Source organism: Carassius gibelio, chromosome B3 (assembly GCF_023724105.1).
Source record: "Carassius gibelio isolate Cgi1373 ecotype wild population from Czech Republic chromosome B3, carGib1.2-hapl.c, whole genome shotgun sequence".
In the NCBI taxonomy this organism is placed as follows: Eukaryota; Metazoa; Chordata; class Actinopteri; order Cypriniformes; family Cyprinidae; genus Carassius; species Carassius gibelio.
The window spans coordinates 40,056,360-40,550,920 of NC_068398.1; the positions used below are offsets into that span (position 1 = coordinate 40,056,360).

The window sequence follows — 494,561 nt, forward strand, 5'->3', positions numbered from 1 at the left end:
GCATTAATTTATTTCACAGGTTTGGGGCAACAAAGATCATTCTTTCTGACCAAGGCACAGAGTCTGTTTACCAGGTTTATAGTTTATTGAATAAGGGGGGTCACTATGAATTAAAATTGTCATGTGTGCAAATGGTTCTGATTTATACACAACTTTTATGGTTCATTGTATACTTATTCTAGTGTATTTTTTGCATACACACCACACACAAATATTTTTTTTAAGCTTTCAGTGCATACATAAATACAACAACAGCAAGGCATATAATACAAAAATACAAATAAATGAGCATAAATGAATAAGTATAAGACAGTATAAAACAAAATAGCCAAAGCCTCAAGCATCACACTGAAATCGGTAATAAATCAGATTTAAAAAAAGGAAATAATTTTCGAGTTGTAAAACCCCTCGTCTTAAAACTATTTACAAGTTTAGGATTTAGGACGGTATTTTGAACCATTTGACTTGCCATACATGCAGTCTCGCTTCTTGCGCTCGCTAGTACTGATCGTACTCGGCAACTGAACTGAGATGATGACATCACTGAATTCAAAGATGGACTGCCTTTAACTGTCATTTTGCATTATTGACACACTGTTTTCCTAATTAATGTTGTTCAGTTGCTTTGAAGCAATCATTTTTGTTAAAAGCGCTATATAAATAAAGGTGACTTGACTATGTTTGCGTAAAGGGGAACAGATTGACTGCAGATCGACTGCTGCTAACCTTCAATGCTTAACTTAGTTTGCAGGCTACTAAGCTAGCAAGTGCAGTGTAGTTCGACTTTAAGCTGCTACTTAGTGCTAGATACATTTTTCCTACACATTTAGAGAGAACTACGATATAACTAAACATTGATTTACCATACATCTCAATCGACTGATTCCAGCGTTTTTGTCGTTACTACTCTCTCTGTGTGTGACCGTCCTCCTGTTTCATGGACCAGCAGCAGTAGGTGCCGCGCACCTACTCATCTCATGGGTCACCTGACCTGCATGGCCAAACGTCCGCTGAGCAGAAATCAGCTCTCAGTCTCCGTACAACCGTTACGGTGTTAGTTAAAAATGAAAAACTGTCCCTTAATCAGTGGATCAGCTGTCATCCTTAATTGACAGCATTTCTCCTTTCTTGTGTTGACGAACTTGACCAACTAGCTATCAGATCTGGGGGGGCCACAGGGGTGGCCAATGAGCTTTCAGGGGTGGCCCCGGGGTCCGTGGTGTCCCGGCGTCACAGTGAAGGACATCTGGGAAGATCGCGCCCTGGGTGCACCGGGCCTGTGCAGAGAAACACATGGAGTAGACGTGGTGGGACTGTTAACAGCACGCTGTATACTTACCCCGGACTTGTGAGCGTCAGCCTGGGATGATTCCAGCGCGGCTCTCCGCTCTCTCAGCTGGGCCTGCCTCACCTCCAGGTCACGAATCTGCTTCCCCACGGCCTCAAGCTCAGCGTTTCCCCACCTGCAATCAAAGGTAGACATTCATCTGCCATAAAAGCAAGTAACAGTGAGTACAGCAGTGGTAATGTGTGTGAATAGTGTATTAGCAATGTAAGCGCAGTTAGCAGCAACCACGCTTGCTGATGCTAATGGGCTAAAAGCTAATAGCGGACCTGGGAGATCAAAATAAAACTAATGATAGCGAGGCGCTCTGATTGTTTTTGTTGTAGAATACAATAGAGGATATATTAACACGTTATATAAACGGAAACGATGATGTATAAAATTGATTTTTAAGTTAAAATAGTCAATGAAAAGAATATAGTGACGGAGCTCAAACGCAATTCAGCCGCCAATTGAAGTTGAACATATCTGAAGTGTAAACTCTCACGGTCAGTTCTGGGTCTTGTGCAGAACTACATGAACTGAGGCCATGAATCAGCCCTTAATTATAATAATCGGGGTGATCAATTCTGTCAAATTCAACACTGATCCAACAGCCCTGTCTGTAGTTAACCAAAAATAGCAGGTTCAGTGGTGTTTGAGAAGGCTTGATGCTGAACTTTCCAGGAAGATATATAGTTATGTAGACAGGTAAGTGTTGGTGTGACTAATTATTGAGTTGTCTATTGCTCATAATTATGCTGTAGTTAACTTATAGGCAGGATGTACAGTAATTGCATTAAATACTGTATAGACTATTGAACATTTGTCTAAAACAATAGTGAATTTAACAAACATCTCAAGTTTAACATTTACAAGTGTGTAAATAGTACAGTAATGTTATTACATTAGAAGTACAAAATAATCATACTGTAGTTACTTTATTTGGAGTAACTTGCTCATCATATATATATATATATATATATATTAGTGGAGGGCATAGATTCATTTTTTAATCTAAATTAATCTCACTGTGATCTTGAAATTAATCTAGATTAATCTAGATTAAAATGGCTCATTCGAATTCTGCCGAAAGCATTCAGAATATGTCTGTTACCCAAATAAAATTGACAAACAGTAAGTCTTTGAGAAGGGGTTTATCAAGATAGGTGGTGCATTAGAAAAGGGGCTCATCTCCTGTTTCCAAAATGCATCACAAAGTGCTTCAAAAAGCTGTAAACTAATTCCACATTGCACAAGGTGCAAACCTTACGCCTGTTTCACACCAATGTTTACATTTTTTTTTCAAGTTTGAAGTGTCAAGGTACAGAAACCAAATAATTAAATGTAAAATAGCACTGGATAGTCTTTAATGTAAAAATGAAATATACAATCAAACCATTTATTCAGACACCTTCAACATTTCTCACATTATTACAGTTTTGCTATATATATATATCAAAAATTATATCTGGTGTCTGAATAATTTTTGGTTTGACTGTTAAAACTACAAAGATATTCAGTCAAGAGCAGTGAGTGAATTTCTTTCTTTCATTTTCTTGGATTAACATTACAGCAGCCAGTAGCTAAATTAGGCGTGGTCACTTTAAGAGACGATGAACGAATTCAATTTTTTTCCTCAACTGTTTACTTTCACTTGAGAAATAACTGACAGTTTTTTCGAGCATAATTTCCAAGGTGGATATTTTGACATATTTTGTATGTATTTGTCGGCACAAGAGCAAAAATAAGCAAATTCGATGTTCAAGTGTTTTGAGACGCCTTTCTCTGCGTGAGCCCTGAACACCAGAACACCGCGAGTACTGAATTGGGCTCTTTCACATTTTTTTGTTTGTTCAAACTTCGATTTGTATTTGTTCGTTCAGGTGCAGGAGGGACTTCGAGGAGAACTTCGCAGAAGAGAGCTCGGTTCAGTGTCGCTGTCCGTGATACTCGGCTCCCTCTCTCTCTCCGCACCGAAAAAAGCGCGCGAGTAACCAGCTAATGTTACTCTGTTCAGCTTTTCCGCGTCTTGTTTTTGGATGCTTTAATGTTTAAATCGACAAGCTGTAAGGCTTAAAAACATGTGAAAAAGATAAGCTTTCATGACAATGCGCAGCAGTGGCCCGTCAACTGTCCTGAGCATCTTTTTAGGCTGGCCTCAGTCAGTAGGTTATATAAAATATCAATGTGAAAGTCATTATAGCTTGCTTAGTATAGACCCAGCTCCCAACCCAACTTTGAGAACAGATTAACGGCGATATTTTTTTTATCGCCCGATAAGAGTCTCGCGTTAACGCAGCACGTTAACACCGATAACGGCCCAGCACTTATATATATATATATATATATATATATATATATATATATATATGTGTGTTTACATTTAATCGTTAAGTACAATCACTAATCTTGTAATGTTGAACACTTAAAACCTACAAGTAGTCAATGATCTAACACGCATTTATCTCCATTAAATAGGGATAGTTGGACAAACCAATTTAAAAGTGCATGATGGATTACGTGGTTAAAACCCTTTTTTGTGCTTTTGTTCTCGTTTGTTTCCAGTAAAGTATGTCACCTTTTGTCTGATCATTTAGAGCAATATTAATGTTAACGTAACGCGCACAGTGTCATTCTGTGCACATAAGTAAAGAAAAAGTGTTTGTGTCTCCTTGAAAACATCAATGGAATATAATACATTTAATAAATAAATGTATGTCTACAAAATAATGTGATGTTTGCTTTTAAACATGCTATATACGTTCCTGTACAAAGAACAAATCACAGAATATGGATTTTAAATGATCGTTATTTCGTTATTTCGAAATTAAGTATCAACGAAATTTTATTAAGTATTTCCCTTTAAATTAATCAAGTATAGCAGCTTCCCGTTCTCGACGGGCATCCCGGCATATTTCGGGTGATAAAGATACGTCGTATAGATGTCATTTAGAGGTAGGGAAGACGTTTCATTTAACAGCTCAAAGAGACGATCTACAGACGATCAATACGACTATAAAAAAGGAATCCGATGTTTATCAGATGATGCGCTCTTCAGCTATCTGGGGTTAAAAATAAATAAAATAGAAATAAGTGTATTTCTGTGTGATTAATTTTGAGTCCTGATAAATTAAATCATTATGATCAATGTATCACTTATTCTATAGTTAAAACATCGATGCTTTTGAGTTTGAATATTTATTTGTACATTTATGTCTGGTCGCTATAAAATTACATTTGGAGGACATACTGATGAGTTGTGTCCCCTTCAGATCATTTAAAAATAAAATTAATTTACCTTCATAAAACCTGCAGAAACCCTGAAAAACTGCTGCCAGTGGCAGTGAGCAGTAGCTATGCACCTCCACCTCTCTCTAGATACTGCTACTGCACTTTTTTCGCATCACAACAACCTGTGGGCTGAAGACCCAGCCAGCTGGGAAAAACCTGCCCCTACTTCCTCCAGGTCGTCCAGGGACGGGAATACAAAATACTGACCACTTCCCTGCTGATTCTGTGCACAATGTCATGCACTGTGGCCTTTGGGATGTCGAAGGCCAGAGATACAACCCGATATGATGCTGCATGAGCCAGCCAGTAAAGGAACACCAGCACCTCAATATCCTTTTCCCAGCCATGGTCAGAGTCTGACTTCAAAGCAGCGATGATGGACATGATGGACTGTCATGAAAGCCGGAGGCTGAGGCGATGGTCAGATCTATCTTCGAAGTATAGTCGAAGGACTGGCACAGCAGCATTCAGGTGGCAGTAGGTTATAGGGCTCACAGTCTGTAAATGTGTATATACATTATTTTTTTTGAATATTATGTATATATTATTTATTTTGTATATATTATGTATATATTGTATCTATTTGTAATATTTATTTAATGTATTGTATCACTCTCTTTTTCTCTTTCTTGCTTTCTCTCTCTCTCTCTCTCAATATATATTAACTACTTAATTTCGTTGATCTAAATCAACCTCTGTCACGGTGTTCATAGACATCTCTTCTTATTCTGAGGTAAAATTTGCAAGCTAAATAGGTGATTATACTTACGTTATTTTATAAACATTGTATAAGCTGTCCACGAAGGCGTGATCTACGAGCAGCTGACCTATTCCTCCTCTGAGCTGTTGATCCTATCAACGTTAAAACGCAGATGAAAGCAGTAACAACTACAATAATTAATATTAATTAATTAAACAATTGCTGATGTTCGCGCAGTCGAGTGGGCTCTTTACATTTTCGCGCTGTTGTGAAGATGCACGTCACAAGACGACACCAACATGGAGGATGTAGTACATCTGAGTTTCATTCATACCAGAGCCGTTGAAAAACAGAGTTGCGACACTCCCATAGACTGCCATAGGAACATTGGAATGCGGAAGTAACGCGTGTCGTGGAGCAGCCAATAGTTCCAAACACTGATAGTTCCAGCGCTGAACTCCACACATTTTCAATGTTTTTGAAGTACGCTCGCTGGTAAATTGATGAAATTACTGTATTTTCGACATTTGAACGCATTAGCCGATCTCTCATGAATCTATATAATAGTTGTATTTTATGTAGCCAGCTTTATTAATGTTTATTGGAGCCTGAGGACTCTTATTCGCTGCTTAAGTAACAAACACTTAACTAATATTAGCTACCATAATCTGAATAACGGGGTACATTTAAGTTACCTCAAATTTTCTTCAAGTTCGTTGGCATACAACGTTTATCGTCGGTTATTAGATTTGTTGTTAAAGTGGTTAACACTTGTTTGTGACCGTATTAGTACACCTGATTACAATTAACTTTAGCTAGTTTAACTAGAATTTTTGTTTTTTATTTATTTTTACTAGCTCAACTAGATAAAATAGCTAACTTGTATCTTGCAAGGTTGTTCTTTGGTTAATTTAGTCATTAAAGTTACACAAATCGTTTGTTAGACAGTGCATTGTGCTGATAGGATATGAAGCATATGTGGATGATCCCAGCAAATAAAAAATATAATTGCAAAAAGAAAGATTATTAATCTATTTTTAAATTGAAGAGGCTGACATGTGAAACCATTTGAAACTGACTTTTGACCAAAAAACTGTCATGATTTTAATAGTTGTTATTTAGAAAACAGTGAAGAATTTCAGCTGCATAACTCATGTTCATGGCTCTTAAAAATTTTTGTGAAAGAAGCACATGTACACTGCTGCTCTGGTAACACATTGAACTTTAATCTAACAGTCCCGTTTGTGTAATGGAATGTTTACACATGAAAGCAGAATACATCTTTGTAAATATAAATTCAAGTAACTATTGCATTACTTACAGCTTCCTTGTTGGAAGTCAAGCGAGACTCTTTGAAGACCGAACATTCAAGGAAAATGTATCTACCCTCTCACAGGATGTAATGTTTAATTACATGTTTTGTTGAATGCAATTGGTTGCCTTGTATATTTTTCACTGTTGACATTTTTTCTTGACTTAAACTGAGTAGCTTCAGGCATTCATTGATATTCCCTTGTTGTGCATGTGTATATATTTATGTGAATGTGTCTTAACATAACTTTAGGATGTTAGTAATTATGACCATAGAAGCACAAGAAAAATATATACGGCATATACTGTAAATTATTATACCTTATCGGAGCAGTCCCCTTTTCCCTCCAAAATTAAACACACAAAAATTTATTCAATTCAAGGGGTTTTACTGGCATAAATGTTATAAGAACATTTCCAAAGCATCAAAATAACATTTTAAATACACACAATATATACAGTAATATTAACATTAACAGAACTGGGTGAGGAACAGCCAAACTCAGCTAAAAAAAAAACATACCATGGCAAGAAGCAGCAACAAGATACAAGATGGATGCACTGCTTCAGATGTGCTGCCCAAGCTCTGTTGAAGAAGCACAAAGAAATTGAGGACTGGTCAGCAATGTCACCCAAAGAAACTTACTGCTGCAGATGAAAGGCACATCATGCTTACTTGCCCTGCAATTAGAAGATGTCCAGCAGTACCATCAGCTCCGGGCTATCTATATATATATATATATATATATATATATATATATATATATATATATATATGTGTGTGTGTGTGTGTGTATAATAAACACATTACATATAGTGTTTATCTGTGTACATGTATGTGTGTGTAAAAAAAACCTTCTTATTAGGACAAATTAGTTCTTAGGAGAACTTTTTTTTTGTATGTGTGTATATATACTATTAATATACAGACATACTGTAGGTTAATATTAACAGTACACTTATGTTTATGGAAGGTTTAGCCTATGTTTAGGGAAGGATGAAGGGGTTAACCATACTGAAATTAATCATGTTAACGGAAATGTTATGGATCGTATTTAGGAAAAGAGAACACACTTTAAGTGTAGTAAACATAGTAATCAGTTAATTTAATTCATACGTGTTAATTTACGCCCTAATTATTTCAGGGCTCAGTTCTTGGACCACTTCTCTTCTCTGTCTACATGGCATCATTAGGTTCTGTCATTCAGAAACATGGCTTTTCATACCACTGCTATGCTGATGACACTCAACTCCATCCTGATGATCCGACGGTAGCTATTCGCATCTCAGCTTGTCTAACTGACATTTCTTCCTGGATGATGGACCATCACCTTCAACTCAACCTTGCCAAGACAGAACTGCTTGTGATTCCAGCAAACCCATCGTTCCATCACAATTTCACCATCAAGTTAGGCACATCAACCATAACTCCTTTAAAAACAGCTAGAAGCCTTGGAGTTATGATTGATGATCAGCTGACTTTCTCAGACCACATTGCTAAAACTGTCTGATCCTGCAGATTTGCTTTATTCAACATCAAGAAGATCAAGCCCTTTCTTTCGGAACATGCTGCACAACTCCTTGTTCGAGCTCTTGTTCTGTCCAGGCTGGACTATTGCAATGCCATCTTGGCAGGTCTTCCAGCCAATTCTATCAAACCTTTACAATTAATTCAGAACGCGGCAGCAAGATACATTTTTAATGAGCCAAAAAGAACCTCTGTTTTTAATGCTCTTTTTGTTGTTTTTGATTGCTTCCACTGTCTTCATCTGTAAGTCGCTTTGGATAAAAGCGTCTGCTAAATGAATAAATGTAAATGTTAATATTTGCCAGGAAAATGCTGTAATATAGTCATTGCTGTAAATGTATTTTACGCTATAGGAGCCGCCCGATCTTCCCTCCAAAATTAAACACAAAAATTGATTAATGCCGTGTTTCCCCCACTCCACAGAATTTTTTTTTATTATATGTATGTAATGCAAGTGTCAACGTAATAATCAATACATATTATCCGTCAATATTTACCTATAATTGCTGCAAATATAGTTGAAGCTTGTCTGTCCCGCTTAAAACCATTCAAACTGGTTTGACAGCACAAAGTTGTTTGGAACTAATAGCCGTGTTTCCACTATCGAGCTAGGACCGGGCGTGCTAGTGCGTGCCAGGGCCAGTCGCGTTTCCACTGTGACTTCCGGGGCTTGATCGTGCCTCGCCGGGGCTTCCTCGGGGCCAACGGCCAGGTTTTTTCGGCCCGACGAAATCCTTGGGCCAAAGCGGGCCAGCTGTGGCTAGAGGAGGGGTTATGAACAAAGGCGGAGTTTCTCAGCGTATGGAGAGCGTCAGCGCGGATCATTTCAAAAAGATAACAGCTTTAACACCAGCATTAAAGACTTTTTAAAATCAGTTGAGCTCAAAACTCACTCTTAGTTAGCAGCAAATGTTTGAAATAACTTGATCCGATGTGGATTATAATCACTAAACAAGGCAGAAATATTTATAAGCGATGCAAGAGACTATGCACGCTAAACATTAATGTTACCATAGTAAACATGGTAAAAATGACCGCTTGGATAAATCAGACGTCAGCTTCTTATTCTCTATCACAATTGTGTATTTATTAAGTAACATTTTATCTGTGAGTTTAGCGTCCATGTTGCATATCATCAAAATATAATAATGATTTTTGTTTGGGAGCTTTTATAAAAATAGAGAGTCTGCGCTGAGGATCATTTCAGAAAGATAACAGCTTTAACATCAGCATTAAACACTTTTTTAAATAAGTCGAGCTCAAAACTCACTTTCAGTCAGCAGCGAGTGTTTGAAATAACTTGATCTGATGTGGATTATAATCACTAAACAAGGCAGAAATATTTACAAGCAATATAAAAGATATGCAGGCTAAACATGTTACCATAGTAAACATGGTAAAATATGACCACTTGAAGAAATCAGACGTCAGCTTCTTATTCTCTATCACAATCGTGTAGCCTATTTTAACTTATATTATCTGTCACAAGCCTCGTCTCGAGAGTTTATCTCACGTTGCCTATCATAAAAGAATATAGCCTAATAATGTTTTTTGTTCGGGAGCTTTTATAAAAATAGAGATATTATCATTAATTCTAAATGTGACGGCTACTGTGGCTAATAAACAGAAACAGACTCGACTTAATAAGCAGGCTATTTTCATGAGCGTTAAAAATAATTAAATAAAATAGAAATAAGTGTATTTATGTGTGATTAATTTTGAGTCCTGATAAATTAAAACAATATGATCAATGTATCACTTATTCTATAGTTAAAACATCGATCACTCTAAAAACGGCTGGGTTATTTTTTAACCCAAAATGTTGGGTTGAGTCTGTTGGGTCATTTTGTTGGGTTATTTTATTTCTTTTTAAACACTTTTGGGTAGTTTTAATTTACCAGGAGTTGGGTTAAACCAACCCAGTCTCACGGCAGTTCGTCATTGAGGACACGAAATTTAATCTATTGAATCGTCTTTATGGACACGAATTTCCCTTTTTTTCGTGTCATACAGAACGACCTTCAATCTAATGTATTTCAATGGGATGTTTTTTTTCGCGGCTGCACCTCGTTTTTCTTTCGAGAGCACAGTATTGTTTTTTTCTCAATTGTTATTCATTTTGCAAACTTTAAGGGCTACACTACCCAACATTTAATCAGGAGATTTTAAGCCTTTTTGTATTGCTTTATATTCGATAGGCCCATCAAAATGAATATATTTATTCGTGTCCACGGGGACGTCTTTCAATCTAATCTATTTGATGCACCTCGTTTTTCTTTTGAGAGTACGTTATTTATTTATTTTTTTCTCATTTGATATTCATTTTGCAAACTTTAAGGGCTACGTTAATCTACATTTATTAAAGAGATTTTAATCCTTGTTTTATTGCTTTATAATCTGTAGGCTACTCAACATTGTAAACCATCGTCAGTGCTCCTAACAGTCAAAATATAATAAATATATTTTTCCTGGATGCGACTGCAGAGCTGAGTTACGGCTATCGCTGGTTTCTTTATAGAAATACCGGGTTTCCATCGGTTTAATGTGTCAAATCTTAGAGTAGCCTAACTACATTTCCCATGAGCCTTATCGACCGTTACAATGCTGAAGACGACAGATAAAACTGCGGACGCGCCGCCGATCCTCTTTTAATGATATCCTCATCTTTTTTCAACACAAACGCAAAATTGTGCTTGATAATTCAACAATATGTTATGGCCATCAGTTTTATTTGTTTCCAGCATTACCCATGATCATCAGCTTCCGTTGCTATGGAGACGGAGCCAGCCCGCTTTGCAATTGGGTGATTTCTTCGGTGATTTCTCATTGCGCTCAAACCACTTTCCAGGTAAGTTAAGTTATGAGGCTCCTAGATTCATATGACGTAACGATCACGTTTTGCTTAAATGCTATACAAATTGTTGTCTTTCTTTGCCATTATAGATTCACATTGTTTACATGTTAGGGCAACGAATTAAAGCCCGTCCATGGTTTCCTCATTATCAGAAAAGAAACCTGTGAAATTAGGCTTGCTAAATGGCTAGCCAACTTTAACATAAGATAACAATTCCAGTTATCTAGATGATGTCATTTTATTTCGATCATCGTGGTTCACACACAACGTCACTGTAATGTGTCAGTAATAAAAATATTATAACTTGATCTAACGTTATACAGCACATAACCCTGCCTTTAAATCTGGGATGACGAACCCCAGAACACATGTTAGGGGCTTTACAAATTACGCGCCTTTTTTTTTTATTACGCGCCTTTTCTCCGTCGCAAAGGAAATAGGAACAACGTGAATATGTATCCATTTATCTTAAGTATTTATTATAAAATGAGAATCACTCACTATTAGGGTACACTTTTTAAATGATTATATCAACATAATAGTACATAATTAACATTTTCTGTTGTTCTCCCTGCAGATCCTGTCAAACTCATCACCTGTCCTATAGCTACACATGATTTTTAAAACCCAACGGCACTTTTAAGAGCCAACCTCTATCTCTTTATTTTCTATATCTTACATCCTCTCTGTTCTTAATATCTATATTTCTGTCCATCTCTTCAAACTTTATCTATCTCACATCTATTGCTCTTTCTTTTCTCCCTGTCTGTCTTTGTCTACCTGTCTTACCCATCTTTGTCAGTCTGTCTGTCTGTCTGTCTGTCTGTCTGTATCTGACTGCATTGCAATGGCCACCAAGCATAAACTTGATTCAAAGGATCCCCACTACAAAGAGGGGAGACGCATGGCTCTGGAGCTGAAACATGAACACATTTTAGCTGAAGCCAAGGTTAGAGTTTTTGTACACCTCAACCATTTTATACTTGAACATAACAAATTAAAGTAAAACATGATGAGGATTGTGTAAGAATGATGAGTGCAGGAGATTTAATACAGGTATATTTCATGATGCATCCTTCCATGCTCTGTTAATAAGGGAATATAATAATAATAATAGTATATGCAGTTCCATCCCCCTGAGTTACAGAGACTTGGAGAATCTATTCCAAGGCTCATTTAAGCTGTTGAACACCTTACTAACACACTATGTTGTGTTTTCCTTTCACGAGTTACCTGCCTTTTGGTTACAGTCCTTTTAAAAACATCAGTCTTACAAGAAATATTCACTCCAATACACAGAGAGCAGCTGATGAGAGAAAACGTGTACGAGACCCTCCACACACCTCTAAAAGGGACTCTGTAGGACGTGGTAAGCCGAGGGGAAGGCGAGGAGGGCGACGCCATGCCTCCGCTACAGGTTATATTTGAATTATTTGACATTTGTAGGAATTTACTATGACCAACTCAAATTAGAACAATGTAATTGTTTATTGAGAGTTAAAAAATTCAAATATCTAAAAAGACATGAAAATGTAGATAAACCTTTCAGTGACACTATTGTAGAAGACACTGCCAAGTACTTAACAAACATATGTCTGATTTCATAAATTGTTTAGTATATAGGTTGAAAAGAAGAACAAGAATGGAGTGTGATAGCCTAACTTGTTCTTATTCTTCTATGTCTTGTTTTACAGCCACATATCCCACGTTTGAGTGCTCCCTTTCATCCAGTGTTGAGGTTCCTTTTACTGCAACCTCAACTAAACTAAATCCTCAAGAGGAATTTGGTAATTCACAGTGATTAATTTATGCAAGTACAGTAAATAAAAAAAAATGTTAATTCTAATACTGATCACTTGACTTTTAATTGTTTCTTATCTACAGTAAATTATCCCTTACCGCTTTATTTTTGTATTTTCTTTACAGAAAAAAATATGGAGAGGCTCTCTGACATTTTGGCATCATGTCCTTCTGCTGGTCAGCCTCAAAGTAGCTCTGCATCATCATGGTCTTTTCGGCAACAGAAAGCCTCAGAGCGCTGGAAAGAAGCAAGACCATACCACCTAAAATGCCTTATTTCAAAAGAGGCTGTTGGTCATCCCCTGTGTGGCCTTTGCAACAAGCCTGCTGTTATTAGGTTGGTTTTCATTAATACCAAACTTTAATTACCCAGGGTAGGTGACATGTATTTTGGGATGGGAGAAAACTTAGATCCCAGATGAAAAACACATTAATGAGAAAAGTAAATCTAGGACCTTCTTGCTGTGAGGTGACAGTGCTAAACATTGAGGCACTATTCAAACCTATACAATAAAATCAAACCTAGTAAAATTGAAGTAGCTTAAATAGACTGTACAGTACTTTATATGAGTTATTCACCTGAAATAATGTATTATATTATAATATTGTTTTCTTTTCTCCCTAGGTGCAGAGAGTGTCTTCCTGAGGAGTGGTTCTGTGGGGACTGTGATGTATTGCATCACAAAAAACAGCCACTCCACAACAGGGAATGCGTGATTCGTGGTTTTTTTGAAGCCATTCCTCCAACCACATGCATCATCAAAGGGGAAGCTGGATATTGCACCCATGAGCAAGGTACGTTCTCACGTAAGCTTTAATTTTGCTGTTCAATGTGTGTCTGCAGACAGTTACAGATAATCTAAATTATTGGTTTTCCTTCTTTTTGCCAGCTTGCACTTTGCCAACTGTGAAGATGCCAGACTGCTCCTGTGGAGGCACAAACTTCACTGTGTTACCAGGCAAACCAGTGATTTTAATTACCATCAATGGTAAAATATATATATATATATATATATATATATATATATATATATATATTACAATTTTTATTGTAGATTTGATGTTTTTCACACTAGTGTGCTGTGGCATTGTGCTTACAATTGCAGAAGTGTCAAAACATATGGAATAGCACATGATATTGTTATTAACTGAAACAAAGACAGATTTTTATTTTTATTTTTGTCCTTCACAAAGAAAAAACATATAACCATCTTTCCAGCATGATGTCCAATCACCACAGCAGTGTGGAATTTAGTGAATTAGAAAATATGTATATATTATAAAATATTATAATATAATGTGGGATTATAGGAACTTGTGCAATATCTCTCAACCATTCACAATGTGCAGAATTAACTAAGTGTTGTAAAATTAAGTATGTGGTAAATGTGTATTATATTTTTAATCAATTTTTTGTTCCAAGGGCGTTTTGACTTGCATCAGCCACTGTATGAATGTCAAACATGCCAGCAGCAATGGACCCCTGACTTTAGAGACCTCCTAAGAAGTGGATATTGGCCAGCCTCCATCACCAATTCCACACTTTATACCCTGGACCTCTTGAGCTCCCTTCAGGAACTCAAGATCATATCTCCGGGATTCTCCAGACAAGCCTTCGCAAAGCTGCTGGAGCATCGGACTAAGTGTGGAGGAAGAGTAAGTGTAAATGTTATTACCATTTTATTAAAAAAAAAATAATAATCTATAAGACCACATCACAAATAATATTTCATTCTATATATTTTCCAGTCTGGACCTATCAACGGCGATGCACTGCAGCGCAGCTTTTTAGAGCTTTCGTATGCATCATTTGAGGAAGACCAGCTCTGCTGTGGTGCTCCTTTCACCTGCCCAGCCTGCACACCAGAAATGTTGGCTGTTTCAGCAGATGGAAATAGAAAGCTATATCGCTTTCGCCGAAACGGAAGGTGATCTTTCTTCCAGTCTTTTTATTGATTTATTTTCTTACTTCATATATTTCTTGAATGGATTTTTTATTTTTCTTTCTTCCTTAGCTCTGATGATCCTGGCTTTTTTGAGGGGCTCTTTGTGGCTGAAGACAGTGTGGTGTCTAGATTTGTTGACACCATACAGAAAGCAGTGAAAAATGCAAGTTGACAAAATAGTTGTTACAATAATAACCGTAACCCCCACTTCAATTACTTCTGCCTACCAATTCCAAAATCAAATTGAGAGAATAAATGCCATATATTGAATGACATCATTACTTTTATTTGATTTGTCATGTTTGTTTTGTGTGTCATAGACACAGGGAAGAGGCACATGTGGGGACTCCCAATGGACAGCAGCGAGGGAAACTTCAAGGAGGGCTTCAAAATTGGACGAAGAGGGGATGGAGGTTGCTGTGTGTCGCCATGGGTTCCTTTTGAAAGCCCTTAATATGTACAGGGGAGAGATATTTGCCTACCCTCTGTACCTTCAAAAGGAGCTCATGCCAGCCAAGGCACAATTCTTCGCAATGGATGTGGCATGCAAATACTGGCCATACCTGGAGAAAGTTGCTAGTGTCCTTCCTGCTCTTCAGGAGCTGACCACTATGAAACCCTTTCTCAGTGTAATGCATGCTCGAGCCCATGCTACTAAGTGTGAGGTGTGTATAATATTTTAGCATCATATGTACATTTGTAATATTAACAAGCACATTAATAATTTGAAATTTAAGTTAAGCTACACTATATTATCTTGTCTTTTTGCATAACCATTTCTTGCATGGATTGTAATGCCCTTTGATGCAGATTGTGTTTTGTGATATTGTCCTATATAAATTTAATTTAATTTAATTTAGTTTCTTTCACCCTTTACTAACAGATTAATTGGAGTGGCAGGAACCAGGAAGGAGCAGGGACAACCGCCGAAGAGGAGGTGGAACAAGTGAACAGTTACCTTTCACGTTGTGCCCTGACGACCAAATACATGTCAAAAGCAGGTGATCGGAGTTTGCAAAATTCCTGTATACTTTTTTTTTAGATTGATCATCATAACCTCATTATTTGCTTTAAACAGCACGGGTGGACATGCTTACATTGCATGCAATGGGGTGGAACGAGAAAAAAAATCTCTCTTTACATCAGGCGCTTTCCACAAGATATGTGAAGGTAAGTCTCTTATTAATTGTTTTGTGTGTCCTTTTGTTGTGTTTACTTGGCCTGTTGGTAATCATACAAAGTTGTAATCCTGATTATTGTATAACACTGTTCATCAGACTTGTCAGAGACTCCATGATGAGACTGCAAGGCTAGCTGACCTAAAAACAGAGCTAGATTGCACAGATGAATTGGTGTCACAGTGGCTATCTGATGTAAAGGAATGGGCAGCTGGTGGTAAGCATGACCAGATAAAAGAAACAACAAACATCCCTTTCTACCATCTACATTTTATGTTTGATATTAAAGAGCAGAAAAAATAGTAGGCGGATCATCATCTAATGTGATGCCACATTTATGTCAGGTTTATTAGAATATTCCAGTTCCTTGCAGGAAGTGCACATACTAACTTTAAATAAGTTTGATTAAAAGGTTTAACAAAATTCAAACATAGAAACGGTTCTGTGTTGTTTTAAAAGTGAATTTGCTCTCACTATTTCTTCTACAGAGACACCTGGTACATCTCGTGTCAGTCAAGGCACAACACACAAAGAAATTCAGCAGTCAATTGAGGGGCTCTACCTTAGTGTGAGGCACCGGAAGCGAACCCTCTACTGTCAGAATGGTATAACTCTACAATATAATAGGTTGATAAATTCAAGCTACTGTATGCATCCTACTGCACCAACATGGAATTAGCAAATAATGTAGTAGCACAGTTCAGCTCAATCATTGAATTCTGTTCTTTAAATGACAAGTCTGTAGGATTTAGTGGTATCGATCATTGAGATTTGACGATTGCAACCAGCTTTCCTCACCTCTTATCTTTCCAAGCTACAGTAGCCGACGAGAAAATGTGTGAGGTACTATCTAAACCCAGTGTTTGTTTGTCCATTGTGGGCTACTGTAGGAACATGGAGGTGCAACATAGTGGCCTCCATGGAAGGGGAATGTATTTAGATTTTTTTAAAAAACTGCCCATTCTAAAGTAATTAATGCACAATTATTATTTTCAGGCAATCATGAAAAGTGTGTGTGTGTGTTATTCCTGCAAATAGATTCCCCCCAAATTTTACACACTGGACCTTTGTTTCCCATGTCAGTCTACATTATAATTTTCACTTACTTCAACAACAACTTTTTTTTTTAAGTTTTTGGTGCTATAATTTCTTTCTTGCTTAAGGGTGCTGTAAAAAACCTCTGCCTCTGTACTTCATGTCTTTCTAGACAGCAGCAAATTTCGCCATCGCCTTCGAAGAAAGCTGGCAGAAGACAAAAAACTCCTTCTTCAGGAGATACAGAAATACAATGATCTTGTACTAGAATCGGCAACAACCATTGACGTAGCTGTGGTGGAGCATTCCCTAACTGGAGAGAATACTGTGTCTCAAATATGGCCGTGGGAGGTTCATGGCAGTGGTATGTCTGTTTTTAGATGCTTCACAGGAATTTATTTTCAGTTCTGCTTTATAGAGTATACTGAACTAAGGCATGCATGTTACACATTGAGTGTTGTAATATTAATTTAGTTTATTGGTGTATTTTCAGTTTTCTTATGTATCAATTTGATAAAAAAGTAAATGTTTGTAGTGATTATGCAAGATTGTCTCATGTATACATATAACTGTTATTGATTCTTAGCAAACATTTCAATCAAGAAACGAGTGCACGACCAAGTGATGTTAACAAGGCGACTGCATGAGGAAACAAGAGTTTTGGTTTTGGAGATGGCACAACACTGCACATGGTTGCAGAGCTTGGCAATGGTTCTCAATAACAAATTGGCTGAAGAGGGTAAGTTTAATTAAAACCCTGTCCATCTAATGTGTTAAAAAAAACACACACAAAAAAAAACCACATCAGTCAAAGAACTTGATGGAGTAGAACGGTTATTGCTCTCTTTGCCGAGGTCCTTTAACACGTACATAAAATGGGGATTAAAGTTGTTACTGTAGCTATGTTAACAAGTCAGTAAGGCTATAAAGATTCACATTTGCTTGAAAGATGTGCAGATTTGTTGAAGTATTGCTGTTACTTGAAAGCATATATGAACAAAATAATTTGAACATTGAAATTTGTGTCCTGATGTGTTACACGTGGTTAGAATAACATCAAGATTAATCTTATTATTATCATCTCCTCCACTCAACATAGAAAACCTTGCTGGTCAGCAAGTAACAAAATGTGTTATTTCAGCACAACTGTAGTGAAGAAGAAAACTGTTAACTTAAAACAGCTATCAGATATCATATATATATATATATGCTGCTTTTGGCCTCCCTCCATAAAGTCACCTCAGTGAGCCATGTTGCCTTAAGTTGTTTTATGCAGAAGCTAGCCTGGTCCCATGTCAGCGATATACATAAAAAATGCCAATCATCCTGCTATGTAGATTTGAATAGGTGATATCTTTTTACTCCATTTAAGTTCTTTGGCCTTATGAAACAATCTTAATATAGTTTGTCTTTAATGTAATCTCGTTTGTATTTTGAGACGTAGACCAGGGAAATGAGGGACTTTGCTGTCTCTTAAGAAGAAGACTGTCAGAGGTGTCAGAAAGGTTCCAAATGGTCCTCCAACAGTACAAGACTGCCTTAGGTCCTGAGGCCTCTGTCCTTCTACATGTTGAAGAGGAAGATCAAAGTGACCTCAGTAGTCCAGACACCAGTGAGGATGAAGAGGAAAACACAATTTAGGTCATTTATTTATTATTATGTATGTTTGTTTGTTTGTTTTTGGAATAACCCCCTGTTGCTGTTATTCTTAATAATTTATTTGTGTATTTTATTAATGCTTTACACACCTTACTTATTCTAAAACAGTTTAAATTCACCCTCTTATCCTAATTCTTTATTTCCCCAGATGGAAGCTGCACGAAGGACTATGTGGAAGGAAATGGACTTGCCCTATATCTGTGTATTTTTCGAATGCTGATTAATTAACCACATCAAAATCTTGTTGAAAATTCAAACTGTGTCTTTAGATTTTCCAAGCAATTTAGTAAGCACATTGCACAGTTCATTGAAATTGCACAAACATCTCATTATAGGTGCACCAATCTTAGCCAAAAATGTCAACTTTGCATGTATGATATTACCAGATGTAATTACTGTGCTCATGATATTTGGGTAGTGTACACTCTTCTAAAAGAGAGACTCCCCTTGATTGTGGTGACCCTGTAACCTTTCCTTTTGCACCAACGTTAGGCCAAACTTTTGACCTGCACACAACAAATGTTATGAACCGATTTCTGTAATTTTCTGAGCAATTAATCGTTTCATGTTGACCTTATGACATTCCCTGTAGCACAATCATTAGACCAGAATGTAAAATTGAGTATTGTCTAATTGGGCAGATTGCCATGAAATCTTGTAAGCACATGATGACTTTGGTGACCTCATGACAATTCCTCTATCATCACATTTAGGCCTTAATGCAAAAACTCATTCTTGATTGCATTTCTCAATAATCACTTATTCTGTGGTGCAGTGTCAGTCTATGACATTTTGTTTTTCCCCAGAGGAGGCTGCCTATGGATCACTACTTGATTGAGTGTATTATATAACTGTTGTTTTACTTTATATTACTGCAAAGATAGTATGTAACAGAAAAATACAGTTTTTTATTTTACGATTATACTTTATATTGTATATTATTACAGTTGACAGATGACTTAATTCTTTTTTCTGCTGGAGCTTTTCAAGTGAACTTAACCTCACATTCCAATGTTTTTAAATACAGCCTTATGGCTTGTTTGACAAATATGTATTTGGTGTATTTTCACTGGTATTGTTGTGAAAGACAAGAAATAAAGTATTTCCAAAGATTAATATTTTATTTTTTAACTTTTTCATACTTTGTTACTGAAAAACAATATTTTATATTTTTATAGTTGATGAAGACTATCTCTGTTTAACATCAAAATGCATTCTTAATTAATTACTTTAATGCATATCTTTTTACTTATTTTCAAACAATCAACCTTGCCTGTAATTAAACAAGATCTATCATAATAAGTAATGTGTATCTAAGGTGTATATGTTACAGTTTTTCGTGATTGCTGAAATACTATAACTATGGATTTGAACTAAAATTTCAAAACCACAACACCGTTTATCAAAAAGCACACCCTTTTCCCCGAACAATAAACACTACTCCCCAGTTTTGACACGAGTCAGATTTGTTAAACTTACACTGCAAATCTTTACACACATATCCATTTATCATTGTCTACACAATGTTGTAATTTAGAAAGCACTACACAAAACTGATCACACAGCAATCAGAACCTTCAACAGATCGATGAAAGGGATAAGATGAGGGGGAGGAGAAAGGGGAAGGGCAAAGAGACAGCCTCAGATGAGATTTGTGCCAGCATCATCCCTCTGTTCCCACGGCTCTATGTTCCCTCTGCCCTATGTTGCCTCTTTCTTTTTACTGAAAATTTTGAAAATAGGTTCTATGTTAATTAATATTTTCAAAATTGAGTATTGTGTTCATACATTTCCCTATAATTTCAACAGCTATTCTACACTACTACAGCTAGTTAGGGTTAGGGTCAGGGTAACCCTAACCCTCTGTGGGAACAAAGAGCTGTGGGAACATAGGCACGTTCCTCCCTGTAGAGATGTGCCATTGAACTTGTTACTAAGCTTACAAATCAGCATCCATACTTGAAGTTCTTCCAGTTTCCAGAGTAGGGTTAGTTTTAGGGTTATAAAAATTTAGCTTTACTATATACACTCACCTAAAGGATTATTAGGAACACCATACTAATACTGTGTTTGACCATCTTTCGTCTTCAAAACTGCCTTAATTCTACATGGCATTGATTCAACAAGGTGCTGAAAGCATTCTTTAGAAATGTTGGCCCATATTGATAGGATAGCATCTTGCAGTTGATGGAGATTTGTGGGATGCACATCCAGGGCACGAAGCTCCCGTTCCACCACATCCCAAAAGATGCTCTGTTGGGTTGAGATCTGGTGACTGTGGGGGCCATTTTAGTACAGTGAACTCATTGTCATGTTTAAGAAACCAATTTGAAATGATTCGAGCTTTGTGACATGGTGCATTATCCTGCTGGAAGTAGCAATCAGAGGATGGGTACATGGTGGTCATAAAGGGATGGACATCTATGCAACGCTCAAAATTGCTTAAATCACCTTTCTTTCCCATTCTGACATTCAGTTTGGAGATCAGGAGATTGTCTTGACCAGGATCACAACCCTAAATCAATGCATTGAAGCAACTGCCATGTGATTGGTTGATTAGATAATTGCATTAATGAGAAATTGAACAGGTGTTCCTAATAATCCTTTAGGTGAGTGTACATCAACAATCTCCTACAGTTGAAACATACATTATACTATATTTAAATGATCAAGATAAAAAAAAATCACGAGGCTATCAGGTCATTGAGTATATTTGACTGTCATTGTAGTTGTAGAACAACCATCAGGGCCTGCAACAATGTACAATATTTACAGTTTTTTTTTTTCAACTGCTTGCACACATTTTCAAAACTATTTCACCTTTTTTCAAACTTTTCCAAAACTGCACACAACTACAATTCCCACAAGAGACGCACCATTGAACTTCTTACAAGGTGTATAAATCAATCACCATTCTTGTAGTTCTTCTGGTTTCCTGACCAGGAATAGGATTATAAAAATGTGTGTTTACTATTCTATATTAAGAAACACATTATACAGATTAAACATACATTATGCTATATTTATATATCATGTTTATTTAACATTATGTATATTTAATTATGGCCGGCAAATGTTTGATTTACCACCTGATGAATGTATTAAACTGCCCCTTATAAATATGTCAGCATTAGGTGCAATAAGTATGCAAACAATATCCTAATATTAAAGATTTCCAGAATGTGTGATATAGGCTACTTTCCCGATCAAGACCTTCACAATAAATATATATTTGTATTTTAATTAGAGACAAAAACTGTTCAATTCTAGAAGCTAAAATCATTTATTTTATTTGGATGAATTAGTCTGTTTATCAGATTTACCAATTGTTATCATTCGTGCTGGTCAAGAACAATAGATAAAATTGAACTTGGGGCCATTTTCAAATATTTGAGTGGCTCCTCCCCTAACAAATGTAACCTCACTCCTAATTTTTTATAAAACTTTAGAGCACTGATTAAACTATATATGTTAACCTAAATTTTAATAAAAATAAAAAAATCCACATATAAATATGCTCAATGTAGCCTGTTTCTTTTGTCAGAAACCACTTCATCTTCATATTGTTTTGAATTAAATTTATGTATGGAAAAGTAAAAAACTAAAATGATCATCTTTTGCAAATGTTATTGTAGTGTATTTGTGATCTTTCACAAAAATGTAAGTGAAAATACGCCAAATGCTTATTTATTGCTTAATTACTCACTAGAGGCTTAAAGAGTGATCAAACAAATTTATTGACAAGGTGCATAACAAATTGAAACTATAAAGTTTTTTGCAATTGGACCACATCAAGACATCATTATTTTAAAAGAAATGCATGATATGAAAAAGGGATATCCCCTACATGGAGCCGACACTGGTGGTGGTGAAGGGGTGGGTAGATGTTGAGATCTAGATGAATGTAGAGCTCTTCTCCTGATGACCACGGTGGAGGGACCTACTGTATGACACGATTGGCTCAAGAGGGTTGAGATGAAAATACATTTTGTTTAAGACATAAAACACCCAGTCAGCTGATAAGTTTGAAGTAGAAGAGAGTGAGAGAGACAATGTAAAAGATATGATATAATGTGTGAGTATAAAGAAGGTCAGTCTTATTTGTTGAAACTTCATATTTAAGCTTCATGTCAAACAAGCCATAAGGTTGTATTTCTTAACAGTGGACTGTGAGGTTAAGTGAACTTGAAAAGCACAGAAAACAGAACTGAATGAAATCAAATTACATGTCAACTGTAATAAAATAACAGTGCAATTTATAATCATGAAATATAAAAAGCATGCTTTTGAATAACATCTGAAAAAGAAAATTGAGTTGGATTGAGTAAATTTCTAGTACATTCCCTTTTGAGATTAAACTCCAGTTCACAATCTTGGAGATGTTCCCCTTTTCACTACTACAGAAAGATGAGATATGACTTCAAATGCAGCATAGAAACAGTTTAATAAATAGGCTGAGACCTAAATGTTTAGAGTTCTAAAGATACATTTTATTTATTTTCATTATTTTGGAGTGAATCCTTTGGCTGCCAGGAATGGGCCCACTGCTCACCACTAAAAACAGAAGGGATTTTTTTTCTGTTACTGGTTGGGGTTTCCAATAAACTTACAACATTACCGAACGTGTCTTTTATAAGTATAAGTTTTATTTTCCATCAATGAAGGACCACCACCTTTATGCATGGAAAATAAAACTGTTATACTTATAAAAGACATGTTCGGTAATGATGTGTGCTTTTTTTTTCACTTGTTTAAAAGGCTTGTTTAATCTAAAACAGAACAGATTAAAGGTGCATTCAGCGATCCCAGTTGGCCTAACCTCTTGTTGATGTTTGAAATTATTATCAAACAAAACGGAGGCTAGCTAGACCCTCCCTCCTCCTCATCAGCGCAATAACCTGGTCAAATCATTATTGTCGGTGATTAGCTGGAACAGTCTGTTATGTTTCGTGATATGGGTTGATCTGTTTGTTGCTCAGTTTGTTTGACCTGCGTTTGTGGAGACTAGGCTATCTACAGAGATCGCGTTTCTTTACAGTGTGTTCAGGGGACAGGCAGCTAGCGGATAGTGACGAGATGTTTGCGGTAGGTGAAACAAAATTTTTTGGCCTAAAAAATAAGTGAGATCGCTGAATGCACCTTTAATAATAAATAATTGTAGCAAAAAAAAAAAAAAAATGGGTTTAAGAAAATAAATAATGAATGCATTAATTCATAAAGCAGAAGAACAGAATAATACATACCATACTGGACAAGGCTCCCAGTCAACCAGCATTTCTGCTTTGCCCTAATGTAAGAAAATACAACAACAAAAAAATCCATTCTTAGCATAAGGCTATTATGTCTGGTTATAGGCATTGAGTTTCATTGATTTTCAGTAGACACTCCTTCATAAACTGTAATTCAAAAAGACTGAACACAAAAAGTATCTACCTAACAATTATGGTATGTATAATATGTATTTGCCAACACACAAGGAAGTTTCTAAATCCTATATTACACTCTGCATACTGCCTAAACTCTGCAGTTCCTTTATGACTGTCTAACCTTTCTCACTCTTTCTCTTAATACACTCCTGATGGGGAAAACCTCTAGGCGAGTGTGGTAGGAGCAATCTGTGAACATCAAAAACACATTTCAAATATTTCTTAAATAATTAGATTATGAACAAAATAAACACAACTATGAATACTTAAGTAGTGACCAGACTTGCAAGGATGACAAGTGATGTTTATCACTAATCAAAACATGTATCATGGAACCAAATTACTCTCGGTTCCAATGTGGTATGCTTGCTTGAATAACCATACTACTGTTAAGCCACAGCTCACAACTAAGAATACTCCACTGCTGCTACTACTACTAATTGGCAATGCATTTTGGTCAAATTTGACTAATTAAGCCTGTTGGATTTTATAGGTTGTCAATTGCACTAATCTCAATAATAGTAATCATTCCTATTCTATATCTATTATGAATAATCATGGGTGTGTGTGCTACGCTAGACTAGCTGGACTGGTCACGACATTTTAATATTGTTGCCCTGTTGTTGATTTGACTGCTTGTATTGTAAATATTGTATTTATTTGTACGTCGCTTTGGATAAAAACGTTTGCTAAATAATTAATTAAATAAATAAAATTGTGACTACTGATATTTGTCTGTTGTAGTAGTTAAAAAAAATAAGCAATTGAACTAAATCAAATTAACAGGGGTTAAGTTGCAATGTTTAACAAAGTATTAATCATTGCATTTACAAGCACTTACTCTTTTGTTGCCTTTTCCTTTCAGGCATATGCCTTGGTCCCCCTGTGGAATATAAGATTACAGTCCAGTCATATATCCACTCAGAAAAAAACAAAACACATTTACAATAATTAGACAAAATGCACTTTGTAATGTCTTTTCAATATAAATATGTGTCCCTGGTGTGTCTAGACACCCCTGAAATATGTGAAAAGACCATCCTCTTCAGTTAATGTGTGTGCAAACACACTGTTTAATTTGGCTCAACATTTTACATCATGTGCAGGCTCATTAGAATAGTAATCATAGAAGGCTTTTAGAATACTTCCTCTAAAATTACCTGTTTCAGACCAGTGTTAATTTTGACACGAAATTTTAATTTAGTTTTAGTCTTAGTCTTTTGACTATAATTCTTTTTAGTTTTAGTCAAGTTTTAGTCATCTGATTTGTTTTAATTTTAGTCTTATTTTAGTCGACTAAAATTGCTTGGTATTTTAGTCGACTAAAATTGCTTGGTATTTTAGTCGACTAAAATAAGACTAAAATCAATAACAGATTTACTAGACATTTTTTACAGCTAGTATAGGAAACAAACTTAACCAAAATATATAAAACACAAATTCAACTTTATTTCAACACAACTGTGTCTTTATTTCGATTCAAAAGCTTTTATGCAGCAACAAACACTGTCATGATAATGTAAACAATAACTAGCTGCCAATTGACCATCAATAAAAGAAAAATAAAGTTAGGTCCAGGACCTTAAAGCTTACAGCTGAGCTGAACAATAAGTGCATACATTTAAAGTAAATATTTAATAAGTTGGGTGGATAAAAAAAGTAACAAGATTTTATAAGGTATTCATTTGTCTAGCAATATTGTATGTTTTAAATACTACAATATTGCTAGATTAGTATGTATGATAGGATGTGAACATTCACGTTTCACATGACTAATATAGAAATATTTGTGATATTGTCAACAAGTAGAACATTATAAAATATACTAAACATTAGTATTAATCAAATGTATTTATCATGATATTACGTATTAGTATTGTGCTCTCATCTAACTTGAAGAAGGGGCTATTTTACAGTACTTTTCCGTTCGTAATATGTAATGCTACAACATCTACGCACTGCAGTCTTCCAATTTTGCTTAGCTCAATAAATTACATCGTTGTGAAATTACATTTGAGAAAATGTCCAGGTGGCTCGTCTGTAAATGTCTTTTAAAATTGGTTGTGTAATTGCCACGAATGAGCGCTCCGCGTGCTTTACACTTTGTTTTGTTTTGTTCGTCGTCAAACGTGAAGTGAGCTGTGGACATTTTGTCGCTCTTTTAGACATCACCTCTTCGAATGCCGACTTCCCGGGAGCTCATTTAAAAGCTGAAAACCTTCGCTTCACGTCTCAATAAGTCAGACTCGGATTGGTTCTCTTCTCTCATGCAGTCTCGCCTGTTCCGTTTTGCCGGTTCTTTTGGTGATTCCTCGCATCTCTCCCGTCTGCTGATTTGATTTTCGTCACAGTCTATTTTCGTCTCGTCCTTTATTCGTTGACGATAATGTCAATCAATTTAGTCATAGTTTTAGTCTCCATCAGTACCTTCTTTTTTAGTTTTCGTTTCGTTTTCGTCCGCAAAAATATATTCGTGACGAAAATAATGACGAAAATATTTAGTCAACGAAATTAACATTGAAGTGAGTCAAATGAGTTCAAAAAGTGAATACGACTTTCTGCTCTAATGTAAACGCCTGCAGTTGTCCATATCGACATGTAAATCATAGAAGTTACGTACAGGGACGGATTGGCAATCGGGAATACCGGGAACAATCCCGAACGGCCGGTCCATTTCAGGCCGAATCGGCCGGTGGTCAAATTTGTTATTATTATTTTTTATTATTATTATTTATTTTATATGATACGCTATCGTACCGGCCTGTGGCCGGCCGCTCAGCTGCAGCGGAATGCAGCTGTGTGTCTGTCTGTGTGTGTGTGTGTTTCAGACTGGGCCAAACCAATACTTCCAATCTTAAGGGGGGATACGAGCGGCCCCTCCCAACTTGGACTGATCCTCGTATTTCCTGACATCCGATTGGCTCAAAGGCGCCGATCAAAGGAGTTTACTTGGTTAGGTTTGAGTTTGTGTGAATGCAACAGGGACAGACGGTAAAAATGGCGAAACGAAGGAAAGAAGAGAAAGAAATGAGTGGGGCCGAAAAAATAAGAATGAAAAAGAAAAAAATGTTGGCACAAGAGGCAGCTAAATGTGCCAAATTAACGGACCTTTTCCGCACTGAAAAGGGTGCTGTGGCAGGAGGTGCAGATGAGGAAGGACCCAGCAGCATGGATAGGACAGGTGCACCATTAGAGCGGCGGCGACACGCTGGCTGGCTGACTGTGCGTGAGCCTGGCGTTTCTGTTGAGTGTAAGCTGCGTGGTGTTTGCGTAGCATTTTCCATGTCTTTGCACACCAGAAACGTGTCTGACGCGGTGCTGCTGCTAGGTGACATAATATGATAAGACTCAGGTAAAAAAATAAATAAGCCTCTGATGATACATTTGTTTAAATTACATTTATATCTTCATTTATGTCAAAACCTAGAGACTCTCAAATATCAAAATGTAATTTATTAATATTTATTCGTGTCAAAATTACATAAACATCTTTTCCTATTCTATTTTGGCTGGAAACGCTTCCAATTTTATTTGACCACTTAAATATACAAATATGAATACAGTATTCTGTGTCATACATTACAAATACATAAATAGTCAGGGATGCATGACACAATAAAGCCCAAAGACTTAAATAAAGCCCAAAGACTTATACCCCGAGGAGGAGGAGGAGCAGCAGCAGCAGGAAGAGAGGAGGAGGAGGAGCAGCAGGAGAGAGGAGGAGGAGGAGAAGAGAGGAATAGGAGCAGCAGCAGGAGAGAGGAGGAGAAGGAGCAGCAGGAGGAGAAGAGCAGGAAACAGACAGGTAGAGGGGCAGTGTGCAGGGCTGGGTAGGCAATCATATTAGGCATATCAATCAATCAATCAAAGCTTTATTAAGAACACGCACACAAAAATAGAAAAATACAGCACAATGTTACATATTTACATAAAGGATAAAATGCCAATAGTTCCACATACTAGATAATAACCTGACTGAAGCACAGATTGAATTAGAAAATGTATTATTCTTTGTCATATTTATTACTCATGTTCTTCTCATGTATATGTTATGTAGCTGTACAATCAGTAAGCAGAGACAGGGTCCAGCAGAGGCAGGGTCCAGCACAGGGGAAGCTGAGGCAGGGAGAGTTGAAAGTGAGTACACACACACACACACACACAAACACACAATCTCTATTGTATGGGACTGCATTGTAGTATTTGAGTATGAGTGGGTGTGAGTATTTGTAACTATTTTATCACTCCGACTGACTGTACACATGACATGCTGGTAGTTCGCAGTATACTGTGTGACTTATGTGTTTGAGATTAGGTTTTGCTGACCTGGTTGTGTTCAGTGCAGTGAACTTGCTTATACAACCTGAGGAGGCAGGTGTTATCCTAAAGTTTCTTGAAGGTCTTCAGCGTAATCTGATTGTCTTTATACCATAAAAACACTATTAGAATGAAAATAACTGCAAAAAATCCTGCTCGTCCACCAAGGGCACTCGCATAAAAGGCCTCTCCGTCTTAAAGTCCCGGGCTGAATTTCAGTCCCAGTACGTCCCTGGTTACGTACAATATAGTCGGACTGCAGGTCTAAAAGAACCGACGATCCAGTTCAAATAAAGCGGTTCAGTAATTCTCGAACAAAGTGATTCCCGGAAAAAGAATCGACTTCTCAGGGCACTTCAAAGTGCGCGTACGCACAGCGAGTGACGTAGGCCGCGTTAGTGAGGTGATTTGATGCTTTTGTGGTTTATAAAGTCTTTTTACATACAAATTATAATTCAAAATGTGTTTTTTTTCCTGTCAGAAAAGCACATGGATACATTTGTGAGAGAAAAACTCGTCGGGTGCAGTTTATTGAGGCATTTAACGGTAAGTTCGTGTTTATTATACATTTTACATAATTATTTGTCTGTGATAATCAACTAACGTTAACCCTCACGTAACTTAAACGCACATATATTTGTATTTCGTGCTATAGCTAAAGCTAACTTTGTGTTCAGAATGTACTTAATTTAGCAGCGTAAACATCATATACCAATTTTCCAGATCGTGTTTTTGACTTGTCCTTATCACTTTGGTACACCTATAAGTGTTTATATATGGACCGTTTTAAAGCTGTGGAGTAACCCAGTAACTTACCTAAGTGACTTGTCATAGAAATGTCTGTGTGGGCGCATGCAGTGTGATCGCCCTTATCTGTGTCAGTGACTGTGTGTTTGATATAGCCAGCATATTAACATAAAACTGTGATTTATAATGATGGAACATCCCATTGATTAGACAGTTTGAAAGCACACCTTTCAGCCAATCACTATATCATATTCTGCTTCTGTAGACCAACTCATAGGTGAATTTAACAAATAATCATGATGGGTAAATTTCATGATTAACTTCACACAGTTAATTGAACTGAATCACTGTTATTAAAACAATTTGTATTTTTATTTTTTTTTACTTTATTTTAAAGGTTGGAACAAACATGGAATACCTTACCCGAGCAGGGTCCTCAAAACCCCATCCAATTGTTGTGGCGATTTAAAAATGCCAGCAGATCTCTCAGGCATTGATCATAATTAAAGGACAGGTAAGGATATTCTGGACTATTTTCAACAGGAATTGCAAATTGTATATTTAATTGCATTTTTCCACATGTGGACGCATACATTGTGACATAGTCCAAACGCAATTGAAAAGCATTTGAATTTCAGATGCTTTACACAGAAAGCTGTCAATTTGTGTCAAGCGTGGGACTATACTATGGGGCATGTTTGTATTGGGAGATATTTTGTAGTTTTTACCCCAAATCTCTCACTGTTTGCACTCTGATGCACATCAGCAAAACAACATTGCAGTTCTACTCCAATTTACCTATTTGCATCTTACCCTATATTTTATTCCTCAGGTGAAAAGCATTTGGTTAATGGTGAATATTGACCAATAGTACCATGTGGCTCTAACTGTTAGCAGGGGATAGTAGCTGCATTTGGGGTAAAAATGACAGAATTATTTATTGTGTGAGGTGCCAAGAATATAGGGAGATCCGGGTTGCACTGTCTGTTCTTTAACACACATCTCTCGGAGCGGCAGCTGCCTTTAGTAGTGCCTTAACCTCCATTGTTCAAAACATTTGGCACAATTGTCTTTGAGTGACATCACCTCCCAATCAAACACTCTCCATAGTATCGTCCCACCTCTGGCAAAAATTGACAGTTTTCCATGTGAGGCTAAAGTAAATTGCTAAAGTAATTGCGATTCCATTTGAGTTTTGGCAGGTAACATGTGCAACACAGTGAAAAAACAGACATGGTAATTAGTAACACCTCATGTACTTGTTCTTATGTTGCATCTATGCTAACATTAGTCTGTTTCTCTCTTATTCCGAGGTCACTGTTGCCACCAGATCCAGTACGTATCCAGACCAGATGGTGGATCAGCACCTAGAAAGGACCTCTACATCCCTGAAAGACAGCGGAGACCAGGACAACTAGAGCTCCAGGTACAGATCCCCTGTAAAGACCTTGTCTCAGAGGACCACCAGGACAAGACCACAGGAAACAGATGATTCTTCTGCACAATCTGACTTTGCTGCAGCCTGGAATTGAACTACTGGTTTCGTCTGGTCAGAGGAGAACTGACCCCCCAACTGAGCCTGGTTTCTCCCAAGGTTTTTTTCTCCATTCTGTCACCGATGGCGTTTTGTTTCCTTGGTTTTCCTTAGTTGGGGACAATTAATATCAAGCGATATCATCAACTTGATTGAACAGAGGGACGATACATCACTGAATCAATGATGAACTGACTTTAACTGAAAACTGAGTGTTTACTGTTATCCCTTTGCATTATTACATTATTTTCCTATTTAATATTGTAAAGCTGCTATGATGCAGTATTTGATCAATATGACAGGCTTATTACTCATAATAAATGGAAAATACAGCTTTAAACGGACTTTGCTTTTCCATTTGAAATTTGGCAGTCACTGTGCATTCATGAAAACTGAAAAGGTAATTTTTGTTCAGTGTTTTTGAAAGTGTTTTTGTTCAAGATTTGTTCAAGATTTGAAAATATAATTTGCAATTCCTTTTGAAAATTGTCCTTCCGTTGACAGGCTCTAAAGCAGACTACACTGCTCTCAGGTGTAGATCTTTGCTTCAGAGCTTTCTAAGTGTTTGACAGTAGTTCACCAAAAAATGAAAATTGTCACTAATTATTCACCCTAGTCTGAAAGCTCTCAAATATCATCGAAAATATCTTAACTTGTGTTCTGAAGATGAACGAAGGTCTTACGGGTTTGTAACGTCATGAGGGTATATAGAGTAATAAATGACAGAATTTTCAATTTTGGGTGAACTATATGTTGAACTACCCTAAGCAGTGCACATCTACCTACATAGGAGTCTTTATGTACTTGATATAAATTTAAGGACATCTTTAAATAATTTGACATTTAAATTTAAAGAATTTTAATTGTCAATGTCATTTCACTGTGTATTTAAATAGCTAAACATGTCAAAATGTAATAGTTAAACAGCTAGACAGGTCATTCAGAAAAAAATTTCTTATTTATTGCAACTGTAATTCTGTGATTTTTATATTTTTATTTATTTTGCATTTGCTGGAAACAAAAAAAGGGAAAATTCCATGTTGTCATTGGTACAAATTTTTGAATGTCAGATGGCATTAAAATTATTTTTTAACAGTCTAAATAACCTGTATTCTTCATTATTTATTAATCCATGATTGCTTTGTTAGGCAAAAGTGAAATTATGAGAATAACCCAGCAAGAATAACCCAGAATCATAAAAATGCAAACCCACAAATGGTAAAAATGACTCTAACTTGGGTTTTCTCAATAACCCAGCATTCTGGGTTAAAATGTGTAAACCAGCATGTTGGGTTACTTTAACCCAGCACGTGTTCTGTCCAATATTTACCCAGCGCTGGGTTGCCAATTGGGTTATTTTTAACCCAGCCATTTTTAGAGTGATGCTTTTGAATTTGAATATATAACAAAGCATGCAAACAAACTGCCGCTTTTATCATGTTCGTTTTGTGATCGCACATGTTCCAGTGACTTATTTCTTAGTTTTCTGATAACTTCTCTTTGTTGGTGAAATTTTGAGGTTGCATGACATTGTTCTGAGATGCATGTAAAGGGCGTGTTTTAGTGACGTGCAGCGGTGCTTCAAGCTCCACCTGCGCTATTCTGGCCTCGGTGCTACTGGCCCGGGGATATGAGCCCCGCCCGGCCAGGTTTAAGCCCTGGCTTTCACTGGCCCGACAGTGGAAATGCGGCTATTGAGAGCTACAAGACGTGACAGCGTGGCGGCGAGATCAAAGAGTGTCGCAACTCTCATATTTAACGGCTCTGATTCATACTACCCACAATCATACTATATAGAACTGTACTGTTCTAAATTAAAATGTAGTACGCAGTATGCGATTTCTGACGCACCCATACTGTTTTTCCTTAAGGCATATTAGAACCACTGATCTATAATATAGAACTGGATTGCTCATGACGTCATTAAAGTGAAGCCGCCGCGCCGCCATATTGGTAATCCCTAGTGTGCGAAAAAGGTCCATTGAATTAATAGGAATTTGTATGATTTTAATGAGAAAACATCACCTAACAAGCCAGTGTTTATAAATATGAAGTATCACTGTACATTATTACAATGCTAACACCCTAGGCATGTAAACGGTTATTTTTTAAATGTCGGGAATTTCCCCTACTTATTAAAAAGCTACGTTCATTACAGTAGTGAGCATCAACTGGATAAACATCAGACGGACATGACCTCAACACATATAACAAACTACAAAGTGTTCGTTCTGAAATCTGAATTTATTCAGAGAAATAACTGACTATATACAGTATGCATTTAAGAAATAAATACAAAGCTTTTTTTCCCAGATAGTAATTTATTACTATTACTACTATATATTATAATAGAGAAATATTAACAACATAATTGTATAATTCATTTTAATATATTTAAATCCATTTCTGATACTAATACCTTCGTTTAATAATTCCTGAATAACTTTGTTCATAAAGAAATAAGCCATTTTTGTGTTTGATCAGTAACCTGTGTCGTCGAGTGCGCAGCAGACACACCCACCAACACGATTGAAATATATCGCTATCCTGTCCCAAAAGACCATAAACACTGCAGATAACATCTGAAGTAAACATTACTTTATTACACATAACTTACAAACGAGTCCCATTTGACTGATCACCTTCTAGTCGAGTTATTTTAGGACAGCGGTCTGAATGTAACTCAATTGGTGCTCTCTGCTGGTAGGGATTAGTAAGATGGCGGATCGAACACTTCCGGTGGCTTCACTGCCTGTTGGCAGTTTAGAACGTGATGAGCGATCAAGTTATATATATATATATAGATCAGTGATTAGAACGCAAATTAAGTGTACGTCCGAATCTCGCGAGAATTAATTTAATTTTTTGCCTACTCTTTTATGAATACTGATCATTCAAACAAACTCAAATGTAGTACCCAGTAGGCTACGCAGTATGCGATCTCGGACGCAGTTCAGGTCTTTCTTCCTCTCGTCGCTTCGCTCCAGTTCAGCGGGAGGCGCTAAACACACACGTTTGTTTGACAAACACAATTAAACCTCAGAGGGAGAAGTTCAGTTTCACCGCGCTCTCTGTCGTTGTTATGTCGGTGTGCTGCCTTAATACAAACGGTTAGACAAGTTTCTAAGAGAAAAAAAAATACAGATTTTGAATCAGTTCAGTAAATACCTGTAATATTCTCTTCCTCACAGTCGTGACTGAGTTTTGAAGCTTGAGTTTATCATCTGAACTGAGATCTGCTGCTGTGAAGATGGAGTTTGTGAAAGAGGAGAGAGAAGAGAACACGAGTGAACCAGAAACCAGCACAATAAAACACGAGGAACCAGAAACCTGGAGCACAAAACACGAGGAAACAGAAATAAAACACGAGGAACCAGAAATAAAACACGAGGAACCAGAAACCAGCACAATTAAACACGAGGAAACAGAAATAAAACAAGAGGAACCAGAAGCCAGCACAATAAAACACGAGGAACCAGAAATAAAACACGACGAACCAGAAACCAGCACAATAAAACACGAAGAAACAGAAATAAAACAAGAGGAAACAGAAACCTGGACTATAAAACACGAGGAAACAGAAATAAAACACGAGGAACAAGGAGGTTGGTGTTTATTCTTCATAAATTATTAATGAATGTTTTGGTACATTAGGCTCACAAAGCTTTTTTTTCTGGGTATTTTTGAGCCCTGGAGAATTTTTGTGAGACGTGTGTGTGTGTGTGTATATATATATATATATATATATATATATATATATATATATATATATTTATTATAATTTTTTTATTTTAATAACTTAAGTCTGATAACCCCGTAATCAGCACAATCTGTGCAACAATAATATGCTGCGCTGCATGGATCTTGCCTACATGTTTGTGTTTTTGAAAAAAAAAAACGTTTATTTATGGTTAGTGAAAAATATATATTTTTTTAAGTCACTGAAATAAGGCCACGATACACATACAGAACATTTGTTCACAAAACATAATAATATTCTGATCTCATGATAAATGTTATTTTGAATAATGTGTATTACCAGACAGTTGAACAGTATTTTTTCTACTTTCAAATGTGCACCAGCTACTGTTTGGTTACCCACATTCTTCAAAATATCTTTTTTCTTTTGTGTTCACCGCAAGAAAAATATTAAAGGGTTAGTTCACCCAAAAATGAAAATTCATACCTGCCAACCTTGAATAAATGTTATGAGTACTACAAATCCAAAACCAGCAGTTATCAATATCAAAATCAGTTTGCTAAAAACAAACAACAATTTTTTTTATAATTTTCCATGCATAGTGTTTAAACTTTTGCATTGTTTAACTTGTTAAAGGTTGCAGATTTGGCTTTTTTTAAGTAGTGCATCAGTGAAAGTCTCTTTGTAACAAATGCTGCCTTTGGAGGCAATCATGACTTTTCTTGTCACCAGAGAACTAAACATGTCTGTGCTCATATTAATAGATTATTATTAATATTGAAAAGAGCAGAGAATTTTTTTTTTCTTTTTCAGGGGAATAAATTGAAAGAACAGCATTGTTTGTTACATTTATTTGTTACATTTATATTATTTACATCAAGCTTTTGAATGGTATAGTATTGTATATTGTTATTGAAACTTCATACTGTTTCACTTGATTATACATTTAGTCAGGAATTATACTTTGGAAAAAGTCTAACTAGTAAAATGTTTACACGTTATGTGAAAACTAGTACAAGTATATAAATAAATAAAAAGAGATTTACTCATGTTTATGATCTCTGCTGAATAAAGTGCTTCATTCTTTTTTTATGAGGAAATTCAAATCTCAAATACTTAAATCACATTTGGGGTTGAATTATATCTTATTCCTCTCATCACGAAGCAAACAGTAAAATTAAAATAAAAACTTTATTTAACATTAGAATGTGAATAGAGCGTTCAGCGCGGGGGCGTGGTCGTATTAAAAGATAATGAAGGGAGATGTGAAAAACGGACAAGACATCGCGTTGTTTTCATGTGGATTACTTTATCACAGAGTATTTGTTCGGCAGTACTTGTTTGGTTTAAAAGTAGACATGTCAGGCTTTCTATAGATATCTCTCTCATGTCTCTTCGTTGAGAATTCACTGAGTTACAGTTCATTTTAATGACATGTTTGTAAATGAAGATCAGCGCAGACAAAGGCTGAAGACCGCACACCTTGTTTGTTATCTTTATTTTATAAGTGTACAAAGTTTTGTTATTATGTCTGTATACGAATAAAAGTAGACCCTTTACAGATTCGATTTTGCTCTTATCTGTACAATCAAAACTGAAAGTGTAATTTACCTTATTTTTCAGACTATAAGTCGCACCTGAGTATAAGTTGCATCAGTCCAAAAATACGTCATGATGAGGAAAAAAACATATATACGTCGCACTGGACTATAAGTCGCATTTATTTAGAAGCAAGAACCAAGTAAAAACATTACCGTCTACAGCCACGAGAGGGCCCTCTTGCGGTTAGAGACGGTAATGTTTTCTATTGGTTCATTTCTCTTGGTTCATTTCTCTCGGTTCATGTCAAATTAATTTTGATAAATATGTCGCACCTGACTATAAGTCGCAGGACCAGCCAAACTATGAAAAAGAGTGTGACTTATAGTCCGGAAAATATGGTAAGTTTTTTTCGGAGTTATCAGGAGAAAATGACTCATAACGCGTATACGCGTTTAAATAGACTCCAGAGGGTTGAACAGAACAATTCAAAATGAAAGAAAACAGACTGCTCTCTGCTTATTCCGTATGAAATGTGCATGTCCCTGGCGCGTTCACTACTGCGAAGATCGCGAGACAGCATCGTCAACTTTATGTTTGCAGTCGACACAACATTGATACTGAAACATTTGTTTATTAATAATTATATTCTCAAAATATTCATAAACATTACTTTTGCCAGTTCTTTGTGACAGCTTTTAGGTGCATTATTGGCAGCGCCACCCTTACATGTTAGCCTACATGAACGCGTGAACTGAACTGAGCTCGTCACATCTGGACTAGGGCTGTGCAAAAAAATCGAGTGCGATTTTCATGCACATCTCATCAGTAAAGAAGCTCCTGTAATTAGAAGTATATCTCCAGCACGTGTATTCAGATCTTGGTTGCCAGGTTTTCAAAACAAATCCTGCCCAGTTGCTTCTCAAAACTAGTCTAAAATTAGCCCAATCGCGTTTCCAGGAGGCTCCCCGATAAAAAATTGCTTTCCGGGGTTAAAATTTAAGTTTTATGGCATGGTTGCCTTGGTAAAATTCGCATTTTAGGGGCTAAATATCATGTTATTGGTATTGTCGCTTCGACCCGCGGACATGAAAAACAACCACAGACTTGGCAACATTGGTTGGCATTTACTACGCAGAGCCGTAATTCGCTGACAATCTACACAAAATAGATTTTAAAATCGGTGGCGATTCTTTGTCGATTTTGAAAGCGATTTTCTGTTAGTTGTCGGTAGACTACGGCTCTGTGTAGTAACTGCCGCTCCACCTGAACCAGTGTTGCCAAGTCTGCGGTTGTTTTTCATGTCCGCGGTTTGAAGCAACCCCAATACCAATAACGTGATATTTAGCCCCTAAAATGTGAATTTTACCGACACAACCATGCCAAAAAAAACTGTATATTTTAACCCCGGGAAGCAATTTTTTTTTATCTGGGAACCTTCTGGAATCGCAATTAATTTTGGAATAGTTTTGAGAAGCAACAGGGCAGGATTTGTTGTGAAAACCTGGCAACCCTGAGCTGAACACATGTGCTGGAGATAATACTTCTAATTAAAGGAGCTTCTTTTCTGATGAGATGTGCATGAAAATCGCATTCGTTTTTTTGCACAGCCCTAATCTGGACTGCTTGTTATGATGTCAAGGTCATTTTTAATGTTCATAAATTCAATTAGGCTAAACATAGCTTAACTGTTACCTTTATCTTACGTTAATCAGCACCTGGCCTGTCTAAAACCTTCTAGATTTCAAGCCACTCCACCACTTTTCTAACTGCAAACTAAGCTTGTGGATAGGAGGGGCAGGTGGGCGGTGGGTTAACATGCACCGCTCTGATTGGCCCGAAAGCTTTTCACTCCACTTATACGCTGTGGATCAGCGGCAGAATCAGCATCATAGATTGCATAGAAACTGAAATCGGCGAAATGCGAGACGCAACAAAATGCGTACCTAGAGAGCAGCGAATCGTACAAGCGTACTTATGAGTCAAAATGCGTGCAGAGTACGAAAAATGCGTACATGTTGGCAGGTCTGAAAATTAAGCCATGTTTTACTCACTCTCAAGAACTCTTTAGGTGTATATGACTGATTTATTTCAGATTAATCCAATCTGATTTATATAAATAATTATCCTGGCTCTTCCAAGCGTTAGATTTGGAGTAAGAGGGTGTTTTTGTTCAATAGTCCAAAAGTACTCAAATAAAGCATGCGCATCTGTAATAAAAAGTGCCTCACATGGCTCCGAGGGATGAATAAAGGCTTCCTGTAGGGAATTGGTGTGTTTTTTTAAGAAAAGCATCCATATTTTAAATGGTATAAACACTTTTTCCTCACTTCTCCTGACTGTCATATATTCTAGCCGTTCTGGGCAGATGACGTAGGACACACATGCACTTGTGATTAGTGACGAACATGAGTTGTGGATGAGAGACACCAAAACAAATCGCTGGTCACTAACTAGAAGCATTAGCCTAATTAGGAGGATTTCAATCTAACCCAAGAAGAGACTGGTTTTCCTTTGCTAAAGTAAGGAAACTTTGTTCTTGTAAACAATATTTGTGAGACTCCCATATCTCAGAGGCATGTGCTCGATGCCTACGTCTTACGTCAACCTCCAGAACGGCTTGCACATATGACAGTAGAGCCATGTTTCGACCTCAGGAACTTTACCCAGAAACTGGAGACTTTGGGCTGTACTTGTACTCGGTGTGTATCCACGGCAGGAACCAGGAACTAAATAAAGTTCTGGTAAAAAAATTGCCCCTCAGAAAGTCGCTGCTGGCAAGGTAGTACTTTTTCAAAGTTCTGGAGAAAACTGAAGATGAATGCCGAGCCAGATAACGAACAAAAGATTGACTCATTCACGAGTCAAGAACCGGTTGCATCGGTTTTCGGATCACCAGTAGTTCTTTCGGACAGTTCGATTCAATAAACCGGTTGAAGAAAACGGTTCACTGGTTCTTTTGCGATGTAATGGCGTCATTTGTGATGATTGCCCTTGATTCAAGCCTTCGGTTTACCCGCGCTCATAACACTAGCACAGAATCAGTTCAGAATCAATCACCAAAAGAATCAGTTCGATTTAGATGCTCTGTGTGTCGGTTTGCTTCACGCTGAATCACACATGCGCAGTATCAGCAGCTCCTCGGTTCTTCTTATCTGGCTCGGCTCGGGGTTCATCTTCAGTTCTCTCTTCACAGCAGTTTAGTCAGTTTACTGTTTGAGTGCATGCATTACTCCGGGATGTTGGTTGGTTTTAAGTCAGAGGGAGTGTCAGCCACATTAAAAAAGTTAACAGCTTAAGTCATTTGTGGATTAATGCGTATTAGAGATGCAAACCGTTTGAAACGATTCAGTTCGATTTGGTGAACTGAATGATTCGTTCGCGAACCGGAAATCCAGACTGCTTTGTTTTGAACTCTCTCTCACAACAGACACGGAAGAGAAGACAATGCTGAATAAAGTCATCGTTTTTGCTATTTTTGGACCAAAATGTATTTTCGATGCTTCAAAAAATTCTAACCGACCCTCTGATGTCACATGGACTGCTTTGATTAATGTTTTTCTTACCTTTCTGGGCATGGACAGTATACTGTACACACAGCTTCATTGGAGGGACTGAGAGCTCTCGGACTAAATCTAAAATATCTTAAACTGTGTTCCGGAGATAAACTGAGGTCGAACTAATCATTCGATGTAAACAGATCTTTTTGAAGCAGTTCACCAAATCGAACTGAATAGTTTAAAACGGTTCACGTCTCCAATAAGCATTAATCCGCGAATGACTTAAGCTGTTAACTATTTTAATGTGGCTGACAACTCCGTTGGAGTTAAAATAAACCAATATCTCTGAGTAATTAATTTACTAAAACAGTACACTGACTGACCTGCTGTGAAGAGAGAACTGAAGATGAACACCGAGCCGAGCCAGATAACAAACAAAAGCTTGACTCATTCTCGAGGCAAAAATCGTTTCTGTCAGACATGTCCGATTCGAGAACCGAGAAGCTGATGATACTGCGCATGTGTGATTCAGCGTGAAGCAAACCGACACACAGAGCGTCTGAACCGAACTGATTCTTTTGGTGATAGATTCTGAACTGATTCTGTGCTAATTTTATGATTTTAAAAATGTAAAATTAATTTTAATTTTTAATTTTATTATTGAAAATTTTAATAATTTTAATTTTTCGGTAAACCGAAGGCTTGATTTGAGGGCAATCATCGCCAATGACACCATTATGTTGAGCGCAAAACAACCGGTGAACCGTTTTCTTCAATTTTATTGAATTGAACTGTCTGAAAGACTTACTGGTGATCCGACAACCGATGCAACCGGTTCTTGACTCAAGAACAAATCAATCTTTTGTTCGTTATCTGGCTCTATTTTAGATATGGCTTCTTTTTTTAACTATAGAGTTTTAGCTGGCAGCGGTGAATGGCACGGTGGATTGTATTCACCGAAAATGTTTTCTGGAAGTATTCCTGAGCCCATTTTGTGATTTCCATTACAGTAGCATTCCTGTATGTGAGGCAGTGCCGTGTAAGGGCCCGAAGATCACAGGCATCCAGTATGGTTTTCCAGCCTTGACCCTTACGCACAGAGATTGTTCAAGATTCTCTGAATCTTTGAACGATATTATTCACTGTAGATGATGATAACTTTAAACTCTTTTCAATTTTTTTCTCTGAGAAACTCCTTTCTGATATTGATCCACTATTTTTGCCACAGCATTGGGGGAATTGGTGATCCTCTGCCCATCTTGACTTCTGAGAAACACTTCCACTCTGAGAGGCTCTTTTTATACCCAATCATGTTGCCAATTGACCTAATAAGTTGCAAATTGGTCCTCCAGCTGTTCCTTATGTACATTTAACTTTTCCGGCCTCTTATTGCTACCTGTCCCAACGTTTTTGGAATGTGTAGCTCTCATGAAATCCAAAATGAGCCAATGTTTGGCATGACATTTCAAAGTGTCTCACTTTCAACATTTGACATGTTATCTATTAGGGCTGTGCGATTAATCAAAATCGAAATAAAATCGTGATTTGAGTGTGCGCGATTTCTAAATCTGGCCTCCCGCAGTATGTTATCTGAACCAATCAGGATGCAGCGCACCTGAGTGGAGCGCGAGAGCAGAGCACTGAGAGCAGACTGGGCATATGCCTAACTCCAGGTTCACACACTCTGTGATGCGTAGCCTTTTTGTTTTTCGAGCCATGTTAATGGATCAGAACGTTCACACTGCACGCAGTAAAAAGATGAGAAAAGAAAAGGTTATAAATAGAAAGATTTTCTATTTATAAGATCTCTGTGCTCATGCGCAAGAGTTGTGAGTGCACAGGACACTGGTCGAGTGAGAGGAGACACGTTGTAAGGCAGCATATATCTGAGCCTTATACAGTCTATGATCTGAGCACGCGCATCTGGTTTTTTTAACAGAGCAAAGGAAATCTGCGTGCGCGTCAGTGATGTGCGGGTTGATCCAAAATGAGCGGGTGCCCGCGGTTACGAGTCATCCAAAATTATTTTTAATGATATTTGGGTAGCAGTTGGTCGGATCCTTTGAAATAAGAATGCCAATTAAACCTTTGTCATTTATATTGAACTAGATACATTTTTGAAATACATAGGCCTACACTTTATTGGCTGAGTAACTGGCAAAAGGATGACGCACAAGCTCAGTCTGCACGTAGAGATGGAGGCGGCAAAGAAGACTGCATGGGGAGCAACGTCTCTGTTTTTGGTAAAACATGATTTTGACAACTTCATTAAGATCTGTTTTGTAGAAAACTCTTTTTAAAAGATTTTCGTTTTGTATAAATTGTATCTTAATTTTGATTAATGTTTTATCAGTCAGTTGCCCGTATTTAATAAATAAGAAGCAAATATATAGCCTAGCAGACAATGTAATAAGGCAATGGCACGATCACTTGCATGAACTAAACTCAGCGTGTGCCTCACAGATTTGAGAAATATAGGATATATATTACAGAAAGCTTGAAATGTCTTCTTTTAAACGAAAATATTAAAACCAAAATAAACGGGCTACTCCCTGATGATGTAATCCATATGAAATGTGCATTTCTCTCTGGCGTTCATGACAAGTCTGTATCGTCAACTTCATCTTTGCAGCGACACAGAAAACACCAGTTTATTACTAAACAATAAAATGACTTCTTGCATATTTTCGAACCAGCATGCCATTCTGGGTTGAGTGAGACCCCACGGAATGAGCGAGCGGATCGGGATATTCAGAAATGCGCTCTCCGCTCACGAGCTCTGATCGTAACAAACCTGAGCCTCAATAGCCGCGTTTCCACCGCAGGAACTTTACCCAGGAACTAGGGACTTGGTCCGGTACTTGGTGTGTTTCCACCGCAGGAACCAGGAACTAAATAAAAGTTCCGGGTAAAAAAATGCCCCCCAGAAAGTCCCTGCTGGCGAGGTGGTACTTTTTTAAAGTTCTGGTACTTTCGGGGGCGGGACTTTGGCGCTAAACATGCTGATTGGTCGAGTTCACGCAGCATTGGTTGAGTTCAACCACCATTTATTCGGATCAACATTTTCAAAATATTACTGTTATTGTGTCATGAAATGTTATTTTAAAAGTATTTCAGGCGAGAATGTAGTTGTTTGAAACTCAAATCTGTTGTTTATTTATAAAGACAGCGCCTATTAAAAAACGTGTTTCGCTGATCTCGTAGACGGTGAGCTCCACTCGATCAGCGGGAGCTCAGTCCTCATGTATCCGCAGAGAGCAGCCTCTCCTGGGATAGACCTTCTGATATGTGCCGCTGGCTCTGATGTGTTTTTAGTGGTTAAACATAACATATAATTCAGCTGCGGGGTAAATCTAACAGATTTTCTTTGGTCTGTATTCAATTTATCTATATGTTAAAATGAAAATAAAAAGGCAAGTCTATATAATATTTCGTTTCATTGTAATGGCTGTATATAACGTTACACATATCCCTGAACTAAGTACATTTCTGCAGCTGTTATTATGTTTAAATGAAAACGAAAGGAGGCAGTGGTATTTTATATCCTATTTCGTTTTATTGTAAATATACTGAGGGGAAAATTGCAGTAGCCAAAGCGATCTGAGTTCACGCAGCATTGGTTGAGTTCAACCACCATTTATTCGGATCATTTTCAAATATTACTGTTATTGTGTCATGAAATGTAATTTTAAAAGTATTTCAGGCGAGAAGTAGTTGTTTAAAACTCAAATCTATGGTTTATTTATAAAGACAGCGCCAATTTAAAAAAATGTGTTTCGCCGATCTCGTAGACGGTGAGCTCCACTCGATCAGCGGGAGCTCAGTCCTCATGTATCCGCAGAGAGCAGCCTCTCCTGGGATAGACCTTCTGATATGTGCCGCTGGCTCTGATGTGTCTTTAGTGGTTAAACATAACATATAATTCAGCTGCGGGGTAAATCTAACAGGTTTTCTTTGGTCTGTTTTCAATTTATCTATATGTTAAAATGAAAATAAAAAAGGCAAATTTATATAATATTTCGTTTCATTGTAATTGCTGCATATACACATTTCCCTGAACTAAGTACATTTCTGCAGCTGTTATTATGCGTAAATGAAAACGAAAGGAGGCAGTGGTATTTGATATCATATTTCGTTTTATTGTTATACAGTAAGGAAAATTGCAGTAGCCATGACGAGCAGACTGAAGTTATCAAGTACGCTGCTGTTTATAGATTTACCGGACTTGCGTCGTCGCGGACATCACACTCCCAAGACGAATGCAGGAAGTCAGAACTAACTACCGTGATGCACGTCCAAAATCAGCGTACTTTTTTTTTTTTTTTTTTTTTTTTAAATCAGCACTACTTTGTATTGAGAAACGCGCACAGACCTACGTCACCAGTCTATTTGCCTAATCTACCCGGTACTTTACACCGCGGTGGAAACGCAGAAAGCAACAGGTCTGGGGGGAAAAAAGTTCCTGGGAAAAAAAGTTCCTGGTACAAATGTTCCGGGTAATTTCGGTGGAAATGCGGCAAATGTCTGCTGACCTTGCAAAAAACATACAAATAGACATAGCCAGACTAGACTATTTTAGTACAAATTAAGAGCTTACTGACGATTTTTTATTATTCTTGACAAAATTGTGATATATTAAAGCTACGATGAGCATTTACTGCTTTTTAAAAATGCGGGTCGGGTCTACAATATTTTTATTTTATTTTTTTCGGGCGGGTTAGTTGAAAACGTCGGTTGGGAGCGGGTTATTAATACCTTGATCCGCGCATCACTGGTGCGAGTGGATAGTTTTGCGCTTGTGCATGATTTGAATGTGCATAACTTACTGTATACGCACTGCAGATGGAGTACGTGACCCTTGGGCAATAAGTATATTGGGCAAAACATATAACACCTGAGGCACATTTTGTTTGACATCTTAGTGATTATTTTGACTTATGTCTGTTTTAGAGACATTTGATAAAGCTCTCATTGGTTTTCTTTTGGAAATATGTTTAAAATTTATACTGAATGCATTTATGACTGTAAAGCATGTCTGTGTTTGTCAAAATCGTGATTAAAATCGAAAGCGCAAAATTGATAAAAAAATCGTGATAGTTTTTTTTTGTCCATATCGCACAGCCCTATTATCTATATTCTATTGTTAATAAAATATAAGTTTATGAGATTTGTAAATTATTCCATTTCTTTTTTGCTCACAATTTGTACAGTGTCCAAACTTTTTTGGAATCGGGTTTGTACACAGTTTGAACATTAACACTGCACTGTGCTTACATACAGGTAAATGAAACACTTAGTTTAAATTAAAATGACAAAAATGACAAAAGTAACTGTTCTGTACTTAAATGTAAAAAAACCTTATTCAAAGATTAAATAAAAATGTATTACCACTAATTAAGATTTAATTTAGTGTTTCCCCTGCGTAACCACTAGAGGTGGCCTGACACTTTGAAATCCACTGCTTTAAACAATACAAATTTATTTTTAAATTCCTTTCATTAATTTATTTAAATTGCACCGAAATTTGCAATTATATGTTTCAGAAAACACTTAGACTATTAGAAGACTATTATAAGAATAAAAACATATGACACAACTAATAAAAATAAAATTAATAGGCAAATATAAATAAATCGGGACCGACCGAGCAGTTACAACGAGCAGCAGCTCACCGCCAGCCACTTAACTCCCAGAAAGACTATAATAACGTTCATATTTTCAAATTGGAGGATGCCGCAAAATGTATTTCTTTTTATTGTTGTTAATGATGATAATATTAGCATATACCTTTCGATTTTAGAATAAGTATCATGATTAAAATATTTTAAATATATATATTTAAAATTCTATTAAAATAATTGTATAAAAATAATTTAAGTTTAGCATTAAACATTTTGAACGTTGTTTCAACATTAAAGCAACTGACCATATTTCAGCCATATTTCAATGTTGAAGGTCGGTCATGTGCCGGCTGGGAGTGCTCTTAAAAAAATATGCATCACAGACAGAGTGTGTGAATCTGGACTTATGTAGGCATATGCCCAGTCTATTCTGTTCTCGCGCTAGGTGCGTTGTATACTGATTGTTTCGGACCGCATACTGCGGAAAGTCAGGGCCACGGAAAATCGTGCTATAAAGCGATTTAGAAATCGTGCACACTCAAATCGTGATTTTATGACGATCTCGATTAATCGTATAGCCCTAGCTAAAAAATTGTTAAAGAAAACATATTCCAGTTTACAATGTAAATTGTGAATTGCATACACTGAATAAGTTGTCAGAATGCACTTTCTGTACCTGTTTTGCGCTACTTGAGTTAAATATACATATTCATTTAATAATAACCAGTAAATTATCATTTAGTCTAGAGTTTTCTTTATTATTTAAATGCAAACGAAAATATATTGAGGTATATATCGAATATTGTACAAATTTTGACAAAAACAAGATACAGATATATATTTTGTATATATTGCCCAGGCCTAGTGTGTGTGTGTGTGTGTGTGTGTGTTTGTATATATATATATATATATATATATATTTTTATATTGACGGAAGTGAGTATATAAATATATATATATGCCTTCAGATTAAGACAGTGTTTAAAAGAAAATAGGCCTTTTGTGTTCACAGGAAAAGTAAATATATATATATATATATATATATATATATATATACAGTACAGACCAAAAGTTTGGACACACCTTCTCATTCAAAGAGTTTTCTTTATTTTCATGACTATGGAAATTGTAGATTCACACTGAAGGCATCAAAACTATAAATTAACACGTGGAATTATACATGGATTTATAAACATAACATAAAAGTGCGAAACAACTGAAAATGTCATATTCTAGGTTCTTCAAAGTAGCCACATTTTGCTTTGATTACTGCTTTGCACACTCTTGGCATTCTCTTGATGAGCTTCAAGAGGTAGTCACCTGAAATGGTCTTCCAACAGTCTTGAAGGAGTTCCCCAAGAGATGCTTAGCACTTGTTGGCCCTTTTGCCTTCTGTCTGCGGTCCAGCTCACCCCTAAACCATCTCGATTGGGTTCAGGTCCGGTGACTGTGGAGGCCAGGTCATCTGGCGCAGCACCCCATCACTCTCCTTCTTGGTCAAATAGCCCTTGATGCCTTCAGTGTGACTCTACAATTTTCATAGTCATGAAAATAAAGAAAACTCTTTGAATGAGAAGGTGTGTCCAAACGTTTGGTCTGTACTGTGTGTATATATATATATATATATATGTAGAGAGAGAGAGAGAGAGAGAGAGAGAGAGAGAGACCCGGTAAACATTTTAAAGCATCATTGTTCTTTTTGGTCAGGGTCTTTAAGCTGTATAAAACAAGAAATAAATACATTTTACTAGGGCTGTGATGGTGGCAGATTTTTACCACTTTACCACCATCACAGCCCTAGACAAGACTGTTCAGCTTTTAACAATATACCAAAAATAAATAATTTTTACTTTTTCATTTTAGAGTTCATTGAAGAAAAAGAGGAAAATGAAGAATCGAGTGAAGTTGAGGAGAAAAATAATGTCAAAACTGGTGGGAAAACTTTGAGCTGCTCTCAAACCAAACAGAAATATTTAAAGAAAAAAAGACTTAAGGTATCTTTCCCCTGCAATCAGGGTGGAAAGAGTTTCACATGTAAATCAAATCTTAAGCATCACATGAGAGTTCATACTGGAGCGAAACCATTCACTTGCAATCAGTGTGGAAAGAGTTTTACACAATCATCAAACCTTAAGGATCACATGAACATCCACACTGGAGAGAAACCTTACAAGTGTTCATACTGTGACAAGAGATTCGGTGTGTCATCAAATCTGAAAACACATGAGAGGATTCACACTGGAAAGAAACCTTACAAGTGTTCACACTGTGACAAGAGATTCGGTGTGTCATCAAGTCTGAAAACACATGAGAGGATCCACACTGGAAAGAAACCTTACAAGTGTTCACAATGTGACCGGAAATTCAGTTGTTCAGGAAATCTGAAAACACATGAGAGGATCCACACTGGAGAGAAACATTATAAGTGTCCACACTGTGACAAGAGATTCAGTCAAAGAGGAGATCTGAAAAGACATGAGAGGATTCACACAGGAAAGAAACCTTACAAGTGTTCACACTGTGACAGGAAATTCAGTTGTTCAGGAAATCTGAAAAAACATGAGAGGATCCACACTAGAGAGAAACCTTATAAGTGTTCACACTGTGACAAGAGATTCAGTGTATCATCGAGTCTGAAATCACACGAGAGGATCCACACTGGAGAGAAACCTTACAAGTGTTCACACTGTGACAAGAGATTTGGTGTGTCATCAAGTCTGAAAAAACATGAGAGAATCCACACTGGAGAGAAACCTTACAAGTGTTCACACTGTGACAAGAGATTCAGTCAGTCAGTAAATCTGAAAACACATGAGAGGTTTCACACTGGAGAGCAACCTTACAAGTGTTCACACTGTGACAAGAGATTCAGTGTGTCATCGAGTCTGAAAACACATGAGAGGATTCACACTGGAGAGCAACCTTACAAGTGTTCACACTGTGACAAGAGATTCAGTGTGTCATCGAGTCTGAAATCACACGAGAGGATCCACACTGGAGAGAAACCTTACAAGTGTTCACACTGTGACAAGAGTTTCAGTCAGTCAGTAGGTCTGAAAACACATGAGAGCATTCACACTGGAGAGAAAACTTACAAGTGTTCACACTGTGACAGGAAATTCAGTTGTTCAGGAAATCTGAAAAAACATGAGAGGATCCACACTGGAGAGAAACATTATAAGTGTCCACACTGTGACAAGAGATTCAGTCAAAGAGGAGATCTGAAAAGACATGAGAGGATTCACACAGGAAAGAAACCTTAGAAGTGTTTAATCTGTGACAGGAAATTCAGGGATTCATCGAGTCTGAAAACACATGAGAGGATTCACACTGGAGAGAAAGCACATCACCGCAATGTACGTGGGAAGCGTTCCATTGATTCATCTGTTATACACAAAAACGAACCACAGTAAGGCCCCGTACACGCGGAGACACATTTAGCTGTATATGTAAATATTTTGTATGGTATATGCGTTTCGTCCAGATGGATCCGGCATTCGGGGCAGTGAAAACCCTATTTAAAAAAAAAAAAAAAACAGGTCCCAGAGTGGATAAATCTGAAAATGACACCTTTGTGTTTTTCTGTACTGCCAATCCATATGTTTTGTAAAACAATGATGTCATCACCCCACGTCTTGACCATATTCAGACACCGCTAGCTTATTTAACACCAATAACAATGGAGGACTACATGTTTGTACTCATGCTGCAGAAGTTACTGAGTCTGTAAGCTTGACTAAACTTACTAGTAGAGCTGCACGATATTGGAAAACAACTGGATTTTTTTGATTATTAGGAACACAATAGTAATACTGTGTTTGTCCCCCTTTCGCCTTCAGAACTGCCTTAATTCTACATGGCATTGATTCAACAAGGTGCTGAAAGCATTCTTTAGAAATGTTGGCCCATATTGATGGGATAGTTGATGTAGATTTGTGGGATGCACATCCAGGGCACTAAGATCCCGTTCCACCACATCTCAAAGATGCTCTGTTGGGTTGAGATCTGGTGACTGTGGGGGCCATTTTAGTACAGTGAACTCATTGTCATGTTCAAGAAACCAATTTAAAATGATTCGAACTTTGTGACATGGTGCATTATCCTGCTGGAAGTAGCCATCAGAGGATGGGTACATGGTGGTCATAAAGGGATGGACATGGTCAGAAACAATGCTCAGGTAGGCCGTGGCATTTAAACGGTGCCCAATTGGCACTAAGGGGCCTAAAGTGTGCCAAGAAAACATCCCCCACACCATTACACCACCACCACCAGCCTGCACAGTGGAAACAGGGCATGATGGATCCATGTTCTCATTCTGTTTACGCCAAATTCTGACTCTACCATCTGAATGTCTCAACAGAAATCGACACTCATCAGACCAGGCAACATTTTTCCAGGCTTCAACTGTCCAATTTTGGTGAGCTTGTGCAAATTGTAGCCTCTTTTTCCCATTTGTAGTGGAGATGAGTGGTACCCGGAGGGGTCTTCTGCTGTTGTAGCTCATCCGCCTCAAGGTTGTGCATGTTGTGGTTTCACAAATGTTTTGCTGCATACCTCGGTTGTAACGAGTGGTTATTTAGGTCAAAGTTGCTCTTCTATCAGCTTGAATCAGTCGGCCCATTCTCCTCTGACCTCTAGCATCAACAAGGCATTTTCGCCCACAGGACTGCGCATACTGCATGTTTTTCCCTTTTCACACCATTCTTTGTACACCCTAGAAATGGTTGTGCGTGAAAATCCCAGTAACTGAGCAGATTGTGAAATACTCAGACCGGCCCGTCTGGCACCAACAACCATGCCACGCTCAAAATTGCTTAAATCACCTTTCTTTCCCATTCTGACATTCAGTTTGGAGTTCAGGAGATTCTCTTGACCAGGACCACACCCTTAAATGCATTGAAGCAACTGCCATGTGATTGTGGATTACAGACTTGCTCCCACTAGACCCGATATAACAGAGAGCGGCGCTGGACAAGACTTCTGTGTGTGTGTGTGTGCAGGATACAGGAAAACAAAATGATTCATGGGACTCCACAAATTAGAAATATCTAAACATAAAATATCTAAAACAATTAAATTGTTATTCATTTGTTGCTCAAAAGCAAAATGAACTAATATAAAATATACATGATAAACAGGTGTAAGCGTATGCAGAGCTTCTATTTAGGCTATAACACTGATTGATGTGAGATACTGATCCAAAAGCACAACTTTTGTTAAAAAAGGTTAAATTTCTTCCTTTTAATATTCCTTTAATAAAGTGAGTTTGTCATTATGGTTGCTGTTTTCATTTCAAATAAATAAAACATTGAACCACAAACTAAGCATTTGTTTTAAAAGAGGGAAAATACCTTATTTATTTTGGTTACAATATCAATTTTATTCACTTTGGTCAAGAAGAGTAAAAAGCCTTTAAATGTCAATGAGAATTTGTACCATTGTACTATTTTATTGCTTGTGTTTTAATTAATGGGCTAACAATGAACCACAAACTACTATAGTTTTAAAGAAAGGGGAAATCAAAAGTCTTTTAAAAACAATTTTGTGTTACAATGCGGATAAAACATATTTTCCTTATTCATTTTGTTAATAAAAGTTCAGTGTAATATAAGAGAATTTGTCATCCCACTGTTTTAGCCTGTTTCGTTATTAATAATAATAGGCTAATAATGAGCCACAAACTAAGCATTCGTTTGAAGTAAGAGGAAAATGTAGATTCATTATGCATATTTTTATTGTGTGTTAACAGATTTGTGAGATTCACATGAACTGAGATGTATTTTAGAGATTATAAATGCAGTGCTCTGCTGGCATTCCACCAAACCATATAAACCATGCACACAGCAGCCACTTGCTTTAGTTAAGAATAACTGTTCTGTGAATGTTGAAGTCAGGGTTTATGCGGGGTTGTAAAAGTTAGTAAAAGGTAGTAAATTAAATTATGCCAAATTAAGGCCAGTAAAAAGTAGTAAACGTCATCTGACGAGGTAGTAAATTTTCAAATCCCCATCTAACTGGGTCTTATATCATGGGTGTCCAAACTACGGGCCGCGGTAGGGTCGCCAGGGTCCGAAATTAACACCCGCCAAGCGCCAAGTGCGGTTAGATTTTCCGTTTGGCGAGTAAATCTCAAATGGCTATCCGCCACACTGGCGGGTGAATGTTCATCATACCAAAATAGTAATAAAAAAATATTACAATTGCCTTTTGTAATGTTATGATGCCTGGAAATTAGTTCAAATCTCCTGCGAATCTAGAGCAAGCGAGCGAGCGAGCAAAAGCGTGCATGCAAACCGTGTAGCGAGCGCACGGCATAGAGGGAGAGACCTTGCGTGTGTGTGTGTGTGTGTGTGTGTGTCTCTCTCTCTCTCATGCAGTGGTGACGCGTTCATATAAACGCCACCTAAACGCTGTAAAAAAAATATTATGACATTTTAATTGTATATTAATAATAAAGTGTTTCTGTGTCAGCTGCAAAGATGAAGTTGACACTGACTCGCGATCTTCGCAGTAGTGAATGTGCCAGAGAAAAATTAATTTCTTACGGATTAGCCTATAGCCTACTTTTATTTACCGTATTTTTCGAACTATAAGTCGCAACAGAGTATAAGTCGCATCAGTACAAAAATACGTCATGATGAGGAAAAAACATATATAAGTTGCACTGGACTATAAGTCGCATTTATTTAGAACCAAGAGAAAACATTACCTTCTCCAGCCGTGAGAGGGCGCTCTGTCTTCAGTGTAGACTACAGGAGCACTGAGCAGTATAGAGCGCTCCCTCTCGCAGCTGTAGACGGTAATGTTTTCTCTTGGTTCATGTCTCTTAGTTAATTTCTCTTGGTTCATGTCAAATTAATTTTGATAAACAAGTCGCACCTGACTATAAGTCGCAGGACCAGCCAAACTATGAAAAAAAGTGCGACTTATATTCTGGAAAATACGGTAGTTTTGAATGTTTCTGTTTAAAAGTAGAAATTTCAAGCTTTCTGTAGATAAAAGATATTTCTAATTTGTTTAGGTCTGTGAGGCGAGTAGCCTAGGCTACCTATACGCTGAGTTTTGGTTCATGTCTGAACGTGTTGTGATTTATACAAAATAATGAAACATGGATTAAAATTAAGATAAAATTAATACAAAACTAAATTTGTTTCAAAAAGAGGCTTTGTGTTTTCTGTTTGATGTTTTCTCTCTTTTCTTACTCTCTCTCTCTCTCTCTCTGTGTGTTGGACAGTGCTTGGCTTGTGTCAAGCGTTGAAGTTATTTGTTTATTAATGAAATACTGTTATTATAGTGTACAATTGCACTTTATTATTACACATTGTTCAGCTGTTCATTCTAAAGGTCCAGTCTGTCTTCTAATTTTTATGTAATTGTTACTCTTTGACATATTGAGTAAATCCTATGGACCAAGGCCTGTTGTGATCTTGATTAATCCAAGTCCTATGGTGGAGTTCCCTCTTACTTGACTGTAGCTCACTCACTTGCCCTAACACACATGCACACTCACATACACCTACAGAACATGTCCTGACTTTCTCTTTCTCGCTCTCTCTGGTTCTCTATCTCTCCCTCCCAGTGTTGAAATTGAGTTATAATTGCCTCATTAAATTGTGAATAAATATGTTATTAATTAATTTTGGAAAGATTTTCATGTCTTTACTTGTCACTTTACTTAACACTTAACACTGCTACAGTTGAAGTTTGAAGCCGTGTTGGTAGTAAAAATATTGTGATGGTAGTAAAATAGGTGGTAAAAAGGTAGTAAATTCAATTTAAGAATCTCTGTATAAACCCTGTTGATGCTGTAATAACAAATATTTATTAGGAGTGTGTGCTGGGATTTCATAAATTGAATGGAGAAAAAAGTAATGTACAGTGGGTAGACAACCAAAATGGGTCATCATTCGCGAAACTACTGCCAGACCTGGAATAGTCTAAGGCTACAGTCTACAGTGTGTGTGTGTGTGTGTGTGTGTGTGTGTGTGTGTGTATACAAGGATTAAAAGCAAAATGTTTTCATGTTGGTTCATTCTTGGTTTAAAAAAATAATAAAAAAATCCTCAGGTTCCATATGCAGAGCGAAATCAGAATGGTCCAGCATTTAGAAATAATTCGTATTAGCTCTGTTATTAGGGCTCAAGCCCGAAGGGGCGAAGAGCCCTATTGTTCTTCTAAGGATTATTCTTCTTATTATTATTAGGGCTCAAGCCCGAAGGGGCGAAGAGCCCTATTGTTCTTCTAAGGATTATTAGGGCCCGAGCACCGATGGTGTGAGGACCCTATTGGAATTGCTCCGTTTATTATTATTATTATTCCGCTTCTCCAAAATGAATCGCATTTTTGAGGGCCTAAACATGCTCAAAAAGTCACCAAATTTTGCACACGCCTCCGAACTGGCGAAAATTTACGTCTGATATGGGTTTCAGAAGTGGGCGTGGTAAAATGGCTCGACAGCGCCACCTATGCACGTTCAGCGGTGTGCGCCTCGAGCTACATTTCACGTACATGTATGAAAATCGGTACACACATGTAACACATCAATACCTACAAAAAAGACTCTTGGAGCAAAATTCTAAACCCAACAGGAAGTCGGTTATTTTTAATATTATGGGCAAATTTTGTGTCATTTTTGCCATTTCTATGCGTTGTATTTTAACGAACTCCTCCTAGAGATTTCTTCAAATCAACACCAAATTTGGTATGCCTAATCTAAAGGCCTTTGCGATGTTAAATTGCGAAGATTTTGAGTTTTCGTTGAAGGGCGTGTCTGTGGCGGCCTGGCGAATTTCGATGACTCGCCATGAAAAATGAAGTTGCTATAACTCAGACATACAATGTCCAATCTGCCCCAAACTTCACATGGTTGATAAGACTCTGGAACAGAATAGATTGACATGCCCATATGCAGTTATAGTCATAGCGCCACCTATTGGCAACAGGAAGTGTCATATTTTATGCTGCGAAGAACTACTCCTAGAAATTTTATGACATCAATGTCTTTTTTGTGGTCAGTCTAATCTAAAGGCCTGTGCGATGTTAAGTTGTGAAGATCTTGAGTTTTCGTTAAAAGGCGTGTCCATGGCGCCGTCACGAAGTTCGATGTCTCGCCATGGGAATAAAAGATGTCCGATCATAGGCATAAAATGTTCAATCTTCCTCAAACTGCACATGTGTGATAAGAGTCCTGGCCTGAACACATCTGAAGGCCAAAATTCCATCAGGTGTGGCAAAATGGCTCGATAGCGCCACCTATACACTTTCAACAGAGTGCGCCTCGAACTATGTTTCACGTACATGTACAAAAATCGGTATACACATGTAACACAGCAATACCTACAAAAAAGTCTCTTGGCACGAAATCCGAATCCCAACAGGAAGTCGGTTATTTAGAATTTTCTCTGCAAAATTGGCGTTGTTTTTGCCATTTTCAGGGGTTGTACTTTAACGAACTCCTCCTAGAGATTTATTCAGATCAACAACAAACTTGGTCAGTGTAATCTTAAGCCCTTTGCGATGTGAAATTGCGAAGATGTTTCGCCATGAAAAAGGAAGTTGCTGTAACTCAGACATACAATATCCAATCTGCCCCAAACTTCACATGTTTGATGAGACTCCTGACCTGAACAGTTTGACATGACCATATTCAGTTATAGTCATAGCGCCACCTATTGGCATCAGGAAGTGACATATTTTACGCTGCGACAAACTACTCCTAGAAATTTTTGACATCAATGTCTTTTTTGTGGTCAGTGTAATCTAAAGGCCTGTGTGATGTTAAATTGTGAAGATCTTGAGTTTTCATTAAAGGGCGTGTCCATGACGGCGTGACAAAGTTCGATGTCTTGCCATGGGAATAAAATATGTTATAACTCAGACATAAAATATCCGATCTTCCCTAAACTTCACATGTGTGATAAGAGTCCTGGCCTGAACACATCTGAAGGCCATTATTCCAACGGGCGTGGCAAAATGGCTCAGTAGCGCCACCTATACACTTTCAACGGAGTGTGCCTCGAGCTATGTTCCACGTACATGTACAAAAATCGGTACACATATGTAACACTCCAATACCTACAAAAAAGTATCTTGGTACAAAATCCGAATTCCAACAGGAAGTCGGTTATTTAGAATTTTCTCTTCAAAATTGGCGCTGTTTTTGCCATTTTCAGGGGTTGTACTTTAACGAACTCCTCCTAGAGATTTATTCAGATCAACAGCAAACTTGGTCAGTTAAATCTAAAGGCCTTTAAGATGTTAAATTGCGAAGATCTTGAGGTTTCGTTAAAGGGCGTGTCCATGGCGGCCTGACAATCTTCGTTGTTTCGCCATGAAAAAAGGAAGTTGCTGTAACTCCGATATACAATGTCCAATCTGCCCCAAACTTCACATGTTAGATAAGACTTGTGCCCTTAACAGATCTACATGCCCATTTTCAGTTATAGTCATAGCGCCACCTGCTGGCAACAGGAAGTGACATGTTTTAGGCTGCGACAAACTACTCCATGTACCACACCAATACCTACAAAAAAGACTCTTGGACCAAAATTCTAAACCCAACAGGAAGTCGGTTATTTTTAATTTTATGAGCAAATTTTGTGTCATTTTTGTCATTATCATGCATTGTATTTTAACGAACTCCTCCTAGAGATTTATTCAGATCAACACCAAATTTGGTATGCCTAATCTAAAGGCCTTTGCGATGTTAAATTGCGAAGATTTTGAGTTTTCGTTAATGGACGTGTCCGTGGCGGCCTGGCGAATTTCGTTGATTCGCCATGAAAAATGAAGTTGCTATAACGCAGACATACAATGTCCAATGGGCCCAATACTTCACATGTTTGATGAGACTCCGAACCTGAACATATTGACATGCCCATATTCAGTTATAGTCATAGCGCCACCTATTGGCAACAGGAAGTGACATATTTTACGCTGCGAAGAACTACTCGTAGAAATGTTATGACATCAATGTTTTTTTGTGGTCAGTCTAATCTAAAGGCCTGTACGATGTTAAATTGAGAAGATCTTGAGTTTTCGTAAAAGGGTGTGTCCATGGCGCCATGTCAAAGTTCTATGTCTCGCCATGGGAGTAGAAGTTGTTGTAACTCAGTCATAAAATATCAGATCTTGCCCAAACTTCACATGTTTGATAAGAGTCCTGACCTGCACACATCTGGAGGCTAATATTCCATTGGGTGTGGCAAAATGGCTCGATAGCGCCACCTATACATTTTCAATGGAGTGCGCCTCGAGCTACATGTCATGTACATGTACAAAAATCGGTAAACATATGTAACACACCAATAGCTACAAAAAAGTCTCTTGGAACGAAATCTGAATCCCAACAGGAAGTCGGTTATTTTAAATTTTCCCTGCAAAATTGGTGTTGTTTTTGTCATTTTCAGGGGTTGTATTTTAACGAACTCCTCCTAGAGTTTTATTCAGGTCAACACCAAACTTGGTCAGTGTAATCTAAAGCCCTTTGTGATGTTAAATTGCGAAGGAATTGAGGTTTCGTTAAAGGGCGTGTCCATTGCGGCCTGACAAATTTCGATGTTTTGCCATGAAATAGGATGTTGTAACTCAGGCATAAAATGTCCAATCCTCCCCAAACCTCACATGTTCGATAAAAGTCCTGCTCTGAACACATCTGAAGGCCAGTATTCCATTATAATGATAGCGCCACCTGCTGGCAACAGGAAGATTGGCACATATATGGAATAAACATTGATATATTCTACTTATATTTATGAGTTTAAACGCATATTTCTCACCGTTCACCTATTAACTTAAGCCACTCGCTGCCGGTGAGCCCGGGTGCGAGGGCCCGTTCATCGCTGCTTGCAGCTTTAATTCTTCTTATTATTATTTTTTTTATTTTTTATTAAACCTTCCGGGGGTTTTTAGGAGCCTTAACATGCTCAAAAACTCTTGAAAATTGGCACACACATTGGAATCTGCGGCCATCAGGACGTTGCAGAGGCTGGGACCCGGGCGTGGCACAGGGACTCTACAGCGCCCCCTGGAACACCTTCAGAAATCTTGAACCATAGCTCACACACACTTGCATGTATTTATATGAAACTCGGTACACTTATAGATCTCATTAAGCCGAACAACTTTTACACTTTATGTCTTAGGCTCCGCCCAACAGGAAGTCAACTATTCAGGGCTGTTTAAAAAAAGCATGCTCTGGAATTTGAAATACTCCTCTGAGGTTTTCAACCCGTTCGTCACGAAACTCGGTGAACATGATCTCAAGACATTGGGGATGAAAAATTGCGAGGGGATTTTTGATATCTCGAACGGTTTGCCCGTGGTGAGGCGTTGAAATTATGGCGAGAAATGAGAAACAGGAAATGTCTAATAACGTCCACATACATTTCCTGAATTTGATCAAACTTCATTGGTTTGTTCGTTGTATGATACAGATCGTATATATATGTGACTATTAAGAGTCAACGTTATAGCGCCACCAACTGGCAGCAGGAAGTGAGTCATTTTCAAAATGTTTTGAATTTAGCATCTTATTTTTACTCGATTTCCTTAAAACTTCATCAGAATAATGACAAGACACGGCCGATGTAAATCTGTTGTGGGGATATTGATATCTAATATGGCGTTGCCATGGCAACGTGTCAAACTTGAATGTTCTGTTATGGTGAGTTTGAGGCAGACAACAAGCTCAGACTTACATGAAACTCAAAATACATATCGGTATTATTGATAGCTAGACAATGGCAAAAGCTTTTAAAAGGGCGTGAAGGAGGCACGCTATAGCGCCACCTTTTGTCAAAAGTGGGGGGGTTAGTTTTAGCTACAGACACAAAACTTGGTACATAAATTGTTCTAATCAAGACGGACAACTTTCTAATTCACAGTCATAAGCTACGATCAACAGGAAGTCGGCTATTTTGATTTGAATGTGTATTTTTGAGATTTTACAGTTGTGAATTAATGCATACTCCTCACAGGGGAAGTACACTATACACACCAAACTTTGTCTACATGAAGAAAAACCATTGAGGAACTTAAATTGCGAACGGATTTTGGTTAGCTTGAACGGTTTTGTCGTGGTGAATTTTTGAAATGACAGTAAAAAGGGAAACATTAATTGTCTTGTATGTTTAAATTGCAGCTTCCAAACACTTCGAAGCATTTTTTTATACAAAGATCAAATCATTCTGAGGAAATATGCATAGTTTCACGACTTTACAACACTGTATGGATAAAAGAAAATTAAAAAACTGTCAGACTTCTCAACTGACATGATCTCACTCTGGCCACCCTGTCTGTGTGAGGGAAGGGAGGGGGAGTGTGAGGGGGTTGGTGACTGTGACAGTGTGTGTGGACTGTAGGGAGGGGCTGTCTGGCAGAGAGAGAGAGAGAGAGACCTAATCATCCCTTTAATAATCAGGAAAAAAAAAAAAGTATTTTTATTATTAGGGCTCAAGCCTGGAGGGCGAGAGCCCTATTGTTTTCCTTAGGATTATTTGTTATTATTATTATTATTATTATTATTATTAGGGCTCAAGCCTGGAGGGCGAGAGCCCTATTGTTTTCCTTAGGATTATTTGTTATTAGGGCTCAAGCCCGAAGGGGCGAAGAGCCCTATTGTTCTTCTAAGGATTATTCTTCTTATTATTATTAGGGCTCAAGCCCAAAGGGCGAGAGGCCTATTGTTTTCCTTAGGATTATTTTTTATTATTATTATTAGGGCTCAAGCCCAAAGGGCGAGAGGCCTATTGTTTTCCTTAGGATTATTTTTTATTATTATTATTATTATTATTATTATTATTATTATTATTTTTTTCCAACGTCTCGGGGGCTTTTGGGGCCCTTAACGTGCTTAAAAAGTCTTGAAAATTGGCACACAGATTGGAACCTGCGGCCATTAGGGCCGGGCAGAGACTGATACACGGGCGTGGCACAGGGGCTCTACAGCGCCCCCTGGAATATGGAGGGCCATATATCATACATTCTTGCTCGTAGACAAATGAAACTCGGTACACATATAAATCTCATCAATCCAAACAACTTTTGTATTGCATATCATAGGCTCCGCCCAACAGGAAGTTGGCTATTTAGGGTTTAGTATTCAAATTTTTCGTCAAAGTTGTGGGGGCTTTTGGGGTCCTTAACATACTCAAAAACTCTTGAAAATTTGCGCACACTTTGGAATCTGTGGCCTTTAGGAGCCTGCAGAGGCTGGGACCCGGGCGTGGCACAGGGGCTCTACGGCGCCCCCTGGAACACAGTCAGAAATGTTGATGTATAGCTCACACATACTTGCACATATTCATATGAAACTCAGTACACATATAGATCTCATCGTGCCGAACAACTGTCGTATTGCATGTCATAGGCTCCACCCAACAGGAAGTCAGCTATTTAGAGTTATGTAAAAAGCGCATGCTCTGGAATTTGAAATACTTGTCATAGGTTTTTTTCTCGATTGCCGCCAAACTCGGTCAACATGATCTCAAGACACTGGGGATGAAAAATTGCCAGGGGATTTTTGATATCTCGAACGGTTTGCTCGTGGCGAGGCGTTGAAATTATGGCGAGAAATGAGAAACAGGAAGTGTCTAATACCGTCCACATACATTTCCTGATTTTAATCAAACTTCATCAGATTATTCGTTGTATGATGTCGATCGCATATATGTGACTATTAGGAGTCAAAGTTATAGCGCCACCAACTGGCAGAAGGAAGTGTGTCATTTTCAAAATGATTTGAATTCAGCATCTTATTATTACTCGATTTGCTTCAAACTTCATCAGAATAATGTTAAAACACAGCCGATATAAATCTGCAAGGGGGATATTGATATCTAAAAAATTGTTGGCGTGGCAACATGTCAAACTGGAATACTTCTCAGGTGATTTTGAGGCAAATAACATACTTAGAATTTCACAAAACTCTGAACACACATCAGTATTTCTGATAGGAACTTAAATTGTGAATGGATTTTGGATAGCTTGAATGGTTTTGCCGTGGTGATTTTTTTAAATGACCTTACAAAGGGAATCATTATTGTATTTTTAAATTGCAGCTTCCAAACACGTCAAATAATTTTTTCATACAGATGAAAAAGTCATTCTGAGGAAATATGCATAGTTTCACGACTTTACAACACTGTATGGATAACAGAAAATTAAAAAACTGTCAGACATCTCATCTCACTCTGTCCCTCTGTTTGAGTGTGTGTGCTTAGACTTCCATTGTCTGAGAGAAATAGCGCCCCTACAGGTTCAATTCCCGAACTTTTACTTTCACTTTTAAATCGGTTAAAAATACAAACAAATACTTAGATTTAATTCACACTGACAAGCTAAACCAACATATCTGATTATTACCGGTTCAGGGCTCATGGATAAATTATTTCTGGCCAGAGATATGTGAGAAATAGGAGAGATGAATCACCGCTGTGATCACGAGAGTCTGGAGTAAAGAGCTCAGAAAAAACGAATTTATTCCTGTTTTAAAGCTTTTAAAAATAAATTATTACAGCGATATCACACAATCAACCAATTAGAACACACCAAGAGCTAAATTAAGATGTTTTTGAACTGTTTGTGTGAAAATGAAATATTTGTGGCTGCCTAACTGAAATCACCGCCTCCGATCAGCGCGTACAGTGTCCAGCTCAAAACAAACGAATTTATTCTTGTTTAAGAGCTTTTTTAAATAAAATATTACCACAAATGCACACAATAAACCCATTGTAACACTACAAGAGCTAAATGCAGGTGTTTGTGACCCGTTTAAGTGTGCAAGACTATTTGAAAGCGCGACTGGCAGAATAACATATCTCTCCAGCTGCAGGATTCTGGCTTTCGTCGTACGAACGAACACATAACGGACAAGATTATTTCAAAATACATAATAGCTTGGCGAATAAAAACGAAAACAGCCGCGTGAACATAAACTGGATCTACTGGATTTGAATATTAAAGTGACCACATTTACCACTTGTTTCTGTCTTCAATTTTAATCTATATAAAAAAGGAAACTCATTCGACTTGGCTGCTTTTTTAATGTGTGCGTATTTATTTATTTATCTTTTTATACATTTTGTATAATTTCATAGTTTGTGTATTACAATTATAAAAACAAAAATAAAATTAGCCACTCACATAGAAATAGCTTAGGCCTTAACCTTTTTCTGACAGTTTTAGGGATTTTTAAAAATCCTAAAAAAACCTTATTTGTGCTGCAAATAATAATTTCAAACTCATTTGATGCTGACCTATGACATCGTGTGACATTATATTTATTTTAATTTACATAATCTCATGGATGTAACAGTAAATCTGTTCAGCTCACAGATCAATACTAAGCTGTAATGCAAGCAGAACTTTCACAAATGCTTATGAGTCATTTAAGGATTTGATAACACTGTAAAATAATGTCTAATTTGTTAACATTAGCAAATTCATTGATAACACTTTATAATAACTGCACTCATTATTAAATAGTCAGTTCATGCTTTATAAAGCCTTGTCCCAATATCAATAGTCAGTAGTAAGCAGTTTATAAATACAGCTATAAATAGCTTGTCCTTGGTTTATAAGCACATTTATTAAAAATGAGAGTAAGTTATCTTCCTATGTAAAATAAAAGATAAAAATAAACAAACAACAACACAGATTGATACAGAACTCAGAAATTTTATTGTGGATTTATGATAAAGCCTGCAAATGAATTCATACTCCTACTCATACTACTCCATACTCCTTTTTCAACATTATGCCTATATACTGAGATGTTAAATTGTGAATGGGTTTAGGATAGCTTAAATGGTTTTGCCATAGAGATTTATTAAAGTAACATAAAAAAATACAATAGTTATTTTACTATATCTTTACAATTTTTCATTCTAAATCTTCATATTTTTTTATATAAGTAGAAGTCCTCATTTGAAGGAAGCACAGTAAGTTTCATAGCTTTATCACTTTCAAGAGCCAGCATCAAATTTAAACTATCATAACTTATAAATCAAGCTTGCAATTCTTAGTACCAATAATGGCCAAGAGAGGGAGCTATAGGATTACTTTTAAATAATTATTGTAGAAACGAGTATGATTTAAATCATTTATAGAAATCTTTCAAAAAAAAAATGAATTGTATATATTTTACTGATAAAATGACCCTCACTTAATTAGAATAACAAGCTGAAGTATTTTGAACTGTATATTAAGAATAATTATTTATAGGCTTTATGGACAGATAACGTTATGAGTGACTCTTGAAGGTTCAGCACCACATCCTCTTTTACCACTGTTTAAAGAATTAATCTTACAGAATAGGTGTGAATGAATTTTGGATAGCTTGAATGGTTTTGCCGTGATGATTTTTTGAAATAATAGTAAAAAAGGAACCAGTAAATGTCTTTTTATTTTTTTAAAGTGCAGCTTCTAAACACTTAAAAAAAAAAAAAATGTACACATAGAAGACCAGTCATTCTGAGGCATATTTCCTCAGAATGACTGGTCTCATGACCATAGTTTCATGACTATACAACACTGTATGGATGATAGAAAATTAAAAAAAACTATCATACATCTGATGTCACTCAGTCCCACTGTCACTGTGGGTAATGTGTGTGTGTGTGTGTGTGTGTGTGTTAAGTGAATTAGGTGTGAAACTATCAGGGTGCATTTAGTCTCCAGCGCCAACATTTTACAGAACTGCCACTTTCCTGGAGTCTCCAGAATTACTCGGTGTCAGGCTCTGAGAGACTTAAGATTCCAAAAAATGATTTAATTAGAATACCATGAAGTATTGTGAAATACTATATATTAAGTCTTTATATATAGGCTTTATGAACAGATTAGAGTGACTCGTGAAGGACCAGCACCACCTCCTCTTGTTCGATGGTTTGAGGAATATATCTTCCAGAATCCAGGATTAAGATTTAGGAGCTCATTTTTATTCCACCTCCTTTCCTGAAAAGTCTGTCTTGCAGAATTGACTAAAAATTAATCTTCACATTAATTACTAATTATTTTGCAATTCTTTTTGTCAGTTCTTCTTGACCTGCTTTTTTCTTCTTCTTTTCTGACCTCATGACCCAGTCAGCATTTTTGTACAATGGTCAAGTCTTAACTTATCCATTTCTGTATTGCATTTGTGTTTGATATTTCTCATGGGTATTTCATAATTTTCGACCTTACAGTTTGAGTTAAAAGTCTATTTTAGCGCATTTCATCTGTAAAAGAAAACATGCCTAATAATTCTGCACACATGAATATAAGGAGTTTTTCTCTTCCAGCTTTCCTGGACTATTGTATAGCACTCATAAATGATTAAATAAAAAATAATGGTAGTTATTAAGATTTATATGGTTAGGAATTGGTAAAATGTGCTTGGAAAAAAATCACAATAAAACAATGTTTTAATGTTTAAGTTTGGAATATTAACTGACATGAATGAATGTTATATAAATATTGTTCATGTTAACATAATGTTTATAAATGAAAACTTACTGTAAAGTGTTACTAAAGTTATATATATATATATATATATATATATATATATATATATATATATATATATATATATATATATATATATTGTTCTGTGAATGTGATTTTAAAGTCAAGATGATTCGGATTAACCCTTTAACTGCCATATCCTTTAAAACCTCACTGCCAGAGGGATATTGTGAATGCATGTGCCCGCTGGGCACAGTTTACCTGATGCCACCGGGGGTGGCGATGGCATTGGCGGCTTGAGCCCGCCATCGCTGCTTGCAGCTATATTTATTATTATTATTATTATTATTTTTTTTTTCCAACGTCTCGGGGGCTTTTGGGGCCCTTAACGTGCTTAAAAAGTCTTGAAAATTGGCACACAGATTGGAACCTGCGGCCATTAGGGCCGGGCAGAGACTGATACACGGGCGTGGCACAGGGGCTCTACAGCGCCCCCTGGAATATGGAGGGCCATATATCATACATTCTTGCTCGTAGACGTATGAAACTCGGTACACATATAAATCTCATCAATCCAAACAACTTTTGTATTGCATATCATAGGCTCCGCCCAACAGGAAGTTGGCTATTTAGGGTTTAGTATTCAAATTTTTCGTCAAAGTTGTGGGGGCTTTTGGGGTCCTTAACATACTCAAAAACTCTTGAAAATTTGCGCACACTTTGGAATCTGTGGCGTTTAGGAGCCTGCAGAGGCTGGGACCCGGGCGTGGCACAGGGGCTCTATGGCGCCCCCTGGAACACAGTCAGAAATGTTGATGTATAGCTCACACATACTTGCACATATTCATATGAAACTCAGTACACATATAGATCTCATCGTGCCAAACAACTTTCGTATTGCATGTCATAGGCTCCGCCCATCAGGAAGTCAGCTATTTAGAGTTATGTAAAAAGCGCATGCTCTGGAATTTGAAATACTTGTCATAGGTTTTTTTCTCGATTGCCGCCAAACTCGGTCAACATGATCTCAAGACACTGGGGATGAAAAATTGCCAGGGGATTTTTGATATCTCGAACGGTTTGCTCGTGGCGAGGCGTTGAAATTATGGCGAGAAATGAGAAACAGGAAGTGTCTAATACCGCCCACATACATTTCCTGATTTTAATCAAACTTCATCAGATTATTCGTTGTATGATGTCGATCGCATATATGTGACTATTAGGAGTCAAAGTTATAGCGCCACCAACTGGCAGAAGGAAGTGTGTCATTTTCAAAATGATTTGAATTCAGCATCTTATTATTACTCGATTTGCTTCAAACTTCATCAGAATAATGTTAAAACACAGCCGATATAAATCTGCAAGGGGGATATTGATATCTAAAAAATTGTTGGCGTGGCAACATGTCAAACTGGAATACTTCTCAGGTGATTTTGAGGCAAATAACATACTTAGAATTTCACAAAACTCTGAACACACATCAGTATTTCTGATAGGAACTTAAATTGTGAATGGATTTTGGATAGCTTGAATGGTTTTGCCGTGGTGATTTTTTTAAATGACCTTACAAAGAGAATCATTATTGTATTTTTAAATTGCAGCTTCCAAACACGTCAAATAATTTTTTCATACAGATGAAAAAGTCATTCTGAGGAAATATGCATAGTTTCACGACTTTACAACACTGTATGGATAACAGAAAATTAAAAAACTGTCAGACATCTCATCTCACTCTGTCCCTCTGTTTGAGTATATGTGCTTCAGACTTCCATTGTCTGAGAGAAATAGCGCCCCATACAGGTTCAATTCCCGAACTTTTACTTTCACTTTTAAATCGGTTAAAAATACAAACAAATACTTAGATTTAATTCACACTGACAAGCTTAACCAACATATCTGATTATTACCGGTTCAGGGCTCATGGATAAATTATTTCTGGCCAGAGATATGTGAGAAATAGGAGAGATGAATCACCGCTGTGATCACGAGAGTCTGGAGTAAAGAGAAAAAACGTATTTATTCCTGTTTTAAAGCTTTTAAAAATAAATTATTACAGCGATATCACACAATCAACCAATTAGAACACACCAAGAGCTAAATTAAGATGTTTTTGAACTGTTTGTGTGAAAATGAAATATTTGTGGCTGCCTAACTGAAATCACCGCCTCCGATCAGCGCGTACAGTGTCCAGCTCAAAACAAACGAATTTATTCTTGTTTAAGAGCTTTTTTAAATAAAATATTACCACAAATGCACACAATAAACCCATTGTAACACAACAAGAGCTAAATGCTGGTGTTTGTGACCTGTTTAAGTGTGCAAGACTATTTGAAAGCGCGACTGGCAGAATAACATATCTCTCGAGCTGCAGGATTCTGTCTTTCGTCGTACGAACGAACACATCAGGGACAAGATTATTTCAAAATACATAATAGCTTGGCGAATATAAACGAAAACAGCCACGTGAACATAAACTGGATCTACTGGATTTGAATATTAAAGTGACCACATTTACCACTTGTTTCTGTCTTCAATTTTAATCTATATAAAAAAGGAAACTCATTCGACTTGGCTGCTTTTTTAATGTGTGCGTATTTATTTATTTATCTTTTTATACATTTTGTATAATTTCATAGTTTGTGTATTACAATTATAAAAACAAAAATAAAATTAGCCACTCACATAGAAATAGCTTAGGCCTTAACCTTTTTCTGACAGTTTTAGGGATTTTTAAAAATCCTAAAAAAAACCTTATTTGTGCTGCAAATAATAATTTCAAACTCATTTGATGCTGACCTATGACATCGTGTGACATTATATTTATTTTAATTTACATAATCTCATGGATGTAACAGTAAATCTGTTCAGCTCACAGATCAATACTAAGCTGTAATGCAAGCAGAACTTTCACAAATGCTTATGAGTCATTTAAGGATTTGATAACACTGTAAAATAATGTCTAATGTGTTAACATTAGCAAATTCATTGATAACACTTTATAATAACTGCACTCATTATTAAATAGTCAGTTCATGCTTTATAAAGCCTTGTCCCAATATCAATAGTCAGTAGTAAGCAGTTTATAAATACAGCTATAAATAGCTTGTCCTTGGTTTATAAGCACATTTATTAAAAATGAGAGTAAGTTATCTTCCTATGAAAAATAAAAGATAAAAATAAACAAACAACAACACAGATTGATACAGAACTCAGAAATTTTATTGTGGAATTATGATAAAGCCTGCAAATGAATTCATACTCCTACTCATACTACTCCATACTCCTTTTTCAACATTATGCCTATATACTGAGATGTTAAATTGTGAATGGGTTTAGGATAGCTTAAATGGTTTTGCCATAGAGATTTATTAAAGTAACATAAAAAAATACAATAGTTATTTTACTATATCTTTACAATTTTTCATTCTAAATCTTCATATTTTTTTATATAAGTAGAAGTCCTCATTTGAAGGAAGCACAGTAAGTTTCATAGCTTTATCAATTTCAAGAGCCAGCATAAAATTTAAACTATCATAACTTATAAATCAAGCTTGCAATTCTTAGTACCAATAATGGCCAACAGAGGGAGCTATAGGATTACTTTTAAATAATTATTGTAGAAACGAGTATGATTTAAATCATTTATAGAAATCTTTAAAAAAAAAAATGAATTGTATATATTTTACTGATAAAATGACCCTCACTTAATTAGAATAACAAGCTGAAGTATTTTGAACTGTATATTAAGAATAATTATTTATAGGCTTTATGGACAGATAACGTTTTGAGTGACTCTTGAAGGTTCAGCACCACATCTTCTTTTACCACTGTTTAAAGAATTAATCTTACAGAATAGGTGTGAATGAATTTTGGATAGCTTGAATGGTTTTGCCGTGATGATTTTTTGAAATAATAGTAAAAAAGGAACCAGTAAATGTCTTTTTATTTTTTTAAAGTGCAGCTTCTAAACACTTTAAAAAAAAAATGTACACATAGAAGACCAGTCATTCTGAGGCATATTTCCTCAGAATGACTGGTCTCATGACCATAGTTTCATGACTATACAACACTATATGGATGATAGAAAATTAAAAAAAACTATCATACATCTGATGTCACTCAGTCCCACTGTCACTGTGGGTAATGTGTGTGTGTGTGTGTGTGTGTGTGTGTGTGTTAAGTGAATTAGGTGTGAAACTATCAGGGTGCATTTAGTCTCCAGCGCCAACATTTTACAGAACTGCCACTTTCCTGGAGTCTCCAGAATTACTCGGTGTCAGGCTCTGAGAGACTTAAGATTCCAAAAAATGATTTAATTAGAATACCATGAAGTATTGTGAAATACTATATATTAAGTCTTTATATATAGGCTTTATGAACAGATTAGAGTGACTCGTGAAGGAGCAGCACCACCTCCTCTTGTTCGATGGTTTGAGGAATATATCTTCCAGAATCCAGGATTAAGATTTAGGAGCTCATTTTTATTCCACCTCCTTTCCTGAAAAGTCTGTCTTGCAGAATTGGCTAAAAATTAATCTTCACATTAATTACTAATTATTTTGCAATTCTTTTTGTCAGTTCTTCTTGACCTGCTTTTTTCTTCTTCTTTTCTGACCTCATGACCCAGTCAGCATTTTTGTACAATGGTCAAGTCTTAACTTATCCATTTCTGTATTGCATTTGTGTTTGATATTTCTCATGGGTATTTCATAATTTTCGACCTTACAGTTTGAGTTAAAAGTCTATTTTAGCGTATTTCATCTGTAAAAGAAAACATGCCTAATAACTCTGCACACATGAATATAAGGAGTTTTTCTCTTCCAGCTTTCCTGGACTATTGTATAGCACTCATAAATGATTAAATAAAAAATAATGGTAGTTATTAAGATTTATATGGTTAGGAATTGGTAAAATGTGCTTGGAAAAAAATCACAATAAAACAATGTTTTAATGTTTAAGTTTGGAATATTAACTGACATGAATGAATGCTATATAAATATTGTTCATGTTAACATAATGTTTATAAATGAAATCTTATTGTAAAGTGTTACTAAAGTTATATGTATATATATATATATATATATATATATATATATATATATATTGTTCTGTGAATGTGATTTTAAAGTCAAGATGATTCGGATTAACCCTTTAACTGCCATATCCTTTAAAACCTCACTGCCAGAGGGATATTGTGAATGCATGTGCCCGCTGGGCACAGTTTACCTGATGCCACCGTGGTGGCGATGGCATTGGCGGCTTGAGCCCGCCATCGCTGCTTGCAGCTATATTTTTTTTTATTTTTTATTAAACCTTCCGGGGGTTTTTGGGGGCCTTAACATGCTCAAAAACTCTTGAAAATTGGCACACACATTGGAACCTGCGGCCATCAGGACGCTGCAGAGCCTGGGACCCGGGCGTGGCACAGGGGCTCTACAGCGCCCCCTGGAACACAGTCAGAAATCTTGAACCATAGCTCACACACACTAGCATGTATTTATATGAAACTCGGTACACTTATAGATCTCATTGAGCCGAACAACTTTCACACTTTATGTCATAGGCTCCGCCCAACAGGAAGTCAGCTATTCAGGGCTGTTTAAAAAAAGCATGCTCTGGAATTTGAAATACTCCTCTGAGGTTTTCAACCCATTCCCCACGAAACTCGGTGAACATGATCTCAAGACATTGGGGATGAAAAATTGCGAGGGGATTTTTGATATCTCGAACGGTTTGCCCGTGGCGAGGCTTGGAAATTATGGCTAGAAATAAGAAACAGGAAATGTCTAATAACGTCCACATACATTTCCTGAATTTGATCAAACTTCATTGGTTTGTTCGTTGTATGATACCGATCGTATATATGTGACTATTAAGAGTCAACATTATAGCGCCACCAACTGGCAGCAGGAAGTGAGTCATTTTCCAAATGCTTTGAATTCAGCATCTTATTTTTACTCTATTTACTTAAAACTTCATCAGAATAATGACAAAACACGGCCGATGTAAATCTGTTGTGGGGATATTGATATCTGATATAGTGTTGCCATGGCAACGTGTCAAACTTGAATGTTCTGTTATGGTGAGTTTGAGGCAGACAACAAGCTCAGATTTACATGAAACTCAAAAGACATATCAGTATTAGTGATAGCTAGACAATGGCAAAAGCTTTTAAAAGGGCGTGAAGGAGGCACTCTATAGCGCCACCTTTTGTCAAAAGTGGGGGGGTTGGTTTTAGCTACAGACACCAAACTTGGTACATAAATTGTTCTTTTCAAGACGGACAACTTTCTAATTCACAGTCATCAGCTACGACCAACAGGAAGTCGGCTATTTTGATTTGAATATTTAAATTGAGCTCCGATTTAATGCATACTCCTCACAGGAAATGTTCACTATACTCACCAAACTTTGTCTACATGTTGAAAAAACATTGAGGAACTTAAATTGCGAACGGATTTTGGTTAGCTTGAACGGTTTTGTCGTGGTGATTTTTTGAAATGACAGTAAAAAGGGAATCATTAATTGTCTTGTATTTTTAAATTGCAGCTTCCAAACACTTAAAAAAAAATTTATACAGAGATCAAATCATTCTGAGGACATATGCATAGTTTCATGACTTTACAACACTGTATGATTAAAAGAAAATTAAAAAACTGTCAGACATCTCAACTCACTCTGTCCCTCTGTTTGAGGAATGTATGTGTGCTGACTGAGTGTGTGTGTGTGTGTGTGTGTGTGTCTGTGAGTGGGGGATGGGCATGAGCTGAGTGGCAGACACAATGAGAGAGAGAGAGAGAGAGAGAGAAAGAGAGAGAGAGAAACTTAATCATCTCTTTAATCACCAGAAAAAAAAAGTATTTTAAATTGTTATTTTTTGTTGCTTTTGCTAACATTGCTGTTTTCATTACAGCTTAAGAAATCTCTTAGGCCTTATCCTTTTCTGACAGTTTCAGGAATTAAAAACAAAATTCTAAAAATACTTATTTGTGCTGCAAATAATAATTTCAATCTCATTTGATACTGACCTATTCTATCTTGTGACATGACATTTATCTTAATTTACATAATCTCATGGATGTAACAGTAAAACTGTTCAGCTCACAGATGAAGACTAAGCTGTAATGCAAGCAGAACTTTCACAAATGCTTATAAGTCATTAAAGGATTTTATAACACTGTAAAATAATGTCTAATTTGTTAACATTAGTAAATGCATTGGTAACACTTTATAATAACTGCACTCATTAGTAAATAGTCAGTTCATGCTTTATAAAATCTTGTCCCAACTTAAATAGTCATTAATAAGCAGCTTATAAATACAGCTATAAATAGCTCGATCTTGGTTTATAAGCACATTTATTAAAAAGGAGAGTAAAGGGTCAGTTATCTTCCTATGAAAAATAAAAAAATGAAAATAAACAAACAACAACACAGATTGATACAGAACTCAGAAATTGTATTGTGGATTTATGATCAACTCAGCCTGAAAATGAATCATACTCCTCCAAGAAGACACAAGTAGTTCACACCAAACTTTTTCAACATGATGCCAATATACTGAAGATGTTAAATTGCGAATGGGTTTAGGATACCTTAAATGGTGTGGCCATACCGATTTATTAAAGTAACATAAAAAAATACAATAGTTATTTTACTATATCTTTAACATTCTTCATTCCAACTCTTCATAATTTTTTATATACGTAGAAGTCATCATTTGAAAGAAGCACAGTAAGTTTCATAGCTTTATCATTTTCAAGAGCCAGCTTAAAATTAAAACTATCATAACATATAAATCAAGCTTGCAATTCTTAGTACCAATAATGGCCACCAGATGGCGCTATATGATTACTTTTAAATAATTATTGTAGAAACAAGTATGATTTAAATCATTTATAGAAATCTTTCAAAGAAAAATGATATGTATTTTACTGATAAAATGACCCTCACTTAATTAGAATAATATGCTGAAGTATTGTGAAATACTGTGTATTAAGAATAATTCTTTATAGGCTTTATGGACAGATAAGCTTGGAGTGACTCTTGAAGGATCAGCATCACATCCTCTTTTATCACTGTTTAAAGAATTTATCTTACAGAACAGGTGCAAATTCATTTTGGATAGCTTGAATGGTTTTGTCATGGTGATTTTTTGAAATAACAGTAAAAAAGGAACCAGTAAATGTCTTTTATTTTTTTAAGTGCAGCTTCTAAACACTTCAACAAAATGTACACATAGAAGACAAGTCATGCTGAGGAAATATGCATCGTTTCATGACTATACAACACTATATGGATGATAGAAAATTAAAAAACTACCATACATCTGATGTCACTGTCCCTCTGGGTAATGTGTGTGTGTGTGTGTGTGTTTGTGTGTTAAGTGTGTGTGTGTTAAGTGTGTGTGCTGAGTTTGTGTGAATGTGTGGGAGAGGGGATGGGCTTGGTGTCAGAGAGAGAGAGAGAGAGAGGGAGGGAGACTTAATCATCTCTTTAATCACCAGCAGAAAAAAAAGCAATTTGGTGTTGTTGTTGTTTTTTCATCATTACAGCTTAAGAAATATCTTAGGCCTCAACATCAACTGTTGCTAGCCTACTCCCAAAATTAATAGTCATTAGTAAGCATTTTATAAATACAGCTATAATTAAATTGTTCATGGTTTATATGCACATTTATTTTGAGGAGATTAAAGGCTGTAATCTTCCTAAAAAAAAATAAAAATAAAAAAAAATAAAAAAAATAAACAAACACAGAACTCAGAAACATTTATTTCAAGATGCAATAAAAGAAAACTGTACACTATATATATATATATATATATATATATATATATATATATATAGATATATATATATATATATATATATATAATTGCATAAGTTAATATTTAATTTTTTTTATCAAGTGTACAGCTAATAATAATAATAATAATAATAATAATGCATTTTATTTAAGGCGCCTTTCAAACCACTCAAGGTCACCGTACAACAAGTAACAACAGTAACAATATTAAAACAAAAAATAACAGCAAAAAACAATGTCAATAAAAAAACACAATAATATTAGAATAGCACAACATATTGTGGAATACTATATTAAGACTTTATATATACGCTTTATGAACAGATAGGTTTTGAGAGATTCTTGAAGTACTAGCATCACCTGTGGAATACTATATTAAGACTTTATATATAGGCTTTATGAACAGATAGGTTTTGAGAGATTCTTGAAGTACTAGCATCACCTCCTCTTGTACGACGGTTTGAGGAATATATTTTCCAGATAGTGCCGCCGCTCCCTATATGCAGAATACGCAGTCTTCGTAGGGCACCAACTCCCAGAGGAGGCACCATCCCAGTAAAATAAAACATGCGCCATTCTCCCATCCGCGCTCGCGACCGCTCGGACATTTGCGGATGAATGTTCGTAATTGATGGATGTACATCTATGCCCGGGTAAAAGACATCAGCAATCCGGCACAGAGAAAAGAAAAATAAAGTAAAAAACAAAACAAAAACAGGCATAAAGTTGGCTTGGCATTGGACATTCGAGAGTCAATTTAGGGGCCGTCTCTAAAGTTACATGTAATATTGTTATACACTTTTCTAACGTCAGTAGCATTTGAAGAGAATGACTTACAGTCATAAAAACAACTGTAATTGTTCATCTAGGTGACAGCTATAATGCACCATTAAATTGAATGTTTGATATTTATTAAAACAAACTGTAAGTCATATGTAAATTATGCTACTTTTTCACATGGGCTCAAAAGCAAATTTGAAGCTCAATAACATTTGAGGAGAAAGACTTGCAGTCATAAACCAATTGTAATGTGTTCATTTAGGTGTCAGCTACGATGCACAACTTATACATTTTTTATATATATTAAAATAAAGTGTTACTAAAGTTATATATATTGTTCTGTGTATGTGATTTCAAAGACTAGATGGGTCGGATTAACCCTTTAACTGCCATATCCCTTAAAATTTGATTGCCAGAGGGTTACTGTAAATGCTTATGCCCGCTGGGCACAGTTTTCCAGATGCCACCGGGGTGGTGTTGCACTGACGGCTTGAGCCCGCCATCGCTGCTTGCAGCTATATTTATTATTATTTTTCTTCAAGGTTTCGGGGGCTTTTGGGGCCCTTAACATGCTTAAAAAGTCTTGAAAATTGGCACACACATTGGAACCTGCGGCCATTAGGGCCGGGCAGAGACTGATACACGGGCGTGGCACAGGGGCTCTACAGCGCCCCCTGGAATACTGAGGGCCATATATCATACATACTTGCACGTAGACACACGAAACTCGGTACACATGTAGATCTCATCAAACCAAACAACTTTTGTACTGCATGTCATAGGCTCCGCCCAACAGGAAGTTGGATATTTAGGGTTTAGTATTCATATTTTTCGTCAAAGTTGTGGGGGCTTTTGGGGTCCTTAACATACTCAAAAACTCTTGAAAATTTGCGCACACTTTGGAATCTGTGGCCTTTAGGAGCCTGCAGAGGCTGGGACCCGGGCGTGGCACAGGGGCTCTATGGCGCCCCCTGGAACACAGTCATAAATGTTGATGTATAGCTCACACATACTTGCTCGTATTAATATGAAACTCAGTACACATATAGATCTCATCGTGCCGAACAACTTTCGTATTGCATGTCATAGGCTCCACCCAACAGGAAGTCAGCTATTTAGAGTTATGTAAAAAGCGCATGCTCTGGAATTTGAAATACTTGTCATAGGTTTTTTTGCCGATTGCCACCAAATTCGGTCAACATGATCTCAAGACATTGGGGATGAAAAATTGCCAGGGGATTTTTGATATCTCGAACGGTTTGCTCGTGGCGAGGTGTTGAAATTATGGCGAGAAATTAGAAACAGGAAGTGTCTAATACCATCCACATACATTTCCTGATTTTAATCAAACTGCATCAGATTATTCGTTGTATGATGTCGATCGCATATATGTGACTATTAGGAGTCAAAGTTATAGCGCCACCAACTGGCAGAAGGAAGTGTGTCATTTTCAAAATGATTTGAATTCAGCATCTTATTTTTACTCGATTTGCTTCAAACTTCATCAGAATAATGTTAAAACACAGCTGATATAAATCTGCAAGGGGGATATTGATATCTAAAAAATTGTTGCCGTGGCAACATGTCAAACTGGAATACTTCTCAGGTGATTTTGAGGCATATAACATGCTTAGAATTTCATCAAACTCAGAACACATATCAGTATTAGTGACAGCTAGACACTGGCAAAAGTTCATAAGAGGGCGTGGAATAGGCACTCTATAGCGCCACCTTTTGTCAAAAGTGGGGGGGTTAGTTTTAGCTACAGACACCAAACTCAGTACAAAAATTGTTCTTATCAAGCCGGACAACTTTCTAATTCACAGTCATCAGCTACGACCAACAGGAAGTCGGCCATTTTGATTTGAATGTGGATTATTTTTTACATTTAGCCGTGAATTAATGCATACTGCTCAGAGGAGAGTAACACTATACACACCAAACTTGGTCTACATGTTGAAAAAACATTGAGGAACTTAAATTGTGAATGGGTTTTGGATAGCTTGGATGGTTTTGTCGTGGTGATTTTTTTAAATGACAATAAAGATGGAATTATTAATTTTCCTGCATTTTTAAATTCCAAACACTTCAAAACCTTTTTTCATACAGAAAAAAAAGTTATTCTGAGTAAATATGCATAGTTTCATGACTTTACAACACTGTATGGATAACAGAAAATTAAAAAACTGTCAGACATCTCATCTCACTCTGTCCCTCTGTTTGAGTATATGTGCTTCAGACTTCCATTGTCTGAGAGAAATAGCGCCCCTACAGGTTCAGTTACCGGACTAAAAAAGGGAGGAGACTGTCTTTTGGTTTCGATTTTAAATCGGTTAAAATACAAATAAATACTTGGATTTAATTCACAGTGACAAGCTAAACCAACATATATGATTATTATCAGGTCAGGGCTCATTAATAATGGATGTGTGGTCAGTGATACGTGAGAAACACGAGAGATGAATCACTGCTCTGAGCAGGAGCGTGTGGAATGATGAGCTCAGAAAAAACGAGTTTATTCTTGTTTTATAGCTATTAAAAATAAAGTATTGCAGCGATATCACACAATTCACCAATTAGAGCACACCAAGAGCTAAATTAAGATGTTTTTGAACTGTTTGTGTGAAAATGAAATATTTGCGGCTGCCTATCTGAAATCACTGCCTCCGATCAGCGCGCACAGTGTCTCAGAGCTCAAAACAAACGAATTTATTCTTGTTTAAGAGCTTTTTAAAATAAATTATTGCCATAAATGCACACAATACATCCATTATAACACAACACGAGCTAAATGCAGGTGTTTGTGACCCGTTTAAGTGTGCAAGACTATTTGAAAGCGCGACTGGCAGAATAACATATATCTCTCGAGCTGCAGGATTCTGCCTTTCGTCGTAAGAACGAACACATCACGGACAAGATTATTTCAAAATACATAATAGCTTGGCTAATATAAACGAAAACAGCCACGTGAACATAAACTGTTGAGAATTAAATCTGAAGTGGATCTACTGGATTTTAATATTAAGTGACCGCATATACCAGCTGCTTCTGTCTTCAATTTTAATCTATATAAAAAAATTAAACTCATTCATCTTGGCTGCTTTTTTAATGTGTGTACGTATTTATTTATTATTTTGCTCTAACAAGACTTAATCTATATTTAATTAAATCAATTACATTTTATTTTACATTTGATTTGTCCATTTCTGCATCTAAACGCCTAAAAACCTAAAACATGCTCTATTATACTATTGTTAGCAATTTCTTTATCGTCCAATTTATCTGGTGTACACACTTTTATTTTCATAATAAACTCGTTTGTTAGATTATACACAGTTATAGTGGTCTATAATAAATATTGACAGGTTTTATTCAAGATGTTTAGAATGATTGCCATAGGATAATTTTTTAAAATGTAAATCCAAAAAAAAATAAAAAATAAAAAAATAAAATTAAATAAATTAAAAACATTGGAAAAGAATAACTTGTACTTTTTTATACATTTTGTATAGTTTCATAGTTTATGCATTATAGTTATAAAAACAAACAAATTTAGCCACTCACATAGAAATCTTAGGCCTTATCCTTTTCTGACAGTTTTAGGGATTTTTAAAAATCCTAAAAAACCTTATTTGTGCTGCAAATAATAATTTCAAACTAATTTGATACTGACCTCTGACATCCTGTGACATGATATTTATTTGAATTTACATAATCTCATGGATGTAACAGTAAATCTGTTCAGCTCACAGATCAAGACTAAGCTCTAATGCAAGCAGCACTTTCACAAATGCTTTTAGGTCAATAAAATCATTACAAAACACTTACAAATCATTTAAGGGATTTGATAACACTGTAAAATAATGTCTAATTTGTTAAGATTAGCAAATGCATTGATAACACTTTATAATAACTGCACTCATTAGTAAATAGTCAGTTCATGCTTCATAAAGCCTTGTCCCAATATTAATAGTCAGTAGTAAGCAGTTTATAAATACAGCTATAAATAGCTTGTTCTTGGTTTATAAGCACATTTATTAAAAAGGAGAGTAAAGGGTCAGTTATCTTCCTATGAAAAAAATAAATAAAAAATAAACAAACAACAACACAGATTGATACAGAACTCATAAATGTTATTGTGGATTTATGATAAACTCAGCCTGTAAATGAATTCATTCTCCTCCAAGAAGACACAAGTAGTTCACACCAAACTGTTTTAACATGAAGCCATATACTGAAGATGTTAAATTGCGATTGGGTTTAGGATACCTTAAATGGTGTGGCCATAGCGATTTATTAAAGTAACATAAAAAAAATACAATAGTAATTTTACTATATCTTTAAAATTTTTAATTCCAACTCTTCATAATTTTTTATATATGTCATCGAATGAAGTCATCATTTGAAGGAAGCACAGTAAGTTTCATAGCTTTATCATTTTCAAGAGCCAGCATAAATTTAAAACTATCATAACATATAAATCAAGCTTGCAATTCTTAGTACCAATAATGGCCACCAGATGGAGCTATAGGATTACTTTTAAATAATTATTGTAGAAACAAGTATGATTTAAATCATTTATAGAAATCTTTCAAAGAAAAATAATATGAATTTTATGTATTTTACTGATAAAATGACATTCACTTAATTAGAATAACAAGCTGAAGTATTGTGAACTGTATATTAAGAATAATTCTTTATAGGCTTTATGGACAGATACGTTTTGAGTGACTTGAAGGATCAGCACCACATCCTCTTTTACCAGTTTAAAGAATGTATCTTACAGTACAGGTGCGGATGAATTTTGAATGGCTTGAATTGTTTTGTCGTGGTGATTTTTTAAAATATTAGTAAAAAAGTAACCAGTAAATGTCTTTTATTTTTTTAAGTGCAGCTTCTAAACACTTAAAAAAAAAATTACACATAGAAGACAAGTCATTCTGAGGAAATATGCATAGTTTCATGACTATACAACACTATATGGATGATAGAAAATTAAAAAACTATCATACATCTGATGTCACTCTGTCCCTCTGTCACTGTGGGTAATGTGTGTGTGTGTGTGTGTGTGTGTGTGTGTGTGTGTGTGTGTGTGTTAAGTGAATTAGTTGTGAAACTATAAGGGAGTAGAGTTGTGACGTTCGCGAACGAACCGATTCTTTTGAACGGCTCATAAACATGAACGATGGGAGCCGAGTCGCGACTGGAGAGGAGCCGTTCTTTCTATCGTTCTTTTTTCCTATGCGTGTTCATACAAATGAGCTCCGCCAGGAGACAGAACAGTTATAGGGGGAGGGGCGCACCCAGCGCAGGCCAACCCTTTATAGCGTGATGATATTAGTTATTATGCATGCATTTACATTGCATTTTGTGTTCATTTAAAACTTATTTTAAAATCATTAAAAATGTTCTTTTGTGATACTGTACTTGTATAGAAATGTTTCACTAAAAGCTGTTTTCCACAGACATTCATTGCAGCCCACTTTGTTATTGTTCATTGACTTGAAGGGACTGATGTCCTATTTGCAAATTTTACAGTAGTAATAGTATGTAGTATGTAGACATTTCCATTTTATTTATTCTAATTTTATCTACTTAAAAAAAAATTAGTTTTCTATCAAAATGTTCTTGTGTGATAACAATGTTCTTGTGTGGAAGTGTTTGTAGTAAAAGCTGTTTTGCACAGAAATTCATTGCAGCCGGCTTTGTTTTTTATGTTTATTTGTGAGTAGGTATTGTATGAATAACATAAGTCAACGTAGTTTTACACACACACACACACACACACACACTTTGTACTAAAGGTAAATCAAAATAATGATGTCACTGTCTAAGCAGAGGGATTTGTGCAACCCTATGGAATATAGTCGACACATGAGAAATGAGGTAACAATCAATATTTCAGAATAATTCAAACTCAGATATTGGTGTGTGATATCTGAGCTTTAATTATTTGACTACAAATCTCACCTCATAATACCTCCCAGTGATTATTTCCAGGATAAACTGAGATGCTCCCAAGCTGGCTTCTTAAAACTGACTAAATATTTAAAAAGAGCCAAAAGAGCCATTCTTTTGAACGGCTCTTTGAAAGGAACGGATCGCGAAGATCCGGATCCCCTCAAAGAGCCATAAATCCCATCACTATCAGGGAGCATTTAGTCTCCAGTGCCAACATTTTACAGAACTGCCACTTTCCTGGAGTCTCAGAATTACAATGTGTCAGGTTCTGAGAAATCAAAGATTCCAAAAAATGATTTAATTAGAATACCATGAAGTATTGTGAAATACTACATATTAAGACTTTATATATAGGCTTTATGAACAGATTAGAGTGACTCGTGAAGGACCAGCACCACCTCCTCTTGTCCGATGGTTTGAGGAATATATTTTCCTGAATCCGGGGTTAAGATTTAGGAGCTCATTTTTATTCCACCTCCTTTCCTGAAAGTCTGTCTTGCAGAATTTACTAAAAATTAATCTTCACATTAATTCCTAATTATTTTGCAGTTATTTTTGTCAGTTCTTCTTGACCTGTTTTTTTTCTTCTTCTTTTCTGACCTCATGACCCAGTCAGCATTTTTGTACAATGGTCAAATCTTAACATATCCATTTCTGTATTGCATTTGTGTTTGATATTTCTCATGGGTATTTCATAATTTTCGACTTTGAGTTAAAAACGTTTGAGTTAAAACTCTTTTTTAGCGCATTTCATCTGCAAAAGAAAACATGCCTAATGATTCTGCACATGAATATAAGGAGTTTTTCTCTTCCAGCTTTCCTGGAATATTGTATAGCACTCATAAATGATTAAATAAAAAATAATGGTAGTTATTAAGATTGATATGGCTTGGAATTGGTAAAATGTGCTTGGAAAAAAAATCACAATAAAACAATGTTTTAATGTTTAAGTTTGGAATATTAACTGACGTGAATGAATGCTATATAAATATTGTTCATGTTAACATAATGTTTATAAATGAAATCTTATTGTAAAGTGTTACTAAATATATATATATATATATATATATATATATATATATATATATATATATATATATATATATATATATATTGTTATGTGAATGTGATTTTAAAGTCTAGATGATTCGGATTAACCCTTTAACCGCCATACGCTTTAAAACCTCACTGCCAGAGGGATATTGTGAATGCATGTGCCCGCTGGGCACAGTTTACCTTATGCCACCGGGGTGGCGATGGCATTGGTGGCTTGAGCCCGCCATCGCTGCTTGCAGCTATATTTATTATTATTTTTCTTCAAGGTTTCGGGGGCTTTTGGGGCCCTTAACATGCTTAAAAAGTCTTGAAAATTGGCACACACATTGGAACCTGCGGCCATTAGGGCCGGGCAGAGACTGATACACGGGCGTGGCACAGGGGCTCTACAGCGCCCCCTGGAATATGGAGGGCCATATATCATACATACTTGCACATAGACATACGAAACTCGGTACACATATAGAACTCATCAATACAAACAACTTTCGTATTGCATATCATAGGCTCCGCCCAACAGGAAGTTGGCTAATTGGGGTTTATTATTCATATTTGTCGTCAAAGTTGTGGGGGCTTTTGGGGTCCTTAACATACTCAAAAACTCTTGAAAATTTGCGCACACTTTGGAATCTGTGGCCTGAAGGAGCCTGCAGAGGCTGGGACCCGGGCGTGGCACAGGGGCTCTATGGCGCCCCCTGGAACACAGTCATAAATGTTGATGTATAGCTCACACATACTTGCACGTATTAATATGAAACTCAGTACACATATAGATCTCATTGTGCCAAAAAACTTGCGTATTGCATGTCATAGGCTCCGCCCAACAGGAAGTCAGCTATTTAGAGTTATGTAAAAAGCGCATGCTCTGGAATTTGAAATACTTGTCATAGGTTTTTCACTCGATTGCCGCCAAACTCGGTCAACATGATCTCAAGACACTGGGGATGAAAAATTGCCAGGGGATTTTTGATATCTCAAACGGTTTGCTCGTGGCGAGGCGTTGAAATTATGGCGAGAAATGAGAAACAGGAAGTGTTTAATACCATCCACATACATTTCCTGATTTTAATCAAACTTCATCAGATTATTCTTTGTATGATGTCGATCGCATATATGTGACTATTAGGAGTCAAAGTTATAGCGCCACCAACTGGCAGCAGGAAGTGTGTCATTTTCAAAATGCTTTGTATTCAGCATCTTATTTTTACTCGATTTGCTTCAAACTTCATCAGAATAATGTTAAAACACAGCCTATATTAATCTGCTAGGGGGATATTGATATCTAAAAATATTGTTGCCGTGGCAACATGTCAAACTTGAATACTTCTCAGGTGATTTTAAGGCATATAACATGCTTAGAATTTCATGAAATTCAGAACACATATCAGTATTTATGATAACTAGACACTGGCAAAAGTTCATAAGAGGGCGTGGAAGAGGCACTCTATAGCGCCACCTTTTGTCAAAAGTGGGGGGGTTAGTTTTAGCTACAGACACCAAACTCGGTACAAAAATTGTTCTTATCAAGACGGACAACTTTCTAATTCACAGTCATCAGCTACGATCAACAGGAAGTCAGCTATTTTGATTTGAATGTGGATTTTTTTTTACATTTAGCTGTGAATTAATGCATACTGCTCAGAGGAGAGTAACACTATACACACCAAACTTTGTCTACATGATGCCAAAACATTTTAAACAACTTAAATTGCCAATGGATTTTGGATAGCTTGAACGGTTTTGTCGTGGTGATTTTTTTAAATGACTGTAAAAATGGAATTATTAATTGTCCTGCATTTTTAAATTCCAAACACTTCAAAACCTTTTTTCATACAGAAAAAAAGTCATTCTGAGTAAATATGGATAGTTTCACAACTTTACAACACTGTATGGATAACAGAAAATTAAAAAACTGTCAGACATCTCATCTCACTCTGTCCCTCTGTTTGAGTATATGTGCTTCAGACTTCCATTGTCTGAGAGAAATAGCGCCCCTACAGGTGCAATTACCGGACTTTTACTTTCATTTTTAAATCGGTTAAAAATAAACATAAATACTTAGATTTAATTCACACTGACAAGCTAAACCAACATATCTGATTATTACCGGCTCAGGGCTCATGGATAAATTATTTCTGGCCAGAGATACGTGAGAAATAGGAGAGATGAATCACCGCTGTGATCATGAGCGTCTGGAGTAAAGAGCTCAGAAAAAACGAATTTATTCCTGTTTTAAAGCTTTTAAAAATAAATTATTACAGCGATATCACACAATCAACCAATTAGAACACACCAAGAGCTAAATTCAGATGTTTTTGAACTGTTTGTGTGAAAATGAAATATTTGTGGCTGCCTATCTGAAACCACAGCTCCGATCAGCGCGTACAGTGTCGAGCTCAAAACAAACGAATTTATTCTTGTTTAAGAGCTTTTTTAAATAAAACATTACCACAAATGCACACAATAAGCAATTTGTAACACAACAAGAGCTAAATGCAGGTGTTTGTGACCCGTTTAAGTGTGCAAGACTATTTGAAAGCGCGACTGGCAGAATAACATATATCTCTCGAGCTGCAGGATTCTGGCTTTCGTCGTACGAGCGAACACATCACGGACAAGATTATTTCAAAATACTTAATAGCTTGGCTAATATAAACGAAAACAGCCACGTGAACATAAACTGTTGAGAAATATATCTGAAGTGGATCTACTGGATTTTAATATTAAGTGACCAGCTGCTTCTGTCTTCAATTTTAATCTATATAAAAAATGAAACTCATTCATCTTGGCTGCTTTTTTTAATGTGTGTACGTATTTATTTATTTATTTATTATTTTGCTCTAACAAGAATTAATCTATATTTAATTAAATCAATTACATTTTATTTTACATTTTATTTGTCCATTTCTGCATCTAAACGCCTAAAAACATAAAACATGCTCTATTATACTATTGTTAGCAATTTCTTTATCGTCCAATTTATCTGGTGTACAGACTTTTATTTTCATAATAAACTTGTTTGTTAGATTATACACAGTTACAGTGGTCTATAATAAATATTGACAGGTTTTATTCAAGCTGTTTAGAATGATTGCAGTAGGCTAATTTTTTGAAATGTAAATAAAAAAATAATAATAAAAAAAAAAAAAAAAAAAAACATTGGAAAACAATAACTGTTGTACATTTTTATACATTTTGTATAATTTCATAGTTTATGCATTATAGTTATAAAAACAAATAAATTTAGCCACTCACATAGAAATCTTATAGGCCTTATCCTTTTCTGACAGTTTTAGGGATTTTTAAAAATCCTAAAAAACCTTATTTGTGCTGCAAATCATAATTTCAAACTCAAAAAGTAAATATTCAGTTCATGCTTTATAAAGCCTTGTCCCAATATTAATAGTCAGTAGTAAGCAGTTTATAAACACAGCTATAAAAAACTTGTTCTTGGTTTATAAGCACATTTATTAAAAAGGAGAGTAAAGGGTCAGTTATCTTCCTATGAAAAATAAAAAAATAAAAATAAACAAACAACAACACAGATTGATACAGAACTCAGAAATTTTATTGTGGATTTATGATAAAATCAGCCTGTAAATGAATTCATACTCCTCCAAGAAGACACAAGTAGTTCACACCAAACTTTTTTAACATGAAGCTAATATACTGAAGATGTTAAATTGCGAATGGGTTTAGGATACCTTAAATGGTGTGGCCATAGCGATTTATTAAAGTAAAATAAAAAAAATACAATCGTTATTTTACTATATCTTTAAAAATTTTCATAATTTTTTTATATACATAGAAGTCATCATTTGAAGGAAGCACAGTAAGTTTCATAGCTTTATCATTTTCAAGAGCCAGCATAAAATTAAAACTATCATAACTTATAAATCAAGCTTGCAATTCTTAGTACCAATAATGGCCACCAGATGGAGCTATAGGATTACTTTTAAATAATTATTGTAAAACAAGTATGATTTAAATCATTTATAGAAATCTTTAAAAAAAATAATAATATGAATTGTATGTATTTTACTGATAAAATGACCCTCACTTAATTAGAATAACAAGCTGAAGTATTGTGAACTGTATATTAAGAATAATTCTTTATAGGCTTTATGGACAGATACGTTTTGAGTGACTCTTGAAGGTTCAGCACCACATTCTCTTTTACCACTGTTTAAAGAATTTATCTTACAGAACAGATGCGAATGAATTTTGGATAGCTTGAATGGTTTTGTCGTGGTGATTTTTTGAAATAACAGTAAAAAAGTAACCAGTAAATGTCTTTTATTTTTTTAAAGTGCAGCTTCTAAACACTTCAAAAAAAATGTACACATAGAATACAAGTCATTCTGAGGAAATATGCATAGTTTCATGATTTTACAACATTATATGGATGATAGAAAATTAAAAAACTATCATACATCTGATGTCACTCTGACCCTCTGTCACTGTGGTTAATGTGTGTGTGTGTGTGTGTGTGTGTGTGTTTGTTTGTGTGTGTGTTAAGTGAATTAGGTGTGAAACTATCAGGGAGCATTTAGTCTCCTGCGCCAGCATTTTACAGAACTGCCACTTTCCTGGAGTCTCCAGAATTACAATGTGTCAGGTTCTGAGAGACTTAAGATTCCAAAAAATTATTTAATTAGAATACCATGAAGTATTGTGAAATACTATATATTAAGACTTTATATATAGGCTTTATGAACAGATTAGAATGACTCGTGAAGGACCAGCACCACCTCCTTTTGTCCGATGGTTTGAGGAATATATCTTCCAGAATCCAGGATTAAGATTTAGGAGCTCATTTTTATTCCACCTCCTTTCCTGAAAGTCTGTCTTGCAGAATTGACTAAAAATTTATCTTCACATTAATTCCTAATTATTTTACAATTCTTTTGTCAGTTCTTCTTGACCTGTTTTTCTCCTCCAGCTTTCCTGGACTATTGTATAGCACTCATAAATGATTAAATAAAAAATAATGGTAGTTATTAAGATTGGTATGGTTTGGAATTGGTAAAATGTGCTTGGAAAAAAATCACAATAAAACAATGTTTTAATGTTTAAGTTTGGAATATTAACTGACATGAATGAATGCTGTATAAATATTGTTCATGTTAACATAATGTTTATAAATGAAATCTTATTGTAAAGTGTTACTAAAGTTATATATATATATATTGTTCTGTGAATGTGATTTTAAAGTCTAGATGATTCGGATTAACCCTTTAATGCCATATCCTTTAAAACCTCACTGCCAGAGGGATATTGTAAATGCATGTGCCCGCTGGGCACAGTTTACCTGATGCCACCGGGGTGGCGATGGCATTGGTGGCTTGAGCCCGCCATCGCTGCTTGCAGCTATATTTTTTTTTATTTTTTATTAAACCTTCCGGGGGTTTTTAGGGGCCTTAACATGCTCAAAAACTCTTGAAAATTGGCACACACATTGGAATCTGCAGCCATCAGGACGCTGCAGAGGCTGGGACCCGGGCGTGGCACAGGGACTCTACAGCGCCCCCTGGAACACCTTCAGAAATCTTGAACCATAGCTCACACACACTTGCATGTATTTATATGAAACTCGGTACACTTATAGATCTCATTAAGCCGAACAACTTTCACACTTTATGTCTTTGGCTCCGCCCAACAGGAAGTCAACTATTCAGGGCTGTTTAAAAAAAGCATGCTCTGGAATTTGAAATACTCCTCTGAGGTATTCAACCCGTTCGTCACGAAACTCGGTGAACATGATCTCAAGACATTGGGGATGAAAAATTGCGAGGGGATTTTTGATATCTCGAACTGTTTGCCCGTGGTGAGGCGTTTAAATTATGGCGAGAAATGAGAAACAGGAAATGTCTAATAACGTCCACATACATTTCCTGAATTTGATCAAACTTGATTGGTTTGTTCATTGTATGATACAGATCGTATATATGTGACTATTAAGAGTCAACGTTATAGCGCCACCAACTGGCAGCAGGAAGTGAGTCATTTTCAAAATGTTTTGAATTTAGCATCTTATTTTTACTCGATTTCCTTAAAACTTCATCAGAATAATGACAAAACACGGCCGATGTAAATCTGTTGTGGGGATATTGATATCTAATATGGCATTGCCATGGCAACGTGTCAAACTTGAATGTTCTGTTATGGTGAGTTTGAGGCAGACAACAAGCTCAGACTTACATGAAACTCAAAATACATATCGGTATTATTGATAGCTAGACAATGGCAAAAGCTTTTAAAAGGGCGTGAAGGAGGCACGCTATAGCGCCACCTTTTGTCAAAAGTGGGGGGGTTAGTTTTAGCTACAGACACAAAACTTGGTACATAAATTGTTCTAATCAAGACGGACAACTTTCTAATTCACAATCATAAGCTACGATCAACAGGAAGTCGGCTATTTTGATTTGAATGTGTATTTTTGAGATTTTACAGTTGTGAATTAATGCATACTCCTCACAGGGGAAGTACACTATGCACACCAAACTTTGTCTACATGAAGAAAAACCATTGAGGAACTTAAATTGCGAACGGATTTTGGTTAGCTTGAACGGTTTTGTCGTGGTGAATTTTTGAAATGACAGTAAAAAGGGAAACATTAATTGTCTTGTATGTTTAAATTGCAGCTTCCAAACACTTAAAAGCATTTTTTTATACAAAGATCAAATCATTCTGAGGAAATATGCATAGTTTCACGACTTTACAACACTGTATGGATAAAAGAAAATTAAAAAACTGTCAGACTTCTCAACTGACATAATCTCACTCTGGCCACCCTGTCTGTGTGAGGGAAGGGAGGGGGAGAGGGAGGGGGAGTGTGAGGGGGTTGGTGACTGTGACAGTGTGTGTGGACTGTAGGGAGGGGCTGTCTGGCAGAGAGAGAGAGAGAGAGACCTAATCATCCCTTTAATAATCAGGAAAAAAAAATCTGTATTTTAAATTGTTATTGTTTTTGTTGTTGCTAATGGTGGTGTTTTTTCCTTTCATTACAGGTTAAGAAATCTCTTAGGCCTTATCCTTTTCTGACAGTTTTAGGGATTTAAAAACATCCTAAGAACCCTAATTTGTGCTGCAAATAATAATTTCAAACTCATTTGATACTGACCTATGACAACCTGTGACGTGACATGACATTTATTAATCTCATGGATGTAACAGTAAAACTCTTCAACTGACAGATAAAGCTGCAATGCAAGCAAAACTATTTCACAAATGCTTATAGGTCATTAAAATCATTACAAAACACTAATACATTATTTAAGGATTTGGTAACACTGTAAAATAATGTCTAATTTGTTAACATTATGCAGTATAACATAGTATGCAGTCTTCGTAGGGCACCAACTCCCAGAGGGGGCACCATCCCAGTTGCTCAAAAAAAAAAAAAAAAAAAAAACATGCGCCATTCTCCCATCCGCGCTCGCGACCGCTCACACCTCATGTTTGCGGCTGAATGTTCGTAATTGATGGATGGACATCTATGCCTGGGTATAGGACATCAGCAATCCGGCACAGAGAAAAGAAAAATAAAGAAAATAAAACAGGCATAAAGTTGTCTTGACATTGGACTTTCTAGAGTCTCAAATTTAGGGCCGGTCTCTAAAGTTACATGTGATATTGTTATACACTTTTCTAACGTCAGTAGCATTTGAAGAGAATGACTTACAGTCATAAAAACAACTGTAATTGTTCATCTAGGTGACAGCTATAATGCACAATTAATTTGAATGTTTGATATTTATTACAACAAACTGTAAGTCATATGTAAATTATGCTACTTTTTCACATGGGCTCAAATGCAAATTTGAAGCTCAATAGCATTTGAGAAGAAAGACTTGCAGTCACAAAACAATTGTAATGTGTTCATATAGGTGTCAGCTACAATGCACGCCTTATACATTTTTTATAAATATAAAAATAAAGTGTTACTAAAGTTATATATATATTGTTCTGTGTATGTGATTTCAAAGTCTAGATTGGTCGGATTAACCCTTTAACTGCCGCATCCCTTAAAACTTGATTGTCAGAGGGTTACTGTAAATGCTTATGCCCGCTGGGCACAATTTTCCCGATGCCACCGGGGTGGCGTTGCACTGATGGCTTGAGCCCGACATCGCTGCTTGCAGCTATATTTATTCTTGATTTTTCAAACTGATAACACTTTGCATTTTTTAATTATGTCTTTACTGTGTGACCAAAAATTTTGCAGTTCAGCTGTTTGATCGTGCTGGTGCCTTGTGCACATATTCATTGGAAACAGCAGCCATTCACTGACCACACACCAATGTGTCCCTGAGCGAGACACTTAACCCCTAGCTGCTCAGAGGGATGCGACCTCTGACATATATAGCAATTGTAAGTCGCTTTGGATAAAACCGTCAGCTAAATGAATAAATGTAAATGTCTTCTTCCGTTTCTTCCTCCGCAAGTCTATGGCAGCCCATAGAACCGATTGCAGGAATGTTGTGAGATTTGGCACACTGATAGACGGAAGTCCCAACATTAACCATAGCAAATTTGAAGTCTCTAACTCCAACTCTAGTGCCACCACTTGTCCAAAGTTTCAATGTTTCTATGCTAATAACTTTTGAACCGTAAGTCAGAAAATAAAATTTCTTTTTTCCTCTGAATCCTTGGCTCATGCCAAGTCGAATGAACCCCACAATTCAAAAATTGCAAGGTTTATTTTTTTCGCTATTTTCAATTTTTCTAAAAAAATTAATTGGCTCATGCCAAGTCGAATGATCTCGGAATGGGCTTAGTTTTTTTTGCTATTTTCAATTGTATGAAAAATCGACTTTTTCAAAATTGTCCTAGACGGTTTGTCCGATTTTCACAAAAATTGGCTCAGATCATCTTCAGACAATGCTAGCAAAAATTTATGGAATTCAAGTTGTTTCGTCCAACCGTTCTTTAATGACACGTGAACACATTTGATGAAAAGCACTCAAAAATGCACGTGAGGCTATATCTCGGCAACGGTTTGGCATATTGAGACCAAACTTGGTGTGTGTCCTAATAACCATGACCTGAGACTACCTGCAATGTTTTGACAGAGCGCCACCAAGTGGTCAGGAGATATGAAAGATGCATATTTTTGCATATAATTTCTGAATGGTTTGGCCATAAATCACACAACTGGTCTTTTTAGATTCAGTGAGTCATGTCGAGTCAAATGATATTCAATTTTCCTGTGTCGGCAACTTTGAATTATGTTTTAAAATGCTGCATTTTTTCGTTACGAAAATAATTACAAAAATCTTCAGCTCCATGCCCTGAAGGTACTCAAAAAGTTATAATGAAACCTTCGAATAAATTAGACTATTGAAATTAAAATGGTCTCCCTATATTCTTTGGGCCATACAAAGAACATCAATACAAATTATGCCAAAATTGGCCATACTTCCTGTCCGCCATTTTGATTTATTGAAAACTTACTTTTTCAAACTCCTCCTAGACCGTTAGTCAGATTTTCACCAAATTTGAGGCGAATCATCTTCAGACCCCACTAGTAAAAAGTTATGGATTTTGTGTCGATACACAGCACGGTTCTCATTTAGCGCATCAACGAATTTGCTGGAAGGATACCAAAATGCATTTGAGGCTGTATCTCAGCAAGGCTTTACATATTTGCACCAAACTTTGTATGTGTCATTGTCACCTCACACTGACCATGCCACATCAATTTTGTAACAGCGCCACCTATTGGTCAAGAGTAATAAACCAATCATTAACTATTCATTTTTACACTTATAAAAATGCTAATAACCTTTTATTGAATTATCCTATAGCAATAAAACTGGTCTCAAAATATTCCCTGGCTTATGCCAACAACAAAGATATCAAATATGCCAGAGTAAGCTGGAACTTCCTGTCCGCCATTTTGATTTATATTGAAAATCTACTTTTTTTAACTCCTCATCAACCGTTGGTCTGATTTTCACCAAAATTTTGTCACATGATCTTCAGACAGTTCTGACAAAATGTATGGATTTTGTGTCGATAGACAAAATGGTTTTCGCATACCACAGCCACGAATTTGAGGCATGATGCCAAAATGACACTTGAGGCTGTATCTCTGCAATGCTTTGGCATATTGATACCAAACTTTGTGTGTGTCATTGACAAGTCACACAGAGTACACAAAATTGATTTGATAACAACGACACCTATTGGTCAAACTTGATAAGCCAAGTAATCATGCTTTTAGAGATTGTATTTATGGTTTTTTAGCCATTTAAATTACAATAATCCTGAGAAAAACAAGAAAATCCCGCTCACTATCAACTTGCAAAACAATAAAAAATACTTTAATGGCAACGTTTCGATCGTTTGATCTTCATCAGGACTATATCAGTCTTTTTGTCTAAGCACCTATCTATGACCTACAGGTGTGCGACGCTGATTGATCAATTACAATAATCCTAAAATTGCTGTTATCGCTTATTAATGCATTTGGTGTGATGCTTCTTAGCTCCTCAATTTGCCGGTGGAGTGTTGGCCCTGTAATTGCTGCTTGCAGCTATATTTGTTATTAGGGCTCAAGCCTGGAGGGCGAGAGCCCTCTTGTTTTCCTTAGGATTATTAGGGCTCAAGCCTGGAGGGCGAGAGCCCTATTGTTTTCCTTGGGATTATTAATTGTTTTTTTTTTGTTTTTTTTTCTAATTTTTTTCCAAGGTTTCGGGGGCTTTTGGGGTCCTTAACATGATCAAAAACTCTTGAAAATTGGCATACACGGGCATGGCACAGGGGCTCTACAGTACTGAGGGCCATATATCATGCATACTTGCACGTATACATATGAAACTTGGTACATATATATAACTCAACAAACCAAACAACTTTCACACTGCATGTCATAAGCTCCGCCCAACAGGAAGTTGGCTATTAAGGGTTTTATGAAAAACACATGCTCTGGAATTTGATATACTCCTCTGAGGAACTCCACCCGTTCACCACAAAACTCGGTGAACACGATCTCAAGACATTGGGGATGCTAAATTGCGAAGAGATTTTTGATATCTCGAACGGTTTGCCCGTGGCGAGGCGTTGAAATTATGGCGAGAAATGAGAGACAGGAAATGTCTAATAGCATCCACATACATTTCCTGAATTTGATCAAACTTAATTGGTTTGTTCGTTGTATGATACCGATCGTATCTATGTGACTATTAGGAGTCAAAGTTATAGCGCCACCAACTGGCAGCAGGAAGTGAATCATTTTCAAAACTCTTTGAATTCAGCATCTTATTTTTACTTGATTTGCTTCAAACTTCATCAGAATAATGACAAAACACGGCTGAAGAAAATCTGTTGTGGGGATATTTATATCTAATACAGTGTTCCCATGGCAACGTGTCAAACTTGAATGTTCTGTTCTGGTGATTTTTAGGCAGATAACAAGCTCAGATTTACATGAAACTCGAAACAGATATCAGTATTAAAGATAGCTAGACCATGGCAAAAGCTTTTAAAAAGGCGTGGAAGAAGCACTCTATAGCGCCACCTTTTGTCAAAAGTGGGGGGGTTAGTTTTAGCTACAGACACCAAACTTGGTACATAAATTGTTCTTATCAAGATGGACAACTTTCTAATTCACAGTCATAAGCTACGAGCAACAGGAAGTTGGCTATTTTGACTTGAATATGGATTTTTGGGAATATTCTTTTGTGAATTAATGCATACTCCTCACAGGGGAAGTACACTATACACACCAAACTTTGTCTACATGAAGAAAAAACATTGAGGAACTTAAATTGCGAAGGGATTTTGGATAGCTTGAACGGTTTTGTCGTGGTGATTTTTTGAAATAACAGTAAAAAGTGAAACATTAATCGTCTTGTATTTTTAAATTGCAGCTTCCAAACCTTTAACAAATATTTTTCATTTAGAAAACCAGTGATTCTGAGGAAATATGCATCGTTTCATGACTTTACAGCACTGTATGGTTAAAATAAAATTAAAAAACTGTCAGACATCTGATCTCACTCTGTCACTCTGTGTGAGGAATGTATGTGTGCTGACTGTGTGTGTGTGTGTGTGTGTGTGTGTGTGAGTGGGGGAGGGGTATGAGCTGAGTGGCAGACAGACAGAGAGAGAGAGACTTAAACATCTCTTTAATCACCAGAAAAAAAACTGTATTATAAATTGTTATTTTTTTGTCGTTGTTGCTAATTGTGCTGTTTTCATTACAGCTTAAGAAATATCTTAGGCCTTATCCTTTTCTGACAGTTTTATGGAATCAGATTTGTACAGTTTCAGGGATTTAAAAAAATTCAAGTCATTCCGTGTGCTCCACTTGTTCCTATTCCAGTGATAGGGGAACCATTTGAGCATGTTATCGTCGATTGTGTCGGCCCTTTGCCTAAGTCTAAGACCGGTAACCAGTTTTTAACTGTAATGTCTACTGCGACTAGATTCCCAGAGGCAGTTCCATTGAGGAAGATTACAGCACCTGTTGTAACAAGAGCACTGGTGAAGTTTTTTTTCTACGTTTGGTTTACCGAAAATTGTGCAGACAGATCAAGGCACTAATTTTCTTTCGAAGATCTTTTCTCAAGTGTTGTCCAGTTTAAATATTTCCCACAGGGTTGCAAGTGCCTATCATGCTGAAGGCCAGGGGGCGCTTGAGCGTTTCCACCAAACGCTGAAGGCAATGCTCAGAAAGTACTGCATGGATACGGGTAAGGAATGGGATGAGGGTGTACCGTTACTTTTGTTTGCGATCAGAGAAGCAGTTCAGGAAAGCCTTGGATTCAGTCCTGCTGAATTAGTATTCGGACACTGTCAGAGGACCCTTGAAAATGCTCAAGGAGAATCTGTTGTCTTTAGAGTCTAATCCTAAAGTGAATGTGATAGATTATGTGATCAAGTTCCGTGAAGGTTTGCACAAAGCTTGTTCAGTGGCAAGGGAGTCACTTGAAGTTGCTCAGAAAAAGATGAAGTGTTGCTATGATCGTAAATCTGTACAGCGTACCTTTAACAAGGGCGATCAGGTGTTGGTGTTGCTGCCTATGGTAGGGTCTGCTTTATCCGCACGATTTTCTGGACCGTATGAGGTGGTGAGAAAAATCAGTAATACAGATTACGTTATCGGAACTCCTGACAGGAAGAGGAAGACTCGTGTGTGTCATGTGAAAATGTTAAAGACTTTTCACAACAGAGAAGCTGTCCAGGATGAGTTACTTTCAGATGAAATTACTGTCCCTGTGTCATCTCCTGTTTTAGTAGCTTGCGCTGCTGTAGAAATCACTGATCCTGAGGACGATGGAGTAATCTTACGTCACACTTACCAGCAATGTGCTCGACTTTCAAATTCTGAGGTATTAACTAATTTTGCATTTCGTGTGTCTCATTTAACTGAACAACAAGGATGTGATATTATGCAATTGGTTAATGATTTTCCTACTTTGTTTAACGATGTACCTTCTCGTACTACAGTGTTAGAGCATGATATTGACGTGGGTGGTGCTGCTCCGATCAAACAACATGTGTATCGCGTGAAAACAGCAAAAAGAGCTCTGATGCGGAATGAGGTTGAGTATCTGTTAGAGCATGGATTTGCTCAATCCAGTTGTAGTCCCTGGAGTTCTCCGTGCTTATTAGTGCCAAAGAGCGATGGTACTGTGCGATTTTGCACCGACTATCGAAAAGTAAATGCCGTAACTGTACCGGATTGTTTTCCACTGCCGCGCATGGAAGATTGTGTTGATAACCTTGGTTCAGCTTGTTATGTCAGTAAATTAGAACTGTTAAAAGGTTACTGGCAAGTTCCTCTTACGTCTCGTGCTTCTGACATCTCGGCATTTGTAACACCGGATAGTTTCCTTCAGTACTCCGTGATGGCTTTCGGCATGCGCAACGCACCAGCCACTTTTCAACGACTCATCAATATTGTGTTGGCTGGGGTGCCTAAGTGTAATGCATATCTAGATTACCTAGTGGTTTATTCTACTGACTGGTCAGAACATGTGTCTTCACTGCGAACTGTTTTTGAGCGTCTTGAGAAAGCGTCGCTGACCTTAAATCTAGCTAAATGTGAATTTGGGCAGGCCACTATCACATATCTTGGGAAGGAAGTCGGTCGAGGTCAAATGCGCCCAGGAGAAGCAAAAGTAACTGCTATAGTAGAGTTCCCTGCTCCCACCACCCGACGTGAACTCCGTCGATTTTTAGGGATGGCTGGCTATTATCGTGGTTTCTGCAAAAACTTTTCAATGATTGCGTACCCGCTGACTTCACTTCTTAGTCCATCCTGGAAGTTTTTATGGTCTGATGAATGTCAGCATGTTTTCAACTTGATCAAAGGTCTTCTGTGTAATGCACCTGTTTTAGCCGCACCAGACTGTGATTCTGCTTTTAAACTCGATGTAGACACGAATGCCGTTAGTGCTGGAGCTGTGTTAATTCAGGAAGGTAAAGATGGTATTGATCATCCTATCTGTTATTTTTCCCGAAAGTTCAACAGACATCAGTTGAATTATTCGACGATCGAGAAGGAGGCACTAGCACTCTTAATGGCCCTCCAATATTTTGATGTGTATGTCGGATCGAGTAGTATTCCAGTCATGGTGTTTACAGATCATAACCCACTAGTTTTTCTGTCATGTATGTATAATCTGAATTAACGGTTGATGCGCTGGTCTCTGATTGTGCAGGGTTATAATCTGGTAATCAAACATAAGAAAGGCGTCGAAAATGTGATAGTTAAGTGTTCATTCATGCTTTCTCTCCGGAGCACATTGAGAACTCCTCTGTAGTAAATCGAGCGCTTTGCAGCGGAATGAGTTTATCTGCTGTAAACTGAGGTTTTGACTGTTTCTGCCCGCGAATTAAGTTGTGTGCTATGTGCCTTGTGTTTCTAAGTATTTGTTACGCCTTAACATGGGCGAGATTAGTTTGTGTCTAGCTTTTCATTCGCTCGGAGATATCTGTTAAAAACTGCCATTCTGGGAAGAGAACGCAGGTTAGTATATCGTGATATACACTGCACCTGTAGCAGATGATTTGTTAGACACACTAGGTAAGAAGTGAGCGCCATCCTTTGTATTTCTGTTTTATAGGTAATTTAGTTAGGGTGCCGGATGCACTGAAGATTTCGGTTTGTGTTCTACATTTTTGTTTTGGTTAGATTAGGTTTAGATTAAGGATTGTTTTGTTATATTTTGTTCTTTCCTTTGGCGCCACTTTTTGTTCTTTTCCCATTTATTGTTTGTTGTTTGTCTTTGTTTATATCACATTGTACCAAGCGCACATTATTGTTGTTTTTGACTGGGTCCAGTGGCCTTTTGTCTTGTTGTGAATAAAGCCCAGTTTATTTTTCCCTTTAAAAAAGTCTGTCATGTGTTCTTCCACCATACCCCCACCTTCAGCAGTACGTTAATATATAAATGTTGCGGTACATGCCCTAGACACTTTCAAGTTCGTAACAGTGAGTAATCAGAGCTTGGTAGATTACTTATGAATTGAAATCAGTTACTGATTACAGATTACATTAAAAAAAATTTTAATCAGTAATATAATCTCTTTCATTACACATTTTTGGTAACGTAATCTGATTACTTTTGGATTACATTTAGATTACATGTGTGCTAACCCTTATTTGATATCACATATATTCAGTTAGCCTAATCTTGTACTTTTCAAAAAATGTATTTAAATATATAAAATATTCAGAAAAAAAAAAAAAACACAATAGCTTATTTGTCAAGTGCAATGTATGGACAGTTAATACTTAGAAAATACTTACACTAATTTACCTTGCTGTTAGAGTTTGCTAGTAACACTGAAAAAAAAAATAACATCTTATGATTTTAAAGCATATTTACTTATAATTAAGTACTTTTTGAAAACCAATATTGAAAAACATGAAATTCACAGCAATATCACTAATAGGTAAAATATTTTGAAAAAGACTAAACTCACTCAGCGAGGACATTTCATTTTAAGTGCAAAGTAACAACGAGGAAAAGACAAACAATAAAAACATTACAAAAATGAATATTAAAGAGGATGAAACTCACAGCAATAACATTGCTAATACAGGGCTCCACATTAAACTTTTACATGAGCTTGTCCTTCGTACAAGTACATCAATCATTCACTTGTCCGAGTAAAAAAGTATACTTGCCGGGGAAAAAATGTTTTGTTCGTTTTTTGGCACAAATGTAATTTATTCTGAAACGGTCTCATCAGTGCTCTATCAGGTATTACTTTAATCAGTATATTTTTTTGATATTTGCCTCAAATTGAATGAATTGAATTGAATTGACTGTTACACTTTAACTTTATAAAGGAAAATATTTTCCTAAACTGATTAAATGTAGATGTCTACATTTATGTTGAATTCTCACATGTGATCAATACATTACGTTAGAATAATAAGACATTAAGGTTGTTATTATTATTAAAATGAAATCAGTATCAACAAACTCCATTTGTTCACATGAATAAATTGTGTTATTAGATTAATTTTTTACTTTTTTGAAATACAAAATATGAAATGTTGAAAAAAATGCAATGATACTTTTAAATATGATATTAAACCACCAGTAGGGGGTGACAAGTCACTTTCTTAATGAGTGAATCATTGATTAAACCGATTCATTCAAATGGCTGATTCATTCAGTAAATGTAGGAGGTAACCATTTTATAAATGGCTCACTGAATCATTGACTCATTTAAAAATGAATCATTTAGTAACAAAAGACTGTTGCTCTGAGATGCGCGACTGATCTGCTTTGGCTTTGCTTAGAATTATTTTTGTTTGAAATGAAGTAAAAATCCACAATGTCTCTTAAATGTAAGTCTGTTTATTTAACTGATGTATAAAATCAATATCACATTTGCAATCGAGCTGAAAGTCGGAAAAACATCAATCCTGGTCGTGTGATGTTGCACATATTATACAGAATATTTATATTTTTTGTATCGCAATGTTTGTTTCTTTGTGTGTGCTGTTCTTATAGTGTTGATTTCTCCGCGAGTCTGACAGGCTGGACGAGCCTCAACTGACGCGACCTTGATACTGTCAATACATTATCTGTTATTAGTCACCGTTTACACCGAAAGTAATAAAATCAGAATCATTCTCTTCAAAGTTTCGGTGATGGCCTAGTTATTTTTTGTTATAAAAATTTTGATCAGGTTACTTGTCCGGTCGGGCAAATAAAATTCTCTTTCACTTGCCCCTTCACAAAATCCACTTGTCCTGGACAAGCGTTAATGTCGAGCCCTGGCTAATATATAAAGACCATTTCCAGGTCAAATATTTCATCTCAAAACACTTGAAGTGCATAGGGTAGTAGCAATGAAGAAATCTCAACATTACAAATATATATTAAAGGACATGAAATTCCCAGCAATAACTTTGGTAGGTCAAAGATTTCCATTGACAGCAAATTAATCAGTGGTAGGCAGAGTTTACACGGAATAATGACATTTTGTCATGTCTTAAAAAAAAAATTAAATGATGTCTGAACATCCAGTGATTAAAGGCTGCGTTCCCCTCATAGACTGTATGGTTCCCCTCCATATCCCAATATCTTGCTGATTTCTTCTGAGCGTGATTCTGACACCCATCCCCCTCTCCGCCGGAAAAACTCGAAGAATCACGAACGTATATAAGCAGCAGGTTTAGGAAAAAATATAAACGTAAAAAAAAAGAAACTTAGGGGAATCAATGATTTGTGAATGACTTATTTCCATTGTGTAAATAATATGTAATCATGTAATCCATAAAAAAGTAACTGTAGTCTGATTACGAGTACTTTAAAAAGTAGTTTACTCTAATTACAAGTACTTGAGTTTTGGAATCTGATTACGTAATCCAGATTACATATAATCCGTTACTACCCAGCTCTGTGAGTAATCATATCTTTCACTTAATAACTTATGTCTTTTGTTATGAGTGTCGGATGTTGAAGGTATAATAATGATGTCTTCTCTGTGATAGCGAAGATAACGCTAATCGTATCATCTAGCAGTTGCAAGTTGAATTGCACGTGCAGCTAACGTAAGACATTAATCACTATGTACCCTTAATCTTCATTATAGTTTACATGTACTGCAGTATTGCGCTTTTGAAATTATTTGTTTTCAAGCCCAGTTGATAATATTTTAGATGTTGTAAAGCGTGGGTATTTGAAACACGTGGTTGAAATATTTCCACACGTGCTAGCATAATAGTATGTATAAAATTCACTAAATTTCTAAAATCTTTTGAAGATATTGCAGAACATTTATTTTTCCAGAGTAAAGTCAATTACATTTTTCATCTCTGTTTTAGTAACTTATTTCGCTGAAATATTTGTAGTTGGACAATAAATGTGACATGTAGAATTTGAAACCAACAAGTAAGTCTATTTTTGTGATAGCACTGACTCTAAGGGGGTAATCTAAATACCCTAACACAACTTTGTGCTTCTGTTCTCATTCATTTTCATTTTAGTTTAGTGAATTTAACTTCCACTTTAAAAGCTTTATTTGAGTTTTTAGATTTCAATGTTACAATGTTAGAATGAAATGTGATTTTACCCATTTTTGCACATAATATAAAGGCTTACATGGTTACATTCACTTTATTAAACATAACAAAAATTGTGAAACAACTGAAAATATGTCATATTTGTAGGTTCTTCAAAGTAGCAACCTTTTGCTTTGATTACTGCTTTGCACACTCTTGGCATTCTCTTGATGAGCTTCAAGAGGTAGTTACCTGAAATGGTCTTCACTTCACAGGTGTGCCATGTCAGGTTTAATAAGTGTGATTTCTTGCCTTATAAATGGGCTTGGGACCATCAGTTGTGTTGTGCAGAAGTCAGGTGGATACACAGCTGACAGTCCTGTTAGACTGTTAAAATTTGTATTATGGCAAGAAAAAAAAAGCAGCTAAGTACAGGAAAACGAGTGGCCATCATTACTTTAAGAAATGAAGGTCAGTGAGTCCGAAAAATTGGGAAAACTTTGTAAGTGTCCCCAAGTGCAGTCACAAAAACCATCAAGCGCTACAAAGAAACTGGCTCACATGCGGACCACCCCATGAAAGGTAGACCAAGAGTCACCTCTGCTGCGGAGGATAAGTTCATACGAGTCACCAGCCTCAGAAATCGCAGGTTAACAGCAGCTCAGATTAGAGACCAGGTCAATGGCACACAGAGTTCTAGCAGCAGACACATCTCTAGAACAACTGTTAAGAGAAGACTGTGTGAATCAGGCCTTCATGGTAGAATATCTGCTAGGAAACCACTGCTAAAGAATGCAACAAGCAGAAGAGACTTGTTTGGGCTAAAGAACACAAGGAAGGACATTAGACCAGTGGAAATCTGTGCTTTGGTCTGATGAGTCCAAATTTGAGATCTTTGGTTCCAACCACCGTGTCTTTGTGCGACGCAGAAAAGGTGAACAGATGGACTCTACATGCCTGGTTCCCACCGTGAAGAATGGAGGAGGAGGTGTGATGGTGTGGGGGTGCTTTGCTGGTGACACTGTTGGGGATTTATTCAAAATTGAAGGCATACTGAACCAGCATGGATACCACAGCATCTTGCAGCGGCATGCTATTCCATCCAGTTTGCGTTTAGTTGGACCATCATTTATTTTTCAACATGACAATGACCCCAAACACACCTCCAGGCTGTGTAAGGGTTATTTGACCAAGAAGGAGAGTGAAGGGGTGCTGCGCCAGATGACCTGGTCTCCACAGTCACCGGACCTGAACCCAATCGAGATGGTTTAGTGGTGAGCTGGACCGCAGACAGAAGGCAAAAGGGTCAACAAGTGCTAAGCATCTCTCGGGAACTCCTTCAAGACTGTTGGAAGACCATTTCAGGTGACTACCTCTTGAAGCTCATCAAGAGAAAGCCAAGAGTGTGCAAAGCAGTAATCAAAGCAAAAGGTGGCTACTTTGAAGAACCTAGAATATGACATATTTTCAGTTGTTTCACACTTTTTTGTTATGTATATAATTCCACATGTGTTAATTCATAGTTTTGATGCCTTCAGTGTGAATCTACAATTTTCATAGTCATGAAAATAAAGAAAACTCTTTGAATGAGAAGGTGTGTCCAACTTTTGGTCTGTATTGTGTGTGTATATATATATTACATACAGATTTGTTTATATATATACAAAAACGAGAATACCGAGATATATACCGTTTATTGTAAATCGGCCCAAAAAATAGAGAGATAAATTTTTGCCCATATCACCCAGCCCTAATAATTCATACCTATAGTACATTCATAATGTACACTCTTATTCAAAAAACATCTTTAGGCTACAGGTAACTCCTAACTTGCTGATTTAGAAGACACTCTTTAAAAAACAAAACAAAACAAAAAGAAAATTAGTTATTAAAAGTTCTGCTATTCATGAAATATATATCACTAACATCCTTACAAACAACAGAATCAAAATTTAAACACATTTCAAACCGTGAAATTTTAGGATCCTTTAAGATAGAACTTAAAAAGAAGCTTACATTCTGACACCTTGCTGGAGTATGTTTTAATGTGTCTGCTACAATGTCTTCCACTTTGGCTTGCTGGATCCCAGGATTGGACCTCATCACTGCCTCTGTAATATGAAATCCCATAATTATGAAGTGTTAGATTTTGGTGTATTTGGCTGAGCAGTAGTTTAACCTAAGAGGCTAATTATATGGGCCATTTGGTTCACACTTTTGTAAACAGCTGGTTCCAGTTGATTGCAAATACATTTGACTAAAGCTAATTAAAAACCAATAATCTTTAAGAAGCAATACTTCAAAAAGTACTGGTAGTACTGATTGTTTTGGATTCACTGACATATTGTACGTACTTATTAAGATTTTCATGATAATCAGGTTTTGGAGTGGTCTCTTTACTTTTTTCCCCTTTAGGCTGAATTCCTTCCAAACGCCGTAGGAGGCCACTGCCCGCATTACCCGCCGGGTGTTCTCCCCAGGGTTTGGACCTCCAACGAGGCATAAATGATGTGTCTGCAAGATGGAATACATTTTCTAAATAGTTCAGTTTATTATTTTTTTTATTAACATAAATGTGTTAATTAAGCATTTCACAGACTGTTCACCAGTAACACACCACTTTCTTCCTAAAGGTGTCGTCTTTCATCTTTTCTTCAAGGGAGAGGAGTTTATTGATGGTGCCACACACTTCAAGGCTCATCTCCTCTGCTTGCTGGCAAGTCCCATCACCCAGGGCACGTGCATAAAGTTCATGCATGGCTGCTATTGAGCTCCTCATTGCCTTCATCTCACTTTCTATGGTTACTATTTTTTGAATGAGGAGGGTAAGGAGGTGATCTGAGGAGAATCAATATTGATTCGTTAAAATTAAGGTATGTAAAACTAGGATTTTCTTTTAATATTCACCATAACCGTCAGCTAAAGGGATAGTTCATTGAAAAATGAAAGTTATGTCATTAGTTGCCAACCCTCATGTCGTCGCAAACCTGTAAGACCTTTGTACATCTGCAGAACACAACTTAAGATATTTTTCATGAAATCTGAGAACTTTCTGACCTTCCACAGACAGCAATTTAGCTGAAATGTTCTCAGACCCAGAAATAAAGTAATAACATAGTCTATGTGACATCAGTGGTTCAATTTTTATTTTTATGAAGCTACAAGAATATTTTTTGTGTGCAAAGAAAACAAAAATAACAACTTAATTCAATGATTTACTCTCATTTGTGTCACTGTCCTCCTCCGTTATCAAGAGTACCACGAAGCATGTGTGTGCAGTCTTATGCTTGTAAACAAGGAACAGCGTTTGTGTCTTCTACGTCAGCAGCAGATTTTATTTTCGTATTTTATTCGCATACATAGAACACATCAAATATGGCAAATGGTTAAGTATGGTAAGGTTAAACATTATTGCATGCAAATCTCATTGGTTCCTTAAAATCTGTTTTACATGAGGGTGCATAAAAAAAATGTCATTTTTATATTTCAGTGAACCTTAAAAGTAACCATGAGTCCAACAAAGTAGAAATGCAATACTATTTTTCTTCTTAGGCTGCATTTGGACTTGGCATTAACATGCAATCACTGTGCCTGTATCACATTAGCAGTGCATTTACATTTAGTAATTTAGCAGACACTTTTATGGTAGCTTTTACAGTTTTTAGCAGTACCTATATAGCGTGGGATTATTGTGATTTATTGATTGATCACAGACTGGCTAATTAATCTAAACATACCAAAATCAAATTTCCCAAAATGAATCTGGTATGATCAGAAAGAAAAAATGTCATATTGTTCAGACGCATTTTACGATTGAAAGGAGAGTGCAGAAAAAGCATATGTGAAACTGGAGCACTTGTCTTAAGTGTAAATTTTTCAAAATAGTTATTTATACATAATCTGAAAACTAAATAAATAATCTCTCCTTTGATGTATGGTTTGTTATGAGGACAATAATTTGGGTGAGATACAACTATTTTAAAATCTGGAATCTGAGGGTAAAAAAGTAGAAATGTAAAGATTAAAATTTAAAGTTAAAATGAAAGGTAATGCACTGTAAAAAAAAAAAAATAAGATAGAAATAGTTCACCCAAAAAGGAAAATTCTGTCATTTACTCACACTTAGGTTGTTCCAAACAAATGCATTTTATTTTTTCTGCTGAAAAAAAAGGATAGCATTTTTTTTGATCAATATGTGTAACCGATTGCTGGTCCTCACTGACTTGCATAGTATTTTCACCCCCATATAATGGAAGCCAGTTGGGACCAGCACATTTTTTGCTTAACAGCATTCTTCAAGATATCATCTTTTGTGATTAACAAAAGAAGGATACTAATACAGTTTTGGAGCATCATGAAGGTGCTAAAAAAAGGTAAATTATGACAGAATTTAAATTTTTGGATGAACTATCCTTTTAAGATAATCTAGACTTGGAAGACAGTTGAATCTCAAAATGCAGTATTATTTTATTTTTATAACAGTGGACAGACAGGTAAGTTGAATGTAACTGTTATCTTGACAGAGGGCTAATCACAGTGAATGTTTACAGGACCTGGTTTAACCAGCAGTGGAGAGAGTCATGAAGGAGAATCACCAAATAACACCGATAACGAAGGTAAGTGTAACAGTTACAGTGCATATTGCAAATTAGAGACATAATTTAGGAAATAGATTTAAAATATGCTTATAAATACTCTACTGAAGTTTCTGGAGTTGTTTCATGGACCATAGTTCCTAAATATATACAGTTGAAACTATGTTCGAACATCTGAATACAGGTTGCATGTTAATGCCAACTGCAAACACATCCTTAGTTAATGCAACATAATGCTAAAGTAATGCTGATGAATAGAATGGGGCTATGCACTATAATTAAAACAAAAAACACTACCAATTTTCAGGGTGTCTCTGGGTGGAGTTGGCCTTATTGGCACATCTGGCATGGGAAGCTCTTCACATCTTGATGGCATCTTTATTGATTGATTGAAGGTGGTTTGCCTGTTGGGTAATTAAAATTTTTTATTTTCCGGTGAAACTGGCAGCTGAGGTTCCACTGTTGTAATAATAAAAGTTAAATAATAAAAAAAGTATACTGGTATTGGGATTGACTACTGAAATTTAGTTATTCTGACACTTTTTGTATGAAAATGTACACAAGTTGTAAAGGTATAGTAAAGGTATAGTTCACCCAAAAATCTAAAATATGTCATTAATAACTCACCCTCATGTCGTTCCAAACCCGTGAGACCTCCGTTTATCTTCAGAACACAGTTTAAGATATTTTAGATTTAGTCCGAGAGCTCTCAGTCCCTCCATTTGAAGCTGTGTGTACGATATATTGTCCATGTCCAGAAAGGTAAGAAAAACATTAATCAAAGTAGTCCATGTGACATCAGAGGGTCAGTTAGAATTTTTTGAAGCATCGAGAATACATTTTGGTCCAAAAATAGCAAAAACTACGACTACGTGGACTACTTTGATGTTTTACTTACCTTTCTGGACATGGACAGTAGACCGTACACACAGCTTCAATGGAGGGACTGAGAGCTCTGGGACTAAATCTAAAATATCTTAAACTGTGTTCCAAAAATAAACAGAGGTCTTACGGGTTTGGAACAACATGAGGGCAAGTTATTAATGACATAATTTAGCAAATTGGGCAAACTAACCCTTTAAAAGAATCATAATTAAAAGTGTTCCTTTAAGAAGGCCTACCAGTGGTTTTGCAATCCAACCGGCTTTTCTTTTGGGGGCGAGGTAGTACAGAAATATCTTTAAAAATATATATTTTTTTATTATTTCTAGTCATTTTACTTTAGTCATTTAATTGTGAACTTTTCACATACTCCGGTTCATACCTTCATCAGAGCTGCTGAGACACACTGGTCGTCTTTTCCTTTTGGGGAGTCATCACAGCTCTCAAGTGAAGATTGCACAGCTGCTTTTTTCGACCACTGTTTAGCTCTTTCATAGTCATCTGAAGCAAAAATATGGTGAGTACAATTTAGCATTTCTGTACTGTTGTTGCAGTAATGTTCTTTTTTTGAATGGTCCTTTAAGTAAAAAGGAATACCTGTTTTAGCAAACACCCTGACCCTGTGCTTGGCCCAATTTTCTTTATCGGGCAATTCAATCTTTTGTACTTTTTTTGTTGCATTCATTGGTGGCCAGTAACAGTATTGTACCTGCATTAAAATAGTACAATTATTGAATTATGATATGAATAATGAAGTATTAAAACTTCAAAGTTAGAATAAGAAAACAAGAGCAGTTGAAAATGGAAATCAAGAAAAAGCAAAAAAAAAAAGTTAATTACTTAAAAGAACAGATCTCTAACAATTTGTTGACATCTAAAAGTTTTGAGAAGGGTCTGGCTTGCACTCTCAGACACTTGTGCTTCTGCTAGCGACGTCACTTGCAGTCTTAATTTTTTTATTTTGTTCTATTTATTGATAACTTTTTGTTTGAATCTCTCAACATTTTACAACAGTAGCCAGGTGGTGAAGACAAGAAAAAATAAACTAAATTACAATGTCACTTGCAATCACTTGCACTCTACGCTACCTGTGATGTCACTTGCAATCAACACAAATCGTGCTTGTTGCCAATGGAGACAAGACGCTGTGCTGGTGAAACTAAATTAGTTGGCCTACTACTATAACGTTCAGGGTCCTGCAAGATAAAGACATGACCGGCAAATCCATGGCCACAGAACAGCAGAATATGAACGCAATGCACAAAGTCTTTCGTTAAGCGTTTTCCTCCTGTAGAAAAAACAAGGCAAGCAGATGGCTATGAACACAATGCGCAAACTTTGTCCTCCCATACAGCAAAACGCTTAATGTGACCTACTAACAGACTAAGATGATAAAGACAATTCAGTAGGTGTAGCCTATATGTCTTGTTGTTGACTCAATATTTATACAGACCAGCACATATGAACATGCACTATGAAATGCATTAAGTGATTTTAAAATGATCATCTCTGTACAGGCAAGCAGACGAGTACAGAACGCAGTGCGTTAAATTGTACATTAAACGTTTTCCTCCTATAGAAAATCATTATAAATAAAACACATAATGTAGATTAATGGACAAAGACAGTGATATAAACGAGTTGTAGACAGTTTATTCTATATAGAAAAATGCTTAACGCGAAACTTTGCGTGTTTCGTTTATTCTGGGCTCACCTGCTTGCCTGTACATATTAATTATGTATTTTAATAAAGTAGAGAAGCATACTGAGTTTGGCCTTTTTCATCTTAGTCCATTATGCCACATTTTGCGGTATATGAGGAAAATACTATATAAATATTCATTAAAATAATGAACTGCATATTAAAATATCAAATTAAATAGCATCTTAATACATTAAAGGGTTAGTTCACCCAATAATCAAAATTATGATTATTACCTTTCTGGAGATGGACAGAATACCGTACACACAGTTTCAATGGAGGGACAGAAAGCTCTTGGACTAAATCTAAAATATCTTAAACTGTGTTCCGGAGATAAATGGAGGTCTCACTGGTTTGGAACGACATGAGGGTGAGTTATTAATTACATAAATTGTATTATTATTTAAGCCATGTTAAGTATTTGTTTTTCTACAGGAGGAAAACGCTTAGCGAGAGACTTTGCACAAGCGTTCATATTCTGGTGTTTTGGCCACGGATTTGCCGGTCTTGTCTTTTTCCTGCAGGACCCTGTACGTTATATCACTAAATAAGTTTTAATCTTTTAATCACCACCACAGCGTCTTGTCTCCATTGGCAACATGCACGATTTATGTCGATTGTAAATGTCGCAGATAGCAGAGAGTGCAAGTAGCAATTGCAAGTGACATTATAATTAGGGATGTCCAGATCTGATCACGTGATCAGAAATCTAGCCCGATCACGTGGTTTCAGACTCGATCAGAATCGGACGTTACCTCCCAATCAGGACTCGCCTTGGATATTTATAATAAAGATGTGAATAAATATAGATTTAAACTCAGAGATGCAGGATAGTCTGCGCATGATCTGTTGTTTTATTTGGACCCAGAATAAGGCGAGATGAACATCATGTGGCGCTAAACACTCCTGCAGTGTACGTTTCATTCATACTCGATGCCAGAGGGCGCTCTCGCGCAGAAAGTCATATCAGGAAATTCCTAATATGGACAAAAGCATCCAGCTTTCGCTGTATGAAAACTGTTGTTTTCACAGAAAAGCAGAAACGTTTGCAAACGCGAAGATGTTCCTATATGATTATGACCATATATGGTATTTCAAGTCATCTCCAGCAGGTAATGAATAAAGTATATGAACAATGTAGTAATGATTGACATAAACCGTGTTTGTAGTATATAAACAAATCATTGTTATTTGTTATCGTCCAGCAGTTATAGATTTCTACAGGTTCTTCTCAAGAAATTAGCATATTGTGATAAAGTTTATTATTTTCATTATTTATGTAATTATAAAAATTTAACTTTCATATATTTTAGATTCATTGCACACCAACTGAAATATTTCAGGTCTTTTATTGTTTTAATACTGATGATTTTGGCATACAGCTCATGAAAACCCAAAATTCCTATCTCAAAAAATGTGCATATCATGATAAGGTTCTCTAAACGAGCTATTAACCTAATCATCTGAATCAACTAATTAACTCTAAACACCTGCAAAAGATTCCTGAGGCTTTTAAAAAGTCCCAGTCTGGTTCATTACTCAAAACTGCAATCATGGGTAAGACTGCTGACCTGACTGCTGTCCAGAACGCCATCATTGACACCCTCAAGCGAAAGGGTAAGACACAGAAAGAAATTTCTGAACGAATAGGCTGTTCCCAGAGTGCTGTATCAATGCCAGGGTTTCCGTTGTCCTGTAATTGCCGGACATTGGCCGAAAAAAAAATGAAATGTCCGACAAAATTAAATCTCTCCGGTCAAATCGTCTGATTAAAATTGCCTAATAAACCCGCCCCCCTAACACAGTCTGAATTTGAGAATAAGCCTAAAATGAATAAAGCTTATCAGGTTCACTGATAATTATGCGTGCATTTATGAATTATTATCTTAATCTATAATGAAACAAGGACGAAGCATATGCTTCCATCTGCTGAAAAGCTTTATGGATATGAAGATTTCATTTTTCAGCACGACCTGGCACGTGCTCACAGTGCCAAAACCACTGGTAAATGGTTTACTGACCGTGGTATTACTGTGCTCAATTGGCCTGCCAACTCTCCTGACCTGAACCCCATAGAGAATCTGTGGGATATTGTTAAGAGGAAGTTGAGAGAAGCAAGACCCAACACTCTGGATGAGCTTAAGGCCGCTATCGAAGCATCCTGGGCCTCCATAACACCTCAGCAGTGCCACAGGCTGATTGCCTCCATGCCACGCCGCATTGAAGCTGTCATTTCTGCAAAAGGATTCCAGACCAAGTATTGAGAGCATAACTGAACATAATTATTTGAAAGTAGACTTTTTTTGTATTAAAAACACTTTTCTTTTATTGGTCGGATGAAATATGCTTATTTTTTGAGATAGGAATTTTGGGTTTTCATGAGCTGTATGCCAAAATCATCAGTATTAAAACAATAAAAGACCTGAAATATTTCAGTTGGTGTGCAATGAATCTAAAATATATGAAAGTTAAATTTTTATCATTACATTTTTGGAAAATAATGAACTTTATCACAATATGCTAATTTATTTAGAAGGACCTGTAAGCAAATTAAAAGCTTTACATTAGAGAAAAAATTAAGTTGCCAGTCAGAAGTTTAAGTCTCTTCTATTCACCAAGTCTGCATTTATTTGATCCAAAGTACAGCAAAACACTAAATTTTTTTACATATTTTTACCAGCCTATTTAAAATAGCTGTTTTCTATTTGAATATATTTCAAAATGTAATTTATTGAACATCCTGGATCTGTTTTTTCGCTCTTCTTTATTATTTTTATGTATTATAGAAGTATCGGATCGGAACTCAGTATCGAAAATCAAATGACTCGGACTTGGAATCGAGGGCAAAAAAAAACCTGATCGGGACATCCCTAACTGTAATTTAGTTTATTTTTTCTTGTCTTCACTACCTTGCTACTGTTACAAAATGTTGGGAATTTCAAACAAAAAGTAATAAAAAATTCAACAAAATAAAAAATAAAGACTGCAAGTGATGTCACTAGCGGAAGTGCAAGTGTCTGAAAGTGCAAGTCTGAGAGTGCAAGTGCAAGTCTGCAGCCAGACCCTCTTGAAAGTTTTGCAAAATTACAATACAATGCCATCTTCACACATTATTTTTAAATGTTTGTTGTTGATAAAAGTGAGACAGAATTGAATACCTCATCCTTCATAAACAACCAGATATCTGGCACCATTTCACATGTTCCCTCCTCTGAAAATTCTACAATTGCATACATTCTACAAAAAAGAAAAAATCATTGTAAATGCGAAGGATGATGTGTACATTTATCTTATACTACATATGACATCCTGTTACCTTTGATTAAAATTCATGGAGCACTGACAGAAAAATCTCACTTCTCTCTTCTGTGCTAATCTTAATTGCATGTTTTGTGAGTTCTGTTTTTGAAATCCATGAAATGGTATTGTGTTTTCTTTTGTATTTGTAGGCACCAATCAAAAATGACATGCATGGGCTGTCGAACAGTGGCTCAGGTTTACTGTAAACACGGCAAAGCACTCCTTGTTCTTTGTCAGCCACTTGCAGGACTTCACAGCATTGACCACCGCTGAGGACATATGCACTGTCTTGGGTCTTGGTAGAGATTTTGCCTACAGTTGTTGTTTTTTTCTGTTCGATTTTCTCTTCCAGCCTCCTAGCAACCTGAATCAGTGGGTTTCTACCAGAACGCACCATCCTCTTGAGTGTCTGCAGATAGTTTTCAAACATGAAGGCACTACAATTTTCCAGACCACTGAAGTTTTCAGCATCTGTTGCTATGTGCAACATTGCATGTGTGTTGTAAACAAGGAATTCTTGTCCATAAAGATTCCGACCTTTTTCCACAAAATAATGCAGCAGTTCATCTGCATATTTCGAGTGTTCCTGCACAAGACTTGGACATACCAAAATTATCATGGCTATGCTAAAGGAAAGGAAGTGCAAATACATTTAATCAGGCAGTATACCCTTCAACACAATCTTCCCAGTGTAAAGAAGGAACTGACGAAACTCAGTTGCTTTCCACCTGTCCAGTTCCTCAAGACCTCTAGGCTTTCGCACAAAAGTAGATGGGATGCATTTCCGAAGAGACCGCAGTCTTGCACTAATCTCTGTGATTTGGCTGGCTGAAACCCTCACAACTCTGTCTCCTCTGGTCCAGATGTGCAGGAGTCCTTTCATTACACCTAGACAAGCCTGGTGCATGTAATCAATGGGAAAACTCTGCACCATGTCTATGGGGAGGTGTGTTCCCATGATGATGCTGAATTTGTGATTGATTTCTGAATGTTTCATCTGTCCTGAGTTTGAGGTCAGCTGTTTCTTGGTATGCGACTCTGTTTACCCATGTACCTTTTTGCTCACATCGGTCGCAGCCAAAGTACCCAGAGAACAGTTTAATATTCTTCACTAATGCACGAGCTGGAGCATCACACACAAAGCACCTCAAATTTACTTTTATTTTTCTTCCCATGTAGTGAATCCCAAGATTCATCAGATGAGCCAGTTCCCTTACTGTGTCTTCCAAAAAGCCAAGATCTGTTGGTCGACTTAACCGCTTGTCAGAGCCGTGGGGAAAATGGTGACTGGGTCTAACATGACTGCACAAAGAACTGGCCACATACATGTTTTGGAACTCTTCTACAGTGGTAAGCCATCAATGTTGAATGATAAATCAAGACATTGGAGTTCTGCTAGATCAGGAGGGTAATTTTTTAGTGCTGCTTGTAATTTCTGTGTTAGTGGAAAGTAAACATATTCCATTCCAGATAATTGCTTTATGTCAGTTGCCGGGGAGTGTGCAAGAGAGTCCGGGCAGTCGAGGGTAATTCATTGTGTCCATGCCTTTGTAGCAATTTGAGCAGGTTGTCAAGTGCATTATGTTTTATCTGGTATTCACTGGCCCACGTGGACAGTTCTTTTGCCAGCGACACGTCCCTACTGTCTTCTGCTTGTTCTTCAAGGTCAGAAGCAGAGGATACATTCAAACTGTTAATACCCTCCCATGTCGCTGCTCTTGACTGTTCTTCCACATTTGCAGAATGCAAATAGGGTTCATTGTCAGATGAACACTCTCCACAAATCATCACCATGTCAACATCCTTTTGTGATTGTTCTTCAAGTGGAAGATCAAGTGATTGTACTTCAGCTGGTGGATTACTCTCCAGGTGAGATGGAGATCTGGTCAGAGCCTGCCTTGTTGTTCTCCAAGCATGAACATATTTCCTGTGCATCTCTCTCTTTTCAGAGCTCATTCTAAGAGACAGTTGTAGTGTTTATATTTAAAGGATTTTAATCAGGAAGTAAAAATGTCAAATTTCTCCCTCAGATCAGAACTATTAATTTTTATCTATTCGGTTGTTAAGTGATGACGTAAGAAGTGCTGTTTCTGGATCCAAGCCTTGACTCGCTTCACTTGAGAATACGACCTCAGCAGCCGTTTATGAGCACTGTTTATTTATATTTATCAAGCTAAACCCTTTTACACTTACGGTGGACACTACAGTATCTGTGCTCACAAGCGTTCCAAACACAAATAATTTTTATATTATAAAAAATGTTTTTTCATTGTCTGGCTATCTGGGACTTCAGTATGGAGTTAAAGGTTAGGATTATAACATTTTCGCTAGTATTATACTATATTGTGAGTTTATATTAGCACCTTTTGTTGTTTTCTCGTGGTATCTAATAGAGCGTTTGGACACGGAAGCGGTGAGACGTGACGTCAGACTTAACAAGCGAATAGTAAATAAGTGTCAAGAATAGTGGGATACATGTACAAATAATAACACTCCAATCAGCTAATCAACTCAAAACACCTGCAAAGGTTTCCTGAGCCTTCAAAATGGTCTCTCAGTTTGGTTTACTAGGCTACACAATCATGGGGAAGAGTGCTGATCTGACAGTTGTCCAGAAGACAATTAAATATATATATATATATATATATATATATATATATATATATATATATATATATAGATAGATAGATAGATAGATAGATATAGATATACACAACTGCTATATTTAAAGGACCAAAGACATTTTATTGGTAAGATTTAAGTAAGATTTCATTTTAACATTCTTTTTGCTTTAACTTTATCAACTTTAATGTCAGTAAAATTAATATCAAGCTTATTTTCCTCAAATAGTAAGTGTACTGATTGACAGTAAAGTTTTAAAACTTTTTTTTGTGATCTTTCAACACTAAAGACAAATCCCCTGCAAGGTACATGTACTTCCCAAAGTATAATGTATGTAATATATTACTTGATTAGTTTTGTTTAAACTAATTAAATAGAACTTAAATGTAAACTTTGCAAATATCTTACCTTTAAGTGTCGAAGAAGAAATGAGAGAACTGTAGTGGACAAAAACAGTAAAAAAAAGAAAAAAAAGAATCAACATTAATGCCTTGTTAATCTTAGGGAAGTAGGCTCTTACACTGCATATTCATTGATAAAATATTACTTGGCTATGTAATTTACAGTTCAAAGGAAATTAAATTGCAAATATCAAACTTAAACACCTTTAAATGAAGCTAAGGATCATTACTTGCCTTGACAATAAAGATTGTAAGAACAAAAATCAGAGGCAGCAGTAGATGTTGCAAAATCTAATAATAGAAAAGATGATATATTACTCACAATTACTAAACACAACAATACAGACTTTAGCCAATTTTGCATGTTTAAATCATATTAATATTGAAGATATCTGTGAAATTATGCTATAAGAATTTGTTTAACATTTAAAACAGGAAAGGATGTCAATGATCTGTTTCCAGACATCCGTGTATCTGATCTGCAAATCATTTTTACTGTCATTTAGTTTGGGATTGGCCTGGTTTAGGCAAGTAAATTACTGACATTGTTTTAATGTATGGATAAATCAGGTGCATATACAGATACAGTATTGTTCAAAATAACAGCAGTACAATGTGACTAACCAGAATAATCAAGGTTTTTAGTATATTTTTTATTGCTACGTGGCAAACAAGTTACCAGTAGGTTCAGTAGATTGTCAGAAAACAAACAAGACCCAGCATTCATGATATGCACGCTCTTAAGGCTGTGCAATTGGGCAATTAGTTGAAAGGGGTGTGTTCAAAAAAATAGCAGTGTCTACCTTTGACTGTACAAACTCAAAACTATTTTGTACAAACTTTTTTTTTTCTGGGATTTAGCAATCCTGTGAATCACTAAACTAATATTTAGTTGTATGACCACAGTTTTTTAAAACTGCTTGACATCTGTGTGGCATGGAGTCAACCAACTTGTGGCACCCCTCAGCTGTTATTCCACTCCATGATTCTTTAACAACATTCCACAATTCATTCACATTTCTTGGTTTTGCTTCAGAAACAGCATTTTTGATATCACCCCACAAGTTCTCAATTGGATTAAGGTCTGGAGATTGGGCTGGCCACTCCATAACATTAATTTTGTTGGTTTGGAACCAAGACTTTGCCCGTTTACTAGTGTGTTTTGGGTCATTGTCTTGTTGAAACAACCATTTCAAGGGCATGTCCTCTTCAGCATAGGGCAACATGACCTCTTCAAGTATTTTAACATATGCAAACTGATCCATGATCCCTGGTATGCGATAAATAGGCCCAACACCATAGTAGGAGAAACATGCCCATATCATGATGCTTGCACCTCCATGCTTCACTGTCTTCACTGTGTACTGTGGCTTGAATTCAGAGTTTGGGGGTCGTCTCACAAACTGCCTGTGGCCCTTGGACCCAAAAAGAACAATTTTACTCTCATCAGTCCACAAAATGTTCCTCCATTTCTCTTTAGGCCAGTTGATGTGTTCTTTGGCAAATTGTAACCTCTTCTGCACATGCCTTTTTTTTTAACAGAGGGACTTTGCGGGGGACTCTTGAAAATAGATTAGCTTCACACAGACGTCTTCTAACTGTCACAGTACTTACAGGTAACTCCAGACTGTCTTTGATCATCCTGGAGGTGATCATTGGCTGAGCCTTTGCCATTCTGGTTATTCTTCTATCCATTTTGATGGTTGTCTTCCGTTTTCTTCCACGTCTCTCTGGTTTTGCTCTCCATTTTAAGGCATTGGAGATCATTTTAGCTGAACAGCCTATCATTTTCTGCACCTCTTTATAGGTTTTCCCCTCTCTAATCAACTTTTTAATCAAAGTACGCTGTTCTTCTGAACAATGTCTTGAACGACCCATTTTCCTCAGCTTTCAAATGCATGTTCAACAAGTGTTGGCTTCATCCTTAAATAGGGGCCACCTGATTCACACCTGTTTCTTCACAAAATTGATGACCTCAGTGATTGAATGCCACACTGCTATTTTTTTGAACACATCCCTTTCAACTAATTCAACTAATTGCCCAATTGCACAGCCTTAAGAGCGTGCATATCATGAATGCTGGGTCTCATTTGTTTTCTGAGAATCTACTGAACCTACTGGTAACTTGTTTGCCACGTAGCAATAAAAAATATACTAAAAACCTTGATTATTCTGGTTAGTCACATTGTACTGCTATTATTTTGAACAATACTGTATGTCCATATAAAGAATACTTTCAAATTCAAATACTACTTTATTCACTAAATACTAATCAGAGCTGGGTGGTAATTGGTTACATGTAATCTGGGTTATGTAATCAGATTCCAGAAATACTATACTATGGAATAAAAAGTACTTGTAATTTGATTAAATTACATTTTAAACTACTAGGAATCAGACTAGCTATTTATTATGGATTAGCCTACATTATTAAATATTATTTACACAATAACAATAATTTATTCATAATTAATTGATTCTCCTTTATTCTTTAAAATAATAAACGCGTACACGTTCTGAAGTATTGGCATTGACTAGTGTTATTTGTGTGGTTGTAGTTTTTGTATTGGACTGTGAAGATTAGTGATGCTTATCAAAATTATGCCATTAGGTGGCAGTACCAACGATGTTTCGTCCAGCATTACTGAAGAAGAATACCGCCAACGTGACTAACGGAGGAACAAACCTGAGACAGGTAAGAAAACTGTATAATTGATTCCAAGGGCAGACATTTGCATCAAATGCAACCAATAGTGGGGAAATGAAGAGAATCAGGTAGGAGCAGAGCGGAGGAGAACATAAACACAAGGTTACGACTGGGGCATACAAGATCAAATAGTACAATGCATATAGAAACACATCTTGGTTACGTATGTAACCATGGTAACCATGAGATGCTGCGGTCCTGGCCCCAACTCTCTTGAGGGAGCATAAAGCCATGAGAAGAAGTGTCTTCAAAGTCAGTATTTTATCCGGTACAGTTTCCAAGGGCTCAAACGGATGCCCTGATAAACCGTGCAACACAATGGATAAATCCCACGAAGGAACTCGCACAGGGCAGAAAGGCCTCAGCCGTCGCGCACCCTGTATGAAACGAGAAACCAATGGATGACGGCCCACTGAGGCACCGTCTATATATTCGTGGTAAGCTGAAATGGCTGCCACGTAAACCTTTAAGGTGGCTGGTGTCACTCCATCCGAAAAACGGTCCTGAAGGAACTCCAGTACTGAAGCCACTGGGCAGTAAACTGGATCCACATTACGAAGCTCACACCAGGCTGTAAATAGTCTCCACTTGAAAGCATATAAGCGTCTCGTAGAAGTTGCTCTAGAATTCAGTATAGTCTCGGTAGTTTCAGCAGAAAGACCTGGACCTATTAATTCACTCCGCTCAAGGGCCATGCCCACAGATTCCATAAATCCGGCCTGGGATGCCAAATCAGCCCCAGCGCTTGTGATAACAAATCGTGTCTGAGGGAAATCTCCCATGGAGAGACCACGGCTGTGTGTGCCACCGCGGAGCCACTAGCAGCAGCCGTTCCACTCTGTCCTGCCGTATTCTGCATAATACTGCTGGGATCAGACGAATTGGGGGAAACGCATACAAACTGGTCCTGGGCCAGTTGTGTGCTAACGCATCCAAGCCCAGGGGTGATGGAGGGCATAGGGAGAACCATAGCGGGCAATGCGTAGTCGTGTTCAACGCGAATAAATCCACTTTTGCTTCTCCGAAAATCTGCCATAGGAGACTCACCGTTTGTGGGTGAAATCTCCATTCCCCTTGCTCCAGAGTCTGTCTGGATAGTAAATCTGCTCCGAAGTTCAATCGTCCGGGGACATGAACGGCCCGGTCCGACAGAAATTTGTTGTGAGACCAAAGAAGAAGAAGCCTCGCCAGCCTGCACAGGGGGCGAGAGCGTAATCCTCCCTGATGATTCAGATAAGACACAACCGCTATGTTGTCCGATCTGATCAGTACATGACGGCCGATCAGCAGACTCGCGAAATACTGGAGAGCTAGAAAAACCGCCAGTAATTCCAATCTGTTTATGTGCCAGCTGCGTTGTGCCGCTGTCCACACTCCTTGAGCTGGGCGTCCTCGACAAACAGCTCCCCACCCGGTCATAGACGCATCCGTCGTGACAGTCTCTCGGGAAGCACAAATCCCCAGCCAAACTCCGGTTAGGAGAAACTCGCTTGACATCCATAGTTTTAACGACATCACACATCGCCGTGTCACCGAGATCGTTCGATGTGGATGACAACGGGGTGAAATGTTTCGTCTTTTCGTCCACCACTGAAAAGGGCACATGTGAAGTAATCCCAAGTGAATTACGGGAATAGCTGCTGCCATTAGACCCAAAAGTCTGAGGCACAGTCTCACTGTCACTGTTTGACCCGCTTTGAAGCCCCGCACGAATGACGCAATCGACTGAGCGCGCGGTAGAGAAAGCTTCCCTGTCATCGCGCGAGAGTCCAAGTTTATTCCCAGAAAGGTTATCGGCTGAGAAGGGATTAAAACGCTTTTCTGGAAATTCGTGCGTAAACCCAGGTTGTTTAAATGACTCAGCACAAGATCCTGATGAGAGTGTGCTTGAGTCTGTTATTGTGACTAACACCAGCCAATCGTCCAAATAGTTCAAAACCCGGACACCCTGGAGCCGCAGCGGGGCCAGGGCTGCATCCATGCATTTTGAGAACGTACGGGGAGCTAGAGTTAAGCCAAAGGGAAGAACGCGGTACTGATACGCTTTGCCCTCTAAAGCGAATCTGAGGAACTTCCTGTGTCTCTTTATGATCTGAATATGAAAGTACGCATCCTTCAGATCGATCGTGACAAACCAGTCGTTTGGTTGAACCTGGGACAAAATAGATTTTACCGTCAACATCTTGAATTTGCTCGGCCTGAGTGCAAGATTCAGACAGCGTAAATCCAGAATGGGTCGTAATCCGCCATCTTTTTTTGGTACCAAAAAATATCGGCTGTAAAACCCTGACTCCATCTGAGAGGGGTGTACTTCTTCTATAGCCCCTTTGTTCAGCAGAGCCAACATCTCCTGTCGCAGCACCGCTATATCCATCGGTTTCACCACCGTGGAAAGAATTCCGCGGAAAGGGGGCGGTCCCTTTCGAAACTGAATGGTGTATCCGTGACAAATTGTGCGTAACACCCATCGAGAAATGCCGGGCAAGCGTTCCCACGCTGCCCGAAACAATAATAGCGGTCTCAAAATGTCAGTTTCCTGCAACACTGTCACACGCGTTAAAACATCCGGGCACGAAAAGCTTGTGGCGTCCGTGCACAAAGGAAGTGTGTGCGTAACAGTCGTTGCATCTTGTTGTGCATAATCCTGAAACGTGTCCACGGCAGGAATTAGGCCAACAGATTGAGCATCGGGCTCTGCAGCTAGTGAAAAGGCGGCGGCTGCGTGAGCTGTCATAAACGGGCCGTTTGTGCAGGACCCTTGCCATCGCCCCTCGAAATCTGAAGGCTGGATAACGCAGAGTGTCCGAAGGAGCGTTTGGCGTTACGGCTCGATCCAATGCTCTTCGAGGCGCTGTTAGTGGCGAAACAGTCAGATTTTGAGCATAGGGACTGCCGTGAGAGTGTTGGATTTGCGAAAGCGGTCCAACAGCGCTCTCTGGCGGAGGGCGCAGTCCCTGGCAAGCAGCAAAAAGATCAGGAGCTGCTATTCGGCGCCCGAGAACGAGAGGCATTAGCCGTCGAACTCAGGTTCAACCTCTTAGGTTGACGCTGTTGAGCCGGTGGAAAGACCTTAGGGCCCCAATTCCTTTACCGCCTCAGGTGTGATGCCCTCACCTTCATCTAAATCCTTTAGTAGCTCCGCTTGGTAGGCCTGAAGGACCACCATCGAATGGAGAGAAGCAGCCGCCTGGCCAGCAGCCATGTAGGATTTCCCGACTAAACTGGACGTGACTCGACACACCTTAGAGGGAAGAAGGGGGCGAGACTTCCACGCCGCGGCCGAACTAGGCGCGAGGTGTTTGGCGAGAGTCTCTTATTGCTGCATAGCCATGGTTCGCCATATCAGAAATGGTGGCAAAATCCGCTGCCGCAGAAACAAAGCAGAGATACGCTCACAAACGCTGCGTTATCGTGCACATAGATGTGCAGAAGAACGTTAAAGGGCCATTAAATCTAAACCAAAAATCTTACAAACATGTTACAAATGTTGATACAGAATCATATATGCTGGAGTTTATTTATTGACCAGACAGCAAAACAAATAAAAGGGGAAAATACTATTGAATTGAAAAGTACAACAATATTTAATGAGGTTACCCTCCTTGTGTTTAGTCTGCACGAGATCAACAAGTTTGTTTGCTTTGCGGCCGCTTTAAATACAAAATAAGCATTCGATCTGCGTCTGAGCGCTCACGAATCTTTCTGCAGCGCCGACTGTGTGCTCTTGAGAGGTGGGTAAGTTAGCTCACGCGCTCGCAGTCAAACATGTGATATGCAATACTTTCCTTCAAATATGAATAATAAAGATATTAAGAATTGTTTATAATTAGTTTATTTAGGCAACGTTGACATTATATTAAGCTGCATTCACTGTGAAAGCAGCAGCTCTGAGACGCGGTAAACGCCGGATCATGAGCCGATCGCGTGTGTCAAGTGCGCGCGGCTTTGAAATCCGCAGCGCAAACAGGCTTGATGAAAGGAGAAAGCCATATTACTCTTAGTTCATTTGACTGACACTTTGCTAAAGCAATGGTGCGAAACACAACGTTAAAGACCTTTTATGTAATAATGATGAGTATAGATATATTTTCGGATTATTTTTAAACTGTGGCGGTCCCCCACCCTAGTTAATGAATGGGAAACACTGCCGATAACTAAAGAGCGTTTATCAAACGGAGCGGATTGGCTCCATTAGCAATGACGTCACACAGATGTAACGACATTTAACGGTCTTAACGCCTCCGATAAGCGGACTGTAGATATAAAAAGACGGAAAATCATTGTCTGTGTGAGATGTGATACATTTACCGGAAAAGACAGCCCAATTTTTATTAAAATTCAATGAGTTTCATTAGTGAAACACCTATAATCCTCAGAAAAACGAACTGTTCCCTCAGACTGTTTATTATAATTAACATTGCTTATTATAATTTAATATTACTTGTGTTCTTCATAGCTTTAAATGTCATTTACTTTTGTTGTCGGCCCATACTTTTTAAAAGTAATTTAACCAAACTAATTAAGTAAATTCATTTACCTCAGGAAAACGCACTGCTGGGGATGTCACTCAAAGGGGAGTCGGGCTGTGCGCGCGGGTGGCACAGACCCCGGTTTATATAAGCCAGCTGTCCGGTTTCGCGGGCTTGGCACGCGAGTAAGAATTTAAGAATTGAGAAGGAATTTTATTAAATTATTTTTTTTTTTATAGCATGTACAATTATATAATGAGACTGCATTAGCTTGGCATTAACCCTCTATGGTACGGTGTTGCCTCCAGGCAACATAGTCTATTTTAGCTTTTTTTTTTATAAAAACGTAATAAAATCTAATTGGTCAATGCTCTCTAAGGGGAGGGGAACTCGTATTTAACCAATGAAAATGCAAAAGAGTGGTCACATGACCCACAAGGGTCCATTTTGTTCCCTCTTTCAGCACACGTGCAGATGTCACATGGCTCCATATTTTCTCCACTGAAAAAGTCATTTTTCACTCATTTTTGTCCAGATAATCAGCTACAAAAAATCTGAATCACCTTCATTGGTAAGTAAAGAAGTATTTAAAAAAAACTTTACATTATATATCATCAAATATTTCATAGGAAATTACATAAAACTGCATGTTGCCTCGAGGCAACATTGTACCATAATGGAATCACATAAGGCCATACCAGGCATACTAGGTTTGAATATATGTATATTTTATTTGTAAGGAAAAGAGTTTGAATTATCTAAATGTATTTGCATTTTTGCATGATTTTGAAATTAATTTATAAGAAAGTTAATTAACATAATATATGTGCACATATTATGATTTAATGCAGAAGAGATGAATCCGCACATTTTCTATGGCACTTCCAAAAGGTATAAAGCACAGGTAGCACTGCCAGTTGATGAGAGTGAGGATGAGATGGCATGTAGTGATGAGGAAGATGAGGTCATAGTGACAGTTCGGCAGGGAGAGAGTGAGAGTGAGAGTGAGGATGGAGATGAGGATGAAGATGGAGCTACCATAATGGTAGAAAATCAACAGGAAGAAGTTCAGACTGAGAATGAGGAACCAGGTGATGGTGAAAATGGAGGTACAGTAGCAGGCTTGATTAGAGTAGGATGATTGGTCAATTAAAAAAAAAAAAAAAAAAAAAAAAACATTTGCAACTGACAAGGGTTTTTATTTATTTTATTTTTTTAAATTATTATTTTTTTTACAGAGGCTTGCCAGCAGCAGGCAACAGATGTAAAACATCCTGCTGAATACTTTAGAGGCCTCCTCACTAGTAGCTGTATTGAAAATATAGTAGAACAAACCAACCTCTATGCCATACAGTGTGATCCTAGCAAACCACTCAAAGTCACATTTGAGGAGATTGAGCAATTCATTGGCATTTGTTTCATGTCAATCTTCGGACTTCCAGGATGCCGAATGTACTGGCAGTCAGCAACAAGGATCGACTGTGTTGCAAACACCATGGCCTTGCATCGCTGGGAGGCTATCAAACGCAATCTACACTTTTCTGACAACTTAAAGCAAGCTCCTATTGGAGAACCAGCTTATGACAAGCTGTATAAGGTGCGCCCACTGCTGACATCCCTCTTGGAGCAGTTCCAAGCAATCCCAATTGATGAAAATCTTTGTGTGGACGAACAAATTGTGCCATTCAAGGGGAAACACCCCATGAAACAGTACAATCCCAAGAAGCCAAAACGCTGGGGATATAAAGTCTTTGTTCTTGCTGATAGCAGTGGCATGGTCTACAACTTTGAGGTGTACACTGGGTGTATCTGTCCTTGCAACGGGCAGCCTGACATAGGCGCTAGTGGTAACATAGTGCTTACCCTTTCAAGCATCATTCCAGACAACATCTCTCACAAGTTGTACTTCGACAACTGGTTCTCCAGTGTTGACCTGCAGATGCTGTTGGAAAAGAGGAAGATCCACTGCACTGGCACAGTCAGAACCAATCGTCTGGCTGGATGCTGTCTCCCAACAGATCAAGACATGAAAAGGAAAGGAAGGGGGGCTTTTGAGGAAAAGGAGACCATTTATAATGGGGTTACCCTTAGGGCTGTGAAGTGGCATGATAATCGAGCAGTCACTCTCCTCTCCACCTTTGCCTCAGCAAATCCAGCAACCACTGTGACAAGATGGGACAAAAAAAAGAAGACAACAGTCCAGGTGAAATGCCCAAGCATTGTCACCAAGTACAACAAAAGTATGGGAGGAGTTGATCTACTAGACTCCCTCATTGCCCTCTACAGAACAAAGATTCGATCCAAAAAGTGGTATCACCGAGTGGTCTTCCACATGTTTGATTTTGCTGTTGTTGAGGCCTGGCTCCTCTACCGGAGAGACAGCAGAGACTGTGGCATCCCCCCAAAAGATGTGAGCAGCCTTGCAAAATTCAAAGCTGAAGTTGCAGGATGTCTCTGTATGGAGAAGAAGACCTTGAAGAGAAGAGGGAGACCATCACAGCACACTGAGGAAGAACAGCCTGAGAAGCGTCCAAAAACCCCTGTAGAACCACGACCATCAACGCTGGTTCGCATTGATCAGACCGGTCATTGGCCTGTTTGGGTTGAAAGAAAGGGGAGATGCAAATACCCAGGTTGTTCAGGCATTGTAAAAGTGCAGTGCTCAAAATGTGTTACCTACCTGTGTTTTTCTGTTGAGAGGAATTGCTTCCTCAACTTTCACAAGCAATGAGGTGCCATTAGTCAGGAAGGAGATTTTTTGTGTATGTGCTTGTGTACATGCAGGTCCTTGTGTATGTGTATATACATGCTTGTTAGGATAAGGTTCATATTAGGATAATGTTATGGTGATTGTTAATGTTTTACCTTGAAATAACACAGATTGTAATGTTTTGATATCATAATTTGATGATATGATGGTTTGTGTTCCATGGTGGTACAATGTTGCCTAAGGGCAACGGCTGAATTATAAATGTTACTTTTTATTAAATATGAAATGTTTAATTCAGTAAAAACTTGATAAATCTGTTTGTTCAAGTGTTTAGTTAAAGAAATTGATGATTTCAATAAATGTATACATTTTTTCTTAATGAAAATGACAAATGTTAAAATTTTTCCATTTTTTCCATTGTGGTACACTGTTGCCTTGAGGCAACAAACTTTTAATAAATACATTTAAAAATAATTATGATGTTTATTGATATTGTTATAGTTTCCAATTTTAAGCAGGAAAAACATAACAAATATTTTTTTCCTCACTTATATCATATTGCGTACCATAGAGGGTTAAACGTAAAAAAACATAGGGTTTTCAAAATAGTGTTTTCCTACTATATTCAAAGCAATTGTTGTTACCAAAAATATAACCATTATATAAATTTTCCCTTCTTCTTTTTTTTTTTTTTTTTTTTTTACTCCTTTTCCTCCCCAGTTTGAGTTCCGCTTTGTTAAATATAATTGAGCAATCCCATAGGTGGCGATGTATGCACGCAAGCCACCAATAAGCCAATGGATGAAGAAGTAGTCAGTCACGGTCTTTTTATGATCACGCTGAATACGAGTCTTCTCCCTGTGTATGATAGGTTGATGGTTGAGAGGTAAATATGGCATGATAGGGTGGAAATTTATGGTTTTATGATAGCATGTTTGTCATTGTTAGGATTGTTGTAACATTCTTAAAAGGTTTTACCCGACCATATGTTGAAGCAACGCGTTTTGCAACCAGCTGCGTTGTAACTTAACATGTTAATCGCAAAAGGCAAAACATTTGATCCCAAACTCGGATACACGTAGATGCATAGAAGAAAAAAAAGAATATAATTTTATAATTATGTTAGAAATTTAAATGTATGGAATACTATAAATCCATAAAATTCATAACCCATGTAATAATAAATAAACACTAGCATCCTGCATCTCTGATTTTCCAGTTTCATCATAGTATGCTAATTAATAAATAAAGACTCCTGCAAGATATATAGCTCTTAAAATTGCTTTTGTGTGTGATGTCATATAGTTAGAAATTGTTTTGCTATATAGGGATTAAACCAATAAACTACTTTGACTAGTGACTTTAACATTTGTTTTATTAATGTTTATTTACAATGCAATTATTCTGCTTACCTGATTCATACAGACTTCTGTCCTGATGTTTGGCTGTGGTCCCCTCATCATCCACTCTTTGGCAACAGGTCTTTGTATGGAGACCACCATGATCTAATCCAGTGGTCCCCAACCTTTTTTAACTCGTGGCCCACACAACCAAACACATATGTTTGCAAGGCCCACTGCAAAAAAAATTAACTGACCCCGCCATTGTTAGGTTAATAACTTAGTACTCAGAAGCTAGATTGTTAACTGCCTTTATTGGATGAACTAGGTCTGTGTGATATGGACAAAAAAAAAAACTTTATCAAAAGTTGTAACAGCTCTAGAACAGACATAAGTCAAAATAATCACTATAGTAAAGATGTAACAAAATGTATAGACTTAAATCCCGTGTCCAGGGACTTTTTTTTTTCTTGTTTGCCATGCATTGTTCATAGCGCTCATTCATTGTAGCGGTGCAACAGGTGTTGTAATATATTTGTTACACAGTCTTGTTCAAAATAATAGCAGTACAATGTGACTAACCAGAATAATCAAGGTTTTTCGTATATTTTTTTATTGCTACGTGGCAAACAAGTTACCAGTAGGTTCAGTAGATTCTCAGAAAACAAATGAGACCCAGCATTCATGATATGCACGCTCTTAAGGCTGTGCAATTGGGCAATTAGTTGAAAGGGGTGTGTTCAAAAAAATAGCAGTGTGGCATTCAATCACTGAGGTCATCAATTTTGTGAAGAAACAGGTGTGAATCAGGTGGCCCCTATTTAAGGATGAAGCCAACACTTGTTGAACATGCATTTGAAAGCTGAGGAAAATGGGTCGTTCAAGACATTGTTCAGAAGAACAGCGTACTTTGATTAAAAAGTTGATTAGAGAGGGGAAAACCTATAAAGAGGTGCAAAAAATGATAGGCTGTTCAGCTAAAATGATCTCCAATGCCTTAAAATGGAGAGCAAAACCAGAGAGATGTGGAAGAAAACGGAAGACAACCATCAAAATGGATAGAAGAATAACCAGAATGGCAAAGGCTCAGCCAATGATCACCTCCAGGATGATCAAAGACAGTCTGGAGTTACCTGTAAGTACTGTGACAGTTAGAAGACGTCTGTGTGAAGCTAATCTATTTTCAAGAATCCCCCGCAAAGTCCCTCTGTTAAAAAAAAGGCATGTGCAGAAGAGGTTACAATTTGCCAAAGAACACAGAGAAATGGAGGAACATTTTGTGGACTGATGAGAGTAAAATTGTTCTTTTTGGGTCCAAGGGCCACAGGCAGTTTGTGAGACGACCCCCAAACTCTGAATTCAAGCCACAGTACACAGTGAAGACAGTGAAGCATGGAGGTGCAAGCATCATGATATGGGCATGTTTCTCCTACTATGGTGTTGGGCCTATTTATCGCATACCAGGGATCATGGATCAGTTTGCATATGTTAAAATACTTGAAGAGGTCATGTTGCCCTATGCTGAAGAGGACATGCCCTTGAAATGGTTGTTTCAACAAGACAATGACCCAAAACACACTAGTAAACGGGCAAAGTCTTGGTTCCAAACCAACAAAATTAATGTTATGGAGTGGCCAGCCCAATCTCCAGACCTTAATCCAATTGAGAACTTGTTGGGTGATATCAAAAATGCTGTTTCTGAAACAAAACCAAGAAATGTGAATGAATTGTTGAATGTTGTTAAAGAATCATGGAGTGGAATAACAGCTGAGAGGTGCCACAAGTTGGTTGACTCCATGCCACACAGATGTCAAGCAGTTTTAAAAAACTGTGGTCATACAACTAAATATTAGTTTAGTGATTCACAGGATTGCTAAATCCCAGAAAAAAAAATGTTTGTACAAAATAGTTTTGAGTTTGTACATTCAAAGGTAGACACTGCTATTTTTTTGAACACACCCCTTTCAACTAATTGCCCAATTGCACAGCCTTAAGAGCGTGCATATCATGAATGCTGGCTCTTGTTTGTTTTCTGACAATCTACTGAACCTACTGGTAACTTGTTTGCCACGTAGCAATAAAAAATATACTAAAAACCTTGATTATTCTGGTTAGTCACATTGTACTGCTATTATTTTGAACAAGACTGTACATTATACAGGTTCACACGTACTCCGTTTGTAGTGCGTATACAGTAGGCTATGTGTAAGCGGTGCATAAGCAGCAGTGAGAGCGCTTTATTGTAACGAAAGCACATTAAAATAATGCACGAGCGCGTATCTCTCTGCTCCCATGTGGATTTCCTTTGCTCTGTCACAAAACCAGATGTGCTTGCTCAGATACACGCTGCTCTGCAAAAATGTTGATCCAAATATGGAAAGCACTTTTGAATTTAATAATATGAGGTTCTCTCTTGAGATATTTTGCCACATTTCTTCAATTAAGGATTGTTACATGGTGTATGGTACTAATAGACTGTTCACACACTAGCTGTTTGGGTGTAATAACCGCATCTACTTACAGATGTGAGTCTCAATGTTCTCCACACAACAGCTTACATTAGTGTTTCAAATGCTGTCTCTATGCATAGGGATCTGAAGTCGAGCAGTATTTTATTTGTGATTATTACCTCTTATTATAGCAAAGGTGAGTGAAGTATTATCAAATATTGCCATACTACTAAAAGTCTTATCACAATTGACAGTCAAGGCATGACTTCATCTGTTAAATCTGAACCAGCAGCATCATTTATAACGATGCGTGTGGATTTGAGTCATGTTTCTCCAGAGCTTTACTTACATTTGATGTAAGTGTCCTTGTCTAATTTTGAAAATAATTGAAGAGAAAAGGAGTGCAATAATTTTTGACTAAAATTTATATTTTGCTAAAATATTTATTTTAAATGTAGGATTAATATTCTAAATGTTTTTATATTTTCCAGGAGTACCTTTTACAAAGGTGTCACCATGAGCCCCCGACCTCCTGACCTCTGAGCTGTATTAGGACTTTGACAGAACTACATCTTTTTTTGGTCACCACAATCTGGATGTGTTCAGTGAGGATTCATCGGTGGATTCTGCCTTTTGGAAAAGTTTAGGCTGGGAGTGTGTTGTCATACCAGCAGAAACAACCTGCATCATTACTCACCATCAAGATGTCCCAGCACCACCACATCTACCACCTATTGGTTACAGCCTTGACACATCTGTCTGCTTGTTTGTCCATAGTGAATATAGTTTTTTATTTGTATGTAACCAACACACTTGTACAGGAAATGTTTAACACTTAAAGTACTTATACATGTTTACACGTTTACATTATCATAGTGAAGGGAACAAAATTTATATTTACATGTTTACATTATCTACATTTACAAGTCCATCTACATATCCATTTACAATTGCTATACTAAATATTATTTTAATATATTCTGCTTTTCTGTTGTATTTTTCTAAAGATTGTGAGTAGCCAAGGGTATGAAGTGAATAAAAGAACCAGTGGGACTGTACAAATCCAAGTAATCCCAAAGTAAATGATTCCTTTCTATTTCTGGCATAGTCCAAGTTTTTTGCAACAACAGTTGCTTGATGTGATGCGGTTACGTTAAAAACACGGGTTCTACTGATAATTTGCTTGCTCTTTCACAGATGTCTCCGTGACCTGCTATGTGGTGTGAAATATAATTTCAATTTAATCTGTTTTCTATGTGAATATATTTTAAATATTTTAGCAGTTTAATAATCAAATAAAAGTAATCTTAATAATAAAAATCAGAAACACCTATAATAAAAACGGGAGAGAGAGTTATCTGAGACCAGCTGACCACGTAGCTACAATGTTCCCCATGGGACCAACTAGCGACGTCTTTTGAGGACGTGCCCACGACGTTTCTGGGACGTTTGCAAACAATCAAAAAAAAAGTTTCTTTCTTATATGGGTAGATTATTTCGTTACAGGTTTAGAATGACAATAGTATTTATAATGTTAACAGTATACATACTATCATTTGGATGTTATTCTTTGTCATCACTGATGGACACTTTAGCTAAGGTACCCTTTAAATTTGCTTTTCACTGATTCGATAGTAACTGCAGAAAAATAGTTAAACATCCATATATATAGCTAAACTACAGAGACCAGGGGACCACGTCGCTACAAGGTTCCCCATGGGACCAACTAACGACGTCTTTTGAGGACGTGCCCAAGACGTTTCTGGGACTTTTGCAAACATTCAAAAAAAAGTTTATTTCTTATATGGGTAGATAGATGTTTGATTATTTCGTTACGGGTTTAAAATGACAATAATATTTATAATGTTAACAGTATACAGTATTGTTCAAAATAATAGCAGTACAATGTGACTAACCAGAATAATCAAGGTTTTTCGTATATTTTTTTATTGCTACGTGGCAAACAAGTTACCAGTAGGTTCAGTAGATTCTCAGAAAACAAATGAGACCCAGCATTCATGATATGCACGCTCTTAAGGCTGTGCAATTGGGCAATTAGTTGAATTAGTTGAAAGGGTTGTGTTCAAAAAAATTGCAGTGTGGCATTCAATCACTGAGGTCATCAATTTTGTGAAGAAACAGGTGTGAATCAGGTGGCCCCTATTTAAGGATGAAGCCAACACTTGTTGAACATGCATTTGAAAGCTGAGGAAAATGGGTCGTTCAAGACATTGTTCAGAAGAACAGCGTACTTTGATTAAAAAGTTGATTAGAGAGGGGAAAACCTATAAAGAGGTGCAAAAAATGATAGGCTGTTCAGCTAAAATGATCTCCAATGCCTTAAAATGGAGAGCAAAACCAGAGAGACGTGGAAGAAAACGGAAGACAACCATCAAAATGGATAGAAGAATAACCAGAATGGCAAAGGCTCAGCCAATGATCACCTCCAGGATGATCAAAGACAGTCTGGAGTTACCTGTAAGTACTGTGACAGTTAGAAGACGTCTGTGTGAAGCTAATCTATTTTCAAGAATCCCCCGCAAAGTCCCTCTGTTAAAAAAAAGGCATGTGCAGAAGAGGTTACAATTTGCCAAAGAACACAGAGAAATGGAGGAACATTTTGTGGACTGATGAGAGTAAAATTGTTCTTTTTGGGTCCAAGGGCCACAGGCAGTTTGTGAGATGACCCCCAAACTCTGAATTCAAGCCAAAGTACACAGTGAAGACAGTGAAACATGGAGGTGCAAGCATCATGATATGGGCATGTTTCTCCTACTATGGTGTTGGGCCTATTTATCGCATACCAGGGATCATGGATCAGTTTGCATATGTTAAAATACTTGAAGAGGTCATGTTGCCCTATGCTGAAGAGGACATGCCCTTGAAATGGTTGTTTCAACAAGACAATGACCCAAAACACACTAGTAAACGGGCAAAGTCTTGGTTCCAAACCAACAAAATTAATGTTATGGAGTGGCCAGCCCAATCAGACCTTAATCCAATTGAGAACTTGTGGGGTGATATCAAAAATGCTGTTTCTGAAGCAAAACCAAGAAATGTGAATGAATTGTGGAATGTTGTTAAAGAATCATGGAGTGGAATAACAGCTGAGAGGTGCCACAAGTTGGTTGACTCCATGCCACACAGATGTCAAGCAGTTTTAAAAAACTGTGGTCATACAACTAAATATTAGTTTAGTGATTCACAGGATTGCTAAATCCCAGAAAAAAAAAATGTTTGTACAAAATGGTTTTGAGTTTGTACAGTCAAAGGTAGACACTGCTATTTTTTTGAACACACCCCTTTCAACTAATTGCCCAATTGCACAGCCTTAAGAGCGTGCATATCATGAATGCTGGGTCTTGTTTGTTTTCTGACAATCTACTGAACCTACTGGTAACTTGTTTGCCACGTAGCAATAAAAAATATACTAAAAACCTTGATTATTCTGGTTAGTCACATTGTACTGCTATTATTTTGAACAAGACTGTATATATAGCAGGGTCGCTACGGGCCAAATGGATGCCCTTAGCAGAATAGTATTCTTGTGCCCCCTCCTTCAAAAAAAAAAAAAAACTACTATAAGGTAGTCAAAATAAAACTCAAAATAAAACTTTAACAAAGTAAATAAATAAATTGTCATTAAATTGCATTAATTATAAATTGCAGTTGTAGCTCTAGACAATTACCTATGGCTATGATTTTATTAAGCATGGCATAGAGCATCACACGAAGTGCAAGAATGATCAATTAAAGTAATTTTAGGATGATTGTAATTGAAATGGCTGAAAAATCATAAATACAACCACTAATAATATGATTAAATGGCTTATCACCTTTGACCAACAGGTGGCACTGTAATTAAATCATTTTGGTGTATTCTGTGTGAGATGACAATAACACAAAGTTTGGTGTCAATATGCTACAGCATTGCAGAGATACAGCCTGAAGTGTCATTTTGGCATCATGCCTCAAATTACTCGCTGTGGTATGCAAAAAAGTTTTTGTCTATCGACACAAAATCCATAACATTTTGTCAGGACAGCCTGAAGATCATCTGATTTAAATTTGGTGAAAATCGGACCAATGGTTGATGAGGAGTAATAGGCTTATGCAATAAAAAGTTATTAGCATTTTTATAAATGTAATTATTAATGGTTAATGATTAATGGTTTATTACTCTTGACCAATAGGTGGCACTGTTACCAAATTAAGGTGATAATGGCACATATTGGCAAATATTTTCAAATGGATGCAGAGATACAGCCTCAGATGCATTTTTGGCATCTTTCCATCAAATTCGTTGTTGCGCTAAACAAAAACTCTTTATTATATTGACACTATTATAGAGGACAAGGAAGTATGGCCAATTTTGGTATTATTGGTATCGATGCTCTTGGCATGACCCATTGAGTATAGGGAGACTACTTTCATTTCAATAGTCTAAATTATCCAAAAATTATTAGCATTTTTTTTTAGATATTTCATTATAACTTTTGACAACAAGGTGGCGCGGCCACCAAACTTTTAAAGTACTATATCAGGGCATGGAGCCAAATATTTTTGTAATTATGTTCGTAACAATACAATAATGTGTAAAAAAAAGAGAAAAAAATAAAGCACTTTAAAACATAATTTAAAATGGCTTATGGCTAAAATGGTTGAAATGGGAAAATTGGATATTGTTCGACTCGACATGATGCACTGAATTTAAAGAGACCAGTTTTCAGTTATTGGCCAAACCATTCAGAAGTTAAATGCAAAGATATGCATTTTTTATATTTCTGGACCACTAGGTGGCGCTGCGTCGAAACACTAAAGGTAGTCTCAGGTTGTTCTAACACACATCAAGTTTGGTCTCAATACGCCAAACCGTTGTCGAGATATAGCCTCACATGCATTTTTGTGTGCTTTTCGTCAAATTTGTTCATGTGTCATTTGAGAACGGTTGGACGAACCAACTTGAATTCCATAACTTTTTGCCAGAATGGTCTGAAGATGATCTGAGACAATTTTCGTGAAAATCAGCTTACCGTCTAGGACGTGTTTGAAAAAGTATGTTTTTTGTACATTTGAAAATAGTAAAAAATTAAACCTTGCCATTATATCATTTAACTTGGTATGGGCCAAGGATTCAGAGGAAAAAAATAATTTCCGTTTTCTGGTTTACGGTTCAAAAGTTATTAGCATAAACATTACTGCAACTTTGGACAAGTGGTGGCGCTAGTGAGTTTGAGTTAGAGACTTCAAACTTGCTATGGTTAATGTTGAAAGTGTCCTCCATCAGTGTGGCAAGTTTTATAACTTTCCCCCAATCGGTTCTATGGGCTGCCATAGACTTGTGGCAGAACAATAAGAATAACGCCAACGATTACAATAGGTGCCTATGCACCTTCAGTGCTTGGCCCTAATAATAAGAACGGGAACGAAAAAAAATAGGTGCCTCGCACCTTCGGTGCTTGGCCCTAATAATTATGAGAAGAACAGGAATGAAAACAATAGGTGCCTCGTACCTTCGGTGCTTGGCCCCTAATAATAAGAACGGGAACGAAAACAATAGGTGCCTCGTACCTTCGGTGCTTGGCCCCTAATTAAGCAAGGATTTGATCGTCTTGTAAGTGTAACAACAGCAATTACCATTTTAAGTCCTGAAATCTAGAATATTCATTCAAATGTGTTGTCGTTGGTGGTGAAATTATTACCAGCATTAAAACACATTTAATATCATCAGCAATCAAAATATTTTCACAGGATTTTGAACGTAGCTACCTGAAAGTGATGCACGTGCTTCATCATGGGCTTTTTTATTTTTATTTTCTCTGCGCGGGACTGCGCTGATGTATTTTGCAGGTATATAGCCTAGTTGTATATTATGTTGACAATTTGTATTCATCCGCAAACTGGAGGTGAGAGCGAGAGTGGGTGCGTGCGCAGATGCGGGAATGGCGTGTCAAGTTGTGCTTACTGCAATCTGCGTTCACCATAAAAGTAATTTATATACATATATATATATAGAGAGAGAGAGAGAGAGAGAGAGAGAAAAAATTAAATTTTTATATGTTAATATAGAACGAAAGTTTTTTCAGGATGTGCAAACCCGTCAAGGCATCAAGAGCCACCGCACAACTGATGTGTCAAGGAATTTGGCTACAGTTGTCATATTCCTCTTATTAAGCCACTCCTGAACCACAGAAAACATCAGAGGTGTCTTACCTGGGCTGAGATGAAGAAGAAATGGATTGTTGCCCAGTGGTCCAAAGTCCACTTTTCAGATAATAGCAAGTTTTGTATTTAATTTGGAAACCAAGGTCCTAGAGTCTGGAGGAAGGTTGAAGAAGCTCATAGCCCAAGTTGCTTGAAGTCCAGTGTTAAGTTTCCACAGTCTGTGATGATTTGGGGTGCAATGTCATCTGCTGGTGTTGGTCCATTGTGTTTTTTTTGAAAACCAAAGTCACTGCACCCGTTTACCAATAAATTGTGGAGCACTTCATGCTTCCTTCTGCTGACCAACTTTTTGAAGATGCTGATTTCATTTTCCAGCAAGATTGGCACCTGCCCACACTGCCAAAAGCACCAAAAGTTGGTTAAATGACCATGGTTTTGGTGAGCTTGACTGGCCAGCAAACTCACCAGAACTGAACCCCAGAGAGAATCTGTGAGGTATAGTCAAGAGGAAAATAAGAAACGAGAAAAAATAATGCAGACGAGCTGAAGGCCACTGTCAAAGAAACCTGGGCTTCCATACCACCTCAGCAGTGCAACAAACTGATAACTTTCATGCCATGCTGAATTGAGCCAGTAATTAAAGCAAAAGGAGCCCCTACCAAGTATTGGTAGTACATGTACATAAATTAACGTACTTTCCAGAAGGCAAACAAGTCACTAAAAATGTTTTTTATGAAGTATTCAAATTTGTTTATAAATGAATGTTGAATTGGTGGGGTTTTGTTCAATGTGAGCCAAAATCATCACAATTAAAAGTACCAAAGACTGTGAATGTACAATTTTCGTAGTCATGAAAATAAAGAAAACTCCTTGAATGAGAAGGTGTGTCCAAACTTTTGGTCTGTACTGTACTGTGTATGTATATATATATATATATATATATATATATATATATATAAATTAGTTGTGGGCCGTTATCGGCATGACTATGAAAATTGTAGATTCACACTGAAGGCATCAAAACTATGAATTAACACATGTGGAATTATATACATAACAAAAAAATGTGAAACAACTGAAAATGTCATATTCTAGGTTCTTCAAAAGTAGCCACCTTTTGCTTTGATTACTGCTTTGCACACTATTGGCATTCTCTTGATGAGCTTCAAGAGGTAGTGACCTGGAATGGTCTTCCAACAGTCTTGAAGGAGTTCCCCGAGAGATGCTTAGCACTTGTTGGCCCTTTTGCCTCCTGTCCTGGTCCAGCTCACCACTAAACCATCTCGATTGGGTTCAAGTCTGGTGACTGTGGAGGCCAGGTCATCTGGCGCAGGACCCAATCACTCTCCTTCTTGGTCAAATAGCCCTTGATGCTTTCAGTGTGACTACAATTTTCATAGTCATGAAAATAAAGAAAACTCTTTGAATGAGAAGGTGTGTCCAAACTTTTGGTCTGTACTATATATATATATATATATATATATATATATATAGTCACGCGAGGAGCACAAGACAGACACAGTGGGCGTGGCGTCAGGCCTCGGAGAGGCTTTTATTAACAGAAATCATAAAACAAAGGGAATAAAAGTGGCCAAAGGGGGAAAGTGTCCAAAATAACAGGGGATCTGGTGTCCTCGTTGTGCTGCGGGGTTTGTGTGGGTCGGGCAGTGTTCATCAAGGAAGGGTCCAGGCAAGGGGCGGAGTCCGGCGGCCGCACGCGCTCCCCTCCTTGGTCCGGGGCGCGAGGGGCGGCGGCTTCTCGTAGCGGCCGCGTCTCTCTCGTCGGCCGCGGCGCTGGTAGGGGATGGACGGCCCGGCATCCTGGCCCGTCGGCCGTGTATACGGGTGCGGTTCCCATCCGGATCGCGGGTCCGGCAGCTCACGTCTTGGTGGCGCGGGAGTCCCTCAACGCACCCTTCCTGGACCCACGAGGACACCAGTGTGCATGCACGGGGAAGAGACCGGTCTCCTGAGGAGAGGCGCGTTGGGCTTTTAAACAGCGGCGGTAATGAGGCTCCACTTCCTTCAGGTGTGCCCCATCACACGCCGCCAGCCCTGACTCGTCCAGCGCCCCTCCTCTCACACACCCACTCCAGTCGGGAGTCTGGTGAAGGGCGGCGATTTAGGACGGGGTGCCGGTGATAATCAGGGAGGAGGCAGCTGACTCGTCACATTCCCCCTCCCAAGCGACATCCCCGTCATCAGGGCGCCGCCCACACGGGAGTGCTACCATCCTCAACCAGGCTCCTTACGGTCGGAGTGGGCGGGGATTCCTCTCCGGGCGGTCCTCCCTCTCGCAGCGCACCGGAACAGGGACAGAGAAACCGGGTTTTAGTGACAGCCTCAACCAACCACAGGGTAAAATGACCATAACAGAAAAGTCACTTACCCTTTTTGTGGCTGGGAGGCTGTCCCCAGTTTTCCTCCGTCCCAGTCCGGGTACTCACGAACGTTTGCAAGCGAGAAGGAGTGACGTCACCAGATGGTTCCCAACTGCGCTGTCTAGGCTCCGCCTTGCCCGCATTCTCCACCAGTGTCACGCGAGGAGCACAAGACAGACACAGTGGGCGTGGCGTCAGGCCTCGGAGAGGCTTTTATTAACAGAAATCATAAAACAAAGGGAATAAAAGTGGCCAAAGGGGGAAAGTGTCCAAAATAACAGGGGATCTGGTGTCCTCGTTGTGCTGCGGGGTTTGTGTGGGTCGGGCAGTCTTCATCAAGGAAGGGTCCAGGCAAGGGGCGGAGTCCGGCGGCCGCACGCGCTCCCCTCCTTGGTCCGGGGCGCGAGGGGCGGCGGCTTCTCGTAGCGGCCGCGTCTCTCTCGTCGGCCGCGGCGCTGGTAGGGGATGGACGGCCCGGCATCCTGGCCCGTCGGCCGTGTATACGGGTGCGGTTCCCATCCGGATCGCGGGTCCGGCAGCTCACGTCTTGGTGGCGCGGGAGTCCCTCAACGCACCCTTCCTGGACCCACGAGGACACCAGTGTGCATGCACGGGGAAGAGACCGGTCTCCTGAGGAGAGGCGCGTTGGGCTTTTAAACAGCGGCGGTAATGAGGCTCCACTTCCTTCAGGTGTGCCCCATCACACGCCGCCAGCCCTGACTCGTCCAGCGCCCCTCCTCTCACACACCCACTCCAGTCGGGAGCCTGGTGAAGGGCGGCGATTTAGGATGGGGTGCCGGTGATAATCAGGGAGGAGGCAGCTGACTCGTCACAATATATATATATATATATATATATGTATATGTATGTATGTGCCTTATATTTAATTACTGTTTAATAACAATATCATGCATATGATCCTTTGTGTAAAGGTCTTTTAATTTTTGATGAGTAGACTGTAGCCTAAGTCTATCCTACGTTTTGAAATTAACTCACTGTACATTTTTTAATGTTTTTTTTTAAAGATGTTACAATGTTATATCATAATGTTATTGTTGTTTTACTTCCTCCTCTTATCTCATTTTACAATTACATCCATTTAGAAATCCATCCCTTTGCACCACCTGGCGGTAGTTTCACGAATTATTTTAACACGCGACTGACTTGGGGTTAACGCCGCGGCCCTGTTGTCCCATTTAGGTTGTCCACCTACTGTATACACTCCCCCAGTTTTTCTTGAGCTGATCTCAAAGATCTAATACTTTTTCCATGTACACAAAAGGCCTATTTCTCTCAAATATCTCTCAAAATCTGTGTTAGTGAGCCCATCTCCTCTGCCGAGATAATCCATCCACCTCACAGGTGTGGAATATCAAGATGCTGATTAGACAGCATGATTACTGCACAGACCTTAGGCTGGCCACAATAAAAGGCCACTCTAAAATGTGCAGTTTTATCACATAGCACAATGCCTCAGATGTTGCAAGTTTTAAGGGAGCATGCAATTGGCATGCTGACTGCAGGAATGTCCACCAGAGCTGTTGCCCATGAATTGAATGTTCATTTCTCTACCATAAGCCGTCTCCAAAGGTGTTTCAGAGAATTTGGCAGTACATCCAGCCGGCCTCACAACTGCAGACCACATGTAACCACACCAGCCCAGGACCTCCATATCCAGAATCTTCACCTCCAAGATCGTCTGAGGCCTGCCACCCAGACAGCTGCTTGCAACAAATGGCGTTGCACAACCAAATAAATTCTGCACAAACTGTCAGAAACCATCTCAGGGAAGCTCATCTGCATGCTCTTCGTCCTCGGGGTCTCAACCTGACTGCAGTTCATCGTCAAAACTGACTTAAGTGGACAAATGCTCACATTCGATGGCATCTGGAACTTTGGAGAGGTGTTTTCTGTACACATAAATCCAGGTTTTCACTTTACAGGGCAGATGGCAGACAGGGTGTATGACATTGTGTGGTTGAGCGGTTTGTTGATGTCGGTGGTGGTGGGGTTATGGTATGGGCAGGCCTATGTTAAGGACAACGAACACAGGTGCATTTTATTGATAGAATATTGAATGCAAAGAGATACCTTGACGATATTCTGGGGCCCATTTTTGTGCCATTCATCCACGACCATCACCTCATGTTGCAGCATGATAATGCATGGCCCATGTTGCAAGGATCTGAACTCAATTCCTGGAAGCTGAAAACATACTGGCCAGCATACTGACTGGAGATGTCCCCTATTGAGCATTTTTGGGATGCTCTGGATTGGATGGATCTTTTGGATGGAACTTGTTCAAGTTCCTGACAATATCAAGTAACTTCTCACAGACATTGAAGAGGAGTGCACCAACATTACACAGACCACAATCAACAACCTGGTCAGCACTATGTGAAGGAGATCTGGTTTTCAGACCCCCCACTGGTGCACTGGTGTGGCCAGCCTAAGGCACACCAGTGCAAAAATCATGCTGTCTTATCAGCATCTTGATATTCCACACCTGTGAGGTGGATGGATTAGGATGATGGATGGAGGAGAAGTGCTCACTAACACAGATTTAGACAATGTTTAAGAGAAATAGGCCTTTTGTGTACACAGGAAAAGTCTTAGATCGTTGAGTTCAGCTCAAAAAAAATGGGGGCAAAAACTAAAGTGTTGCGTTTATAATTTTGTTCTATGTATATATATATGGTGGTAAAGTGGTAAAAATCTGCCACCATCACAGCCCTAGTAAAATTTATATATTTCTTGTTTTATACAGCTTAAAGGTGCCATCTGTCATGTCTGGCAAAAAACATATCAAGTCATACTCCACATTCCATACCACATGGGAGCATTATGCCTCAATAAAGTGAATTGGTCTACTCTAGAGTAACAAACGAGAAACGGCATAGCCTCTATGCTCTGCCCCTACCTTCACAACAACCCTACAGCCATAGCCGAAGCCTAAGAGGACGTTTTGCCTCCAGAGGAACGTTGGGTGATGTCAAGTGATTTTGAAACATGACATCTTCAAGATACTCCCCTTCACCTTTACCAGTGAATATGCTCCTATTCGTTTTGTTCATATTACATTTTAAGTTGTTTATACACATTATTTGAATTAAATTAATTTGACAGACAGCATTCTGTCAACATCATTGGTAAACATCAGACAGCTGAGGTTGACCAAGCTAGCGCCAACCAACGTAACCAGAGCTGCCAACTCTCAAGCATTCACCGTGAGACACACGCAATTGACTCTTTTCACACGCTTTCACGCCACACATCAATTTTCTCACGCCCAGAAAAACCACGAAGCAAAGAGGACACGGAGACCAACAGACTAGACAGAGCAGCTTAGTTATTATATAAAAAAAATGGGTAACTTATAGCTAGCTAATTATCAAACGCAGCTACGATTAGCCATCACTAACATTAGCACGTTTATCGAACAGCCTTCGATACATTTCTATGTTATACCCTGTAGCGGGTGGTGGTCTCTTGCCAAGGGCTTGAGCCATCCTTCCTCTCTCTTCCCTGAACTGAAATGAAGTACTGGGCTGTACTTTCCACATGATTGACATCAGGTTCAGGTACGCCCACAAGCCGTGCGAGTTATTAGTGTATTACAGGTTGGCTGGTGGTTATGTTGCCCGCATACCGCCGCCCATGGCCGAAACTGGTATTACGACACTTGTTGGGCCAGGGCTGGTAATGCTAATTAAGGTTGATATCTCTGCAGCACTATAACTTGACATTTTTTTAATGACATCATCGCCCTTATTTCTTCTCATTCATGCGTGTTGGTAATTTTTTGGATATTTTTACCTCAATTTTTGCATATGGCACCTTTACAGACCCTGGGGTCAAACTGACCGAATAGAAAAATGATGCTTAAAAATGTTTTACGGGTCTCCCTATTAAATTAGTAAAACACATTACAGTAACATTACAGTAGACAAGACAGTTAATCTAAAGCAAGAAAAGTAAATTGTGTATTTGCAGATGTTCTCTCAGATTTTAACATTATACCAAAAATAAATACATTTTACTTTTATTTCAGAATTCATTGAAGAAAAAGAGGAAAATGAAGAATCAAGTGAAGTTGAGGAGAAGAATCATGTGAAAACTGGCGGAAAACTTTCCCAGTGCGGTAAGAGTTTCACACAATCATCAAACCTCAAGGATCACTTGAATATCCACGCTGGAGAGAAGCAACACGCATGTGATCAATGCGGTAAAATGTTTTTATGGGCTTCACTTCTGAAGAAACACTTGAAAGTTCATGCAAAGAAGAAGCCACATTCATGTCATTTGTGTGGTAAGAGTTTTTTGCATCTACAAAGTTTGAAAGTACATCAGAGAATACATACTGGTGAAAAAGAGTACATGTGCTGTGGGTGTGAAAAAACTTTTAGTTCAGAGAGCAGTTTAAAACTGCACGAGAGGGTTCACACTGGAGAAAAACCTTACAAGTGTTCACACTGTGACATGAGATTCGGTGTGTCATCAAGTCTGAAAACACATGAGAGGTTCCACACTGGAGAGAAACCTTACAAGTGTTCACACTGTGACAAGAGATTCAATAATTTATCACGTCTGAAAACACATGAGAGGATTCACACTGGAGAGAAACCTTACAAGTGTTCACACTGTGACAAGAGATTCAGTCAGCCAATAAATCTGAAAACACACGAGAGGATTCACACTGGAGAGAAAGTACATAACCGCAACATACCTGGGAATCGTTTCATTGAGTCATCTGTTATACACAAAAACCAACCACAGTAAGGCCCCATACATGCGGAGACACATTTAGTTGTATATGTAAATATGTTGTATGGTATATGCGTTTTGTCCAAACGGATCCAGCATCCAGGGCAGTGAAAACGCTTTTTTTTTTTTAACCGGGTCCCAGAGTGGATAAATCTGAAAATGACACCTTTGGGGTTTTGTGTTCTGCCAATCTGTATGTTTTGTGAAACAATGATGTCATCACCCCACGTCTCAACCATAGTCAGACACCGTTACGTCATGTAACACCAACAACAATGGAGGACTACATGTACAGTATTGTTCAAAATAATAGCAGTACAATGTGACTAACCAGAATAATCAAGGTTTTTCGTATATTTTTTTATTGCTACGTGGCAAACAAGTTACCAGTAGGTTCAGTAGATTCTCAGAAAACAAATGAGACCCAGCATTCATGATATGCACGCTCTTAAGGCTGTGCAATTGGGCAATTAGTTGAATTAGTTGAAAGGGGTGTGTTCAAAAAAATAGCAGTGTGGCATTCAATCACTGAGGTCATCAATTTTGTGAAGAAACAGGTGTGAATCAGGTGGCCCCTATTTAAGGATGAAGCCAACACTTGTTGAACATGCATTTGAAAGCTGAGGAAAATGGGTCGTTCAAGACATTGTTCAGAAGAACAGCGTACTTTGATTAAAAAGTTGATTAGAGAGGGGAAAACCTATAAAGAGGTGCAAAAAATGATAGGCTGTTCAGCTAAAATGATCTCCAATGCCTTAAAATGGAGAGCAAAACCAGAGAGACGTGGAAGAAAACGGAAGACAACCATCAAAATGGATAGAAGAATAACCAGAATGGCAAAGGCTCAGCCAATGATCACCTCCAGGATGATCAAAGACAGTCTGGAGTTACCTGTAAGTACTGTGACAGTTAGAAGACGTCTGTGTGAAGCTAATCTATTTTCAAGAATCCCCCGCAAAGTCCCTCTGTTAAAAAAAAGGCATGTGCAGAAGAGGTTACAATTAGCCAAAGAACACATCAACTGGCCTAAAGAGAAATGGAGGAACATATTGTGGACTGATGAGAGTAAAATTGTTCTTTTTGGGTCCAAGGGCCACAGGCAGTTTGTGAGACGACCCCCAAACTCTGAATTCAAGCCACAGTACACAGTGAAGACAGTGAAGCATGGAGGTGCAAGCATCATGATATGGGCATGTTTCTCCTACTATGGTGTTGGGCCTATTTATCGCATACCAGGGATCATGGATCAGTTTGCATATGTTAAAATACTTGAAGAGGTCATGTTGCCCTATGCTGAAGAGGACATGCCCTTGAAATGGTTGTTTCAACAAGACAATGACCCAAAACACACTAGTAAACGGGCAAAGTCTTGGTTCCAAACCAACAAAATTAATGTTATGGAGTGGCCAGCCCAATCTCCAGACCTTAATCCAATTGAGAACTTGTGGGGTGATATCAAAAATGCTGTTTCTGAAGCAAAACCAAGAAATGTGAATGAATTGTGGAATGTTGTTAAAGAATCATGGAGTGGAATAACAGCTGAGAGGTGCCACAAGTTGGTTGACTCCATGCCACACAGATGTCAAGCAGTTTTAAAAAACTGTGGTCATACAACTAAATATTAGTTTAGTGATTCACAGGATTGCTAAATCCCAGAAAAAAAAAATGTTTGTACAAAATAGTTTTGAGTTTGTACAGTCAAAGGTAGACACTGCTATTTTTTTGAACACACCCCTTTCAACTAATTGCCCAATTGCACAGCCTTAAGAGCGTGCATATCATGAATGCTGGGTCTCATTTGTTTTCTGAGAATCTACTGAACCTACTGGTAACTTGTTTGCCACGTAGCAATAAAAAATATACTAAAAACCTTGATTATTCTGGTTAGTCACATTGTACTGCTATTATTTTGAACAATACTGTATGTGCTCATGCTGCAGAAGCTACTGAGCCTGTAATCTTGACTAAACTTAGTAGTAGAGCAGCACGATATTGGGAAAAAAACTCACATCGTGATAATGCATCGGCGATGTATATTGCGATAAAGAAAAATAAAATCACTATGACTTGAACAGCTCTATTTGGGGGAAAAAATATTGGGGTGATTTTGTAGGTGAATAAATCATAGATAACAGAGATATTTATAATAGATAAATGATACAAATTAAATAAAAAAAGTGTTTTATATTCTTCAGGTAAGTCAAACTGTTAACTGTTACAGTTAAGTCTAATACGTTACTGCTGCAAATCATTGCTGACAGAATGCAGTGTTTATAATCTATAGATTGTAAAGAGGATGTAGCACACGCACTGTCAAGTCAAGTGCCAGTGGATTACAGACTTGCTCCCACGAGATCTAACGCAACAGAGAGCAGCGCGGGACAAGTGTGTGTGCAGGACATCTATTGCACAAAATAAAAATGAACTCATATAAAATATAAACGATTAACATGTGCAAGTGTATGCAGAGCTTCTATTTAGGCGTCTGTAGCCTGCTATGTCTAGTCTGTCAGTCTCCCTGTCCTCGATTTTTCTGTGCATGAGAATGGATGTGTGGCATGAGAGCGTGTGAAAAGCATCAATTGCGTGTGTCTCACATTTCATTTATTTTATTTACATTTTATTGCATTTGTATTAGTTGTTTGAAGAGTAAAAAAAAATCAGTGGGTCTTAAGTCTTTTCTTTAATGAGCAGGATCTGCTTTCATTCAAATGTTATTAGAGGGCACACCATCACTCTTCGCAGGCAAGATGGTGGCGCCCATAGAGTTTGCAGCGGATTTGTGTATAACAGGGATTGATGCGAGATAATGATCCAAAAGCACACCTTTTGTGACTTTCTTGTTTGTTTAATTTCTTCCTTTAATATAGGCTAAGCAATTTGTCATTGTTGCTGTTTTCATTTAAAATAAATAAAACATTGAACCACAAATGAAGTATTTGTTTTGAAAAGAGAGAAAATACTTCATTTATTTTGGTTACAATATCCATCTTATTCGTTATTTTTAATAAAAGTAAGATCTTTAAATGCCTATGGGACTTTGTACCATTGTACTATTTTATTGCTTATGTCACAATAAAGTCAAGTTATCTTTATTTATATAGCGCTTTAAACAAAATACATTGGCTCAAAGCAACTGAGCAACATTCATTAGGAAAACAATGCGTCATGACAAATGTCAAATGACAGTTAAAGGCAGTTCATCATTGAATTTAGTGATGTCATCTCTGTTCAGTTTTACTTCAGTTTTTCCTCCCCTGCCTTGCCTGCTTTGCCTGTCTCTTGTCTTGTCTACTTTGAGAGACTCTCTCTGCACTCCTTTCCTAAACTGAAACATGGATTTGATAAATTGGTCTCTCAACGCAATTGACACCACCCAGCAAACATTGGTCCGACGGCGACGTCGTGTGGCCGGCCAAAAATAGTCGCGGTAGGACGGCATAAATCGGTAGAAATATGTAACGCAGAAGATTTCCTAAAAATGCATTCAGATATGTTTGTACACGTTTATAGTTATATGGGGTTTCATGTATAATTGTTTCTTTGACTTTTAGATACGTGTAGTTCAATATTTACCCATGTTGTGAATCGGTTGTGAGAGGACGTCACCTAGTGACGTCATTTACACGTGCGTTACACGTCCATCATGACCCTCTGTGAAATCCTTGTGGAATATGCAAAAGCTGTGCTTACACCTTGATTAATACTGCAATATTTAATTAAAGTGCACCAAGTAGTTTTTAAGAGGTTTTAAAGAGGTTGTGAATAGACGTCCACTGACGTCTTTTACACGTCTCGTTATGGTTTGTGAAAAGATGTCCAAGCAAGACTAGCAGGAAAAAAAAATTATATACAAAGTAAATATATTCACTTTATCTTGTTTAAAAAAATTATAATCACAAAGAGCCCAGTGTGGTTGAGGGATTGCAAAGCAATGCTGCAATTTAGTCATTATTTCAACCTGTTTTATGTATTTGTTGTTATTATTTTTATTGAATCTATGCATATACATGTGAAACAGATATATACCCGGTCACAATTTCGTTCTGAGTTGAATGTAATTACTAAAACGGTGCTGCCAAGATGTAGACACAAAACATACTGATGTATTTCGTGATATTACAAAATCCCGCGATAGGATAGATTATCTCGCGAGATCTCGCTTTCTTCCGGAAGTTTTGTATTATTTGATTAACGTGCTTGAGTTTTACTTGTTTGACACGAAGGAACCGAGAGAAATGATGCCCACGTTGTCAACTGAAATTCACTGAGTATGGCTAAAATTAGCTAACGTTAGAAAGCTAAAAGTTACTTATATTGATGTGATTTTTATTGGTACGCTTTAATTATTCAGGGGACATCACAGCTCTCCTGTCTTATCAGAAATTTCCTGTTCACTTTCTCACAGTTACACTGTGAGTGTTTCTCAAGGGCATCACATTAACTCATAACACCTTTTGTACAATAAAATTAAAATCTAATGCTTGTTGATTACCTTTTTCTAATGTTTCATTCATGATTCATTCATCTTGGTCCAAGGTTTTTTTTTTAGCTGTAGACCATAAAGATATTTTGAAAATAAGTGCATGTCATTTATCTCAAATGTTTTATTTTATTTATTTTAAAAATACATGTATTCTCTTCCCTCAGATGCTGTGAAGAGGTGGAGACTCTGAATGGGATGCAGCAATGACAGAACAACTGAAGCTTGCTCCGGGAAGAGATGGGGGTGGAGGTTACAAGAAATGAGCCAAACAACTGTAGTTTGTTTTTAAGGGATAGTTCATCCAAAAATGAAAATAGTCATTTTCTCACCCTCATGTTACGATCATAATAATTTTTCCTACAGTGGCAGTGAATGGATTGTGAGATCTGCTTGGTTACAAACATTCTTCCAAATATCTGTGTGTTTATGAGACAACTGTGTAAGTCAATGACAAGATTAATAAACAATTAATAAAAAGAAACCATCTTTTAACATTCTAGTAGAAAACATTCTCAGAAATGTAATATTTTAATTAATGTCGGTTCTATACAGTTTAAAAACATTTACCCCACTTTGATTTCATAAATAGCAATGATTTCAAACATATTTTATGATGAGGGTCTTATGTTTTATGATTTTCTTGTCACATGACAACAATGGCTCCTGCAAGGTGTTTATGCCACATGTTCAAATATTAATATGAATAATAATCTTAATATTATATGATTAATGTATTTTAAAATAAATGCATTTAATATTGATTTATATTATATATTAAAAACATTAATAAACACTTCAAATATAACAAAACAATAATAATGGACTTTAAGATTGAGTATTTCTGCACTTTTTATTCAGTGATGCCCCTCATTAAATCATATTTGTGATGAAAAAAATGGTAGGCCTGTAAACTTATTTCAGAAATCCAAAATGGATACAAAGATAACATTGAAAAACAAATTTTTAAATATATTATCATCTTTAAGATTCTTATTTGTCATTGTCCCAGTAAAGCAAACATGAAAACAATATTGTCAGAACACAGAAAGGTATACAGGTTTGAAACATGAGGGTGAGTAAATGAAAGAATTTCCCCTTTATATAATAATTCAGTATTTTGTAATTAGTATTTTATTTTGGTTAACAGATGCTAAACTGTTCAAAAACAATAAAATGTGCTAAATCAGAACATGCTTCTTTTTTTGCATATGTCCACAAATAATGTGTTATTGTTTGTGATGTACACGTGATTAAGATGTTTTATAGACTTTCATGTCTGACTGGACCGATCTTGAACTTTTGTCAAGATGTTTTAAACCTCAAGACATAATTGATTGCCTTGCAAGATGTTACACAGTGGGTGTGTGATTATTTTATATGCAGGCTTTTATATACATACACTTAAACTATGCAGCAACGCATTTAAAAATCCAGAAGACAACGACGTCCAGAAATCGGCGCATTTAGACGTCCAGGGACGTGCAGAAAAGACGTGCAGTTCACGTCTAGAAGACGTCAAAGACGTCGGTTCAACTTTCATTTTGGAACTATTTTTCAACCATAACGGGACGTCTCGGATGGACGTCTTTTTAACGGTCAAAAGACGTCCAAATGTTTGCTGGGCATCTTCTCGACGAGGAGCTTGGGTTCGGGGGAACCTGACTGCCCTGCCGGAACGTTCGCAGCTGGCTACACGATGGACGCGTGGGCGAATTGGCGGGTCGTGCGTCTGGCGGCTCTTTCCGTGGAGGACATTGAAGACATCTTAGAGAGCTGCACGGGTCCGATTTTGTAAATCCGCACCCGCCCGTACCCGCAGTGTTTAAAACCGCATCCGATCCGTTTTCCGACAGCAGCACTAATTAAAATCTGCACCCGAAATCAAATCAGTTAAGCAAATCACATTAGACACACTTTTTTCGAATTTTATTGCCAGGTCATACAGAAGTTATTTATGGAAAACTCTTTTTAAAAGAGTTTTTTATACATTGTATCTTAATTTTGATCAATGTTTTATCTATCAATTGCCCATATTTTAATAAATAAGAAGCAAATATATAGCAGACAATGAAATAACCTTAGTGTAATTGACAGAATTACTAAAAAATATTTCGCTACCTTAAATTTAAATATTTTATGCATAATATAAATGCATGCATGTCTATTTCCCTCATATTAAATATAAAACGCATGTGGACTGATATTTTCCAATGTCTGGACTCCTTTATTAATGGAGTAGGCTATATAAAGAGACGTTTCAATATACTGGTATTAAATGCATTTTCTGTCAAAATACGTGCTCTTTGCAAAGAACCATGGTCCATCAATCACTGATCACATTAGAATAATGTAGAGCCCTGAAAATGTTTGAGTTTCAAAAGTAAAACTGTAGTAGAAAAAAAAAGAAGAGACAAGAGAATGTCATAATTTGTATGTCACATTTTTATTGGTGTGCATTCATATGCAAACAAATGTTTGATGGATTTTGTTTTTTTTATAAATAATGTATTTTTATATATAATGTTTCTGAAAGGTTTAAAATGTGCATATGTGAAAAAAAAAAGTCATACAAGGACTGTTTTCTTGAGAACGTCATATTTGCGTTGAGAACTGTGGACTTTGACCTCTCAAGTTCAAGAGGGGAGGGGTCGCAGAGGAGAACGAGAGGAAGCTCGTGGGAGGGAAAGGAGTGTTCGCAGCGGAAAAAAAAAACTGGCAGTGAGTCAACGCTCACGGACATTTTGAGTGGCAGGCCAGTGACTAAAGTTGCGTGAGTTGCTTGTGTGACTGTGTCACGCATCAGGTTTGCAGCTGGCAGCACGCAAGAACATTTTGAGGGAGTTTGGAAAGAGGCTGCACACTTCAACTCCGTGTGAGTCAAATTTATGCACGAGCATAGCACGTGAGAGAATCAAAGTTTTTTTATTCCGTTTATTTGTTTTATTAGAGTGAGAATTCATCCGGAAGAATAATCCCGTGTTTCATTTCTCAAGTTCAGTGATGCAGTTATAATAAATTGGGTAATTTGGTTGAAATCCGGAAGAATATACTCGTGTTTTATTTTATTAGTTCAGTGGAGAAAAAAAAAGTATCACCGTTGTGTGCGTAGTTAGGAGGCAAGTGCGTGCATATTTTCGTTAAGAAACAGAGACCGTCGAGTCAAGATTTGGAGCACTGCATGGACTTTAGCGGATCCATCTCAAGAGTTAATCGACATCCACTCAACGTCGTCACGGGACACGACGGGGTTGCTGTTTATCATCTCGTCAGGACGTGAAGATTAGAGGTTTCTATTCTGAAATTGGAATTTTGTGTTTCCTGGATTCGTGAGTACATTGGTTTTGCATCAAAAGAGCTCCAACTAGCGCGCCATCGGTGTACTGAAAATCCCAGCTGGGTAAAATTCAAAGTGTTACCTTATTCATTGTATTTTTGTTTTGTTTTGGGGGAACAGTGATTATTTGAATTTATTGCTGTTGATTTTGTGACTTTGTGAATTTGATCATTCGAGAAGAGAAAAATCACACAAAGACAAAAATAGTTCAGAGGAAAATAAATAAATATATGTTTATTGATCTGGTATAATTTTGTGTGATTTCTGGTGGAAAAAAAACACTTGCTATTTAATTTTTCCTGTGAAATATTTGTATTTCCATAGTTAAGTGTAAACACATTTTTTTTTAGTTCCAAATAGAAAACATAGGTTAAGATCTGAGATCTGGGTTATATTGGTACTGTAACTGTAAGAGAAGTGTGCCTTTACTGGGTTAGCGGATAAAGTAAAGATCCCTTAGCCAGATAGCTATCTTGTGAGCCACGTTTAGAGACGACCCGGCAGGAGGGCTACATTTTTGTGGGGGCTCGTCCGGGATATTTCAGATCATTTCAGTTTGTGTTTTCAGAAGCTGTGAACGTGTATGTTCAGTGAAAATTTGGAAGTAATTTATGTGTATACATTGTTTCTTTGAGAATTATATGAAGAGAGCTTTAATGCTAAACAGTCAGTTCCTGTTTTTCTGAGTACATACTGTTGATGATGCAAGTGAACAAAATGGAGGTTAGTGAGATTATTGCTTGGTGCAGAGAGAAGGGTGTTGAGCTGGACAGGGTTATCATTCTGAGCAACGTACCTGCAGAATGTGAAGACAAAATAGTCTATGATGTGCTGGATGCTGTCCTGGGAATGAGGAAATGCAAAGTGCTTGATCGCCATTCTGATAAGACTCAGCGACAACAGTTTCTTCTGATTGAGACCGCTAGCAAGGTTTCTGAGATGGCTATCCCTGCAGAGCTCGGAGGACCTGAAGTAGGTACCTGGTACACACAGGTTATTCATGTCGCAGCTGAGGCACCTAAACAGAACAGTGAAGATGAATTTCAGACTAAGCTGATGTCTTTTCTTCAAGCGGAAGGAAAGTCGCTATCTGACATTCCAAGTTTAGCTTCCCCTGCACCTGTGCTTAACACTAAGCTTGTTGATGCCATAAATTCCCTTGTTCAAACGTGTCATGTGGCATCGTCTGAAGAGAGAGCTGGATATAGGAAGTTGCGTCCCTTCTCAGGGTTCATTCCCACTCCCCATGGAGAGGATGAGTATGAGGTCTGGGTGGAGCAGACCACCCACATTCTGGAAGAGTGGCAGTATTCTGATAATGTTAAGAAGCAGAGACTAGTAGAGTGTCTCAGAGGTCCTGCAGCAGACATTGTAAGGTTTGAGAAGACTGGTAACCCATCCGCTACCTTCAATGATTACCTTAGTGCACTAGAGTCAGCGTTTGGCACTACCGAGGATGCTGCAGACTTGATGTTAAAATTTCGGAGCACTTACCAGAGCGAGGGAGAGAAGCTCTCAGCCTACATAATGAGGTTGGACAGGATGCTGCACAGTATGTTGAGGAAGAGAGGCATTGAGTTCCCTGCAATGAATCGTCTCCGGATGCAGCAAATAGTTAGAGGTGCCCTCTCAAGTGACCTGGTGGCTATGCGTTTGAGGATGACCCATAAGTTGTGTGCCCCACCTCCCTTCAATGAGCTAATGAAGGAGGTAAGAGAAGAGGAAAGTATGTTACACCAAAGGAGCTCAGTCCAGGCAAATGTAGCTGTGGCTGCACGGAATGAGTCGTCTGGCAACAGTCTGGCCAATTCAGAAGTTGAAATGCTGAAGAGGGAGATTAGGGGGTTGAAGAATGAGGTGTCTCAGTGAACAAGGCTAACATCTTCTGTTACAGATGCGGAGAAGATGGTCATCTGAAACGTGACTGTACAAAGGAAGAAAACCTCAGGAGAGTAAACCAGCGGCTCATTAAAATGAGACAGCCGTCGGGAAATGCCTCCGGGGCTCAGTAGAGGAACGGCCTGAAGCTCCGAGGAAGACGCGTTCCACAAAGTGCAAAAGAGCCAGAGTTGAATTGGTAGACCTTCCGAGCGGGTTAGTGGGACCTAGCTCTGTCCTTCCCATCCAGGTTGAAGGTATCTACACTAAGGCCTTACTGGATAGTGGATCGCAGGTCACACTGCTGTACAGATCATTCTATGAGAAACACTTGAAGCATCTGCCATTGACACCAATAGAAAATTTGGAAATATGGGGATTGAGCTCACAGAGATACCCTTATGATGGCTGCTTGGCTTTAAGGCTAGAGTTTCCAGGATCTGTAGCAGGAGTGGCAGAATCCATAGATGCACTTGTGTTGGTCTGTCCTGACCCTGTCATGAAAGGAGATGTCAACATTCTGGTGGGAACAAACACGACTGTGGTAAAGAAGCTGGTAGCAGTTTGCCAGGAAAGGATGGGAAATGATTTTCTTCATACCATGACTGTTCATCCTGAGATCAGATCTGCCTATGAACGGGTCATTACTGTCAGCAAGTGTGATGTTGACGAAAGTAGAGGTACTGTCTGGTTTCCTCGCCGCAAGCCGTTGAAGCTGACTCCAGGAGAGAGTGTGAGGGTTTCTGGAATCCTGAAATACCCTGTTACCTTATCTACTAAAACTTTGTTAGTGGATCAGCCAGAAGAGTCCTGCCTTCCAGAGGAACTGCTAGTGCGAGCTGAGGTGCAGTCTGCTACTGCTGTCCAGTCAAAAAGAGTTGGAGTCACTATCAGGAATGTCTCTGCTCGGCCAGTGATGATCAAGAGAGGAATGCCTATCGCACATGTGTTTCCTGTTGATGTTGTGCCTACAGTCTCTAAGCCCAGAGAGAGTAGTGGGAAAACCAAACTGACTAAGGATTCATTTAACTTTGGCGATTCCCCTGTGTCTACCGAATGGAAACAGCGGCTGGCTAAAAAGATGTTAGAGAGAAAGGATGTTTTCTCTTGCGATGAATTCGATGTTGGATGTTCAAAGAGTACCCAACACCACATCAGACTGATAGAGGATAAACCTTTTAGTGAGAGGTCACGACGGCTTGCACCAGGCGACATTGAGGATGTTAGGCAACACTTGGAGAAGCTGAAGGAGGCTGATATTATTGCTGAGTCCAGAAGTCCTTACGCTTCACCAATTGTCGTAGTCCGGAAAAAGAACGGACAGATAAGGATGTGTGTGGACTACAGGACGCTGAATCGTCGCACAATACCTGACCAATACACCGTTCCCCGCATTGAAGATGCTCTGGCCTGCTTAAATGGAAGCCAGTGGTTCAGTGTATTGGACCTTAGAAGTGGATATTATCAGATTCCCATGAGTGAAGAGGACCAAGAAAAGACAGCTTTCATTTGCCCAGTGGGATTTTACCAATTCCAGCGGATGCCACAGGGGATTTGTGGAGCTCCCTCGACCTTCCAGCGAGTGATGGAAAAGACGGTGGGAGACATGAACCTGTTGGAAGTGTTGGTCTACTTGGATGACCTCATTATCTTCGGACGGACTTTGGAGGAGCATGAGGAGAGGCTGCTTAAGGTGCTGGACCGCTTACAGAGCGAAGGGTTGAAGTTGTCCCTGGACAAGTGCACCTTTTGTCAGACTTCTGTCAGTTATGTTGGTCACATTGTGTCTCAAGATGGTGTTTCGACTGATCCCTCCAAAATTGAAGCTGTCAAATCTTGGCCCAGACCCCAGAACGTGACAGAGCTACGTTCTTTCTTAGGTTTCTGTGGGTACTATAGAAGATTCGTGAAAGAATATTCTAAAGTGTCTTACCCACTTAATCAGTTGCTGAAAGGGTGTTTTCCGGCCAAGACCTTGAAGAAAATGAAAGCTGGAGACAATCCCGACCGGATTGTGTACAAATCTTTGGATCCATTTGGAAGTAGATGGACGGATGCTTGTGAAGCTGCTTTCAATGAGTTGAAGGTGAGACTTACCAAGGCTCCTGTGTTGGCCTTTGCCAACTCTCAGCTCCCATACGTCCTACATGTTGATGCCTGCTGTGAAGGTTTGGGCGGGGTTCTATATCAGGACCAAGGACAGGGATTGAAACCTGTAGCTTTTGTCGGCAGGAGCTTGACGCCTTCTGAAAGGAACTACCCAGTCCACAAACTTGAGTTCTTGGCTTTAAAGTGGGCTGTTGTGGACAAGCTACATGATTACCTGTACGGAGTAAAGTTTGAAGTGCAGACAGACAACAACCCACTAACTTATGTTTTAACCACAGCCAAATTGGATGCTGCAGGACATAGGTGGCTGGCGGCTCTCTCTGCTTATGACTTCAGTCTCAAGTACAGGCCTGGGAGACAAAATGTTGATGCCGATGCTTTGTCTCGTCGTCCTCATAGGAGCATAAAGGACCAGGAGTGGACTAATATATCATCCTCTGGAGTGAGATCCCTGTGTAACCTGAGAGGGCAAGACAGGTCCAGCTGCTTCGCAACTGCTAGCGGGATTATCATATCATTGGGAGGAACTCCTGAAGCAGTCCCCAGAGCTTACTGTAACTTAGCCACTCTGGATACTTCCACGATTCCAAAACTGAGTTCCGTGGATCTGTCACATGCTCAGCAGGAGGATCTTTGTCTGGGAGAGATATGGAGAGCACTGAAAGGAGGAGATCTGTCCAAGGTCAACAAAGAAGCTCACAAGGACCTTCCATTAATAATGAGAGAGGGGGACAGATTAGTGCTGGAGAATGGAGTGATGTTTCGGTGCACAAAAAGCCCAGACAAACCTCGTCGTGAGCAGTTGTGCCTGCCCAGGAAGTTTCATGACGTAGTTCTCAGGTCGCTGCATGATGATTCTGGTCTTTGATAAGACTTATGGCTTGGTGAGAGAGAGATTTTACTGGCCACGAATGAAGATTGAGGTGGAGAAGTACTGCCAAACATGTGCCAGATGTGTCCAGAGGAAGACTCTGCCAAAGAGAGTAGCACCATTGTCACACTTATCTAGTAATGGACCAATGGATCTTGTGTGTATGGATTTTCTATCCATAGAGCCTGACTCCAAGAACATCTGTAATGTCCTTGTCATCACAGACCACTACACCAGGTATGCACAGGCGTTTCCGACTAAGGATCAGAAGGCGTCCACAGTTGCAAAGGTCCTGTGGGAGAAATACTTTGTTCACTATGGACTGCCTAGACGGATGCATTCGGACCAGGGACGGGATTTCGAGAGCAGGCTCATCCATGAGTTGTTTGACTTGTTAGGAGTGGAGAAATCCCGGACAACACCGTACCATCCCCAGGGTGATCCGCAACCGGAGCGGTTTAACCGGACACTCTTGGATATGTTGGGGACCCTGGATTCGAGGCAGAAACAGCAGTGGAGCCGTCACATTGGACATCTTGTACATGTGTACAATAGCAGTGTGAACGAAGCCACAGGATACTCACCTTACTTATGTTCGGAAGGGAAGCCAGATTGCCCATAGACCTGAGTTTTGGTGTGTCTAGTGATGGAACTTCCACTAAGTCTTACCAGCGCTTTGTGCAGACCATGCAAAGAGAGTTGAAGTCTGCGTACGAGCTGGCGGAGGAAAAAGCTGGAAAGAAAAATGCAGGAAATAAGAGAAGGTACGATCAGAGACTGCATTACTCTCACCTTGTTTCGGGAGATAGAGTCCTGATCAGGAATCTTGAATTGCAAGGGAAGCACAAGTTGGCAGACAGATGGAGTGCTGAGCCTTACATTGTCCAGAGTCAAATGCCAAACTTACCTGTGTTTCGGCTTAAGCCAGAGAGTGGAACTGGACCTGTCAAGATCCTGCATAGGAATCACATTCTTCCTATTGGTCAAGGGTTGAGGCAGCAACAAGTTTCTGACAGTGTCCCGAAACCCAGAAAGAGAGTTCTGAGGAAAAGGAAGAATGCTGAAAAGAATCAGAGTCCAGAGCATGTTGTGGAAGATGCTCCTGTAAGGCAAGAAGCAGAAACCAGAGATGCTCAATATGCTGATAAAAGTTCAGAGAGTGAGGATGGAATGTATGGGGTGTGGTATTATGTACCTGAAAATCATCCTTTGACCCCTAAGAGAAGGGACACTTCTCAGAGTGATGCTGTGGTTTCTGATAACACTGTTCATGAGAATGTTGTTTCTGAGGATGTTTCTGAGCACTCTGATGAAGGAATTGAGCCAAATGAATCTGTAGAGTCTGTTTCAAGACTGCTACCAGAAAGTGATTCGGGCAACTTACAAAATTTGAGCCGAGTATCAGACCTCTGTGATAAGGTTTCAAGTGAGGGTCAAGACCACTCAGATGAGAATGTAACGCAAGGTATCTCTGCTGATGTAACTGAAGATTACAGAAGGTCTCATAGAGAGAGAATTGTGCCTAAGAGGTTTACATATGATACTCTTGGGGAGCCAAAATTTGAGCCTGCCGTTTCTCAAACTAAAGTCGTAAATCCTGTTAGATACTGTTCTACTGTCTTTTTATGGTTGAAAGTACCTGCGAGAAGGTTGAGTACCTGTTCAGTTGATTTTCCTACTAGACGCTAATGTGAGTGATTTCCTTCAGTATAGACATGGATCTATTGTGACATTATCTTGCTCATTCAATTGAAAAGTGTATAAGTGTCTCAAACTGTCTGGGAAAAGAGTTGAGATATTGAAATGTAAAAAAAAAAAAGTTACTGAAGGGACTGTATGTGATTCCTTTGTTTCTCTCGTTATGAGGACATAACGATTCTTGGTGGGGGGAGAATGTAGAGCCCTGAAAATGTTTGAGTTTCAAAAGTAAAACTGTAGTAGAAAAAAAAAGAAGAGACAAGAGAATGTCATAATTTGTATGTCACATTTTTATTGGTGTGCATTCATATGCAAACAAATGTTTGATGGATTTTGTTTTTTTTATATATAATGTATTTTTATATATAATGTTTCTGAAAGGTTTAAAATGTGCATATGTGAAAAAAAAAAGTCATACAAGGACTGTTTTCTTGAGAACGTCATATTTGCGTTGAGAACTGTGGACTTTGACCTCTCAAGTTCAAGAGGGGAGGGGTCGCAGAGGAGAACGAGAGGAAGCTCGTGGGAGGGAAAGGAGTGTTCGCAGCGGAAAAAAAAAACTGGCAGTGAGTCAACGCTCACGGACATTTTGAGTGGCAGGCCAGTGACTAAAGTTGCGTGAGTTGCTTGTGTGACTGTGTCACGCATCAGGTTTGCAGCTGGCAGCACGCAAGAACATTTTGAGGGAGTTTGGAAAGAGGCTGCACACTTCAACTCCGTGTGAGTCAAATTTATGCACGAGCATAGCACGTGAGAGAATCAAAGTTTTTTTATTCCGTTTATTTGTTTTATTAGAGTGAGAATTCATCCGGAAGAATAATCCCGTGTTTCATTTCTCAAGTTCAGTGATGCAGTTATAATAAATTGGGTAATTTGGTTGAAATCCGGAAGAATATACTCGTGTTTTATTTTATTAGTTCAGTGGAGAAAAAAAAAGTATCACCGTTGTGTGCGTAGTTAGGAGGCAAGTGCGTGCATATTTTCGTTAAGAAACAGAGACCGTCGAGTCAAGATTTGGAGCACTGCATGGACTTTAGCGGATCCATCTCAAGAGTTAATCGACATCCACTCAACGTCTTCACGGGACACGACGGGGTTGCTGTTTATCATCTCGTCAGGACGTGAAAATTAGAGGTTTCTATTCTGAAATTGGAATTTTGTGTTTCCTGGATTCGTGAGTACATTGGTTTTGCATCAAAAGAGCTCCAACTAGCGCGCCATCGGTGTACTGAAAATCCCAGCTGGGTAAAATTCAAAGTGTTACCTTATTCATTGTATTTTTGTTTTGTTTTGGGGGAACAGTGATTATTTGAATTTATTGCTGTTGATTTTGTGACTTTGTGAATTTGATCATTCAAGAAGAGAAAAATCACACAAAGACAAAAATAGTTCAGAGGAAAATAAATAAATATATGTTTATTGATCTGGTATAATTTTGTTTGATTTCTGGTGAAAAAAAAAACACTTGCTATTTAATTTTTCCTGTGAAATATTTGTATTTCCATAGTTAAGTGTAAACACATTTTTTTTAGTTCCAAATAGAAAACATAGGTTAAGATCTGAGATCTGGGTTATATTGGTACTGTAACTGTAAGAGAAGTGTGCCTTTACTGGGGTAGCGGATAAAGTAAAGATCCCTTAGCCAGATAGCTATCTTGTGAGCCACGTTTAGAGACGACCCGGCAGGAGGGCTACAATAAAATATCTCATAATAAAATACAAAATTGACTGATTTATTAATGCATAGTTCTCATCAGTCGGAAATACAGATAAACGCTTTCATTTGTTGTATTTTTGATCCTGAAAGAAAACAGAACAACAAAAGAGCGAATCATACCACTGTCTGAGGTTGTGCTTCAACCCAGCAAACATTCGGACGTCTTTTGACCGTTGAAAAGACGTCCATCCGAGACGTCCCGTCATGGTTGAAAAATAGTTCCAAAATGAAAGTTGAACCGACGTCTTTGACGTCTTTTAGACGTGAACTGCACGTCTTTTCTGCACGTCCCTGGACGTCTAAATGTGTCGTCTTCTGGACGTCTAAATGCGCCGATTTCTGGACGTCGTTGTCTTCTGGATTTTTAAATGCGTTGCTGCATATTTTAAGTGTATATATATATATAAGCCTGCATATAAAATAATCACACACCCACTGTGTAACATCGTGCAAGGCAATCAATTATGTCTTGAGGTTTAACACATTTTGACAAAAGTTCAAGATCGGTCCAGTCAGACATGAACGTCCATAAAACATCTTAATCACGTGTACATCACTAACAATAACACATTATTTGTGGACATGTGCAAAAAAAGAAGCATGTTCTGATTTAGCACATTTTATTGTTTTTGAAAAGTTTAGCATCTGTTAACCAAACTAAAATACTAATTACAAAATACTGAATTATTATATAAAGGGAAAATTCTTTCATTTACTCACCCACGTTTCAAACCTGTATACTTTTCTGTGTTCTGACAATATTGTTTTCATGTTTGCTTTACTGGGACAATGACAAATAAGAATCTTCAAGATGATAATCTATTTAAAAATGTGTTTTTCAATGTTATCTTTGTATCCATTTTGGATTTCTGAAATAAGTTTACAGGCCTACCATTTTTTTCATCACAAATATGATTTAATGAGGGGCATCACTGAATAAAAAGTGCAGAAATACTCAAAGTCCATTATTATTGTTAAAAATGTATATTTGCACAGTGTTTGTTTATTAATGTTTTTAATATATAATATTATAACTCAATATTAATTGCATTTATTTTAAAATACTTTAATCATATAATATTAAGAATATTATTAATATTTGAACATGTGGCATAAACACCTTGCAGGAGCCATTGTTGTCATGTGACAAGAAAATCATAAAACATAAGACCCTCATCATAAAATATGTTTGAAATCATTGCTATTTATAAAATCAAAGTGGTGTAAATGATTTTAAACTGCATAGAACCGACATGAATTCAAATATTACATTTCTGAGAATGTTTTCTACTAGAATGTTAAAAGATGGTTTCTTTTTATCAATTCTTTTTTAATCTTGTCATTGACTTACACAGTTGTCTTATAAACACAAAGATATTTGGAAGAATGTTTGTAACCAAGCAGATCTCACAATCCATTAACTGCCACTGTAGGAAAAATTATTATGATCGTAACATGAGGGTGAGAAAATTATGACTATTTTCATTTTTGGGTGAACTATCCCTTAAAACACACTACAGTTGTTTGGCTCATTTCTTGTAACCTCCACCCCCATCTCTTCCCGGAGCAAGCTTCAGTTGTTCTGTCATTGCTGCATCCCATTCAGAGTCTCCACCTCTTCACAGCATCTGAGGGAAGAGAATACATGTTTTTTTTTTTTATAAATAAAATAAAAAATTTGAGATAAATGACATGCACTTATTTTCAAAATATCTTTATGGTCTACAGCTAAAAAAAAACCTTTGAACAAGATGAATGAATCATGAATGAAACATTAGAAAAAAATGTAATCAACAAGCATTAGATTTTATTTTTATTGTGCAAAAGGTGTTATGCTTTAATGTGATGCCCTTGAGAAACACCCTTAACTAACGTTTAGAGGTGTAACTGTGATAAAAGGTGAACAGGACATTTCTGAATAATTAATTAAAGCGTGCCAATAAAAATTACATCAATATAAGTAACTTTTAGCCTTCTAACATTAGCTAATTTTAGCCATACTCAGTGAATTTCAGTTGACAATGTAGGCATCATTTCTCTCGGTTCCTTTTTGTCAAACAAGTAAAACCCAAGCACGTTAATCAAATAATACAAAATGTACTTACACAACAGTAGATTTTATATAATTTATATCGATACATCTCAGTCCTCTTCGAGTCCTCTCCTCCTCGTGGTTGCCTGCTCAATATACCGGAACTTCCGGGAGAAAGCGAGATCTCGCGAGATAATCTATCATATCGCGGGATTTTGTAATTACACGAAATATATTAGTATATTTTGTGTCTACATCTTGGCAGCACCGTTTTGGCAATTACATTCAACTCAGACCGAAATTGTGACCGGGTATTTATCTGTTTTACATGTATATGCATAGATTCAATAAAAATAATAACAACAAATACATAAAACAGGTTGAAATAATGACTAAATTGCAGCATTGCTTTGCAATCACTTAACCACACTGGTCTCTTTGTGATTATATATTTTTATAAACAAGATAAAGTGATTATATTTACTTTAGATGTCTTGCTTGGACATCTTTTCACAAACCATGACGAGACGTGTAAAAGACGTCAGTGGACGTCAATTCACAACCTCTTTAAAACCTCTTAAAAACTACTTGGTGCACTTTAATTAATTATTGCAGTATTAATCAAGGTGTAAGCACAGCTTTTGCATATTCCACAAGGATTTCACAGAGGGTCATGATGGACGTGTAACGTACGTGTAAATGACGTCACTAGGTGACGTCCTCTCACAACCGATTCACAACGCGGGTAAATATTGAACTACACGTATCTAAAAGTCAAAGAAACAATTATACATGAAACCCCATAGAACTATAAACGTGTACAAACATATCTGAATGCATTTTTAGGAAATGTTCTGTGTTACATATTTCTACCGATTTATGCCGTCCACTATTTTTGGCCGGCCACACGACGTCGCTGTCGGACCAATGTTTGCTGGGAAGTCATTTATTAATCGTTCAAAGCTGGGCATCGCGAGAGGCGGATCTGCGCCAGAGCACGCGTAAATGAGCTGCACAAAGTAAAAAAAAACAACCCTGGATAGCCTAGATTAGGCCCATATTCACAAATGTGTTAGCTATGGAATGAAATATCTGATATTCCGATTGTCAAATACATGCAAGTGGAAGTGTATTGTTGTTTAAACACCTTTATAACGATCGCGTTATGCGCAATATAATTTTATGACACAAATTTTAAAATAGGCTTAAATCAAACACATTTTAATTCAGATTCTGTATATATATATATGAACGGAAAACAAAAACAACGGAAAAAAAACAGCTGGCTGATCATAACTGATCTTAACGTCTGTTAACTATGACTCATGCAGCCGTCCCTTACGAAAATTAACCATGGTTTTACTACAAATAAAACCAAAAAACCATGGTTACTGTAGTTAAACCATGGTAACCACAAATTAACCATGGTTTTGCTATATTAACCATAGTTTAACCATGGTATTTGTAGTAAATCTGTGGTTTTACAAATGGCAGTCAGTACGCCAAAAAAACCATGGGTTACTACAGTTTTACTATAATAAAACCATGGTTATTTTTGGGGTTCGCGCCATGGTGATTTTTTTTTTTTTAAACTGGAACGTAGGCCAATTTTAACGTTTGCACGTGACTGTTTTGTACCCGTGTTTAGACCCGTGTTTCCCTGTGTCCGACCCGACCCGCACCCGTATCCGACACAGTTGGATATTTTTCACCCGTTTCAGACAAATTTGCAGGACTCTAATCTAGCTATTCGGAACCATGATATCAGGTATTGGATCATTGGGCCTTGCCCTAGGTTATGGAAAAAAAATTAAGAAGGTGGGAACAGCTGTCCAAAGCCTCACAAGGCTGCCCGTCATGATTGAAGCAGTGGGCAGAGCGGTCAGCATTGAGACTGAGAATATTAACCGCAATATGGGTAACATCACAGTGAAGCTCTCGGCTTTGGAAAGGGAGATGGAGGATTTGGAGACCAAAAAAGACAATCACAGTGACCGTTAAATTGGAATGCGGCTACTAGACCAAAACAACTGGTATCTTATCTTCTTTCGGCTCCACTCCCAGCTTGGCCTTGGCTGGATAACAAATTTTCCCCTTGGAAAGCATGGCAACGAGACGCTCCGCGTTCCTCAACCTATTTCCCAAAGACACCTGCTGATTGTTGTTGACTCTGTCTAGGACCTGACCAAGGCTGTCTCCATGGCAACTTGCTGTTACGCTGTATAATCTGCGGACTGAGGCATCTAGAGACTGAGGGAGAGGATGGAGATTCTGCCGCTGATTATATCCTTTTTTCAAAATATATTATCTCATTAATATTGTGTAATTATTAATCAAGTGTTTGATCAGTATTTAACCTCCAAGATTGTTGTATGATGTGATGAAATGAAGAAAGCCATCTATACACTATAGATTGATGCATGCATACTCAGAAACATATTATTTCTTCCTAGAAGTGTCAGGTTTTACATGTCATGAACGTGTGTGAGTATTCTTTCTCCTAGGGTCACAAGGTCAGCTAAAAAGGACCAGGGGGCCTCTTCTATGTACTACGAGGGAGACATGCAGTATTCTAACATGTCCAAATGTACATTAGATATTAAGAACTCTGTTTTATCCTGTATTTCTATTCTTCAAGATTAATGTCAGCCTGCTTTGTGTGTGTAACCAACCGTAGTGATAAAAAGACTTGCCAGTGCTAGAGAACCTTGGAAATAGCAGATAAGGTTTGTGTGTGTGTGCGCCCATAAAGTGATGCGGCTGACATTGCTGGATTCCAGACCTAGGATGAGGTGTCTTCTTCAACCGTGCTGACGCCTGCTATAATCACTGGAGATATGCTGAAGATGTGTATGCCCATATGTGAAGATTGTCTAAGTTTATCTAGGTTTTGGAACCAATCAGATTGCTGCTGACCAGCGGTTTGATGCAACTAAAGTCTTTGTCTGGAGTATAACTATGACTGATTTTGTATTGTACGGCAGAGCAGCTTGCGGACTCCTGCGAGAGTATTGACGCTGACTTCTGCCGATTAAACTGCAAACTATTTCCTTTAAGTAAAATTATTATTATTAATTGAACTCATCTCTGACTCCTGGTCTTCATTACGACAACACCTGGTCCTTGGGTTTTGAACTGTTATCCCCAACAAGACAATCGCAACTCTCCAGGCCTACTAATACACAAACTCTTACACATATACAGATATGCACTCACCTCCCCACCCCCATCCCTCGCCTTCGCTGCTTCATACCGCCAGTCTGTCAAGCGGGTCTGTGACCAGCGCTTTTTAGCTGCAGGTTAGGATGGCTGCTGCCTGCACTGGATTACCTCGACCCCCCCCCAATTTCTGTCCCCAGTTGCAAAGTCGTGTGTTTATGGTGATTATGTGCTTTTGTTGCTGAGGTGTTTTTTCATGTTCCCATACTGTACTCCAAAAGGAGCATAGTATGGGTGTTGGTTCTCCTCACTTTCCTAATGTTATGCTGTATTTCTTCCTCAATTCCCTGTCTTCCTGTTCTGTCTAGCCCATTGTATGTATGTTCTGTATGTATGGACAGGTTGATGGCTAATTTCGCTGGTACTTGTGACTAGTGACAATAAAGGGCTACTTACTTACTTACTTTTAGTGACTGTGCATTTATTTGCAATCAAGTCAATGATATCGCTGTAGATGAAGTGACCCCAACTAAGCAAGCCAGAGGCGACAGCGGCAAGGAACCAAAACTCCATCGATGTCAGATTGGAGAGAAAAACCTTGGGAGAAACCAGGCTCAGTTGGGGGGCCAGTTCTCCTCTGACCAGATGAAACCAGTAGTTCGATTCCAGGCTGCAGCAAAGTCAGATTGTGCAGAAGAATCATCTGTTTCCTGTGGTCTTGTCCTGGTGATCCTCTGAGACAAGGTCTTTACAGGGGATCTGTATCTGGGGCTCTAGTTGTCCTGGTCTCCGCTGTCTTTCAGGGCTGTAGAGGTCTTTTCTAGGTGCTGATCCACCATCTGGTCTGAATACGTACTGTATCCGGGTGACTGCAGTGACCCTCTGATCTGGATACAGACTGGATCTGGTGGCCAGGGTGACCTCGGAACAAGAGAGAAACAGACTAATATTAGCGTAGATGCCATTCTTCTAATAATGTAGCAAGTACATTGGGTTTTATGGGAAGTGTTCCCGGTTCCGGTTTACCTAATTAATGCAGCCTAAAAATCCTTTTACGGATTTGGATATTAAAAGCATATTAGTATGTTATGTGTAAGCCAGGTTAAAGAGATGGGTCTGCCACCCGAACAGTGTTAGGTAGATTATTCCAGAGTTTAGTCGCCAAATAGGAAAAGGTTCTGCCACCCGCAGTTGATTTTGATATTCTAGGTATTATCAAATTGCCTGAGTTTTGAGAACACCGTGGACATGGAGGATTATAATGTAACAGGAGCTCATTCAAATACTCAGGGTTTCCGCGGGGCCATACAAAAATCATAAATTTAACAATAAGAATTTAAGGCTATATAAAGTCATAAAAACGTCAGATTTTCCATACAAGGTCATAAAAGACATTTGGCCATGTCTTAAATTGATATGCTAGTCCATTAATTTGTTCTTCCATCAAAATGCGCTCGCAGCGGCAATGGCATTAATTTGTTTCACCTGTTGTAGTTCTGAATGAGGAATCTGGGTGGTATCACACTGGTATCACATCGTTCCAGAACTACAAGGTCCATGCGGCAGCATACAGACTTGTCAGAAGGACTTTCACAGAAACCCACGCGAACTCCGAACATACTGTATCATACTGCTTAGAGTCACGCCCCTGCCTGTGGGTGTTGAATACTGTGACCAAACAGAAAGTAATGCCATAAAATAATTGTTAATTTACAATGTTACTTTACAATGTTACAATTGTTAAGTGTTTCTGTGTTCTTGATCCTCAAGAAAAAGAAGGCGAAGGCTTCAGTTTCTTAATCTTAAGAAATAATAGAATAACTCTTTAAATAATAAAACTTGTTACTTTCAATGAAAGTCAAAAATAAAAAAAAAATACTTTTGAAAGGATTTTTAATGACTGAAGTTATTTATCGTAATTCGTGTAGGTCATTAATTAAAATGCTAATGGTCATAAAAAGGTCTTAAAAAGTCTTACATTTGACTGATTAAACCCTGCAGAAACCCTGAATACTGAGGTGCTAAACCATTCAGGGCTTTATAATTCAATTCAATTCAATTCAAGTTTATTTGTATAGCGCTTTTTACAATACGAATCGTTATAAAGCAACTTTACAGAAAATTATGTTTCTACAATATTTAGTAGTAGCTTATGATGGTGACTGTCAGTTTGTGCACGTTTGACAGGATTTTTAGAAAAAATTAATACAAGACGTAGTCAGCTAGACGATGAACATTATTAATATTATTAAATAATAATTGTTATATGATGCAGTCACACTTGTAGCAATATTTGTTAGTTCTGTTTGTTGATTCAGGGTTAGCATCATCTGGGGTCCTCTGAGGGTCAGCATCATCTCTTCTCAGGTGTTCTGGATCCAGACTGGAGCTTCTGTAAATCCCGTGGCAAAACATAGAAACAAATAGAGACATCATTAGCATAGCTGCTGATCCAACAAAGCAAAATTAATTAGTTTAACCAAAGATAAAGAATAATAATGCACTCGCAATTTAAGAGATACATTATTCGTATGCTTGGCGAAAGAGATGTGTTTTTAATCTAGATTTAAACAGAGAGAGTGTGTCTGAAACTCGAACATTATCAGGAAGGCTATAGATTTGAATATATACTGTATTTTATTGCTATGATGTGCAGCTGAATGGTCAGCATCATTCCTCCAGTCTTCAGTGTCACTTGATCTTCAGAAATCAGAATAATATGATGATTTACTGCTCAAGAAAAATTTGTTATTATTATTATTATTACTATTGTTGTTGTTATGTTATGTTGAAAACAGCCGAGTACAATCTTTTCAGTTTCTTAAATGAATACAAAGTTCATAAGAACAGCATTTATGTTTTATATATATATATAAATATATAATATATCTGGAGCTTGTGTAAATCCTAGTTAACACGGGATGTAAATCCCGTGGCAAAACATAGAAACAAAATAGAGACATCATTAGCATAGCTGCTGATCCATCAAAGTAAAATTAGTTTAACCCAAGCTAATGAATAAAAAATGCACATTTGATCAGATGCAACTACACTCACAATTTAAGAGATACATTATTCGAATGCTTGGCGAAAGATATGTGTTTTTAATCTAGATTTAAACAGAGAGAGTGTGTCTGAACCCTGAACATTATCAGGAAGGCTATTCCAGAGTTTGGGAGCCAAATGTGAAAAAGCTCTACCTCCTTTAGTGGACTTTGCTATCCTAGGAACTACCAAAAGTCCAGCGTTTTGTGACCTTAGGGTGCGTGATGGGTTGTAACGTGGTAGAAGGCTAGTTAGGCACGCAGGAGCTAAACCATTTAGGGCCTTATAGGTAAGTAATGATCATTTGTAACTGATACGGAACTTAAAGGGGGGGTGAAATGCTATTTCATGTATACTGAGTTTTTTTACAATGTTAAAGAGTTGTATTCCCATGCTAAACATGGACAAAGTTTAAAAAATTAAGTTGTACGTTTGAAGGAGTATTTTTGTTCCAAAAATACTCCTCCTGGTTTGTCACAAGTTTCAGAAAGCTTTTTTCGAGTATGGCTCTGTGTGACGTTAGATGGAGCGGAATTTCCTTATATGGGTCCTAAGGGCACGTCTGCCGGAAGAGTGCGCGCTCCCGTAGAGCAGAGCACTGAGAGCACAACAGACATTCACTGATCAGAACGAGAGCGTCGCGAATTGTCACAAAAGAAGTGTGTTTTTGGTTGCCAGGGCAAGACAACCCTGCACAGATTACCAAAAAAAAAAAACAGCATCAAGGGACCAGTGGATGGAGTTTGTTTTTACATAGCATCAACGGAGTGCAAGTGTTTTTGTTTGTTCCCTGCATTTCGAAGATGCTTGTTTTACAAACAAGGCCCAGTTTGACGCCGGATTTGCATATCGGATTCGAGCCCCGCTCGGAGCGAGTCGTTGCTGCTGCTGCTCTCGTTCAGTTTCAGCCTCGGGATCTGATTCTGGATCATAAATAAACGGCTGAATCTGACTGTTAGCCATGGTTTGTTTTGGATGATGGTTTTTTTCCCTCACGGTTAGGGATGCACCGAAATGAAAATTCTTGGCCGAAACCGAAAACCGAAAAAGAGAAAACCAAGGCCGAAAACCGAAACCGAAACACCGAAAGAAATTATGCCAATTATTAGTACCATTGCATTTTTTGCTATGACCGTGTACTAACTTTACTAAAATTAAGACATTGCAATTGCATAAATTAATATTAAAGTTTCAAAGATAATTACAATTACATAACTTATGAAAAAAAAAAAAAATACATAATTACAAATTATGCAAATATTTATTAAACACATTGCAACAATGCACAGTATAAAATAAAATTCAAACTAAAAATGTATCCCACTCATGTGTATATTAAATAATTATATACAGGCCTACTGGCCTGCAGAAAGGTTTTAAAATGAACTGTTCTCTCATAAAAACAAAGTGCATTTAGGTGAAGTGTATTTGAAATTTTTCTCTGTAGGACTAGAAAGTGCATTACTTCTCCAGTTGGCAAGACCGTTATCACTTCTGGGGATGGGGACTTCAGACAGATAACCATCTAGCTGTTGAGCAGTTGAGCTTGTCATCTGCCTGACATTTGAGAAATATTTGAGAGAGTGTATTTAAATACAGGGCCAGGGCATAAATAAACATTTTTATCAAATTAAAGCAGAAATCTAGCAGAAATATGGCTACAATCTGATATTATGTATATATATATATATATATATATATATATATATATATATATGTCACATAATGTAGCCTAAGAACAAAATAGCCAACGAATTATTATTATTTGAGGCACTTTCTTGCTGAGCTGAACATATCAGACAACAAGGGTTCATGCCACTCATCTGGTGCAGAGACGAGTCTTTTTTTCTGCGCTCTGATCTGTCTCCTGCGCTTGATGGTGATAAAAGTATATCGGCTGAAAACCGAAAAGGCCATTTTCGGCCGAAAATTTTCGGTGGCCGAATATTCGGTGCATCCCTACTCACGGTAATGTCACAGCTTCCACATGCTCTCAACGCAAAAGCCTACTCGCGCTCGTGATTCTTTAGCTCCGCCCACACGTCACAACTCCAGCCGGTCGTGTTTATCCGGGAAAAATCGGTACAGACTATTTTTCTCTTATGAATATAATAAAACTAAAGACTTTTTGGAGTTATGAAGGATGCAGTACTACTCTATAGGTACTCAAGATTAACAGGATATTGAGTGAAAACAAGCATTTCACCCCCCCTTTAATAGGTAGCCAGTGCAGAGACTGTAAAATTGAGGTAATATGATCATATTTTCTTGACCTGGTAAGGATTGAAGAAGCAGGACAACCACCTAAAAGTGCATTACAATAGTCCAGTCTAGAGGTCATGAATGCATGAACTAGCTTTTCTGCATCAGAAACAGATAACATTTTTCGTAGCTTGGCAATGTTGGAAGATGGAAGAATGCAGTTTTTGTAACATTGGAAATATGATTCTCAAAAGACAAATTGCTGTCTAATATGACACCCAGATTTCTGACTGTAGAGTAAGTAACAGTACATCCGTCTAGTTGCAAATTGTAATCTACAAGATTCTGTGTAGTGTTTTTTGGTCCAATAATTAATATCTTAATTAATGTCATATCCGAATTTAATTGGAGAAAATTATTTGTCATCAAATCTTTTACAATTTTAACACACTCTGTTAGCTTAGATAATTGAGAAGTTTCATCTGGTCTCGTTGAGATATATAGCTGAGTATCATCAGAATAACAGTGGAAGCTAATTCCGTATTTTCTAATAATATTACCAAGGGGCAACATGTATATTGAAAATAGAAGGGGACCTAGGACGGATCCTTGTGGCACTCCATATTTTACTGATGATAAATGAGATGACTCCCCATTTGAGTAAACAAAATGCTAGCGATCAGACAGGTAGGATCTAAACCATCTCAGAGCCTGCCCTTGAATACCTGTATAGTTTTGTAATCGATCTATGAGTATGTCATGATCAATGGTGTCGAACGCAGCACTAAGATCAAGTAAGACTAGAAATGAGATGCAGCCTTGATCTGACGCAAGGAGCAGGTCATTTGTAATTTTAACAAGTGCAGTTTCTGTGCTATGGTGGGGCCTGAAACCTGACTGAAATTCTTCATACAGATCATTTTTATGCAGGAAGGTGCTCAATTGAGCAGACACAACTTTTTCATTTTTGACATAAATGGAAGATTTGAAATAGGCCTATAATTTGCCAGTACACTAGGATCTAGTTTTGGTTTCTTAATAAAAGGCTTGATAACCGCCAGCTTGAATGGTTTTAAGATGTGAACTAAAGATAACGACGAGTTAATGATATTGAGAAGCGGTTCTTAAGCTACAGGTAACAACTCTTTCAGTAATTTAGTGGGTACAGGATCTAATAAACATGTTGTTGGTTTAGATACAGTGATAAGTTTTTTTATTATAAAGATTATTTAGCTCTTCCTGTCCTATGGTTGTCCTATGGTTGTAAACCATTGCAGTTTATTTTTGGGTGCGATGGATGAAACTGAAGTGTTAGACGCTGTAGAATCACTATTGTATTTCTAATGTTAAATATTTTATCAGTGAAGAAATTCATAAAGTCATTACTATTTAACGTTGGTGGAATATTTGAATCTGGTGGCGTCTGGTAATTTGTTAATTTAGCCACTGTGCTAAATAAAAACCTTGGATTGTTTTGGTTATTTTCAATGAGTTTGTGTATATGCTCTGCCCTAGCAGTTTTTAGAGCCTGTCTATAGCTGGACATACTGTTTTTCCATGCAATTCTAAAAACTTCCAAGTTAGTTTTTCTCCATTTGCGTTCAAGACTACGAGTTTCTTTCTTGAGAGAGTGAGTATTACTGTTATACCATGGCACAGTATGTTTTTCTGTAACCTTTTTCAATTTGATGGGGGCAACAGTTTCGAATGTTTAGAGAAAATTGTGCCCATGTTGTCAGTCATTTCGTCTAATTCATGCGTATTTTTGGGTACAAACAGCAGTTGAGATAGATCAGGCAGGTTATTTGCGAATCTTTCTTTGGTGGCTGGAACAATAGTTCTGCACAGACGGTAATGCTGAGACATAGTTACTATCAGTTATACGCAGCATGCACGATAAAAGGAAATGGTCTGTAATATCATCACTTTGAGGTACAATATCTATAGCAGTAAGATCGATTCCATGAGATATAATTAAATCTAGTGTATGATTAAAACGATGAGTGGGCCCGGTGACATTTTGCTTGACTCCAATAGAGTTTATTAGGTCAGTAAACGCAAGTCCTAATGTATCATTTGTATTATCAACGTGAATATTAAAATCTCCCATGATTAGCGCCTTATCGACTGTAACTAGAAGGTCTGAGAGGAAATCTGCAAATTCTTTTAGGATTCTGTATACGGCCCTGGTGGTCTATACACAGTAGCCAGAGCAAGAGATACATTAGATTTCTTTTGCATGTCTGACAGAGTAACATTTAGCAGAAATATTTCAAAAGAGTTAAACCTGTATCCTGTTTTCTGGGTAACATTGAGAATATCACTATATATTGTTGCAACACCTCCGCCACGACCAGTCTGACGGGGCTCATGTTTATAACAGTTAGTTTGGTGGAGTAGACTCATTTAGACCAAAATAATCATTTGGTTTTTGCCAGGTTTCAGTCAAGCAGAGTACATCAAAACTATAATCTGTGATCATTTCATTTACATTAACTGCTTTGGGTGTGTAGTTAATATTTATGAGCCCAAACTTAAAACATTGTTTTTTGTTCATTTACTTAACATTTTTCTGGTTTAATTGCGATAAGATTTTTTTTTTTATATTTATATATTTACCTCACTATTCGGGGAACAGACACATCCTTAATAGGTTTTACAGTGCAAGTACTTTTATCATTTAAGTGGGTGGAACAAAACTCATCATAATAGTTATTTGAGAATTGACTTACTAGTCACATGGAGTGAAATGTCCTGGAGATGTTGTCCGAGAGCAGCTCTGCTCCGCCTCTGCTGGGGTGCAGACCATCAGCGCGAAACAGTCTAGGACGCTCCCAGAAAAGATTCCAGTTATTAACAAATAGCAGTTTCTGTTCTTTACACCATGACAACAACCATTCATTTAAAGCAAAAAGTCTACTGAACCTTTCGTGTCCTCGTCGATACGTGGGCAGTGGTCCTGACGTTGTTCGTCGCCGCGGGCGTCGTGCTGCGAACCGTCTCGATCAGGCTGCTGAAGTCCCTCTTCAGCATCTCCGTCTGCCGCAGCGTGGTGTCGTTAACCCCGGCGTGAAGCACGACCGCTCTGGGGCTCTCGCCGGCCTTCAGGATCACGGGTATCTGCGCAGAAACATTGAGAACACGAGCACCAGGCAAAAAAGGAGTGTGCACTTTACTTTCGGCTAACGTAGCACTTACGTGTCGGACGATGGAGTCTCCGATGATCACAGCGTCGCGTCCTGTCTCGTGGAGGGGAGCGAAGCGGTTCCGGATGGAGATCTCAAAGGCAGGAGGCGGAGAAGTCGTCGCCCGGGGCCCGACTCGCGTCCTCCGCTGTGGATGCACCCAGGGTCCGTGGTGTCCCGGCGTCGCAGTGAAGGACATCTGGGAAGATCGCGTCCTGGGTGCACCGGGCCTGTGCAGAGAAACACATGGAGTAGACGTGGTTTGACTGTTAACAGCATGCTGTATACTTACCCTGGACTTGTGAGCGTCAGCCTGGGATGATTCCAGCGCGGCTCTCCACTCTCTCAGCTGGGCCTGCCTTACCTCCAGGTCGCGAATCTGCTTCCCCACGGCCTCGAGCTCGAGCTGCACAGAGTGGAGACATTCATCCGCCATGCTTGCTGATGCTAACGGGCTATAAGCCAATAGCGGACCTGGGAGATCAAAATGAAAATAGTGATAGCGAGGCACTCTGATTGTTTTTGTTGTAGAATACAATAGAGGATATATTCACACGTTATATAAACGTAAACTATGGTGTATAAAATGTATTTTTAAGTTAAAAAATGTCGATGAAAATAATATAGTGACGGAGCTCAAACGCAGTACAGACGCCAACAACAAACAGGAAGTGACGTATAATCTCACCAATTGCTTATTTATAAGTAATAAGCAATATTTTAAAATCTATATGATGTTTGATAGGGAGCCAGTGCAGTGTTGACAGGACCGGGCTAATATGGTCATACTTCCTGGTTCTAGTCAGAACTCTTACTGCTACATTTTGGACTTTTTGTTTACGAAGCGTGAAGAACAACCACTCAATAAAGAATTACAATAATCGAACCTTGAGGTGATGAATGCATGGATTAACATGTCTGCATTTGACATTGAGAGCATAGGCCATAATTTAGATATATTTTTGTGATGGAAAAATACAGTTTTACAAATGCTAGAAACGTGGCTTTCTAAGGAAAGATTTCTGTCAAATAGCACACATAGGTTCCTAACTAATGACGAAGAATTGATAGAGCAGCCATCAAGTCTTAGACAGTGTTCTATGTTAATACATGCAGAGTTTTTAGGTCCTATAATTAACACCTGGTTTTTTTTTTTTCAGAATTTAGCAGTAAGAAATTACTCGTCAACAAGTTTTTTATATCGACTATGCATTCCATTTAGTTTTTCAAATTGGTGTGTTTCACCGGGCCGTGAAGAAATATAACCTGCAGAAACCCTGAAAAACTGCTGCCAGTGGCAGTGAGCAGTAGCTATGCACCTCCACCTCTCTCTAGATACTGCTACTGCACTTTTTTCGCATCACAACACCCTTTGGGCTATGCCCATCCACACACACATTACTATTTATAGTGTGTCTACATCATCCCAAAGGCTCTCTCCACAATGTTACGTGCACGAGCATGCTTTGAGTTGAAGCGAGCCTGTACAGGATTCTGTGCTCAAACAGGGATAACCACCATCTCCAAGGAGGCATTTTTCTGCAGGTGGATAAAGGCAGCCAGTGTAAATGGGGCTGTTCTTCAGCACCCTGGCATCGTGCACAGACCCAGGATACCTGACAAAGATGTCGATGAACTTCCCCTTGTGGTCAGTGAAGAACTGCAGCTGGACTGAGTGGAACAGCTTTCAGTTGAAGTAGCATGGGGCTTCACTTGCTGGTGGCTTGATCCGGATGTGGAATCCGTCTATTGCACCAGCCACCATGCAAAAAGCTGAAGACCCAGCCAGTTGAGCAAAAACCTGCCCCCACTTCCTCCAGGTCGTCCAGGGTCGGGAATACAAAATACTGACGACTTCCCTGCTGATTCTGTGCACAATGTCATGCACTGTGGCCTTTGGGATGTCGAAGGCCAGAGATACAACCCGATATGATGCTGCATGAGCCAGCCAGTACAGGAACACCAGCACCTCAATATCCTTTTCCCAGCCATGGTCAGAGTCTGACTTCAAAGCAGCGATGATGGACATGATGGACTGTCGTGAAAGCCGGAGGCTGAGGCGATGGTCAGATCCATCTTCAAAGTATAGTCGAAGCATTGGCACAGTAGCATTCAGGTGGCAGTAGGTTGTAGGGCTCACAGTCTGTAAATGTGTATACATTTATTTTTTAGAATATTATGTATATATTATTTATTTTGTATATATTATGTATATATTTCATCTATATGTAATATTTATTTAGCACAGACCTATGTATATATTGTATTCATTCTCTTCTCTTTCGCGCGCTCTCTCTCTCTCTCAATATATATATATATATATATATATATATATATATATATATATATATATATATATGCATGCATTAATTCAGGTTTATTCATTTTTCCATGTGTCTTGTTTGTCCTGTGTATTTTTAATTATTCATAACAAACTACTTAATTTCGTTGATCTAAATCAACCTCTGTCACGGTGTTCATAGACATCTCTTCTTATTCTGAGGTAAAATTTGCAAGCTAAATAGGTGATTATACTATATGCTATTTTATAAACATTGTATAAGCTGTCGACGAAGGCGTGATCTACAAGCAGCTGACCTATTCCTCCTCTGAGCTGTTGATCCTATCAACGTTAAAACGCAGATGAAAGCAGTAACAACTACAATAATTAATATTAATTAATTAAACAATTGCTGATCAAGTGCGCAGTCGAGTGGGCTCTTTACATTTTCGCGCTGTTGTGAAGACGCACGTCACGTGATGAGTACGCCCGAGTTCCATTCATACTACCCACATTCTAAGGTCGAGTAGAACATTCAAATTCAAATGTACCCAGTACGCAGTATACGATTTCGGACGCAGTGCAGGTCTTTCTTCCTCTCGTCGCTTCGCTCCAGTCCAGCGGGAGGCGCTAGACACACAAGTTTGTTTGACAAACACAATTAAACCTCAGAGGAAGAAGTTCAGTTTCACCGCGCTCTCTGTTGTTGTTATTGTCGGTGTGCTGCTTTAATACAAACTGTTATTTTTCTAAAAACAAAATACAGTTTTTGAATCAGTTCAGTAAATACCTGTAATAATCTCGTCCTCACAGTCGTGACTGAGTTTTGAAGCGAGCAGGAATATCTGGAGGAGTTTATCATCTGAACTGAGATCTGCTGCTGTGAAGATGGAGTTTGTAAAAGAAGAGAGAGAAGAGAACACGAGTGAACCAGAAACCAGCACAATAAAACACGAGGAAACAGAAATAAAACACGAGGAACCAGAAACCTGGAGAATAAAACACGAGGAACCAGAAACCTCGAGAATAAAACACGAGGAAACAGAAATGAAACACGAGGAACCAGAAACCTGGAGAATAAAACAAGAGGAACCAGAAATAAAACACGAGGAACCAGAAACCTGGAGAATAAAACAAGAGGAACCAGAAATAAAACACGAGGAACCAGAAACCTGGAGAATAAAACACGAGGAACCAGAAACCTGGAGAATAAAACAAGAGGAACCAGAAATAAAACACGAGGAACCAGAAACTTTTAAAATAAAACAAGAGGAACAAGGAGGTTGGTGTTAATTCTTCATTCACCTTAATGACTGTTTGTGGTACATTAGGCTTAAAAAAAGCTTCTTTTTCTTTTTTTCTTAGCCCTGGATAATTTCTGTGTAGACGCGCCCGTGTGTGTTTAAGCAAATTAAGTCTGATAACACTATAATCAGCACAGTCTGTGCAATTATAATATGCTGTGCTGCATGGATGTTGACTGTTACATGTTTGTGTTTTTGAAGAAAAAAAAAACGTTTATTTATGGTTACTGAATTTTTTTTTAAGTCACTGAAATAAGGCCATGATACACAATTATAAATGTTATTTTGAATAATGTGTATTACCAGACAGTTGAACAGTATTTTTTCTACTATCAAATGTGCACCAGCTACTGTTTGGTTACCCACATTCTTCAAAATATCTTTTTTCTTTTGTGTTCACCGCAAGAAAGATATTAATGGTTTAGTTCACCCAAAAATGAAAATGAGGACATGTTTTACTGACTCTCAAGAACTCTTTAGGTGTATATTACTGATTTATTCCAGATTAATCCAATCTGATTTATATAAATAATTATCCTGGCTCTTCCAAGCATTAGAATTGGAGTAGTTTTTGTTCAATAGAGCTTAAGAAACTACGCCATTGCAATTGCATAAATTAATATTAAAGTTTCAAATAGGGCTGGGCGATATATCTAACGATATGATCATGCGCATCTAATCAGTAAAGCTGCTTCCGTGACCACCGCTAAAATCGCCATCACCTGCTTATAATTGGAGTGGCATTTAATAGACAGAGCCGTAGATCGTTGATAAGCTACGCAATATCGCGTTCATTATCGCAGATGAATCGCCTTCGATAATGAACGCGATATGGCGTAGCTTGTCAGCGATCTACGGCTCTGTCTATTAAATGCCACTCCACTTTTCTTCATTGCTAAGAGCGGAAATATGAACAAGCATACTTTCTTCATTGCAGTGAGCTTTAGAGAAATGCACTTTATGTGCGTTTCAGACTTATCTGTTTGCTCCCGACTCCCCCTTTCTTCTCCAACTTCTGCTGTGAAAGTCTCTGTTGTCAGTCTGCCTCAGCTTTCTCTGGTCCAGCCGCCGTTTGGTGTATCAAATGTGCACAGTGAATGTCCCCTCTCCACCAGTGTAAAAGCAAACATCTGGATCAGTCTGAGACAGTCTTTGTCTTCTGCTCTTCTGCGTGATTCTGGTTGTGTTCACTCTGACTGATCCGTTGACAGTTTTTCCACTGCTTGATGATATGCTTCGTTGTGTCTCTATCAAGTCTTTCTCGCTCCATGGTTGAGAGAACATCACCGTTCTATTCAGCCCAGCCACTTGAATCATGGGGAAAGCTCTGACATGCTCTCCTTTTTCCTCCAGTTTCTTCTTGTTCAGGCTGTCCGGCTGCAGATTCACTCTCTCATGAGGCCATCCTTAAAAATATTTTGGTTTTCATTAACAGTATTTAAAAAAAAAAAAAAACGGGTCGGTAGGTCAGTCTATTTTTTTCTTTTCAAGTTTTCAATGTAAAAAAAAGAAAGAAGAATGTTGGTGATGGTGATGACGTAGGTATGAATTTAAACAAATTAGCATATCGTGACGTCACTGACTGGGTCTTCAACCTGGCCTTCGGGCCCATCATTGCAAACCTCATTTTGATGCAGGCTATAAAGACCACAAACAAAATAAAATCTTTGTCAAAAACATGTTTATTGCATGAATTTCAGGTGAGAAAAAAAAATAGGTACTGTTATACTGTTTTACTTGCATCCACCACTAGGTATCAATGCAACCTACAAATGAGAGACCGTTTACTTTGCTTTCTTGGGTTGTCACTTTTGTGAAAAAAATCCTGTTTGATTTGAGTGACAAGTGTTCATTGAACCGATTGTAAAATCGATTTTGCATGTCTAAATAAGTTTTATACGGCAAATAAGACCAAATATAGGTAAATCCACGGACAACAGGCAGGACAAATGTAAAGACCAATATTTCTGATTATTAACTGGCGTGTAGTTACGTGCACAATGACAAACAGGAATGCAACTTTTTCGAAAAACAATAAGCAAAGTGGACCGCCATAATGCAAAACATTTACTGCAGGCTTCAACATGGCTGTGTTTACAATTAGAAATGTCAACGACAATAAAAAATCGCATAGGCAATTCTAGGGCTGTTAAAAAAAATAATTGTTGAATTTAAAATAAAAATCCATATTCGAATGCAAAAACGTTGGATTAAAATTTTATGTGTGCATTAAGGAAGCTGCCTTATGAGCCCCGGTACTTCACAGTCCGTGTTCCATGCCATCTCGCTGCGCGCACAGCCGTGTTTACACAACTTTCAAAGGCGGACGAGCTCGACACGCAGTAGCAGCCGTCTTATCTTTCACCTCGTGTACGCACACTGTCCGCGCGGTCTCAAAAAATGCCCACACGCGGATGATGAAAAGGACATAATGCAGACAGTGTGCGGACGGCTGAAGTATACTTGATCTTTATCAGTGGCGGACGAGATGCGATGAAAAAGTATGTGGCATTGCATTATAAGGTTATGTAAAAAAAAAAAAAAAGCGAGAACATCAAAGTGGAGAAGATCTTGTTTACATCAAAACCGAAACCAAACCGTTCACACAGAAAGCATATTTCGCACATTTTCTAGAGGGACACCGTTTGGACTCGCGTCTCGCCCAAGAGAGCCGGATGTTTAGAAAGACATGTAAAATGTATGTATTTAATTTTCTAAAAATATCTCGAGACTTTATGTTGGGTTTTTGTTCCCCATCCCTCTGCATCTCATTTTTTTAAATGAAAAAAAAAAATTCTGTGTGACTGGTTTTCCGCCCTTTTTATTTATTTAACAATGCTTGCATACATGACGCTGTTTTGCTTTATAGTTCTTTAAGCAACTTGATATTTAAAATTTGTGTTGGTTGGTCAAATCGATTTGTGCAATAGATTTTGCGAACATAAAGTGACAGTCGACACGGACACGGTTTTAGACTAGACGGGAGAAGGGATGGGAAAAGATCTGGCCTGTTTTTCCAGAACTTTGTGCCAAGTTAAAGCGGTGTCGAACTGTTTTAATGCATTTTTTATATGTATTATGGTGCCCGAACATTTTGTTTACTGCAGCCGCAGCCATCATTATCAAGCACGAACCGTTGACTCAGACAGTGAATGAGACGAAGCGAACGCACTAGAGCCCGACCGATATGGTTTTTTGGGGGCCGATGCCGATATTAACTCGAAAAGAGCCGATTTATAAGCCGATATTTTGATTTTGAAAATAAACTGGATATTAGACCCATTTCCTATATACTGCACTTACACAACATTCAATAGCAAAATATCTGCCTGTTCTATGTATGTGGGCTGTATAAACCATTTTCCAGAAGAGATTATGTAAAAAAAAAAAAAAAAAAGCCTTAGATTATAGTCTCAATGACTAAACAATTGCACATCAAAAGTATATATTTTTTAATGATAAAAAAAACAGCCTGATTTTAAACATTTAACACTTTTACTTTCTTCCAGTTGAAGCTGGTTTTAACAGTCTGTGTGTGTTCTGTAAATAAATTATAATACTAAAGTTAAAGTATTTGCAGAAGTAGTCCCACACTTTGCTGCTACAGCATGCCCTTTTTCAGCCATCTGTAGGGCAGAAAGAGACAGAGAAAGAATAAGCATGTGTATTAATAATATCACCATGTATCATTACTCGTGTCATCATTAGAATTAGAATTATAATAAACAGGGATCTCCTACATAGGCAAAAATGAGAAATATATATATATTTTATTTGTCAACCAATAGGTATTACCTATTACCTACTTCTATTTAACAATATTACAACATTTTCCTGTTATGTCTTTAAAGCTGCTTTGAAACAATCTGTAAAAAATAAAAATAAATAAAATAAAAAAAGCGCTTGTTCAGCTCACATTTATTTACATGTCCTATCTGGTTAATCATTTCTGACGCATCTAGTCGAAGTTGAATGGTTAACGTTAGTGTCATGAACACACCGCTGTCAATTTTGAGAAGAACCACCTTCAATCAAGTTAATAGCAAGCATTTAAGGGGCCTGCTAAAAAGGAAGCTATATTAGCGTTAGAATAACATAAGGCTGTAGCTATCGAATATTTTAGTAATCGAGTCTATGATAGGCTTTTGTACATTCTGCTGAACAACAGTCTTTAACTGGACTTTTATTTTGACGGGTTGGCGTACATTTACAGTTCTGTGTATGTGATGTGATGCTGCTTTTACTTAAATCAAACGGTCAAATGCTCATGAAGTGACTGTCAGAGCAGTTCTGGAGATGTTGTTCATGTGTTCACGTGATTATTTAGTGAGACAGCGGACGCTGAATTCACCGCGAGCTTAATGCGCTTACGTGTGTTTAATGAATGAAGAGGCGCTTCTGCACCATTCATTAACAGAGACACGCAGAACATGCAGGATTCATATTTAAAAAGACTATTCCGGCTTAATACTTACAGATATTCGTCCATATCGTGATTTGATGTAAGTGCAATGACCTATTTTTAATGAATTCATTCAATAACATAACAGCTGTTGTTTTTTCGAGGCACGCTGTACATAACTTCTAGTCATTGCCCCCCTGCCACAGTTACCCGGTCATTATGTGGGAAACACTGCAGATATATTTAGAATAAGTTAAACGATAACGTTATAGTTTGACCTCTTATTAACGTTCGCACTCTTCCACTGATAAACATGGTATTAGCTCTGTGGCTAATCTAATATAGCAATGCATTAGCGGCTGTAAGTGATGTTACAGAATATTTATAAGTGATAATGATAGGACCGTTAGCTAGAACTACCACATCATTGTATATACAGTGTATGAACTAAATCATTTCACATGAAGAACGACAGACTCACCGTCAAAACAGAAAAAAAAATCTCCGTGGCTGGCTTGGCTGATCGCTTTCTTCGCTAGTGGATTTCTGGCGCTGTTGTCAACTCTGGAGCTGCAGAGCTCCCTGTGGTGGGTAAACTATGCAACACTCATAACATGAGTAAAGCATGAGACTGTTTCTCATCATTCATCGGCCGTTATAAACGCCGATGCCGATTTAAATGCAATAAGCTCATATCGGCCGATAATATCGGCCGGCCGATATATCGGTCGGGCTCTATAACGCACAGCCCATAGTGTGACATCCGTTAACCAATAGTGTAAGAATAGATGAAGTCACAAGGTTTTTTTTAATTAAGGAAGATAGCCTTCGTTTGTATGTAGGCCTAGGAAATTTATATATTTACAGTACTTATTTAAATATAATTAATATTATTTTATTGCTTTTGTATTAGTTGTTTGAAGAGTAAAAAAAAATTGGTCGGTCTTAATGCAAATTTACAATCAGCAAGTTGGTCGGGTTACGGCAAACAAGAATATTTTTAACGATGGCCTAATCTTTAGATCTAGTGCTGACTCCAGCCATGGAGTATTTCATCATTTCGATGACATTGCTGGTGGCAGAGCAGATGTTTTGTTTTAGATCTGGTGCTGACTGTGTGGACAAATTCATCTTGATAATATCAGATAACTGTGATAGAAAGATATGTAATGGATTACAATCAAACAAAACTTCAGACAACAGTCAATACTTTGTTGGCCAATTACCAATCAATGATTAATTGTGTTCAGTCTGGTGTGAAAAGGTTGCATTAGCAATTCCGCAAAGGAAAGCTCAGTTCAGTGTTGTTTTCTGTCAGACGCGGCTCTCTCTTCACCTGCGCATCGAACACCGTGTGCGAGTAACCAGCTGCTCAGTTCAGCTTTTCCGTGTCTTGTGTTTGAATGCTTTAAAGTTTTTTGAATGGTCAAATTGGCAAGTGTTGAGGCTTAATAACACGTGAAAATGTTACGCTTTCATGACGACACGCAGCAGCATTCTGTCAACTGTCCTGAGTGTCTTTTTAGACTGGCCTCAGCCAGATGGTTGAGATCGACTAGTAAAGGTGGGATATTTTTTCCTATTGAAAGAGCGATCATAGCTCACTATCAGCAGTTATTTTATCTATGTTCATAACATTTCTTATAGATTATTCCTCGGTGTAAGAGATAGATAAAGATCAGATAAAGATAAATTAGCACAGTACCAGTACAAGTGATTGCGTGTGTGAATTAGTCATACTGTCTCTATATTATTGTGAAGATGTGGGTTGGAAATAGCCTAGTTACTTCAAAAGTAGAAAAATATGCTATAATAGCTATAAGCTACTTTAGTAATAAATCACAGGACAGCTCTGACAAGTAGTTTCTGCATTCCTCTGTGTGTGCGATCTTATGCCACTGACTGGAGAGCAGATTAATGTGGCTACACACGCGGTAGTATGCTTTTAAGGGAGAAGTATTAGGATTAAAAAAACAAAATAATCGACATGGTCAAATTAAGTCAGTTAGAGGTTCTGAATTTCTGTTTCGATTACTTTTCGATTAATCATCCAGCCCTAGGTGAAGCCAGGAGTCCAGATCAAAGTCCACTTTGGCACACCGCAGTTCTCTAATGGGATAAAGAGAAGAATTCTGAACAGTATGATCTAGATGGATCTTAGATTTGAGATTGAGATTGCAATCGTCCTCTTTACCTCACACTTGGTCGTCACCACCGTGTGGCTTCGCACTTACTCGCACAGTCTTATCATCCCCGTCCTGCTTACCTGCAGGCCCGTTTCCCGTACCCGTGAAAAATCAGTCTTGCGTACCTGCGAAACTATCCTCTTTCATGTACTGGCGAAAAGCAGTTTCACGTACAGGCAAAATGTACGCGTACCTGGGCCTGTCACGATAACAAATTTTTCAGGACGATAAATTGACCTAGAAATTATCGCGATAAACAATAATATTATCGTTCTAAGACCAGTTTCAACTAATATAATGATAATGGCATAATAATGCAGGTACATCTTTTCATTGAGCAATAAATTTTATTTTGTTTTATGACAGATTCGGAGCAAGAAATACCAACATGTTGACTTTGTGTGGCTTAAAATTAAATAATTTTGTATTTTATATTATGTTTATATGCCAGTTATGCCGTTAACTGTAAGTAAATATTTTGACTGATGAAGGGGCCGTTCCACTGATCTATACATTATTGATCAGTGGGCCGTTCACATATCCCATTTTTTGGGTGCTCAAGTTTGTATATTTCAAAGTTGACGCGCAGTATGCACGCTCATAATGGAAGTGACGCACTCATTTTTTCCAGGCGTGTCCGCACCGCATCCAGTTAAAAACATCTCAGCTTTTCAGAATGAATTAAGAACACCAGGTCATGTGACATGAAACAACTCAATCAGCTTCCCTCGGGGTGAAATTCCAGAAATTCCCTGTTGTTTTTGTAAAATGGTGTGCACCCAAACTTTGCAGAGTTTTTTACTTTGCTTCGCAAATAAATCTTGTAGCAGAGGGGCCGTTCACATATCGCACCTAAGGCGCGCCGCTTTCTAATTTTTTCCAAAATCCTTTGAGCACTTGCGCACCTGAGGTGTCTGCCGTTGCGAAGCAACCATGACGGGGAAAAAACGAGCCCGTCGCACTGCGTGCGTGTCACTTCCAACTTGTCGCTTCTTTCCAAGCGCGAAACACGCGATATGTGAATGCCCCGTTACAGCAAGTGTTTTTCGGTGGTGGAAATCCATTACTGAAATTCCCTTGTTGTAGTGGAGATCGCAGCTGATGGATGCTTAGCGTAGCGGGGACGCTGAGAGGAGAAAGCTACCTGTACATATGCAAGACTACGCCACCCTGTTAACCAAGGAAATGCTAAGGATTTTAGCAACACAGGAGCGTGGTTTTCGAAGGAGAGCTGGAGACGTGGATACAAATCATACAAAAAAGCTTCATTTCGGTATTTGAGCAACAATCTTAAAAGCACAACATTTAAAAAACAAAAGACTGTGGGACCAGGTTATCATTCACAACAAAAAACAAAGAGGAGGCCGAGGCTTGCCAATGGCAGGGCACTATTTTAAGTGCCTAAATTTTTTTGTGTGAGTACAATGCAATATCACTTGTGACGCAAACATCCACAAGCAAATGAAAGGAGCTTTCCAAAGCTGGTCACTCTAGCGAGACGTTATCTCTTTATTCCCGGGACATCTGTGCCATCGGAGATGTTTTCTACCGAGGGCTGTCCACAGGCTGCACTCCAGACTAACCCATCATCATGACATGAGACATATAAGTAAAAATTTAAAAAAGAAAATATCGTGTCCAGACCACAGTTTACCAAATTAGAAACCCAATTTAGTAGTTTTTTCAATATGAATGGAATTTCAAAATCAGTCTCACCGTTTGTAGCACGCGTTTTCTAATCCGTTGAGAAACCAGCAGTGAAGGTCCACAAGCCCTCAGACGTCAGTCCCCCCTTCCCTTAAACCTTTTTGGGGTTTAGGGCTAAACCCTTTGTGGGTTTAGGGTGATCAGCCAACTAACATCCTCAGGTCCCGGATGATCAGCTGTGGAATCCCGTCACTCGTCGCCAAGTTTTTAGTGGAAATTCTAATTCAGTAACAATTTTGTTTTTGTATTGCTTTAATTCTCTGCAGAGAATGATCTGGTTTACACACAGCTTGAGTCTGTGTGCAAGAGATAACACACAGACTCACAGTCCACTTTTTTAAGTATGTAAAAAGATACATTGAAGGACAGGTAGGACCTCTGAGCCAATTATGTTGCTCAGTGCACATCACTTCATAATTCATGTACATCTCATACACCTCTCCCTGGTATGGACTAGGGCTGTCACTTTTGTGATAAAATCATTTTCGATTTTTAAAACATAAGTGTTCATTGAATCGATTGAAAAAAAAGATTTTCCCATGTCTAAAAAAAAGACGTTTCCTTTTTCAACGTCAAATAACGGACAAACGTAAAGAGAGTGCTGGAAATGCACAAGTCAGCAATATTTTTTATATATTGGAATGAAGTACAAACAGCAACAGGAGTGAAACATTCTCGAAAAAATATATGTGCAGAGGGGAAGGCTGGAGGCTTCAACTTGGCTGCATTTATGATTTAGGCAATTCAAAAATCTGCAAGATTGTTTTAAATAATGATTCAATCCATTTTAAACAATATGAGAACAGGCCTTGTGTGTTTTTTTTTATTGAACGTAACCGGCACTTAGGCTAGGCGGCACTAGGCAGGCATAATGAAATGCGCAAAAAGGCTAGGGCCATTACAAATTTATTGGACAGGAAAACAAGTCGCTCAACATTTTCGGGGTCCAGAGCAGAGGGTTTTTTATTCCCTATATGTCCAGCTGTTGAGAAGACGCGTTCCGACCGCACTGATGTCCCAGGGACACTCAGGTACAGCTGCGCAAGGTGGGGGTATTACTGCCAATTTTCCATCACAAAAGCCGGTCAGTGTCAGCTTGCAATGGTCCTTTTCATGACTCAGAATCTCCAGTAACTAGATGCGCGAATGAGGCGAATTCGCGTCTAACTCACCGCGAGACCTCCAGACGCGCGTAAATGCGTCTTTATATTGACTTTCCATTGAAATCATTTGTGCCAGACGCTTTATTCACATTTGGTGTGAACGCAGCATAAGAGGTCGCTTTCGACGTCACTGGGTCTTATAGGCGCGTAAAATAGCTGGTATTTTCTGTCTAGCTTTCGCAACCCATACTGCACTTTTGTAATTCTTTATTTTCTTTTTCTGCTTGTTTGTGAAATTTGTTACATGTATATTTTTTAATTGTTTAATTATTTTAAAATGAATACTGAACATATTTGGTTAAAACCGATTCCCTATTTTACTTCTCCAAACTTTTTTTTGTGCAATCGATTTTCGAACTAAAAGTGACAACCCTAGTATTGGGTAGTATGGAGTAACTAATTGTTCCTGGTACATGGTTCCTCTTTAGAAGTTGTTTTTCAGCCTAAAGCATTTACGTGCACAGGTTATACAAAGAACTCCGTGTCCCTATGGACTATATATACTACCTAAATGAGATTAATGCAATCAATGCCAAATTAACAAAACAAAACATTTCCATAACAAAAGACAAAGCCTTTCAAGGTATCAAAAAGTCATTTTTTTGTAAACATTTAGTTCAAATAGAGTGAAGATAAAATATTTGTTTTTTAAGGACAAAGATAAAGGAATGACAAAGATACACATTACAACTACACATAATATACAAAGAGTAGTGAGTTTTTTTTTTTTTTTAAATATACAAATACAAACAGTGCTTTATTTTCTGGTACAATAGGTGTATTTAGCAGGAGGATTCAAGAAATGTAATGAACAAATATAAAAATAAAACACTATATGAACTGATTCCTAAAGCAACTTTATTACATTTCTTCAGTCAAGAGCAGTGAATGATTTTTTATCTTTGTATTTTGTTATTTTATCAACTTTAAACTTGGTGGTTTTAAACCTGAATGAGTTTCTTCTTCTGAACATAAATGCTATTTTGAGGAACATAGAAAACCAAACAGTTGCTGGTCCAGAATGACTTCCATAGTTTTTTTTGCTACTATCAAATTCAGTGTGGACCAGCAACTGGTCACCCACATTCTTCAAAATATATTTTTTTGTGTTCAGCCAAGAAATAAATTAATACAGGTTTGGGACAATGTGACAGTGAGTAAATAATGACAAATGAAATTGTGGGGTGATCTGTCCCTTTAATGACAGTCACGTTTAATAGGCCTACTGTCCCTTTAAGACCTGCAACCATCTAATATAAAGGCACGTATTTTCTCTAAACTGTTTATTTTCATATTAGATATGACCAACTGGGTCTACATGTAAACCTTGTGTGTTTTGACAGTATTAGTGGAAAAGATAACTTGGTTCAATAATCAGGCGCTGTTTGACAGGCTTTAGCGCACACGCATCGGGTGTATATGCTCAGAAAAAGCACAGGTCAGACCAGCATGCGAATTAAACATTTAAATTCACACACAGATAACGAGAGAGTAACTCTAGCACTGAGTTAACACTGCTGTGAAGGCATGTGGTGTTGTACAGGATATGACAGATGCATCAGAACAGCAGCTGATGAAATGTGGGCTGTAGCACCATACGATATTTCTTCAAAAGCAGATCGTGGAGACATTTTTATCGTCCATGATCAAAAATCGTTATATTGCACACCCCTAACGCCAGTGTGCATTTTCAGTATGCATTCAGTGCTGTTGGCGAGAGTCACGACAGCAAACTACTGACTTGTCTATGGTAACATAGAGCTGATAAACTCAAGCTGCAATGTAGTTTGTTAGTTTGTAGTAATAGCGAAAAAAATTGTTGTTTGAACAGCAGAAAAAAAAGTGTAAATGTAAAAAAAAAAAAAAGGGACCGAACTGAAACAGAACTCAATAGGGCTGTGCAAAAAATGGTCAATTGCTTCTCAAAACTAGCCCAATCGCATTTGGTTCAGGGCAACACACTTTTTGGTGGGGTTACCTTGGTAAAATTCCAGTTTTAGGGGCTTAACATCACAAATTATTGTGATTGGGGTTGCTTCGACCCGAGGGCATGATAAACAACCGCAGACTTGGCAACACTGGTTGGCCTTAACTTACCAATAATAAACAAAAAAAAGTGAAATGTGAAAATTTAGAAAATGTTTGTAGATCGGTTATTTATTATGTGGTTTCACTGTTTGGATGGTGTAACTGTCTGCAAACAATGACAAATATTTTATCCAAAAACTGTGTTCACGCTGCCTTAATTACTAAAGTTCATTAGCTTTAATATTTTTATGAAAACATAATTTAGGTTGTGATTTACCACCACTCGCACGTCATCGGACCTGTGGGCATCGTGGCCCTCAGGGGTGTCCCCCCGCTCACTCACCCCCCCTACCCCCCCCCCCCCAAGGTGTCCCTTATTTTTCTGTATTGAAGGTGGCAACCCTACACCAAATGCAAGAATGATCAATTAAAGCAATTTTAGGATGATTGTAATTGAAATGGCTGGAAAATCTTAAATGCTACCACTAATAATGATTAAATGGCTTATCACTTTTGAACAGGTGGTGCTGTAATCAAATCATTTTGGTGTGTTCTGTTTGAGATGACAATATGCTACAGCATTGCAGATATACAACCTGAAGTCTCATTTTTGGCATCATGCCTCAAATTCCTCGCTGTGGTATGCGAAAACGTTTTTGCCTATCGACACAAAATCCATAACATTTTGTCAGGACAGCCTGAAGATCATCCTATTTAAATTTGGTGAAAATCGGACCAATAGTTGATGAGGAGTAATAGGCTTATGCAATAAAAAGTTACTAGCATTTTTATAAATATAATTAATTATTAATGGTTAATGATTAATGGTTTATTACTCTTGACCAATAGGCGGCACTGTTACCGAATTAATGTGGCATGGTCAGTGTAAGGTGATAATGGCACATATTGGCAAATATTTTCAAATGGATCCAGAGATACAGCCTCAGATGCAATTTTAGCATCTTTCCATCAAATTTATTGTTGCGTTAAACAAAAACTCTTTATTATATTGACACTATTATAGAGGACAGGAAGTATGGCCAATTTTGTCTAAATTATCCAAAAATTATTCGCATTTTTTAGATATTTGATTATAACTTTTGACAACAAGGTGGCGCTGCCACCAAACTTTTTAAGTACTATATCAGGGCAGGGAGCCAAATGTTTTTGTAATTATGTTTGTAACAATACGATAATGCGTAAAAAAAAAAAGAGAAAAAAATACAGCACTTTAAAACATAATTTAAAATGGCCGATGGCTTGGATATCGTTCGACTTGACATGACGCACTGAATCTAAAGATACCAGTTTTGTGATTATTGGCCAAACCATTCAGAAGTTAAATGCAAAGATATACATTTTTAATATTTCCGGACCTCTAGGTGGCGCTGCATCGAAGCTCTGCAGGTAGTCTCAGGTTGTTCTAACACGCATCAAGTTTGGTCTCAATACGAGATATAGCCTCACATGCATTTTTGTGTGCTTTTCATCAAATTTGTTCATGTGTCATTTGAGAACGGTTGGATGAATCAACTTGAATTCCATAACTTTTTGCCAGAATGGTCTGAAGTTGATCTGAGACAATTTTCGTGAAAATCAACTTACCGTCTAGGACGTGTTTGAAAAAGTATGTTTTTCGTACTGTGGGATTACAAATTTATAAAATGTTAAATTTAGGTTCCAATATAATAGTAGACGTTTTGGGGTAATAAAGCTGACATCTAAGAAGCTCAAATCAGGAAAATCAAGTGTCTGAGACATTAACCTTTTGTCTTTGTGTTTTTCCTTGAAGCTCAAGGCACAGCTGTGCCTTTTGTCTCTATGATAATGTGAAGGTATCAGTGATACTGTCAGGCACCTCTGTACTTAAATGACACTGTTATGCTGATAAGATCAAGGCTGGTAAGATGCCAGTGTCTGGTTTGCATTTGCATGCTTTGTTAAAATGGTCTCCACCTCTACTGTATGGATCCCTCCCATTTGAATGTATATAAAAACTACGATGTCTTAAGGACAAGTTAGACTGTTGATGACTGCAGCACCACGCAGAGCGTTCTCAATAAAGAATCCTGCTGAAGATTACCCAAGAGTCTCCTGGTCTTCGTTTCTGAGTTCCCAACAGTTTTGGTACCGTGACCCGGATATAGCTTCTCATATGAATCCAGATTGAAACTGCAATTTCAACAAAGATCTGACTTCATTCCAGACTGAATCTTTCTTTACAACCAATGGTTGGTGAGTGTACCTCTATCCAAAAGAACATTTAAGACCAGAACAAATTTGTTAGCCTCTGCGCCGTCAGAGAAGAGTTAACAGACAGCTGTAGGGTTTGGTTAACTAAGTTACCCTCTAAAAAGGATATTTTATAGATGAAAATAATACTCTGTTAGGCAGGGAAGATTACCATCACATGCTAATATTTTGCTACCCTCTGTGTCTGGCAGGGAAGTTTAGCGTAAAGTGCTAAAAGTTTGTGTTGTGAGATCTGCTGTTCATATGTTCATTTATAAGTGTGTTATATGATTAGAATGTTGTCCCTGTTTTAAAATAAATCACAGCAATGATATTTAAGTGTATTTTCCCTTTTCAGGAAAAGTGTCAAAAAAGTATCGAAATCGCAATTCTTGACTAGGTATCGATATGGAAACAATTTTGGAATCGTGACAACACTAATGCAGACGAGCTGAAGGCCACTGTCAAAGAAACCTGGGCTTCCATACCACCTCGGCAGTGCCACAAACTTATTACTTTCATGCCACGCCGAATTGAGGCAGTAATTAAAGCAAAAGGAGCCCCTACCAAGTATTGAGTACATGTACATGAATGAACGTACTTTCCAGAAGGCAAACAAGTCACTAAAATTGTTTTTTAAATTTGTTGATGAATGAATGTTGAATTGGTGGGTTTTTGTTCAATGTGAGCCAAAATCATCACAATTAAAAGTACCAAAGACAGTGTGAATCTACAATTTAATTTTCATAGTCATGAAATATATAATTATGTAAAATATACACAGTACAGACCAAAAGTTTGGACACACCTTCTCATTCAAAGAGTTTTCTATATTTTCACGACATATATGTATATAAATAAGTTGTGGGCCGTTATCGGCATGACTATGAAAATTATAGATTCACACTGAAGGCATCAAAACTATCAATTAACACATGTGGAATTAAATATGGAATTATATACATAACAAAAAAGTGTGAAACAACTGAAAATATGTCATATTCTAAGTTCTTCAAAGTAGCCACCTTTTGCTTTGATTACTGCTTTGCATACTCTTGGCATTCTCTTGATGAGCTTCAAGAGGTAGTGACCTGAAATGGTCTTCCAACAGTCTTGAAGGAGTTCCCGAGAGATGCTTAGCACTCGTTGCCCCTTTTGCCTTCTGTCCTGGTCCAGCTCACCACTAAACCATCTCGATTGGGTTCAAGTCTGGTGACTGTGGAGGCCAGGTCATCTGGCGCAGCACCCAATCACTCTCCTTCTTGGTCAAATAGGCATTGATGCCTTCAGTGTGACTCTACAGTTTTCATAGTCATGAAAATCAAGAAAACTCTTTGAATGAGAAGGCGTGTCCAAACTTTTGGTCTGTTCTATTTATCTATCTATCTATCTATCTACGTATATATATACAGTATTGTTCAAAATAATAGCAGTACAATGTGACTAACCAGAATAATCAAGGTTTTTCGTATATTTTTTTATTGCTACGTGGCAAACAAGTTACCAGTAGGTTCAGTAGATTCTCAGAAAACAAATGAGACCCAGCATTCATGATATGCACGCTCTTAAGGCTGTGCAATTGGGCAATTAGTTGAATTAGTTGAAAGGGGTGTGTTCAAAAAAATAGCAGTGTGGCATTCAATCACTGAGGTCATCAATTTTGTGAAGAAACAGGTGTGAATCAGGTGGCCCCTATTTAAGGATGAAGCCAACACTTGTTGAAAATGCATTTGAAAGCTGAGGAAAATGGGTCGTTCAAGACATTGTTCAGAAGAACAGCGTACTTTGATTAAAAAGTTGATTAGATAGGGGAAAACCTATAAAGAGGTGCAAAAAATGATAGGCTGTTCAGCTAAAATGATCTCCAATGCCTTAAAATGGAGAGCAAAACCAGAGAGACGTGGAAGAAAACGGAAGACAACCATCAAAATGGATAGAAGAATAACCAGAATGGCAAAGGCTCAGCCAATGATCACCTCCAGGATGATCAAAGACAGTCTGGAGTTACCTGTAAGTACTGTGACAGTTAGAAGACGTCTGTGTGAAGCTAATCTATTTTCAAGAATCCCCCGCAAAGTCCCTCTGTTAAAGAAAAGGCATGTGCAGAAGAGGTTACAATTTGCCAAAGAACACATCAACTGGCCTAAAGAGAAATGGAGGAACATTTTGTGGACTGATGAGAGTAAAATTGTTCTTTTTGGGTCCAAGGGCCACAGGCAGTTTGTGAGACGACCCCCAAACTCTGAATTCAAGCCACAGTACACAGTGAAGACAGTGAAGCATGGAGGTGCAAGCATCATGATACGGGCATGTTTCTCCTACTATGGTGTTGGGCCTATTTATCGCATACCAGGGATCATGGATCAGTTTGCATATGTTAAAATACTTGAAGAGGTCATGTTGCCCTATGCTGAAGAGGACATGCCCTTGAAATGGTTGTTTCAACAAGACAATGACCCAAAACACACTAGTAAATGGGCAAAGTCTTGGTTCCAAACCAACAAAATTAATGTTATGGAGTGGCCAGCCCAATCTCCAGACCTTAATCCAATTGAGAACTTGTGGGGTGATATCAAAAATGCTGTTTCTGAAGCAAAACCAAGAAATGTGAATGAATTGTGGAATGTTGTTAAAGAATCATGGAGTGGAATAACAGCTGAGAGGTGCCACAAGTTGGTTGACTCCATGCCACCCAGATGTCAAGCAGTTTTAAAAAACTGTGGTCATACAACTAAATATTAGTTTAGTGATTCACAGGATTGCTAAATCCCAGAAAAAAAAATGTTTGTACAAAATAGTTTTGAGTTTGTACAGTCAAAGGTAGACACTGCTATTTTTTTGAACACACCCCTTTCAACTAATTGCCCAATTGCACAGCCTTAAGAGCGTGCATATCATGAATGCTGGGTCTCATTTGTTTTCTGAGAATCTACTGAACCTACTGGTAACTTGTTTGCCACGTAGCAATAAAAAATATACTAAAAACCTTGATTACTCTGGTTAGTCACATTGTACTGCTATTATTTTGAACAATACTGTATATATATATATATATATATACAGTGCTCAGCATAAATGAGTACACCCCACTACATTTGTCAGAAAACATTTAGTTTCCTTTCAGAATCAATATTTTCTATGAGAAAATATACTACAAAATACTCCCACAAACGTGGGCCATTGATTGCAAACAAGATTTGTTAATTTGCACACACAAAAAAGTGATTTTCCTAACAAATTCATTCAAGCCCATGTTGCAAAAATGAGTACACCCAAATTATAGTCTTAGGAGAAAAGCTACACTTAAGACTGCAAAATTCTAATTAACAGGCATTCAACCACAGGTGAGTCTAATGATTCATTTAAGAGGTGTCCAGCAGACAGGTGACTTTAAAAGGGCATTACTTAAAGAAAAGCATTTCATGCTGTCAGCAATGGCTCCCCATTTAAAAGAAATGTCACAGAATCTGAGAAAGGAAATAATTTCTTTACACAAAAAAGGTGAGGGCTACAAGAAGATCAGCAAAGCTTTACATATCAGTCAAAATACTGTACCAAAGGTGATCCAAAAATTTAAGAAAGATGGAAGTGCAACCATGTTACAGAGATGTCCAGGCCGTCCACGGAAGTTAACATCTCGACAGGAGCGTCTTCTGATGAGAAGGGTTGAAGAAAATCGCCATGCAAATTCACTGCAGTTAGCTAAAGCAGTAGAAAGCCAAACTGGAGTGACCGTTTCCCGTGACACCATACGACGCACACTGCAGAGGAATGGCATGCATGGGTATCATCCACGAAGGAAGCCTCTCCTAAAACCCATGCACAAAAAAGCACGCCTAGAATTTGCTAGGGCCCATGCTGAAAAAGATGAAGACTACTGGGACTCTATACTCTGGAGTGATGAGACAAAGATCACTGTTTTTGGAACTAATGGTTTAAAAACTGTATGGCGTCGTAAAGGTGAGGATTTCAAAGAAAAATGCATGGTGCCTACAGTGAAACATGGTGGTGGCAGTGTCCTTATGTGGGGCTGCATGAGTGCTGCTAGTGTTGGGGAGCTGCATTTCATTGATGGTATCATGAACTCAACAATGTACTGCTCTATACTGAAGGAGAAGATGCTGCCATCACTCCATGCACTTGGTCGTCGTGCACTTTTCCAACACGACAACGATCCAAAACACACATCTAAAGCTACTGTGGCATTTCTGAAGAAGAACCGGGTGAAGGTGATTGAATGGCCAAGTATGTCTCCTGATCTGAACCCAATCAAACACCTGTGGGGAATTCTGAAGCGACAAGTTGAGAAACACTCTCCAACCAGCATCCAGGCTCTAAAAGAGGTTATTCTTGAAGAATGGAAAAAGATAGATGTTGCAATATGTCGTCAACTTGTTCGTTCCATGCCTAGAAGACTTGGTGCTGTCCTTAAAAATCATGGTGCTCATACAAAATACTAGATTTAGTAGTTTTTGTTGTGGGGTGTATTCATTTTTGCTTCAACTAATTTGAGTAAAACTGAAGATTTTGTGATCCAAGTTATATTATTAACCTTTAATTTCATGTTATGGAGTTAAATAAGTGTTCAATAAAACTCAGCCTTGTGAAAAGTTTGGAAATTGTTCTTTTGTTCATAAAGGGGGTGTACTCATTTATGCTGAGCACTGTATATATTAGGGGTGTAACGGTTCACAAAATTCACGGTTCGGTTCGATACGATACACTGATGTCACGGTTCGGTTCGATACGTTTTAGATACAGCAAAATGTAAAAACATCTCAACTTTTCAGAATGCCGCAAGCGCACCACGGGTCATGTGACAAGAACTAACCAATCAGCTTCATCCTTTCCCGTAACAACGTTGAGAGCTCAGCCAAGATGAAGGATCAGCTGATCATAGTTGTATATGGATTGCAATTTTGAAATAAATTTAGTAGCAGAGCTGCAAGCGATTTTTAGAGCTGCAAATCCATTTATCCTTCGCTGAAATTTCCGCGTCTCATGGAGAGAGCACGTCATTGTTGCTTAGCAAAGACAGACGCCTCATGAGCGCTTCTGCCCAAGCGCTTTGGAAAGGAGGAGAAAGACGCGCTTAGCGTTTTCCATGCGTTTTTAGGCACGATATGTGAACGGCCCCTAAGGCGCTCGCTCACTCAGCACGCGCTGAAGGCTCGTTGCAAAATGTCGAATGCCTTTAACAGACCAGAAATATAAGATCCTAAAATAACCAACAGGTCTGGTGTTTGGGTTGGATTCCCTGTAAGCTATAGTTTCTAAATGCTGCAGGGATAGTTTGCTGCGTGCATGTTTCTCCTTTTTTTCGTCTTTTCCCAGATAGTACTGACGCATATATCCCAGATATTCCCGCTGGTGTTTCTTTTTTTTTTTTTTTTTTATTCCCGCTGGTGTACCAGTATATATATATATATACTGTTTAATAACAATATCATGCATATGATCCTTTGTGTAAAGGTCTTCTTTTAATTTTTGATGAGTAAACTGTAGCCTAAGACTATCCTACGTTTTGAAATTAACTCACTGTAAATTTTTTAATGTTTTTTTTTTTAAAAGATGTTACAATGTTATATCATAATGTTATTGTTGTTTTACTTCCTCCTCTTATCTCATTTTACAATTACATCCATTTAGAAATCCATCCCATTGCACCACCTGGCGGTAGTTTTGCGAATTATTTTAACACGCGACTGACTTGGGGTTAACGCTACAGCCCTGTTGTCCCATTTAGGTTGTCCACCTACTGTATACACTGCCCCAGTTTTTCTTGAGCTGATCTCAAAGATCTAATACTTTTTCCATGTACACAAAAGGCCTATTTCTCTCAAATATTGTTCCCAAAGCCCATCTCCTCTGCCGAGATAATCCATCCACCTCACAGGTGTGGCATATCAAGATGCTGATTAGACAGCATGATTACTGCACAGACCTTAGGCTGGCCACAATAAAAGGCCACTCTAAAATGTGCAGTTTTATCACACAGCACAATGCCACAGATGTTGCAAGTTTTAAGGGAGCAGGCAATTGGCATGCTGACTGCAGGAATGTCCACCAGAGCTGTTGCCCATGAATTGAATGTTCATTTCTCTACCATAAGCCGTCTCCAAAGGTGTTTCAGAGAATTTGGCAGTACATCCAGCTGGCCTCACAAACGCAGATTACATGTAACCACACCCGCCCAGGACCTCCACATCCAGTATCTTCACCTCGAAGATCGTCTGAGGCCAGCCACCCATACAGCTGCTTGCAACAGACGCGTTGCACAACCAAAGAACTTCTGCACAAACTGTCAGAAACCGTCTCAGGGAAGCTCATCTGCATGCTCGTCGTCCTTGTCGGGGTCTCAACCTGACTGCAGTTCACCATCGTAACAGTCTTAAGTGGAAAAATGCTCACATTCGATGGCATCTGGAACTTTGGAGAGTTGTTTTCTTTACACATAAATCCAGGTTTTCACTGTACAGGGCAGAGATGACAGATAGTATGTATGACATTGTGTGGTTGAGCGGTTTGCTGATGTAAGTGTTGGTGGCGGTGGGGTGGATGGATTATCTCGGCAGAGAAGTGCTCACTAACACAGATTTAGACAATGTTTAAGAGAAATAGGCCTTTTGTGTACACAGGTAAAGTCTTATATCATTGAGATCAGCTCAAGAAAAATGGGGGCAAAAACTAAAGTGTTGCATTTATAATTTTGTTCTATGTATATGTATATGGTGGTAAAGTGGTAAAAATCTGCCACCATCACAACCCTAGTAAAATGTATATATTTCTTGTTTTATACAGCTTAAAGACCCTGGGGTCAAACTGACCGAAAAGAAAAATGATGCTTAAAAATGTTTTACGGGTCTCCCTATTAAATTAGTAAAACACATTACAGTAACATTACAGCAGACAAGACAGTAAATCTAATGCAAGAAAAGTAAATTGTGTATTTACAGATGTTCTCTCAGCTTTTAACAATATACCAAAAATAAATAATTTGTACTTTTATTTCAGAATTCATTGAAGAAAAAGAGGAAAAAGAAGAATCAAGTGAAGTTGAGGAGAAAAATCATGTCAAAATTGGCGGAAAACTTTCCCAGTGTGGTAAGAGTTTCACACAATCATCAAACCTCAAGGATCACATGAACATCCACACTGGAGAGAAGCAGCACGCATGTGATCAATGCGGTAAAATGTTTTTATGGGCTTCACTTCTGAAGAAACACTTGAAAGTTCATGCAAAGAAGAAGCCACATTCATGTAATTTGTGTGGTAAGAGTTTTTTGCATCTACAAAGTTTGAAAGAACATCAGAAAATACATACTGGTGTGAGAGAGTACATGTGCTTTGGGTGTGAAAAGACTTTTATTTCATTAAGCAAATTAAAACTGCACGAGAGGATTCACACTGGAGAGAAACCTTACAAGTGTTCACACTGTGACAAGAGATTCAGTCAATCAGCATATCTGAAAACACATGAGAGAATTCACACTGGAGAGAAACCTTACAAGTGTTCACACTGTGACAAGAGATTGAATAATTTATCAAATCTGAAAACACATGAGAGGATTCACACTGGAGAGAAACCTTACAAGTGTTCACACTGTGACAAGAGATTCAATCAATTATCACATCTGAAAACACACAAGAGGATCCACACTGGAGAGAAACCTTACAAGTGTTCACATTGTGACAAGAGATTCAATCATTTATCAAGTCTGAAAACACATGAGAGGAGTCACACTGGAGATAAACCTTACAAGTGTTCACACTGTGACAAGAGATTCAGTGATTTATCACATCTGAAAACACATGAGAGGATTCACACTGGAGATAAACCTTACAAGTGTTCACATTGTGACATGAGATTAAATCATTTATCAAGTCTGAAAACACATGAGAGGTTCCACACTGAAGAGAAAATGTATAAGTGTTCACAATGTGACAAGAGATTCAATAAGTTATCATATCTGAAAACACATGAGAGGATCCACACTGGAGATAAACCTTACAAGTGTTCACACTGTGACAAGAGATTCTGTCAGACAAGAGATCTGAAAAAACATGAGAGGATTCACACTGGAGAGAAACCTTGTAAGTGTTCACACTGTGACAAGAGATTCAATAATTTATCACATCTGAAAACACATGAGAGGATTCACACTGGAGAGAAACCTTACAAGTGTTCACACTGTGACAAGAAATGCAGTGATTCATCAACTCTGAAAATACATGAGCGGATTCACACTGGAGAGAAACCTCACAAGTGTTCACACTGTGTCAAGAGATTCAGTAGTTCATCAAATCTGAAAACACATGAGAGGATCCACACTGGAGAGAAACCTTACAAGTGTTCACACTGTGACAAGAGATTCAGTCAGACAAGAGGTCTGAAAAAACATGAGAGGATTCACAATGGAGAGAAAATACATCACCGCAACGTACCTGGGAAGCGTTTCATTAAGTCATCTGTTATACAAAAAAAACAATCAAAGTAAGGCCCTGTACATGCGGAGACACATTTAGTTGTATATGTAAATATTTTGTATGGTATATGCGTTTTGTCCAGACGGATCCGGCATTCGGGGCAGTGAAAAGGCAATTTTTTTTTAAACCAGGTCCCAGAGTGGATAAATCTGAAAATTACACCTTTGGGGTTTTGTGTTCTGCCAATCCATATATTTTGTGAAACAATGATGTCATCACCCCACATCTCTACTATATTCAGACACCAAAAATTATCCAGACTCCAGGTATAATTTTTGAAATGCATATTTTACTAGTAGGTACTGGACACTAATACATGTATGTAAGTGAGTATAAGGAAACTGTGACATATTATACCCAAAGAATCTTCATACAGTGAACTACTAGTGAAATAGATAGATAAAATCTAACTATATATAAAATTGGGAACAAAAATTATTTAGCACCTTAAAAAGCACCATGTATTGCTTATGTGTGTTTTTTTTTTCTGAATTGCTAATGCAACCTTTTCACACCACAGTCTGAACAAAATGAAGCATTGCTTGGTAATTGGTCAACAAAGTATTGATAGTTGTGTAAATATCGTCATAATAACAGTTGTCTGTAGTTTTGGTTGATTGTAATCCATTACGTACATTTCTATCAAAGTTATGACATTATCCAGATGAATTTGTTCTTACAGAGTTTAACTCTAAATTCTTGTCATATTTTATAACCATTTTAGAAGCAATAGCAAATAAACTGTAATAATGTGAAGGTGTCGGAATACATTTTGGTTTGATTGTATATTTAATTTTTACATTGAAGACTATCCAGTGCTATTTTACATTTAATTATTCAGTTTCTGTCCCTTGACACCTACAAACTTAAAAAAAAACGTAAACATTGTGTAAATAGCAAAAATAAAAAAATGAACGAACAAACAAATTAAACCATTTCAAACAGGGCCCACTGTACAACTTTCAGCGGGGCCAGGCAAACCCCAGCTACGGCCCTGCCTGTGGGTGTTGAATACTGTGACCAAACAGAAAGTAATGCCATAAAATAATTGTTAATTTACTATGTTACTTTACAATGTTACAATTGTTAAGTGTTTCTGTGTTCTTGATCCTCAAGAAAAAGAAGGCGAAGGCTTCAGTTTCTTAATCTTAAGAAATAATAGAATAACTCTTTAAATAATAAAACTTGTTACTTAGAATGAAAGTCAATAATAAAAAAAAGAATTTTGAAAGGAATTTTAATGACTGAAGTTATTAATCGTAATTCGTGTAGGTCATAAATTAAAATGTTAATGGTCATAAAAAGGTCTTAAAAAGTCTTAAATTCGACTGAAAAACCCTGCAAAAACTCTGAATACTGAGGTGCTAAACCATTCAGGGCTTTATAAGTAATAAGCAATATTTTAAAATCTATACGATGTTTGATAGGGAACCAGTGCAGTATTGACAGGACCGGGCTAATATGGTCATACTTCCTGATTCTAGTAAAAACTCTTACTGCTACATTTTGGACTTTTTGTTTACAAAGCGTGAAGATGCAATAAAGAATTACAATAATGAGGTGATAAATGCATGGATTACCATTGAGAGCATAAGCCATAATTTAGATATATTTTTGTGATGGAAAAATGCAGTTTTACAAATGCTAGAAACGTGGCTTTCTAAGGAAAGATTTCTGTCAAATAGCACACCTAGGTTCCTAACTAATGACGAAGAATTGATAGAGCAGCCATCAAGTCTTAGACAGTGTTCTATGTTAATACATGCAAGAGTTTTTAGGTCCTATAATTAACACCTGTTTTTTTTCTGAATTTAGCACTAAGAAATTACTCATCATCCAGTTTTTTATATCGACTATGCATTCCATTAGTTTTTCAATTTGGTGTGTTTCACCGGGCCGTGAAGAAATATAGAGCTGAGTATCATCAGCATAACAGTGAAAGCTAACACCATGTTTCCTGATGATATCTCCCAAGGGTAACATAAAAAGCGTGAAGAGTTGCGGCCCTAGAACTGAGCCTTGAGGTACTCCATACTGCACTTGTGATCAAATTGTTTTAATTAATAGTCTAATAATGAACCACAAATTACTATAATTTTAAAGAAAGGGGAAATCCAAAGTCTTTTAAGTTTTCTATTACAATACAGATAAAACATGTTCCTTATTCATACTGTTAATAAAAGTTCAAAGTTTAATATAAGAGAATGTCATCCCACTGTTTTAGCCTGTTTTGTTGTTAATAATAATAGGATAATAATGAACCACAAACTAAGCATTCGTTTGAAGTAAGGGGAAAATGAAGATTAATTAAACATATTTTTGTTGATGATAACTGATATATGAGAGATTGCGATTAACTGAGATGTCTTTTAGAGATTAATGAATGCAGCGCTCTTTGGTGGGATTTCATCAATTTCATGGAGAAAAAAATAAAGTAGGTAGACAACCAAAATGGTTAATACCACCACAAGTTCCGCCGCCACAGGGCCGCGGCGTTAACTGCAAGTCAGTCGCATTAAAATCATTAGCAAAACTACCGCCAGGTGGCGCAAAAAGGAATGCAATGGGAACGGAATGTAATTTTAAAATGTTGGTTTGTAAATGGAGATGAAATGATGAAGTGAAACAACAATGACATTATAATATAGCATTGTATCATGCTGAAACCAAATTGTTTCCCTTTTTTTTTGGTTACTGTAATCTGCTTAATGTCACCCCGTCCCATATACGGGACGCCTACGTTGACTATACTATATTACAATCAAATTTAATCTAATCTTGACAAACTATATATCGTTGGAAAGGTCTAAGACTCCCAAATATATATTATACCAATATTTTTTGTTAAAAAATTATGTAGGAAAAGTAATAGATCAATTCATGACAAGAGTGCACCCTCAGAAATCTACATTACAAAAGGAGCTTTGACCTTTGTTTAAAAAAAAGACTTCCTCGTTGCCTTTTTCTTTATCACATCTTAGAAATCATCAGAAGTTATATATCACTTGAAAACATAAAATCTCAAAATTCATCCTTCAAAACCCATTTTAAAATCAGACATTGCATTACCATGTAAATGGTACATCAAAATCATGTTACAAAATGTTTTCAGTCATGAATTATAAAAATCATGCACATTTAAGTCTATCTTCAAAAACGTGAGTGACAGTTAACAGGTTAAAAAAAAATTTGAGCAAGATGCCACTGTTTTTTCTTTTGTTTCATCTAAACAGTAATTTTTAGAGTGTGAAATATAGCCTATATGTTTATATAAGTCATTTATATATTTTTTTAAGAGCTTCTTAAAATACAATATTACTCTGAATGCACACAATCCACCAAATATAACACAACAAGAGCAAAATCCAGGGGTTTGTCGTATATGTGTGCAAAATGACAGCCGCGTTTCGGGGCGAGATCGGACAAATAAATAGGCTACACATTTCATTCACACTGACAAGCTAAACCAACATATGTTATTATTACCGGGTCAGATCTCATTAATAAATTATGTCTCTGGCCAAAGAACAGAGAGAAAGATGAGAGAGAAATGAGCGCTTCATCAGCATTTTTTAAGAGCTTCCAAAAATAATATCACAGCGAATGCACTAATCCACCCATTAGAACACAACAAGAGCGGAATTCAGGTGTTTTTGAGCTGTTTATAATAATAATAATAATAATAATAATTAGATATTGAAAATAATTTTTCAATTAATTTATTTTAAAATGCAAAGTTGAATAATCAAACTAAAAATCTCTGTAAACACTTAAGTGTGTCCCGTAAGGCAGTGTTTCCCAATCCTGGTCCTGGAGAAGCCCAACACTGCACATTTAAGATGTCTCCCTGATCAAACACACCTGATTCAACTCATCAGCTCATCAGTGAAGACTCCAAGACCTCAAAAGTGTGTGTGTCAGATAAGAGAGACACCAAAACCATGCAGTACTGGGGTTCTCCAGGATCAGGATTGGGAAACACTGTCATCAGGTCATGAAAAGTTCGACACACACTTGTGGTCACCATGCTCACTCGAACACTTGGCCTAAACTTAGGAAATACGTCAAATAAATAATCGATTGGTCAAGTGCAAAGATGGCAAGTGTGGGTATTTGGACAGTGCAAAAGTTTAAGAAACAACAAATGCTGTGCAATTTATAACAGCAGTTTGATAAAAAGGTAAAACTAACACAGACTTACTGCTGCAAATGTCTGCCTCCGCAGCTTTCAGTCTTCTCCATTTCTGAAGGAATGCCTCTCCACAAACACCACAGGGATGACTGCTTCCTTTACATCTTTTCAGCTAAAAAAAATACATAATAATAAAAATAAGAAAGGGGGAGGGGGTAGAATAAAATAGAATTATAAACAGAATTTTAATAATGTTTTGTGAGCAAAATATTTAAAATATAAACTGATATGAATGAACTGCAGGAAGGGAAAAATGTGTCCTTTTATTTATTTACTTTTTTTACTAAAACATGGTAAATGTCCCGTTCCTGGGTTTTAACTTCAAATTTAATTTGTTACTATTGTACGTGTCGTGGTTACCATGATTTTACTACAAATTTACATCTTTGACATGAAATGAATTTATTGAAAGTCTATGGCACGTCACGTGACCGACAGGGTTTAATCACACTAGTTAGCAGGTGTGTTCATTTAGTTAAACGCAATGAAACTCAAAGAAAGCCTTGGATGACTGATATAATACAGCGAGTAAACAATATGGCGCTAATCTGATTAATAAAGACAGAATACATTTTATAACAGGCATTAAAAGAGCGTAATTATATCTACTCACCGTGGCACATGGAAACTGATGGCAAGTATCGCGATGTGTGCTGAATGAGACTTCTTGAACGTGATTTCATAGAGATGATGAACTATGAATAAGCGATAAGCGAGAATGGGTTGTAAGAAAACGGTTAAACTGCTTACTTGCACGCGCCTTGGAGCGTTGTTAAACTCACCTTTTTATGCCGTTTTCCCTGCAGTTGAGTGTTGCTTTGGTCAAACTCACCGCTGAATGCTGTTTTACCTGCAGTTGAGTGTTGTTAAACTCACCACTGATGAACACGCTAAGCTTTGGCACAGAGATCACTTTGATATCAGATTGCGAGAATATTTAAACCTCAAAAACAAGTTGGAGGGCCAGATAAAAACTATCTCTGTCATATATAATTTTTTTGTAGCCTATTATTTATTTTTATTTATTCAGTGTAGTTGCGGTGTGCTGAACCAAGACGTCAAATTTAAACGCTGCTGAGTTCTATAGAAGTCTATCGGACTAACCTGCACGTTGAAAAATAACGCCAAAGGTATACCCAGTGCGTCAAAAAAGTGACGCCAGATCACTTGACCATGCGTCAGACATTTGACGAGTAGGGAGTGAGACTGTTTTGAACTGTGTGAAGAACTCCGTGGAATAAAAATTTTCAAAACAACATGGTTACCTATCTGCATATTTTTTATTTATTTATCTAGAGCATGAGATAAATGCATTTTCATTAAGCTGAGCAATATTATCAGTGTTTAAAAACTATACAGCAACATTTTGTGATGCTATAAGCTCCGTTACAGCACTGGTCCGTTTGAGCTCCGTTTTAGGTCTGTTTTGCGACAGCGCCAAAAGTGCCAAGTGAACATTGGGTCTCGCTTGACTGTCGTCTTGCAGATACGGTCCACATCCGTACTACGGACTTCATTCAGAAGCGCCAAAAAAGAATAAAAAATATCATCAAACCAAGCTGTCAACGGAGATTTATCTGACCAGCTAGGCTACCACAAGTAAGTTTTTATGTGTCTTTGTGTTTATTATGTACATCTATTTTTATGCGTTTATTCTAATTTACTGTCTATTACTTAAACGTGCAAGTGAAATGCTGTTTGCTTGGTAGATAGCAGTTACAGGCTGTTATTTGCGCACCAGTCTGTGTTATGTTAAAGCCGCATCTGCTATAGCACTGAGTGTAGCACAGAATAGACCACCCAGACAGCACACATACGTTGTGCCGATGTCGAGCCGACCTACAAAATTCCATCGGGACGATATCGCTCAGGGAGCGTTTGCTAATAGGCAAGATGTCTCGGCGACGTCGGCCTCTGATCGGAAATGCTCTCCGGCCGATGCTGGGACGATACATCCCGGCCGCTCAGCGTGGACGCGGTTCACCGGCGTTTTGCTCATCGTTACGGATCACCCGCGGCTACCGCCGCTGGTTTATAATAAAATACATACCACTCTCAAGAACAGACGCAACTTTATTAATATTTTCATTTATTTCATATTACATGTACAAATACAATAACATTTACCAGATGCTTTGATCAAAAGTGGATAATTCGGGATTATTTGTAGTCTTTTGAACATTAACCATGATTTTACTACAGCTTTTGCAGTAAAACCATAGTAAAAACAAAAATAACCATTACTAGAGTACTTGCATGGTTAAATGTTGTATGAGTATAGCACCTTTTGACAATACTTATTTCAAAGTAGGTTTACAGGAAATGCATGTTTCAAGGTTACAGTTTAAAAAGCCAGAGATGACTGAGACTCACTGGGAAGACCATCTAGTTCATAATAAAAAGTCATGTGTTCAGTGCTGTCAGCATCGCATGCGAACTTTATGCCAAGAACTTTTTAAAAAGTTACATAAACACAAAATAAAACCAGGTAAACAATATAATTAAGCAATTAAAATGTTTTAAATTGCATGATAAAAGTTCAAAAATATTTTCTGATAAAATCTTACTAAACAAGTCTCTAGTTTTGCATTCAGTTAACATTAACATTATCTTTCAACATTTTTAAAGTGATGCTTACAAATAAAAGGGGACATGTAGGTCCACATAACTCAGAGAGTAAATATTGTTCATTTACAGATATAAGAGACGTTACAATAAAGCAGTTTGAAAATCATCAAATTTACCCTTATAGGCAAAATAAGGATAATATTTGTTTTGTGTGTCCAATGTTTTGTGTGTTCATGTACAGTTGTCGTCTGTAGTCTTTGTGAGCGTTGGTGTCATCTGAAGTCTTCACGAGTGAGTTTGGATTCAGTCTGGAGCTGCTGTAATCTCTAGAAACCTTGGGATGGCCATCCTGAGATAGAGACAGGAAATAAAAAGGAGAAAGTTTAGAATAGCTGCTGCTGTTCATATTATTTCAGACAAAATATTATTTATTTAATCACATATAACTGGAGTGCATGGTTATTAGATGTGTTGTGTGAATACTAAACTATGTATTTTAATTTAATTTAAACAACAACAAAAAAAAGTGTGTCCGAGCCCCAAATATTATTTGGAAGGCTATTTTCAAAGTAAAATACCAATAGGTTTTACTTCCTTTAGTGGACTTTGATAAATTCTTGGTATTAGAATTTAGTGACCTCACTACAGGCCATGCACCATAGATGCTGCTGCCTCAATTTGAGCTTATTTTGCTATATATATATATATATATATATATATATATCTGATTTAATCACAAGTAGGTTATAAACACACATCCACTTCCAATTCACCAATCAATAAACAAAAATCGACACACTGCCACTAATGCTCTCAAAAATCAGTTTATTGATGAAGTGTTTCACGTGATCCCTGTAAATGTAATATTTGTGGAACAGGCATCTCTTTAGAATGGAATACACATTTCAGTAGGTGGAACATTATATTTGTAATTTATAATTTATACTACCGTTAAAAAGTTTGGGGTCAGTACGATTTTTTTTTTTTACATCTTGGAGAAAAATTTCTTCTGCTCACCAAGGCTGCCTTTATTTGATCAAAAGCAAGTAAAACAACTGTAATATTGTGAAATATTACAATTTAACACAACAGTTTCTACGTGAATATATTGTGAAATGTAATTTATTTCTGTGATCTAAGCTAATTTTTATTACTCCAGTCTACAGTGTCACATGATCCTTCAGAAATCATTCTGATTTGCTGCTCAATAAACATTTTCAATTATTATCACTGTCTTATCAATTATCAAAAGTTAAAACAGACATTTCTGTTTCAAACACTGTACTGTTTTAAAACTTTATTCATCAAAGAATCCTGAAAAAATGAAGGAACACAGCGGTTTTCAACACTGATAATAGTCAGAAATGTTTCTTCAGAAGCAAATCAGAATATAAGAATGATTTCTGAAGATCACGTGACACTGAAGACAGGAGTAATGATGCTGAAAATACAGCTTTACTATCACAGGAATAAATGACTTCTCTAAATATATTCAAATAGAAAACTTATTTTAAATTGTAGTGAACTGTTTTCATTTCATATATTAAACTGTGGTTGCCATAAAAGACTTTCAAAAACACAAAAAAATCATACCTTCCCAAACTTATGAAACAGTTGTGTATGTTCAAGATTGTACTTACTAGTCCTGCAGTTTATAGCATCTTGGAGATGTTGTCTGACAGCAGCGGTGGGCCGTCAGGGTGAGCAGGGCCTTCTCTGCTGGCCCTATAAAAAACAAAATTGTGTGAAAAATGCTTTTACAGACTATTTAGTTATCATTTACATTTGTGTAATGTTCACAAATTGCTTGTGATTAGTTTAGTTGAGGTTGACCTGGAATATCCTACATTAAAAAGTCTATGGCCAGCACTACCCTTTTGATGAAAGAAGTCACATCTGATTTGTTACAAGCATTAGTGACAGAATCATCAGCCAATCAAATTTTGACATTCAATGACAGCACGCCCTCTATAAATCGGTATCGGCCAGTGTGGTCCAAACTAGCTATCAGTATTGGAAAAATCCACTATCGGTTGATCTCTAGTTGATAATAATGTAGTTGATAATACAAGACCAAATCAATACCGGTGGCTACTGGTGATACATTGAGGTCTAATGAAGCGAAATGATCGGTATTTAGGAGAAAATGAACACTACTTACAACAGTATTACCTTTAATCCATAGCCTGGGCAACCAGCTGTCAGCACGTTCACAACTGTCTATAGAAACTGTCTATAGAACGTGACTTCTCTGTCGCATGACAACAGATGCACGGGCGAGATACTGGAGCTGGTGACGCTGTTTGCCGGCGCAGCATCGTGATGTCTATCAGCCATCGGCGATGGACGATGGCATCGTCAATCAGGCCAACCCTAACCAGGATGACATAATTAAACAATTGTACACAACTGTTGTACACAGTTTTTATAATTTATTAGCTAAACAAATGCACAGCTTCCACCAATAAAAAAAAATAGTTAAAGCAAGAGTACAGCACCAACTACTGTTACCCGGATGAGCCTGTGTTAGTACATTTTACAGGTTTTTATCCAGTGATAACATGCATCGGAATGTCGCAACTGACCAATCAGAATCAAGTACCCACAGAGCCATGTAATAAAAGTAATTAGCTAATGGTAAACTAATCATTTACAAAACATGACTATGTGTTCATAAATGATTAATAAGTGATGTTAATATTTTTATCTATGTTCTGTAGATTAAGTTATAAATAACTTACAAAGCTTTCTGCACCCACAATCTAAAGTGTAAACTACTCATCAGTTGTAAATGTAAACTTTCCGGTTACAGGTTGGTTGATTTTGTGTGTGTTGGTGTGTGTGTGTGTGTGTGTGTGTGTGTATATATATATATATGTGTGTTTATGTATGTATATATATATATATATACACGCACACACAACTGGAAACCACAAAGTTTGTAAAACATTTACAACTGATGAGTAGTTTACACCTTAGATTGGGGGGTGCAGAAAGCTTTGTAAATGATTTATAATGTTCAGTGAGATAATAGTACAATGTTGACATTTCAATGATTTATAAGTGATTCATAATATATTAACTACTAACTATTAACCATTAAGGATCTGTTTGATTTTTTTCATGATGTTATTTTTTTTAAGATTGCTTATGAAAGATGTGTAAATCATAGCATATTACTTAATCATTAGTGAATGTATATTCATGTCACTTGTAAATTATTTATAACTTAATCTACAGAACATAGATAAAAATATTGACATCATTTATTTCTATGAACACAGTCATGTTTTGTAAATAATTAGTTAATCATAATCTAATTACTTGTAAATGACTTTTAAAATGAATTTACAAAAAGTACACAAATTATTAGTATATCACTTATTAGGCGCTTATGAATGTTTTGTAAATGATTAGTTCATCATTAACTACTCACTTAAAAGTGACTTACAACTGAACTTTATTATAAATTGTTACCAAAAAGTCACCCACACCTTGGAAGACCTGAGGGAAAGTAAATTAACAGCAAATTTTCATTTTGGGGTGAACTATCCCTTTAACCCACACTAATCTAGCCTACTGCTGAAGTTGTTGATCAGCCCCGTCATTGTTGTTGAGAGCCTGTGTGGGGCATAATATGTGCATTAAGGGGCGGTCACACTGCACTTTTCGTTCCACTGACTTCCATTCATACACATGCGAATGCGTCAGACCGGAAACCCAGGCTCATGCGAAAATTTTCGCATTTCGCTGCGTTCGAAAGTTCAAGTTTGGTGAACTTTGACCTGCGAATTCGCATCACGTGAAGTCGTGGGACCAGTAGATGATCGATACGTCACTGCGTGAGCTCTCTGTACAGAAATTAAAAAATGAAGTGCTAATTTTAGCCGTAGTGCAGCATCCTATTTTATATAATACATATTTAAAAGATAATTTAAAAAGAAGCTGCATGGTTCGCAGTGTCAATGGAAACAGGAACAGATGGCACATTTGAATGAGGACACGTTCTATATTTTTTTATTGTTTAGTGTGTATATTTATAGAGAGAGAGAGAGACAGAGTGCAATATAATAAGACGCTTTCGACACCATCGCCAAAGACACAGTAAAAGCACAGATTAACCCATGTTGTGATAAGGGGAAACCGTTATATCTTGCTCCCGCCCATATTCGCAGTGGCGTCCAAAATAATTTTGCACGTTCAAAGGCTAGTGTGACCGCACCTTTACACATACGGCTGCGTTAGCTGTAACAGAGATGTGTAAGATGTGTACAGGTATCTAACAGTTGTTTACTGAAGGCCCTGACTGAAACCCCACGGTACTCACTGTCTGACAGCAGGTTCACTCAGACTCTGATCGTCATCACTGAAGAATCCAGGAACAAAACAAGCAATCTGACACAGAGTCAACAATATTTACTCTGCAGTTCCAGGTTCATTAGAAGGAAACAAGCTAGAGTAGAGGTGAAATGGAGATAAAAGACAGAATAATATATAACAATTATAATAATATGTAATATACATATTCTACTACTAAAAATATAATCTTAAAATAACACAATCTATATTTTTAGTTTTAGGTTGAGTGTGACTTACGTCATGATGTCAGGGACTTCTTAAAATTGGTGAAATGTATTCTGAAAAAGGCATATTCATGTATTTCATGAGCTTCTTCAGTTCACCTGTATTTCTAAGTCAGTATCTCCCTTCATAAATGTTGAAATCTTGGAGCTTCACTTCTGTTCTGTAGAGTTTCTTTCTGTCCTCCTGTAATCACAGAACAATTTGTATTAATATCTGTTTATCATGAAATATCAAAACTAATGTGAACTTGATTTCAGCCGATTACACTCTCACTGTAAGTGACGTCATCGATTCAGTAAATCAGCCTTTTCCAATAACATACTGACAAATCACCAGCAAAACATTCACAGAGCCATCAAAATATCTCATACACACACGAAGATTTGATTAAAAGCCCAGAGTTTCATCAACAAGAGCTCAATCTATAGAGTTAGCCTACCTGAAAACTGCTAAAATGCTAACGGACTTTTCCGAAGAAAATAAACCGTTTCTATAAAATAAATTTAATTGAAACATGTCAATAACAAGCAAGAAACGTGTCAGGAACATTTTCATGTAATATTTGTGTGATTTTAGCGACTAAACTTACCTAAAACAGTGTAAACCGCAGCGAGAGAAGGAGATTACTGTTTGCCAGTAACGGTTTTTGTGTTGACGCCCCGTTTCCATGGCAACTCTGCTCCCCACTCGCGCAGAACTCACCGCACACACAGCATTTACACAAACAAACATCTAGAGTTAAAACATTACATTTATAATGTACAGTCTCGTTCAATAATCATTCAATAATTAATTTAAAAATCATTTTGTTTTAATCAAATCGAAGATTTGATTAAAAGCCCAGAGTTTCATCAACAAGAGCTCAGTCTAGAGAGTTAGCCTAACGTTACCTGAAAACTGCTAAAATGATAACGGACTTTTCCGAAGACACTAAACCGTTTCTATAAAATAAATTTAATTGAAACATGTCAATAACAAGTAAGAAACGCGTCAGGAACATTTGTATGTAATATTTGTGTGATTTTAGACACTAAACTTACCTAAAACAGTGTAAACCGCAGCGAGAGACGGAGATTACTGTTTGCCAGTAACGGTTTTTGTGTTGACGCCCCGTTTCCATGGCAACTCTGCTCCCCGCTCGCGCAGGACTCACCGCACACACAGCATTCACACAAACAAACATCTAGAGTTAAAGCATTACATTTATAATGTACAGTCTCATTCAATAATACATTTAAAAATCATTTTGTAGTTCAGAAGCAACAGCAACAATAGCTCACCATATTATTTCACCGGATTATTTCTGGAAGCCTGTAAAAGAGTGAAAAATACGGTGAAAAAGCAGTCAGGACTTCTCTTTAATAACCCGCTTTTACATTTTCCCTCCGAGAAACTTCTGAAAACGCATTAAGGCGTTAACATTAATGTTAAAAAATCGCTACCGTGACCGTTGGCTCAAAAAGTTAACGGTAACATTATTTGAAAATGAGCCAGACTCTTTAGCTGCCCATAGACTGTATAAACGCAGTACCTTTTCAGTGACACATAATTAACAAAGTAGTATTTTTTGTCTAATTGAGCTCAAGTGAAATTGTAACGTTACCTCAGAGCCACAGATGTCGCTGGGATTATCCTCTTCTCTCTCTCTCTGGGTGGCTAAAAGAGACGAATACTGGGCACGCGCACACAGATAAGCGCAGCATCGGCCCGCGGTCGTGAACCAACTCAGGGCCGACGATTGATGAGCTGGAGAACAGAGCACTGACCAAATGATATCGGCCTCCGCCAGGCCGATGTTTTATAGATGTTTTAGGTATAGAGGCCGACGTTTCGATATTGGGCCGACGTCGGCCAGACGTACATGTGCTGTCTGGGCAATTATAGGATAACCGAATCAACTTTTTAATATCATAGCATATATTTGCGCTAATGTGCTGAATTTTAAAAGTTAGTCTTAGCGATGTCCAGACGAGTAAAATACTTTTTGCGCATTTTAATAGCATGCTTGCCTAGTGCTCACTGTCGGTTACGTTCAATAAATAAAAAAATAAACATGGCTTGTTCCTCAAGTCCAAGTTTCATTTTTGAACTTGTTTGAAATGGATTGAATCATTATTTAAAATAATCTTGGAGATTTCTGAATTGCCTAAATCATAAATGCAGCCGGTTGAAGCCTGCAGCGATGTTTTTCTTTTGTTATGGCAGTAGCCTACTCTGTATATATATTTTTTTTGAGAATGTTGCACTCCTGTTGCTGTTATTCTGCACGAAACTTCATGCCAATAAATAAGAAATATTGCTGACTTGTGCGTTTCCAGCGCTCTCTTTACGTTCGTCCGTTATTCGATGTTGAAAACGGAAACGTCTTTTTTTTACATGGAAAATCGATTCAATAAACACTTATGTCTTAAAAATCGAAAATGATTTTTTCACAAAAGTGACAGCCCTAGTAGTAGGGAGATGAGTGAAGTAGCCTACTTTTACTCGCTAAGAAGTACGAGAATAAACGACATACAAAAGAGGATGACAATCGATCCTTCCCGCACAGATTTCTTTTGATTCAATTCTTCCAGTTTTGACGTCTTCGTAAAACAGCATACACCAACAATAATGCCTTCTGTTTATTCTTCTTATTCTTTTTATTACTAGGCCTAATTGGGGCTACGTCTTAACCTCAATGGTTACATAGTTAATTTGTCTTATTCAGTTTTACATGACCAGTTTTTCTTATTATTAGGCTATTATTTTATTACAGTTCCATCAACTAATGCACAAATTGTTATAGAATTAGGCCGAGAAGGATTGGCATATCTTCATTTTGAGCAAATGCAATATACGTCTGCCTGTTTTGTCGTCATGTAGGACCAGCACTGATCCAAATGTCTCATTCATCCTAATCAGTAATGCTGTTTTCCAGGTGCTGAAGCTGAAATATGGAGGCATGCTAGGTGGTTTGCCCTTTCGGCGGACAGGAGAGGAGGGCGCAAGGAGAGACTGGCGCGTCAGCAGCAGGAGCAGCAACAGAAACAGCTTCCACAGCACCTATAGTGAATTTGTTTAAGTGCATGTTTTATTTTTTCCACGTTGTGTTTATAGCCTGTGCGTTTTTTTATCCATTAATTATGTGTATGTTGTTGACTGTGTTTTGTGTTAATTGTTGACTTTGTTCATGACTTTGTTGTTCGTTTTTTATAATTAAATATATGAATTCGTGGTCATTAATTATGTGTTTGTTAACTTTGTTCACGTTGTTTTAGTATGACAAAAATGCCGAAAATAAGGCAAAAGATCAATCCAGTGGTGATTTAAGCGGATTCTTAACACATCCGGCACAGCTCCGGTAGGCGGAATCGTATCTGTACGTATCTGTAACGGGATGATCAGGCGGTGCTGGATCGGCGCTGGCACATATCCGCAACAACCCCTAAAAACAGACCAGAAACGGCTTTGGCCCGATGTGCGTTTGGACTCAGTAACGAGTCCGTGAGGCGGATGCGTGCCAGACCCGGCTCTATCGTTTTGCGGTTGCGGCCCTGTTCCGTTACAGCGTCCAGTGGCTATCTGGGGAGAGCAAGAGGCGCTCGTGTAGTTTGAACACTGTGAGTGCGCGAGAACGCATGAAACTTGGTGTTTCGCCCTTTTTCTATCGTGTTTAATTATTTTGATTAATATGCACGAGGGAGAGAGAGAGCAAGAAGCGCTCGTGTAGTTTAAAGACTGTGACTGCGCGAGCGCGCATGAAACTTCCCAGATAGCATACATATCCGGGCCTCATCTGGGCCAACTATGGCACATCTGGCTCAGTTCTGGCAGCGGCAGAGGTTATATGGGCCATCTCTGGCCCACACACATCAAGCCGGTTTTAGTTTGAGTTGTGGCTTGCTGTGTGTGGGCCGGATCTGGCCCGTGTGCGACAAACCGGCTTTAATTTGAGTCGTGGCTTGCTGTGTGTGGGCCAGATCCGGCCCGTGTGCGACAAACCGGCTTTAATTTGAGTCGTGGCTTGCTGTGTGTGGGCCAGATCCGGCCCGTGTGCGACAAACCGGCTTTAATTTGAGTCGTGGCTTGCTGTGTGTGGGCCAGATCCGGCCCGTGTGCGACAAACCGGCTTTAATTTGAGTCGTGGCTTGCTGTGTGTGGGCCAGATCCGGCCCGTGTGCGACAAACCGGCTTTAATTTGAGTATTGGCTTGCTGTGTGTGGGCCAGATCCGGCCCGTGTGCGACAAACCGGCTTTAATTTGAGTCGTGCCTTGCTGTGTGTGGGCCAGATCCGGCCCGTGTGCAACAAACCGGCTTTAATTTGAGCCGTGGCTTGCTGTGTGTGGGCCAGATATGGCCCGTGTGCGACAAACCGGCTTTAGTTTGAGTCGTGGCTTGCTGTCTGTGGGCCAGATCCGGCCCGTGTGCGACAAACCGGCTTTAATTTGAGTTCTGGCTTGTTGTATGTGGGCCAGATATGGCCTATACCAGGTGACCAGATGTGCCATTTTCTGAAGACACGTCCTGGCAGATCACCTTACTTTACCAGTCAGTGGTTCTAAAACTATTTTGAGTACTGGACACCCATAATATTTCAGTACACGTAATATAAATACATACACACATTTATTTGACCTACACGGACCTGTTATGAAGCTGCAATGTTATTCGATTTTTTTACATTTTTGTACCATGTCCTCTGGTGTGACACCATGGCCTTTGAACTTTTTCGGAACCACTACAAATTTTTTATGCTTTGTTGTGCATTAATATTGACACCCCTAAATTATATATATATTTTTTTATTAAAAAGTGGATGTTAAGCTACATAATCCTAGAAAATTTTGCAAATGTGTCTTGCTTGCCACTAATGACAGGTTAGCTTGGAATAGCAAGGTCATTAATTGACAGAAAAGGCTGAAACGTCCTTTGGTGTGATAAAAAAAAAAAAGTCCTCCATTGTGACACCTGTACTGTCACACCACAGGACAAAGTTTCTTTAAAAATCATTTTAAATAATTAAATATTTAACTCCTTTTTTATACTTTTAAATGCAATAATTACATTCATTAAATTAAGCTCTAATCATCAAAAAAAAAATTATGAATCTTTAGAATATATGAAAATTTCACTTTTTAATAAATAAAGTTACAAAAAATAAACTTTTTTCATGATATTCACATTTCTTCAAGATGCACTTTTTACACACACACACACACACACACACACACACACACACACACACACACACACACACACACATACATATATATATATATATATATATATATATATATATATATATATATATATATATACACACACACACACATACATATATGAGTGTTCGTAAAAGCAACAATACAAAATCTTAAACTATAAAAGTGCCACTTTGTCCCACTATTATGTTCAGGCCTGGCATTTTGCACTGGGCTATAGAACTACAAAATGAATTTTAAATTAGCAATATCATAATTGAATGACATTTTGAATTATGTAGTGATCTACTTCTATCCACCAAATAATTGTATGTGAATGTGTGAGATTTATGGTCATGGTTATAGGGAAATAACAAGAAGAACAAAGTGCAGTAAACGGTAAAACTGTTTGCACTACAAACCAGTACGTTCATAAAAAAAAGACAATACATTAAAAATAGCATGGTAAGATACAGCAGTTTGCAACAGTAAACAGCAAAACTAGCTGTTTGTACAGCTAATATAGCTGGAATGACACCGAAAGCCAGACACATTAAATCTACAAATGGCCGCGCCCCCTCTTACAGAAAAAAAAAAGGGGCATATGTTTATTCATATGTTTATTTATGTAACGTAAGCGTGTGACTTTTAATTCGTGACGTGCTTTCATGGGCGTGCGCGCGGACCGGATGGAGTTGCCATGGAAACGGAGCGCAACACTGCAAATGTCACGAGGAAACACCCCGTTTCTCGCTGATTTCACTGTTTTCAGGTGAGTTAAGTCCATAAAATCACACAAAATTACTTATAACTGTTGTTGACACTTCTCTTACTTGTATTTGACTCGCTTCTGTTGTTTATTTACTTTATAGGAATGGTTTAATGTCTTCGAAAAGTCCGTTAGCATTTCTTCCGTTTTCAGACGACGTATCGTCAGGTATGATAACTCTATTGTTCTCTTATTTATGAAAGTTTGGGCTTTTAATCAAATCTTCAGTCTAGCTTTTGACTGTTTTGTTGGTAATCTTTCAATGGATGATTGGAAATTGCTTAATTTATTTAACCTTAACATTTACACTTTACTGTTTATCGATGACGTCACTATATCAAGGAGCGCGAAAATTGGCAGAAAACTAAAGTTGTTTTGATCTTCTATGGGAAACATAAAACTGTTCTGCGATTTCAAGAGTAACAAAATAATCCTTCTACAACAGAAGGGAGTTTCCAAGATTTCAATATTTCTGAAGGGAGCTGCTGACAGAGATGTAGGAAGCGCTGAAAAGGTTAAGTAACCTAATATGCATTTTTTCACAACATATATCGCAATGAATCTGTTATTTTATTTATTTATTTTTTTGCATTTCACCTGCTCTAGCTTGTTTCCATCTAATAAACCTGGAACTGCAGACTAAATATCGTTGGCTCTGTGTCAAATTGCTTGTTTTGTTCCTAGATTCTTCAGTGCTGATGGCCTGCTGCATCCAGCAGAGTCGGAGTGAACCTACTGTAAGACAACATCTCCAAGATGCTATTGACCACAAGACTAGTACAGTAAGTCAAACCTCAAATATACCGTACGCTTGAAGTTGATACAGTTTGTAATAATTATCTTCTGCTCACCTCTGTAGTAATTATTTGATTAAAATATGTAAAAAGAGTAATATTGTGAAATATTATTACAATTTAAAATAGCTGTTTTCTATGTGAATACATTCTAAACTAATTTATTCCTGTGATGTGCGGCTGTACTTTCAGCATCATTCCTCCAGTCTTCAGTGTCACATGGATCCCTCAGAAATGCTGATTTGCTGCTCAAGAAACTTATTATCAGCGTTGAGACAGTTGTGCTGCTTCATTTTTTTTGTGGAAACCGTGATGCATTTTCTTTTTCAGGATTCACAGATGAATACAAAGTTCAAAAGACCTGCATTTATTTATGCATTTAGCAGACGCTTTTATCCAAAGCGACTTACAGTGCATTCAGGCTATCAATTTTTACATATCATGTGTTCCCGGGGAATCGAACCCCCAACCTTGCGCTCGCTTGCTTGCTAGCACAGTGCACTACCAGTTGAGCTACAGGAACACTATTTGAAACAGATGATTTTGAACAATTTGATGCATGTAACACTAACATTCAAATGTTTGGAGTCTATGTAACAACGAATCCAACAAAAAAAATAAATTAAGCACGTCTGTATTTTAACATTGATCATAATCAGAAATGTTTCTTGAGCAGTAAATCATCATATTAGAATGATTTCTGAAGATTTGTCACTGAAGACTGGAGTAATGATGCTGAAAATTCAGCTTTGATCTAAGGAATAAATGACATTTTAACATAATATTCACATAGAAAAGAGTTGTTTTGAATTGTAATAGTCACAGTGTTACTATTTTACTGTAATTTGATTCAATAAATGGAGCCGTGGTGAGCATAAGAGATTTTTTATAAAGGCATAAAATATCTTACAGACCCCAAACTCTTGAATGGTTGTGTAAATTACAGTTATGATGTTCCTCCCAGTTAAATTTTATTAAAATGTATAAAATGTTACTCTGGCATATGCAGTCCATTCTATAGAGACTGTGTCTGTTCCCCAAAAACAGACAACATATAATATGTTTATTAAGGGATCTAGAAAAATTATTTCAGTTTAAAACTACTAGATTAAAAATAGTACTCAATGTACTCCATTGATGAAATAGTAAAAAGTGCACATTGCCTGAAATGATATGAACAGCAGCTATGCTAATCTTTCTCCCTTTGCCTTCCTTTTTCTGCAAATGTCCATCCCAGGGTTATTAGAAACTGCACAGCACAGGACTTGTGAGGACTTCAGATGATAACAGTACTCAAAAGACCTTAGATGATGGCAACTATAGATGGACATACAAACTACCGCCACTGCAGAAAAGGTAATGTTAATTTGAAAGAGCTGTGTCACAGTATCAAGGGCTCCCTTATCAGTTCTGCTTTCAGTACTGGAGAGTAAAAGATACATTTTTTTTGTTTGATGTTTTTTGTTTGATGTTTTTATTAGTACATATACGTTATCTTGCACATTTTATCTTGCACATTTTATCTCCCCAGCAGATTCTAATTTGAAAGAAGTTTATAATGCATGTTCGCTACTCCCAATTCAGAAGACTGAATCAGACTGTGTATCTGAATGTTTCTCATACTCACTCCTCTCTGCCACGTCTGAATTTAGCTGTCAGTTATAAACATCAAAATTAAAAGAAATAAACATTTGAAATATATCAGTCTGTGTGTAATGAATAAATATAATATACAAGTTTCACTTTTTGAATGGAATTAGTGAAATAAATCAACTTTTTGATGATATTCTAATTATATGACCAGCACCTGTATATCATTGCTCTTTTGTTGATTTTGATTGCTTCCATTGTCCTCATTTGTAAGTTGCTTTGGATAAAAGTGTCTGCTAAATGTAATGTTAATGTGTATTTAACTATATTTATAAATATTTATCTGTATTTTTTATTTTGTAATAATGTAAATGTATTTGTTTTATATCTATACATGCAGTTGTATTCATGTATGTATATTTATTTGTCTCATTTTTATATTTTAATAAAGCAGTTTAGACTACATGAGTGTAGTGAGTATCTAACCCAGAAGTCAGCCACAACTGGGACGGATCTGGGCCACATCTCAGAAATGGCGTGGTTGACATCTGGGCCAGGTGTCGCCCATGCCATTTGTGAGATGCGGCATGGATCTGGTAAAGTTGTGGCTGACTTCTGTCAGACAAAACTGGGCCAAATCTGGCCCAGATGTCACCCACACCATTTCTGAGATGTGGCCCAGATCTGGTTCAGTTGTGGCTGACATATGTCAGCCAGACTCAGGTTGAGTCATCGCCGTCATTCCACGCGGTATGTGGGCCAGAAGAATATGGGAGATGTGGGCCAGAACTGGGCCACATGTCATTTGCTATCTGGGTTTGGTGTTTCGCCCTTTTTCTATCGTGTTTAATTATTTTGATTTATATGCACGAGGGAGAGAGAGAGCAAGAAGCGCTCGTTTGAAGACTGTGAGTGCGCGCGCAGCCGGGGCTCCCTCTCGTACGCGCCCCGTCAGGCAAGCAGTCATTCTATTCTACATCACTCACTGATCAAATAAGGCTTTGACAGCCGCCAAAAAAAAAGATCAATGCAGAAAAAACCCTGGATTGGTTATATAACGTAGAATGTTGATCCGGCCATCGCGTATATTCAGCGCACATAAGGTAAACGTCTTGCAAACGTTTCTTAGAGAAATAAAACAGGTTGATGAATCGATGCGCATATTTTGCGTCGACGTATTCTTTTAACCAGGCTGTAAACGTTTTTTTCTGCTGTAAAGTTGGACATTTTAACATGGGGAGTCTATGGGACTGACTCTCTTCTGCAGCCAGCCTCAAGCAGCCAGTCGATTAATTGTCTTCCTTATTGGCTTCACGACCCAGATAGCCACTGTGTTAACTATGTGCTCTCAAATTGTAGTTTTGTTTTGTTTATTTGATTGAATGATGGAACAACTGTGATTGATTGTTAATGTGGGTGTGCACCTGTAATGTTTCAATAAAAATCACCTTGAGTGAGCGCAGCTGTTGCTGTGCGTTCGAAGTCAGTCAAGTCGTTGCGTCGACTCTGTTAACAGGTTATGGGCCCAGAGTAAGTCGAGATACACCGCGTTTGTTTGTTTTATAGCGTGCTGAAGTAGCACCATGAGTAACGCGAGAAGATCGTCAGAACATAGCGGTCGCTGGTCGCGGCTTTTGTTTGACGGGGATGAGAGAAATTATGAACTCTGGGAGATAAAGTTTTTGGGCCACCTCCGACTGCAAGGGCTGAAATGGATTATCACTATGAAGCCCGAGGGTGTTGAGACACCGGAGGAAGCTGCCGCAAATTCTGATGCATATGCAGAATTGATACAATTCTTGGATGATAAAAGTTTATCGCTGGTGATGCGAGACGCAGCCGATGATGGATGTGCAGCGCTAAAGATTTTGAGATACTATTATGCAGGTAAAGGAAAACCACGAGTAATAAGCCTGTATACTGAACTGACCTCGCTTCGAAAATCAAGCAGCGAAAGTGTGACTGAATACGTTATTCGAGCGGAAAACGCTATCACGGCATTACGAAATGCTGGAGAGACTTTGAGTGACGGGTTGCTGATAGCTATGGTTTTGAAGGGGCTTCCTGAGACTTTTAAACCGTTTGCCATCCATATAACGCAAGCAGACGAGACGATATCATTTGCCGAATTCAAAACGAAGCTTCGAAGCTACGAGGACATCGAAAAGATGCGTGCCCCAGCCGCTGAGGACAATGTAATGTCAGTGCGGATGCGACAAAGGACAGCGAGACCCGCCAACGCAGGTTCAACTGAGAGTGGAGCTCAACAGGCTGCAGCGGACGTCGTGTGCTACAGGTGTGGTCTGAAAGGACACATATCCCGCGCTTGCCAGCGCAAACTGTGGTGTAGCCACTGCAAAAGCAGTACACACCGCGACTCAACCTGCAGGAGGAGACGGCGTCAGGACGCAACATGGAGAGCCGCTGAGGAAGTGATAGACGAATACGTATTCCTGGTGACGGATGGGGCGGCAGGATCCCAGCCAAGCAGCCAGGGTATCTACACGAGGGGCCTGATGGTCGACTGCGGGGCAACCTCGCATATCGTCACTGATATTGCAAAGTTCAAAAGTTTTGATGATGAGTTCCAGTCCGGGACACATTGCATGGAGTTGGCTGACGGCACGAGGTGTAAAGGAGTGGCAGAGCGCCGAGGTGATGCAGAAGTCTACTTGATGGACAGCCGAGGACGCCACCTCAAAACTACGCTGAGACGGGCGCTGTATATTCCTTCTTACCCGCAGGATATATTCTCGGTGCAAGCAGCAGCTAACAGCGGAGCGACTGTGACTTTCAAGAAAGGCAAGAACATTCTGATGCACAAAGACGGTACAAAATTTCCTATTCATGTACATGATAGACTATATTATTTGCATACAGTACCAAATGAATGTGATGACCATGTTAAGGGATGCTATGATTTAAAGACATGGCATGTGTTACATCCCTAGGATGTATGTCGTTGTTTTTATTTTTTGTTGAGGTAGGTTTTCCCCACCCTTTGGGGTGTGTTTATGTATCATATGTGTTCTCTCACTCTCTACCGCTCTCTAATTGATAGGCAGGTCAAATTGCCCACAGGTGGTAGTCATCCGAGAGTGTGGGGCAGACGGTGCTGCTACAAAAGGGCAGAGGGAACACTGCTTGGGAGAGGCTCACTTCTCCCCTGCTCCAGACCTGCATTGTGTTCCTCCCTTGAGGGTGTAAGGTTCAAGTAGTTGTTACGTGTTTTGAACTGAGTTGTATTCCTGTGCACAAGTGGTGTGTTGAAGCCACAAAGTGTAGCACATTTATTTTCTATTGTTATTTCTGTTAAGGTATTAAGAGGTATTGTAACTCACTTTATTTGATTTATCATTAGTATTGGAAGCCGTAGGGAGAGGGTGCCATTTTATTTTGTACTCCCTGTTTATCCCTGTTTTTGGTTAGTGAGGGAGTTGAGGAAAGCTTTTGTTGTTGATTTTCTTTTCTTTTACTTGGATAGATTATTTAGTACTCCTCCTGCTAGTCAGCTGCTGTTTTGTTTGTTGTTTTGGCCAGGCCCTCTCCTGAAGACATTTGTTGCTTCCCTTAATAAATAAATTACTTATTTTCTTACTAAGTGGTGGTTTTATTTTCTGGAGCAGAGGACTGATGTGATTCCTCCACGTTTTTCTTTAATTCGTTCCTTTATAAATTTTAGTTACTCTGTTACTCCCACTCCCAACCCTAGACTGGGAAAGTGGATCGTAACAAGTGGGGGCTCGTCCGCTCGTCTTTTTATTGTCTATTGGTAAGTGCTCTTTCTCTCAAATTGTTTGACTGTTTTCGACTGTAGGTGGAGAGGAAAGTGTTGCAGTCATAGGCATAATGGAGTTTGACTTTACTGAGTTTACTCTTTGTCCTACAACAGAGGCCTTTAATCGTTGTACTAAGAAAGATCTTATTTTGGTGGCGGAGTTCTTCCATGTTGATATTCGAAAAGATGTTACAAAACAAGTGCTGAAGGATGACCTGTTTGGGAAATTGGTAGATGCTGGTATTTTGCCAGAGGATTCTGAGGGTGGTGTTGCAGTTCAGTCTGAGGAGGTAGTGGAAACCGCAGCTGAAAATGTGAATCTCAGCTCTGTGGGGTCTCATGATCCTAGGATTGCCTTAAAGTTAAAGGAAATGGAGCTTTTGATTAAAAAACAAGAATGTGAGGCAGAAATGATTAGGCTTCGTGTAGTAGAGACTCAGGCTGACCGAGACATCCAATTACGTAAACTGGATCTTGAAGCAAAGCGATTAGCTCAAAAGCCAGTTCCATCCCCGCGTACTAGGCTTCCATCCGTCTCATCACCTTTAAAATCTTCTGGCAGTACAGATACGCAGGACTTTTCCCATTCACCCTCCAGTGATACTTTTGATGTTGGTAGGTACATAAGACTTGTGCCTCCGTTTAGGGAGACGGAGGTTGATTCCTACTTTGTTGCATTTGAACGTGTTGCTGGTAAGTTGAGATGGCCAAAAGATATGTGGGCTCTGTTACTCCAGTGTAGCCTAACGGGGAAAGCACAGGAAGTTTGCTCTGCCCTTCCTATCGAAAGCTCTCTTGACTATGACATCGTTAAGTCTGCAGTTTTGCGAGCATATGAACTTGTCCCTGAGGCCTATAGACAGAAATTCCGCACTCATTCGAAAACAGTCAACCAAACATATGTTGAATTTGTGAGAGAGAAAAGGGTTATTTTTGAAAAATGGTGTCTGGCTAGCAAGGTTACTTCCTTGGAGGACTTGCAGGAACTAATCTTGTTAGAGGACTTCAAAAATTGTATTCCTACAAAGATTGTTGTTCACTTAAATGAACAAAAAGTGTCGATGCTAGCTAGAGCTGCAGTGTTGGCAGATGAGTTTGTGCTGACACACAGAAATGTCTTCTCAGCCCACACATCTGCCAAACTTTCGTTGATGCATGCAGAAAACTTGGTTGCCCCACCGGTTGTGCACTCGCCTGTTGTGCACCCGTCTAAAACTGAGATGCAGTCTAAATTTGGTCGTAAGTTTGCGAGTGGTGAAGAAAGGCGTGTCTGTTTTTTCTGCCTTGATCCAAACCATTTAATTTCAGACTGTAAGGCTTGGAAACAGAAAAGGATGTCCTCCAAACTCAAAAATGTAGCACTAGTACAAACTCTAGGTAATGCGAGCTCTCTTGGTGAAGAGAGTTATCAGCCTTTCTTGTTTAAAGGCACAGTTTCTCTATCTCCCGATTCTAGTTGTAAATCGGTAACAATCTTGCGTGACACTGGTGCAGCCCAGTCCTTCATATCTGCAACCGTCTTGCCTTTTTCCGCTGACTCGTTTACCGGTAATGACATCTTAATTCGTGGTATTAATATGCACTGTGTGAATGTACCACTTCACACTGTGTATCTGAAGTCTGACCTTGTGAGTGGGCCGGTCAGCTTAGCTGTGCGCCCACAATTACCTGTTGAGGGGGTTGATCTGATACTAGGAAATGACCTTGCGGGTGGCACTGTCTTTCCTAGGCCAGTTGTATCCTATAAACCTAGTACCACAAACAACCCTGATTTAGCAGCGAATTTCCCCTCTGCATTTCCCGCTTGTGCCGTTACCCGTGCCCAGTCAAAGAAATTTGAGGAGATGGTGGATCTCTCAGATTCCTTTTTGGTTAACGGTCCTAACTCAGTGGAGTGTGTCCTGTCTATAGTCCCTGACCTTGCTGTAGCTCGTGAGAAATTAAACCCTGAAACCCCACTGAAGGTAGATAGAGAACACTTAGCTGCAGCACAGAAAGCAGACCCTTCCCTAGCCAAGTGTATATCAATTGCTAGCAGCGCTACCCATACATCTGATTCAGGGGTGGGTTACTTCTGGGAAGGTGGATTGTTGATGCGTAGGTGGAAGCCCCAGCAAGAGGTTTTAGGTTGGCAGGAAGTGCGGCAGATTGTTTTACCTGCTGGTTATCGGCAACAAGTTTTGAAACTTGCCCATGAAAATACATTGTCTGGTCATGTGGGTATAACAAAAACCTACCAGCGAATTACCAGGTACTTTTTCTGGCCTGCTCTTAAGTCAGCCGTGTCCAGATTCTGTAAGTCTTGTCATGTGTGCCAGATGGCAGGTAAACCCAATCAGAAGATTCCACCAGCACCCCTGTGCCCTATTCCAGCCGTGGGTGAGCCATTCGAACGCTTAATTGTTGACTGTGTTGGACCGTTGCCCAAAGCCAAATCAGGACAGCAGTATATATTGACCATTATGTGTGCTGCAACCCGTTTCCCTGAGGCCGTTCCGATACGTACATTGAAAGCTAAAGTTGTTGTAAAAGAATTGCTCAAATTTTGTACCACTTTTGGATTGCCAAAAGTGATTCAGAGTGACCAAGGGTCAAATTTTACTTCGAGAATTTTTAAACAGGCTCTCGAGACACTTGGCATAAGTCACCAAATGTCTACAGCATATCATCCCGAGTCCCAAGGGGCTCTCGAAAGATTTCATCAAACCTTGAAAACACTGCTGCGTCGTTATTGTGTGGAAACTGGGAGAGATTGGGTAGAGGGTCTTCCTTTCCTAATGTTTGCAATTAGAGAGTCCGTGCAAGAATCTCTTGGCTTTAGCCCATCTGAACTTGTGTTTGGCCATACAGTTCGAGGCCCTCTGAAGTTGTTAAGCGAGCAATTGTTGGAACAAAGTTCTAAACCCGTTCCTGTCGATGATTATGTCACTTCTATCCGTGAGAGGTTGCACAAAGCCCAAAGTCTTGCCAAACTTCATCTTTCCTCTGCTCAGACTAGGATGAAGGTGCGTTTCGACAAAAGGGCTGTAAAAAGAGACTTTCGCCCTGGTGATTCTGTGTTGGTTCTACTTCCAACCCCTGGTTCCATCTCACAAGCAAAATTCTCTGGTCCATACCGGGTTGAAAGGAAGTTAAATGACAACAACTTCATTGTAGCTACTCCTGATAGAAAATGTAAGAGTCGTGTGTGTCATGTAAACAGACTTAAGACCTATGTAGACAGAACTCCCTATGAAGTGAATGCAGAGCAGACTGAGTGTCCACCGCTACCTGCCGCTATTGCCACTGTGGGTGTAGTGGCAAATTACTCCTTGGAGGAGGATGGCTTGATGTGCTTTGATGTCCCAATCCCCTCTATTCCTCTGAAGAATTCTGCTGTTCTGAAAAACCTTTCCCCTTTCCTTTGTCATCTTTCCGTTGAACAGGCTAAAGATTTAATCCAGTTACTGAATACTTTTCCCACCCTGTTTAGTGATGTGCCCGGTAGAACAACTGTGTGTGTGCACGACATTGATGTTGGTGATGTAGCCCCTATAAAACAACATCCGTATAGGGTTAATCCACAGAAACGTGCGGTTATGCAGACCGAAGTTGAGTATATGCTGCATCATGGAATTGCTACCCCCAGCCAGAGTCCTTGGAGTTCCCCTTGCTTGCTTGTTCCAAAGCCTGATAATAGCTTTCGGTTTTGCACTGATTATCGGAAGGTCAACAGCGTAACAAAACCTGACTCTTTTCCCCTACCCAGAATGGAAGACTGTGTTGATAGAATTGGCTTGGCAAAATATGTCACCAAATTAGATTTGTTAAAAGGCTATTGGCAGGTGCCCCTCACTCAACGTGCCTCTGAAGTTTCTGCTTTCGTCACCCCTGATAGTTTTCTGCAATACAGAGTCCTAGCTTTTGGGATGCGAAATGCGCCTGCTACCTTTCAGCGCATGATGAGTCGAATACTGTTCGATGTACCAAACAGTGAAGTGTATCTGGATGATATAGTCGTTTATTCAGATAGCTGGAGCGACCACTTAAAAACCATTGAAAAGGTTTTCGAACGCCTGGCCACAGCTTCATTGACACTAAACCTCGCTAAGTGCGAGTTTGCAAAAGGGGTTGTTACGTATTTGGGCAAGCAAGTAGGCCAGGGAATGATTAAACCAGTTGAGGCAAAAATTTCAGCCATACTCCAGTTTCCGGTGCCTTGCAACAAACGTGAATTAAGACGCTTCCTTGGAATGACTGGATATTATCGGAGTTTTTGTCCCAATTTCTCTGCCGTTGTCTCTCCACTCACAGACCTTCTTAGTACAAACAAGAAGTTCGTATGGACCGGTGATTGTCAACTTGCATTTGAGGCTGCTAAGGATCTGCTCTGTCATGCCCCTGTCCTGTCTGCCCCAAACTTCAAATTGCCTTTTAGTTTACAAGTGGATGCAAGTGCTACAGGAGCTGGTGCGGTCCTACTACAGGAGGATGAGTACCATATTGAACATCCCGTTTCCTACTTTTCTAAGAAGTTCTCGAGAGTACAACAGAACTATAGTGTAATCGAAAAGGAGGCTTTGGCCTTATTACTTGCTCTCCAGCATTTTGATGTATATGTAGGGAGTAACTCCAATGCTATCGTTGTGTACACTGACCATAACCCTTTGGTGTTCCTATCCCGTATGTCAGGTTCCAACCAGCGATTACTACGGTGGTCTCTCGCTGTCCAAGGATATAATCTGGACATCCGTCATAAGAAGGGTGCTGAAAATGTTATGGCAGATGCTCTCTCCAGAGCATGAAATTGTTCTGACATTTGCATCCTCTATATGGTATTGTGAATCTGATTACTACAAACTGTGGTTTGTATTCTTGGTGGTGGGGGTGTTACATCCCTAGGATGTATGTCGTTGTTTTTATTTTTTGTTGAGGTAGGTTTTCCCCACCCTTTGGGGTGTGTTTATGTATCATATGTGTTCTCTCACTCTCTACCGCTCTCTAATTGATAGGCAGGTCAAATTGCCCACAGGTGGTAGTCATCCGAGAGTGTGGGGCAGACGGTGCTGCTACAAAAGGGCAGAGGGAACACTGCTTGGGAGAGGCTCACTTCTCCCCTGCTCCAGACCTGCATTGTGTTCCTCCCTTGAGGGTGTAAGGTTCAAGTAGTTGTTACGTGTTTTGAACTGAGTTGTATTCCTGTGCACAAGTGGTGTGTTGAAGCCACAAAGTGTAGCACATTTATTTTCTATTGTTATTTCTGTTAAGGTATTAAGAGGTATTGTAACTCACTTTATTTGATTTATCATTAGTATTGGAAGCCGTAGGGAGAGGGTGCCATTTTATTTTGTACTCCCTGTTTATCCCTGTTTTTGGTTAGTGAGGGAGTTGAGGAAAGCTTTTGTTGTTGATTTTCTTTTCTTTTACTTGGATAGATTATTTAGTACTCCTCCTGCTAGTCAGCTGCTGTTTTGTTTGTTGTTTTGGCCAGGCCCTCTCCTGAAGACATTTGTTGCTTCCCTTAATAAATAAATTACTTATTTTCTTACTAAGTGGTGGTTTTATTTTCTGGAGCAGAGGACTGATGTGATTCCTCCACGTTTTTCTTTAATTCGTTCCTTTATAAATTTTAGTTACTCTGTTACTCCCACTCCCAACCCTAGACTGGGAAAGTGGATCGTAACACATGAGATATTGGGACACTGTAATTTTGATGATGTTCAGAGGTTAGAAGGTATTGTTGATGGTATGAAAATTAAGGGTCCAATAAATAAACCCCCATTTTGTGAAGTGTGCACCCAAGGCAAGTTTACACAAAGTAGAAACCGAAAGCCTGATGTGAGGGCTAAAAGACCTCTAGAGTTAGTGCACACAGATCTGGCAGGTCCAATTCAGCCAGATTCCAGAGAGGGGTATAAATATGTCCTGTCATTCACTGATGATTTTTCCAGTGCAGTGTTTATATATGCCCTTAAGAATAAAAGTGACACACTACAAGCCACAGAGAGGTTTCTAGCAGATATGGCCCCATATGGTAAAATTCAACGCCTTAGATCTGATAATGGCACTGAGTTTACTGCAAAGCATTACAAAACACTGTTGATTAAGAATGGTATTAGACATGAGACTTCTGCACCTTATTCTCCCCATCAAAATGGTACAGCAGAGCGAAATTGGCGCACACTTTTTGACATGGCACGATGCATGTTGATAGAGAGTGGATTACCTAAAGGTTTATGGCCTTACGCAGTGCAGACAGCAGCCATAACTAGAAACAGATGTTTTAACAAACGCACCAACCAAACACCAGTTCAGATGTTAACAGGGAGAAGGCCAAATTTATCCAGGATGCAAAAGTTTGGTTCTGAGTGTTTTGTTTATAAACAAGATAAAAGAAAGCTAGATCCAAGATGTGAAAAAGGTGTTTTTATTGGTTATGATAAAAGCAGTCCAGCATACATTATCTATTTCCCTGACAGCAGGAAAGTACAAAAGCACAGGCTAGTCAGGTTTATTTCTAAGACCTGTGTTGAACAGCAGACTCAGACCAGCATTGTAGAGTATGATGATGGTGATGATGATCTGGAGCAGAGGGCCAATAGGATTAGGCAGAATGTGAATGAAAATGCAGTAAGTGACCAGATTCCAGTCAAAGAGGAGGAACTGAGTAGCAGTCCTCAGACCGAGACAGTTGAAGATATGCCTGAGCCCACAAGGTATCCTTCTAGAGAGAGGAGGAGGCCAGCCTATCTCCATGACTATGTTTCTCAACAGGCATCTGATGAGGAAACTGATCAGGTACAGATTAACATAGATTACTGTTATAGAGTGACATGTAACATACCTGTAACTTTCACAGAAGCTGTAACCTCAGATAGATCAAAAGAGTGGGTTGCTGCGATGGATGAGGAGATGCAGTCACTTATAGAGAATAACACATTTACCCTAAATAGCTTGCCAGAGGGTAAGACGGTAGTGGGGGGTAGATGGGTTTATGCAATCAAGAACAACATAGATGGATCTGAAAAGTGCAAAGCACGTTATGTGGCAAAAGGATACAGTCAGAAGAGAGGTGTAGATTATGAGGAGACATTTTCCCCTACAGCTAATTTGACGAGTATCAGAGTGATAATGCAAAAAGCAGCACAAGAAAACCTGATTTTGCACCAAATGGATGTTAAAACTGCCTATTTGAATGCACCAATAGACCATGAAATTTACATGGAACAGCCAGAGGGCTATGAGGTGAAATCTGACACAAATGAAAAATTGTTTTGTAAATTGGAAAGATCACTGTATGGATTAAAACAATCTGGCAGAAATTGGAACAAATTGCTGCATGAGTACCTAACCAAAAACCACTTTGAGCAGAATCAAGCTGATCACTGTGTTTACACATGGGAAACGGAAAATGAAAAGATTCAAAATGAAGGACATGGGCAAATTAAGGCATTTTTTGGGTATTGATTTTAATCAAAGTGATAACTGTGTGAGAATGTCACAAACAAAATATGTGGGAAAAATATTGAAAAGGTTTTTAACATGCAGGATTGCAAAACCTAGATCGACACCTTGTGAACAAAAATTAGACTATACTAATGGTGCTGAAAAGATGACTGATGTGAGAAAATATAGAGAGGCAGTTGGAAGCCTTCTTTATCTGACCATTTGTACTAGACCTGATTTAAGTTTTGTGGTATGCAAACTGGCACAGTATTTCACAGAGCCAACTGTTGAGCAATGGGCCACAGTTAAACACGTACTGAGGTATCTTAAAGGTACAATTGACAAAGAGCTGTGTTACAGAAAATGTAATGAGACACTGGGAATAAGAGCATACTGTGATGCAGATTGGGCGACTAGTAGTGATAGACGTAGTACAACAGGCTATTGTGTAAGTCTAACCAAATGTGGTGCTTTGATTTCATGGAGGACCAAGAAACAGCTCACTGTCGCACTGTCCACTTGTGAGGCAGAATATATATCACTAGCCGCAACCATACAAGAGTGTCTCTATCTTAAACAGCTGTTAAACAATCTTGACAAATGTCAGTACTCCCCACCTAAGGTATATGAAGATAACCAAGGTACAATAGCTTTAGCAAAAAATCCTGTAAGCAGGCAAAGATGCACACATGTAGACATCAAGTATCATTTTATTAGGTCTACTGTAAATAATGGTGTAATTAGGTTAGAATATTGTCCAACTAATGAGATGGTAGCAGATATATTGACAAAGCCTGCAACCAAGTGTAAGTTGATGAAGTTTGCTGCATTTATTTTTGGAAAATGATGTTACATATATTAACAATGTGAGAGCAAGTGGGGGTGTTAACTATGTGCTCTCAAATTGTAGTTTTGTTTTGTTTATTTGATTGAATGATGGAACAACTGTGATTGATTGTTAATGTGGGTGTGCACCTGTAATGTTTCAATAAAAATCACCTTGAGTGAGCGCAGCTGTTGCTGTGCGTTCGAAGTCAGTCAAGTCGTTGCGTCGACTCTGTTAACAGTTCCGTTAACGGAACAGGGCCGCAACCGCAAAACGATAGAGCCGGGTCTGGCACGCATCCGCCTCACGGACTCGTTACTGAGTCCAAACGTACATCGGGCCGAAGCCGTTTCTGGTCTGTTTTTAGGGGTTGTTGCGGATATGTGCCAGCGCCGATCCAGCACCGCCTGATCATCCCGTTACAGATACGTACAGATACGATTCCGCCTACCGGAGCTGTGCCGGATGTGTTACGAATCCGCTTAAATCACCACTGGATTGACCTTTTGCCTTATTTTCGGCATTTTTGTCATACTAAAACAACGTGAAAAAAATTAACAAACACAGAATTAATGACCACGAATTCATATATTTAATTATAAAAAACGAACAACAAAGTCATGAACAAAGTCAACAATTAACACAAAACATAGTCAACAACATACACATAATTAATGGATAAAAAAAAACCACGCAGGCTATTAACACAACGTGGAAGAAAAAAAAAACATGCACTTAAACAAATTCACTATAGGTGCTGTGGAAGCTGTTTCTGTTGCTGCTCCTGCTGCTGACGCACCAGTCTCTCCTTGCGCCCTCCTCTCCTGTCCGCCCGAAAGGGCAAACCACCTAGCATGCCTCCATATTTCAGCTTCAGCACCTGGAAAACAGCATTACTGATTAGGATGAATGAGACATTTGGATCAGTGCTGGTCCTACATGACGACAAAACAGGCAGACGTATATTGCATTTGCTCAAAATGAAGATATGCCCATCCTTCTCGGCCTAATTCTATAACAATTTGTGCATTAGTTGATGGAACTGTAATAAAATAATAGCCTAATAATAAAAAAAACTGGTCATGTAAAACTGAATAAGACAAATGAACTATATCTAACCATTGAGGTTAAGACGTAGCCCCAATTAGGCCTAGTAATAAAAAGAATAAGAAGAATAAACAGAAGGCATTATTGTTGGTGTATGCTGTTTTACGAAGACGTCAAAACTGGAAGAATTGAATCAAAAGAAATCTGTGCGGAAAGGATCGATTGTCATCCTCTTTTGTATGTCGTTTATTCTCGTACTTCTTAGCGAGTAAAAGTAGGCTACTTCACTCATCTCCCTACTACTAGGGCTGTCACTTTTGTGAAAAAATCATTTTCGATTTTTAAGACAAAGGTGTTTATTAAATCGATTTTCCGTGTCTAAAAAAAAAGACGTTTCCTTTTTCAACCTCGAATAACGGACGAACAGCAATATTTAATAAAGTCAGCAATATTTCTTATTTATTGGCATGAAGTTTCGTGCAGAATAACAGCAACAGGAGTGCAACATTCTCCAAAAAAATATATACAGAGTAGGCTACTGCCATAACAAAAGAAAAACATCGCTGCAGGCTTCAACCGGCTGCATTTATGATTTAGGCAATTCAGAAATCTCCAAGATTATTTTAAATAATGATTCAATCCATTTCAAACAAATTCAAAAATGAAATTTGGACTTGAGAAACAAGCCATGTGTGTTTTTTTTTTATTGAACGTAACCGACACTTAGGCTAGGTGCGCACTAGGCAAGCATATTAAAATGCGCAAAAAGTTTTTTACTCGTCTGGACATCGCTAAGACTAACTTTTAAAATTCAGCACATTAGCGCAAATATATGCTATGATATTAAAAAGTTGATTCGGTTATCCTATAATTGGTCTATTCTGTGCTACACTCAGTGCTATAGCAGATGCGGCTTTAACATAACACAGACTGGTGCGCAAATAACAGCCTGTAACTGCTATCTACCAAGCAAACAGCATTTCACTTGCACGTTTAAGTAACAGACAGTAAATTAGAATAAACGCATAAAAATAGATGTACATAATAAACACAAAGACACATAAAAACTTACTTGTGGTAGCCTAGCTGGTCAGATAAATCTCCGTTGACAGCTTGGTTTGATGATATTTTTTATTCTTTTTTGGCGCTTCTGAATGAAGTCCGTAGTACGGATGTGGACCGTATCTGCAAGACGACAGTCAAGCGAGACCCAATGTTCACTTGGCACTTTTGGCGCTGTCGCAAAACAGACCTAAAACGGAGCTCAAACGGACCAGTGCTGTAACGGAGCTTATAGCGTCACAAAATGTTGCTGTATAGTTTTTAAACACTGATAATATTGCTCAGCTTAATGAAAATGCATTTATCTCATGCTCTAGATAGAAAAAAAAAAAAAAAAAAAAAAAAATGCAGACAGCTTGAAAATGTTTATTCCACGGAGTTCTTCACACAGTTTGAGATAAGTATTTCGGATGTGGTCCACATCAGGTAGTCTCTGACAGTCTATGGTCAAAACAGTGTTGGCTCAAATCCGTTTTGCAGATATGGGCCAGAGCAGTTTTTAGCCCTTTTTTAAATGCAGTCGGCTCAGATATGTTTCACAGATTCGGGCCACACCAGTGTAGCCTATGTGAAAACAGTATCGGCTCAGATTCATATTGCAGATCTGGACCAAATCAGTCTCAAGCCCCTTTCACACTGCCATTCCGGCAAATACAGGGGTAAAGTGTTCCTGTAATTGTTCCCTGGTCGCTAGATTTGGCACTTTCACACTGCCAGTGATGACCCGGTACATGTGCGTGCTTTCACACACAACCCTTGAAGATCCCGTAACGACACGTGACATCAGCGCGTGACGTGTAATGTACGAGTCGACAACGCTTGGCACGTTATACTTTAACTGAAGCAAGCAAACGATCTCGGCGTCAGCGCGGAAAGTGAGGAACTAACTGATCTCTGCTTCATTACAGTTTGCACTTATGTTTTCGTCGCGAATGTTGATCTTCCTTCAAAACAGCCGGTAAAAGAGTCGCGCGATAACGCGCGTCATCACTTCGATACGGAATTAGATCTGGCTTTTGTTCACACAGCGCTCGTTCCGGATCGATTACCGCAATGTTACTAGGTCCCCGACCCGGGTTCAATTCGGTAATCAATTCCGGGACGTGGTTGCTTTCACACAGAAGGCGACCAGGCAATGTTACGGGAATATTGCGGGTCCGACGTGCAGTGTGAAAGGGGCTTCAGACACAGCTAATGTCTTTCGGTTACCTATGGGAAAAGTGATCTGGGCCAGATCTGTAAAATGATATAAATACTGAACTGATGAGAGTTAGAATGTTTAAGCTGAAACCTCTATCTGGCACGGATCTGGTTCACAATCAGAAAACGTCTCTAAGATAGAAACGGAGGCAAGGGGCTTAAAACGGATCCGGGCCAAATGTAATTGCTATCTGGGGGGAGAGCGTGAGGTTGCCGCTCGACTGTGACCCGGGGCTGCGTTGCGTTCTCAATTACTGGTTCCGCCACTCTTTATTTATACTACGTCATTTAATCAAAATAATCGTGGTTGACAAATGAAACTTTTGAGGAAAATTACAATACATATAAGTTACATACAGCACAATTGTTAAGACCCAGACATCAAAATTAAAGACTTTTTAAGGTATTATTTCCAAATTAATAAATTCAATGCTTTTAAGGCTTTTTTGGACCCCGCGGGAACCCTGTACACACCCCCACCCCCACGCGCGCGAACCTTACCACCCACCGCCAATGTATGCTCCACCGTTGCACACACACCTATGAGATAACTAACACTATAATACATATTATACACATAATATCCTTTCACCAATTAAGACTTATTAGTTACTCCATAACATATACAAGTAGAACATAAATGTTATACAATTTCTGCAATCACTCCGGACATTTTGTACTGGAGGCATAGCCCATGGAAACTTCTTCCACCTGAAAATCTTGTCAGAAATAAAATTTAACTGAGGACATTCTTTCTAAATAAATAAATCAAAACATTAAATAAATGTGCAAAACCAGCAGTTATCAATATCAAAATCAGTTTGCTTAAAACAAACAACTTTTTTTTAAAATAATTTTCCATGCAAAGTGTTTAAACTTGCATTGTTTAACTTGTTAAAGGTTGCAGATTTGGCTTTTTTAAGTAGTGCATCAGTGAAAGTCTCTTTGTAACAAATGCTGCCTTTGGAGGCAATCATGACTTTTTTGTCACCAGAGAACTAAACATCTCTGTGCTCCCATTAATAGATTATTATTAATGTTGAAAAGAGCTGAGAATATTTTTTTTCTCGTTTTTTCTGGGAAATAAATTGAAAGAACAGCATTGTTTGTTACTTTTTTTTACAGTTACATTTATTTGTTACATTTATGTTATTTACATCAAGCTTTTTAATGGTATAATATTGCATATTGTTATTGAAACTTCATAATATATTTCACTTAATTATACATTTAGTCAGGAATTATAGTTTGGAAAAAGTCTAACTAGTAAAATGTTTATACGTTATATGAAAACTAGTACAAGTATATAAATAAATAATAAGAGACTTACTCGTGTTTATGATCTCTGCTGAATAAAGTGCTTCATTCTTTTTTTCTGAGGAAATCCAAATCTCAAATACTCAACCATATCACATTTTGGGGTGACTTATATCTTATTCCTCTCATCGCGAAGCAAACAGTAAAATAAAAATAAAAACTTTATTTAACTTTAGAATCTGAATAGAGCGTTCAGCGCGGGGGCGTGGTCGAATTAGAAGATAATGAAGGGAGACGTGAAAAACGGACATCGCGTTGTTTTGATATGGATTACTTTATCACAGAATATTTGTTTTCGGCGGCACTTGTTTAGTTCAAAAGTAGACATGTCAATCTTTCTATAGATATCTCTCTCATGTCTCTTCATTGAGTATTTACTGAGTTACAGTTCATTTTAATGACGTGTTTGTAAATGAATATCACAGCAGACAAAGGCTGCAAACAGCACACCTTCTTTGTTATCTTCATTTTATGTGCACAAAGTTTTGTTGTTATTATGTCTGCATACAACTAAAAGTAGCCGCTATACAGATTCGATTTTGCTCTTATCTGTACGATCAAAAACTGAAAGCATAATTTAAGTTCTTTTCGGGGTTACCAGGAGAAAATGACTCATAACGCGTATACGCTTTAACTGACTCAAGAGGGTTGAACAGAACACTTCAAAACGAAAGAAAACAGACTGTTCTCTGCTTATGTAACATTAATCCGTATGAAATGTGCATTTCTCTGGCGCGTTCACTACTGCGAAGATCGCGAGACAGCATTGATACAGAAAACACATGTTTATTAATAATTATATTCATAAAATATAAAATATTCATAATCATTACTTTTGCCGGTTCTTTGTGACAGCTTTTAGGTGCGTTATTGGCAGGGCCACCCTTACATGTTAGCCTACATGAACGCGTGAACTGAACTGAGCTCGTCACAGCTGGACTGCTTGTTATGATGTCATGTCAAGGTCATTTTTAATGTCCATAAATTCAATTAGGCTAAACATAGCCTAACTGTTACCTTTATCTTGCGTTAATCAGCACCTGACCTGTCTAAAACTTTTAGATTTCAAGCAGTTCCACCACTTTTCTAACTGCCAACTAAGCTTGTGGATAGGAGGGGCAGGTGGGCGGTGGGTTAACATGCACCACTCTGATTGGCCGAAAGCTTTTCACTCCACGTACTCGCTGTGGATCAGCGGCAGAATCAGCGTCATAGATTGCATAGAAACTGAAATCGCCGAAATGCGAGACGCAACAAAATGCGTACCTAGAGAGCAGCGAACCGTACAAGCGTACTTATGGGTCAAAATGCGTGCAGAGTACGAAAAATGCGTACATGTTGGCAGGTCTGCCTTCGGATGCAAAAGCAGCCCAAAAATTTTCGACATTCTATCAGAAGCAGTTTGCTGGATCTTTTTGAATAATTACACCATTCCCCACCTCATTCACCTGCTAGATGATTTTTAAATAATTTCGCCCCCCGAAGTCATACCAGCGGCACATTTCCTTACGGCCCAAAAATTCTTTTACGAACTCGGAATTCCTATTGCTCAAGAGAAAACGATGGGTCCGGCCAAATCCATCGAGTTCCTCGGGATTAGATTGGATTCAGACAAATTCCAAGCATCCCTGCCCAAAGAGAAAATCGACCGAATCATCTTAGTCTCATCTACCCTCATCGACAACCCAAATTGTTCTAAACGTGAACTACTATCCCTGCTGGGACACCTAAATTTCACTTTGCGCATTATTCCGCAAGGCCGCCCATTCATTTCGCACCTCCTCTCGCTAGCGTCCTCCGTCCCCGCACTAGAGGACCGCATTTCTATAACCCAAGCATGTCGCAACGAACTCAAGTTATGGTTAACATTCCTAAACCAATGGAACGGCCTATCTCTTTTCTACCGCCACCTCATTTCGTCCCCAGTCGATATCCGATTGTTCACAGACGCTGCCCCCTCGGTTGGTTTCATAGGATTTTACCAAGGTCGCTGGTTCGCGTCTCCTTGGCCACCACAATTACAGGATATACCTCTGTCCTCTGAATTATTTGAGATCTACCCCATAGTAGTAGCAGCCTTTCTGTGGGGACCACTAGCAGCATTCTGGTGCATTGCGACAATGATGCAACAGTGCATTGCAATAATAAAGGCTGCTCTCATTCACAGGCTATAATGCCTCTTTAAAGACGCCTCACCTGGATCTCAGTGTGCGACCAATTCATCTTAGTCGCCAAACCCGTTCCGGGCTCAGAAAATCAAATCGCTGACTCTCTCTCTCGCTTTCTGTTTCAGAAATTCAGGACGCTGGCTCCAGGGGCGGACAATTTCCCAACGCCCGTTCCTCCATATTCAGAACTGATATTCCCGTAACACATCCGCTAAAACCCCTCCTCGACACATCACTCGACACAATCCTCCAAGCAGTTTCCCCCAGAACCCTCCAAACCTACGTGACCGCGTGGAGATGTTTTAAATCATTCCACATATCCTATAATTTACCATTCCTAGACTTTTCTCTCCTCACAATCACTTCATTCATATCGTACCTTAACAGCATCAAGAGCCTGCAAGTTGGCTCTATCAAAGGGTATCTGAGTGGCATTAAATTTTTCCACAAACTGATATATGGCGCCCCCTCACCCGAGATAAATAATTCACAAACCTCCCTCTTAATCAAAGGAATTCAACGATCCCAGCCAAACCGTCCCGACACCAGACAACCCATAACATCAGATATCCTCACCCAATGCATTTACACCCTCCGCACCGGCTACCTGTCTCTCCATATCACCCGCAATTTAGATGCCACGTTCATTTTACCCTTTTTCGGTTTCCTTAGATGCTCGGAACTCGCCATCACCTCCAAATTCGATCCTAAAACCCACCCCACCATCTGACTTATCAGTCATAGACAACGAAACCATATCATATTAGATTAAACAAAGTAAGACAGATCAAACCAAGAAAGGCCATTTCATTTACATTTTCAAACTCTAATCACCCATTCAACCATTCCAAGCCGTTCTGGCATGCCTCCAGTGGAGAACTTCCCAAGCTAAATCCCATCTCGATCCCCTATTCATAGACGAATCCAACAAACCAGTCACCCGCTTCTGGTTTCAGAAACATCTCGAATCCGTCCTCCAACACTCAGGAATCCCAGCAAAAAACTTCTCAAGCTACTCTTTCCGCATTGGGGCAGCAACCTCAGCAGCTCAAAAAGGTCTCTCCCAGCAGCAGATCCAAGCTTCTAGGAAGGTGGTCCTCAGATGCCTTCCAAAGCTACATAAGAACCAACCGATTCCACATCAAAAAAGCCCACCAAACCCTCATCGAGTAAACCAAAAAAAAAAAAAAAAAAAAAAAAAAAAAAAAAAAAAATATATATATATATATATATATATATATATATATATATATATATATATATATATATATATATATATATATATATATATATATATATATATGAGGCAGCTTTGATCAGGACTGAGGTTGAGTAATAGATTTATAAAAAACTTTTTGAAAAGAAAAATATTTCTGATACACTCTTACAGCAGTTTAATTTATGGGATGATTTCATCCTGAACATAACGAAAGGTTAGTGAATTTGAACAACTACGCTTTGCATTTTGTACTTTGCAGATATTTTCCAGATTATTTGAAATAAATACCTTTCAACAAGACTATTTGAGGACGTCTGTTCAGGAAGCTGCTGGGTGTTTCGAATTCTTTCAATTATTGTATTAAATCTTTCACCCATATCTTTAATGTAATCTCTATTCGACGACATCCTGATTCCCTTCGCTACAAAGTCAAACCTCATGCCAAAGCAAATCTAGGTGGCTGCAGATGAGTGGGGGAGGGTAGCCCTCTGATTGGCTGTCACTTAACAAGCAATTTGATAGAGAGCGCAAAGCAGTAGAAGAAAGCACAGTTAATTTACCGTCAGCTATGTGCAATATTTTTTCCCCATCTTAATATTTAATCCTTGTGAATATGAATTATATTGTTTGTTTAATGCCAATTATATATTAATTAATATCTGATATTTAATTTGATGTACAATTTAGACATTATAGAAAATGCCAAGCCATGTTTGAGATAATAATATAAAATATATATACACACACACACACATACATATATACACATATATAATAAACATCACCCTAGCATAGTGTTTTATAATTTATACAGATAACTGTTATATAAAATGTAATAAAAATTATATAAAAATATAATGTTAGAATAATATATTACCTTATTTATTACTTATATTAGTGCTTCATCATTCAAGATTCAAAATTGTTTTTGTCATGTACCAGTTATGACACAACAAGCAGTGAAATTTAGGCCTGGAATGATCTTTTTAGACTTTGAAAAAAAAAAAAAAAATAGAAATGTAAATACAAATGAAATATACACAATATATTAAACTACAACACACATAATTGTGCAGAGATGAAAACAATGTGCAGTGAAGATGAGTTGCATAGCTAGCTTATCACCAAAAAGTGCAGTGCACAGGGAGGTATTGGATAACCCTACACTAGCAGAGTCTCTAAAGTGCAGTGTGTTTAATGTCCATTTTTAGTAGTCTGATAGCATGAGGGTAGAAACGCCTCCTGATCCTCTCCATTTTTGCAGATTGTGGAAGCGTCTGCCTGACTGTAGCAGATTAAACAATGGGTTTCCAGGGTTGGTGGAGTCCTTGAGGTTCTTTAAAGCCATAGACATACATTTCCTGGTGTTGATGACTTGCAGAGAGGGTAGAGATGTTCTGGAGATGTGCTTAGCTGAGAGCACAACGCTTTGCAGGGCTTTACAATCCTGGGCTGACCCTGTTTCCATACCACAATGAAATCTCACAAATAAATATACAGGTGTTTCTCAATAAATTACAATGTCATGGAAAAGTTAATTTATTTCAATAATTCATCTCAAATTTTTTAATAAATTCAATGCACACTGACTGAAGTAGTTTAAGTATTAGCGTCTTTTAATTGTGATGATTTTGGGTCGCATTTAACAAAAACCCACCAATTCACTATCTCAACAAATTAGAATATGGTTACATGCCAATCAGCTAATCAACTCAAAACACCTGCAAAGGTTTCCTGAGCCTTCAAAATTGTTTTTCAGTTTGTTTCTATACGCTTCAAAATCATGGGGAAGACTGCTGATCTGACAGTTGTCCAGAAGACAACCATTGACACCCTTCACAAGGAGGGTAAGCCACAAACATTAATTGCCAAAGAAGCTTTCTGTTCACAGAGTGCTGTATCCAAGCATGTTAACAGAAAGTTGAGTGGAAGAAAAAGGTATGGAAGAAAAAGATGCACAACAAAATTCATAGAACCGGAGCCTTATGAGGATTGTCAAGCAAAATCGATTCAAGAATTTGAGTGAACTACACAAGGAATGGACTTAGGCCGGGGTCAAGGCATCAAGAGCCACCACACAGAGATGTGTGTGTCATATTCCTTGTTAAGCCACTCCTGAGGTGTCTTACCTGGGCAAAGGAGAAGAAGAACTGGACTGTCTTCCAGTGGTCAAAAGTCCTCTTTTCAGATGAGAACAAGTTTTGTATTTCATTTGGAAACTAAGGTCCTAGAGTCTGGAGGAAGGGTGGAGAAGCTCATAGCGCAAGTTGCTTGAAGTCCAGTGTTAAGTTTCCACTGTCTGTGATGATTTGGGGTGCAATGTCATCTGCTGGTGTTGGTCCATTGTTTATTTAAAAAAACAAAAGTCAATGCACCCATTTACCAATAAATTTTGGAGCACTTCATGCTCCCTTCCTTCTTCTGACCAGCTTTTTGAAGATGCTGATTTCATTTTCCAGCAAGATTTGGCACCTACCCTCACTGCCAAAAGCACCAAAAGTTGGTTAAATGACCATGGTGTTGGTGTGCTTGACTGGCCATTGTCAAGAGGAGAATGGGAAACAAGAGACCAAACAATGCAGATGAGCTGAAAGCCACTGTCAAAGAAACCTGGGCTTCCAGACCACCTCAGCAGTGCCACAAACTGATAACCTCCATGCCACGCTGAATTAAAGCAGTAATTAAAGCAAAATGAGCTCCTACTAAGTATTAAGGACATGTACCATAAATGAATATATTTTCAAAAAGGTCCAACAGTTCACTAAAATGTTTTTTCTTTAATTGATCTTAAGAAGTATTCAATTTTTTTGAGTGAATTGGTGGATTTTTATTAAATGTGAGCCAAAATCATCAGAATTAAAAGAACCAAAGACTTAAACTACTTCAGTCTGTGTGCATTGAATTTAATTAATACACAAGTTTCACAATTTGAGTTGAATTAATGAAATAAATGAACTGTTCCACCACATTCTAATTTATTGAGAAGCACCTGTATATAATAAGCTATATTACATATTGTAAAATTATAATGTTGTGTGCTCTCTTTCACGCCCACTGAAGCCTTGTCAGTAGATCACACTTCGCTGAAGTGAACTAACCCTGAAACAGAAGCTGTTCTGGAGCAGGTTATCTTAAGAGAGCAACTAGGGTTACTTACATACCTGAAAGTAACTTCTGATTTTAGAAACCCCATAGATGTGTTGTTTATTATTATTGTTATTATTATTATACATCTGTATGTATCAGCTGCCAGAATTTGTGCCAGGAGTCACGATCCTTTGTCTCTGGTGTAAACTACAATTCTTTTATAAAAAATATTTGATGACAGGTATTATATACCAGCAAGCGGATGCAACCTGAATACGATTATAGGAGGAAAACATGGTTCTTTTGTGGTTACCATGATTTAACTATAGTAACCATGGTTTTTTGGTTTTATTTGTAGTAAAACCATGGTTAATTTTCGTAAGGATCCTTCATTATCGTTTATCATTTCTCATAACATGGACAAACGTCCACAGCAGTCACTTAACTAAGCTGAAAAATAAGAAAAATTACACATGGATGTAACACTTATCAGAAGTGATGCGTTGGGCTTCAAAAATATAACCCACCATGTCTTTGCATTATGGAATAAATGCTTCAATTTGTGAAAAAAAAAAAAAAAAATGCTCAGACTGAGAATGTTTCCAAAGCAACATCCCCAATGAAGTCCCAGCTACGACTAGGAGGAGAGCTGCTAGGCAGAGCATCATTAGGATTTCTTTCATTGAAAATAGCGGGGAGCATCTCATCACAACACAACGTAAGTGCTTTCTGTTGTGTCTAAAGAGACATTAAATGTGGTTATTTTGTGACCATTATTATCATTATTTGTGATATCCATATTTTATATTCATGAATTTTTTCTCTAAACCGGTACAATGGTTAAAAAACTAGTTGTGCCATTTTCAAAGAATGAGAGAGCATTTCTTCAGAAAATTAGGGAAGCATTTCCGATAATTGGAGAGGGTGGAATTGAAATCTGCAGAGTTGACAGGAGGAGAATACCTCAATACCTGTTGAGCTGAGCTCAGTTTGCCCTGCAGTTATAAAAGCATGTCCACAGTTTGGCAGGTCAGCGGTATATGTGAGGCTTAAGGTAAGAACAACAAGTTATTCTACTAAATATTATTTCCCAAATACATTTTTATGCTATAAAAACAAAAATGTATTTATTTATTTTTGCTGATCCTGCATTGCTTTAACTGGGATGCCATTACTATTGTTACTATTAATATTCAATTAAAAAGAAAAGTTGTTTTAAAGACTATCCTGCCTTTTATTCTTGACAGAACACCTCCAGTTTGGCTGGCACACAACATGAGAGCAGCAATGAGGTGAACTGTCAAAGCAGTACTATTGTAAGTTTTTCTCACTTTCTTTATTTACTTACATACTCGTTTCTCAGGACCAGAAAACCTGAGCTCTTTGCAGCCGCTGTTATCAGTGATGTGGCTAGAACCAGATCCTGGATCTTTATGCAAATGGAGAACTGGAACCTCTTTTTTTTTTTTTTTTCCCAAATTACATTAGACTATTAAATGGTCACTAGGCAGTCCTAACAACCCGGCAACATACAGATCCAACCTCTGACTTCTATATTAAAGCTTCCCAGAATACAGTTTTATTGCTCACAGGATGCTTTTTCATATCTTATGGGGCTAGAGCTCATTAAATATCAAATTTGTTTCAGATTTTTCTCATTAAATTGCTTATGAGAAAAAAATATACCGGTACACAAACAAGGTAATTGTTAATAAAAGAATAGAGCTCTGGAATTAATGCGGATAGCAAAGTATTTGGTTTTCGGGGGAAAATAAATGTTTTGTGCTCATCAGGAAGCTATTAGTATTGTAACTAATTATATTTCATTAAAAATAAAACTTGTTTTAAAGACTATGCTGCCTGTTTGACAGAACACATCCAGTTCGGGCTGGCACACAACATCAGAGCAGAAATGAGGTGAACTGTCAAAGCAGTACTACTGTAAGTTTATCTCAATTATGATTCTTCAGAAATACATGATCAGTTTATTTATTACAATATATCCCATATGAAATGCTTAAGACAAACCACCTCTTTTCAAACTGTGACTGTTTTATAAAATATTCATTCTAAAGTGTAAAATATAAACTTTTTGTCAGTCAGCAAGAACAACAAAATAAAAATACAAATCTGTATTCTGATTTAGTGTAATTTTTTTGATAGGATCCAATTTGTGGAAGCGTAGAAAATGTAGGTAATGCAGGAACAAGTAGCAAGGTAAGTAACCAGCATTCTCATTATCTATCAGGTGAAACATATTTATTTGTAGTTTGCTATATGCTTTAATTAAAGCATATTATCTACTCAAAATAAGATTTTGTTTTGGACTTTGTGATTAACTTTGAATAATGTTATAAACTTAATAAATGTAATCATTTTATTTATCTGTTCATTATGTTTAAAGGATCATCAGCGGCGCCAGTTTGAATCCTTTGAACAAAGGCGAAGACAGGTATTTATTTATTTACTTTTTTCTGTTTTAATCAAGTTTTCCTGTATATGATATAATGTGTGTGTGTAACATTTATAAAAAAAATATATATATATTTTTTTAAAGAAAATTGCTGAAAGGAGGGCACATCTATGTCAAATTGTTGAGCCGGAGCAAGGCTTTGCAATACAGTTTCAGTACCCTGATGGCACCAGGACAACAAGGAAATTTGTTGAGTCTCAACCAATTCAGGTATTTTGTGTTAGCTAATTTGTAAGTTCTTTCTGCACATTTAGTATATTCAGTGTATAGTTCTGATTTGTCATTTCTATATTTGCTCATGTGTTGTAAAGGATCTGTTTGCCTTTGCTGGTTCAGACGACATGGCCAGTGAAGTATTCCGTGTACAGCTGTCCTGATCACCGAACACTTTACTTAGTACTGTTGATGGTAGCCTCTCAGATCATGAAGTTAGTAGGCCCTCAACCTTATATGTGCTTTGGATGTCAGGTATTCAAATAGAGGTAAGTTCAACTTTAAGGCCCCATCCACTACTGCGTTTTAGTTTAAAAACGGAGAATTAAAACGAATACGATCTCCGTCCATACCAGCGTTTTAGCTGTGTATTAGAATTGATCTCCGTCTACATTAAAACGTCTGAAAACGTGGATCACGTGACCATTCTCTAACTTTGGGCATGCGCATGCCGGTGTAAACACAACTTCATTGATAAAATTATCCCACCATGCACTGGTTCCTCCCGGCTTACCCCAAAACTGACACTCCATGTACGGTAGATACCGCCGCTGCACACGGGAATTGTCACAGATCGCTTGAATAACAGTTTGCCTCCGGTGCATGTAGGCAGTTATAGCATTGTAAAATGCAGAATTTACTCGCACAACATCTGCTAGCATAGATATACGCCATGACTGATGACACCCAATCATAGAGCCGAGAGTGAGCCTCTACTATGTCATCGTTTCTAAACTTCTCCGTTTTGGGTCTCCATTTTTGCTGTATTAGTGTGGACGGGAGGTGCAAACGTAGCAAAAGTTGCAAAAGTAGTGTGAATGGGGCCTAAAACATCCGGGGGTTTTTTAAGTGAAAAAACAACAAAAATGAAATAATTATAATGCATTTTAGGAATTAATTGCATCCAGTGTTGAATCTTCAACTGACCAACTGGTTGCTACTTAGGAAGCATCCCAAGTCCCCTCCATTCCAGTGATCAGGATGTTGGCTTCTACCCCTGCCCTGTTCCAGCTTTCTCACCACCAATTGACAATTCTTCACCATCGTCACCGCCATGGTCTTTGATTTCTCTTTTCCCTTTACTATTGCCACATCTCCTAGCCCAGTGGTCTTCAAACCTGGTCCTGGGAACCTGCCGCTCTGTACATTTTGTCTGTATTTTTTATTTTACATAATTGATTCAAATCAGCTTGTTAAGTGGAAGCTCCATTAACTGAACCAACTGGTCAGATAAGAGATAAATACAAAATTTCCAGAGCGGTGGGATTGAAACCGATTGTTCTTGTTTGTAAAAATGAAGATTACACACAGATTTACTAACAGCTTGCTCCAGCGCAAACCATCTTTTGGGGTCACAAAAGTACTGTCAGGATTTACCAAAGACACGCAGTGAAAAAAATTATCAATTTATTGGTATTTGTGCCATTATTTAAAGGCCAGAAAAACGTGACTCATTTTGCACCTGCTTTGTCACACATACATGATTATCAGTGGCTTTGATGTGGTGTGTTCAATAGATCATCGCTTTCCACTACCAATGGCACTTTTATGGATTTGTGCTCTCACGCTAATTTGCCCTGTTTAGTAAATCTGGCCCTAAGTTTAATACAGTTTGTTGTGTGGAATTGTGTCTAGACTAAGTTATGCAATTAAATGCAATTAATGTAGTTATACTAAGTTATGCATTTTTTTTTTACTTTACAGTGAAGTTTATGCATTAGATTCTGAAGATGAGGAGGATGTGGTGATGTTGACCTCACCTGTTTATTCTGACAATGAAATTGATGTAATTATGCATCCATACCTTTAAATAAATTATACATTTCTATTAATTTATAATAATAATAATAATATTTTTTTTGTTATTGTAATGACTTAGGATGACGTTTCTGCTGCTGACATCATCAGAACATTTCAGAGGGAAAATCTAAATTTGGAAGAAAGGGTGATTGTAGTGGCCAGAAGGAGGAAAATTCTTCATAGTGCATGTACTGCACTGAAAACTAGCTACTTTGCATGGCACAAATCCCCACAAATTGAATTTGTAGGTGAAAGTGCTGATGACTATGGGGGACCTAGCAGAGAATTTTTCAGGTTGGTCTTAACTATTTATCATATGTATGTAATAATATATTTATCAAATATTATTTGATGTCAACACACCATAGCATAGAAACTGGTGCCATCCTGTGTCTCAATTATCAATTGAATATGGTTTAAAATATGACCTCATAGTACTGCAATATCAATATTACAGTAATATTGTGGCAGTGTTCCTCTTGTTGCTTGGCCAACAGTTTTGTACCCTGCAATGGACTGTTTTCTTTTTCTTAGCATAAGCTTTGTGATAATGTGTGTGTGTGTGTGTTAAAAATGTCACAGTGTCTGGGTTGTTGTTCCCCGGGGTTCCACTAGATGTCCTCCTTCTCACGGTGTCTGTCCCAGATCACTTCCTGTTCCCTTATATGGTCACCTTCCTCCTTGTTGCGTAATTGATTGTTCCCCCCACCTGTCTCCTGTTTCCCCATTATCCTTCTGTGTATAAATACCCAGTCTGTCTTAGTCTGTGTTACGGAGTCCTTGTTCAAATGTTACAGTTATTCATGCCCGTCATTCTTGTCTTGTCTTGTCTTGTCTTGTCTTGCCTTGCCTTGCCTTGTGTTAGTGTCTTGTTTATGTTTTGTTTTGATCTTCTGGTTTTGACCCTGCCTGGACTGTTTACCCCTATGGATTATCCCAAATAAACGACGTACCTGCAAATTGGTTCCTTCTCCTGTGTTTCCCGTAACACTAACATGACAAAAAATGTAACTTAAATCAGTACTACATGACCACAATTATTTGGTGTAGCCGTGTATGAAATTTAAAAAACATATTATGGTTAGCTGGCCACTATTATCCAAATAAAACGTGACAGTCATGTTTTTTTTTATTTTGCTCTGATAATTTGCTTTACAATTATTATTAATAAGCACAAAATGTATGCTTTCATTTCCATATCAATTCAATTATTTAATTGTATTTGGGCTTCAGTCAAGAACCGTTTCTGTCAGACGCGTCTGATTCGAGAACCGAGGAGGGCAATCATCCCAAATGAAGTCATTACGTCGAGCGCAGAAGAACCGGTGAACCGTTTTCTTCAACTGGTTCTTGACTTGTGAACGAGTCAGTCTTTTGTTCGTTATCTGGCTCGGCTCGGTGTTCATCTTCAGTTCTCTCTTCACAGCAGTTCAGTCAGTGTACTGTTTGAGTGCATGCATTACTCCGGGATATTGGTTTGTTTGAACTCACAGGGAGTGTCAGCCATGTTAAACAGGTTAACAGCTTAAGTGATTTGTGGATTAATGTGTATTGGAGACGCGAACCGTTTTAAATGATTCAGTTCAATTTGGTGAACTGGTTCAAAAAGATCCGGTTACATCGAATGATTCGTTCACGAACCGGATATCCAGACTGCTTTGATTTGAACTCTCTCTCACAACAGACACGGAAGAGAAGACAATGTTGAATAAAATCGTAGTTTTTGCTATTTTTGGACCAAAATGTATTTTTGATGCTTCAAAATATTCTAACTGACCCTCTGATGTCACATGTACTACTTTGATGATGTTTTTCTTACCTTTCTGCACATGGACAGTATACTGTACACACAGCTTCAATGGAGGGACTGAGAGCTCTCGGACTAAATCTAAAATATCTTAAACTGTGTTCCGAAGATAAACGGAGGTCTTACGGGTTTGGAACAACATAAGGCTAAGTTATTAGTTAAATAATTTTGATTATTGGGTGAACTAACCCTTTAAAGTGTGGCCAGAAAAGGCCAAAGTGAAATGCATATGTGTGTGTGCCTGACATTATGTGTTGATGTGCCTGACTATGTGTTTTTGGGTCGCTGGTGGTGGAGGACTGTGCTTCTCCTCCTCCTACCCCCCTCTCGATCGCCAGCCAAATACAACCAACGCCTCAACCATTGCTCCACCTCCTGGTTCGTAGATTCTCTGCATCCAGGATTTCTCCGAATGGCTTCTAGAAACAAACAATTAAAATATATCATGGCAGGTTTCAGAGTTTAAATAAGACTTTTTAAAGGCAAGTAAAGACAGGCAATGCCATTTAAACTTAAATTTCATTTAGGCCAATCAAGTTAAGTCCCATTCTTTTGTTAAATTTGTGTGACAGACTTAAGGGAAAGGATAGCATAATTTGTTCATACAGTTTCTTTACCACTATAAAGTTAAACAGACCAAGACCTTACAAAAGAGAGGTATACATAGCTTGACAAGCCAGACTATATCATAATGTTTAGTCCAGCCACGAACGATAGACTAACACCTCTTTCACACATTCATGGTTATTTTGAAAAACTACATACATTTATCTGCATTTATGTCCTTTGATAAAAAAAAAAAGATTTGCCTCTAAAAACGGTGGCCACTACACTGGAGGAGACTTTATTCACCCTGTATTGAGGGGTGGCAGCTCATCGAAGTGACTAGGAAGCTGGTAAATGAACCTTAAAATGTTGCCTGGTACATCTAACCAACACTTTTACCTGTAACAACATTTTTGACTTCTAGGCCCTGGAATGATGTTTTGCCATGGAGGCCTGTCCAATTGATTTTGCAGGCCAAGTCATTCTGAAGAAGCATCTTCGTGACCCTCCACACAGTGTCCTTGAGGGTCACTCCCCCAGCAAGGCCCAGTGTCAGCACCTGGAAAACAAAAAACAAATTTTTTTTTTTTGAAAATATGAATGTTCATTGCAGAGAAAGCAAAAAAAAAAAAAAAAAAAAAGTTCAGAAAAAAAATCCTTCTACTAATGATAAAAGTTTATTTTAAAATTATTACCAAGTCCTTTCTCTTCTCTGGGTTTGTCTTAATGTCGCGGTCCAGCGCCAAAAGAGACTCAGCATCCCTCAACGGCAGGAAACTTCCGTCCATGTGGTGTAGGTGTAGAAGAGAGATCCTGAACAATCTGCAGCAGATTTCTTTGCATATCACACATCACCTCCTGCTTGGCAATGATCTCTCGTAGTCAGAGCCGGATTAAATAAATGGACTACACTAGGCAGGCTGCATTTTTTGGGCCCCCCTCCATCGATGTTATTTATGAATTGAAATCTGAAACTTACCAAAGTTACTAATAAAAGTTAATTCACATTTTACATAGCCTAGTCTTTGGTTACAAATTGGTTGTGTTGTATATTAAACAGTCTATCAGACTATTTTTTGATATTCATTATGTATACGCCATTACAAGGCTCTATTAAATGCTATTAAATTATAGGGAAGTCATGGCCGCAGGAAAATTGTAGGTGGGGGGAGTGCATGTACAGTGCTCTCTCCACCCTCAATACCACATCTTAGGTGCCCTTGAGCAAGGCATCGAACCCCCAACTGCTCCCTGGGCGCCGCAGCATAAATGGCTGCCCACTGCTCCGGGTGTGTGTTCACAGTGTGTGTGTGTGTGTGTTCACTGCTGTGTGTGTGCATTTCAGATGGGTTAAATGCAGAGCACAAATTCTGAGTATGGGTCACCATACTTGGCTGAATGTTACGTCACTTTCACATTCACTCATCCATTGGGAGTGTCATTGTTAAGGCAGTAGTACCAGTAAATAACCAATAGGTGTCAGTAAACTATGTAAACAGAACAAATAAGATATCTTAATAGATAAAGATTATCTTATTTGCTCTGTTTACATTTAATCAACACATTCAATTAAGATTTTCTGCAAAATGCAATAGCTTACAACAGTGGTTTTCAACCTGTTGCTTCCACTATTCAAGCTCGCTGATTGGTTTAAGAATAAACCACCAATTTATATTTTTCTTGCATATGCTACAGAACAACAAATTCAAACATGAATAAATGGCTGTCAACATGTTTCCTCCTGACCACTTGCTCTGCTGACTGTCTACCCCTGCCGGGCTCTGCCTGGATCTGGTTTTCCAGTTTTACTGAGCAGTGCAGCCAGAGTTATTTTCTGTTCATTGCCACTTCATTCTAGGGCTGTGCGATTAATAGAAATAGTCATAAAATCAGAACCAATCAAATTGCAACAAAACAGAACAGACTGGGCATATGCCTAACTCCAGGTTCACACATTGTCGATGCGCCTTTTTTACGAGCCCATGTTAATGGATCAGAGCGTTCACACTGCACGCGCTAAAAGGCTAGAAATAAAAACGTGCGAAAATAATTAATATCTAGCACATGAACATAGATTGAGTTGTGAGCGCACAGGACGCAGTTTGAGTGACAGGAGACATGTTTTTAAGTGCGCAAACTCTCTCCAGGTTTTCGGGCCGTGTCTCCGGGCCTGGCTCGACCTCTGGCTCTGCTGACTCGAGCAGGTGAAAAAAAGTGAAAGTGACATTGACATTCAGCCAAGTATGGTGACCCATACTCAGAATTTGTGCACTGCATTTAACCCATCCAAAATGCACACACACAGGGCAGTGAACACACACACTGTGAGCACACACCCGGAGCCCGGGGGAGCAGTTGGGGGTTCGATGCCTTGCTCAAGGGCACCTAAGTCGTGGTATTGAAGGTGGAGAGAGAGCTGTTCATGCACTACCCCCACCCACAATTCCGTCCGGCCCGAGACTAGAACTCACAACCCTTCGATTGGGAGTCCGACCCTCTAACCATTAGGCCACGACTTCCCTGTGTTAACGGTTCACAGCTGTCAGACGGCTGCCCAACAGAAACTTCTGTAAAGCCCCCCGCTGTCTCTTCTTTTGTTTCTCTTCATTTTTTTCTTTTTACGTTTCGCCGCACCCGAAAGCATCTTGAATGTTAGCCTACTCAAAACACACCTGCCTGCTAGCTTTGTTGTCCCGCTCTGACCGCCGCTGAGGTCTCCTCGGACTTAACTGGCTGGCGCCTCTATATAAATACAGTCATGGGCTGGCGTTTATGTGACGTAATGTAACAGTCTATGGTTAAGATAAACATCGTCACTATTTTTAGTTAATTAATATATATTGATATAAATTGTAGATAGGACATTTGTACATTTTATTTTTTATTATTATATATATTTTTTCTTTTTGTACCTCTGTCTGGGCCCCATCCCGCCAATCGGGCCCTAGGCACGTGCCTAGTTTGCCTTTGCGTTAATCCGGCTCTGCTCGTAGCAATGTTGAAACCAGAACAAAAACGGTTAATTCCTTGCCAGCTGTAACATTGAAATGTATTGTAAATGGAAATAGAGCATAAGGTCTCACCAGAGTGCAGGTCCATCTCAGAAGCAGCATGAGGGGCAAGATGGAATGGCTCAGGAGTTCCATGGTGGCGAGACGATTGAGAGGGAAGATGGTAGGATGGCTCAGGAGGTCCAAGGGCGTGAAACAGCTGCAGAGAGGCAAATTGACTAGCTGGCGGAGATATTTCATCTGATGAGGAAATGGCATCACGCAACAGTGATGGCAGAGGTGGAATGGAGGGGACCTTAGGGAGGACTGGTTTGCGCGTCACAGGCTCCTCATCAGACTCCTCCTGACTCAAGAGGAAGCGCTGGTTTGGTCTTTGAAGAGAGAAAACTAAAATTTACAACCCTACAGCCGTGTAAGGCCCATTTACACTGCCTACTATGAAGTAGGGCTGCAACTAACAAAATTCTAAGAAAATTCTTAGAAATGTGGGCGTGTACTCTTAAATTTAAAGAAAAAATCCTAGTAAAGAAAAAAGTAATTCAGAAAGCATCTTATGCCTTAAAAGAGGTCTTAAGGTCAAACTTGTTAGGGGCACAGACGAGGACTTTTAAGAGGCTTAAGAGTTTCTTTAGCAGAGGAGAAAATGGCAGAAAGATGAAGAGGCAGAAGAAATGGGTTGCAGACAATGGATGACAGTGAGTTAATAAGACACTATAGATTAGATCGTGCAGGGATCATGTTTGTGACTGATCTTATTAGAGACGTGCTAACATCTCCGACACAGTGCAGAAATGCCATAGCGCCAGAAATTAAAGTAATCACTACATTATGATATTTGGCAACCGGTAAAATATAACAATGTAATAGTGATGATTTGGGTCTGTCACAACCTTCTGTAAGCAGAGTGATCACACAAACAATTACAGCACTTTCAGAACATCTTATTGTGTCGCAGTTCATTTCGTTTCACTGGACATTCCCACCTTGCAGGCTCAAAAAACTGCATTTATGAAAATAGCAGGCTAATAGGTGCGCACGAGCAGGGGGAATGAACCGTTAATAGTTTGTGCTATACGCTCCCATGTCTGCTTCTTGTCCCTTGCTGTGAACCCTGCGTTTTTGGCCACTTGACTTCAACGCTATGTTTTTGATTGTGAACTTCAGACACTCTACGGATCACCTGAGTTAGAGGGCTGTGTGGTTTCCTGATCATTTTTTTTTAATGTACACAGGTAATTTTCAAATGGAAACCCAGAGATCACATCTAAATGACCATGAATCTTTACATCATCACTAAGATGAATCAACCCATATATATTGTAGACAACAAACTCAGGACCATACAATTTACTAAAGTGCTCCACAAATGACACAAGTAACCTTTTCACAAAACCATTTAGAGCTGAACAAAGGCGGGGATTGGCTAAAATCGAGATGGCAACTGATAGCAGCATGAAGTTGTAATACATTTCCTCAGGTAACACACCCCTAAGAACAAGAGGACCGGTGTACAGAAGGAACTGCCTGAGTTCAGTTGCCTTCCACCTTAGTCTTTCTGCCAGACTCCTTGGCTTCCTAGCAAATTCAACTGGGACGAATGCCTTCAAACTTACCAGCTTTTCAGAGATCTCCTGCATGTCACGACCCGAACGACGACACCGAAGAGGGCCAGAACTGCCAAACCACAAATCTAAGAGCCTCCTCATTACTCCCAAACAAACCAAATGCATATAATCATGAGGAAACTGACTGACCATTCCGATACCAGTTTTAAGTAGAGGGTAAACTGCTATGTGATGTTCCTCATCTGTGCCCCTCGCAAATGACTCATCAGTCCTATCAGGAGCACTTACCTCTGGGAATGTCATGCGGTGACTAGTATAAACACCTGGCTGTAAACACTTATCACATCCTGCATAACCTGAATGGCCTTTCACCTGTTTGATAAAGGCTCTAGCAGGAGCATCACAAATGACCAAACTTACCTTCAGAAACAAGGTTTTTGAGCCTATGACAAATCCCTCTCTCAGCATTGTCAATTCTTGAACAAGGGCACCAAGATAATCTTGCAATGAAGTGGGTTTAGTCTCACCACAAAACAAAGCAATTAACAGTGGCCTGCTGGAAACATAATCTTTGTGACGCAACATGCCTAACACTGGCCAGAACTGAGTCGACGAGCTCTTAAACAGCGGCGATCCATCAAAATTAGGCTGCAACATGAAAAAATTTCTATCTGGAAATTTGGACAACAAATACTCAAATGTTTTGCGAAACATGTTCAAAATACCAAAATAGAAAAACACCCCACCAGCCAACCTTTCCAGAGTGTACCTGGTTGCCGTTTTTAAAAGGGTTCTCCCGTCCTTTGGAAGAAAGGGGTGATGCACTCTATGGATGGACAGAAGAGCAGACAATGGCACTAATGATACACCATACTAAACAGCCCAGTTAGACAGAGCAGTGGACAAATCTAAAGGAGGAGAAATCTCCTCCTCCTCCTCATCATCTTCAAAGACCTCATCCTCACTCACGTCAGTGTCCATAACTTCACCAAAGTCACTCATTGTGCTCTACGACACCTGTGCAAAGACTTCTTTGTACCTGTAAAATTCTGTCATTTGTCCTTTTTATGGCTCGCTTGCGCATGTTACTCCACTGGGACCGCTCTATTGTGAACTGGGGAAAACCAAACACAAACATTTGTTAATGCTACTGATTTAGAGAAAAGGGAGAAGAAAGCTCTATATGCATGTCTTGAACAGTGTATGTCTCAAGTAGTCTAGGCTGTACTGTAGGGTAAACCTTAGTCACATAATAAACAACTCCACTGCTCTTTTGATTTATTTGTATTGAAATTTGAAATCAATTCTTTCAAATTTCAATAAACATACGTTGATCAAGGCACACAGTGTTACACTGGCCAAATAAAAAAGCTCCATTCAAAAATACTTAGAAAAGGTAATGAAAAATATTTCCTGTTGAAGCCTGCAGCTCATTGATAATTTTATTCCATGTAAAAATCTGTCAGGCTCAATTGTTGAATAAGATAGAAACCGTGCAATGAACACGGGAAAGACAATTTTTTTGTTGGTGAGGATAAAAACTAAAACGTCTGGACTTCTACGCAATTGGATAGCACCATGACTGTCATCGGTTTAGTGATCTTATACCACCTATATCAGATACACCGATGTGATTGGCTCCCAGCAATACAAGTGGCAAAAGTAATGTGCATCATTTTTCATTGCCAGAGTGTCTCGCAGCGACAATTAAAATTGTGCTCTTGCGAGAACTCTGGAGTTTCCAGGGTACAAAAAGGCTGTGGTACATTGATTTTCAAACAACTCATAACTGCCAACTTTTGAGTTTTGCTTGGAGTGAGATTTTTTTGGGGGATATAAAAAAGAAATCTTGCATCACAATTAGTGTATTGTGATTGTCAAAACATTTTAGTATCTAAACTGAATTTTATTAGGTTTAGTGACAAAATCTGGTAAGCTACGTTTTTTATTATTGCTTGAAACAAATTTAAGCATTTCAGTTCAATTCTTGTGATTTGATTTAATATTGACTAATTTGGATAAATATAAGGTACACAAGATAGGAATTTTTTCTCAAGAAAAAAAAACCTCACCTAATACTGTAAACATACAGATAGCCTTATCAGCTTGTAGTATTAAAAATAATTCCAATTAAATATAATGCGTTTTTTATTATAATAACAACATTAATGATACAAGTCAAAATATAATAAATGTGTAATATAATAGGCTACACATATTTAGCTAAATACTCTATAGCTACTTTTTTTCTAGCCAACTTACGTGCTCTAGTCTATATTATGGTCATTAAATTGCTTTCCTGAGGTAGGCTAAATGTTATGTGACAATTGTTCTCCAGCTGTTTTATTGACCCTTTCCATAAAATTGACAGAATCTGAGATTTTTTAATATCATAAGTAAGCTAGTGCCAGAAGCGTGTTGGCTGCTTCGCGTTTTCTGTGTCTTTACACACCAGAAGCGTGTCTGACGTGGCGCTGGCGCGCTGCTGCTGCTGTAGGTGACATAGAGGGAGGCCGCCTAAAAACCAGGCTCCTGTCTTCATGACAACAATATAAACTTTTTTTTTTTTTACACACCTACTGTTAGGACACCATCAACAGTATTGACGGCAAAATAGAGTATGTTTGACAGGTGCAATATTTGAAAATCTATAATAATATATTTTATTTTTTTAATTACATTTATGTCTGAATTTATGCCAACCTATAGACTTTCAAAAAACAAAATGTCATGAATTAATATGTATTTGTGTACAAAATGACATGTAAACATATTTTCCTAGTATATTTTGCTTTGAAACGCTTCCGACACGCACGCGTGTCGCGTGAAAAATAGGCGTCGGTTCTATTTCTAGCATGCGCGCGTTTTCCGCGTGGCTCGAGCCGCACCTGAGATGCGCATCTCACGCAGGCAGTCTGCATGCTCTAACCTGTTAACATGGGAGCCGAATTAAAAACAGACACGCCACGCAGCTGAGACGCTTGCGCCACGCATCCAGTGTGTCGCCCACCTGACACGCAGCAGAAACGCCATGCAGCCATGTGTGTCACCGGCCTCACGGTGAATGCATGAGAGTTCAAGCGCGAACTTTGCCTGATCTCATGAAGGCACGGGTTTCTATAAAAGCCCAAAACTAAGTGGAAAACATGTCAAACTCAAATGTATGGCTGGCGCATCCCTCATGTACACTAGTAGGCAGAATAGTAGGAAAATGTCTGCCTGCATTCTTTCGGTGACCAACAGACATAACGACAGCGCCATTTTGACCACGCCATGCGGTGTAAAATAGATACGAAGAAGTGGCTTTTATACGGATTTCTTCAAACAACCATTGAATACTCAAAAATTGTGTTATTATAATACAAATAAACTGCCTATTCATACGCCATATGCAATTTTCTCATCAAATTCCTGTCATCTAAAGCTGCCATGACAATCTGCCTGGTGCTCACGAGGGAACGTTAACGTTAGGGCGCGAAAAAAAAATCTACTTAAGACGTTTACATAGCCTATGCAAAAAAAAAAAAAAAAAGGACAAGAGTTAAAAAACATACAGAACACAACTTACCTTACTTTTACTTGGCTCTTGATAGTCACCGGTGAAATCTCTGTCAGGAAATGTACATGAAGATTTGGTTTGGTCAAGAGAAACGGCTTGGTTAAGTGCTGACGCTAAGGTCTGGTACAACCATTCAAAAACCAGACAGTTTATGCTTATCATCAAGGCCGGACTTACCATTGGGCTTGACTGGGCTCAAGCCCATGGGCCCCGCCCAATAGGGGGCCCCGCCCGTTTACGTTAGATTTTTTTAATAATATGTCATGTCAGTCATTACATTTTTCATTTAAAGTTTGTTGATTGGTCTAGCATTGTTACCTGGCCCTGCCCTGCCCTGCAATGAAAAATGTAATTTAATTAGCTAAATTAAATGTCAGTCATCTTGAGGTTTGCTGATTGGTTATTGGCAGTTACGCAGTGCCTCGTCTACTGCCGTTGAAAAAACCTGTCTGCATAAAAAAAAAGAAAAAGGCATTTATAGACAGCGATGTAATGGCGGACAAACGGTATCAGAGTGGCGCGCTTAAAAAAAAATTAAAGAATAAAGGACAACAACGCAAAAAGGAAGTCATCAGTAAAATAAAAAGGATTACATCAAAGACATTAATCCACTAGTGAGTGGGTGCCGTGCGCCGCGCACACGCTTAATCTGACTGGAGTTAATAGCGCAAACTGCTGCACAGAGACCGCCGATTTTTTTAAAGGAACACTCCACCGTTTTTTGAAATAGGGCTTATTCACATTATTTCCTACATTTAGATAGGTGGGCAAATGCATTTTTGTGTCAGTGCATGCATTGTTTTAGTTTGACTGGGTCGGCGTTAGCTTAGCTTAGCACAATGAATGGAATCCTTTGTTGCCAGCTAGCATGGCCTGAGTAAAAGTGATCAAAAAATGTAAAAAAACCCCACCTAATTACTTCTTGTGGCCTGTGTATTCACAACGAGTACAAATAGCGATCCAGATTAACACTAGGCGATTTCCTAGGCTGATATTGACTTGGGACTATATTATGGGGAAGCACAGGCGAAGCACTGCTGCTTAGGCGAAGCACTGCTACTTCGGCGCAGAGATATCACGCAACACATGAAATCCCACAACTTCCGTCAACATACCGGCGTGCAACGCGTAAAAAAAAACAGAAGAAGAAGAACATACCGGTGTGACCTGCACCGAGTTTCTTCGCTTTTGGATGATTTATTTTGAGAAGTTACAGCAAACATGGTTATTACTTGCATAGCAAAAGGTTGTGAGAACAAGCAAAGGACATACACGAATGTAATGTTTCACAGAATTCCATCTAATGTGGAACTGAGAAATAAATGGCTAGCAGCTCTGGAGATCTGTAGTTCAACACCTCTCAACAAAATAAAGCAGTATCGTGTTTGCGAAGAACATTTTGCACCAGAGGACTAACGTTACTTTGAAAAAATGAAATATGGGTCCAGAAAGACCGTACTACGTCTGAAAGATACGGCAGTCCCCTCTATTTTCAAAGCACAGGAAGAACAAAGTGCACATGTAAGTTGTCTTTTATTTCTCTTCCTTATGTTAATCTGTGTTTTTATTCGGATGTAAAATAGATGCTGCACTAGACTACGGATAGACTAGACTACTATCTAGACTACGAACCTGTAAAATGAAATGACTGAGGGGTAAGTTAGCTAGCTATATTTCTCTCACCGAGTTAGACTCGGGAGTTTTAGTATAACTACTAGAGAGGAGACAACACGATAAGCCACCAACCTATATTGCCTGTGAAAACATCAACTCTATGTGAATACAGGTATAATATGGGTCGATCTATACATGCGTCATGATTAAAATAATCACTTACTCTGTGGACAGCTGTCCATTTGGTCCATTCGGCGTGGGGCGTTTTTTCCAGTTCACTTTGTCACACCGGAAAAAAAAATCGAGTACTGCAGAATGGATCAGCGCCGTGAAATCCTCTGTAGATGTGACACAACTTCGGGCACGCTCATCTTGATCTGACGTGTTGAGCCTGGTCATCAATGGCAAAAACATGTCCCACTCTCTACAGCACAGACACTCTATTTCCGTCGGCATAGATTGGCATATTCCCCCACATTCACACCACCAGTTCATGTTGGCTCTCATCCTCACGTCCTCAGGCTGTTGAACGATCGCAACCTCCTCCTCCTGTCGTTCTATTTCCAAAGCACGCAGCTCGTCTTCTGTAAACTCTGGTTCAGATAGGTATGGTTCTGGTTCTTGACTGTCTGAGAAGTCACCCTCTTCGTCTATCTCAAAATAAGCCATGTTCATCGCCATTCGTGTACTGTAAGGAAAATAGCCAGGCAGCTACTATTCACGCCGGTATGTTGACGGAAGTCGTGGGATTTTATGTGTTGCGTGATATCTCTGCGTCGAAGTAGCAGTGCTTCGCCTAAGCAGCAGTGCTTCGCCTGTGCTTCCCCATAATATAGTCCCAAGTCAATATCTGCCTAGGAAATCGCCTAGTGTTAATCTGGATCGCTATTTGTACTCGTTGTGAATACGCAGGCCACAAGAAGTAATTAGGTGGGGTTTTTTTACATTTTTGATCACTTTTACTCAGGCCATGCTAGCTGGCAACAAAGGATTCCATTCATTGTGCTAAGCTAAGCTAACGCCGACCCAGTCAAACTAAAACAATGCATGCACTGACGCAAAAATGCATTTGCCCACCTATCTAAATGTAGGAAATAATGTGAATAAGCCCTATTTTCAAAAAACGGTGGAGTGTTCCTTTAACTTCATTCAGACTTTGTTCAACTTCTGCTCGAAATCCACAGCTAGATGGAAGGTGGTAGCCTAACTGCAGGTTTGCAGCCTAATGAAAACCACCGCATTGAGACACTAAAATCTCTCTGACACCAGGTGGGCTGCGCATGCAAAGGCCACCAAGGCACTGTGCAGAAATTATGCCAATATTCAAGAGTCACTGATGAACATTGCAGAAGACAGCAAACAGAACCCGACAACACAAAATGATGCTTGGTCTCTGCATAAAAAAATGAACAGGCTTGATCCTGCTTTTCTTTGCACTATGTGGAATTATGTTCTCCAACGCCACTAAATTTGAACAAAGTTAGGCATGTTCTATGAAGTTCTATTTATGTATTTTTGCTAGAGTACTAAATTACATCTAACGATCTTTAAAATGCCATGGTAATGAGAAAATGCTTATTTAATTCTGTTATATATTATTCTCTAAGATTGTAATTTATGTGATGTAACTTAGTAGACATAGTACTGTAGGTCAAAGTCAGCCTAACACTGCCTATATGTATACTGGAGATGTATATAATCTATACAATATGTCAGCACTTACCAAGAACAATTAAAAAAAAAAGATTTATACACTCATAGATTTAGCTATTTATATGTAATACAAATGATTTGTTATGATTGCAACCTTACAAGGTATTTGTTTGTTTTTCAATATGTTTTCCAGGTAAATAAGTGTTTTATTCTCATTCTGACCAAGACATTTGTGCATTGCAATAAACACATGATCACTTTGAACTTTTTTAATCATTATTTATTTATAAGAAAAACTTTTTCAAGCTTCAATCAGTGGTCATATAAATAAATTATTACGTTTTTTTTTTAAACATGTAACACTGTATACTGTACTAGTCACCTTTTGAAAGTAGCTTTGCAGTTCAAATAACGATTGGATCGATTATATTGTTACGCCACAAGTCGACAAATGACTTAAAAAAAAAACATCAGTCATTGAATCGTTCATTCAGGAGATTAGTTCAAAAATGCTGATTCATCTATGAAACAAGTGTATTTGATTGAGGAATTGAATCATTCATTCAAACCCAAGTTTTTTTTAAATAAATGATTCAGATTAATTAAACATTTTTATAGACTTCAGCAATTAACATAAATTATGTTATTTTGTTTAGTTGTTTGTTCAGAATCGTGATCTCTATTTTTATTCTCAGTTTATCCAAAATTTGTGTAGCTCTAATACATAGCTTGTGTATGTATCATTTTGTTCTATTTGTTCTAGTTCAGCTTAAGCAACACACTTTACCTCAACGAAGTTCAGGTACAGTCTGAGGATGAGAACTGTCCGACTCCGTTTAAAATGGCGCGGCAGCAAGGTCAAAGGCTAAATCATAAATGCTTTAATGAGTTAGTTTTTACATACTTAAATATCATGTATAATTTTTATGTATAAGTTAATTATGGTCAGACCCTACCTTTACATACATAAAAAAAATTGTGTAACCATGTCATTTCATAAAATTATGACAAAGACAACCCCATTAGAGGATATATATATATATATATATATATATATATATATATATATATATATATATATATATATATATATATGTAACCTAAAGTTAAATGTAATTTAAATCATAATTACATACATTTTATTAGCTATCCATTAAACATCCACTGGTATTGTAAGAGGACATTTTTCCTTACCATGTAATGATTTCAAGTTGCATTAAGTCAGCCATAGATCGTGCTTTCTTATGCATTGTGGACTTACCGTAATATTCAAATCTTCATTGTGGTTAGAAGAAGCCAGCTGCACGCAGTCTGAAAATGTTCGTTGGCAGTTTGCTAAAAAATTTCTAAGAGCCATGGTTATGGCTGTTGACTTTTGAATCTGTAGAACTACCGTATGACTTAAAAAAGGGCATGACAAATCATGACATAAGGCTGACATCACATGCAACGTACCAATGCATCATCCTTTGTGAACAATTATAACGTCTGATGTTTGCATACGTGCATACCAGTATACCTTACGACATCCTTCATGAATAAACATGACGTCCGATGTTTACCAGAGCCGTTGAAAAACATCTATGTAGTATGTACTGAAACTGTATATATTTGCTTAGTGGTTCCACTTTATGTCGTCTTTTTTTTTTTTTTTTAAGCTGTACATGTGGAAAGTGCAGTTTGATGACAACATCGCATGTTGTTTACTTGATGTGCTTACGCGCCAATAGCTAAGTTAACAACACAGAGATATTTGAAGCAGTTTTACTCACCGCCTGCGGTTCCAACACACGATCGTGACCCTTTTTCGTTGGGATTGCATCATCCTTAAGAAATAAACAATACACAAATCCGTCGTCAAACTGGGCCTTGTTTGTAAAACAAGCATCTTCGAAATGCAGGGAACAAACAAAAACACTTGCACAACTGTTGATGCTCTGTAAAAATAAACTCCATCCACTGGTCCCTTAATGCTGTTTCTCTTTTGGTAATCTGTGCAGGGTTGTCTTGCCCTGGCAACCAAAAACACACTCCTTTAGTGACATTTTCGCTACGCTCTCACTCTGATCAGTGAATCGCTCTGATCAGTGAAATGTGTGCTCAGCCTCGCTATACAGGAGCGCGCGCTCTTCCGGCAGAAGTGCCTTAGGACCCATATAAGGAAATTCCGCTCCATCTAACGTCACACAGAGCCATACTCGAAAAAAACTTTACGAAACTTGTGACAAACCAGAAGAGTTTTTTTTGGAACAAAAATACTCCTTCAAACGTACAACTTAATTTTTGAAACTTTGTCCATGTTTAGCATGGGAATCCAACTCTTTAACAGTGTAAAAAACTCAGTATGCATGAAATAGCATTTCATTTATTATCTGTTTCATGTATCTATTATAAAATTTATGTAGTTTTGTTTGTTTGGCTGTTTCCTTATTAAAGTCCAGAAATTTGTCAAGTTTTTCGTCAGGTGTCGTTTTAAATTATATGACGTCATTACATTGCCGTCTTGCCACCAGCCAATCGCTGCACTGCTGATCATGGTTTCTGATCAACTTTGTCGCTAGATTTAGCGACCTTTGGGGAAACATTATTTAGTCTCTAAGACTCTCAGGTGCTGCCGCATGAGCATGAGGTCTCTCTTTCCCAGCAAGGGCCTCTATCCCTCTCACTGCAACTGCTGTGTTAAGCGAGCGCAGAGAGGAGCAGCACTTTCAGTTTAAAAAAGAGAAGATATTTTGTTGCTTCTAACTCTATTTTACAAGCAAGTATAGCCAACATCAATCACAGCACAACCACTGACTTTATCGTATGTGTATTTAATTTCATTAGTGCAGATTAATGTTTGAGAGCTGATTATGTAGTCTTAATAGACCACGTTTCAGTCATTATCATATTCATTCCATTGTTTTATTGAGAAAACAATATGATGCACTTACGTCATAAATATGCTAATTAGTGCTTGCCGTCATCTAGTTCATGTTCTCATTATTTATTTTTATGAATTAAAATGTTTCAGAACACCCCCCCCCCCCCTTCCCCTCTCTGTTTTTTTCACAAATCACACCCTGGTATAAATTGAAGTGTTACTCAAATTATCAAGCTTGTAATGTTAATACTAGAAATTCTAAACAGCAGTCAAGTGTGGTAGGCTACAAAGGGTTTAATTTATGCTTTCTACAAGATAACAGACAATTAATATTAACCAGTGATTACGCAAGTAAAATGACAGTTAGCTTGAAACGAGTCACTTTAAATAAGAAACTGGGCTGACATTTTTTGCATGTATTTTTGTCTTGAGGGATCAAGCAAACAAAGGTTGTACATGATCAGGTTCTAAAGAGAGTTTGTGTGTGTGTGTGTGTGTGTGTGTGGTTATAGTTGTGGTTGTATTTGTATTTTATTATCTAGTTGGACGTGAGCGGGGCGAATAGGATAATCGCTGATATCGCCTACACTGGAAGGGGGGCGACTTGACAAATCCCCTTCAGTAAAATGATTACTCGTTCTATTTCTGAGTGAAAGTGACATTCAGCCAAGTATGGTGACCCATACTCAGAATTTGTGCTCTGCATTTAACCCATCCGAAATGCACACACACAGAGCAGTGAACACACACACACACACTGTGAGCACACACCCGGAGCAGTGGGCAGCCATTTATGCTGCGGCGCCCGGGGAGCAGTTGGGGGTTCGATGCCTTGCTCAAGGACACCTCAGTCGTGGTATTGAAGGTGGAGAGAGAACTGTACATGCACTCCCCCCACCCACAATTCCGTCCGGCCTGAGACTAGAACTCACAACCCTTCGATTGGGAGTCCAACTCTCTAACCATTAGGCCACAACTTCCTGGCATAGCTCTTTGTAACAACGGTCGCGTCTGTGTGACATGGCAGTGCTTTAAAAACTCTAGTTTTCCTCATTTATCTGCTTGCTCCGATTGGCGCTGCGTGGCAGCACGTAATTTAAAATGTTGAAGATTATATAGATGTCGTATAGAGGTAAAGAAGAAGGCTTATTAACAGCTAAAAACATTTGATCGATGCTACAATCTTTCACAGACGTCTCCGCAACGTACCTGTGCTATCAGGGATGAACACGAGTAGACCCAGCCAACATTTCCATGTGGGTTTTTGGTGGGCTGTCAGTTGGGCCCTGCATGGGCAACCCAAATGGGACCCATACATTTTTGTCCATCGGCTCCACTTGGGCCCCATGTGTGTTAACCCATAGGGGCTCATGATGGGTCCATAGTGGGCTCCAAGTGGAGCCCATGTGGGTGTTCATTAGAGGGGCCCACATGGGTCCCAAATGGGTTCTAATAACTGGGCCCAAGATGGGCCACATACAAAACCCTTATGGGGCCCAGATGGGTGATTACACTGGACCCACAAATGTCCCTTATATGGGGATTAAGTGGGACCACAGTGGGTCAGAACTGGGCCCCATTTATATTTCTTTATTAATTCCTCTGGATAAAGTTAATGTGCTAATATGCAATAAAACTCTAAATTAAAATGTTTAATTTACCAAAAAAATTGGTGCTAAATACATTTTAAATTACATGTTAAAATATTTTGAATGTGAAGAAAATGACTTCAACTCAGAATCTCTAAATCACATTTTTTATTGTGTAAAACAAAATAAAACAAAACTGGATAAAAATACGGTAACACTTTCTATGAAGCCCATATTTATAATACATTAAGGCATTATAATGAATGGGTCAAAGACGAAAAAGTGTTTAAGCATAAAAAAAAGTGTAAGTGCTTTAAACTGTTGTAGTCAAAAATGCTAAAAGTTTTCTGTTTTATTTAATTGCAATTTTGTTTTTGTTTTTCTGAGCAAAAAATAAATATCATACATTTTGCCCTGATTTACAGAAGACACCCAGTAAAATGTCATTCAGTGTAACAATCTTGTCAGGCATATTTACAACAAAAATCAATTAGACTAATTACTTTCACCCCAAATACTAATGAGTTGTAATTTTAAATTTTTAACATTTGCCTCTATCCTAGGTTTTGCCCATTTGTCAGTAAGAATTTTGTACTAATTTAAAACACTGAATGACAATGTAACATTAAACATTATTTCAACCAAATTTTGACATTTTATTCTCCAAAAACTTAAAATTTAAAACCTTAAAAGTATACATTTTACTTACATTTAATGTGCTTTTTATGGACACAAAATCACTTTTGTACATTTTTCTTGATGCGGACATCTTAACGTCTTTGACCCGAATGCATAATGTATTATAAAAAAACTTATAATAATTTATATCAACTAAGGAATAATCATAACAATTACAACACACTATAATACGTAATATAATTCATGGTTATAAGTTTAAATAAATAAAATAAATAAATTTATGCATTTAGCAGACGCTTTTATCCATAGCGACTTACAGTGTATTCAGGCTATCAATTTTTACCAACCTTGTGGTAGCTTGCTTGCTAGCGCAACGCTCTACCAGATGATTATTTATAACACAATGAACAACATATTAAATCCACTTAATTTTCAGTATAATGGGCTGTGTATTATATCTTCACATTGTTTATGATCTGCACATTATATTATTACAGCTTGTGAGTGGTTAGATGTTGAGTGTTATTTGAGTGTTTTTCTGTGGAGCAAATGTTAATTGATGTGAGCTTAATACTCTTGACTGAAAAAAAAAGTTGACACTTGCCAAGACACCTATGTCAGTTTATCTGTTGGTTGACCATCAAAATAAAGTGTTAGCATATATTTACAGCAGCAGACATAGTAATACTCTAATGACCTCTAGTTGATATAGTTGCAGAGTTACCCAACAGCTGTCTAAGGGGTACCATCAAAATAATCAAACTGATATTACAATAAAAATAGTTCAAAGCAAATGTGTCATATTACAAATTCATCTGATCTGATATCTGATCTTATGGCTGTTTGAGAGAAAACTTTTTATTTGTATTATTATTACTACTACTACTTATAAGTGGTCTTTGACCGCTTTAAGTAAAGTAGCATCAGAAAAATGGCAAGATATGAGACTTATAATACATTATAACTATGAGAAATATAATCCATTGTAAAAGTGGATGCAACGTGTTCATTATGTTATGAATAATCATACTCTTAAAAGCTATAACCACAATTAAGTAAATATATTAAACCTGTTCTTATGAATATTCATGAGATGGTCCAACATATAAGTTGCATTATAATGCATTCCTTATAATGCTTTAAGAATACCCTTATAATGTATATGTGCTTCATAGAAAGTGTTAATACAAAAATACTTGAACAGAACAGGATGAAATGGTATTATTCCTGAGCCTGTGCAGACTTCCCAGCTTCATACCTAAAAAAAACATTAAAGAAAGAAAAACAGAAAAGGCAATTATTTTAAAATACTACTAAAACCTTTACAAAAGCATTAAAAAGCATATGTGGTTATAATGAAGGTGTGCCAGTACTTCATATTTTTGCCCAAGTGAAAAAAATGTCACTTAAAGGAATAGTTATACTACTAAAGGTAATATGAACAAGTTAAAAACGACACTATTCAGTTTAGAAATATAATTTTAAAAGTACTATTATTTTATTATTTTGTTATATATTCAGTAACACAAATTATTGCTTCACACCAACAGCTTTATTCACAATTCATCTTTTATTTTTCAGAGCTGAACTTTAACAACACAGAATTACCAGAATATTAACCATATTTCATCAAGGAACATAAATATAGCCTATAAGTAAAATCATAGATAACACATTTTGCCAGTGGAAAAAAAATGGTGTAAATATAAAAATAAAAGTTTGAAGAGTTCATGTACTTAATTAGTAAGACTATACAACAATATTCAGAGAACACATCATCTCAAAACATATAAAATGGTCTTCTTTATGGCGACGACTCTTCCCGTCTGCCTCACGATGGTCAGCTGGTCAGTCACCACCACTGCGGGGGGAAATGATAGTTAGCACGGCTTAACTGATAAAACAAATGAGATGACTTCAAGTGTTTTAAAGTTCACCTACCTGTACCTATTTAACAAACTCGTACGACTTTTAGATCTTCACGAGTCTCCCTATTGGTCTGCTGGTGCCACTGTGGGAGGAAAATACTAGTGTACTGGGAAAGTGAGCAAGTAAAAGAACTATTCGACGAGTCTCCCCTCTGGTCTGACAGCCGCACTGTGGGAGGAAAAAGTTCAAAACATGTAAATGATCAGGATGCAGGGGTGGGTGGGTGTGTGTGTCTGTTGTTACATTTAATACCATGTTCCATACACTTTTCACCCTTTGCCGCACGCCAGCACGCATACTTTGATTTTATGACGAAAATTGACATCTACCGGATCAACTTTTTTTCAATGGATTATTTTTAACTGCAGGGACAACACAATTTCAATGAATAAGAAAGGTGAGTACTTTTTTATTTGTTTAAAATTTAAGTTTATTGCTGCTTTAATAAGCTAGAGGACCATGCGAGCTAGGCTTAATTGTGTCGTGATATTGATTATGGCATGTGGGTTAAGCATGAACCCTGTGAAAAGTAAGTGAATAACGTAACCATATATTTCTGAAGACAAAGAAGGGTAAACAATTTGAACTGATTTAAAATATTTAATAATTAACAAATGTAAAAAGTTCAAAACATGTAAATGATCAGGATGCAGGGGTGGGTGGGTGTGTCTGTTGTTACATTTAATACTAAACTGATTAAAAAAAAATACCTTAACTGGAAATTAATGTTAATTTTCTATGTACACTATTTACATTGTGTGTGTTTGTGTGTGTGTGTGACTTGTGTTTTTATGTGGACAGACAACATTTATGGTAAAGCCATTCAGTGTCTGGCACTTCCTCCACTTCAGCGCACTCCAGGTGGAACCACAAATGGCACAGGTCACACTGGACCCATTCATCAATGGCCTCATCTCCTGATCACCACTCTACGGCAGAGAGCGCAGTGTTCTCCATTTTCAGCAGGAGGAGGTGCCTGGTTCTTTTGCTTTCTGGCCTCCTGGGCTTTCCTTTTTTCCTCCATATTTTTGGCCATTTCTTCCCTGCGCTTTCTCTTCTTTACTTCCTTCTCTTTCTCCTCAGTTTCTTTTTCTACCAGCAGGTTGAAATACTCATCGCTGGTGATGACACGGGCTGCCAGCGGAATGCGACGCCTCACCTTCTCCTTCCTCTCCAGGGCTGGACTCATGAGGACGTTAGCCAGACTCTCTGGAATTACACCTGCTGCCACTAGGTAATTTTGGGAGCCACTATATTAATTTTACAAGTGGGGCAAGGTGTTTGAGTGATATCCGTGTCAGTAGGTGATGCGATGGATGGTGTGGTGGGAGCGATGGATGGTGTGGCTGCAGGGTGGATGGTGTGGCATCACTTCCATCTACAGATGGGAGCACTCTCACCACCTAAGAAAATACAACATATGTGAAACTTATTAAAACACTTGAAAAGAAATGGAAGTAGTTTAGAGGATGAATTACCATTGTATTAATGTCAAAAATACTTGGGTTGTGTCCACAGCATCCCTGGACAGAGGAAAAATTCCAGCTTTGCGAAACCCAGCCTGGATGTTTTGGGCTGTGACAGCAGTGGGGTAGACATGTTTGAGGAGAGATTATATCTGTCTCTTCCCCACAACAATGTCCCCTCGCACCAGACCCATCCTGGAAGCCATGGTGGAGAAAGCGGTCTTCAGTGGGTTGAAGACTGCAATATCTAGGGGCTGTAGCATGTGTCTGGTGTGGGCAGGTAGGCAGAGAATTGCAATCTGGTTTTCTCTGCAGAACATGATCACATCTTTTGAGATATGTGTCTCGTGTTGGTCCATGATTAAAGTGAGTGGTCTCTCCTCAGGAGCAAATCCAATGAAATGGTGGAGCCATTTCAGGAAGAGCTTGGAGTCCATGTAACCCTTCTCCTGGATGCCATAGAGGGCGTTGGGGGGCCCATCCAGCCTATAGGTGTTACTTGGGAGGCAGCCGGGGTTAATGATGAATGGTGGAATGCTGTCTCCAGCTGCATTCACACAGCCGAATTATGATGAGGGTTGTGCACATATTTATTTTTTTGTAATCCTGGAGGGTGGAGTGGGGAATGCCAAATTTTTTGCTGTTTCTCTTAAGCTTGCTCCTGCCCTTACTTCCTCAACTGCCTCATTTAATTTCTCCTTTGAATATTATTTTTCTTTCCTGACATCTTTCTTTTGCTTTACTGACTTTTATAGTTGTTCCGATTCCGATACTAGTATCGGAAATATCCCCGATACCACAACAAACTCTGGCATCGGCATCGGCGAGTACATGAACCCATATACCGATCCGATACCATTTTCTTAAACGACCTAGTTATGACCGCTAGCTTTGCCTAACCGCTGCACGGTTCTTCTTCACTGCTCAGAATGCATTGAAAACACAGGAAACAATCCCTGTTTAGAGCAGCGAAGAAGAAATTAAAACACGTTAGCAGCACTGATCTATATATGACTGGATCGCTCATCGCGTTCTAAACTGCCAACAGACAGTGAAGCCGCTTCTATATTATAGCTCAGTGGTTAGCAGTACGTCCGCTGTTTAGCAGTATTTCAGACTGGACCAACCAGACAGTAAAACGGTGACTAGGGATCCCACAAGTACTGCCACTTCACTACCAAGTCGGAGCTAAAAATTTTAAAATGTGATGATACCAGCATCTCTGTAGTACCGGTAGTAAGTTCGAGTATATTCTTTACCCGCAGCTCCGTTCAGTCGCTTCCGTGTTAGTCTAAGCGCAGGTCTCCAGACTGTAGCCAAATATATACATTAGTGTCTGTGAATATTAATCTGCAAAATACTATTTAAATATTACTCCTGCAAATTCTACATCTCTGTGGGTGACGGGCGCAGATGCGCAGGAGCTCGCTGTTTTGTAGTCTCTGCCGTGTGTCACTATATGAGGACACAAATGCATAAACCGTCACTTCATGAGAATTTATCGTTTCATTTGAGAAAACTGTTCGTTTTAATGTGAGTAAATTGACAATATATTAAGCTACTGTTGTAGCCTAAAGTAGATTTAGATATGTCCATGTATTAATAATAATTTGTCTCTATTAAAAATAATAATTATGCCTCTACGTTTTTTTTACTTGTTTTGTTGTAAAGAGATTATCTGATTAATATATCATTCTTTATATTCCTAGACTTATTTCTTGCAGTTTTTTACACAGTTATATTGTAAAACTAAGATACCTTTTTTAGTTTGCGGTGTTAGATTTTTGGCTGCATTTGAAGTTCATTTTGCTTAAGAAAATAAATAATATTAATGTCAAATTCATGTCAGATAATAAAACTGCTGTAATAAATACAGTAGTTCACCATGTATTTGTTCATGTTTTATTAAGGGATAATTCTGAAGCACACCATAAATTAATTCTAGCAATTAACACAGGGCTAGTTGTATATACAACTGTATATACAGAAACACACCCAGGTATCGGATCAGCACTCGGTATCGGCCGATACCCTGAGCCCAGGTATCGGAATCAGTATCGGGAAGAGAAAAAGGGTATCGGAACATCTCTACTGACTTTCCTTTTGAAATATGATGTTGTTAGTCATGTTATTTAGTTGAGTTAACCTTAAATTAAAATGTTTATAAAATTTGTTTATTCACAAAGCTTTTTAACTTTTTAACTTGATATATGTAAACTCATTAAATAACTGAAATCTCTGAATATCCTTTCATAGTGTTCACGTTAAGTTTGTTAGGTTAACATTACGTTAATGTTAAGTTAAATAAGTAGAAAATTTGCTAAAGAAAAAACACAATGAAATGAGTTTTAGTTTAATTTGTTAAAGCATGACAATTAAAAATTATAAACATTAAATGAAAGTTAAGTTAACGTTAACTTATTTGATCCTTTATGAATATAAACATTATCACGCAGGACGATGGGCAAGCCGCGTCTTTTGTCTGCCTCAGGTGGAGGAGGGCGCCAAGTGGTCATCGCCCACAATTGATGTTTAAATATTCCCATTTCAGAGCATTTATTCAACAAGGGTCTCTGTCGTGATCGAGGGTGAAAGAGGGGGAAATGAAGATGACACAGATATATATTTGATGTTTGACACGGAAGTATTTATTCAGCAGTTGGCGGTAAAAAGCAATCTTTACGGAACATCGTTGTGTATGGAACATGGTTAGTCTACGTTACATGTTAGGTCAGGATAAATTTATTATTCATGCAACAATGCTTATTACTGTAATAACGTTCATTAAAAAGCATTGATATATGGATGATAAGAACTTGCTCTCATGAATGTTTTTATCAGGATTTTACTACCAAACTGAATGAAATAGCATAGCATTCTTCGTGACCAGAGTTGCATATTTCATTCTGTAACCTATAAATTTTATGCTCTCCAAAAATACACTTATAATATCAGGATCTGGTAACACGATGGAGAAGCTACTCTTTATCAAGGCCCGTTCGTGAACAAATAAAGTAACTGTCGTTAAAACATCTGGAGTCTTCTCGTTTGTTTGATCAATTAAGCCGTGCTAACCAGCATTTCCCTCCCACAGTGGAGCTGGCTGACCGGCTGGACCATCGAGAGGCAGACGGGAAAAATCCTCGCCATAAAGAAGAACTTAAAACTTTTATATTTACACTAGGGGTGCTCCGATCACGATCGGCGATCGTTATGCGCATCTCGTCAGTAAAGCCGGTTCTCTAATCAGCGGTTAATTCCATCAGGTGCGTGATTTCACATAGAGCAGATGTTACACAGAGCCATTGTTAATAGAGACGATGCACAAATCCACGTCATTTTCAACGTTTTTTGGCGCATCTTCTCAGTTAACAACGGCTCTGTGTAGTAACAGCTGCTCTATGTGAAATCACGCACCTGATGGAATTAACCGCTGATTAGATAACCGGCTTAACTGACGAGATGCGCATTAACGATCGGCCGAGGAGGATCTTTGGGGTAGGCTCTTGAGAGAGAGAGAGAGAGAGAGAGAGAGAGAGAGTGAGTGAGTGAGTGAGTGAGTGTCGGAAGGCTGGGCTGGACTGGACGAGAGATGGCAGAAGGAAGTGACGGTTCAGGAAGTGAGTCAGGAGAAATGGATGTAGGTGGCGGGAGTTACGGAAATTGGAATACAGGTAGGACAAATAAGCGTAAAAAGAGCGTAAAATCAGATGGGGGTGATAGTAACGGGAGAGGAAATGTAACAGAAAGGAAGAGAGAGGATTTCAACATATTAATAAAACTTGCGCAAGAGGGGGCTTCATTTGGCGACTGGAATCCAATATAGCTAACTAAATCCATAAGTAAAGATATCGGGGAGGTAAGGAGTGCTAAAATATTGCGAGATGGATCATTATTAATTATATGTAAGGATGGAGAACAACAAGGAAAAGCAATTAAAATTAACAAAATAAATGGCAAGAAAGTGCATTGTTCACTGACGAATGACAGAAAATGGGTCAGAGGAGTAATCACAGGGATTCCGGTAAATGTAACAGCAGAGGATATTAAAGGAAATGTAACAAATGCAAAAGTGAGTGAAGCCAGACGTCTTAAAACAAACAGAAATGGGATTAGAAGTGATAGTCTTTCTGTACTAGTCACATTTGATGAGAAAAGACTCCCGGAAAAGATTCTTATTGGATATATGTGTTATGAAGTGAGGCCCTATGTTCCCCCACCTCTTAGATGTTTTAAATGTCAGAGGTTTGGACATGTAGCATCCGTGTGCAAGGGAAAGCAAACATGTGGTAGATGTGGTGGAAACCACAAGTATGGCAAATGTGCAGAGGGAACGAAGTTAAAGTGCTGTAATTGTGGAGGAGAACATAGCGCAGCTTACCGTGGTTGCGAGGTTAGTAAAAGAGCGGAAGAGGTGCAGCGAATCAAGACTACTCAGGGAATAAGCTACGCAGAGGCAGTGAGGAAGGTTTCAGGAGACATGCAGGTGATAAGGCAAAGTGACACTAGAAATCAAGACGTAGTAAAATGTGGAGGATGTAATAGGTTGAAGGAGGAAACTCTGATTGTGAACAAGAATGATTTTGTATTCTTTATGGCAGATGTGGTCAACTGTTCAGCACAGACAAAAAGCCGAAATGAGAGGATAAAGATTATTGTCAAATCAGCTGAGAAGTACCTTGATGTGAGAGGGCTGCTCTGGGAAACAGTTAAAGACATTCTTAATGAAGATAATCAGCCATCTCAGACATGTGTTGGATCATCTTAATGGTGTTAATTCTACTTCAGTGGAATGCAAGAAGCTTAATTTCAAATGGTCTAGAGTTTAAAAAGTATATTGATAAGTTGGAAGAGAAACCTGATGTTATTTGTATACAGGAGACATGGTTAAAATCACAGTTGGATTTTAGTATAAAGGGATATAATGCTGTTAGGAGAGATCGAGAATCTGGTAGAGGGGGAGGTGTGGTGACATTCATACAAAATGGAATGAGTTATAAGGTAATACGTATAAGCACAGAACATGAATCAATTACAGTTAAGGTATGGACTTATAGAGGTAATATTGACATAACTAATTATTATAATCCGTGTGGGGAAATAAGTCTAGAATCACTAGAGGAGGTTGTAGGGGTATTAGATGATAATGTGATATTGTGTGGGGATTTCAATTCACATAGTTCACTTTGGGGCAGCAGTAAGACAGATTTAAATGGTTTAGTGGTTGAGGAATTTATAGATAATCACTGTTTAGTATGTATTAATAATGGGGAAGGAACACGATATAATAGTATGCAAAACACAGAGGCAGCACTTGATTTAACACTGGTGTCTAGTGAAATAGCAGGTTTAAGCACATGGAATGTGATCAAATATACTACAATAGGAAGTGATCATTATCCTGTGGTAACGAAAATTGGCATGGAAGGTTATTATGAAAACGGAAAGAAAATTCTTAGATGGAAATTGGGAGATGCTAACTGGGAAGTTTTCCAAAAGATTAGTGCTAGTAGATTTTGTAAACTTGAGGAGGAAAATCAGACAGATGTAAATATAATTAATAGTAAAATAGTTAAGGAGATTATTCAGTCTGCTGAGGAAACTATTCCTAAGAGTAATGGAACTAAACGGACTAAGAGTGTACCCTGGTGGAATGATAACTGTAGTAAAGCCATAAAGGCCAGGAATAAAGCATTTAGAGAGCTCAAGAAACTTCATTCTCAGGATGCATTGATCCTGTAACGGCGCTAATGGAGGACAGGAGACAAATGCAAGTACGAGTAAGTTTATTAGAAGTATGATGATGATGGAAGGTCGGAGAGTAACGCAGGAACCACGGTGGCAGCACAGACTGGTGAGTTGAGACGTGGGGTGCGTTGAACGACGATGACAGCGGTGATAATCCAATAGTGGTGAGTGTATTCCAAGCGTGAAGACAGGATCCGACAGAACGGCGACAAGGCAAGGCAGGAACAACACGAACACGACATCAAACACCAGGATCTACAAACAACGATCAGACAAACAGGAAACGAAAGACAGGGTGTTAAATAGTCTGTGGGAACTAGCCGCACCTGCCGCTGATCAGTCGATCAGCGACCACACCCACATGAAACAATCAACATGACGTAACATGACTACAGCTGGAGACGGTGCATTCACGAACCGTGACAGTACCCCTCCTCCTAAGAACGCCTCCTGGCGTCCCCAGAATCTCTTACCTGTCGATTGTAATCATTGATAAGGGAATGATCCAGGATGTCCCTAGCAGGTACCCAACTTCTCTCCTCTGGACCGTAACCCTCCCAGTCCACCAAGTACTGAAATCCGCGTCCCCTCCTTCTAGAGTCCAGAATACGATTAACCAAATAAGTGGTCTCCCCATCTACGAGACGCGGCGGGGGAGGGACCGGGGTAGGCGGATTAATGGGAGAATGAAATACAGGCTTTATTTTGGATACATGAAAGGCGGGGTGAATTCTCCTGTACGTCGGAGGGAGGCGGACTGTCACCGGACTAATGATCTTGGTGACAGTAAACGGGCCGATAAATTTGGGAGCCAGTTTATTAGAAACGGAACGGAGAGGAATGTTCTTAGTAGAAAGCCACACCTTTTGACCCACGACGTATACGGGAGGCCTAGACCGGTGGCGATTGGCTTTGGCCTTGGTGCGCGCCCCCACTTGGAGTAGAGTCTTGCGGGCTCTGGTCCAAGTGCGGTGGCACCTCTGGACGAAGGCGTGAACGGAGGGGACCGCAACCTCGGATTCCATACTGGGAAAAATTGGTGGCTGGTACCCTACACTACACTCAAAAGGAGATAGGCCCGTAGCAGATACTGGTAAGGTATTGTGGGCGTACTCCACCATAGACAATTGTTGGCTCCAGGAGGAAGGATTCTTGGAGACCAAACATCGCAACACCCTTTCCAAATCTTGGTTGGCTCTCTCGGTCTGGCCATTGCTCTGGGGGTGAAACCCTGAGGACAGACTTACAGTCGCTCCTAGTAATTTACAGAATTCTCGCCAAAATTTAGACACAAATTGGGGTCCCCTGTCAGAAACCACGTCTATCGGGAGGCCATGTAAACGAAAGACGTGGTCTATGACGGTCAACGCTGTCTCCTTGGCTGAGTGCAACTTGGCCAAAGGAATAAAATGGGCGGCCTTCGAGAACCGGTCCACCACGGTTAAAACAACCGTGTTGCCCTGGGAGGGCGGTAATAAAATCTAGTGCGATATGGGACCAGGGTCTCGAAGGTACCGGCAGCGGTTGGAGTAACCCATCCGGGGACCGGTTGGAAGCCTTACCAGTGGCACATACCGAGCAAGCCAAAACAAAATCGTGAATGTCGCGAGCCATAAGTGGCCACCAGAATCGTTGCTTGACTAAAAATCTAGTACGGTTAACCCCTGGATGGCAAGCCACATTAGAGCAATGTCCCCACTGGATAACGTTGGACCTTAATCCCTCCGGCACAAATAAGCGGTTCGGTGGGCACCCGGGCGGAGGCGTTACCCCTTCTAAGGCCGTTCTGACCTTCGATTCGATCTCCCATGTGAGAGTGGAGACCACTAATGTCTCAGGAAAAATACACTCGGGAGTGGACGGGCGTTCGGAATGGTCAAAAATACGAGACAAGGAATTGGGTTTGATATTTTTGGAACCTGGGCGGTACGAAATAGTAAAATAAAAACGTCCGAAAAAAAGTGCCCATCGAGCCTGCCTGGAGTTCAACCTTTTGGCGGTGCTAATGTACTCTAAGTTCTTGTGGTCAGTCCATACTATAAAAGGAACCCCCGATCCTTCTAACCAGTGTCGCCATTCCTCCAATGCCATCTTGACTGCCAACAATTCTCTGTTACCAATATCGTAATTACTTTCTGCAGGAGATAAACGATAAGAAAAATACGCGCAAGGGTGGACCTTGTCGTCTAAGGGAGAACGTTGGGATAACACCGCTCCTACCCCCACCTCTGACGCATCGACCTCCACCACGAACTGCCGTGTGGCATCAGGGGTAATGAGAATTGGAGCTGAAATGAAACGGCTCTTCAGTTTCGCAAACGCAGCTTCCGCTGTGTTTGACCACCTGAAAGCAGTTCTGGCAGAGGTCAAGGCGGTCAGAGGCGCGGCTAGTTGGCTGAAATTGCGAATGAAACGCCGGTAGAAGTTAGCAAACCCCAGAAACCTCTGTAGGGCCTTACGAGAATCTGGACTTGGCCATTCTACCACAGCCCTAACCTTCTCGGGATCCATGCGTATTCCCTCAGTCGACACGATAAACCCCAAAAATGGAATAGACTGTGCATGAAACTCGCATTTCTCCGCCTTGACAAAAAGCCCATTCTCTAGCAACCTCTGAAGCACTCGTCGGACGTGCTGCACATGTTCCTGGAGAGAAGAAGAAAAAATCAATATGTCGTCCAGGTAGACATAAATGAACTGATCAATCATATCTCGCAGCACGTCGTTGACGAGTGCCTGGAAGACCCCTGGGGAGTTGGAGAGCCCGAAGGGCATGACCAAATATTCAAAGTGCCCTCTGGGGGTGTTAAACGCGGTCTTCCATTCATCCCCCTCCCTGATCCGAACCAAATGATACGCATTGCGTAAGTCCAGTTTTGTGAAAATAGACGCTCCCTGCAACCTCTCGAAGGCTGAAGACATCAACGGCAAAGGATAAGTATTCTTTACCGTGATGTTGTTCAGCTCTCGGTAATCAATACAAGGTCGCAGTGATCCGTCCTTCTTTCCCACAAAAAAGAACCCCGCCCCCGCAGGAGAAGAGGAAGGGCGGATGAATTTGGAAGCTAGAGAATCAGAAATATATTTCTCCATAGCCTCCCTCTCTGGCACAGAAAGTGAATAAAGTTTGCCTTTAGGCGGAGACTTACCTGACAATAACTCTATGGCACAGTCGTAAGGACGATGCGGAGGAAGAGAAGCAGCTTGAGACTTACTGAACACTTCCTTCAGGTGGAGGTACTCAGCGGGCACGTTAGATAAATCCACCGCCTCCTCCTGTAACACAGACACAGACACAGACGGACAAGCAGACACTAAACAAGACTCATGACACCTTCGAGACCAAGAAAAGATGGAATTAGAGGACCAGTCTACTTTGGGGTTATGGAGAAGGAGCCAAGGGTGCCCGAGGACAATGGGTGCCAGGGGAGAGTCAAGGATGTGAAAAGAGATAGTTTCGGAGTGGTTGCCAGAGGTGATGAGTGTGATCTGCTCAGTGCTGTGAGAGATAGTGGGGAGTTGCTGTCCAGTGAGGGCATGGACCGTGATGTGGTGCGGCAGGGTTTTGAGGGGAATGTGGAGCTTGTGTGCAAGGTGACGATCCATAAAGTTACCTTCTGCCCCAGAGTCCAGTAGTGCCTGACAGTGGTGTGTCTGTGCTGACCACCGCAGTCTAACCGGAAGGAGCGTAGATGATGGTGGTGATGAGGTCTTCTCGGCAGAGATCCCACCCGATAGTAGCCTCATGCGTACTACCGGGCTTGGCCTTTTACTGGACAGGTATGGGCTTGATGTCCGGCTCCCCCGCAGTACATGCAAAGGCCCAGGGATCTCCGCCTCTCCTTCTCCTCCCGGGAAAGCCGAGCTCGCCCTACCTGCATGGGCTCGTGATCGTAGGTGGGGCTGACCACGTCTCCGCCGCAGAATCGCCCGTCTGCCGGGCCCCTGGATGGGGTGTTGAACAGCCCCCTCCTCTCCATCCGAGTGAGGCGGGCATCCACCCGTAACGCTAGATCAATGAGTCCATTAAGAGAGGGGGGCAGATCCAGGGCGTAGATCTCCCTCTGGACGCGGTCAGCCAGCCCATGCAGGAACATGTCCCACTGCGCCTCCTCGCAGTGGCGGTTCTACATTGAAATACACCCTGGGCGAGACCCCTTTCGAGCACCCCCCCCCCCCACACACACCCCACCCCACCCCACTGTGAGGGCCAGTTAGCAGGGTCGGTTGACAGAGGCTCATCCTCACCAGTGAGGAAGGTGAGCACAAAGGCCACTTTTGCCCTCTCGTTGGCGAATGTCCTGGGTTGCAGGGCAAAATGCATATCACAGCGGGTTAGAAATGCTCTACAAAAGCTGGGCTCACCCGAGTATGCTTCCGGGATAGGAAGACGCGGTTCCGGCTGGGAGGTGGTCACTGGTGGTACCGGGAGAGCGGGCGGTGTGGGTGGCGCAGTGGGCGCTCGAAGAAGATGGAACTGCTGGGTGAGCTCGGACACCTGCGTCACCAAGGCTTGGACCGCGCGACCAGTGTCGTTAAGAGTCCTCTCCTGGGAGTCCATCCTCTGAACACTGGCGCTGAGAAATTCCTCCAGAGATGAAGCTTGAGTACTCGCTGCCTCCATGATGGTCTGATCGTTCTGTAACGGCGCTAATGGAGGACAGGAGACAAATGCAAGTACCAATAAGTTTATTAGAAGTATGACGATGATGGAAGGTCGGAGAGTAACGCAGGAACCACGGTGGCAGCACAGACTGGTGAGTTGAGACGTGGGGTGCGTTGAACGACGATGACAGCGGTGATAATCCAATAGTGGTGAGTGTATTCCAAGCGTGAAGACAGGATCCGACAGAACGGCGACAAGGCAAGGCAGGAACAACACGAACACGACATCAAACACCAGGATCTACAAACAACGATCAGACAAACAGGAAACGAAAGACAGGGTGTTAAATAGTCTGTGGGAACTAGCCGCACCTGCCGCTGATCAGTCGATCAGCGACCACACCCACATGAAACAATCAACATGACGTAACATGACTACAGCTGGAGACGGTGCATTCACGAACCGTGACAGATCCAGTATAAAAGGGCCCAGGCATTAGTGAGGAGGACAATAAGAATACAAAAAAGAACCTTTTGGAGGAAATACTGTAACACTATTGGAAGGGAAGTACAGCTGTCTGATGTGTGGGGCATGATTAAAAGAATGGGGGGGATTAGAAGAAATTATGAAATACCAGTGTTGGTTACTGGTAACAAATTGGCGGTCAATAATTTAGAAAAGGCAGAACTTCTTGCACAAACATTTGAAAGGGTTCATAGTTCATGTAATCTCACAGATGAGGCTAGGCAGTGTAGAGAAAGAATCATAATGGAGAATCCCAATATAACAGAGAAAAGGGAGATGACAGGAGAGTCGTTGGATCTACTGTTTAATATGTTTGAATTAAGAAGAGCAATTATGGGTGCTCGTCAGACCACTCCAGGGAAAGATGGTGTATGCTATGGAATGCTGGGACACATGCCAGATAGTGCACTGGACAAGGTGTTGGGTTTGTTTAATAAAGTTTGGGATATTGGCCAACTTCCGTTAGATTGGAAACAAGCAATAATAGTGCCTATTCTAAAACCTGGGAAAGATCAGTCAGACACTTCTAGTTATAGACCTATTGCATTAACGTCACACTTATGCAAAATTATGGAAAGAATGGTCACAGATCGTTTAACGTATTATTTAGAGAGTTAAAGCTCTTCTTTATCCATATCAGAGTGGGTTTCGTAGGGGTCGGAATACAATGGACTCAGTATTGTGCTTAGAATCAGACATCAGGAAAGCACAGACTAACAAAGAATTATTGATAGCTGTGTTCTTTGATGTTGAAAAAGCATATGACATGCTCTGGAAGGAAGGATTACTTATTAAGTTGAAGTCACTGGGTATTGGAGGTAGAACATATAATTGGGTTATGAACTTTTTGTTTGACAGGGAAATTCAAGTAAGAGTTGGCTCAGAATATTCCAGTGTATATAAGGTGGAGAATGGCACTCCGCAAGGTAGTGTGTGCAGCCCACTGCTATTTAACATAATGATAAACGACATCTTCTCTCAGCTTGAACAAAGCGTAGGGAAATCCTTATACGCAGATGATGGGGCTCTGTGGGTAAGAGGCCGTAATGTTTTGCACGTCAGTAAGAAAATGCAAGCTGCAATAGTTAAAAAAGGAAAATAGGAAATAGGAAAAATGGGCAAATAAATGGGGATTCAAATTGTCTGTAGAAAAAACAAAGGTGATTTGCTTCTCAAGGAGGCATAAAGTCAAGCCTATTTCCATGAAGTTGTATGAACAACCACTTGAGCTAGTTAAGACAATCAGATTTCTTGGGGTTTGGTTTGATGAGAAGCTCACATGGAAAACTCACTTAGACAAAGTCAAGAACAAATGTAAAAAGGTCATAAATATACTTCGCTGTCTGTCAGGACAAGAGTGGGGAGCAAGTAGAAGAGCCCTACAGAATATATACTGGGCATTAATGAGGTCGGTTTTTGACTATGGCTGTATAGCGTACATGTCAGCAGCTGAATCAAATCTTTAGAAATTGGATGTAATACAAGCTCAGGCTTTGAGAATTTGTAGTGGATCTTTTAAAACTTCTACTGTATCAGCAATGCAGGTTGAAATGGGAGAAATGCCATTAGGAATCAGGCGAGTAAAATTAATGATGGCATATTGGGTTAGTATCCAGGGGCAGTGTGAGTGGCATCCTGCCAAGAGTCTTTTAATAGATTGCTGGGAACACAATAAGACAAATTTCATGAGTTTTGGGTGGATTGGTGATGCAAAGGCAGAAGTCATAGGATTAAGACAATTAGATTACAGCTCTACAGTGATACAGTCTTCAATTCCTCCCTGGTTATTCCCAACACCATATGTAGACCTAGACATACAGCAGGAATTGAAGGAAATGTCAAAGAAACTTCCTGAAAGCAGAATAGTACAGAATTATTTTGATTTGCATTTTGCAGATTCCATGTTTATATTCACAGATGGTTCCAAAGATCCTGATACAGGGCGTGCAGGTGTAGCCGTTTACATCCCAGCAAGTGAGTCATATATTAAGAAAAGAATATCGGATAATGTGTCAGTATATACCACAGAATTGATTGCAATATTATTGGCCCTGCAGTGGATAGAAGAGAGAGAAACAAATAACACTGTTATTGCATCTGATAGTTTGTCTGCACTTATGAGTATTAAATCTGGCAAAAAATTATTTAGATCCAATATCATTAATGATATATTCATTATGTTATACAGGATGAAGCTAAAGGGGCTATCCACATGCTTTCTTTGGGTTCCTGCTCATGTCGGCGTGGAGGGGAATGAGCAGGTGGATATGCTGGCCAAAGGATCACTCAAAACTAAACACGTAGACTTAGAAACCCCATTAAATAAAGAAGAAGCTAAGTCAATTATCAGGAAGTATGCACAGTCCGTTTGGCAAGGGTATTGGGATAACAGTGAATCTGGAAGGCATTTATATCATGTACAGAGACAGGTTGGTGCTAGGAGGATGGTGGGCTGGAAACAGAGGGAAGAAAGTTTAATAACTCGTCTGAGAATAGGTCATACAGGTCTAAACCTTTCATTGTATAAAATAGGTAAGCACCCAACTGGGAAATGTACTTATTGTAATCAACCAGAAACAGTGGAACATGTTCTTCTTCAGTGTAGGAAATATAATATTAATAGGGAGCACCTCTTTCAGTCACTACGGAAGGCAAAAATCATGACGTCTCATTGTCAGGTCTCTTAGGGAAAACAGCAGGTCAGATATATTGTTATATAATTAGGTTTCTTAAAGAAACTGAATTAATTAAAATAATCTGAGTCTAATAAGTATTATTATTTAAATATTTGTTTTATTTATTTATTTATTTATTTTATTATTATTATTATTATTATTATTTATTTTTTTTTCTGCTTATTTTCTCGCTCCACACTCCAGTCCAGTTAGTGGCGGTAATGCACCGTTAAATGGTTTGCCAAACGCCATTAAACACCAGAAGAAGAAGAAGAAGAAGAACGATCGGCCGATCGTGATCGGAGCACCCCTAATTTACACCATTTATTATCCACTGGCACATCCGACACGTTTGCCCACAAAGATAGCATTTTTAATCTATTATGAAGCAGAGGTGCCTGTATAAGCTCACATTAAAAGCGTTTTTATTGAAGTGAAAATGTTATAATGGGCGTTTGAGTTATACGCAGAAACATTCAAAAGCACTGAAACTTGTTTTAAGCCTCTGCCCAATGAATGTATAAATTAAACATCCTACGCTTGCTAAGTAAACTGCCAACATTTAAATTAGTTTCATTAAGTTTCATTATAGTGACTCCCCAGCAAACACAGAACGTTGTGAGGACGTCGCCAGTTAGTCGTCATTTGGTCAGCGCGACATTACTTTATGGCAACGTTGTGAGGACGTCGTGGTAAAGTTCAATTTTTTAAAAATCTTGGCTAACTTCGTGGGCACGTACTCAAAAGACGTCGCTAGTGAGTCCCATTGGGGACGTTGTAGCGACGTGGTCAGCTGGTCTTCAGATAACTTATATTTAACAAATATTATTGCACTAGATGTATTATTATTATTAAGATACCATTTGAACAGCATATTCTTTGGGAAATATACAAAAAATTAATCAAGCATGTTAAAAGAAAAACTGTTCACTTTTTTTAGGTCTTTACCATAGACTGTATAAAAACAGGTCCTTACTGCCACCAGTTGAGTCAATGATTCAGTGAGTTCCTTATAAGGAAATATATTTGTTACCACCTAGTAATTTAAATGTATTATTTATTGCTTTAAAATGAACACATATATTTATCATCAGGGGAAGAGACAGTCTGGGCAGCAGCAACAAGACAACTATTACAAGTAGAGATGAGTTTCAAGAACTGGTACTAATTTGGTTCCTGACTTGTTCGTTACTGAAAACATTTACATAAGGTACAGGATCAATAGTGCTGCTATCAGTATTCTTGTAAAATTGATTCATTACCCTTTAGACACAACCACATATCCTCCAAATCATCTCTGCGTGGATGGCAGCAAGGATCCAGGATCAAGAGATCGTTCTTCATGGAGACTGTTCCACAGGAAGCAGTTTATCCTGGGTGAAAAACTAAACCTGGTTGTTTCAGCATCACTCCGGCAAGACTAAATACTTTTAAATTGATTTCAGTTGGTTATGTGTTTCAGGTCATCGCGCCTAAAAACGCTTGGAAAACGCTAGGCACGTCTTCTCCTTTCCAAAGCGCTCGGGCCTTTGCTAAGCAACCATGACGTGCTCTCTCCATGAAGGCGCGGAAATTTCAGCAAAGGATAAATGGATTTGCAGCTCTAAAAATCGCTTGCAGTAGGCTAGCTCTGCTACTAAATTTATTTCAAAATTGCAATCCATATACAACTATGATCAGCTGCTCCTTCATCTTGGCTGAGCTTTCAACGTTGTTACGGGAAAGGATGAAGCTGATTGGTTAGTTCTTGGCACATGACCCGTGGTGCGCTTGCGGCATTCTGAAAAGTTGAGATGTTTTAAATTTTTGCTGTATCTAAAACGTACCGAACCGAACCGTGACATCAGTGTATCGTATCGAACCGAACCGTGAATTTTGTGAACCGTTACACCCCTAATATATATATATATATATATACTGGCGGTTGTTAGTCCATGACTACCGTGGTGGTAAAAATCAGCCACCGCCACAGCCCTACGTTAACCTTAATGCTGCAAAGTCTATTGCAGTAACACCCAGTCACTGGTATGACAGGATGTGCAAAAGTGTGTGTGTGTGTGTGTGTGTATATACATATATATATATATATATATATATATATATATATATATATATATTTTACAGTAAAGACCAAAAGTTTGGACACACCTTCTCATTCAAAGAGTTTTCTTCATTTTCATGACTATGAAAATTGTAGAGTCACACTGAAGGCATCAAGGGCTATTTGACCAAGAAGGAGAGTGATGGGGTGCTGCGCCAGATGACCTGGCCTCCACAGTCACCGGACCTGAACCCAATTGAGATGGTTTAGTTGTGAGCTGGACCGCAGACAGAAGGCAAAAGGGCCAACAAGTGCTAAGCATCTCTCGGGGAACTCCTTCAAGACTGCTGGAAGACCATTTCAGGTGACTACCTCTTGAAGCTCATCAAGAGATGGCCAAGAGTGTGCACAGCAGTAATCAAAGCAAAAGTTGGCTAGTTTGAAGAACCTAGAATATGACATATTTTCAGTTGTTTCACGCTTTTTTGTTATGTATATAATTCCACATGTGTTAATTCATAGTTTTGATGCCTTCAGTGTGAATCTACAATTTTCATAGTCATGAAAATAAAGAAAACTCTTTGAATGAGAAGGTGTGTCCAAACTTTTGGTCTGTACTGTGTGTGTGTGTGTGTGTGTGTGTGTGTGTGTATGTATGTATATATATATATATATATATATATATATATATAGACGGTTTCATCGGGCACACGCGCCTGGACCTAAGTTAACTTCCAGTCTGTGTTATGTATATCGGTCTGGTGATGAGTAGACTGAAGTTGGGCTCAGGTGGTTGTGCTGCGGGATGTGTTTCCCATACATTTATTTATTTTTGGAGACTCGCCACAATTTTAAAACTGATCGATTTTCAAAAAGGCTTCGTTGAATAAACATGAGTAACGTTACGTACTGTACGTTTAATAATTCCTTACATTTATATGTTTAAATATCAAAACGAGGCACAGGTGTTTTTATATCGCTGTATTTCTGAAGGAAGACTTGCATGTTATATGCCTGATAAAGCAGCGTGTGAGCGTAGCTCTGCTTTGTTTACAGCTGTTAGTGGGGAAACCTCTATTTCTCGCGCTTTATGTCTATGCTTTAAAACATCTCCTGCTGGCAAAGGATGAATTTGCATTTTCATCAAGTCCGCCTGATCCACGCAGCAAACATATTTTGTTTGTTATCAAAAAATATCTACTCTAGAGGGACTTGGCTGTTGTTATTGATTCTATTTGGAGTCTACCGGAAGTTAAGTTAGGTCCACAATACGGGCACGCGCAGTAATGTTTGTTTATATTGTTGCCGTTGAAACCGTCTATATATATATATATATATATATATATATATATATATATGTATATGTGTGTGTGTGTGTGTGTGTGTGTGTGTGTAAAATACATTTCTTTTGAAATGTATAGCACAGTAATGAAGGCAGCAACATGTGGTAGATGGGACAGAACAAGAATCTTTCATTGTGCTAATGTATTATAATACGAAAGGGAATGGCTCCTATACAGCGTGCAGCGCGTGAACACAACCAGTGTGCAGAATGATGCACTTGAAGCAACACAGAGTCACAGCGTGAAGCATTACTCATAGAAATGTTCAAAACACCAAAGGAAGAGATATTGTTGTGTATTATATGTGTGCAATATTTTGAGCCTTTTCTTTTAACAGTTTTAAATCTCAGTTATTGTGCGCTCTTGAAGAGAGTTTCATTGTTTTGACTGTAGTAACTAGGGCTGGGACGATACGCTAATCTGCCAATTCAATACTATCCCGATACTTGTGTGCCGATTCAATATATATTTATAATTATATATATATATATATATATATATATATATATATATATATATAATTTAGCATTGTGATTATAGTTATATAACAGTTGCAATTTGTGACTTATCCAAATTGTCTATAAAATGATGTTTGTTTCTGTAGATTTGAGGGAAAGGGTTAGGGTTAGGGGTTAGCAAGAATGCATAAAATTGAATACCAGTGGTAGAGAAGACTTTTGTAATTTTACAAAAGATTACCTTTTTTTCAATGTTTTGAACTTTGTGTTTTATAAAATAATCATGAAGAAAAAATTCAACTTTCCAGAAATGCTAAGTTTTCTTCCCCATCATTTCTAATATGGGGTGCGCTTCCCTAAAACCAACTTTGGTCAAAAAGTTCCTTCGTTACCAATAGAGTTCAGTAGAACTAACAACCGTAGTAAGCTAACTGCAGATGTGATTCACATCATGTACGTCATGAGCAGATGCACACTTTGATCATAGCAGCAATAATGTGATTACCGGTAGGTGCATGTAAATGCACTGATTTGTGATAATCAGCAATGTTTCCCGATCAGCAAATCAGTATATGAAAAAGATCATGTGACACTGAAGACTGGAGTAAAGTTACTGAAAAATTCAGCTTTGCCTCATAATTATTTCAATAAATATGTTAAAGTATATTCAAAAAAGAGTATGAAAACTTATTTCTTTCTCTTTTTTTTTTATCAAATTAATCTAGCCTTGGTGAGTAGAAGAGACTTCTCTTGAAAACCATAAAGAAGAGATTCCAGATTTTGACTGGTTGTGAACATACATGAGCAACATTAACAAGATGATCCTCCCTTTCAGCTCAGAGGATGTTGACAGTGCAGGCCCAGGATGAAGAAGAGGAGGAAGAACACATTTAACAATTTTCTCATAAACTTTCCATGTGTTATAATAAAAACAATGAACATGACTACAGTAATATGCTAAATGTTATTAAAAGATTCCAGTTTGCAAGAAGTCTGAGTGTCTGACTCTACACTAGAGGAACTCTTTTCTGAAGACGATCAGGTGCTGAGAAGAAGCCTTGTTCTACAGCAAAACACTGCATCAAGCCTCCTGTCCTTCCCTCAGAAGAGCCTGTCTTCTGCTGCTGGGGTAAGAAACACACTCTTCCTCTTCTCTATCAGCTGTCCTGCACCTAACTCTGCCTCCTCAGCACTGTCTGAAAGAGTCTTCTCCACAGTCAGTAATCACAGATCACAGAAGTCAGTATGCTCATTTTCTTAAAAACCTTTGTTTTTTCGGGTGGGACAAATAATACAAGAGAGATGCTAGAAATCTTTATATTGTTCATTTTTCATATTTTTATGCTTTATTAATGTTTTTTTTTTTTTTTCTGAAAAGCTCAAGAATTATGGTTCTTTGGTAATTGCTTCATTGTTTAGGTTTATCCTCTGATAGTGAGCACAGAGCCCTGATCATGACATGCAAGAAAAAGAAAGAAATCATGTCCATGATTTACTAATTTGTTCCCTCGATGTACTAAAATGTGCACGATTACTTTTACATTTCATTGATTTGCTAAATTGTATGCACAATTTACTAATTCGTTTTCTTGATGTATAAATAGTGTACACGATTTAGCAAATCGAGGGAATGAAATAGAAAATCGTGCGCATTAATTAGCCTAAATTTTTTCCTGCATGTCGTGTAATTAAAGCACATCACCACTAGACATTTATACCAGGAGCCTCATATACGACGCTCACAGTTTTACTTTGTGCAGTATCTCTGTGCAGTATCTGCGGAATTGTTTCATATCTATTTATCATGTATTTTTTGTTGCACTAAATTATGTAGAGTTGTATCAATAAGTTTACTGGTAATTATTTATAATTTTCACTGATAATGTCATTAACTATGTCCCCATCCTTAAGACAAACATTTTCTATTGTTTATATTGTGTAATCTATGAATTGATGTGTTTAGTTTTCTGTGCTCATAACTTAGTAACATTTTGCATGGTTAAAGAACAGGTGCAATGTTCAAAATGTTTTGGCTTAGTATTTGTAGAAAGTAGTGCTGAATAAATATTGATTTGTGAATGAATGCAGTGTGTTTTTGTCTATTTTATATTAGAATGTAATGTTTTTGTATTTGTTTGCATTGCATGTATGTAATTAATGTATTAACTTTGAATCCCCTATAATTAGATTACAATTAGATTTCATAAGGTTTATTTTTTGCACCAGAGATGGATTGAGTTTATTAGTTCTTTATGTATTTCAAAGTAATGGTGAGGTGAAAATATGAATTACCAATATGATCCTGTAATGTCACGTCCTCATAACGTGCCAGTTTGGTCGGTAGGACGTACTCATCACGTTCCAGCGACGTTCCACTATAACGTCGCCACGACGGATATGGGAATCACAAAGTTACGTCACTGGAACGTTATGTGGTACGTCGCTGCGACCAATATTGTACTTTATAGTAACGTCCTCATACCATGCCAGTTTGGTCTTCAGGACGTACTCATCACGTGCCAGCGACGTTCCACTATAACGTCGCCACGACGGATATGGGAATCACAAAGTTACGTCACTGGAACGTTATGTGGTACGTCGCTGCGACCAATATTGTACTTTATAGTAACGTCCTCATACCATGCCAGTTTGGTCTTCAGGACGTACTCATCACGTGCCAGCGACGTTCCACTATAACGTCGCCACGACGGATATGGGAATCACAAAGTTACGTCACTGGAACGTTATGTGGTACGTCACTGAGACCAATATGGTATTTTATAGGAACATTCTCATAACGTGCCAGTTTGGTCGCTGGGACGTACTCATCACGTTCCAGCGACGTTCCACTATAACGTCGCCACGACGGATATGGGAATCACAAAGTTACGTCGCTAACGTAATTGTGTTAGCTGGGTCTGCCATTACTGTATTTTCAAATATTTTAAAAAAATATGTACATCCAGTTATATAACAGCAGCAGTAATTCGGCTAATATAAAGTGAAATATAATTATCTTACCTTGATAGTCTGTTTGTCCATAGTCTAGTTTGTACATTGACACGCAGGCGACCGTGTTGAAGTGTAGAGTAGCAACCGTTTTCTTTTTTTTTTAAATGAGAAGTGGCGGGAAGACACGCAATGCCAATCATCGCATGACTCAATGACCGCATAACACAAGTGCTTTTTGATTATAAGAAGAAAAACCCCTTTGAGATACTTATAAATAACATAAAATAGGATTATTCATAAAATAAATAATCTTGTATTGTTACATTATTATATAACCCTAAATTATATAAAACATGAAATACATACAATTAAATCAATTTTTGGTTACTTGTTAAAATTACAAATGACCTGCTCCTTGCGTCAGACCAAGGCTGCATCTCATTTCTAGTCTTACTTGATCTTAGTGCTGCGTTCGACACCATAGATCATGACATACTCATAGATCGATTACAAAACTATACAGGTATTCAAGGGCAGGCTCTAAGATGGTTTAGATCCTACCTGTCCGATCGCTACCATTTTGTTTACTTAAATGGGGAGTCATCTCATTTATCATCAGTAAAATATGGAGTGCCACAAGGATCCGTCCTAGGTCCCCTTCTATTTTCAATATACATGTTGCCCCTTGGTAATATTATTAGAAAATACGGAATTAGCTTCCACTGTTATGCTGATGATACTCAGCTATATATATCAACGAGACCAGATGAAACTTCCCAATTATCTAAGCTAACAGATTGTGTTAAAAATGTAAAAGATTGGATGACAAAGAATTTTCTCCAATTAAATTCGGATAAGACGGAGATATTAATTATTGGACCAAAAAACACTACACAGAATCTTGTAGATTACAATCTGCAACTAGACGGATGTACTGTAACTTCCTCTACAGTCAGAAATCTGGGTGTTATATTAGACAGCAATTTGTCTTTTGAAAATCATATTTCCAATGTTACAAAAATTGCATTCTTCCATCTTAGAAACATTGCCAAGCTACGAAACATGTTATCTGTTTCTGATGCAGAAAAGCTAGTTCATGCATTCATGACCTCTAGACTGGACTATTGTAATGCACTTCTAGGTGGTTGTCCTGCTTCTTCAATAAACAAGCTACAGGTCGTCCAAAATGCAGCAGCGAGAGTCCTTACGAGGTCAAGAAAATATGATCATATTACCCCAATTTTACAGTCTCTGCACTGGCTACCTATTAAGTTCCGCATCAGTTACAAATTATCATTACTTACCTATAAGGCCCTAAATGGTTTAGCTCCAGCGTACCTAACTAGCCTTCTACCACGCTACAACCCATCACGCTCCCTAAGGTCACAAAACGCTGGACTTTTGGTAGTTCCTAGGATAGCAAAGTCCACTAAAGGAGGTAGAGCCTTCTCACATTTGGCTCCCAAACTCTGGAATAGCCTTCCTGATAATGTTCGGGGTTCAGACACACTCTCTTTGTTTAAATCTAGATTAAAAACACATCTCTTTCGCCAAGCATTCGAATAATGTATCTTTTTAATTGTGAGTGTAGTTGCATCTGATCAAAGGTGCATTTTTATTCATTAGCTTGGGTTAAACTAATTTTACTTTGTTGGATCAGCAGCTATGCTAATGATGTCTGTATTTTGTTTCTATGTTTTGCCACGGGATTCACATCCCGTGGTAACTAGGATTTACACAAGCTCCAGTCTGGATCCAGAACACCTGAGAAGAGATGATGCTGACCCTCAGAGGACCTCAGATGATGCTAACCCTGAATGAACAAACAGAACTAACAATTATTCCTAAATGTGTGACTTAATCATATAATAACTTAATTAATAATATTGATAGTTCATCGTCTAGCTGACTACGTCTTGTATTATTATTACTTTTTAGTTTTTCTAAAATCCTGTCAAATGTGCACAAACTACTAGCTACTACTAAATATTGTAGAAACATAATTTTCTGTAAAGTTGCTTTGTAACGATTTGTTTTGTAAAAAGCGCTATACAAATAAACTTGAATTGAATTGAATTGAATGTAGCTACCCATAACTGCACAGAAAAAAAAATTATATAACTATAAATATATCCTAATATAGCCCAAATGTGGCCCATCTGGGACCCACAAATAAACTTTAATGGGCAGCCTAACTGGGGCCCACAACTGTATCCAAGCTGGGGCCCACAACTGTATCCAAGCTGGGGCCCACATTCAGCCCATCAAAGTGCCCACTCTGAGCCCATGCCCAGTTGACACCCACATAGCCCAGATAAATCCCATGTGGGGCCCACATGTTGGCTGGGTTGTTGTCAAAATACTCCGTCATTTTTGGTCATACAGATAAAAGTAATCAATCTTTCGACGTTTATTTGTGTGCACTCCGAATAACAACGAAACTCAGTGCTTCTGTAAAATAATTAGGCTATATATATATATACACATTTTAATTTTTTTATTTTACTAAAGTTGTCATGCTGTGATCTGTAGCCTACTGTATTTTCTTTCTTTTGCTGTAACTGACAGATTCCAGCCAAAAAATATACAGTCCTGGAGTGGGCGGGAACGGGAATAATTCTTCTGGTTTTGGGACGGGACGGGATTTTTTTTGCGGGAGTTGGACGTGAAAATCCACTCCCGTGCCACCCTCTGGTTTGCAGATGTACACTCCAGTCCAGCGGGAGGCGCTAAACACATACGTTTGTTTGACAAACACCATTAAACCTCAGAGGAAGAAGTGTTTCACCGCGCTCTCTGTTGTTGTTATGTCGGTGTGCGGCCTTAATACAAACTGTTAGATATTTTTCTAAAAAGAAAAAAAAAATACAGTTTTTGAATCAGTTCAGTAAATACCTGTAATATTCTCTTCCTCACAGCCGTGGCTAAGTTTTGAAGCGAGCAAGAATATCTGGAGGAGTTTATCATCTGAACTTAGATCTGCTGCTGTGAAGATGGAGTTTGTGAAAGAGGAGAGAGAAGAGAACACGAGTGAACCAGAAACTTTCACAATAAAAGACGAGGAACCAGAAACCTGGAGAATAAAAGACGAGGAACCAGAAACTTGGAGAATAAACGACGAGGAATCAGAAACCTGGAGAATAAAAGACGAGGAACCAGAAACCTGGAGAATAAACGACGAGGATCCAGAAACCTGGAGAATAAAAGACGAGGAATCAGAAACCTGGAGAATACAACACGAGGAACCAGAAACCTGGAGAATAAAAGAAGAGGAGCAAGAAACTTTGAGAATAAAACACGAGGAACCAGAAACTTTGAGAATAAAACACGAGGAACAAGGAGGTTGGTGTTTCTTCTTCATTTATCTTTAATGACTGTTTGTGGTAAATTAGGCTTACAGAGATTTTTTTCTGGGTATTTTTTGCGCCCTGGAGAATTTATATGTGTGTGCGTGTAAATATGTATGTATGTATGTATGTGTATATATATAAGCATATTAATAACTTGTGATAACACTGCAACCGGCACAATCTGTGCAACAATAATATGCTGTGCTGCATGGATGTAGTCTACATGTTTGTGTTTTTGAAAAAACGTTTATTTATGGTTAGTGAAATTCTTTTTTTTTTTAAGTCACTGAAATAAGGCCATGATACACATACAGAACATTTGTTCGCAAAACATAACAATATTCTGATGTCATGATAAATGTTGGAGTAGGAGGGTGTATTTAGTCCAAAAGTAGTCAAATAAAGCATGCGCGTCTGTAATAAAAAGTGCCTCACATGGCTCCAAGGGATGAATAAAGGCAGGGCTGCCAACTTTTGAGTTCATCTTAGAGTGAGATTTTGGGGGCGGGGATTTGTTATGGGGGAGGGATTTATGGAGTTGCGTGGCTTGGTGTGGAAAAAATACAAACACCAAATCACTGCAGAAGTGAATTAAGTATATATTGATTGTCAAAGTATTTGGTATATGTACAGAATTTCTTGGGAGATTTAACATTTAATTTTCACAAACATTTTACAGAAATAGGATTAACATCCATACTAACACCACCACCAGTCAAATATCTGGACATGATTGATGAGTTGTGATTGATATAAACAAAATCTTTTTAATATGGGATGTCGTTGAACTTGACATTCTGTTTTTAGAAAACAATAATTAACATTAACTACTAGGCATGTCCAGATATTTGCATTCTGGAAATGCTTTTGTACTGTTTTGTTATGAAAAAGTTATGTAAAATAACTGCTTAGTGCTGCAAAACAAACAACTCTGCCAATGTTAACTCAATCATATATAAACTATATAACAGCATATGCCTATTAGTCACTAGCCTAAACTGGACAGAGACACGGAACACCCTGTAACTCACTGACCTGCCTGCGTTGAGAGCCTTGCGTGGGACTGTTTTCTTAAACCCTCAACCCCACGCTCCCGCTGAATGTATGACCAGGTGTATGAATGCATAAGCGACCGACATCAGTGTGTGCAAGTGAATAACATCCAATCTGTGTTCAGAGCCACTTCGATGGGAGTGCCGCAAGGGTCTATTTTGGGACCCTTGCTTTTTAGCATCTATATAAATGACCTCCCTACAGTGTGTTCGGACGTTGATATAATCATGTACGCTGATGATACGGTTATCTTCACTTCTGGGGAAAATGAGCTGGAGGTTGCTGACATATTATCAAAAGAGATGCAAAAAGTTGCACAATGGTTACATACGTCTTGTCTGACCTTAAACGTTGATAAAACGGTCTCAATGTTTTTTTCAAATAAACGTAAATTACAAGTAACTCAAGAAATTCAAGTAAATGGACAAACAATTAAAAATGTAAATGAAACAAAATATTTAGGTCTAATACTCGATTCGAACCTTGGTTTTAAAAGTCACATAAAAAATCTTAGTAATAAATTGAAATTTAATTTGATGAACTATAAACATATTAGAAATTCATTAACTACGGAAGCCTCAAACATATACCTCAACACTATGATTGTCCCACATCTTCTGTATTGCATGTCTAATTGGTCTCAGGTGTGTAAAACATCGTTAAAATTACTTGAATCATTATATAAAAGGGCCATAAAAATCCATGATAAAAAGCCTCGCCAGTGCCATCACTGTAAAGTACAAAGTAAATATAACATTTTGAGTTTTGAAAACCTCATTAAATATAATCAAATTTCTGCTTTATTTAAAATTATTCACAACATCGCTGCTCCCCCCTTGAGAAAATTTGTCACATTAAATTCGGAGAGAATTTCTAGAGCCACACGGTCGACAGTCAGAGGAGAGTGCAGTGTTCCAAAATGTAGAACCACATATGGTCAACAATCATTCTTTTATAAAGCAGCGAACCTTTGGAATATTCTTCCAAATGAAATTATCTCATGCACAAACTATAGTACATTTACACGCCTGTCCAAACAGTGGTTATTATTAAAGCAAACCTGTACGCACTAAATTGACTGTGATATGAACGATGTAAATTCTGAGTGAGTGAGTAAGTGAGTGAGTGAGTGAGTGATAGATTCCTGAAGTGGAGTGTGTTTTTATGATGTGAGTAAAGTAATGATTTTATGTATTGTTCTGTATATGTTTTATGAACTTTTGTACGTAGGGCCTATAACATCTACCTGTCCAGGGACTGCGGGTGGAAATTAGCATTTTTTGCTATAACCTGGCACATGACATCTCTTCTTTTTTAGACTAATGTTTTTTCTGTGCATTGTCCCTGATCAAATAAAAAAAATAAAAAATAATAATAATTCAGGCCCACCCACTCCCGCAATGTTTGGGTCCACTCCCGCGGACTTTAAATGTAGCCTACACAAATAGGTAGGCTACTCAGACTAAATATTCGTTCAAGTTAACATCCAGAATAACCGATTTTAAACATGATTGCATTTAAATAATATGAAGTAACCGATGCTAAACCAAAGCACCACACATGGCTAAAACATTGGGTATTTTTTATTAGCGTTATAAAAAAAATTAAACCGTTAAAACAAAACCAAAAGCAGCTCCTCATTTTTTAAACACAGGCTAGGCCTACTGTATAGACATGCACCAAACATGAATAACTTTAAAATTAAATGAACACTTTGTTTACTTTTAGAGAACTTTGAAAATAAGCTAGATATAAATTTAACAAAATAAATACAAAATAAAAAACATAATACTATATATATACAATTAGGTCTACATGAATTTTATGTAAATTCTTGGTTAATTGTCTAAAATAATGCATGCTGATAAATAGCAATTTTTCAAAACAAAATTTTATTAATTGTATTAGACTAATTAAAATGTATTTTATTAATAATAATCAAACCTTAGCAAGCCTACCTGAAATGCAAACGCTGAAGAAGTGTATTTGATTTTCGTTCACTTTAAGTTTATTTCAGTGAAAATAGCAGCTGTTGTTGTGCAATAGAACATTCAAAACAGGCTCATTAAAACACAAACACACACACACAAGATTAAATGTGCGTAGATCTTTACAAAATACACCTAGATTATGAAGCCTGTGAAAAGCACACACAAGATAAAATGCACTTAAAAAACGCATAGATTAATGAATGGGTTAAGCGAGCAGAGCGGAATCTCCAGAAGGCGCTCAGAGCTCTTCAGGAAATTTTAGCACTCCGATCCTCTCACGTGCTCTTGCAATGCTCAAAATAAAACACATTTTGTTGCGAAATTTTCTGACCGCCCATTCCCGCCCGCAGCAAACGTAAAACTGCCCGCTCCCACGAGATTTGCGTTGGGTCCCAGGGGTCCCCAAACCCATTGCAGTCCTCTACCTGCATTCACAATTCACTAGGTGCAGATGGGAGGGAGAACAGCTTACAGTTTATGGGAATAAAGGATTTCCCTCACATTTGTAAAAAAGAATTCACTACGCTGTCTGTCCTGTCTCTCTGTGCGTTGCTTTGCGAAATCATGGCGCAATTTTTTTTTTTCCCTCACTGCTGCACGAGTCTGCATGAGAAATGGGGGTGTGGCGTCAGAGCGTGAGATTTGGGGTCGATTGCGTGAGTCTCACGCTGAACGCGTGAGAGTTGGAAGCTATGTGTAGTAGGGTTGTGACGATAGTATCGTGTATCTACGATAGTCAGAGATATCGACATAAGCAGGTTTCTGTCAGTAGTCAAGACGATATTAGGCTCATTTTCCTATTGATGTATTAGATTATAATAATAACTTTTTTTTGTATTAGGTGGCTTTTAATTCGGCTATCAAACTGCCCAGCTATTTCACTTCAGCACCGCATTTCACACACACACCGCACGCCGCAGGATAGTAATTGTTGTAGTTGCTGAAGTTGTCCGCTTTGACTCGTAGAACTCGTTAAATCCATGAAATGAAAGAGACTGAGAATGAGGAGTTGTTGTCCAACACATTTAATAATGGCTGCTACACGGCAACGCGCTCTTCTCATTTCTGAAAGATTAACTCTTTCTCGTGTTACAAATAAAGATAAGACAAAATAATAACAAGGCGGCAGAGGGAACTTTTCCATAATAGTTCTCACATAGTCCTTCTCTTAAAGACTGATCACTTATAACACTCACTATGTGGTGATGACGTAGGACTACGTGAGAATCACCATGGATAAATTCAGTCTGCCACCTTGTTATTATTTTTATTCACTCCGCACTATAATGTGAAGCACGCAAAATACATAGTTTTGGCCGCTATGAAGTCTCCATCCACAAACGGACATAGATCGTCTGCAGATATAAGGTATTTCTTTAGCTACACTAGGTTTCTAAAATAATATCCTACATCAACAATTTTTTTATACATTTAAAAAATGTTTTTAATATTTGTATTTTTGTTTTTATGTTTGAGCTTATTTATCTCTATTATCATAACAGTCTGAGTTAGGGCTGCACGTTATTGGGAAAAAATGACAATGCGTTATTTTATTTTTCTGCTATATATATTGCGATATGAAATCTAATCGAATTTTTTCTTACAAACAAAAATGGGGTGAGCACACTTACATTATCATTTTAAATGATTTAAACCGACACCATCGTGTCAATTGATTAATATGCAAGAGGGAGGGACAGCAAGACAGCGCTCATGTTGTTTGAAGACGGTCTCGCACGTGCGCTCTCTCTCTCTCTCTCTCTCTCTCTCTCTCTCTCTCTCTGCTCTGTCAAACTGACAGGACTTAAAAACACATGCTAACGATAAACTTTCACTCTATGATGGTTAATTAAGCTGTGCAATTAATTCGTGAATCACATTCGTCAAGGGTTGGGGAGCAGCTGGCCCGCAGAGTTAATGAATAATGGATCAACTACGACAGCTTACATTGCACATCCTGCGATGTGACTATCGTGGATTCGTACATCGCGATATCGATGCTTAAACGACACATCGTGCAGCCCTAGTCTGAGTAATTCTGATTGTTGAACAGTAAACTTTGAAGTGTCAGCTTTGTGAACATATGTTGATTATGTATCTAGTCAGAAAGAATCATGAGCAGAAACCTTTTTATTTTGTGTATGTCATTTCTGTCTCCATGCCGAAAAATGGGGGGTGACTAGTAAAGGGTTAACAAGTAATCTGAACGGTCTATATACGTGTAGTATTTTAATCGAGCCCTCATTAGCTGAGTGTAATGCCACATTTATGTTAGAATGCATCTCATTCTTGTTTCTGTGGTGGTGCGTCGAGCTCATCGTGAGGCGCGCAGTCCAGAGCGCTGTATGACTGATGCAGCAGTTCAATTAAACTTTACTCCAAATAAATGAACTTACCTGTTTTGAATACTTTATATTTAACATTTTCGTTTATGCCCAATATTAGTGTTAAACTGCTGGACTTTAAATTAAATCTAGTATTGATTTTCACCATTGACTGATTTTGTAGAACATTTAGACTGATAACTTACGTGCGCAGATATGGCAGATTTGTCACAGGACGCGCGATATGACAGCCGCGTCTCACTATATATGAACTAGCTATTTCAAATACAGTATTTTTATATTTAACATTAGTTTATCAGTATGTTTGAAAGTATTTTTTTCGATTATTGGTGATTCCATAGGCTCTATCTCGTGCACATGCGCAGTTACACAAAATAATTGTTATGACAAGAACAAAGATTTTCTCTTGCTCCACCCATGCACAATAATATCTTTTTTTGTCGATCTCACGGGCTTACGATATGACGATTTGAAAAATGACCATATTGCCCAACACTATCCTGTAGCGAATCAATGTGTTTTTGTAAGAAAAACATCCATATTTTAAATGTTATAAATACTTTTTTTTTCTCACTTCTGCTGGCTTTCATGTATTCAAGCCGTTCTGGGCAGATGACGTAGGACACGCATGCACTTGTGTTTAGTGACGAACATGGAAGTGGATGAGAGACACCAAAACAAATCGCTGGACACTAATTAGAAGCATTAGCCTAATTAGGAGGATTTCAATCTATGCCAAGAAGAGACTAAAGTAACTAGGAACTAGGGACTTTGGCCTGGTATTCGGTGTGTTTCCACCACAGGAACCAGAAACTAAATAAAGTTCCAGGTAAAAAAAAATGCACCTCAGAAAGTCCCTGCTGGCGAGGTAGTACTTTTTCAAAGTTCACGCAGCATTGGTTGAGTTCAACCCCCATTTATTCGGATTACCTTGAACCTTACCTCGGCAAGATCTTCTGATATGTGCCGCTGGCTCTGATGTCTCTTAAAGGGTTAGTTCACCCAGATAGCAAATTTATGTAATTAATAACTTACCCTCATGTTGTTTATCTTTGGATATTGGATATTTTAGATTTAGTCCGAGAGCTCTCAGTCCCTCGATTGAAGCTGTGTTTACGGTATACTGTCCATGTCCAGAAATGTAAGAAAAACATCATCAAAGTAGTCCATGTTACATCAGAGGGTCAGTTAGAATTTTTTGAAGCATCGAAAACACATTTTGGTCCAAAAATAGCAAAAACTTCGACTTTATTCAGCATTGTCTTCTCTTCTGTGTCTGTTGTGAGAGAGAGTTCAAAACAAAGCAGCTGGATATCCGGTTCGCGAACGAATCATTCAGTTCACCAAATCGAACTTAATAGTTTTAAACGGTTCGCATCTCTTATACGCATTAATCTTCAAATGACTTAAACTGTTAACTTTTTTAATGTGGCTGACACTCCCTCTGAGTTCAAACAAACCAATATCCCGGAGTAATTCATTTACTCAAACAGTACACTGACTGAACTGCTGTGAAGAGAGAACTGAAGATGAACACCGAGCCGAGCCAGATAACGAACAAAAGACTGACTCATTCACGAGTGAAGAACCGATTACAACTGTTTTCGGATCACCAGTAGTTCTTTCGGACAGTTCGATTCTATATTCTATTTTCTATACAGAATTCACACCCTATACAAATTCCACAGCTGTACAATTTTCTCACCTTATACTAAATTTACCATATACAATAGCCTACTCATCTGGAATGAAGGAGCAAACATTCAGTGTAAGAGTAAAAAAATGACATAACATTATTTAATATTTATTCTACGGGGCCGTTCAATGCTTGAATCTGATTGGCTGACGAACGTTCTGAGGCGTGACATTATTTTCTGGGAAAAGCATGACGAATGTAGTACCAGGCAGCTCTCTTGACCGCATTACAGTTCCATATCACTTCGCATAGTAAAACTGTAATAACGGAAATTACAGGACTAACAAAAACAACAACATGACAGACGATTTTCCAAAAGTACACATGACATTTCTCACTAGCGAGGTAATAACAGCGCTGTTTAGAGACGCTGCTGCAGTCTAATTCACACAAGCTCTCTCTCTCTCTCTCTGTGTGTGTGTCTGTCTCTCTCGCTCTCTTTCTAATAACTTCATTAATAACTGCATTATAATACTATCAATGGCTCAAGCCTCCAATACCAGCTTTAAAATGACATTGTGAAACCAGCTAAAGAAGCATTGGATGAGATGCGGAAGAAATAGTCCTACCCACAATAGCGATTAAGTACAAAAACCGAACGAATCCCTTTAAATATATCATCTGATCGATGTCTTGAGGTGTGGTAACCGTGGTATAAGCGGAATAATTGACTCCGCTTCGAGTCGTGACCGAATCACCACCTCACCTGTGTGCATTATTTTTCTAATAATTCAACGGCCCGTCGTCAATTATTAATTAACTTACTTGAATCACAGCTTAAATAGTGTTTTGACATCGACAACCCAAGTGCATTTTACCTCAAACTTGCGTCTAGTTAACTTTCTAAAGTAGCAATCGCTTCTCGGGTGGACATTAACACACTGACAAAATTATATTCAGAATTAAAAATATTTTTATACCACTTTTTAATGTGTGATTGTGTAATGGTTTTCACGAGATACCAACCTTTCGCGAACTTGCTTCCAACACTCGTTCTCATGGAGATCGCGGTGTGCACGGAGGGGAGGGCTGTGCGCGCGCGAGTAACGTTATGTGAGAGACGCGTGAGTGAGAGACGCAGGGAAATGAAATGCAGCTGAACGTTTGCTCTATGAAAGACATTGACAAAGACGAAAACTAAGGACATTTAATATATAATTTTATTTTAGTTAGTTTTGCCAAACACACATTACAGTTTTGGTTATTTATCGTTTTTTTGTAATGCCTCGTTTTTATTTTTATTTCAGTTAACATTTTTTTTCTCAACTAGTTTTCGTTTTTTCGCTCGTTTTCGTTTACGATTATAACATTACTATTACTTTTCCGACAACGTTGAGTCGTCTCACCCGACAACCGCAACAATCTCCTTCTAGGGCTGCTCATGCAGGCTCAGCTCAGGTGCCGGTCGCGTGCAGCGCTGCAGCCACGTAAAGAGAGTTTGCCCTTCCCCTACCGACTTTCACTCTCGGAAGGGTGCACGAATATGGAAGTGAATGAGGCTTTGCGAATTTTTTTTTTTTTTTTTTTTATATTTTTTTTTTTATCTAGGCCTACGTGAAATTTTGCATCCATTGTACGATTTTTTTGTATTTATTTTTTTTCCACCTCGGAAGGGCAACGTGAGTCGAGAAGGACATATGGGCAGTTGCCCGGGCCTGAACAACCCCCCTGTGCACGTCCCTGATGTAAACTATTCTTTGTTGTCTTCTCCTGTCAAAATAATGGAGTTCATTTAGAATTATTCATATTCATTTTCGAACAAGCAGAAGACATACCGGTTTCTCCGGTAGTGGGCTGAGCTAAAGCGCAAATGGCAATTTCATTGGCTGGATTTTTTGATTTCAGCAAATCAGTTTGACCGAACGCAGACAACGTGATCAATATTCATGAACCCACCAGCTCATCAATTCATAGTGCATTGTATATACATTAGTATGATAGTAGAATGAGTAGTAGTATTATCTTTTAATAATAATTAATATGATCTATTACTATTTTTTTTGCAGAAACCCTCAATGGCCAAAAATATCTTAAGCATCACCACAAGCATGCATTTTTTTAATGTATGTGATACTGCTACTACTGTTGAAAAAATTTATAAAACTTTATTTTTTTAAAGAAATAAATCACAATATTTCTTACATGTTTTAGTTTTAATAGCAAATCCCCTTTATTTACCAAAAATAAAATGTTTGCATTTCGTAAATTAAAAGATAAATAAAATTTTGGTGTAACTTGTTTACTGTTTTTCATAATTATATAACTTGTAGAAAAACTTTAAACACAATTGTAAATAAGTAAAAGAATGGCATTGGTTTTATTTTTTGTGCTAAAAAGGTATATATTTTTTATTAGCATATTTTTGTGTTATCTTTGGTATCGAAATTGGTACTGAGAACCGTGGATTTTCACTGGTATCGGTACTGAATACTGAAATTTTGGTACAGTGACAACACTAACCTCTAGTATAGTATATAACAGGGGCACCAGAACTGCTGCTGTTAGTGAGTGAGTGAAGTGATATTCAGCCAAGTATGGTGACCCATACTCAGAATTTGTGCTCTGCATTTAACCCATCCGAAATGCACACACACAGAGCAGTGAAAACACACACACTCACACTGTGAGCACACACCCGGAGCAGTGGGCAGCCATTTATGCTGCGGCGCCCGGGGAGCAGTTGGGGGTTCGATGCCTTGCTCAAGGGCACCTAAGTCGTGGTATTGAAGGTGGAGAGAGAACTGTTCATGCACTACCCCCACCTACAATTCCGTCCGGCCCGAGAGAATGTGGGCTGTAGCACTGTACTACGATATTTCTTCAAAAGCAGATCGTGGAGACATTTTTATCGTTCATGATCAAAAATTGTCATATTGCACACCCCTAACGCCAATGTGCATTTTCAGTACGCATTCAGTGCTGTTTGCGAGAGTCACGACAGCAAACCACTGACTTGTCTATGGTAACATAGAGCGATGAACTCAAGCTGCTATGTAGTTTGTTATTTTGTAGTAATAGCAAAAAAAAATTGTTGTTTGAACAGCAGAAAAAGTGTAAATGTAATATACTTTGTGCCAAGAGCCAGTATGAAACATTTTACTGGTTATTTTAGCTTTTTCCACGCAGCTTTCAGCGGGTGAGACTGTTAGTATTAATAAATGAATGTGAATGAATGAGACAAGCGGGACATGCTTGATATTAAAAAGACAGAATTAAACTCAAAGCCGCCAAACAGAACTCAATCTGCTTCTGACGGGATGTTGTCTGTGCGAGGTCCGAGTGGAACACTTAACATCAAAATCGGCCAAAACACGGAGTCTCAAAAATAAGTTTACATCCCGACCGCTAGATGGCAGTCTTCATCTCTGAACGACAGTGAGAGTAACAGGAAATACTAGCATTAGGGCATGCCATTAATGTTAGTATGAATATAGCTATTCACTGCTAGTAATGGAGGATGAAAAAATTGTCCCTGTTCCTAGTACATTGTACAAAGCTGAAGTGTGCCATCATTTGGGCTTTTGTGGTAACGTCCAACGCGGGACCATGGTGACGGCGCTGCCTCCGTCCCGCCTCGTCCCGTCTGAAGAGGGGCTCGCATGGGACAAGGGGGGGGTTAGGGTCGCAGTGCACAGTTGTACAGTTGGGGTGGTGCTTGCATCATGGTTTTGGTGATTCCACATAGAACATAAATTCAAAATAAAAAACCTGTAAAATCCAAGTGGAAAGTCTGACAACTGTATTGGATTGCGTTAAAATGGTTTTGTTTTCTTTCAGAATCATTGCCCTTTTTTATTTATATTAAGCAGAATATTTTGTTTAGATCAAAATGTTATGACATTGGATTTCTTATCATAAAATACATTTTATAGGTAATAAACATTTAACTAAAGGATTCTGGAAGCACCTTAATTCCCAGCACCCCCACCCTTTACTCGTACTGCAAAAAAAAAATTTTCAATAATGTTGAATGTTACAGGGACTGACTATTGCAAAGCAGATCCCACTGTGTTCAGGTAAAATAATTTTTATTTACTTATTGCTAAGGTTTGCATATATTGTTGTGTTCTTATAACATACAGAAGTTTGATTGCTTCATATAATAAATAATTGTTGTTAATAGTGTTCATTGTCTGTTTGATTATGCCTTTAATTGATTTTTCCCTTCATTTGTGCCACATGTACCTAAATTGACAGTCACCACTAATAAGCAACTTCTAAATATTGTAGAAATTTTTTTTTCTGTAAAGTTGTTAAAGAATTAAGCGCTATACAAAAAAACTTGAATTGAATTGTGTTCTTAATGACCGCTTTCCTGAAAATATATCCTTTTCCTAAAATAAGAAATATCCCAATATAGCATCTTGCTGACAGAATTGCAACATTTCGTATCGCAACCCCTGTATCGTGATATGTATCATATCGCCAGCTTCTTGGCAATACACAGCCCCAACATGCACCGTACATTAGTCTTCAATCACTCAGTGTCTCTCTCTCTATTCTCTTCAACTGTAAATGAACCTCAAAGTAAAAGCCCTCCACAATTTATGATGGTTAGTTGCATATTTGTGTATTTTCCATGAAGTTACTATTAAAATGTTGTTTTTTTATTATTATTACATTTTATATATATTGTTATTATTATTATTATTTTTTATTATTAAAATTGACATTTACATGTGCCCAAGTAAGTGATCAAGATGGTGGCGCGTCCACACGCAGTGGCTTCTCTCTGTCCCAACAGAACAGTGTTTTCGTGTTTTATGTCTTGTGAGTCACAGAGTTTTTGTACGTCGTCATCGCGTCTACCTGTCTGTAAGCGCGCAGTCGAGAGTTTCTGCTCGATGTCGGCAGAACCGCATTTTTACAGTTAAACTCCGAGCACGCGGAACAGCTACGGGATCTAGGTCTGCTACGGGGACCTTCACCATCACCGACCCCCACTACTGCATCTCGCCCACAGCGGAGGCGCCACAAGCGGTGTGAGAGGAAGCAGAAGAGGGGAAGCGCGAGGTATCCGGGCTAGGCTAACGGCTAACCCACACAACCCATCTATCCCCACCATCATACTGGCAAACGTACGCTCGTTGGACAATAAACTGGATTACATTCGATTACTACGCTCAACTCAGAGGACTGTAAGAGACTGTTGTGTTTTTGTGTTCACGGAAACATGGCTCAGCAACAGTGTTCCAGATGGCGCTATTCAGTTTGACCAGCTGACATGCTATCGAGCGGACAGAGCTCTCGTCGCGGGAGGAAAAACCAACAGCGGGGGGCTTTGTGTTTACATCAATGACACGTGGTGCCGCGATACTGTTATGATCAGCAAACACTGCTCACCCTTGGTGGAGTTTGATTATTTGCTGGCCGTTGTAACTGCCGAGGAAATATACTGCTACACTGCCCATTTCAGTGTACATTACCCCGAAAAACAGTTGCAACAGGAACGATGCACTAAATGAACTGTACCAGCACATCAGTGAGCAGCAGACAGCACACCCTGATGCTTTTCTCATCATAGCTAGGGATTTCAACCATGCTTACCTAGTGTGTTTCCAAAAATACACCAACACATTAACTTTCCAATACGAGGTAATAACATTTTGGACTTTGTTTACACCACACAGAGAGGAGCTTACAAAGCCCTCCCCCTCCCCCACCTCGGAGCTTCAGACCACATCACTGTTATGCTATGCCTGCATACCGACCACTCATTAAAGTCGCCAAACCAGTTCAAAAACAGATTAAAGTGTGGCCAGAAGGATCATCAGAGGTTCTTCAGGACTGCTTCAACATAACTGACTGGGACATGTTTAAGCAGGCTACCACATGCAATAACACCACTGACCTCCAGGAGTGTCACTGCCTACATCAACAAGTGTATTGATGATGTAACGGTCACAAAAACCATCACTGTCCGGTCCAGCCAGAAGCCGTAGATGACAGGGGAGGTCTACAGACTTCTGAAGACACGGAACGCTGCCTTCAGAGCTGGAGATGAGGTGGGCCTGAGAACAGCCAGGGCCAACCTGTCCCGCGGCATCAGAGAGGCTAAGAGACAACACATCTAAGAGGATAGCTCATCAATTCAGTGACAGCAAAGACACTAGGATCCTGTGGCAGGGGATACAGACCATTGCGGACTACAAGCCCCCACCAGGGACCTGTGACAACAACATCTCTCTGCTAAATGAGCTGAACACGTTCTTCGCTCGGTTTGAGCAACAAAACAGCACCACTGCACAGAAGACTCCACCTCCTCCCGGCGTCCAGGTGATGACGCTGACCCAAGACAGCGTGAGGTGATCCTTCAGCAGGATCAATGCCTGCAAAGCTCCGGGTCCTGACAACATCCCTGGGTGTGTACTGAAAGACTGTGCAGCAGAACTCACTGATGTCTTCACATACATTTTCAACATATCACTGAGTCACGCTGTTGTTCCCACATGATTTAAAACTACCACCATCATCCCAGTCCCAAAGAAGCCATCTCCATCCTGCTTCAATGACTACCGTCCTGTTGCACTTACCCCCATCCTCATGAAGTGCTTTGAATGGCTAGTCATGCACCACATCAAGTCTGCCCTCCCCCCCTCCCTGGACCCCTTCCAGTTTGCATATCGGTCCAACCGCTCGACCGATGATGCCATCTCCACTACCCTCCACTCAGCACTCACACATCTGGACAAAAAGGACTCATATGTCAGAATGCTGTTCATTGACTTCTGTATAGCATTCAACACAATCATCCCTCAACAGCTAATTTACAGACTGATCCAACTGGGGCTCAACACTTCGCTGTGCAACTGGCTGTTGGACTTTGTGACTGGAAGACCCCAGGCAGTACGGGTCGGCAGCAACACATCCAGCACCATCACACTGAACACTGGGGCCCCCCAAGGATGTGTGCTGAGCCCCCTCCTCTTCACTCTGCTGACCCATGACTGCACACCGTCACACAGCTCCAACCTCTTCGTTAAGTTTGCGGATGACACGACTGTGGTGGGTCTCATTAGCAACAAGGATGAGACAAACTACAGGAGCGAGCTGAGCCGCCTGTCCGGGTGGTGCAGTGACAACAATCTGTCTCTGAACGTGGGGAAGACGAAGGATATTGTTGTAGACTTCAGGCGAGCACACACTCAGCACGTTCCTCTGACCATCAACGGTGCGACTGTGGAGAGAGTGAGCAGCACCAAGTTCCTGGGTGTGCACATCACAGAGGAGCTCTCCTGGACTGAAAACACAGCAGCACTGGCCAAGAAATCAAATCAGCGTCTCTACTTCCTCCGCAAACTGAGGAGAGCCAGAGCCCCATCCCCGATCATGTAAACCTTCTACAGAGGCACCATCGAGAGCATCCTGTGGAGCTGCATCACTGTGTGGTATGGCGCCTGCAATAAGTCCTGCCGAAAGACTCTGCAACGCATAGTGAGAGCAGCTGAGAAGATCATTGGTGTCTCTCTCCCCTACCTCCAGGACATCTATGGAACCCGTCTCACCCGCAAAGCCCTCTCCATCGCAGGTGATCCCACACACCCATCACACAGCTTCTTCAGTCTGCTGCCATCAGGGAGGGGACTGCGGAGTCTCCAGGCAAGGACCAGCAAACTGAAGGACAGCTTCATCCACCAGGCTGTCAGGAAGCTGAACTCGCTCCCTAACTTGTTAACTCTTCTGCCTCAAGCACCACTGAACTATGACCCCCCCGGATCCCTCCTCCACACTAATATACAATGACAAGCACCAGTCACTTTGAGCAGCTTTGGTCTGCTCACTACCTCATTCTCCATGGAACTGACGTCATTCCACTACCTCATCAGTCAGTTTAATAATATAACTGCTCTTGAGCCCTTTGCCACTTTAATCAGACTTAATAAGCTTTTGTTTTTGCACTAAATAATCTTTTATTTGCACTGTTGTTCACTTCATTTTATTATGTCTTTTTTTAACATTCCCTTATTGTATAGTTGTATCTACATTTTATATTTTGATCTAGATTTTTAGGCTTTAATTTTAATGTTATCTGTGTGCACCGGGGGTCTGAGAGTAACGCATTTTCGATTCTCTGTATGTATGTACTGAACATGTGGAAGAATTGACTATAAAGCAGACTTGAACTTGAACCTGAACAATCCTCCCGCGGATGGTCTCGAACATTTGCAAGTAATGCCACGCCGCGTCGTCCATAAACTGCATTTGCAGCTTTTGGCCGCTGAGTGGCGCTTTAACCACAAGTTTTCAAACAAGCACATCAAAGCACATTTCTAAAATAGACGTCAGTTTTTCCTCTCTGATGTGTTACATTTGACGGCTTCAGTCACGGAAAATGAAAGAAAAACACTATAGTCAAAATATTTAATATATTTAATATGTAATCATTGGTACAACCCTCCCTTCTATTCAAGAACTGTACTTATAGAGAGTGAGAAAAAGGGCTGTCAAAATCACTCTGGACCCCCCTCACATCCAGCACACTCCCTCTTTGAAGTGTTGCCATCTGGTCGACGCTACGGAGCACTGAGCACTAGAACGACCAGACACAGGACCAGTTTCTTCCCTCAGGCAATCCATCTTATGAACAGCTGATAATAACTGTGGAACACACTACACTTTATATTTATATACACATACTTAGCGTACACTTACATTTTTTGCACATAATATACATACATAAATGCTCACTGTAATATACCTGCCATACATTGTCATTTGTATATTGTCATTACTTACCCACCTATTTGTATTTTTTTTGTATTTTTTATTTTTATTTTTTGTTCTGTCGCTGTTATGTTGCACTGCGGAGCTCTGTCACGAAAACAAATTCCTCGTATGTGTGAACATACCTGGCAATAAAGCTCATTCTAATATTCGCAGATGAAAGTTTGGTACTTACGAAGTCATGTGCATTTCTTAGCACAAATTCAAGCAGGATAAATGTCAAGCCTGTGCCTGAGCCTGTGCTTATATTTTCTCTATGCTATATGGTATTAAACCATATTTGAGATTTTATACATTTAAAATGTGTGCAGTATTATTTATATTATATGAATTGTGTTATATTCAAAAGAAATTGTGGTTTACTTTGCATTGGAGCATTAAAAGTGGTAGCCTATTTTAGGGGGGTAGTCTTCATGGATTAATATGCAATGTCAATTTTTTCATATATTATGCCTATATTTAAATTTATATTTTAAAATTCCTTCAATAAAACAACATGCATTTTTGTTATTTGTTACCTGTCCTTTATTTTGACAGATAACTTCTTGGGAAAAAGACATTTGTCTGTAAACTGATTAAGAAATTGTTGCACGTTTAAACGTGAAGCACTGTATAATTTCGTTCACATTATGCCTAATTAGCCTAAAACAAGAAACAAATAAATTAAGCTTGCACGATTTAGCTAAATCTTTGAAACTCTAAAGAATGGACGGATTAATAAACCATCCTCACGATTAAACTCAAGTTCTCTCCTTATAATCAACAAAATGCACACGATGTAAAAAAGAACTTTATAATTGACAACTTAAGTGATTTTAAAGGGAGCCTTCTTGCTTTTAGCGCTGGGCGATATCATATGGCCTAAAAAAAAATCTGATTTATGATTTAAATCTATTTTAAAATCAATGTTCAAATAACACATAATTTTTTCAAAACAAGTTTTAATTTAGTTATACATTTAGAACTGAGACAAGATGATAAAAAACTGTAATGTTATTACCTTAATGCTGGAAAGACCTTTTATTTTTTTTATTTTTTTTTTGTTAATACTAGCCCATCATGCATCTAACCATCCACTCGGCATTAAGAGCGGTTCAGATTCAAACTGGCAGCTCCGCAGTGACTCAGTGTCATGGACAGAGGACATATATATATTTTAGATATATTTTCTAGATATCTATAATATAGATATATTTTCTAGTCTATATTTCCATCTCTTTATGGCGCTGGTTTAGTTTTTTTTTCTTCTTATTAGTGTTGCACGGTGCACCGATACTTCAAAAGTATCGCGATTCTCGGAAATTAAAAACCTCACAGTACCTACATTTATTAGGATCGATAATTCAAAGAATGACTGCGTTCCAGATTTTTCTGAGACATATTTCATGATGGTGTGTGAAACGCCCGCTTCCAGTGCCTCCCTATGCCTCTCCTCACGCAAGCAAAAAAGCACTAGAGCGAGATGGCTGCATTAGGGGCTTTACTGAAGTGATTTGGCTTTTCTAAAATTTGTGCATAATCACATTAAATAGTTTAAATAAGTTGTTCAGATGAACAAAGCACGAGGTTTTCTTGCATAATTAACATTTTAATTGTTTGGTAATAATATATAATATTCACATTAATCAGGGATTAAACGTGGAGTTATGTTCTGTATGCTAAATATGAAAACGAGCGTATCTGCACAGCACCTATAACTGCACTTTGTATATGCTTATTTTTGATCGAGATTTACATGCTTGGCTCACTGACCCTGTATACTCATTCATTTCGTTCATAAACGAGATGTATCAGTTCAACTCATTCACAAATGAGAAGATCTCTCGATCTCGTTCAGTGAAGGGCGGATTCGTTCACTACATTCAACAAATCACATGCTCCGTCACATCTTGAGTAACTCTTTGACAGGATGAAACGGTTCACAGAGCTGTTCATGAGCTGCGCATGCGCTGCTAATAGCGCCAAGCTCGCGCGCTGCTGTGGAGGGAGGATCTTCAGTGAATGAGAAATATGAGTCTAGTAGCAAAGTATCTTCCGTGATGTCCCCGATGTGCGGGTCGGGTTGGGTAAAGAAATGTTACTTTATTTGCAGGCTGGGGCGGGCCAAATAATTTCATAAAAGCGTGACCCGCGGGTTGAAAAAAAACCCGACCCGCGCATCACTAGGCTGCATGTGCGAGCACAAGTGATACTGTGGCCGCCGGTCCACGACTGTAGAAAAACATGACGCTCAATAAAGATGATGCTCATTAAAGCTCACCGGCTGAGTTTTCTCCTGTGAAAGAAAAGGTTGCACAACTGACAGAATAAGTTAGAATATCTGAGATATTGCTGCTATATTTTATTTGCTTTTTTTTTCTTGAATGCCATTTCTTAAATTGATATTATTTTTCTTTTGACATTTAATCTTCTGAGTTCAGAAACATTGTTTAATATAAACGTTGTTCCTATTTTTTATTCAAAGTTCAGAATCAAGATAAATTTATTACTCTTGTTTCTTATGATAACTGAGATAATGCTGCTAAATTTATTCTTTCTTTACCTTGAATGTCATTGCTCTATTTTATTTTTTATATTTTGATATTTCACATTTTGTTCAAATGTTTAATATATCTGCTGTTCATATGTTCATTTATTAGTGTATTATATAATTAGAATATTGTCCCAGTTTTAAAATAAAGCACATCAATGATATTTGAGAACGTATTTTCCCCTTTCAGGAAAAGTATCGAAATCGCAATTCTTGATTAGGTATCGGTATCGAAACAATAATTTTGGTATCGTGACAACACTACTTCTTATAGCCTATAACTTATTTGTAAATAGAGCAGTCACTGTCTGTGTCTACACCAGGCACGAGAGTTGTTGTAGGGGTGGGCGATATAACGTTTAGACAATAATATCCAAATTGTTGTCTGGACGATATGCAAAATTGGGATATCGATTATTTCATAATTTGTACAATCGGACCTCCCAAACATGAAAAGAGCTGAAGGAAGTTAAAAAGAAAAAAAAATAACGCACACTATAACCTTCCAAACAATTATATGTAGTGATTTTAGGAATGTAGGGGTTTGTTTGACTATTTTAAATTAGTTTTTGCACAAAATCACGATCGTTCCTCAATAAGTAAGCTGCTACTAATTTGCAATACAACTATGGAGTTCTTACCTGTGTGTTATGACTTTTCTTAGTTGAAGCAACAATCCGAAAACGTAAAGAGTAAAACCGATGTACGATTAATAAAATAGCTGCTAGAAAAGGAAAACTGAAGTTTGATTTATGATTGTTAATCTGTCCCATTACTTTTGGTCCCTTAAAAAGTGGGAGGCACATGTACAAACTGTTGTAATTCCTACACCATTCACCTGATTTGGATGTAAAGCTGAAAGTCTGTAGTTAAAGCATATCTTGTTTGTTTAATTTCAAGTCCATTGTGGTGGTGTATTGAGCCAAAAAGATTAGAATTGTGTCGATGTCCCAATATTTATGGACCTGACTGTATCTATGCCTTCAGATTAAGACAATGTTTAAGAGAAATAGGCCTTTTGTGTACACAGGAAAAGTCTTAGATCGTTAAGTTCAGCTCATGAAAAATGGGGCAAAAATTAAAGTGTTGTTTATAATTTTGTTCTATATATTGTCACGGGGTGAAGAATCACTCGCCAAGAGGTGCGTGAATTAAATGCCCCGGAGGGTGGATTTATTGAGAAGTGTAGGGTGCCTGGTGAAGTGTGCTGATCCGCTTTCTGGTGGCTGGTGCTTCCCGTGTGCTCTCCGTGCTCTTCGGTGCCAATCAAGATGAAAGTGGGTGTCCTGACGTGCTCCAAAGTGTGTGGGCTGTCGGTCACTCGCTGCTTTCTGCGAAGAAATGATAGAAGGATTAGACCAGCGTTGCATTCGGTTCGAGACTTCTCTAAATGCAGCATGTGCTCATTTTGAGTGTGCTGGCTGATGGGGAACAGCTGTGACCGATCAGCCGGTGATAAGGACGTGCAGGTGTTTTGCTTTGGTTTCCAGGGCTATGCTGATTCCTCTGGGAGTGCTTGTCACCCCCCCCCCCCCCCACCCAAGCGTCGTTCTGGTCCTGTGAAGACATGTAGAAAGTAGGGGTGAAATAAGGGGAGGGTGGGGAATGACCACCAGGGCTTCCTTCTCCACGGCGGCGTACCACCTCTCGGCGGGGGACAGCCTCCTGCTGGTGTAAATGATCGGATGCTCCTCACCTTCTTGAATTTGGGAGAGAACCGCTCCCAGTCCTGTGTCGGAGGCATCCGTCTGCAGCAGGAAGGGGCAGTTAAAGTCCGGAGGCGCGGAGTACCGGCGAGGACGTGAGTGCTGCTTTCACCTGGGAGAAGGCCTCTTCCGCCGACAGGGTCCAGCATACTTTCTCCGGCTGCCCCTTCCTGGTCAGGACTGTCAGGGGGGCGGCTAAAGAGGAGAAGTTGGGGATAAAACAAGGGTAATAACCCGCCAACCCCAAGAAGGCTCATACCTGGGTCTTCGTCTGGGGTCTTGGGGCGGCGTGGATGGCTTCAACTTTTTTTTCTTGCGGCCGGATGAGTCCTCGGCCGACTTGGTAGCCTAGGTACTTGGCCTCAGAGAGGGCTAGGTGGCATTTTCGGGGGTTTGCGGTAAGTCCTGCCAAGCGACACCTGCCAATAGCCCTTGGTGAGGTCCAAGGTACTGATGTACCGGGCCCTTCCTAGGCGGTCCAGCAGTTCGTCTACCCGAGGCATGGGGTACCCTACGAATTCAGAGACTTCGTTCAGGCGGCGGAAGTCGTAGCAAAAGCGGAGGGTGCCATACGGCTTTGGGACCATCACAATGGGGCTAGACCCTGGACTCCGGGATGGTTCTATTACCCCCAACTTCAGCATTTGTTGGACCTCTTCCTCAATAGCCTGCCGACGAGCCTCCGGGACTCGGTAGGGCCGTTGCTTAACGACGACTCCTGGAGGCGTCCGGATATGGTGTTGAAGCACATTGGTCTGCCCGGGCTGAGAGGAGAACACATCCTGGAACTGACTGACCAGGTGCTGTAGCTCCGTTTTCTGGGCAGCCGAAAGGTGGGGGTTGACATCCACAACCACAGGTGAGGCTCAGGTTGGTCCTTGGTCCCGGGTCCCCACCCATTTTTTCAGGAGGTTGATGTGGTGGAGTTGCTCCGCCTGCCGTTGTCCCGGCTGTCTCAGGTGGTACGTGACTGGCCCAATCCTCTCCACCACCGAATAGGGTTCTTTCCAGGAGGCCAGAAATTTGTACGCGGAGCTGGGGACCAGGACCATGACGTGGTCTCCCGGTTGGAACTCCCGTGATTGTGCTGCCCGGTCTTAACGACGTTGCTGTGCCTGTTGGTCCCTGGTTAGGTGTTCCCGGACTAACGGCATCACTCGGTCGATCCGTTCCCTCATTTGCCAGATGTGTTCGATGACGGTACGATGTGTGGCCGGCTGCTGCTCCCACGCTTCCCGGGCCACGTCCAAGAGGCCCCGGGGGTGGCCGCAACACAGGAGCTCGAAGGGGGTGAAGCCAGTTGAGGCCTGGGGAACTTTGCGGATCCCAAAGAGCACGTAGGGGATCATGAGGTCCCAATCCCGCTTGTCCTCCGCTGCCACGCGTCTGAGCATTTGCTTGAGGGTCTGGTTAAATCTCTCTACGAGCCCATCAGTTTGGGGGGGATAGACAGTGGTCCTCAACTGCTTCACCCGCAGCAGCCGGCAGAGGTCTGCCATTAGCCGGGACAGCTGACTCAGCTGGCCAGCAGAAACAGCTCCTGGGCGATGGACTTCGCGGTGGCCTTCCACAGGGGGACTGCTTCTGGGTACTGGGTGGCATAGTCGACGATGACCAGGATGTGCTCATGCCCTCGGGCAGACTTCGGCAACGGCCTCACTATGTCCATTCCAATCCGCTCAAAGGGCACCTCGATGATAGGCAGTGGGATGAGCGGGCTGGGGGGAGGAGTCCGGGGCAACTTGGCCTGACAGGTCGGGCAGGCTTGGCAGAACCCCTTTACCTCAGCGTCCAGGCCCGGCCAATGGAAGCAGTCGCGGATGCGTTGTGCGGTATTGGCTGCCGCAAGGTGTCCTGCCATGGGGTGGGAATGGGCCAGTTCTAGAATGGTCTCTGTCTTGGCTCGAGGCATGACTAGTAACTTTTTCTCCTCCCCCCTACGCTGGGTGACACAATACAGCAGGCCATTCTCTACAACAAAATGTGGGAGAGGGTGGGGCCGGGGGAGGACGTCCTCTCCATCTATGACTCGCACCTGCCTCCAACAGTGATTGAGTCAGTCATCCTCCCACTGTTCCTTGGTGAAAGAGCCCCCTCCAGTGACCTGTTGTTACACATCATAAAACAGATTAGTAGATTGGGAGGGGGCCTCACCTTCTCTCCCACTGTCGGAGACAAGCAGGGCCGGTAGGCGGCGGGGTCCAGGCAGCCGCCTCGGTACTTGGCGAGTGTCTCCATGCACACAGGTAATCGGTAGGAAGTTTTTCCGGCCGCTTCGAGGGGTGCACAGCCGCGACTGGATGAGGGTGACTGCACTGCCTGAGTCCAACAAGACCTGGAACCATCTTCCATCCACCTTCACCTCTGCTTCGGGGGCTCCCGTCGGCACTCGTTGGTGAAGGATGCAGCTTGCCAGCCAGGCTCGCAGAGGTGGTTCTGCACTTGGCATGGGCTCATCTCGCGGTGGGGGAACCGTCGGCCTGCTGTGATGGACAGAATCCGCCAGCTCAATCGTTCCACTAGTTCTCGGACGTCACGTGGGTTCCTCATGCCGACGGCCTGTCGGTGGGCACAAGGTAGTGCGCGCAGGAGGCGATCGACCACCACTCGTTCCGCTACCTGTGTTGGGGTGGGGCTTCCTTCCAACAGCCAGTGCTGGATGATGCGGCTGAGTTCGGCCGCCTGGGCACGGGCTGGCACCCGGGGCTTGTATTGCCACTCGTGGAACTGCTGGGCGGCGCTCACAGGGGAGAGGCCCAGCCTCGCCAGGATCTCTCGCTTAACTTCGATATAACTGTCGGCACCCGTCAGGGGGAGCGAGAAGTAAGCCCTCTGCTCTTCACCGGTGAGGAGGGGTGCCAGCGCACGTGCCCACTCGTCCTCTGGCCATCCCTCTCGGTGGGTGGAGTTTTCGAAGACCTGAAGGAAGGCTTCCACATCGTCATCGGTCATCATCTTAGGTAACAGACGGGTGGCTTGTGCCCGAGGCTCAGGTAGCGGAACACGCTGGGCTGCGGCCCCCCGGACGGCGGCGAGTTCATCCTCCGTCCTGCCCAGGCGAGTGGCCAGGTGTTCCGCTATTTGCTGCTGTCGGATGCTTACTTCAGCGAGGCTTTGTAAGACGTCCTTCATCGCGTGGATGCGCGTGTCACCTTCCGTGGTGCTGGTGACAGAAACAGGGAAAAAGGGAAAAAAATTAGGCGTTGATCTTGTCGGTGATTCCTCGCTGTTCTGCCCGCATTCTCCACCACTGTCACGGGGTGAAGAATCACTCGACAAGAGGTGCGTGAATTAAATGCCCTGGAGGGTGGATTTATTGAGAAGTGTAGGGTGCCTGGTGAAGTGTGCTAATCCGCTTTCTGGTGGCTGGTGCTTCCCGTGTGCTCTCCGTGCTCTTCGGTGCCAATCAAGGTGAAAGTGGGTGTCCTGACGTGCTCCAAAGTGTGTGGGCTGTCGGTCACTCGCTGCTTTCTGCGAAGAAATGAGAGAGGGATTAGACCAGCGTTGCAATCGGTTCTAGACCATTCTCTGAGTGCATGTGTTAACCGGGTCTCTATTAAATTAGTAAAACACATTACAGTACCATTACAGTAGACAAGACAGTAAAACTAAAGCAAGAAAAGTAAATTGTGTAATTTCCAGATGTTCTCTCACCTTTTAACAGTATACAAAAAATAAATAATTTTTACTTTTTAATTTCAGAGTTCATTGAAGAAAAAGAGGAAAATGAAGAATCAAGTGAAGTTGAGGAGAAAAATCGTGTCAAAACTGGTGGAAAACCTTTGATTTGCTCTCAAACCAAACAGACATATTTAAAGAAAAAAAGAGTTAAGAAATCTTTCACCTGCACTCAGTGTGGAAAGAGTTTCACATTTAAATCAAATCTTAAACGTCACATGAGAGTTCATACTGGAGAGAAACCATTCACTTGCAATCAATGCAGGAAGAGCTTCACACATCAACTAAGTCTTAAGTGTCACATGAGAGTTCATACTGGAGAGAAACCATTCACTTGCGATCAGTGCGGGAAGAGTTTCACACATAAATCAAATCTTAAGTGTCACATGAGAGTTCATACTGGAGAGAAACCATTCACTTGCGATCAGTGCGGGAAGAGTTTCACACAACCATCAAACCTCAAGGATCACATGAAAATCCACACTGGAGAGAAGCAGCATGCATGTGATCAATGCAGTAAAAAGTTTTTATGGGCTTCACTTCTGAAGAAACACTTGAAAGCTCATGCAAAGAAGCAGCCACATTCATGTCATTTGTGTGGTAAGAGTTTTTTGCTTCTACAAAGTTTGAAAGAACATCAGAAAATACATACTGGTGTGAGAGAGTACATGTGCGTTGAGTGTGAAAAGACTTTTAGGTCAGAGAGCAGTTTAAAACTGCATGAGAGGATCCACACTGGAGAGAAACCTTATGAGTGTTCACACTGTGGAATGAGATTCAGTGTGTCATCGACTCTGAAAACACATGATAGGATTCACACTGGAGAAAAACCTTACAAGTGTTCACACTGTGACAAGAGATTCAGTGTGTCATCGAGTCTAAAAACACATGAGAGGATCCACACTGGAGAGAAACCTTACAAGTGTTCACACTGTGACGAGAGATTCAGTCGTTCATCAAATCTGAGAGCACATGAGAGGATTCACACTGGAAAGAAACCTTACAAGTGTTCACACTGTGACGAGAAATTCAGTCATCCATCACGTCTGAAAACACATGAGAGGATTCACACTGGAAAGAAACCTTACAAGTGTTCACACTGTAACAAGAGATTCAGTCAGTCATCAAATCTGAAAACACATGAGAGGATTCACACTGGAGAGAAACCTTACAAGTGTTCACACTGTGACGAGAAATTCCGTCATTTAGCACATCTGAAAAGACATGAGAGGATTCACACTGGAGAGAAACCTTATAAGTGTTCACACTGTGACAAGAGATTCAACAATTTATTATGTCTGAAAAGACATGAGAGGGTTCACACTGGAGAGAAACCTTACAAGTGTTCACACTGTGACAAGAAATTCAGTCAGTCATCAAGTCTGAAAAAACATGAGAGGATTCACGCTGGAGAGAAACCTTACAAGTGTTCACACTGTGACAAGAGATTTAGTCAGTCATCAAATCTGAAAACACATGAGAGGATTCACACTGGAGAGAAACCTTACAAGTGTTCACACTGTGACAAGAGATTCGGTGTGTCATCGAGTCTGAAAACACATGAGAGGATCCACACTGGAGAGAAACCTTACAAGTGTTCACACTGTGATGAGAGATTCAGTCGTTCATCAAATCTGAAAACCCATGAGAGGATTCACCCAGGAGAGAAAGCACATAAACGCAATGCACATGGGACGTGTTCCATTAAGTCTTCTGTTATACACAGTCAAACAAAAACCAACCACAGTAAGGCCCTGTACAGGCGGAGACGCATTTAGCTGTATATGTAAATATTTTGTATGGTATACGTGTTTCGTCCAGACGGATCCAGCATTCGGGGCAGTGAAAACCCAATTTTTTAAAAAAACCAGAGTGGATAAATCTGAAAATGACACCTTTGTGTTTTTGTGTACTGCCAATCCACATATTTTGTGAAACAATGATGTCATCACCCCACATCTCGACCATAGTCAGACACCACTACGTCATTTAACACCAACAACAATAAAGGACTACATGTTTGTGCTCATGCTGCAGAAGCTACTGAGCCTGTAAGCTTGACTAAACTTACTAGTAGAGCAGCACGATATTGAAAAAAAAAAACTCACATCGCGATAATTTTTCTCAGCGATGTATGTTGCGATATGGAAAAAAAGTATCACCAGATGACTTGAACAGCTCTATTTGGAAATAAATAAATAAATGGGGTGATTTTATAGGTGAATAAATCAACTAAGAAAATAAGCAAATTACAATAATTGATAAATATAATAGAAAAAGGATACAAATGAAATAAAAATAAATGCTTTATTTTCTTCAGGTAAGTCGAACTGTTACTGTCGGTTACAGTTAAGTTTACTACGTTACTGCTGCGTTACATTGCTGACAGAATGCAGTGTTTATAATCTAGAGATTGTAAAGAGGATGTAGCACACGCACTGTCAAGTCAAGTGCCAGTGGATTACAGACTTGCTCCCGCGAGACCCGATGCAACAGAGCGGCGCGGGACAAGACTCGCATGTGTGCAGGATGCAGGAAAACAAAATGATATATGGGACTCCCAAAAAGTAGAAATATCTAAACATAAAATATCTAAAACAAATAAATTGTTATTCATCTATTGCTCAAAAGCAAAATGAACTCAGAAGCTCTGTATACGTTTGCTCCTGTTTATCATGTATATTTTATCTATTTAGGCTATAACAGGCAGACATGGGGACTTGTGACTTGGTGACTTGGACTCGAGTCGCTATTTTTATGACTTGAGACTTGACTTGGACTTGGAAGTTAAAGACTCGGGTCTTGACTTGACTTGAGAGACGATGACTTGAATGACTTGAGTGTTAATCACATCATGTTTTCGGTTTAAATATAAAATATATAAAGTATTTTAAAAAATAAAGTTGATTACTCCGCTAGAGCGCAGGCTGAGAACAGCGTCGGGACACTATGACTATCATCAGTCATGTCCTCTCTACCTTACGCACACCACGCCCACTTAGATCAGATATCACATCACATCAACATGTCAGCCTGAGGGTTATCGACGGTAATCACTTTTGTCTTCAATAATTCGCGCCTAAAAACACGTGGAAACCGCTTGGTGCGCCGCTTTCTCCTTCTTTCCAAAGTGCTTGGGCAGTTGCGCCCCTGAGGCATCTGCCATTGCTAAGCAACCATGACGAGCTCTCTCCGTGAATACGCGGACCTGCGGTGCGCTTGCGGCTCTCTGAAAAGTTGAGATGTTTTTAACTCGATGAGGCGCATCGCGACCGCGTTGCTTCCATTATAAGCGCATACCGCGCGCCTACATTGGAAATAACGAACTTGCGCACACAAAAGACGTGCTATGTGAACGCCCCCTCACGATCCGCTAGCAGGCCGTCAAAAAACGCTAGGGCTGGGCTAAGGGGGCTTAAGCCCCGAATATTTTGTTACCTTGTCTTTCTCATGGAGCAAAACAATTAATCAGAAAAACAAATGTGAATAAGACTACAGCTGCCGCGATTACCTAATTATGAGAAGTGCATATTACAGTTTTATATATATATATATATATATATATATATATATATATATATAAAAATACAGTGAGGCTCAGAAGTTTGGGCACCCTTTTGCAAGTTTTGGCACCCTTTTGCAGAATCTGTGAAAATGCGAGTAATTTTCAAAAAATAAGAGAGATCATACTAAATGCATGTTATATTTTATTTAGTACTGTCCTGAATAAGATATTGTACATAAAAGATATTAACATTTAGTCCACAAGACAAAAAAAATGCTGAAATTATTAAAATAACCCACTCAAAAGTTTGGGAACCCTTGGTTCTTAGTACTGTGTGTGGTCACCTGATGATCCTCGACTGTCTTTCTGTTTTGTGATGGTTGTGCATGAGTCCCTTGTTTGTTCTCAACAGTTAAACTGAGCAGCAGTCTTCAGAAAAATCTTTAAGGTCCTGCAGATTCTTCAGTTTTCCAGCATCTTTGCATATTTGAACCCTTTCCAGCAGTGTCTTTATGATTTTGAGATACATCTTATCACACTGAGGACATTTGAGGGACTCAAACACAACAATTTAAAAAGATTCAAACATTCACTGATGCTCCAGAAGGAAACAAGATGCTTAGTACTAAATAAAATATAACATGCATTTAGTATGATCTCTCTCTTTTTTTTTGAAAATTACTCACATTTTCACAGATTCTGTAAGGGTGCCCAAAATTTCGATAAATGTAATAAAGTTTAATGTTGTATGTAAACTGTGTTTGAGAGAGAGAGAGGTGTTCAGAGAGGAGTCGGATGTTTAGCTGTTATTTGTTTTATGGACTCAATGTTGAAAATGTAAAACATTTCAAACACTGTTGGTAGAAGTGAAAAATAAATAATTTTATGAAGTTACAATTTTGTTTGATTCCATGATGTTTTTTACTGAACATGAGTATTTACAATGCAAATCCAAATTATTTTAATGTACTGACAGTTACGTATATCTTTTAACTTTATTAAGATCAGATTCTGCAGGTAAAATTACAATAATAAGGTGACTTGACTTGGACTTGACTTGACATAGCTTGTGACTTGACTTGACTTGACTTGCCCAAGAAAAAAATTATTGGGACTTACTTGAGACTTGAAGGTTAAGACTTGAGACTTACTTTAGACTTGCACATGTGTGTATTGGTCCCATCTCTGATAACAGGTATTGATGTGAGATACTGATCCAAAAGCACACCTTTTGTTAAAATAAGTTTAATTTCTTCCTTTAATATTCCTTTAATAAAGCGAGTTTGTCATTATTGTTGCGGTTTTCATTTAAAATAAATAAAACATTGAACCACAAACTAAGCATTTTTTTTAAAGAGGGAAAATACCTTTTTATTTTGGATACAATATAAATTTTATCCGTTTTTGTTAATAAAAGTAAAAAGCCTTTAAATGTCAAATGAGAATTTGTACCATTGTACTATTTTATTGCTTGTTTTAATTAATGGGCTAACAATGAACCACTAACTACTACAGTTTTAAAGAAAGGGGAAATCCAAAGTCTTTTAAAAAATATTTTTTTACAACGCAGATAAACATATTTTCCTTATTCATTTTGTTAATAAAAGTTCAAAGTGTAATATAAGAGAATTTGTCATCCCACTGTTTTAGCCTGTTTTGTTATTAATAATAATAGGCTAATAATGAGCCACAAACTACACGGAAAAACTATTCGTTGTCTGAACAACCATTACTTATAAAAGTAAATATATTAAACACAAAAAACGTAGTATTTATAACTTTTCAATGTCTACCTAACATGCATAGTTCATGTAACGCAAAACCATAAGTTAAAAAGTGAACTTAAGTGTATGCATAAATAAAATGAAAGAAAATAAGTAATGACAACCACTTGTACAATTATGTTAAAATTAGGTAAATCTAGCACAAAATTTTAAGTATTTGACTGTGAGCCACGTGATATGCGGTTTCCTGCCAAGGAGCCATTTTGTGAAGCACAAGTGAAGACAGTGAGAAGTGGTAAGCTAACTTTTTTTGAAAACTAAGTATGATATTAGATTTTGGCGATTTACCATCAATGAACCCCTGTTTTGTGTGTGTGTGTGTGTGTGTTAATGGGTGAAGAAACGCATTCTGAAACGCAACGTGATGTAGATGCTGAAAAGAGGTAAGCGTATAACATTACTCGTTTATTGTGTTTGTGATCTAAAAAGGAACTTTTAAACTGAATATCTGAATTGCTTAAAATAATGCTTCAGTAATTAGAAATGTGTTATGAATACTTATGAAAACATTGAGTTTGTACGTGTAAACCCATTCCAGGATAATAATAAAAGTTCGGTCACAATGTTCTCTATAAGTGGCAGTCCGGGCCTGGGCGCAGGTTAATTTTGAGGTTTGGTTTATATTACATTCTAAAATATATGCTACATGTCAATATGATAATTAAGTAATGGTGATCTCTATTCAGACACACAAAATTTTATTTCTCAATGACAATGATTCTTCTGTCTAGTAAGCCTTTGAAATTATGATCACAACTGTAAATTTAAACCTGCATTCCCTCTGCCGCTGATCCGAAGAGAGCACTGTTAACGGATAAGGTTGATACAAAATGTGCATAGCTGTGGCTCTTCAGGACCAGGATTGAAAATAACTTTGTTTATTTAAAGAAAGTCATTAATCAGGCACAGTGTTAGGATGAGTAAATGATGAAAACATTTTGAGTAGATCAACCCAAAAAAAACTCGTCACTGTAGAAATTTTAGATCATTGTTGTGGTGTATAGATTTTCCATCAACAGTTTCACTGTCATTATAGAGGAGTTGGTCAAATAATGTCTTCATTCACAAACTCTATGGAGTCACTGTATAGTTGTGATTTTGTGTGTATGCACCATAACAAGCTGCATTTGTTTTACTTTTCAGTGTGGACATGTGGACAGGGCTGGTGATTGCTATACGCCGATTTCACGCATCCGCCATTTTGAAATCAAAAGCGAGGCTCCAGTGGGAAGAAACCCGGAAGTATTGCCTCCAATCACAGGTATTGCGATGTCGTATTGTTGTGTACCAGGCTGTACATCCTATCAACGGAAAGGGTGCGATAAAGATTTGTCGTTTCATCGCTTTCCGAGTGATCCAAAAGTCTGCCGTGAATGGATTGTGAAAATAAGAAGAGATGTTGGACCTTACTTTCAGGTAACTTAAGCGAAATAATGTTACCTTTAATAATCTAGCTAGCGCTAGCTCTCCCAGCGTCACGTTTCACTCAGTTATCAAATGCATGTCAATGTTGTTATTCTCCCATAAGGTTACAGACAACACGAGAGTATGCTCCAAACATTTTACCCCGGACTGCATTGCACGATCGCTCACTGGTTTACATAAACTGAACCATGGAGGCGTGGCAACTTTATTTACGTGGAGCTGTGAGCTGAAGCCCAGGAGGACACTTGAGCGACATCAGAGGTGTGTGCCGTACACTTCTTTTTTTTTATGATATTCAAATTCTCTTTTTAAGTTTAATTCAACCTTTGCTGAATAATAAACAAAAATATACGATAATACTGTAATATTTTATCATATTAACAGATGTAATTTGTCCGATTGCATAACCTAACCAAAGTGATATGAATTAATTTAGTTTGATGTCAGTTCTTACGGTCTTAAGGACATATAAAACTGTTCAGTGTCAGATCTTAATCAATTGTTGGCAAATTTTATAGATATTACAGAAATCCTGATTTTTTAAATGTATGTCTGTGACAACTTTATTAATTGTGATTTTCCTACCCAGTGTTAATGATATTGAAACATTTGAGGAGGACGAAGAGGAGAACCATTCATTTTCTGATCAGAACACAGGAGAACAGTGAGTTATCAATCTAATGCCAACAGAGTGAAATATGTCATATATAGGCATGATAGTTGCTGCATAATGAATCAGTTGCTACATTTACAAGCACCCAAATAATGTTAGTAATGGGATAAATAGCTCAAATACCTTGCACACTTGCAGTGCTGGGATGAAAGTTTTCTAGAGCCCTTTTATAAGATCTCTGTGAACAAGATACAAATTTAGGGTTCATATAAACAGAATCTGAAATCGGATTGGATTTATTTGGATTGATGGAAATTTGTGTAAACCTACACAATGACATCCTTGATACTTATTTTTTTTCTTCATAATTATTATTATTTTTTGTCTCTTCTATCCTTAAACAGATCTAACTGTGGTTTTGGGGCACTGCGAGACCATGATTAACTGGAAACATCTCCTTCCACAGAAGAGCAGCTGAATGCAGCACAGAAGGAGATTGCTCGTCTGACAAAAGAAAATGAAAATTTGAGAAGTCAACAGTTTTGTCTACAAAGATTCCAATGTGAGCCCAAGCTGTTTTACACTGGATTTAAAGACTATGAAACCCTCAAAACACTCTACCAGTCCCTACAACCTAAAGCACAGTCTCTGGTGAGATGGACTCAAATGCAAAGACTTAATAAAACAGAGAAGACTGTAACTGCTGGCTTTCAGGCCCAAGACATGGGTCTCTTTGACCAGTTTTTCTTGTTTCTCTGCCGTATGAGGCAGGGGCTTCTTTCCGCAGATTTAGCAGTAAGGTTTAATATCTCAAAGGCCACAGTCAGCAGGATATGTATAACTTGGGCTAACTACCTGCATTTCATGCTTGGTACACTACCGTTATGGCCAAGTAGAGAGGCTGTAGATGAGCTAATGCCACCATGCTTCAAGAAGACCTTTCCAAAAACACGTGTTGTGCTAGATTGTACTGAGATCCATATTCAATCAGTAAGTTCAAAAGTTCTGAACACCATGACGTACTCTCATTACAAGGGAATCACAACTTTGAAATCCCTGATCGGCATCACACCCTTTGGGACAGTTAGCTTTGTAAGCAACCTGTACACAGGCTCCATCTCTGACAAGGAAATCACCAAAGAGTCTGGCATACTCAAACTGCTTGAGCCAGGCGATGAAGTAATGGATGAAGTAATGGTAATCAAAGACCTCCTTACTGACATCAAGGTCAGTCTAGTAACCCCAGCCTTCACAAGACCAAGCAGACAATTCAGTAAACATGAAATTACACATACTCAAGAGATTGCCCGCTTGAGGATACATGTGGAGAGGGACATCAGACGCATCAAGGAACATCATATTTTTGATGGTGTCCTACCCCTTTCACTCTGTGGTTCAGTCAACCAGATGTGGACTGTTTGTGTTTGTGACAAATTTCCAAGGACCTCTATTTTAAATATTTCATTCAGAAATGAAAATGTGCTGGAAAGAACTGTTTTTTTTTTTTTTTCATTAGAACAGATTTAGATACCTTTATCATTACACCATTTGCTCAGTATCTTGGGTGGCCTGAGTACATGCATTTTAAACTATTTTATTTGTTATAGTTAGACTATTAATTTACTCTGGAAACCTACATTTTAGCTTACAGTTAAAAAAAAACAATGTACATAAATGAGTAGTCATTTAAATGTTGCAACTTTGGTTTACTGTTTTAATTTGTACAGTAGAAGACATACAGTGGATTGAATTACTGAAATAAAAATATATATTTTGTACCCATTAGCTTTCATTGGTTTTAATCTAGAAATGATTCTACAACTATACACATTTATTTCATATTTGTATATACACTACAGTGAAAACATTTTATAAATAGCAGGCAATTTTTGTTTTTAATGTAGAAATTAGTTGTCATAAAACTGTACATAAATTTACTATTTTAATTATCTAATGTGTCCATTGACTGTTAAGTGTGTTAGTGTGTGTGTGTTACTCACTAAACAGATTAATTTATAAGCACAGGTTGGGCAGCCAGTATTTGAAAAAAAAAACAAGATATAAGTCTAACTTATTTTTTACAAACTCCCACTTCTCCTCATCAAAGTCAATGCGCTCTAGATGGAAGTCATTTCTGGATTTTAAGAAAAAGTCACACCAGGTCATCCCTGTTATTCCCATTTGTCCAATCATTTGAAAATGATATTCATGGCTAGTTTTCAGAGCAAGCGCACCATCTTCTTTTACAGAAAGGTATTTGCACTCTAGTACACTGTCTACATCAGGACACTTGATTTCAAGCAACCCCAGAACACCAGTACTGTCAACCACCTTTCGATCAGGAGATGCACCTAAATGGGGGGCATGAGGATTTATGACAAAGCCACAAGGGAAAACACGATTGCCAGTTTCCTGCTCATATTGTGCAGCTGCATCTGGCTCCAGTTCCAGGCCTCTCTTCATGGCTTGTGTCTGCAATGACCTTTTCTGCTTCTGCATACTGGTGGCAAGTGTGCTGAAGTCTCCAACTCGTGAGACTATTCTTTTAAAATTTGATGATGTCAGACGCTGGGAACGAACACGGTGCCATATCTTACTGTCACTTTGTCCCCTGGTTTCTTTCTCTAGTGCCTCGGCATCAGAGGGAGTAACAGTCATACCTCTATAGAAACTACTCTCCTTCTCGTTGAAAACTGTTGAGTAGGTGCACGGTTGTTGTGGCAGAGGAAACGGTGGGTAGTGATCAGTAGTTGTGGTGGGTAAGCCAATGGCTTGGTATGTCAACGCTGATCCATGGGGCAGAAGTCCAAATTCAGATTCAACTTGGTCCACTGGATATCTCCTTGATGCCAGCAGCAGTTTGTGCATTTGGCTATTGCTTCCAATTTTAGCAAGATTTTCGCAAAGGTCATTAGCAAACTGGTCACTTGGTAAAGGGGTTGGAATAGGACAGTAGATGTTGGGTATGATTCCATGACAAGATCTTTTATAGGATGTTTGTGGTGGATCAGCTGTTGGTGGCTTTAATTTAGATATTTTTACTGTATTAATAGGTTTGGGGGCTAGACCCATAGAACGTGAAGGAACATGCCATGTCTGTGGTAGGGAGGTTTAACTAACATTAGGTGGAAGAGACTTGTATGAGAGTTTTATATATTGTGCGAGGGTATACAGTAACCCAATCTGATGATTGCAGTGACCTAGACCAGCTTTGCGGTTGCACTTTGACAGGCCAACAATGAAGGAACCTTCAGATGGAAATTCCACCTGGAAATAAAGAAACAAAAGAGGAAAGTCAATACTTATTTCAAATAATAACAATATCAAAGTCTAGCATCTTGTGGGAAGTCAAGGAACACTTTAAGAACATTTCCCCCCAAAATTGGAAAGGTCTGCTGGTTGTAGAAAACAACATGGTAAGTTGACATTGGTATAGTGATTGTATTTTTGTTGAACTGTTGATACTAAATGTTGGATATATATGCAATATAAATACATCTAAAATATAATTTATTCCTGTGATGCAAAGTTTAATTTTCAGCATCAATACTCCTGTCTTCAGTGGTCACTACTGTGCCGATTTGGTGTTCATTTATTGATGGTGCCTAATTAATTATAATGGTTTATTCTTGTTCTAATTGTCAATTGCTAAAACAGTTTTTTTTTCTTTGCTTAATATTTTTTTGTGGAAACTTTGATACTGTCTTTTATAAACGGAAAGTTCAATGGACAGCACTTATTTATAATTGAAATGTTTTCTAACATTATAAAATGTCAGAAATTCTTAATATTTTATACAATTATTATTGTGTGAATAAATTAAAATTTAAACTCAAAGAGACAGGATAGTTTGCACATGACCTGATGTTTTATTTGGACCTAGAAGGCGAGACGAACATCACGGAGCGCTAAACTCTCCTGCAGTGTGTGTTTCATTCATACTCGAAGCAGGAGGGCGCCCTCGCGCAGAAAATCATACTAGGAAACTCCTAATGTGGGCAACAGCGTCCAATTATCGCTGTATGAAAACAGTTGTTTTCGCAGAAAAACCTTTTATACAGTCTATGAGAAAAACAGACACAATTGCGACAATATGTTTTTTTCAAGTCATCTCCAGCAGGTGATAAATAAAGTAAATGAAAAATGCTATTATTACAGTATAAAAACTATTCTGCCTTATTGTGATTGAAAAAAGTGTTTGTCATTTATAAACAAGTCATTATTATTTGTTATTGTCCAGCAGTTATAGATTTCTAAGCCAATCAAAAGCTAGAAATTAGAGAAAAATTAAAGTTGCCTATAGTATCCTACCAGTCAGAAGTTTTTGAACAGTAAGCTTGTTAATGTTTTATAAAGAAGTATCTTCTGTTCACCAAGCCTGCATTTATTTGATAAAGTACAGCAAAACTACATTCTGATATTCTGCTAAAAAACTAAAAAACTTATTATGATAATGTTAAAAACAGCTGAGTATATAATATATATATACTGACTCTAAGCTTTTGAATGGAATAGTGTATAATGTTGTGAAATATTTTTATTTCACATAAATGCTAATCTTTGGATCCTTCTATTCATCAAAGAATGCTGAATAAAATGTGCTCACCTGTTTTAAACATTGATAATCAGTAAATCGGCATATTAGAATGATTTATGGAGGATGTTACACTGAAGACTAGAGTTATGATGCTGAAAATTAAGCTTTAAATCACAGGAATAAATTACATTTTATTATTTTTTTATTTTTATGGTAAAAATATTTCAAATAAATGCAGGCTTGGTGAGCAGAAGAGACTTCTTTAAAAACATAAAACAATCTAACTGTACAAAAACTGTTGACTGGTAGGCTATATAGATAGAAACGTTATATTGTAATGTAATGTTATTTATATGTATTTTTTTTTTATTTTTGGAAACAAAACATCTAATTAAGGCTAGGTAAATCTGGGTATCCTCTGCATAGCTGTGATTGGCAATTTGGTTCTTTCTCATTATTTGACTTAGTGGGAGCATATAAAAGCTAAACAAGAACGGTGCAAGAATTGAGCCTTGTGGGACTCCACATGTCATAAACCAGGGTTCCTCAATAGGGAGCCCACAAGAGAAAAATATTTGGCCCATGCTAATTTAAAATAAAGTGGCATGAAAATTCAAATGTAGCATTAGAAAGTGACAATAACTAACATCGTGTCTACAGTGGATGCAAGCGGCGCGTTGCCACACAACAAAATTCAACAGAACTTATTATAATCAGTGATGCGGTCTACACTTGATGCTACACAGCACGGCACGACAAATACCCGACAGAAAACTGCTGAATCATTCTATTTATGACATGCTTTCACAAATTAAAATGATTTGCAATGCTTTGTCTCATACAGTGTAGATATACGATGTGACAGCAAAACATGGTGAGTGTGATGTAAGAAAAGTGGACACTGAAAATAAAAAAGTGACATGACATACAGCCAAGTATGGTGACCCATACTCAGAACTCTGAGGAAGTTTGGAATGAGCCCCAGCATCTTCCTGAGGGCAGTAGAGAGAGCAGTCTGTGGGACGGGTGGCTGAAGTCACTGATGATCCTTCGGGCTTTCCTTATACACCGCCTGGTGTAGATGTCCTGGAGCGAGAGAAGCTCACCTTCAATAATGTGGCTGGCAGTACTCAGGTAGAAAACTGTTGTGTTAAATTGTAATATTTCACAATATTACTGTTTTTTACTTCCTTTTGATCAAATAAAGCCAGCCTTGGTGAGCAGAAAAGACTTCTCTCAAAGATGTAATAATTCTTACTGACTCCAAACTTTTAACGGTAGTATAAAATACAAATATGATGTTCCAGCTACTGAAATGGTACTGTGGCATGTTTATTCCATTCTAAAGAGATGCCTGTTCCACAAATAATACTTTTACAGGGATCACATGAAACACTTCATCAACAAACTGATTTTTGAGAGCATTAGTGGCAGTGTGTTGATTTTTGTTGATTGATTGGTGAAGTGTATCATGTGATTGAGCACCTGCCTAAAGTTTTTGGATGTGCGTTTATTAAATCTACTTGTGTTCAAATCAGATATATATAGCAAAATAAGCTCAAATGGGGCAGCAGCAGCTGTGGTGCTTGGCCTGGAGTGAGGTTTATAAAAGTCCACTAAAGGAAGTAGAACTTTTTGGTATTTTTCTTTGAAATAGCCTTCCTAATAATATTTGGGGCCCGGACACACTTTTTTTTAGTTTAAATTAGATTAAAATACATAGTTTAGTATTCACACAACACATCTAATAACCATGCACTCCAGTTATATGTGATTAAATAAATAATATTTTGTCTGAAATAATATGAACAGCAGCAGCTATGCTAAACTTTCTTTTCTTTTTATTTCCTGTTTCTATCTCAGGATCGCCATCGCAAGATTACTAGAGATTACAGCAGCTCCAGACTGAATCCAAACTCACTTGTGAAGACTTCAGATGAGACCAACGCTCACAAAGACTATAGACAACAACTGTACATGAACACACAAAACATTTGACACACAAAACAAATATTATCCTTATTTTGCCTATAAGGGTAAATCTTCAGCCTGCTTTATTGCAATGTCTCTAATATCTGTAAATGAACTATTTACTCTCTGAGTTTGATGTGGACCTACATGCCCCCTTTTATTTGTAAGCATCACTCTGCAGGATGATGCAAAATGAAATGAGAAGTTTTGAGAAAATGACACAATGCAGTATCTAAATGAAAACATGCTGTTTTGCATCAGTTTTGCAAATAAACGGTATCTTGGAGAAAGAATAAACATTGTTCTTCTACAAATGTTACAAACATTGTAACAATGGAAAATTGATTGAATATTTTTTTACTTACCCTTTAAAAATGTTGAAAGACAATGTTAATGTTAACTGAACACAAAACTAGAGACTTTAGTAAGATTTTATCAGAAAATATTTCAGAATTTTTATCATGCAATTTAAAACATTTTAATTACTTAATTATTGTTTGCCTGGTTTTATTTTGTGTTTATGTAACTCTTTTTAAAAAGTTTTTGGCATAAAGTTAGCCTGCGATGCTGACAGCACTGAACACATGACTTTTTATTATGAACTAGAAGATGGTCTTCCCAGTGAGTCTCAGTCATCTCTGGCTTTTTAAACTGTTACCTTCAAATATGCATTTTCTGTAAACCTACTTTGAAATAAGTATTGTGAAAAAAGTGCTATACCCATACAACATTTAACCATGCAAAAATCATGGTTAATTTTCTAAAGACTACAAATAATCTCTAATTATCCACTTTTGATCAAAGCATCTGGTAAATGTTAATGTATTTGTACATGTAATATGAAAATATTAATAAAGTTGCATTTGTTCTTGAGAGTGGTGTGTTTTATTATAAACCAGCGGCGGTAGCCGCGGGTGGTCCGTAACGACGAGCAAAACGCCGTTGAACCGCGTCCACGCAGAGCGGGCAGGATGTACCGTCCCAGCATCGGCCGGAGAGCATTTCCGATCAGAGGCCGACGTCACTGCGACATCTTCCCTATTAGCAAACGCTCCCTGAGTGATATCGTGCCGATGGAATTTTGTAGATCGGCTCGACATCGGCACAACGTATGTGTGCTGTCTGCTATAGCAGTATGAAGTATGAAGGCTGTTCTTGAATTCAATAAGAAGATAATGTGTTACCTGGTATTTTATTTGGTTATTTGATATGTATAAGCAGCTAAAGCTACTTAAAGGGAAATGTATAATAATTACAATTTATTAGCTTTGCTAATTGAATCGTGTCAGCACTGTTGTTTAATTGTATGCTGATATTTTCTTTTATTGTTTATTGTAGAACCACACACATACTGTACATACATGAAGACAGTTAATCCTCTGCTGACTGTCAATAAACCCATCGAAGAGATTTCCAGCATCCAATTGCATTCTTATCGATGCACCACAGTGGTCACTTGTCCCCAACTAGCTACAGTTTCAGTCCTAGCTATCAAGTCGTCATTACATTTACTTTTATACTTTAAGTAGTTTTGAAACCAGTAATTTTACACTTTTACTTGAGTAAAAAGCTTGAGTTGATACTTCAACTTCTACAAAAGTCTTTTTAAACCCTAGTATCTATACTTCAACCTGAATAATGAATGTGAATAATTTTGACACCAGTGGCCACTTCTACCATCAAGATTCATCAGGTGTGTTTGTAAACTTTGTAAAAGGAAAACCCACTCATAAATTTCCATAAGTAACACTAATGATTTTATTAATATTATTACTGGGTATCTGTGATGTCCCACCACTATAAATGCTGAATAACGTGTAAACTGATGCCATATGCTCTCCAATAGTAGCAGCACCTCACAAAATCCTGCTGCTGACGATGAACCTTTGTCCACAAACCCTGCTGCCTTCAGTTATGATGCACAGAATTCAGACACTTTTAGGATACAGAGGACTAAGGATGTAATGGTATGAACATTTCTTAAATGATCAGAGTCATCAGTATTATCATGGTATTGTTATAATGTGCTGGAAAGGTTAAAAAAATACATCACTTAACCAAGTTTTATATCTAAAAATTTAAAAACAACAAATAAAATAACTTTTGCATAATCACTAAAACAATAACATTACCAATGATGTCCGGATTTTAAATGACAACTTGACTGGCAACAGTTTAATAACATTCAAGATTTCAAGATTGAGATATATAATGTAAAAGTTCAAATAAAGGTTGAAAGGGTTTACTAAAAAGATAAACCTCACATTTCAGCCTTTATATAATGACAAGATATAAGTTAAAATTATAATTGTTAAATAAACGCAACAACATTGCTATTCAGAACACTTCCTTTAGGTCAGCAGTTCTCAAGCAGATTTCACACGGCTCTCTTTCACACACCTGATTCAGATCTTCAGCTCCGTGCATAAACTGTTCACATTGACATGGTCCCTACACAGTGTTCCTTGCTCCCTACTCTGTTGAAGTTTACCTCACTTTGAAACATTCATTCAGGGATTTGCGCTGCACAACGTCTTCACACACGGACATTTAAATTCACGTCTCACAGAAGAGTATGTGAGCAGAGTGGAGCAGCAACAATTTCCCTGATCAGAAACACAGCTCCGCAGCTAAATTATTTCACTACGCTAGAAAAATAAATATTTTTTTGAAATTATATTAAACGAAAAATACATGCATAATACTAGAAGAATAGTTATAACATTGGAACTGGAATTAAAAAATCCATATTAAATGATTTATTGACTGCTCTTTTAGAAACGTCTCTCTCTACTATGGCAAAGTTGAGGGTAGTCACTTCAGAAACAGAGAGAATATGCTGTAATTTTTCAGTTTTTCTTCATTTCTGAATGTATGCGCGTGATCTGTAGGTTACATTATGGTCCCTGTACAAGTAAAAGTACTACAGTCAGTTGTGTACTTAAGTAAAAGTACTGAAGTACTTGTTTTTAAAAGTACTTGAGTATCAAGAGTACATTTTCTAAATATTGCATTACTACTGCCACAGTGCTTACATTTATGTACAGAAACATCCTACATGGAGTAACTTGAGTAAAGTCATGAGTACTCCCCAAAAATGATACTCGAGTAAAGTATAGATCCCTCAAAATTGTACTTAAGGACTGTACTCAAGTAAATGTACTCCGTTACTGTCCGGCTCTGATTACTATCTATGTGTGCCTGGGCTACCACGCTGACTAAGCTTAACTCTAATTAGACGCACACTATGTGTAATGTTAATTAACAAAATGTATACTTTGCAATCCAGTAGAAAAGACCCCAGCACCCACCTGAGCAAATATCATAATTTAGTAATTTGTTAACTGCTGTTACATTCTTCGCTTCATCAATACGAGCAGCAGCAAAACAGCTAATTAATTCATGACGTGCAATGATGAGGCGGACAAAGTTAGATAATGCATGCCATTTTTACTCTCTCATGCAAATAAATGTTTGTCAGAGTTACAGTGCACAAAACTCCTGGGAGGACTGACCTGAATTAAATAAAGCAAATTATAAATGTGCTTTCTCAATTTTCTGAACTGTACAGCACAGTAAGAGCAAACGTCACACGAACAACATTTCTCCGAACTACACTACCCATTATGCATTTCACTTGGGACTACAATAGCCTTAGTAATCTCTCTCCCACAACACTGTCATTGATTTATCCGTGACAAGCTTATGCTTCTGATGCTGCGTGCAGCTGAAATCAACCAAACACTAATAACAAAACATCAACTTTTGAAATAAGGAACGTGAACATTGAAATAACGCCAATGTATATGGTGAACCCCTTCTAAAATGCATACATAAGAATGCTTATTTCATTTAACCTGTTTCATGTCCTTTACAATTATGGTTGGGTATTGTTTGAATTTTATTGATTCCCATTCTGCTTATCGATTCCGATTCTTATTAGATTTTAGATTAGATTAGATTCAACTTTATTGTCATTGAACATGTGGGCACAAGGCAACGAAATACAGTAGACAGGGGAAGAGATAACACCAAAACATTAAGAGAGAGGAGAAAAAAACAACAACACCCAGACTGTGCTCCTATGGGAGCACAGTGTGAGAACCGGAAAAACACCTTAGCACAAAAGCTCTTAATCAATACACCACAAACACATGACTTTGCAACTGGGGATGGAGATTGGGGGGTCGAGGTGATGAAGACCAGTCAATCAGCATCCAGTACAACAGCCATTACAGCACTGGTCACAGGCCCGCTTGCCAGATTGGCGGAACAAAGCAGCGAGGCAAGGGATGGGGGTGGGGAGGTGAGTGCATATCTGTATATGTGTAAGAGTTTGTGTATTAATAGGCCGGGAGAGTTGCGATTCTCTCTACATGCCTCATCCCGCAGATTATACAGCGTCACAGCAAGTTGCCATGGAGACAGCCTTGACAGAGTCAACAATCAGCAGGTGGCTGTGGGAGTGCGGAGGAATGCGAGAAAAGTCTGGCTGCACTTTTCGCCCGGGTGAAAATTAGAAAATTATCCAGCCCAAGGCCGATGCTGGTAGAAAAGCCGAAAGAAGATAAGATACCAGTTGTTTGGTCTAGTAGCCGCATTCCATTTGTCAGTCCCTATGATTGTTAATTTGTCCATTTTTGGTCTTCAAATTCTCCAATTACCTTTCCAAAGCCGCGAGCTTCTCCGTGATGTTATCCATATTGCGGTTAATAGTCCCAGTCTCAATGCTGACCGCTCTGCCCACTGCTTCAATCATGACGGGCAGCCTTGTGAGGCTTTGGACAGCTGTTCCCGTCTTCTAAATTTTTTGATAACCCAGGGCAAGGCCTAATCCAATCAGAATACCTGATATCTAAACTGCATTTCGCTCTAGCTGTATAAGCACATGCTTTTGAACACAATGAAGATGGCCAAATTTGTCTTATTTTGTTGAAATATAATTTTTTTCCATTTAGTTCTGCCCTTCGTAAGCAACAGAAGATACTTGTATGTTTCCCGGTACACAAATTAAGTACAATTTACCTTGATCTTCAAATTCCAAAAGTTTCTTAATTAATTAAGCTCTTAATGCATCTTGTTTCCTTCTGGAGCATCAGTGAATGTTTGAATCTTTTTAAATAGTTGTGTTTGAGTCCCTCAAATGTCCTCAGTGTGATAAGGTGCATCTCAAAATCATAAAGTCCCTGCTGGAAAGGGTTCAAATATGTAAAGATGTTGGAAAACTAAAGAATCTGCAGGACCTTAAAGATTTTTCTGAAAAACGCTGCTCAGTTTAACTGTTCAGAACAAACAAGGGACTCCTAGTCCACGCTGAAAATACTATGCCGATCCACTCCCTCAAGGCGCGTTTCTTATTCAAAACACACATTTGTGGAAACATGGCATGTCGCAATTTCTGACAAAACCGGAGAGAGCCAATGAGCGTTTGATATCGCTGCCATAAAACCTATTGTAAAACTTCTTAAAGGCACATTTTTAAATAGTTACTATAGCTACAGAGGAAGGATATACATATCCCCAATTAATGCGGTTTGAATTTGGATCTTATCCTCACACCAAGCATCACAAGGATACAGAGGATTTAAATAAAAATAAAATACTTTCATTATCATTTTATTTAATGCTTGTGCATGACAGCATTCTAATAAAAATGATGTGCCCCCACTCTCTATTATATAGATCAGTGTGTGTCCCATAGTAAACCAAATAAATTACATGATAGCGCTTAAATACTCTCTCCCTTTCTCTTTCTTTTCATGTAAGGATTCTAAGATTATTTGGACCAAGAATAATAATATAAAATTTAATACAATTATAGTTAAGTGTAGTTTAATGCACTTCACTGATTTGCTTAATTTTTAAATGATGTTTCATTCTGTTTTGACTTGCCATTACTAAGACTACATTTTAACAATACCACATTTCATTAAAATGTATGTGATCATTTAACCATTATCATGCAATATTGTTTTTATCTCGTTTATCATGGGTCACAAAATATGCTGCCAGATCTTAGCCTGATTTGGGCCATTTTTTTTTTTTCAGTGATTTTGTTGTTTTTACAGAATTAGAATACAGAATACTCTCTACAAATGTGTTTGTGTGTGAATACATATATATATATATATAGAGAGAGAGAGAGAGAGAGAGAGAGAGAGACAGTATACACTGTTTGCAAAAGTTTTTTTTAAATGTTTTTAAGTGTTCATTTAATGCATATTGGCAAAGAAACCAAATATTTAACAGAAATTATGTCAGATTAAACAAATGGTTTAAACTCTAGTGATGGCTGGATGCTGCACAGGTGACAGGACGTATGGGCGAAGAGGACATGTCTCCAGCAGCCAGCTATAACCAAAGCCATGCTCCCTCTTCAGCCACCTGCAAACTGCAGAAGTGGCCCACACAAAAGCATGTGTGCTTCCATCACCCATCCATCAGGCCATCACCCACCACCTCCATAAATTTCCAACAGCATAATAATTCAGTGTAGCTAACAACTGAAGTTTAAGCGTTGTTTCTTCTTATTGCCCTCATAAAATGTGAAGCCTGATTTTGAAGAGCCAGACTGGAGAGGGCCTGATGTTGGAGGCCTGGACTTTGAATGCAAAGGCCTGGTTGATGCACATGTATCTATATCTCCAAGGATCCTTCCATTGCAACAGGCCCCATGATGCCCAAAACTGTCTCTTCCTCTGTAGGGACAGGAGGAACTGAACTGATACCCCATCAGTCTTTTTTGCTTCCCTCTTACGTGCCACAGCCAATCAATCAATCAATCAATCAATCAATCAATCACCTTTATTTATATAGTGCTTTAAACAAAATACATTGCGTCAAAGCACTGAACAACATTCATTTGGAAAACAGTGTCTCAATAATGCAAAATGATAGTTAAAGGCAGTTCATCATTGAATTCAGTGATGTCATCTCTGTTCAGTTTAAATAGTGTCTGTTTTTATTTGCAATCAAGTCAATGATATCGCTGTAGATGAAGTGACCCCAACTAAGCAAGCCAGAGGCGACAGCGGCAAGGAACCGAAACTCCATTGGTGACAGAATGGAGGAAAAAACCTTGGGAGAAACCAGGCTCAGTTGGGGGGCCAGTTCTCCTCTGACCAGACGAAACCAGTAGTTCAATTCCAGGCTGCAGCAAAGTCAGATTGTGCAGAAGAATCATCTGTTTCCTGAGGTCTTGTCCTGGTGGTCCTCTGAGACAAGGTCTTTACAGGGGATCTGTATCTGGGGCTCTAGTTGTCCTGGTCTCCGCTGTCTTTCAGGGCTGTAGAGGTCTTTTCTAGGTGCTGATCCACCATCTGGTCTGGATACGTACTGGATCCGGGTGACTGCAGGGACCCTCTGATCTGGATACAGACTGGATCTGGTGGCCACGGTGACCTCGAACAAGAGAGAAACAGACAAATATTCTTCTAATGATGTAGAGAGTACGGTGTTATGTGAAGTGTTTCCGGTTCCGGTTTACCTAATTAATGCAGCCTAAAAATCCTTTAACGGATTTGGATATTAAAAGCATATTAGTATGTTATGTGTATGCCAGGTTAAAGAGATAGGTCTTTAATCTAGATTTAAACTGCAAGAGTGTGTCTGCCTCCCGGACAATGTTAGGTAGGTTATTCCAGAGTTTAGGCGCCAAATAGGAAAAGGATCTGCCGCCCGCAGTTGATTTTGATATTCTAGGTATTATCAAATTGCCTGAGTTTTGAGAACGTAGCGGACGTAAAGGAGTATAATGTAAAAGGAGCTCATTCAAATACTGAGATGCTAAACCATTCAGGGCTTTATAAGTAATAAGCAATATTTTAAAATCTATACGATGTTTGATAGGGAGCCAGTGCAGCAATGTCAGGACCGGGCTAATATGGTCATACTTCCTGGTTCTAGTAAGAATTATTGCTGCTGCATTTTGGACTAGCTGTAGTTTGTTTACCAAGCGAGCAGAACAACCACCCAATAAAGCATTACAATAGTCTAACCTTGAAGTCATAAATGCATGGATTAACATTTCTGCATTTGACATTGAGAGCATAGGCCGTAACTTAGATATATTTTTGAGATGGAAAAATGCAGTTTTACAAATGCTAGAAACGTGGCTTTCTAAGGAAAGATTGCGATCAAGTAGCACACCTAGGTTCCTAACTGATGACGAAGAATTGACAGAGCAACCATCAAGTCTTAGACAGTGTTCTAGGTTATTACAAGCAGAGTTTTTAGGCCCTATGATTAACACCTCTGTTTTTTCTGAATTTAGCAGTAAGAAATTACTTGTCATCCAATTTTTTATATCGACTATGCATTCCATTAGTTTTTCAAATTGGTGTGTTTCACCGGGCCGCGAAGAAATATAGAGCTGAGTATCATCAGCATAACAGTGAAAGCTAACACCATGTTTCCTTATGATATCTCCCAAGGGTAACATATAAAGCGTGAAGAGTAGCGGCCCTAGTACTGAGCCTTGAGGTACTCCATACTGCACTTGTGATCGATATGATACATCTTCATTCACTGCTACGAACTGATGGCGGTCATATAAGTATGATTTAAACTATGCTAATGCACTTCCACTGATGCCAACAAAGTGTTCAAGTCTATGCAAAAGAATGTTGTGGTCAATTGTGTCAAACGCAGCACTAAGATCCAATAAAACTAATAGAGAGATACACCCACGATCAGATGATAAGCTCCCCATGATAACAGCCCTCTGTTTTGTCACACTTGCAAAGTCCTTCCACTTATTCCTGACTTTGTCTGGGCTTAGTCCATATCCATAGCTAGCATCGTTCATTTTTTTGAGTGATTTCTGCCCAGATTTTATTTTTGACAACATTTGTAATTTTTCAGCTTTGAAAATAGCTGGACTTTACTATTTTCCACCTCCTCGAAAATAACTGCAATTTCAAGCTTTGAAAATTGGGGTTTTCGTGTCATTTACATTAACACTTGAGAATGGCAAAACATAAATAGGAAAGAATGAGCAAAATAAGCAATCCACAACAGTACATCATCTTTTTTCAATTGTGGTTAAGTAGCCTATCAATATTACATAAGAAATAGTATTAGTATCTATTAGTAATAGTATCTGAAATTGTGAAATTATTGACATTGGGATCAGAAAAGAGCACATTTTTAACTCTGTGTGTGTATAATGTATTGCAGAACAAACAAATGATTCGTTATTACTCGACTCCTACGTAACGTCATTTCAAAAGCATAATTAGAGTCGAAGACAAGAGAAAATAAAACCAAATTACTGTAGGTGGCGGTATGGTCTCATGTCTTAAGTCAGCCATTAGAACAAAGAAGAAGAAGAACGATGGCTCAAACCAACGTAGTTTGAACTATGGATCTGCGACACAGGTACCATGGTTTCGGGAAACAGTCGTGACTAGGTTGTTCGTTTTCATAACGATGCATTGTACTATGGTGGTTAATCTGCGAGCTACGTCGTTGTATGGGAAACGCACCCCTTGGCCACACTCCTCCCATCAACTATCGGCCCTCATGTTGTTTGCCGGATCCCCGCCGTCCCGACAGGAGGCCAGCACCTTGAGGCTACATTTGGATCAAGTCCGCTTGCTATGTGGGACGGTAACACTGAGCCATTTAGTTAATATCAGTGATATGCAGCATGTATGATACAAGGAAATGGTCTGTAACATCATTACTTTGAGGTACGATATCTTTATCAGTAAGATCCATAAGATTCCATGCAATATAATTAACCCTTGTGGATTGTTCAATTTCACTACCCTTTCGAGTTGTTCGGGATGAAAACATCCACTCAATTAAACTGCTGTAAAAATGTATCAGATTCATATTATTTTTCAATTTTTTTGTATAAATCTGTTAACAACCTCAGTCCTGATCAAAACTGCCAAATGTTTAAAAAAAAAAAATCCAATTAATTGCCAAGTTCATAAATTATGTAACTGATTTGGGGGGGGAAAACACACAAAATCACTTATTTTCAATATAAAAGTAATTGTGGCTGGATTTTTTTTTTTTTTTTTTTTACTTTTTATAACAGTCTTGGGCATGTCAAAGATTAGTAGCAACATTAGCTTTGATGCATTTATAGTTTTGGTGCAGCATTAGATTTAAGTTTTTTCTCCCTAATTTGTTGTTGGTGGCTGTTTTTGCCCCATTGACTTCCATTATAATTAATTTTTTTGATTGCAAAGCCATGACACCATTTAATCATGCATTCTTGATTGTTTGTGGTTTTCCTTTTTGGGAAGAGGTAAAATTTGTTAATTTTACAGTTGATCACTAGGTGGGACCATTAACCCTTTAGATAGGCCTGTGCAAAAAAAGGCTTAGTTTCTGGCTTGTATGATGAAAGACTCAGTCTGGCAGTACACAATGCCAAGAATCAAGTTTTGGCACCTCCAAAAGGGAGCCATGGTATAGTGCCCAACAAATTGGTAAAGATTAAAAAAACTGATGTGTCGCAACAAGAATACAGATGGGAAAGACCAATTGAGGATCTTTTAGTAACTGACACAGCAGTTAAGGCACAGGGAAACAATGAGTGGATTGATGTGAATTTGCCTTGTGATTAGGGATAGATGGCAGTAGTGTTTTTCAGAGTCCAGATTTGGTGGGACTAGTGTTTTCAGGCTCTAGCTTGTCGCCTGAGGACGAAGACATGAACATTTCACCACTGATAAACACTGTAGTGTCCTGCCAATATTAATTAGGGAAAGTTTTTTTGGTAATTAGGCATATTTTGTTTAAACTATTTCTTTGGAAAGATTTGTTTCCCTTTTCTCTGATGTGATTGTAGGTGTCCAAAACTGCACTGGCCACCTAGATAAACATGCCTCAACATGCACAGAACACAACAACATCCGTCACTTCCACAAGATCGCAACTTTAAAATAAAAAAAACTTAGGCATTAAAGATAATGCAAACCTAAAGGCTCCGCCAGATTTGCTTAGCAGCTGACATTTAATAAAAGAATAATGCCAACATTAGCGTATATACTCTGTCCACATTATACATTTAAGACTCAATGAATATTTAGTTATCATTTGAAAAACCTTTACTCACATAGATTAGGCTAAGCCTACATGTACAATGTATCCACTGTATATATCTTGAGCGCGTTCCTGCGCTCATTGATGGTGCATCATTATTCATTCATTATTCTCATTATAAACACGGTCAAAACTTTTCCACACCTCAGACTTTGCTTTAGTTGCTGGTGCAACCAAAACGTAATCGCCAGAGGCAAGCCTCCGTTACACCTACTCAGCATCCATTTTCGCATCTTTCTCGCAATCGAAACACATCACACGACCGCTCATTTACCGCGCAAACCCGAGCCCGACCCGAGCCCGCGTAAGATGATATAAATTCAACCCGAACCCGGGCAAAGATTTTTAGCTCTGTGGCTGATTGCTGAATATGAATCACCTGCTGCCAATCAACTCATCTGCCTCCAGTATTTAAACTCTGGGTCTTCAAACATTTTCTGCCAGATTGTTTAGTCTGCTTATGTGGTATTGAGCCTCCCCGTGTCTTTGGACCAGTCCAGAGTTTGGATCTTGTTTTTCTTATGGAGTTATAATTATGTTTTTTGTGTGTGTGTGTGTGCTTTAAACCTTACTCCACCTGCATTCATCCTGCTACGCCTGTTCAACAAACTAACCTCTCTGCTCTACCAACATATCTCTGGCCTGAGTGGTTTCCAGCCCATATCTTCTAACGATCTTCAACCACAAAGTTTGGAAGAGATGGATTGTGTTGCTTGACTTTTGGGAATAAACTAATTTTATTTGCATAATTTTTAGTCTGTGTTCTGCTTTTGGGTCCAAAACTGGGTTTGATTACAACACATGTTCACAGATGTGATGATGGCTGATTTTAGTGAGAGGATTAAGATCTTTGTGAAGGCCCTGGTGAACTGCTTATACAAGGACCTCCATGTAAAAAAGAAAGACCTGTCATTCAGCCAGACATTTGGAAGAGTGAATAGTGTACACACACTGAAAACATATTAATATGATTTACTGTCATTTATAAATTATAGTAAGATCATTTTAATACATAATGTTTCCTTTGTACAGAACTTTACACAGTGCATTTATATTAAAATGAAATAAACAACATAATAATGCAGCAGAAATAATTTTTATACATATATATTTTTCTTGTGAATCCCAACGCTCTTTACTGAAATCTGCCCAAATAAACAGTAGGTATTCCACAATAATACAATTAAATTATGTCATATTAATAGTATTGTTATTAATTATATTTAAATAATTATGTATTCATATAATGTATTGTTTATTATTAATAATAAGTGAAGTGAAAGTGAAAAAAGTGAAAGTGAGTGAAAAGTGAAAGTAAAGTGACATTCAGCCAAGTATGGTGACCCATACTCAGAATTTGTGCTCTGCATTTAACCCATCCGAAATGCACACACACAGAGCAGTGAACACACACCCGGAGCAGTGGGAAGCCATTTATGCTGCGGCGCCCGGGGAGCAGTTGGGGGTTCAATGCCTTGTTCAAGGGCACCTAAGTCGTGGTATTGAAGGTGGAGAGAGAGCTGTTTATGCACTACCCCCACCCACAATTCTGTCCGGCCCAAGACTAGAACTCACAACCCTTCGATTGGGAGTCCAACCCTCTAACCATTAGGCCACAACTTCCCCGTACTACTATTGTATACTACTATTGTATATTCCGCACTATAAGGCGCACCGGATTATATGGCGCAACTTCAATGAATGGCCTATTTTAGAACTGTTTTCATATATAGGGTGTACCAGATTATAAGGCGCATAGAATAGAAGATACTGCAGTGAAAGTTTGACTTGGTTTGCGTTATACATCCACTAGATGGAGCTGTGCTAAAGGGAACGTCAACATATAGTCAGATAAAGTCAAACTTTAAGCGTTCTGACAACTCTTTTCACTGAGTTGTTCAAACGCTGATGTGCATATTACGATATCTCCCAGCCTTGCTCACTCTTCTCCCAAACGTGGAGGGAAACTTTACCCTAATTTAGTCTTAAACACGTAGTAAAAGAAACAGTCTGATACCACTAAATCAAACGTTAGTGCATAACTCAACATTCAGTTGACATGTTCAGTTACGTATAACACGCAAAGCTCACTTTTTCAGTTAATTCCCCGTCCATGAATCCCTCGATTTCTTCAACGTACAGCACAGTACCGGTGTTTACTGACTACGTAATGCTGCAAACGGTGCGGCTTTGTAGTTTACCAGTCATAGTGAAACATTTTATTATTATTAAATAGTTTTTATTGGTTTTTCATACTGAAACATTTTGACAGAGCGCCTTGATCCATATATAAGGCGCTCCGGATTATAAGGCGCATTGTCGTTTTTTGAGAAAATTAAAGGCTTTTAAGTTCACCTTATAGTGCGTAAAATACGGTACTCTTGCTATATTAATAAAAACAACTGAATTATTCAATAATTTAATTCAGTCACTGAAACAGATCTTAAAATAAATTATAAACATAAGATGAAAATATAAAAGATTAAGATTAAATTAAAGTTTTAAAAGTAGTACCCAAAATAAAATAAATTTATTTAATTTCAGTTTAAATCGTTATAATACATCAAATTATTTATAATTATACATAATAAAACTGATGCTAAATATATATTTGTACATTAATACAAATGAAGAAATTTTAAATGTACGTCTGATCAAATAAGTAAAAAAGGATATGGATTACTATTTTTCTAACCTCGCTCTTAAATATCTCCTTATGAATGTTGAGACCGTAGACTGTAATGTCACCTGTAGATTTATGAAGAGCGTTTTTGAAGCTCAAGTAATATGTATTATAATATTATTATGCTCAATAAGTTTATAAATATATTTTCAATCTTGTGAAGTACACGACACAAGGATCAAGGGGAGTTCCCCGAAGGGTGGATTATTATTGATAATCGTGTAGGGGAAATAGCCAACGTGAGGGGTTTCCGGTGCTCAGTGCTCGGCCTTCTTCTCTCCTTATCTCTTTCTCGGTGCACAGTTTCTGTGTGGGTCCGTGAAGTCTGTGTCTGGTGAGGTCTGGCGGTCACACCCTGCTGTCTGGAGGGAAACACAGAGAAATATTAGCCAAGTCTTTTGGAGACATCTCTCACCTCTGTGTTCGTCGGCACAGCTTATGAAGCCTGTCCTTGACGGGCTGCAGGTGTGACCGCTCAGCCCGTAATGAGCAGGTGCAGATGTGTCTTTCTACAAAATAAAACAGTGACATAAACATGAATGTACATAATATTGTGATGCGTGTCCCGAGCTCTCATCAGCGTCGCCCTGGAAATGGAGCAGACACACTAGCAGGTGCAGGAGAGTCCTGGAGTGCGAGGAACCACCAAGTCACCCTAGCATTGGTGTCCTTTGCCCAGGCCATCCACTGCAGAGGGGCATTGTCTGTAATCAGGGCGAACTGGTGGCAGAGGAGGTAATAGTGGAGCTCCAGGACTGCCAACTTGACGGCCAGTGCCTCCTTCTCGACGGTCGCATAACGTCGATCCGCTGAGGTCAGCTCTCAGCCGATATAGATCACCGGGTGTTCCTCATCGCCGAGGACCTGGTATTGGATCCATCAGCATCTGCTAGAGTGTTTGGTTGAAGCGCTTGACCAGGCCATCCGTTTGCGGGTGGTATACGGTGGTGCAGAGCTGTTTTATTTAGAGGGGCTTGCAGAGATCCTTCCCATCCGCGACCCTCACTTGGGCCCAGCAGTGTATGAGGCGGTCATCTTCGTGCTGCTCCTGGGCGAAGGCCCCAGCCCCAGTCACCTGCTGGAAGAAGTCATTGTAGAGGTTAAGGTTATGATAGGAAGACTAACCCTCTCTGGGGCTGTCCGAGGCCAGTAGCATGGGGCGCCGTCGGGGCTTCGTGGTCGTCCGATGCTGGGGGCGGTTCCCGGCGGGGCTGACAGGCTGGCTAGTGGAGGTGAACAGGCGGTCGAACCCCAGCCAATACCTGCTGAGGACGACTGGAACTGGCAGATCCTTGATGATCCTGACTTTAATCAGCCAGGCGGCGACGTGATAGTGATGTGCCGTGCCATTACTTCCCTGGTACATCCCTGGACGCAGGTGATGGGCAGTCTGGCTTTGGGTTCAGGCCATGGAGGAAGGACAGTCTGCCGGACAAGGGTTGACCGCGCAGCAAGAATTGAGGAGGGCGAGGACCGGTCGGCCATTTATTTTCACTTCTGTCTGGGTGGCCTGCTTTGAGGTTTTTGCATGTAAGGCACAGCCTGCCAGCCAAGCGCGTCCAGGGTAGTGGGGAGCTTCCCGTTGCGTTTCTCCCATCAGCAATGGTGCCACGAACCACGCCACCTGGGGAAACAGAAAGGGGAAGTGAGCAAAACAACCCGGAAAAAAATGTCCGTCAACAAGCCAAGTGAGGTGACAATGGATGTAGTGGGATCCTGGTCAGTAACTTCAGAATCATATCAGATCTGAATCAGAATCAGAAAGAGCTTTAATTCCAAGTATGCTTGCGCATACAAGGAATTTAGTGACATAGGCTTCCAGTACACAGAAACACCAACACACAGACAAAAAAAATAAAAAATTGTAAAATAAATAAGTGTATAAACAATTGTGCTATAAATGATAATGGAATAGGATTGAATAAGATGCAGGGATGTACTAGGATGAAGGGGTAACAAATAAATATAAGGATATTGCACATTTTTTTTCATAAGCATAAGTGGGGAACATTTAACTGTTCATGAGGTAGATTGCCTGGGGGAAGAAACTATTATTGTGCCTTGCTGTTCTGGTATTTGCGGCCAGATGGCAAAAGTTCAAAGATGGGGTGACTTGGATGTGAGGGATCCAGGGTGATTGTCTGAGCCCAATAATCCTTTCGGCAGTCCGAACAGTTCTCTGTAGTCTTCTGATGTCTGATTTTGTTGCTGAACCAAACCAGACAGTTATTGAACTACACAGTACAGACTCAATGGCGGCTGAATAGAACTGTTTCAGCAGCTCCTGTGGCAGGTTACACTTCCTCAGCTGGTGAAGGAAGTACAACCTTTGTTGGGCTTTTTTCACAATGGAGTCAATGTGACTGTCCCACTTCAGGTCCTGAGAGATTGTGGTTCCCAGGAATCTGAATGACTCCACTGCAGTCACAGTGCTGTTCATGATGGTGAGTGGGGAAAGTGCAGGGGGTTTCTCCTAAAGTCCACAATCATCTCCACTGTTTTTAGCGTGTTCAGCTCCAGGTTGTTAAGTCAAAATACATTGCGTCAAAGCAACTGAACAACATTTATTAGGAAAACAGTGTCTCAATAATGCAAAATGATAGTTAAAGGCAGTTCATCATTGAATTTAGTTATGCCATCTCTGTTCAGTTTAAATAATGTCTGTGCATTCATTTGCAATCATGTCAACGATATCGCTGTAGATGAAGTGACCCCAACTAAGCAAGCCAGTGGCGACAGCGGCAAGGAACCGAAACTCCATCGGTGACAATGGAGAAAAAAACCTTGGGAGAAACCAGGCTCAGTTGGGGGGTCAGTTCTCCTTTGATCAGACGAAACCAGTAGTTCAATTCCAGGCTGCAGCAAAGTCAGATTGTGCAGAAGAATCATCTGTTTCCTGTGGTCTTGTCCTGGTGGGCCTCCAAGACAAGGTCTTTACAGGGGATCTGTGTCTGGGGCTCTAGTTGTCCTGGTCTCCGCTGTCTGCAAGAGTGTGTCTGCCTCCCGAACAATGTTAGGTAGGTTATTCCAGAGTTTAGGCGCCAAATAGGAAAAGGATCTGCCGCCCGTAGTTGATTTTGATATTCTAGGTATTATCAAATTGCCTGAGTTTTGAGAACGTAGCGGACGTAGAGGAGTATAATGTAAAAGGAGCTCATTCAAATACTGAGGTGCTAAACCATTCAGGGCTTTATAAGTAATAAGCAATATTTTAAAATCTATACGATGTTTGATAGGGAGCCAGTGCAGCGATGACAGGACCGGGCTAATATGGTCATACTTCTTGGTTCTAGTAAGAACTCTTGCTGCTGCACTTTAGACTAGCTGTAGTTTGTTTACCAAGCGTGCAGAACAACCACCCAATAAAGCATTACAATAATCTAACCTTGAGGTCATAAATGCATGGATTAACTTTTCTGCATTTGGCATTGAAAGCATAGGCCATAATTTAGATATATTTTTGAGATGGAAAAAACACAGTTTTACAAATGCTAGTAACGTGGCTTTCTAAGGAAAGATTGAGATCAAATAGCACACCTAGGTTCCTAACTGATGACGAAGAATTGACAGAGCAACCATCAAGTCTTAGACAGTGTTCTAGGTTATTACAAGCAGTGTTTTTAGGTCCTATAATTAACACCACTGTTTTTTCTGAATTTAGCAGTAAGAAATTACTCGTCATCCAGTTTTTTATATTGACTATGCATTCCACTGATGCCAACAAAGTGTTCAAGTCTATGCAAAAGAATGTTGTGGTCAATTGTGTCAAACGCAGCACTAAGATCCAATAAAACTAATAGAGAGATACACCCACGATCAGATAAGAGCAGATCATTTGTAACTCTAAGGAGAGCAGTTTCAGTACTATGATACGGTCTAAATCCTGACTGGAAATCCTCACATATACCATTTTTCTCTAAGAAGGAATATAATTGTGAGGATACCACCTTTTCTATTATCTTGGACAGAAAAGGGAGATTCGGGATTGGTCAATAATTAACTAGTTCTTTGGGGTCAAGTTGTGTTTTTTTCATGAGAGGCTTAATAACAGCCAGATTGAAGGTTTTGGGGACATATCCTAATGGCAATGAGGAATAAATAATAGTCAGAAGAGGATCTATGACTTCTGGAAGCACCTCTTTTAGGAGCTTAGATGGTATAGGGTCTAACATACATGTTGTTGGTTTAGATGATTTAACAAGTTTATACAGTTCTTCCTCTCCTATGATAGAGAATGAGTGGAACTGTACCTCAGGGGATCTATAGTGCACTGTCTGATGTGATACTGTAGCTGACGACTGAATGGTTGCAATTTTATCTCTAATACTATCGATTTTAGAAGTAAAGTAGTTCATAAAGTTATTACTGCTGTGGTGTTGGGAAATGTCAACACTTGAGGCTTTATTTTTCGTTAATTTAGCCACTGTATTGAATAAATACCGGGGGTCTGTACCATGAAGCTGGATTAGGTGGCTAGCCAGCTATGTTTCAACTTAGTTTCCGCCAACCCTGGGTTTTAGGTACTATGAAAGTACCTCGGCTTTAATCGGTGTTTGTTGCCATGGTATCTTACGCTGCACTGCTAACCTGCTCCGGGGCAGGTTATGTTCTGGATTCAAGATCTCAGACTGAAGGTGAACCAATCAGATGTGAGAGAAGTGACACATGTCTGACACAAAGTCACTCCAGTTTATCTTGTTCCAAATTAAAGGTCACTTATGCTTAAAAAAAATAATTGAAGTCTAGCTTTAATGATAATAACTGAGTCATTTTATGATTTATATAATTATTGTGATTCATATGATTATTTATCTCTTACACACAAGCAATTTTAGTTTAACAGTTATTATAAATTATTTTAAATAAATATTAATGTATACAGATCATGTAATATAAATAAGCTGTAGTATCAAAAGATTGAACTATTTAAAAAATATTTTGACTTGAATTTACATGTTCGAGTCTATATCAGTATATATTTTCAAATGTATAAACTAAGTTAACAAGTTCCGCTTGTGACTACACTAATGGAGCAAGATAATTTATTTTATTAGTCCTCCTTCATTTTTTATATGACATTTAAATTTGTCATGTTCTTCAATCTCTTAACCTTTAGCAAAACCTTTAACTTTTAGTTTTGAATCTCGCTGGGTCTCTCGCGAGAAGTAAATCAAACCTGCTTTGTGTTGCAAGGGTCGTGATTGGCTGTTCGCCAGTGATGTCACACATTCATGTGCACACGCTCCACAAACTCAGGATCAAAGCCTGAATTGACAAAGAAAGTTGATGAACAGCATCATGGTACCAACAAAGCCGGATTGGAGAGGTTTGGTTTTGTCAACTTAAAACTAATCCTGTAACTCTGAATTTGTTCAGCTACCATCATGGTACAGGCCCCTGGGGTTATGTTTGTTTTCTTTTAAAAGAGAAGAAAAGTAATCAGATCTAGCAGTTTTTAATGCTTTTCTGTAGGACATGTTACTTCCCCCCAAGCAATACGAAATACCTCTAGTTTTTTTTCTTCCAGCTGCGCTCCATTTTTCGGGCTGCTCTCTTTAGGGTGCGAGTATGCTCATTATACCATGGTGTCAAACTGTTTTCCTTAACCTTCCTTAAGCGTAAAGGAACAACTGTATTTAAAGAGCAGTCTTTTGTGGTAGAAGTGATGGTTCTTCCATACTTGTAACAAGAAGTAGAATTTACAATTTTGGCTATATGAAGTTTGCACAGAACTAAATAATGATCTGAGATATCATCACTTGGCTGAATAATTTCAACACTATCAACATCAATTCCATGTGACAGAATTAAATCTAGAGTATGATTTCGACAATGAGTAGGTCCTGAAACGTGTTGTCTAACAACAATAGAGTTCAGAATGTCTATAAATGCTGATCCCAATGCATCTTTTTCATTATCAACATGGATATTAAAATCACCAACTATTAAAACTTTATCTGCAGCCGGAACTAACTCGGATGTAAAATCACCAAACTCTTTAATAAAGTCTGTATGGTGCCCTGGTGGCCTGTATACAGTAGCCAGTACAAACATAACAGGGGATTTATCATTAACATTGGTTTCTCTGGATAATGTTATATGAAGCACCATTACTTCAAACGAGTTATACTTGAAGCCTGCCCTCTTGAGAAATCCTGAAAACGTTGTTATAAATTGAAGCAACTCCTCCCCCTTTGGCTTTTAGATGCGGCTCGTGTTTATAACAGTAATCTTGGGGGGTGGACTCATTTAAAATAATGTAATCATCAGTTTAGCATTAGCCAGCACTTTTAAATTTGCCAAGATGTCAGGCGCTCTGGCTCCCGGTAAACATTTGACTATGGTGGCTGGTGTCTCTATATTCACGTTCCGTACAATAGAATCACCAATAACTAGAGCACTTTCATCAGGTTTCTCAGTGGGTGCATCACTGAGTGGGGAGAACCTGTTTAATGTTTTGACAGGAACAGAAGTGCGGTGTTTTGACCCACGACTACGCTGCCTCACCGTCACCCAGTTGCCCTGCTGCAGGGGCTCTGTTGCTGGAACCGGACAATGTACAGGAATCCCTGAGCTAGAAGCATCCAAAGCCGTATCTAGAGCCCTAACATTCTTACTGTCCTCAATTAAAGTTTGGATGCGTGCCTCTAATTCTGAAATCTTCTCTGTCAGCCTAACTATTTCCCTGCATTTATCACATGTGAATCCCTCATCAGCGACAGAGAAAGATAAACTGTACATGTGGCAAGAGGTGCAAATAACGATAGCAGGAGAAGCCATTACTCACCGTGCTTGATGAAATATTCTTACTGCGGTTGTTTGATGAACTTGTGAAAAACTGGAGTGAGAGAGAGGAGAGGAGAAAAGAAAATGCTAATGACAAGCTAATGAGTGCTAACGCTTTGCAGGTGTACTGCACTCACGTATATAAAATAAAAGTGAACGATCAAAGTTAATCTGATAAGATTGATCGATAATATCAGAAATATGGTGTGAATTAAGTTATATTTTACCACAAAAACAGACAGTGATAGTAAGATGAAGAGATTCTAGAGAATAAATAAAATAAAAACAGCTACACGGAGCTACGATTAGCTACAGAAGGCCAACAGGAAGTAGAGAAAACACTGTCCAACAGTGACACCCGCAGGCAGGGAGGTTTGAGAGCACAATGAAGCGCATGTAACACTTGTGGTCAAGACTGCTCCAGACAGCCAGCTGCTCAACCTCTTGTCTGTAAGCAGACTCATCACCATCCTGGATGAGGCCGATGACTGTAGTGTTGTCTGCAAACTTCAGAAGCTTGACAGAGGGGTCTTTAGAGGTGCAGTCGTTGGTGCACCTCTAAAGGTTTCTCAGTGGGTGCATCACTAAGTGGGGAGAACCTGTTTAATGTTTTGACAGGAACAGAAGTGCGGTGTTTTGACCCACGACTACGCTGCCTCACCGTCACCCAGTTGCCCTGCTGCAGGGGCTCTGTTGCTGGAACCGGACAATGTACAGGAATCCCTGAGCTAGATGCATCCAAAGCCGTATCTAGAGCCCTAACATTCTTACTGTCCTCAATTAAAGTTTGGATGCGTGTCTCTAATTTCAAATCTTCTCTGTCAGCCTAACTATTTCCCTGCATTTATCACATGTGAATCCCTCATCAGTGACAGAGATAGATAAACTGTAAACGTATTCATGCGATGAACAACCGTAACCGTAAGTCCAAAAAAGAAAATTGAGATAACCATGTGACTTCAATGTATGTGTGCCACTTTGTATACAGAATCACTTTGGGGGGGTGTTCGCGCGACCAAAACTCTGAATTTAAAATTGTAAAATAGTCTCACACGGAAAAACCGTTTATGTCCAGTAACGAAAAATGGAGACGCCGGTTGCTTTCATGTCCGCTGCGGACATTAATAGACAAAACGTCGGCAAAAAAGGAGAGCGAACATGAATGAATGAAAGGACAGAGCAAGGAAGTATTTGAGGGATGCTGGGAAACCATATGTGAACCGGAGAGGAGAGCAAAAACGAGGAAAAAGTCCACCAAAAGAGGTGAGTGAAAAACCGTAGACAAAGTATCTACATAAAGTCAGCGGTTACAGTCAGAGGGGCGTGTAGACTACTGGGCGGCGTCTACACCAGTTCATTCATATAGCTCACTCTGTTTAAAGGTTCAAGTCATGAATGAGTCGATATGAAAGCTGAGAAAATTAGGATTCAGGGGACGTTTTAAACATGTCTCTACTCCTTATAACCACGGAGAAATGAATCGAAACGCTTAAGGTGCGTCTGTAACACCAGCCCAGCTGCGTCTACAGTAATGTTAGGCTTGAATTTTTTTTTTTACCATTCATTGATTTGTGTTATAAGCACTGCTGGCAGAATTTTATATACATAAACAAACATATGTAAATTCATCCCCAATCTTTGAGATGTTTAGAGTAGAATTTGATTGCTTTATGTCTTCCCTGAAATTGGTAAAAAAAAAAAAAAAAAAGAAAGAAAGAAAAAAAAAGTAATTGATGTGTTAAAAATATTTTGACATAATTTTTGGATCCCTGTTACCATTTAATGCAACACTTTGTTTTGTAATATTGTATGCTATGCTATGTTTGTTACCTGTTATTTAATAAATAATAAAAATGAATTAAAAAAGGTAATAATGCTTTGATTGTGTAAGCTGTTATATATTCTAGCTAGTAACCTTAATAGCTGCTAATAGCTCTAGTGTTTTATAGCTCAAAAAAACAAAAACGCTAATGTGACTGTTTCTGTTAAGGGAAAGGCGTGCAAGGAGACATGTCCCAGGCAGTGTTCAAGCCTAACAGACCAAAGAAAACTCCAGCTCTTCACAGAGTTTTATGCTGTCTCTTATGAGAGGCAGCAGGCCATCATTCTCTCTGGTTTGGAGCAGGTATTAAAGAGCCACACAGATGGGAAATCAAAAATTACCTGTATTACAGTGTATGATGAAGGGAGTAGGGAGATGTGGAGAGGGACGTGGAGAGGGAGTACCTGAGCCCTGATTTAAACCTGCTCCGCATGTTCCCCCTGTACAAGGAAAACAATCCAGCATCCACTGCAAAGTTCTGGCTCTATAGGGACATCTTCAAGCAGCAAAACCTCAGTTTTGGGCAGCCAAGAAGTGATACTTGTGCAAAATGTGATGCCCTGTTCTCAAAATTAGTAGCTGCCACAACAGATGGAGAAAGGTTGAAGATCACAGCCGAGAGTGAGCTTCACCACCGGAAAGCCGAAAAAGCGTACACCCAGTTGCAGGCTGACACAGAGTGGGCCAAAGCCAATGATGACTGCCATGTCATTTGTATCGACATGCAGGGGGTAGTGTACACGCCCAACGGCACTATCAACGGCAGCTGGCCAACTATAACCTCTGTATCCAGGAGATGGGCACTGACAAACCTCCTACAATGTGCCTCTGGCATGAGGGCATCGCTCACAGAGGTTCCATCGAGGTGGCAAGCTGTCTTTTGAAGTTGGCAGAAACATTTTTCGCTCCCCTAGTCCAGGCAAAGGAACGGAAGCTCATCATCTATAGTGACGATGCTGTGGGCAGAACAACAACTCACAAGTCCTAAACCTCACGGCCCTACTCATATCTAGAGGGTACTTCAGTGAGATAGAGCAGAAGTTCATGGTGTCTGGTCACTCCTTCCTTCCCTGACCGTTCATTTGCCACGCTGGACAAGAGGCATAAGGTGTCCACACTCCACACCCCCAGCGATGACGCCGAGATGATCCATGGAGCCAGGCAGGTGCATCCATTTAAAGTAATTGAGTTGAAATGTACGGACTTCAAGCAGCTCCCTGATGCAACATTAAAGCATCCACCTGGCTTCCTAATCACATCCTTGCTGTAAAAAACTAAAGAACTAGACTAACACTAAACTGGTTTTCTGAGATTAACAGTGATGGGGATATGTGCGTGAAGGAATAATCTTTATTGAATTTCTTGTTGAATCATGATTTCAGCTACTGATCCATGGTGTGTTCACACAAAAGGGAGCCACAGCCTCTACGAGGGATGGAAGCATTGGCTGATCACCAAACAGAGGAAGAATCAACCACCTCCAGCTCCGTTGTTCTCCACCACGTATGCTCGTGCTTACGAGGACCCTCTGCCCATCAAGAAGGAGAAGCACCGTGACCTTATGAAAATGCTAGCCTACATGCCAGCGGAGGCCCAAGCATTTTATGGGACATTAGAATGTGAAGAGTAGCCTGGTATGTGTAGGTCATGTGCAGGGTAAGGTGGGATATATTGTGTATATTTTGTGAAATTAATCATAAAAGTAGTTGTAGCTTATCTTGTATGTTGTATAATAGGAATATATAGGTATTTATTTTATTTTTTTTAGAACCAAAAAAAGGAAGACATATATGGTAAACTTGCATATGGAACCAGCATGGAATGAAGATGATGTATGTCTCTATTGTAAATATGTATTGTTTACCATTATTAGTGTTTATTGTGTGTATGTATTGTTTATTGTAAGTATTGTCGGTTTGTTTGTACTGACGTTTATTTTCTGTACTATAAGTAGGCCTATGTATTGTTCATTGTTCGTACCGTATTGTCCGCGATTTTTGTTCTGTGATTTACGTTGGCAAAAAAATAAAAGAAATTGAAAGAAAGAAATGCTTAATATTTTCTTTAAGGTTCTGTTACTGTATTAAAATATGATACAGGAATCAAATCTCCAGTGGTTTAAATTGATATGATTAATTGGACTTATACTGTTCTTCCACATTCCAGAAATGTAAATTACTCTAACTTTTTATTTTTAAGATTGATACTAAAAAATCCTATCTCATTAGAATTGGGAAGCTTTTGTTGTCTATCTTCAAGTAAAAAAAAAAAAGTAATATAATATTCAGAGTCCAAATAAAAAAAATTTATCATACAAAAAATGAAAATATGGACTTATATGGTTCTTCGTCTCAAGTCCTGAAATGTCCTTTAGATAACCCAGAACCAATTTTTCAAACGACTTCATGTTGACAGACGTTAGAGCCACAGGCCTGTAGTCGTTAAGTTCTGCTATCTTGGGTTTCTTTGGGATGGGGATTGGGGTGGAGCGTTTGACGCAGGAAGGCACTTCACACAACTCCAGGGATCTGTTGAAGATCTGTGAAAAGATGGGGGCCAGCTGGTCAGCACAGATTTTCAGACAGGCTGGTGTAACGCCATCTGGGACTGGTGCTTTTCTTCTTTTGTTCTTCTTGAAGACCTGGCGCACATCATCTTCACAGATTTGAAGAGCAGGAGGTGTGGAGAGGGGGATTGCAGGAGGTGTTAATGGTTGTGTAGGGAGATGGTCAGAATGGGTGTTGGGGGTTTCAAATCTACAATAAAACTCATTCAGGTCATTAGCAAGTCATTGATTAGCCTCAGTGCAAGGGGATGGTGTCTTGTAGTTTGTGATAGAAATGGGTAAACCACTATCAGTGAGTCTGCCCATGGGGTGGGGGCAACACCGCGCAAGGCAGTGTCCCACATTGTCCCTCAAAAACATACCCCTTGTCCCCCCTTGGGCTTATTAGCAGGTGGTCACCCTACATGTAGCGGCGAGCATTTCGGTGTCTGCACCTGTTGCTGCGGGCCATGCAGCAAAGAAGTGAGCACTGACCGAGTTTGAAAACATTGTGGAGCAGGACGAGGATGACGACGAAGTACAGCAATACATGCGCCTCAATCACAACATGGCAGGTGATTGACGAGATGTGCTGCTATGGTAGAAACAGCACGAGACCCTGCTACCGCAACTGTCAAGACTGGCCCGCTCTGTGTTTAGTGTCCCGCTCCCGCCAGCAGCAGCAGCGAACGTGTCTTCAGTGCAGCGGGAAGAGAGGAGGATGGGGTTGAAACCTTCCACTCTGGAGGCTATTCTTTTTCTCCACGATGCTCTGTAAGAGACTGTTCTAACTTTTCGTTTGACTGGACTTTATTTTCGTTTAACTGTTGGAAAAGGGAAAAAAAGAATGGACATGTTCTGTGGTGGATTGATGGAGCGCGCTGTCCGGTATGGCGTCATTCAGCCAGGTTTCCGTGAAACACAGAGCAGCAGAGAGAGCAGAAGGAGTTCGTCTGTTTTGTTGGGTAGAGAGCTGAGATTTGCCAGATGGATGCTAGGCAACGGCGTTCGAAATCCGCGCTTCCTGAGTCTGACTAGCGCTCCCGCTCGCTTCCCCCGTCTGCGCGTCCTGAAGCGCTTGATCAGCGCCGCTGCTCCTCTGATAACAACGTTCAGTAAAACGTCTGAATAATTTAAATCTGGTAATAGATCTTGTGGTGTGTTCTGCCGAATGTTCAGCAGTTCATCCCTGGTGAAACTGATCGTGTTTGTTAAACAAAAAAACAGGAAAACGAACAAAAACAGTACAAACACTGGAGAGCCAAGCACTGAAGCAGCCATGTGCGGCGCCATCGAGTGTCAGAGAATGCAGTGTCATGGGGTGAAGACGTACACGACATGAGGATCAAGGTGAGTTCCCCGAAAGGTGGATTTTTATTTATAACTGTGAAGGGGAAATAGCCAAAGTGAGGGGTTTCCGGTGCTTTCTTCTCTCCTTCTCTCTCTCTCGATGCGCAGAGCTGTGTGGGTCTGTGAAGTCCGTGTCTGGTGAGGGCTGGCGGTCACACGCTGCTGTCTGGAGGGAAACACAGAGAAATATTAGCCAAGTCTTTTGGAGACATCTCTCACCTCTGTGTTCGTCGGCGCAGCTTAAGCCAAATTCTTTGGCTTGCACCTGCTCATTACGGGCTGAGTGGTCACACCTGCAGCCCGTCATGAGCAGGTGCAAGTGTGTCTGCTCCGTTTCCAGGGCAATGCTAATGAGAGCTCGGGACACGCGTCACAATGTTATGTACATTCATGTTTATGTAACTGTTTTATTTTGTAGAAAATCCACAGCCATGACTCACCGTTTGTTGAGTGGTGAAAATAAATGGTTGTTCTCATAAAACAACTGTGTGTTTCGTTTTGTCTCTAATTGTCTTTGGCGAGTCAGTACCCTGAGCTGGTATATAGTTATATATGGTGGTGAGCTACTAAAGCCAACCATTTTTTTAAGGGTCCTATTATGATTTTCACTTTTTCAGCTTTAGTCAGTCTGTAATGTTGCTGTTTGAGCATAAAAAATATCTGCAGAGTTACAATGCTCAGTCCACTTCAAAAGTAGATCTTTTATTTAATGTTAAATTACTATTCAGAAACTACAACAAACGACTTGTTTAGACTAAAACACATTTTTTCTGATTTGTGATATCACAAATATAGATGAATGGGACGAGACCTTGTTGAGCTGCACTAAAGAAGGCAATGATTGTTATATCACTATCTCAAACACACTCTAGCTTTCCCAAGGCAGATGAACTTAGAGTGGTTAAAATCATCTGGGTTTATATAATGCTAAAATTTATTACATTTTGATGCAGTACTTACACTAAAGCTGGCAGGCAGCTATGGTGTGGGCATGAAATTTCCCGACAGAGCACAGAGTGACCAGAAGGTGGGCCTTCATTTGATAGAGGAACTATAGAGCTTGGGAAACTACGTCACTGCGCATTGCTTTCTGGGTAGTCGGTCCATTTTTGGGGACACACTTATCAGCAAAAGTGAAAGTGAAAGTGACATAACATACAGATCAAGTGTAAGATTACATATAAAGAAAAACTCAAGGAAGCAAAGATGCGGTATTTAGAAAAAAATCAAGACAATCAATGAACTCAATCTGCACGAACACAAAGAGTGGTCGGATGATCTTAAAGAGCTGCCGCTCGTAACCAATGTCTTTTCTTACCTTGTTTGTAGTGTCAGAGCGTACACCTCTGATCAGTTTAAAAATGATAAATCTCTCAAGTCTCACCTGCAATTTACAAATGGATGGGTGCAGAACCTACAAATTTTCTGCGTCAACGAGTGGAAAACTGTTGTCTGCACAAAGGTCTTGAATTAATTTTAACAATTGTCTTCCTATGTACCTTTTTCACTTATTACATTATCTATATTCTTGATACTTGAAGGTTACTGTACTATACTTGAGGGATACTTGAAGTGCACTGAACGTATAAATTAAATAATCTTCCTTTTTTTCAATTTTCACTGCCCTACCTGTGGTCTTGATACTTGTTTACCTAATTACCTTTTATGTGTTACACTGCCCCTTTACTTTTTAATATGCGTTATTGTAAACTGTACAAATTAACCTCCATGTGTTATGATGCACAAATAAAGAGATACTAAATAAAGAGATAAATAATAAAAATAATAATAAAGAGTATTGATCAATTTTGCCGTTTATTACTGTCACAGGTGGTATGCAATATGCATAACACTGATAATGCAGGAGATGTGGTTCATACATAGGTAACATTTAATGTAAGTCTGTCAAATCGATTAATTACATCCGAAAAAAAGTTGTTTATATAACGTACATTTCTGTATATTTATATATAAATGCACATACATACGTGTGTATATATCAGACCAAAGGGACAATCTTTCTTTTTCCTTCTTACTGCTGCTAACCAAGCTATGTGACGCCGCTTTGTTAACTCGGAGACCTGAGATCAAGGTGTGGTTTTCCAGCGGGAAAGCTGAAAAATCGCACTCCATTCAAATTATTTTTCCATGCCGGTCATGAGTACGAGTATGGCAGTTAATTACACAACAAGGTTTTACCATTGTAACTTATTTTTTAGCTGTAGAGAGCAAACAAAACAGTCTGTTATCAATCCAATACAATACATACAGCAGCGTCCGTGTCCCAAAGACCCAGAATGCATTGCGTTGCTGACGTCATGTTCCCAGACTCTATTCGAGCCGTTCATGCCTGACTGGGGAGAGAGGTTTGGTAATAATGTAAAATATGTGAAAAATAATGTTTTTCGAACATCCAAGTATGAGAGCCTGTTCTAGTAAACCCCCAAAACAAAATCAAGACTTTGTAAAAGAGCATAATAGGACCCCTTTCACATCTGTGTCTTTCTAAAAGCAGGGCTGCATTAAAAGTGCAATCTCTGCTAAATCCAAATGTAATTGGCTTTATTTACAAAATTAGGTGATTATGTTGATGCCTGTCTATGCAAATGTCTTTTGAATGAGGTTAATCACTGTCTGTCACGTAAGTTAATAGTGATATATTAGCAAAGACACTGAAGCTAACACCTAAGCTTCATCTTCAGAAAACTTCTTAAGCTTTTGGTTTTATTTCTCATCAAACAAAAAACTAAGTAAATCAAATGATAGTGGCAGGAAATGTTCTTTAGATTGTGTTTATTTATATCCATTTATTTGTATTAAGCACCAAGCTGACTGAAGGAAAGTAATTTAAAATAAGACACAACTAGACAAAAGTAAATTTTAAGTAAATATATTTAAGTAAATATTGATTAATCTATCCATTTAGCAACGGATGTAGTGCTGGATTCTGCTCGGACGCGCAGACAGAAATGCCCTACAATAACTTACTTAAAGGGCCCTTCGAAGGGAGTAGGGATGCTCACTTCCGTTTGGTATTCGCCCCAAATGATGGGCGAGTGGAGCTCCACTCTCAAACCGGAAATACGTCACCTCCACTTGAAAACATCAAGATGGCGTCAAACTTAAACTCTGGTAATTTTATCTCTGCATCGCTAAAATGGTGAACTGACGCTGTTGTAACGTGCATTGTAAAAAAAACGCACAAGGCTTACGTGAAATTACTACCAAAAGAATTACTAAACTCTATGGATTTATAGATTTATATCGCGAGCAATGTTGATGTCTGGCCACTGATCATATATACACCACATAGTAATTTATAGATCAATGTGTCTGTCCAATGTGTTTTTTTATTAAGTTATCAAGTTCAATTACAAACCTTTACACCAGATTTCAACAACTGAACACATATAATTAGTGTTGATACAGACAAATAGAAAGAAAAAAGATGGAAAAAAATAACAAATAACAATAATCACACCATAAGATAAAACAGAATAAATAACGGAAAGAAAAAGAAAGATGTCTTAGGGTCTTATTCTAACAACAAAAACAAGAGTTTCTGGGCGTTCCTGTCAATCCTGTAATGAAGAGACTTTGCAAATATCTTCAGTTCATTCTTCCATCCGCTGAAGTGAGGTTTAACCTTTAAAAACGTACTTATGTTACTTATCTACTTATCTATGAGTCTAGTATTTGCACAAAGTAATTAAGTTATTTATCAAAAAGTCTAGGATCTTTTCCTTCAACAATACTCCAACCTTAATTGAGATCACAGTCAAAGGGTGTATTGATATCTGTTTGAAATGAAGCCAGTTTTGAAATTCCAGCCAAAAAGTCTGTACAGATTCACATTTCAAAAACATATGATCAACAGTTTCAATATCTTTCTCACAGAACCCGCATGAATTGTTCTCCCAATTAAATCTTTCTTGTAGGAAGTGATTAGATGGATAAATGTCCTTTAGAATTTTAAATGTTACTTCTTTGGCTTTAGGAAGAACTGGATAAGTAAAATAAAGCTTCCTTATTCTCTTTGCCTCTTCTTCTATAAATTCTTGAAGAACATACTTTCTTTTCAGTTGACTGGGGAAGTACAGTTTGGATAATACATTTCTGATAAACTTATTTGTTAATTGTTTGCTCTTTAAATTTTTACCTTTAGTACATGATGGATAGCATAGATGTAACTTAGTTTTTGGTGGCTTGTGGTAAAATAACGTAGTGAATAATGAAAAGACACGATCGTTTTGTATGTGTATTCCTTTAGCATTTGTTGTATAATTTTAAAAAGGTCATATGAGGAGGTTGTTTTCATATATAATTTTTCATTCACTTCCAGGGATAGGATTGGCATAGAAGATGCAGCACTCTTTACATTTTAAATGTATGTTGCCACCTTAGAAGTCAAGGTCTATTTACATGTGACATTAACATATTTATTTTTTTCTATTTTGTTGTTCTGTTATTCTATTGTTTGACTTTTTTTGTTTCAGATCAAATGTATATCAAGTGTTATCCATCCTCATAACACCTCCACAAATAGAGACAGAAACTTCTGAGCACCATCACCTTGTCTGCTATGGGACTGTCATAGGTGAATGATGCAGAACTATTCTGTGTTGAATTTACCTAACGTCAGCACACAGACATAGTATTGTTCCAGTTTTGCTGTGCTCATGTCTTCTTTGTGTCCCCAGCCCAGCAATCAGATGCATCAGAACAACAAAGCACAACTGTGGTGGACCAGGCACCTTCAGCAACAAGTAAATTGCTTTACCATTAATGATAATGAAATGTCAGTATTGTAATTAAACTTGACCCATCTGACGTAATTGTTCATGCCAGAGATTTAACAACACTGTCAGTCAGGAGCATATTTAACAGGAGCCACACTCAACTGGCTTGATGGTGACTTCAGTAAGTGTGGTCAACCCTCTTGTTTTTGTGGCTATAACAATTAGACTAAGTAATCTCACTCTCTTCCATTTCCTTAACATGAAACTTTTTTTTTTTGTTGATACTGAACCGGTGCAGTGAAGATATTTAAAGAGACACTATCTAAAGTACAGAAAGCCGTACATAATCTCTAGGTGCAGTCGCCTACAGTGCAGCCAGCTTCACAAAGACTGTGGGGCTGGTCACCAGGAAAATGGCCAACAAGGAGTGCTTTTGGGGTTTTACTCCTCAGATGACCACCCTGGCTACTGTAGCTGGGATTGCTTCACAGACAATGGAGGTCTTGAAGAGTAAAGTGTGCGTGCATGTGAACACATTGTGTTATTACAGTAACAATTATGGTCACTTGCAGTTCATGTGTTTTCAATGTAGTGTAAGATGTGTTAATTATTATTATTACTCAAAAACCATTAAAACTTCTAAATTGTGGAAGTTATTCTTCATTATTTTACTGTGGTTATTGTGTATATGTTGTTATTTTGATTAAAATACAAAATGTTGTTGGTTGCCAGAATCGACGGAGAACATTTTATATACATTGTTGTGATTAATTGTGACCGGAATTTAAGAACATGGTAAGAAAGAATAAATACAGAAAGTTTATAATTAATTTGCAATCTTCAGAATTTTTATTTCTAGAAACTATTTACATCTTAATAATAATTTTACTGTAATGTCACTCTTTATTTAATCTAAGGATTTATACGCCCTCATTTTCTCTTTACTATACACGCTCGGTTTCTCTATCAGGTAAGTGTAGATGTCAGGCCACTCAATCGGAGGTAATCCTGTCAGATCGTCCATCCAATGAGTGATTGTGTACGGGTCGACCAATCTGGTTCCGTCCGTTAAAGTTAACTTTTTCAAATAATTATCGCGGTCCTGGCCAGTGAGTGACCTTAAATATTCAGATAAAGCAGATATATTCAGATTTTCTCCAGCCATTGTTAAAAAAAACAAGCTAAGAAAACTCGCTAGCTACCGTTTGTTCAAGTGTTGAGGGGAATCTTTCCAATAGCATCCAGCTGCAGCCCCGCAGACTCACCTCCGGCTAGACACCACTGGCTGGACACCAGTGGATAGACCGCCTACGTCATTTCCGTTTCGCCGCTAATTTCCGTTTTCACCACTCGATGGACAGCAATTTTATTTCTTATTTTCACCTCTGGATAGACAGTATATTTATTTTATATTTTCACCTCTGGATAGACAGCATATTTAGTTGTCACCTCTGGATAGACAGCATATTTAGTTCTCACCTCTGGATAGACAGTATATTTAGTTCTCACCTCTGGATAGACAGTATATTTATTTTATATTTTCACCTCTGGATAGACAGCATATTTAGTTCTCACCTCTGGATAGACAGTATATTTATTTTATATTTTCACCTCTGGATAGACAGCATATTTAGTTCTCACCTCTGGTTAGACAGTATATTTATTTTATATTTTCACCTCTGGATAGACAGCATATTTAGTTCTCACCTCTGGATAGACAGCATATTTATTTTATATTTTCACCTCTGGATAGACATATATTTATTTTATATTTTCACCTCTGGATAGACAGCATATTTAGTTCTCACCTCTGGATAGACAGCATATTTATTTTATATTTTCACCTCTGGATAGACATATATTTATTTTATATTTTCACCTCTGGATAGACAGCATATTTAGTTCTCACCTCTGGATAGACAGCATATTTAGTTCTCACCTCTGGATAGACAGCATATTTAGTTCTCACCTCTGGATAGACAGTATATTTATTTTATATTTTCACCTCTGGATAGACAGCATATTTAGTTCTCACCTCTGGATAGACAGCATATTTAGTTCTCACCTCTGGATAGACAGTATATTTATTTTATATTTTCACCTCTGGATAGACATATATTTATTTTATATTTTCACCTCTGGATAGACAGCATATTTAGTTCTCACCTCTGGATACACAGCATATTTAGTTGTCACCTCTGGATAGACAGCATATTTAGTTCTCACCTCTGGATAGACAGTATATTTAGTTCTCACCTCTGGATAGACAGTATATTTATTTTATATTTTCACCTCTGGATAGACAGCATATTTAGTTCTCACCTCTGGATAGACAGTATATTTATTTTATATTTTCACCTCTGGATAGACAGCATATTTAGTTCTCACCTCTGGTTAGACAGTATATTTATTTTATATTTTCACCTCTGGATAGACAGCATATTTAGTTCTCACCTCTGGATAGACAGCATATTTATTTTATATTTTCACCTCTGGATAGACATATATTTATTTTATATTTTCACCTCTGGATAGACAGCATATTTAGTTCTCACCTCTGGATAGACAGCATATTTATTTTATATTTTCACCTCTGGATAGACATATATTTATTTTATATTTTCACCTCTGGATAGACAGCCTATTTAGTTCTCACCTCTGGATAGACATATATTTATTTTATATTTTCACCTCTGGATAGACAGCATATTTAGTTCTCACCTCTGGTTAGACAGCATATTTAGTTCTCACCTCTGGATAGACAGTATATTTATTTTATATTTTCACCTCTGGATGGACAGCATATTTAGTTCTCACCTCTGGATAGACAGCATATTTAGTTCTCACCTCTGGATAGACAGCATATTTAGTTGTCACCTCTGGATAGACAGCATATTTAGTTCTCACCTCTGGATAGACAGCCTATTTAGTTCTCACCTCTGGATAGACAGTATATTTATTTTATATTTTCACCTCTGGATAGACAGCATATTTAGTTCTCACCTCTGGATAGACAGCATATTTAGTTCTCACCTCTGGATAGACAGTATATTTATTTTATATTTTCACCTCTGGATAGACAGCATATTTAGTTCTCACCTCTGGATAGACAGTATATTTATTTTATATTTTCACCTCTGGATAGACATATATTTATTTTATATTTTCACCTCTGGATAGACAGCATATTTAGTTCTCACCTCTGGATTGAATTTTTTTTATTTTATATTTTCACCTCTGGATTGACATTTTTTTATTTTATATTTTCTCCTCTGGATAGACAGTATATTTATTTTATATTTTCACCTCTGGATAGACATATATTTATTTTATATTTTCACCTCTGGATAGACAGCATATTTAGTTCTCACCTCTGGATTGAATTTTTTTTATTTTATATTTTCACCTCTGGATTGACATTTTTTTATTTTATATTTTCTCCTCTGGATAGACAGTATATTTATTTTATATTTTCACCTCTGGATTGACATATATTTATTTTATATTTTCACCTCTGGATAGACAGCATATTTAGTTCTCACCTCTGGATAGACAGCATATTTAGTTTTCACCTCTGGATGGACAGTATATTTATTTTATATTTTCACCTCTGGATATACAGCATATTTAGTTCTCACCTCTGGATAGACAGCATATTTAGTTCTCACCTCTGGATAGACAGCATATTTAGTTCTCACCTCTGGATAGACAGTATATTTAGTTCTCACCTCTGGATGGACAGCATATTTATTTTATATTTTCACCTCTGGATAGACAGCATATTTAGTTCTCACCTCTGGATGGACAGCATATTTATTTTATATTTTCACCTCTGGTTAGACAGCATATTTAGTTCTCACCTCTGGATAGACATATATTTATTTTATATTTTCACCTCTGGATAGACAGCATATTTAGTTCTCACCTCTGGATAGACAGTATATTTATTTTATATTTTCACCTCTGGATAGACAGCATATTTAGTTCTCACCTCTGGATAGACAGTATATTTATTTTATATTTTCACCTCTGGATAGACAGCATATTTAGTTCTCACCTCTGGATAGACAGTATATTTATTTTATATTTTCACCTCTGGATAGACAGCATATTTAGTTCTCACCTCTGGATAGACAGTATATTTATTTTATATTTTCACCTCTGGATAGACAGCATATTTAGTTCTCACCTCTGGATAGACAGCATATTTAGTTCTCACCTCTGGATAGACAGCATATTTAGTTCTCACCTCTGGATAGACAGTATATTTATTTTATATTTTCACCTCTGGATAGACATATATTTATTTTATATTTTCACCTCTGGTTAGACAGCATATTTAGTTCTCACCTCTGGATAGACATATATTTATTTTATATTTTCACCTCTGGATAGACAGCATATTTAGTTCTCACCTCTGGATAGACATATATTTATTTTATATTTTCACCTCTGGATAGACAGCATATTTAGTTCTCACCTCTGGATAGACAGTATATTTATTTTATATTTTCACCTCTGGATAGACATATATTTATTTTATATTTTCACCTCTGGATAGACAGCATATTTAGTTCTCACCTCTGGATAGACAGTATATTTATTTTATATTTTCACCTCTGGATAGACAGCATATTTAGTTCTCACCTCTGGATAGACAGCATATTTATTTTATATTTTCACCTCTGGATAGACAGCATATTTAGTTCTCACCTCTGGATAGACAGTATATTTATTTTATATTTTCACCTCTGGATAGACAGCATATTTAGTTCTCACCTCTGGATAGACAGTATATTTATTTTATATTTTCACCTCTGGATAGACAGTATATTTATTTTATATTTTCACCTCTGGATAGACAGCATATTTAGTTCTCACCTCTGGATAGACAGTATATTTATTTTATATTTTCACCTCTGGATAGACATATATTTATTTTATATTTTCACCTCTGGATAGACAGCATATTTAGTTCTCACCTCTGGATAGACAGTATATTCATTTTATATTTTCACCTCTGGATAGACAGCATATTTAGTTCTCACCTCTGGATAGACAGTATATTTATTTTATATTTTCACCTCTGGATAGACAGCATATTTAGTTCTCACCTCTGGATAGACAGTATATTTATTTTATATTTTCACCTCTGGATAGACAGCATATTTAGTTCTCACCTCTGGATAGACAGCATATTTAGTTCTCACCTCTGGATAGACATATATTTATTTTATATTTTCACCTCTGGTTAGACAGCATATTTAGTTCTCACCTCTGGATAGACAGTATATTTATTTTATATTTTCACCTCTGGATAGACAGTATATTTATTTTATATTTTCACCTCTGGATAGACAGCATATTTAGTTCTCACCTCTGGATAGACAGTATATTTATTTTATATTTTCACCTCTGGATAGACATATATTTATTTTATATTTTCACCTCTGGATAGACAGCATATTTAGTTCTCACCTCTGGATAGACATATATTTATTTTATATTTTCACCTCTGGTTAGACAGCATATTTAGTTCTCACCTCTGGTTAGACAGTATATTTATTTTATATTTTCACCTCTGGATAGACAGCATATTTAGTTCTCACCTCTGGATAGACAGCATATTTAGTTCTCACCTCTGGATAGACATATATTTATTTTATATTTTCACCTCTGGATAGACAGCATATTTAGTTCTCACCTCTGGATAGACAGTATATTTATTTTATATTTTCACCTCTGGATAGACAGCATATTTAGTTCTCACCTCTGGATAGACAGTATATTTATTTTATATTTTCACCTCTGGATAGACATATATTTATTTTATATTTTCACCTCTGGTTAGACAGCATATTTAGTTCTCACCTCTGGATAGACAGTATATTTATTTTATATTTTCACCTCTGGATAGACATATATTTATTTTATATTTTCACCTCTGGTTAGACAGCATATTTAGTTCTCACCTCTGGATAGACAGTATATTTATTTTATATTTTCACCTCTGGATAGACATATATTTATTTTATATTTTCACCTCTGGTTAGACAGCATATTTAGTTCTCACCTCTGGATAGACATATATTTATTTTATATTTTCACCTCTGGATAGACATATATTTATTTTATATTTTCACCTCTGGTTAGACAGCATATTTAGTTCTCACCTCTGGATAGACAGTATATTTATTTTATATTTTCACCTCTGGATAGACATATATTTATTTTATATTTTCACCTCTGGATAGACAGCATATTTAGTTCTCACCTCTGGATAGACATATATTTATTTTATATTTTCACCTCTGGATAGACATATATTTATTTTATATTTTCACCTCTGGTTAGACAGCATATTTAGTTCTCACCTCTGGATAGACATATATTTATTTTATATTTTCACCTCTGGATAGACAGCATATTTAGTTCTCACCTCTGGATAGACAGTATATTTATTTTATATTTTCACCTCTGGATAGACAGCATATTTAGTTCTCACCTCTGGATAGACAGTATATTTATTTTATATTTTCACCTCTGGATAGACATATATTTATTTTATATTTTCACCTCTGGTTAGACAGCATATTTAGTTCTCACCTCTGGATAGACAGTATATTTATTTTATATTTTCACCTCTGGATAGACATATATTTATTTTATATTTTCACCTCTGGATAGACATATATTTATTTTATATTTTCACCTCTGGATATACAGCATATTTAGTTCTCACCTCTGGATTGAATTTTTTTTATTTTATATTTTCACCTCTGGATAGACATATATTTATTTTATATTTTCACCTCTGGATATACAGCATATTTAGTTCTCACCTCTGGATAGACAGCATATTTAGTTCTCACCTCTGGATTGAATTTTTTTTATTTTATATTTTCACCTCTGGATTGACATTTTTTTATTTTATATTTTCACCTCTGGATAGACAGCATATTTAGTTCTCACCTCTGGATAGACAGCATATTTAGTTTTCACCTCTGGATGGACAGTATATTTATTTTATATTTTCACCTCTGGATAGACAGCATATTTAGTTCTCACCTCTGGATAGACAACATATTTAGTTCTCACCTCTGGATAGACAACATATTTAGTTCTCACCTCTGGATGGACAGTATATTTTATATTTTCACCTCTGGATAGACAGCATATTTAGTTCTCACCTCTGGATATACAGCATATTTAGTTCTCACCTCTGGATGGACAGCATATTTATTTTATATTTTCACCTCTGGATAGACACATTTATTTTATAGTTTCACATAAGGATAGACAGCATATTTATTTTCTGTTTTCACCAGTGGATAGACAGCATTCTTTGCAGGCTTAATTGCACACGTCTTTTCCGTATTGTCATTTTACTTTTATGACTTAAAATATATAATATAAAAACTGTGTGCAAATTGAAATATTATCTTTATCATATCTCTTTACATAAAACAATTCTCAATAATACACTTAATATTATAACATCAATAATTCATGCAAACTGCATTCACAAGAACCACCATGAAAATATATATTGTTCAGATCATATCACTATTTTTTGTGACTTAAATTCAGCCTAGATCAATGGACTATAACATTTTGTCAATACAACAGACTTGTACATGTTAATTGACCACAGTTTTTTGCCTTGCCCATTTGGATATTCAATCCTTATTTTTTATTTATTTTTTGTAAATGTAACCACTTCTGTTTTTAAAATATACGTAGATTCACATGATCATACAATTTACCAAACAATCCAGATCAAATAAACACTTCATGGTTTTGCAATATTTATTGGAAATTACACAATCTAATTAGTAAAATTTGTCAAATCTGACCATCAGAATGAAGATGCCTCAGTCAGGCTCCTTAAGGTTGTGGGGGAAGTCCCTATTTCAAGAGGAAATAAAACATGAACAGTTCCAAATAAACTATTGCACACTGTGCACACCACACCTCATTCCTGCCCCCTAAAACTGGCAGTCTGGGCAATGCTCAGGAAATTCAGGGTCTCTATAAAACCCTCGCAGGTCTCCACGTCTTCTTTTTCCACAGTACCCCACTGTGTTTGAATTGCACAGCGGGCAGTGATACCGGCTGCAGCACTCTGTGTATTTCTGTATTGGTGGTAGCTCCGTCCCTTTACGCACACTAATGCGATTTGCCTAAAAGAAGAGGGTAGTATTAATAGATTGTTTACGTAATAAGTATAGTGACACATATGAAATACCGGTAGTACCTTATGATTCATAAGAGTTTACAAAAATCCAATTAATAACTTTCCAAAAAAAAAAAACAAAGGAACCAATAATGTAGGTGAAAAATTGTGTGTGGTAGATGGACTGTAAAAAATAGTGTGGTAACAAAACAAAACAAAAAAACTTATATAAATGTTAACATTCTCCTATACAAAATATGTAAAATGGTAAATGGACTGCATTTAGGCTATATAGCGCTTTCAACAGACCCATGGCCACCAAAGCGCTTTAAACATCATCATAAACATATTAAACATCAGGCATTTACACCTGCATAGGGAAAAGTACTACTTCAAAAAAAAAAAAGAAAAAAAAAAAACATAGTTAGCTAGCAAACTCTCGTGTGCATAGACAACCTAGCATTTTAGACTATTCTCTACCAAGACTGTTCTAAGAGATCTCGTTAACTGGGTACAATCTTCACACATCCAAGTGAATAAAAAACATGTTTACAATATTAAATCATACCACTCAAAGAACGATTTAATTGGAAAATCTATTGTAGCAACCTAACGTTAGCTCTAGAATTGAGGCACACCAGAGTTCACTTATACCTTTAAAAAACACGACACAGTACCTTGAAAACAAGACGTTTTTTTTTTAACTAGTTTGTGCATTTGAATTCTGACATGACCTATAAATCATCAACAGTTTATTATTTTTTCTTACCGCTGACATCTATATGGCGCGTTAAAATTGAAAAGTGAAAGACGATACGGAAATAACGTCAATTTGAAAAGTGAATGACGATACGGAAATGACGTCTGCTGTCCACTGGTGTCTAGCAAGAAGTGAGTCTGTGGGGCTGCAGCTGGATGCCTGTCGGTACACGATCCGTTCCACCTGCACGATCCGCTCTGCGCATGCGCGTAACTACGTAGAAGAAAACGTCACTGTTTTCCTACACAATCGGTACCTACTAAAACACTTGACGGCAAGGCGGCACAACTTGCGGCATATTTGTGTAACGTTAGTTTTATTGTGTTTAACATTTAACAGCGGCCCAGATAGCACAGGTACGTCGCGGGGACGTCTGTGCGATGTATGCTTTTGCATCTGGGAGACGTCGTTTTTAGGGCGTTTGCTCATCTGGAAGACGTCGCATAGACGTCTTTTTCCGATGTTCCAGCGATCTCCGGTAGACGTATTACAGACGTTTAATATTTGAATGTTACGTCTATTAGACATCTGATTTACATAGCATAGACGTCGTTCTTAATTGTACGATTTTATACGTTCCTTCATATTTCCTTTTATTGATCACAGCTTTAGTTACACTGATTATGCATGCGTCTTCACATATGAGAAAAGTATAATAACTAACCCCAAGTATTTTCCACTCAGAATGAGAACACAACATGCTGTTGAATGATTTGTATCCTTTTATTAACAGTGAATGAAAATAAGCAGTCGTTTATGTTATTATTATTATTATTATTTTAATCCTGAACCAACCAAACAAACAACAAAAAATCAAGTTGACTAACAAGGCATTCTCCCTGGGGCCAAGCGGAGATAATCCTTAATGTGTTTTTCAGCCTCTGCTTCAGTTGGCGACGGAAGCACGGGATTCTTCATAGCTGCTCCTGCATGTTAAAAGGTAAAACTTAAATAAGTTTAACAAATAAAACTTTTTTCACTTATTGTTTAATTAAATCCTCAAAATATGTTTTTTTTTTTAAACTGGGATCTTATGAATTTAGACAATGATAAGCAAACTATAAAAAATGATTGCAACATCCGTCCTTCCCTAAAGCTATAATGTCTGTATCAGTATCAATTAAATTATTCATTATTCTATTAGTCATGTAAGATAAATGCATGCCGATCCAAACAAATCCATTTAAGAATTATGCATTAACTGCGCAAAATAATGTAAAATAAGACATTTATTTAGTCTTATGTCTGTTTAATTGTTCATATGATCCCGATGCGAGTTACTAGCTGAGAATGATTAGCCTGCCTTAATATTATCTAATTAATATAAATAATTGATGTGCAATTAATGTTTGTCTACTGTTTTTAATGCCACTCAGCGTGATGTAGGCTAATATAACATACAAGTAGAACGTTTCATGTCTGTGCTTTCTATTTGATTGGTCACTGTTCATTTCCAGTGGTGCTGAAATTCTGCTTCAGTCATAAAAACTTAAAACTGCTACCGGTTTCAGGTTCTTTTAGAGTGACTCCCAGATTAGTGGAGACACAGCCTGAGTTGAATATTAATAATTTTATATCAAGTCTACTTCGAAAACTGGGCTGGTCAGATTCAAGGAATCGACTCTTTTGGAGTCGACTCCTCATCAGTACTGCGCATGTGCTTACAAATCATCACATCGACGCGCACGTGGAAGTGATCGCCGCGGGAAAACTGAGGTACGTATCTAGATTCATTGTCATTAATATGTGTGGTGTATGTTTGATTTTATATAAAGCAAATTAAACAGATAAGTATTAGCTTAATATTGACGAATAGTTGTTTCTGTGGTTTAGTCAAGTGGCGGTAACAGCTGATTTTGTGGTTCATCAACAGTTCTTCGTCACTTAGCCTAACTGTTAATCGTAAAACAAAAGTTAACATTTCTAAAACGCTCTTGTGAGTATGAAACCGCGTTTTACACTGTTAAAACGGCATGTATCTGCTGGTAGGAACATGCATAATATATATTATGTTTTGTAGGCCTAATAATCTGTATGAAAAGCTCACGAGGGGTAATCGTGCTTTAACGAACAACGTATGATTTTAATAATGCATTGATGCATGCATTGATTCATGCTGAAATTAACATTAAGATTAATAAATTATGTAGAAGTATTGCTAATTCTTAGTTCATGTTAACTAATGTTAACTAATGAACCTTAATTTAAAGTGTTCCCCGTACACTGTGCATTGGAAAACATTTTGGACGTAATTTACCTATTAGGAGTGCTCCTATGTTTGTTTTCCTGATCCCTCGCTTTTCTCCCCTACCACACCAGTTTAGTTGTTTGGCTACAGGACCAAACACCTTGGAGCATATTCTCCATATTGTTTTCTTCAGTGTGTGTCCTCCACTGATGGATAACCTGTTCACCTTAAAAATAAAAACACATTTCAAAACATTATAGACAATGCCCAAACATTATGGTCCTGTTTCACAGACCGAGCTGAGTAGTTACTCCCAAATTGTAATCTGTTACTGATTCCAAATTACATTAGAAAATTGTAGTTAGCAATGAAATCCATTACATTACACGTTTTAAATAATGTAATCAGATGAGTTTGGTCAAAAGTAATCTAAAAGTAGTCTATCAAATTTAAATAGGATATTTAAAGTACCATATGACATAAAAATACAAAGAGTAAATATATTTTAATTGTTGTTATTTATAGTATGAAATGCATTAAATAATATATTATGTCAAGTTTTCTCAAACTGGTGTTTGTGAATGAACCTTAGGAGGCTTGTGAGTTCAATTAATGAGAAGCTAATAATTATTTAAATCACAAAAAGATTTTAAATTAAAATAAAGCATTTAAAAAAAAAAGTTTAATTTGTTTACCTGCATGTCATGTGAGCATAACCAGTGTCGCAGAACCAAAGAACATAGAAATGTGACAATTATTAAAAATATATATATTTTAAAATCTCATGAGTACTTTTAAATAAATATATTAGGTGATCAGACGACAATTTTTTTTTGTAAAAATCAATGTGTTGATGCAGATGCTATGTTCTTAAACATTAATAATCGAATGTATAATAATCTATTACTATATTGTAAATATTTAATCATGTAATCCATAAAAAGTAACTGTAGTCTGATTATGAGTTTTATAAAATGTAATTTTATATAATTACAAGTTCTTTATTTACTAGAATCTGTTTACGTAATCCAGATTGCATGTAATCAGTTACTACTGAGCTCAGAACAGGGATTAGTTTAAATCAGGACTATAGGTCCTAGTTTTGCTTTTATAAAAATGCTGCATGTGTGCATCTTGAGATGAAACAATGGCACTGACATATTGTACGAAATGTTATTGCAAGTTATTTTGAGTTAAGACAGCTCACACATGCATTTTAGTCTGGGACTAGCCTTAAGCCTGGTCTGTGAAACCGGGTATATAATAGATATTATTTACTTCATTGCAACTGTTAAACCTTCAAATGTCAATGATTTTTACCATCTTTTGCATCATTGCTTTCTCTGATAATTTTCTTTCCAGTTTGTCTAGTTCCTCCATGGTTGTGAGAGGAAAGACCTCATCCTCGCTGTCCACCACTGGAGCACTGGAACGGTTGTTTGCTGCAAGGGACTGGACCACTGAAGTCAGATGATTGATCTTCATGTCCAGTTCATTAAGTGCCTCCAGAATTGTCCTCTCAACAGCTGCAACACAGTAAGTTTATCTGGGAGAGTATTTTAATTGAACTATAAGATGTATAATTTTACAAATTTAGCACTTCAATTTAACGTACGTGTACATTTAGTGATGCAGCTCCATCGTCTCACACCAGAAGCACCTGCAAGCACATAAAGCTCTTAAATGTGATTAAACTAACACGTCATGAAAAATTGAGTTTCTGAAGATATGGCTACATGCTTAAAGCCTTAGGCTGATGATACACATACTTTTTGAGCAACGATGCTGTCAACAGGCAAAAAAAATAATTACAAATGACTTACTATTTGTTCTTGGCTGGTGAGTACTTGAGGATCTTTGTTCAGAGATTGTGTTCTCTGATGGATTGTACAGAAAATGTAATGTTAATAAACCTAGTGTTATTAATTTGCAGTGTATGTGTTTACTGCATGTGTTTATGAATGTTCTTTTACCTTGAAAGTTAGATGGGTGTTCATCCCAAGCATCTTCTTGCTCATTTTCATTGGACAAGCTCACTGGAACAGCTGGAGTTAAGAAAGGTGAAGTTGGTAAGTTGTATTTGCTACATTGACAGTGCATGACACTGATACAATATGGGCTAGATTTACTAACAGCTTGCACCAGCACAAACCTTCTTTTGGTGTTAAAATAGTACTGTCAGGATTTACTAAAGAGGCGCAGTAAAGTATTAGTGCTGAAAAAGATGTGGACAGTTGTTTTTGCGTTTAACCTTGAATATGCATTTGTAGTAGTTTTCCTTTGAGACACAAAATTTATGGGAGGTGAGTATTAAGATGAATAACGCAATGATTTAATAACATTTGTGCTCTTCAAATTATTTGTATTTGCTATATTTTTAATGCCCAAAAAAGGCACTTCTTAAAGCAGGTGGTAATTTGCGCTGGACTTGGTAGATTGCACTAGTTATTGTGGGAATGATCTGGCTTCGTCTGTTCTGTAAAGTTTGCATTGTCAGTAAATCGCACGCATAATTTTCCCTCCCATCGGCAAATTTATGGAATTGTGCTCTAATGCTAATTTGGCCTGTTTAGTAAATCTGGCTCAAGGGGTCATATAATGTGATTTCTATTTTTCCTTTTCTTCAGTGTGTTATGTAGGTATTTGTACATGTATAAGATCTACAGAGTTACAAAGCTTAAAGTCTCCCACTAAAGGATTTATTCTATCTAAAAGATAAGGCTGATCCAGACCATGCTAAACGGCTCATTCAAACACGCCCCTACACATCTACGTCAAGATGTGGAAATATTTGCGTAATGCCGCCCAAATGTTCACTCAAAAAAAAGGTGTGGTTTCAGGAACCGCAGTTAGTGTTAAAGCAGTCATGTCAGGGAGACGCTTTGTGTTTCTAAGCAAAAGCACTTTATGTGGCCTTCCGAAAGTATATGCAATGAGGAATCATTGTTAAGATTTATTTACAACAGAACAGCCCAGATGTTCAAATTTGTACAACACATTTAATGGATGACAGTTTTGTGAACCTAGGAGAGTACAAGGCTGGCTGTGCGCTATTTCAAAAAAAAAAAAAAAAAAGGTAAATTCCGACTTTGCTATGACAATCTTTGCAACGATTGTATAGTAAAATGCGCTACACAAATAAACTTGAATTGAATCTGGTGCTTATTCTGAATCAGCTACTTTAAGTATGTTTTCTTAATAGTTTAAGTGTTTGCTATTGACTGTTCAAATGCAGAGTTTTGCGCAGCGTAGAGTAACATGTTGTGTGATTACGTGTGTGTGTGAGGGTAACATCACAGCAGAGTAAACAGACTGTCAGAAATCATAGCACATAAGCTGTCTTAACCGTGGCTTGTGTACTGCATCATCACTGTGTCTGTCACGTGACTCTGTTGCCCTTTCGGGCTTGAACTGATGGTAAAACGAAGGACATTATTAACAGTCTTGATATTTACTTTGAAAGATGAAGCTTGCAATTATGGAAAGGGGCGTTGCATTTCCGACGAGTGCTTGCGATGTTCGCCCAATAACAATGCATTGGGTCAGTTGGCCATTCAGAGCAGCCTGTGCTTGACGGAAGGAGGGACTTTGTTGAAAATGACGTTTTTGAGAGAGGCGGGACATAGAGGAACTACAATAATGTACAGTATTTGAAAAATGTTTTCATGTCAACATATTCTGTTACACCAAATATACAAAATAATGGTCTTTAAAATAGCATATGACCCCTTTTAGTGATACCCTAGTAATGACTGAAATTGACTTTTTTTATTTTTTTTACTTTGCATTCTTCCTTGTTGTGTGGTTGATAGTCTTTGGTCTTGAGAGAGTCTTAAGGCAGAGAATTTGTTCTCTAATTAGAAAAAGTGAAAAAAACTGTATTAGGTTGTGTTAGGCCATGACTCATTTGCAATTGTGTTTTTGATTTCCTCCATATACTAATGAATGTTTTTTACCTTGAGTGATAGATGGGTGTTCTTCCCAAGTTTCCAGCTGGCGGTCTGAATGAGAGAAGCTCATTAACATTACACAAGGTACTCATTCTGCTGCTTCAACTGAATTGTGCTCTCTATTTCTTTGTATTTTAGCTTATTTAGCTTTACATTTTTTGCTTTAAACAAGCACATTTTCTATAGTAAACCTAGATGAAATCCTACAGTATTTACCAAAAGTGAGTCATACAACTTACGCTGTGTTCTTTCTTGCTTGGAACTTGAAGGTCTCAGCAAAGAAAATGCATTCTCTGACAGATTGTACATAACATGCTGAATTACCTTATGTGTGTACAGTAATTGTCCTTTTTGTTTTCTTTTACCAAATACTAATTGTTTTGTTTTTTTTACCTTGAATGTCAGGTGAGTGTCCACCCCAATGATCTTGTGGCTCATCTGCCTGGGAGAAGCTCACGGGAACATCTGGAGCTGACAATGATGGAACTGGTAAATTTAAATAATTTTACATGACACATTCATTTTAATGGCTGGTTTTTATTCATTAAAGGAATAAAAATATGATCAGAAAATCAACTTGAATAATAAGTTTACAAACTGCATGTCATCTATTTATTCAGCAATCGGAAACTTGACCCACCCTGTTATGGAGTCAGGCTTTTGAGTTGTCATAAATGCTGTGAATTTACAGCTTTTACATTGTGTTTACAGTACTCATGTAGAGCCTGTTACCTTGACAGCTGGGGAAAGTCTCAAAACGGGCCTGCTCTGGCTTCTCCATGGCCCTTTGGTGGTGATTAACAAATGCTGTTGAAAGAATTGGTATGTAGATGTTATGTCTGCCTTACAAAACAAGATTTTGTACTACACAAAGCCTTACTAAAGCTTGAGATTGCTATCACTTCTAATTGGCAACCAAATGTTTATTATTAAATCATCATTAGTATGTAAATCCTCAAGTTATGAATGTAATGATAGTAGTTCTGTCCAAACTGTTAAAATGGCAACAGAATTGGGTGAAGCTGAAAAAGAAAAGTGATGTAAACCAACAAATCACGAGAGCCTGTGCTATACATAGATCTTACCATGGCTAAGGAACATTCTTGAGCATGGAACAAAACATCCACAAATATCAGTTTTCTCAATTTAAAACTCACAATTGCTGAAAGAGTTCACTGCTTTGCTTGTTGTAAGCAGAGGTCGTACAACAGGACCTGAAAAAGAATAGCACTCAGCAGTCACACACTATTATGCCTTAGTCATTTAACTGTTTTATTGTATTTTTACCTTTTGTCTTGATGTATTTTAGAGGTGCTGGAGGTTTTGGTGCAGGCGGGACTTTTGGTGCGAGCTGGATTTTTGGTGTAGGTGGATTTTTGTCTCTATTCATTTTAACTTTTTTGTTGGGGGTTTCATGAAGCTCATCATCTGATGAGAATGTTTTCTTTCTAAGAGCAAAATCAGGGAATTAGATTATTTTACAAAAATGGATTCTATAGGTAATAAACTAGCATGTTTGTCAATTTAAAAAAAATGAATGTGGCAAAAAAATTGGCAAAATTGACCCTTTGCAGAAAGTTTGATTGACATGCAGGCTGACCATTCATATCGCAAAATCTGTGATTTTAGTCTGACAATTAAACCAGACCAGAGATAAATGACCGGATTAACGTTGGTGGACTAAAATAATTTTAGTATAGACTTTGTTAAATAGGGGTGCACGATATATATCGCCCGATGATTAATGCACATCTCTTCAGTAAAGCTGGTTCTCTAATCAGCGGTAAATTTCATCAGTAGCGTGATTTCACATAGAGCAGCTATTACTACACAGAGCCGTGGTTCACAGACAAGCTGCGCAAATCCAAGTTCATTATATGCTAGGATTTGCACAGCATGTCTGTGATCAACGGCTCTGTGTAGTAACAGCTGCTCTATGTGAAATCACGCACCTGATGGAATTACAATATTTATGTTTGTTCACATTTGTTTCTTTGTGTGTGCTGTTGCGCTTATAGTTTTGATTTCTCCACGAGTAAGACAGGCTGTACGAGCCTCAACTTATGTGACCTTAATCAGAGTTTACACTAAAAGTAATACAATCAGAGTCATTCTCGCCAAAGTTTCCGTGCTGCCCTAGTTATTGTTTATTCAAATTTTAATGAGGTTAATTGTCCTGTCGGTCAAGTACAATTCTTTCACTTGCCCCTTCACAAAATCCACTTGTCCCGGACAAGCTGAAAAGCGTTAATGTCGAGCCTTGCATTAGAAACTGAACATGGCTGGTTACTAATTGTGAGTGAAAAGGTAGGGCTGAATTCAAGATTATAAGTAAATAACTTAAATTTATCTATGTTACTCACATAAACTTTCTATAGTTTCAGAAGACTGAATATTACTGTTTGTTGAAATTACTTTTCAATGTATCTTTTTAAAGTGAAATATGTATTTTTACAACTTACTTGTGAATTCTTTTTATAGAATTTTCAGATTCTGAGATGTCAGAAGTGTAGCATGCCCTTTTCCATTTTTTGGAAATGTTGTCAAATGATGCTGAAATGATCAAAGTATGTGAACTTAATTCATGAAAACATTAAGCTGTGGAATATCATGTATTAGTAACTTTGTCATCTGTTTTAATGTTTATTTAAAGTGTATTTTAACTTGCTTACCCGACTCATGTAGAATTCTGGCCTGATGCTTGGTCCAACCCTTATCTGGCTGTGGTGCCTCCATCAACCTGACGCTCTTTAGTAACCGGTCCAAGTCTTTGTATGGAGGCCACCATGAGTGGCCATCTGAGTACCAGGACTTTGCTACAGGACCGGTACTCCCTTCTCCGGCAAACTCCACTATCAGGTACATGTTCTTTTTGTTGTTGTTTTATTTTAGCTGGAACAACCTAAAGCCCCATAAAGTGTAACGATTCTTATTACATTTCAGTTGTTCATATTCATGATTCAGTTACCCAAAATAAAAGTAGCAAGTCCAAAAAAAATAAAAAAATAAAAAATTAGTGTGTGTGTAAAAGAGGGACTGAAACAAAATTACGGTCATAAGGAACTAAGAAAGCTTTCGCCTCAATGTTCTCAAACTTGCAGAAATGTGTTGGTCCTGAGATGCCATCAACTACATGAATACCAAGTTCTGAGGATGGAAGGGGATAATCAAAAAAAGGTTCATGATTGTTGAAGGTAGTGTAGGCCACGTAAATGTCATCCTTCGCTGAAATTATATTTTGCAGCTTTGCAACTTTCCCATCAATGTAAACATAACTGTTGGCCTGGTCCAGTTTAAGAGTGTAAGAGCAGGTTTTTATTTCTTTGTACTGTGAAGATCCATGAAAACATTCAGGTAGAGGGCCAGCCGTGTGTTGTTTCTTAATTTGTGTTTCGAAAATAGAAATGACGTGGAGGTTGAGTAATTAATGACAGATTTAACATTTTTGGGTGAACTATCCGTTTAAAAATGTGAATTCCTGGTATCAAAAATCAATTGTTATGATAAAACTGGCAAATCAGAGATCAGAGACTAGCAGGATGCTAGTATTTATGTATGTAAGAATCTCTTTAATGTCTTCATTAAGACATTACTAACATGCTGCATGATGTTGTAATTGATCTAAACCCAAATACTGAGTGGTCATTTAAAATATATACTTACAAAGTTAAAAGATGTTCTCAAGATGTGGCTCTTAAAAGAGCCGTTGTGGTGTATGTAGCTGCTGTAGACAAAAAAGAAGAACGCATACGAGTGAGATATGTCTGTACACATTAAAACGTTTTCACTTTCATCAGTGGTTATTGATTAATTAGGATGTTATGATGAATCTGGCAAATCAGATGCACGATGCTAGTTTTGTTTCCATTTCATTCATACATGCATTTAATAATTTTTTTTATTTTTATTCCTTTATGTATTCCTTTAATGTCTTCATTAAGACATTACTAACATGCTGTATGATGTTGTAATTGATCTAAACCCAAATACTGAGTGGTCATTTAAAATATATACTTACAAAGTCAAAGATGTTCTCAAGATGTGGCTCTTAAAAGAGCCGTTGTGGTGTATGTAGCTGCTGTAGACAAAAAAGAAGAACGCATACGAGTGAGATATGTCTGTACACATTAAAATGTTTTCACTTTCATCAGTGGTTATTGATTAATTAGGATGTTATGATGAATCTGGCAAATCAGATGCACAATGCTAGTTTTGTTTCCATTTCATTCATACATGCATTTAATAATTTTTTTTATTTTTATTCCTTTATGTATTCCTTTAATGTCTTCATTAAGACATTACTAACATGCTGTATGATGTTGTAATTGATCTAAACCCAAATACTGAGTGGTCATTTAAAATATATACTTACAAAGTCAAAGACGTTCTCAAGATGTGGTTCTTAAAAGAGCCGTTGTGGTGTATGTAGCTACTGTAGACAAACAAGAAAAGAGAGAAAAAGAACAACGCATACGAGTGAGATGTATCTGTACACATTATGTTTTCACTTTCATCAGTGATTGATTAAACATGTTGTGATAAATCTGGCAAATTAGAAATGGCGTTGACTCCACTTACAACAATAAGACGGCAATCGACACTGAAAAAGAGAGAAGATAATTAATTTCACTGTAGTCTATTAAATCCCAAAGTTTATAGTCTCTGATGGATATGTATAATATTATTTAATAAAGCATGATAAGAAGAAGAATGCAAAGCAATGTTTCTGATGAGACCTTACAGCCCACTAACAAATAAGCCAAAGTAAAAATGCATTTTCATTCTTGAGAATCACCGATTTCTATAAAGGTGTCAAGGCTTATGAGTTTTATCTCTCTCTCTCTCTGTCTGTCTCTCTCTCGCTCTCTCTCTAAGTGCACGCGCCAGCGTGTGTTAGAGAAAGGGTTTACGCGCTCGCGGTTAAACCTGACAAGTGACAACGCACTACTTTCCATACAATTGTGAATAATGAAGATATTATTAAGAATAATTGTATGATTGGTCTCTTTTAAAGTAATGTTAACATGACATAACTCTAAAATGAAAGAGCGTCTCTCAAACGGAGCGGATTGGCTCTATCAGCAATGACGTCACACGGATGTAACGGCATTTCGGTGTTTAACGGCGCTGATGAGCGGCCTGTAACTATATATTAAACGACGGAAAATCGTCTTCGTGAAATGTGATACAATTAACGGAAAAGAAAAATTTCTATAAGTCCAATTTTTACTACAATTTAACTGGTTTCATGAGTTAAAACGTCTGCTATTTATTTTAGTAGTATAACCCTCAGAAAAACGAACTGTTCCCTCAGACGGATTGTTATTATAATTACAATTTATTACTTTCTTTCTTCATAGTTTTAAATGTCATTTACTTTTGTTGTCGGTCCATACTTTTAAAAAGTCATTTAACTAAATGGGTTAAGTAAAAAGTAATTTACCTCAGGAAAACGCACTGCTGGGGATGTCACTCAAAGTTGAGTCAGGCTGTGCGCGCGGTGGGCACAGACCCCTGCTTATATAGGACCGCTGCCCGGTTTCGCGGGCTTGGCACGCGAGTAAGAATTTAAGTTTTAAGAAAAATAATTATTTTCATTTTTTTTATATATGTTTTATGTACAATGATATAATGACACACAGCGTTAACTTTGCATTAAACATAATAATAATAATAATAATAATAATAGTGTTTTCCTATTATATTCAAAGCAATGGTGTTACCAAAAATATAAGCCATATAATTTTTTGTTTTGTTTTACTTCTTTATTTTCTTCCCAGACTGAGAGTTCCTTTTTTTATTATTATAAATTGGGCAACCCCATAGGTGGCGATGTACGCGCGCGAGTCGCCAATGAGCCAAGGGATGAAGAAGTCCTCAGGGCAAGATGTGGTGGAGTGATGGTTGAGAGGTAAAGTATGAAAGGTGGAAATGTATAGATTTATGATAGTATGTTTGTCATTGGTGAGATTGTTGAAAGGTTTTTAATAGTGAACTAATTTTAAACAGTTTTAACCGACCATATGTTGAAGCAACGCGTTTTGGAACCAACCGCGGTGCATGTTCAGTTAGCAACAAACAAATTTGATCCCAAATCAACTGCGATACACGTCACGTTAAACGCATGGCAAAATAAAAAAAAACAAAGAATATTATTTTATGTTCTATAATTGTTAGAAATGTAAATGTATGCAATACTATAAATCCATAAAATTCCAAACCTTGTGACCTAAAGACATGCATGTGCACATTATGCACAAAGTTTTTCGCTCAGCCTTGTGCAATATAGAGAATAATCATAATAATAATGATATTTATTGCCTTTTGCTATAAAAGTGACATTTTCTTGAACATTTCTTAATGAAGACATTGAAGGGGTAATTTAAAAATAAAAACTAGCATCCTGCATCTCTGATTGCCAGATTTCTCATAACACGCATAAATATAAACAAAGAAACTCAAGTTATAGCTCTTAAAAAAACCTGTGTGTGTGTGATAATGTCATATAGTTAGTTCAAAATTGCTTTGATTTATAGGGATTTAATTTAGTGACTTTACCATTTGTTTTAATGATGTTTATTTACAGTGCAATCTATTCTGCTTACCCGACTCATGCAGACTTCTGTCCTGATGTTTGGCTGTAGTCCTTCCATCATCCAGTCTTTTGCAACCGGTCTATTTATGGAGACCACCATGATCTAATCTATACAGATCTAGTTGTCTCTTCTCCCACAAACTCCTCTTTCAGGTATATATTTTTTGTTGTTGTTGTTTGTTGTTGTTTCAACAATGTTGACTGTATTTTTGTATACCAAAACAACTTGGGGGTGTCAAACAAACTTCCATTGAGTCCCATTAGACCACTCAAGAAGAATTACCTCATATAACCAAGATTTGATGTTGTAAAGCAGATTTTGAGCGGATCTCCTTCATTCTGCAGCCAGCTCACCAGAACCTCTGGGTGCACCAGCTGTGGATATTACAGGCCAAACTTTGGGTAAAACTCCCACTGTTCACCACCAAAACTCTTCCTATATGTAAACAGTTGTTTAGCACACTGTTGTCTATATTTGAATGGGTAATTTTTAGGCTGCAACCAATTATCTTAATTAAATAATGTTCTAGATTAATTTGATAAAATGCCACATTTTTTCTTTATTTTTATTTTCCGCATCTACTTACAGATGTGAGTCTCAATGTTCTCTGCACACAACTGCTTACAATAGTGTTTCGATTGCTGTCTGTGTGAAAAAGTAACTATATGAACAAGTAACTAAAGTCAAGCAGTATTTAAATTGTATTTATTTACAGAGGTATATGAAGTCACACTTGTCTGTGTGTGAATATGTTGTGCAGCACAAATCCATGAATGAATGTTCTTGAAGTGAGTTAAACTTCAACAGATATCCCCTGCTAAGGGAGTAGGGAGCAATGAACACTTTGTAGGGACCATGTCAATGGGAACACAGGTTATGCACAGAGCTCTCTTCTAACGAGCTGATTATCTGAATCAAAAAGAGAGACTTACAAAAATATGTAGAGCTGGTGGGCACGGGGACTGGAACTGAGAACCGCTGCTCTAATTAAAGGAAAGTAGTATAGTAAAGTATTATCAAAGATGGCGACATCCATACAATTAAAAGTCTTCTGTTAAATCTGAACCAGCAGCATCTTTTATAACTTGGAGTAGATAGGATTATTTGGGTCACATACAGAGTACAAAACTTGAAAGTAGCGGAGAAAATGCTTCAGTAAAGAAATATTATTTGCAGTTTGCTCTGACAGATGTGTGTGGACCTGAGTCATGTTTCTCCAGAGCACAACTTACATTTGATGGTAGAGTCCTTGTCTAATTTTGGAAATAATTGAAGAGAATAGGAGTGCAATGATTCTGACTACAATTTACGTTGTACTAAAATATTTATTTTAAATGTAGGTTTAATATTCTATGTTATATTTATGAGAGCATTAAATGTAAAGGAGTATACATGTAACTACTACAGTTACTACACGTAAAACAATTGCTATGTTAAATTTATTATTTTCAGAATATACGGGTATATTAACGTGAATGCATGTTCCCCATAACAGTTAACATTTAATGGGTGTTTTGTTTTTAGGATTTTTTATATGTTTTATGCTTTAAAATGGCAAGCAAAGAGTTTTTTTGTTTTACAATGTCATGTTTGTATTTTAACCCTTTTTTTGGCTAATGTGTAGCACAACTTACATAAATACATTCACTATATTTGTTTTCTTTGACTTCAGTTTTCACATTGTTTGGACGACAAAATCGGGAAGGATGTAGGGGCACACAGTTTGGGCACACATACACAGTTCATCTTTGGGTTTGTTGCTCTGTGCCGTTTGATTGTATGGTAGTCAGAACTTTGTTCAGTTTTATTAATTACTGTCAGCTTTCACAGCAATACTGCTTAATGAGCAATTATCTCTATCAAACATGGACCTTAAAGGGATGGTTCACCCAAAAACATTATTCAAATAAATATTGTGACAATCATGTTCATGAATCTGATTTCAGTGACACAGCTGTGTAGTATCTAGTACAGAGGTCGTTGACAGTATTGTGTGCATTGTACATGATGTTCACTGCCCAGTATCGTATTATTGTTTACACAGTAAGTTTTCAGTAACATTATTTCCTTATAAAATGCTCTAACATTTTTTTCCTCCTCTTTTCTCCACCAGACACCCTAGGACAACATCCTTAGCACAGATCTACCTATAGCCCTCCATCATTCCCACATCCATCTTGCAACAGTTTCATTAAGTGCAGTCCATAACCAGTTCACAGTCTACACCTTGTCCATTGCAAATGTTATGGATTATTCTAATAAAGATCTTTCTATTATTTTTTTTGAGACAGTTATTATGTACTCTGTTATGTTGTGAATAAAGTCAGCCCCCCCCCCACCTCGATGCTTTCAGCAGTTAATAGATTAAAGTGTGTCCTTAATGTTTTATTATTTAAAGATTGTTTTAAAGTTTATTACAGGCTCAGTTTATTTTTTTTCACTAGAAAATAAAGTGGAGTATTAACTGTCATAATCAAGTATGAGACTTTTGTCAGTATCATTAATTCTATGAGGCAATATGAATCAAATTAACATTTGTATAGGGTTTTCATCCGAAGGCTTCTTCCTTATTTAGTTAAACATCAAGGGTTTTCTATGCCTTTGTCACCTTTTACTTTCTCATTGGAAATTATGAGCATCATTATTTGGAAGAAAATAAGAATATGAAAATGGCTTTGATTTCAATGTATTGAATGGAATCAAAGAACCACACAAACCTTTGACCTTCACAAAGACATTGTATAAATTAAAGTGTTACTCAAATTATCAAGCTTGTAATGTTTGTGTTTGTGTTTAATGTGTGTTTATAGTTATGGTTGTATTTGTATTTTATTATAAATGCATTTGTCTAGTTGGACGCGAGCGGAGCGATGCAACGCAATAAGATAATCACTGATATCGCCTACACACACTGGAAGTGGGCGAATTGACAAATCACCGTCAGAAAAAAATATTCCTCTTTATATTTCTGGAATAGCTCTTTGCAACAATGGTCGCGTCTGTGTGACATTGTAGTGCTTTAAAAACTCTAGTTTTCCTCATTTATCTGCTTGCTCCGATCGGCGCTGCGTGGCAGCATGTAATTTGAAATGTTGAAGATTCGTCGTATAGACGTCGTATAGAGGTAAAGGAGACGGCTCATTAACAGCTAAAAACATTCGATCGAATGCGATGTTCACCAGATGCTACGATCTTTCATAGACGTCTCCGCGACGTACCTGTGCTATCTGGGGGGTCTAGTTTGATGCTTTTAAATGTAGCTTTACGCTATGCATTCTGTTTTCTTTTTATTTATTATATTAGTTAAAATCCCATGCTACGTGTACTGTGTTAACCTAACTGATACTTGTTATAGCACTTATATATCATTGCTCTTTTTGTTGTTTTTGATTGCTTCCACTGTCTTCATCTGTAAGTCACTTTGGATAAAAGCGTCTGCTAAATGAATAAATGTAAATGTACTATGTGTTTACGTGGTTGCCAATCCAAAATAATAAAGGATTTGCGAGTCGTTACATGAAAATACATGATCACTTTCCTCCATACTTTGCGATTCATTGCTGGTATTAGGCTTAATTTACTTAGCTTGCCGTGTTTTGGTCTGAGGTCAGTAGTATTGTCAAAGGCCGTTTGTGTAGTTTATTTATTTATTAAAAGCTGCTAATCCAACTGGCGTCATTCTACCATCTCATCTGTCAGTTAAATAAAATAACTGAGCCCTTTGTCAATTTAATCAAACTGAATAAGCTTCTTTTTTGCACTAAAAATCTTTTATCTGCACTTTGTTCACTTCACTGATTTACACTCGATCTGCCTTGTGCCGCTTTATTTAACTTGATTTTTAATTTTATTGTCTTTTTTACATTCCCTTATTGTATAGTTGTATCTACATTTTATATTTGACCTAGATTTTTAGGCTGTACTGTTAATAATATCTGTATGCACCGGGGGTCTTCGATTCTCTGTATGTATGTACTGTACATGTGGAAGAATTGACAATAAAGCAGACTTGACTAATAGTTAACCTTTAAGTTAGTAATTTTGTATTAGTATGGGTCTATATAGACTAATATATATATATATATATATATATATATATATATATATATATAAATCGAAGTGAGGGAAATAATCCCTTCAATGTTGTTTACAGAAGACAACAAAGAACATAGTGCATTTCTGCCAAGACTATCTGCACTTACATGAAGAAAGAACTACAAACAAGTGTGGGGAAACGTTATATAGTATTTCAAACTGACAATGGAAATGACTTGAAAGAAGCATGTGTGCACACAGAAGTTTTATTTAACAGTAAAAATGATCTCTGGCTTTCTCTCTCACACACAAACACTCTCACCCTCTCTCACACACACAGACTCTCTCTCTCTCTCTCTCTCTCCCACTCTCCCAACCTATCTCTCTCACACTCTCCCTCTCACACATACACACACACACTCTCTCTCTCTCTCACAAACACACACTCTCTCTCTCTCTCCCTCACACACACACTCTCCTACCCTTCCTCTCTCTCCCACACACACACACTCTCTCTCCTACCCTTCCTCTCTCTCTCTCCCCCTCTTTCCCACACACACTCTCTCTCCCACACACACACACACACACACTCCTACCCTTCCTCTCGCTCTCTCTCACACACACACACTCTCTCCCCCTCTCTCTCACACACACACTCTCTCTCTCTCACACACACACACACTCTCCTACCCTTCCTCTCTCTCCCACACACACACACACTCTCCTACCCTTCCTCTCTCTCTCTCCCCCTCTCTCCCACACACACTCTCTCTCCCCCTCTCTCCCACACACACACACTCTCCTACCCTTCCTCTCGCTCTCTCTCTCTCACACACACACACACACACACTCTCTCCCCCTCTCTCTCACACACACACTCTCTCTCTCCCCCTCTCACACACACACACACACTCTCTCTCTCTCTCTCCCCCTCTATCTCTCTCTCTCTCTCTCTCACACACACACACACACACACACACACACACTTCCTTTCTCACACACACACTCACACAGAGTGTGGGTCACTGTGCAGGCCAACTCCAGCATTTACTCTCAGGTTGAGGGTGTCTTTGCAAATAATCATAAAGGTTTCCATGTCCTTGATTTTTTCAAAAATGAATGTGAAGGGCTCCATAGCATGGCACTGCATTAACTCCAGCTCCCTCCATGCTTCCCTTCGGTCATCATGATCCATGAACATGTATGTTGGCTCTTGCATCTGGCCAGTGAAAAGCCCAACACTGTTCCTCACAATGTATTCTGCCTCGTACATGTGTTTCAATGTGAGGGGCAGCTCCTCCACTTCTACCTGTTCCTCCTATGATAAAATAAAATATCAAAAATTAAGACTACACTACAACATAAGATGTTTTGGGTCTTTCAAAAGGGGCCTAAAGACATCTTTTCAGCCTAAATTAAACAGTTATTATGAGTTAAGGTTTGTATATTATTGTATTTTCATTTAAACCATAACATGCACAAAGTAAATACATGTAGGTCTCACATAATTAGAATATTATGGAAGTTTGTCAATTTCAATAATTCAAATGTAAAACATGAATCTCATACATTATACAGATTTATTAAACACTGTGTGAAATATTTCTATTAGGTGTGTTAATTTAGATTACTACAGCTTATATCTAAATAAAACTCAAAATCAGTAGCTCACAAAATTAAAATATCACACAACCAATAAAAAACTAAAATTTTAATACAGAAATTAGGAAGTTTTCCCTGAACTCTGTCAACACGACTCGCTGTCAGCATTCTCCCTTCATCCAGAAACAGCTCAGATAACATGACAGCAGTGTTCATCACGGCACAGAATAACAAAATACATCCATAAGAACCCGTTTGTTATTTAATATACATAAATTAAAACAGTGGACAGTATAGGAGTTCATCATTTGTGCTCTGCTGCATTAGGCTATGTGTGAATAATCAGAAAATAAAAACTGCATGTAGAAGTGAAGAGGTTTGCTCCAGTCATGTAAACATCTTACTGCGATTAACTTCTTACTCTGATCATTGGAAAGAATCGCATTATTGGTGTACATCTGACCCACCTTGACTTGAACTGTTTGTTATGATCTTCTATTTTTGAATATATCATATGATGTAAATTTGCAGCCATTCGTGAGACCTTCTTCTTTAACACCGTATCCACTAACCCGTCAACCAAATATTGCCTAACGGCATCGTAAAGGGCAAACTTCTCATTTCTTCCGCTGAACTCCATTTTCTTTCGCTGTGAGGGAATTCGCGGTACAAATTTGCGCATGCGTGGAACGGATCGTGCAGCGTCGTAAATCGTCACAAAACAGAATTATCATTTGCGCATGTGCGTTTTCTAAAGAGTCTACTACGCATGCGCTGAACGGATCGTGCAGGTGGACGGATCGTGTACCGACAATGCCTCTCAATCTTTCTGCCTCCAGCTAAGCCCCGCCCACACAAATACGTCACCTTGTTTACCAACTGTAAAAGGGTCTATTAACATTACGTACAAAGAGGTGACATAACTGGCAAAGCACCATACGTGTATATAACAAGTAATACAAAACGAAAGTTTGGTGGTAGTGACATATTTTCCCTCTTAAATGGAGCTCCACTCGCCCCCATGGAGGCGACGTAATTCTACGTAAAGTGTTACCCGGACCAACATGGCGGCCACGTCATTAGTGGAGGCGACGTAATTCTACGTAAAGTGTGGCCCGGTCCAAAATGGCGGCGGCGTCGCTAGTGGAGGTGACGTATTTCCGCTCTTGAGTGGAGCTCCACTCGCCCAAATGTCTGCAGCCAGACCCTCTTGGGGCTAAATGATGACGAACTGGCGACATCCTTACAACGTCCTGGGTTTTCTTCCTTTCTTCGCTTCGCTCCAGTCCAGCGGGAGGCGCTAAACACATTTTGTTTGTTTGACAAACACAATTAAACCTCAGAGCAAGAAGTGTTTCACCGCGCTCTCTGTTGTTGTTACGTCGGTATGCTGCCTTAATACAAACGGTTAGATGTGTTTCTAAAAAGACAAAGTTTTTGAATCAGTTAAGTAAATACCTGTAATATTCTCGTCCTCACAGTCGTGACTGAGTTTTGAAGCGAGCAGGAATATCTGGAGGAGTTTATCATCTGAACTGAGATCTGCTGCTGTGAAGATGGAGTTTGTAAAATCGGAGAGAGAAGAAAACACGAGTGAACCAGAAACCTTCACGATAAAACAAGAGGAAACAGAAATAAAACACGAGGAACCAGAAACCTGCACAATAAAACAAGAGGAACCAGAAACCTGCACAATACAAGACGATGAACCAGAAATTTTTAGAATAAAACACGAGGAACCAGAAACCTGGAGAATAAAAGACGAGGAACCAGAAATGTTGAGAATAAAACACGAGGAACCGGAAACCTGGAGAGTAAAAGACGAGGAACCAGAAACCTGCACAATAAAAGACCAGGAACCAGAAACCTGCACAATAAAAGACCAGGAACCAGAAATGTTGAGAATAAAACACGAGGAACCGGAAACCTGGAGAGTAAAAGACAAGGAACCAGAAACCTGCACGATAAAAGACGAGGAACCAGAAACCTGCACAATAAAAGACCAGGAACCAGAAATGTTGAGAATAAAACACGAGGAACCGGAAACCTGGAGAATAAAAAACGAAGAACCAGAAACCTGTACAATAAAAGACCAGGAACCAGAAATGTTGAGAATAAAACATGAGGAACCGGAAACCTGGAGAATAAAACACGAGGAACCAGAAACCTGGAGAATACAACACGAGGAACCAGAAATAAAACACGAGGAACCAGAAACCTGGAGAATACAACACGAGGAACCAGAAATAAAACACGAGGAACCAGAAACCTGGAGAATAAAACACGAGGAACCAGAAACCTGGAGAATACAACACGAGGAACCAGAAATAAAACACGAGGAACAAGGAGGTTGGTGTTTATTCTTCATTCATCTTTAATGTTTGTGGTACATTAGGCTTAAAAAATATTTTTGAGCCCTGGAGAATGTGTGTGTGTGTATGTGTGTGTGTATATATATATATATATATATATATATATATATATATATATATATATATATAAATAAATAACTTAATTGTAACACTACATGTTTGTGTTTTTAAAAAAAAAACAAAGTTTATTTATGATTAGTGAAAAAATTTATTTTAAGTCACTGAAATAAGGCCATGATACACATACAGAACATTTGTTCACAAAACATAACAATATTCTGATATCATGATAAATGTTATTTTAAATAATGTGTATCAGCAGACAGTTGAACAGTATTTTTTCTACTATCAAATGTGCACCAGCTACTGTTTGGTTACCCACATTCTTCAAAATATTTTTTTTTCTTTTGTGTTCACCGCAAGAAAGATATTAAAGGGTTAGTTCACCCAAAAATAAAATTAGGCCACGTTTTATTCACTCTCAAGAACCCTTTATGTGTATATGACTGATTTATTTTTAGATTAATCCAATCTGACATATAAATAATTATCCGGGCTCTTCCAGGCGTTAGAATTGGAGTAGTGTTTTTGTTCAATAGTCCAAAAGTAGTCAAATAAAGCATGCGCATCTGTAACAAAAAGTGCCTCACATGGCTCAGAGGGATATATATATATATATATATATATATACAATTATTGTTGTCACGGTACCAAATTTTCAGTATTCGGTACCGATACAAGTGAAAATCCACTGTTCTCTGTACCAATTTTTAGGGGTGCTCCGATCACGATCGGCCCGATCGTTAATGCGCATCTCGTCAGTAAAGTGGTTTTCTAATCAGCGGTTAATTCCATCAGGTGCAGGTTGTTAACTGAGAAGATGCGCCAATAAACGCTGAAAATTAACGTGATTTGGGCATCTTCTCTATTAACAACGGCTCTGTGTAGTAACAGCTGCTCTATGTGAAATCCCACACCTGATGGAATTAACCGCTGATTAGAGAACCGGCTTTACTGATGAGATGTGCATAACGATCGGGCCGATCGTGATCGGAGCACCCCTACCAATTTTGGTACCAAAGCAAAACACAAAAATATGCTAATTAAAAAAATAATAACTTTTTATCACTAAAAATAACACCAATGCCATTCTTTATACTTATTTACAATTATGTTTAAAGTTTTTCTGCAAGTTATATAATTATTTAAGACAGTAAACAAGTTTCATAAAAATTTTATTTGTCTTTTAATTTATGAAATTTAAACACATTTTATTTTTGGTAAATAAAGGGGATTTACTATCAAAATTCAAACATGGAAGAAATATTGTGTGATTTATTTCTTTAAAAAAATAAAGTTTTATGAATTTTTTCAACAGTAGTAGCAGTATCACATACATTTTACTAAATAATAGTAATATTTTTAGCACAATGCCTTTATGTAAAAGTTAACTTTTAGGCCTATTGAATGCATATTTGTCATTCTAACTGAATTTAAGACTGGTAGTGATGCTTAAGCAGGGCTCCAAACTGCGACTAAAATGGTCGCATTTGTGACCATAAATGTTAAAATGCAAGTGAATGTTTTGCTGAGGTCGCCACTGGCGATTAGGCATATGTATTTACATGTTATCTCTTAAAATAATGCCTTTTTTCCTGATTGTTTTACATTCACATCTTTTGTTATGTTCGCGCATTGAGAGAATGCGCATCTAAGTTTTAGTGGGAAAAGAGCAGCAGCGCTGACACACACCTGATAAACGCGCGAGAGAGAGAGAAATGATGGAGACTTGAAGAGAAAGTGCAGAAAAACAGTGTCTATTTCGTTCATAACTTGAACAAACTACAACACTTAAAGCTGTCATCTGTGTGGATATTGGCAATATCGTTAACAGTTCTCGTTTATAATCATAAGGCTTCTTCTAAACAAGATCTTAGTCCATGCTGTGTTCTGTTAATGCATGAACTTCATTATTTGAAGTGTACTTACCGTCCAGTAATCGCAAAAAGCTTTGTGCTTTGTTACTTTTTAATTTACAAAGTATCAGCTTTAAAAATATTCAAAATTCATATTCGCTATTCAAAGTGCTAGTCGTGCTGCTTTCTGATTTTTTTCCAAAACCCTTCGGGCTCTTGCACTCCTGAGGCGTCTACCGTTGCTAAGCTACCATGACCTGCTCTCTCCATAAAGACGTGTACATTTCAGCAAAGGATAAATGGATTTGCAGCACTAAAAATCGCTTGCAGTAGCTCTTTTACTAAATAAATTTAAAAAATGGCTGTCCATATACAGCTATGATCAGCTGTTCCTTCATCTTGGCTGAACTTTCGTTGGTACTGGAAAGGATGAAGCTGATTGGTTGGTTCTTGTCACATGACCTGTGGTGCACGCTTGCGGGATTCTGACAAGTTGAGATGTTTTTAACTTGATGCGGTGCGGGCGCGCCTGGAAAAAAACGTGCGTGTCGCTTCCATTATGAGCACGCATACATACCGCGTGCCTACATCTGAAATGATGAACTTAAGCGCGCAAAAGACTTGACATGTGAACGGCCCCTAATGCGGCAGGCGCGATCGCGAGTAGTGCCTTAGTTCAAGCAGCACGTGAACCTATCATACCTTGCTCTTTACTACTAGAGTACATAATGAACATGAATTAACATCACAAGGTAGGCTATTTTATAAGAGATTCTACAGTACAACACTTTCAAACTGCGGAAAACGTGTAAAGCTGGTAAACATTGCAAACAAATATTAACCTCAGTAACCTTTCGGTGTCCATCATCAGTCAGCTAGAAATATAACCACAAAGAGGAGCATTTTGCTATATTTATGAGCTATTGAATTTGAATATTTTTACTTAACCTGTTGTCTACATGATTCAACTCCTCCTATAAAATTTAATTTTACTAAATAAGAAAAACTGACTGAAAGTGTGAAAGACATGCACTCTTAAAAATAAAGGAGCTTAAAAGGTTCTTCACAGAACAATTTTGGTTCCACAAAGAACCATTCAGTCAAAGGCTGTTTGAAGAATAATCTCTTTCTGACCTTTTCATAGGAAAAAAGGTTCTTCTATGGTATCATGAAGCACCTTTATTTTTAAGAGAGTATGACAACATTTAAAGGATGCATTGAGGAGGACCCCAAACTATACTCAGGGGCCAAGTGATGCTTATGGTCCATGATATTGGTACAGATTTTGTGTAATGAAAAATGCATGACTGTATATTTCAAGTTGGGAAAAACATTTAGCTCTCACTTTAAGTGAACTTTCATTCCCAGGTCATCTACAAGATGGATTAAAATGCTGATAAAGTCAAGAAAAGATGAGACATAAACACGTCAGTATGATTAAAAAGTTAAAATGTAAAATAAATAATTTAAATAAAACACATAAAACATGTTTATTCTTTGGCACCTAAAATATAATTTGGAACCTAAGTTTTTTTCTTATAGGAGCCAATGGCTCCTTAGTCGATTTTTTTGTTTGGAGCCCTGTTAAGATATTTTTGGTCATTCAGGGTTTCTGTAAAAAAATAAAAAATAATAATGGATCATATTAATTATTATTTAAAGATAATACTATTATTAATTCTACCACCATACTAACAATATATTATGCAGGGACGGTACTAGATCAGCGCCAGCCAATGAAATTGCCATTTGCGCTTTAGCTCCACCCACTACCGGAGAAACCTGCATATCTTCTGCTTGTTCGAAAAATATGAATAATTCTAAATGAACTCCATTATTTAGACAGGAGAAGACAACAAAGAATATAGTTTACATGTAGCGTGTCGATTCAGCGTGGCAAGACTCTCGCTCTCTCTTTGACGGTGGGCCGAGGGGAGATTTCGTGTTTTCAAACCATCTGTGATAACCCAGTTTTTTATATGTAACCGCTATGCTTTTCAACAAAGCAAAAAAAATTGTTGCCACTCACACACTTTGTCCATTTCTATATTATCAGTAACTTTTTTCAGGTTATTTTCCCGGTGAATAGAGCAAGCAGCTACGTGCGGGGTCCGACCTGCATGACGTATTTGTTGCCTTCATCCAATAGCATGCGTGGAAAGTGTCGGTGTTGTCGGTGGTGACGCGTTTGTGAACACACTGGCGCACTTCGCAACAGGATTTAAGATTGTACTATTTAAGATAAGAACTATTTTACCAAATTCTACTACATATTCAGTTTGACACAAAATGAGAATTTAGAGGTAACGTTATCCATTTGTACTCTTTTTATTTTATGTAACCACCTTTTGTCATACGATGTCCTGCCATTTCTTTGTAATCTTTAATACACCCTTCTGATTTAACACATTTAACAATGTTATTGCTTGGAAACACAACGTCATGAAAGAACGAGACAGACAATACTCTTTTCCCCGCCGATGTTAACTTGGATGAAATGGCAAAACATGAAGTGCTGTATGCGTATATTTGAGGGAAGTGGTGGACCCACCATTCCCTTCACAGACATAAGTTGGGAGAAATGTATTAAATAGGTGTTTCTGTGAAAAAACCTTGAGGGCAGAGAAGGTATCATTGCAGAAGAGGCAGTACAGGCATACAAGTTACAAAGCCAGGAACCTACAAACCAGTTAGTCAAACCCACAGGGAATGCTAAAGCCATTTCATAAATATCACGAAGATAAAACAAAGGCAGTATTAGTTGAAGAAACTGCAAAGGTAGGTTGGTCTTATATTGTATAGACAGGCAGTGCAATATTAGACATACAGTACAGGTCAAAAGTTTGGAAACATTACTATTTTTAATGTTTTTGAAAAAAGTTTCTCCTGCTTATCAAGCTGCATTTATTTGATCAAAAACAGAAAAAAAATAATATTGTGATATATTATTACAATTTAAAATAATTCATTTTAAATTTATTATACTTTAAATTATCATTTATTTCTGTGATGCAAAGCTGAATTTTTTTTTATCATTATCACATGATCCTTTAGAAATCATTCTAATATGATGATTCATTATCAAAGCTGGAAACAATTCTGCGGCTTAATATTTTTTCAGAACATGTGATACTTTGATGAATAAAAAGTAAACAACAATATAACAACAATATACAATACTGGTCAGTATTTTTTTTCTTTCTTTTTTTAAATAAAATCAATACTTTTATTCAGCAAGGATGTGTTAAATTGATAAAAAGTGATGGTAATGATCTATATTATTAAAAAAAATATATTTTGTATAAATGCAGTTTTTTTTAACCTTTTATTCATCAAATATATTAGACAGCAGAACTGTTTCCAACACTAATAATAAATCAGAATATTAGAATGATTTCTAAATGATCATGTGATAAACTGGATGTTACATGTGACACTGAAGGCTGGAGTAATGATGCTGAAAATTCAGCATTGCATCACAGGAATAAATAATTTGTAAAACTATATTCAAATAGAAAACTATTATTTTAAGTTGTAATAATGTTTCACAGTATTACTGTTTTTTTTTTCTGTATTTTTGATCAAATAAATGCAGGCTTGATGAGCAGAAGAGACTTTTTTCAAAAACATAAAAAATAGTACCAAACTTTTGACCTGTACTGTACAGTGCAGTATGGACAGTAGTATACAGTTAAGAAAGTAGTATGGTTAACAGTAATATAAATTAAATATATTGTATATAAGAGCAGAATAGATATACAGTATGAACAACATATACAGATGTGTGCAGTAACAATATAAGATTAGTTCAAAAAACTAGATGAAATTTGTAGGCAAACTTTTAAGTTGACTTGAAAAAGCCTAGCCTGAAAGTTAAGGCAATACATTTCGATAGATAGGTAGAAAGAAAGAAAAATTAGGTGGAAAGAAAACAAACAAAGAAGAATAGATGAAAAAAATAACACATGCGGCGGGCAAGCTATCAGGCTGCAGTACACAGAAGGAGTCTTGAGTGCATGCCAGACATTCCTCATCCTGTAAATCATGGCTGGAAGATGGTATGAGATTTCTACGGAGTGGACTGGATGACACTTCCTCCAGCTCCAGAGGCCATCATACTGGAACTTGTGCACTGCTTGTGTAAAAAAACGAATTGTGTTAAGGGTAGATGGACATGTAAACTGCATGAGCTGCCATGTACAAACCTCTGTCAGTGTAAACTGTGACAATAGGTCACTTGAAGATGACTTGAAGATGTGTGTGTACAAGTGGGGAGTGGTGTGTTTGCTACTCCTGCAGAAGTAAATCTGTATGACACGTTTATGTACATTATAACTCTGCTCTGTTTGATAGCCTATGTGTTTTGATAGATATACTTATCTTGTTTCTTTTACATGCAGTTTATGTTCTTTGATAGTAATAATCTTATTTCTATTACATACAGTTCTAACTAACATTAGAGCTCTTAGCTCTCCGCTTTGAATATTGGTTAGAATATTAGAATACTGACCCTTTAACGTTATGTCAGATGTAACTGATAATTAAAAATATGTATTAAACATCAACAGGTTCATGTTCATGTTTGCCTTGAGCTTTTGGCGAACGTTTGCAAAACGGTCTAAGGTAATTAGCCGCCAACATACAGTGGAGCTTTAGTCTATGTGAGCTGGATGAAAGTGTTACCGTGAGAATGGAATGCTTACACCAAAACAAATATTTAATCGCATGATGCTAGTTAAATATGATATTCTCAACGGCACTGGCTACTGCTAGTTCGCCAGCTGAAACGTTACCCTACTAAAAAAACGACACTAACGAGACACTTACACACGTTTGAACAACACAGTGTACAAAATAAACATTTTATATAGATATCATATTCTAATTAAATGAATACTTACAATCACACAAAGAATGTCCTTAACGATATCGATGCGGTGCTGCTGCTCCTGTCTGATAGCTAAATCATCCGTGTAACAGCTGTTATAAATAAGCTACATCTGATTGGTTAATAATAATCCCATGTCAGTATCTTTCTGCGCTATTGGCTCAACTAATATAGTAGGCAACCGCATTTGCCTGCATGTTTACGGTTCGTGCAAAATGATTTTGGGGAAAATGTGCAACAAACTTCGGAGTGGCAACACTTTTCATATCGTTGATAATAAAACAACCATCCCAACTTTACAAATCCAGGTTCTCCCTCCATGGGGATCATCCATTTCGAAAAGTAAAGCAGAAACGGACCCTCGGCCCACTGTCTATCTCTCTTTGCATGTGTGAGAAACACTATCAGTAAAGCGACGGTGAGTAGTGCGCCTTCACACAGAGTTTACAGAGTGTCAGATACAGGTGCGCTGTGCGTCCATTGACATGATTCGCAAAGTACAGATCACTTCATGGAGAGAGAACCCTCAAGCTCAGATGCTGAAATTAATGCAAGCGTCACGTGCTTTAGTCTATGTAGTAAACAAACCCGCACGTCTCTGCCATTCGATCATTCACACAGAGACGCACAGAACATGCAGGATTCATATTTCAAACAACTTTTGCAGTTTAACATTTACAGATAATGGTCCATATGGAGATTTGATTTGATTAATTTATGCTAACTTTGACAAATTCCGTGACTGTCCATATTAAAATGTAAGTTTTTTTCATGACTGGATTTTGAGATTCCGTCCTCGTTTTTTGCTTTGCGGAAATCATAACGCTGTATGCGTCAAGAATTTTGAACGGGTTTGAACGGGTCCCTCTGTACTACCGGTACTTAAAGATACCTGGTACCGTCACATTTAAAAAAATGTATTACCGACTTGGTCCGAAGTACCGGGTCTCTTGACAAAAAAAAAAAAAAAAAAAAAAAAATTATATATATATATATATATATATATACCGTATTTTCCGGACTAGAAGTCACACCTGAGTATAAGTCGCATCAGTCCAAAATTACATCATGATGAGGAAAAAAACATATATATGTTGCACTGGACTATAAGTCCATTTATTTAGAACCAAGAATCTAAAGAAAACATTACCGTCTACAGCCACGAGAGGGCACTCTATTCTGCTCAGTGGTAGACTACAGGAAAACTGAGCAGCATAGAGTGCCCTCTCGTGGCTGTAGACGGTAATGTTTTCTCTTGGTTCATGTCTCGTCTCTTAGTTCATTATATACAGTATGAACAACATATACAGATGTGTGCAGTAACAATATAAGATTAGTTAAAAAAACTAGATGAAATTTGTAGGCTAACTTTTAAGTTGACTTGAAAAAGCCTAGCCTGAAAATTACTCTCGGTTCATGTCAAATTAATTTTGATAAATAAGTCGCACCTGACCAGCCAAACTATGAAAAAAAGTGCGACTTATAGATCTGGAAAATACGATATATATCGTATTATATTATCGATATATATATATATATATATATATATATATATATATATATATATATATATTAGAGATGGGCATTTTGGGAAATTTCTCATTTCGATCATCGATAGGTTTCAAAACGATTAATCGATTAATCGGGGGTGGGGCTTAATGCGGGGGGGGGGGGGGGGGGGGTGACATGGCCATAATGTAAATAATGAAAAAATCTGAAAATTATGAAAATGAAAAAATATTTTTTTTTAAATCTGACATGAAAATCTGTCTATGAAAACATGAACTCATGATTAGGACAGGTTAGATTATGATTACGATGAAGCAATGTTATTAATAAAGGAGCTAGAAATATCTGCCTGAGGTGAAGAGTATACCAATAAAGGGAAGCTAATTCTATGACACATCCTATGATAAATAAGATAACTGAGATGCATATCAGACGTAACATTACAACTTGTATCAGCACAATAGGATGCTAAGTTATGCGTTAGACAGAGAGAGAGAGAGAGAAAGAGCGCGAGCGAGCTTCCTCTGATGCGTTTTCATGACAGCGTGCTGAAAAATGGGCAAGGACAGATTTTACTATAGATTCCTATAAAGTTCTCATTGTGAATGTATGGCAGATTTGTGCTATATTAAGTGTAATAGTTGTAATTAAGCTGTATTTTTAAGTTAAGTTTTATTTTCCATAAACCACATGCGCGTTTTCGAAGCCATATGAATTGAATTATGGCCACAAATATGATGGAAAAAAAGCTTGGCTGCATTATTATAACATCAGTAATAATATAACAATAATAATAGAAAAATAAAACATTTAAGAGCAATATCATTATCGTGCATTGCTTATATGAGCATGAAACGAATTGCTGATATTAGTGCTGCCACGACTCGTCGACGTCGTCGATTACGTCGACTACAAAAAAACGTCGACGCGCGTGAACTGCGTCGACGCGTCACACTGTTTGTTTACATCTCGCGTAATGGCATACAGGGGATGGAGAAAGTTGCATTCTATCACAAAAACAGAGACCACTGTTATGAAAAGTATGGAAATACTTTAAACAGAGGCCAAATAAAATGGCCTTTTGTTCCCTTTGTAAAACCGACATGGTGTACCACGGCAGCACAACTGCGATGCGCGAGCACCTCAGAGAAAAACATCTTGGCGCTCTCTGGTGTCACGGTTTAACTGGTTACCGTGTGATCTGGTGACCAACTTCCTGGTTCAGGTCTGATATTCATCACCGCGTGACTCTCCCGGATAATCGGAAATGGGCAAAAAGGCGGGAGCTGATTGCTGAAGCCACGCCCACCTAGCGCGACTGCATTGTCAGCAGCGGCAATCCACCTGTCACTCAGGTGGCCACGCCCTTAATTATGCAGAACTTCAAGGCTTAATATAATTTAAATGAATGAGTTATAAAAAAAATCACCCCCCTCACAGTTGTCATGAAGAGCAAAATTAGCAATATAGCCCAAAATCGTTTTTTGAACCAGGCTGTAAACATGTTTTTTTCTGCTGTAAAGTTGGGCATTTTAACATGGGGAGTCTATGGGACTGACTCTCTTCTGCAGCCAGCCTCAAGCGGACAGTTGATGAATTGCAGTTTTAGTCACTTCCTTATTGGCTTCACGACAGAGAGCGGGAGGTTGCCGCTCGATTGAAAATAACGAACTTGAGTGCGCATACGTGATATGTGAACGTCCCCTTAAAAGACAGCGCGCCGCGAGACAACAGTCACAAACCACCGAGCTACCCCAAAGCAGCTCCAGATCTCTGGAAACCATGCCAAACCATAGCAGAACCCTGACTACACTTTATGGTTTGTGATGCTAAAGAACATTTCATGACGTCTCAGACAACTGTAAATGTATGGCTACTGTGGTTTAATTATAAATGCTATCATAAGCTCATATTTACCATAGTAAAATAATTTTCTTTTCCTCTTTATTATTTTATACTGTAAAAACTTCAACCACATAGGTTGAAAATGAATAAAGGTTGAAATATTATATTAGAAGTTGTACTTATATTTTTTTTGTAAAGTTATCCAAAGGATTTATTAGCTAATAAAAAAAGAACATTAGATTAATTATTTATTGGAATAAAAATAATCGCTAGATTAGTCGACAGAAAAAATAATCGTTAGTTGCAGCTATAGCTGTTATGCAGCGATTTCAGCATAATTGTTCATGTTAATTAATCAGACATAGACTAGCTCTTGCAACTTTTATCTGAAAAAAAAAATTGCGTGTCACTACTGTTATTTTCTTTGTATTCTAATATTTAATTAATATTTTGTATTCAATTAGCTCTTTCTGATAAACCAAAATATTATTTAAATATTATTTAACAGCATGGAAATCACTGATTATTGCTAAATAATTGAATAAGATTTAAAATATATTTAAGATAAAAACTATGACAAATAATTTTCGTCATCTCTATGCATGTTTAATGTAATTAGGCTACAAATATATCCAGTGCATTTTTATTTTATAAAGACTTTTATAAATTTCATTATTTGTCTGTGATTTAAAAATTAACACATAAAGATACTTTTTCTTTTTTTGCTACTTTATTCAACTACATTTTTTTTTAACGAAACATTATCTTCCAGCATAACTTTAGGAGCATATTTTGATCCAGTGGTGAAATGTAGTTTTTAAAAAATAAAGAAAAAGGTTCACCAAGTTTAACCAAACAGCTATTATGAGGTATAAAACAGACCAAATAGCCTAGATATTTTAACTATGGCTAAAACTCAAAACTAAAATAATAATATTATTAAAAAAAATGGATATTATATTTACCACGACCGGTGAAACATTCAAATGTCTATTCAAAAAGATAAGTCGGTCTACGTGCTCAGATGAGAGCCGAGTGCGCAGCCTGTTCACATTTAGTGGAATAAAGTCGCTCCGCTAGAACAGATGTTGCAGGAACAGCCAGGTACCACTGGACAAGTAAACCTTCTCTGTCCCTGAAACTAATGGGCAGCAAATCTTTCACCACCATTTCAGCGAACAGCTTTGTCGTCTTCTCGGTTCTGCCTGCGTTGCATTTAGGTCTTACGGCAAGTGATTCAATGCTCGTCTGAGTTCCGCTCTGTTATCGCCAGATATTTTATGTACACATTTTAGATGATAGCGGATTATATTTGTTGTATGTGTGTGACAGCTTGGCGCTGCACAGCTTACCCTGGACTGTATTTTCATCGTTCTTCTCAAAGGGAAACCAGACATCACTAACGTGACTTTGAGGCCATGATTAGCTGTCTTCTAACGTCTTTTGAGGCATCAAGTGGGAAGATAACCAATCAGAGATCAGGGCGCTGCCATAACCAATAAAAAAATAAAAATAATATTTTGATTATTTATGTGATCGATCATCGCTGTCGCGGTCGAGTACTTGATCACTGTTGCACATCCCTTATATATATATATATATATATATATATATATATATATATATATATATATATATATATATATATATATATATATATATATATATATTAGGGGTGTAACGGTAGGTGTATTTTTACCAGACCATTTCGGTACAGGGCTTTCGGTACGGTGCACGTGTGTACCGAATGAACGGATGCAATATTTTTTCTGCGGAACATAAGTACATTTTTGTGTTTCCAAACGAACATATTAAGTGGCAGTAGTCTCTGCGTTCAGCGCAAATCCCGCCACCTACTGTATTGGAGTGTGAACTAAAGTTTACCCTTTCAAAACGTGAGAAAAAAAAATAATATAAAATAATACAATTATTATTATTATTATTTTTTTTACATAAATACAATTAAACGCACTAACCGGAAGTTATATCTCAAATACTCTCCTCATATATTCTGAATAAATGAACCAAAGGCACGGGAAAGAAAATGTAAAAAAAAAAAAACAGATTTGGCAATAACACGCAAGTGATCACATACGAAAAAGCCTAGTGTAAAGAATAACAACAAATACCTCATTTTTTAAACAAGTTTGGGAGGAGCCATGGAGAATATTTGAGCTATAACTTCCTGTTGCAATGAAATGACTTCCGGACACACTGAAAATGTTTATGCTCTCTCACATGCGAGAATATTTGAAAGTCCAGTCCTTATGCAGGCACAACAGCACGTGGGCGATTACAGGGTATATGCAAAGAGTTTCTATGTAACTGCATGTCTTTCATACATTTGCAAAATCTATAGTGTTTCACATGTATGCGCAAGTGTTACAGTGTGTATCGCAAGTGATTCAGTGTGTATCGCAAGTGATTCAGTGTGTATCGCAAGTGATTCAGTGTGTATCGCAAGTGTTTCAGTGTGTATCTCAAGTGATTCACTTGTACGCACAAGTGTTTCAGTGTGTATCACAAGTTTTCAATGGGTTTCGCCTCAAACGGCCTCCCATATTCTGCTGCCTCGCGTTTTCTGTGTCTTTACACAACAGAATCGAGCCTGACGCAGCGCTGGCGCACTGCTGCCACTACTGTAGGTGACAGAGGGAGACCGCCGACAGACCAGGATCTTGTCTTCTCGACAACAATATCTATACTTCATGTTGAGCATAAATATAAAGCCTACTGATAAAGGACACCGTCAACATATTGATGGCAAAATAGACTATGTTTGACAGGTGCAATATGCCAGTGTGTCAGCAGCCTAAGGTTTTCAAAAGGCATCACGCGAGGGTGAACATCACTACAACTAGGGAAAAAAAAACAATTGTAATTCAAACGCAGCTCCCGTCGGCATTTAAACAGACCTTTGCTCTTAATTCCGATCGGTCCAACGCAATAATGAAATCTGAGCAGGTCTAAAAACTGAAACTGTTGATGTTGCACTTTACACTTTGGAAAAAAAGTTATATATATATATTTTTTTTTTTAAATATGAGCAGGCCTACAAGCTGGTATTGGTAATACTGCACTGTAATCATAGTTATTTATTTATATTTTTCATTATATTTTATTATTATTTATTATATAAAGATATTGATTTGAGACAGAGTATTTAATTTAGTGGAGAGCTTTGCAGCAGTCTTTTATTTCTTATTCTTTTTTATTTTATATATATTTTATTCAAAAGTATTTTTAAAAAAAAACGAATTGTTAAAAAAAAGTTTATAATAATTAACAACCTGCAGTTCAATGTTTGCATTTCTTTCCCTTACTGTACCGAAAATGAACCGAGCCGTGACTTTAAAACCAAGGTACGTACCAAACCGTGATTTTTGCGTACCATTACACCCCTAATATATATATATATATATATATATATATATATATATATATATATATATATATATTAGTGTTGTGACGATACCAAAATTATTGTTACGATACCGATACCTAGTCAAGAATTGCAATTTCGATACTTTTTCGATACTTTTCCTGAAAAGGGAAAATACACTCTCACATATCATTGATGTGCTTTATTTTAAAACCGGGACAACATTCTAATCATATAACACACTAATAAATTAACATATGGACAGCAGATATATTAAACATTTGAACAAAATATGAAATATCAAAATATAAAAAATTAAATAGAGCAATGACATTCAAGATAAAGAATCAATTTAGCAGCATTATCTCAGTTATCATAAGAAACAAGAGTAATAAATTTATCTTGATTATGAACTTTGAATAAAAATATGAACAGCGATTATATTAAACAATGTTTCTGAAATTCTGAAGATTAAATGTCAAAAGATAAATATCAATTTAAGCAATGGCATTCAAGTTTAAAAAAAAGAAAAGAAAATTTAGCAGCAATATCTCAGATATTTTGACTTATTCTGTCAGTTGTGCAACCTTTTCTTTCAGAGGAGAAAACTCAGCCAGTGAGCTTTATTGAGCATCAACTTTTTCTACCAGTCGTGGACCGGCGGCCACAGTATCACTTGTGCTCGCACATGCAGCCTAGTGATGCGCGGGTCAGGTTTTTTCCAACCCGTGGGTCCCGTTTTTATGAAATTATTTGTCCCGCCCCAGCCCGCAAATAAAGTAACATTTCTTTACCCACCCCGACCCGCGCATCGGGGACATCACAGAAGTTACGTTGCTACTAGACTCATATTTCACGTTCACTGAAGTTCATCTCCCCAGCGGGTCCTGCTAGAAAACTGAACAACTTATTTAAACTATTTAATGTGATTATGCACACATTTTAGTAAAGCCAAATCAGTTTAGTAAAGCCACTAATGCAGCCATCTCGCTGTAGTGCTTTTTTGCTGCGTGTATAGCACTATTTGGACGGGACTAGTTTTCTAAACTACGTTTGAGTTTCGATTCTTACCACCTGACGTCTGTGATTTTCTTGTACCATTTCGGACGGGACTAGTATCTCCGTGTTTATTACAGAGGTGGGAGGGTCTGATTTGTGCATCTGGGCGTCACAGAGATCACGCGCTCTGTATGAGTGCATTGCATTCATTCAGAATGATTGCCTTAGTATTACACAATAAATACTAAATGGCTTGTATAGCAAAACCATGTTAACCCTCTCAAGGCAGGCATTGCAGATTTGCAACAGTAAAGTAACTAAAAACCTTATTACTCCAGACACATATTTTATGAATCTGGAGTACTAAAAACACTACTATAGGTTACTAAATTTACTAAGTTACTAAAACTTAATTTGAGCCTGAGAGGGTTAATGTGTGGTTCCTTTAGTTTAACTTGTTTTCCTTTTTTTTTTTTTTATTAAATGTAATTAAAACACTATGTAACTGAGTACATAAATGAACGTGAGTAATCTTACCTGATGCTGATATTACAATAGCCGGTATTGACAGTTTACGCGATCTTGCTCTTGATTTTATTATTTGTATTATTTTTTTATTATCATTTATTTGCCGCTAAGCAAATATATCAAACATCTGCGCGGTAAGAGCATCTACGGTAATTCACGTTGGCCAAAACACACAAGGAGACGCGTTGTGAAATAATTATCACCGGCAATCACAGACATTCGCATTCGGACGGGATTAGTTTTCTCAGAGGATCACTGAGTTTGCTGAAAAACGGTAGGTAATTTGCTCTGGAATTATCACAGATGTTGTGTGAGAAAAACACAGACGTGGCAGATTCGGACGGGATTAAAATCACCAAGTACGTCTGTGAAACGCAGATTTCTCTAACGACCCCCTGTAAAACTAGTCCCGTCCGAATAGGGCTTAGGCCTATAAGGAGAAAAAACACAGACGTCCATAGGGAGGCACTGGAAGCGTGCGTTGCACACACCAACATGAAATAAATCTCTTACAAATCTGGAATGCGGTCATTCTTTGAAGTATCAATTCTAATAAACTTAGAAATCGTGAAGTTTTTAATTTCCAAGAATTGCGATACTTTTGAAGTATCGGTGCACCGTGCAACACTAATATATATATATATATATATATATATATATATATATATGCACACACATATACACACACAATTGCATAATAAATTGAAAAGAAAATATAATACAAAAAGATTAGAAAGGTAGTTGGACTTTTTTAAAGAATAGAATTAGAATATTGAGTGTTATGGATATGTTGACATTTCTCCATTGCAACTATAAGCTGTTTTAGAATCTGAAATCTCTCTCTCTCACATAAGCCCCTTTCACACTGCAATTCCGGCAAATACACGAGTAAAGTGTTCAGGCAATTATTCCCGGCAAAGCTGCACGATTAATCGTTTAAAGATCACGATCTCAATTCAGACACCCTCTCGATCTCATTTCTAAAGGACAACGATTCCCCGAGTCTGTTAAACCTTTGACAAAGTCTTACCGGATCATTCAGATCATTGTTCTCACTGCTGCTGACACAGAGAGAGCTCTTACAATGTTTGGTTAAGAAACATCTTCACAAATTGTCTTTTCATTGTCAAATAGAGAAGATGCGCAAATCCACTTAATTTTCAGCGTTTTTTTGGCGCATCTTCTCAATTAACAACGGCTCTGTGTAGTAACAGCTGCTCTATGTGAAATCACGCACCTGATGGAATTAACCGCTGATTAGATAACCGGCTTTACTGACGAGAGGCGCATTAACGATCGGCCGGAGCACCCCTAGTCAAAAGTCTTTGAACTGCAATATGTGTAATGTTTTAAGTCTCTTCTGCTCACCAAACCTGCATTTATTTGATCCAAACTACAACAAAAAGAGTAATATTTTGAAATGTTTTTACAATTTAAATAACTGCTTTCTATTTGAATGTATTTTAAAATGTAATTAGGGGCCAAGCACCAAAGGTGAAAAATCACACAACTGGTCTCTTTAGATTCAGTGAGTCATGTCGAGTCGTATAATACGCAAATTTCCCATGTCAGCCATTTTAGGCGTTGGGCATTTTGAATTATGTTTTAAAATGCTGTATTTTTTGAACGCAGCATCGTATCGTTACGAAAATAATTACAAAAATATTCGGCTCCATGCCCTGAATGTACTCAAAAAGTTTGGTAGCAGTGCCATCTTGTGGTCAAGAGTTATAATGAAATATCACAAAAATGCTAATAGCTTTTGAATCAATTAGACTATTAAAATGAAAAGTGTCTCACTATATCCTTTCGGTCATGCCGAGAGCATCGATACCAATTATGCGAAAATTGGCCATACTTCTTGTCCGCCATTTTGATAAATGTTGAAAACCTACTTTTTCAAACTTTTCCTAGACCGTTAGTCCAATTTTCACCAAATTTGACGTGGATCTTCAGACCATGCTGGGAAAAAGTTATGGATTTTGTGTCGATATACGAAACAGTTCTCATTTAGCGCATGAACGAATTTGCTGGAAGGGTGCCAAAATGCATTTGAGGCTCTGTCTCTGCAACGCTTTGACATATTTGCACCAAACTTTGTTTGTGTCATCGTCATCTCACACTGACCATGCCACATAAATTTGGTAACAGTGCCACCTATTGTCCAAGAGTAATAAACCATTCATTAACCTTCAATTATGAAATTTACAAAAATGGTAATAATTTTTGATTGCATTCCTTGTGTTGTGCCAATTGGGTTGTGACAATAGACATACCAATTTTTTAATAGGATATCTGAACTCCGTCTGCCATTTTGATTAATGTTGAATATCTACTTTTTCGAACTCCTCCTAGACCTTTAGTCCGATTTTCACCAAATTTGACATGGATCATGAGACCATGCTGGCAAAAAGTTATGGATTTCGTGTCGATATACAAAACGGTTCACATTTAGCGCATCAACAACTTTGCTGGAAGGGTGCCAAAATGCATTTGAGGCTGTATCTCTGCAAAGCTTTGACATATTTGCACCAAACTTTGCATGTGCCATTATCACCTCATACTGACCATGCCACATAAATTTGGTAACAGTCATGAACCATTAATAAACCCCGAATAATTACACTTATAAAAATTCTAATAACCTTTTATTGCATTATCCTATTACAATGAAACTGGTCTCAAAATATTCCCTCGCTTATGCTGACAACATAGATACCAAATATGCCAGAGTAAGCCGAACTTCCTGTCCGCCATTTTGATTTATGTTGCAAACCTACTTTTGCTAACTCCTCATCAACCGTTAGTCCAATTTCCACTAAAATTGAATCCGATGATCTTTAGACTGTCCTGACAAAATGTTATGGATTTTGTATTGATACACAAAACCATTTTCGCATACTACCGCAACAAAATCAAGGCATCATGCCAAAATGACACTTAAGGCTGTATCTCTGCAATGCTTTAGCATATTGACAATAAACTTTTTTTGTGTTATTGTCGTGTCACCCAGAACACACCAAAATGATTTGATTACAGAACCACCTGTTGGTCAAAAGTAATAGGCCTTTTAATCTCATTACTACTGGTTGTATTTATGATTTTTCAGCCATTTCAAATACAATCATCCTAAAATTGGTTTAATTGTTCATTGATGCACTTTGTGTGATTCTCCATGCCATGCTTAGCTCCTAAATTTGCTGCTGGAGTGCTTGGCCCCGTAATTGCTGCTTGCAGCTATACAGGTCCTTCTCAAAAAATTAGCATATTGTGATAAAAGTTCATTATTTTCCATAATGTAAAGATAAAAATGAAACTTTCATATATTTTAGATTCATTGCACACCAACTGAAATATTTCAGGTCTTTTATTGTTTTAATACTGATGATTTTGGCAAACAGCTCATGAAAACCCAAAATTCCTATCTAAAAAAATTAGCATATTTCATCCGATCAATAAAAGAAATGTTTTTTTAATACAAAAAAATTGAACCTTCAAATAATTATGTTCAGTTATGCACTCAATACTTGGTCGGGAATCCTTTTGCAGAAATTACTGCTTCAATGCAGCGTAGCATGGAGGCAATCAGCCTGTGGCACTGCTGAGGTGTTATGGAGGCCCAGGATGCTTCGATAGCGGCCTTAAGCTCATCCAGAGTGTTGGGTCTTGCTTCTCTCAACTTCCTCTTAACAATATCCCACAGATTCTCTATGGGGTTCAGGTCAGGAGAGTTGGCAGGCCAATTGAGCACAGTAATACCATGGTCAGTAAACCATTTACCAGTGGTTTTGGCACTGTGAGCAGGTGCCAGGTCGTGCTGAAACATGAAATCTTCATCTCCATAAAGCTTTTTAGCAGATTGAAGCATGAAGTGCTCCAAAATCTCCTGATAACTAGCTGCATTGACCCTGCCCTTGATAAAACACAGTGGACCAACACAAGCAGCTGACATGGCACCCAAGACCATCACTGACTGTGGGTTCTTGACACTAGACTTCAGGCATTTTGGCATTTCCTTCTCCCCAGTCTTCCTCCAGACTCTGGCACCTTGTTTTCCGGATGACATGCAAAATTTGCCTTCATTCGAAAAAAGTACTTTGGACCACTGAGCAACAGTCCAGTGCTGCTTCTCTGTAGCCCATTTCCTGCACATGCCTGTGCACGGTGGCTCTGGATGTTTCTACTCCACACTCAGTCCAGTGCTTCCGCAGGTCCCCCAAGGTCTGGAATCGGTCCTTCTCCACAATCTTCCTCAGGGTCCGGTCACCTCTTCTTCGTTGTGCAGCGTTTTTTTGCCACACTTTTTCCTTCCCACAGACTTCCCACTGAGGTGCCTTGATACAGCACTCTGGGAACAGCCTATTCTTACCCTCTCGCTTGAGGGTGTCAATGATGGCCTTCTGGACAGCAGTCAGGTCGGCAGTCTTACCCATGTTCGCGGTTTTGAGTAATGAACCAGGCTGGGAGTTTTTAAAAGCCTCGGGAATCTTTTGCAGGTGTTTAAAGTTAATAAGTTGATTCAGATGATTAGGTTAATAGCTCGTTTAGAGAACCTTTTCATGATATGCTTATTTTTTGAGATAGGAATTTTGGGTTTTCATGAGCTGTATGCCAAAATCATCAGTATTAAAACAATAAAAGACCTGAAATATTTCAGTTGGTGTGCAATGAATGTAAAATATATGAAAGTTAAATTTTTATCATTACATTATGGAAAATAATGAACTTTTTCACAATATGCTAATTTTTTGAGAAGGACCTGTATTTTATTTCTGTGATCAAAGCTGAATTTCTGCATCATTACTCCAGTCTTCAGTGTCACATGATCTTCAGAAATTATTTTAATATCCTGATTTGCTGTTCAAAAAAACTATTATTATTATTATGTTGAAAACAGATGAGTAGATTATTTTCAGGTTTCTTTGATAGAAAGTTCAGAAGAACAAAATTTATGTAAATTTTTTTTAGAAATATTGGTATAAATGTCTTTGTCACGCTTGATCAATTTAAAGGATCCTTGCAAAATAAAAGTATTAATTTATATACTTGTGATAACGATAATAGTAATAATTAAAGCTGCAAGCAGCGATGAACGGGCCCTCACACCCGGGCTCACCGCAAGCGAGTGGCTTTAGTAAAAAAGTGAAAGTGAATATGCATTTGAAGTTGTAAATATAAGTGAAATATGTCAAAGTGATTTATAGTAGGCATATTAGAATGCAAATTAAGTATACATACAACTGAATCTCGCGAGTTATTGCAATTCTCGCCTGCTCTTTTATAAAGGCAAAATATTCAAACATACTAATTTGTCGCATACTGCTTTTTCCATACTATATAGTAGAGAAGTATGCGATTTCGGACGCAGCCGAAAATGTCAAAAAATTTCTAGGAGTAGTCTGTCGCAGCGTTTGGGGGCAGATTGGACATTGTATGTCCGAGTTATAGCAACTTCATTTTTCATGGCGAATCATCAAAATTCACCAGGCCACCAGGGACATGCCCTTCGACGAAAACTCAAGATCTTCGCAATTTAATACGCAAAGGCCTTTAGATTAGGCATACCAAATTTGTTGTTGATCTGAAAAAATCTCTATGAGGAGTTTGTTAAAATACAACGCATGGAAATGACCAAAATTACACAAAATTTGCTCATAATATTAAAAATAACCGACTTCCTGTTGGGTTCAGAATTTTGCTCCAAGAGTCTTTTTTGTAGGTATTGGTGTGTTACATGTGTGTGCCAATTTTCGTGCATGTACGTGAAACATAGCTGGAAGGCTGCCCCTTCGGGCTTGAGCCCTAATTAAAGCTGCAAACATCAATGAAAGGGCACTCGCACCCGTGCTCACCACCACCCGGTGCCCATAGGAGGAACAGTGAACATTAGGCCATTATGCTTATAAAATAGTAAATATTTGTGCCACATTTCCTGCTGCCAACAGGTGGTGACGTTATGGTTGTAACTGAATATCGGCATGCAAATGTCTTCAGGCCAGTACTCTTACCAAACATGCAAAGTTTAAGGCAGATCAGACATGTTTTAGTTTGTATAAAAGAAGTCATTTCCTGTTGCCAGCAGGCGGAGCTATACTTAACTTCTTTATTCAATGCAATAGTTGCATGCTTTAGCACTTAGCTAAGTGTTACTAGCATGTATTCTGTTTCTATCATGTTGCCAGCCTATTTAACACTTTTTGAACCTTTTTAATTTGTTCCTAGGAGTCCATAACAGTGTTAATCTTGTCACTTCCTGTTACCTGCAGGTTGCGCTATGACTATATCTCATGCTTCTTGTTCTTTCCCGAAACTCCAGAGATATTGGGAAGATATTTTCTCTTGGTATTCAATGGCATATAATCAAGAAAAGCAAGAAAAGTAAATTGTGTATTCGCAGATGTTCTCTCAGCTTTTAACAATATACCAAAAATAAATAATTTTTACTTTTATTTCAGAATTCATTGAAGAAAAAGAAGAAAATGAAGAATCAAGTGAAGCTGAGGAGAAAAATCATGTCAAAACCAGGGGAAAACCTTGCTCTGAAACCAAACAGAAAGCTTTAAAGAAAAAAAGAGTTAAGAAATCTTTCACCTGTACTCAGTGTGGAAAGAGTTTCACACAATCATCAAACCTTAAGGATCACATGAACATCCACACTGGAGAGAAGCAACACGCATGTGATCAATGCGGTAAAATGTTTTTATGGGCTTCACTTCTGAAGAAACACTTGAAAGTTCATGCAAAGAAGAAGCCACATTCATGTCATTTGTGTGGTAAGAGTTTTTTGCATCTACAAAGTTTGAAAGTACATCAGAGAATACATACTGGTGAAAGAGAGTACATGTGCTTTGAGTGTGAAAAGACTTTTAGTTCAGAGAGCAGTTTAAAACTGCATGAGAGGATTCACACTGGAGAGAAACCTTACAAGTGTTCACACTGTGACAAGAGATTTAGTCTATCATCAAATCTGAAAACACATGAGAGGATCCACACTGGAGAAAAACCTTACAAGTGTTCCCACTGTGACAAGAGATTCAGTCAGACAGTAAATCTGAAAACACATGAGAGGATCCACACTGGAGAGAAACCTTATAAGTGTTCACACTGTGACAAGAGATTAAATAATTTATCAAGTCTGAAAACACATGAGAAGATTCACACTGGAGAGAAACCTTATAAGTGTTTAATCTGTGACAAGAGATTCAGTCACACAAGAGATCTGAAAACCCATGGGAGGATCCACACTGGAGAGAAACCTTACAAGTGTTCACATTGTGACAAGAGATTCAATAATATATCAGGTCTGAAAACACATGAGAGGATTCACACTGGAGAGAAACCTTTTAAATGTTCACACTGTGACAAAAGATTCAGTCAGACAGTAAATCTGAAAACACATGAGAGGATCCACACTGGAGAGAAACCATACAAATGTTCACACTGTGACAAGAGATTTAATGTGTCATCAAGTCTGAAAACACATGAGATGATCCACACTGGAGAGAAACCTTATGAGTGTTCACACTGTGACATGAAATTCAGTCGTTCAGTAACTCTGAAAAAACATGATAGGATCCACACTGGAGATAAACCTTACAAGTGTTCACAATGTGACAAGAGATTCAGTGTGTCATCGAGTCTGAAAACACATGAGAGGATCCACACTGGAGAGAAACCTTATGAGTGTTCACACTGTGACAAGAGATTCAGTCGTTCAGTAAGTCTGAAAAAACATGAGAGGATCCACACTGGAGAGAAACCTTATACGTGTTCACATTGTGACAAGAGATTCAGTGTGTCATCAAGTCTGAAAAGACATGAGAGGATTCACACTGGAGAGAAATCTTATAAGTGTTCACACTGTGACAGGAAATTCAGTCGTTCAATAAGTCTGAAAAAACATGAGAGGATTCACGCTGGAGAGAAATCTTATAAGTGTTCACACTGTGACAGGAAATTCAGTCGTTCAATAAGTCTGAAAAAACATGAGAGGATCCACACTAGGGCTGCACGATGTGTCGTTTAAGCATAGATATCGTGATGTACGAATCCACAATAGTCGCATCGCAGGATGTGCGATGTAGGCTGTCGTAGTTGATCCGTTCTTCATTAACTGTATGGGCCAGCTGCTCCCCGGCCCTTGACAAATGTGATTTGCGGAGAGCGAGAGAGAGAGAGAGACAGAGGGAGAGAGAGAAAGAGAGAGAGAGCGAGCCCCGGCTACAAGCTCACCGTTTTTAAACAACACGAGTGCTGTCTCTCTCCCTTGCGCATATTAATCAATTGACATGATGGTGTCGATATTTAAATAATTTAAAATGATAATGTAAGTGTGGTAAGCCTATTTTTGTTTGTAAGAAAAAAATAGATTAGATTTCATACTGCAATATATATTGCAGAAAAATAAAATATTTTTTCCCAATATCTCGCAGCCCTAATCCACACTGGAGAGAAACATTATAAGTGTTCACACTGTGACGAGATTCATTGTGTCATCAAGTCTGAAAACCCATAAGAGGATTCACCCTGGAGAGAAAGCACATCACTGCAATGCACATGGGAAGCGTTCCATTAAGTCATCTGTTATACACAGTCATACAAAAACCAACCACAGTAAGGCCCTGTACTCGCGGAGACGCATTTAGTTGTATATGTAAATATTTTGTATGGTATAGGCGTTTCGTCCAGACGGATCCAGCATTCAGGGCAGTGAAAACCCTATTATTTTTAAAACCAGCTCCCAGAGTGGATAAATCTGAAAATGACACCTTTGGGGTTTCGTGTATTGCCAATCCATATATTTAGTGAAACAATGATGTCATCACCCCAAGTCTCGACCATAGTCAGACACCGTAACGTCATGTAACACCAACAACAATGGAGGACTACATGTTTGTGCTCATGCTGTAGAAGCTACTGAGTCTCTGAGCTTGACTAAACTTAGTAGTAGAGCTGCACAATATTGGGAAAAAAAACTCACATTGTGATCATTTTTCTCGCTTTCATTGAAATGTTATTAGAGGGCACAGGCAATTGTCACACCGTCACACTTCGCAGGCACGCAGTAATGGGGCAGGCAAGATGGCGGCGCCCATGGAGTTCCTGCCGGATTTGTGTATAACAGGGATTGATGGGAGATACTGATCCAAAAGCATACCTTTTGTTAATGAAAGTTTAATTTCTTTCTTTAATGTACGCTAAGCAAGTTTGTCATTGTTGCTGTTTTCATTTAAAATAAATAAAACATTGAACCACAAATTAAGCATTTGTTTTAAAAGAGGGAAAATACCTTGTTTATTTCGGATACAATATCCATCTTATTCGTTATTGTTAATAAAAGTAAGATCTTTAAATGCCTATGGGAATTTGTACCATTGTACTATTTTATTGCTAATGTCACCTTTTCAAGTCACCTTTATTTATATAGCGCTTTAAACAAAATACATTGCTTCAAAGCAACTGAACAACATTCATTAGGAAAACTGTGTCAATAATGCAAAATGACAGTTAATGGCAGTTCATCATTGAATTCAGTGATGTCATCTCTGTTCAGTTTAAATTGTGTCTATGCATTTATTTGCAATCAAGGGAAGGGAAGGTTACTTTGGAAATGTAAAGGGTTACAGATTACAAGTTACCCTATTTAAAATGTAATAGTTGTGTAACTATTTCAATTACTTTATTACTTTTGATTACTTTTTGATTACTTTTCAAAATCTCTAATAAATGTTTATTTGCAACTGTTAATGATTTTCAGACATTTACATCATGCAGGTTTAACCTTACAGTAGTGCTCAATACTGTCAGACTTTCACAAACCTTCATCACTTGCATTAAGATGATCAAATTCATATCCACCACAAAATCAGACTTTAGTTCTGCCTTTTACTTATGATCTGATGTTTAATGCAGATTTAAAATCATAAGAAATTGTTTACTTAAACTGTTTTTGAAACCAAATCTTTGCATAATTAACTGCTTCTAACAATGTTTTGAAAAAAAAGTTAAAAAATAATAAATAAAAGCATACACATCAACTCAAATATGGTTATCTAATAAGCATACGTCCCATTCTGTGTACTAAACTCCTGAAACTGCTGTCTCTTTATATATGATGATAGTTTTCTCAAAACAAGTTAAATGCTCATGAAGTGATTCAGAGCAGTTCTAGAGATTATGTTTAATCTGTGTGCTCCTATATGGAGGCTGTAGAGGTGGAAAACACTGCAAGCTTCAGTAGGCCTATGTGTAGTAAATGAAACCGCATGTCTTTGCCATTAATATCCACGAGGGCGGACTGGGGAAAAAATTCAGACTGGGAAATCTCAAACTCATTCAAAAAAATTCATGGACAACACTATTTTGTTTATGGACCTGACATAAAAAAGGTTTAAATCTTTAGTTTGCGGACATGCAAAATAATTAAAAGTTCTCTCCTGACCCCCATCTTCACTTCCATTTTTCTTTTCAGTCTCTTTATTTTGCAGTTATTCATCTCTCTCATGAATTTAATACTCAAGATTTAACAAAACTATACTTTCTAAATTGCCTACATGTCAAAATGAGTGCATCACTACAATATATTTATAGAACAATCCTAATACTGAACACGAGTCATGTTTTTCCCCTACAAAACTTCCCTTACAAAAATGTTTTTATTATATAAAAGTACAGTAACCATTGTTTATTTATTTTTTGAAAATGGATTACCATTTTTCTTTATTTTTAAATAAATTTGTAAACTTTTCATTTGTGGCATTGTTTAACAATAGTAACCTTTGTCTCTGGATTTATTGCAAAATATTAAAACGTTTATTTTCGTAATGGTTGTATAGTTGTCTGTAGTAGCTCCCCCTAAACCTATGATAAAATCTGATTATTTTTCAGCTAAATTACTACTGTAACATTACCATAGATAATAATGTTGTTTATACAGTATTTTGAGTGAGTGTGAGCAATGTGCTATTGCTCCTTTACTAAGTAAAAATAGAAAAAACTACAGTAGCATCTTTACAGCTGAAACTGACCAGCACTTGAAACCCTGAACAGTAGTTTCGCTTCTCTGTTCCAGCTGTGCACTTTCACAGTCCACTCCTGTCTCTCTATCTCGCATTGATTACTTTGAGTCTGATCCAAACTGTTTGGCGGAGGCGGGGAGAGCTTGTGAGTCATGACTAACCAATCCATGATTTAATTATCGAATGGCGGATTCTGAAATTATCGCTTTAGTACATTCGGAAGGCAATTATACAGTAATAATGTTAAAATAGCAGGACAAATCGGCTGCCAGGCCACCGGTCCGCGCCTGATTTCCAGACATGCAGAACTTGCAGGATTCATATTGTTTTTTGTGGCTTAATATTCACAGAAACAAGTGTACTGACCTACTTTTGATTTATTTGTCCAAAATGTGGCATATTCCGTCCGTGTTAGACAATAGCAGTCCCGTTTTTATGACTGGATTCTACGAAACAGACTATGTTTCTGCATCGCGGAAATTATAATGTATGTCTCAGAATAGTCGTGCAATTTGGGAAATAAATCAATTAAATCTGTATGTAGATGTGTGAAATATTCAAATGTAATCCCCTTTGTAATCTTTAAAATTTTCATAATTAACTAATTTAATTACTAATTTTTTCTTAGTAACTGTAACTGATTACAGTTACCTTTTTTTGTAATTAAATTACGTAACGCCGTTACAAGTAACTAGTTACACCCCAACACTGCAATCAAGTCAACAATATCACTGTAGATGAAGTGACCCCAACTAAGCAAGCCAGAGGAGACAGCGGCAAGGAACCAAAACTCCATCAGTAACAGAATGGAGAAAAAAACCTTGGGAGAAACCAGGCTCAGTTGGGGGGCCAGTTCTCCTCTGACCAGACGAAACCAGTAGTTCAATTCCAGGCTGCAGCAAAGTCAGATTGTGCAGAAGAATCATCTGTTTCCTGAGGTCTTGTCCTGGTGGTCCTCTGAGACAAGGTATTTACAGGGGATCTGTATCTGGGGCTCTAGTTGTCCTGGTCTCCGCTGTCTTTCAGGGCAGTAGAGGTCCTTTCTAGGTGCTGATCCACCATCTGGTCTGGATATGTTCTAGATCTGGGTGACTGCAGTAACCCTCTGATCTGGATATAGACTTGATCTGGTGGCTACGGTGACCTCGGAATAAGAGAGAAACCGACAAATATTAGCTTCTAATGATGTAGCAAGTCCATCATGTGTTATGGGAAGTGGTTCCGTTTTACCTAATTAATGCAGCCTAAAAATCCTTTAATGGATTTGGATATCAAAAGCATATTAGTATGTTATGTGTAAAATAGGTTAAAGAGATAGGTCTTTAATCTAGATTTAAACTGCAAGAGTGTGTCTGCCTCCCGAACAATGTTAGGTAGGTTATTCCAGAGTTTAGGCACCAAATAGGAAAAGGATCTGCTGCCCGCAGTTGATTTTGATATTCTAGGTATTATCTAATTGCCTGAGTTTTGAGAACGTAGCGGACGTAGAGGAGTATAATGTAAAAGGAGCTCATTCAAATACTGAGGTGCTAAACCATTCAGGGCTTTATAAGTAATAAGCAATATTTTAAAATCTATACGATATTTGATAGGGAGCCAGTGCAGCGATGACAGGACCGGGCTAATATGGTCATACTTCCTGGTTCTAGTAAGAAATCTTGCTGCGGCATTTTGGACTAGCTGTAATTTGTTTACTAAGTGTGCAGAACAACCACCCAAATAAAGCATTACAATAATCTAACCTTGAGGTCATAAATGCATGGATTAACATTTCTGCATTTGACATTGAGAGCATAGGCTGTAATTTAGATATATTTTTGAGATGGAAAAAATGCAGTTTTACAAATGCTAGAAATATGGCATTGTAAGGAAAGATTGCTATCAAATAGCACACCTAGATTCCTAAGTGATGATGAAGAATTGACAGAGCAGCCATCAAGTCTTAGTGTACTAGCTTATTACATGGACAATTTTTAGGCCCTATAATTAACACCTGTTTTTTTTTCAGAATTTAGCAGTAAGAAATTACTTGTCATCCAGTTTTTTTTATATCAACCATGCAGTTGTTTTTCAAATTGGTGTGTTTCACCGGGCCGCGAAGAAATATAGAGCTGAGTATCATCAGCATAACAGTGAAAGCTAACACCATGTTTCCTGATGATATCTCCCAAGGGTAACATATAAACCGTGAAGAGTAGCGGCCCTAGTACTGAGCCTTGAGGTAACTCCATACTGCACTGTGATCGATATGATCTTCATTCACTGCTACGAACTGATGGCGGTCATATAAGTACGATTTAAACCATGCTAATGCACTTCCACTTATGCCAACAAAGTGTTCAAGTCTATGCAAAAGAATGCTGTGGTCAATTGTGTCAAACGCAGCACTAAGATCCAATAAAACTAATAGAGAGATACACCCACGATCAGATGATAAGAGCAGATCATTTGTAACTCTAAGTACTATGTACTATGTACCTTATCAGTACTATGATAAGGTCTAAATCCTGACTGGAAATCCTCACATATACCATTTTTCGCTAAGAAGGAATATAATTGTGAGGATACCACCTTTTCTAGTATCTTGGACAGAAAAGGGAGATTCGAGATTGGTCTATAATTAACTAGTTCTTTGGGGTCAAGTTGTGTTTTTTTTTTATGAGAGGCTTAATAACAGCCAGTTTGAAAGTTTTGGGGACATATCCTAATGACAATGAGGAATTAATAATAGTCAAAAGAGGACCTGTGACTTCTGAAAGCACCTCTTTTAGGAGCTTAGATGGTATAGGGCAGTTATCCTCAAATCTGGCTCGCGAGATCCAGTTTCCTGCAGAGTTTAGCTCCGACTCTAATTAAACACACCTGCCTGTGATTTTCTAATGATCCTGAAGACACTGATTAGCAAACTCATGTGTGTCTGATTAGGGTTAGAGCTAAACTTCGCAGGAAAGTGGATCTCGCGAGCCAGATTTGAGGATCACTGCTATAGGGTCTAACATACATGTTGTTGGTTTAGATGATTTAACAAGTTTATACAATTCTTCCTCTCCTATAGTAGAGAATGAGTGGAACTGTTCCTCAGGGGGTCTATAGTGCACTGTCTGATGTGATACTGTAGCTGACGGCTGAATGGTTGCAATTTTATCTCTAATAGTATCGATTTTAGAAGTAAAGTAGTTCATAAAGTCATTACTGCTGTGGTGTTGGGAAATGTCAACACTTGTTGAGGCTTTATTTTTCGTTAATTTAGCCACTGTATTGAATAAATACCTGGGGTTATGTTTGTTTTCTTCTAAAAGAGAAGAAAAGTAATCAGATCTAGCAGTTTTTAATGCTTTTCTGTAGGATATGTTACTTTCCGGCCAAGCAATACGAAATACCTCTAGTTTTGTTTTCCTCCAGCTGCGCTCCATTTTTCAGGCTGCTCTCTTTAGGGTGCGAGTATGCTCATTATACCATGGTGTCAAACTGTTTTCCTTAACCTTCCTTAAGCGTAAAGAAGCAACTGTATTTAAAGTGCTAGAAAAGAGAGAGTCCATAGTTTCTGTTACATGATCAAGTTGTTCTGAGGTTTTGGATATGCTAAGGAATTTGGATACATGAGGAAGATAACTTAAAAAGCAGTCTTTTGTGGTAGAAGTCATGGTTCTTTGATACTTGTAACAAGAAGTAAAATTTACAATTTTGGCTATATGAAGTTTGCACAGAACTAAATAATGATCTGAGATATCATCACTTGGCTGAATAATTTCAACACTATCAACATCAATTCCATGTGACAGTATTAAATCTAGAGTATGATTTCGACAATGAGTAGGTCCTGAAACATGTTTTCTTACACCAATAGAGTTCCAATATGTCTATAAATGCTGATTCCAATGCATCTTTTTCATTATCGACATGGATATTAAAATCACCAACTATTAAAACTTTATCTGCAGCCAGAACTTACTCAGATGTGAAATCACCAAACTCTTTAATAAAGTCTGTATGGTGGCCTGGTGGCCTGTATACAGTAGCCAGTACAAACATAACAGGGGATTTATCATTAACATTTGTTTCTCTGGATAATGTTATATGTAGCACCATTACTTCAAACAAGTTATACTTGAAGCCTGCCCTCAAAGAAATCCTGAAAACGTTGTTATAAATTGAAGCAACACCTCCACCTTTGCCTTTTAGACGTGGCTTGTGTTTATAACAGTAATCTTGGGGTGTGGACTCATTTAAAATATGTAATCATCAGGTTTTAGCCAGGTTTCTGTCAAACAGAGCACATCTATATTATGATCAGTTATCATATTATTTACAAAAAGTGTTTTTGTAGAAAGGGATCTGATATTCAATAAGCCAAGCTTTATCATTTGTTTATCCATATTGCATTTGTTTTTTATTTGTTGAACCTCAATTAAATTATTAACCTTAACTTGGTTTGGACGTTTTTTGTATTTTCTAGTTCGGGGAACAGACACAGTCTCTATAGTGTGATATCTAGGTGAAAGAGTCTCTATGTACTGAGAATTAACTGACCTCTGTGACGGGAGGCAGCTAGCAGACAGTCGGTTTAGCCGACCTTCCTGACCTGGGCCCCAGTTAGTCAAGTATGAACTCTAAGACTATTTGCCATATTTCTAGAGAGAAGAGCAGCTCCACCCCGGGAGGGATGAAGACCATCTCTTTTCAACAGGTCACGTCTGCCCCAAAAGCTCGTCCAATTGTCTACGAAACCTATGTTATGCTGTGGGCACCACTTAGACATCCAGCCATTGAGTGATGACAATCTGCTATGCATCTCATCACCACGGTAAGCAGGGAGGGGACCAGAGCATATTACAGTGTCTGACATCTTGCTTGCAAGTTCACACACCTCTTTAAAGTTATTTTTAGTGATCTCCGACTGGCGAAGACGAACATCATTAGCGCAGGCCTGAATAACAATCTTACTGTATTTACATTTAGCATTTGCCAGCACTTTTAAATTTGCCAAGATGTCAGGCGCTCTGGCTCCCGGTAAACATTTGACTATGGTGGCTGGTGTCTCTATATTCACGTTCCGTACAATAGAATCACAAATAACTAGAGCACTTTCATCAGGTTTCTCAGTGGGTGCATCACTGAGTGGGGAGAACCCGTTTAATGTTTTGATCGGAACAGAAGTGCGGTGTTTTGACCCACGACTACGCTGCCTCACCGTCACCCAGTTGCCCTGCTGCAGTGGCTCTGTTTCCGGAACCGAACAATGTACAGGAATCCCTAAGCTAGACGCATCCTAAGCCGTATCTAGAGCCCTAACATTCTTACTGTCCTCAATTAAAGTTTGGATGCGTGTCTCTAATTCTGAAATCTTCTCTGTCAGCCTAACTATTTCCCTGCATTTATCACATGTGAATCCCTCATCGGCGACAGAGAAAGATAAACTGTACATGTGGCAAGAGGTGCAAATAACGATAGCAGGCGAAGCCATTACTCACCGTGTATGATGAAATATTCTTACTGCGGTTGTTTGATGAACTTTTGAAAAACTGGAGCGAGAGAGAGGAGAGGAGAAAAGAAAACGCTAATGACAAGCTAACGAGTGCTAACGCTTTGCAGGTGTACTGCACTCACGGAAAAGTGAACGATCAAAGTTTATCTGATAAGATTGATTGATAATATCAGAAATCTGGTGTGAATTAAGTTATATTTTACCACTTTAATAAACGAACAAACAAACAAACAGACAGTGATAGTAAGATAAAGATTCTAGAGAAAAAATAATATAGAAACAGCTACAAAGAGCTACGAGCTACGCTTTAGCAGCTCTTTTTACTTTGCAATCTTTCTGAGGATAAATACAGATTTAAAATCATAAGATATAGTTTAATATCTATGATACAGCTTTTGAAAACAAATCTTTGCAAAGCTATGACAGGAGACACTGGCATCTAACAATGCCTTGGAAAAAAGGCGGTTAATCTAAAAAAAATTTACAGCAGTACAGCAGCAGATAGTACAACAATGGATAAGCTGAAAGAGTTAATTTTATTTGAACAAAACAGAAATACACTTCCCGAGATGATGGCCACTTATGTTGCGGAGCGTCAGGTTAAAACTGCTTCAGAAGCTGCACTGCTGGTGAATGACTGGGAGCTTATTCATAAGCCCCGTGCTGATAAATTCAGTGATCATCAGGTTCATACACGGGGGAATTCTTCCGTTGTAACTATGGGTCCAGCCAGGCGTTTTGTGTATAAAACAGCGAGTGACTATGATAACTATAACTACTGTCTGGGTAAAGGACATTGGAAGTCAAATTGTCCAGTGCTTAAATCAAAATTTGTCAGAGACATTTGTTAGACATCATTCCGCGAAGCCTGCTGTCCTGGCTACTTCTGTTCCTGTATTAAATCAGGAGGGTACTTTGAAAGGAATACTGGTGGAAACACCCAAGGATGTAGAGAATCATCAGCAGTTATTTAACCCTCTGGAGTCTAAGGGTATTTTTGGGGCCTTGAGAAGTTTTGTCATGCCCTGACATTTGTGCTTTTTTCAGTTTCTTATAAATATCTAAATGGGTAAAGTCTAATATCACTGTAATCAGCACAAACTGGGCTATAATAATATGTGAAATGCATGCATGTACATGATTGTATTTTTGAGAAAAAAAATGTTATGCATGGTTAGTGAAAAACTAAAAATGTTAAATCACTTGAATAAGGCAATAAAACACATACATAAAATTGGTTGCCGGAAAAGTTGAGAACTGGAGCTTGTAGCCTAGAATTTTTCTTTCTGAATGATGTGAAAATCATCTTGTTTACTCACTCACAGAAAACAATATATTGATTTAAATTTTCTAAAACACTTTTTGTTGGTAAAAGTCATATGCGAGTAGGCGTCAACTATCATGAATATCATTGTGATTTACACCTGAGAAGACAAAGGCCTGCATAATGAGCTGCATAATTAGCCTCTCATTCAACTGTGCCACTCTGAGGGAGGACTTACAAGAAAGAATGTGAGAACAAAATAAAAGTATATAATTTTATGTTTGTAGTTTATTAAGAATATATTTAATTATCCCACAACATAATTTAATATCCACTTGGGGGAGCAGTTAAACAGTTTATTAGGGACAATCAAAGCTTACTTTCAAATTTTTTGGCATCCTTTCTCTAGTCACACAATCCTTCAGAAATCCTTTTAACAATCTTATTTTGTACCAAATAAACCCCATTTATTATCATCATCATCATTATTATTATTATTATTATTATTATTAATGTTGAAAAGAGCTGATAATATTTTTCAGGTTTTTTTAGGGGGAATAAATCGAAAGAACTGCATTGTTTTTACATTTGTTAGAGCTATCTCTATTTGTCACATTTATATTATTTACATCAAGCTTTTGAATGGTATAGTATTGTATATTGTTATTGAAACTTCATAATGTTTCACTTGATTATACATGAAGTCAGGAATTATAGTTTGGAAAAAGTATTTGGAAAAAGTCTAACTAGTAAAATGTTTACACCTTATGTGAAAACTAGTACAAATAAATAAAAAGAGACTTACTCATGTTTATGATCTCTGCTGAATAAAGTGCTTCATTCTTTTTTCTGAGGAAATCCATTTCTCAAATCCTCAACCACATCACATCTTTTTGGGGTGAATTATGTCTTAGTCCTCTCATCGCGAAGCAAACAGTAAAATAAAATAAAAACTCGAAGAACAGTCTCAATGCCTTTTCTTCTGTGTGGGCGTATTCAAGCCGTGCGCTTCAGTTTGAATCTGAATAGCGCGTTCAGCGCGGGGGCGTGGTCACATTAGATATAATGAGCGGAGATATGAAAAATAGACATCGCGTTGTTTTCATATGGATTACTTTATCACAGAATATTTGGTTTCGGCAGCACTTGTTTAGTTTAAAAGTAGACATTCCAGGCTTTCTATAGATATCTCTCTCATGTCTCTTCGTTGAGTATTCACGGAGTTACAGTTCATTTTAATGAAATGTTTGTACATGACGATCAGCGGAGACAAAGACTGTAGACAGCGCACCTTGTTTGTTATCTTTATTTTATAAGTGCACAAAAGTTTTTTGTTATTATGTCTGTATCCAAAAAAACTAGACCCTTTACAGATTCGATTGATGTATTGCTCTTATCTGTACGATTAAAACTGAGAGTGTAATTTAAGTTCTTTTCGGGGTTATCAGGTGAAAATGACTCAAAACGCATATATGCGTTAATCGACTCGAAAGGGTTAACCAATTCATTTCTAATGGTTTTGTGTCGCTTCCAGGCAGTGTTGAGAAAGTGGCAGTGAAAATTCTCCAGGACACGGGGTCATCTGAGTCGTTTATTTTGGAGTCGGTGTTGCCCTTCTCAACGGAGTCGCACACTGGTAGCTCGCTTTTGATTCGTGGCATTGGGCTTAATACATTATCCGTACCCCTGCATAAAGTTGATTTGACCTGTGAATTAGTGCATGGAGTGGTGGATCTTTGTATACGCCCTATTCTACCTGTTGATGGCGTTTCACTGATCCTCGGAAATAACTTGGCCGGCGGACGCATTTGGGTTAATGAATCACCCTCTCTGGTTGTGACCGATGCACCGTCCTGTACTGATGGTCTGGATGACAGTGTGCGACAGTATCCGAAAGTGTCCGTCACGTCCGTCACGTGTGCAGTGACCCGTTCTGGTGCTCAACCTAGTGCTGAAGAGAAAATCTGTTTAGTTTTGAGTGATTATCCCATAGTGGTTTCTCGGGAAGAGTTGTCTACTGAACAACAGAATGATGAAACATTAAAACAACAATTTGAACAGGTTGTTGACAGCACTGAAATTCGTGACAGAGCGAAAAGCTTTTTTATCGAACAGAATGCGTTACTGAGAAAGTGGTACCCGCATGCTGTGGATGGTATGGGAGATTCTGTCATTCAGGTCGTGATACCAGTAAAGTTTTGTTCGTTAGTGTTGTAAATGGCTCATGATCAGCTCACCAGTCATGTTGGTGCTCAGAAGACGTATGACAGAATTCTTCGTTACTTTAACTGGCCCCTTATTAAAAAAGACTTTGCAAGTTTTTTTTAAGACCTGTCATACGTGCCAACTTACCGGCAAACTGAACCAGTCATTAAAGCCAGCTCCTCTGCATCCAATTCCGGCTGTATGTCAACCGTTTGAACATCTCATTATTGATTGCGTCGGTCCTCTTCTTGGTTCGAAGGCTGGAAGTGAGTACCTGTTGACAGTGATGTGACAAGTTACGCATTATCCAGCTGCGTACCAATTGCGCTCGATTCATACAAAATCTATTGTGAAAGCGCTTACTCAGTTTGTGTCTGTTTTTGGGTTAACGAAAAATCATCCAATCGGACCAAGGAAGTAATTTTACTTCAAAATTGTTTGCGGAGGTGCTTTTCGAGCTGGGTATTAAACATAATTTGTCAACAGCGTATCACGCTTAGAGTCAAGGGGCACTCGAACGTTTTCATTCTACGTTAAAATCACTATTGAGAGCTTACTGTCTGGAAATGCAGTGGGACCGGGAAGAGGGTCTTCCATGGGGGATGTTAGCAGCCAGGGAGGTTATGCATCAGAGCATTGGGTTCAGTCCAAACGAGCTGGTCTTTGCACACAAAGTCCGGGGGTTGTTAGCTGTCTTACGTGATCAAAGGGTTGATACAGAACCACTGAAAAAAAATTCAGAGTACGTGCTGGGTTTTCGTCGTCGGCTTTCATTAGCTGAGGAGTTAGCTGGGAAATGTTTAAATAAAACTCAGGGGAGAGATAAAAAAGTTGTTTGACCGTTAAACTGAACATCGGAAGTTTAGTGTTGGAGATCAGAGCGGAGCTTCTCTCTGACAACATCTCCAGGACACTTCGCTCCATGTGACTAGTAAGTCAATTCTCAAATAACCATTATGATGAGTTTTGTTCCACCCGCTTAAATGATAAAAGTACTTGTGCTGTAAAACCTATTAAGACTGTGTCTGTTCCCAGAATAGTGAGGTCAAAATATAAATATAAATATAATGTAGGATCTAGAAAAAATCTTATCGTAATTAAACCAGAAAAATGTAAAGTAAATGAACAAAAACAATTTTTAAAGTTTGGGCTCATAAATATTAGATCACTCACACCAAAAGCAGTTATTGTAAATGAAATGATCACAGATAATAGTTTTGATTTACTCTGCTTGACTGAAACCTGGCTAAAACCAAATGATTATTTTGGTCTAAATGAGTCTACTCCACCAAACTACTGTTATAAGCATGAGCCCCGTCAGACTGGTCGTGGCGGGGGTGTTGCAACAATATATAGTGATATTCTCAATGTTACCCAGAAAACAGGATACAGGTTTAACTCTTTTGAAATACTAATGCTAAATGTTACTCTGTCAGAAATGCAAAAGAAATCTAATGTATCTCTTGCTCTGGCTACTGTGTATAGACCACCAGGGCCGTATACAGAATTCCTAAAAGAATTTGCAGATTTCCTCTCAGACCTTCTAGTTACAGTTGATAAGGCGCTAATCATGGGAGATTTTAATATTCACGTTGATAATACAAATGATACATTAGGACTTGCGTTTACTGACCTAATAAACTCCTTTGGAGTCAAGCAAAATGTCACCGGGCCCACTCATCGTTTTAATCATACACTAGATTTAATTATATCGCATGGCATCGATCTTACTGCTATAGATGTTGTACCTCAAAGTGATGATATTACAGACCATTTCCTTGTATCGTGCATGCTGCGTATAACTGATATTAACTATATGTCGCAGCGTTACCGTCTGGGCAGAACTATTGTTCCAGCCACCAAAGACAGATTCGCAAATAACCTGCCTGATCTATCTCAACTGCTATTTGTACCCAAAAATACACATGAATTAGACAAAATTACTGACAACATGGGCACTATTTTCTCTAATACATTAGAAGCTGTTGCCCCAATCAAATTGAAAAAAGTTAGAGAAAAACGTACTGTACCATGGTATAACAGTAATACTCACTCTCTCAAGAAAGTAACTCGTAGTCTTGAACGCAAATGGAGAAAAACTAACTTAGAAGTTTTTAGAATTGCATGGAAAAACAGTATGTCCAGCTATAGACAGGCTCTAAAAACTGCTAGGGCAGAGCATATACACAAACTCATAGAAAATAACCAAAACAATCCAAGGTTTTTATTTAACACAGTGGCTAAGTTAACAAATTACCAGACGCCACCTGATTCAAATATTCCACCAACGTTAAATAGTAATGACTTTATGAATTTCTTCACTGATAAAATAGATAACATTAGAAATACAATAGCGAATGTAGATTCTACAGCATCTAACACTTCAGTTTCATCCATCGCACCCAAACATAAACTGCAGTGCTTTACAACCATAGGACAGGAGGAGCTAAATAAACTTATCACTGTATCTAAACCAACAACATGTTTATTAGATCCTGTACCCACTAAATTACTGAAAGAGCTGTTACCTGTAGCCGAAGAACCGCTTCTCAATATCATAAACTCGTCGTTATCTTTAGGACACGTCCCAAAACCATTCAAGCTGGCGGTTATCAAGCCTCTTATTAAGAAACCAAAACTAGATCCTAGTGTACTGGCAAATTATAGGCCTATTTCAAATCTTCCATTTATGTCTAAAATTTTAGAAAAAGTTGTGTCTGCTCAATTGAGCACCTTCCTGCATAAAAATGATCTGTATGAAGAATTTCAGTCAGGTTTTAGGCCCCACCATAGCACAGAAACTGCACTTGTTAAAATTACAAATGACCTGCTCCTTGCGTCAGACCAAGGCTGCATCTCATTTCTAGTCTTACTTGATCTTAGTGCTGCGTTCGACACCATAGATCATGACATACTCATAGATCGATTACAAAACTATACAGGTATTCAAGGGCAGGCTCTAAGATGGTTTAGATCCTACCTGTCCGATCGCTACCATTTTGTTTACTTAAATGGGGAGTCATCTCATTTATCATCAGTAAAATATGGAGTGCCACAAGGATCCGTCCTAGGTCCCCTTCTATTTTCAATATACATGTTGCCCCTTGGTAATATTATTAGAAAATACGGAATTAGCTTCCACTGTTATGCTGATGATACTCAGCTATATATATCAACGAGACCAGATGAAACTTCCCAATTATCTAAGCTAACAGATTGTGTTAAAAATGTAAAAGATTGGATGACAAAGAATTTTCTCCAATTAAATTCGGATAAGACGGAGATATTAATTATTGGACCAAAAAACACTACACAGAATCTTGTAGATTACAATCTGCAACTAGACGGATGTACTGTTACTTCCTCTACAGTCAGAAATCTGGGTGTTATATTAGACAGCAATTTGTCTTTTGAAAATCATATTTCCAATGTTACAAAAATTGCATTCTTCCATCTTAGAAACATTGCCAAGCTACGAAACATGTTATCTGTTTCTGATGCAGAAAAGCTAGTTCATGCATTCATGACCTCTAGACTGGACTATTGTAATGCACTTCTAGGTGGTTGTCCTGCTTCTTCAATAAACAAGCTACAGGTCGTCCAAAATGCAGCAGCGAGAGTCCTTACGAGGTCAAGAAAATATGATCATATTACCCCAATTTTACAGTCTCTGCACTGGCTACCTATTAAGTTCCGCATCAGTTACAAATTATCATTACTTACTTATAAGGCCCTAAATGGTTTAGCTCCAGCGTACCTAACTAGCCTTCTACCACGTTACAACCCATCACGCACCCTAAGGTCACAAAACGCTGGACTTTTGGTAGTTCCTAGGATAGCAAAGTCCACTAAAGGAGGTAGAGCCTTCTCACATTTGGCTCCCAAACTCTGGAATAGCCTTCCTGATAATGTTCGGGGTTCAGACACACTCTCTTTGTTTAAATCTAGATTAAAAACACATCTCTTTCGCCAAGCATTCGAATAATGTATCTTTTTAATTGTGAGTGTAGTTGCATCTGATCAAAGGTGCATTTTTATTCATTAGCTTGGGTTAAACTAATTTTACTTTGTTGGATCAGCAGCTATGCTAATGATGTCTGTATTTTGTTTCTATGTGTTCTATGTTTTGCCACGGGATTCACATCCCGTGGTAACTAGGATTTACACAAGCTCCAGTCTGGATCCAGAACACCTGAGAAGAGATGATGCTGACCATCAGAGGACCTCAGATGATGCTAACCCTGAATGAACAAACAGAACTAACAATTATTCCTAAATGTGTGACTGAATCATATAATAACTTAATTAATAATATTGATAGTTCATCGTCTAGCTGACTACGTCTTGTATTATTATTATTTTTTAGTTTTTCTAAAATCCTGTCAAATGTGCACAAACTACTAGCTACTACTAAATATTGTAGAAACATAATTTTCTGTAAAGTTGCTTTGTAACGATTTGTTTTGTAAAAAGCGCTATACAAATAAACTTGAATTGAATTGAATTGAAGTAGATTCCCTGTTTCAAGCCAAACATACAGGTCCTTCTAAAAAAATTTGCATATTGTGATAAAAGTTCATTATTTTCCATAATGTAATGATAAAAATTAAACTTTCATATATTTTAGATTCATTGCACACCAACTGAAATATTTCAACCCAAAATTCCTATTTCAAAAAATTAGCATATTTAATCCAACCAATAAAAGAAAAGTGTTTTTAATTAAAAAAAGTAAACCTTCAAATAATTAGGTTAAGTTATGCATGAATTTTGCAGAAATGACTGCTTCAATGCGGCGTGACATGGAGGCAATCAGCCTGTGGCACTGCTGAGGTGTTATGGAGGCCCAGGATGCTTCGATAGCAGCCTTAGGCTCATCCAGAGTGTTGGGTCTTGCTTCTCTCAACTTTCTCTTCACAATATCCCACAGATTCTCTATGGGGTTCAGGTCAGGAGAGTTGGCAGGCCAATTGAGCACAGTAATACCATGGTCAGTAAACCATTTACCAGTGGTTTTGGCACTGTGAGCAGGTGCTAGGTCGTGCTAAAAAACGAAATCTTCATCTCCATAAAGCTTTTCAGCAGATGGAAGAATGAAGTGCTCCAAAATCTCCTGATAGCTAGCTGCATTGACTCTGCCCTTGATAAAACACTGTGGACTAAGACCAGCAGACATCGCACCCCAGACCATCACTGACTGTGTGTTCTTGACACTGGACTTCAGGCATTTTGGCATTTCCTTCTCCCCAGTCTTCCTCCAGACTCTGGCACCTTGATTTCCGGATGACATGCAAAATTTGCCTTCATTCGAAAAAAGTACTTTGGACCACTGAGCAACAGTCCAGTGCTGCTTCTCTGTAGCCCATTTCCTGCACATGCCTGTGCACGGTGGCTCTGCACTCAGTCCAGTGCTTCCGCAGGTCCCCCAAGGTCTGGAATCGGTCCTTCTCCACAATCTTCCTCAGGGTCCGGTCACCTCTTCTCGTTGTGTTTTTTGCCACACTTTTTCCTTCCCACAGACTTCCCACTGAGGTGCCTTGATACAGCACTCTGGAACCAGCCTATTCGTTCAGAAATTTATTTCTGTGTCTTCCCCTTTCGCTTGAGGGTGTCAATGATGGCTTTCTGGCAGTCTTACCCATGATTGCGGTTTTGAGTAATGAACCTGGCTGGGAGTTTTTAAAAGCCTCAGGAATCTTTTGCAGGTGTTTAGAGTTAATTAGTTGATTCTGATGATTAGGTTAATAGCTGGTTTAGAGAACCTTTACATGATATGCAAATTTTTTGAGGAATTTTGGGTTTTCATGAGCTGTATGCCAAAATTATCAGTATTAAAACAATAAAAGACCTGAAATATTTCAGTTGGTGTGCAATTAATCTAAAATATATGAAAGTTAAATTTTTATCATTACATTATGTAAAATAATGAACTTTTATCACAATATACAAATTTTTTGAGAAGGACCTGTACTAGGCCGTATGGGATAATACTTTGCGGGGCCACGGATAATTACACGATTCTGATGCCAGGTCGAAGAAAGAGATCACAAGTCTGTCATGTAAATCTCCTTAAGCCGTATTATCAGCGAAACCGGCCGGTCTCAGTGCCAGTGGTGCCTATGGTGCTATTGGACAGCTCCCCTCAGTCAGATATTACACAGAACATGAGTATGTCTGTGGATGAATTAGAATCTCCTGATGACTGTGTATTACTGGGGCATTTGAAGAATTCTGAAACGTTGAAAAGTTTGTCTTCTAATCTTAAACATTTAGATGTGACGCAAAGTCAAGAATTGATTAGTTTGCTTTCTGAGTTCCTGGAGCTGTTTTCGGATGTTCCAACTCAAACAACACAGGTAGAGCATGATATTGAGGGGGGCGAGGCTGCTCCTGTCCGTCAGCGTTTTTACAGGGTTCCACTGAATAAACGAGTTTTCAGAAAAGGAAGTCCAGTTTTTACTGGAAAATGGATTAGCCAAGCCTTCATTTTCCAGCTGGTCCTTGCTGTGTTTGTTGGTAAAAAAATCGGATGGTACGTTCCTTTTTTGGCACAGATTATAGGAAACTGAATTCTGTTACAAGGCCAGACTCTTTTCCTCTGCCGAGAATGGAGGACTGTGTCGATCAGGTCGGTGCCGCAAAATTTGTGACAAAATTAGATTTACTGAAAGGCTATTGGCAGATTCCGCTGACAGAGCGCGCGCGTGTGGTTTCATCATTTATAACACCTAACTGATTATTTTCTTACCAGGTTATGAGCTTCTGTCTTCGAAATGCACCGGCAACGTTTCAAAGAATGATGAATAGAGTTTTTGCCGGACTAAAGGGCGTGACTGTTTATCTGGATGATACGATCGTGGTAAGTGATGCATGGCCAGAACATTTTAAATGTTTACATTTACCTTTAGTCCATCTCTCTAAAGCAAATCTTACATTGAATCTTGCTAAGTGCGTGTTTTATATTGGAAAGGTAAGGGGACAAGGACAGGTGCGTCCAGTGAGGGAGAAGGTGAGAGCAATAGATGAATATCCTGTTCTGATCACTAAAAAGGAGTTAATGAGTATTCTCAACCTGGTGGGTTTCTACCGTTGTTTCTGTAGGAACTTTTTGACGGTTGTTGCCCCTTTGACGGACCTTTTGAAAGCTAAAGCCTTGTTTGTTTGGTCTGAGTCTTGCCAGAATGCCTTTGAGGCAGTGAAATTGTTTCTAACTACGACACCTGTCCTTATGGCACCTCAGTTGGAAAAAACTTTTAAGATGCAGGTAGATGCCAATAAAGAGGGAGCAGGGGCAGTGTTAATTCAAGAGGATGATGCAAATATTGAGTGGCTGGTTTGTTTTTTCTCACGAAAGTTCATCCATCCATCCATCCATCATTTTCCGCTTATCCGGGGCCGGGTCGTGGGGGCAACAGTCTAAGCAGAGACCCCCAGACTGAAGAAGGAGTCCTATTGGGCCTGGATGGCTTGTGGGACTCTGGAGACAGCTGACAGGTACCGGCAGGCCAAGCAGACTGCAGCCCGGGTAGTCGTGGAGGCAAAAAATCGGGCCTGGGAGGAGTTCGGTGAGGCCATGGAGAAAGACTATCGGTTGGCCTTGAAGAGATTCTGACAAACTGTTCGACGCCTCAGGAGGGGGAAGCAGTGCCCTACCAACGCTGTTTACAGTGGAGATGGGCACCTGTTGACATTGTCGGGTGGTGGAAGGAATATTTAGAGGATCTCCTCAATCCCACCGACTTGTGTTCCGTTGAGGAAGCTGTGGCTGGGGACTCGGAGGAGGACTCATCCATCACTCAGTCTGAAGTCATCGAGGTAGTTTAAAAGCTCCTTGGTGGCAAGGCACCGGGGGTGGATGAGATTTGCCCTGAGTACCTCAAGTCTCTGGATGTTGTGGGGCTGTCTTGGCTGACACGCTGACTCTGACTCTGCCGGTTGGGCACAGTACCTCTGGACTGGCAGACCGGGGTGGTCCCTGTTTTCAAGAAGGGGGTGAGAGTGTGTTCCAACTATACGGGGATCACACTTCTCAGCCTTCCCGGTAAAGTCTATGCCAGGGTACTGGAGAGGAGAATTCGGCCGATAGTGGAACCTCGAATTCAGGAGGAACAGTGTGGTTTTCGTCCCGGTCGTGGAACACTGGACCAGCTCTACATGTGTTTTGTGGATTTGGAGAAGGCATTCGACCGTGTTCCACGCGACATCCTTTGGAGGGTGCTCTGAGAGTATGGGGTCGGCGGCCCCCTGTTTAGGGCTGTTCGGTCCCTGTACGACCGGAGCAAGAGCTTGGTTCGCATTGCCGGCAGTAAGTCAGACCTGTTCCCGGTGCATGTTGGACTGCGGCAGGGCTGCCCTTTGTCACTGGTTCTGTTCTTAATTTTTATGTCTGGCTATAAACGTAAAATAGAGAATTTTTTTAGAAATGATACTAGGAGAGCTTGGCAGGGGGTACAGGCAATCACAGGATACAAGCCTAAGAGGCATCTCATGGTAGTGGAAAATGAACTTGAAATGGCAAATGACTTGAATGATTTTTATTGCAGATTTGATATTCATGATTTTACAGCTGAACAGGAACTTGTTTATAAAGAAATTAGTAGCATGAAGTGTGTGGATATAAATATTTCTATAGACGATGTTAAGTCTTATTTTAGACATGTGAATCCCCGTAAAGCTAGTGGGCCTGATGGTATTAGCAGCAGGACTTTAAGGGTGTGCGCAGATCAGCTGGCACAGCCCTTTCAAAGGCTGTTCCAGCTGTCAATAGACACTGGTGTAGTTCCTTCTCTATGGAAAAAATCTTTGATCGTGTCCCTACCCAAAAATGATAAACCTAGGGAACTTAATGACCTGTGCCCTGTTGCCCTAACATCTACGGCAATGAAATGTTTTGAAAAAATTATTTTGAAACCGCTTTTATCTGAGGTCACACCATCCTTAGACCCAAACCAATTTGCATATCGTGTGGGGAGAAGGGTCGAAGATGCACTGCTGACTGTGACAAATAACATATATGCAGAGGTGGGTAGAGTACCCAAAAACTTTACTAAAGTAAAAGTAATTCTAGAAATATTTACTAAAGTAAAAGTAAAAGTACTAGTCTTGAATAGTTACTTGAGTAAGAGTAAAAGAGTATCGGATAAAAAATCTACTCAAGTAGTTAGTTACTAGTTACTTTGGGTCATATATACGGAGCCTATTTTTATTTAGATATATAGATAAAATGTATGTAATGTTTGTGTGTGTGTATAAATGTATATATTTCAGCCTCTACTCCAATTTATGTAATTTATTATAAAACCCTGTCTGTTTACTTAAGTAACAGATATAGGTGTCATGCCATAACATATTTTTAATAGGACTGACTGTATATTAAATGTGAATTTAACATTGAAAGTTAATGTGCTATAAATATTGCTACTAATCTTTCATTGTTCAGAAAGAGCAAATAACATTTACATTATTAAAGATAATTTTCACTGACAGTCTAGAGTTCATTCACTCCCATTAAAATCACTGAAACTTTTAACACTGTGAAATCAATATCTTAATTATAGATTCGAACACACATCTGCACTTTGTTGTTTCTGACGAGAATACGCCAGAAAGAGGTATTCAGTCAGTGAGCGAGTGAAGGAAGCACCGGCATTTCAGCGATGATTCATCGGAACACCTCTGATTGGCCTGATTGCATTCAAAAGCTCAACAGAACCGTGTGTGATTGGTTAATGCGCAGTGCTGTAAAAACGTGTATATCTCTGGCTCAGCGCCAGCCAGCGAACACAGATCTGAATTTAGCAGCTGATGATTTGACTTGCTGACATACTCGCACCGGTGTGATTGTATTAAAATTAATACAGTCTTAATCAGCTATTTTTTGTCTTTTGGAAGCTGCATTCAACTTGACTTCCTCTCTGTTATAAGCCACACACGTACAACAAACTAATGTCACAGTGGTATCGTGTAGCCTACTGTAATCGAATGTAGCCCAAGTTATTACCTGTTAAACAGTAGACAGCACACGTGTTCATCTAATAAGGATCTCCATCGCAAGCAAATAATAGCCTTTGCAGATTTGCTTTCAATTCAGTGCAGTTCCATATCCACATTTTCAACGCTGCTGATGATCTTAAACTTTACAACTCTGAGTGAACCGCTTCAAACGCTCAGTGCGTGCGGCAGGGATCTGAATGACTCATTCAAACTGATTCATGAACCAATTCACTCGTTTTTTCCAATTGGTTTGATCAAGCCTTTGAACAGAGTTGACTAAAAAGAATGAATCATTAGCGAATGGGCATCGCTTATTGCCCAGAGAAAAGTAGACGGTGCGTTTGGAATAAACTGAAGCATTTATAACATTTATTGCATTAAGATAAAGTAACGGGAGGAGCGTCGCCCACAGTAACGAAGTAAAAGTACTGATTTTTCCCAAAAATTTTACTCAAGTAAGAGTATAAAGTACCCCTCTTTAAATATACTCCGAAAAGTATTAGTTACCCCAAAAAATTACTCAAGTAAATGTAACGAAGTAAATGTAACTCGTTACTACCCACCTCTGCATATATGAGTACCTTGAACAGCCAAAGAGTCTTGTCAAGATTGTGTTCATAGATTTCAGCAGTGCCTTCAACACAATCCAACCCCACCAGATGGTAAAATTAGTGGGTTTTGTACAGTCAAATACTGCATCCTTAGAGAGCTTCGAGAGGGAGGTGCAGGGTTTTATTAATTGGTGTACAGATAATTTCCTTGTGATTAATGTGAAGATAACAAAGGAGATGACCGTAGATTTTAATAAAAAGGGAATTATAGTTCCACCCTCAAATATAAATGGTGTAGTGGTAGAGCGGGTCACAACATACACATATTTGGGTGTTGAAATAGATAATAAATTGACTTTTAATGAATGTGCACAAAATAAGTCCAAAAGGTTACAGAAGAGGATGTTTTTTCTAAGGAAACTTAACCATTTTGGAATAGACAGCTGTATTCTTCAGATGTTTTATAAAGCTCTCTTGCAGAGTGTGTTATCATTTGGCCTTACTTGTGCCTTTGGGAACATGTATATTAAGGACCAGAACAAACTGCAACGAATAATCAAAACAGCCAGTAAGATCATTGGAGTTGATCAGCTAACTGTAGCCCAATTGTACAATGACCTTAGTCTTAGAACAAATTCTAAATGATTCTACCCACCCTCTTCATCAGAATTTCTTAAGAAGCAACAGGTCAAGTGGCAGACTACTGCAAAGGAAAATTAGGACCACAAGGTACAGCAATTATTTTGTGCCTACAGCAATTAGACTGTACAACAAGCAGCTAGCACTCAGCTAGTTTATTTATCCATACATGCTTGTCATGTTTTTCTTTTCAATGTTTATTGTTTTGTGTGTCATGTCTGTGTTTTTCTTAGGTTTTAATGTTTAAATGTGTTTTAATGCTTTTGTATTTATGTTTTTATTGTTATGTAGCAGGCTATTTAACAATAGAGCATGTAATGGTGACCACATGAATTTCCTACTTGTGGATAATAAAGTTTACCTTGAACCTTGAACCTCTGACAGGGGGCTCGGCCAAACGCTCCCAACAGACCCTCACAGTACGTTTGGGTCTGCCGAGTCTGTCTAGCTTCCTCCCCCGCCATCGGATCCAACTCACCACCAGGTGGTGATTAGTTGACAGCTCCACCCCTCTCTTCACCCGAGTGTCCAAGACATATGGCCGAAGGTCTGATGACATGACCACAAAGTCGATCATTGACCTCCGGCCTAGGGTGTCCTGGTGCCACGTGCACTGATGGACACCTTTATGCTTGAACATGGTGTTCGTTATGGACAAACCGTGGTTAGCACAGAAATCCAATAACAGAACACCGCTTGGGTTCAGGTCAGGGGGGGGGCGTTCCTGCCAATCACGCCCCTCCAGGTGTCACCATCACTGTCCACGTGAGCATTGAAGTCCCCCAGTAGAACGACAGAGTCTCCAGTTGGAGCACTTTCCAGCACCCTTCCCAGAGACTCCAAGAGGGCCGGGTAGTCTGCACTGCCATTCGGCCCGTTTGTGTCTCTCACTGACACAAACGTCAGTGAGAGACCTATCCCCGACTTGAAGGCGCAGGGAAGCGACCCTATCGTTCACCGGGGTGAACTCCAACACATGGTGGCTGAGCTGGGGGGCTACAAGCAAACCCACTCCAGCCCTCCGCCTCTCACCATGGACAACTCCAGAATGGTAGAGAGTCCAGCCTCCTCTGACAAGTGTGGTTCCATCTCTAGTCGGTACCTCTCGACCTCCCGCACAAGCTCAGGCTCCTTCCCCGCCAACGAGGTGACATTCCACGTCCCTAAAGCCAGATTCCGTGTCCAGAGATCGGGTCGTCGGGGGTCTCGTCTACGACTGTCGCCCGATCCACTATGCACCGCCCCTTATGCTCCCTCCTGCAGGTGGTGAGCCCACAGGATAGCAGCCCCATGTCACTCCTTCGGGCTGAGCCATGCCGGGCAACGTCTCGGTCCTTGATTTGAATGTTAACATAAGGGGTTTATGAACTGGTTTTTGCCTGGCCCATCACCAAGGACCTGTTTGCCTTGGGAGACCCTAGCAGGAGCATATAGCCCCAGACAACATAGCTCCCAGGATCAGTCGGGTACTCAAACCTCTCCACCACGATAAGGTGACAGTTTAAGAAGTCATCAAATGAACTACTCCACAATTGAAAAGGAGGCACTTGCATTAATTTTAGCACTCCAACATTTCGAAGTGTATGTAGGTGGGAACAGTTCAGTGGTAATAGTTTATAGTGTAGGGGAATTTACAGTTAAAACCCAAGGACCAGATATGTCGCAATGAAGACCAGGACTCAGAGATGAGTTCAATTAATAATAATAATTTTACTTGAAGAAAATAGTTTGCAATTTCATCAGCAGAAGTCAGCTTCAACACTCTCGAAGGAGTTCGCAGGCCGCCCCCAGTACAATACAAAATCAACCACAGTTATACCCTGACAGAGGATACTAATTGCGTCAATACATGAGTCAACAAAATTCTGATTGGTTCCAAAACCTAGATAAAACTCTCCAAAGACGTATATCTGATATGCTGGACACTGGCAGTTGATCGTTTGTCCTGGGACTGTCTGAGCTTCTCCCTGTACAGACAGATACTAACACACATACACAGAGAACTTATCTAAAATTCAAGGCTTTCTAGCACTGGCGAGTGTCTTATCATTACGGTTGGATACACACACATAATATGTGGACATTAATCTTGAGGAAAAGAAATACAGCACACATAAGGTTACACATTTCACTCTTGCTATGACTTGATTAATAGTCAAACAAGAAATCATGTAATAAAATAATTAATATCAGTATGAAGGATATGGCAAATCGGCATCCACTCCTTCAATAGTGACCATAACCCGCTAACATTTTTACCTTCTCTTAAAAATCCAAATCAATGGCTGATGTGTTGGTGCTTGTTTCTTCAGCCCTTTCATTTGGATGTCTGATCCAAGATTGCTCAACAGTGCAGACATGTTTTTGTGTATCGTTTTATGTTTTGTGTGAAGAGTTTTTAAAGTTTTAATTAGTTTGTCTTTTCATATATTTTTATTTTTAATTGCCTGCTGGCTAGTTTACAAACTAGTTACTGGTCTTTGTTTGATTTTTCTAGTGTTTTTCACCGCTACCAAATCTGCACGTCAGATTGTGCTTTTCATCTGCATCTCTGGATTTACTAATATCATCGCAATTTTCGTCTTGTTGCTTTGCCTGGACCTTCTGTTGTTGGCACAGAGCCCTGCTGACCCATTACCGTTGATCTGCTGGCATGGTCTTGAAGTCTCGTTTGTTATCCCCGGCCCGGTAGCCCTGGCCATAGCAGCTCTACTTACGTTGACCTGCCTGGACCCTCTGCTGTCGCTGCGGAGTGGCGCCGCATCATCCCGGTTGGTCTGCGGGCGTGGTCGTTGGAGCTTGTCTGTTGTGCTCGGCCTGGTTGGCTCGGGTCTTTGCGGCTTTGCCTTGTTGGCCTGCCTGGACCTTTCTTTTGTTGGCGCGGAGCTCTGCAAACCTGTGGTGACTGATTTGCCGGCGTGCGTGGTGTTAAAGCTGATGCCTGTCAGCCTTTGGCTGCTAGACGCCCTTCCTCGCAATCTTCTACTGCATTGCCCATCAAACTGTTGCTTTTTTTGCTGCTTATTGGACGCTAATTTCTCAGCTTCACTATTGACGCTTGCAGGTCTGTTTGTTTATTTGCTAGGCCCTGCTAGGCCTTACTTTGTTTGTTTGTTTCAACATGTCTGGTATGCTATTGTTTAGGCTAGCTATCACTGTTTTTATTCAATGTAGAGTCCACAGCCCCTCTCAACAAATCTTTAATTGTCCTTTTTATTATACCCCCTACATGTGTGGAGACTTCATCAAGATTAACTGGTGTTTCCAGAGATGTAATCTCTCTTTTTATTACCCAACATTTAGGTTTACCGACATTGAACCCACAACTCACTATACAGTATTGTTCAAAATAATAGCAGTACAATGTGACTAACCAGAATAATCAAGGTTTTTCGTATATTTTTTTATTGCTACGTGGCAAACAAGTTACCAGTAGGTTCAGTAGATTCTCAGAAAACAAATGAGACCCAGCATTCATGATATGCACGCTCTTAAGGCTGTGCAATTGGGCAATTAGTTGAATTAGTTGAAAGGGGTGTGTTCAAAAAAATAGCAGTGTGGCATTCAATCACTGAGGTCATCAATTTTGTGAAAAAACAGGTGTGAATCAGGTGGCCCCTATTTAAGGATGAAGCCAACACTTGTTGAACATGCATTTGAAAGCTGAGGAAAATGGGTCGTTCAAGACATTGTTCAGAAGAACAGCGTACTTTGATTAAAAAGTTGATTAGAGAGGGGAAAACCTATAAAGAGGTGCAAAAAATGATAGGCTGTTCAGCTAAAATGATCTCCAATGCCTTAAAATGGAGAGCAAAACCAGAGAGACGTGGAAGAAAACGGAAGACAACCATCAAAATGGATAGAAGAATAACCAGAATGGCAAAGGCTCAGCCAGTGATCACCTCCAGGATGATCAAAGACAGTCTGGAGTTACCTGTAAGTACTGTGACAGTTAGAAGACGTCTGTGTGAAGCTAATCTATTTTCAAGAATCCCCCGCAAAGTCCCTCTGTTAAAAAAAAGGCATGTGCAGAAGAGGTTACAATTTGCCAAAGAACACATCAACTGGCCTAAAGAGAAATGGAGGAACATTTTGTGGACTGATGAGAGTAAAATTGTTCTTTTTGGGTCCAAGGGCCACAGGCAGTTTGTGAGACGACCCCCAAACTCTGAATTCAAGCCACAGTACACAGTGAAGACAGTGAAGCATGGAGGTGCAAGCATCATGATATGGGCATGTTTCTCCTACTATGGTGTTGGGCCTATTTATCGCATACCAGGGATCATGGATCAGTTTGCATATGTTAAAATACTTGAAGAGGTCATGTTGCCCTATGCTGAAGAGGACATGCCCTTGAAATGGTTGTTTCAACAAGACAATGACCCAAAACACACTAGTAAACGGGCAAAGTCTTGGTTCCAAACCAACAAAATTAATGTTATGGAGTGGCCAGCCCAATCTCCAGACCTTCATCCAATTGAGAACTTGTGGGGTGATATCAAAAATGCTGTTTCTGAAGCAAAACCAAGAAATGTGAATGAATTGTGGAATGTTGTTAAAGAATCATGGAGTGGAATAACAGCTGAGAGGTGCCACAAGTTGGTTGACTCCATGCCACACAGATGTCAAGCAGTTTTAAAAAACTGTGGTCATACAACTAAATATTAGTTTAGTGATTCACAGGAATTGCTAAATCCCAGAAAAAAAAAATGTTTGTACAAAATAGTTTTGAGTTTGTACAGTCAAAGGTAGACACTGCTATTTTTTTGAACACACCCCTTTCAACTAATTGCCAAATTGCACAGCCTTAAGAGCGTGCATATCATGAATGCTGGGTCTTGTTTGTTTTCTGACAATCTACTGAACCTACTGGTAACTTGTTTGCCACGTAGCAGTAAACAATATACTAAAAACCTTGATTATTCTGGTTAGTCACATTGTACTGCTATTATTTTGAACAATACTGTACCCTTGCCAACATATTATGCCTTCAATTTATTTTATCATGTTCAGAATTCTGTTTCTATTATTCTATGTACTCAAAGTACTAGAAGACCAGTTTTGACAGTTTGCAGTCGGATAGTTATTTTACTTCTTCTGAGTTCCTCGGGTGATGTAGAGTCAAACCCAGGTCCTATTGCCCCCAGTATCACACCGGCTCCCCAGGTGCTTTCTTTTGTTGATTTTTGTAACTGTAAAAATCTTGGTTTCCTGCATGTCAACATCAGAAGCCTCATGCCTAAGTTAGATTTATTCACTGCTTTAGTACATTCAACAAACCCTGATGTTGTAGCAGTGTCTGAATCTTGGCTTAGGAAACCTATAAAAAATTCTGAAATTTCTATTCCGAACTATACAATTTTTCGTCAGGAAAATCGTTTCTCGTTTTTCGTCAAGGTTAATAACCTTGGTTTCTCAAGTGAATGCATTGCTGGGTTCTCAGATAATTTTTTAGACAGAGTTCAGTGTATAAGATCAAAGGACATGTTGTCCAGTCCTGTGGCAGTCTCAATGGGGGTGCCTCAGGGTTCAATTCTGGGGCCAACCCTTTTTTCTATATATATCAATGAGGTTGCTAGTGCTGCTGGTGATTCGTTAATCCATTTATATGCAGACGATACCATTTTATATACATCGGGACCCTCTTTAGACTCTGTGTTAATTAACCTTCAGACTAGTTTTAATGCCATACAACATGCCTTTCTTGACCTTCAACTGCTTTTAAATGCTAATAAAACTAAATGCATGCTTTTTAATCGACACTGCCCACAGCTGTTCATCCGATTATCCTTACTACTCTTGAATGGACCGAATTAGAAAAAGTGGACTCCTATAAATATTTAGGTGTCTGGTTAGATAGTAAACTTAATTTTTTAGATTCATATTAATTATTTACAATCGAAAATTAAATCTAGAATCGGTTTCTTATATCGTAACAAAGCCTCTTTTACTTATGCCGCCAAATATGCCATTGTAAAGCTTACCATCTTACCGATCCTTGATTTTGGTGATGTTGTATACAAAATAGCCTCTAAAACTCTACTAAGTAAACTGGATGTAATTTATCACAGTGCTATCCGTTTTGTCACCAAAGCACCATACACTACTCATCATTGCAATCTTTATTCCCTTATTGGCTGGCCCTCACTACATATTCGTCGCCGAATTCACTGCCTCCTGGTCATCTATAAGTCTTTATTAGGCTTATCCCCTCCATATCTCAACTCACTGGTTACGGTAGCAACTTCAATTCGTAATACGCGTGCTAGTAGGTATATTTCTTTGGTCATTCCCTAAGTCAAGTCCTCTTTTGGCCGCCTTTCTTTCCAGTTCTCTGCTGCCAATGACTGGAATGAATTGCAAAAATCTTTAATAATAGAAGTACCGATCTCCCTTGGTAACTTTAAGCATCAGATTTCACAATTATTTACTGATTCCTGCTCTTGTTAGCAGCCCTGTTATGGTGCACTATAGAATTTTTTATATTTTATTTTCCGCTTTAAGCTCTTAAGGTTTACTTAGTGTATATGTGAATACTTTGTATTGTTGTCTTTGCCGTGTCTGGGTGTGTTTCGCTCCTCCTACAGGTGTGCTGCGGAGCTGAGGCAATCAGGTGGATTGGGTGCACCGGTGCACAGTGCCTGTCGTTAAAAGCTTCCTGTTTGGCATCCTCATGGAGCGTTCCATTCTTTCACATTGATCCCTGGCCAGGACCGAGATGTTGATTGGAGTTGCTATGTATTGCAAGAACTTGAGAGACAGTCTTTGCTATGAAGAATGTGAAAATAAAAAATATATTGTAACTGGCGTAAGCGTTTCATCCTCCTTCATTGTTGCTCCCTAATAAGGGCGTAACACCATTACAAAATTCCTTTTTGTTTGTGGCATTATTCCAATAGGAATTACTGTTGTTCTATCCAATACAATTCCCATTATAACCTTGAAATCATTTCAATTGTGTTTTTTGGAGGGGTTCTATATAAATAATATATTTTTTCTTTTTTTAGCAGACAAGATTATAATGGAATAACTCATTTTAGAAATAACTTAGTCACTGAATTTCACTGGAAATATTTATTTCTTTATAAAAATAAAGAACTGTATTTCTTTAGTTAATTATGAAAGTTTTACATGTTACACTGTATTTGGGATTTTAAGAACGCAGGTTGCGCACGTGTGTCTCACCCATAGCTGTAATCGGGCCTTAAAAGTTAGGTTTCAGCCCGAGCCCGACAAGTACTCTTAAAAGTAATTTTGATTAACAGCTATTTAAAAGCCCGAACCCATTTTTACAGCCCGACATTATTCAAATGTGCGCACGCACACAGCTCTTTTGCCTTTTGTCAAGAATGAGTAATTTATAGATGTTTTAACATAATTTATTCATAACTAACGTAGAATCAGAATCAGAAAGAACTTTATTGCCAAGTATGCTTGCGCATTCAAGGAATTTGTTTTAGTGACATAAGCTTCCAGTACACAGAGACAACAACACACACACAAAAAATAAATAAATAAATTTTAGGCAAATAAATAAGTGTATGAACTATTGTGCTATAAATGATAATGGAATAGGATTGAATAAGATGCAGGAATGTTCTAGGATGGAGGGGTAACAAATAAATATAAGGATATTGCACTTTTTTTTCCGCATAAGCTTAAGTGAGGAACATTTAACTGTTCATGAGGTAGATTGCCTGGGGGAAGAAACTGTTTTTTTTGCCTTACTGTTCTGGCATTTGCGGCTTTCAAATATTCAAATTCAAATTTTCAAAACATTCAAATATGGGGTGACTTGGATGTGAGGGATCCAGAGTGATTTTCTGAGCCCTTTTCCTCACTCTGGATATGTATACAGTTCTTGAAGGGTGGGCAGGGGAACACCAATAATACTTTCAGCAGTCCAAACAGTTCTCTGTAGTCTTAGTCTCTGATGTCTGATTTTGTTGCTGAGCCAAACCAGACAGTTATTGAAGTACACAGAACAGACTCAATGACGGCTGAGTAGAACTGTTTCAGCAGCTCCTGTGGCAGGTTACACTTCCTCAGCTGATCAGAACGTCCCAAAGCTGCTCGTGGAACAGAGTGATATGCATCCTTTATTGTGGTGTAACAGTGATCCAATATATTCCTGTTTCTGGTGGGACATGTAACATGCTGTCTGTATTTTGGCATTTCACGGGAGAGATTTGCTTTATTAAAGTCCCCAAGAATGATTAAAACAGAGTCTGGGTGTTGTTGTTCTGTCTCTGTGATCTGATCATCGAGTTTCTGTAAAGCTGAGCTCACGTGCGCTTGCGGAGGAATGTAAACACTCACCAGAATGAACGAGTGAAACTCCCACGGCGAATAGAACGGCTTGCAGTTGACAAACTGCATTTCTAGATCAGGACAGCTCATCTTCTTTAACACCATTACATCTCTACACCACCGTTCATTGATGTAAAAGCATGTCCTGCCACCGCGCTTTTTCCCCGTTGATTCTGATGGAGCGCGCTGTCCGGTATGGCGTCATTCAGCCAGGTTTCCAGAGCAGCAGAGTGTGAGAAATCCTTATTTGTCCGAGAGAGCAGAAGGAGTTTGTCTGTTTTGTTGGGTAGAGAGCTGAGATTTGCCAGATGGATGCTAGGCAACGGCGTTCGAAATCCGCGCTTCCTGAGTCTGACGAGCGCTCCCGCTCGCTTCCCCCGTCTGCGCGTCCTCCGATAACAATGTTCACTAAAACGTCTGAATAATTTAAGTCCGGTAAAAGATCTTGTGGTGTATTCTGCCGAATGTTCAGCAGTTCATCCCTGGTGAAACTGATAGTTTTTGTTAAACAAAAACGAACAAAAACAGTACAAACACTGGGGAGCCAAGCACTGAACCAGCCATGTGCGGCGCCATCGAGTACAAAGACCAAACTAGACCACTTGGAAGTTGGAATAAAGAAATAAAATAAGTCCTCTGTGACATCGTAACATCTCAGCACTCTAAATAGGCATAGGCTCATTTAGCCAATAAATAGACCAACGCACCAATATAAACGAGTTTTTTTAAACAAATTCAATTAAGATAAATTTTCAATTAAGTTCAAGTTCAAGTCTGCTTAAAATTAAAAATAAAGTTAAATAAAGCAGCGAAAGGTAAATGACAGATATAGTGCAAATCAATGAAGACAACAGTGCAGTTAAAAGATTTTTTAGTGCAAAAAAATCACTTATTAAAAATATCTTATTAACTCTGATTAAAGTGACAAGTGACCAAGAGCAGTTATTTAACTGACTGATGAGGTAGTGGAATGACGTCAGTTCCATGCTGAATGAGGTAGTGAGCAGACCAATGCTGCACAAGTGACTAGTACATGCCATCATATAATTAGTGGGGGGGGGTCATAGTTCAGTGGTACCTGGGGAAGAAGAGGGGAGGGGGGGCAGGTTCGGGAGGGAGTTCAGCTTCCTGACAGCCTGGTGGATGAAGCTGTCCTTCAGTCTGCTGGTCCTGGCCTGGAGACTCCGCAGTCTCCTCCCTGATGGCAGCAGACTGAAGAAGCTGTGTGATGGGTGAGTGGGATCACCTGCGATGGAGAGGGCTTTGTGGGTGAGACGTGTTCCATAAATGTCCTGGATGGAGGGGAGAGAGACACCAATGATCTTCTCAGCTGCTCTCACTATGCAATTCTGGAGGGAGGGGAGAGAGACACCAATGATCTTCTCAGCTGCTCTCACTATGCAATTACTCACAGAGATTAGGCTATGCCTACATGTTTTTGTGGAGGAAAATGATTGAATCCACTGTAGATGTCTTCAGCGCGTTCCTGCGCTTACTGATGGTGTGTCATTATTCATTCATTCACTTTTCCACACCTCAGACTTTGCTTTAGTTGCTGGTGCAACCAAAACGTAATCACCAGAGGCAGGCCTCCTTTTTCCTTTTTCGCATCTTTCTCGCGCTAACCGAAACACATCACATGACCGGAGCGCAAGCCCGAGCCTGCGTAAGATATAAATTAAGCCTGAACCCGACTGAACCCGTCGGGTCCCGTTGGGTTCGGGCAAAGATCTTCAGCTCTAATCCATACTGCCAGATGCGCTTGTGGAGATTTGCGGAATATAACCAAACATTACGAAACTGACTGCGTGAGTGCGGCGAGTGTGAACGGCTGGTCCGTGACACGGGATTCGCACCGTGTGGGGAAGAGAGGAGCAAGTGTGAGAAGCATTCAGACACAGGCTGTGTGTGTGCGGTCTTCTGAATTGGGAATAGCAAACATGCAATAAGAGATGCTCTTGATATGCATTGTGACCCAGCTCTTGTAAATTATCTTTTTTGTTTGTTGTCTGTCTTTTCAAAGCCTAAGTTACATAACGTTTTTCTTTAGTTTTAACTTGCCTAACTATTGACCTAATCCCGTAGACGCCATAATCCCACTCTGTCTCGCTCCTGCTTGCCGGTTTATTTTTTTTTTTTTTTTTTTTTTATGGTGGGCGTTTACAAAGTTGGCTAAAGCAGTGCTGATTGGGCAGAACGGAGGTTCCCTCACTCTATTGGTAAGTAAGACTGTCACTCAAGCCTGCAGTCATGCATATGCTCTGGAACAGAGTAATATCGCGTCCACATCGCAGGCTTTTGCGATTAGCAAATCACAATGTCTCAAATCGAAAAAAAAAAATATTTTAAATTTTAAGTTGTAGTTTACTTTAATTATTTAAAAAAAAACCTGAAACCAAAATATAAAGTAAGATCATTCTGTTACGTCCAATACAGAAATGAAATGACACTGTGCTGTTAAAATGACTGCTTTTGTTTTGTGTTTATGGAGTGCCATGGGTGAAATGCTCCATCACTGCATCTCTTCTTGTTTTCTCATCAGGACCAGAGGTTGCTGTGGTCTCTTCATCTTCAGTGTGACCCCAGAGCCATTGAGAACATCTAGAGAAAGACCAAAAGACACTGAGGATGTTTGTTCTGCTGGTTTCTGTACATTCAACATCAGTCAATAAAGCCTGAGTTTCAGAAGTTTCTAAAGTATCATCAAATAATGTCACAAAGAATCTGAAAGTCAGGCTCCATTGACTGATACTGTATGAACACAAACCAGCAGGAGAAACCTGACCAAAATCACCTTTTATGTTCAGGCAAAGGATTGAACAAAATGGAGGCAAGTCATTAATGACAGAATTTATATGTTTAGATGACCTGACCCTTTAAAACCCCAAATAGAAACTGCATTAAATGTATGCATGCATTAATATTATAGTAGCACCTTGAAGAAAAAAACTTTAAGAAATAAGCAGCTTTATTGAGCATTTGTGCCCAAGACACAAAAAAGCATTCACAAAATTCACATTTACATGTATTAATTTGCCAGACACTTTTATCTGAAGTGACTTACAGTGCTGTTATTACAGGACTTCAATCCCTCTGGAGTCACCTGGAGTAAAGACACACCGGTGGAGATTGATCCAGAAACCTTCTGCTCACCAGTTCAGTTCACTAAATCACATAAATAATAAAGCTTTATTAAATTAACGCAATTGTAAAAATATAAAATTTTATTCAGCAATAAATAGAATGCTGACAACATAACAAAGTGTTTTACTCAGTGTAAGTGTTTTCCAGGTCGTGGTGCTCATGGAGAGCAGACACAGCAGCAGTCAGATCGTCCCGCACATGTTCTCCTGCTCTTGTTCAGGGTCTTCATCATGGTCTTCCTCATGGTCTTCTTCATCCTCTCAGAAAAGGACTCAATGTCCCTTTCTCATCATGATCAGATTCAGTCTGACTGCTGACTGCAGCAGTGAGGGACCTGATGGACAGATAAAGTTTTGTTTCGTGTGTAGTTGACTTGTATTTTAATTATTGTAACGGTTACTTTTATTTATTATTTTACTTATTTATTCATGTCTCCTGTTGCTGTCAGTAAATAAAATATAGTCTAATTGTTTCATTAACACAGGCATTCATTCATTACTTGACTGAATATTTAGATGTATTCATCTTGGCTGCATTTGTCTAGTGTGAAGTCATGCATAGATATGAAAAAAAAACGAATTACAATTTGTTTGTTTTACAAAAAAATTATAATTATTAGTCACCATTTATCATTATTGTTGATAAGTGTTGGGGTGGGCTAGAAATGCTTTCTGATTCCGAGGCGTTGGGAATCGACTCCTGATTCAGAGTATTTTTCAGTTCAACAAAGCTTATCTATGAGAATCTCTCTAACGGAAGGCTACATCCGATAAAGGCTGCACACATTTAAATTCACGAAAATAAACAGAAAGAAAACAAGCCAGCACTGATCATTTGAATTTTAGGACCACAATTCAACTAAGCCATAATTACAATAGTTGTGAGATAAAAGATTATTTTCAATTTATATATATATATATATTATATATATATGATTCAGAGGTTATTTTATGGTGGAACTGACTTTTTATTTTATTTTTTTTTATTTAGATAAATGACTTACAAACATTAATTCCAGCAAATCAACATACAACTGCAATATTTCACAAGACAAATATCACACCTTTAGACAAGATGACAAGTCATAACAACAGCAAAAAAATAAAAAATAACTAAAATAAAATAAATGAGTAAAAAAAGAAAAAAAAGAAAAAGCAAACAGCATATTACCTCCTTTTTCCTAATTAGACATTCATTATATATATATATATATATAAATTTTTGAGAACACAATGGGGACTTTACAGTATCAAAAATTTCTCCATAAATTAACAAAATTTCGTTCTTTTTATTTTTAACTAACTTTAACGATTTCTTTAACATTTCCATCTCGATTAAGAATAGACTACATTTAGGTATGCATTTTGCAAATTTTTGTTTATGGATGTAATATTTACCATGCAGGATATAAAAGTTCACCACATATTCAAACATTTTGCTTCTATGTGTGAAAGAACATATAACATCTTTTAGAGATAATTTATAATTCACCTTTCTTGGGGCAAAAAGAAAAAAACTAACATCAGACCAAAATTTTAAAGACACATCACAATTGTAAAACAAATGAGCCAAGTCTTCCTCGTGTACATTACAAAAAATACACTTGCTGTCAATGTCCATGAATTTTGATAACAAAGCTTTACATGGGTAGATTTTGTGAAGTATTTTAAAGTGTAACTCTTTAACTTTATTTAGCATACAAAATTTGTTTGGATTTAACCATGTTTCTTTCCAACGAATATCATCAATTTGTGCATTCCAAAAAAATTTCCCTCTAGGATAAATTTTATGTTTTGGATTGAAAAATTAATCTGATATTTTTATTCTTACAGGAATGAGAAAATATTTTGATACCATCAATTATTAACTCAGGAAGTTTCCTTTCGTTACTTCCAAAAGTAAGGTGACTTTTCATCAGATGTTTTAACCCATTGGGAATAGCTTTAACAACTTGCTGAAACTCTTTAAATGGAATGGGGAAATTGTAAATAAACATAAAATCTTCATAAGACAAAACATTTCCATTTTCATCAAACAAATCCATGACAAAATATATATTTTTTTCAAACCATTTCCGTAAAAATAAAGATTTATTCCTAGAGGTAATAAAACAATTGTTCCAGAGAAGCATTTTGTGTGGAGAAAAGTTGTGATGGAAACCAATTTTCCAAGCTAATAACATTTGCTGGTGAAATTTGGATAGAATAACTGGTAATTTCCAAGGCAGATAGTTACATCTCAATATAAAAGATAAGCCTCCAAGCTTGTTAAAGATGGACTGGGGGATAAAGAACCATAATGAATTTTCATTTCTTTGACAGTTTCTTAACCAAATAAGTTTAAAGGTATTGTTAATATCAAAAAAATCTAACATCTCTAAGCCACCATCAACTCTTTTGCCTGATATAATGTCCTTTTTTAACTTGCAAGGTTTATTTTTCCAAATAAAGTCGAGAAAGGTTTTATTAATTTCTTTGGAAGTTTTATCACTGACGTAAAGAGAGAGAGCTGGGTAAACAAATCTGGAAAGACCCTCAGCTTTGGAAAGCAAAACTCTCCCAAACAAGGTCAAATCCCTTTGTAACCAGTTGTTAAAGATTTTTTTAGTTTTATTAATTTTAGGCATAAAATTCAATTGTTCACGCGTGTGTTTATTTTTAGAAATATGAATGCCAAGGTATTTAACGGAGTCCTTTACTGGTATGCTTTCAACGAATAGATCTATAGAATCGTGTATAAATAGTATTTCACATTTCCTAAGGTTTAACATTAAACCAGCGGAACTGGAAAATTTGGAAATACATTCCAGGGCTGTTTTAACTTGCTTTTTATCTCTCAGAAATAAAGCAGTGTCATCTGCCAATTGAGAAATCTTGATTTCTCTATCAAATATTTTCAGTCCCAGAATGTTATGATTATTCAAAATGTAAATAGAAAGAAGTTCAGCCACTAATAAAAACAGAAAGGGAGAGATTGGACAGCCTTGTCGTATGCCACGATGAATCCCAAATCTTTTAGAGGTTCCCATATTAAGAATAATAGAGCTATTAATATCTTTATAAAACATTTTAATGACATCAATGAAATTATTGCCAAAACCAAAAACTTTCAGTGAGTGGAGTAAGAAGCCGTGTTCGATGGTGTCAAAGGCTTTACAAAAATCTAACAACACAATAAGAGCCCCTGAATCAATTTGATCAGAATAGTCTAAAAGGTCAATTATAAGGCGAATGTTGTTACTAATGTGCCTATTTTTCATAAAACCTGTTTGAGTCTCATTAATGATTTCATTTAATCCAGATTTTAATCTTTTTGCATATACTAGTGCAAACAATTTATAGTCTATATTTAGTAGAGTGATAGGTCTCCAATTGTCTATATTTTGGGCATCTTTATCTGGTGTCGGAATCAAACAGATTAAACCTTGTTTCATAGTTTTGACCAAATCCTGTTTTTTAATACATTCATTAAACAATAAGAAAAGGGGATCTTCCAATACCTTCCAAAAGTGTTGGTAAAATTCAATTGAAAGGCCATCTGGACCCGGACTCCTACCTTTTTTCATATATTGGAGAGCTGACAGTAATTCCTCCTTCTTAAGGGCAGTATCACAACGGTTTTTAAAGTCATTACTAATTAATGGAATAAAATCTTGAATGTCATTAGTAAATGATTTACATAGGTCATAATTAAAGTTAGACTGATAAAGTTTTTCATAAAAGTTGCTGACAAAATCTGAAATTAGTTTGGGATCCTTGCATAAGGTGTTGTTAATATATAATGCAGACAAAGAGTTTCTCTTAAAGATTCCTTTTTTCAAGGGCAAAGAAATAGGCGGTATTCCTCTCTCCCTTTTCTATCCACCTAGCTTTTGAACGCACAAAAGCTCCACTGGCCTTGCTAATATACAAGTCATCAAGTTTTAATTTTAAGGACTGGAGCTCACTTTCCTGTGTTTGAGAGAGTGTCTGAACTTTCCAAAGAATATCAATTTTGTTTAATAGCTCAGTTTCTAAGCAATCTCTGTCTTTTTTCAATTCCTTACTTCTCCTAATAGCTAATTCTCTGGATTTAAATTTAAATAACTCCCATTTAGATGCATAATCTGATTCCTCTGAATTAAAGATATTGATGGCTAACATTTCAATATTTTTTGTAAAAATGTTATCTTCTAATATAGAGTTGTTAAGTTTCCAATAACCACGGAGGCAGCTGGGTTTATGAACAGTCTGTAAAGACAACTCAATCAGAAGGTGATCTGAAAATGGAGCATAATGATGGGAGATATCTTGAACATGTTGTAGCAGACTGAATGAAAAAAGAAATAGGTCAATTCTCGATTTTAAGGACTTTGACGCATTGCTCCATGTATATTCAAATGAATTACTATTAAAGTAGCGCCACGAACCCACCAAAGATAGATCTTTGCATAAGGAATCAATAATATTAAAGCTTTGAGAGTGAGGTCTTGCTTTCCATGGAAACCTATCCATTAAATCATCAGGGACTTCATTAAAATCTCCTGCGATTATTAACTTAGCATTTGGGGTTGTTTTCAGCAATTGAGATAGAATGAGAGAAATGTCGGTGAAAAACGTATTATTCATAGAGTGTGAATTAAACCCATAAATGTTACAGATAATAAAGATGGCATTATCTAATTTAACAGTTAGAATAACCCATCTGCCTTCAGGGGAAGACATAGAATTAACAATATCTCCTTTAAACTTATTAATTAAAATAAGAACACCAGCTGAATTATTTGCCCCATGACTAAAATAAACCATATCGCCCCATTGAGCTTTCCAAAATTTTGAATCAGAAGCAGCCGAATGTGTCTCTTGCAAAAAAATAAAATCTGCATTATAACGCCTACAAAACAGAAAAATTGCTTTTCTTTTAATGTCATCTCTTAAGCCCCGCACATTTAAAGAAACAATGTTCAGCTGTTTGAACTCGAAATTGTCCATTAACAAATAAAAGTATGATAAAAATTTAGAGGGAAAAAAAGAAAAAAGGAAAATGACAACCACAAAGTGTAGCTATTGAACACCTAAATTTAAAGTTCTGTAACTAAAGCTATTTGCCTTAAGGAAGGTTCAGGCAATTAGTATAATAAGGTCGAAAAGCCCTTAGAAAAAAGTAAACGATATAACTGGGCAAACATACAGAAAAAACTACATCGAACCTGACAACGCGGTTAGAAACTTGTAGTCCTTTTACGGATGCTGTGCTGAATTGGCAGCGATTCTCTTGTTATTGATAACAGCAAAGGGACCGCTGAAACCGGCCTTCTTTCCCTCCTTCCGTGCCGCCAGGACAAGGGGCCAAAGTTTATTCCGACTATCAATGTCCGCTTTGGAGAGAGATTCCTTGATATAGAGAGCGTGCTCTCTCAGGTAGAGAGAATTCTTAGCTTCCACCCATAAGATGTCGCCGTACCTCCGTATGGCGAATCTAATGATGATGTGTCGCGGCGAGCCATCCGGCCATTGTTTGCCTACACGATGGACCACATCCACAGCCTCCTTTAGCTTATCTTTGATTCGCGGGACCACTCTGGCAAGATGATTGATGGTGATCGATCGGACATTTTCTTCCTCACGTTCTTTCACACCCAGCAATTTCAAACACCACTTGCGGCTGTACCTTTCTAGCTCTTCCACTCTAGACTTGAGAGACACACTCTCCTGTTGCATATGTTGTATCGAAGCTTCGGCCTTACCGATCCTTTCGCCTTGAGTGGCAACATCTGAAAGGAGTCGAGTGACGGTGTCGGATAAAGAGTTCACAGCCGCAGTTGTGATCTCAATGGAGCTCTCGATGTGAGTTATTTTTTGAAAAACCGCGTCTTGCTTGGAGTTCAGGGACTGAATGGCGTCGAATATCTCGGTAAGCGATACAACACTATCAGCTTTTTTCTTTTTTCCAGGAGGACCTTTACTGGGTGTAGCACATCCTTCCAAATCCTTTTCAAACTTATCTTGTGATCGTAGGGAGGTTTCTCCGGATTCAGGCACGGAGACATCCATGTTTTGTTCAAGAGATTCACAAGACATCAGGCTGTCGAAGCTCCACTCGGCACGCAGGTTCCTATTAACTCGTTTTTTGCCCATTAAACTCAAAGGCGGGATCCAGCTTTTGTTCTACAGTTTTTAACGAGTAAAATCATCCGCCATAGGGACAAAATAACGACCCGTTGACCAAAAAAAACCTTCTTAACTAGAACAGGTGCAAATAACAGATCTACTCAGCAAGACGCCATCTTGGCCTCCGTCTAAAATTTTTAGCGCTGCATGAACGAATAGATCATGACGTCACTGAGTGTCTTGCTCTTATAACCATCTAAAATATATATATATATATATATATATATATATATATTTTTAAACATTTATATCAGCCAATGAAAGCATAGTTCACGAGCATAGATCAGTGGACGAGAGCACATCTGATTGACAGAGCTCTATCAGTCATTAATGTTCTGGTTATTTTGTTTCAGTGTACGTTTCGTTAATATTATGCAAAGTATACAAAGTAAGCTTCATCATTCAGCTGAACTGTGCACATTTATTCTAGACACTTCATGTCTTATTTAATTCATGCAATAAACGCATTTCCCTGCTGAGCTGGGCTATGACTAATTTCACAGGCAAAGCTGAAAAAAACTAAAAGTTTCGTATCGTCATTTTTTTTTTTTTTTTTGCTACATATTATAGGAAGAATACATTATACATGACCTATCCTGCAGTCATCATGGTGAGATTAGGTTCCTTTTAATCTAAAAAAAAGAAGAAAAAGAATTGGAAAAGAATCGAAAACAATAGTGAGGAATCGATTCTTGGAATCGTTTCCATTCGATTCCAGGACCAGGACCAGGAATCGGAATCGATTCGAAAAATTGTGGAATCGAACAGCCCAAGCTTCCTAAGGTAATCTGAATTTTTAAGTAGTAATACTCACATTTTTCAAGTGTAAAATCAACATTCTTCTCCAAAGGCGATACAAAAAACTGTACGAGGTAGGGTTGTGTTGATGTTATGAGGTGTTTAATCTTTAAGGATTAAATTTTGGGTCATTTCAACAGATTAAAAAATTTAAAACAACACAAAATGTATTGGTTAAACTACAATAACAATAAAATTTTTGTGGATTTTCATATGTTTTTCATTTTTTCTTTTTCATTTAACTTGTGTTTCTCTCTCAGTATGTATGTTTGTCACCTGAAATGCGACAAAGACATCAAACAGTAAAACAAAGAGCCTTTGAAGTCTTTAGTGCAGGTAATTTACTCAGGAAAGACAGAGGGGTTAGCCATAAATAAAGACCTTTGACGTCACAGGTGTGAAGATAATAAAAGCCCAGGGGGTTAGGAGGACCATTAGCCGCATTTCCACTGTCGGGCCAGTGCGAGCCAGGGCTTAAAGCGGGCGGGGCGGGGCTCGTAGCCCCGGGCCAGTAGCACCGAGGCCAGAATAGCGCAGGGTTTCCACAGTGGAGCTTGAAGCACCGCTGCACGTCACTAAAACACGCCCTTTACACGCCTCTCAGAACAACGTCATGCAACCTCATTATTTCACCAACAAAGAGAAGTTATCAGAAAACTAAGAAATAAGTCACTGGAACATGTGCGATCACAAAACGAAGATGATAAAAGCGGCCGTTTGTTTGCATGCTTTGTTATATATTCAAATTCAAAAGCATCGATGTTTTAACTATAAAATAAGTGATACATTGATCATAGTGTTTTAATTTATCAGGACTCAAAATTATTCACACATAAATACACTTATTTCTATTTTATTTATTTATTTTTAACGCTCATGAAAATAGCCTGTTCAGTCGAGTCTCTTTCTGTTTATTAGCCACAGTATAGCCGTCATATTTATAATGAATGATAATATTTCTATTTTTGTAAGCTCCCGAACAAAAAACATTATTAGGCTATATTCTTTTATGATAGGCAACGTGGCTTGTGACAGATAATATAAGTTACTTAATAAATACACGATTGTGATAGAGAATAAGAAGCTGACGTCTAATTTCTTCAAGCGATCATATTTTACCATGTTTACTATGGTAACAAGTTTAGCGTGCATATCTTTTTCATCGCTTATAAATATTTCTGTCTTGTTTAGTGATTATAATCCAGATCAAGTTATTTCAAACACTCGCTGCTGACTGAAAGAGAGTTTTGAGCTCGACTTATTTTAAAAAAAAGTGTTTAATGCTGATGTTAAAGCTTTTATCTTTCTGTTATGATCCACAGCGCAGACTCTCTATTTTTATAAAAGCTCCCAAACAAAAATAATTATTATATTTTGATGATATGCAACATGGAGCTAAACTCAGGAGACAACAGATAAAATGTTACTTAATAAATATACAATTGTGATAGAGAATAAGAAGCTGACATCTGAATTATCACAAGCGGTCATTTTTACCATGTTTACTATGGTAACGTTACTGTTAAGCGTGCATAGTCTTTTATACATATTTCTGCTTTGTTTAATGATTATAATCCACATCGGATCAAGTTATTTCAAACACTTGCTGCTAACTAAGAGTGAGTTTTGAGCTCAACTTATTTTAAAACGTCTTTAATGCTGCTGTTAAAGCTGTTATCTTTCTGAAATGATCCGCGCTGACGCTCTCCAGACACGGAGAAACTCCGCCTTTGTTCATAACTCCTCCTCTAGCCCCAGCTGGCCCGCTTTGGCCCAAGGATTTCGTCGGGCCGAAAAAACCTGGCCGTTGGCCCCGAGGAAGCCCCGGCGAGGCACGATCAAGCCCCGGAAGTGACCGTGGAAACGCTACTTTTTAGTGTGATTCAGGTCTGTGTGAATGCACCTCTTTAAGGAAAATAAACTTCTTTCCTTAAATATAATTTGATTCCTTGTCTCTTACACTGAGATGCTATTTAATTGTTTTTGCCACAACAGTAGAGAGAGACGTTTCTGAGAACAGTCGATAAATCATTTAATGTGGCCTTGGGTTAATTGTAGTGTTCCAATAATCCATGTATTAACTATTCTTCTAGTATTATGCATGCATTTTTCGTTTAATATAATTTCTGAACAAAATAGATGTTTCAAGCATAGTGAGATCATTTAGCTGCGGAGCTGTGTTTCTGATCAGGGGAAATTGTTGCTGCTCCACTCTGCTCACATACTCTTCTGTGAGACGTGAATTTAAATGTCTGTGTGTGAAGAAGCTGTGCAGCGCAATCCGTGAATGAAAGTTTTAAAGTGAGGTAAACTTCAACAGAGTAGGGAGCAAGGAACACTATGTAGGGACCATGTCAATGTGAACAGTTCATGCTCGGAGCTGATGATCTGAATCAGGTGTGTTAAAGAGAGCCGTATGAAATCTGCAGAGCTGGGGAGCGCGAGGACTGGAATTGAGAACTGCTGACCTAAAGGAAGTGTTCTTAATAGCAATACTGTTGTGATCACAGGTTTATTTAACAATTATAATTTTGACTTGTATCTTGTCATTATTTAAAGGCTGAAATGTGAGGTTTAACCTTTTCAAAGCTTTATTTGAACAATCCCTTGTGAAAAAAAATATTTTGGATAATTTGTACTAAGTGTATTTAAGTTATAATTAAACTATACTAAAGTATAACTTCAAGTGTATTTAGTGTACTTTTTTATGTTAAATTGAGACAATTTCAAGTATACTTAGTACACTTTAAGTACAGTCTTGTTCAAAATAATAGCAGTACAATGTGACTAACCAGAATAATCAAGGTTTTTCGTATATTTTTTTACTGCTACGTGGCAAACAAGTTACCAGTAGGTTCAGTAGATTCTCAGAAAACAAACAAGACCCAGCATTCATGATATGCACGCTCTTAAGGCTGTGCAATTGGGCAATTAGTTGAATTAGTTGAAAGGGGTGTGTTCAAAAAAATAGCAGTGTGGCATTCAATCACTGAGGTCATCAATTTTGTGAAGAAACAGGTGTGAATCAGGTGGCCCCTATTTAAGGATGAAGCCAACACTTGTTGAACATGCATTTGAAAGCTGAGGAAAATGGGTCGTTCAAGACATTGTTCAGAAGAACAGCGTACTTTGATTAAAAAGTTGATTAGAGAGGGGAAAACCTATAAAGAGGTGCAAAAAATGATAGGCTGTTCAGCTAAAATGATCTCCAATGCCTTAAAATGGAGAGCAAAACCAGAGAGACGTGGAAGAAAATGGAAGACAACCATCAAAATGGATAGAAGAATAACCAGAATGGCAAAGGCTCAGCCAATGATCACCTCCAGGATGATCAAAGACAGTCTGGAGTTACCTGTAAGTACTGTGACAGTTAGAAGACGTCTGTGTGAAGCTAATCTATTTTCAAGAATCCCCCGCAAAGTCCCTCTGTTAAAAAAAAGGCATGTGCAGAAGAGGTTACAATTTGCCAAAGAACACATCAACTGGCCTAAAGAGAAATGGAGGAACATTTTGTGGACTGATGAGAGTAAAATTGTTCTTTTTGGGTCCAAGGGCCACAGGCAGTTTGTGAGACGACCCCCAAACTCTGAATTCAAGCCACAGTACACAGTGAAGACAGTGAAGCATGGAGGTGCAAGCATCATGATATGGGCATGTTTCTCCTACTATGGTGTTGGGCCTATTTATCGCATACCAGGGATCATGGATCAGTTTGCATATGTTAAAATACTTGAAGAGGTCATGTTGCCCTATGCTGAAGAGGACATGCCCTTGAAATGGTTGTTTCAACAAGACAATGACCCAAAACACACTAGTAAACGGGCAAAGTCTTGGTTCCAAACCAACAAAATTAATGTTATGGAGTGGCCAGCCCAATCTCCAGACCTTAATCCAATTGAGAACTTGTGGGGTGATATCAAAAATGCTGTTTCTGAAGCAAAACCAAGAAATGTGAATGAATTGTGGAATGTTGTTAAAGAATCATGGAGTGGAATAACAGCTGAGAGGTGCCACAAGTTGGTTGACTCCATGCCACACAGATGTCAAGCAGTTTTAAAAAACTGTGGTCATACAACTAAATATTAGTTTAGTGATTCACAGGATTGCTAAATCCCAGAAAAAAAAAATGTTTGTACAAAATAGTTTTGAGTTTGTACAGTCAAAGGTAGACACTGCTATTTTTTTGAACACACCCCTTTCAACTAATTGCCCAATTGCACAGCCTTAAGAGCATGCATATCATGAATGCTGGGTCTTGTTTGTTTTCTGACAATCTACTGAACCTACTGGTAACTTGTTTGCCACGTAGCAATAAAAAATATACTAAAAACCTTGATTATTCTGGTTAGTCACATTGTACTGCTATTATTTTGAACAATACTGTACATGCATATTTTCATGCTTTATTAGTGATATTAAAGCATACTTTTTTGTATTACAAGTACATTACAAATGAATTAAGAGTGTCTTCCAAACAAATAAGAAAAATACCATAAATATATTATTTTTGAGTAAAAATATACTTTCCTCACATGGTTATAGCATTGAAAAACAGAACAAAATGCACCATGTAAAAAAAAAAAAGCAAGAAATATATCAGTGTGTCATGTCAATATTGCTTCCAGTGTGTTAATCAAACAGAGTATACAACAGAAGAAACATCACAATATAAATAAAGTGATACAACGTCATTCAAGTTAAAAAGTATATTTATATTGTAGATCAGACTAAATTGTAATAGAGACATGTACATTTTCTGTAAGACTGCTTTGTAATGGCATGTATTGTGAAAAACACTTTACAAAATAATTTGGTTATTTTATTTTATGAATAGTCAAAAAAAGATTAAACTGGAGTACATCATGTCATTAACGTTACATTGTTTATTGCATAAAAAACATAGGAAAGTTACCAAATCAAGGTATAATCAGCTGGTATCAGACGTCGTGGGACACTGCGCTATCATGAAACTATTTCTAATAAAATATTTCTAATACATAAGTGTTTCTACTCTATATCAGTCACTAAATACATTTCATGCAAGTAAGCAGTTTTCTTAATGTTAGTGAAGTTACACAATACATTTTCCATATAGCATTAATCCCAGGGTTACATCTAATATGTGGGCAAAATGGCTATAAACGGGCAGACCCATTCATTACAATGTATCTATAAACTCATTCTAATTTGCATATTAATGTGTTCTTGGGGCAACAGTAATAAAAAATGAAGTTTTTAATAATTGACAACGTTTTCATAATATGTAATATTTCATATGAATATTGATTAATTGATATACATTTCTTTCCCTATTCACTTATTGTGTCCTCCTAAACTGTCTGGTAAACATGATTTACTTCCTGCATAAACTGCTAAGACTAGTTTTACTAGTTAGTTATCTTTTTTTTTTTTTAAAGTAACTATTTTAAGTCTGTAACATAAAACCAGACTTTTGTCTAATTTAATACCATGAGTTTAAACTGATTGCCCTTTGATTAACCGCTAAGATACTATCACTTAAGACACTGTCTTAACATAACGGCTTTGTTTATTCAACTGTCCCCTGATGTCCTTTACAGTGTCCCTGTTTTGTGTTTCTGTTTAAAGTCATATTTGTTATATTTCTGCAAATGTGTTTAATTTAATCTTTCAATTTATTCAGTCATTTTTAAAGAGTAAGGAGACATTTTTGTCATGGGAAAAACTTCACATATTTGTTATCTTTGAAAGTACCCAAATGTGCTCTTTACAGGACATCCATTTGTCCTGTAAAACTGTTACATGTGTGGTGTCAGAGAAATTCACTAAAATATAATGTCTACTACAGTGGACAAAAGTCTGTTCCTGGGTCCCAGGTGTCAGGATCCTGCCCAGTTAAGCACCCGCACCTGTTGCTGATTTACGATCTCATCAAGACACCTTAAAAGCACTCACCTGTACCTCAGTACCAGGTCAAGCCTCCAACAGGAACAGTCTCCTCGATGTTGTTTCCTAAGCTCCTGCAAGCCAGTGTGTTATGCTAACCTGTATCCTTGTTCTGCTTATCTTAAGACCGCGGATGAACGTGGAATGTCAAGTGATTCGATGGTCGCTGTAGTCTCCTGTGATTATCCTGAGCTGGTACTGTCTTTGGCTTCTAAGAAGGAAGGGAACATTAGTGAGTGATCAGTGACTGTGGCTTTGACATCCATGTTCCAAGCAGACTCATCTATGTGTTTACCATACAGCCCGCACTTGAAGAACAGAGTTTCACCATGCACTCAAGAACTGAAAATTCTCAGAGCACTTGTACCTTTTAAAATAAACACTGTTCTGAATTCACCAACCATCTGTGTTCTGAGTCCAACCTGACACCAGGAGGATATTTTTATACTTTTGTGTATAATTTTTAAAAATATTTTTAGAGGAATAATCAGAGGGAAAGAGGGAACAGGTGGGCAGAGTGCAAAAGAGGTAGTCAGAAGATGATTAACAGCTGGGAAACGAGAAAGGGAAAGTGAAAGTAACCCAAAAGACCAGAAGAGGGAGACAGAGTAAAAGGAAACAGGAACCTGGCAAGACATAACAGAAACAGACGAAATTGTTATACAAGAGATACATCTCCAATTTCCCAAACAACTAATTACAGAAGAGAAGTTTACAAACAGGTAGGTAATTGTGAAAAACAATTTTTTTTTTTTTGATAAACGAAATGTTCAACCAGACGTTTGTGTTGAATGGGCATCGCATAACTTCAGTGCCCCAGACTGTTTCAGTGGGCATTGATATTTTGATTTAATTACATTCAGTCTGTATTGAAATGCTGCTATTTTGTTTTGCATTTGTTTTGTAAAGTTGCATTTACCTTTTGACTACATTTGTTCCTCTCTCAAATCCTACTGAAGAGAAGAACGAACTTGAAAGCACAAAAGAAAGAGAAGAGGAGAGACAGATAGATTATGTAAATACAATTGAGTAAGGGGAGGAAGATGATGAAAATGGACAAGAGGACAGAGGAAGATGATGGAAGTGGAAATGAGGAAGATGATGGAGATGGACAAGGGGACAGAGAGGAAGATGATGAAAGTGGAAATGAGGAAGGTGAGGAAGATGATGGAGATGGACAAGAGGTAAACACAGAAGGTGATGGAAGTGGAAATAAAGAAGAAGAGGGAAATGAGCAAGAGGACATAGAAATAGATGGTGAAAGGGAAGAGGATGGAAGTGAACAAGAGGAGAAAGAGGAAAAGGATGGAAGTAGACAAGGACAGAGATCAGCAAAAGAGAGGAGCCAAGGAAATGATAATTCAAACCAAAGGAAGGGGCGTTGATATCTATACACAAAGTGTTAATTTACGTTGACTGTGTAAGCCACTGGTCTTAAATGTTCAACACCGTTAGTGATCTTTCTGCTTGTGTTTCATATTTCCTTGTTGTAGTTAATTTGATCAGACTTGTCTTTTTTCACAGAAACAACATGAAGATGATCCTGTATACCCTGGTGCTCCTCTCACAAAGGGACAGAGTCTGCTCTTACTCATGTCGTATGTACTGCGCCACAATTTGACAGAAGTAGCTCTTCAGGATCTACTTACTATGTTCAATGAACATTTTCCTGGCTTGGTGCCAGCAACTTCATATCTTTTCCATAAAGCATATGGACAATTTGGCCAGTATGTTCCACATTTTATTGTATTAACTGTGAAAGCTACTTGGAAGCTACTGAGACAGCACCACAAAACTGTTCTTCTTGTAAAGCTAAATTTGACCCAGACAAAAACCTACACTCACAGAAATATTTCACCCAAAATTTAAGATTTATGTAATTTTATTACATGACAAATTCCCATTTATATATTTTTCATAATTTTAACACAAATCTACCAAATAAACTTTATACGACTTATTTTCATTAGGATAATGAAACCTATTTATTTTAAATGCATAATCCTCAGGTTTATGTAATAAGTTTATGTAAAGTGTAATTATTCTAAATTAATAATAAAAAGTTTATTTAAAATACATAAAGTTTATTGTATAAATAGCATAATTAAGAGAACTAAATCAGGATAATTAAAAAAGTTAAATAACACTTATTTGAATCATGTTTAATGTATGCTTATTGTTACGTGCTAGCTTGATTATCTTTAAGCTCGTCTAGGGGAACTAGGCATAGCAGTAACAAAGTTTTGGAGAGAGAGAAAGAGCACAGGTCCTTCTTATCTCTAGTCCCAGTAACACATCCCAAAACTAGTAAACTTAGATAAAGTATTTATTGGATCTAAAGAAAAAGGATAAGAGGAAACAAACTTCAGGAGGGGGCAAAGGCCAACAAAACAAACAAAAAGGTTTCTAACTCAGTTTTAACCATAACTTACCTAAACATTGAAACAAAGAGTAAATAAATAACAAATAAATTTCCCTTTCTCCCTAACTACCCATAACCAGGAGAAAAGCAGATTCAAACAAAAATGGCACCCACCTCCCTACAGGTTTCCTTAAAAGAAAACCTTAAGTTCTAAACAAAACCATGCATCTCAAACTATATCTACAATTGCCCCAATAGTTAACAGATTTCCACAACATAAGATGACGCTATCTGGAACAAGGAGAAAAGAAGTCCATGTGGCAAGTTGGCATCTGCAACTCTCTCTCTCCCTCTCGTTGTTGTGAGATGGTGCTGGCTTTATATGCTGACATTCTCCCGACTGCAGCCAATCAATGGAGCTGAGGTTAATGGGCAGCAAATCAACGACAGGTGATCCCAATCACCAGCATGAGTATGGTGGCAGTAGACATGAGGAGAAACAAAAACAGACCACAAAGCACATTAAATGATAACAAATAAAATAAGTCTTAGGACGCAACACCCCCAACATTACATTTTTACAACCCACAGATTGTAAAATAAACTACTCCTAGAACACCCATAGGAGTGCAATTCAAACCTGACTTGGTTAACCAACCCACTTAAGTCTCCACATCTGCAGTTCTAGAAAGTGCATCCGCCACCACATTGTCTTAACACAAATCTACCAAATAAACTTTATACGACTTATTTTCATTAGGATAATGAAACCTATTTATTTTAAATGCATAATCCTCAGGTTTATGTAATAAGTTTATGTAAAGTGTAATTATTCTAAATTAATAATAAAAAGTTTATTTATTTAAAATACATAAAGTTTATTGTATAAATAGCATAATTAAGAGAACTAAATCAGGATAATTAAAAAAGTTAAATAACACTTATTTGAATCATGTTTAATGTATGCTTATATACTATGTATTACAAGTTTCTTTTCAATAAACAGGAATCAATTTTCATAAACATCATAGTGAATGGACTGATCTTGATAGTAGATGACTAGTAACACTGTAAATCAAATACAATCATGATGAAACTTGCGTTTTATAGGAACACAGACTAAACTAACCTTAAAATATTACGATGTATCTATTTAAAAGATTAAAGATAAAACACTTTTTTAAACACTTCACTGTCATTCATTTAGCTTTATATATATGTGTGTGTGTGTGTGTGTGTGTGCGCATCATTACAGTCTGTAAAATGTGTTTCTCTTATTACAAGACTGCAATCACTAGCAATCAGAAAAATTCCAGTTAATCAAGTATCTACAAAATATCTACTCTATAAAGCAATGCATTAAATGACATTAAAGACAAAAACAAATTAAACAAGCAAATGAAATGCTAACTCACATCTATCTGGTCCACTGATGAAGTCCTGGGTCAAGTCAAGTGAATTATTAATCATTTTCTAACAGGCGTCCAATACTGACTTCAGGAAAAGGGGAATAACCAATGACATTTGAGATAACAACTAAAACAGCAAGCCCCGCCCCACGACTGACAAAAATAAAATTGTTCGCGTGAGCAGAGGTGAGATGATCGAGCGCGAGGATGTGGGGAATGACCATGCACGCGCGAGGGCTTTTATTGGGCGCAGAGTGCATGTCACGCGCGCGAGAGAGTTTGAAATGAGCTCGCGGGCTCCCGTTTCTTCACATCCGATTCAGTTTTCCTCTCACGGAAGCCATTTAGTGCGCGCACCATCATCAGTTGTGCGCTCGGTTATTAATGGCATTGATTTGCCGTCATAGCTAGGACAGCTAAAATTTTCACAGCAGTGAAGCATATGAGAATCATACCTTTGATGACTATATGTCTTTTCAGTGTCACCATACGTCTAGATCCGACTGTGTAGGCCACAAGTGGGTAGCAATCTCTTAGCTCCTCAAACTGAACAAAGGCAACCTTTCTATCTGGTGACCAAGTCAATTGAAAGGCCCTAAAATGATCCAGATACCAAGCAAAATACAAACGAACTATGAAGCTCAACTCATCTCCTACTATACACATGTTTAGAATTTCTGCAAATTCAGGCATTCCAGCAGCTGAATCACATACAACCAGCAACCAGCATTCCATTTCTGTAGTTGATACCCTTAGTCTTGACATTCTTGGCAAGATTAACTTGACTAATGTCTGGACATTTCTGTCTTAGACCCACTACGATCTCCTCATTCAGAACATCAATAGGGATTGTGGAGATATTTGTCACTTCCAGATTTGAAGTACTGAGACTAGATGAATGCAAATGATAACTGATTAATTGCTGGTGTTTGGTTGCCAGCCCAGTCAACAATTTGATCTCACAATGATGTCACTATGAGCTCACAATATTCTCATGGTGCGGTCATAATGTGAGTGTCACAGTGAACTAAAAGTGTAACCACACAGAGCTCTCACTGTGTGCTCATACTTTGTTCACAACATGAGGTCACTGCACAATCACAGTGCACTCATACTGTGGTGGAAATATGAGGTCACAACACACTCACTGTGTGCTCATACTGTGATCACTGTGTGCTCATACTCTGGTCGCTGTGTGCTCATACTGTGGTCGCTGTGTGCTCATACTCTGGTCGCTGTGTGCTCATACTGTGGTCACTGTGTGCTCATACTGTGATCACTGTGTGCTCATACTCTGGTCACTGTGTGCTCATACTGTGGTCACTGTGTGCTCATACTCTGGTCGCTGTGTGCTCATACTGTGGTCGCTGTGTGCTCATACTCTGGTCGCTGTGTGCTCATACTGTGATCGCTGTGTGCTCATACTGTGGTCACTGTGTGCTCATACTGTGGTCACTGTGTGCTCATACTCTGGTCACTGTGTGCTCATACTGTGGTCACTGTGTGCTCATACTCTGGTCACTGTGTGCTCATACTGTGGTCGCTGTGTGCTCATACTGTGGTCACTGTGTGCTCATACTCTGGTCACTGTGTGCTCATACTGTGGTCACTGTGTGCTCATACTGTGGTCACTGTGTGCTCATACTCTGGTCACTGTGTGCTCATACTGTGGTCACTGTGTGCTCATACTGTGGTCACTGTGTGCTCATACTCTGGTCACTGTGTGCTCATACTGTGGTCGCTGTGTGCTCATACTCTGGTCACTGTGTGCTCATACTCTGGTCGCTGTGTGCTCATACTGTGGTCACTGTGTGCTCATACTGTGGTCGCTGTGTGCTCATACTGTGGTCACTGTGTGCTCATACTCTGGTCACTGTGTGCTCATACTGTGGTCACTGTGTGCTCATACTCTGGTCAATGTGTGCTCATACTGTGGTCACTGTGTGCTCATACTCTGGTCACTGTGTGCTCATACTGTGGTCACTGTGTGCTCATACTCTGGTCACTGTGTGCTCATACTCTGGTCAATGTGTGCTCATACTCTGGTCACTGTGTGCTCATACTGTGGTCAATGTGTGCTCATACTCTGGTCACTGTGTGCTCATACTGTGGTCACTGTGTGCTCATACTGTGATCACTGTGTGCTCATACTGTGGTCACTGTGTGCTCATGCTCTGGTCACTGTGTGCTCATACTGTGGTCACTGTGTGCTCATGCTGTGATCACTGTGTGCTCATACTCTGGTCACTGTGTGCTCATACTGTGGTCACTGTGTGCTCATACTGTGGTCACTGTGTGCTCATACTGTGGTCACTGTGTGCTCATACTCTGGTCACTGTGTGCTCATACTGTGGTCACTGTGTGCTCATACTGTGGTCACTGTGTGCTCATACTGTGATCGCTGTGTGCTCATACTGTGGTCACTGTGTGCTCATACTGTGATCACTGTGTGCTCATACTGTGATCGCTGTGTGCTCATACTGTGGTCACTGTGTGCTCATACTGTGATCGCTGTGTGCTCATACTCTGGTCACTGTGTGCTCATACTGTGGTCACTGTGTGCTCATACTGTGAGATCACCATATAACACCACTATGCAATAATTCTGTTAGTTCACTGATATCTAAAATGATTCAGTTAACTCAAACTTTTACACCCACATTCTTTATTTCCATCAATCAAAACAATCAAACAAAAAGTCAGATTTTTCCTTTATTTGGTTTCCTTTTCAGCCTGGTGTTGGCGTTGGACAAAAAAATGTCTACTTGGGGAATACATTCCGCGTCTGGTGTTGTTCTGGTGGTTACTTTTAGCTTCTTCACCTCTATTTCATTTTGTTTGTGAAAAGACCTGACACATTCTAAAAACACAAAGAGCAAGGTGTTAACATTACAATTTCTATAGCAGCATCCAGATGCACAAACCAAAACTTAAACACTTACTTTTCAAACATGTCAGGAGCACAGGTGGCAACACCTTCTTCCCATCTTTCCCTGTTCTGTTATACAGACAGAGAACATTGTCTGACGCTATACTGGAGCTGCCGTGAGTATGGATGAGATAGTGTACCTGACAAAAACATACATAATATTGTCATGATTAAAATATACCAGGCTTCAACATTTCTTTTACATGGTATCTGCTGCAAAAAAATAAAACAGTGGCTTTGTTGTAAAAATAAACGCTAAATTTATATAGTAGTACTAACATAAAGCTCTCGATAATTTTTGTCTTCTTCAAGCCTCTGACAGAAGGCTTCAAACATTTCAAAGCTGGAGCACTGTTGTTGTTTAAAAAGTTCCTCATGGGCATCTTCTTCTGCCCGCTTCATGAGAACAGACTTAACTTTGGCCAAGTCATTCATGATGACAGCTTGTCTCTGTTCCAGCATTTGAATTTGTTGGCGTATCTTAGTATTCAGATCTGAAAAATTGTAAAGTTAGATTGTTATATAGCAAAGGATGCTTTATGTCTGTATAAATAAATAATGTCTAATTGATATATCACATACCAAACAATTTCTCCATGGTGACTTTGCATTTTGTTTCCTTTGGTTCCTTCCCTGTTATCAAAATTACATACATTGGTGGTTCACTTTAATTGTGGGGACATTTGCTACAATGTAAAAAAAAAACACACACACGCACACACACACAATAAATCATATTAAATTATAACTCACCTGAAGAAGCAGAGCTTCTGGGATGATCATCCTCATGCATTTCCACATTTCCCTGAAGAGTATCTGTGAGAGTCATGGCACAAAATTCTCTTATAAGGTACCTTGTGATGTGTTTGCATGTGTTAAAGGGAATATCTATTGTCTCACCTAAGAATACTGGGTTGGGCTGGCTTGAGTTTAAATAACTGTCATCAGGGCTTTCATTGTTATCATCCAGACAGTCACCTGAACAATGTGAATTAGAATGATCAAATTAGCTTAACCAGATTCTATTTAAGAGAAAAAGTGTTTCATACTCACCAGATGTTTTGACGCACAGAGCTTTCTGAATAAGTGGACTCTTGACTACTTTCAAGAAAAGACATAAGACATTCAAAATCTGCAAATAAAATTATAAAGCTGATTCTGCTAAGTTCCTTAGATAAGTTAAAACACAAGCTTACCATGGTATCTGGGAGTTTTGGCCAGCTGAACATTCTTTGTCTTCAGACCAACTCGCTTCATTGCATTTCTTGACTTCTTTAAATGCACATCATCTGTTTATCACATTAAAATTAGTATGATCACCTAATCTTTTGCCATAACAAACCTTGTATACACAATGAATAAACAATGTATACACACCTGGTATCCTGGTTTGCACTGTAATTTCTTTATAAGTCATGTGATGTTGTTGAAGATCATGAAATTCTGAGAGGAAGATATAGAAGTAAGTGGCTTAATGTACATCAATACATGAATGCATGGGTTTTCTAACCCGGGGTCAGGGGACCCACAACAGGCCTCCAGAGGGTATATATATTAATATATTCAAACATTGTTACAGTCACATTTTTAAGTTTTTGATAGAGACATTTAGTGTTTATATTTGTTTTTTATCTGTAGTATGGGATTTGTATTTCTTTGTAAAACAGAATTCTTTGTAAAGCTTCTATAAAACTAATACATTTGAACTAAAAAGGTTTATCTTCAGGTTTACATGTCCAACATTACTCCTAAGCTAAAGGTTCATCATATATGGTGGGATTTGGCAATATAAAGTGTAAAAACCTCTGCATAGTAACACATTATAGACACCATTAATACATGAATTTATCTTTTGTATATGTGTGTATATGTTTAAATCACCTGAGACATCAGAGCCTGTGGGCTTGGGATCATCCTCATCTTTTTTCCCACTTCTCTGAAGAGTATCTTTAAAGATAGCTCATGCAGAAGAAAAATATTTTTTATTAAATAAAAGTTTAGTTAAAAAGTTAAGACACTGTCACACTGAACTTTCTGAATGAGCTGAATATTGACTAATGTTCAAAAGAAGAAAAACACAAACAAATAAAAAATGGATTGAAAAAACATAAAAGTGCTTTAGCAAGTTCAAAGTTCTACATCAAAGTTAAAACAGGCTAACCATGGTATATAGGAGGTTTGAGCAGTGGGACATTTCTTGACTTCAGACCAGATTGCTTCACTTCATTTCCTGACTGCTTCAAGTTCTTATCATCTGTTTAGTACATACAAATAAAGAATGATCACAGAGTTATGGCTAAATTGTTTTCTGCATACCAATCATTTCAATAAATACAGACCTTCACAGGAAGAGGTCTTTGAATTGATGTCACTTTCAACACAGAGCTTATTTTTCCTTTTTCTCTTCTCAGGTAATTCCACAACTGCAGGGTCTGTCATTGAATAAGTAATTAATTGAGTCCTCTGCTGCTGAGACCCCCATTGTGTAATCTGAGATGTATTGATTTGCTTGATCATAGTCTCTTGTAAGTGGTAAATTTATGTATACTATGTGTATAATGGAAATTCTGTCAACTATTTATTCATCATAGAATACATAAATATATTATGATTAGTACATTTATAAGACCACCTATCATAATATTGAGAAAAAAAATCTTCCAGAAATGTTAAATACTTCTGTAAAACTAAAATTGTGATTGTCTTATATAAGGCACAACAACTTGAATTTGTGTTCTTATACCCCCATTTCAGCATCACATTCATTTTCAATTCAAATGCACCATTATTGCAATTTCTTACCAATTGATGGTCCAACGATCTTCACAATGTCATAAACCTTCCAGTTAGGGTTTGGTGGAGAATTGTTTTTAATGTTTGAGAGTGATGATGTCCATCGACACTTCAATGTTCCATGGTCATCAAAAATCCAACTGATTGGTACAACAGATGTCTGTCCATCACCGAATAAACAAATTCGATACTGAAAGACGCATGCACACGCACATGCACACACACACGCACACACACACACACACATTATTCATAGTCTTTGGATCAAAATCAGGATAACATGCAATAAAAAAGGCAAAAACCCTGCCTTACTGACTTACTTGACTAACTAATCAAACTGAATGCATGAGCGGTACAAGCGCTACCGCATTGTAATCATCTTTATCAATCACAAAGGTATCATGATTGCTTTATGTGTCAGTTGAGTGGTGTCAGTATGTAACATTTTAGTGTGATCCCGAAATCCTTTGAATATGCCAATTATTCTGGAGTCACATGGCTTAGTGTACAAAGGTTCCATTCTGCAAAAAACCTCACAAAAAATCAGATTTTCTTGAACTCCATGTATAAGGCAGTAGCTATCATTGGTCATTCTGTAACATTCTTTTGTCTTTGGCGTACCAGAGGTAACATTTGATTTCTTAGAACTTGATATTGCTTGCCTCTCTGCCAATCTGTTAGCTACTTGAATCAGTGGATCACTTGAACCGTGGATAAACCTCTTGATTTGACCCATATTGTTCTCAAACTTGTACGCTGGACAATAGTGTAATGATCTGTTGTAATTTGCAACATCAGTGAGATGTAGCAAGCAATGCACATTATATGAGATGAAACTCATGCTATACAGGCTGCTACCTTTTTCAACAAAATATGTTAACAGCTCATCTGCATAATCACGATGCTCCATTAGGTTTTCACTGTACAAGATGCGCATTCCAATACTAAGTGAAAGGAAGTGAATATACTTCTTCTTATCAAGAACATATTTCAAAATCACTGGTCCAGTATAAAGCAAAAATGTTCGGAATTCAGTTGCTTTCCAGTGCTTCAGTTCATCTAACCCCCTGGGTTTCCTATTGAATTCAGGAGGTATGTGATGTCGGACAGCTTGATGAAAATAAGTAATGGTGCTAAGATGTCCAGCTGATAATCTATGGGCCAAAGGTCCTTCTTTCCACAGCATCAACATTCGCTTAGTCACTCCTAGATCTACACAATGCATGGGATCTATTGGGAACTTCCTGATCATATCAATGTCCAGATTCAAAAGAATGCTATCTGTTTTGTGATGTTCAGGATTTGTCTTCTGTCTAAATGACTCATTGGTTCTGAGATTTCCTTTATACAAAAAAAGCATTTTGCTCTCATGAACTCCCTTTACATCACAAAAGTCACAGCCATAGCGGCCATTAAACTGAACTATTCCTTTGATGAGGGCTCGTGCTGGTGCATCACATATGATGTTTTTGAGGACAATTCTCTTCCCTTTAAAGCCTGTTTCCATCAGTTCTTGCAGCTCCTCCATAAAATCCCTCAAAAACTCCAAATCACTTGGTTTCTTTGCTCCAGAAAACAGAGCAACAACGAAAGGACTGTTTTTCACTTCATCAACGTTGATGACAGCACACTGAAGTGGCCACATTGTGAGGTTTTTGGACTTGAAAATGGGTAGGCCATCAATATTCAAAGAAATCTCAAAGTGGTCGTATTTTGAAGTGTCTTGCTCAGACAGAGTATGTGTAAGACCTTCCTTTAATCCAAAATATGTGTATTTGCCACCTATCAAAAACAAGATTTTACAGTTCAGTGAAATTTCTGAATAATATTGCCAAATGAGTGCATGGACATTTTCAAAGTTAAAATGTACCTGATTTTTCTGTTATTCTCAAACTGCCAGAACGAGGTGTTTTCAATAGTGTTCGTCCGTCTGCTGGAACATCAATGTCATGTTCCTTAAAAATCTTAAGCAAATGAGTGAGAGAGGTCATGGAGATGTTTAATTTCATTGCCCACTCAGCTTTTTCTCCAGAGACAAAGCTAGCTCTGAGTTACTTTCACTGGTAACATCCATGGAATCATTTAGTCTATCAATTTCATACCATAGCACTTGATCTTGCATATTAATTATGGCATTCTGTTGTGATTCTGAATCATACTGTTCTTGCAAGTCTTCATTTTGATGCTGCTCCACAACATTCAGCATATTTCCTGAGTAGTCTGATTCAAGTTCTCTGGAGGAGTGTTCACTATCAGAAGTGTTTTCATTTTTTTTCTGAACAGCCAAAATGATCTTTTTTGATTTTCTACGAGCTTTTTGTTGCTGTCTTTTCAATGCCTTAATTTTTGTTTCCAAATCCTAACAGGCCAAAAAGAACTTCTGTATTAGTAAAACATTATATGAAACACATAAATCTTTTACAATTTTTTTTAGTTTGAGAAGACAACCTTAGCCACTTTCACTGATTACTGTATTTGATAATTTTTTAAGAAGTCTTCTTTGGACAATTGTTGTGTATCCTAAAGAAAGTGTGTATCATAAAGTACTTTAAACTACACTTTTGTAGATCTACACTTTACATTCTTAATGATGTAGTGTTGCATCTGATGTCTGGGTAAAGTTGCTTGTTATGTTAATAAGAGGATGAATGTCAGTCACTTTGAGTTTTGGTAAATGGGAAGTGACGTTGAAGCTTTTAACATAAAACAGCTACAGTTCCGCAGATAGAAGTTGTTGTTAAAAAACTAGTCATATAGCGTGGTGAAATAAGGCTTTTTATCTTTAATATGAGTGTCTAAGAGTAGGCGTACTTCATCTTTTTATCCAAAGAGCAATGATAGTTTACGCTATTCCACCAGTGCAGCATTCTTGCTTACTGTTGTTTTACAGTGCTTGTTAATTATTGAAATATAAGTATAAATAAAAAAGAATTAATATATTGAAATATAAAGTTAGTAATGTTGTAATGATCTGACATAACAGGCCTAACAATTCACAAATACTGATATGCAAACTAGCTGCAGCTAGCAATTTTGGTTTGATTACTGAAGATAAAATGGCTGGTGCACATGTAGAATGTGTGAGTAGTACTCTGCTAAAAAAAAAAAAAAGACCAGACCACATTGCACATCTAAAAGTATGTAAATAGGCCACTCACCATTTCTGCGGTGTAACAATACCATGCACAACTTTTTCTTCTTCTTTACATGTTTTATGGTGGTTGGAAGACCAGCTTAGATGGTGCATTTACCACCGCCAACTGGACCGGAGTGTGAAGCATTCACAATGAGCTCACGCTTTACACACATGCTGAGGATAACAGTATGAGGATCAGATGAACTCACCTTGAGCTCACGCTTTACACACATGCTGAGGATCACAGTATGAGGATCAGATGAACTCACCTTGAGCTCACGCTTTACACACATGCTGAGGATCACAGTGTGAGGATCAGATGAACTCACCTTGAGCTCACGCTTTACACACATGCTGAGGATCAGATGAACTCACGTTGAGCTCACGCTTTACACACATGCTGAGGATCACAGTGTGAGGATCAGATGAACTCACCTTGAGCTCACGCTTTACACACATGCTGAGGATCACAGTATGAGGATCAGATGAACTCACGCTTTACACACATGCTGAGGATCACAGTATGAGGATCAGATGAACTCACGTTGAGCTCACGCTTTACACACATGCTGAGGATCACAGTATGAGGATCAGATGAACTCACCTTGAGCTCACGGTTTACACACATGCTGAGGATCACAGTATGAGGATCAGATGAACTCGCCTTGAGCTCACGCTTTACACACATGCTGAGGATCACAGTATGAGGATCAGATGAATTCGCCTTGAGCTCACGCTTTACACACATGCTGAGGATCACAGTATGAGGATCAGATGAACTCAACTTGAGCTCACGCTTTACACACATGCTGAGGATCACAGTATGAGGATCAGATGAACTCACGTTGAGCTCACGCTTTACACACATGCTGAGGATCACAGTGTGAGGATCAGATGAACTCGCCTTGAGCTCACGCTTTACACACATGCTGAGGATCAGATGAACTCACGTTGAGCTCATGCTTTACACACATGCTGAGGATCACAGTATGAGGATCAGATGAACTCGCCTTGAGCTCACGCTTTACACACATGCTGAGGATCACAGTATGAGGATCAGATGAACTCACGTTGAGCTCACGCTTTACACACATGCTGAGGATCACAGTGTGAGGATCAGATGAACTCACCTTGAGCTCACGTTTTACACACATGCTGAGGATCACAGTGTGAGGATCAGATGAACTCACCTTGAGCTCACGGTTTACACACATGCTGAGGATCAGATGAACTCACGTTGAGCTCATGCTTTACACACATGCTGAGGATCACAGTATGAGGATCAGATGAACTCACGCTTTACACACATGCTGAGGATCACAGTGTGAGGATCAGATGAACTCGCCTTGAGCTCACGCTTTACACACATGCTGAGGATCACAGTATGAGGATCAGATGAACTCACCTTGAGCTCACGCTTTACACACATGCTGAGGATCACAGTGTGAGGATCAGATGAACTCGCCTTGAGCTCACGCTTTACACACATGCTGAGGATCACAGTGTGAGGATCAGATGAACTCACCTTGAGCTCACGCTTTACACACATGCTGAGGATCACAGTATGAGGATCAGATGAACTCACCTTGAGCTCACGCTTTACACACATGCTGAGGATCACAGTATGAGGATCAGATGAACTCACCTTGAGCTCACGCTTTACACACATGCTGAGGATCACAGTGTGAGGATCAGATGAACTCGCCTTGAGCTCACGCTTTACACACATGCTGAGGATCACAGTGTGAGGATCAGATGAACTCACCTTGAGCTCACGCTTTACACACATGCTGAGGATCACAGTGTGAGGATCAGATGAACTCGCCTTGAGCTCACGCTTTACACACATGCTGAGGATCACAGTGTGAGGATCAGATGAACTCGCCTTGAGCTCACGCTTTACACACATGCTGAGGATCACAGTATGAGGATCAGATGAACTCACGTTGAGCTCACGCTTTACACACATGCTGAGGATCACAGTATGAGGATCAGATGAACTCACGCTTTACACACATGCTGAGGATCACAGTATGAGGATCAGATGAACTCACGCTTTACACACATGCTGAGGATCACAGTATGAGGATCAGATGAACTCACCTTGAGCTCACGCTTTATACACATGCTGAGGATCACAGTATGAGGATCAGATGAACTCACCTTGAGCTCACGCTTTACACACATGCTGAGGATCACAGTATGAGGATCAGATGAACTCGCCTTGAGCTCACGCTTTACACACATGCTGAGGATCACAGTATGAGGATCAGATGAACTCGCCTTGAGCTCACGCTTTACACACATGCTGAGGATCACAGTTTGAGGATCAGATGAACTCACCTTGAGCTCACGCTTTACACACATGCTGAGGATCACAGTGTGAGGATCAGATGAACTCACCTTGAGCTCACGCTTTACACACATGCTGAGGATCACAGTGTGAGGATCAGATGAACTCACCTTGAGCTCATGGTTTACACACATGCTGAGGATCAGATGAACTCACCTTGAGCTCACGCTTTACACACATGCTGAAGATCACAGTGTGAGGATCAGATGAACTCACCTTGAGCTCACGGTTTACACACATGCTGAGGATCAGATGAACTCGCCTTGAGCTCACGCTTTACACACATGCTGAGGATCACAGTATGAGGATCAGATGAACTCGCCTTGAGCTCACGCTTTACACACATGCTGAGGATCACAGTATGAGGATCAGATGAACTCGCCTTGAGCTCACGCTTTACACACATGCTGAGGATCACAGTGTGAGGATCAGATGAACTCACCTTGAGCTCACGCTTTACACACATGCTGAGGATCACAGTATGAGGATCAGATGAACTCACCTTGAGCTCACGCTTTACACACATGCTGAGGATCACAGTGTGAGGATCAGATGAACTCACCTTGAGCTCACGGTTTACACACATGCTGAGGATCAGATGAACTCACGTTGAGCTCACGCTTTACACACATGCTGAGGATCACAGTATGAGGATCAGATGAACTCGCCTTGAGCTCACGCTTTACACACATGCTGAGGATCACAGTATGAGGATCAGATGAACTCACGCTTTACACACATGCTGAGGATCACAGTATGAGGATCAGATGAACTCACCTTGAGCTCACGCTTTACACACATGCTGAGGATCACAGTGTGAGGATCAGATGAACTCACCTTGAGCTCACGCTTTACACACATGCTGAGGATCACAGTGTGAGGATCAGATGAACTCGCCTTGAGCTCACGGTTTACACACATGCTGAGGATCAGATGAACTCACGTTGAGCTCACGCTTTACACACATGCTGAGGATCACAGTATGAGGATCAGATGAACTCACACTTTACACACATGCTGAGGATCACAGTATGAGGATCAGATGAACTCACCTTGAGCTCACGCTTTACACACATGCTGAGGATCACAGTGTGAGGATCAGATGAACTCACCTTGAGCTCACGCTTTACACACATGCTGAGGATCACAGTATGAGGATCAGATGAACTCGCCTTGAGCTCACGCTTTACACACATGCTGAGGATCACAGTGTGAGGATCAGATGAACTCGCCTTGAGCTCACGCTTTACACACATGCTGAGGATCACAGTGTGAGGATCAGATGAACTCACGTTGAGCTCACGCTTTACACACATGCTGAGGATCACAGTGTGAGGATCAGATGAACTCACCTTGAACTCACGCTTTACACACATGCTGAGGATCACAGTATGAGGATCAGATTAACTCACGTTGAGCTCACGCTTTACACACATGCTGAGGATCACAGTGTGAGGATCAGATGAACTCGCCTTGAGCTCACGCTTTACACACATGCTGAGGATCACAGTATGAGGATCAGATGAACTCGCCTTGAGCTCACGCTTTACACACATGCTGAGGATCACAGTATGAGGATCAGATGAACTCGCCTTGAGCTCACGCTTTACACACATGCTGAGGATCACAGTGTGAGGATCAGATGAACTCACCTTGAGCTCACGCTTTACACACATGCTGAGGATCACAGTATGAGGATCAGATGAACTCACCTTGAGCTCACGCTTTACACACATGCTGAGGATCACAGTGTGAGGATCAGATGAACTCACCTTGAGCTCACGCTTTACACACATGCTGAGGATCACAGTGTGAGGATCAGATGAACTCACCTTGAGCTCACGGTTTACACACATGCTGAGGATCAGATGAACTCACGTTGAGCTCACGCTTTACACACATGCTGAGGATCAGATGAACTCACGCTTTACACACATGCTGAGGATCACAGTATGAGGATTGTGTGATGTCACTGTGATCATCGCATGATCTCACATGTTGACTGGGAGAGTAAAAGCAATATTCCTGAAATGATTTGTTTGCCGGGCAACTTGTTTAAAAAAACTATGTTTAGCCTCAAATCTTATTGTCCATAAACCCACAAGAGGGCCAAAGCATGTGATCAAGTGCGAGTAGTGCTTAAGATAGTGGTGTTTAGGTTTCAGTGTTTCACCAGGGATTAGCTCAAGTAAACTCTCCCTGTGCTCCAACACTTTGACATCAAGGTAGGCGATTGTCTCTCTGGTGTGAACAGGTGCCACAACTAACTCTACAATTTCCTTCAGGTCTAGTATAACTTGCCCTGTCTCCTATCAGAAAGGGAAGTAAACGTATAAGGCACCAATTCTCATGAGCGTTGCCACCTACTGTCTTCCTTCTGAAACAGGTTTGTGGTATAGGATGAGGCCGATTCTTTTTGTCGCTCCACTTGAAAGGAAACTTGAGGATACGTGTGTTAAGAGACTCAAGACTGAAATACTTTTTAGAAATCAGAATGTTCAAACACAGTGCTAGCTCAAATGCGACTATCCCTTCAAACAAATCATGCACTAAGTCTGGGGGATAGCCTGTGCTGACATGAAAATGTTTGAGATGCTCAGTTAAAGGGCAAGCTCGCTTCACTCCAAAGCAACTTGTTTCAGTGTCCTGGGCAGTCTTCAGATGTGTGCCATGTATTTCTTTGGATTTCAGAGAAAATGCACCACAATAAACATCAGTTTTCTGGATCTCTACTTTTTGAGCAGTACAAAAGCGACAAATGTAATGCCCCAAGAAGCTTTCTAGAAAACCAGCCAAAGAATGGGCACCCAAATTGTCAGCAACTACACAGTACACTGTGCCCTTGACAAAACTGTGAAACATAAACACCGTGCTCTTCTAATGTGACAAGATCATGTAATAGTGGCTCTAATATTTTTTTATATCCATATGTCTTTACATAATTACTTTTGCACAAAACTGCTAAATAAATAGAGGTGAGTGCTGAGTGGGAACCGGGTTCCAAGTTATTGAGAATCCAATATATGCTGCACAACTTGTGTTTCTTCCTTGAAGTGCCCAAAGAATTACACAATTCAAAGTCATCAATGTATAAAGTTAAAGGGGGGGTGAAATGCTATTTCATGCATACTGAGTTTTTTACATTGTTAAAGAGTTGGATTCCCATGCTAAACATGGACAAAGTTTCAAAAATTAAGTTGTACGTTTGAAGGAGTATTTTTGTTCCCAAAATACTCCTTCCGGTTTGTCACAAGTTTCGGATGGCTCTGTGTGACGTTAGATGGAGCGGAATTTCCTTATATGGGTCCTGAGGGCACTTCTCCCGGAAGAGCGCGCGCTCCCGTATAGCAGAGCAGAGACGAGACATTCACTGACCATAGCGAGAGCGAAATGTCACAAAATAAGTGTGTTTTTGGTTGCGAGGGCAAGACAACACTGCACAGATTACCAGAAAAAAAAACATCAAGGGACCAGTGGACGGTGTTTATTTTTAAAGAGCATCAACGGAGTTGTGCAAGTGTTTTTGTTTGTTCCCTGAATTTCGAAGATGCTTGTTTTACAAACAAGGCCCAAAAGTTTTAGTGGAACTTATGTTACGAGATTTCGATAATTGGTTATGATATAATGTATTAAAGCAGTGTGAGTGAAATTAATTTTAATTTACTTGGCTATACTTGTGACATCACAATCCAGTAGCAGAACATCCTGTCCAGTAGAACACATTGTGACTTTGTGTAAATGTATGAAAAATACTTAAATCACAATTAGCCTTTTGTGCAGAGTATATACACTTTATTAAAAAATGTTTTAAATGGCTTTTCAACTCAAAACAACTGATAGCAGCTCTCAGTGATCTGTGTCGGGTCCCCGCTATAATAGCAGCAACATTCACAAATGCTTACAGAACAAGCGGGAACCCAGTGTGCCTGTAGCAGGGGATATATTACAAATACAATAAAGTATACTTTTTTCACTAGGGTTTACATTACATATCTCAATCTTGAAATCTTGAATGTTATTAAACTTTTGTCAGTCAAGTTGTCATTTAAAATCAGGACATCATATGTTATTGTTTTAGTGATTATGCAAACAAAAAGTCATTTTATTTGTTGGTTGTTGATTTTTAAATATAAAACTTGGTTAAGTGATTTATGTGAATCTACTTTCCAGCACATTATAACAATACCATGATAATACTGATGACTCTGATCATTTTGGTCACTATAATCGTGATAAGAAATTTTGATCATGTTACATCCCTAGTCCTCTGTATCCTAAAAGTGTCTGAATTCTGTGCATCATAACTGAAGGTAGCAGGGTTTGTGGACAAAGGTTCATCGTCAGCAGCAGGATTTTGTGAGGTGCTGCTACTATTGGAGAGCATATGGCATCAGCTTACACGTTATTCAGCTTTTATAGTGGTGGGACATCACACACACACACACACACACACACACATATATATATATATATATATATATATATACAGTATTGTTCAAAATAATAGCAGTACAATGTGACTAACCAGAATAATCAAGGTTTTTCGTATATTTTTTTATTGTTACGTGGCAAACAAGTTACCAGTAGGTTCAGTAGATTCTCAGAAAACAAATGAGACCCAGCATTCATGATATGCACGCTCTTAAGGCTGTGCAATTGGGCAATTAGTTGAATTATTAGTTGAATTATAGTGACCAAAATGTGAAGAGAGGGGAAAACCTATAAAGAGGTGCAAAAAATGATAGGCTGTTCAGCTAAAATGATCTCCAATGCCTTAAAATGGAGAGCAAAACCAGAGAGACGTGGAAGAAAACGGAAGACAACCATCAAAATGGATAGAAGAATAACCAGAATGGCAAAGGCTCAGCCAATGATCACCTCCAGGATGATCAAAGACAGTCTGGAGTTACCTGTAAGTACTGTGACAGTTAGAAGACGTCTGTGTGAAGCTAATCTATTTTCAAGAATCCCCCGCAAAGTCCCTCTGTTAAAAAAAAGGCATGTGCAGAAGAGGTTACAATTTGCCAAAGAACACATCAACTGGCCTAAAGAGAAATGGAGGAACATTTTGTGGACTGATGAGAGTAAAATTGTTCTTTTTGGGTCCAAGGGCCACAGGCAGTTTGTGAGACGACCCCCAAACTCTGAATTCAAGCCACAGTACACAGTGAAGACAGTGAAGCATGGAGGTGCAAGCATCATGATATGGGCATGTTTCTCCTACTATGGTGTTGGGCCTATTTATCGCATACCAGGGATCATGGATCAGTTTGCATATGTTAAAATACTTGAAGAGGTCATGTTGCCCTATGCTGAAGAGGACATGCCCTTGAAATGGTTGTTTCAACAAGACAGTGACCCAAAACACACTAGTAAACGGGCAAAGTCTTGGTTCCAAACCAACAAAATTAATGTTATGGAGTGACCAGCCCAATCTCCAGACCTTAATCCAATTGAGAACTTGTGGGGTGATATCAAAAATGCTGTTTCTGAAGCAAAACCAAGAAATGTGAATGAATTGTGGAATGTTGTTAAAGAATCATGGAGTGGAATAACAGCTGAGAAGTGCCACAAGTTGGTTGACTCCATGCCACACAGATGTCAAGCAGTATGGCAAGCCAAATTAACTTTTATTCATTCGCAGGATATGTATTCTTGATATCAACAATTCAATTTTCACTAGTAACAATGTTAATTCTTGATATCAACAATTCAATTTTCACTAGTAACAATGTTAATTCTTGATATCAACAATTACATTTCCACTAGTAACAATTAGAATTTTTGATATCAACAATTACATTTCCACTAGTAACAATGTAAATTCTTGATATCAACAATTACATTTCCACTAGTAACAATGCTAATTCTTGATATCAGGAATTATATTTCAACTAGTAACAATGTTAATTCTTGATATCAATTATTTTTAACCTGGGAATGCCAATAGGCAAGCGAAATTAACTTTTATTCATTCGCAGGATATGTATTTTTGATATCAACAATTCAATTTCCACTAGTAACAATGTTAATTTTTGATATCAGGAATTAGATTTCTACTAGTAACAATTGCTATTTTTGATATCAACAATTCAATTTCCACTAGTAACAATGTTAATTCTTGATATCAGGAATTGTATTTTCACTAGTTAAATGTCACCATAGGCTTCCATTCAAATTTAATTGTTGATATCAAGAATTGCTTTCTTACTAGTTGAAATTCCGATCTCACATATCAGAAATACAATTCTTACTAGTAAAGACCTTTATTTTTGATATCAGTAATCACATGGTTACTAGTAAAGACGTCTATTCTTGATATCAACAATTTAATTGTCACTAGTGACAATGTTCATTTCTGATATCATGAATGTGATTGTTACTAGTAAGAAAGCCATTTTAGATATCAGAAATTATATTGATATCAGAAATTATTTTTCAGATATCAAAAATAACAAGTGTAACATGTTGATATCAAGAATTCACATTGTTACTAGTAACAAAGTAATTATTGATATCAACAAAGGCAGTTGATATCTGAAATCGTCCTTGCAACTAGTGAAAATAGAATTACTGATATCTTAAATAACATTTTAACTAGTAAAAATACTTTTACAGATATGTAGAAATGCCATTTTTACATGTAAGAATAGCTATGGTAATGAGATCATGAATATTAATGAGATTTTCGACACTCCTCCTTTTTCAGCATTTGCCAAAGATGGCAGAAGAACGTCCACGTGCAGAAACGGCTCCTCTTTTATTTATTTTTGTCAGTGAAACTTGAAAAATTATATTATGGCCGGATTCATTTGTAAAAAAAAATTGTTAATTGTAAAAAAAAAACAAAAAAACATTTATGCTGTTTCCTTTTATTGGCCACCAAGTCCTTCGGATAATTAAAGGAAAAGTGAACAAGGCATTAATTTAGTTTTATAATAACTTCATGTCGCTTTTTCAGGTGTTTATTTTTGTATTTATTACACTTTCTTCTGATACATCAAATAAAAAACACATCTAAAGGAAAAAATATAACAGATAACAATGCATCATACAAACGGTTTACTGGACTTTTTTTTTTTTTTTTTTTTTGAATATCGTTGGCTACATTGAATGAGTCGTGTCCTAAAAGGAATAATTTTTTATATAACATGTTATCCGGTTCTTGAAGCATCGGTGGACAAGAGGAATGGTAAATATATGTACACTGTTATACAAGCTGTATACTCACTACTTTACATTGTAGCAAAGTGTCATTTCTTCAGGTACTGTCATATTAAAAGCTATAATAAAAATACGAAACGTGAGAGGTGTATTCAAATCCAGTCAGGCCATCAGTACCTACAATCTGTAATGCAAGACTCTAGAAAAAGAAAAGCACTTATTTTTGTTACACCCACAATCTATACAGGTGTTCCGGTAATACTTTAAAGTTAAAGTAATGCACAGAACCGATTAAACAAGGTACAATTCACAATGACGGTGAGAAAAAAAAAAAAAAAAACATGTTTTATTAAAATAATCATTCTGAATAATTCATACATGACAAACAGCTGAAAACGATAATAAATACAAACATAACTGTATAAATAAAAGCGGAAAAAGATTAGAAACATGCACATCAGCACCACACTCTATTTAGCATAACACCGCCTGCAATAGGCTACTGGGTGAACTGAAATGTAGTGACATATTCCTAGTACACAGATTCCACATATTCCACATAGCCATTTCTCTCTAAATTGCTTTCGATATATAATCGAAAAAGTGTCTTAAATAAATGTTAAGTAATGTAACGTCATAAGTCTGATTGCAAATTTTAATCGATGTATTTCTAATGTATGCAATGCACACTAATGCTATTTAATTTGAAATTAAATGCCATCCAAACGGTAACTTTCCGGAGCTCCTACAACTAGCCCTAACCTTACCCAATATCCATGTTATTTTTCACTTTTCGATAATTTCGTTGAGTTTTATTGAATATACATGCCTTTCCGATGTGATACGGGACGTGAAAACATAGACAGTAAAAGAAATGGACACAGCGACCCCATTGGAACTCAATTGAGACAAATGAAGCCCAGTTTTAGCGTTTTTTAGCACTTCCGTTTCTGACGCGCAGACTCAAACTAAGCTCGATGACGTCAACAACCTGTCTGACAGATGTAAATCTTCTAGTAGCTGTGCGTGCAAACTGCCATCGTTAATCTTGCAGAGACGGCGAGCTTGAGCGGGGAGTTCTTTGTCGTGAGTGAGCAGGAGTAAGTATTCTGATTAATTATTTTGTATAGTATTTTAAAATGTAACACCAGTACGCCATATTAAGTTAATTGCCTGCGAGCTTCTCCTCCTGTCTGTACGGTAATGCGACAGAGAGCCGAGTGGTTATGATGCAATCGTTAGCCTATTTTTTACAAAAACTGTTTATACGGGGCCATAATGTAAAATAGAAGGTAATGGAGCCCTTTATACATTGTCGTGTATCTTTGAAATAAATAATGGACAAACAGAGTCTTTAAACGCCTCAGATGTAAAGTTATTCGCTGTCAAAGTGACGCCAAAATGAATGGGAGTCAATGGGAATGCTAACACAAGTGAAGTTCTGCTAAAAGATGGCAGCCCCCACCCGACTTCAACTTCCGGTCGAGTTCCTTGCCCCTTGCGTGAAAAGGATAAAGCAAGAGCTCGGCAAAAGGCGGAATCGAACCCAGGTCCGTCGCGTCAAAACGTACATGCTTGGCGCTTAACCATCTGCGCCACAGAAAACGATAATACTCCAATGTTTTTTAACATCTTTGACAAACACTAGCCTACGTTTGTAGGTGGAGTTAAATTGTCCCTGTCGAAATAAAAACAAAATAATTATTAAAAATAGCCTACAGGAGCGTTTTATTTTCATAAGAGGGCAATCGAATGTGCCCATTCTCTTTTGTGCTCTGTATCTTGAAGTTTATCCGCCATAAACATTCATAAAAGGTTGCACTCGTCATTAAATTATGCACATATCCAAAAAGGAGTTCATTGCTATGCACATATCCAAAAAGGAATTCATGATAACTAAAATAACAATTTTTACTAGTGAAAATGTAATTTTAACATGTAACAATTAAGTTAAAGATATCAAGAATTATGTGTATTACTAGTTGTAATTTCATTTTTGATATGATAAACGCATTTTTGCATTTCTGATGACGTCATTTGTGATATCAAGAATACGTGTCGTTACTAGTGGAAATGTAATTGTTGATATCAACAATTCAATTGTTGATATCAAGAATTGACGTTGGTACTAGTAACGTGTGATTACTGATATCAAAAATAAAGGTCTTTACTAGTAAGAATTGTATTTCTGATACGTGAGATCGGAATTTCAACTAGTAAGAAAGTAATTATTGATATCAACAATTAAATTTGAATGGAAGTCTATGGTGGCATTTAACTAGTGAAAATACAATTCCTGATATCAAGAATTAACATTGTTACTAGTGGAAATTGAATTGTTGATATCAAGAATTAACATTGTTACTAGTGAAAATTGAATTGTTGATATCAAGAATTAACATTGTTACTAGTGGAAATTCAATTGTTGATATCAAAAATAGCAGTTGTTACTAGTAGAAATCTAATTCCTGATATCAAGAATCAAAATTTTAACTAGTGAAAATCGAATTGTTGATATCAAGAATTAACATTGTTACTAGTGACAAATAAATTGTTGATATCAAGAATTAAATTGTTGATATCAAGAATTAAATTGTTGATATCAAGAATTAAATTGTTGATATCAAGAATCGACGTCTGTACTAGTAACCACGTGATTACTGATATCAAAAATAAAGGAGATCATGAGTATTAATGAGATTTTCCGACACCCCTCGTTCAAGCGTCAGCATTGGCCAAAGATGGCAGAAGAACGTCCACGTGCAGAAACGGCTCCTCCTTTATTTAATTTATTTTTTCGTTGAAACTTCAAAATTATATTATGGCTGGATTATTATTATTATTTTATTTTTTTGTTAATTGTAAAAAAGTAAATTGATGCTGTTTCTTTTTATTGGCCACCATGTCCTTCGGATAATTAAAAGGGAAAATAAACAAGGCATTCCTTTAGTTTTAAAAGTGACTTCATGTCGTTTTTTCAGGTGTTTATTTTTGGTTTTATTACACTTTCTTCTTATACATCAAATAAAAAATAAATAATAACCAAAAGGAAAAACATTAAAGGGGATAATGCATCATACAAACGTTTTACTGGACTTTTTTTTTATTTTTTTGTAATATCGCTGGCTACCTGAATGAGCCGTGTCCTAATATGCATTATGAAGCAGCGGTGGACAAGAGGAATGATAAAGTCTATTGAACCTCTTACTCATGTCTGTCTCAGCCATTTCACTGTTATGAAAGCCCATGAAACCTTGGGCTTGGATTTCTCCAGAGCTTCACATTTTGCCACTGGAGTCCTCTTCCAGATCTTAGAGACCTTGTGCTCTTCCACCTTCCATTTGAGGATGCCCATGCTTGACCAATCCATCACCTTTCACCTCAGCCTCTTTAGCAATGCAGTGGTCGTCTTGAAGGTGTGTTTGGGGTTGTTATCCTGTTGGAATACTTCCCTGTGGCCCAGTCTCCAAAGGGAGGGGATCATGCTCTGCTTCAGTATTTCACATTACATGTTGGCATTCATGGTTCCCTCAGTGAACTGTATCTCCCCAGTGTCGGCAGCACTCATGCAGCCCCAGACACCATGACACTTCCACCACGCTTGACTGAAGGCAAGACACATTGTCTTTGTACTCTTCACCTGGTCGCCGCCACACGCTTGACACTATCTGAAGGGAATACGTTTATTTTGGTCTCATCAGATCACAGGACATGGTTCCAGTAATCTATGTCTTTAGTCTGCTTGTCTTCAGCAAACTTTTTGTAGGCTTTCTTGTGCATCATCTTCAGAAGAGGCTTCCTTCTGGGACGACAGCCCTGCAGACCAATCTGATTCAGTCTGAGCACTGACAGGCGAGGCTTGTTTTGAGTGAAACCTCTCCTGTTAAACCACCATGCTGCATCTCAGTTTCAGTGTCTTGGCGATGTTCTTATAGCCTACGTCATCTTTATGTAGAGCAACAATTCTTTTTTTCAGATCCTCAGAGAGTTCTTTGCCATGAGGTGTCGTGTTGAACTTCCAGTGACCAGTATGAGAGAGTGAGAGCTATAACACCAGATTAACACACCTGCTCCCCATTCACACCTGAGATCTTGAAACACTAACGAGTCACATGACACCAGGGAGAGAAAATGGCTAATGGGCCCAATTTGAACATTTTCACTTAGTGGTGTCCTCACTTTTGTGTGACATTAATGGGTATGTGTTGAGTTATTTTGAGGGCACAGTAAATTTACACTGTTATACAAGCTGTACACTCACTACTTTACATTGTAGCAAAGTGTCATTTCTTCAGTATTGTCACATGAAAAGGTATAATAAAACGTTTACAAAAATGTGAGGAGTGTACTCTGTATATTTATGTATATATGTATACTGTATATTTAATCAAGTTTGTTTTATTGGGGTAAATTATCTACAAGCTTTAAACATATTTCTATGCACACCAATAATATTAAACTACTGTCGCTACACTACGGTTATACACATTTATTGCATTTATTTTCAATTCAGTCAGAAACCTATGAGTTATGATGGATCATCAGTTAAACTTCACAGACCACATTGCTACAACGAGCCGGTCCTGCAGATTTGCCTTATACAACATTAGGAAGATTAGACCCTTCCTGTCAGAGCAAGCCACAGAACTTCTTGTCCAAGCTCTCGTACTCTCCAGACTGGACTATTGTAATGCTCTCCTGGCTCTTCCTGCATGTACTATCAAGCTTTTGTAACTGATCCAGAATGCAGCAGCAAGGGTTGTCTTTAATGAGTCAAAAAAAGCTGACGTTACTCCTCTCCGCATCAAGTTACACTGGCTACCAGTAGCCACTCGCATCAAATACAAGGTACTGATGCTTTCCTACAAGACGACCACTGGCATGGCACCAACATACCTAAACTCTGGTTAAATCTGGTTAAATCATATGTGCCCTCCAGAAGTTTGCACTCTGCAAGTGAATGACGCTTGTGGTGCCATCCCAAAGAAGTTCAAAATCACTCTCACAGATCTTTTCCTGAACTGTGCCCAGCTGGTGGAATGACCTCCCAATCTCAATTCGTACAGCTGAGTTTTTACTCATTTTCATGAAATATCTTAAGACTCATCTTTTTCGCCAGCACTTAACCAACTAATACTAGCACTTTTCTTTCTTTTCATATTTAATTAAAAAAAAAAAAAACCTGGCTATGCATTCTGTACTAGACTAACTGAGACTTGTCATGGCACTTGTATACTGTTTTTGTTTTCTTGTTGACCTGACTGCTTCTATTGTTCTCATTTGTAAGTCGCTTTGGATAAAAGCGTCTGCTAAATTATTAAATGTAAATTTAAATAAAACTGAAAAAGGCTTAGAAGAATCCTTATAATCTGAAAACAACAGCCTTAATCTTCCAGTTGAATTGGCTGATAGTTTAGAATTAGATTTTGGCAGGGGCTATTTGAATACAATGAGTTATATTTACACTAAGTGAAAATAGCATATTTTATAAGCAATAGATTCTATTTACACTTTTTAATAAATATGAGTATTTTCTTACAGTAATAGTTTGATGCTGTTCATGCTACTTACTGCAAGTAGTGACCAATATGTGCACCTCATTATTGTTGTAGGCCACATTATAAAACAGTATAGGCTACAATAATATGATAGCCTATTGAGTGTAAATTATAATTTTTATTTACAAATGATTAAATGGACACTGCCCCTACAACTAGCCCTAGCATTACAAAATATCCATGTTATTTTCCACTTTTCGATAATTTCGTTGAGTTTTATTGAAAATATTTGCCTTTCGATGTGATAGGGGACGTGAAAAGGGTGAAGAAACAGATCGGCAGAATGCGGAATCGAACCCGACGACTCCAAAAAGCAACTGCTTTGTGCTCTACCATCTGCACCACAGTGATCGATAGCTTACAGTCGTCTTTTTGCAGTTTTGACAAACACTACCTAACGTTGGTAGGCGGAGTTAATAGCCTCTGTCAAAATAAAATAAAACTATTTATTAAAAACAGCCTACAGGAGCGTTTTATTTTCATGAGAGGGCAATCGAATGTGCCCATTCTCTTTTGGGTTCTTTATTTTGTCGTCTATCAGCAATAAACCTTCATAAAGGTTTGCACTCGTCATTAAATTATGCACATATCCAAAAAGGAGTTCATTGATATGCACATATCCAAAAAGGAATTCATGATATCTAAAATAACAATTTTTACTAGTGAAAATGTAATTTTAACATTTAACAATTAAGATAAAGATATCAAGAATTATGTGTATTACTAGTTGTAATTTCATTTTTGATATGATAAACGCATTTCTGCATTTCTGATGACGTCATTTTTGATATCAAGAATACGTGTCGTTACTAGTGAAAATGTAATTGTTGATATCAAGAATTCAATTGTTGATATCAACAATTGAATTGTTGATATCATGAATCGACGTTGGTACTAGTAACCATGTGATTACTGATATCAAAAATAAAGGTCTTTACTAGTAAGAATTGTATTTCTGATATGTGAGATCGGAATTTCAACTAGTAAGAAAGCAATTCTTGATATCAACAATTAAATTTGAATGGAAGCCTATGGTGACATTTAACTAGTGAAAATACAATTCCTGATATCAAGAATTAAAATTGTTACTAGTGGAAATTGAATTGTTGATATCAAAAATAGCAATTATTACTAGTAGAACTCTAATTCCTGATATCAAAAATGTACATTGTTACTAGTGGAAATTGAATTATTGATATCAAGAATTAACATTGTTACTAGTGGAAATTGAATTGTTGATATCAAAAATAGCAATTGTTACTAGTAGAAATCTAATTCCTTATATCAAGAATTAACATTGTTACTAGTGAAAATTGAATTATTGATATCAAGAATTAACATTGTTACTAGTGGAAATGTAATTGCTGATATCAAAAATAGCCATTTTTACTAGTAAAAATTCAATTCCTGATATCAAGAATTAACATTTTAACTAGTGAAAATTAACAATTTCCCATAAGTCTATGCTCAATTTTGGCGCCTGCAACGTTAGTTGTTCGTTTAAGATGGAGGAAGAAACATCTACATTAGGGCAGGAAACGGTGGATTCGGCTGTTTCTGCCTTTGATAGAATTTTTAATGTCGCAAATAGAGCAAGAATGGAACTTATACAGAGTTCATCGAACGAGAACTTGCTTGCTGCTACAAGGAGGCTGTTTCGTCGGTCTCGAAATCGACATTCAGGTAACGTATCTTTTGCCGTTCTAAAAAGCTCTTTTTCCACCGAGATACCATTCCTATGCATGGGGATGCAATACATTGAACTTTTTCTGCATTCATTCAATCTCATTAAATTTGGATGTTTATTTTTATATATCGCTGGGGAAAAAATTAACACTAAGACTAGTTATGTGTGCAATTTTTTTTGTTAATTTTGATTTCATGTAGACTAGGGCTGTGCAAAAAATCGTATGCGATTTTCAGGCACATTTCATCAGTAAAGACGCTCCAGTAATTAGAAGTATATACCCAGCATGTGTGTTCAGATCAGGGTTGCCAGGTTTTCACAACAAATCCTGCCCAGGTGTTTCTTAAAACTAGTCCAAAACTAGCCCAATTGCGCTTTCAAAAGGTTCCCCGATAAAACATTGCTTCCCGGGGTAAATTATACGTTTTTTAGCAGGGTTGCCTTGGTAAAATTCGCATTTTAGGGGCTAAATATCACTTTATTTGTATTGGGTCGCTTTGACCCGCGGACATACTTGACAGACTTGGCAACACTGGTTGGCATTTACTGCACACTACTAAACCGATAATTAACTGACAATCTACACAAAATCGATGTTAAAATCGCAGGCGATTCTTTGTCGATTTTGAAAACGATTTTGTGTTAGTTGTCGGTAGACTACGGCTCTGTGTAGTAACTGCCGCTCCACCTGAACCAGTGTTGCCAAGTCTGCGATTGTTTTTCATGTCCGCGGTTTGAAGCAACTCCAATACCAATAACGTAATATTTAGCCCCTAAAATGCGAATTTTACCAGGGAAACCCTTACAAAAAAATTATATTTTAACCCCGGGAAGCAATTTTTATCGGGGAACCTCCCGGAAACGTGATTGGGCTGGTTTTGGACTAGTTTTAAGAAGCATCTGGGCAGGATTTGTTGTGAAAACCTGGCAACCCTGATCTGAACACACGTGCTGGAGATATACTTCTAATTACAGGAGCTCTTTACTGATGAGATGTGCATGAAAATCGCATTCGATTTTTTGCACAGCCCTTAATTAGACTTCATGTATGTGATGCACATAAACTAATTTTTAAACAACAAACAAAAACTGAGAAATTAAGCAGAAATATTGTTTTCCATCTTTTAAGCAATGATAAGCAAACTAATATTTAAATGAATGAATTAAAATAGTATAAAACAATTTCCTGGCTTTCAGTTTCTTGATACTTCTTTTCAGATAGTATGTCAAGCTGGTAAAATCTTGAACAGATTGTCCTGATTTTATTCACACTTTTTATTTTCTGTTTTAAAGGTACAGCCGGAAGAAGAGAGAACATTTGTTGGAATGTTGGCCTGTTTTTGCTTCCTGGACCAGCCTTTACAAAGCTACCTACAGTAGCAGAACGAAGAAAAATGACACAAATTGGATTTGGTAATAGCACAGTGAATAACGAGTCTTAAAAAAAATACTCAGTTCATCAAAAATGTATAACAAATGTTTGGACAAGTTGCCTGTTTTATAATAAAATTACTGTTACAATTATTATTGTTTTTTGCTTTTTGTTTTAGGTAGCCCTGTGGATGACACTGGTAAACAAAAAGTGGCCAAAATCCAAATGAACTGGAGTTTGGCAGATTTCAAACAGTTTATCTGTCAAAGTTTCCCAGATGTCAGCCTGAATTTGATTGGATATGAGTTAGCCAAAGCTGACAGAGGAAAGAACTTAAAGAAAGTTCAGTTTGCTTCTGTCAAAGAATTAAAGCAAGCTCTTGGCCGGAGTAGGCTGTACATTTTGCCATTAGTAGAATTATACCAGGTTTGTAATAATTGTCTTTAATACTTAAAAGCAAAATTGTGTTGTGGTGTTAATGATAACAATTACCTGCACAGGAATCAGCACCTTCTTTGTACTCATCACAAAATGAACCTGAACCAGGAACCAACTCTGAGGCAACTCCATCTGAAGTCATTGACCTTACTGATTTTACAAACCAGGAGCTTATTGGCAACACAGAGGACACTGCAGACAGCACAGTGGTAACCAGGAATAAACCTATAACATTTTGAACTAGTGTGTACAGAGCCCGTGTTGATAATTAGTTTCTCATAATATTTAATTCAGATACGTTTTGGTGTGTTAATAGGACTTGCAGCAGTGGCGATCTTTACGCCAAGAACAAGACAAAGAATTTGAACAATCTTTAATGGAAGACAGAGCAAAAGTAAGTAACTGTACATTTGTACAACATTAAGTAATATATATACACTGCATAAGCTACTATTTTTAAATGTTGAGGTCCTCTTTCCTAATTTTGGGGAAATTGTGTTTTTGATCAGGTACAAAAAAAATGAGTTCTGTGTGAAATACCTTTTTTAAGTAAGACTGAACTAATTTGACCTTTAGTAAATGTGCCCTTATTTTTTTTCTTCACAATTTATGTTGCAGCCTTATGTTAAACTGCTTTAAATTATCTACACTCCATACACCATAATGACAAAGCAAAAAGAGAATTGTCACAACTTCGCAACGTTATTACAAATAAAAAACTGAAATAAGTGGCTCAGTGTGACTCAAGGACATTCACAGAGTTTTCCATATACCATTCTTGCTGTGTGCTTAGGGTCATGTCCTGTTGGAAGATGAACCTTTTGCACAGTCTGATATTTTCATTAAAACTTTGTAAATATTTTGGTGCATTGAGTTTTTTTTCTACTCTGACAAGTCCCTCAGTCCCTGCAACTGAAAACAGCCCCTCAGCATGAGGCTGCTACCAGCACACCTTACTTTTAAAGGCTACATGCTTCTGTGTACCTTCAATGCTTCAATACATCTTCCCCAGATGTATGGATTGATGCAGTCCTGTTTTTGAGCTCTATAGGTAGTGTTTTGACCTCAGAGCTTGGTTTTTGCTGTGATATGCATTTTCAGCTGTATGTGCCTTTCCAAATCATACCCATTCAATAAAATTTGCCACCGTTTAACTCCCCTCAGAGTAACATCTATGACCGCTCTTGAGCTAAATTTGTCACAGATACAATCAAATCATTTAAGTTTTTTATTTTTAATTATTTTGCATAGATGTTAAAAATCCTGTTTTTGCTTTGCCATTATGGTTTATGGAGTGTAGATTGATGAGGTAATAAAAAGTAATTTAAAGCAGTTTAATGTAAGGCGGCAGCAACATAACAAAATGTAAAAAAAAAATTAAGGGGTATGAATTCTTTTGCAAGGCACTGTACATTTTCTGAGTTGGCATTAAGGTCCAGATGGTGTAAGAAACATATATGGTTGAAATAGAAAAGAAAATTTGTATTTAAGAGTAAGGACACTTGACTGCCTTATAATGCTTTTCCTGAGCAAAGTAGTTATATGATATACACATTTCTGTTTAAATAGAATTCTCAAATCTTTTGATCATTAACAGGAGATGAGACGTGAATATTTAGAGGCACAAGAAAAGAGTCGACTACAGGTAGATGTTATTTTAAAAAATATAACTAATGTTTTGTTGAAGTAAAAAATGCACTGCATTCTCGTAACCTTGGTCACAAAATAGGCAATTGAAGACAGACGGAAGAGGATTGCAAGTCACGAGGAGCCCATTGATGGTGTGCCAATCAAATTCAAGTTTCCTCATGGAACCGAAAAAATTCGAAAATTCATCTTGTCAGATACAATTCAGGTAAACAGCTGCTGATTTTTTATTAAAAAGATAGACAATAAGGATAGAAAACACTAAGGAGCAGTTGGGGGTCTAACCACTAGGCCACAACTTCCTCTGAAAGATAATTGTATAATAGATTTCACCTACTAATTTTATCTCTATTTCATGTGCTTATTTACAGATCTTATTTGACTTTGTTGGTCAGGATGACCTGTCCAGTGAAGTGTTTTATGTTCAAGATGCGACATCATCTGCACCCCTTGAAAATAACCTTATAGGAACACTGAATGATTACAACATCAAGGGTCATTCAACTCTTTATGTTGTTTGGATTTCACCGCCAGATTTTCATGTGAGTAATACTCTCATATGTATAGTTTCTGAAACAATTTCAGGTTTACATCATTTTATTTTATTTATTGGTCTATATTTACAGGAAAGTCAAGGTAAACAGAACGAAGCAAGCATTGAAGTGAATTCTGGTGAAGTCCATTTCACCTCATCCTTTTCCAACCAGCTTGCATTACCACATGAACCAACTACTACTTTGCCACTGAATGATTGTCATTCCCCATCACCCCCAAACTGGTCACCTGCTCCTTCACCTGCACACTGGTCACCTGGTTCTTCATCTTCTCACACATATCCCTGGTCACCTGAACACTCTCTTCCCACTCAGCCATCCTCTGTAACAACTGACAATTGTGAAAATATTTCGGATCAGTATGTTATGTTATATTTAAAAGGAATTTTAAGCAGTTAACATTTTCAGGCACATTCAGGTTAAAAAGGTTTTACTCTTTTGTGTTTTAGAGTTGATCTGCAGATGATTTTGAAGAAGCTTCATAGCAGAGTCGATCTCTCATGTTGTCCTACAAGTAATCAAATAAATGTATGTCGAGACAGCATATTACAAGGTAGCCTGCAAGCTTTCAAGCGAAGGCGATTTTATCCAGAAGCAAGGCTGGATGTGATTTTTGTGGACTCTGATGGGGTTGGAGAAGGAGCTGTGGATGAAGGTGGACCGACCAGGGAATTCCTACGCTTGCTAATGAGAGAAATCCAGAGGTCCAAAATTTTTGAAGGCCCTGAAGATAATAGACTACTGGCTCTTGATACTCATGGTAAGGATTATCGTATTTGCTTTTCTTTTTTTCTAATGAAATATAAAATATACATTATATATAATTTCTCTGTATTTTTTTCAGCTCTTGAGAATGGATTGTACAGGATCATTGCAAAAATGATTGCAGTGTGCATAGTTCATGGTGGAGTTGGCCCTCATTTTTTTTCTGATCATCTTTTTATGCAACTCTGTGGTCAGTGTACACTTCCTGTTTCCCTTGAGGAAATAGCAGACAGCAGCTTCAGAGAAAAACTCTCAAAGTTTTTGTAACTTTAGACTTGTCTCATCTCAACATGGATTTTTTAATTGTATCATTTGTAATGGGTGCTTTGTGATTTCATTGCATAACAATTTTCTAATTATTTACTTGTAGATTAAAGAAGCAGACTCGGTTGAAAATGCAAATTCTGCAATCTCAGATGCTGGAGACAGTCTGTACATGATGGGAGCACTTAGGTACATCTCAACTCTTGAAGAGAGGGATTCAAAACACTTGGTCTGATTGACGAGCTCAAAAACCATCCTGAAATTTTTGAGGACTTGTTCATCAATGCAGTTAAACCACTTGTGGCAAAAGATCTTTCCACTCTTTTTGAGGTGGACTTTTCACCTCTCGGTAGCAACAAAAGACAGCTGGAAAATAAGACTGTCTGTTTCTGGAGAGACTGGTTAATTGATGTAGAAGGTAGTGTTTTCTACTGAAGTTACATTTCTTTCCAATTAAAAAAAGTTTAATATTGAATCTGATATTGCTTTAAATCTTATGTTTTGTGCATCTGGCTTTAAAACCTTAAAACATCAAGCTATTAAAACTTCAAGATTTCTGGCCAGGCTTTATTAAGTTAAGATTAAAATGAGTATTGGTTAACTATCTAGTTATTATGTATTATTTGACTACATTTTCTATTTTTATTTTGTTGTTGAAGCTTTACTTATGGCATCCCTAACGTTCTTTATCTGTGTAATTACAGAAGGTGACTGCAATCCGTTGACACTGCCAATGGTACTGGAGTTTGCTTCTGGAGCCTCATCTGTGCCTCCACTAGGATTCCCCCATCAACCAAAAATTTAATTTCTTCATACATCTGGTCAAGACACCAGAGTATTTCCAGAAGCCAATACATGCCTTATTGTTCTTAGACTTCCAATTCACAGTACTTACGAATCTTTTAGAACCTACATGGCCGAAGGTATTTTGCAGTCACCAACTTTCGGCACCATGTAATACTTGTTCATGTAAGAATGATGAACGAAATACTTCACGTTTCAGCAGTTTCACAAGTTAATGAAACGATCCTCTTAACACTTTTTCACTCTTATACCTTCTCAAACAAGTTTTACAGTTACTGTATTTCCAGTTATTGTTGTACTATTCTTACCTTTAATGTCAGTTTTTGTTTACAGTTGTAGATACACATTTTGTTTCATTTACTCGATTTATCAACATCAGTTATATTACTTGAAATTGAAAAAATACACAACAGTAATTAAAACCGTGATCAATCTGACATCTAAATATATACCTTCATAATTGTAACAATAAAACCCGAATCAATTTTGGATTGCATTTGTCTGAATTCTTTATTTATATTATAGTGTAGTAATCCATCTGAAAACATTTAGTCAAGAGCATGAGTCATACTAGTAGTCACCTAAAGGCAAGGTTTTCACCACTACAGTTTGCATGTTCAAAATAAGCTTCAAGTTTTAGGCTTTACAGAGGAGTGGAAAGAGATATATATATGGAATTCACGAATCATGTTCACGGTTGAGGTAATGAATTATTTTTTTATTACCTGTACCCTCCAGTTATTAAAACAGCGAATACAGAAAGCGAGCAAAGAACACTGACTGATTTCAATCTTACGCGATTTTAAGAACTTAAAAACAGGGCTCTTTCTTCAAGAAACGAAAACCGGAAAGGAACGAATTTTTGACTGAAACTGAAACGAAATCTAATTTTATAGTTCCGAACAAAATCGAAAATTTGAAATTTGATGTCAATGAATCATGAATTCCAGAAGTAGGGCATGCAAATGTGAAAAAAGAGTGAAACGTCCTCTGAGCTGTGAACTCATCATAGGTCAGTATCAATGGCAATGCACCGCCCTTAGAGTTTATCTGAGGATATATGAGATGAATTCAACAGATCACACATCTGCAGCACTTCTTTGAATGGAGAAAACTGAAAAACGAACCCCTAGGCTTACATAAAAAGGAATATAGGCATATACACTAAATATATTTCACTTAAATCATATTAAATCATATGACACGTTCCAAAGTTTTCGGAAAGGAAAACGAAAATGCAGAGATAAGTTTTCTTTATTTAGCAAAAGCTGAAGCTTTGAACAGCCTAATGACTTGCTTAAACCATTCAGCTTTGGTGAGACCTTCGCGCTGACATATCAATTTGCTTTATTAAAGCCTGTACATTAACAAAATAAAATAGAGTTAAAGAAACAAATAAAAGGTTTGACTGCTCAGTTGTTCAACATGTTGCGTTCAGAGTGACCGCGCCTCACTGTGCTGATAAAGCCGATGTGAAGGATAATAAATCATATAATAAATAATATTTTAGCATCCAGATACGTCTGAAACATGGAAACATTTGGATTCGTGCCGGATGAGAGATGCAGGCATCAACTTCAGCTTAAATTAATTTGTTTTTGGATCGAGGTTTTTATAGCCTAAACTTGTTTTGTTTTCGAGAGAAACTAATGGCTGTTTTTATAATGTTTGTAAACATTTATCTTTAGACTACAGGCATTTTAGCCTTCATTATTTCGTAAAGTAATAGGGCTAATAAAATGCAATGCCGCAAGTTTTTTTTTTCACTTTCAAAACGCAACCTTTTGTCCTTGTGTGTGTGTGTGTGTGTGTGTGTGTGTGTGTGTGTTTTTTTTTTTTTTTTTTTTTTTAACAATGAAGCAAAGATTTTAAAATATCTAAAAAAAAAATAAAAAAAAAAAACTTTATGTCTTTAAAGTGTTGATAGATTTTTTTTTAGCCTACATTTGGCCAAAATCTAGAAAAGATGATTAACCACAGCGGTTTATTGACTAACGTTAGAGCTCTATTTTTTTCTTTTTAAGTAAATAAAACGCTGTACTTTATTATTATTACATTACTATTATTGTATGGAGTGAACTCTATAACTTTAAATAAGATAGTTAAGGTAATATCGCGAGAACAGAGAGTCAGACTCGCGAATAGTCTGCGCGCAGTTATGAGAGAGCGAGAGAGAGAGAGAGAGAGAGAGAGAGAGAGAGATGACGCACACTGTGTTATTAGATGTGGCTAATTCCTAATGTTCACCTCTTCATGTTTAATTAATCAAGTGTTATGATCTGCTGAGCTCCCTGTCGGTGTCCTCCTTCCAACAAAGCCAACGAGCTAGCGCACGGTAAGAACTGTAAAGCCTGCAAACGACGCGCCTTACTTTATTATTAGGAAAATTATAGACACATAATATTTATTTTTTTAAAAATAAATAAAAATAACGTTACTAACCGGTATTTTTTCCACCCGAACCCGTTTAGGAAAGGTAATAATTCAGAGGAACGCAGGAACAGACACGTTAAAATATCGATTCTGCTTGGAGTGAACCGATTGAACTTTGTTTTCGTTTTCAAGCCCTGCTTAAAAAAACTGCCACTGTAAATAGCAAAAAAAAAAAAAACTCTAAACACTGTTTGAGGAGTCTCTTGTGTTTGAATGATGAATCTGTTTGAATCTCTTACATCATCTGCACTTTGTTGTATGTTTATGATGGAAGAATTTGCGAGAGCACCATAGACAGTAAAAGCAATGGACACAGCGACCCCATTGGAACTCAATTGAGACAAGTGAAGCCCATTTTT

At 38.2% G+C, this 494,561-nt stretch overlaps 3 protein-coding genes and 11 long non-coding RNA genes across 43 annotated transcripts; 5 read left to right on the top strand and 9 right to left on the bottom strand.

Moving 5' to 3' along the window:
* The first annotated feature begins 33,539 nt into the window (after positions 1-33,539).
* On the top strand, positions 33,540-410,311 carry LOC127953353 (zinc finger protein 665). Of its 10 annotated transcripts, XM_052552564.1 has the most exons (3): positions 33,644-33,763; positions 33,845-34,258; positions 311,511-313,617. In XM_052552564.1, exons 2-3 carry the CDS (start codon positions 33,904-33,906, stop codon positions 313,262-313,264), a joined length of 2,109 nt encoding a protein of 702 aa, XP_052408524.1. In that variant the 5' UTR covers positions 33,644-33,763; positions 33,845-33,903; the 3' UTR covers positions 313,265-313,617. The 10 variants fall into 10 exon arrangements, with proteins under 10 accessions (XP_052408529.1, XP_052408528.1, XP_052408524.1 ...); XM_052552569.1 differs by lacking the exon at positions 311,511-313,617 and adding an exon at positions 46,877-50,333 and having other exon boundaries at positions 33,540-34,258; XM_052552568.1 differs by lacking the exon at positions 311,511-313,617 and adding an exon at positions 193,062-197,652 and having other exon boundaries at positions 33,558-34,258.
* Positions 156,306-158,035, bottom strand: LOC127953528 (uncharacterized). Its single transcript, XR_008153294.1, has 2 exons — positions 157,227-158,035; positions 156,306-156,749 (listed from the first exon to the last, which is right to left on the bottom strand). It is a non-coding gene; the product is annotated as an uncharacterized LOC127953528 (long non-coding RNA).
* Positions 158,966-171,961, bottom strand: LOC127953469 (uncharacterized). Of its 8 annotated transcripts, none has more exons than XR_008153212.1 (7): positions 171,577-171,622; positions 170,361-170,887; positions 169,037-169,218; positions 168,758-168,974; positions 168,292-168,679; positions 161,798-162,704; positions 160,100-161,233 (listed from the first exon to the last, which is right to left on the bottom strand). It is a non-coding gene; the product is annotated as an uncharacterized LOC127953469 (long non-coding RNA). The 8 variants fall into 8 exon arrangements; XR_008153211.1 differs by having other exon boundaries at positions 160,106-161,980; positions 162,594-162,704; positions 171,577-171,619; XR_008153206.1 differs by lacking the exon at positions 171,577-171,622 and adding an exon at positions 171,816-171,961 and having other exon boundaries at positions 158,966-162,704.
* LOC127953504 (uncharacterized) lies at positions 175,762-177,474 on the bottom strand. Its single transcript, XR_008153271.1, has 2 exons — positions 177,213-177,474; positions 175,762-175,955 (listed from the first exon to the last, which is right to left on the bottom strand). It is a non-coding gene; the product is annotated as an uncharacterized LOC127953504 (long non-coding RNA).
* On the bottom strand, positions 200,782-207,754 carry LOC127953453 (uncharacterized). Of its 7 annotated transcripts, none has more exons than XR_008153173.1 (10): positions 207,482-207,754; positions 207,159-207,189; positions 206,919-207,061; positions 206,468-206,819; positions 206,318-206,368; positions 205,891-206,061; positions 205,622-205,747; positions 203,456-203,667; positions 202,935-203,019; positions 200,782-201,643 (listed from the first exon to the last, which is right to left on the bottom strand). It is a non-coding gene; the product is annotated as an uncharacterized LOC127953453 (long non-coding RNA). The 7 variants fall into 7 exon arrangements; XR_008153177.1 differs by having other exon boundaries at positions 206,468-206,575; positions 206,769-206,819; positions 206,919-207,189; XR_008153174.1 differs by having other exon boundaries at positions 206,468-206,610; positions 206,769-206,819; positions 206,919-207,189.
* On the top strand, positions 211,588-214,670 carry LOC127953487 (uncharacterized). Of its 2 annotated transcripts, XR_008153241.1 has the most exons (6): positions 211,588-211,828; positions 211,929-211,993; positions 212,271-212,339; positions 212,510-212,607; positions 213,857-213,975; positions 214,154-214,670. It is a non-coding gene; the product is annotated as an uncharacterized LOC127953487 (long non-coding RNA). The 2 variants fall into 2 exon arrangements; XR_008153240.1 differs by having other exon boundaries at positions 211,929-212,339.
* Positions 316,435-320,619, top strand: LOC127953449 (THAP domain-containing protein 1). Of its 2 annotated transcripts, XM_052552701.1 has the most exons (5): positions 316,435-317,158; positions 317,919-318,036; positions 318,304-318,461; positions 318,790-318,864; positions 319,280-320,570. In XM_052552701.1, exons 1-5 carry the CDS (start codon positions 317,106-317,108, stop codon positions 319,332-319,334), a joined length of 459 nt encoding a protein of 152 aa, XP_052408661.1. In that variant the 5' UTR covers positions 316,435-317,105; the 3' UTR covers positions 319,335-320,570. The 2 variants fall into 2 exon arrangements, with proteins under 2 accessions (XP_052408661.1, XP_052408662.1); XM_052552702.1 differs by lacking the exon at positions 316,435-317,158 and having other exon boundaries at positions 317,165-318,191; positions 319,280-320,619.
* On the top strand, positions 356,186-356,970 carry LOC127953471 (uncharacterized). The gene is made up of 2 exons (XR_008153215.1): positions 356,186-356,334; positions 356,417-356,970. It is a non-coding gene; the product is annotated as an uncharacterized LOC127953471 (long non-coding RNA).
* On the bottom strand, positions 358,201-359,909 carry LOC127953520 (uncharacterized). Its single transcript, XR_008153286.1, has 3 exons — positions 359,850-359,909; positions 359,714-359,819; positions 358,201-358,372 (listed from the first exon to the last, which is right to left on the bottom strand). It is a non-coding gene; the product is annotated as an uncharacterized LOC127953520 (long non-coding RNA).
* On the bottom strand, positions 360,409-363,291 carry LOC127953523 (uncharacterized). Its single transcript, XR_008153289.1, has 3 exons — positions 363,215-363,291; positions 361,392-361,517; positions 360,409-360,526 (listed from the first exon to the last, which is right to left on the bottom strand). It is a non-coding gene; the product is annotated as an uncharacterized LOC127953523 (long non-coding RNA).
* On the bottom strand, positions 364,099-365,385 carry LOC127953521 (uncharacterized). Its single transcript, XR_008153287.1, has 2 exons — positions 365,253-365,385; positions 364,099-364,490 (listed from the first exon to the last, which is right to left on the bottom strand). It is a non-coding gene; the product is annotated as an uncharacterized LOC127953521 (long non-coding RNA).
* Positions 369,033-374,246, bottom strand: LOC127952002 (uncharacterized). Its single transcript, XM_052550212.1, has 12 exons — positions 374,054-374,246; positions 373,844-373,934; positions 372,669-372,829; positions 372,539-372,595; positions 372,114-372,188; positions 371,775-371,852; positions 371,621-371,674; positions 371,388-371,432; positions 371,213-371,284; positions 369,405-369,476; positions 369,255-369,308; positions 369,033-369,091 (listed from the first exon to the last, which is right to left on the bottom strand). Exons 1-12 carry the CDS (start codon positions 374,244-374,246, stop codon positions 369,033-369,035), a joined length of 1,011 nt encoding a protein of 336 aa, XP_052406172.1.
* Positions 378,385-380,743, top strand: LOC127953513 (uncharacterized). Its single transcript, XR_008153280.1, has 2 exons — positions 378,385-379,729; positions 380,091-380,743. It is a non-coding gene; the product is annotated as an uncharacterized LOC127953513 (long non-coding RNA).
* LOC127953460 (uncharacterized) lies at positions 382,263-385,997 on the bottom strand. 6 transcript variants are annotated; one of them, XR_008153190.1, is made up of 7 exons: positions 385,914-385,955; positions 385,833-385,883; positions 385,482-385,691; positions 385,422-385,451; positions 385,073-385,361; positions 384,082-384,914; positions 382,263-383,330 (listed from the first exon to the last, which is right to left on the bottom strand). It is a non-coding gene; the product is annotated as an uncharacterized LOC127953460 (long non-coding RNA). The 6 variants fall into 6 exon arrangements; XR_008153186.1 differs by having other exon boundaries at positions 385,422-385,571; positions 385,602-385,691; positions 385,914-385,954; XR_008153189.1 differs by having other exon boundaries at positions 385,422-385,481; positions 385,602-385,691; positions 385,914-385,953.
* Positions 410,312-494,561: the final 84,250 nt, after the last annotated feature.

Excerpts from the sequence above, each read along its gene's own strand:
- LOC127953449 (XM_052552701.1), top strand. The coding sequence starts at position 317,106 with ATGGGTGAAGAAACGCATTCTGAAACGCAACGTGATGTAGATGCTGAA. Across the intron at positions 318,462-318,789 it reads ACACTTGAGCGACATCAGAG|TGTTAATGATATTGAAACAT; the intron begins GTGTGTGCCGTA and ends TTTCCTACCCAG. Across the intron at positions 318,865-319,279 it reads GATCAGAACACAGGAGAACA|AAGAGCAGCTGAATGCAGCA; the intron begins GTGAGTTATCAA and ends CTCCTTCCACAG.
- LOC127952002 (XM_052550212.1), bottom strand. The coding sequence starts at position 374,246 with ATGTACCTGATAGTGGAGTTTGCCGGAGAAGGGAGTACCGGTCCTGTA. Across the intron at positions 369,477-371,212 it reads ACAACAAGGAAGAATGCAAA|CTGTTCCAGTGAGCTTGTCC; the intron begins GTAAAAAAAATA and ends TCTTAACTCCAG. Across the intron at positions 369,309-369,404 it reads ACACCCATCTAACTTTCAAG|AGAACACAATCTCTGAACAA; the intron begins GTAAAAGAACAT and ends ACAATCCATCAG.
- LOC127953353 (XM_052552562.1), top strand. The coding sequence starts at position 385,171 with ATGGAGTTTGTAAAATCGGAGAGAGAAGAAAACACGAGTGAACCAGAA. Across the intron at positions 385,964-407,508 it reads AAAACACGAGGAACAAGGAG|AATTCATTGAAGAAAAAGAA; the intron begins GTTGGTGTTTAT and ends CTTTTATTTCAG.